The 567,247-nt window shown below is 33.6% G+C and overlaps 5 protein-coding genes and 2 long non-coding RNA genes across 28 annotated transcripts; 5 read left to right on the plus strand and 2 right to left on the minus strand.

Annotated features, from left to right (window-relative positions):
* The first annotated feature begins 43,641 nt into the window (after nucleotides 1-43,641).
* LOC143252097 (uncharacterized) lies at nucleotides 43,642-54,534 on the plus strand. Its single transcript, XR_013028827.1, has 3 exons — nucleotides 43,642-44,491; nucleotides 47,919-48,003; nucleotides 50,942-54,534. It is a non-coding gene; the product is annotated as an uncharacterized LOC143252097 (long non-coding RNA).
* An 11,236-nt stretch (nucleotides 54,535-65,770) lies between these two features.
* On the plus strand, nucleotides 65,771-85,887 carry LOC143252098 (XK-related protein 4-like). 14 transcript variants are annotated; one of them, XM_076503721.1, is made up of 9 exons: nucleotides 65,771-65,930; nucleotides 69,787-70,409; nucleotides 74,880-75,091; nucleotides 76,355-76,649; nucleotides 77,929-78,163; nucleotides 82,991-84,636; nucleotides 84,696-85,036; nucleotides 85,130-85,160; nucleotides 85,285-85,887. In XM_076503721.1, exons 2-6 carry the CDS (start codon nucleotides 70,030-70,032, stop codon nucleotides 83,072-83,074), a joined length of 1,206 nt encoding a protein of 401 aa, XP_076359836.1. In that variant the 5' UTR covers nucleotides 65,771-65,930; nucleotides 69,787-70,029; the 3' UTR covers nucleotides 83,075-84,636; nucleotides 84,696-85,036; nucleotides 85,130-85,160; nucleotides 85,285-85,887. The 14 variants fall into 14 exon arrangements, with proteins under 14 accessions (XP_076359836.1, XP_076359834.1, XP_076359833.1 ...); XM_076503719.1 differs by having other exon boundaries at nucleotides 84,696-85,160; XM_076503718.1 differs by having other exon boundaries at nucleotides 84,696-84,974; nucleotides 85,068-85,887.
* A 44,904-nt stretch (nucleotides 85,888-130,791) lies between these two features.
* Nucleotides 130,792-409,095, plus strand: LOC143252102 (choline O-acetyltransferase-like). Its single transcript, XM_076503733.1, is given in 16 exon segments — nucleotides 130,792-130,884; nucleotides 221,355-221,426; nucleotides 278,912-279,103; nucleotides 332,599-332,717; nucleotides 337,046-337,099; nucleotides 350,172-350,328; nucleotides 350,886-351,054; nucleotides 355,985-356,136; nucleotides 356,138-356,191; nucleotides 362,482-362,582; nucleotides 365,375-365,500; nucleotides 368,757-368,879; nucleotides 374,368-374,500; nucleotides 382,344-382,406; nucleotides 397,663-397,800; nucleotides 408,723-409,095. Coding segments are annotated over 15 exon segments (1,863 nt in total). The 5' UTR covers nucleotides 130,792-130,884; nucleotides 221,355-221,393; the 3' UTR covers nucleotides 408,972-409,095.
* On the plus strand, nucleotides 140,139-141,851 carry LOC143251560 (vesicular acetylcholine transporter-like). The gene has a single exon (XM_076502832.1). It carries the CDS (start codon nucleotides 140,139-140,141, stop codon nucleotides 141,849-141,851), a length of 1,713 nt encoding a protein of 570 aa, XP_076358947.1.
* LOC143252103 (protein enabled homolog) lies at nucleotides 408,874-432,260 on the minus strand. Of its 5 annotated transcripts, none has more exons than XM_076503735.1 (6): nucleotides 432,169-432,260; nucleotides 431,982-432,078; nucleotides 431,730-431,824; nucleotides 429,879-430,053; nucleotides 428,087-428,217; nucleotides 408,874-409,004 (listed from the first exon to the last, which is right to left on the minus strand). In XM_076503735.1, exons 2-5 carry the CDS (start codon nucleotides 432,001-432,003, stop codon nucleotides 428,108-428,110), a joined length of 402 nt encoding a protein of 133 aa, XP_076359850.1. In that variant the 5' UTR covers nucleotides 432,004-432,078; nucleotides 432,169-432,260; the 3' UTR covers nucleotides 408,874-409,004; nucleotides 428,087-428,107. The 5 variants fall into 5 exon arrangements, with proteins under 5 accessions (XP_076359850.1, XP_076359849.1, XP_076359851.1 ...); XM_076503734.1 differs by lacking the exon at nucleotides 408,874-409,004 and adding an exon at nucleotides 417,618-423,181; XM_076503736.1 differs by lacking the exon at nucleotides 408,874-409,004 and adding an exon at nucleotides 417,618-423,230.
* Nucleotides 432,261-446,197: 13,937 nt separating this feature from the next.
* LOC143252100 (uncharacterized) lies at nucleotides 446,198-451,673 on the plus strand. Of its 2 annotated transcripts, none has more exons than XR_013028829.1 (3): nucleotides 446,198-446,340; nucleotides 448,505-448,638; nucleotides 450,921-451,673. It is a non-coding gene; the product is annotated as an uncharacterized LOC143252100 (long non-coding RNA). The 2 variants fall into 2 exon arrangements; XR_013028828.1 differs by having other exon boundaries at nucleotides 446,204-446,344.
* A 27,856-nt stretch (nucleotides 451,674-479,529) lies between these two features.
* ko (Stork-head domain-containing protein knockout) lies at nucleotides 479,530-554,683 on the minus strand. Of its 4 annotated transcripts, XR_013028831.1 has the most exons (6): nucleotides 554,009-554,311; nucleotides 546,930-547,565; nucleotides 533,041-533,221; nucleotides 496,968-501,608; nucleotides 480,895-481,057; nucleotides 479,530-480,603 (listed from the first exon to the last, which is right to left on the minus strand). XR_013028831.1 is itself a non-coding variant. In XM_076503731.1 (3 exons), exons 1-3 carry the CDS (start codon nucleotides 554,391-554,393, stop codon nucleotides 533,178-533,180), a joined length of 1,065 nt encoding a protein of 354 aa, XP_076359846.1. In that variant the 5' UTR covers nucleotides 554,394-554,682; the 3' UTR covers nucleotides 533,041-533,177. The 4 variants fall into 4 exon arrangements, 2 of the variants coding, with proteins under 2 accessions (XP_076359846.1, XP_076359847.1); XR_013028830.1 differs by having other exon boundaries at nucleotides 479,530-481,057; XM_076503731.1 differs by lacking the exons at nucleotides 479,530-480,603; nucleotides 480,895-481,057; nucleotides 496,968-501,608 and having other exon boundaries at nucleotides 554,009-554,682.
* Nucleotides 554,684-567,247: the final 12,564 nt, after the last annotated feature.

Genomic DNA, 567,247 nt, shown 5'->3' on the forward strand with positions numbered 1-567,247 from the left:
ACTGTTGTGTTCTCTATTGAAGGTTCTATTGATATATTTCACTATAGCTGACCATGTTTGTTTGTTTTTTGACAAACCTGTGTTAATATGTACAGTACTGTGCAAAAGTGTTAGGATAAAGTCAAAATTAGATTTCAGGCCACTTTCAAAGAACAATGGAGAGTAAATCACAGCTTAAACACGAACATTTTATTAATAATTATATTTATTACCACAGAAACTCAGTGGAAGCGCTTAAGTTCAAGAAACAGTTAATATTTTGTGTTTCCTCCTTTTGCTTTAATAATTAAAGACAGTCTCTCAGGCATTGTCGCAACATACTTAATTAAAGTTTTATTTGAGATTTTGCTCCAAATGTCTCTAATACACTCCCATAAATTTTTTTTGGAAGTAACTTTGATTTTTGAAGTTTTAAATGTGCAAAGCTACTCAAGTACTATCTGCGCTAGCCGTCCCTAATTTAGCAGTGTAAAACTAGCGGGAAGGCAGCTAGTCATCACCGCCAACTCTTGGACTACACTTTTACCAACGAATAGCGGAATTGACCGTCACATTATAATACCCCCACAGCTGAAAGAGCGAGCATGTTTGGTGTGATGGAGATTCCAATTCGCGACCCTCGGATTAGAGTCCAGTGCCTTAATCCACCTGGCCATGCCGGGCCCAGGAATAATCATATGAGATAATTTATTTAAATGGTTCAAGACCGGCTGTCCGAATGAAAAATATATCATCTGTGCAACATTTCCACGTGTGAGGTTTTAAAGGGCTTAGTTATAAAAGCTGGCTTTCAATATGACTCATAGAAAAATGTTGGCATAATTGGAAAGTATTTTGGTACTCATTGCAGTACCATTAGCCAGAAGATAATGTTCGTTCTTGAACTGTTCTGAGTTAAGACCAGGTTAGCAAGATCAGTTACTGTTTGATATTCTGATGGGTTAGAAAGATTTAATGAGGACGTTAAGAGTTTCTACTTCTTCAGCAAACAAAATAAACAAAAAATTGAGAATTTAAAAACCTGCAAGTAAAGATCGTAAAAAAAAGTACGGAAACAAGACTGGTTGTATTATGGACATTGTGTACTTATCCTATTTCGGATCTATGCTGTTACCTACAATAACATTTCGTGGAGTTAAAACACGTATTTGTAGTTTAAATAAATAATATCTACAGTATTTCCAACTTTGTTTGCTATTTCTGTTTACGATTTGTATTTTCAAGATTTTAAATTCCCAATTTTTTATCTTGTGTGTGTGTGTATATATATATATATATATATATTTCGTGCAAATGCAGTAATAAACATTCAAGAAAACGTTCTAGCTAGCTATTTAATCATTTCTTATATTACTATTACTAACAATTATTTTATTTGTTGTTTTTAAATTCTGAATGGCAAACTCTTCATGACCCGGGTTGCTAGTGGAGTCACACATTACAAATTATTTAAAAATCAAAGTGTTTCTAACGTTTCATTTCCAAACAACTTTTTGAAATAGAAGCAATGCTCATGTTAATTATTTATATTAAATCAAATATCCAAAGCAAATAAGCAACCGTGCAATATAATAAGAAAATAAAATCACACAGCATTTACCTGAAAACATTAAGAAATATTATTCAACTTCTCAAAATTGAATTTTTCTTAAAAATGATATAAATCATTGGTTTGTTTGTTCTTTGAATTTTCTGCAAAGCTACACGGGGGCTATCTGCGCTAGCTGTCCCTAATTTAGCAGTGTAAGAGTAGGGGAAGGCAGCTAGTCATCACCACCCATCGCCAACTCTTGGCCTACTCTTTTACCAATGAACAATTGGATTGACAGTCACTTTATAACGCCCCCACGGCTGAAAGAACGAGCATGTTTGGTGTGACTGGGATTCGATCACGCGACTCTCGAATTACGAGTCGTGTGCTTTGACCACATGGCCATACCAGGCCTAAGTCATTGGCACAAACACACTTATCACTCACCTTGACCCTAAATGTCCTAGTCCAGTTGCAGGGTTTGGGTGAGATATTTTGGCTGTTGGACCTTTAACACATAATTTGAATATGGAAAATCACCAATAGTAAGTAAATACATAATTGTGTATGTGACATCAAAACTAAATTTTGTTTGAAAGAGTTAAGTTAAACATACTGAAGAGTTGAATTAGGTCTGATATGATTAAAAAGATGTTTAGTGAAAACGTATATCTGTAACGCTGTTCCTTACAGTCGTATGTACAATTTTATATTTGAAGTATTTTATTTAACACAGAGCTCCTTTCTAGAAAATTTATTAACATTAAATAACTGTCAATACAGTGCAGAATAACAATGCTTAAAAGATTGGACCTTAAACATTATCAGAGGAAATTCAAAATCCAATATTCATTACGATAACGAGATACTTTGTTTCATCTTTAAGCTTTTACATATTAACTTGGGTAGGTTAGGCCTAATTAACTTTCAAATCAGCTCGAACGAAAACACAACTGAAAAAGTAATTGTTTTTACAACCAAACGGCTGATCAGTCAAGTAACTGAAAGCAAAACACTGTGACTGATTAATCTATACATGCTTCACTGATTTACAAACTTACGTAAAACATTCACTGGCTTATCCATATTTATAATGCAACCCTTCTTGATACTTTCCAGACTTTCCTTCGTACTTATATATTACCGAATATTCTGTGACTGGTTGATGTTTGATATTAACGTGATACGCTTTCTACGTAACGTCTAAATTACGATATTATTAAAAAATACTTATAACGACATCATACTCTGTATTTATATTTTTAAAACAACTGGAAAAGTGCGATATATAAAAACTAACACAAATGCTTGCAATGAAGTTCAGCTGATTGCTTCAAATAGGCCATATTCGACTGATAACTTGTAAAAATGTTTAATGTATTTTAATTTAAACACCTTTTCGCATTGGTAAATAACCTTATTCCCTCTTAAAATCAAGCGCGTAAGGCGTGCGACTCGTAATCCGAGGGTCGCGGGTTCGCGCGTGTCATAAACATGCTGCCCTTCAGCCGTGGGGCGTATAATGTGTCGGTCAATCCACTATTCGTTGGTAAAAAGTGCCCAAGAGTTGGCGGTGGGTGGTGATGACTAGCTGCCTTCCCTCTAGTCTTACACTGCTAAATTAGGGACGGCTAGCAGAGATAGCCCTCGAGTAGCTTTGTGCGAAATTCCAAAACAAACAAACCCTCTTAAAATTTCGCAACTGAAAGGAAAAATACTCCCAGTTTGCAAGAACATGTGATTAAAAAAAGTGTAAGTTATGTATTATAACCAATAGAATATGAATCAAATCATCACTTGTCTTTTGTTACCCTCTATCATGAAATGTTGTATAAATATATGGTTTTGTTTGTTTTTTTGAATTTCGCACAAAGCTACTCGAGGGCTATCTGTGCTAGTCGTCCCTAATTTAGCAGTGTAAGACTAGAGGGAAGGCAGCTAGTCATCACTACCCACCCCCAACTCTTGGGCTACTTTTTACCAACGAATAGTGGGATTGACCATCACATTATAACGCCCCCACGGCTGAAAGGGCGAGCATATTTGACGCGATGGGGAGGCGAACCCGCGACCCTCAGATTATGAGTCGCACGCCTTAACACGCTTGGCCATGCCGGGCCAATATAAATATATGGAGAAAAATTGAGATAATGCTAATTAATCTTAAAGCATGTTTGTTTCACTTAAAATGATACTAAACTTCCGTTTACTGATCGTTGTTTACACAAACAGTAGTAGACATTAAAAACGAAATCTTCGTTAATTAGCGTATTCAAAATCTTGAGTCATAAGAATAGCTTCAACCTATAAAGTATCCTCAAAACGGAATTTGTTGGACTGAATTTTAGTCTGCCAGATAAAGGGATGAAAACACGAGAAACGTTAACCCTTTTATAAACAAGGTCAGCAACTTTCTCTAAGTCCTGTGTTAAACATTATTAGTATTGGTTAAATTTAGTGACAAAAGAACGGGAATAGTGTTTGTTCTAGAAACTCAAGAGAAGAGCAAGAAATTTGGCAAGAATCCACGCCTCATACCGCTTTTAGACCAGTGACTGAAAGAAGGCTAAAAAAAGTAGAACGGTGTTGGCTGTTGGGTTACACAGAGACAAAATATTCCAGTGAAAAATAGTTATCAGTTTATATTTGATATTTACAAATTATGATGTAATATTTTGGGGTTACAATACTAACTAAAGAAGAACAATATTTATCTTTCTCTTAGGATGAAGAATCTTATTACCATAATTTGATCGGTTGTAATTTAAAGGAAATTTGAGCATTTAAAAAGTCGATTCATTAGGTGGAAATCTTAGTTTCATGATAAGCCGTAGGATAATAAAAACGACGGAAAATGCAGGGCATGTAATTGTTCTCTTTTATTCATTTAATTTTATAGTAATAAGAAGAAATGTAGATGTATTTCTATAAAGGTTTTTGAATTTGCTTTTTATATTATATTTATATAGAAATTTACTGAAAATAGAGTGCAGCTAATCGTTTGATAAGTAGATTTGTTATAATCTTATGACGTTTGTGGTTCTATATTAATAAGCAATATTGTGGTTCAAAAGCTCTCCAGTGGTATGTCTGCAAGAAACCTAGTTTCGATACCTGTGGTGGGCAGTACACATATAGCCCTTTGTGTAACTTTATGTATTATTACAAGTAAACAACAAACAAACATAGTTTAAAGATATATTTAATATACAAAAAATACTTCTTTCAAAATACATACGATAAAAAATTCTGAAAAGAAATCGAGCATTACCTTAAGGAGAAAAACGTTGAAAAACAAAATATATGTTTTCATCAGCTTGTGAATGTTTCATGAATGTTTATATTTAACAGTCGTTCTACAAAATTTATATATGAAATTTTGCTGTCTAAGAAGTACATGAGATTCTGTAATAAAATTCAAAATTGACTGTTGTCATGTGTTTTGTTTTTACAATATTTTGAACAAGTCTTAAGAAAAAAAAGCTGTTGATTCTTTATATTGAGTTTACAATGCCTCGCATCACAGCACTAAATAACATTTAATCAAATAGTGATAAAACTTGTGTTGATTTTAATGGTGAGGTCTTGGCAACCGTAAAGCTATCGTTACCAGGGTGAGTATCTTATATGATCACATTTTTCTAATTAGTTATTGATTTACCAAATTCCCATATTTCAACTGTTAATCTTCTGTTGTCTTCAGAGGTCTTCCAGAAAGAACTATATTTTTATTATTTCTAGACTTAGGCCTAGCTGTTGATAAGAACTTCCACATGAAAGTAAGAATACAGTATATTAGTATGTCACCTACACTATAACTTCTATATCAACTATCGACGGTATTTTTCGTTCAATAGTAGGACTGAACAAATAAAGTAATGCTCGATAACATTTGTTATTGTATAAAGTGATTAAGTTGATGAAATGCAGTTTTTCATAAATCCTACATATATATCACAACACGTCATTATTACGGTAAGGATTATTTAACACTGTAATATTTATTTATTTAAATTCCACATATTATTCTAAACGTTATTTTATCGAACTAATCTATCTATTATTGAAAAAAATGGTTAACAAGTAGGTTAGTACTTTTGTTAGACAAAGATCTACACTGACCTAGACTGAATAGAATAATACAATAATGGATAAATAAATTTTGCTTATTTCTGTGCCTAGACGAGTACGGATGTTTTAATATAAATGGAAAACGTCTTGTTTCTGTAGTGAATTTTGTCACATTATATGTTTTTATTTTTATTTTATCATGTTATCATTTACCACAATATGAAGAATTATTGTAAATATGGCTGTACTATACAATTTAGTACATCCATCATGTTCTTGAGTCGGGAGAGTTTATTGGTGGTTTCTTTCTTCTCTATTGTAATTTTTGTTTCCTTGTTTTTAACGCAAACTGTAACACCTAACACCCTGTGCAACTTCAGGCTTCGGGCAAGACAATGTTTTATTAACCGATATTTCGAAAAATCGGGTAATAAACTCTTGTCTCTATTCAAGGTCTAAGGCTTTAAATGTATATAAATACCCCCTATTCGCTGTTGCGCTAACCTCAACAATATGTTGCAGATTCGAACTCCCGTCATACCAAACATGCTCGTTCTTTCAGCCGTGGGGGCGTTATAATGTGACGGTCAATCCCACTATTCGTTGGTAAAAGAATAGCCCAAGAGTTGGCGGTGGGTGGTGATGACTAGCTGCCTTCCCTCTAGTCTTATACTGGTATATTAGAGACGGCTAGCTCAGAGCCCTTGTTTAGCTTTGCACGAAATTCATAACAAACCAAAGCAACTCCATTTAGTATTTAGTATAACCCAAAAGTAATTTGTCTCGCTACATCATTGTTTGCAATGTATCTTATTTCTTTTATATTTATTTTTTTTCCTGGCATTAGCTGTAACGTTACACGTCACAAGTATATGATTGTAGTTCAAAGGCATGTGAAACGTATACTCGTATATTGATTTCTCGTTTGGCCGATATTCTAGAAAAGGTGAACTTACAAAATATTGGTCATTTAATCATTGCAATTATTACCAAATTATGATTACAGAGATGATAATTACTATTAAAGTGTTTAATCTATTTCCCGCCATAATAGTTTTTATCTCTGAAAATTGGTTATATTTATATATAGCATCTTGACCACTGTTATATCTGTCATATTTTATCTCAGCCGGTCTGACGAGCCCTCGTATCGGGCAAAAGGTATAATCGACACTGTATAATGGATTTCAAGAATTAAACGTATTTTGTGAAACATATTAGTATATTAAAAACAATAACCACACATAATTTAAAAACATTCATTTTTTCTTTCCATTTTCACTATTTATATTTACTTATATATAAGCCCATATTGTTGATAATATAATTTTTCAGTCTTAAAAACCTTTAATAAACAATCGCTCAATTACACCATTCAAAAATATCTTTTATAACTCTTCACATCTCTCTATCTTTTGTAGAACTGCTTTCTTTGTTTTATTAACAAATGAAACTTTTTAAGACATTTAAAAGACATTAGATTAAACATTTATTTGTGTATTTTCAAAGGTCTAATAATACGAAACATCAAAAACAGACATAACACAAAGAGCCAATAAAACTTATCAAAAACTGACGTCAAATAATGACCAAACAATTTCGAAACATATAAATGCATTACTAAATAAAGTGCCAATAAAATTTATCAAACGGTGACATTACATGACGGCCAAATTTGGAACTTACAAATGCATTACTAATCAGCGGGTATTCATATAATAATCATATGACATACTACTGCAAGGTAACACAATAGACGATGATATATTCTTGATATCTTTTGAACTCTAATCAGAGTTCTAGATGATACAATATTTACAAGTACCTAGATATACGGAGTCTCTCCCTGGATTAAAAATTCATAAGTTGGAATATTATATAAACTTAATGAAGTACGTTTTATACGCTAGTCATATAACTGGACTGTTCTTGGATTAACATGTAACATTGAAGCTTAAAAAAAGAAACTTCATGAGTTATATCTACATATTCTGGAGATTGAGGCTGTTTAAACAATAACTGTGGGAAACGTGTTATGATACACGTTCTTGGAATAACATAGTCTACCAGATAATTAAACCATACACCAGTAGTAATCTTTATGAAGAACAATCAGTTGGTGTATTTTAACTCATTTTCATTCGGTAGTTAAATTATTTTGCTATTTTATCAGTAGAATTTTCCTTTTACATATGTATTTGTTGATAGTATAACATTTCGTATATTTTTAATCATTTATATTTGAACTGAAAACATTATTTCACCTTTACATGCCTTTTTGTTAAATTTTAATGTGCACTTGTCTTAGAAAATGGAATTCGTCATGTCGATAAAAACTTAAGCAGGACCAAATTAAGGTACAGTGTCGCCCTGGACAAAAAACAATTTTGCCGCCCTACCTTCAATTTACTATGCTTTTATAAATAGAATAGGGACATATATATTTTTGACGAAAAAGAAAAATTATTCAATGTTAACAAAGCTTTTTGGGGGGATAAGAGGCAATTTCCTATTCTAGATAAATAATTATCAAAATATAATATTGCATCGTTTTTGTTATTGTTCGTATTTCAACTTCAAAGTTTTCCGAAGTCAAGATGGAGGAAAATATTCGAAAACTTTCCAGTTTGTTATTGTTCGACATTTTCTGTGTTCGATCGTTCGTCCTAAAACCGTAGAGATGGCATATGGGCTGTTAAATACATACTTCAGAAACTTAGTAGAATTTTATTCTTTTATAAAGTTGTATGACAGTATGAATCTTAACAAAACAATGTACCGTGAAAATTAAACAAAACCTTAACAAACAAACAAAAAATATATATTTGAAATAAAAATTTAAACTTAAAATCAATTTGCCCCAGAGGTCGCTTTCTTCATTGTTTTGGCAAATCCATTTATAACATCATCATAATTTTGTTTTTTCGTTATCTTCACTCTCGATTGATAATATTGATAAAGAATTTTGTATTTTTTGTGACACAGTCGACCTAAAGTTATTTCTAGCTTTAGAAAGCTTTGAAAACGATCTTTCTGAAAACTTACTTGCCACAGGTGCAGACAAGTATATTCTTAGGGCTACGTTGAAGTTGGGAAATGTCCAATCGATTTTCACAAAATATTTTGTTATGTCTACGTGATTTTTAATTTTGTTGCTCAGGTGCACTTTCAAATGGGTACATTTCATTGGCAAAATGTACACTTCAATCTCCTTTGTACATTTCAATTAAGTTTTCAGATTTTTGAATTTTTTTCACTTTTGATAAGCTTTTCAAAAAGTCAAATCTGTCTTCTATAAAAATATATTTCCATGTTTCTTAATCATTTTTAGTATACTCTTCGCATTGTACATGAATTGTATCATTTCCATAAAAGCCGATGCATGCAGGGTCACAGTAAAGTATAATGCCGTCCTACGCAAATGTTGTTTTACCGCCCCACCTCCAATTAGCTGTACTACAAGAGGAGTGTAGATAATAGCACAAAAAAGTTATATTTTCATTTCATCATGCTCGAAAGTTGTCCTTCTACTCAAACGCTATCGTTGAATTAGACAATTATTTGCTTGTTCCCAATACATTTCTCTTTTACACAATTGTTTGGCTTCTTCTTCGTAGTTCTGCGATAAGAAATTAATAAATCTATGAATTTACAAAGCTAACATCCGAGGCTTGAATCTCCACGTGGACACAGCAGATAGCCCAATGTGGGTTTGCTGTAAAATAAACCTTATTCATAAATACCAAAGTATTTCTAATTAAGTTGAGATATTCAGTCAGTGCTTTGTATTCTTTAACTAAAGAACCCCCAGTGGTACAGCGGTGTATCTGCGAAATTTCAACACTAGAAACCAGGTTTTGATAGCCACGGAGGACAGAGCACAGATAGCCCATTGTGTAACTTTGTGGTTAACTTCAAAGAAATAAACTGAAGAAGATAAATCTTACTTTGTATTTTGTACTTGTTTATCTGTAGCATTAAAGCATTTTTTAGAATACAATACCAAGTTATATTCATTAAAATAATTTCCAAGTTATTAGTTTTTAATTGCCTTAGTTAGCATCGTGGTGTCTGATTACCATAGGTTGACTGTTGTCCTCCCGTAAGTTCAGATAATGCTTCTTGAATTTTAGTACTACCAAAATATAAAGCATTTGTCGTATCAGCTCTTGTTTACCAAAATGTTTCACAAAGAGTAAATAACAAGTGAATCCAAATAGTATTGTTCAATGATACGTTGGCGTAGAAACAAAATTACATATATTATTTATATTCTTCCCAAACAGAAAAAATGCTGCAACAAGAACAGCAACCAAATTCAGTGAGAGTCCTGAACATGAAATATATGAAGCAAACTCGTTATGCCTCCTTATTTGTTTGTAGGTCCCTATATTTTTCAGACATATTAGAGGCATTGTAGTATGCTTGACAACGGCAATCTTCTAAAACTATATTATATTCATGTAACGGATTTACCATTGTATATTTATTTTAGTGCCTACGCTTGTTCCTGTACAGTTTTCTTTTTTTTTTGTATGTGGGTTATAATCTTGGCTGTGTGTTGCGCAAGTCCTTTCTATTCTCAAAACTGGTAGAAGATTCTTGAAAATAACAATCAACAACATTCGTTTTAGAAAAAATGTGCTAATCCATTACTGAAATTTCTACAGACTTGAGTGGTTCCTATAAAAAAGGGCTAGCCAAGAGACAGATTACTATTAACAATACGGAAGCTATAATTTTGATTAACGCCTATTAATCGGAACATTAACAGAATATGGCCAGGAACGTTATTACATTTCCAATATTAGAAACCGTTTGATTTCATTGAATTATATCGGACTTTTTTTATGTATGAAGACATTAAATATCTTTTTCGGTAAGAAGTGAACTTAAAACCGGTGTGAGGCCAATCAAGAAAAAGTATGGTTAGCTAACGCGAGGTGTGTAACAGTATCAACTTAGAATCAAGTGGACTTGGATCGTTGATATAACATTCAGTTCTAGACTGGATATAAGACTCAGTATTGCCTGAAGTTTGTAAAACTCATATATAAACCATCATTTGCAATAACTCTTACTAATATCCGTTATAATAAATTGTAATGTTTTTTATTTGTGTATTAAAATATATTTGTGTTAAAAAGTAAAGTTGTATATATCAATCTTGTTGGCAAATACCATAAATTTAATACATATTAACATTTAAAATTCCTTCTAAATTAAAATTAAAATTTGAAATTGTAATAAATTAACATATCCAACATAATAAATCGGAGACTTATGCGCAATAAAATTATAATATGTAACATTCATTAAGTCGATATCGGTGCAGATTCTAAATTTGCTGCTCTTTACCCCATTAAAGAAATGTATTTCGCAAATCTTTCGACAGGATCGTCCTCAGATTGACGTAACCAATGAGAAATACAAGTTAATCAACATGTGACACAAATTCGCTTTCATCCATCCATCCTACATAGAATACAGCTATAACTGAGCTTATTTATGTAAAAATGTAAGCTATTATCTTACTATGACTTGGAATAGATTTATTTGATAAATTATATAGTCATTAAAAATGATATTTTAATAAACAAGCTAAAATAATAAAATTATATAATATGTAAATACATTTTCACGATCTTCAAAATGAATTATTTCAACTCTAAGTGCAATAATTCAACATTAACCATTAAAAGACTTCAATAACAATTCAGCTTAAAGCAAACGAATGAATAACTAAGAAGAAGCATGAATATATTTTGTCAAACTCAACAGAAATCACCAGATGGCAGCTCTATACTTTTGATTCGATTTGTTTCTTTTTGAATTTCGCACCAAGTTACCTGAGAGCTATCTGCGCTAGGCGTCCCTATTTAGGAGTGGAAGAGTAGAGGGTAGGCACCTAGGCATCACCACTCTCCGCTAATGCTTGGGCTACTTTTATCCAACGAATAGTGGGATTGACCGTCACATAATAACGTCCCCACGACTGAAAGGGCAAACATGTTTGGTGCAACGGGGATTCGATTGCTTCTTATCAATTTTTTATCCTAACTTTCCATTTCCCTCCTCAATGAACCCCTTTCCTTTTAATATTCTATGTACCTTACTCACAAGAATTAAAAACAAACAAACACATAACATGTCAAACGATCTCATATTATCATTAGTTAATTTGAGCTTTCGCGTTAGGATTAATAATTTATCATTTTGTTTTGATATATTCTGTAAGAGATTACTAGTCGAGTGCCCTAACCACCTGGCAATACTGGGCTTCACGTGTAAAAAAGCAATTCATTGTACAGTATAAATAAAAATATAATTGTTGTTATACAGTAAAAAAAATTGTACTTTCTATTGTATGGACGTAAATTAAATTTAATAATAATTCAAAATTAACTTGTGATTCTACCAATTACGTGCATGTGCAATGAGGTAATTTTTCGAGAGGTAAATTGTATACACAGCTCTAACCTTGATGAAATACACTTTAAGTCTTTCCTTAAAAGTTATTAGGGATGTTTTTTTAGACTGCAATCCTCCATTCTATATATCTCTTGCAAATGCAGAAAACACACACACACAATTTTGCGTAAAATGAGCAAAATACCTGTAAAGATTTTCAGTAGAATTCATTTTTCAAGTGAATTGTTGTACGAGGGGGGAAGTGAGGAAGAGTAGAAGTCGAGTCGAGAAACTTGGCAGAAAGGGAAGAGCAGTTACGTCACTTTTTATTCAAAGCAGAAAGGTGGTCAAAATTTTTATTGTATGAATTTGGTACATTTAATGCATTAAATTTAATAATAATCTTCAATTTTGTTTCTACGGTAACGAATATTCTACATTAAGAAGTAAGAAATATCCTAAATAAATATTTTTATTATAAACTCTTCTCTAATTCAGGCTTATTCTAACCCTAGTACAAACCAGAGATTAAGTGGAGTGAATCAAAAAAGAGCGAGAAATTGAAATAGTAACAATTCTTTATTCTCTGCATTGTAGTTGAATATATTATTATAGTATTTGGTTATTATGGGAAACAAGCCAAAATTAAAAAAAAAATTTAAATCCTCGACTCTTAGAATATTGTTCTTGTATGAGACCTGTTAAAACTCAACTATTTACAATAGCTACTACAGTAAAGATATACGGGTTATTTTATAAAATATTTTTTAATTTTAAATATATATAAAAGGTTAATACAAATTTGGTGGTGCTTTCGAGGTACTAAGTTAGCATGCCAAGATTGGTCTGTATCAATTAACTCGTTTAGGAGGCGATAGCTTCACAAATAAACACAAAGTTTCCTTGATAATGGACACTTACCACACCACTAAGGCTAAGTATGTAAAAAACTCTTCAAGCAAACCAAAGCAGAGCTTGATCAAATTAACAAAGTTACTACAATTTTTTTTTTTTTGTCTTTTAGATGAAGAGGTGAAGTCCTCAATAATTTCTGAATATTTAGAATATTTGATACTTATTTTTATTTTATATAGAAATAATTGAAATTCCGACAAAATTCTCTTGGCCTATAATGAATCTTAAATAATGTTTGACTGATGTAAATTACGAAAACCTTTTTCCTGTAGACCTTACAGTCGTGAGAGTGATTAAAAGTATTTTCAAAGACGTGTGAGTTTGGATAAAAATCTTGAATTTTAGCATTTATTCTACACATATTTAACAACTTTAAGAACAATTATTTTTTGGGACAATAAGAAAAACTGAAAATTTTCTCATAATTGTACATCAGTTGTATCACAAGAGCCTCTGTATTGAAGTACAATTTGTAAATCTTGACAGCATTTATACAGATAATTATTTTCATATATCCTTCAAATGTTTGATATTATGAAGAAACCATGTGTGTTTCTTTATGATATTGGTAAGGTTCAACTAGTTTTTCACTTGATGATATGGCTTATCAATCATAAGTAAGAAATATTCAATTCCAAAAACAATCATGTGGAAGTACACTGGACCTTCAAATAAAAACATAGGGTCTTTCTTTGCAGACGGTTTTTAAACAGTTTCTAGCGTCATAAAGGCCAATGTAAATCTATCTTCATTACGTTCTTTTAGGTATCAGACTATTTTTCACATATTTTGTAGCGATATCTATTTGCACTTTACAATGCTATTAATTTATCATTTTATTTTTTTTACTAATATGATCCAAATAGCAAAACTGGGCAAAAGTTCCAAAGCATTCGGCTTACTACTTACCATTTAAGTTACCTCGTTCTTATCTTGTAATCATTAGTTCATTCAGATAAGTATTATGAGTTCATTCAGATAAGTATTATGAGTTCATTTAGATGAGTATTATGAGTTCATTTAGATTAGTATTATGAGTTCATTTAGATAAGTATTATGAGTTCATTTAGATAAGTATTATGAGTTCATTTAGATAAGTATTATGAGTTCATTTAGATAAGTATTATGAGTTAATTCAGATTAGTATTATGAGTTCATTTAGATAAGTATTATGCGTTCATTCAGATAAGTATTATGAGTTCATTTAGATAAGTATTATGAGTTCATTCAGATGAGTATTATGAGTTCATTTAGATTAGTATTATGAGTTAATTCAGATTAGTATTATGAGTTCATTCAGATTAGTATTATGAGTTCATTTAGATTAGTATTATGAGTTAATTCAGATTAGTATTATGAGTTCATTCAGATGAGTATTATGAGTTCATTCAGATTAGTATTATGAGTTCATTCATATAAGTATTATGAGTTCATTCAGATTAGTATTACGCCTGGATACAATAAACTTGATACGGAACATTTTTCGCAGTTTGATATTCTCATATTTTATATGATAGAAGTTTGGCTGACAAATGAGACAAATTTTCTTTGAAAACTTCCTGCTGGGCTAAAAATAATGTGTATATTACTTTTGAAATTCGAAAAAAAAAGCAAACGTAATTACTCTTATCAAAGAGTTAACAGTGTCCATCAAAGACTAAACTTAAGTTATGACAGTTACATTGGATGCAAAATACAGAATTTTACTCTTCATTGGATGCAAAATATTCTGAGGTTTAATCCTAGAATTCAGTTTAGAGTTCTTGCTAGTAGTCCTTGAGGTTTAATTAGAAAATCCAATTCAGTTGTAGAGTTCTTGCTAGTAGTCTTGAGGTTTAATCCTAGAAAATCCAATTCAGGTGTAGACTAGTAGTCCTTGAGGAGAAAATCCAATTCAGGTGTAGAGTTCTTGCTAGTAGTCCTTGAGGTTTAATCCTAGAAAATCCAATTCAGGTGTAGAGTTCTTGCTAGTAGTCCTTGAGGTTTAATCCTAGAAAATCCAATTCAGGTGTAGAGTTCTTGCTAGTAGTCCTTGAGGTTTAATCCTAGAAAATCCAATTCAGGTGTAGAGTTCTTGCTAATTCTTCGTCAGTTCTACAGTTTCCTGCCATTTTCTATACATTGCACTACTTTATCACACTTGTAAAGAATTTTTTTTTCTACATCTACTCAAATTTCGACGTTGAAACTCCTAAAATATGAGTCACGAACTACTATTCAATTAATTCAATTAATGGTGTACAAATAATTACAAAACGTAATTAATAGCAACTTTACATAGCACTAATTATTCGCTAATATTTATCAAACGGAGTTACTTTAGCTGTCTGCATTTCTCTTATGTAGCCCTCGAAATGTCTAGACTTTTAAAACTTGCAACATTTAACTCTATTTACGTAACAGTCGTAAAATTCTGGAAATATGATGTTATCTATCGAATGGTTAAACAATCAGTTTTGTTTGTTTCTCTCTAAAGCTAGTAGAATTAAAATGTATCTATTATTTATCAACTACTGAAGATTATTGATAGATGTGTACATTAGACTATAATTTTTAAAGCTTTATATAATAAATACATTATTACAGTATTATCCCATGTTTTTACTTCTACAATGAACAATATTTGGTAATTTATTATACCAAGTGCCATTTTTTACAAATAATTTTGTAAATACATCGTAATAACGTGATCCACTTTTTCCAGGTATTTAAAGCAAATGTTACATCTCTAGTTTAAATTAAACTTTTTTGTGTCACGTAGTGTAAAGGAAAAGAGCTAACTCAAGGATGTCATTAGGGAGGAGGAACAATGATTGAAACAGTCATATTCTCCCACTTTACAGACCTGAGAAGGAGATTAGAATGGCAATTTCTGTAAAATGTTTCTAGCAAGGTTGAATTAACACATATGTGTGAATTACAGATCTCATGCTGTTTTGTAAATAAAGTGTTCAATTCAAACTTGTTTATCTCCAAATACAGTCTTGTTTGTTTTGTTCAATTTTCTAATAAATCTAATAGCCCTATTGATGGGTTGGTCGGGTGATTGTGTGGTTTTATCCAACTTGAACTTTGGGTGAAATGCTAAAATAAATACAAAAGTATATTCTTGACTAAATAGACTGTTGTAATGAGGTGAAATTTTATTTCTTAACAAATTTGAGGAATAGAAACAAATTTGCGCGCGTTGTTTTAAATAGTAACATTTTCGATAGTTTGAATTATTCGCGCAAAGATACACGAGGGCTATCTGCACTAGCCGTCTTTAATTTAACAGTGTAAGGCTAGAGGAAAGGCAGCTAGTAACAACCACCACCAACTCTTAGGCTATTATTTTACCCACGAATAGTGGGAATGACTTGACTTTATGACGCCCTTACGGTGAGCATGTTTGGTGTGATGGGGATTCGAACCCGCGACCTTCAGATTACGAGTCAAACACCCTAACCACCTGGCCATGCCAGCTATAAGTTTCAGTTAATTTAATGCAAATTTATTTAATATAAATGGAGAAATAACATCGCTTTTGCTGACAAGTAACTCACAAAAATATCTCTGCCCCCAAAAAAACCAACAAAAATCAAATTTTGTCAATTTGAAAGTTTACGAATTCCTGAACATATCACATAACACATTACATTTTGAAATATTTTTTCGCACATTTAAGAGAGAGACGAAGTCCAGAATGCTTGCCAAGGTAGAAGGTTAATGACATTATCTAGACGATGAGTGATCAAGCTAAAAAAAAATCTCGAAAAAACTTGCGTCAGTGCAGCGACATAGACAAACAACACACACTTAAAAACCAGCAAGAAAACAGTTATTCCACTTGTGCCTATAAAACTTCAAAAACGTCTACAGATAAGTTTGTAGCTTTTGGTTATAGTATTATTACGTCTTTCAGAAAACATAAAATTTCGGATTCATTAACATAAAAATAACAAAATCTATATCATAAGTATTATAAAATAACAGTGATTTTAACCTAAACTTTGACTTCGTCGGTAAGTCTGAAGACTTATAATGCTGGCCCAGCATGGCCAGGTGGTTAAAGCACTCGATTCGTAATCCGAGGGTCGCGGGTTTAAATCCCCGTCACACCAAACATGCTCGCTCTTTTAGCCGTGGGGACGTTATTATATGTGACGGTGAATCCTGCTATTTCTTAGTAAAAGAATAGTCAAAGAATTGGCGGTGGGTGGTGATGACTAGCTGCTTTCCCTCTAGTTTTACACTGCTAAATTAGGGACGGCTAACGTAGATAGCCCTCGTGTAGCTTTGCGCGAAATTCAAAACAACCCAAACTTATACTGTTAGAAATCGAGTTGGAGGAAGAGGTCAAATGTACCTGACCCTCCTGGGTATTTAACATCAATACTCAAATACCGACACAGTGAAACTTGGAACTAGAAATCGAGTTTTGATTCGATACCTTTGATAGGCACAGCACAGACAGTTTTGTGCTAAACTACAAAACCAAACCTAAAATACACTGTGAATATGCTCTCACACACCCAAACAAAAAGAAAGCATGGTCTTTTATTACCAACTTGCGACTCCTGAGCATTACCGTCAATTGATCAATAGTAAGAGATTTTAAGGCTAAAATCGGTTTCGATACCCATGGAGGTAGAGCAGAGATATTCCTATGTGTAGCTTCGTGGTTAATAGCAAACTTTCTGCACAATTACTTTTTTAATTACTCGTATATGATTCACGCTTACGTTCCATAAAATAACATGTTTTCTTTATTATCAGTAGACATCTCCTTCTTACGTTCCATAAAATAACATGTTTTCTTTATTATCAGTAGACATCTTCTTCTTACGTTCCATAAAATAACATGTTTTCTTTATTATCAGTAGACATCTTCCTCTTACGTTCCATAAAATAACATGTTTTCTTTATTATCAGTAGACATCTTCTTCTTACGTTCCATAAAATAACATGTTTTAATTATTATCAGTAGACATCTTCTTCTTACGTTCCATAAAATAACATGTTTTCTTTATTATCAGCAGACATCTCCTTCTTACGTTCCATAAAATAACATGTTTTCTTTATTATCAGCAGACATCTTCTTCTTACGTTCCATAAAATAACATGTTTTCTTTATTATCAGTAGACATCTCCTTCTTACGTTCCATAAAATAACATGTTTTCTTTATTATCAGTAGACATCTTCTTCTTACGTTCCATAAAATAACATGTTTTCTTTATTATCAGTAGACATCTTCCTCTTACGTTCCATAAAATAACATGTTTTCTTTATTATCAGTAGACATCTTCTTCTTACGTTCCATAAAATAACATGTTTTAATTATTATCAGTAGACATCTTCTTCTTACGTTCCATAAAATAACATGTTTTATTTATTATCAGTAGACATCTCCTTCTTACGTTCCATAAAATAACATGTTTTCTTTATTATCAGCAGACATCTTCTTTTTACGTTCCATAAAATAACGTGTTTTCTTTATTATCAGTAGACATCTTCTTCTTACGTTCCATAAAATAACATGTTTTCTTTATTATCAGCAGACATCTCCTTCTTACGTTCCATAAAATAACATGTTTTCTTTATTATCAGCAGACATCTTCTTCTTACGTTCCATAAAATAACATGTTTTCTTTATTATCAGTAGACATCTCCTTCTTACGTTCCGAATGATCACATGTTGTTTTTTTATTATTGATATCTGAACACTGCTTATGTTCTATGTGAAGACATATTTATGTATTATAAGCACTCGACTTTTGTTTACGTTATGTAAGATGACACACTTCCTTATTTATAGCACTACTAAATTATACCTATGTTCCCAATCATAACACTTTTTTATTACCAAAGTTTGACTTTTACTTATGCAAATTTTTAGAACTTGTAGCTTCCGTCATCAGTTAGTAACATTTTTTATTGTTGACATTAAGTAAGTAGTCCTTGTGTTTATTTATCAGTTAGTTGTTTCCAAACCAAAAGAAAACTGAGTCTGTTTTCCGCTATATCCAAAAATAAAAATGTATAAGTCCTCATACCGCAGAAAGTGCAAAGCACAAACATCTTGACTTGGTTTGCCGTTATAAAGTTTACCATTAATGACTTGCAATCAAACCAGCTATATAGGTTAGAACTAAAAAGTAACTTATTAGATGGTTAACCAGTTCTATTAAACAAGCTGAGAAAAAGTACGTAATGTCGTAAACCAAGTACAATAACATTAAAGTCTTATAACAATTAGAACGTATTAGATCAGTTGAGGTCCCTCATTCTTAGTTTTATTTTCGGCCTTTAATATTAATTGGTGAAACATACTTAATCGCAGGTGTCTGTATTGACTGGTTTATTTCTTTGCACCGTGAGTGGTCAACTATTTAACAATTGATGGAAAGCTAGATAAAAACTGTTATTAATGGTGTATATATATATATATATATATATAAATTGTATCGCATTTTATAGGCTATTCTGTTAATAGATAAAAAAAAAACAAATTTAGTCCTAGTGCCTTACTCTCCTATTTTGAGATTGGTTGGGCTTACTTACATTATTTTTAACACATATATACAGGGTGAACCAAAATATAATGATTAACCAACTAAGAAAATACAACCATACAGTTTTGTGCATATTATAGTCCAACTCAAACAGGAGTTATTGACATGCCAGTTGACTTCTATGTGTGCACCATGTTTTACCCAATATTCTATTTCAGTCCACTGCAACTTGTTCACAGTCGCAGTAGAAATTGTGTACGTTATCCTGGTCTTTACGTTCCGTAATGTTTGTTATAAGTATGCGATATACGATACCTTTAACATACTCCCACAAACATTTCCTGTAAAATCGTCTACAGTTACGTTTTACTACAGTCATTGAGGTTGTCTCTGCAGGTCAACGAACGTATTAAGCCTTTTCTTTCACGTTTGTTGTTTCACGATACAATACTACTCATTGGAGTAAATAAATAAATTATTGGAGTTTGGCTAAAAGATATTGAAAACTGGATTGTTGTATTTCCTTAGTTGTTCAATAGGAAATATAACTTTGGGCCACTTCGTATAACGAAAAAAAAAACTCCAAAAAGTGTGTTGTAAAAACTTGAATAATTCAACTCTAGTTTCATAAATTAAACATAAATCTCAATACACCAGTTTGTCACCCTTGAATATTGTTTGGATTTGTATGGAAAGCACGAAGAAGGTAAATAAAACTTTGAAATTCAAAAAGGAAACAGGATTTGTTAGAAAGTTTCAAAAAACATAACTAATCGAAAATGAATAAAGTATATACTGTATTTATTGCCTTAAACTTGAAATTTCATAGTAGACCCCCAAAAAATCAAGCGTAGATATATCCACGTGAATAAAATTTCATAAGGCCCTGCATGTCGAAGCGTGCTGAGGCGTACGACTCGTAATTTGAAAGTCGCGTGTTCGAATCCCCGTCGCACCAAACATGCCCGTCCTTTCAGCCGTGGGGGCTTTATAAATTGACTGTCAATCCCACTATTCGTTGGTAAAAGAGTAGCCCAAGAGTTGGCGGTGGATGGTGATGACTAGCTGCCTTCCGTCTAGTCTTACACTGCTAAATTAGGGACGGCTAGCAGAGATAGCCTTAAGTAGCTTTACGCGAAATTCAAAACAGACAGTCATTATTGTTAACCCTTGTTTATATTTAGCAGTGGAAGACTAGAGGGAAGGCAGCTGGTCATCGCTAACCGCGCCATCTTTTGGGCTAATCATTTACCAACAAATACTGAGATTGGCATAACATTATAACACACTCAAGGTTGAAAAGACGAGTTTGCTTGGTGGGATGGGGGAATTGAACCCTCGACCCTCAGACAGTGAGTCAAGCGCCATTAACCACTTGACCTTGCCGGGGCCCCCATGCTTGCATCCAGAAAAAAAAAGATAACATACTAATGATGACAAAACATTGCAGTAAAAAGAGTAATTTTTAAAGGTAAGTAAAAGTGCATGAGTAAGAAGGCTGGTTGGTATCAGCTTGATAGTCAAAACAAGAAATCAAAATGTCGTTCCATGACAACATTTCAAAATTAGCAGAAATGTTATAAAAAACAAAGTTTCAATATTGAACGTTTCTCTTTCGTAGCACGTAGCTAAATTGATAGGTACATTTGCTGTTCCTTTTGCACAATCTATAATAATTTACTTTTACAAGTATAAACAACACTTAAGTTTTACCTACTGCATTCTAGACCATTTTGCACAGTAATTTTACAAATTACTGTATTTCTGTTGACAATGACTGTTTCAAAGGATCTTTTATATAATATTGACATGGAAGATTATATAAGCTAGTAATAAATAAACATACTGATAGCCTTTAATGAAACAATTATCTAAAATCAATAATGTACGTAACAAATAATGTTCGTTCATAAAAGAAACTGTATGTATATAATTACTGCGATTGTTTCGAAGTTAACCATGATTATGCATAGTTTTTACCGAAGTTTGATATTATTTTTAAAAAAATTAGAAGTTAGTCGTTAAACCAGAAGAATATCTTAAATGTAATGATCCATTAGTTAGTAATACTGCACTAAGAGAAAGAGAACGGTGATAGGTGTGACAGTTTATTCATTTTAACCAAATGATAAAGTTAAAAGAGAGGTGAAGAGTTTCAAAACTAGATTATGTATTTCCTGTTGCAACTGAATAAATCACAAGATTAACAGGATATAAAATACTAAGATGCAATTATGTTTAATACATTAATTACTTCTTATTTTGCATGTAAAAAAGGTATCTAGTCACTTTATTATTTCATTATGGAGGTCTTTTAGTCAAAAGATATGGATTTTTTCAAACTATTTTTTAATTCGAATTCTACAGACGATGGTAGTTAATTTACATGAGTTAAGTTATAACATAATATCGTTTGCAAAATGTTATTGTCTTAAAATAAAATGGAAACTCTGGCTGGTCATTTCACTCTCTTTAATATAGGAAGCACATGTGGCTATTATGATAAGCGAATGTATATCTTGGTCTTTAAACATGTGTTAACAGATTGTTTTGTGTTTTGTGCTTTACTTCCTGCATGGTCTACACATTTTATGCACAGGATGATGTGTCCAAATTAGAGTGACACAAGTTGTTTATTCCATAAAGGGATATCTAAGATAGGTGGTTATGCACCTCTGTAGTAGTGTATAGCGCCTGTTCACCTGTGACTGTCTCATATAACGGATTTACCGTAATACATTTGCTTTAATACATACGTTTGTTTCACGATAGATTTCTTTTTTTTGCGTGTGATGTATATTGTTGACTGTGTATTGGGAAAGTACTGTCTGTTCTCCAAATTTGTAGAAGGTTCTTGAAACTAAGAATCAACAATTTTTGTTTTACGAAAACACTCTAGAACATTGTTGAAACTTTGAGAAATTTGCGTGAATGCTATATAAAACGGATGCGTCAGGAGGAGATTATTATTGGACAGCTAGAATTAGCGTGCTATATGCCTCAAGAACTATAACGGTGATTAACGTTTATTAACAATAAAATTACAAAATTAGGCTAGGAACGTTTATAAATTTCAAACTTTACAATCCGTTCAACTTCAGCGAATTAACTTCGGAAATTCGTATTTCTACGAGGACATTAAACGTTATGCTAACTGAATCAGCTACCTTAAGCGAGGTGTGACAATATCAACTCGGAATTAATTTGCTTGCTATGGACCTCGATCGTATATAAAATATTCATTTTTAGAATGGGTATAAGACTCAGTATTGCTTGTAAGTTTGTAAAATTGTTGTAGAAAACCATCATTTGTAAAAACTATTAGTAATAACAGTTGTTATAAGTTGTTATATTAAAATATATTTATGTTAAAAAAGAATATGTGATACATATTAACATTTGATTAACTTCTAAGTTCAAATTTCATGTTATTTGAAATGGTAACAATAAATCGGAGACTCGTCCGAAATAAATTATAATACGTAACACTCATAAATTGCCTTTAAGAAAATATCGTGCTTGATTGGTGTCTGCAGGATTATTGTGGAGTTGGAATGTTCTTCTTGAAGAAGGATCATTGTGGAGTTGGAATGTTCCTCTTGAAGAAGGATCATTGTGGAGTTGGAATGTTCCTATTGAAGATGGATCATTGTGGAGTTGGAATGTTCCTCTTGAAGAAGGATCATTGTGGAGTTGGAATGTTCCTCTTGAAGAAGGATCATTGTGGAGTAGGAATGTTCCTATTGAAGATGGATCATTGTGGAGTAGGAATGTTCCTATTGAAGATGGATCATTGTGGAGTTGGAATGCTCCTCTTTAAGGGGAAAGTGGCTCGATGATGAAACTATTAATCTTTACACTACATGAACCAAGTGAATGTTTGTTTGTTTTTGAATTTTGCGCAAAGCTACTCGAGGGCTATCTGCGCTAGCCGTCCCTAATTTAGCAGTGTAAGACTAGAGGGGAGGCAGCTAGTCAACACCACCTACCGCCAATTCTTGGGCTACTCTTTTACCAACGAATAGTGGGATTGACCGTCACATTATAACGCCCTCACGGCTGAAAAGGCGAGCATGTTTGGTGCGAAGGGGATGCGAACCCGCGACCCTCAGATTACGAGTCACACGCCTTAGCCCACCTGGCCATGCCAGGCCCTTAGTGAATGATTTGGATTCTAAACAGTACTGGACCCCAGCTTGGGAAATATAATGAAGCTTTGATATAGGCAGCTGAAGTATATGGCGTGAAAACTAGAAACACGTATTTCGTATCTCCTCAGTTTTATATAGCGGTGCACCATTAGTACTGGTAATCAATAGTGAATAATTTAGGATGGGATGGATACGATGCTGATGGAGCAAGAGCAGGCGATGTTTTTCAGGTCTCTTTCTTTCTAAACTATCAATGTATGCCTTTAGTACTTGTAGTTATCGTGGTGTTAGTGTGTCTTGTAAAGTTGAGTTGTTCTTGAAAGGTTGAAACTAGGTATAATATGGCCTATTTAATGAAACAGCTCTCGCGGATTAATAATATAGTAATATGTTTACAAAAGAAATTTTATCATATATAACTTCTACAATTGTTGTGAGGTTACACGAGGCTATGCATAGTTTAATACCAAATGATAATGTTACTTATTTCACCAGTATGCTACAAATTACTTTTGTATCTTTCTATTGATGTTTTGCAGGAGGATTATTCATTGGTTTTTAAGACAACTGTGATTTTTCATAAATTTAAATAGACATCTGAAAAGGCATCAGTTCATACTAACTGTTGCTAACTGTTACTCAATAATGTTCAAATTATGACAATAATTATAACAGATTGGTTTCTGTAATTTCTTAAAAACTGAGATTTTTCTAAAGCATTCGTACATTGCTTAGATGACCTTATAACAATGTGTACCTCATTCAATTTCAATTACAATTTCATAGTTACGCATAATTTACTTCAGATAGGGATTGCTGTAGCTTCAACATCCTCTGAATGTAGCCATGCTCACATTAGTTAACTTAACTATGCAAGAAGACTTTGTACTTGCATTCATCTTCATAGAGTGGGTACCACCATCATATCAAACATGACTAACAGCACCATGTTTATACATTTTTCACCAGCCATAAGTCAGTAGAAGCTACAAAATGAAGTACTTTTGAAAGAGACCTTGCTACTAAGCTCATTCTATATCAGGTATAGCACTTTGAAATCTGAACACCTGTAGAAAGACAGATAGGCACATTCATTTCTTGCCTCCTCTGCTTGGTGTGGTTCATGCCTTAATCTCACGAACTCAGCCTGGATTTCACTGCATGGTTCCAAAGCTTTATCAGTGTCACTTTTCAACCATTATAGGGTGTTGTCTTTGCAGACACTGTTGCTTTAACTTCACTCGACGTCACACTAAACATATTCGTCCTTTTAGCCGTGAGAGCATTATAATGTGACGGTCAATCCCACTATTTGTTGGTAAAAGAGTAGCCCAATAATTGGCGGTGGGTGGTGATGCCTTCCCTCTAGTCTTACACTGTTAAATTAAGGACGGCTAGCATAGATAGCCCTCGTGTAGCTTTGGCGAAATTCTAAAACAAAACAAACAAACAAGAGATGTATCTATCTTAGAAGTTTTAAATCTCCCACCTGAACATATCTTTATAATCCAAACGTAAAAATATTTTATGTCGGAAATATCTGTTAAGTACTCTTTTCAAACCTAATCAGTTTTCGGCATCGTTACACTGCCTACAATAAATCAGACAGTTTCAAAATATAATGGTTATAAATTCCTTTCAACTGCATCTTTATATTGGCTGTATTTATCATGTGACTTACAAATTGGCGTAGTGAAATCTGTTTTCATATAATGTACTTAAATTTCTGTAGAAAGGTCAACATTTACAAACAAATATAATATGTCCTCCCCTATTCTTCTTAATGAGTCATTAAGGTACACAGAATGGAGTAGATTTTAAGAGAGAACGTTATTTAGGGCAGGTTATCAATCACAACATATGTACTTCAGAGGGATAAACCATTTATCACAGTGCTGATCATAAACTTCTCTTTCAGAAGGTTTTATTGGAATATACTATTTTGTGACTTTATAATACAGTTACTTTATGCATAAATATATTTGTGCACAAAGAAAAACGCCCCCCAGTGGCTCAGCGGTATGTCTGTGGACTTACAACGCTAAAAACCGGGTTTTGTGGGCAGAGCACAGATACCCAATTGTGTAGCTTTGTGCGTAATTCAAAACAATAACAACAAAGAAAAACGTTTTGGGCATATTATATGAAATTTCATGCATTGTATAACTCGAAAAACTTAATAACATTTCCTTGTAACACCTATATAAACAAACAAGATATTTAGGTTCAGAAATCCCTATTACATAGACTGGTAGGCCAGATATCTAACTCTATGAAATACTTTTATATTTAACCTGTAAAATGACAAGAATCCCGAATCTGTCTGTATCAGTCTGTGTGGACTGTCGCAAGGTATCTTTATGGTAAGACTTATCTATATTGGTCAAAGTATAAACGAATGGGAGATCAAAACCCTAAGTTTGTGAAATGTTTTATCTCTGTCATCTGTAAAATCACGCAAGAAGGTATAAATTGCATAACCTTTGGTTTAACTCTGTGGGACTGTCGTAAGGTACCTTTGTGCAAAATTTAATTTAGACTGATCAAAGTATAAAGAAACAGCATTACAAAAACCATAATTTTACGGGTTTCTTTTTTACCTTTGATTTATGCAAGATGGAAAAAGGTACAAATCATAAATACCTCTGTTTCATCTGAGGGCGTTATGTCAAAATTTTTTATGAGACGTTTCATTAGAATCGACGGAAATATGAGACAAATGCAGAACAAAATATTTTGGTTGTATTAGTTGTTCTTCACCCCATAAAAACGGAACACGTTTCAAGGTAACTGGTTCAAAATTAAAGAAGTAGTGCACAACTGTAGTTGCTAAAATGAAGAAAGAATCACAGATAATGTCTCCATCCGTACTGTGAGGTAATATAAAGTAAATAAAAAAATTGCAAAAACAAATTAATTTTTAATGAGATTTTGAAACTAAAATCTTTTATGTATAGTTAATACCACAAACAGATTTTGTTGATTATTAAACATTGCTTTATTCGACATATAAAGTTAACGAAAACAGAAGATTTACGGATAGGATTGTCATGAGAGGTCAGATTCAAGGATTTATCTTTTCTGTACATACTCTGTATGTGAGGATATATACTACGTTTGTTGAAGACCAGGTACATGCCAGGTGTGAGGTCTGGTGAACATGGAGTAAATCTTGTTTGGAAACTGTGCATCCTCTGCAGATTTTGTCAGGTACCACTCACAAAATTCAACTCTCCAGTCAGGATCATCTTCACTGATAGTGTGGACTAATGTTGGAATAAAACTTTTCCAATGAACGCACTTCAACATGTGATGGACGCTCAATTTTGGGACTCCTGTCTCACGGGCTGTTTGGCGAATAGATTTTCTTGGAGATCGCTGCTTCTCGTGTGTGACTGGTAGACAAACGCGGTCTTTCAGAATGCCCTTTATGGACGTTTTGAACAGTTCCATTTATTTCAAACTAATCTCTGATGCGAGTAATGGTGAGTCACGCTGGTGGATCTGTTTTGAACTACCTTCTAAACCGTCTTTACACTTGAGCTACGTTCTCACACTTCTAGTAACACTTTAAGATAAATTTCTTTTTCGAAACTAAGTTTTGCTTCTACCATTACTTCATATCAGTTACACCTGTAAAAAAAACAAAGTTTGAGTGAGTTATAATAATTCAAAGTGTGTATACATTTTTTGGGGACACCCTGTATCATGGAATTGAACTTCTATTAATGCACGTTTATAATGTCACATTCGGGGCTCGAATCCTCTAATTAGACACAGCAGACAGCCCAATGCAGATAAAGCAAGCGATGAAACTATCAGTTCAGCATTTCATTTAGGTTTTGAAGATTGAAAATATGATGAAATCTTTCGTAGTTTTGTCTTTTTTCTGTTTCAAAATTTAAAAAAATACACACTGGTTAAAATTTACTGAAGACACCATTTTTAAATTTTGTATTCTCTTTTTGCACCGAAATATCAAACCAACATTTTTTGGCATCGTTCACAACAGCGCATGTTTATTTGAAATTATATAATGCATCAGAGAAGTTGGGTTCGTTTACTTTGTATCATGAAACAGAAAGTACTCTTTACATTTCAGATTGATCTAATGGTCCACCGCTAGGAGATTATCTTGAAGAATTTACAGACGAGCTGGAGGGATAACATCATAGACCAGTAGTGATCCAAAACACTATGGCTATTTATGCAACAACTAATAGTCATGCTGTAAGATCAGAGGATTTGCCTTTAAGTTTATCAACAATGAAAAATCAAAGTGCGGTACTTTTCAGCCACGAATAACAGTGATCAATCATAAGAAAATTTGCAGAAATTTAAAGACGCAGATCATTTACAATAAAGAAAAGAAAAGAATTAGTTTATAATAAAACGACACATTCTTCTAGGGCTTAACATCCTTCTGAGTGGATACTGGCTTCTTTGTTATCTTGTGGAACCAACTCCATTCCATGGTCTATGGACGAAAGAAAAAGGCATGTGCAGGACTTGATCTATATATGATGAATGACATTACATTTTTTTCTCATTGGAACTTAAAATGGATAACCGTCTACTACACCCTTTTACGTGTTTAGTGTCAACTTTGACAGGAAGTAATAAATAATAGTTTGTAAGTTAAGTTTGAACTTATCATTGTGAAGTAATCTATTCTATTCCTGAGAAAATCGTATGGTTTTATGGTGAATTTAAATCGTTTTACACAAAAATAATCCAAATCATTCCCAGAATTTAATTTGTCGAAGGCTCACCTGAAATATTTCATGATTATGTACAGGTCGCCCGGCATGGCCAAGCGCGTTAAGGCGTGCGACTCGTAATCTGAGGGTCGTGGGTTCGCATGCGCGTCGCGCCAAACATGCTCGCACTCCCAGCCGTGGGGACGTTATAATGTGACAGTCAATCCCACTATTCGTTGGTAAAAGAGTAGCCCAAGAGTTGGCGGTGGGTGGTGATGACTAGCTGCCTTCCCTCTAGTCTTACACTGCTAAATTAGGAACGGCTAGCACAGATAGCCCTCGAGTAACTTTGTGCGAAATTCCAAAACAAACAAACAAACAAATGATTGTGTACAGTCTGATAAACCAAATTTGTTTTATCATTGACAATCGCGTGAGTGAAAATAGAGAAAATAAATAAGTGTTTGAACTTTTTATATGTGTAAGTCAGTATTTTAAATTATCTGTATTTAATGTTATATATTCATGTATTTAATCAAGATAGAGAAATGCGTAATATTAGTTTAAATTCTCAATATATTATTTTGTTTTAAAATGCCAGAAAACAAATCTTAGTTGAATGTTTCAACAAGACACATGCTTCTGTTACGTATCAGATATTTAGAAGCTTACCAGGATGAAATGAGATAACCAGGTGGTTACTTATTCACTGAGGACCAGACCTTTTGACGAAGATAAAACTATAGTGTATGTACCAAACATAATCTAATGAGACTATTTAATTGAATATATACTTATTTAGTAACATAACAGAAACTGTACTAGAAGGGTTTTATTTGAAGAATAAACCATATGTAATTAAAGAACTCGCATTCAAATATTTAGTCACTGGATGTATGAACATGGGTTTGTTTAAACAACCGTTTTCAAATAAATATCTTTAAGATAGGCGATCAAGTATGTAATAGTAAAGTGAATCATCAGTTTAAGAAAGGTTATATGACTGGATGGACAAACGAAATATTTACGATTTACCAAAGAACATAGATAAATCCACCAGTGTATGAACTGTAAGTCTATCTAGGAGAAAAATGAAATAGAACATTTTATGAATCTGAACTATGTAACATTATAATGTCTCCCGATAATGTCTATGCTGTTGAAGATATATTACGTGAACTATGAAAGGACAAAACAAAACAATATTTTACACAATGGAAGGGATATCCTGATAAGTGTAATTGCTGGATTTCTCAAACATATCCGGATCGCCTGCCGTCATAAAATGTTATGTATAACTCTATTTCTCATTATTCAACATGGTTCAGTTGTTTGTGGCGTTACTTAGTAACAATTCTCAGTTGTTTGTGGCGTTACTTAGTAACAATTCTATGAATTATTTTGCTAATAATACTCTGACAAATTATTCCACTCATCTTGAAGATTCGTGTGCAGTGCCCTTGATCGAATTACAGTATCCACATAGCTGGTGTAACGTGCCTAATGGTACAGAATGGATGTCACACTTTACAGGCTTTCACTTTGTTACCATAATAAATTATATTAGACCAGGTCATTAAAAAAACCTGAAAATTTAATTAGAATCATAAATCTATTATAAGATTCACTTCCTAAACCCGACAATGAAAGTATATTTAGTTATGATTCATTCACCAGAAAATATAAGTGTGATGGTCCTACACTGTCATTTTTAATTTGATTTAATAATAATCATGCGACAATTGAGCTTACTACAAACGTATCTTAAGGCGGCTGGTATGGGTATTAAAACTTTTATTAAAATAAACCAGAGAACAACGTTTCGACCTTCTTAGGTCATTTTCAGGTTAACAAAGGATGTCGTACTATAGCACCATATGCTGTTAATATGCATGGTGGATTTTATTCTCTCTGTGTTTACTCAGATATTGTAGAGTCTAGTATTGTTAGTGATGTATATGCACCACTGATACAAATTGTTCAAGTTAAAGGTAAGAGTGGAGACATGTTCACTGAAACATGCACAAATCCTAAATACAGACACGTGTCTAAAGGAAATATTGAGACTATAGAGATCTATACAAAGGATGACATTGGTCGACCTATCTCATTTGAACAAGGAAGAGTGATTATAATGCTCCATCTTCACAATAATAAGAGTTCTTTGCTATCAAGAACCAGTTATTTATTACGCCTATTACGATAACCAAGTTGAAAACGTTTTATCTTATTATAATGATCGTCAATGACAACAAGGACATGAATCGAGAGGTGTTTTAAGCAATGTGTTTCGTTCTGCTGTACCATTTCTGAAAAATAGGAGCATTAGCCTTAGGAAAACAGTCGTCAATTTTGGAAAACGACAAGCGATACAAGGAGCCCAGAATCTGGCTAAATAACTTCTACTTAATAAAGAGAAGAAACGTATCTGTCTGGTGTTCAGAATATTTAAAGCTAAGAGACCACGAACACTGACTCCAGACATTTTTGACAAGTAATAATGACTCTTCTACCACATGAAAAGTCCTTTCATTGTACAAAATCTGAATTAAACGTATTTTCTTTCTCTCGCACACAAATAGTGATTGAAGAAAGTCAGGATACTGAATATTATCCACTGTCTTCAGTGACAAGAAGAATGAAGTAACAAGTTTACAGCTGCAGATATATCTTCATCCTTTTTTATATTACTGTTGACAATATTTGTCTTCATATGAAGATATATCTACAGCTGTAAACTTGTTACTTCATTTTCTATTATCTTAAGTAGGTGTACACCTGAATGATAAACTCATTTCTCCAACTCACAGTCTTTATGCGTATAGGGCCTACATAGGAACTTCACTAAGTTATAATGGTGATGCTATCAGAAGTCTTTTTACATTGTTCATGTGGATGAAAATGCAGTCGGTAAGTTTAACGATCTCGATTTTAATTATGGTGAGAGAACAATGGAATCAAAGACCAACATGTGCTTACACGTGGCAGTTAAACAGTTGACCGGCTCCCATTAACGGAATAATATTTCTCCTGAAGTAATGTAACACAGATTAATAAAGTATAAACAGACATAGTGACATGCTTATCTTATTAGTCCTAACTTACACATGTATATGTACTTCAACAGCTTGATGTGTACAACTGTTTGATGAACAACAACTACATATATGATATAGTACTATATGTAGTGGTAATAAATACTGAATATGCACTCACGATTTCAGCTAGGTATAAGAAACTGCAGAAAGATTACCATTATTGTCTGAATATGGAAATGTACCATGGTAATTGTCCACTGTTAAAAACTTGAAATACTATCCACGTAGATATCGAAATAATAAGAGCAAAAAGTGCATTTATCAAATATTTTCCCCGTCATTTTGACTGGGTATTTGTTGTTGTTTTTTATTTCACCCAAAACTGTACGAGGGCGATTTGCGGTAACCATATATAGTTTAGCAGTATAAGACTAGAGGGAAAGCAGCTAGTCATTACCACTCACAGTCAATTCAAGCTACTGTTTTACCAACGAATAGTGAAATTGACCGTATATTATAAAATCGTTCACGGATGAAAGAGCGAGCATATATGTTGTGACTAAGATTCAAACCTGTGACCATCAGATTACGAGTTGAGCTCCCTAACCACCTGGCCATTAACTGGCTATAACGCTGGTACTACGTAAAATGCTGTGAATGTCATTGACCTACTTAAAAATTGAGTATCTCTCATTGAAAGTTAATTTACATGGTTATAAATACATCATAACTGAGATGTTGTCATGAGCCGTTGTCTTTTTTTTTTTTCAGCACGCGTTAAATACGTGTTTACAGGAAACCAAAGTCATAAAGCCACCTGTCTTAGCAAATAATTGCGTTAAAAGACCGAAGCTTTATTTAAAGTTATGTTTTAAACATATTTGTTTTATTTGAAAAGACTATTTTTATATTAATAAAATGTTATAAGCGCTTAGTTGACATCTATTTGATAATTAATGTGCTTTAACAAAGTCAACATATAAGATTAAGAATTGAAAATCAAACTCTGCCACCAGGAATCACAAGGAAGTAAAGTGAACAGATCTGGAGTTTTACTGCTAACAGTTTGCTCGAGCTGCAAATCATTGGTATGACTCCAGCATAACATTATTGCAAATGATATCATCTCTAACGGCCCCTCGCTAGTACAGCGGTATGTCTCCGGATTTACAACACTAAAATCATAGGTTCGATTCCCCTTGGTGGGCTGAGCAGATAACCCTTTGTGGCTTTGTTATACGAAAAACACCAACACTCATCTCTAATGTCATGTTACACACATATTTTGCTAAAACTGAGAGAGTATTTTCAAAGCTCATTTTGTTGTTCTGTGAAATCTTCTAAGTCCTTCACTTTTATCTTAAAAACTTCCAGTGTTTTCCCAGAATGCACTTTAGTTGGAAACTATAACACTTGGATTTTCTGGCACATTAGCTGGAAAGTAGCACGTGAAGTGTTTCCAATCTCACTGTTGCATTTCGTTAATCGAGTCGCTGTTATTCATCGTTACTCGAGTTTGCTGACACTATGCAAATGTTTACGACTATATTTCAGCAAATTTTTGACAATGGACGATTGTAATAGTAGGTTTTCTTACTCAGATAACAATGGTAATATTTCTACTGTTTCTCATACACAGCTGAAATCACGAGAGCATATTCAGTAATTATTACCACTGCATATAATACTATTTTTAAATATTTGAGGTAAAGGTAGAGGTTATAAATATTGTTGATAAATGACGAATTATGATAAACGTGTTGCAGTTGCATATCTTGCATACGTACGTTACTTGTTTTGCTTCATTCAAGTAAAAGCTTGTGCACAGCAGAGTGTTTTATAACATACATATGTATTATGTAGATAGACATACTACGCTGTCTCTTTACTTTGTATTAATCTGTATTGTATTGCCTTAAAAGAAACTTTATTATATTCCAGTGATATTGCTTTGTTGCTCTTTGTGTTTTATTTCCTTACAGTGTGACACTGATGGAAGTTGGTCAGTAAATCTGTGATGATATAATCCTTGTTTTCAGAAGGTTGATTTGGTTTTTGAATTTCGTGCAAAGCTACACGAGGGTTATCTGCGCTAGCAGTCCCTGATTTAGCAATGTAAGGCTGGAGGAAAGGCAACTAGTCATCACCACCCACTGCCAACTCTTGGGCTAATCTTTTACCAATGAATAATGGGATTGACCGTACCATTATAACGCCCCCACATCTGGAAGGGCGAGCATGCTTAATGTGACCGGGGTACGAACCATATACAGGTCTACCCATGAAAGTTGTACCATCACAGTGTGGGAATCCAACTGTTTTCCACGTGTGTAAGGAGCACATCTGTGCAACAAACCCACATCTTGCCTATTACAGAAATAGATACCTTCATCAGGACTTTGTGGACAGTAAATTTGAAGACAGCAACAAGCTGTCATCATCATGAGTGAAACTCCAGGAAACTAATGGAGTCTGAATCAGGTTTTGTATGTATCTAGCAAAGGGAACTATAGGACCTTTAAAATGAAAATAAACCATGAAAATAGTTTGTCATGATTTACTGTGGACAAATACATTCACACATGAATGTGTGAAACTGTAGTCCAGTTTGTAATGCCATCATCAAAGGTGTTATGTGTCAATGTAGCTTTGCAAGGATAATTGATTATTAGTCCAATCTTCTGCTTAAATGACCATCAAAACTGCAACTAAAGTGAAAGTAGACAACAACAGTTATAATGTTAGAGTCACTTCTGTTGCATCATATCTGAAACCCACCTGAGATTCTTGGTTTAATGTTGTGCAACAATCTGGACGTAGCTCAGTGTCAGAGTCTTGGTAACCTGCTGGCTAAGAACACTGATGTGTTTCTTCAATCTAACTGCAAAATTAGGTAGAACAATCATTACTTTCCATCCTAAGACACAGACCTAGCAAATCATATTAAACAAGTACCTTATCAACTTCTCTAGAGCACTATTTAAGTAGCCAATGATATGGTTACTTGGATTTTAAAGGACTGAGGTGCTTTCGTCTGCAGTAGTGATTATTAGAACGAAGGTTGGTAATCACAGATCCTGGGTTGATTCATACTTGATGAACTCTATAATGCACGTTGATGCAGTTGTGTTGTAATTAGCACATGAATGTCTGGATTTGTTCTTAGATGTGCAATATTTCAACTTTTTAGACTTACTCTCTGGAAAGTCAATCAGAATGATGAGAGCAGAATTTTCAGCATTCGAGATGAGTTATTTGAATTCTGAGTCGTACACTTTATGTTGTGTTGTACTCTGACTAATATTTAAGTAGATTCGAAAAGATACCTAGTGCAAGTAGACAATATCTTGGTGTTTGGCCACACATTATAATGTGTTGTTAAACACTTGTCCATGGTTTTACAGCGGATACGAATGAGAGGATCAAAGGTAAATCCCGGGAAGTGTGCACTTAAGTATACACCAGTAGAGGTTTTTTAGTCATATAAGTTGTGAATCCATCTATTGGAACCTGTCAAGACGAGATATTTGAAGTTTCTTGAGTTTGCATTGCACTATTAAAATTTCATGACTAATTTATTCTCAAAATAACATCACCTGTGTCTTATCTAAATGAAGCCGAAGTTCAAGGTGGTTCAATGAGTGTGAGCATACATCTCTCACCCTAAAACGTCATTTGGTAAAACTGCCTATTCTGGCAAATCCTAGGCAGGATTGTGAGGTGCTATTAAATAAGGATAATAGTGATACTAGAGCCAAAGTAGTGCTGTCACACGTTTAAGATAAGGGGGAAGGCAACTGATAATATGAACTGTATGGTTTGCCCTCGAATGCAGATACAACATCACAAAGAAATAAGTGCTTTTAGTTATAATATTTGTGAATTCTTCTGTTAATACAGCAGAAAGATGACACGTGGATTAAATAATGCATCTGGAAAAGATGATTGCTTATTGGATGACAACATTAGAAGAGTGTTATATGATCATGCATAATCACTTGGAAGTTCAATACAAGAATGTTGATAGAAAATGTCACCACATGGTGAAACCATGTTCTTTTGTTGACTGTTCTGATCTGATACACTGAGTTGTGTCAGTGAGATTTTATGGCATATTGATATAAAGTCGCTCATTCAGTAATGTAATGGGCGACTGGATGCCAAAATTTACTCGTCAAGAACTCAAGAAAATGAAATTGAGAGATCTCAAGCAAACATTGGCAGTCCTTGTCAAGTAGCAAGGGAAAACATGCCCAGCAGAAGTAGAGGACTTCATTGCATATATATGGAGTTTGTAAATGAACTGTTACAGGTTCACTAGTACATTATACAACATTAATATCACTCAACACGACGTGGAACAACCGTCAATCAAGATAGCCAGGGAGTCGACCTTCCACCCTGGAGACTGAGTGTGACAGTGGCTCAAACCTGTAACTTGTAAATCGCTCAATTCTGGTTAGACTCGTTTCTACCTAGTATATAAACAAGTTTGTTCTCTGACGTATAAACTACAGCATTCCAAGAGTGCATGGCATACATCATGCAAGTAAGCTGAAATATGATATTATGAAAAAGCATCTAGTATTCTGATCAGTCTAACAATCAGAGGTTGGAGCCAACAAGTCTGAAAGAAAGGGGCTGTCAGTGAGCATAATCTGATGATGAAGAGAAAATGCACTACTTTCCTGGCTACCTTTGATAAGTCAGTTGAAGAAAACCTGAAGATATTGAAGATATTCATTAGATGGCTGGCTCACTGGTAATGATCTCCTCATTGGTATGGCTGAAACTAAAACCACGTGCAAAAATAGCTAAAATACTCTTTATTACAGTGCCCAGTGAATGAAGAGAAATTCTGTTTCTTACATTTTGAGCCATTAGACAGTGATATACAGCAGAATGCTTAAGTTACATTTTATAACTACTACTCGGTCATAACAGTGGAGACACTTGTTTCACAAGCAAAGAAATATACCAGTGATTGTCTGAGCAAACATCGTCACCTTTATTGGAGTAGCAACATTTTGTTTAAGCCTGCCTGCTGTGGGGTTCTCCTCTATTCCTTTATTGAAGTAGTGGTAAGTTTTCTGAGCCTGCTGTGGGGTTCTTCTCTATTCCTTTATTGAAGTAGTGGTAAGTATTCTGAGCCTGCTGTGGGGTTCTCCTCTATTCCTTTATTGAAGTAGTGGTAAGTCTTCTGAGCCTGCTGTGGGATTCTCCTCTATTCCTTTATTGAAGTAGTGGTAAGTCTTCTGAGCCTGCTGTGGGGTTCTCCTCTATTCCTTTATTGAAGTAGTGGTAAGTCTTCTGAGCCTGCTGTGGGGTTCTCCTCTATTCCTTTATTGAAGTAGTGGTAAGTCTTCTGAGCCTGCTGTGGGATTCTTCTCTATTCCTTTATTGAAGTAGTGGTAAGTCTTCTGAGCCTGCTGTGGGATTCTCCTCTATTCCTTTATTGAAGTAGTGGTAAGACTTCTGAGCCTGCTGTGGGGTTCTCCTCTATTCCTTTATTGAAGTAGTGGTAAGTCTTCTGAGCCTGCTGTGGGATTCTCCTCTATTCCTTTATTGAAGTAGTGGTAAGTCTTCTGAGCCTGCTGTGGGGTTCTCCTCTATTCCTTTATTGAAGTAGTGGTAAGTCTTCTGAGCCTGCTGTGGGGTTCTCCTCTATTCCTTTATTGAAGTAGTGGTAAGTCTTCTGAGCCTGCTGTGGGATTCTCCTCTATTCCTTTATTGAAGTAGTGGTAAGTCTTCTGAGCCTGCTGTGGGGTTCTCCTCTATTCCTTTATTGAAGTAGTGGTAAGTCTTCTGAGCCTGCTGTGGGGTTCTCCTCTATTCCTTTATTGAAGTAGTGGTAAGTCTTCTGAGCCTGCTGTGGGGTTCTCCTCTATTCCTTTATTGAAGTAGTGGTAAGTCTTCTGAGCCTGCTGTGGGGTTCTCCTCTATTCCTTTATTGAAGTAGTGGTAAGTCTTCTGAGCCTGCTGTGGGGTTCTCTATTCCTTTATTGAAGTAGTGGTAACTCTTCTGAGCCTGCTGTGGGGTTCTTCTCTATTCCTTTATTGAAGTAGTGGTAAGTCTTCTGAGCCTGCTGTGGGGTTCTCCTCTATTCCTTTATTGAAGTAGTGGTAAGTCTTCTGAGCCTGCTGTGGGGTTCTCCTCTATTCCTTTATTGAAGTAGTGGTAAGTCTTCTGAGCCTGCTGTGGGGTTCTCCTCTATTCCTTTATTGAAGTAGTGGTAAGTTTTCTGAGCCTGCTGTGGGGTTCTTCTCTATTCCTTTATTGAAGTAGTGGTAAGTCTTCTGAGCCTGCTGTGGGGTTCTCCTCTATTCCTTTATTGAAGTAGTGGTAAGTCTTCTGAGCCTGCTGTGGGGTTCTCCTCTATTCCTTTATTGAAGTAGTGGTAAGTCTTCTGAGCCTGCTGTGGGGTTCTCCTCTATTCCTTTATTGAAGTAGTGGTAAGTCTTCTGAGCCTGCTGTGGGGTTCTCCTCTATTCCTTTATTGAAGTAGTGGTAAGTCTTCTGAGCCTGCTGTGGGGTTCTCCTCTATTCCTTTATTGAAGTAGTGGTAAGTCTTCTGAGCCTGCTGTGGGGTTCTCCTCTATTCCTTTATTGAAGTAGTGGTAAGTCTTCTGAGCCTGCTGTGGGGTTCTCCTCTATTCCTTTATTGAAGTAGTGGTAAGTCTTCTGAGCCTGCTGTGGGATTCTCCTCTATTCCTTTATTGAAGTAGTGGTAAGTCTTCTGAGCCTGCTGTGGGGTTCTCCTCTATTCCTTTATTGAAGTAGTGGTAAGTCTTCTGAGCCTGCTGTGGGTTCTCCTCTATTCCTTTATTGAAGTAGTGGTAAGTCTTCTGAGCCTGCTGTGGGGTTCTCCTCTATTCCTTTATTGAAGTAGTGGTAAGTCTTCTGAGCCTGCTGTGGGGTTCTCCTCTATTCCTTTATTGAAGTAGTGGTAAGACTTCTGAGCCTGCTGCGAGTTGTTTTTTTCTGAATACCAACCTTTACGAAAGAGTGGTGATTCTCGTAAATCTGCTTCAGGATCCCTCCTGTGTATAACAGCAAGGATCATCATTAGTGACTATTGTTTTTTAAGCCTCAGAGTGTTTATGTAAGATACCGTGTATTGCATCATATTGTATGCAATAATTAGAACTGCTCTTTGGAAAAGATACCAAAAACTGAAAGTGTATTATATGCCTCTTTTTTCTTTCCAATGCTTGAGTGATTTTTACAGAAACGATTAATATACTTATTGGAGTAATGACAATTTATATGAACAAATCATGGAGTTCTCCAGGTATGAAATGCCATATTATGGGTGCAACTCTGCCACGTTAAGCAGGGCAGTTGTGTTTCCAGCATGTATATTAATAAGCAAACTAACAACGGGACGAAAAAATTAGTTTTCACAGGAGACATCTTCGATAAAAGATAGTTCGAATGAATTACACTGCAAAATGTTTTCGCAAGGTGGATAAATATGTCAAGTATTGTGCTCACCGATGGTAGCACATTACTTAACCGTAACTACCATAAAGACGATTTATAGTAGACCTCATTGGTTACTGTGATAATGACACACATCTGAAGCAATCTGGCAAAAGCTGTTAGTACATATGGCGATCTAATTTGGAGCATTGCGCATGAAAATGTGCAACTGTGATTATGAGTCTGAGTTTCCCACAAGCACATCCAGCGAAGCTAGGCAACCACCATTGCGTCAACATTAGCAATGGAACGAATAGTTTTGTTAGAATTTCCCATAATTAGAATCAGTGCATCTGCTTCTACCATTCCATTGGCTGTGTTCTCTGTCATGGTTTCTGAGCCAGTGTTGTAAAGGATAGTACTTCCCATAAAGCCACTGAAAAGTATAAAACAGTGACTGATGATGAATAAACAGTAGTGTTTAAAGTGCTACTGCTTAGACCAAACAACCAATTGGAAAGAAATATGGGCACTTTACAACTGAATGAAGGGCAATCTTCTAAAGCAATGAGGGCTTATAATGCAGTTGAAGGATGAGTTTCACCAACTCCAAGAAGATCTGTTGCAAACTAGAAAATACTCTTTCAAGAACCAAAAAACACCTCCACAACATACCAGAACTTCACAGCTGCATTTAGGGCTACTTTAGGTGAGTTACTCTGTCCTTTCCACCTGAATTGTACATTTTGTAAAAATATTGAATGTGTATTTAAATGGAGAGAACTAGAATGATACATAGTAAATATTCACATTTTAAATTACTTTGTCCATTATATTACATTATATGTTTTTCGCCTTGTTTAAGTTAAGCAATTTATTTAATTGTATAGTGTGTGTACGTAGGTTTTATTAAACCGTGTTTACAGGCAATCTGTTATTAAGATTTCTATTGGTGTTTTAACTAGTTAAATAATTATTTTCATATATTATGAAGTGCTTCTGTCTAAGAGTATCACATATGATTTTCCTTGTTTAATAGTGTGGTTGAAGTGTTTTCATTCATAAAGGAGGTGAATGATTTATAAACTGTTTTTAATATACTGTATGAATATTAAAAGATCATTTTCCAATGTTTTTAATTGGTAACATTTTCACTGTTAAAAGTTTAATTTTAATAATTCATTGTTAATAAGTTTTAATGTTGTTGTTTTGAATTAAGCGCAAAGCTACGTAAGGGGCTACCTCTACTCTGCCCACCACGGGTATCGAAACCCGATTTTTAGCGTTGTAAGTTCGCAGACATATCGCTGAGCCACTGGGGGAAAAAAGAAGTGTGATTTAATATGTGAATTTGTGTTAGGGTTTTCAATTTAACTTATTTCACTCTGTTTAAGGGTGTTCTTAGCGCTTTTAGGTTTTCTCTGCAAATATAGTTTCTCAGATCTCCACGTAACTAAAGGAATGGCTGGGTAGAAGTTGTGATGTGTTTTGATATATTTTCATAGTTGTTATTGCCTCATGCGTATTTTAAATATTAATCGATTTCTTGAACGTTAAACAAGTTAAGTTTGATTTGGCTTTTTCGTTATATTTTCTGGTTTTAGCATTAAGGATGGCCGAACTGACGTGGAATAAAAAATAAGGAGGGGCGGACACGTCAGTAAGAAAGTGTACTACATCTTTATTTTAACCTGTTCAGTGCTGTAGACGAGATAACTCGTCCAAGCCGATCGGTGACACAGTGCCATGGACGAGTTAATTCGTTCTCAATAATACCTAACTTCAACGCTAGATGTCAGCACCATACATGCATTTGATCTACTTCCAAATTGTTTCACTTTAGATCTAAAATGGCGTTACGAAAAAAGTTACAAAATGAAAAAGCATTAGAGTTGTATTGTAACAGCTGAAATACTTGGCAGTCAACTGGTTAATCTCTTAGTTAGGAAGTTAAAAAATTAAATTATTTGTTTTTTATCGTTCGAATTCTTTGCAGAGTAAAGCTATTGAGTCAGTTACTAATTTTAATTTTTTCTAAAGGCAAGTGGAAATTTTATTGGTAAATTGCAGCTTTTCTGATACCTATACACTAATGGTAACATTCACTTAACCAGCTAAGCATTTATTTTCAGTGAATCAGACAATAGATGTAGGTTGACACGCCCTCACTCTGCACTGCTCGCTAGCTAGATGTGAAAGCAGGAATCATTTATGGTCTTTTGTACTCTAATGTTTATCATGATATCTGATGCTGTTCTTGGAGCTTTAGTGATTAAATGAGATAGTTTTCGGAAGATATTTATGTACTCTCAGATCTTAGTGGGTATTCATTAGAAATATTTTGATTTCTGCCACATTTCTTTGTATAACCTACTTTTAGAAAAAGAGATTATGTTAATATTCTCAAGTATACATCACCTTTGTTTGTATTCCTCTTTTAATGGTAGCAAAGGCTCTGATAGTAACACTTCGCTCTTAATGTCAAGGAAACTCGCTTAAGTGAAGTTATTTAGATGAAATTCAAGTTAAGACTTGAATTTTACACAGTCATTTAAACTTTGTCATTTTGTCACTGTATTGAACTTAAATCGGGGTTATTTTCCTGTAGCGTTTAGAGCGGGAAGTACACGCTCTAATAATAGCAGTCCCCGTGTGGCATAGCGGTACATTAGTAGACTTATAATGCTAGCACCTGAGTTTGAATACCAGTGGTGTGCAAACCACAGACTGCCTATTGTACTGCTTTATACTTAACTACAAACAAAATAAGTAATAGCAGTTAAAGTCATTGTAGCTCTTGCTATTTCCACAATGTTTACTCTAAAGTACACACAATCGCATTTCTCATTTGTATTTTTATTGTATTGTTTTGTTCATGGTGTATTGTTTTATTGTATAAATAATGACTTTGCTATTAGATATCGTTAGTTGTGTGCCTTGTCTCTGACATTGCAACTTAACTGTTCCAACTTAAAGAGAAATGCGTCTTAAACCACAAGATTCAAGAGCCGCCATTTGTTAGCGGGCCTAACTAGTCTGCTTTGCAAAAAATGTGCAAGAGACAACATACACTGAGTGGTCACTTTATTAGGTTCACCTGCTCTTTAACGCAAATAGCCAAACAGCGAATCATGAAGCCACAACTCAATAAAAAAAGCATTAAGTCATGGTCAAGAGTTTCAATTGTTGTCCGATCAAATATTAGAATGGGGAAGATGCGCAACCTAAGTGACTTTGATCATGGAATGATTGTTGGTGCCAGATGTGGTATTCCCAGCATCTCAGAATCTACTGGGAAGTTCACGCACTACAGTCTCTTAGAGTTTACAGAGAATGGTGTATAAGCTTAAAAGAAAAAAACATTCACTGAGTGGCAGTTCTTTGGGCGAAAACATCTTGTTAATGAGAGAGGTCAGAGAAGAACAGTCAGAATCGTTAAAGCTGACAGGAAGGTCACAACTTCTCAAATAACCACTCTTTATAATAGTTGTGTGCAGAAGGACATCACTGAAAGCATGGTGCATCGAATCTTGAAGTGGATGGGCTACAGCAGCAGAAGACAGCGTTGGGTTCCACTCCTCTCAGCTAAAAAAAAAAAGAAGATATGAGGCTATATTGAGCACAGGATCACCAAAACTGGATGATTGAAGATTGGAGAAACCTCGCCTGGTCTGACGAATCTCATTTTCTGTTACATAAGATGGTAGGGTCAGAATTTGGCGTAAATAGCATGGCTCCATCCTGCCTTATGTCAACGGTACAGGCTGGTAGAGGTAGTGTAATGGTGTGGGGAATGTTTCCTTGCCACATATTAGGCTTATGATAGCAGTTAAGTATCATTTGAATGCCACTGTATACCTGAGTATTGTTGCTGACCATGTGCATCCATTTATGGCCACAGTCTAACCGTTTTCCAATGGTTGCTTCCAACAGGATAATGCGCCTTGTAATAAAGCACCCATCATCTAAAGTTGGCTCCACGAACATGAGAGTGACTTTAGTGTACTCTGATGGCCTGCGCAGTCCCCATATGTCAATCCAATAGATTACCTTTGGGATGAGGTGGGACGGGAGGTTCATAGCATGAATATGTGACCAATAAATATGCAGGAGGCCTAGCATGGCCTAGCGCATAAGGGTGCGACTCGTAATCTGAGGGTCGCGGGTTCGCGCCCGCGTCGCGCCAAACATGATCGTCATCCCAGTCGTGGGGGCGTTATAATGTTACGTCAATCCCACTATTCGTTGGTACAAGAGTAGCCCAAGAGTTGGCGGTAGGTGGTGATGACTAGCTGCCTTTCCTCTAGTCTTACACTGCTAAATTAGGGACGGCTCGGTGCAGTGGGCTAACAACCTACTCACTTAAATACTTGTTGAAGAATCCGCAAGCGATTGCGGCCCTATGTTCCTAGATGGAATCTAATAGTGATAATAACTAACTAACTAACTAAATATTCAGGAACTGCATTATTCTATCGAGTCATCATGGACCAAAATCCCTAAGGATCATTTCCATCGCTTTATCGAATCTACACCATGAATAATTCAGGCTGTTCTAGAGGCAAAAAAGATTCCTACCCGATACTAGATAGGTGTACCTAATAAAGCGCCCATTGAATGTAGCGATGTTCGTTACTATGTTATTCAATTTTATTTTTGCTCTAAGTAAATAACCTGTTGTTATTTAGGCAATAACAACTTTTAAAACTGAAATACGATATAAGAAGACATGCTTGGAAAGTTAATCATCGACTTTAAAATAATAAATTAATTTGTTTTTAAAGAAACGGTATTTATTCATGATAACGTTTTATGCAAACAAGTGATTTTAAATAATATTTAAAATAACAAATATGTATCTCAATACCATTATTGCTCTTTCTTGATGATCGAATTTAGGCTGTTAAATATACTTTTGATTTTGTGAGCTGGTGTCTGTGGTGGGTTTCACCTTCATGTGGGGAGTCTATTGTGAAATATCCACGTTTCTATTATGATGATAACAAAATAATTTTTGTTAAAACCTCATCACCACTATTGTGTGAAAAGTAGGATTTGTCATGTGAACTTAATTCTGAACAATCTTCTGTTGGTCTGATTTTTTATCGGGCATCGTCAATTTTAAATCTTGACCTAATTTAATTTTTTTTTTTTTTTATGTATGCAAGTACTAATACCTTGTTGAACGATTCAGCCTTTCAAATAAATCATTAGGTTAACAACTAATTTATTGATAAATTACAAAATTGAATCATTTTTCAGAGTGCCATACTGCTAACTGTATTGCAAGTCATTCAGTCTTATAGTAGATACTCTTTGCATTACTAGTAACTTGCTGACAGTTCAGGACAATGGTAATGGGAGCTTGATGAGGTAGCTGGCTGAAAGAATTCCATATCACATTTAGTTGTGCTGGTCATACTTGGCAGTTATACTTTCGTGAAGTACACTTATTACTTAAACTTGGTCATTGACTGTTGCATATGAAGCATTTCTTAGAGGACAAATATGTTTGTTATGAAAACTATTTGATACAGGTTTTAGCTCCTCGTGGAACTCCAAATAGGAAGTGATTGAAAGTCTGCATAATAACCAGCAGGCAGTTCTTTGTAATAGGAATTTTATGAAAATAGCCAACAGGAAGAGATGGATACTGCATGATAGTGATTGAGATTTGATAAATCCTTTACATGTGGTAATGGATTTCAACACACCACACTCGGATGGAACAACAATCTGGCTATGCAGAGTTAAATGTGAGTGCATCTGTACTTCACTCAGCTATTGCACAGCTTGTGGATAGACATTTGAAGATAACTGATATTTAAATACCAACCACTTGTAACCTTAAAACAAAAGTAGCAGTATTACTGCATCAGAGATGTAATGTTAGAGAGTGAATTCATTGACATGCCTCTAAATGATTGTAATGTGCTTTGACCTCTGTTTCAAATAGCTTTCAATTATAAGAGTTTGCCATTCTGAACTTCAGCACTTGATAAGTACTTCAGACATTAACAGTTTTTACTATTCTTTTAAAATAGAATATCTTAAACTTAACTCATTTTATTTGGCTTTCTAAGTGAGGTAAAAGTTGGTAAATAATTTACATTTCTGATCAAATAACTGTAATCTGACAAACAAAGATAATGGTGTCAAAATGTTCAAAACAGTTTATACCAATGCTTCAGGCCCTAATGCATTCTGCAAATTGAAATCTTATTTCTGTTGGATGCAGATAATTTAACAATAAATGTTGGAGAGAATGATTAATGTTTCTTAAATAGGATGGACTTGGTATACATCCTTCTGTTTGTTGCTTTTATCTCCATACAGTAAATAACTTTTTCACTAAAATTTGATAGCTTAGCTCAAGGATATTTATAGTCTAAAATTGAACTTTGTTTCATAAACAAAGAAGCCATCCAGCCATACAACTAAGCCAACATGCTGTTTTCTCTGTAAAGTGCAAGATAAATGGGTGGTTTTGCTATACCACTCCTAGTATTTTCTCAAGAGATTCTGCATGTTTTGTTTTCCCAAGTGGGCCTTTTGAGTTGTTTTTCACAGTTGGCATCTGGAAAACTTCTAAAGAGGTGACAAAAGTAAATTTGATGAATTGTGTAGAAAGCTACTGCAGTGGAAATTGCACTTAGACTAGTAATCCAAAATCAGGATCGTCACATAAGATACCGTTATTGATGGAAGAATGTGTTGTGTAAAGCTCTCTACAAACTCATTATTGTACTGTCACCATCGCAGGTTCTGAACACCCCTTTATACTGTTCAATACTTCTTGAATTTTCTTTTTGTCGCTTAAAATATTTTTCTGCCATTTGTTAAAGCATCCAGGAATTCAAAATTTCAAATTTTAATTGTTATGTGCACAGGAGAGAGGTCATAGTGTGGCTTCCACAACGTTCTACATAGTGCCATTGAATATGGTATTCTGCATTTGATATTGGTTATTGCTATTTTATGAAAACTTACATCACTGATTCCATGACATTTCACATCACAGTAAAGAACATATCAAATAAAATATACAGGGATATTTAAAAAAACAACTGTTTAGATATGCATTTAGGAGGTTCTAGAAGTTATGCAATTTACAAACTCTACAATAGGAAAAACTATTTTTATTCTTCACATAAACACCATTGAAGTCTGACTTTTTGAACTCGGAATAACTTTTGCATTTTGAAGGCATATCTTTAATACAAAAACTTTACCGCATACATTTTATTCCCCAAAAGAAGTATTGTCGACTAAAAGCTTGCAACATTTTAAGTTATGAGTTCTAAATTTGAAAATATATAGTGTTACTTCTATTTAATATGGGGATCATTCCAATGAAACACATTAATTTAAAAACAATTCGTATTTTGCAAAGAATGGTGCTTCTGTTGAAAACTATAAACTCTTCCTCTTACTTTGTCATGAAGAGGAACTACTTTATTCCAAAATTATAAGAGGAATGTTAGTATGAGGGTTAAAATTTTCTCATGTAAATATATTCTTTGTTGATTCAGTTTAATTACTTCTTGAACAGAAGATCATTTTCAAGCACTGTAGATTACTATTTATTTTAAAACATTCATATTTGATCTATTCTCTCTAAAACATAATAAATATATTCTTGTTTATTACTATAAACTGTTAAACTAAAATAATATTTAGGGACAACAAGTGATCTATTTTTACCATTTAGGCTGTACCATCCACTAGACTAAACTAAAATTATTTAAACAAAAGCAATGCAGAGCCATCATTTATATTTATCAAGCTTCTCCTTAAATTCAAATCTGCTGCTTCTACCACTTCCAAAAGCAGTGGCTCAACATGGCCAGGGTGATCTAATAGCAGTCTGTGAGTTGCGTGTCTGAATCCCCACCACACTACACAATCTCACTCTTTCAGCCACGGGGGCATTATAATGTGATGGTCAATCCCACTGTTCATTGGTAAAATAGTCCAAGAGTTGGCAGCGAGTGTTGATGACTAGCTGCCTTCTCTCTAGTCTTATGCTGCTCAGTTAGGGATGGCTAGCACAGATAACCCTCATGTAGCTTTGCACAAAATTCACAAACAAACAAACAAATCCAAAGGCAGTACATTCCAAAGGCCAACTATTCTGTTTAGAAAAATGTCCTGCCAAAATTTATATTTTATGTCTTTTAATCGTACAATTACCCCATTAAGAATGGAAAAAGATGATTCATCAATCAACACTATTAAGTCCTTTAATATTAAACACCTCAATCAGGTTCCTCTATTTCCTTTTCCAAAAGAATTTTGGAGATCTTTACCTTTTTTCATATGACAACCTTTCCACCTCAGATATCATCATTGTAGCCCTCTTCTGAACCCTATTCAACATTTCAGTGTACTTCTTGAGATAATTAGCTTATGACTCTAAATGTAGCTTAACCAGTGACCTACTCAATGAAATTATAACCTCTTGAGACTTGTCAGTACTGCTCCAAATACAATCTAAAATCCTATTTGCCCTACCAACAACAACAACGTACTGATTGTATAAAACTGATCAACTGCCATGTCAAGGTCCTTTTCTTCCATAACACAAAGTGTAGTACAAATCTCTTTAGTTTGTTTTGCAAACATTATTTACAAGATAATTAGATGGATTAAAACCTGAGTATATCTGAGGGAAGCTTGATTAAATAAGTAAGTTTTGTCACATGTTATGAAGAGTTTGGATGTTTTCAAATTTAAGTAAGATGCATATGAAAACAAATGCATTTTTTCTGCAATTTATATAGACACTGGTTTGTGAAGTGTAAAGAAGGTGATTTTAAAATCAAAATGCAAAGAAATGGGTTTTTGATGTCTTAACTATAAATCTTAATTTATATCTGTAGAATTCTGTACATGACCTATCTGAGAAATTTTATGTGTAACAAGTAATGGATTGACGATTGTAGATGGTGAAACTAAGGTTTGTTTTTTAGTGTATACTTTATAGAATTTTGTAGCAACTTTTTATCTAACAGGGTAACTAATCAGTTTTTAACTTTTTGTAAGCAATATTAATTATATTTAGGTCATGATTTGCAATTCATAAAAGTTCAAAATAAAGGAAATGCAAAGTAATTTTAGTTTTGTAATTCCTTGTTTTTATTGTCTAGTATGTATTAAAAAAACAAACTCTATTCACACTAGGTATCCCCCCAGTGGCACAGAGGTATGTGTACAGATTTATAATGCTAGAAACCAGAAGTCAATACTCATGGTAGGCAGGACAAAGGTAGCCCATTGTGTGTAGCTTTGTGCTTAATTACAAACATACAAACTTTTTTTTTTATTATTTGAAAACCTTCACAAGCCTTATCAATATAACCAGAAATGATAGTTATCTGTAATCAGTGATTTATAAGGTATAAAACATACTCATAAAATGGGTGAATGGTTTTCTGGTGGACAGTGGTGTTTGAATTTTTTTAACTTTCTTTTAACAAAAATAATGGAGTTAGTAAATAAAGTGAAAATATTTCAAGAATGTGATATTAATGTTTTTATGCTGACAGTTTTATCATAGTTCAATTTTTATCAGTAAAAACAAAGATATTTACATTACTCTTACCTATTGGGTTTCCAAGGTGTACCTACATTTAATTTAAAATGAAAATTTTATTTCTAATGTTAAAAAAGAATTTTACTATAAATTTGATAATATTAAACATATTGTATTTGTTTTATGGATTTATTGTTAACCAAACAATAGAATAAGTATCATTTTGTGCACCTGATAGGAACCATGAAAGAGGATTTTCATTCATCTGTAGAGATGGAACTACACTTTGCTGGATGTGTCATGGATTCCTGACTTTGAAATATATCGTAAATTGTTCATAAATTTGGAGTGTTTTCTGTTATTTTTATAATAGTAACAGTATGAATGCTAGTTATGTTGTAATTCATCTGATATGCACAATTTTGTCTTTTGGTCTTCTTTAAGATTCTTGAAACGATAACATAACGTAAGTTAAAAAATCTTGGAACAGATTCACAGTGCTGAATTGTAAAAACTTTCCTAGAAATCATCTTTTTAACTCTTTGGCATCTGGAAAGATTATACCCCTTGCCCAAAGGCAAAACTGCATCATGCAACTACCTCTCAGTGGTGCAGCAGTGTGTTTGCAGAGTTGCAATACTAACAATTGGGGTTTAATACCTGTTGGCAGAGCACAAATAACTTACTATGTAGCTCTGTGCTTAACTTCAAAAAACAAGCACCATATAGCTAAAAGAACTATAGAAATTATACTTGTAGTCATTATTCCACTTGTTTAAAAAAATTATTGCAGATTTCCAATTAATTCAGTTAATGAATTAATTTTATACAAATTTTATTTGGGGTTGATTTCAGCATTTTCCATGCATAATATTAAGCAATGCAGCATTAATAAATAAAGTTTAAGAGGAAAATAAAGAAAAAATTGATTAAAATATTCCATTTTTAACTTGTAACATTAATATAGTGTAGACTTGTCAGTTCTAGTCAACTACTGATTCTAAACTTTACAGTTGTGGTGTAACATAATTGTTTATCTCAGTTTTGAGAAGCCATAGGCCAGTGAGATATGCATATGCATGAATGAACACATATGCATGCATGTGGTATGGTTGGGGAAATAAAGGTTATTTGTGGAACAAGATGAAAGGCTTAGCAAAATCCTTTTACATTCCTCCAAGTAGTTTCATTTACAAGGCCACTGTTTGTTAGGCTATGTTTACATTAGGCTTTGTCTCCTGGTGGTTTAGTAGTATGTTTTAAGGGCTTATAAAACTAAAATTGCAGTCTTTAATATCATCATTGAACAGAGAACCCATTGTATATCGTTCTGCTTAACTACAAACATAAGACTTTGTCTTCTAATTAACTGCTTAAATATGCACAGAAAAGCATTCAAAAGAAATGTAAAAAGAAATATGTTCAGTTGGGTTCTTTAGCACTACAATAAAAGAAAACGTAATAAATGTATTAAATCGGGATATTTTGTATTAAAGAGATAAAATATTTTTTTAAAATGTTGCTTATCAACCTTTTAACACAGAAAAATTTAATGATAAATTATGTAGTATCATATATATTTCATTAAGTGTGTCCATAAACGTGCATATACACCACATGTATGTGTGATATAAGGCATTTAAAAATGCATGATTGAAGAAAATAATTACTCGGCAACTGTGAAGTATTATACACTTTGGCAAATAGTATATAAATAGTTTTGTTTCACTAATGTTTAGGTGAAGTATACAAAGTTAAAATAGGAATGTCTACTTTGAAAATAGCTGGATACCTTGTATAAAATGTAATGAATATGGAACGAAATGCATGTTTTATTTGTTGTTTTTATCAATTGTTTATAATATTTGTCAAGTTTTATGTGAAAAAGCTTTTTAATGGTGTCAATATCAGCCTGAAGTTGGCTTTGCTTAGATTGGTGTGTGATAAGAGAAGTTTGAATTGTCTTTGAAATGTTAGAAAGATAGGTCCTTCATGGGTGTTAGCTTTTGATTCATTTCTTATTGGAATAAGGAGTTGATAATTAGTCAAATAATTTTCTTACATCTTTAGCAATTTTTTTAACTTTCATTTTCTTGTTTGTTTGTTTTGAATTTCGTGCAAAGCTACACGAGGGCTATCTGCTCTAGCCGTCCCTAATTTAACAGTGTAAGACTAGAGGAAAGGCAGCTAGTCATCATCCCTTACTACCAACACTTGGACTACTCTTTTACCAAAGAATAGTACTTATTTTTAAGCCTACCATGGCCAGTTGGTCAAGGCACTCGACTCCTAATCTGAGGGTCAGGGGCTTGAATCCCTATCACACCAAACATGCTAGCTCTTTAAGCTGTGGAGGCATTATAATGTGACAGTCAATCCCACTACAAGAGTAGCCCAAGAGTTGGCAGTGGGTGGTGATGACTAGCTGCCTTCCCTCTAGTCTTACATTGCTGAATTAGAGATGGCTAGTGCAGATAACCCTCAAGTAGCTTTGTGTGAAGTTCAAAACAAACCAAACCAATACTTATTTTCAACATGTATTTATTTATTGTGAGAAGAAATTTGAGCAGTAAGTTTTGTTCTTTTTAAACCAGGCATCATAATTCAGAAAAAAAACTACAAAATTCTTTCTATAACTTGCACAATTCTTGTATTTGTTTTACTTTTTTAGTTGATGCAATACCAGAATCATCTCCATGTGCAGAAATGAATGAGACAGCTAGCTACATTTGAGTGTCAGCAGGTTTCCAAGAGACTGTCTTTATTTGCAGAAGAAGATTAACTTTACCAATCCACAGTCCATGCCCAACATATACCAATTGACAACTCCAACAGGTGTCATGTCTTGAGCATTTTACTTCCATTTGGCCCATTTTTAACAATGTAGAGCTAATATTTTGCAAGAACTGTTCTTTTCCTTCATTTGGTTTTAAAAACAAATCTTTTCATCTGTATAGTTGATTCCTCTATATCAAAAACATAAATTTATAGCTGTGAAAATTTTAAATGCAAAAAATCATTTATAATCAACAAGAAAAACATGATAAGCATCATAATGCACACTTGTAGTCATAATGAAAGTGAAACTCGTGCTTGTTTATTCACAATAGATAGGCCAAATAACCTTGTGTAGTATTTCAGGCTAGGCTGTAAGTAAATGAATGTATGTTATTGACAATTGACTGCTTGATGAAGGTGTCAGTTAAAATATGGAGTAAAGATTGGCCTGAAGTAGAACATTAGTAACGTTAATAAAAAGACAAGAACAAAAAAAATATATATCAGGTATATAATAGTATGAATTAGTCAAGATTAACTTGTATTTATTGAGATGTCTAGCTTGTTTTATTTAAATTACAACTTGTTTAATTTTTATTGTGCCAGAGTCATTTTGGTAACTTCAGTAGCATTGGTTTCTGAGGTGTTTAAATTTGCTTGTGTAACTTTATTCACTATGTAGCTGCAGGTATGATATGGTCTGGTTTGGTTTGTTTTGAATTTTGCTCAAAGCTACACAGGGGCTATCTGCACCAGCTGTCCCTTAAGACTAGAGGGAAGGCAGCTAGTCATCACTACTGATCACCAACACTTGATAGACCATCACTTTTTAATGCCCCCACAGCTGAAAAGGCAAGCACGTTTGATGTGACAGAGATTCAAACCCATGACCCTCGGATTACAAGTGGAGTTCCTTAACCACCTGGCCATGCTGGGCCAGGTACGATATGTACAGAATGATATCTGGCCAGTTTTAGTAGTAAGAAAAAGCGTGGATACAAAATTTAACTTATGTTTTTGGAATTCTTTGAAATATAATTATGTTGAGAAGTCCATTCAAAGTGGTATTCTATGTGGTTGACTGTCTGGTTTAAATAACTAAACTGAAATTGGTAAACAAAAAATATGTTAAGTTTGTCATTTAATAACAAATTTATTTTTTGTATACAGAGACTAAAACTGTTGCTACATGCATCAGTGATTTGAAAGGGCAGACTCACTGATTATTAAGTCATCTAATTTGTAAAATAATGTTTCTGAAAATATTTTTAATTTCCTTAGCATTGAAACAAATAATTTATTTCTATATTAAGACGTCAGGTAAGCCTAGTTAAATTTAGGGAGTGTGGTAAATAGCAGCAAAATAGTCCAATAACATTTATTTTGTTTAAAAATTTTTTCAAGTAGTGGTTCTACAAGTTTTAAGACTGAGAACTCCAAACTAGTATTTTGATACAATTAATTGTTAAATACCATGGAGGAAGGACATAATAGAATATAAAGCTATTTGGTTTGGCAGAGAATGAAAACCCAGGATAACATAACTAATAACATTAAGATATACTTGATCTGTACATTTGAAAAATACTATAGACACCACATTATGGCCCAGCATGGCCAGGTGGGTTAAGACATTCGACTCGTAATCTGTTGGTTGTGGGTTCGAATCCCCATCACACCAAACATGCTTGCTCTTTCAGCCATGGGAGTGTTATAAAGTGACAGTCAATCCCACTATTCATTGGTGAAAGAGTAGCGTAAGAGTTCACAGTGGGTGATGATGACTAGTTGTCTTCCCTCGAGTCTTACACTGCTAAATTAGAGACAACTAGTGCAGATAACCCTCGTGTAGCTTTTCACAAAATTGAAAAAAAAGACACCAAATTACAGCCATTCATAAAAAAAACTTTTATGCTTAGCACTCTGTATACTAAATTTTTCCTTTGATTTACATAGTTATAGTTGTAGAATAAAAGCTCAATGGACAAATATAATTATTATTATTTGTATATGTGTGTGTTTCTCAAACACTGGTAATTACTTTTTGAAATTTGTCTTGAAATATAGATATGAATTATTCATAATTATATAAAATCATTAAACAAAACATTTCAGACCATAGGCAAGTAATTTCTCAGGTATTACAAATAGTTCTTCAAATATATTTTTGATGCTTTTGATCAGCATGCTTCTTTTAGGATTCTGCACATATATCGGAACTGTCTGTTTTATTGTAGATTACAAATATAGTATAATATACAATGTAATAAACAAAAAGACATATTTTGGTATTTCATTTATCAAGGTATAAAAACATTAATGGAAAGAATATGTAACTATCAAAAGCAAACTTTGAGTAAGATATTAAATGAAACAGTAAATAAAACGTAAAAGGTTGAGATAATCATAGGTATATGAAAAAAAGATCTCGTAAACAGTAATGAAGTAAAAGAAAAATGGAGCAAAAACAAATTTAAATCCTTTATGAGGAAGACCATCAGGAAGAAATGTTGAAAAATCATTGAATCTGACACTAATTGTTTGAATTTGATCGATAGATCCAACAATGTTTTTATTTATCCTTAATGCAGCTTAGTTCATGCTTTAATAACATAGAATTTAGCATTTTATTAGAATTGACAATAACCATTCTTTACTTTGATGAATATATAATGATAATAATAAAATGTATTTAGCTTGATTTTTATTATAACCTACCTGTAATTATAGGATGAATTTACAGTAATGGATCTAAGTTCAAATGAGCAAGTTAGTTTTTAAAATGTGAGATAGTAAAGTTGTCTTTAGATTTAATTTACTCAAACCTTTCAGTATAGTATACACCAGTTCCTCTATACATTTGCACAGATTAAATATTTGCACTATAAGTTTTGACACATCATGTGTATCTTCTCAAACTTTTGTTAGACTTTAATAAAATTTACAAGTTTTATGTACATAAAAAAATCAGATTTTTTAAATGAAATATTTTTACTAAAAATTTCTTTTTGAAAATCGCCAGTTTTGTTACTAGTTTGAGTGCAAAGTGATTTCATGTTATAATTAAAAAAATTATTCTTCATCCCAAAAAATCTCAAATATTATTTGTGTAATTTCTAAAACCTCCCAATTACATTTAAAATGTTTGTTTTCGGTAAGATATTTTATGTTATTTTCTATATTCTAGCTATATGAGATCTGTTACTTGATCAACCTCATAATCATCATAAAAAAATTAGAAAATAAATATAAACTATGTTTTTTTTTTGTGCTAGAATGATTACATATTATAACATGAAAATACAAGTGACAAGTGTTTAGTCTGAGTAGCTTAACTCTCATAATGCTATATATTTATATATATGTTTATTATTTTTCATTATATTGATCTTAGATGCTTGGCTAACATTACATGATGTACACTGATGAGGTGCATGTGCACTTGTATTACCATATCCAATAATATAAAACTGACCTTTAATCTTCTCTGTGTTGACTGTGTTTTAATGAACTAGTATTTTGTAATATACAGTCACATTTCAATTATTATACATTATGCATATATTATTACTATAAAAACATAAATTACTAAACTTATTTTTCTTAAAATATAGAACAATAAATCAAGAAATAAAGCAAAGAATTAACTCTTCTTGCTACAAACTTTGTACTTCATTATCAATCATGATAATAGGTTGCTAAGCCTTTTGAAAATTTTGCTCATGGAGGATATCAATGAAAATTTTTTTAAGGTTTTATACATAAAAATTGTAAGTAGCTATATAGATGACATAGAATTCCACTATAATTTATTAAGCTTAGTAACTAGTAATTTGAGATCTTTATTTGTATAAAACTATAGACTTGGTATTTTGACATTGCAAACATTTAAATTTAAACAGTGCTGCATTTGACATACCACATGACTCACTAATGTCTATATTAGGTGTGTTCTTTTAATATTTAGTCTTAAAGGAAGAAACTAACTCATGTATGATATTAAAGTTTGAATTAAAATCTGCAATTTGATTCTAAAGGTACAGAAATAAATTCATAAAATGGTAGTTCAATAAAATTGTTAATATGAGTCAACAAATGGAATGAAATGGTCTTTGACCTGTGATCCACTACTAAAGGGTTAACAAAACGATGTAGTAACTGGTTTTTACAACTTACCAGTAAGTTGAATTATAACTAATCTTAAGGCACTGTACTAAACAGCAGTTAATATTAATGAACAACAAGAATTAAACATTGTCCAGCATCACATAAACTTTTCAAAGAAATTAACTTTGGTACAGTCATCACATCAATTAAGTTAACAAAAATTGTATGAAAATATCAAGTTTTCAGCATTGGTTAGTCCTAATTTAATTTTTAGTAAGTACAATCCAACTTACAATATTTATAAGCTATTAGCACCAGAAGAGTTTCAGTTTTGTTTAGCACTTAAATCTTTTCTAGTTACTGGATTAACAGTTATTTTAATTATGCATTATTGTTAATTTGTTAAATTGTTTTGATTTTAACAGAAGTATGAAACACTAATTTTCTAAAATTATTGTCATATTGAAAAGAAGGATAATTAGGAATAATAAAAAAAATAAAGGTTTGTTTTTTGAATTTTTGTGCAAAGTTAGGGCTCTATGCACTTGCTATCCCTAATTTAGCAGTGTAAGACTAGAGGGAAGGCAGCTAGTCATCACCACCCGCTGCCAAGTCTTGGGCTACTCTTTTACCAACGAATAGTGGGATTGACTGTCACATTATAATGCCCCCATAGCTGAAAGGGCGAGCATGTTTGGTGCGACAGGGATGGGAACCCGCGACTCTCAGATTACGAGTCGCATGCCTTAACATGCTTGGACATGCTGGGCCAAAAATAAAGGAAACAAATGTCTGTGTTTGTTCATTGCTCGACTTTTATGAGCATGTACAGTATATTTTACATCGGGGGAAAATATTCTTCTTTAGAAATGCATTTACAGATATTTGTGTTTTTTATTGTTTACTTTGTTAATTTAGATGAAGCTTTCAGTTTAAAATATAATAGTTCTGAGATCTTACTTTTCACTTAATTAGTTGTCAACATTATAAATTTGGGTTTTTGATTAATAACAACTACAAAAGAACTTATTAGTAGAGATGTTATTTTTTCATGATTATTTACACTTATGTTGGCAATTTTTATATATGTGTATTTTAGTCTGGTTCACATGCTACATTTGTTTGAGAAACCATCCATGAAACTGCTTTGAAAATAACCTATAAGTAACATTTAAATATTATGGATAGAGAAAATTTTAAGATACAAGTAATGCTAAAATGTTATTGAGAAATGACTGAATTCAAACTGCTCTTAGTTTTAATGTGCAGGATTTTCCTGATTAAAAGGAAAAGGTAGATGACATCAGCTATGCAAATTTGATTTAAGTTATCATTTAGATTTTTTTAAAATGAAATAATGTTGGAGTGAAATTTATTTATAATGTTATATCAGTCTTGATTAAAAGAATCTGAACACACAGACAAAATAATTAAACACAATATGAAGTGGATCTTGTATATCGATGAAAGAGAAATTAAAGTAATTAAACCAAATAACTCTTCCATGTTAAAAGTTACCAAAACCAAGTCATTTGCAAGATGCTTTACAGTATGTAAAATACATTTCTTTTAAAAATATACAAGAAAAAACAAGGTGCAAGAAATGGTACATAAACAGCACCTGAAGATTGCCTAAGCCTTCTGGAATTGTATATTGGTAAACATTTGACTTTGACTGGAAAAAGACAACCTTTTTCTGAAGGTTTCTCCTATAAGATGAAATTAGAGTTTTTTTTTATGTTGAAGCTCATTTGATAAAAACTGGTACAATGCAGACATAGTTACAAGAAAAACACATTAAAATCTGAATTATAAATTTCATAAAATTAAATGGACAAAACAGAGCTTATTAACCTATCAATAATGTCCTTTCTAGTTCCAAACTATAGCCACCTCTTACTACTATTATATTTATTCAACTTTTTCTTGATTTAGTTTGAATTTTCTATCTCCACATCCTTGAAAGCAGCTCATTTCAAAAACCACCTACCCTCTTCAAAAAGTAAAACTGTTTAAACTGTAGACAACTCCTATGCTGTCAAAAGTTGAATTTATGACCCCTTGTCCTATTGTTTTCACTGTAAACACAAAGTTTGATAGTTCTGTATTATCAGTGCCCTTAATATTCTTAAATACTTCAACCAAATCCACTCTTACTCTTTTCCTTTCCAGAAAAAACGAGTTTAGAGTTTTTAGTTTCTCCTCATAGCACAATCGTATCATCCTAGTGGCTCATCTCTGAGTCTCCTTCAACAATTCAATGTCCTTTTTGAGGAAGGCATCCAAAAACTGGACATAGTACTCTACATTAGACCTTACAAGTGATCTGTACAGTGAAACAATGTTTCATGTCTTGTATTTAATATTTCTATAGATGCTGTCCAAAATCCTGTTAGCCGTATTGCTAGCTACAATACACTGTTTAAATACCCAAAGTGATTTTATCTTTTTCTTCAACCACAGTAATTAATGTATTCTCATCTAAATTGTAACAATAATTTGAATTGTGAAAACCTACATACATCAGCTTACAGTTTGGAAAGTTAAACATTATCTGCAAGGTATTGGCCCAGTTACATAAAATGATTTAATTTTCCTTGTAAGTCAACAGCATCTTTGATACAGTTAGCCACCCCAAAAAGTTAATATCACATGAAAACTTAATTTTTTTTTGTCATTACAGAATCAATATCATTAATACAAGTTACAAACAATAGAGGACTTGGCACAGAGTCCTGAGGCTCACCGATTGTAACTATGATTCAGTCAGATCTAACTGATTTTATTTATGCTGTCTAACCAGTTTTCTATCCAAATTAATAACATTTATCCCCACACCCACAAATTTAATTTTTGTGACAAGTCTATTGTGAAGCACCAAATATCAAATGCTTTCAGAGAACCAAAGTAAACCAATTCCACCATATTTCCTTCATCGACTCTTATATTAACATCCTTAAAGAATGTCAAAAGATTCGTTAAACAAGGCTTTCCCTTAGTGAAACCATGATGACTCTTTGATGCTATATCAAACTGCTTTAGGTGATTATACAATGTATCTTTAATCACTCTCTCTAAAACATTTCCAACTACTGATTTAAAACTAACCTATAACTACCTGGACAATGTTTATCACTTCTTGTAAATACTGGACTGACATTAGCCAACTTCCAGTCATCTAATACTCTTCCACCACTCACTGACCTATAAAAAATATTAGATTGAGGCTAACAAATAAAATATTTCAGTTTCTTTAAAACTCTAGGATAAAAGTTGTCTTGTCTTGGAGATTTATCAGTTTTGAGTTTTCCCAATTTTTATCATAATTTTAGAACTTAAATTATATCTTTCACATCAGTATTTTTTTATATATTGGGTGCTCTGTTTGAGGCATAAATTCTTGTATCTTCCTCCATAAAAACGAAAGAAAACATATAATTTAATAAATTTATCATCTTGTAATATTCTGAGATCAGCTCTCCACTATCGTTTTTAAGAAACCCAATACTCATTCTAACATTTCTATCTATATATGTAAAGAATTTCTTCTTGTTTCTTTAACTCAATCAGCCAACTGTCTTTCATAAACTGTTTTTGCCCTTTTAACATTTTAAGCAGCTCTCTTAATTTCCTATAGATCCCCAAGTTATTATTTCCAGTAAGTTTAAATTTCTTGAAGTTATGTTTGTTTCTAATAATAGTCTCTAAAACATTTACTAAACCATATTGACTTATTCCACTCAGTTACCCTTTTTACATAAGAAATTTGTTCTGTATATATATCACTTTTCCTTAAATGCTTCCTCCACCTGTTCAGGATTCCCTCCCAACTCTTTAGTCCAATTTACAGATCATGTCTTATTCCATCAAAGTTAGCTTTTGTGAAATTTAGAATCGGGGTACTATTCTTCAGTTCTATATGTAGTGAAATCCTACACCTAATAGTGTAATGGTGGCTTGTATTTAAATGCTCACCAACCACAACTCTGTTTATGATATTCACACCAAATACTAATATTAAATCTCATATAACTTTCTCTCTTGCAAGTTCCATTACCAGTTCGTGTATAAAAGTACCCTGAACAATTTCCCCCAAAAAAACAAACAACTATCCCCATTCCAATCAGACTGAAAAATTTCCCAATCGATATCATGGAAATCAAAATCTCCCATAATGACAACATTCCCTCCAGCTAACATTCTGATTCATTATACATTAACATTCCCTCCAGCTAACATTCTGATCTCATTACACATTAACATCTTATGTTCTGACCTGGTGGTCTATAATTAATTCCAATTGGAAGACTACACTCCCAGTGGCACAGCAATATGTCTGTGGGCTTGCAGTGTTAGAAAATAGGTTTTGATACCCCTGGTGGGAAGAGCTTCACAGATAGTCCATTGTGTACCATTATGCTAATCTTTGAACAAACAATTATATCCTCTACACTGACCCAAATGGACACAACCTCATAGCTGTTTCATTTAATATGTTTTAACTCAACAAAATGCAACTCACTCCTCACATATAAAGCTACTCCCACTTTTTCAGTACTCTCTATATAGTAAGTAATCTGTAGCCTAGTATTTCAAAAACAATTCTCTCATCAAAATTGTTTAAATCCAGTCAAGTCTCAGTGATACCCATAATATTAATATCTTCAGTTTCCACAACTGTTTTGAATTCAATTTTATTTCTAATACTCCTAACATTACAAAAGTTACATTCTGTCATAGATTTTATAAAAAAAACAACTTATGTTTTAATACGTGTTTCAAACATGTTTTTCCTGTCATTTACATTTCCTAGTTTACTAATACCATAGCCATCACTTCTGTTTAGCCCTAGTTTAAGTGTGTCACTACATCTCAGTTAAGTGTGAACCATTCATTCCTAAAAGTTTAACTTCCTTATTAAATTATCCCACAAAAGGCAACCAGTCTACTTGCTTTTTCCAACATATTGATCTAAGCCTGGCATTCAATCCTAGTGACATGCTTAGTATCTCATTCTTACAATTTATTCTTGGCAATGTCCCTGACAAATCAGGCTATGACCCCTACCCTTAAATGCCCTTCTAAACGTTTTATGCTTAACAACAATTCCTTACATCATTACTTCAACATGTACCACAAAAACTGCATTGCTTCTCGCACTCTTAACTATCATGTCATTATATACATTACTTTTGTGTCATATAGTATAACTATGCAAAAAACAAGCTAAGATAACTTATGTAGGCTCGGTATGGCCAGTTGGGTTAAGACGTTTGACTCGTAATCTGAGGGTCGTGTAGCTTTGCGCGAAATTCAAATCAAACTAAACCAAAACTTGTTTTTGGTTTTGAATTTCGCACAAAGCTCTCGAGGGCTGTCTGTGCTAGTCGTCCCTAATTTAGCAGTGTAAGACTAGACGGAAGGCAGCTAGTCATCACCAGCCACCGCCAACTCTTGGGCTACTCTTTTACCAACGAATAGTGGGATTGACCGTAACATTATAACGCCCACACGGCTGAAAGGGCGAGCATATTTGGCGCGACGGGGAAAACCAAAACTACACAATTTTCTATGTATTCATATTTGAATCGGAATTTTTAACACAAGCAGTACAAGTGGAATAAATAAGTTGATCGAAGAGCCCTAGGATCCAAGTAGAGCCGTTCTAAACTTTGAAACGTAGGTAAGTGAGAGACGGTGTTAATTGTTAAAACAGCTTCCACGGTGTATCATCGGTTATGATGTACCACAATCAGAGAGAATTACGAGTAACTATTGTCTACGTAACCCCGTGCATAAATACACTAACAGAGAAGCAAAGACGTGAATCATCAAAGCCCAAGTTAATTGAAGAATAAAAAGCCTGACTTTCTTTTTTTTTTATGGCAAGAAAATAGATTTCAAATAATGAAGAATCATTGAAGGCTGAATACTCTGTGGTTTAAATGCAGACTTATAAGTATTTGTTGTTGTTGTTTTCTTTTTATTGTAATAAACATATGTTTACGATCTCTTTTAATTCGAAATTTGGCACCCTACTACTGTACAGGTGAACATGTGACTGTTTTTGTTTTGTTTCATCTTAAAATGGTTTGGTACTGTGCGCCAAACAGGACTGAGTGACTGAAACAAGAAACAGAACAGAAAGGTCTAAGGATTTGATCATAGAGTGAAATTCCGGCTGTGAGCATTCGAGGGAAATTTTCAATGATTCCTAAGGTGGGACAGATATTAAATGCAGCTGCTAAGATCAGCATTTACTTTTATAGTTGTTATGAGGTAGATAGAAATCATTTTATGCCATCTTGGTAGTCTGTTCTATCCAACCTTATAGGTAAAATCGTCCCCAGCCATAAGGAGTGAATTTGTCCGTATCCAAAAACGTTTTATTGTAACTAAAAGTAACAATTAGAATAAAAGAAGGCTCATTTTAAAACATGTTAACTTTTTATAACATGTTTTAAATGACTGAAAATCATATTCAACATTATAAAGTTACTATCTTATCCGACCTTTCCCAAATGACAGAAGATGTCAGCCAGGTAATATTATTCTCTCTTACAATGACTGTCCAACTCCTTGAAACAGTGAATCATATTTATCTTCACGTTCAACATACACCCACAGCTGACAATGTTGAACGTTTTCATTGGTGTTACACTTCGAACTCCAGACGTTATGATACACAGCTCAAAGCAATTACCACGTCATATCCGGACCGTGTCATATTGGATAAAAGCTTCCTTATATTATCAAGTGAATAATACTTTGCTTTGATAAATGTTGCCTGGAAGTAAATTAAACGTGGATACTAAAAACTAAGACAGCCTCAAGCACTCTTTTGTTAGGAAAGATTCAAACGGTGTGCACATAAACAAAGAAGTTAAGTGGTTAACTAACACGTTATCTAGCTTGATGATATTGTTTTAAGTCGCTCATGGTCTTAGAATTAAAATTTAGAAATAAAATATTTCATTATTAATGTTGATACAATAAGCAGTATTTAATAGTTCTAATAAAATAATATTAAAGATGTCTATTAAATATCATTATTTAATTTTAAATTCCTACATCGGTATATTTACATAATACATATAATGATGTAAAAATTAAAATTTGTACTTGAAATTTCTAATAAATGTTTTTAGGTTTCAATAAAATCGTTTAATCACTTTGACACTACTTTTATACGCATGAATACTGTTATCACATATTACTTTAAATTTACTCATGAAAGGTAAATAAAGTCTCAATATTAGTAATTACAGTAGACTCTATGAATGAACTTAATGTGTAGAGGTTGAACGTTACACTAGTTCAGATAAATCTGTTTGGTTTTGATGCTAGTATCATTTGGTTACTGTACAACTAATTATATTATCTATGTCGTCCTTTATTACTTCAACCGGAGCTGGAGTGCCAACGTCAGGAAATAAGGTTCCATTTACTTACACCCAATGGTAGTAATTTTATTTTCGTTTTTCTTTCAGTTTGCATTTCTTTGGAGAACAGTGATCTTTCCACAAGTCTTTGCAGACAGAGAAGGGTTGCCCCCCGCTAGTACAGCGGTTTGTCTCCGGATTTACAACGCTAAAATCAGGGGTTCGATTCCCCTCGGTGGGCTGAGCAGATAGCCCTATGTGGCTTTGCTATAAGCAAAACACACAAACACACAGAGAAGGGTTATACAGATATGGATGTTGTATGCTCGAGCATCAGAACATTTGAAAGTCAAGAGAGTAGTTTCGATGCAATCACGTATTTTTCACGTTCTCGTGAGACATTAAAATGGAGCTTTAGATTCCAACAAAAACACGGGTAGTCAAAAAGTTGATACCATAAAATAACCTTGGGAAGCGCTGAAATTATGAGGCCTGTCTCAGCAACAATCGACCATTGTTATTTTTTATGTAATTATCTATTTTGTATAAGATTATTCTAGATGGATTTGATGGACAGAAGTAACCGTATAATTATCGTTGGTTGATCCATTGTTTCGAATCTAAATTATCTTATTTCAAGTATTCTGATAGTTTATTCCGTTTTAATATTTTTTTAATTTATCATCGATTTTTTGGTAGTTGAGAGCTGTTAATTTTTACGTATTTTTTGTTTCAATACGGACATATTTAAACTCACATCAGATAAAATCTACGGCAAGCTGAACAACGCATTTCTAAGTAAATTCGGGTGTACGGTTGAAGTTGTTAAACCAGTTTTTTTAGAATTATTCACGGTTTAACAAGAGACGGGTAGAGGGCCTTTCACGATTAACGTGATATCTTAACAGTATCTTCAGGGTGTAAAAAGATACTTCAGATGCTCAATTTCGTGAACATATAAGAGGGGATAACGATCTAATTTCATCCAATCTTTTTTAAAACACCCTAAATAATATCTTTCAGATTTTGACTTTACTAAACCCAACACATGGCTGGTGTGTATGTGATAATGTTAAATTAATAAGACTGTGATCAATAAGGTAAAACTAGAAGGTAAATGAATCCCACATATTTGTAGGATTATAAACTAGTAAGTGACCTCTTGAGGATTGAGCTGAAACATGGTTAAAAATGACATTGTTTTATGTATGGGCCCGGCATGACCAGGTGGTTAAGGCACTCGACTCGTAATTAATCCCCGTCACACCAAACATGCTCGCCCTTTCAGCCGTGGGGGCGTTACAAAATCCCGGCCAGTCAATCCTACTATTCGTTGGTAAAAGAGTAGCCCAAGAGTTGGCGGTGGGTGGTGATGACTAGCTGCCTTCCCCGTAGTCTTAATACTGCTAAATTAGGGACGACTAGCGCAGATAACTCTTGTGTAGCTTTGGGCGAAATTCAAAAACAAACAAAAACATATCCTATGTCTCGTCTCAAGTTCTCGGTTGTGCATTTTAAGGTTATTTATACGCTCGATATTTAATAAATAAATTTGAGGAACTGGTTTTTCTTTTACGGTTTTGTAATAGCTAAAATAAGGAAATATTTGCTGGTGTTAGTTTTCAGAGCAAACGAATCATCTGATTTAGAATCCTATCTTATCATAGTTCAAGCTCCTTAGCTTCTTTATTTCGAGTATGTTTGTTTGTTTCCGAATTTCGACCAAAGCAGCACGAGAGCTATCTGCGCTAGCCGCCCCTAATTTAGCAGTGTAAGACTAGAAAGAAGGCAGCTACACATCATCACCCACCGCCAACTCTTAGGCTACTCTTTTACCAACGAATAGTGGGATTGACTGTCACATTACAAGGACCCTACGGATGAAAGGGGAAGTATGTTTGTTGCGTCGGGATTTGGAAGCCGCGACCTTCGGATTACGAGTGGAGTGCCTTAACCACCTCGCCACACCGAGCTTCACTTCGTATATGTGCTGTACTTGGTATATAGTTGTTTTAATGTAAGTAAAATTTGTTGTGTTTTTGTTCTTAGATTCTGAAATATGGGACATATTTGAAAGTTTTTGACCATTGTACAATATACTTATTCTAAGAAGTCACAAGCGTTTCTAGGAGGTAAGGTGTGTTCTTGGTTAATACATATTTTAGAGCAAACAGGCATCTTCAGATGTTTGTAGAAGCGCCATTTGACTTTTTGTGCCACTTTTTGATTTCTGTTGTTGGAAATCACTGTGTGCATCTGATAATACCACAATAATACACAGTAATAAATAAATGTTTAAGTCATTATTCTTAAACAGGTTGGAGAAGAAAAACAAGAGCGCTTTATCTGAGAAAATATAAAAGTGAACTTTTGAGCTACAGCTCAAGGCGTTCGATAAAAAATAACAATTTTGAATTAAGCACAAAACTACACAATGGGCTATCTGTGCTCTCCCCACCACGGGTATCGAAACTCGGATTTTAGTGTGTAAGTCCGCAGACATACCGCTGAGCCACTGGGGGTGGAGCTAACAATTTTGTTATAAATCAAAAATAATTATGGAATAATGTACAAAACATGACTTTTAATGAGGTTCCTACGTCAATATTATGGAATAACGTACAAAACATGACTTTTAATGAGGTTCCTACGTCAATATTATGGAATAACGTACAAAACATGACTTTTAATGAGGTTCCTACGTCAATATTATGGAATAATGTACAAAACAAGACTTTCAATGAGGTGCCTACGTCAATATTCCTTTTAAGATATACGTGATGAGCTTTCACTGACTGATTCTCAGGCTGCCACATTTGTAACGAATGAGAATAAAAGTAAACATTGAGAAATGTTCAAAACATTTTTAATAGACAAAATCTTAAACGTAAATGAATTGGATCACATTTCTTGTCTCTGAATTGTAGCAGGACTTAAGAGAGCTGTTACAAGTTCAAACTACATATATATGTATATATATATATAGCTAATTTTGATTTAAAACCTTTCAGGCCTCAGCGATAAACATAAATGGTCAGTAACTTGTTGTTTATCTTTGCTCTGCTGGCAGAATTAAAGATTACTCATCAATAAAATTGGAAAGTTTCTTTGCTAGAGCTAACTTTATGAAATGTAACTAAGTTAACTGACGGAGTGTTACCGTTAGTAGTACAAGGTAAAAGGAAGGCATGACTAAGTACAAGTGTCAGGACATCCGGGAAGACCGTGAGTAACGCAAGCTGAAGGCAGGAGGAAACACAGCCGGAAAAATATTGTATAAAACGGTCGTACAGGCTGGATGACCTTGAATGTGGAAAACGACCAAGACTGCGACACATGTATCGAGATCCTGGAAAATAGTTGAGAAGATACAGGGATTATATAGTTCAACTGGTAAGTTTAAAATTTACTTAAAAAGAGAATGAATGTCCAGGATATTGTTTAAATTTAACAATGTTTACTACTGCGCAGAACGACTCCTTTTCAGAGTAGATATAGGATACTACAATACAGGCCAATTTTGCGTGAAGTGAAACAGGAATATCCCGAGAAAAGTCACTTTTACGAACGGGACGCCGAAAAGAATGGCCGGAGCATGCCCGGTGGAAACTGGAAGAAAAGAAAACACCTTAATTTTATTAAAGCATCTTGAAACAGGCTTGGCTGAGGGGAAGGCGATGGTGAGGTTGGATAAATCTGGTGTTACACTTTTTTGAGATCTGGTTCTTCTACGTCGTAGAGAAAATATTAAGAACAGAGTAATGGTAACTAGATATTCTCGTAGCACTCTGTATTGATAGTGTGGATGAAACTTGGAATCTACAGAAGAAGTCGGCAGGCTGTTCTTCAACCTGGAATCTCCAAGTATAGATTCTTTTATAATGTGGTAGATACAAACATTTATTGTCGAATATGTACAAAACTAGTACTTGAAATGTAGCTGAGAAGTTAGTTCTGAAAATTCGAATCAGAAATAAAAAGTGTATATATATATATATAGATATGGATAAAGTAGTCGTAAAGGAAAGAGAATTACATGGTTCAATCGGCTAAACGATGTTTCTTTTATGGCGGAGGGAGACCAAGTAAAAGTAACATGATGCGGTTACATAGCTAGAAGTAGAACTCTTCTTTGTTAACTAAGAGCGAATAAGAAAGAAGAACGGAAGAGTATAGAACTGTAAGGGTCAAAATAACTGGAGAAATTTCCTGGTTAACAGGACCTAAAAGGAAGTGGGAGGTGAAAATGTGTTATATAATGAAAGTAGCAGAAAATAATATGTTTTAATTTGAAAATAAAATAAAGTAAAAATGATGAATAACAAGCAAACAATGTAATTTACAAAGAAAAGAAAAAACTGAATATTTATATAAGAAATATTAATAAAGTGTAGTAGAAATAAATTATCAGTTAAAGCTGTTTAGAGGAGAGCTATATGGCGTCTGTAAACCTACATAATGTGACATTTCACACAGTCACAACACTTTACTTTCATTGACTGTTCACAGAACTACAATATTGATATTGTTTGTTTTTGAATTTCACTTAAAGTTACACAAGGGCTATCTGCGCTAGCCGTCCCTAAGTTAACAGTATAAACTAGATGGAAGTCAGCTCGTCATCACCACATACCGCCAACTCTTGAGCTACACTTTTACCAACGAATAGTGGAATGGATCGAACCATTATAACACTCCCACGACTGAAAGGACGAGCATATTTGGTGTGAAGGGGAGAATATTTATATTGTGACTATAATACCCATCAAACGGAATATGACAGTATATAAGTTTCTTGTGACTATAATACCCATCAAACGGAATATGACAGTATATAAGTTTCTTGTGACTATAATACCCATCAAACGGAATATGACAGTATATAAGTTTCTTGTGACTATAATACCCATCAAACGGAATATGACAGTATATAAGTTTCTTGTGACTATAATACCCATCAAACGGAATATGACAGTATATAAGTTTCTTGTGACTATAATACCCATCAAACGGAAAATGACAGTATATAAGTTTCTTGTGACTATAATACCCATCAAACGGAATATGACAGTATATAAGTTTCTTGTGACTATAATACCCATCAAACGGAATATGACAGTATATAAGTTTCTTGTGACTATAATACCCATCAAACGGAATATGACAGTATATAAGTTTCTTGTGACTATAATACCCATCAAACGGAATATGACAGTATATAAGTTTCTTGTGACTATAATACCCATCAAACGGAATATGACAGTATATAAGTTTCTTGTGACTATAATACCCATCAAACGGAATATGACAGTATATAAGTTTCTTGTGACTATAATACCCATCAAACGGAATATGACAGTATATAAGTTTCTTGTGACTATAATACCCATCAAACGGAATATGACAGTATATAAGTTTCTTGTGACTATAATACCCATCAAACGGAATATGACAGTATATAAGTTTCTTGTGACTATAATACCCATCAAACGGAATATGACAGTATATAAGTTTCTTCAGCTTGTGGGTTTCAGTATGCTATACAAATATTAATTGAACTAGTTTTCTATTCGTCAGTCAGTTTTATCTTTTAATAATTCTGTTACTTAATAATTCCTGATAACAGAAATATTCCCACTGCTTTCTTACGAACATTTTCTCTTCTCTGTGTATCACAGGCACCATTAAGTATAATAATATGGAGCTTATAGCTATGTATGGCTGGGTATCGGTACGTGGTTCAGTGTGTTTTGACTGTGAATTCTAGGATTTATGATACGTGTACCACTCCTGAGAAAACTCACTCTGCACTTTGTGTTCTGGGGACGCTATAAAAGCGAATGTTGGATTCAACTACTCGATCGAAGAGAGTAACCTAAAGCTTTAATTCACTCTGAAGTCGTTGACTATATAATGTAATATTACTTGTTTGGCTTACAGTTACCTACAGCATGATGCGTTGATTCTTGACTACTTATTAATATATGTGAGTAAAATAGATAATTATAGAAGAAACATTTATATATAATTTGAATATTACTGCCGGACCTACATAATAATGCTCCTCAAAAGCTATGGGAGTCACGCCATAGACTCTACTGCCTATAGGGATATTGTAGTTTCAAAGATGAGTCTCTGTTTGTATTTGAGTTTCTCGATTGCTCTCTGTGAAAAGTGCGTTAAGCAATTTGCAATTTCCACAAAATAAGAAAATATTTCTATTCTGGAATGGAATACCATATTTACATTTATACCATTAAAACAGGTGGCATCACCTCTGTTCATTAGGTCACAGAGGGGCCATCTACATTTTTATGCCAATGAATGTTTTACAAAAAAAAAAAAAAAGCTCGTAGAATCCGGATACTAAATCAATGGTCTATACATCAGGGCTTTACCACTCTCTCGTGTCCAAGGTAATTGCCAGATATGAGTGTTACTGAGCATGTGCAACAACTTTGACCTTCCTCTACGAAAGCATCCGAAAAAACAGTTACTAGAAACACCCTCATTCAAGTTTTTGTAGGAGTGAGATACAGTCCTACAGATGAAGATTTAAAATATTGTAAATACTATGTTTAACCGTCTTTCTGCGAAAGGCAAATACCCTAAATACCAATGATTTACCATTTGCACTTTGTTTCATGTTTAGTTATTTACTAAAGCAGTGTTGCTTCGGGGTGAGTGTCAATTTCATTTGTGGTAGACTACGTAATGTATTTTATACATATAGTATGACTAGTAACATTTATTTTATGAATAAAACATCAAGCATAAGTATGACAAACACTGTTTCATTCAATACTTGAAAGAGTAAAATTATAATTATAAAACTAAATATTATTTGTTTGTTTTGAATTTCGCGCAAAGCTACACGAGGACTATCTGCGCTATTCGTTTCTAATTTACTATTGATAAACTAGAAGGATGGCAGATAGTCAATACCGTCTATCCTCATCGATTGAGTTTCTCTTTTATTAAAGAATAGTGGAATATATTATTACTATATAACGCTCCCATGACGGAGATTCAAACTCGCGATCGCGACTTGCGAATCGAAGAACCTGAGCACCATGCATAAACAACAAAAACAGGCTTAAGTGATTTTCTTATGGATATGAATCATATGACAGTGAGTTTCAACATTTCATTACTTGCTTTTGTTTTTTTTTGTTTACTAAATTACATTTGTTTTAATATCACGTATTTAACCTGTTATTAATAATTTTATATTTTATTTATTTTGCAGACATATCCTCTTTGGTTTCCATGAATCACGACAAGCTTCCTAAACTACTGAAATATTCAAGACAGAACCGAAATACTTTCATTTTATCTTTTAGGAAAAAAACTATTGGTGTCAATGTTCCTAATAATTCTAACAAATGTAATAACGGAGGACTAATGCAAAAACGTTAACCCTAAGTGTCCATTCTGCTTCTAAAGAAGAAACAAAATAAATCAATGATAAATAAAACGAAAGAGAACTGTTATGAATAAGGATAAAGAAGCTATACAAGTGAAACTGTTAAATACAGACAAAACATTTTTATCTGACTCACTGGATTCGAAAGTTTGTTTGAATTGCAGTTCGTGGCCTCCTGATTCGGAATTTGAGTTTACACTGTTTAGCATTATCTCACTTATCTTTGGAATTTTTATGTTTATTGCCGACATTGGTTCAGACTTGTGGGTTTCCATATCTCATTATCATGACGGTAACGTATGGTACTCTAGTCTCTCGTTTTCCTTTGTCATCCTTCCTTCCCTCATGATGTGCGCATGTGCTGCCAAGTTTTACACACTTGACGTCCAGGAGGGTCGGTGGAAAAATCTCATAGTGACGATTTTCCAACTGGGACCCTTAATTGGGTAACTTAAATGATTTTACTTTCACTACGTGTAAGTTTTGTGTCAATACTCAGAATATGTTTCAGCTTTTTTATTAATTTTTAACGAAAAAATGTTCTAAATGTATTACAACACTGTGGAACACTCATTTTGTTGCATTTAAAAAAAGACCTTTCTGTAGTCAAATTGAGTGTGTTGATTTCAAATCTGAAGTCGGTTTTTGTCTGCAAGCTACAGATTTTATGCAATTTGACATTTTTATTTATTTTTTAATTTTTCGTTATTATAGGAATAGCTTATCAATTTGTTTGTGTATTTTATTCAGGTAGGAATTTGCGTTTGTAACTTTTGCGTTTGTACACTTCATCTGGACAATCTCGTTTAATGCTCCAGCAGTAGTCAGCCATCATACTTTTGTCCCAGCGCCCTTGGTAGCGTTCTTCCATGACCTTTAGGTCTTGGTGGAATCGTTCTCCTTGTTCGTCACTCACAGCCCCCAGGTTGTCAGGGAACTTATCAAGGTGGTTGTTCAAAAAATGAAGCTTGATGCTCATGTTGCACCCGAGATCACGAAAAGCGAGGAGCATTCTGTTCACAAGTTCACTGTAGTTCTCCGCCTTATTGTTTCCAAGGAAGTTCTGAACGACTGCCACAAAGGATAACCATGCTGCCTTTTCTAAAGCGGTCATCTTAGCAACAAACTGATCATCACGAATTAGGGTTCGAATCTGTGGGCCATCAAACACGCCTGCTTTGATCTTCTCAAATGATAACCCTGGTAAAGCTGTGATGATGTGTTGGAAACATTCACCTTCGGTTTCCAGTGCCTTGATAAATTGCTTCATCAAACCTAATTTGATGTGAAGAGGAGGAAAGATGATCTTATGTCTGCTTACAATTGGGTCTTGTATGATATTTGGCATGCCTGCTTCAAGGGTGTCACGAATAGGCCAGTCCTTCTGGACCCAATGTCTGTCTCGTGCTCGGCTGTCCCACATACAAAGGAAACATGGAAACTTGGTGAAACCTTTCTGTTGTCCAAGAAGAAAGTTGACCATCTTTAAGTCTACACAAATGATCCAATTGTGCTCATGATATTTTAATAAGTCCATGACCATTCTCATATCATCATAGTCTTCCCGCAAATGCACTGAGTGACCGACAGGTACTGCTCATAAACATTCCCATTATGTAAAAGAACACACTTTAGACTGTGTTTTGAACTGTCTAAAAAGAGTCTCCATTCAGCAGGACTATAGTAAGGTACACCCAGTTCTTTGAGAAGCCCTTGGATGTCATGGCAGTAAACAAACTGTGTGTCTTCTGAAAAGAAGGTCACTAAAAGCTGGTCACGCTTTCTGAAATATGATACTTTAACAGAGTGATCAACAAGATTTCTGCCTTGTAATCTTGATGCCAAAAGCTCTGCTGCTTTCTTTGAAAGACCTAAATCTCCCACTAAATCATTCAGTTCAGCCTGGGGAAGAGGCTTGGGGACGGGGAAAGGTTCAGTGTCTGAAGAACAGTTCTCCGATTGTGTACACTTTTCTGACAATTCACTGTCACAACTGACTTGTTCGCTTGTATCATGTCCAATGTCTTTATCGTCCAATGAAGGCAAGCCTTTGAAAACTGGAACAGGAACTTCTTCAGAGTGCGGAGCAGGCCGAATAGCTGAGGAAATGTTCGGATACGTAATCTTATGTCGGTTTTTCTTCCCAACACCCGTAGTGTTTACCATGCAGAAATAACAGTCAGTTACATGGTTGGTTTTGTTTGTTTGTTTGTTTTGGAATTTCGCACAAAGCTACTCGAGGGCTATCTGTGCTAGCCATCCCTAATTTAGCAGTGTAAGACTAGAGGGAAGGCAGCTAGTCAACACCACCCACCGCCAACTCTTGGGCTACTCTTTTACCAACGAATAGTGGGATTGACCGTCACATTATAACGCCCCACGGCTGGGAGGGCGAGCATGTTTGGCGCGATGCGGGCGCGAACCCGCGACCCTCGGATTACGAGTCGCACGCCTTACGCGCTAGGCCATGCCAGGCCCTACATGGTTGGTGGGTTCGCGCCAAATCATTGGAACACCAAAAGACAGACCATTGCGTTTTCCTTTGGTCCAGTCTCGAAGCATTTCCTCACAATTGTGGCACACAACATGAGGAGCCCATTGCTTGTCTTGATCACCAAGATGAACTTCAAAATATGCCTTGTAGGCACGCTTGACGAACGAGGATATGTTACGTCTCTGAAGATTGAGTGTGTAGCATCCACATATGTAGCAGAAGGCATCAGGCTTGTTTCTGCAATGATATCTATTTTTGGAAGCCATGTTTGATCTGAAACAAAAGAAGAATGATCAAAATATTAGAAGCTATCTATATATATGGACGTGAAAATGCTTATACATGGTTTACGCAAGTTCACATTTGTACAATTTCATTAACCTCAAATTGCATACAAACTAGAGCTTGTAGAGAAAAACTAATTTCAGATTTGAAATCAGCGCCTAAAACTCCTTCAGAATCAGTTAAAATATCCAATGCAACTCAAAGTTACTGAAAAATGTTCCCCAGTGTAATTAGTATATAAATTAATATCATACAGACATTTTTATTTGTTGTTAATATTATTGCCAAGTAATATTTATTCTCAACAGAAATAATATAAGAAACTATAAAAAAAATTAATATGTCATGTAAAGTTTATACATATGATATTCTCAAGTGAAACGGATCATGAGGAAAGTTAAAAATTTGTTTGTTTTTTCGAATTTCTCGCAAAGCTAGGCGAGGGCTATCTGTGCTAGCCTTCCCTAATTTAACAATGTAAGACAAGAGGGAAGGCAACTGTCATCACTATTCTTAGACTACTCATTCACCAACAAACGGTGGGATTGACCGTAACATAACAAGTGATCGTCCTAAAATGTTTTGAATACTAAATTGGAAAGTATATTTTTGTTGGGAGCCTGTTTTTGTTTAATGACATCAAATTTTACTTGATGAATAAACGTTGATATAATCAACATCAATGCTATATACACAAACAATAACATTTAGGGTAAGTCACTTAAGTCACCTAAATACGTCACTGGGTAAAAAAATAAACTAAATTTCTCTCGACCTATAAATAATTTTGGTGACGTATTTGAGTTAGCTACTGTGGATTGTCGCGGAAGTATAGATGTGTCAGGTGACGAGATTTCTAGTGTTTCTTCTTGGTAAAGTTGCATAATAATCTTGAAGAACACTCGACAGATACATTATAAATTACATCTTGGAAATATTGGCAAGTCTTAATTACTGCCGGATCTGAGGACTGGGATCTGATTTGGAATTTATCGGTTAATCAAAAGACAGAAATATTAACATGTTACATCTGTTCCGGTTGCATTTGGGATTGATGTTTGACTGACACAGTGAAAAATATTGAAATCCATTCCACTGAAAACGCATACCAACCATCAATAGGGATTACAGTTCATTTATTTTTATTCTAGAAATGAAGTACTTAACAGATGAGGCTGTTCTAAACAAGCAATTGAAGGAAATAATAAACAAGTGATTTTAATTTCGAAGAAGACAAGTACATCTGTGAAGAGCGTTAGGGATTTATTATATTTTATGTGTGTGATTTACGAACAGAAATTACATAGATAGATTGATAGTTGTAATATAATTATATATTAATATTACTTTGTATTGAAGATATGTTTGAATTTGAAATTCACTTGTTTCGTTTAAGACGGAAATTGTGTTTTTATTAAATTTCATGCAAAGCCACACGAATGCTACCTGCGCTATCCGTCCCTAATTTAGCAGTGTAAGACAATAAGGAAGGCAGCTAGTCATTACTACTCACCACTAACTCTTGGGCTACTCTTTTAGTTGGAGCCCAAACAATAACATTTGGGGCTTGTAACACCCCCACGAATCAAAGGGCAAGCATGTTTGGTGAGACGGAAATTTTAACCCGCGACCCTCAGATTACCAGACAGAAATAATCCATTACTCGAAATTTACATCTCTAAAGGAAAATCACAGCATGTAATTAATAAAATATACTTATTTTAGTACAAAAGGTTGTTGTTTCAACTGCATATATTTAAGGTAAGAAAGCTATTTAATGTTCTAAAAGTAAGCTAAATTTTCAAACTCTTAAGATAATTATTATTTTGTGCTCTTTAAACTATGAAGAAGAATGAATCCCTTAGTTGTTATTTATCATTGGTACACATGGCTTAAGTTTTAGTAAGTTATTTTATATTTATTTAAGTGTGTGTTTTCTTATAGCAAAGCCACATTGGGGTATCTGCTGATTCCCCCGAGGGTAATCGAACCCCTGATTTTAGCCTTGTAAGTCCGATTTATCTCTGTATCAGCATGGGGAATTTATTTAAGGAAAAAAATGTATCAAAGTAAATTTAAAATAAAAGTTGTCAGAGCAGGACGAGCTTATATAGTTTTTACTGATATTTACAAACAGGTTTTATAGTGTTCTGAAGGCTGGACTGAGTATGAGAAAAGCTAAGAATCGTGAAGAAAAGCTTGAATTTTACAACGCTTATGCAACAGCCGAATTGAGTACTTCCAGATCAAGAGTGATTGAAGGGTTTATAGAGTCCTGCCCACAGTTAGTTTTCCAGCTTTATATTGTTGCTACAGACTACCAGCGACATACTAGAAGCTACTATACAGGTAGGAGAACACATTATACTCAATTAATATGAAAGAATAAAAAATATTCATTCGCTATCGAAGATCGCTATTCAGTCACCTTCCTATCTTCAATATATTCTTTTCAGCTCAGGGAAAATTCTGCAGGCTTATTATGCTAAAAAATCTGGTTTCTGAACAGCATATAGTTCATTGCCTAAATACCGACAAGGTGAAGGTTCTAGAGTCTCGCGTGATTTGTATCAAAAGCAACTAGCCTAGAGCCGGAAGTTATATTATTGGACAGCGACAGCCGATGTGCTATAGGCCTAGGAAGCTATAATTGTAGTTAACATCTATTTATTCGACAAATATATAATTGGACCAGAAAAGGATAAAGATTTCGATCATTACAAACTGTTCAACTTCAGTGAATTACATCGGATTAAATATCTTTATCCGTACCCGATGTGAGACTAATCACGAAATGACAGTTAGCGAGTTTAAGCGTGGGGTGACCTGGATTGTCAATAGAATATTTAGTTCTGGATCGGTTATAAGAGTCAGTGTTGCCTGTAAGTTAGCGAAACTCTTGTATATAAACTAATTTGTAATAACTTCAAGTAATAAGTTATTTTAAATTATATTGTAATTTTAAGCTTGTATATTAAAATGTATTTGTGTTAAAAAATGAAACGTGTGTGTACCGTTCTTGTTGGAAAATAACATAAATTTAAAACATATTAACTCTTAATTAACTACTAAGCTCAGATACCAAACTGGTTATTTGAGGTAGTAACACGTTAACAGATATAAAATAATAAATTGGAGATTCGTCCAAAATAAATTATAGCACGTAACAAATTTTTGAAATGAAATTTGAACGTTTAATAACTAAGCAAAAATTATATCTTTAGGGCAAAAGTTTACGACTTGAATGATTTTCTTTACATGTGTTTTATTATTCCTTCTATGTTTCTCAATTGGTAATGAGTTAAATTTGCCTTCGTGCTTTTTTTGGTTTTTTATGGGTTAAATTCAATAGTAATGATTACGTTCAGAAGATATAATACTACGATTATAAAGACAGATCATAAAGCTTTGGAGTGAAAATTTGTAACTCCTGATAAATAACAAAAATAACGAAGCTCATATTGAGCTTGGTTTGTCTTCAGTATTTACAATTAACATGCTATATGTTGTAGGTGATTAGATTTAATATTACACAATTATGTGGCTGTTTTACTACTTAATTATCATAGGGCTGTTATTAGATTAATCTTAAGGTTGTTTCTGTTTCTTTAGTCGTGGCTCAAGGCATCTCAATACCTCTGTCCTTGTTGTCTCTATCCTTGACACTGATGACAAGAGAGAAAGTTCACCAGCGAGGAGAAAAGAATGTTTTTACTATTGGAGCTCGTTGTCTCTTTATAACTCAGTATTTTTTCATGATATCAGCGAGAGTTATATCAGTGGCGCTGCTTGCTTCTTTCTCAACTATCGTAGTAGGATTGATATGTACTATTCACGGATTAGTGTCTGCATTGTACATGTACTGGTTAATAGGAAGGAGTCCAATGAGAGATGCACCAGAAAGTAGGTAGGTGTAAACAACTTTTAGTTAACAATATTACAAGTTCGAGGATTATTAATATTAAAATATGGGTAATAAATGGATAAATAAAATAAATGATTGCATAAATAATTAATAATTAAACATCTAACTAAACGTACATGACACTGAAAAGTAGAAGCAAGCATTTTACACGTTTATGATACAGTCAACAATAAACGTTTTAATAAATTTTTGATGGCACGGTGCAATTGGACTTTGTCTTAGCGTATAATGTTTTCTAGAGTCATACTATTTGAATTGTAATGCACTGTCGTGAAAAAGAAACCATAGGAGTCATAGAGTGATTAACACAATGGTTTTATCTAATCTCGCAAATAACACTTTTAATTTATTTTATGGGACACTAAGTCAACGCTATAATCAATCAGAAAATGTCTGTTAGGCTTGGGGGTAATTGGACATATTCCTTCGTGACGTCTTCTGTTATAAACAACTTGTATCAAATGTGACTTGTTGATTTAATTAAAACCTAACACAAAATACACTCAGTTTAAAGACACTCATGTTCTATGAATTGTAATTAGCGCTATATTGTCAATGGAAATTAGATCATTAAATGATGCTGCAGGTAATGTAGTAATATTAATATTTTAATGGTACGAAATTTACTGGAGTTAAAGTAACTTGTACATCGTTCATTAGTTTATGTAGATGGTAAAATGTCTAACAACTTTGTTTATTCACCTATCACAGTAATATGGACGTGTAGTAATAAGTTGAAACTAAAAAACAATATGGTGGTCTCATTTACACCACTCAAATTAGTATATTTTAGAACGAGTATGTTGTTTTCAGTTAATAATTAGAGATTCGTTAATTTACAATTCTTATGGCCATGTGGTTAAGATACACGAATTGTAATCCGAGGGGAGCGGGTTCGAATCTCAATCACATCAAACATGCTCGTTCTTTCAGCCGTGTGAGCATTATAATATAACGGTCGATCCCACTATTCGTTCATAAAAGAGTAGCTCAAGAGTTGGCGGTGGATGAACATGACTAGCTGAAATCACTCTAGTCTTACACTGCTAAATTAAGGTCTGCTAGCGCAGGTAGCCCTCGTATAGCTTTGTGCGAAAGTCCAAGCAAACCAAATAGTTCCTTTCCTTTATTTCAGTGAATATTATATAATACCGAAATATTTTAGCCATAATTCCCAGTGTGTGGATTTCGCACAAACATCTGAAAAAAGAAATATATCGTGTGGAATAAAATTTTCACTTTTGGTCATATCTTTTTACAGATACAGAAAAACAATCGCTGTGTATATTGGTTTAATTTACATTTTCACTTACTTTCGAACGTACGCACGGACACCGCCTTCTGCGACGGAAGTTTGTGTGTATTATGTGGTAACAGCGATAGAAAGCACTTTCATGATCGCCCTCTGGTATGCTCTTGGGGAAAGAGATGGTTGGTTCAGAATTCCTGCTCTCATTAACCATTTCGTCTCGTATCTGCTGGGTTTCATCTTGATGGTAAGTTGTTTATTTATTGTCAAACTACATAAATCTGTACATTAATTTAGGTTTAAGTAATAATGTTACATCATTTAAAAATGGTTAAAGCTTCTGTTATTATCTAGAATAGAATTATGATTTTTACAAACGTGTAATTGCAAGGAAACAGAGTATTTAGAATAGTGAATGGGGCAAGCCAGGGATGGTCAGATGGTTAAGACACTCGACTCGTAATCCGAGAGCCGCGGGTTCGAATCTCCTTCACACCAAAGATGCTCGTCCTTTCAGCCGTTATGACGTTATAATGAGTCCGTCAATCACACTATTCGTTAGCAAAATAGTAGCCTAAGAGTTGGCGGTGGGTTGTGATTACTAGCTGCCTTCCCTCTAGTCCTACACTGCTAAATTATGGACGGCTAGGGTAGATAGCCCTCGTGTAGCTTTGGGCATAATTCAAAACAAATCGTATTATAATATTTCAAATCTTGATGTTCTATGACAAGTTAAGTGTTTCATACGGTAATGTACTAGTCGGTTGGAACAGCTACGGCGTAATTAGTTAAATGTCTCGAGTCTCTCTTTTCATAAGCAGCTCCCTTCCTTTTCGAAATATATTTCAGACTGTCTTCTTTTATAAAATGCCAGTCTTTAGATACGAGTTTTAAACATTCCTAATATTAGATCTTTTAAGTTTCTTTACGTGGTTTAAACTTTCTTATTGTGACCTACCCCCAGTAGTTATTCCAGATATTCCTGTTGTAAAGTGTTACTAGCCTATTGTAAAATGCTTTAAGTCGTCATTTGTAAGACAACAAGTCTTTGACGTGGTATTTTAATTCCTAATCTTGTATGATAATTTTACAAATTGTGGAGCTTATACGAGTGATTTTCGTATGTGAGAACTCATATAATGATTCACATATATGGGCAGAAAGAGAGAAGATATCTTATAGTTTACCTAACCTCAATAAAGTGAACATTCTTAAGCGAAGAATCGTAAAGTAGAGTAAGTTAATTACATTTTCGTTACGTTTCAAGAAATTACTTTTATATTGTATTGAAATTAAAATATATCAAGTTAAAATTCCATGAAAGTAAAAATAAAGAAACTCGGTTTGATGTCATTTTAACGTGATATGTTGTTCAACTGAATGTCTTGAAATGTCTTGACTTTTGAATGTCTTGTGAGTCTGCTTCACTTGAATGTAACGAAACAATTTTTCCACTATCGTGTTTTGTTGTTGTTTTTTTTATTTGTTAAATTCACGCATAAGCCTACCTTCGTGAGCAATATTTTAACAGAAACTCCGAAACTAATTTATATTTGAGTATAAATTTACATGCAGAATTTTCTTGTTAAGAGATCCCAAAAACCACGTCTAATGACTAAATGATTACCTGGATAACTGAAAAACAGACGTATTAACTTTCACTGTCTAACATTCTCTGATCTCATTAACTAACATAACTTATTTATCTGGCATTTTCATGTTGTACTTGTTATATACTTTTTACAACAATCAAGAAGTTTCAGATTTCATAGAGACCTGAACTATCAAGAAACCATCAATCACTACTCATGTAAAAACGATAATATCCCTTCAATGAAGAGAACAAAATTAGAATAATAAAAATATAGCTCACAGCATAAAATTCCATAGTTAGAATTAGTTATCATTTACAAGTAACTAAGCAACGCTTCCGAATCAAGTTTTATAGCCACTATATTATTTATTACACGTGTTTAGCAAAGTATAACGAAAATTATTATAATAAAACAAAATCTCTGATGTCTTTTTCATTGTATTTAGTTTATCCAGTAACTAATTGTTTGGTGGTTTTCGTTTCTGAGGCTCACGGTATGAGTATCACGTGATCTCTTGTCGTCACATGCTTTTCTGTCATGGAGGAAGTTCTCCCTAGTCATATGATCAATCACCTGGTAGTGGTTTCGACTAAAAAAAATTGCACTACATATACAGTCCTACTAATCCACTATAAATATTATATAAGCAAGTCAAATAATTTTTAGTATTCATCAGCTGTAAGAATTTTTTATTAGCAAACTTTTTATAAGATTAAAAGTAGCTTACCAGTTGATCGCAATTGATTTCTTTCCAGTTTCAGTCAATGAATGGGTAAGCTCTCTCTATTACGAAGGGTATGCTCATTGTTCACTCTTTCTTAGACCTTAAATTTATTGGAATGAATAATTTCGCCACATAGCTCTGGTTACACTGGTTGAAAAAAACTGTTATCCTTTCATATTTGAAATGAGTTTCGAAACTTACTTTTGCTTGTGGCAAGACCTCCTACCTTGCAAAATTTTTACGTTGACACTAACAATCGTTATCATAATTTTAGTACCTTTAGCAACTTAAACAAATAATACGAATTTTTTCCATGCTGAATAATGGGACGATGGAAAAATAATAGCTCTTGCCTTAATACAAGCAGAATACAAACAGAGGACCAGTTTAGATTCATGCAGCCAGATTTAAACAACTTTAGTGCTTTCATTCTTAGCAGTTCAGACAAATTCTGGCTGTTTACACATCTACATTTATATTTGTTTGTTAAAGAGAATAACGCCCAATAGCCGAGTACCCACGACAATGACACGAAGGCATCTGCTCCAACTGCAGAGGATAGTGTATCACCTCTTATAAAAGTTTCCCGAAATACCAGCAGGTATTTGAGATAGCCCAAACTCTCAGACCGTCAGATCAGGAAGTCTCAACTCTAAAAATCCACGAATCATTTGCTTAGTATCCATGAATGTATCAGGAGTAACGAGCTACCAGCTAAAGTCCAGAGCGTACCAACAACAGGATATATCAGACCCTCCAATACTGACGCTAACATTGCCAGACTGGAATCAAGTTTCTCTGCACTCCAAAATGCATCATCAGCTTACACAACGAATCTACACTTGTGCAAGCAAGAAATAATAACGTCGGATTACATCATTGGTAATGTTAGAAATTTATAAGTTTCCTGGTCAAAATTTAAAGCTTTCCGATTAATAGACGTTAATGACAATTATAGATCCCTATGCCTATAGCATTCTGACTGTAGCTCTTATCTTGTCTTGGCGCGATACACTTATAAAAATCACACGAGTTTGTAGAACTTTCGACAATATTCTCACGCGCTTTCGTCAAACAAATATTATTGATTCCTAGAAGTTTCAAGAATTCTCTAAAAGTTTCGAGAATAAGTGCGACTTGCGCATTACACAGTCAAGAATATACATCACAAGCAAAATAGAAAACTATACAGAAACAAGTTTAGGTACTACAACATAAGTATAACAGTAAATCTGTTTCACACAAAAACTTCTCGCTACTAGAATGCCTCGGGAGTGATTACAACCTAATCTCCTTCGATCTGAACATTAACCCAATTATATAAACTTTGCTACTACTCTGAAGTTAGCCACATACACGGTATTGCCTAACATTAAAAACTCAATGACAAAGATATATACGCTACAGAATGCTCGTGCTCAGTATCTCCAGGTTTCGAAAGTACAGTCCTGACGCGATAGAAAAATCAAAATATTAACAACTTGAAGCTAACCTCAGAAGGTTTTAACTTATTATAAGACCAAAGGACGTGCAGATAGTTCATGCAAACAAAAAATATGAACCCTTAATCAAAAGTAAAAATATTGGCATTAAAAACAAATTATAGCTCAATGAGAAAATAACTGGCTTTGTTTTTTGGCAAACAATACACAACAACAGGTACAATCTACCAATTTTTGGTGGGACTTCAAATAGGTTGCTAAAACACATGAACTTCAAATCTAAAGTAAGTGTGTTTCTCATAGCAAAGCCACATTCGGTTTTCTGTTAACCCCTGATTTTAGCGTTCGTATGTCCGTAGACTAACCACTGTTCCAAGGGGGGGGCACTTAAAACTACATCAATAACGCTGTAGTAACATAGAAAGATAAAGACAAATCATTTAGTCAAGGGCTAAACACACATGTACAAAAACAGCAGCATAAAGTCTGACACGTAATCAGTTACATTAAGTATAACTAAACAAGTAACGAAAGCTGACATGAACGTTAATATCAGAAACCGAAACAAACTTTGAAAACTTACATCATATGTCTTCACCACACAGCGCTGTTTTAAAACTTATTAATAGAGTAGCGATATCTTCTATCAACGTGGAATTCTGCACTAATAAACATTATCCCAAAGGATGATAATAACACCAGCGACATAAAAGTTAATAAAAGGTAAACTGTTGGAAAAATGCTACAAGATTTTTTATCATCTCGAATCTGACAATCTGTTAAAAAACTACGTCAAACATCAGACTGAGACAATCAGTTCACAAGGGCTTCAACCTCAGTAACAAACAGTATACGTGTTTCTGGATGTTAAGAAAGCATTTGATGTACTTTGGCACAATGGCCTTCGCTACAAGTTATCTAATTATAACATACCAGCTTCAGTAACTTGACGGATTTCAAACTTTTTAAATAATAGGATCTATTGTATATACACTCGCTTCCAACGACTTTACAGATAAAGGTTCTTTTTCCTCTACTCAAAACATTTCCAAAGTTAGTAGTGCTGGTTAATGGATACTTGTTAGTTTTGACACTGAATCTTTATTCACAAAATATCCAATTGAAGGAAGAATATACATAATTTTGTAGAAAACTAAATTTCAATGAAGCTGACTGACTTGAGAAATTAAAAAGAAATAAATATATTAAATATGTTTTTCTTATATTAAGCATAGAAAATTAGAACATTTTTTTACTGGTTTGTAATTATATTATACTGTACTAATGGGATTATATGTTATGTTATTTTTCAGAGTTTGTACTTCACCTGTTTCGAGAAAGGTTCCAATAGATTTTTCTTTCAAAGACTAAAAACAGTAAATGAAAATCTCTGCTGATGAGAGCCAGAATTTCAAATTATTTATCTGAAAAATATCATATGTAGAACTGCGACTCGTTATAACAATAATTATTTACTATTTCAATGACTAACTGATTATAAATGCTCACTACAGAATGGAGTGGAACACAAACCCAACCTCAAGGTGTTTCTTAAATATTTTATTCTCTTTTAATAGATCAAATAAAAACAATGGTCAATCCTTCCCTGGTTTTGTGCATTAAATAGATCAAATAAAAACAATGGTCAATTCTTCCCTGGTTTTGTGCATTAAATAGATCAAATAGAAACAATGGTCAATTCTTCCCTGGTTTTGTGCATTAAATAGATCAAATAAAAACAATGGTCAATTTTTCCCTGGTTTTGTGCAGGAAAGAAGTTATTCGATATTTTAGTAGCTGTGTTACGTTGAACACTAAGTAAATTTCATTTCAAGAGTATTCTTATAGAAACGTTATATGTTTGCCTATTAACGCCTATATTGTACTTAGAATTTTGTGTGTGTGTATTTTCAAAAATCACCTCTTATAACACACCTTATGTTAAAATTTTTTTGATACCACGTTTAAACATTTCTGGTATCCACGATAAACAAATGAATCTAGGTCTTCATGTGTAACGTTTTTTATCTTTAAAATGGAAGTCAAGGATCGGTAAACCATTTTCTTTTCTTTATTCTTGTGAAAGGGATTTGTTAAAAGGTGATCCAAAAGATTTACTCTCAGAAAGCAATAAAAATGTAAGATTAAATATTTTTAAAATGTTCTCTGAGTAATTTTTATTTCAATGTTTTTAGTACCCACAAACAGACAGGCTGTAATTCCTGTTCGTTCGTAATTACAATTAACATTTTATTTATAAACATTTATGTTGGATGTGACAGAAGTTTTTTATTCCAAATCCAGTTATAATTGAAGCACAGAAGTTACTTTAATGACTGCTTGCGCAAATTAAAAGTATTTATTAAAATGCATGATTTTCATACACAATAAATATTACAATCTACCTTCGAAAGAAATATATCAAATGATATCTGTTGCATATAGTCAATATATACTTGGAAAGTTTCTGGGTGAGAAAATTATTTTGTTTCCTTACAAGTTACTTGATCGTTTACTTGAAACAAGTAATTTGAAATGGTCAAGGGTATGATTGTGTCAGGCCACTGGTTTATCTGTGTTACAATTTATTATATCTCTAGGAAGTTCTTTCGTATTTTCAACAACAACTACGTGTTATTTTCTACCCAGGTTCTACCACTACGTGTTATTTTCTCCCCAGTTTCTACCACTACGTGTTATTTTCTCCCCAGGTTCTATCACCACGCGTTATTTTCTCCCCAGTTTCTACCACTACGCGTTGTTTTTTCCCCAGGTTCTACCACTACGTGTTATTTTCTCCCCAGGTTATACCACTACGTGTTATTTTCTCCCCAGGTTATACCACTACGCGTTATTTTCTCCCCAGGTTCTACCACTACGTGTTATTTTCTACCCAGGTTCTACCACTACGTGTTATTTTCTCCCCAGGTTATACCACTACGTGTTATTTTCTCCCCAGGTTATACCACTACGCGTTATTTTCTCCCCAGGTTCTACCACTACGTTATTTCTCCCCAGGTTCTACCACTACGCGTTATTTTCTCCCCAGGTTCTACCACTACGTGTTATTTTCTCCCCAGGTTCTACCACTACGCGTTATTTTCTCCCCAGGTTCTACCACTACGTGTTATTTTCTCCCCAGGTTCTACCACTACGCGTTATTTTCTCCCCAGGTTCTACCACTACGTGTTATTTTCTCCCCAGGTTCTACCACTACGTGCTAGTTTCTCCCCAGGTTCTATCACCACGCGTTATTTTCTCCCCAGTTTCTACCACTACGCGTTGTTTTTTCCCCAGGTTCTACCACTACGTGTTATTTTCTCCCCAGGTTATACCACTACGTGTTATTTTCTCCCCAGGTTATACCACTACGTGCTAGTTTCTCCCCAGGTTCTACCACTACGTGTTATTTTCTCCCCAGGTTCTACCACTACGTGTTAGTTTCTCCCCAGGTTATACCACTACGCGTTATTTTCTCCCCAGGTTCTACCACTACGCGTTAGTTTCTCTCCAGGTTCTACCACTACGTGTTATTTTCTCCCCAGGTTCTACCACTACGTGTTAGTTTATCTCCAGGTTCTACCACTACGTGTTATTTTCTCCCCAGGTTCTACCACTACGCGTTATTTTCTCCCCAGTTTCTACCACTACGTGTTGTTTTCTCCCCAGGTTATACCACTACGTGTTATTTTCTCCCCAGGTTCTACCACTACGTGTTATTTTCTCCCCAGTTTCTACCACTACGTGTTGTTTTCTCCCCAGGTTATACCACTACGTGTTATTTTCTCCCCAGGTTCTACCACTACGCGTTATTTTCTCCCCAGGTTCTACCACTACGTGTTATTTTCTCCCCAGGTTCTACCACTACGTGTTATTTTCTCCCCAGGTTCTACTTGCTTATTAACTCCAGAGATATCACGGCATAGTCACTAGAATAAGATGGTTGTTCTCACATTATTGGAGAAATTTATCTGTATGGTAACCTTTGTGATGAAGGGCGTGTGGTTAAATAAGATATAACAGCGAATTTGACCTTTTTTAAAAAGGTTTCGTTACCCAATATATTTATTTTCCGTTAACATCAAAGTGTAGTTAGCAATACACCAATTCTAATGGCCGAAACCTGTAGGTTGTTATATTTTACCCGTATATTATGCTTTTTACTGTAGCTATTTGAATTATACTGTAATAAATATGTTTTATAATAAAACATTAAGCCTCCAGGTTATTACTTGTACCTTGTACATAATTTTACTAGAAGTGAATAGATAGTGGATGTTGGTTATTCATACTGTTGGGCAGTAAAGCTGTTATCAGTAGAGACGTTATTAACGGCCTTATTTTTTTAGTAACGTCCAAGGTGAAGACGCCACCTATCAAATTTGTTAACGCTTTAGATGACGTCAGTAAACGTTTTAGTTAAAACAACACGTTATTCATTACTTGTCCATTTTTAAATTCAGTAATATTATAGTCGTGTAACATACATAAAAAATAACTAAAAACAAATAAAAGTTAAAATTATCTGATTAAAACCATAACAGTAATTAATAAACTAAAAACATACTAAATATAATATACCTTTTATATAGAAGTAATATTAAAACAACAGCAGAGGACTGAAGAATTGCACATGTATTCCTGTTGAAACATGATTTATCCTGTTGAAACATGTTTTAGTTCAGTTATGAATTCATAAACTTGGATTGAGGGTCGTCACGGTAATCGTTGTGTATTTTCTGTCAGTTGTGTGTTTGCCATCAGAGTGGAAGGTTACACGTAGCTCACGAAAATGGCAGCATGTCCAGCGAAACATCTCGTAATATGTGGCCATATTTCAAGGAACACTTTAAGTAGCGAAACATCTCGTAATATGTGGCCATATCTCAAGGAACACTTTAAGTAGCGAAACATCTCGTAATATGTGGCCATATCTCAAGGAACACTTTAAGTAGCGAAACATCTCGTAATATGTGGCCATATCTCAAGGAACACTTTAAGTAGCGAAACATCTCGTAATATGTGGCCATATCTCAAGGAACACTTTAAGTAACGAAACATCTCGTAATATGTGGCCATATCTCAAGGAACACTTTAAGTAACGAAACATCTCGTAATATGTGGCCATATCTCAAGGAACACTTTAAGTAGCGAAACATCTCGTAATATGTGGCCATATCTCAAGGAACACTTTAAGTAGCGAAACATCTCGTAATATGTGGCCATATCTCAAGGAACACTTTAAGTAGCGAAACATCTCGTAATATGTGGCCATATCTCAAGGAACACTTTAAGTAGCGAAACATCTCGTAATATGTGGCCATATCTCAAGGAACACTTTAAGTAACGAAACATCTCGTAATATGTGGCCATATCTCAAGGAACACTTTAAGTAGCGAAACATCTCGTAATATGTGGCCATATCTCAAGGAACACTTTAAGTAGCGAAACATCTCGTAATATGTGGCCATATCTCAAGGAACACTTTAAGTAGCGAAACATCTCGTAATATGTGGCCATATCTCAAGGAACACTTTAAGTAGCGAAACATCTCGTAATATGTGGCCATATCTCAAGGAACACTTTAAGTAGCGAAACATCTCGTAATATGTGGCCATATCTCAAGGAACACTTTAAGTAGCAGAAACATCTCGTAATATGTGGCCATATCTCAAGGAACACTTTAAGTAGCGAAACATCTCGTAATATGTGGCCATATCTCAAGGAACACTTTAAGTAGCGAAACATCTCGTAATATGTGGCCATATCTCAAGGAACACTTTAAGTAACGAAACATCTCGTAATATGTGGCCATATCTCAAGGAACACTTTAAGTAGCGAAACATCTCGTAATATGTGGCCATATCTCAAGGAACACTTTAAGTAGCGAAACATCTCGTAATATGTGGCCATATCTCAAGGAACACTTTAAGTAGCAGAAACATCTCGTAATATGTGGCCATATCTCAAGGAACACTTTAAGTAGCGAAACATCTCGTAATATGTGGCCATATCTCAAGGAACACTTTAAGTAACGAAACATCTCGTAATATTTGGCCATATCTCAAGGAACACTTTAAGTAACGAAACATCTCGTAATATGTGGCCATATCTCAAGGAACACTTTAAGTAGCGAAACATCTCGTAATATGTGGCCATATCTCAAGGAACACTTTAAGTAGCGAAACATCTCGTAATATGTGGCCATATCTCAAGGAACACTTCAAGTTTACTGGATGTAGTGTTGACTGCTTATCGTACGAATGTTTGATTGAAGTGCCTTTAAAGAAAAGTTTAACTGGAAGCAACTTGAGAGAACAATGGGCTAAACTTTGTGTTTCGTGTTATATTCATTGTTTTCCTGTTTTTTCCACACTTAAGTGGAATTACACAGTGAATTATGTATCTATGTATTTTTAAAAAACAAACTATAGAACGTATATAATTAAATATGTGGGTGTACGTGTGCGCTCACACAGGCGTGTATATATATGGATGTATTTTTGTATATTTATGTGTATATATATATATATATACATACATACATACATACAACTTCCTGTTGTTTCAAGTGCTTTTAAGCCTTGTAATACACTTTTTGTTACATTGTCACTCGACCTTTCATTTAGAATGTTTTTATTTACAAATTTACTGTACATTTAGTGATACCTGAATAGAAGCTTTGTCTGGAATATTGTATGAACAACAGTACATTAATATTAAAAATATATACACATTTCTGAAGTTAACTTCTTGATGGTTTTACCTTAAACATTTTTCTTTTATCTCTGTCTTTTAAAAAACAAGTGGACAGGTCCACTCATATTGACAGGAGGTTCTCGGATCTCGAGTTTTCAGATGTACAGAGGGTGGACAAAAAAGTGCCCCCTAGAGATGTTGTTATTATTACGTAACAGAAAAATATGAAGAACTCCATGTTTTTTAACGTACTCAATGAGATTTGTTCAAATATAATCTCAATTTATGATTTTAAGGACGGTCTTCGTAAATATCTGAACTATTCTATCATCAGTAAATGGGAAACTCAATCGAGATTTACAAGTTTTCATGCTAAAGCTAATTTGTATTAACATTTAGCTAATATTGTAGTAATAAATACAATTGCCAACAGTTGATGTTCGGTTGCTCTTGCACCGGCTTTTAACGTTGGACCAATGGAACAATTTATCCAAGTTGATCCACTCATGCTGTTTGGCATCATGGTAAATCAAACAAAGACTACCTTCACAATATGCGTCCTATTCCACTGTAATTATCACCCAGCCAGGCTATTACTTGTGCTTGTGGAAGACACAAACTCTTTACATGAAACAAGCCAACACAGTAGGACCTGTGCTCTTTATGAAGAAACCCCACGGTTTGTTCAGACGAATTGTCACTATTCCAATAAAGATCTTAACTGGAAAAATCACTGAGGAATCAGAAAGAAATGAGATGTTAGATATACAAGATTGTTTATTACAAGAGTTGTTATTTAATGGTCACCAGCGAGAAGAGATACAAGTTTACGGATTTACAACGCTAAAAGCAGGGAAGTCGATTCCCCTCTGTGGGCACAGCAGATAGCCCGATGTGACTTTGCTTTAAGAGAAAAACACAAACACACTTTTTAACGTGTTCCAAAAATTATTATTATTATTTCTTTAAAATTCTTCTTGTTTTGTTTTTTAATTTCAGTGACTTGTTTTCATGTTATTCTACTGAATATTTAAGATATGGAAGCAATGCAACACTTCTTTTCAAAGTCCTTATGCTTCAGTCTCCTAAGTTTTTATAATTTCAAATAGCCGGAATTTTTAATTTTAGCTTAGAAGTGAATTAAATGTTAATCTGCATCAAATTTACGATATTTGCTAAAAAGATTGATACACATAATTGTCTTTTTAACACAAATATTTTGAATGTGCAGAAAAACCAATACAACTTTTAATAACAGTTATTACATACAAGAGTTTCGCAAACTATACTCAGTCGTCTATCTGGCCCAGAACTGAATCTTTTATCGACGTCACAAACAGCAACTTATTTCTTTGTTGATACACCTGTACCCTTCTTTTGACGGCTAGCTAGCTTAGAGAATCCGTAAGCTTTCGCCTACGACAATATCTAATGTTCTCGCAGAAATACTAACGTCTGAAGTTGATTCACTGAAGTTAATCTCTTCGTAATATATAATAACTACAAACTTTCCTAGTTGAATTCTGTAGTTTTCTGATTAACAAGAGTTAATTCCAATTATAATTTCCTAGGGCTATAGCATACAGAATGTAATTGACTACTAATATTCTTTTGTCTCATGGTGTGTCGATTTATAACCGATTTTAGGATACTTTCTTTAAAGTTCACTTTGCAACAATACTGTCAGTCACTAGTATTACAAAGTACACTTGATTCTTACGTTCGAGAATCTTCTACAAATTTAGAGGACATGTGGAGAATGTCATATGCGAAAAAGAAAACTCTATTGAAACAACAGCAGGTATTAATATAAATGTATCACGGTAAATCCATGTCACCTTTCTCTTTAGAGAATTAAAAGTTCGCGAAAGGAATTTTTAACGAAGATATGACATACACACATTATTGTATTATGTATTATGTGTATACATTGAAAACAGTTATTAAATACAATTCAAATAATTTTACAGTTAAAATAACGTTGTATTATATATAACACAACACAAAGAATTTTGTGATAAAAAATTAAATAGCACGCGAAAGTGCTCAAACACAAATGTTATCTTTTTGGCTTAACACAATCAAGAATAACACAACTGATGATGTGTTTTTGAAAGCTGGCATTGGTTTTACAAGAGTAACATGAATTTTCATGTGAGGTGTTTCCAGCCAATTGACATATATAACAAGTTTTACAGAACTGGAAACATCTTTCTTAATTTTGGGCCCCAATAAATATTTCATAATTTTGTCACACGTGTTGTTGACACTTAAGTGACTTCCCACAGAAAGTTTATGAGCAACGTTCAATATTCCGAATGATATGTTTCTGGAACAACAATTTGATAAATTAAAGCCCAATAATCTAAAACTGGTACATTTAGTCGTATCTCATGATCACACCAGTTAAAAGAAAGTAGCCATTTAGAACTTTATTTTTGGAGTGCATATTTAAACATTGAAGAGATCTGCAGATTCTTTTCTTCCTTGTCGATCAGTTTGATTCCAGTAAATGTAACTTCTCCAGGTCAATCAGATCTCTCAAGAATCTTCCCAGTTTTACAATTTATTGTATTGTATCTATTTTGTGTATGTGTGTGTGACTGTTCCATACATTTGATTTTGTTGTTATAAGTTGAGTAACAAATATTTTAATGAATTCTTTCAAAATTTACCTGTTATAATAAATGAACCTTTTGATAAAGTGAAATAATTTGATAATATAACCATTAATACCAAACTATGCTTTTCCCTCGTTGGGAAGGAATTCACGTCTCTTGTGCCTATTGGTTCTATTTCTTTAACAAGTGACACTGCTAATTCCATATCTATACGTATTTTACATAAAACTGGGGTTGCTCAGTCATTGTTGTTAGAATGTATACTGTCTTTAAGTTCGAGTTCTGCCACTAGTGAGTTTGTTATTTCTCATGGTATTGAGAGTAGTTTTGCTATTATTATTCTTCATTAAATTTATTTAAAATCAGATCCAGTTTCAGAACCAGTTTTGGTTGGAGTAGGACCTACTCTGCCAATTAAGGGGTATCATTATTGTTGGAAAACGAACTGGCTGAAGGAAAGGTAGCTGCCAAACAGAAACTGAGCAGTAAGCTAATCGATGTTTCATCTGAAGATGATATTGTTGAGAAAAATTCAAAAGTATTTCCGTCGTGTGCTGTGACTCGAACTCAGGCAAAGAAATTAAGCCAGAAATAAATGATAGACAGGTGTTCAGAGAATGGCATCAGAGAGTTGTCACAGAAATTTTTTTTGGGTCCGACATATGTCTTATGAATCATTGTCCCACCGACAAAGATTTGATGAGTGACAATGATGGATGTGAGGAATCTGTTTCTCTTGGGAAGTTTCGCTTACTGCAAATAAATTGACTGCTTACCAGGAAGAGGATCTACATATCTCATCGCTATTTGATTATGTTCTCCCAAAATATGAACTGGAGATGGTCCCAATGGATACTTTTCAATAATCCTGTGCCCGTGAAAAAACTGGAGACCATCAAATGTGTTAGCTTCAGAAAACTGGGTTGTAGTTTATCAAATTGTTGTATATTTAATACCCACGAATTTCCCATTAAAAGTCACCTAGGTGTCAACAGTACCTGTAAATAAATTATGAAACATTTCTTTTGGCAAAAAAATTAGGCAAAATGTTTCGCACTTTTGTAAAAGTTGTTTGATATGTCAGCTGGTCGGAAAACCTAAACAGAAAATTCCAGTTGCACCTTGATAACTTATCCCAGCTTTTGAAGAATACTTCAGTCGTGTAATTATTGATTGTGTTAACCAAAAAAGATAACATTAGTGCTCAAGCACTTACACGTGCTGTGTAGCTTTATCACCGTAAGGTTATTTGTATTAATTGTGTTAGAAATTATCATAATTTTTGAAGTTGGATAATGATTTGACAATGTAGTTAATGTACTGATCACAATGTGTGTGTGTATATATATATATACACAACATCTTAGTTAAAAATTGCCTGATCCCAGTTTTTGATACTCTAAGCAAGGATGTGTAACACATTTACTGTTGTACTTTTATTTCAGTTCCTATACTTGTTTTTGCATACTTTTCTTCAACACATTTACTGTTGTACTTTTATTTCAGTTCCTATACTTGTTTTTTTTTTTTCTTCAACACTGTTGTACTTTTATTTCAGTTCCTATACTTGTTTTTGCATACTTTTCTTCTTTAGGTGATGTATATTATTAACTCTGTATTGTGGAAGTTCTGGCTATTCATGAAATTTGTGGAAAGTTTTTTTACTGTGAGAATCAGCAATTCTTGTTTTAGGAAAACGCTGGTGTGCTCGATCATTGTTGAATATTCTAGTCTTATGTGATTGGCATATAAAAACCGACGTGCCGGAAGACAAATACTATCGTTATTATTATTAGACATCTATAATCAGTGTGTTAGAGGCATCGATGCTGTAATTGTGATTAACGCCTATTAGTCGGTAAACTATAGAACTGTAACAGAAACATTGAAAGATTTCGTACATTTCAAATTGTTCAACTTCAATGATTTGCTTCGGTCGTTATTGTTCCTATAAAAGCATTAAATATCTTTCTCGGTAAAAAGTGAGCTTGTGACCGATGTAAGACTGGCGAAGAAATACATAGTTTAGACGAGGTGTAACAAATTCACCTAAAATTAACTTTCTCATGATGGATCTGATTCGTCGAGAAAATATTCGTTTCTAAACTGGATACAAGACTCAATATCGTCTGTAAGTGTGTCAACTCTTGTATATAAATCATCATTTGTTATAACAACTTGTATAAATTGTGTATTTTGTTATAATATGTTTGTGCTAAAAAAGAAACTCGTATGTATCAATCTTGCTGGCAAATACCATAAATTTGATAAATATTAGCATTTAATAATTTTTAAATTCAAATTTTCTGTCATTATAAATAGCATTACATAACGTACGTGGCATATTTAATCGGATATTCGTCCCAAACAAATTTCAGTAAGTAACAATATTCACTTCATGGATTTTGTTATCTAGTAATTTCGTTTCATTGTGATAAACATATTGAAACCATGGTCTCTCCAATAAAGAATAAATAGAACGTTTTTTCACCTGACTAATGTGATTTAACTTTGCTGCTAAACATGAATATACACGTTTATCACATTAACAGACAGTCTTAAAGAAATTGTTGAGGGTTCACATTTCACACGTTTAAACTATAATTACAACAGATGGTTTTGAAGTTTATAGTTGAAACTAGAATTTCAGTTTGATTTCATATTTTGTAAATAAAGGACGTTAGATGCTTCTTCAAGATACTTCGTATATTTTTTCGTGAAGGACAAATAAGTTTGATGCTAAACGACATTCAAAAATTCGAATGAGTTGAGTCCAAAATATATGGAATACTTTTTCACCATGTTAAAAAATTTAAACAAAACAGTGTGGCTTAAATCGCATAGGTTCACAAAAGTCCTTAGAGGGAGCACCAATAAAAATCAAATATTTTTTTAAACCTATGAAGAAAGAGATTGGACAAAATATTCAGCTTCAAAAATACTACGTCAAGCAAAATGTATTGGTTAAAATAAGAATAAACTTAAAATGTGAATACTGAACACACAACGACAGGCATTCTCGTAAGCTGAACCCACATTTAATAAGATTAATGATATACAGTGTCTTGATAAAGTAAATGTTAAAGAAGAACAGAGGGCCTTCTGGGTGTTGTTGTATACTGCGTTCATAGATGAAATTAGAAACTTTTTTATTTGCAGTAACCTTGCTCGAATTTTAATAAACAACAAATAAACTTCATCTAACTGACACCGAAAGAATGTTCACAACCATAATTATCAAGTTGACGAGTAAGATAGTCGAATGTTTGGAATTAAACAATTTTCTCTAATGTAAAACTACTTACAATCATCTAGTAGGGAAAACCACAAAGTGCGTGATGAGACACATTTTTAAAAACATAAAATTAAAACAATTTACAGAGTTTGTAAATATATTTAAGCCTTACGCTTGTACAGTAGTAAGTCTGTGGACTCACAACGCTAAAACTAGGGATTCGATTTCTCTCCGTGGACTCAGAAAATATCCTGATGTGGCTTTGCTCTAAGAAATACACAAATATATTTAATAGGAACAATTAAGTTTCTGGTTATTTTTATATTACCGTTAGCCCCAGTTCATGCATGTAAAATGTGATATTAATATTATACTAGATAATATTTATATAAAATTGTCAAAACCAGGTTTAATAATAACAAAAAAGACTATATCCTTAATAACATGTCTTACACATTTAAGGTTAAGTAAGGTAAAAGAGATTCCTTTTTATCAATGGTGTAAGTCTATGCATACAGGCAACAGAGTCAACACATTCAGACAACTACGTCTAATTAAAGAATTTAAACAATGTATAAGTGAAGGTCTCAAAACATATTGGGATGAAAACTTTGTTTCTTTCTGAAGCTCACGCAAAGCTACACGAGGGCTATCTGCGCTAGCCGTCCCTAATTTAGCAGTGTAAGAATAGAGGGAAGGCAGCTAGTCATTACCACCCACCGCAAACTCTTGGACTACTCTTTTATCAACGTAATAGTGGGATTGACCGGCACATTATAACGCTCCCACGGCTGAAAGGGCGAGCATGTTTGGTGCGACCGAAATTCGAACCCGCGACCCTCGGATTACGAGTCGAACGCCTTAACACACTTGGCCATTGCATATGGTCAGAACCATATATGTGATAATCATTTTTGCGTACAAATTCTATGACATTATTAAATCATTATTCAAAACTTGAATTAATAATTTGTATGCGTCAAAAGTTATTTAAAGCATTTTTGTCCGCATGGTTATAATGGGTCAGGTAAAAGCAAACTCTCAATTCGTGTAAAAGAGCAACCAAATTCAAGAACTGTGACTGGATCAGGTACTAACATGATGTAAAGTGGTCTAGTGAAATTATTTTAAGATCTTATCAAGAGCCAATGATGAACAGAGGCTAAATTTCTTGTTCTGTTGTTTTAAATTTCGCGCAAAGCTACTCGAGGGCTATCTGCGCTAGCCGTCCCTAATTTAGCAGTGTAAGACTAGAGGGAAGGCAGCTAGTCATTACCACCCACCGCAAACTCTTGGACTACTCTTTTATCAACGTAATAGTGGGATTGACCGGCACATTATAACGCTCACACGGCGAAAATAACAAGCATCTTTGTTTCGACGGGGATTCGAACCTATGCCTCTCTGATTGCGAGTCGAACGCCTAAACCCACTTGGCCATGCCGGGCCTAGGAGAGAAAGAGAGTTGAAACACTCCAGTAAGTAACAGCTGTTTCTTATGATTACAGTACAACACTTAATTATAGGATGTTCTTGAATGCGCGAGACTGAATCTACTAGAAATGAACAAAAACTGTTTGTACATAATTTTGATTGTTACAGATGACCATAAGAATGTGAAAACGTTGTTCTGAACTTTAGTTAATTAAAGTTTTAATACCCATATCAGCCGTCTTGAAAATACATTTTTACTTCATGTGTGTTTAATGAATACACTGAGATAACGAAGACAAGTATGAATACTCGTGTGACCGACATTCATGACAGAAGTAGCGAGATTGTTCCTTTCATTAGAATTAAGAATGAATAATTGATTTTTTAAATTGTAAAGACCTCCAGTACTGAGTTTTTCCAGAAGAAATTAAAGTAATTTAGTTTATTATTAAGTTTACACGTGCAAGTAATCACGGTTTGAACCGAGTTGTGAATGTGTTGATCTTTCGTTTTAATTTCAAGGTACTGAAACACAAATGACAAATAAACTGTCTGTGTTGTTCTTCTAATAATCAACTACGATAGTTAGCATCTAATTATTCGATTACTTTTTCTTCCAGAATAATTATAAATTTTACGTTGTGTGAATTATCTTCTATTTAGTTTACAAATTTACTTGAACTATATTTGTGGCTATGTAATATTAAATAAATAATTTATAATGTTATTAGTTATTAGTAACTGTTTGGTTAATTACTGTAATAATTTGTGAAGTCGATAAAACAAATGTGGTTAATTTGATCTATACAAGAGGGCGCTTTGATCTTATTAAGGGAAAAATTAGTTTTAGGGCAATGGTTTTAAGTTTTCTCAGACCAGAGGAGTTTTAGAGTTTCACTCGAAATGGATAGAAACTAAGCGGTCAGGTTTCTAGCACGTGATTTGCCCGAAAGTTTCGGTTTCGAGAAAAAATCAGTTATTCAAATTATTCTCTCGACATACGTCAAAAATAAAAAAAATATATATAGGAAGTATTTTGAACTTAAGGAAGATAGCCTCATGCGGTAGTAATAAATTTAGATTGAAAAAGTTTGTTTCCTTTTTTATATTTTTAATAATTTATTCATCACTTACAATTTATATTTTTTCTTATATCGTCATTATTCTTAACAATGAGATGATGTTCAATAATTTACCTGGTGATCAAACTTCATTATTTAAGATTAAAAAAAAATTGTTTTTAACCATTAACAAAGAGGTACAGTCAGGTGGTTAACACACTGACTCGTAATCTAAGAGTACCGGTTTCGAATATCCCTCACACCAAAATGCTCGCTCTTTCAGTCGTGACGTCGCTAGAATGTTATGGTCAATCCCACTATTTGTTGCTAAAAGAGTAACAAAAGCGTGAGTGTTAATGACTAGCTGCCTTCTCTCTTGTATTACGTTACTAAATTAGGGACGGCTAACGCAGATAGCCTTCCTTTAGTTTTACGCGAAATTCAAGATAAACCAAACTAATCTAACAGAGAAGTTGAAAGCAAATTTTAAATTTAAAGAAAGACTAATTTTTCCTTCCAAACAGATCTAGAGAAGTATGTTTATTGGTTGTTTTTTTAGTATTTAGGCGGAGCCACAAATTTATAACGAAGCTTATTGTTCTGCTTGAATTGATAGCCACTTCGTTTATCATTCAAATTTATGAAAAGTTTGGTGTTTCTGTTTTGGATGGTAGTTTTACTTTCAGTTCATTCATAAGAACTATTGATGTTTCGAACAACATACACTGAGTGACCTCACTGACTTGTTTGCTTTAAAAATTTCGTCCAAAGCTATATAAAGGGTTAACTGTGTACTGCCATCCTTAACTTTTTAATACTAGACCAGAAGAAAGAAGTCAGAAAATATCAGCCATTTTTGTCTCCAGAGTTTTTCTTGTCTCACCAGATAGTAAGATTTTACTGTCACTTTTACATTGCACGTAAGGGTGTGTAGGAATTATTTTGTAAGTTTGTATTCATTAATTACTTTTCGACACAGGTAGAGTTTTTACTTAGAGAAATCTCTATTATAGTAGAGACCATTTATTTCTGTTGGTTTTATTCTACTGTTTGTGTTATCAGTGATAAATAAAAGAACAACTAATTACTCCTCTTTATTACTGTATTTTAATTTATTTATTTTCGTGTATATTTGTCGTTATTATTCAGGTTTTTCTGCACATAGTTAATTATAACACATAAAATGAAGATAGACAAGCCATAAACCTTCTACACGTCTCTTGTTTCGGAGAAGGTTCCGAACAAAAATTACTTAATAGAACTTGTTTGGTCTAATTTCTGTGTCATTCCCTCTAGACTCTAGACTGATACCATATCTATAGAAAGTTGCAAACGTTAATATGAGTTGTTGGTTTGTATCTTTTCAATATGTATAATGGAAATTATTATTAAAGTAACCAATGTAAGAAGTGTCGTATTCCACATTACACTGTCGTGTGTGACTCGAAACTAGGATATCATTGTTATATGAATCCTATATTTTACTACTGGTAAGGCTTTACTCTCCCGCTGTACCAACCCGGTTCGACTATGTAATGAGCAATACGATTTCCAGAAATGTTAAAAATCCCAGCATTTTTTACCTTTGAATAAATATTCTGTGTTTGTGTTCACGTATTTGTGTATGTTTTTCAGATTAGGAATCAAGAGCTTTAATCACCTGACCTACTATAAAAGGATAACAAAACTCTTCTATTAATGAATTCATAACAAAATTAAAACTTTTAATGGAATTGTGATGTAGTAAATTCAAATGTTTGAAGATTGAACAATCTTTATTTGTTCACAGTTTCTTAGAAATTCTAAACTGGGTTGATTATTTTTTAATTATCCAAAATGGGTATTTCTTGTTATTGACATTTATATATTTTTACTTTAGCAAACAAAATATTAATTCGTTTATTTAATGTTCTTACTAAACTAGAAATGAACCTAAATTTAATCGGAGATTGAAGTAGTTTATGAATAACGTATAGATAAATCTACAAAATAATTTGATTTAGGATAAAATTTTATAAGACTTGATGAAATTACTTATTACTGTTTGTTTAGATCAGTTAATACGTTTAAATGCTTGTGTATCAGTGTATCATTGATTTCTGTTATCTTAATTAATGCATAACACTTTTACAAATAAAAAGAAAATTACAACTAGTTTTATCAATGGGAAATAAAACATAATTTTCTTGTAATTTGTTGAATATTAATTTTTGTCTTATGAAAAGATAAATCTATATAATATTTCTTTAATTTTATAAGGGATAATTTAATAACTTTTTAAGTACATAAAGCTTCCATTCTAAAACCATCTAGGTGGATAAGATGTACCATAGTTAAAGTACTGTTTTCAATATATTTTAAAATATTTTGTTAATTCATTTTGTTCCAATTCCGTATTCAAATTAAATTCTTTTTTTAAGTATTTCACATAATAGTTTATCTTCTATAATTTCAAGTTACCAGTAATAATATGCTTATGAAATGTATCAATAAACTATTTTTATACTTTCAAAACAAGTTATTAACGCCATCTACATTTATATCTGTTATTTTTTTATAATTGCATAATAATTCACCGATTAGAACTTTGTATTCATAACTAAATTTCGAAAAGAAAAGTATCATATTTTAGAACACCGCAAGTAATTGAATACTTTAGATTTAAAATTAATCATCAAACATAAAGTTTTAATTTGCTGTTTCTCTTTTTCAAAACTTGATAAATCATTCAATTTTAGTCGATATTTTGTAACGTTTAAAAATGAGTGCTTCCCATGATCGTTTTGAAACTCAAAATTTTTATCACGTTAATTAAAGGTTTTACTTTTGGAAGACTAAGTTGATGAATCTTTTAGAAAAATAATTCACGTACACGAATACTAGAATGATAACAAATATTATATAATTACTGACAAATTTTGAAAAATCAAACCATATCAATTATTTTTTTATTTTACCCCTTTTTTTGTTACTTTTATCAATAAAGAAAAAATTAGCATACAGTGGTTGGTCAAATTCAGAGCAGTAGAGTTATCGAACTCTTGGTATAATTCGTGAAGATATATTGCTATTAATTTCATAATATAAAATACTTCTCCTTGAAGTATATTAGTGTATTTAATAATAATTTCTTGGTACCTTAATTAGTTTATTTATTAATAATTTCTTGGTACCTTAATTAGTGTATTTATTAATAATTTCTTAGTACCTTAATAGCGATAAAAGGGTGAATTTTAAAATGCTTTGCTTTTATGGAATTCATTAAACGTTTTTGAACTTGAGACCCATGCATGTTTACACATGTAATGGATTTCAATTTTGACCCACATATTCAGTATTCCATTCAGTACAAGGTATTAAATAAACTTTATTATTTACTTCAATAAACGAATCCGTAAAAGTAATAGGATAAAAAGTGCTCAGAGAAAGACATATGAGACAACTTTTACTATTTTGTTTTATAATTTTAGCAGCAACGTAATTATTATAATCAACTCGCCAGGCTCAATTATAGTTCACACAATTTGTCTATTAGTTAAGGCAATTACACGTAACTGCAAAAGGTTGGTTTTTGGTTTGTTTTTTAATTTCGCGCAAAGCTACACGAGAGCTATCTGCGCTAGCCGTTCCTAATTTTAAATATAACCCAAAGAAAGGACTGCGTTAAAACAAAAATCCCTAAACATCTGATTAATGATAACTCCTAATAAACAAGAACAAGCATAAACAAAAATTTAAAAACTGCTGCATAAATCAAAATGGTTACCAGGATATAGACTATAATGTGGGGTATAAAATGTACCCTTAGTTTTGGAGGTGACTGCGGAAGTAATACCTACATTTGCTGTTTTTAACTTAGTCCTTCCTTTTGATAAGCTGTTCAAAACTATAATCATTTTATTCAGTAACATAAATATTATGTTATTTTATTACTAATCGTAATGTTATTTAAAAATGCATGAATTGAAAGAGAGACTCTCCACATTCTTAATTTAAAATATCCTATTTGGCCTTTACTGCCATCTAGTAACAAGAAAATACAATCTTATAATATCTCAAACTGTGAAATGCTTGAACGCAAGTAAAAATAAAATAAATAAAATCCACCAGAATCCAACTACTGAAAGATGACTATATCCTAGCTTTGAGGTTATCATAAAAAATAACCTGACAGTAAAGATTTTCTCAACTCTGAATTATGAGTGAATATATTCTCACATCCTGGACGTATTCGACGTCACTCGAACTCGCTGGCATTAATAATAAAATATTGTAACTTATAAACTTTACAAAATCTGTATAATTATGAAGTTATAACGCTTATAACAAAATAAGTATAATACATTACTGTTAGAAGAGGGTAAACCATACATTGGAAAAGAAAAATATTTTATTTCATGAAAAACATTTAGACTGTATCATTACAATTATTTAAGTTTCTAAATCTAAATGCCCTCCATTGACACAGTGGAGGCCCGGCATGGCCAAGCGTGTTAAGGCGTGCGACTCGTAATCTGAGGGTCACGGGTTCGCGTCCCCGTCGCGCTAAACATGCTCGCCCTTTCAGCCGTGGGGGCGTTATAATGTGACAGTCACTCCCACTATTCGTTGGTAAAAGAGTAGCCCAGGAGTTGGCGGTGGTTGGTGATGACTAACTGCCTTCCCTCTAGTCTTACACTACTAAATTAGGGACGGCTAGCACAGATAGCCCTCGAGTAGCTTTGTGCGAAATTCAAACACAAACACAGTGGCATGTCTGCAAACTTACAACGCTAAAAACCGGGTATCGTATATATGGTGGGCAGAGTATAGATAGCCCATTGTATTGTTTTCAGAACTACAACAATTTAACCTAAATAAATTGGAAATTGGAGTTTTTCGGTTTATAATTCTACCAGATAAATAGTGTTAACAACATCATTTATCTTACAATTATTTATACTAATTAAATCATCTATATATCTGTAAGCTTAGCAAAAATATCAGGATGTATGTAATTTTCAATAAACCTTTACTCAGTAATATTGACTTTATGTTCCTTTATTATTAATTGTAATGTTATTTGAGAATGCAGGAGTTAAAACGAACCTCTCCATTCTTAATTTAAAATTTCCTATTTGGCTTTTGCTGCCACCTAGTAACAAGGAAATACAATCTCATAATGTTCCAAAATAAGAATAAAATAAATAAAATCTACTGAAAAAAATCAACCAGTGAGAGATGATTATAGCCTAGTTTTGAGGTTATCATAAAAAATAACCTGACAGTGAAAATGTTCTCAACTCGGAATTATGAGTGAATTTATTCTTAAATCCTGGACGTATTCGAGCTCGCTGGCAATAACGAATGGAATATATTAAAGTTACAACTCGAGTCCTGACAGTTTTGTAATGAGTAAACAATTAAAGTCGGATTCCGAAAACATGCGTCATATCCCGAAACATCACCATGTAGTGAAAGTGTCGCTTGGGATAGTTTGTGAAACTAATAAACATTGTTAAGAGATAGATTATTTAAAATCAATAAATTTCAAGAGATGATTAATAGGTGTTCTTAGTAGCGTAGAAACTTTACTGGGAAACAAACAGAAACAACAATATCAGCCAATGAATTTAGTTAAGACTATGAAAGTTTATAAATATCAGGTATAGTGCACTGCAATGAATAGTTTAATTTTGTAAAAACTCAAACTGTAAACAATACGTAACCAGTCTTTGACTCAAGCTGATGGATTTGTGACGATCAAAGGTGTAAGGTTATAGAATAAAACTCACTTTTCCTTATCATAGTTTGTAGTCTATACGATTACATAACTCTAGTTATTTTTTAACAGAAACCGATCACAAACCAGTTTATACCTTACATTATAACGACTAGTCTGCTTCCTACTTCAGGGAAATACTGAGAAGGATATAATGATTTGTCTGCTTCCTACTTCAGGGAAATACTGAGAAGGATATAATGACTAGTCTGATTCCTGCTTCAGGGAAATACTGAGAAGGATATAATGACTAGTCTGCTTCCTACTTCAGGGAAATACTGAGAAGGATATAATGACTAGTCTGCTTCCTGCTTCAGGGAAATACTGAGAAGGATATAACGACTAGTCTGCTTCCTACTTCAGGGAAATACTGAGAAGAATATAACGGCTAGTTTGCTTCCTACTTCAGGGAAATACTGAGAAGGATATAATGACTAGTCTGCTTCCTACTTCAGGGAAATACTGAGAAGAATATAACGACTAGTTTGCTTCCTACTTCAGGGAAATACTGAGAAGGATATAATGACTAGTCTGCTTCCTACTTCAGGGAAATACTGAGAAGGATATAACGACTAGTCTGCTTCCTACTTCAGGGAAATACTGAGAAGGATATAATGACTAGTCTGCTTCCTGCTTCAGGGAAATACTGAGAAGGATATAACGACTAGTCTGCTTCCTACTTCAGGGAAATACTGAGAAGAATATAACGACTAGTTTGCTTCCTACTTCAGGGAAATACTGAGAAGGATATAATGACTAGTCTGCTTCCTACTTCAGGGAAATACTGAGAAGGATATAACGACTAGTTTGCTTCCTACTTCAGGGAAATACTGAGAAGGATAAAATGACTAGTCTGCTTCCTGCTTCAGGAAATACTGAGAAGGATATAATGACTAGTCTGCTTCCTACTCAGGGAAATACTGAGAAGAATATAACGACTAGTTTGCTTCCTACTTCAGGGAAATACTGAGAAGGATATAATGACTAGTCTGCTTCCTGCTTCAGGGAAATACTGAGAAGGATATAATGACTAGTCTGCTTCCTGCTTCAGGGAAATACTGAGAAGGATATAACGACTAGTCTGCTTCCTACTTCAGGGAAATACTGAGAAGAATATAACGACTAGTTTGCTTCCTACTTCAGGGAAATACTGAGAAGGATATAATGACTAGTCTGCTTCCTACTTCAGGGAAATACTGAGAAGAATATAACGACTAGTTTGCTTCCTACTTCAGGGAAATACTGAGAAGGATATAATGACTAGTCTGCTTCCTGCTTCAGGGAAATACTGAGAAGGATATAATGACTAGTCTGCTTCCTACATCAGGGAAATACTGAGAAGGATTGTATCTCTTGGTCTCCGGTTTTCTTTGTTTGTCATTCAGCACAAAGCTACAAATTGAGCAATCTGTGCGTTGTACACTACAGGTATAGAAACCCGGATTTTAGCGTTATTAGCCAAAACACTGACCGCTGTGCAACTAAGGGTGGGCAGTTTTCTTGGTAAAAAGAATGAGTTGCTATACATTCATTTGTACAGTATTTTTCTCATTAAGACTCTAATCAACTAATTATTTGAATGTAATTAACAGGGGTAACCAAGGTTTGTTGACAAATTTTCCAAGTTGAATGAGAGTAAAACTGGTTAATTTGATGTAAAAAAACTTATTTATCGTATGCAATCCATATTCCATTCTTTTCATATTATTATATAGTATCACTTGGTGGATTATTACAGACAGGCCAGTATTACAGTATTAATAGTAAACTGACAATTCGTGTGTTCCCCAAAATAAAACCACTTCATTATGGTTACAAACCGTTTGACCTGCCTCTGGTGTACTATAAGGAAAAATTGTTTGTTTAGAATTTCTCACAAAGCTACTCAATGGCTATCGGTGCTAGCTGTCCCTAATTTAGCAGTGTAAGACTAGAGGGAAAGCAGATAGTTATCACCACCCACCGCCAACTCTTGGGCTACTCTTTTACAAACGAATAGTGGGAGTGACTGTCACATTATAACGCCCCCACGCCTGAAAGGGTGACCATGTTTGGCGCGACCCTCAGATTACGAGTCGCACGCCTTAACACGTTTGGCCATGCCGGACCTTAATGAAAAAAATATATTTTAATGTGTAATCATTTTAACTCAATTAATAATTAATAATGTTTCTCTAACTGCAAAGGTTTGCTTCACCTTAAAAAAATGTAGCGATAAGTCAGCAAAGTTGAATAAAAACTAGTTTTGTGTAAATTATATTACTTTAAAGTTTATGATGATAGTGTTAGCAGGAAGTTGTTTCTATTGGAGAATGAAATATCAAAATAAGTAACTGGAGTTTATTGAATAATATATTTGAGATGATTCTTATAATGGAACTTTTCAATAATAGGGAATTAGACCAGGTGATAGTAAGTAAGAATGTCTATACGTCAAGCACGTTGTTTCACTTGTTTCCCGCTAAGCTCAAAGCGACACAATAGACTATATGTGTTGCGACTACAGCTGGTATCAAAACTCAGTTTTTAGCGTCATACGTTGTGTGTGTTTGAGTGTTTTTCTAATGGTAAAGCCACATCTGGCTACCTTCTGAGCCCACCGAGAGGAATCGAACCCCTGATTTTAGTGTTGTAAATTCGTAGACATACCGCTGTACTAGTTGGGGGGGGGAGCATCATACGTTGTCAGACTTATTGATGATCCACTAGGAGGCGCATAATAAGTTAGAGTTCTTTGATTTCTTTTTGATGCCTAATAACGCTGTTTGGTGCTTAGCAAGTGCATTGAGTTAAAGCTTGTAGTAATTATTATTGAATATCTATATTCAATTAGCAACGACCCCTCAATCTATGACGAGCAAAATAATGCAAAATATTTTATCATTAAAATGTAAAATAGTTTGGAGATTTTGTTTGTTTCGGATATTCGTGCAAAGTTATCCCTAATTATGAACTTATAAACTAGGAGGAAAGCGACTCTGAAACAGCACCTATTGCCAACTCTTCTAGTCATGTCTGATATTATAGTGATTTGACTATCGGCCTTATAACGTATTTAATGCCCGAAAGAGTTTACGGAAACGGGACGTGAACATGGGACCATACTCTACCCATATGGCGATGAACAAGTGATTTCAGGTGTTAAGAGCGCTTGACTAAACATCTGAGGGTTGAAGGCTTGCCCTTTTAGATGTGGGGGTGTTATGATGTTACGGTCAGTCTCACTATTCGTTATTAAAAGAGTAACCCTAGACTTGGCGGTGGATCATGATGAGTAGGGTTAGCACAGCTTTGTACCAAATCAAAACAACAACAATGAACAAACCATTAAACTCAAAAGTGGTTGTGAAATAATGAATAATAAGTATTTTTTCTTTTTGTTTAAAAGCCCAGCTCAACATATGGAAGCAAACAATACTAAGAATCATTTACATAGAACTGTTATTTTAAAAATATTTTTGGTAAAATTAATTCAACCATCAATAATGTAGTCCTGGTTTTTATACATGTTATTTGAAAGGTAAACCACTCACACTGGAGTTATTTAAACTATTTAAAAGTTAACACTAATTAACATTTCTTTCCTTACTTGTTCGAAAACGTTCGTTCATTAAGGTCGTTTTAACTACATAAAGGAAACTTGGCACACCGTCGTATCGGAAAAGTTTCAATCATCGGAAGTTGAGACTAAATCAGATTTTTCAATCAGAAAATTTAATGAGATTTTCCGACTGCAAAACTTGTTTCTCCACCTTAGTAATTCTATCAGTGGTAATTGTAGGATTATTTGGTCTTTAAAAAACGGAGTTGACATGAAATTATTTGATTAAGCGACATCTATAGAAACTATCGTTCTAGACCTTACAGCCAATTTGCTTGAAACACTAGATTGTTAATAGGGCCTTGGTTCGAATTCTTTTGAACTCACATTCAATTTATTTGAACACATTAAATCAACATAAGTTGCTGAACTACTATAACTAATGTTACTTTAACATTGATGTATTCTGTCAAGTGACAACTTATCAAAAAATGGAAAAACTTGATATTAATGGATTTATTTTGTCTATTCCAACATTAAAGTGTGGATTTCTTTACGTTTTAATTTCCAGTTGTGTGAATAAATAAAAAGCTGATATTTCGCTGTAAATTATCCCCGTAAAAAAAAAATCATTTCTAGTCGTTGCTAGGAAACATTTACAACATTTACACGTGTAGATATATATTGATGATGTTAACAAACACGTAGTTTCAAAACGTTTTGATAAAAATGTATAAAATCCCTATAACACAAACACTTTCGAAAGGTGGATCTTTCTTCTTCAGTCTTAACTCGTAATTAAGATAATTCAGTAGCTTCTGCTTTAAGATTGTCATCTTAACTTTCTGGTAAAGACAGTCACTTTACAACAAAATAGAGATTACCAATGAAAAGTTAAAGTAAGATCCTCTACAATGTAAAATATAAATCAGAAACAAGTATTATTATACTAAGAATAATAATAAGCTAAATAAATACTCTTCTGTCTGTCAGTACAAAACGTTTTTTTGTTTGAAAGAAAGATATAAAATAAAATAGCATAACATTAGAAAGTTAAACAATGCCATACTGAATCACAACAGAAATAAATACGTAACATAATACAAAATATCAAAATATTAATATACACGTGTAGGCAGATAATTATAATAAGAAAGGAAAGAAAAGGGAAGTAACAGGTAGGAAGACATAAAATACAGTACGGACCTCAAACCAAATAAAACAATACAGAACCAACAAAAGCATTTATAAGAAAATTTACTGAAATACACAACGTGCAAAAGGTGGAAAGAAGACGCAACTCTATAAAAACAAAATTGACTTCCGTTCAAATCTAATTGGTTATAATAGCACGAGATTAAGTGATATAACTGGACATGTACACACACATGCTAATAATAATCACTTAACATGTTGACATCCTTAAAAAACAATAAACTTTTCAATCATGTATCCTATCGTATTAAGTGAGTTTAGACACAAAATATCATAGAAACATCAAAGTAGTCTCGGGTGCTCAAGACCTAATAAACACTGATTTGAAGAAAGCTAGAACAGTTGTGTTAGGTTGTCTCTGGTGTTCATGTGATATGAACATGAAATGTAAAAATGTAAAATGAACTCTACCATTTCGTTTTTTAATGAACAGAGACTGAATGATCAACTATTTATTTTTCTGATCATATTATAGACTACCAGATGCTTGATTTTGAAATATACTACTAAAACTAGCTGCTCTCCAGGTTTCAATTTCAAATTCTGCTAACAACCTTCTCTAGCTTGGTATTATAAAACAGCCGAAATCAGATCACAAACACTGTTCATTGTGACCTTAATATTGAATAACATTACTGTAACTGCTATTTATGTATGTTATTCCATGCAGAAACCACACATATTTTGATAATTATGTTCTTATTTCTCTGATTCTGAGTGTGTTGATATTAACAAATATCTTGGAACATCGTGTAATTACAATAAATGTTACATGTAAGACCATGTCCTATGTTACAACTGTGTATCTTGAAAGTAACCTTTCTGTATAGAATCAATTACAAAAGACTCAGGTAAAAGTGTCATGTTCCAATTACACCACTGTTCACTGAAAGCTTTCCATAATCCACCTAGTTTTCAATGATGATGGTTCCCATAATTCGTTTAAGAAGCTCATTCACACAAAACACATAGATGCTGTATTCATAGGTCATAGTATTAATACTCATTTCATTCTGTGACTGCTATGACTTAATGGATATGTCATGAAAAACTTGTGTCACTTTTCTAGATGAAGCTCTTTCTTGATTATATCGTTTATTGTTGTGTGAAACAGGTGAACAGTTTTGTTACTGACATTTGTATTTTTAGACTTTTAACTGTTATAATATATTACATATTTTTCACAACATAGTCTTGTTCTCCACACGTTGAACCACATTGCTTTGTCTTTCAGTGTCATTACAAACAATAAATATTCCCATCTTGGACAGTATAAATCCCCAATATTAACAAATTTTTATGACTTCAGTGTATGAATATTTTACGCTGAATGTGACCATTACTTATCCTTCACAAACGCCAAAATGTTTTTGGTATCGCACTATCTACAAAATACAGCCAAACAATGTCACAGTGTCGTTTCGACCCATGCCGGTCCACTGCGACTTTATATTGGTTGTAGTTGTTAACAACTTACAGATGTGCATATATGAAACATTTAAATAAAACATACTGTAACCTATCTATACTTTATTGAAACATATTCACTCACAGTTTGTGTTTCTATGTAATAGTATGTATTTAAACACTTATCAATGCTTTTAGTCATTTATTGATAAATGAAGTAAGTCTTGTGACAAAAACTTTCATCTGAATGACATATAATCTTTCGGTGTGACAATCTTTATTCTTCAAAGCAATCTGTTGTTCCAATATATTTGAAACTTTTATATGAGGCAGCTAGTTGCTGAGTAATGCCCTTTAATAAGTTTCAAAAATTCACTTTTGCCAGTTGGTTTTATTCTGAGAAAGCTCCTGGTGACCTTCAATTCTTACATTATGTTTTTCAAGCTTGTAGTTACAAATCTTATCAGTGTTGCACTTCATCCACAGGACTGTGGTGTTGAATAACAAGTGTTATAAGTAACACTTTCAGACATTTCTCCTGAGGCTGCTGAGCCGTCAATTTTAGTGTCTCTTTGTGACTGACATTGTACCATATACACAGTTTGATGTCACTGTTCCAACAATGGCAATAAGCCCTAAATCTGATAATTCTACAAATTGATAAAGTTCACTATTTAACAATATAACCAAGCTGCACTGCCATCCTGTAGTTCTGAAAAAAGATATACGTAAAGTTCTGTTATCTAACAGTGATACGTTTTGGGTACATTACCTACTTCAGTGATCCATGGTTCATTCTGGTAGTAAACCTTTATGATACAGGTAGAAACAGTAGCATTTCAAAAACAGCATAAATGCAAAAGAGATCTTTGTTGCACAATAGTAAAATTCCGCATATTCAGTGCATGATTAACGTATGATTAACATATTACACACCATCTCGAAGTGTATGTGTGGCACTATCACTGACCCAGACATCGAGTATGTATGTAAAATATTGTCTTTGATAAGCTGACACCAAAATATTCAGTTATAATTGTAATAATTGAAACACGAGTTTTCAATCTTCAAACTATTTAAAATGTGATCCAGTTTTATTTAAAGTTTAAAGTGGTGCAGGTATCGTATAAAAGTTTACTATGAAGTTTTAATAGCATAGAGCAAAGTTAAGTATACTTCGGACTTTGTTATTAATTGTAGATTAAAGCCAGGTTTCACTACTTAATTGTTGAAAAGATCAGGCTACCTTTAACATTCCAGACAGGTTGCACGAGCTTTACAACATGCCACGTGCCAAGTACTTTGAAAAACAGATACCTTGACACTGCATGATCTGATTTTGGACAAATGTTAAGACAGAACCTTGGTATTCTATGTTTCGTCTTCATAATAGATACTACTGATGACAAACCACTTACTGCACCCCTCATGTTCTAATTAAACATATTTTATTACATGCACACTACGTACATTTTTTGTGATGTGAGATTCTTTTTTTCGCCCACGTTAACCATCTTATATCACTAACATATCTGCAAGCTTTGGTATTAGTTTTTTCGTATGATCTGTATCATGGTTATATGTACAATTTTTGACCAGTGTTTCTGGATGTTAGGACAGTTATTTATGGATGTGCTATACACTTATATCAATGTTAGTTACATCACTAGTTCCAGCTGCTCCTACACTGGACAACACTCTAAGTAACACTTTACAGTTCAGCTTCACAGCTACATATTCACAGTTATACACGCGCATCTCAATATATATCTTGTATTCATCTTTAATACACTAGTAGTTTGATTTTTAGACTGAAAATGATTTCTTCTTGATGACAAATGGTATGAAGTGAGACAGCATTCAGAGATTTAGAAAGGATTGTAAGGTCTTCATCTAAATACATTCGATCAGCCACTCTCACTGGGTTTAACTTGGTTCGTATTTATACTTTCTTACAGAGCTACAATTAGACTGTTACACAAGCCACTATAACAGATAACTCATGCATCATACGATAAATAAGATGCTACTGATTAATTAATAATGGTAACAACCATTAGTATTTACCAGAAAAAACACTTATGGTAAATACAGACTAATCAACACAAGGTCTTTGCTTACTGCTCGGAATAATGGCTTAGACGGTAATGTGTGATACAACATAAAGTATGTCAAATACGTGGTTGTCCCAATGTAAATCAGACACTTAACCTCATATTAATGTATTTGCAGAAACGTTTAGATATTGGTTCTGCTTGTGAAAAAATGCTTCCTTCGAAGTTGGGTACAGACTGACTCTCATGCCCTACCATATTGGTAGTTAATTTTCCTTGGATTTCTCATGTTAAACTTGCCAAGGGTTTTCTACAAGATAGTATCAGTAACGATCATCTATTTACCAACATGAATCTGTATTTATCGACCAGAGTATTGGTCTAACTGATGACACACTATAAAGTATACCAAAGTTCTGGTCGCAGCAGAATCTAACAGTTTACTAAACACTATAAGGTGTCTCTGTCACACATTGATATTAATAAATAAATAGAACAAATATCCTTCTTACATTTTATTTTACTCACAATTTTCTTATTTTATTTACTTATCTTTTATGTGATTGATCTTTCGTTTTTCTTTACTGAAGCATCATAAACACATTCATCTAGTCTGTGTAAAATAAAACTTATTAAATAATGGGTTCAATCTTTTGATTTATTAGAGAAAACCAATATTATTAAATATATTTTGGAAGAACCGACGATTATGGTTATAGGTTGTTTGTTTGTTTTGGAATTTTGCGCAAAGCTACATGAGGACTATCTGCGCTAGCCGTCCCTAATTTAGCAGTGTAAGACTAGAGGGAAGGCAGCTAGTAATCACCACCCACCGCCAATTCTTGGGCTACCCTTTTACCAACGAATAGTGGGATTGTCCGTAACATTATAACACACCTACTGCTGAAAAGGCGAGCATGTTTAGTACGACGGTGACGCGAACCCGTGACCTTCAGATTACGAGTCGCACGCCTTAACCCACCTGGCCATGCCGGGCCATTTGTGCTGTCCCGAACATAGCTATTTAAACGCAGTTTCTAGCGTTAGAAGTCCATAAATTTATCGCTGTGCCAGTAGGAGTGAGGGCAAAATTTCTATTTTAGTTTTTCAACTTTCGAAAGACAACGTATGTCTTTTTAACTAGAAGAAAACTGGAGTAGAATGCGTAAGTATGACATTTTATTTTAGGAGAAAACTAAGATAATTTTTGTGACCAAAAAGAGACGTTTGTCTTTCCTTTCTTATTATTTACATTCGTCACGTTTTGTTACATCTACAGATTAATATGTCATAAGATACTGCACGAATTTTGATACGATAATGGTGCAACGTCTTTCCAAAGACGCCGAGAAATAGAATATAGTACAAATGAATATCCAAAACAGTTATGTTAAATAAATACAAATATGAAGCAATTTACGTCACTGATACAATAAAACGATTCCTTTCAATATGACAGAAACAGCTGGCATTTGTAAGTTTTTCATTTTCATATACGTACCTTCTGCACATGATGGCACTATGGTTCAAACAGCGTAGAAATGTATGACATCATTTGGACAATAAACGACCTCAGACAACAGACTATTCTAAATTTCTTTAGTCAGATCAAGACAAAGAGACTTTGGCATCAGCTATCACAGTACTGATCATTCCGAAACAATCGAGAAGAAAAGAATTTTATAATTTAATACAGTTGATGATACGCAGTTAGTTTGTGCTGTTTATGACAAGGCCTCCAAATTAAGTCCTTCATATTATTGTAAACGTTTTTGAAAACTATCTTTATGATAAATACAGATAAAAAAATGATTCAAAGTTCATTAAAACACTATGTTGAAATAGAAAACTACCTAGGAGGATTATTTACTGGTTTAGATTTATTTACTGGGACCCTGCATGGCCAGGCGGTTAGGGCGCTTGACTCGTAACCTGAGGGTTGCGAGTTCGAATCCCCGTCACACCAAACATGCTCACCCTTTCAGCCATGACGTCGTTATAACGTTACAGTCAATCCCATTATTCGTTGGTAAAAGAGTAGCCCGAGAGTTGGCGGCGGGTGGCAATGACCAACTGCCTTCTCTCTAGTCTTACACTGCTAAATTAGGGACGACTAGCGCAGATAACTCTCTTGTAGCTTTGCGTGAGCTTCAAAAAGAAACAAACAAACAACAAACCTTACTGGGTTGGTTGGTTATTTGACGTTTTATGGCAGAAAGCAACTAGGCTATCTGCGCCAAACAACTGGTCAAAATTAAAAATAAAGTAAAATTATTAAAATTCACAAAATGAATCATGTTAAAGCAAAAACAAAGTCCATTTTGTATTAAAACTTAAATAGCGTTAAAAAGGCCAATAACCATTATAAAATTAAAATATTTTTAAGGTCGATAGTGTCACCATCACTAATGACACTGTCCAGCATTAGAGATAAACCTGTGGACAAAACATGTCTAAAATAGTGCAGTTGTTCAGAGCCATAACGACGACAGGACAGTAAAATGTGGACTATTGTGACTTGAGTGTCACAGAGACCACATATTAGTGTACCAGTCCCACATAAAAGAAAACGATAAGTTATAAAACTGTCACCATTGCGTAGTCTAGTTGGGACAGTTCTACTGTATTAATGTGGCCATCTTTAGTTATGTGGAAGAAACATGGACAGAGATGCGTGTTGACACTGACTCATCAACTTTCTTAACTGTGAAGGGCAAAAGACTTTTCACGTGGTTTGAAAACGATTCTTTTGGAGGCACATAGAGGTGTTTGCACTTCCATTGCAGCAGAGGAATGGAATACAGCAGCATGCGTCAGAGATGGAGTGATGAACAGTAACTTTCTAGCCTCCGAGTAACAAATGTTGTGAACTGTTTTAAAATACTGTACCTGTTTTTCTTCCACCCACCTAGAGCATGAACGAAAGTAAGACGGTTGAAAGCCATTACAATTAACACACTTAGGCATCATTGTCCTTGCCACCACACATCAAGAAACCAAGACATGATATCTTTGAGTGACCAAACCACTGACGGAAACATTTGAGAGACTTAAGAATACATTGCTGTACTTTGCAATTTAGATAACCTGCTGTGATGGTGGTATGTGGACGTGATGAGGTAAATGTCAAAATTAGAAGATTGGTCGGCATCATAATGCCATCTTTGAGAGTGAACACACACATCACTGCAGAAACTCCTTGGGTGGATCTCAACAATAACTCCTCCACGAATTCAAAGTAGCGTGGGGAACAGCCACGTGGGTATATAATACTTACAGTACAAGAGGACTTACAGTACAAGAGGAGTTCACTGTGCTTAGGAGTGGATGTTTCCACCAAGATGTCTCCAGAATGTAGCTTTTTGACTGACTCAGGAGAGCCAGCAAGCCACTCTAGTCCCTTCTGAATAAAAACGGGGAGACATCTGACCTGACGATTTGTCTGATGAAGAATGTAATATGAGAAAATGAGGCAGAAGGTATTGAAGAAGTTGAATATTGATGTTCAGAATCTTCAAGATGAGGTCATTTACCAATGTTTTTTTTTATTATTTTAGTTAGATTTTGATCAGGAAGAACTATAATAAAAAAGATGTTTTGGTGCCCACTGACTTCACCATCATGGAGCCCGACTAGGGAACGCTCTACAATGTTTGTTTGTTTTTGAATTTCGCGCAAAGCTACTCGAGGGCTATCTGCGCTAGCAGTCCCTAATTTAGCAGTGTAAAACTAGAGGCAAGACAGCTAGCCATCACCACCCACCGCCAACTCTTGTGTTACTCTTTTACCAACGAATAGTGGAATTGATCGTCATATTATAACGCCCCCACGGCTGGGAGGGCGAGCATGTTTGGTGCGACCGGGATTCAAACCCGCGACCCTCGGATTACGAGTCCAACGCCTTAACACGCCTGGCCATACCGAGCCGCTCTACAATGTCAAAAAAAGATATTGCAGCAATGCCAGGGTTTTTGAGCACTATATCAGAACACCAGCATCAGGCACAATGCCCACAACATCTGTTGAGAACATTCAACACTGGTACTTGGTTGACCCTAGCCCAAGTGGATCAGCTGATTGAACCTGAGAGCCACCCCAGAACCGCCCGTCTAAAGGAATGCAAGGCCAAAATGGTGTGTTAGGGTTGGACCCCTCAACCACCAGGATCCTCGTCTTTGTGGGTCGCCACGCATAGGAGACACGTGGGTGGATGTTTAGATCCCAGAGAAGGGGACCTTTACTGGGGAAAATTAAAATGCTATTTATAATACTGTAATTTAAATGCATTAGCGCAATTTGTTCATCAACCTGTGTATTTGTTTGTCTTACATATGTGTTAATATTTAAAATATAAGCAGAATAAATATTTGAACTTAACAGGTATTGTTCTGCTAATTCAATAATTATATTTTAGTAAAAAAAAATCCTATTTAGAATTATTCACTTCATTGAGAAATTGACTTATCTTGGCATATCTGTTAGGATATGGGACTGTGGGGCTGAAAGCTGTCGCTGAACATATTCATCATTTCAGAAGTAGGAGCGACATATGTGACTGTCAATCCTACTGCTTGTTGGCGAAAGAGTAGCTCAAAAGTTTGCAATGGGTGCTATTGACCAGCTGCGTTCACTCTAATTTATCGCTTCAAAATTAAAGATAGTTACGCTTGCTTGCTCTCGCTTAGCTTTGCGCGAAAATTCTCCACAGAAAATAAATTCATGAATATCTCAGTTTACTACCTGGTTATCATATGTTCACCATAGTTTTTGGTCTTTTAATATACAAATGATAATTCAATTGATAATAACGGTTATTACACACCATTATTACAACTAATAGTTTATGCACAAGAGTTTTACAAACATACAGACAATACTCGGTCTTCTATCAGGTCTGGAACTGAATATTGTATTCGAAGTAAACAAATTAATTCTGAGTTGATATTGTTGCACTTCGCTTAAGCTAGTTAGCTTGGCTGGTCTCACGCCGCTTATAATCTGACTTTTAACCGACGAAGATAGCTAATGTCCCTATAGTCTTCCGATTAATAAAAGTTAATCACAATTATAGCTTCCGAGGCTTGTAGTACACTGACTGTAGTTGACAAAAAATATTCTCTCTCTTGGCGTATCAACATATATTCTTTATCCAAAGTTCTAGAAAGCTCGGTTGGCTTAATAATATTCTAAGATATGCTAGGTTTTAAAGGAGCAACTGGAATTTTCTGGTTTGGTTTTTGGATCAATTGACATGTATGACAAGTTTCACAAAATTCAGAAACATACGAGGGCTGTTCAAAAAATACGCGGACTGTTTGAATTGCGCGGCTCCAGTTGGTTCCAGGGGAATCCGCTTGGTGTCGCTAGGTTTGCACAGATCAGCTGATTACGACGCCATTTCTTGATTGCAGATATCTTTATTTGTGTATTAGCTACGCGGTATTAAGTGAAGTGCGATTTTTTCGATTGGCGGATTTCAGAATGAATGACTTGAAGGAGCAACGACTTGCTGTGAACTTTTGTGTTAAACTTGGAAAATCTGCGACTGAAACTTTTGCTATACTTAACACGGCTTACGGTGATGTTGCTATGAAGCGTACGGCATGTTTCAAGTGGCATTAACGTTTTAAGGATGGTCGACAGTCCATTGAAGATGATGAGCGTCCTGGACGTCCTTCCACGTCAACTGACGACCCACACGTCGACAAAATCAACACTCTGGTGCGAGCAAATCAACGTCTGACTGTCAGGGAGCTTGCTGAAGAGTGTGGGATATCAGTTGGATCTTGTTACGAGATTTTGACCGATAAATTAAAGATGCACCGCGTTGCTGCGAAATTTGTGCCTCAGAACTCGTGTGTTTTTGGCCAAACACTCGATCACTGTTCTTCCCCACCCCCCTACTCACCTGACCTTGCTCCTTGCGATTTTTTCTTGTTCCCCAAACTCAAAAGACTCTTGAAAGGAAGAAGATTTGAGACGATTCCCGAGATTAAGGCAAATGCGACGAAGGAGCTGGAGGACATTACAAAAGAAGCGTACCAGGACTGTTTCAACAAGTGGAAACACCGTTGGGATAAGTGTGTGCGTTGGGGAGGAGAGTACTTTGAAGAGGTTCCAGACCTGTAACTTCTAAATAAAGTACATTTTGTTTTATGACGTCAGTCCGCGTATTTTTTTGAACAGACCTCGTATTGCCTTATTTTTGACCAAAAAATGTTTCATAATTTTATCACGTCTTGTTGACACCAAAATGGTTTCCCATGGGGAATTCGTGGGAAAATTTCAATATTTCAGAATGATATGCTTTGGGAACAATGAACTGATAAGCTACAGCCCAATCCTCTGAAGCTGGTACATTTGGTGGACTCCATTTTTCATAAGCACACCGTTTTTGAAAAACTTTGTCTAGTTTAACTTTTGTGAGTGCATAAATGTAAAAGTGCATACATCAGTGGATCCTTTTCTCGCTTGGTGATCAGTTTACTTTTTGCAAACAAAGCTTTACTGGCTGAACCAGATCTCTCATGTTCATCATTGTACTTTTATTTTAGTATGTATGCTTGTTTCTGTATAGGTTCGTTTTTGCTTGTGTCGTATATTCTCAACTGAGTATTACACAAGTCCCGCCTGTTCTCAAAACATGTAGATAATTATTGAAAGTGAGAAGCAAAAACACTTGTCTGACAAAAGTGCTCGAGAATTTTGTCGAAATTTCTACAAATTTGCGTGATTCTTATAAAAAGTGGCTAACAAAGAGATGGAGGAGATTTTTTTTTGGGGGGGCAGCTACACTCAGTATGTTATAGGTCTAGGTAGCTATAATTATGATTAACGTCTTTAATCGAAAATCTACAGAATTTACCAAGAACGTTATAGATTTCGAATATTATAAACCGTTAAACTTCAGTAATTACTTCGGACATTATTATTCCTACGAGTACATCAAGTATCTTCGCCGGAAGAAGTGAGCTTGTAAGGGTGTGAGGCAAGCCAAGAAAGACGTCGTTAGGTTAAACGAGGTGCAACAACGCCGATTCAGAAGTAACTTGCCCATGGTGGAACTGGATCGTCAGTTAAATATTCAGTTCTAGACCAGATATAAGACTCTTTATAGTCTTGTAAGTTTGCAGAACTGGTCCATATAAACCATCATTTATAATAAGTATTAGTAATAACCGTTATTATAAATTCTATTGTTTTTATCTTTCTATATTAAAATATATTTGTGCTAAAAATAAAATTATGTGTATCAATCTTATTGGCAAATGCCCTAAATTTAATACATATTAACATTTAATTAAGTACTAAGCTCAAGTTTACATTTCCAGTTATTAGATAGTGATACGTAATGTGCATAATTAGTTAAGAAATCGAAAACTTATTCGAAGTAAAATAATTATACGTAATAAGTATTACGAACCATTGGCCTTTTTAATTCTATTTACGTTGTTTAACAAGCAAAACACACAATTAGATATTTTTGCCTTATATTTACCTATTCTTGACATATTTGTAAAACGCTTTCTTCAAAATTGTCTTTTTTAAATTAATTAATTGTTAAAATGTTTGTCACTTTATTCGGCTGGAAATATGCTTTTGATGTTTGTTTGTATTAAATTTCACATGAAGTTACACAAGGGCTATCTGCGCTAGCCGTCCCTAATTTTGCACTGTAAGACTAGAAGGAATGCAGCTAGTCATCACCATCCACCGCCTATTGTTGCTAATGAAGAAGTTCCCTTGCTGTTCAACTCCGTTTGGATATGATGTAGATGTTCTTCATCGACGGTTAGTAGCAAACTTGGATTCCTTTTTACGTTTTCTCGGTTCAAGTGCTCACAATAATAGTAAAAAAAGGGTCATGATTTAAGATTGATTCTGTAGATGCACTGAAATCCACATCCATGTAATAAAAAGAGGTAATCTCCGATCCACAAACAAAATTTCTCATTTTGTCAGAAGCTTACGTCTATACCTGGTTATCAAATGCAAAAATGGGTAAAATGTTAAACACCTTTGCTATAATTGACTTATTTCTGTTGCTAAGAGCTTGACTGAATTTGAAAAGGTTGGCAGTCATCAGCATCAAAGTTTGCATCGACATTATATTTTTCACAGGAATGGTTGGTCAATATGCTTCCTGCACTTTCTGACTGAGAAAAAAGGCTGAAGATGACATGATTAGGTTTACCATCATCAGTATATAGAGATTTGGTGTATTTATTGTTGTTTTCATTGTCTTAGCTGGCGAAAATTTTGGTATTACAGAATGAAAACCATAAATTATTTTGTTTATTAGTTATTTACTATTTAACTTTAGCTTTTTTTCCACACTGCTCTTGTTTGTAAATCTGTATAACACTGTGTAACACAGATTTTGTTCCTGTATAGTGTGGGTTATCTCTTAATTGCTTATGTTGTAAAAGTACAGAATATGGTCATTATTCCCTTAAAATGTTGCTTTTGTGACCTGGATAATGAAATTTAGAAATTAACCTATTTTCTATGTAAACACAGGCAAATTTGCACATTTTCATTTAGTAAGGTCTGAACAAAACAACATATGAATCAAGATTTACGTGTATTTATACTAAAGTTAAACAAAATGAACAAAAATGTTTAGAAGTGAGTAGTTTTTTGAGATTTGTGACTGTAATGTAAATCACTTTCACGTATCAACCCCCAAATATTGTCTCCCATCATGTTTTCGTTATATGCTCCCAAGTCACAAAAGCAAAGTTTGAAGAGAAAAAAAGTCTTTTTCCTTTACTTTAGACATAAGCAATTGGGAAATAACACTTTCTGTCCAGGAACAAGATAAAGTAAAAATTTTGTTACATAGTGTTATAGATAAGATGAACATTTAACCTTATACCAGCTAATGTTCATTATATGAAACACTATTTAAACAGCCAATGTTCATTATATGGAACACTATTTAAACAGCCAATGTTCATTATATGAAACACTATTTAAACAGCCTATAAAATTATCTGCAAATTTAATTCCAGTACTACTTGTACTTTCTAAGACGGTCCTCATTACACTGAGAGAAACGATCAAATATGATCAAGTATTGAAAGCTTGATGAATAAACAAAATTTATTAAAAACTGTTTTCACCCATATTGAATAACATGTATTATGCAGAAATAATCAGAACTCAAAACTGATTTTGCTCAATACTGCAACTTAGCTGACATATTCTGCTATATTTATGGAATATCTACGGTTTTCTTTTAGTGGTTGAAAATTTGAGGAATATTTTAATGTTTTATTTATGGAACATTGGAAGGGTGGCGCCACCGGTACAATGAAAAGTATAAAAATTGCGCTCGCCCAACAGCTGATTATTTGACCATTCGCTAAACAAATGTACGTGTCTTAACACGTACACTTTACTGTGAAGTGCTTATGTTCATAAATAAAGGTTTGTTCGTTTTTGAATTTCGCACAAAGCTACTCGAGGGCTATCTGCGCTAGCCGTCCCTAATTTAGCAGTGTAAGACTAGATTGAAGGCAGCTAGTCATCACCACCCACCGCCAACTCTTGGGTTACTCTTTTACCAACGAATAGTGGGATTGAACGTCACATTATAACGTCCCCACGGCTGAAAGGATGAGTATGTTTATCGCGACGGGAATGCGAACCCGCGACCCTCAGATTACGAGTCGCACGCCTCAACACGCTTGGCCATGCCCGGTCCATAAATAAAGGATAAAACAATTTTTAAAATATCATTTTTAGGCCGTAGTTGCGAGATCCTTTTATGGAATCGGAAGAACTTCGAAAGTAAGTACAATCCAAGAAGCACTTAACACTGCAGGAAGCTCCACACGCACACTCTGAACACTGTGGTATTGCCGCCAACTGCTGGGATTCAGACAACCAAGTAAGTGACACCAAGGATGTTCCTGATGACTCAGAAGAAGAATATGAAATGGTTGGAGAGCTTAAAGTGGAGGAAGAAATTGAAATCGATGAAGAATTGGATGCACAACAGTTTCCAAAGAAACAACAGAGAGAATTGACAAAGTGGAAAAATGAATGTTATGTTGGTAAACCTCTTCCAACAACCATTGTTGAAACTGAACGATACTTCACTACATGAGATTTGGAACCAAATGAGTAAAAACACATGTATTGAACTCAAGAAGTACATGCACTTCACTGATAACCAAAATCTTGCTCGAGAAGACAAGTAGAGCAAGCTTTCTCCATTGCACCAAATATTAAACAACACTTGTATAATTTGATGTTTCATAAGTTGTTCAGTATGATATCATACTTTGGCCACCATAGTGCCAAAATGTTCATTCGAGGAAACACTCTTCAGTTTGTATGTAAAATTTGGAGCCTTTGATGGTTATCCCTATCACATGATTATGTGGAGAGAAGTAAAAGACTCCAAAGCAACCACTCGGCACGTGTGTCATTATCACATTGGTTAATGTTATTGCTGCTAATTCAGATCTAGAGAGACAGCGACTTTTTCTGATGTTTTCTTACCACTTACAATGTACTGGCCAAATTGACTAATTGTAACATATGACTGATTGAGACGATCAGAGAGAATTGTACTGCAGAGTCAGCAACATTAATAACCTTCACAAACGATCTAACAAAGAATAACAATGGATATTTTGACTATCATAGTAACGGAAAGGTTTATATAACAAAGTGGCACTACAGTTTTATCATTGCAATTGCCAGTAACTGGGAAACTCACTTCAATCCATATTGTGAAACGACGAAAAAACAAAATTAGGACCACATCTAATCAGTTCCTACAACAAAGGAAAAGTTGATGTTGACTTCGCGGATCGGCTTTCAGTGTGGCACTACCCAATGAATCGTAGTAAAAAGTGGTACTGGCCACTTCTTCTGAATGACCTGAATGTAGCCAGGATTACAGCTGCAGCGTGGCGAGTTCACTGCATATTTAACCAAAAAAACTGTCTCATATGAAATTATGGCATCAGATGGCACTGTGTTTGCTTCAAGCTGACATAAGGGGTGATCAAGTATTATATCAAAGGGCATCTGTCGGCACTGCTACATTTCGAAATGATGTCCGTGTAACAGCCTAAACCATGTTTTTAGATCTGCAAGGGCACTGTAAAGTGTGCAAAAAGAACACAACAAGTGGTAAAATGTTTGGCTTTATGCTGGAAAGGAAAAACAACGTTTTGTGGTATACTACTGTCCCTCAGTTCGGTTCCTGTACAATACACAAGGTTTAAATAGTTTTTTTTTTATATATTGTAAACCTTGGTAGAATACTTTAAGGAGAAACATAAATTGAACATATGTATCAGTCAATAAATTTTGATTTAGGAAGTTGTGAGATCGTAGTTTCCTTAAATGGAACATGCTGTAACTCTGAAATCGAAAGTGTTACAGGCCTGAGATTAAAGTTGTGTTATAGTTAATATAATAGTACACTTATATGTAAAATAATAAAATTTGACAACATAGTGAATAGCCAGTAGAATAAGAGTTAATAAGTACCAATAGGGAGAATGTATAACATACTTGTATGTGTACTCTGTACATGTATTCTGTATGTGTAGTCTGTATATGTATTCTGTATGTGTAGTCAGTATGTGTATTCTGTATATGTATTCTGTTTGTGTATTCTGTATGTGTATTCCGTATATGCATGTGACACAGTAATAGTGGGGAAAAATGTCTCAGAAGGAACGAACTAATAATATTTATAATAAATAATAAATAAATAATAACACATAATTTTCTTTATTTAACTCAAACACTTCATTGTTTTTCTTCTTGGGTGAATTGTATTATATATCCATGAACTAATAAAGCTTCTCAAGTTGTCAATGAATTATCTACAGCTGATAACTGGAACATTGTTGATCCAAATGTAATTATGGATTTTTTTACGGAATTATAGTATGCTTAGTTCAAAAAAACACAAACAGTTGATACAGTATATCCCAAGATCTTGAAATACCGTTATTTGACTTGTTAGCGATGACTTAACTCCTTATCTGGAACAAACCTGAAATCTTTCAAAGTGAAAAATGGAAAGATGTTATTAAGTATTGTACTCTATCCTGAACAAGTCTCAGATTTATTATGTTACGCTGATTAGGTATTAAGATTTCAAATAGCCAAAAATTTTAATTTGAATTAAGAAATTAATTGAATCTTAATATATGTCAAACTTGTGACATTTTCCAACAAGATTGATACACAGAATTTTCTTTCTCAACAAAAATATATTTTAATATAAAGAAACAAAAAATACAATTTATAATAACGCTTATCACAAATTGTTAATACAAATAATTATTTATATACAAGAATTTTACAAACTTACAAACAATTTTCAGTCTTCTATCTGGAACTGAATTGTTTACAAACAGCCCAGGTTTACAAGGCATAAATTACTTTTATGTTGATACACAGATACTCTTCACTTAATTAATGGGATTGTTAGCTAGCTCTATTCTTGTTTAACTTAACGCAGTTGAAAAGCCCGATTTTTACTGAGGAACATACACTTTTGACCAAAATCTTAAGGTCAATGAACATAAAGAAAAAATATGCATTTTGCGTTGTTAGACTCAACCACTTATTTGAGTAGAGCTTCGAAAGATGACAATGAGAAAAGGTAAAATAAAAAAAACTTTTTAGCATTTAATACGGAAAATGTGAACACTATGAAATTAGCCTAAATACTAGATTGTCACAAGTTTAATACCATACTGAAATGAAGCGTTAATCGGTAAATACGTAACGAAATTTAGTCATCTGTGTTCAAGCATTAGCGTTGTCAACATCTCCTACTGACATCTCCTGTGTTACATTGTGTAAAAACATGGCAAAGGCTAAAAAGTTGACAGAGTTTGAACGTGGCAGAATTGTCGAGCTACAAAAGCAAGATCTCTCTCAACGTGTCATCGCTGGTGAAATTGGACGTAGTAAAACTGCTGTTGCAAATATCTTAATAGACCCTGAGGGACACGGAACGAGAATTTCAAATCATCGGCTCAAGAAAATTTCGCCGGCATTGAGCAGGAGGATTCGACGGGTTGTCTGGCAAGACACCAGCCGATCATCGACCAGATTAAGGCTCTTACGGACGCAGAATGCAGCTCAAGAACAATAAAACGGCATCTACGAGAGAAATGCTTTAAAAACTGTAAACGTCTTCAAAGGCCACACCTCCTTCCACACCACGAAACAGCTCGGTTAAACTTTGCTGAGAAGCACCAAACATAGGACGTAGAAAAGTGGAAGAAAGTTTTGTTCTCTGATGAGAAAAAAATTAACCTGGATGGTCCAGATGGCTTCCAACGTTACTGGCACGATAAGGATATCCTACCGGAGACATTTTCCACACGACATAGTGGAGGAGGTTCCATCATGATCTGGGGTGCTTTCTCCTTCCATGGAACAATGGAGCTTCAGGTTATACAGGGGGTCAAACAGCAGCTGGTTACATTGGCATGTTGGAGAGAGCATCCTTATTGACTGAAGGTCATCGCTTGTGTGGAAATGACTGGATCTTTCAGCAGGACAACGTTGGAATCCACAATGCTCGCAGAATAAAGAACTTTTTCATGGTGAATAACTTGATTCTTTTAGACGATCCAGCGTGTTCGCCCGAACTGAACCCCATTGAAAATGTTTGGGGGTGGATGGCAAGAGAAGTCTATAGAAATGGACGTTAATTCCAAACAATGCATGATCTTCATGAAGCCATCTTCACCATTGAAATAACATTCCAGCCTTCTGCAAACGCATATATCGACCACGTCAAAGCGAATGTTTGCAGTTATTTGCAATGACGGTGCAACTCACTACTGAGACCTCTTGTTGGGCATTTTCTACCCTGTTTAGAACTTCTTTTTTGATATGGTCTTAAACATTTGACCAGCTAGTATTTAGGCTAATTTCATAGTGTTCACATTTTCCCTGTTAAATGCTAAAAAAGTTTTTTTATTTTTATTTTTATTTTCCCTTTTCTTATTTTCATCTTTCGAAGCTCTACTCAAATAAGTGGCTGAGTCTATCAACGCAAAATGCATATTTTTTCTTTTATGTTCATTGACCTTAAGATTTTGGCCAGCAGTGTATCTAATTTCTTCGTAGAAATAGTAATGTGCGAAGTTAAGCCTTTAATTGGTTTGTTTTGAATTTCGCGCAAAGCTACTCGAGGGCTTTCTGCGCGAGGCGTCCCTGATTTAGCAGTGTAAGATTAGAGGGAAGGCAACTAGTCATCACCACCCACCACTAACCCTTGGACTACTATTTTAACAACGAATAGTAGAACTGATCGTAACATTATAACGCTCCACGGCTGAAAGGGCGAGCATCTTTGGTGTGACGGGGAATCGAACCTGCGACCCTCAGATTACGAGTCGAGTGCCTTAACCACCTGGTGATGTCGAGACACTTTATCATCTAAATATTTGTTTATAGTTTCTCATCAATCTGACTTTAACGTGTTATTTTTTTATCATTCCCGTATCAATATTTGTTTGTCTTTTCAGTGTCTAACTTACACATTTGTTTTCTTTCAGATCTTTCGTCTTCACATTCGTTTCGTGTTTTTAATTAACAAGTTTATAAATTTATTTTCTTTTTAATTTCATATAATTAACTGCTCTCTTTTCAACTATTTCATATTATTATTAAATGCTTTTTCTAAGCTGTCTCGTTATTTTCTGTTTTTTCAACAGTGTCATCCAAAGGTATTTATTTATTTTTTTATCACCAATATTGTTGTTTTCCAACAATATCCCCTATACATTTGTTGTTTTTCATCTACCGATCTTAGCATTTGTTAGCATAGGTTATGATTGTTATATTTGAGATATTTCATATAAAAATTTGTGATTGTTTACTTAGATATTTGATCAAAGCATTTGTTCCGTTGTTTCAGCCGTCTTATTTTAATAAATTTTTACCTGACAAAATTAAACATTTACTTTATTTTTAACAGTTATTTCATCTAATTATTAATTTTTGATTTTTTAATTATTTCATATAAAGGTTTTTGGCATCTTAAAATTTTTGTTTTTGTCAGCTGTTTTTTCTCAACACTTCCTATACTTTGTTCAGTTATCTTATCTGAACATTTGTTTATTATTTATAAACTATTTCATTCAAACATTTATTGTTATATTTCTTAGTTACCTCATATAATAATTTTTACATTTTTCAGCTATCTCAATAAACCTTTATTTTGTTTGCCTGTTTTAGCTATCTTATTAAAATTTGTACTCATTTTTTCTTCGTGTATCTTATCGATTCATTTGCAAGTCTTGTGTTCAGCTACCTCATGTAATCATGTTAATGTTTACAGCTATCTCATCTGAGACCCGTGATCGCCAGATGGCTAAGGTTATGCTTCCTCAATTCTTATATGACTATAATACAACAGTTGTAACATAACAGAATTTATCATCGAATTCTCGTTAATGTAGCCCAACATAGCTAGGTGGTTGAGGCCCTCGACTCCTAATCTGAGAGCGCGGCTTCGAATCTCCGTAGCACCAAACATTTTCGCTCTTTCAGCCGTGGGGGCGTTATATTGTGACGGTCAATCCCACTATTCGTTGGTAAAAGAGTAGCCCAAGAGTTGGCGGTGGGTAGTGATGACTAGCTGCCTTCCCTCTGGTCTTACACTGTTAAACTAGGAACAGCTAGCGCAGATAGCCCTCGAGTAGCTTTGCGCGAAATTCACAAAATAAACAAACTTTCAGCGGTAGAGGCGTTATAATGTTACGATCACTCTCACTATTCGCTGGTAAAAGAGTAGCCCAAGAGTCTGTTTCTAGTATTGTTATGATCTTCCAAGTAATATACACAACTACCCGTATGTAGTTCTGACACTTAATTGGTTATTTTTCCTCAATCGCTTTGCAATAATCAACAACAAAAATAAAACTGTTTATTCACTGGTTGCAGATAGAGTCGGTAAATGGCAGGCCTCTTCTTTGTACGTCTAAACATACGTTCTTTCTTGTCACAGATATTTTTTAAACCTCCAACTAATTTCCTTTTTTGGCAGTTTTGTACATAATTATCATAAGTATAATGATAAATCATAAACATTCTCAATTCTGTCTTTTGAATGAGACTTTCGTTGATTATTCGATGGCCTTAATAGCGCGTGATTGTAGTTAATATATGCATACAAGCAATTTTCTCTTATTAGGCAATCGTCGTATAGAATAATAATAATTTTTATACTTGTTTGAATATGCATCTCCTTACTATATATAATTGTTCAATATTTGAAGCATTTGAGACGCCCGAAAATTCTCAAAATGCTTCAGTAAGTTGATAAGTTATGGAGGTTCAAGAAGGCATTCTGGATAACTATGTAATTCTTATGGAGGTTCAAGAAGGCATTCTGGATAACTATGTAATTCTTATGGAGGTTCAAGAAGACATTCTGGATAACTATGTAATTCTTATGGAGGTTCAAGAAGGCATTCTGGATAACTATGTAATTCTTATGGAGGTCCAAGAAGGCATTCTGGATAACTATGTAATTCTTATGGAGGTTCAAGAAGGCATTCTGGATAACTATGTAATTCTTCCTTTAAAATTTATTCTTGTACATTGAAACAACTTTGTTTTCTTAGACAGTTTTATACGATCATTTAGAAATTGTAGGTAATGAACTTATTATATTGAAATTCCAAATTAAAAACAAGTCTAACCTAATTAAGTATGTTGACTCGAGTAAGAATTTATTGTTTTATAAAAATAGTTTTATAATTAATGAAATAAATACAGTTTAATAGCACGACATACGGAAGTGCTAACATCCGTCTACGAATTTTAGCAGAAAGGATCGCATTGAGATTTACATGACTGATACATCTTGAACTTACACTTTTTTATAGTTGTTTCAAATTGAGCACATTCTATGTATCTTTTTAACTTCGCATAATCTGGTTTGTAACATAAAAACCGAATATTTCTATATTAACTGCAAGTTAGAATAATAAGCGAAAACGACTATTTTTACAATAACGAATTATCAAGTTATCGTAATGAAAAAGTTGCTATAGTTTGTAGTTTTGTTTTTAACTAGCGGTAAAAACACCGTGTGTAACTACCATCGAATTTTAAAATAATAAAAGTGGTCGGTGAACGTAACCGAAAAAAAAACAACCAATAATAAGATAAAAAGTTAATTTTCACAGTCTGTATTTCATTTGTAGCATAAAATCATGTAATTTATTCTATACGTACAATAAATATTCCAAAATAAGTCACATACTGAGCACATAGTAACCAAAATAAGACACATACTGAGCACATAATAACCTGGTAAACACTTTGGTTTGTGTGATACAAATATTAACCACTGTCATAGCATTTCGTCCAAACTTTTATAAATAATGTACAGAGTTACAACTCAGGGTTAAGAGTTATAACTCAGGGTTAAATGAAAGTTACTTTACAAAACTGTTTTCTTGATACTGACCTTATAATCATAAAACTGGGGAAGGTTTTGTGCCGTATCTTTGAAGTAATAACTACAAGTTATAGACATAAGTAAGATATTAATTAATTAGGGAACATCAACCTTAAGTTTTACATTCTATACACATTTATATGAAGCGTATTTTGTATGATGATTTATATAGGTTTTATTTTGAAGTGATAGTTCCTTAAGATTGATTTGAATGATAGAAGTTCCTCACCTATTTGAATGTATGTGGTTCAGATGATAGAAGTTCCTCACGTATTTGAATGTATGTGGTTCTGATGATAGAAGTTTCCTCCCATATTTAAATGTATGTGGCTCAGATGATAGAAGTTCCTCACGTATTTGAATGTATGTGGTTCAGATGATAGAAGTTTTCTCACCTATTTGAACGTATGTGGCTCAGATGATAGAAGCTTTCTCACCTATTTGAACGTATGTGGTTCAAAGTTTCCTCCCATATTTAAATGTGTGTGGTTCTGATGATAGAAGTTCCTCACGTATTTAAATGTGTGTGGCTCAGATGATAGAAGTTTTCTCACCTATTTGAACGTATGTGGTTCAGATGATAGAAGTTTCCTCCTATATTTAAATGTGTGTGGTTCTGATGATAGAAGTTCCTCACGTATTTAAATGTGTGTGGCTCAGATGATAGAAGTTTTCTCACCTATTTGAACGTATGTGGTTCAGATGATAGAAGTTTCCTCCCATATTTAAATGTGTGTGGTTCTGATGATAGAAGTTCCTCACGTATTTAAATGTGTGTGGCTCAGATGATAGAAGTTCCTCACGTATTTGAATGTATGTGGTTCAGATGATAGAAGTTTTCTCACCTATTTGAACGTATGTGGTTCAGATGATAGAAGTTTCCTCCCATATTTAAATGTGTGTGGTTCTGATGATAGAAGTTCCTCACGTATTTGAATGTATGTGGTTCAGATGATAGAAGTTTTCTCACCTATTTGAACGTATGTGATTCAGATGATAGAAGTTTCCTCCCATATTTAAATGTATGTGGTTCTGATGATAGAAGTTTTCTCACCTATTTGAATGTATTTGGTTCAGATGATAGAAGTTTCCTCCCATACTTAAATGTGTGTGGTTCTGATGATAGAAGTTTCCTCCCATATTTAAATGTGTGTGGTTCAGATGATAGAAGTTTCCTCCCATATTTAAATGTGTGTGGTTCAGATGATAGAAGTTTCCTCACCTATTTGAATGTATGTTGTTTAGATGAATAAGTTGATTTTGGAAGATGACTGTTTAAAATAGTTGACTGGAAGTTATAGGAAGAGTTTTCCACATTACGCATGTGAAACCAAAAATAACACGTTTTGAAATGTGCTACCAGAAACCAAGAAGCGCCAGTAGCGCTCGTTACACTGTTAGTGCCGACATGGACAGATGGTTAAGGCACTCGACTCATAATCCGAGGGTTGCGGGTTCGAATCCTCGTTACATCAAATACGCTCGCCCTTTCAGCCGTGGGGGCGTTATAATTTCTGGTCAATCCCACTATTCGTTGGTAAAAGAGTACTCCAAGAGTTGGTGGTGGGTGGCGATGACTACCTGCCTTCCCTCTAGTCTTATACTGCTAAATTAGGAACGGCTATCGCAATTAGCCCTCGTGTAGCTTTGCGCGAAATTCAAAAACAAATAAGCAATTTCTCACTGTAGAAACAAGTAGAATGCAGAACACGTGAGGAGCTTTTAAGCACTGTCGGCAGAACTCGCACAGTGAACTTTTAAACATTAAGCACACTGAAGCACGTGAAGAACGAAAACATAAGAAACTGTCAAACACGTAAGTGTGAAATGTCAGATAAACTGGAGTACACGGTGAGTGTGAAATACAAGAACAATTGGATGACACAGTAAATTTGAAGCACAGGAAACATCCGTTATAAACAGACGGCGTACAGAGTTTTTAGTAAAAAGGAACTCCTAGTATGTACCAGCTTTAAGAAAAACGGACATCAAACACAATGGGACATTTTGTAATCTCAGAACGTTAAGCGTGTGAATAATCACAAAACACGATATTACGCGCATGAAAATATTTGTAAATGCGAAACATGAGAAAAACATTTCCACCTTTGAGAATGTGTGGGTCTGAGATATATCCGCTCTTTTCTTCTCGATGTGAGTCTGTGTTTAGCATTTTAGTAGATCGGAACAGTGAAAATATTTTTAATCCGTTAAAGAATGGGAGAAAAAAAATTACTGAAACTTTAGACTAGTTTTGGAAAGTTTTGCAGCTGTGAAGGTTTCTGACCGAATTACAAGTGAACGATTTCTTACCAGGTTCGCCATTGTTGTTTCTTTATACCTGAAGGAAGTTGCCATTCCTAAGGAAATTTTAAATAATTATCCCCGCCTTCTATGACGCAAATAGCGCTATGTAGCTTTCAAACATTCCAAAGGGAGGACCATAACTAAGACCTGTTATTGGTTCTTAAAAATAGAAGGCAACAAGAGTTTCATAATATTCAGCACAAAGAAATGACGAGAATAGCTGCTCCCGATGTCCCGCCTTTTAGGCGTGGCTCAAACACGTACAACAGAGGTGTGTTCTACTGCGCATGTCGCGGCGTGCTTGTACTATCAGTAATACCCATTCCTGGCACTTTCTCCAAGTTGACCGAATCTCCACATCCACGAGCTCTGGCGACGCTGCTGTATCGTTCTGTAAAGGTAATACAACTGCCTGTCTTTAGTGTCGTCATCTGTTTTAAAAAAAACAAACAGTAAAGGCATGGGATTTCTACTTAATATATCTGATACTTAAACTTCCAGATACCAAACGTTATTTACTAGTAACTTTGTTTTGATATAACACTACTACCTAAACTGTCATAAAGACCTGTATTTCTATATAGCCAGATATAATACTTCAGTAGAGGAAAGTAATTTATATTTTAAATAATATACTGGTCGAAGACAATTTGTACTGTTTTAAAATGTACGAATTTCAAGAACAAATAACAACAGTATAATAAATCTAAATTTGAAAACATTTCATAAATGTTGAAGTTTAGGTATATAGTATTCTAGGATACGATTATAGAATTATATTAAAAGTATCATATTGTGAAACTATATAATAGTTTTAGGCTCTTTCTCACGCTTGTTGCATTATTTTAATAATCAGTTTTAAAACTATACTGATATAAAACTAACAGTCAATAATAATAATAAAAGTTATTGTTACCTCATGGTACGTATCCTGCGCTTTGAAATAAATAAATTATTGAAAATATTATGAAACTTTGGTTTTCTTTTTGTCAGCAGTTCATTATTTAGCTAAAATTACGAAATGTTAACCAGTATATATAGATATTGTTCAAACTACAAAATTCAAATATTATATCGAAATAAAACAACTAAATATTATTATTTACTTATAAAAAAGATCTCTAAAATTTTTTTTAAACGTGACTTGTTCTAAACGACAGTAAGAAAACGTCATGTTAGAAACAGTTTTCAGCATTTTAAGCCAGTCTTAGCATAACTGTATTACTTTAAAACTGACAGAAACCAAGTGCGTAAGAGAAAACAAAGTCTATTTCTGCGAGATCACCATTGTTCAGGAAAACATAAGGTTTCATATCTTTCACATACGCATTACTTCATATTAGGCCTACCCTATGAACATAACATCAGACTTTATTCATAACTATACAAAGGATAATTATATTTGCCTTGTTTGTAGTTTAATAACCAGTAACCTGGGCAAATTTTATGTGTTTTTACTCACTGTTGATCTAATTATGAAGACTGCACTATGTTATGGTTCTATCTTGCACGAGAAATTCATCTTCTGTATATCAGGGCAGAGGAACGTTTTGACTATCTGAGGTGTTTCTGTCGTATAGTTAGTTATACCTAAGATTAGGAATTTTCTGGAGTAACTGTTATTTCGGTGAAAAGCGTGCGACATGTAGGAACATCGAAACAACCTCATGTGATTTAGAATAAGTGTTATTTATTGTAAGCTTTTAAAATGTTCGAAATGGTAAGCTGCACTTAAAATGCGTTGTTTTTCTTTCCGATGAGTTAAGCATTACGGCATGAATAACAGGACACTTAAGGCTCCGTTTCTGACAATTCTAATTCTATACGTGATAAACTAGTCTTCATATCAGTGTTAATAATCCTGTTATTTGATACGTTATTTCATGTATTACTGTTGATCAATACATTTCTAATTCATGATACACTATTCCATAACAAATTATTGAATGAATGATATTCCATAAAACGTAAGAAGAAAAACTTGGATAAAATGTAAGATAAATTTTCACATCAAATAAAATGTTTTTTTTTATATAATTGTTAGAGTAAAGTTCGCGTTACAATGATTATATTTTATATTTTACCGATACATTACTTCTTGCATTACTGTTTATCATTCTAACTGTATGTTCTATGCTGTTCTATGCGTTACTGTTTTACAGATATTTGGTATCAATATTTATTACCGTAATTGTTACACTACCTTACATATATACTTCACTTTCCTTGTTCTTTTTCTGATAATTATAACCATAACAGTATCAGTTATACAACATGACGAACAGGGCCAACCTCTGTCTACAAAATACGAACATAACTGAGTCATCCCTTTGTGTTTCCTCTGGTTAGCCGGTTTTAGTGTTCGTAATACCTGCAGCACTCGAATCGGTGGAGTACTGGAGTTCTAGTTGAATGTCACGTGCATACTGTTTTGTTTGAACTGTCCTATCCTGTGTGAGATAAAACAATATGTTTGAGATTACCATTGTTGCATGTACGTTTCATAAATCTATTAAAATTGTTTCTTTTTAGAATTTTGTTTCCGAAAAGCAAACACCTTCTAAGGTATTTCGGGGAAACAAAAAATGACCCATACGGAAGTTTAGCGGAAATATCATCCGGAATGTTCAGAAAAACCCTGCTCTTCGCCCAACTCATGATTTGAATTTTAAAAGCTGAGTTTCGTAAGAAAAAAATAAAGGGAGGTATTATATATAAATGCATACACACATACATATGTATACATACATATATATATATATACACATACATACACACATACATATATATATACGTACATATATACATACACATACATATGTATACATACATATATATGTATTATACACATTCACAACTATATGTACAGATAACAGAGGAGAAATGTTGAAATGAAATGAGAGGTTTATTAGATACAATGGGGAATTTGTTTAAGTCAAGATTTATTTCAAATAACAAGCAAAATGCGGTGGAAAACTGAATACAGGTACTGGTGACTGTCACAAAAAGAACGGCTGATGAGGAACGTAGAGTCAGTCAGGGCCAACAGGGGATCTATGGATCCTAAAACAAGAATTTGATGTGGGAGAAACAGAACCCCGAGAAAACCAATTTTCACTCCCCGGACGCCGGATTACCTATCCGGGAAGTGCCTGAGCTATGTACTTGAAACGAAAGTTGAAAATCTTGATGGTTAATATACTATTTATGAGAGAGAAAATAATTAGACTTGTAGGTACACCATGTGTCGGGTGTTACAGCTAAAGTTGTTCTGTTAACTAGCTGTAAATAAGCCAGAGGCAAAATACGTTTATTTCAATTTCGAGGAAAGTTTTTATACAAGTTTTATTATTTTTATTTTTTTACAATTAGCGCACTTTTGTATTTTTCCATCTGAAACGACCTGTCTTGTGACAAGTGTTTCGTAATTGTACTCAGGTGGTGCATCATGACTTAAATTTCAGTGACTTAACCTTACAAGTAGAGTTTATACGACACTATAAAGTTCATTTAAACGAGTCTTATCATAAAATGTGATAAATATAGATGTCACATGCAGTGTGTCAGAATTATAAATAGATAACCAGTAAACTTATAAATATTATTATATTATCGTTGCAGATAATTACATTATAGAGCATCGTTTTCCTAAAGTATAAGACAAAAAACAGATAGCGAATTCGAATTATAAGTCACTCAACGTAGAAGTCCGTCATCTATATTAAATAAAAACAAAATTATTCAGCTTATAAGACTATCAGCTGTGTAAGAAACAAATGGTAGTTTATTCCTGAAAATGCATTAACTGAGCTGACAGGAAAACAATAACGGGTTAAGAAACGAAACAAGAAAAATTAAAATATTGAAGTTGAAGTAAACGGAATCGTAAGTTTCTTTATTTGTGCTGCAAACTCTCTGACAAGTTACCAAATATAATATATTTATACAGCACAGCACTAAAACAGCTGAATGTCTGCGGACTCACACCGCTAAAAACCTGGTTTCGATACCCGTGGTGGGCAGAACACAGATAGCTCATTGTGCAGCTTTGTGCTTTATTTTAAAACAAACAAACATTTACAACCATTTTTGCGAAATAGGAAAACACTCGATCATTTGCTTAAAAAGTGTTGTTAAAGGAAAGACATAGGGTTAAACTATCTGGAAAAATGTTTTTTTACGTATGACAATTTATGTGATGTTTCAATTAAAATGGAAGCGAATTATAATAGATTTTGAATAAGGGTAGTGTATGTGACGTTTAAAGAAGAGACAGTTAGTAACAGAATTTTTATAAATAATATTTTCAGTAATTAATATAAGTTATTTTTCTCACACATAAGGAGAAGACTAAAAGTTAACTTTCTAGCAGCGAATTAATTGCTAAACCAGTTGTGGTTACTTGAGAGTAATCTGTCATTTCGTAGACCATGAACTCAACCGAATGTAACTAGTTCTGTAACTCATTTGCTTTTGGAAATTATGTCTAAGACTTTAGATTCTCAAGCAGTTCAAATCATGGAGATTCAACTTAAAAGTTGTGTTTTTCCTTTTTACTTGTATTTTACGAACTATATTAATCGTGAATTAACATTGTGCAAAACATTACTCATTACAAGGTAACGATAACTGAATATTAAAACTAATATTACAATTAGGTAATTAAACTAAGCCAAGTAAGTTATCCGAACATATTTCCGAGAAATAAATATTCATAAATTCCTTAGTATTCGATAGATATGCTAATTTCACACATGTTAAATGTGGGCGTTATTCTATAAAAAGTAAGAAGAACAGATGTGTTAGCATGAAGTATAATTTCACACACGTTATCCTCTTATTAGGTGAAATTGTTTAAGATGTTTCACTTATTTGTATTGTATGTATTGAATACAGAGAACGGACTCTTTCTGACTTCACGGGACGAAAACTGCTCGTGACACGTGAGAGACAGAAATATTATGGCTGTTCCATATTACAATCCAAGGGTCGTGGGTTCGAATCCCGGACGCACCAAACATGTTCGCCCTTTCAGCCGTGAGGGCGTTATAATATTTCGATCAATCCCATTATTAGTTGGTAAAAAAGTAGCCCAAGAGTTGGCGGTGGGTGGTGATGACTAGCTGCCTTCCCCCTAGTCTTATACTGCTAAATTAGGGATGGCTAGCGCAGATATCCCTTGAGTAAATTTGCGCGAAATTCCAAAAATAAAACATGTTCCATATTAACGTTTATCAAGTTATTTGTAATATCTATATAAAATTACTTTTCAATATCATAAACCAAGTCCACACTTTCTCGTTACAAATAAGTATTATAATCTGTACACTGAATTAATGTTATCTTTTGAAGTAAAAAGATACTAGGGCTAAAGAAGTGTTTTGTAACCTGGGAAAAATGCAATATTTTTGGCATATTTGTATGCACGTTCTACGTTAAAAACAGACTTCAATAAAGGTACCTTAATTTATAACAGTAATACTCAAAATTATATTAATTAAACTCTAGTCTCAACGTAATTTAACTCAAGTTTGAACCTGAATTCAAATATTATTAGTTTTTGGTATTTTTCTTGTTATGATAAGAATTATGTAATATCTCTGAGAACATTAATTGTTTGTTTGAGGGCTATCTGCGCTAGCCATCCCTAATTGAAAAGTGTAGGTAAGACTAGAGGAAATGCAGCTATTCACCACCACCAACTCTTGGTCTACTTTTTTACCAACGAAGAGTGGGGTTGGTCATCACCTTACAATTAATGAAACAAATCATTGTCGGTATATTTGAGGATGAAATTCTTTTAGATCTTTGGAACTTAAGCCTTACACGATAATACGGATGATCGTCCTTCAATAATTGTCATACTGATCCTTATTGTGGAAATGTAAAGATATAAAGATTCATGTTGTAAGTAAGTAACGGCCAAAAGTCTTTCATATAAAGAGACACATATGTTTATCACATCTCTTTTTAAGTTGGGTTGCTATATTTTCTATTTTGACCCATGACAGAGTATTATAGACTTCTGAGACCATGCGAGTGCACAAATCTGTTTCAATCACCATTCTCTGCTAATTCTCTAGTTTTCTGCTCATTGGACTATTATGCATTCTGGAAATTGCTCCTTGAAATCACTGCAGAAGAGATGTGAATATCTAGTCTTGAGTTTTTATGAGAAATCACATGGAAGTTAATAAACCTATAAGGCTAAAAAGACTCCTCCATAATTTACTGCAGAAAGATAAAATTTGAAAAGCTCCCAATCTACATCCATGTCTCTGTATAGTTGATTATGACTGTTTTTGTTCAATGGATAACATTAAGACTGATTATTCTAAATCAATCCGTTTTTGTGTCCATATAGGAAACATTTTTATAAACTGCTCAGACTTTATCTGTATTTCTGTTAGTGCAAAAAACAGAATTTTTGTGAGGTATATCTTCATAGACCCATTCTACTCCTTATATCAAAACCCATTAGAACCATTGGTATTTTAACCTCTTTAGAGAGCTTGAACATCTTTTCTGCTCTGTAATTTATATTAAATATATTCATAATGCAAACTTTGATTATCTCACTCTATGGTTTTGCTGAAGCAAAATTAGGGGCAGATATGTTAAGTATTTCCCACTTATCATCTTAAATATTATCACTGATTTGTTTTTGTTCCTAAAACACACATTTACTGTGATCAAGTTATAAATTTCCCGTGATTCTTTCTGTTCTCTTTGTTATAATTAGGAAAACAGACACAAGTTAGGGATGATTTATTTTTATTTTCAATAAGAATGGCGGGAATGAACGCCGTCAACCTTCGTGATACCTCGGCGGATGGAGAAAGTTTAATGGTCAGCCTTAACTTCTTTGTAACCAAACTTAAGCCGTATACTTTACAATGACATTCTATTAGCGACTTATCAATCACATGCAACACTTTAGGTAAAACTTTGAGATACATTTTTTAAAAATTCCCAAACATGGTGAACCTTTTATTCCAGAACTCGTTTTCGGTTTGAAATAAGTCCTCAATAGATATCCCATTTTGCTGCTCTTCAATGACTTTTAAAGGATGAAGCTCAGCTTCGATGAAGCAGAGGGTAGAGACAAAATTAACTGTGGTTTATTTTCACTCCCAGCATTTCTTTTCTGATCAGTTCTAAGTCTTGTGGAGCAAAACATGAAAGACTGAAATGGTCATGTGTACACCATTGTTTTTGATGTATTTATAAACTGATACAAATCATCACCAGCATTACTCATGAAAAGTGAACGGTCACTTGCAAGAGATGTTATTTATTTATTAATGGTCCAGAAAAGATTTATAAAAAATATACGCATTTCAGTTTTAAGAATAATGACTTGGTTATTTTCTGTGGTTAGCATTTACAATATCATATACTAGCATAATGAGGCATTTAGAGCACAGTCATAATAATAATGGGAGTTGATAGTATTTGACGTACAGTTACCGAGGTTTTGTTAAGCCTACTGATTGACATTCGAATAAGTTTTTTTAATCTTTTCCCGCTGGTACAGCAGTAAGTCTTCAGATTTACAACGCTAAAATCAGGAGTTCGATTCCTCTCGATGGACTCAGCAGATAGCCCAATGTGGCTTTGCTATAATAAAACACACACTTAAATTAATGACGGAAGTTCTATTATCATGAATAAAGTTTGTTGGAAATAGTTTAGTGTGTTAATTTTTTGTATGTCATTATTGCTACCAACACATCAATGTTTCAGTGGTCAGAAAGTTATTCGTAAGGTTAATCTCTAAAATTAGCCATTCAGTAAGACTTACATTGGTTCTTATGTTGAATATTCTTATCTAACATTGATAGTGCAAATGCGACCTGCAAACACTTTGTAAAATTTAGCACTGCATTCTGGTATACATCCAAGTCTTATCCTTCGACAATCTGACCGAAAAAAACATTCCGTTTCAAAGATACTTATTTGAAGACACTACATTATAATAACAAATTAAAAAAAACCACTAATAATGAATAAATCACTGAGACATTTATAAAATGATGCAAGGGAAGTTTGAAATCTGAACCAATATATTATCTTCCTTTCTCAGATACAAATCCTGATTCGTGTTTGTTAAGAAAGACAGTTGCAAAAAATATACTTCGTGAGGTATTATACAAGGCACACTACCAGAAGATTGTATACAGTTAGTACATGGCCTTTTTTGTTATAACAATTGCTTGTTTAATATAAATACGTTCAACGAATTACCGTTAGGTGAACATAAAATGTTAAAAAATATATTAATTCTGGAGTACAGCATGTTAATAAATACACTGAAATAATACTTGCTTTGATTTAGTTAACTGTTTTTGTGACTAAATATGGGCTTAGTTTCTTGTATGTATGTATATATAAGTTTTTTACACACAGATTTTTATTCTGCTCAATGATGTTGGGCCATTTAGAAGTCACGTGTGCTTTAAATTATGACATAAAAGACGCCAATCTGTAAATGACTCATGTTATTGAGTTTATTTCCATCACATTAGGATCCTTCTAAAATACACCAGAAAGAGTTGCAGACATGTTCAACGAATGTGTCCAACACATTTTCTTTTATTTGTTCCCGAGATATTTTAAGAAAGTGTTGAAACATATTTATAAATTTATACTTTATATGAAGCGTTGTTGAAACTGGACAGTACTAAAAAAATTGCTATTATAGATATAGTGGTATTTTAGTGTTAATGTTTCAAATTTTGTTTGTTGAACCACTAAAAAACAACAAACGAAATATAAATTTTCTTCTAAGAACTTCAAAATTGTATGTTATTATTATAACGAGATTTATGTATATGTATATATATTATACATAAGGAAATGATAAGATCTCTAGAGATGGACTGTTTGTTATTTTAACACATTGTGTTTTTCTCATATCATAATTCATAAGGGTAAGTAAGTTTCTGGCTTTTCAAAATTTTTATAGTGTACGTAATACTTACCAGACTATACGTGTATCCCCTATTTTTAACCTAATACCTATATTTAATTTTATCCGTTATATTTTTGAATTCGTGGTGACTGCATGAATTTCACGTGGTTCCTTTTATCAATTGGATATTAAAATACATCGATAAAACTCTTAAGTAAGGAAAGGTATATGAGAGTTAAACGTTTAGGAAAATAGAGTTATTTGAAATATATTAGTTTACTCTCTAATATGTTTAATTTCGATGTATATATTTGTATGTCATGTACATTAACTTACTGCAGATCGGAATATTTTCACTTCTTGTCATCTTAAATTCCTGTTTTTCTCTTCTGTAGTTTCTGCCGCTTCTTTTATAACTTTCTTTTTTGTTATACTTTTAGAGATTGTAACCTAACGGGCAGTATAAAATATCTTTCTTTTTTTTTTCTGTCTGAAGGGCTATACCTCTGAGGCGGCAGATTACAGACGAGAAGGAGGGGAGGAAGGTGCAGAAGAACAGCCTGTCTAGCCAATAATATCAAATAATTACGAAATCCAGAGGACAGGGCGTTGCACATATTAGTGTACGATTAATCTCTGCATCTTATATTTATTTAAAACAGCGTTATGTTATCGTAGAGTGATATAATGAGAAAATATGATCAGCAACTGAATTTCAACTACTAAGACAGGTGGCAAAATGACAGTGATTCCAATTATAAACCAGGACACTTCCCAGATATGGAAGAAACTCAACGACAAACTAGATGAGCCCAAAAGTCAACGAAGATTAATTCTGGTTATTGTTTGTGTGGCTCTCCTGTTGGATAACATGTTATACATGGTTATAGTTCCCATCATTCCTGACTATTTACGACAAATCGGAGCTTGGGATACTCACCGAGAAGGTGGTACGTACAGCACCGAATACAGGAATGTTACAACTAACGGCACCCTAACTAATGTTACAATTCGGCACTTTAGTGGGTGGAAGACTGTATACGAGGGTGAAGACTCCGCTGTTGGCATCCTCTTTGCATCTAAAGCAATAATACAATTATTCATTAATCCTTTCTCTGGAGCTCTGATAGATCGGATTGGCTATGACATTCCTATGATGATAGGTTTGACAATAATGTTTTTTTCTACTGCAGTTTTTGCCTGTGGTCAGAACTATGGCATACTTTTCTTCGCTCGGAGTTTACAGGGAGTAGGATCCGCATTTGCAGATACTGGTGGTCTGGCCATGATTGCTGACCGCTTTACTGAAGAAGCAGAACGTAGCAAGGCTCTAGGAATCGCTTTGGCTTTCATTTCCTTTGGTTGTTTAGTGGCCCCTCCGTTTGGTGGGTTACTTTATGAATTTGCTGGGAAAAAAGTACCTTTCATTGTCTTGTCACTTGTCTGTCTTGTGGATGGGATACTTCTACTCTTTGTAATGAGACCTGTTAAACAAGCAATGAAAAGCGATGGTACCGAACGACCTAAAGGTACTCCAATCTGGAGACTTTTCATTGATCCTTACATAGCAATAGCAGCAGGAGCGCTCATGATGTCTAACGTATCATTAGCTTTTCTGGAACCGACTATATCCATATGGATGGAAGACAACATGAATGTAGAGGAGTGGCAGATGGGATTGATTTGGCTTCCCGCTTTCTTTCCGCATGTAATAGGTGTGTACTTGACAGTACGGTTGGCCAAATCTTATCTTCGTTACCAATGGTTATTGGCAGCAGTCGGACTTGCTCTTGAAGGACTTTGTAGTCTCATGGTTCCATTTGCTTCGTCATTTTGGATTTTAATAATTCCAATATCGGGAATTTGCTTTGGCATAGCTATGGTAGACACTTCTCTTCTTCCTACGTTAGGTTACTTGGTTGACGTACGATACGTTTCTGTGTATGGATCAATTTATGCTATTGCAGACATATCGTATTCTTTAGCCTATGCTATTGGTCCTATAATTGCAGGTGGTATTGTGCAGACCATTGGTTTTCTTGCACTGAATATCTTTATTGCTCTTTCGAATTTGTTATACGCTCCATTACTGGCTGCTCTTCGTTATATTTACGATTATAAACCATTCGAGAATGAGGCGAACATTTTGATGTCAGACCCACCACCAAAGCAGTATCAGATGTACATGCTACAAGATGGAGTAAATAGCTCAAAGCCTACCGATTTAGGAATCAATAACACAAATCATGTTTCTCATGATCAAGCTCAGCAGCAGACAGAATTCATGGAGACCTCAGGCCTTTCCAGTACTAACCCCTTTCGCCAAACTAGCTTTACACAATCAGGAGAAAGTGGCCAGAGGACGGTGACCAAGAAACACGTCCGTAGTCGAGGTTATCGATCGGTAGATATGGAGAGAATTATTACCAGTTCGGAAGATGAAATAGAGTGAAGCCATATTGCAAAACAGGATTCACTTCAAATGCAATAATATTATTAGGCTAAGAGTATGTTATTATCCATGTACAAAATATGTGTACAAAACACCTGTAAAACATTCTTAGGTATAAATGTAATTTTCTAGCTTTTAAAGTATAAAATAAAAGCAAGAAACAAACATTAATTTATTGTAGGTTAATTCTTGAATACTTTTTCAGTGCTGTTGCGAAATATAGCTTCCTGTTTTTGTACTGTTGATTAGACATATTCGTTAAAATACTCCTTCTCACTGAAAAACTGAACTGTTTTGAAAAAAAAAAGTTTTATTCCAAATTTGTTGTGCGTTTTTATTTATCTTCAGTTTGTATCTATATGTAAATTTGAACAGCAGCTAAGTCGATGGTATTATAATAAACAATATAGAAACGTATCTGAAAGAAGTTTATTGGAAATTTACAACCATTGTCATTATTGGAACACAATACAGTAGATACAAGTCACCGATACAAACGTTCTCATTTCGAATCATTCTTCAGATAGTGATAGCTATGGATATTGTATGTAAATGCTGCTAAAATTCTATTATGTTAACTATATATGTAAAGCAACTTGATGTTATACAGCTAAAGATGTTAACTTTAGGATTCATTTAGTAAGCACGCTGATATTTGTTAAAACTCAATGTTCCACATTCACAGTTGCTTTTCCAGACATAAACTGTTGTACATATATAGGTGCATGGCCACTGTTATGGCTCCCATGCACATCGCTTGATGTGTGGAATACCTGTTCCTTCTAACAGTGCTGAATATAAAAGATGTGTCTGTTGAAGAACAGGTTTCTAGATATGTATTCCTATGTTTTAGGAAAATGCGTCAAATACTCATAGTTAATAAAATATATTAACATTAAAACTTCTAGAGTGATAATTTAGGCATGGGTTTCAGTACAAAAACGGTGATTTCGTTTTATGTTATCACTTTGAAATTTCTTACATGCTTTATGCCCGTGTAATGGATCTATCCATCATTCATGTGATTGTTTATAATTTTAATCTGTTCGTACTTTAGTCGCCTGTTCTTTGTTCTTATTCCAATACAAATATTTATTTAACCCTAATTATAAAAGAAAGTAAGGAAAGCTACAATTGAGGAGAACTGTAATATCACATTTGTATATTTCTCAAGGTGCTGATATGTTGTTAATAATTTTAAGGATGTTAAACGTCTTTGGAGTTATAATTTAGTATAGGTAGGATGCGAATAATACATAGTTATATAAAACTTGTTTTACGTTTTATGGACGTAGAAAATTGATGTAGTAAAATATGTGTAGTTGCACAGAAATTGTTTTTGTGTCTTTTTATCACAATTTATAAATTGACTCTTGTGAACAAGTTATATATGGAACTCTGTGTAAAAACCTGAGAACCTAGGTGGTCATAGAATGAAACATGAAAGTAGTAAATAGCAAAACCTTCCTTAAATGCTTTACATCACATTATGAAAACATACAACTTATGAGTTGATGTTTGTTAACATCTACAACTTAGAACTAAATAATTTAGTTAATTTACGGTTCAAGCCACTGTCGTATGGCAAACAACGTTTCAATACATATAATGGTTAAAAAAAACGGTTTAGAGAATGTTACAGTGAGTAATAAGTTACAAAACCACAGTCTACGACTACACAATTTATTGTATTAGCGTAGCGATATCGTGTTATATGTATGTTACAACAGTACCATTACAAATGTATTTTATCATATTATGTAACATCATTTACCGTTTAAAGTCAATTAAGTGCCTATTTTAACAAGACAATTAAGTGCTTATTTTAACAAGGTTTCCTTCTTAGTACTAGAAGTAAGAAGCTTCACCTTTAAACACAGAATCTTTACATAAATATTTTAAAATATGACATCGGTAATAACACGGTTGGCTTACAGAATAGAAACAAACTGGAATTAAACTTAAAACTGGGGATTCACTAAGTTGAAATTCTTACTCTGAATGACATTTTCACGCACGATACAAATCAAGTATATCTTCATACTTGTCAGGTTCTAGGTTAAAAATAGCCTAGATATAAGTATGCACTTTTCTTGTATGGTGGTTTAATATGAACTCGACCGAATTCTTAAATATCGTAGTAATAATACTATCAGATAACTTTAAGAAATGTTGGAGTGGCTAATTATGAACTATCATACTTTAAAAAATATATATTAAATACCATTGTCTATGTAGAATGTTGAAACTCTTTACGCTAAACTGTTTGTTTAAGGTAGGTGTGGAGACCATATTTAAATTTCTGTACCACACATGAACTTCAAATAAATCGGTCGTTAACGTTTCTCACTCGATTGGATATATCTTAAATATTATATACTTATTTGCAAAAATGTGGATATTAGCCATTCGTCTTATACGCTATCAAACTGATATACAATAGGAAATTATGCTTACACTACTTAACCAAAAATAACAATGTATTACGTATATTTTGTCTTATGTACGAGGCTTAAGTGGTCTAGTATTAGACACTGATATTATATCGACCATATCTGCGTTAATTCTATATAACAACGTGAACTGATCTGAGATGTCTGGCTGAAATTATTTTGTGTATTACGAAACTGGCATTGTACCAATTATCTATAAGTTGATTGAATATAACTACCTAAATTAAGTTTAGTATAAGGCTTAAGTTATTTTGTCCTCAAGACATTGACCTTAAACTGTTTATATCGATGTTGATTCAATAGCACTACCTGATTTGTTTTAGCACCAGACTGAAATGGTCATATGTACTGGATACCGATGCTATACCAACTGTATCATTGTTTATTCTATATAGCTACTTGAATTGGTTTAACTAGCAGTCTTGCGTAGCCTTATTTACTAGTACTGTAAGTGCCGTTGTACCACCTATATGTATATTTATTCTATATAATTAACTGATTATTAGTACCACACATTGACATTCTACCGATTGTATCTATATTGGTTCTTGAAAACAATTTAAGATTATCTTATGTGCCAATTGGTTCTATATAAGCACCTAAAATTGATCTTAGTACCACACTTAAGTGGCCTTATGTAGTAGACATCGAAGTCATACAAACAAAATCTAAATTCATTCTGTATAACTATTGAAATGATTTTTATATCAGCTTTACGTGGGCACTAGAAACTAACTTTATAACAACTATATCTATCCTGATACTGTAGAGACATCTGAACATATGTTGTTATCGGTCTTAAGCGGTCTTATGTATTAGATATTGATATTATAGTGTATGCATCAGTACTGAATTTTTATGAGTACTTGTATCGTTCTGACTACCAGACTTAAGTTACGTTATGTATTATACACTAACATTGTAGTGAATGTATCACTGTTGAATTCATAAAAGTACTTGTATCGTTCTGACTACCAGACTTAAGTTACGTTATGTATTATACACTAACATTATAGTGAATGTATCACTGTTGAATTTATAAAAGTACTTGAATCTTTCTAACTACCAGACTTAAGTTACGTTATGTATTATACACTAACATTGTAGTGAATGTATCACTGTTGAATTTATAAAAGTACTTGTATCGTTCTGACTACCAGACTTAAGTTACGTTATGTATTATACACTAACATTATAGTGAATGTATCACTGTTGAATTTATAAAAGTACTTGTATCGTTCTGACTACCAGACTTAAGTTACGTTATGTATTATACACTAACATTATGGTGAATGTATCACTGTTGAATTTATAAAAGTACTTGAATCTTTCTAACTACCAGACTTAAGTTACGTTATGTATTATACACTAACATTATAGTGAATGTATCACTGTTGAATTTATAAAAGTACTTGAATCGTTCTAACTACCGGACTTATGTGTTAGGCATTGGCGTTTTACCAGTTATATCTATGATGACTCTGTATAACTAACTCAAATGATATTAGGTGCCTAATTTAGACTTTTTTGTGTACTAGGAATTGACATTATTCGAACTATAACTATTTTGAGTCGATATAATTGATCGAATTAATATTAAGTATTTGATTTATGTGTTTTATGTACGGTATTCCAAACATATACTTTAATATTATCAAGTGTGAAATACACAAAACACTGATGTTAGTCCGACTATATCCATATTTATTACATATCTAACTACCGGAATTGATATTAATATGAAATTTAAGTGGTTTTATTTACTATACACTAAAGTTATATCAACTATATGTGTTGACTTTATAACCAACTGAATTCATCTTAGGAGCCCGATTTAAATGAATTTATGTCGAGGAACGGACGTCAGAACAACTATATAACTAATTCAATATAACCATATCAGTTGATCTTAAGTAGCAAGCTTAAGTGGTTTTATGTATTATCCACTTACGTTATTCCGACTATATTTATGTTCATTCTGTATAACGAACTGGTGTTAGTGACACGTTTTATAGACTTTATCCATGTTGATTCTATATAACGAACTGGTGTTAGTGATACCTTTTATAGACTTTATCCATGTTGATTCTATATAACGAACTGGTGTTAGTGATACCTTTTATAGACTTTATCCATGTTGATTCTATATAACGAACTGTTGTTAGTGACACGTTTTATAGACTTTATCCATGTTGATTCTATATAACGAACTGGTGTTAGTGATACCTTTTATAGACTTTATCCGTGTTGATTCTATACAACGAACTGTTGTTAGTGACACGTTTTATAGACTTTATCCGTGTTGATTCTATATAACGAACTGGTGTTAGTGACCCGTTTTATAGACTTTATCCGTGTTGATTCTATATAACGAACTGGTGTTAGTGACCCGTTTTATAGACTTTATCCGTGTTGATTCTATATAACTACCTAAACTGTTCTTAGTGTCAAGCTTAAGTGATATTATATGCTAAATATTAACGTTATTTTAGCCCTATATATATATATATATGTGTGTGTTGCTTCTATATAGCTACATGAACTCATCTAAGTACTCAGTTTGAACGGTCTTAATCACAATACATATTGACATCACTCCAATCACAATACATATTGACATCACTCCAATCACAATACATATTGACATCACTCCAATCACTATACATATTGACATCACTCCAATCACAATACATATTGACATCACTCCAATCACAATACATATTGACATCACTCCAATCACAATACATATTGACATCACTCCAATCACTATACATATTGACATCACTCCAATCACATATTGACATCACTCCAATACATATTGACATCACTCCAATCACTATACATATTGACATCACTCCAATCACAATACATATTGACATCACTCCAATCACAATACATATTGACATCACTCTAATCACATATATGTTGATTCTGTAGAAGATCCTATTTTGATCGTATTACTAGATTTAAATGTATCTGTTTTGAGATAAATACATTTTCGTCTACATACAATTTATATACGTGTATAAATTATAACTATATCACCCAGTAATGTTTATACTGCTAATTATTCCACAGCGAGTGTTCATACGGGAAATATTTTTGAAATGTTACAGTTCAGTAAAAATATTTTGTACTATATACCATTATTGTCCAAATGATTGCATTAGATTTAACCTCTGAGATAAAAGATCTAGCATGACCAGTGGTTAGTGACCCGGACTATAAATCAGTTGTTAGTGACCCGAACTATAAATCAGTGGTTAGTGACTCGGACTATAAACCAATGGTTAGTGAATCGGACTATAAATCAGTGGTTAGTGACTCGGACTATAAATCAGTGGTTAGTGACTCGGACTATAAACCAATGCTAAGTGAATCGGACTATAAATCAGTGGTTAGTTACACGGACTATAAACAATTGGTTAGTGACCCGGACTGAAAACCAACGGTTCGTGTGCTCGCTGCCCGTCATCACAAGAACTCGACGTCCAATAAGATTGACGTTCAAATTCAACTAGTTGTTCAAACAAAAACAACCAAAAATTTAATGCTGTGTGTGTTTGTCTAGCTGTCTTTTTTCTAAACTATGAGTTCAAAAGTGCATACGGCTGTTTGTGTATTTTTGCGGGAAAATGCTGAAATAAATAGAATTGTGAAAAGGCGTTAGAAAGAAAACACATATGATGGGGCACCTACTAAATACTGATGTACAAAATACTACCGCTATAGAACTAAATTATTATCTACTATATTACATAAATTGAGCTGATATAGCAGTCAGTAATATTTAACTTTACATAAACGGGTCTAGTGCGTCAAAATCTAGCGAGAAAATATAACAGATAGAGATATTCAGATGCACGAGATGAACTGTTGTATTCAAAATATTTTTACATCTGGATCTGGTTATTATAAAACATATCCTGAGTTTACTTACTAGATTTTTGTTTCAAAATATTTTTACACCTGGACCTGGTTATTATAAAAGATATACTGTGTTCACTTATTATATTTTTGTACCAAAATATTTTTACATCTTGATCTGGTTGTAATAAAACATATACTGAATTTACTTACTAGATTTTTGTATCAAAATATTTTTACATCTGGATCTCGTTATTATAAAACATATACTAAGTTTATTATACTTAGGTCATTTTCAGGTTAACAAAGACCGGCAACAGTCAGTTACAACATCTCTCTTCGTTACCCTGAAGATGACCTAAGAAGGTCGAAATGATGTTCTCTGCTTTATTTTGGTAAAAGTGTTAATACCCATATCAGCCGTCCTGATATCCATCATTAGATTTTTTTAACCTTATGCACTGAAATGATTCACATATACTAATTCATAGGGAATATGAATCCGGTCGCATCCCGGTCGCGCCAAACATGCACGCCCTTTCAGCCGTGGAGGCGTTATAATGTGACGGTCAATCCCACTATTCGTTGGTAAAAGAGTCGCCCAAGAGTTGGCGGTGAGAGGTGATGACTAGCTGCCTTCCCTCTAGTCTTACACTGCTATATTATGGACGGCTAGCACAGATAGCCCTCGAGTAGCTTTGTGTGAAAGTCAAAAACAAACAATCCCCACATTTTAGCTTTGCAAATTCTCAAAGTGAGCGCCCTAAAACCACTCCAATTCACATCTAAGACAAGGTACTAAAATATCTCGTTCGTTTCTCACTCCTGTCATATGAACAGTACGTGTTTCGCTCCTATGATATTTATTGACTAATTAATAAGTAGGTGAGAAAAATGAAGCAAGTAGTTTTTCAATGATATAAAGAGCAGGGTTAATAAACATAGAAACTGAATTAAACTACTTATATTTTGTACTATTCATATGATCTGAATAATAGGTTTCAAGTTTAAGTTTGAATGTATATGGTGACAAAATTTTCTATGTAGCTCCAATATTATATATATATTTTTAACTTCTATATTTTGAAAACAAAAACTATTCAGTTATAGTTTATACATTTGATTTTACACAAGTACTGATATATTAACACAAAACAGTGTTGGTATTGTGTCAATGTTGCTTTTAACAGCTTGAAAAAAAAAAGTTCTCGTACATGCCAATAAAAGATTCCTTTGGAAACTTATTTATCTAATTCGTGATAGCAAACAATAAACATGTCATAATCCTACAATTTTCGTAATGAGAGTCACGGTTACATCTGTCTATCTAATCACAGTGTGTCGAGTCATTGGTATCAACTGGTGCATAGCGACCTTCGAGGTCTAATCGCTACTTTTAACACGGTGTTAAGACAGCCATCAAATGTTCTTATGTGGTTATTGCTCGAGATATCATCCAATGTATCATAATGTGTTCCTGATCTCAACACTGTTAGTTAATATATCATTTGATATTCCTTCAATTACGTTGTCGTCCACTTCGGTGCATGTATGTGAGATGAACTAAGAGAGATTTGCCAAACGATATATGTTCGTGATATTCTGCGGACAACTCATAGACCTACGGTAAGCTATGTACTTCGGTATCTATAGTTCTTATCAACAACAGGTACCTATACTCGTATAACAATACGAAACCTTCAACTCACCATTAAAAACTTAACCCGTGCGGTTTACAATAACAAGACAGTATTAAGTTTGTTGAGACATAACATTAGATCAATCAAACATTCTATCAACACTGGTGAACATTAACTTTTTTGAAAATTTAAGATTAATTTTATTATATTATTAGAATATTATTTATGACTGGTACATAAAATATTTATCTTGTCCCACTTACGAATCGTCAATATAAGAAAAACGAATATGTCATCGACCCGTTCAGTGTTACTAGAAATGAAAACAGGTAAGACATAAGGACTTTAGTTTTAAAATGAAATATCTAAGAATAATTGGACATTAATACTATATTGATTTATTAGTTTCCATAGAAGTGTACATATAAAATATTAAAATCAATTAGATAATGTGAGTTGTATTTTGCACATTTTCTTAACAAGAATATTATTGTACCAATTTTTAAAATACGTAATAAAGGTTGACAAGTATTACGTAGCTAGGTTTGATTAAGTCTGAGGTTTATTGCAAAGCTGCAGAAAAGACTTTCTGACGTAGCCATCCTTATTTTTGAACTGATAGACTAAGGAAAAAGTAGCTAGTTAACAGCACCCACGACCATGTCAAAGGCTATTACTATGTGACCAAATAATGAGATTTGCTGTCACTCTTATAACGCACCTATAATCCGAAAGTGTATTTTTCCGGTAACGGGCTGCAGACTTAACACCCTCAGGCATGAAAAACTAATCCGAAAGTGTATTTTTCCGGTAATGGGCTGCAGACTTAACACCCTCAGGCATGAAAAACTAATCTTCACACCACATTCTTCATATACTTATAACACCACCGCACCATTCTCACTACGTATACTTCACTAGTAATGATGCTGCTTATAAAACTTTGGAACATCATTTTCTCAACAAAGAAACTAATTAACTGAACGTATTGTTTTTAAGATCTACGTAGTATTGATTTGTTATTGAAGCAAAATATTCACGAATCGTGAATTGCGGAAATATAATAGAAAGCCACACAAAGCTACTCGAGGGCTATCTGCGCCAGCCGTCCCTAATTTAGCAGTGTAAGACTAGAGGGAAGGCAGCTAGTCATCACCACCCACCGCCATCTCTTGGGCTGCTCTTTTACCAACGAATAGTGGGATTGACCGTAACATTATAACGCCCTCACGGCTGAAAGGGCGAACATGTTTGGTGTGACGGAGATTCGAACCCGCGACCCTCAGATTACGAGTCGCACGCCTTAACACGCTTGGCCATGCCGGGCCCCACAGCAAGACAAAGTATATCAATTAAAATAATTACCACAAAATGTATATTTATTTGCATACTAGTGGGTGTAAGTTAATAATCATGTTATTTTCATATTCAGATTGATTAATAAGGGACAGTTTGATCTTCGATTATGCATTCCAAATTGGAAAGAATGACCATTTGACGTCAAACGAAAAAATACATTTATTGTTTTAAATATTGTTTTTTCCAATACTCCATCTAACAGCTTTCTCAGCCACCTACTGGCCCGTAAGACAATTAAAAATGATAAGTTCATTGTATTAAACACGTGTAACAGTGTTCTTTCAGGTTTGTATTAAAACAAATAAATCCATTTGATTGTCCACTCTTTGGAGTATAAGATGAAACAGTGTTTCTGTTATGGTATAAAATGTATTATAAGACATTTTTTAGATAAAATGTTCGACAATAGGAACTTAACATTTGTATAAAGTATGACTTAGGTTGAATTTCGCGCAAAGCTACACGAGACCTACCAGCGCTAACCGTCCCTAATTTACCAGTGTAAGACTAGAGGGAAGGCAGCTAGTGATCACCACCCACCGCCAACTCTTGAGTTACTCTTTTACCAACGAATAGTGGGATTGACCGTCAAATTATAAAACCCTCACGGCTGAAAGGATGAGCATGCTTGGTGTGACGGGGATTCGAACCAACGACCATGCTGGGCCTTTTCTGAACGTTTCCTTTGACATTCAAGATTTACTATATTTATGTTAACATAACATCTAACGAACAGTTTTCTCTAATAGTGTTATTCTACTAACTTTCTTGATCTCATAAGTTCATGCTGATATAACAAAATCTTAGGAACATATTTCGCTACTAGAGACATTCTGATGATATCCATTAACAACCAAGACCTACTAGATTTATGTCGATATGATAGTATCTAACGAAGTTGTTCTTTATCCGAAACTTTCTGTAATGTCGGTTAAACCAGTAAACCAGGAGTGATAATGTTTGAATAACAATATGTAGAGAATAATTATTTCTTGTTCGAGTCATTCTGGTCATTTTTATTAACACTTCAAGGCAGATTAATGCTGGTGTAATAACATCTAAGAAGCAGTTATTTCTTACCTGAGTCATTTTGTCAATCTACTTTAATACACATTACAAGCATAACTCTTGTAGGAAAAAATATTTTATGTATATATTGTTATACTGACATGAACCTCGTAAACTTAGAGCTTTAATGAAAATTACCTAAATAACTCTAGAGGAGAAGGACTTTATTGTCCCTTAGATGTTAAAACGACGTAAATCTAATAAACCCAGAACATTTTTATTAACTACAGTAATAAATAAGTTTTAGATTCACTTCAAAATACTTCTTTGCTAAGGAAAAAATGAATTTTGTTAGGTATGAAAGCTTGAGATGCGCACGTTGTTAATTTTGGACATTTTTAACTTTAATTATGTTACTTTAATATAAAACATAATTATATGGTTCGAACTGTGTATCCTTCCCAGGTGCAGAAACATTATTCATCATTTTAACATTACATGAACATTTTAAAATCAGACTGAAATAAGAATATCTGTAAAGTTGTTGTATTGTAAAAATAAAGAACATTCACGTTGCATATCGCATGGTCTTCTACAACCGTCCAGACAAGGCAGGAGATAAACAGCACCTGCGAATTTCTCACCAATAGACGCCAACTCTGACGTCAGCCTTCAGATCAATGGTTTTCGATCAATGATTCCTGGCAGTTTCAGTTTTTGCTAAAAGGAAGGTTATGGAAGGAACAAACAAATTATTTGTACTTTGGAATTTAAAAATAAAAAATATCCAACAGAACGTGTATGATATAATTTTATATATTATGCATATGAAAAATTAGCCACATAAAACAATGTACATTGTAATTTCCAGACTAAAGCATAGTTAATTAGATTCCTGCTTAGTATGCTATATATGTATTTTGTCTTTTCACCAATAGAAAATACGAGCTTTCTTTCATAAAATGTTGCAATAGTAAGAATGATATATTTTTTACATGTTTTCATTTCCTGTTAAAACTGTTTTAAAATATGAAACAGAAAATAACGACACATTCACAAAATAGACTATTATGCGTTAAAAATCAATAGGAAAATAATGTACTATTAATGAATATGGATAATAATAATTTGTAGACAAAGATCTGTCATTGGAAATATCCCTATAATTTAGAACTTTATATAAATGAACATTTTACAAAGATGAAGTGTCATGAACCAGTGTAATAGTGTGTTATTGCTTGAGGTAAATTAGGAAAGACAGACGGTGGAAACTGTGATTCATATTACATCATTGTAGAAATAGTCCAAACATAAAGTATATGGTATGCATTAGTAATGTATTCATTTCATTGTTCGGTTATCGTAGAATTTTCACGAAGAGCTACAACAAAGAACTGTCTGCGTTAGTTGTCTTTAATTTTGATCTGATTGATTATAAAAAATACAACTTAGTCGACAGTACTTGTCGTTCCTTGGGCTTCTGTAATTCAACAGTGAGATTTAACTAAGACACTCAAATTAGAGTTCATTAATAACTTACACATTATATGCAAATTTATGTGTAGATAAAATGTTGAATTATCGACACATGTGGTCAGATGAGAACAGCCATGATAACAAATTATTAGAGGTTATAACTTGAGTTATTCTGGAAGTTCTCTTAAATACATTGTTTGAGTGAGTTATTGTTAGCTTGATTGAAAACGTTTCGAACAATTATTAAATATTAGATTAATTAATTACGTCTATCTACGTGAGACTTAAATATTTTGAGTGCTTACTGTCACATGAAAATGATTTTTGTCTTGAATTCTCATCAGAATGTGTGATAAGAGTATTATTTTGCAAATAAGCTGAAAATTGTTTGTTATAGATAGAATTAGTTTAGTGTACGGTATCAGATCTATCACATCCCTTCCAGTCATCCTACTATAATTAGTAATAGAATAGTTGCAGCTTAGAACGTCCGCTCAGACCGCCTCTTTATCAAGTGGATAAGGTAGTAAACAAGCTTGTTCCCAGCCTTCTCGAAGATGAACCTATTTAGAGCTACACAAGAGAGTGGTTGGAGCATTAGTAGGAATAAGAGATGTAACAACATCAAACATAACGAGAAGACATGATAGTGTGAAGGGTAAACATTAGACCAGGAAATTCAGGGAAACCGAAACTTCCGCATTTACGTCTTGTTAACACGCTAATGAAAACATTCGCACACGTTGTATCAACATTTATGTTGAGTGCTACGTTACTGAGAACAATAGATTGTAGGAGAAAAGTTAAAAATAAGTTTTATAGACAAAATATTTACAAGAGAAATTTAAATATTGTACATTAGGATAACCGTCTACAGTTTGCTATATTATAAACGCATTATCTAGGTTCATATGTGTAAAGTCATAAACAAATTATATAGGTTCATGTGTGTAAATTCAAACAAATTATATAGGTTCATGTGTGTAAAGTCAAACAAATTATATAGGTTCATATGTGTAAATTCAAACAAATTATATAGGTTCATATGTGTAAAGTCAAACAAATTATATAGGTTCATGTGTGTAAATTCAAACAAATTATATAGGTTCATGTGTGTAAAGTCAAACAAATTATATAGGTTCATATGTGTAAATTCAAACAAATTATATAGGTTCATATGTGTAAAGTCAAACAAATTATATAGGTTCATGTGTGTAAAGTCAAACAAATTATATAGGTTCATGTGTGTAAAGTCAAACAAATTATATAGGTTCATATGTGTAAATTCAAACAAATTATATAGGTTCATATGTGTAAATTCAAACAAATTATATAGGTTCATATGTGTAAAGTCAAACAAATTATATAGGTTCATATGTGTAAATTCAAACAAATTATATAGGTTCATATGTGTAAAGTCAAACAAATTATATAGGTTCATATGTGTAAAGTCAAACAAATTATATAGGTTCATGTGTGTAAAGTCAAACAAATTATATAGGTTCATATGTGTAAAGTCAAACAAATTATATAGGTTCATGTGTGTAAATTCAAAGAAATTATATAGGTTCATGTGTAAATTCAAACAAATTATATAGGTTCATGTGTGTAAAGTCAAACAAATTTTGTTCAGCTGAAATTTGAAAGTAAAAATTTTGTCACATTCTTTTGTTATTCATTTTTATGTTTAGTTTTTTACATCGTAAGTCGGATATTAGACGAGAACCAACATAAATAATTGCAATGGCTTAACTAAATTTTCCTAGACAAATTGAGAACGATATACAAAATATTCGTGATGACAAAAAACCCACTTGAAGTAAAAATGTATCTCAACACGGCTGGTAAGGGCATTAACACTTTTACCCGAAGAAAAGCAGAGAACAACGTTTCGATCTTTATAGGCAATCTTCAAATTAACGAAGAGAAAGTTTGCAACTGACCGTTGCTGGGCAGATGTCTTAAGGAGGAGACTGTAAACGGGTATGGAATTATAGGGGGCGTTGCAGTATATGTTAAGTTATTAATTAAAGAAGTATAAATGTGTTCCTTTATATTGGTTTAATTTTGGTTTAAGTTGTTGTATAAGTAGGACTTCTTTGATTTTTCGTTTGTTTATATTTGTTTCTCTACTTATTATGTAGGTGTTTTCTATGGTTATGTTGTGTTTATTTGATTTGAAGTGTTCAAACATGTGTGGCGTTTTTGGAATTTCACTTACATTTTCTCTGCTTGTTTCTCCAATATATAAATCGTAGCAGTTGTTGCATTGTATTTTATAAATAATGTTGGTGTTGTGTTTGCAGTGTAGTTTTTTACGTGGCACGGACTTAAGTTTTGTATTTGGTTTTTGATTAAATTTGGTTTTTACTGCAATTTTGTTTTTTTTTTTTGTTATAAGTTTTTTTTTTCCAAATGTTGGTTATTCTCTGGCTGATGTTTAAACACAGCCACAAAACTTTATTCACCTGATAAAATTAATGATTAACTCAACAAAATAAACCAGCACTTCATCAACATCAAAAACCATCGAAAACATTATACCTACACACCTAGATCAACACCACAACAAACAATAACAAATCCCAAGATACAACAAACTACAAAACCTTGCACTGTTGCATACCATATATTTTCGACACCAGCTGAATCGGATCCTTCATGTTCATCATTATCATTCACCAATGAACTGTCATTAAGATAGTCATTCACAAAATTCCAGTCGGGTCCAAAAAATGTCTGAGACAAATATATAATGTCATCCTCTGGACAAATGCCTATCATTAGCTTTTGGTTTAATTTCTTAGCCTGAACTCGAGTTAGAGCACACGAGGGAAACAAATCTGGATTCTCTTCAAAAACAACGTCATCCATAGATGAAACTGTGATTGGCTCGTTGACCATCTTGAGTTCGGGAACAAATTTTCCACTAGCCAAATCGTTTCCCAACAATAATGTTACAACCTTAATTGGTAGAATATATTTCACTCTAGCCACAACTAATCCCGAAACTAGGCGTGATGTTAAATAACATTTATGAAGAGGAACATTAACAAAACCACTCTCAATATCCTGAACAATAACAGACTCACTGGTAGCAGACCTGGAGTCTAATGGCAGTATATCTTCTAACAACAATGACTGAGTCGCCCCAGTATCACGTAAAATACGTATAGCTATAGGATTAACAGTGTTGTTTGTCAAAGACACAGAACAAACAGACACAAAAGGTATAAATTCTTCCCTAACTACAACAGTTTTTTATCAGTGGCCAAGTCAACAACATCGGATGATCGGGTGAAACAACGTCCACGAAAGTATTGGATGTTCACTGCTTTCCTTTTTCTGTTTTTCAAATTCTAAAAATAGGACATAACATTAATAGGTTTTTTTTTTCACATAAATAGCAGACAGGCTTTGTCGGTTTTGATAAAGTTTATCCTGACTGTTTGAAGATTTCGGTCTAGAGAAGCTGGAATTTTCAGAACAATTCTTAACTTTAGTGGACAGAACATATGCAGGTTTTTGCTGAGATGTTAGGAATTTCTATTGATGAAAAGTGGTTTTTATATATTAAAGTGTTATCACCAGAAACAACAGCTGCTTCCAATAAGTGTTTCAAAGTTCTTTTCATCCAAATAAGTTTTAAGGTCGCCACTTGTACAAAGTTAAAATTCCTCAGTTAAGCATAATTGTCTTAATTTGTCGAAACTGTTACCAATTTCCATAGAATTACACAATCGATCAAAATAAATCTCATTCTCGTAGACGAATGTCATATAAGTTTGGTTGTCTTGCTTGTGGTAACCTCGAAACTTCTGGCGATAAGCTTCTGGTATGCTTTGAAAATAACCAGTTCATCCTTATCATAATCTATAGAACCTTCCAGAAGCAAAACGACACAAGTTCTTGCGCTTTGCTACTTAAAACACTGTAATAATAATAATGACCATTTTTCGGTGGGCCATTCCATGGTTTGAGCGACCTTCTCAAAATGTTGTAAATATTTATCAGTTTCGTCTTTATAAACTGGTGATACCTTAATTAATTGACTGAGTTAAAGGTTGTCATGTTGCCTTGGTCGTTAAGTCTAATTTATATTTATTTCAGCCTAATTTGTTTCTCGGGTTCGAGACTTGTCTATCGTCGAAACATTTACTTTTTTCTTCCCACTTTGATACGGGCTTCCTGTTTGTCAGCTTCGATGTGGTTTTGTTCAAGCTCTATATGTTTGAGTTTTAACTGGATTTCTAACTTATCTTCATCACTTAACTGTGATTGGCTACTGGAGACACTAGTGTATTACCCTAATGCTTCCTCAGACAATAAACCATCATCGACTAATATTTCAATAATACACTTTTTAGTTGTTTTTTTCTCATTGAGTTTCTAGCTTTTATTATAAGGTTTTGGAAATTTCGAGTTACTCATTTTTGTTACAACTGCCCAGCATGGCCAGGTGGATAAGGCACTCGACTCGTAATCCGAGGGTCGCGGGTTCGAATCTCCTTCACACCAAACATGCTCGCCCTTTCATCCGTAAGGGCGTTATAATGTGACTGTTAATCCTACTATTCGTTGGTAAAAGAGTAGCTCAAGAGTTGGCGGTGGATGGTGTAGGGTAGCTTCCTTCCTTCTAGTCTTACACTGCTAAATTAGGGACGGCTAGAACAGATAGCCATTGTGTAGCTTTGCGCGAAATTCAAAACAAACCAAACCAAACTGTTATAACTTTCTATTTTGTTTGAACGAGGGTGATTTAAGATAACCTTAATAATCAGACATGATCAAATCTTGTTGGCACTGATAAATATAAATTAAATTAAGATTTGACTTTTAATTTAGAACGAAATTTGTCTCTGATTCGGATATCGGACACGAGCTCCAATTTATTATGTTACTTATTACAATTTATCCAGGACGAATCTCCGATTTATAATGTTACGTATTACGATTTCAAGTAACCGGAGTTTTTAATTTGAACTTAGAAGTTAATTGAATATAAGTATGTATCAAATATTTATCAACACGATTGATACACAGTTTCCTTTCTTAGCACAAATACATTTTAATATACAAACAACAATATAATTTATAATAACGGTTATTACAGGTAATGGTTTATGTACTAGAGTTTTATAAACATCCCAACAATACCGAGTCTTCTATCTGGTTTGGAACTGAATATTTTATCGCCGGTTCATGACAAACGAATAAATCAATGTTGATATCGGTACAGTTCACTTAATGAGAGAGGTATCTCTCGCTGGTCACACGTGCGTTTGTCCGCTGAAGTTAACACGATATCTTGGTAGAAATGCTAACGTTTGAAGTTAATTCTCTGAAGCTGAGCGCTTTGTAATATTCGAAATCTAAAAACGTTCCTGGTTAAAAATCTTAAGTTTTCCTATTGTTTATTACAATTATAGATTCCGTAGTTTATACTATACTAATTGTAGCAGACTAACAACAATATTAAACTGTATCTTGGCACGTCAATTTTTAAACTTTTAGGGTGAGGTTTTCGAAAGTTCGGTTGAAAACAATATTCAGATATACGCTAGAACGTACGTGAAACATATTGTTGATCCTAACTTTCGAGAATCTTCCATAAATTTAGAGAACAGGCGAGACTTGCGCAATACACATTTAACAATATAAGTTACATACGTTTTTAGATATATATTTAACTAAAACAAACTTATGTAGTAAAATAAATACATATTAAATTCCTTACAATTGTTAACTGTTAGACTGATTTTCAACAAAGATAAAATAATCATATAAGGTGTAATTATATATAGCCTCGTTTAAACTTTGAAACATTTGCTGAACTACAGAATTATCAGTTCGCTTGTAGTGAACAAGTGGCCGTTAGGTGTGTGTTCTTATAGTAAAGCTACCTCGGGCTGTCTGACATGTTCACTGAAAGGATTGTTTGTTTGTTTTGAATTTCGCGCAAAGCTACTCGAGGGCTATCTGTGCTAGCCGTCCCTAATTTAGTAGTGTAAGACTAGATGGAAGGCAGCTAGTCATCACCACCCACCGCCAACTCTTGGGCTACTCTTTTACCAACGAATAGTTGGATTGACCGTCACATTATAACACCCCCACGGCTGAAATGGCATGCATATTTGGTGCGACGGGGATGCGACCCCCACGAGTCGCACGCCTTAACCCACCTGGCCTGGCCGGGCACACTGAGAGAAATCGAACCGCCCTGATTTTAAGAGTCGTAAATCCGTAGACTTGCCGATGTCTTAGCGGGATAAGTGGCTGTTGGGGTAGATGAAACGCAGAACAGTTATGTCATTAATAAACACTTGACTTGTTTACGGAAATGATAAATAATTATCGGTATATTTCTCAAAGATTATTGATAGACAAAATGTGTGTCATAACTAAAATATTTTCTTAACTACTACAGTTCTCTTCTTCTTTTGAATGGAAATATTTATTTATGTTATACAAAAATGTGGAACTTCACGATTATTGTCAATGTAAATGACCGCAAAGAAAAGCATGCAGTTGGTAAGAGTTGTTCGAATTTCTTAAATTAACCGTCTATGAACATATCTGAAAATATCTGAAACATTAACTCTCATGATACTCAATAACAATATTTTGTTTCACAGTCACCAAAAAAAAACTACATTGCAGAAACGAGGAAACCCTTATATCTAGAAACTAGTCCAGCTAGTGGACCACTCAGTAGAACTCATGCCTCTGCAGGACATATATTCGGCTCTCAGAAAACACTAACGTTTATCCGTATGTTCGTCGTTATCAACGGGTGCAAACCATTTCTGGCAGGACAGTGAGAAACAATATTCTACACATGACCACCAATGTTCATCAAATTCCGATCATTTTAAACTGATTTATAGTGCAAAAATATCATGACAAATCGCCTCCCCCACGTCAATAGATAAGGATTTTTTGAATGTGTGTGACTTTGTTGTGACCTTGAAATTCTCAAACCAAATCACTGCTAAGTTGGATCATAAAACAAAATTACACTAGCTTTCGTCCAAATGAATCTAGTCACTTCTCAGAAATCCTGCTGACAATCGCTTAAACCAACACATACACAGAAGTGAAACTTATTTTTTGGTGGCGGAGGTTACAACATCTCTTGAACACTTTTGAAGCGAAACGTCGATGGATTCATTACGTTGCGAAAGGAAACAACATGGTTCGTTCCTTCCCGATTTCAAAATTTTTTGTTTTTGTTAATGTTTATGTTAATAATAAACATATTTTTTATACCCGTTATAAATTTAAGCCACAACCTACTACATATATACAAAAACATATACTATGACCATCAGAACTGTGCCTCAAAAGGTACAAGACACGTCACTGTGGTTGGATTAAAGTTATAATCAGTTTTTGGTTTTTTTACAATAAGCTACTGATCGTATACAATATGCCACGAAATAACTAAAACATATTTAGATATAGGAAGCGACCTACTAGTCTTTATGTATTACAGCAAAACAAAAGTCACCTGAAGTTTATTTTCTATAGATCATAAAAAGCAAAAAGCCATCTGACATAGTTGCTCTAACTCTGACGTATGTGCCACTTTCCATCTATCGAAAGTGTTCCAAAGTTGAAAACCGGCGAATGATTAAAAATCATGATTTCTAATTTTTGTTCATCATCTTCCATCAACAGGCCTGATGCCATAATTTTATCATCATTTTATAGAACAAAACGTCTTCACGATCTTTGATTACCTATTTTATTATTATTCTATACAATACTTATAAAGCTTTAGAATACAATTTCTATATAATCTAGTAACCCATATACGCTTCATTGGCAAAACAAATTAAAACAGAATTTCCAAGCGCAGATAGCCCTTGAGTCGCTTTGCGCGAAATTAAAAAACAAAAACAAACAAACAAATAGAATTTCCAATCGTAAAGAAATGTTATTTTATTGTAACATAGTGATAAAAGTGAAAATCTCAAGGTAATCAAAGGAAAGTTATAATGATGGAAGATGAGATTCTATTCAAACACCGGCTTTATCCACAAATTAGAGAATCCAGTAGTGATATGTCCACGTTTGTTCTTCTCTTGTTTGGTTCCTTCTTACAAGCTCGGTATCCAGCTCCACATAGCATTTATATTTAGTGATAATATATATTTTTAATATTTCTATCACATAATTCTAACTGTGAGTCTGGATAAACCAAGAGGTTGGTTCGTATAAGATATTTAGAAGAGCAATTCTTATAAATAATTTGAAATATATATATATATATATTACCTAGTTTCTATATATCTATAAGTCAATTCTGTTACGTGTGGATGCTACTGTCGTATTATATCGGGATCTGTGGTGGCTTTTCTCAAGACTAAAGGTTTTTGTGAGACTGAGTCTGCAAATCCAAAGATCCAAGTTCGAGTGTCGATATACCTCTTAGTACACTTCATTTAAAAGTAACCTGTTTGCGGAGGGTCTGCTAACAATTTGTCCTTTTTTTTCGGTTTGCAGCTTAAAACCAAGTGTATCTGTGTTTACCGACTTATTCTCTTTTTTTCATATTTCACATAAACTGTGTTACGTGTTATGATTTATCTCGGAAGAGTCTCCGATTTATTATGTTATGTATATTAGTTTGTTTTCATTGGTTTGGTTTGTTTTGAATTTCAAGCAAAGCTACATGAGGGCTATCGGCGCTAACCATCCCTAATTTAACAGTGTAAGACTAAAAGGAAGGCAGCTAGTCATCGCCACCTAATGTCAAATCTTGGGCTACTTCTTTACCAATGAATAGTGGGATTGACCGTAACTTTATAACGCCCTCAAGGCTGAAAACGCAAGCATGTGTGACGGGGATTCGAACTAGCAACCCTCATGTTACGAGATGAGTACCCTAAACATCTGGCCGTGCCGAGTCTTGACGAAAGTATCTAATGTCATCGTAGAAATACTAACGTCCTAAATCTATAGATGTTTCTGGTCAAATATCTGTAGCTTTCCTATTAGTAAGCGTTTATCCCAATTACAGCTTTTGAGATTTATAATATACTGACTGTAGCAACCCAACAATGTATCAAATTGTCTCTTCGCATGTTGCGATGACTACCTTATATACTCATTAGGAGAGATTCTCGAAAGTTCAGTTGGTAATAATACTGGCAATCACTCGTATTGTAAATATATACATCGTACAATGCTGATTCTTACACTCAAGAATTTTCTACAAATTTAGAGAACAGGTAGGATTTTTGCAATACACATTTAACAATATTCATTACATGCATTTCTAAATATATATTAAACTGAATGAAACATAGATATTAAAATAAACGTATAACAGTAAATCTGTTAAAGGTGTTGTTCTAGTTGAAAATATCAGTACCAGTACCCATACTCAGGGCTCAGCATGGGCAGGTGCTTAAAGCACTCGACTTGTAATCCGAGGGTCGCGGGTTCGAATCCCCATCACACCAAATATGCTCGCCCTTTCAGCTGTGCGGGCGTTATAATGTGACAGTCAATCCTACTATTCGTTGGTGAAAGAGTAACCCAAGAGTTGGCGGTGGGTGATGATAACTAGTTGCCTTCCCTCTAGTCTTACACTGCTAAATTAGGGGCGGCTAGCAAGATGGCTCTCCTGTAGCTTTGCGCGAAATTCCAAACAAACTAAACCAAAAAGTGCTGAAAGGTTGTAAGCGACAAGAAGCTAAACTTATTTATTATAAACTTTATGATCTGAATCTTATCTTATCTTATCTTGCTAAATTCAAGCGATTTTTATTAACTCTTTCTAACCATTTATAAAATGTCATTACTTTGTTAATATTTTGCTACATTTAAGTTTAAGAGAACTATCAACCTATTGTTTCTCAAATAGTTGTATCGACTTTTGACATTATTTTCCTGTTCCTGAAGAGACACTGCGTTACTAATTGGGAATGAAATCTAACACAATCGAACAATGATATTAGATTTAGAACCTTTTCTCTTACCACAAGTTTGTTTGTGATACAAATTATTTTTTGCTAACGTTAATCTCAGTGAAAGCCAATTCGGAACAACAGCAATGTTTTGATGTCACTTTATTTTATTAAAAATTGTTTTTCAGTACAAATTAAAACCATTATTTTAGAGTTTAATTAATTAAAAGTAATATTAATGTTTTCACTTTTCAAAAATAATAAACATTTTCTCACCAAGTGTTAGTAGAGGAAGTATCAGCAGATATTACAAACTGTGGAATTCTAGTGATCAAATTTAGAAATTAATTCGTAACGTTATTTTACGTTGCAACGTATATAATAATAAAGAAATATGCCATGTATCAAATTCACAATTTAACGTCACCACAACTTTACATTTCTAACCCGATTTGTTACACTTCAGTGCATTCATGTATAAGAGTCCCCCCAAGTGACTCAGCGATATGTCTGCGGATTTACAACGCTAAAATCCGGGTTTCGATACCCGTGGTGGGCAGAGCACGGATAACCCATTGTATAGCTTTGTGCTTAATTCAAAACAACAACAACATGTGTAAGAAATTGATTCGAAAAGCGTGGCAGTGACTTCAGTGATATTCACTGCTCAGTTCAATCACCAAATTTCAATCCGTTTGAGAATTCCTGAATTGAAGTCCAACACTGGATTCATTGTAGTAATTCTAAATCAATATTTGTCAACAAGCAGCAGGCAAAAATAGAACAGGACATCTTGTATTTTCTGGAGTCTATACCATGTTTAATTTAGCTTAATGATGTATCAAAATGTATTGGCTGTAATAAGTGCTTGGTATTATAAAGTTACTGTTACATAGAACTAAATTTAATGACGGTTAAAGTTTTCGTGTAAAGTCAAATATTTAAAAAACCAGCACAGTGATAGAATAATTAAAACAAAGTGTAAACACCGTGATTCACTTGAGAAAGTAGCTTCAGCTATTGATGCGATAATAAAAGAGAGAATTGTTCTGTCATGTATTCAAAGTCTGATCGACTCAGACTGAATAAATGAACTATACCTAGATACGGTTTGATAGAGTAGTTAGGAAGGAATAAATAAGTCTTTCAAAATATCTTATAAACCTCACTAAGTAACAATAATATAGACTGTAACTGAAAACATAAATCATCCGCACGTGAAAACCAGTATGTGTAATTTATTTAACCAATACTTACGAAATTAATATATATATATTAATTAATATTATATTAATATATTACAGGACTTATCGAGAAAACTTACAAAAAGTATGTGGTACAAATTATAAAGATGGAACAAATGTTATTTTTAGTTCGGTATTTCTAACCTGAATGATACTTAGGTGGCGCATGGACTAAACGGTGAGATCAGAAACCCGCCTAATTTATGATAGTTAACAAGGAAGAGAGAGTAGCCAATCAGCAGGCTTTATATGTGCACAATTAACTGAATAGTTGGAGTTTCTCTGATATGTATAGCTAAAAGTGCGAAACGTGTTCAACGATATATTGTGGACTCAAATCTTGGACAATCAGACCTCCAACTAAGAAGACTGGTCACTGACCCAAGTCTAGCCCTCTTTCTAGCTTAAAGATATAGGAATGTGATACTTTATAGATGTTGAATATCTCACGTTTATACACGGTCTGCAAAATTTATATACTTAGAAATCCTTATAAAGTTCATACAGTGCACCATAAGATAAATTCTATAAAAGTAGACAAAATTGATATATCTGTTATGAATAGGATATGCCTATTATTAACGTATTAAAAGAAAGCTTAATATAATAGTGCAGTACGTTTGTTTGTTTGTTTTTTAGATTTCGTGCAAAGCTACTCGAGGGCTATCTGCACTAGCCGTCCCTAATTTAGTAGCGTAAGACTAGAAGTAAGGCAGCTAGTCATTACCACCCACCGCCAACTCTTGGACTACTTTTTACCAACGAATAGTTGGATTGACCGTTGAATTATAACGTCCCCACGGCTGAAAGGGCGAACATGTTTGTTGCGACGGGGATTCAAACCCACGACCCTCGGATTATGAGTCAAACGCCTTAACCCACCTGGCCATGCCGGGCCTGTGCGGTACGAATTTCTAATGTCTCAATGGAAAGGTTTTCAACTAATCAAGGCGGATATAATACAATTTAGTGTTTGCCTCTAGAATAAACTACATGTAATTTATGTAGTTTCACTTTCGCAAGTGAACGATAAAAAACATTAATTTGGTAAACTTTCAGTTGTTTGATATTTGTAACCAGGAAATAACCGTTTGTTTTTTGTGTTAAAAACAAGTTTCTAGTTGCATTACCTTCCTTACACTGTTAAAATATCCGTTTATGAGAAACATTAACAAGCTATATTGTAAAAAATAGAGCAACTAAAGAAATGATGTATCGTGTGGTAGTGTTAGAGTTTTTGAGTCTTCCACACTCAAATAATGAACTTGGAAAGATTCCAGCTGATTCAGATCAACTTGAGGATGAAAGGCCTAACACGTTTAATAAAGACATGCAATACAAACCCTTTTGCCATTAATTAGACTAACCCTTTGTGTTCACTCAGTTATTAGGTTTTATGATTAGTTGATGTTTCTATGTTTGTATCTCTTAAGTCTTCCTTTCATCTAAGATTATACATGTTTTATTATTCTAGCAACGGTTTTATGCATTAAATAGCAACTGTTTCCTTATACAATAATCGCAGCACACATTGAACCCATCGCTAATGCCACTGAAAAAAATATGACATTAAAAGGTAAAAACCTACGTAATATGAATGTTTCTTTTTGAATTTCGCGCGAAGCTACACGAGGGATATCTGCCCCTAGCCGTCCCTAATTTTGCAGTGTAATACTAGAGTGATGGCAGCTAGTCATCACCGCCAACTCTTGGACTACTTTTTTACCAAGGAATAGTGATATTTACTGTCACTTTATAACACCCTCACGACTGAAAGGGCAAGCATGTTTGGGTGCGACGGGGATTCGAACCCTCGATCCTCTGATTATAAGGTGAGTGCCTTAACCACCTGTCCATCCCTGAATGGACATGTATTTTATTTCTAACAGTTTCTTGTGTAATTTACTTAGTATCTGGCTATTGATATTCTGATGAAAAGATATTTTTCCTAAAGTAATATGATACAATAAACGTAAATAGACTAGAAATAGTGAGTACTGAACGTCATCCTTTGAAATATCAGTTTAAATAGCTGATTAGATATATTGTATTATATCAGTTTTAAATAACTTTCCAAAAAGTAGGCATATCAACTTGTGCCTTAAAAATTATAAACAAACGTTTTTAATGTTATACTATCATGAACATGAGTAAGGCTGAGCAATTTGAAGTTCAAAGTTAAGACAATAAATATTAAATGCATTTATTCAATCTTGGTTGAGTTACTAACAGCAACAGAAAAACAAACAAACTTAGAAGACGAAAGCTTGTATGTTCGTTACTAAGAACAAAGTTACAATATAGATTACCAGTGCCTACCACTGGTATGGAAACCAGGTTTTTAGTGTTCTAAGATCGTAGGTTTGCAGTTGAGCCATTGAGGAACAGCGAGAGTTGTCTTTATTAGTATATTATTTAACAATTTCCTAACATTAGCACGTAATTCAGACTGTCTTTTACCAACTATTATATTTTTAAAATATAATATTATGTGCAATCTTACAAACTTCAGAACACCCAAAGGTCAAATAAAAAAACAAAAGCTTGCATATACAAGGTTGTTTACACTTCAGAAGAACTGCACACGAGTGAATCAGAAATATATATATATATACATACAGTGGAAATAACAAAACCAGACTAAAGCGACGAAAATTAATTTCTGTCATAATTGAATATGCAAACAACCACCACTGGTCATAAGGTGGAGTTTAAAATTCTATTAACTTATAAAAATACCTTTTCCAACAAAATTGCACAAAGATCTTTTTTTATTTTTAAAATTTGGACGATATCTGTGACAGCCATCTGTAATTCAAAAATTATAGGGAAAGCAGTTAACTAGTGCATGCCAGCCATCACTAGATTTTGGGTAACTTTGAACATATGTAGTGTAGAGATTCGAAATTGTGACCCTTAGGTTACGAATCGAGCATCTTAACCACCAGGTCATTCTAGAATTCACATAATCCAACGAACTAATTAAACTCTGAACATCTAACTGTCGCCTCACAGCTGACAGTCACACATTTCAACATATTATTCTATCAGTTACACATTTCAACATATTATTCTATCAGTTACACATTTCAACATAGTATTCTATCAGTTACACATTTCAACATATTATTCTATCAGTTACACATTTCAACAGTATTCAATTCCATCCCATTTTTCACATAAGGTTATACTAATTAGTATCAATCGTCTCTATTCAACTGGATTGTCTGCGAATTGAAAGATAGAGTTAATTGTAATTTCCACCTAATTATAAATGTTATCAGTCTAGAAATGTTAAACCATAATTTAGACTTCTAAATAGATTCATAAAACGCTCGTCAGGACGTCAGAATGTTTTTCTAATAGCAACGTAACCTAACGTATTTCGAGCATTATTATGTAATTTCCGGTTTATAATAATATTTCTTTAATGCGTTGAGACGAGTACGATGAATTATTATATTAAAGCTATTTTGAAAAAAAAAACAGTTTTAAATTGTTAGATGTACTTCCGCAGGATTTCCGAAAGTGTTCTGCTTAAAGCGTATATAAAAATTAATATTGTGACAAATACGTTTATTTCTTGCTTTTGATTCCTATATGTCATAATTCTTGTTGTTGATTTGTGGTATTGGCAAGTTTTACTGACATTAAGCGTCCCTTAAGAGATGTCATGTTAGTGCCTCCGACGGACTGACAGACAACATACTCTTAATACACGTGAGAGTGGTTAAAACGGGTGACCCGTGATGACGAGAAACCCACTTGAAGTGAGCATGTACCTCAAGAAGGTTGGTACGGGTATTAACACTTTCACTACTAAAGCAAAGAACAACCTTTCGACCTTCTAAGGTCATCTTCAGGTTAACAAAGATTCAGGTTAACTTGAAGATGACCTAAAAATGTCGAAACGTTGTTCTCTGCTTTAATGGTAAGTGTTAATACCCATATCAGCCGTCTTGAGATACAAAACTGATGACCTTTCCAGGCGACACGTGATCCCCTTTCGAGGAAATAATGTATATATTGTCCTGAAAGGTTTAAAATGTTTAATTATATTTATAATAATTTTGACCTATGATTTTGAATTAGTGAAAGTTACTTTACTTTGCTGATCCAATTTTAATTATTTTTGGTTTGTTACATAATAAAATTTAAATTCTTTTCTCCCAACAATGCCCGAAATGAGGCCTGAAAGATAATCATTCTGTTGAGAGGAATAGATGACCCAGAAAATAGTCGAATACAATAAATCGTTACCAAAAGTCTCATAAAGTTTCTATGGGTTTTGAATCCGTTTTACTACGTCATATAGCAACCTATTTGATTTAGGTGCGTGAATAGTGTTCTGACATTTCTTTGAATTCGTTATTCAATACTGTATAGAGGGCCAGCTGTTTAATTATGTATATACATATATATATTTTCAATTTTTTTCTCTTTGAGCAGAGGTGAAATTGGAAAGAAAGATTGTGACGTAGAGGTTTGATAAATTATTTAATTGGCTATAACCTTTGCTGTGAATTGTAGTTTCGCCTGTTCATTGTTCATCAGCAGATCTTGTGTCAGCTAACCAAAAAAATGACATTAGGCCTCTTATAATGGTGAAGTGTAAATAATATATATGAGCGTTTTGTGTCTGTTTTACTTCACCATATAGTGACTTAGATTAGTTTAACATGTGAAGACATTTTGTCTAATTTATTATTCGATACTATAAAGAGAATCAACCGTTAAATGACTGATGTTTATGTCAAATATGTTTCTTTTTTTCACCAGAGGAGAAGTTGAAAATAAGATATGATGTAGAGGTCTTGAATAAGCGAAACTGAACAATGAACAATCAAACAATATCATTCTGTTTCTTTATCACGATGTTAATTTTATAAGTGTTATTGTTGTACATTTAACTAATACATCACAGATAATCGCACTGTTTTCAGAGGACATCAAAATTTAAAATACTATATTATTTGATGTAATTTGAAGCAAGTTTCAAAGTAGAACACTGTTGTAAACCGTGTACATTACTGGGAAGATGAAAGCTGATTTTGTGAGACATAAGAAGTGGAAGTTTTATGTTATATATTTTTTTCTGAGGCATCAAATCATGTTTTTTTCTTCTGACTACTAGACATTGGGAAGAACATGTTCATTTTGTAAAAAAATAATTTTGGCGGTTGTTCCATAGTGGTATATCTTGTGCTATAACACCTGGTATATCTTGTGCTATAACACCTGGTGAGAACATTGATCTGTGTGTTGGTTGTTTCTCTAAATTATAAATGAAGCAATGTACTAGGAGAATCGGAAATGCAATCAATACTGTTTTCAATGGGAAACAGGTAAAACCAAATTGCCAATACATGTACAGTTGCCAGTCAAATACAAAGGCACCAGATAAAATACTATATGCAGTCTTCTAACTTTCCAGGTTCTCGTTTTTAATGTGCTCGTTCTAATTGATGTATGGACAGCAGGAAGGCATCCTTAATATTTTCTAAAGAATTTGTAATGCAAGTAGACGACCATTACGACTAGATATACGAAACTTAATTAGTTATAATTTAGTGGGTAGAGAAATATCATAGGTAAAAAAAAATACATGAATTACACAACAGTGCAACACGACCAGCATCTTGGAATACATTAAGTTTCGTGCAGTAAGGGGTTATCTAACGTGTTCGTGACAAGAGATCAACATGAAAACGATATATGAACAGTGAATATTTGACATACAAGTTATGTTAGTAGATTACAGAGCTTTTCGATCTAAATTAATTAAGTATATTTCATCACTCGGAGAATCAAATTATTTTACATACGTAAATCTAATAACGTAAATAACCTCATTACATTACTTCATGACCAGAAGTGTGGAGGGTATACACTAGGTGGACGGCAAACAAATATAGATTTGAAATATTAATGAGAATGTTTTCTCTTTATAGCTACGTCACTTTAAATGTCGCAATACCTTTGGAACGAAACAGAGTGAGAAGGACATTAAGGTTATCTCATTAAAAATGTAGGAGTTGATATAAAGTGAAACAGAGTTTAGGATTTGCAAATAACGTAGCAGACGATAAAAATCAGTTATGATACAATACTAGGATTTGGTTTGTTTTGTATTTCGCGCAAAGCTACAAGAGAGCTACCTGCGCTATCCGTCCCTAATTTAGCACTGTGAGACTAGAGATAAGGCAACTAGTCATCACTACCCACCGCCAACTCTTGGGCTTATCTTTTACCAAGGAATAGTGGGATTGACTATAACATTATAACTCTCCCATGGTTGAAAGGGCTAATATGATTGGTGTGACGTGGATTCGAACCCTCTGATAACAGGTCGAGTGCCTTAACCACCTGGTCATGCCGGGTTACAATACTGTGAAACGAATATAATACATACAGGAGATATAACAATAAAAACACGGAATTCTAAGAAGGACACTTCAAAAGTTAAAAAAAAAGGTTTTAACCAATAACACTTGCTTTCAGAAAATTTCTGATTAATAACGAATATAAATTTTCCTCATAAGTATAGACATTACAGAAATATAATTTAATGTATATATCTTAAGTGTATGGACTTACGATAATAAAATATCACAAGGTCATTAATTATTTCTGATAGTCATTCTCACGACTTACGAAAGTTTAAGACTGACATTCATATGAAACTTTGAAACGTCGCTTTGTTTCTACCGCGTGGATTGCTCATCCTTGATTGGAGGTACGGAAACACGTGACTAACTAATCTACCGCGTGGATTGCTCATCCTAGATTGGAGGTACGGAAACACGTGACTAACTAATCTACCGCGTGGATTGCTCATCCTAGATTGGAGGTACAAAAACACGTGACTAACTAATCTACCGCGTGGATTGCTCATCCTAGATTGGAGGTACAAAAACACGTGACTAACTAATGTACCGCGTGGATTGCTCATCCTAGATTGGAGGTACGGAAACACGTGACTAACTAATCTACCGCGTGGATTGCTCATCCTAGATTGGAGGTACAAAACACGTGACTAATTAATCTACCGCGTGGATTGCTCATCCTAGATTGGAGGTACAAAAACACGTGACTAACTAATCTACCGCGTGGATTGCTCATCCTAGATTGGAGGTACAAAAACACGTGACTAACTAATCTACCGCGTGGATTGCTCATCCTAGATTGGAGGTACAAAAACACGTGACTAACTAATCTACCGCGTGGATTGCTCATCCTAGATTGGAGGTACAAAACACGTGACTAACTAATCTACCGCGTGGATTGCTCATCCTAGATTGGAGGTACAAAAACACGTGATTAACTAATCTACCGCGTGGATTGCTCATCCTAGATTGGAGGTACAAAAACACGTGACTAACTAATCTACCGCGTGGATTGCTCATCCTAGATTGGAGGTACAAAACACGTGATTAACTAATCTACCGCGTGGATTGCTCATCCTAGATTGGAGGTACAAAAACACGTGACTAACTAATCTACCGCGTGGATTGCTCATCCTAGATTGGAGGTACGGAAACACGTGACTAACTAATCACTTCTAGCACGTCATAACATAGCTTCAAAAAGCCGAAAACATTCCACAGGGTATAAAACATACAACACTTACTCGGAACCAATAGCAAAAAGAAAACACAAATATGCAAAAACCGAAGAAACAAATTAAAAAAATAACAAGAACTCTATTTCACTGCAGTACACTGTTCCATGCTGGGAAGTACAACAACTGAGTTGAAATTTTCAAAGTTGAGTACACTGAACCATGGGATTGAAAGTCATATTATTACTTTACAAAGTAAAATGCTTCGTTATATAAGATCGGTAACTTATGTTTCCAGTTTACAGTCTATTAGAGCACGTGACTGAAAAACTACAAGGTTGTTAGAGGTAGCTGAGTTATGTTTGTTTGTTTTTTGAATTTCGCACAAAGCTACTCGAGGGCTATCTGTGCTCGCCGTTCCTAATTTAGCAGTGTGAGACTAGAAGGGAAGGCAGCTAGTCATCACCACCCACCGCCAACTCTTGGGCTACTATTTTACCAACGAATAGTGGAATTGACCGTCACATTATAACGCCCCCACGGCTGGGAGGGCGAGCATGTTTGGCGCGACATGGATGCGAACCCGCGACCCTCAGATTACGAGTCGCACGCCTTAACGCGCTTGGCCATGCCGGGCCCCAACTGAGTTATGTGTAGATCTACAACATAAATATAACACAATAATGTCGAACAAACTAAACATAGTAAAAATATTTTCATGTTAAAATAAGAACCCATACCAAACACAACTCATAGTAAAACAAATCTACACGTACATTCGTTAAGGTTACCATACCAAACACAACTCATAGTAAAACAAATCTACACGTACATTCGTTAAGGTTACCATACCAAACACAACTCATAGTAAAACAAGTCTACACGTACATTCGTTAAGGTTACCATACCAAACACAACTCATAGTAAAACAAATCTACACGTACATTCGTTAAGGTTACCATACCAAACACAACTCATAGTAAAACAAGTCTACACGTACATTCGTTAAGGTTACCATACCAAACACAACTCATAGTAAGACAAATCTACTCGTACATTCGTTAAGGTTACCATACCAAACATAACTAATAGTAAAACAAATCTACACGTACATTCGTTAAGGTTACCATACCAAACATAACTAATAGTAAAACAAATCTACACGTACATTCGTTAAGGTTACCATACCAAACACAACTCATAGTAAAACAAATCTACTCGTACATTCGTTAAGGTTACCATACCAAACACAACTCATAGTAAAACAAATCTACACGTACATTCGTTAAGGTTACCATACCAAACACAACTCATAGTAAAACAAATCTACACGTACATTCGTTAAGGTTACCATACCAAACACAACTCATAGTAAAACAAATCTACACGTACATTCGTTAAGGTTACCATACCAAACACAACTCATAGTAAAACAAATCTACACGTACATTCGTTAAGGTTACTCGTTTTATTTCGTTATTCTCTGATTGTATCCAATACGCTCTAGGAACTTCTCTTTATTGGTGAAACTCATCCGGACTGTGGCTTAAACACTGAGTGGTGGAGGCTTTGACAAACTGTGTAAATGTTGGATACCGTGTGACGATTTCTTCTCTCCTATAACTCACATGAAGTTACAGTAAATGACATTTTCGAGTAATGTACTCCACCAGATAAGCCCCCCGCTAGTACAGTGGTATGTCTCCGGATTTACAACGCTACAATCAGGGGTTCGATTCCCCTTGGTGGACTCAGCAGACAGCCTAATGTGGCTTTGCTATAAGAAGAACACACACACACATAGTAAATAAAGACAACTTATATAATATGTACGCATAAATTATAAGACAGCTGTGGAAGGTAAACTGGTATATAATATATAATAATAATAGATGGAGTACAAAGGTAACTGAATATTTTAATATTTACTGAACAGGTGTTTAAGTAATAATTGAATTTCAAATTATACTTCCCTAGCTCAGTGAATGTAGTGAACTATAAACATGCATAATAATTTCATGACAAGTGTGGTTAAGATGTATCATTTAATGTATGAACTGAATGACTGGTGTAGCTTAATTATATATAATTATATATAATTATAATGTAGCCTGGTTTAGTTAGTTTTAATATAGAAAACGGATGAGCGGTATAGTTTAGTTTTAAAATGTTAATGAAATAAATACATAACTGGTAGAGCTTGGTTGTAGAAATATAATTACTGGAGCAGTTTTGTTATAACATTTGTTATTACGTGACTACAGGTATAGGTTATGTAGAAAATTACTGTAGTAACTCGTAAACAGGTTTAGTTAAGCTGTAGAATTTTACTGTAGTATCTAGATGACTGGTGTAATTTATTTTCAGAATTTTAGTTACATAACTCGACTCGAATCTCATGCGACTTAGAGTGCTGCAAGTTCTGTTTATTTGATGCCTAGCACAAGGTTACACTATGGCCCATCTGTACAGATCACGACTATCAAACTTGACTTTTAGCACTGAAAGTCCAAAGAGTTGGAGTAATGCTCTGCGTAAATGGCCATTTTAATATATGTTAAATATGATGTAGTAATGAGATGTTAATATATGTTAAATATGATGTAGTAATGAGATGTTAATATATGTTAAATATGATGTAGTAATGAGATGAATAATTTAAAGTGAAATTATTGATAATTCTTTATTATCTGCTATGAAGAAATGTAACTCAGTACGAGGACTGACAAGATAACCAAATACATAAATTATAATCTGACCTTATGAAATCTAATTACGTGTTAGTAAACTAATGTAGGATTAACATTTTGAGTATTGTAACATTATGCTTATTTCTAATATAGTCTATACATGTGATATAATTTATAGTAGGTAAACAATTTGTATAATTTGATTGTTAATCATTTAATGGTGTGTGTGTTTTCTTATAGCAAAGCCACATGGGGTTATCTGCTGAGCCCACCGAGGGGAATTGATCCCCTGATTTTGCGTTGTAAATCTGTAGACATACCGCTGTACTAGCGGAGGACATGTTTACTAGAATTATACCCTAACTTTAATTGTACAACATTGTTTTTGTTTGGACACGTGGAATATAAAGCATTTAGTAATACCTCTTTGAAACTTGTATTTACAAAAAAACATTTCATTCATTGAAAGACTAATGCAATGAATAAAACATCGTTGTAGTCCAGATAAGTGAAGATAACACAGTAGGCACGTGATTAATGTAATATTGATATACTATATGCAGTTACGACAGAAAGTGTTCGTACCCCTGCGTCCCGAGTGGTTATTTGCTCATAACTTAAAAAAGTATCACGAATAGGCTAATAGAAGTATAACTTATTATAAATAATATACTAACACACATCTAAATAATTTTTTATGTAAATTAAACGACAAATAAACTGTTTATAAACAAATAATCATAAATAGGAGGAACAGAAAGTGTTCGTACAGTTTAGAACGTGTAAAAAAACGGATATTCCCATAAAATTTAGCCAGCAAAAAATTTACTTCCGGCAATTTAGCGCCGTCACCGTTATTATCTGCTTGGTCATCATGGTGAACAGGAAACAACTGTCCAGTGCTTTAAAAACCGAATTATTTTAAAATACAAGTCTCGTGTGTCTCTTTCCTGTATTGCTACACAACTTAATGGGCCGAAATATACTGTTCAAAGCAGTATTGCCAAGTTTAAGCTTACAGGATCGACTTCTTCCTCCATCGTTCCGGACGCCCCACAAAAATTCCAGAGAAATCCAAGATGAAGGTTCTCAGAGAAGTTAGTAGGAACACTCGTGTGACACGTAATGACATACAGAAACTGGTAAGGGAAACTGGGGTTGAAGTAAGCACCTCTACAGTTACGAACATGTTACGCTCTTCTGGGTTCAAAGCATGCCGTCCTCGTGGAACTCCATATTTAAAGCTTGTTCATTTAGAAGCACGACTGAGGTATGCAAGAAAGCATGTAAATAAACCCTTTACCTACTGGAAGAGTATTCTTTAATCAGACGAGACTGAAATAGAGCTTTTCGGCCACAATAATGTTCGCAATATTTTCCGTGAGAAGGGGGAACGAAATCTTCCAAAGAACACTGTCCCTTCAGTTAAATACGGAGGTGGCTCGATCATGCTATGGGGTTTCTTCAGCTCTTCTGGTGTAGGCACCCTTCACCGCGTAAACAGAATCATGAAAAAAGAAGAGTACGTTGATATATTAGACTCTTATATCAAGAATGATGCTCGGAACTTGCAGTTTGAGTGTCGTTAGATCTTCCAGCACGAAATATGTGCAATTCTAGTTGCAGATAAACCATATAAACGTTCTGGAGTGGCCATCGCAGTCACCCGATCTTAACCCAATTGAAAACGTTTGGCATGAGTTGAAGACCAGGGTTCATCAGCGTCATCCGGAGAAACTTGCAAGAGTTGGAGGCTTTCTGTAAAGGAGAATGGAAGAAAATACCAGTTAAGTACTGTCAAACGATCATGGAGGGCTATGAGAAGAGATTGTGCCAAGTAATTCACCTGAAAGGCTACACAACTGACCATTAAATTAGACGCACGAACACTTTCTGCCCCTCCTATGTTTGGTTATTTGTTTATAAATGGTTTATTTGTCGTTTAATTTACATAAAAAATTATGTAGATGTGTGTTAATATAATATTTATAATACACTATACTTTCATTATCCTAATTATGATACTTTTTAAGTTATAAGGAAAAATCTATTCACGACGCAGGGGTACGAACACTTTCTGTCGTAACTGTACATCACAGAGCAACTACTGGGTGGCTTGCTGCTTGTATGCCATCACATCACAGTAAGACTGATAATAACCTTATGAAGATCTTACTTTATCAATTTTGTAAAATGATTTTTTAGTAAGAACATAATATTAATACGACCACACACCGCGTGCGCCACATGCAACTGAAGACGAAGCATTTTGCCTTATACCAGTGCTCATCAGATCGGAAGAAAGCATGACACACAATCTCGGTCGAAATGTTTTTTTATTGTGATTCAAACTACCAAATAATAGACAACATTTCGCCAGTATGGTGTATATGCGATAATAATTAATATAATGTATTATATAGCCCATTAAAGAAACTTAAAAAGACTAAATTATGCCTAAAATATTATTCTACTTGTCATCTATTGGTCTCTACAATTATTATATACACAACATAACCTGTCCAAATATATATATTTAAGCATTACCCACATTGAGCTTACTTACCACTGTTATTCAGTGAATATAAACCATTTGTTTCAAATATTCTGACATAGTATTACATTCTAAAGAACACGATAAAAACAACTGTCAACAGCTTTCGTTTGTTTATGAACTTCGCACTAAGCTCCTCGAAGACAAGTTTTGCTAAACCTTCCTAATTTAAAAGTAACAATAGAGGGAAAGCAGATAGTTGGCATCAACCCTTAGGCTAGTCTTTTACTAACGAAGTGTGGGATTGACAGTTCCATTATAAAGGTCTCTCAACTCAATAGGCAAAAATGTTCAGCACCTGGTTTTAAATCAGCAGCTAAAACAATATGACGAAATAATATAAAATAATCTTTAGCATTATATTTTAAAATGTAATGATTTGCATTTCGGAAGTCGATATAAGTCACGTGTTCTAGTAACTTTGCTTACGAAAAATTAGTAATTTTGAGGTGTAAATGTAATAAAGTCTGAAAATCGAATTGCAGTGGTGTAGGTTCTCCACCAATGTAAATTGTAACGGAATAAGTTGTTGAGTAATGCAAGTTGTAACTGAGTAGATTCTTTAGTGACGTAGATTGTAATAGAGTAGGTAATCCAATAATACAAAATGTAATGGAGAGATCTGCTTTAATATGAAGTCTGCTTTAACATGACGTCTATTTTAATATAAAGTCTACGTTAATATTCATTCTACTTTAACATGACGTCTATTTTAATAAGACTTCTACTTTAATTTGAAGTCTATTTTAATATGAAGACTACTTTAACATGACGTCTATTTTAATAAGAATTCTACGCTAATTTGAAGTCTATTTTAATATGAATTCTACGTTAATATGAAGTCTACTTTAATATGAAGTCTACTTTAACATGACGTCTATTTTAATAAGAATTCTACGTTAATTTGAAGTCTACTTCAAGCTCAAATCGCTGCACTCTTTATTGTCGGAAACGAAATAGCTAACTCTAATTACTTTAGAGTTACAAATTTTATGTTGTAGATTTTATATACAGAAAATATATCTCGGTTTAAGAACTCTTTTACCTAAGTAACTTATTATTTGTATGCACTTGAAACAAGGGTAATGTATTTTGGTGAGAAGAAATACTTAGTATGGTTCTACGATTGGTTTATTTCACTAAACTAAATTACTCTTTCGGGCGAAAAGTGAACTAGTATTCTAGAATAATAACTGTATTTGTAAATAGTTTGGTTAGTTGCACTTTATAAAAAGATGTTATATGTAGATGCTGCCCTTGCGAATGTTTTTGTTAATTGTAATTAATCTTTAGTCATTATCATTTGTGTGACAGCAAGGAAGTCAGGACAATGACGAGTTCACACTTAGATGAAAGTAAGGACAATGACGAGTTCACACTTAGATGAAAGTAAGGACAATGACGAGTTCACACTTAGATGAAAGTAAGGACAATGACGAGTTCACACTTAGATGAAAGTAAGGACAATGACGAGTTCACACTTAGATGAAAGTGAGGACAATGACGAGTTCACACTTAGATTTCACATCTTAAAATACTTTTTACAGATTCTCTTCTGTAAATAGATTAACTTTCAGTTGACCAAAACCCATTGGAGTTGCATTGCGTTGAATAGTTGCGAATTCACCGTTAACCGATTATGTTAAACTTGTTTCTCGTTGCACGACGACATGAATTTGTGGCGATTGTCTATTGTATTAGAATATGCATATTGTTTGTTTAAAGTACAATCACCCAGTGAAAAAATATTTTCAAAATAAGTCTACTTTAAGAAATTATCAAATAAGGATTATATAGTCTATAAAATTCAAATTTCATGTTTGATTAATAGACATATAATTGGTGAATTATGTGAAGAAATGGTACCTCACATACAGAAGTAAGTACCTAACATACTTTCCTGTTGAGTAGTACTTTGGCCAGGTGGTTAAGGTATTCGACGAGTAATCTGAGGGTCACGGGTTCGAATCCCGATCGCACTAAATATTTTCTCCATTTTAATCATGGGGGCTTTATAATGTGACGGTCAATCCCACTAATCATTGGTAAAAGAGCAGTCCAAGAGTTGGCAGTGACTAGTGATGACTAGCTGCCTTTCCTCTATTTTCACATTGCTAAATTAGGGACGGCTTACGGAAGTTACTCTCGTGTAGCATTGCGCGCAATTCAAAATAAACCAAAGCAGTAGTACTTTCATAACCTTGTTTTAACTAACATTCAATAAAACCATATGCAATGAGTTTTGCTTATAAATACACGTAGATTAAGTAAATATCTTCCGCCACAGATAAACTCTACTTATTTGTTATCACTGAATGTCAGTACACCCTGATCATTCAAACTACATGGACACGAATAAATTTTATAATTTACTTTTATAAATTATAAAAATTCCTACCAAAGGATAAACAGAAAACAGCATGTTATAAGATGAGACATTCATCGTCTTTAATATGATATACGCACTCTGGAAAATTAGGGTATAATTCTATTAAACAGGTCCCCCACTAGTACAGCTGTAAGTCTACGGATTTACAACACTAAGATCAGGGGTTCGATTCCCCTAAGTGGGCTCAGCAAATATCCCGATGTGGCTTTGCTATAAGAAAACACACACTATTAAACAATGTTATTGTTTCTTACGAAAATAATAGTCTGGAAGTTCCAGTAGTCACTTGAAAGTGTTTTGTCCAGTAATTATTTCGTGGATCTAAACTCCATCTCTGGTAGTCTCATAAGGTTGAATTTGAGTAAAAAAGTACCTTTCAATACCTGCGTATTGAAAGATACAAACAGATGAGTTTCGAGCGGTAATTTCATGCACTTACAATCCCTTGTCCGATATTACTTAATACTGCAGACTTTTAACCAGTTTGATTTGGTTTGTTTTGAATATCGAGCAAAGCTACTTCAGAGTTATCTGCGCCAGCCGTCCCTAATTTAGCAGTGTGGGACTAGAGGGAAGGCAGCTAGTCATCACCACCAACCGCAAACTCTTGGGCTACTCTTTTACTAATGAATAGCGGGATTAACCGTCACTTTTTAACGCCCCCACGGCTGAAAGGGCGAGCATTTTGGTGCGACAGGGATTCGAACTCGCGACCCTCAGATTACGAGTCGAGTGCCTTAACCATCTGTCATGCTGAGCTCCACTAACCAGAAGTCGATGGTAAATTCTGATATGTTACAACTATTGTACTACAGTCATATTAGAATGAAAGAATATTTATTTGTCTATTGAAAGTTCCAGTTACCCAGTATTTGGTATTCAATATGTTTTATAGTTTTACACGTGTTATTGCTTTTTTCCAATTGCTTTATATCAATTGACATCTACTATTAAATACATAAACGAAGAAAGACTAATTTGTTTGTTTATATTTGTTTAAGAACGAAGTAACGTTTCGTCCATTTTTAAGAACAAAGTTACACATTGAGCTATTTTTGTCCAGTTTACCACAAGGATCGAACCACTAATTTTATCGTTATTAGCTATGAGTTGATTTAATAGGGGCCAGAATAATGTATTTAATGAAAACTGCTTTCATTTTTAAGAACAAAGTTTGTAACACTTGAGTTTTTGTATTTTAAACTCCATTGTATACTGATCTTTCTAATTATCTAATTTCGAAACGTTATTCACTTATTTGAGAAGGATTTTTTGTAAAACTCCTTTCATCCGTATTTTACAAATGCTTGTCGAATTTTAACACCATACTTTGTTTGATTGTTATGCATAAAGCTTTACAATATGGACTATGCTCATCACGGGTGTTACAGCCCCTTTGTTACCGTTATAATCTTTCACATTTATCACTGAACCACTGCAGGACTTTAAGAAACCCAAAACATACTCCGAAAATTTATTTCCAACTCTTGGAGAGGGCGTTATTGTTTGTCTGTACATAAAATTATTATTTACAAATCATCATTAGCTGCGATACTTTATTTTTAACTCTTGCAGAGGGCGCTGCTGTTTTTCTCTTTTCAAAGGTATTATTTACAAATTTTCATTAGCTGCGAAACTTTATTTTCAACTCAGGCTGTAGACATCAATTTTGCCAACACCGTGTCAAACATTTCTGGTTGTCCCTACTTTACGCATTACATTCCAGAGAGAACAACAAATTTCTGTTATTTAAAATACGATGATAAATTTTATAAAGACGTTTATGGAGTTGAGATCAAAAATCGTCCTAGAAGGTTTCCTTGTTAAGATGTCTATTCTTTTGACATAAGAAAACATACTGAAACATATCTTTTATGATACCAAGTGTTTAGTCGCCCACTAGAATGGTACCTTCCTCATGGATCAATAACACTGACAATTTAACTATTCTTTATGAAGCAGGCCTGACTTGGCCAGGTGTTTAAGGCGCTCGACTCGTACTATGAGAGTCGTCGTTTTAATCCCAGTCACACCAAACATGCTCGTCCTTTTGATCGTAGGGACGTTATAAATTGATGGTCAATCCCACTATTCGTTTGTAAAAGAGTAGCCCAAGAGTTGGCGATGGGTGGTGATGACTAGCTGCCTTCCCTCTAGTCTTACACTGCTAAATTAGGGACGGCTAGCACAGATAGCCCTCGAGTAGCTTTGTGCGAAATTCAAAAACAAAAAACAAACAAGCAACCGTAAAATAGAACAAATAATCGGGGTACAGCATTCAACTCACCAAACACCTGTTTGTGTGTGACTGGACTGTTGAAAAATATAAACAAAACAAACAACAGTCATCCTTGCAAACTAGGTGTTTTATACGAAATTACAGGGAGACTCCACCTCCAGTTTGCGACCTTACAAAGCTGAAACACGGGTTTCAATACCCTTGGTTGGCAAAGCATAAATAGCCCATTGTGTAACTTTGTGCTTACTTACAAACAAACAAGGTACAGGGAGAAGTGGTGTGCATGGGACATGTCAGCTTTACGACGGGACCTATTACAATGGAAAGTGATCTTCAGATACATTGTGACGAAATAAACTGTCGTCAGATGGAACATGACAGGGTAGGGCGAAACTGTCTGTATTGAAGTGGAGAGGTTCCAAAATTATCATAATATACTATTCTCAAACTCCATAACCCCTTCATAGGCGGTTCAGTGGTAACCTTGAGAGCTTATAATGGTAAAAGTCAGGTTTAGATATCGGAAGTGGAAATAGTAAAAATAGCCTATTGTGTATGTTTTTGTTTATTAACAAATAAAATAACATACTTTATCTATATAGTACATTTGTGAAAATTAAAAATTTACCGAGTTAATTGAAGTCTAATATTACTGTGGTGTGAAATCTCAATTTAGGAAGTAATTTTGCAGTTGTAAATGCGTAGTCTTACCGCTGTACCAGTGAGAGACTCCAAGTGAAGGCACCATATTCATGATATATATATATATATATGTGTGTATTACCAAGAAGTATGACCACTTACAATAAAATAACAGAAAACGTTTCATTGCACAAAACTACTGTTTTGTGAGACACAATACCTATCATAATGAAGTAATTAAAAAATACATGAAAACATGCGATAAAATACTTTCTACAATTGTTTCTTCTTTACTAACTTTATAAATAGAAAATGTATTACGTTTTAGTAATACGGATATATGTGATGAACAATTACAAGGTTTTGATTGGACTGTAACATTTGGTTTCTTGATTGGATGTGCAAAATTTCCAGTACTGTTTATTCGTCATTAGTCTACATTTTTCATTCTAGTATGACATAATTTAATGTGTTTTTTTTAGTTATTACACAGTCTCGTGGGACTTTAGATAATGCTGTAATGTTTTGGTGTTAAGTACTTTTATTGGTTGTTAATTGGCATCATATATTTTGAGACAGTATTTAGCTGCAAGAGACTTAATACGGCATGACTGCTCTTTTCCGTGCCTTAAAGGACTGTGACTACAGCATAATATAACCCCTGCTTATCGCTTCTAGATACAAACTGGTAGAATGATGATTTCTAACGACTTTATCAGCCTTACTAGATGCCTACCGATATCTATGTTAGATCACTATTCCAGCGTTCACAGTGGCACGGCGGTAAGTCTGCGGACCTACAACGCTAAAACCCAGGTATCGATATTCATGGTGAGAAGACCACGGATAGCTCACTGTCTAGCTTTGTGCAGACAAACTGCACTTGTGTAATTATGCGACATTAATGTTTATAAATCTATATTCTTATGTCGTATGGCCGTTTTACTGTCATATCATGGAACATGCAAGTTAATGTAGTAACCAGTAATATAATCCATTACAAAACAATATGGATGTATTTTCTCAGTTGAGTTAGTCTGGGTTGGATTCTGGTCATTCTCCAAAGGTATTCACAACTCGTATTTAATTGCAATATGAAGTGACACATATAAGTCCTGCTGTTTAGACTGCTGAAGATTGGTTGTTTTCTGCTAATGAGGCAGAGAAACCATGTATAAAAGCCGATCATTATGAAATTCATTTTTTACAAACAAGGTGATGATTCGTCGTCTACTTAATGCTCTGAAAATGTTATTAAGCTGTGGCTAGCCGCTTGTTTTGAGCCCATTTTATCAAATAGTGATCAACTGCAAATTGCTGGACAGCGGTTTACCATGTCCAGTTCTCTGATTGACAGGACTATTGGTCTGAAAACGAGGCCACTTCTTTCTTAAAGTGTGTAATAATTTTGAAATTACTTTGCTTGATCATCTCTTATTATCCTGGAAATCAGTGAATCATTCAAATGTTCTCTGGTGTATGTCACTATAAATTTTAATTCATTTACACTATCTGCTGGCCCCCTTTCTCAGTGGCACAGCAGAATCGTAACCCAGTGGCACAGCGGTATTCTAATCTAGTGGCTCAGCGGTATCGTAATCCAGTTTCTAACGGTGGGAGTCTGCGGACTTCCACCGCTATAAACTGGGTTACGATACCCGTTGTGGTCAGAGAACAGATAGCACATTGTGTAGCTTTGTGTTTAATTACAAATAAATAAACAAACACACCCTGCTCTACAAACTGCTAAGTGAGCACTGTGGGCATCTGCAGGACCAGATAGTGAGGGCGCTTGACTCGTAACCTGAGGGTCGAATTTCTGTCCCACCAAATACACTCGCCCTTTCAGCCGTGGGGGCATTATATCGTTATGATCAATCTCACTATTCATTGGCAAAAGAACAATCCAAGAGTCTGATCTTCACTGCTTATTACTAACGACTAGCGAAGATAGCGCTCGTGTAGCTTTGCGCAAAATTCTGAACCAATGAAATCAAACTGAGCATTGTGTTTTCTTGTCTGTTCTACAGATCTGAAGTTTAGGTGTCAAATCATACCAAAAATTTACCAACAAATAAACTTAATAACACTACTGACATTATTTAATACAGTACCTGTATCCTTTGTGTTATTATTTTGCTGTTGAGTTTGTTTTGTGTGTGGGTGTATGAAGGTCTTAATATATTCTTTCTCTACAGAGAATTACCTTTTCCACACGGTCGGGGAAAATCTTATAGGGAACAGCACGTACATTTCATAAAAGTTTCAAATAGTTTGATTAGGGCTATATCACTTTCACTAATGTCATATATATTTGGGGAAAAATATATATATATATATATTATTTGAGCGGGAAGATAATTTGGTGAAACTCGAACATATCATTTTTTATTAACGATATCACCAGTAAAACCTCATATTTATTTTAATTTCTTAAAAAGTACTATCAGGAAGTGCTGGTTATTGTTTAATTATAACATTTAAATATTTTCTACATTTTGATAATACGCTACCTCTCTCTGAAACTGCCATTAGAGCGTGGACATTAATATTTTGTATAAATTACTTTATCTTCATGATATATTTTAAGACATAGCATTGATTTATTAGTTTTATTTTTTGTTTTGTGGATAACATAAGGTTGGTCCGGCATGATAATCCGAAGGTCGCGGGTTTGAGTCCCCGTCGCACCAAACATGCTCGCCCTTTCAGCCGTGGGGGCGTTATAATGTGACGGTGAATCCCACTATTTATTGGTAAAAGAGTAGTCTAAGAGTTGGCGGTGGGTGGTAATAACTAGCTGCCTTCCCTCTAGTCTTACACTGCTAAATTAGGGACGGCTAGCGCAGATAGTCCTCGTGAAGCTTTGTGTGTAATATAAAAACAAACAAACATAAGGTTTCGTTTTTGTTTTGTTGATTTTTTAAATTGCAGTATTTGTGTTCATTATAAACATTCATTGTCAATGTAAAGGAAAGTCGAGTATGTGCCTCATGCATAAATAACATTGGATTACAGAGGTTAATCATCAGCTTGTATTATTTTATATGTAATTCAGAGTAAATTTCTTGATTATTTAACGGTATTTCTCGCTGGTACAGCGGCAAGTCTACGGATTTACAACGTTAAAATCCCCTCAGCGGACTCAACAGATAGCTCGATGTGATTTTGCTATAAGAAAACACACACGCATTTGAAAATTACATTTTTAAGGAGAGGTCAGTATTGGTCTTGAAAACACAGTAACCCATTGGATTATAAATTATCTGAGCTGATCCGGGTATTTATTTATTTCCCAAGTATCAGTTATATATTTGATAATTTAAACAAAATTTATTAAATATGAAATCAATACAGTTTTAAACGTGGGCTTCTGGCCAGTATAATATAGGTAACTTGGAACAATCTGCATTAATACGGAAGTTTCATGATTGACAGGATATAGCTTTGCAAAACGCAATAACACACACAATACCGAGTATTCGACAATATTAATTTTATACATTTAAAATACTAATATGCATGATAATTTTAATTCAGTACTTTTATTGTTGTTTTACTAACAGAACTCAAGTTACCCGATATTTTTCACAAAAGTTCCCAGTTCCAGATTTTGAATTCTTACTGTTGTCTATTTTAAAGTTGTTCTAGTAAATTCTTTAGCGAACCAGGTTGTAATTTCAATCAGTGATGACGAGAAACCCACTTGTTGAGAAAATTTATATGCAAAAACGGCTCGTTTGGGCTGAGAAAACACTTTTACATAGAAGAGCGAACAACGTTTCGACCTTCTTCGGTCATCGTCAGGTTCACAAAGAAAGAGGTAATTGACCGGAAGCTGACCACATGTTTGAAAGGGGTTGTGTAACTGTGTGTCGAAATTTGTAATTTGTTTTCTGTCCTAATATACTTCTTTTGTTAGTTTTTCTGCTGCCATATGGATCATTGACGTTTATCCTTCTTAAAATATTTTGCCCTTCTGTTCTACGTCACTTTACGGACAGCTATCTAACGGCATTACAAATAGCAGAAAGTTCACTGTTAACATATTATTATTTCAAATAACCGTAAATTTGAATATGAGTTTAGTAGTTTATCAAATGTTAATAGATATTAAATTTTTTGTTATTTGCCAACAATATTGTGTAAAGGATTTTCTGCAGTACATTTATTGTAATACCCACGCCTGTTTCTGTGTAGTTTTCTTTTTCGTGTGTGACGAATACTCTTCACTGCGTATTGCGCAAGTCCCGTTTGTTCTCGAAACTTGGAGCGAATTCTTGAAAGTGAGAAGCGACAATGTATTTCAGAACGGCTGGTATGGGTATTAACACTTATTAATAAGGAGAGAACAATGTTTATTTCAAGTGGGTTTCTCGTCATCAAGGAGAAGCAACAATATTTGTTTACGAAAACGCGTTAGATCATTGTTGCTAAGTGAACTTTGGTGAAGGTTCTAGAGACTCATGTAATTTGTATAATAGCAACGCACCAGGAAGATAATATTATTGGACGGCTACAATCAGTGTGCTACAGGCCCAGGAAGCTATAATTGTGATTATCGTCTATTAATTGGAAAACCACAGAATTTCACCAGGAAAGTTGATTGATTTTGAGCATTACAAACTGTTCAACTTCAGTTAAATACTTCAGTTGTTATTATTTCTACGAGGATATTAACTATCTTCACTGGTAAAAATCAGCAGTATGAGGCTAGCCAATAAAAGACGTTGTTTGCTTAATCAAGGCACTACAATCATTTGTAATAATTATTAGTTATAACTGTTATTATAAACGTACTAAATCGGAGACGCCATCCGAAAGAAATTACAATACGTAACAATTGATACACAAAATTTCTTTTTTTTAAACAAATATATTTTAATTTAAAAACATAAAAACAATGCAACTTATAAAAAAATGTTTATTATCAATAGTTATTACAAATGATGGTTTTTATATAGAAGTTTTACAATCTATAGTGAGTCTTATATCCGGTCTAGAACTGAATATTTTATCGACGATCCAGGTCCACGATGAGAAAATTTATTTTTGAGTTGATATTGTCGCACCTTGCTTAAACCAATAACACCTTTCGTATCTCGTGATTTGTGATGACGAGAAATCCACTTGAAGTTCAAATGTATTTCAAGGCGGGGGCCCGACATGGCCAGGTGGGTTAAGGCGTTCGACTCGTAATCTGAGAGTCGTGAGTTCAAATCCCGATCGCACCAAACATGCTTGCCTTTTCAGCCGTGGGGGCGTTATAACGTGACAGTCAATCCCGCTATTCGTTGGTAAAAGAGTAGTCCAAGAGTTGGCGGTGGGTGATGATGACTAGCTGCCTTCCCTCTAGTCTTACAATACTAAATTAGGGACGGCTAGCACAGATAGCCCTCGAGTAGCTTTGTACGAAATTCAAAAAACAAACAAACAAACAATACTTTCATTAACATAAAAAGCTTTTATGTTAATGAAAGTAATAATGTAAAATTATTAAGTAATAAAATTACAGATGGTATGTAATCTTCATTATTATAATTGGAAAACGTTTTACAAATAAATTAATATCAAATACTTTTGTAAATAGACGAATTGCAATTCCTTGAATTAAATTAAAGTGTTTCGAATATAGAGAAAAAAAATATATACTACCTTCCAAAGTAACATATTAAACAGTAACGTAACATTCTCTGCAATGATTTCAACAAATATGAGTTAGAAGGTACGCTACATAGAGTATGTGTGTGTATTCTTATAGCAAAGCCACATCGGGCTACCTGCACTTAGTTTCATCTAAAATGATATTAGAATGACACAAATAACTACTAGTTACAAAGTGATAAGAAGGTATGGATTTGGAGATAGGTAAAAAATCATAGTTAGTGGGATAGTTTGACGCAGACTTTAAAGGGTTGTGTACGAGTGTGCGTTTTGTTATAGCACATCGAGCTATCTGCTGAGTCCACCGAGGGAAAGTGCTGAGTTCACCGAGGGGAAGCAAGTCCCTGATTTTAATGTTGTAAATCTGTGGACTTAACGCTATACCAGCGTGGATCTAATGGGCTGTCATATGAGTTGTATTGTTCTATTAGCAATAATACCTGTCTATGAGTATTTTTATAAAAAATGATAACTTATATCTCCAATAAATATGTTTTAAAAGCAGGTGTATTAGTCAACAGACAAATGCCTGGTTACAAAAGGATAATTTTCCCTGTTATAAAGCACGTGGGGCCCAAATTTAGTTTCAAAGCAGAAGTATCAACATTCCAACAAATTACGAAAAACATGCACAAAAGACCTGACAGAAAGTATTTGAGAGTATGGCTTACTTGATAGAAGCATTTATTTTTAAAACCCAAAACAGTTGTACTATAATTCTGTCTTTTATAACCAGTTGATGGTGACACTTTTACATAGGATTAAGGCATGCTCTTGTTCAACTGTTAATATACATAGTTGATAGAGGGCTCTGAAAGTTGATCAAAGAAATGAAGTTGGATAATGTGATGTTGAACGAGGACGATATTAAGAATTATTAACCGTAATGTGGTTATATCTCTTGTTTATAGGCCGTAGCAATTACTTGGAACACATATGACTAGCTGTTATAACTTGTATGTGTATAGAGACAGAAAAATGAAATGGCTTAGCAGTAAAAACTATAAGGTGGAAATCATTGAGTACAGTCTGGAAAATATCTTGTGGATACGTTTCACAAATTAAAACGTTTTATTGGCCATTTACACGTTTTACGTGTTCTACAGAAAGGAACATTAATGTTTAGACGCAATGCGCAAGTGCTGCTACGTCACATGAAGAGATAACTTCCCTATATTGTATTTAGGATTGAAGAAGACAAACTGTGCTATCTCAACAAAATAAAAATTAAGAATCTTAATCCAATTATCCAGTCGGCTTGTTTGTTTTTGGTATATAATCTGTTGTTAGAGACGACAGCCTTGTGTTTATAAGTGACTGGTATATAATGTGTTGTTACAGACGACAGTCTTGTGTTTATAAGTGACTGGTATATAATGTGTTGTTACAGACGACAGCCTTGTATTTATAAGTGACTGGTATATAATGTGTTGTTACAGACGACAGCCTTGTATTTATAAGTGACTGGTATATGATGTGTTGTTACAGAAGACAGCATTGTGTTTATAAGTGACTGGTATATAATGTGTTGTTACAGACGACAGCCTTGTGTTTATAAGTGACTGGTATATAATGTGTTGTTACAGACGACAGCCTTGTGTTTATAAGTGACTGGTATATAATGTATTGTTACAGACGACAGCCTTGTGTTTATAAGTGACTGGTATATAATGTGTTGTTACAGACGACAGCCTTGTGTTTATAAGTGACTGGTATATAATGTGTTGTTACAGACGACAGCCCTTGTGATGTGTTAGACAGCATTGTGTTTATAAGTGACTGGTATATAATGTGTTGTTACAGACGACAGCCTTGTGTTTATAAGTGACTGGTATATAATGTGTTGTTACAGACGACAGCCTTGTGTTTATAAGTGACTGGTATATAATGTGTTACAGACGACAGCCTTGTGTTTATAAGTGACTGGTATATAATGTATTGTTACAGACGACAGCCTTGTGTTTATAAGTGACTGGTATATAATGTGTTGTTACAGACGACAGCCTTGTGTTTATAAGTGACTGGTATATATGTGTTGTTACAGACGACAGCCTTGTGTTTATAAGTGACTGGTATATAATGTATTGTTACAGACGACAGCCTTGTGTTTATAAGTGACTGGTATATAATGTGTTACAGACGACAGCCTTGTGTTTATAAGTGACTGGTATATAATGTGTTGTTACAGACGACAGCCTTGTGTTTATAAGTGACTGGTATATAATGTGTTACAGACGACAGCCTTGTGTTTATAAGTGACCAAACGACTTCAACACCACACCATTTATTTGGATTTTAGGCAAACTTACTAAAATTGAAAACAACCTCAAAGGGAAACTTTGTTATTTATATTTATACCAATAACTGACGAGACCATTGAAGAACCACATGTGAACTATATGTTCAGTGAAACATTTTTGAAAATGACTGGTTCTGTGACGATTCACTTATGATTTAGAAATACTCAAATATTATTATGTTTTCTAAGAACCATTTTACTATTTAACAATATTTTGACAGGCTGTTGAATCCAGTATGAACTTTAGTGAATCATGTTTTGTCCTGATGCAAGATAATGCCCAAAGTCATACTGCAAAAGTTTTAATGAACTGATTTGAATAAGAAAATATAGAGCTTGTTAACAGACCAGTCAAAGCAGTGATCAGTCTGACATATAGTACAGCTGGAACCTTTTAATATGTATTAATACTTTAATCCACCTCAAGAAAAATGATGCTACACTGAATGTGGAATTGATCCAAAGTCCCTAAAGGCCAATTAGCGTCTGCTCAGCAATGTATTCCACAGATAAAGAGAATATAATAACAAATAAAAAATATGTTAAGAACTTTGTGTACCTTTAATTTAATACGATGAGAGTTATACTTGTCTGTAGAGTTCAATACTTTTTTAAATAATTGATATATATATATATATTACCGATGAAACACATTCAATAATTCTATTCGTTAAATAAATTTCACTCTTGGAACTGAGTAATTTTAACTGTGCTCCTCATTCAATTATAAAATAATAAACTATAAAATCCTGCCTGTGTTATTTTAGCTAGAGAGTATGATGAATTTTAGTGTTAACCTGTCAATAGCAGACTTCGTCTCATATAGAGATTGATTTTTTCTTTTTTTTAATTTCGCGCAAAGCTACACGAGGGCTATCTGCGCTAGCCGTCCCTAATTTAGCAATGTAAGACTAAAGGGAAAGCAGCTAGGCATCACCACCCACCGCCAACTCTTGGACTACTCTTTTAGCAACGAATAGTGGGATTGATCGTTAAATTATAACGCCCACACGAATGAAATGGCGAGCATGTTTGGTGGGACGGGAATTAGAACCCGCGACCATCAGATTGCGAGTCGCACGCCTTAACCCACCTGGCCATGCCGGGCCCTACTTTTATTACTGCTTTTTGTTTATATTTTACTTCACATTCATTAAAGGCCTACTCTAACGCTATGTAGTCTTTTTGTTTATATTTTACTTCACATTCATTAAAGGCCTACTCTAACGCTATGTAGTCTTTTTGATACTTGTCTTTTAGTGTCTATCTTATGATAGAACTAATATAACCGTCTGTTTAACAAGAACATCTAAATTAATATATTGCATTGGTTGTTTTCAACGGCGTGCATGTGTACAAGTAAAATCTACAAACATCCTTGTGTGTTTTGTATCATTCAATATGTTTGCCAATATAAAACAATAGGCATATTTCGAGATATTTGGGGGTTCCAGTGCAAATCGAAACCGTATAGCTTATTACAAGAACTGTCTAATTACAGTAATTTTAACATTATTTTAGTATGCATTAGTGAAACAAACGTATGAAAGAACAAAATTAATTGTGACTTACAAACAATAAGTAATGGTAACTAAAAGGTTAATTTATTAATGTTACGAAACATTATCATAGGAAATTCAAAAATCAAATAAATTGTACGATGCCTTAATATATTCGTTTCTAGGAATGAAGCAAAACCTAAAATGTAAACAATGGTGTAAAGTCTTTATTAATAAATTTGACTTCATGTTCTCGCTTCCATGATGCAACTTTTAACAAAATAATTATAGGTCAAATGTTCACTGAGTGTACAGACAGAAAATTAAGATTTTCCCAAAAAATGAGTGAATAATATTACATAATGTGTGTTTGGTTTTTCAAACAGCTATGCACGACTCTCAGCATCTTTGTTTATAAAGTGATATATGCCAGAAGAAGGCAAAGAAGTCCATTGATATATTATATCAGTTTTATATCTTGTAATGTTCTTTGAAAGAGTTGCAGGAAAGAAACACACATTTCTAGAGCGTCTTAAACATGCTTTATGAGAAAATGTTCGGGAGATTTTACTGGCTAATTCATAGGAATGTTGGTGTCGACTTGCGGATACTGGCTGATAACATGTATCCCATGTAGATGAATGTTATCGTTGAAAAAAAGGAAGTTATCTTTTATTACACTTGTCTGATTTAACGTGAGGATTTAGGAACGCATCGCTATATCTCCGCCAGTCACACTACCATCGTAAAACATCTGGAGATTTGTACATGCACCCACTGCAGTTTCTGCCCGGACCATTAAATCTCCATCACCATAAGAATTTCTTAACATGATGTACAAGCGTTACTTGCATGTTCTATATTTATTCCAGATAAGAGAACGCTGTGAGCCACACTGGAGAATGGATCTTGACTCAGCTTTTAAAACAAAACTTAATGAAACTAATATGAAGTTGATGAAACGTGTTCATGACACCACTTCAAATGGACTTATTTGTTTCACATATACATCACTGGACCTTTCTGGCCATACAAATATTCAAAGATACTTGGATTAAAGCATAGGATTTCTTTCGTTGGGCTAAGGTGACACATAATGGTCACCTTCTGGGGCTTTAGCCTATGGTTTACTTTGTACTGGTCTTCTAGTAATATTTCTATGCAGTTGAAAAGGTGTTTATAGAGAGGAAACAATACTATTTGAATTGGACCATTCAGCCATTTGGGTCGGTAACTGTCTAGCTTTAAGTCTGCGAATAGTTCGCCATCTTAGGAAATTTTCATACATTGTCGGCTAATATTTTGTGCAAAATACCTTTATAAGGTTTTCCAACAGAGTCAAAATTAAATGAATGGGAGTCAGTATCCATGCGTTTTTGTACAGATGCTAATTTACATACTATGACGTCATCATTCACCTCTCAGCCATTGAAATAAACTGTCATCGTTTGTTGCCCACAATTCGAACTTAGAATTATCTGTAATATTTGTTTGTTTGTTTTGAATTTCGCAGTCGAACGCCTTAGCACGCTTGGCCATGCCGGACCCAATATCTGTAATGAGTACACGTCTTCAACGTTGCCCATCTCACTGTTCGTGATCCAACACTCTTTTACACTCTTTGGTTTGGTTATCCCTACTCAGTAACGATTTTCAAGAAGTTACATGTGTACTGATATCAGTTCATACTAATGTGTATTTCACTATTATAGAGGTAATATTCATATCTATCCACATACAAGAAGGTTGGCACGATCTGTATTCGATCATAGAGAAAATACCTTGAGAGGTTTATTATAATTATTATAAAGTTTCACTCCTTACTGGACCACAGTATAAATTTTCATGTGTTCTTTTCATCGCCCCAAATATAGCTTTCTTTGAAACACGGAGCAAGAGAGAGCTATCAAAAAATTATTGGACATGAAATTTGTGGCAGCAAAGTTTGAGAGTTTCAAAAACAAATTTACAAGGCACATATTTCATTGTCATTGAAAACAAAACCAGTACTTAGTTATATGACGTATTATAAATGGATACCGATGTTACAGAGTTTCCTCGTCGAAACTAGCATGGTAAATTTACTATCACAGTTTTAAGTCTTATATTTCGTTTCTACATTCAAATTTGTTTGCAACTATATTCGTAAGTATTAACATTCCAAAATTTGAGTAGAAATCCTACTGAGAGTAGCTATTATTTAGAGTTATTTTCTTCACCCTGAAAAATATTTTCTGTCTGTGTAGAGCGATGCGTTGTACGTAGAGAGCTGTGTAGTGCAAACTATATATCATAAGTATACAGTAATGTATTGTACGTAGAGAGCTGTGTAGTGCAAACTATATATCATAAGTATACAGTAATGTATTGTACGTACGGTGTTGTGTATTGTAAGTAAAGAGCTAGTTCTGTATACAGAGACATGCATATTCCAGATAGGGAGTTGTACACGGCTGATAGAATACTAGTACTGTAAGTAGAGAGCTGCATGTCTCATTGGTCATTACATAGCATTCTCTATATATGAACTCCCGTATTAAAGCAACACAAAAGTAACCTTTTTTCGTATCTATACAGTCCATCAGAAGTTAAATATTTTAAAAACTGCCTAGTACAGTCGCTCTAACTCTAGTGTTTACGCCGATTTTTATCCAGAGTGTTCCCAAAATCGAGAACCGACAAATAACCAAAATTTCTTGTTTTCTTCCACCATTATCTTTCTTCAACTAGCTGAGCGCTTATCTAATTCAAGCAGTAACTGTAACTTTATTATCATTTAATAGAGTAAAACAGTCTTTAAGAATTTATACCATCTAATTATTGTGCTATGCAAAAATTGAAAATCTTCAGAAAACATTCTATAACCTGGTAACCCCCGTTCGCAATCTTATAAAAATAGTGAACTAGCTAGAACCAAGAAAAAATTATCGCTAAATAGAAAAAAACTAAGTAGGGCTGGCTGCTAAAGTTATGAAAAAGGAAGTAAACAGGACTAATGGAAGCGGATATATCACTTGATCCGGTTCATGATCACATGTTACACTAATCCGTTTCGACTTTACATGAAGAATAAAATCTCTACATTACTGGCTTCCTCATTGACGAAATAAATAGAACCATAATTTGCAGTCGCAAATTGTTACTATATTGTGAGATAGTCTTAAAATTGGTATTCTGAAGTCAACTAAAGTAAAGGCCTAATGACGAACGGTGAAATTCTTTTCAAACACCAAGCTTCATACGTCCATTTTCATCTCTAACTGGTTTTGTTCCTTTTTTCTAATTCGATAGTCAGCACTACATAATTTAGTTAGTGATATTTTTGTAACATTGAATTGTAGGATTGTGTATTGAGATATAAAACCGTGTTCTTTGTGAAAAGAGCTACGCATTATAGGCAGTCAACTAAATACTGAAGGAAAATTTAAAATTTTATAAGCTTTGTCTTGATGAGAGATGGCCTGGCATGGCCAGGTAGGTTAAGACGTTCGACTCGTAATCTGAGGGTCGCGGGTACGAATCCCGATCGCACCACACATGCTCGCCCTTTCAGCCGTAGGGCCGTTATAATGTGACGGTCAATTCCACTATTCGTTGGTAAAAGAGTAGCCAAAGAGTTAGCGATGGCTGGTGATGACTAGCTGCCTTCCCTCTAGTCTTACACTGCTAAATTATGGACGGCTAGCACAGATAGCCCTCGGGTAGCTTTGTGTGAAATTCAAAAACAAACAAACAAACTTGATGAGAGAAACCCATCTGAAATAAAAATGTATCTCAGAACGGTTGGTATGGGTATTAATACTTTTATTGATAAGCAGAGAACAACGTTACGACCTTCTTAGGTCATCTTCAGGTTAACAAAGAGAGAGTTTGCAACTAAAAGATTTCTGGGCACATGTCTCAGGAATGAGAATATAAATGGGTGCTGGATTATAGAGAGCGTTACAGTTGGATGTCAGGTTATTAATTAATATAAGTATAAAAGTGTTCCTTTATATTGATTTAATTTTGGTTTGAGTTGTTGTATAAGTAGGGCTTCTTTGATTTTGCGCTTGCTTATATTTGTTTCTCTGCTTAGTATCTGTCAGTTTTCTGTGGTTATGTCGTGTTTATTTCATTTGACGTGTAATATAACATTTATCTCGTATACAAAGCAATTATTTGTGGATACAGAGGCATGGGTTACGTACACAGATTTCTATAAGTTAAAAATTGAGAACGTATTCTAAGTAGAAAGTTATGCACAATAGGAAGACAGTTGGCATAAAAAGTTATTTACTCTTTAGCTATGCGTTTCGTAAAACATTTATGCTTGAATTACAGTTTGATGTAACATTGTTTGAAGTTAAGCACAAAGCTGAAAAATGTGTTCTCTGTGCTCTGCTCACCACGAGTATCGAAACCAAATTTCTAGGGTTTTAAGACCTCAAACATACCTCTGTGCTACTGGGATGCTATAGAGCAGTGTGATGAAAGAAAAACCTTGTTAAAATGCTGTTTACTATAGGTAGAAATATGTTAATCGTTAATTAAGTAGAGACTAAGTGTGCTTAAATAAATCTAGATGAATTTCAGATAAAGAAACAAAGAATGTACATAGATCTGTGTGTTGTAGATAGAAAAGATACTGCTTGTAGATAGATAACTATAGAACAAAACGTAATCTGTTATGCATAGAAAAGTATGGAATGTGTACAACGTAATCATGGTAAACCAACAGATAAGAGTCCTTTTTGTTATAAGATTAGAGCTGTAAATTCTGTATATACAAAATTAAGGAAATATTTATTCAGGTTATGAGCTATAAGCTGTTAACACAGATCTGTGGACTACAGATAGAGATATCTGTACTTTATGTGAGGTGTTATATCTTGTGGGTAGAATGCTATAAACTGTACTACGTAATGAACCTGAAGAGAAATGTATCGTTGATAGGGTGATATGTAATATCTGTTGTTTTTTTAATTTCGCGCAAAGCTACTCGAGGGCTATCTGCGCTAGCCGTCCCTAATTTAGCAGTGTAAGACTAGAGGGAAGGCAGCTAGTCATCACCACCCACCGCCATAAACACCTGGTCATGCCGGGCCCACACATGTGCTTTGCCTACCACCGGTATCGAAACCCAGTTTCTAGCGTTGAAAATCCGCAGACATAGCTCTGTGCCGCTAGGGGCTCTTCGAAAATGAGCTATACAAGTTTCTCTTTTGTATCGTTCCATAAAGTCTTAGGTTTACATCTTCCAAGCGTACAGGTAAACCGTACAAAACCGTAAAGGTTTTTGGAGTTGAACTGGGGAACTTCACAGGTAGATGGGCAAACATGATCGCAGTGATTCTGGCTTTTTCTGAGCTATTGTTAAATCAGTTGTTTATTTCACTTGTAAGCTCGTGGATAGTGACATATGGCTTTTGGTATGTCAGTCTTGAACATTCTCAAAACATTAATTATGATATTGTTAAAAGCACTAGAAGATATATACAGGTTCTTCACAATGGCTATTGATGTCAAATTATTTGCTTACATTAAAGTACTTCGTAAAACCACTTTACTGTGCTTATAAATCGTTGTTTATCAGTTTATTACTATTTCATACGCACAGCCTTCACTTTTCTAAATACAACATTGGCTCTGTACTGTTTAACAATATAGCTCCATGAATATCTCTTTTACAAAATGAAAAAACATTTTTTGGAGCCACTGTTCAAATTTTAAACTTATGTCATCTTTCCTATCAGTGCGGTTTATTTTTTTGTTCGGAATAGATTCTTGACTATCACGTAGTAGCGTAATTTTACGATATCCTGACACTCAGTAGGAAACTGTATTTAATTTTTACAGATTTCTAAATTATAAAAATGATTCTCTGTATGAAGAGAAAAGGAATATATCACTATATGAAGAGAGATATGCGTTGATGAGAAACACTATTGCACTGTACGTATATGTCTTGTAAGATATTTAACAAACGTTGCGCTTTAGAAAAGTAGTAACGTAATATGATTGAAGAAGTAGGTACTGAAGATAAGAGATTATCAATGGCTTATATAGTTTATCGAGATAGGTACCTTAATTATAGATATATTAATACAGTTATAGAGCTGTGTACCCTGAGGTGGAAAGTGATCAAAATAGTTCGTACTCGTGAACTCTTGGGCAGAAAAAAAATATTATTGTAAGATTGTTTGTGTTTGAATTTCGCGCATAACTACATGAGAGCTATCTGCGCTAGCCGTCCCTAATTTAGCAGTGTAAGACTAGAGGGACGGCAGCTAGTCATCACCACCCACCGTCAACTCTTGGGTTACTCTTTTACCAATGAATAGCGGGATTAACCGTCACGTTATAACGCCCCCCTAGCTGAAAGGGCGAGCATGTTGGGTAGGACGGAGATTCGAACCCACGACCCTCTGATTACAAGCCGAGTTCCTTTAACCACTTGGCCATGCCGGGTCTTTGTGCTTGAGTACCAACAAATAAATGTTGCGAGAACCGTGCTGAGTACAGCAGGGATAGCTCGTGCTGTAGCCTTGTGCTTAACTGCAAGAAAAAACGTTATACAGAAATGATTAAACCCAGAGAATTAAGCTTACTAAATAAGAAAACACAACAAGTAAAATAATTTATTTTATATGAACAAAATGCAAAAAAACGTATGTGCTGCACACTTAAAGCTTTTGTAGAACGTGGTACTTAACTCTGGGCTTAACGTGGTACTTAACTCTGGGCTGAACTGTTCGTCAAGAAGTAATGAATATCATAGTCGTATTTTCGTCAATTTGGAAATAAGATTCAAGATAAAAGTTATATACACATAGCTAATATCTATAACAGAGCTATGTATACTGTGGGTAAGTTATTACACCATATCAACTAAACAATACGCCTTATTTATTTAGGATTAAAGGCTTCACTCTGTAGACAAAACTGTACATGTCTGTACAAAGGTGTGCTTTCCATATAATGTTATACTATAAACAAATACATCTCTTCTGTAGACAAAACGTATGGTCTTTGGTAGCAAATACATACACATACTCACAGTTGATACGAGAGAGCTCTATTGTAAGTAATTTTAGTAGATATGTGGGTGTTGAAGCTGCACCCAAGTGTAAGCAGGCTCTGTAGTGCACGAATCAATCATTATTCCTTAAGACCTAATATTGTATACAGAACTCTATGAGTGGTGGATAATAAATCACATATTGCTGGAAAATAGTTAGCACTGTAATAGAGGTTTATCATTTAAAAAAGACAACACTTATTAGAGACAGGAAACTAGCTATGCATCGTAGGTAATGAGTCATTGGTTCAGGAAACTAACTATGCATCGTAGATAATGAGTCATTGATTGTTGGTACGGAGTTAACATTATAATAAAGAGACATTTATTATTTCAAGAGAACCACGTATTGAAGACTAAAAATTGTGTAGGTTAGATAATGATTTGTGGATTGTTCACATAAAGTTATCTAAAGAAATATTCATTATATTGTAGATAGAAATAAAATGTGTGTAATAGTGAGTCATGTAGAGAGACTCACACATTGTGAACAGAAAACTTTTGGTTGTGCATAATTAGTCATGCATTTTTACTGAAGTGTTTGTACCGCAAGTTAAACAACTTTTTTATTGGTAGAAACGTACGTGCTGTAAACAAAATTATTCATTTATTGGATGAAGAAATATGAATTGTAAGGAGATACAGTTGTGTGTGCTGTAATTAGAAACCAGCAGCTATGAATAAATAAAGTTATAACGTATCCAGTGTAGTGTATGTGCAGTATGTAGTAATGGTGAAAGTGAAAGTGTAGTGCTATGTACGTTATTACAAGCTAAAAAAGGTAGTGGCACACTGTAAGTATGGGCAGTGAAATTTAACTGAAACTATGTACAATCATTAAACAAATTTCCACAGTTGAATAGTTAAAGATGTGGTCTATGCATGCGCGGCCTGGCATGGCCAGGTGGGTTAAGGCGTTCGACTCGTAATCTGAGAGTCGCGGATTCGAATCTCGGTCGCACCAAACATGCTCGCCCTTTCAGCCGTGGGGGCGTTATGATGTGACGATCAATCCCAATATTTGTTGGTAAAAGAGTAGCCCAAGAGTTGGCGGTGGGTGGTGATGACTAGCTACCTTCCCTCTAGTCTTACACTGCTGAATTAGGAACGGCTAGCGCAGATAGCCCTCGAGTAGCTATGCGCGAAATTCAAAAACAAAACTATGCATGCACATTGTAGGGTGTTTGAAGACTTGCTGAAAACTGTGAGATTTGTACAGACAAAAATACAATGCGGAATTAATTATTGAGACGTAACTAAGAGCTGTATTATGTATGTGTTTTCTTCTTCTGCTATTTGAAAGCAAGGTACTCATTTTAAAAAACTATGTGTCATGTGTTTATATTATAAATGCACTTGTTTACTTCTATTCAAAACTAAATAACTAAGACCCTCAATCTTGCGTCCTGAAATAATTAGCGCAGAATAAAACAATTTTCTTCAAGTAGACACGTGCATTCTGTTAGAAGAGAACTACCTACCTTTGGAAGAGATGTGTAGTCTATATATAAAAACAGTAGCAGCGTGTAACACAGAGCAGTGGACTTAGATCGATTGAAAGTAATTCTTGGGTTCTACTGCAAGCGCAAAACTACATATCATGTAGAAATATCTGTGTGTGAAACACAAATGTTAATGATCATAGTAAAAATCGTATTGTTGTCCCATGAGGTGTATTGGAGAATTAGTATTTTTTGTCATATTTTCCAAGTAATACACCCTAACCATTCAAACAGTACAGTAGTACAAGATAATACGAGTGGCAATACTTCAAAAGAGTTTGTCAACTCTAACATTCATCAGAACAGAGATCATTATCACAAGAATAGACGCCTAAGATAGCCATGTAGAAAACTGTAAGGTTCAGGCAAAGAGTTATGATCTGATGACATACAACAGGGAGAAAGTTATGTAGAGTAGATAGAACAGTGCGTCGAACGTTATTATTTGTTTGTTTGTTTTTGAATTTCTCGCAAAGCCACACGATGATTATCTGCGCTAGCCGTCCCTAATTTAGCAATGTCATCACCACCCACCGCCAACTCTTGGGCTACTCTTTTACCAACTAATCCTGGGATTGACCGTCACATTATAACGTCCCCACGGCTGAAAGGACAAGCATGTTTGTTGCGACGGGGATTGGAACCCGCCACCCTCAGATTACGAGTCGAACGCCTTAAGTCACCTGGCCATGCCGGACCTGAACGTTATGAATCATACCTCAGGTCTTACCGACTCCAGATTGAAAAAAGTATACAGAACATTAACTTTCACATACAGCAAAGTTAATAAGTTGATGAGGGAGGCATATGTAATGCATACAGGTAGTAAACTATATAATATGTATGTGTTATGGGTAAGATTTTTATGGTTAAAACACCAGGCATCGCATACAGAAAAAAATTATTGAAAAATCCAAACATGTACATTTTAACTGCAATAATAATGAAACTGCTAGATTTTCTTTGTTAAAACTAAGCTTTAAGTAAGCTAACAACAGACTTCATGTATTCCTGTTTTTCAACGGTAGAAATAATCCTAAAATCATTAAAGTTAAAACTATTGTATTTGGAATGGAATGTTGGTTAAGTAAATATTCCATTATGTGTGGAAGACACAGAAAAAGATAGATGCCTCATAATAGTCCATGTTTAATCCTGTAAAAGTAGATTTATGATGAACTCATAAGTGGTTAGGGCCTCACTCTGGACGTGCGCGGTGTTTAACTGCTTCAGGTTAAGGGGAAGTGTGAGAGATGTTATCACAAATGACAAGGTCATTTCCAAATTTTGTCGCCAAGTGGCACCACATGTGTTTGTCTTTGAATATTACGACAGTATAGTACCGTGTTTTGCCCCAGGTGATGCATCATTAGGGAGAAGTTGCTAGGCGGCCATGATATCAGAGTGTGGAAATTATAGATCGATATCAGACAGGGAATTTGATGCCACAGTGTTGAATACATAGTGCAATACCAGAAACCATAATAGATGATTACATAACTGTAACACGAAGTAAAGGATAACTCACACATGCCATGTATGGAAGCAAGTTAATGTCATTCATATTTTTCTAGAGAGGTAATAAAAATTGTCCCAGTAATTGTAGACTCCTTAGTGATACATCAGTGGTGGAAAGGTTTTGAGATATCTGATAATAGATGCTTTGCAAAATAATTTAACAGAGCTTAGAATTTTATTGGATAGTTAACATGATTTTTCTAAAGGATAGGCTTGCCTTGCAAATATTTTGACTTTGTAGGTAAGAGTGTAGATTTGTTGTATCTGGAATTTCATAAAGCATTTGACAAGGTGCCATATAGAAGGCTTTTAAAATATTATATATAGGAGTGGAGGAAAATTCAGCAAATAAGATAGAAGAGTGACTGGAAGGAAGTGGGTTGTTACCAATGGGGTTCATTCAAACGGATTAATGTCACAAGCAGGGTATCTCAGAGCTCAATCTTAAGACCTTTCTTATTTTTTATTTACATCAATGATATAAATGAAGGAATGATCAATAAATTACTTAAATTAGCAGATGATGTTAAAGCCTTGAGTGATGTTTACTGTGGAGAGGATGCTGCAAACTTACAAAAGGATTGACATCATTTAGTGAGTTCGGGCAAAAAGATGGCAAATAGGTTTTAACTATAATAAATGCAAAATAATGGAAGTGGGTTATCATTATTTGAATTATGAGTATAATTTGGATGGGAATAACAATAATAATGTCATGAAAGAAACTGATCTCTAAAGCCATCGAAACAGTATGTTGTTGATAGTGTTGGGACCAAAAGAATTTCAGGCGATATCCACAGAAATATTAAAGACAAGTCTAAAAAATAGTTATAATTTTACTGAAGAGGCAATTGGTTAAGCCACATGTGAATTATTGTATTCAGTGTTGGGCCTTACTTTAGGAAATACATTAGATTGTCGGAAAATGTTCACAAAAGGGTTACTAGAATAGTGCCTGAGATGGAGACGATACGAGAACAGATTGAACTTTCTCAAATTGTTTTGTCTTGAAGAAAGAAGAGTCAGAGGATTTCACTTTAAGTTCTTTAAGATTGTAAAGAGAATTGATAATATTAGGCCTTCTTTTGTTTTCATATTTAACAGTGAGAACAGTGGGGATAGGGAACACAAACACCGGTTTTGGCAGGAACAGGAGTCATCTGCAGCGAAAATAATTTAATTTTTCTAACAGAGTGTTTGGCTTTTGGAACGTGTTGTAACAGAATTAAATTTAAGTCAGATTAAGAGAAACTTTGATAAGTATATGAACGATGGAAACTGGTTGTAATGTTTTTAAAATTTTATTTATTAATGGTCAAGTTTAGTTCAGAAAACTTAACAACTGAGATGACCAATACGCCCATTTGTTTCTTAAACATCACGTTATGTAGGACTAAATACTATATAGATACAGAATGAGTCATGTGATAGAGAATCATACATGTTTACGTAAAAAAACTGTTTATCAGACAATAAAAAAGTTATTCGTTATATTACCGTGTAACTCAGATAAGACACAGTTAAACAAATATGTAGCTATAATTATTATTGTTATATAAAATGGAAGGTCAGGTTTGAAAGTAATGGTTTTACTGGTCAGTCTAAAAATTAAAATAATCTATAAAATCAAGGAAACACGTGGAATAAAATAATACTTCTCTGTTAGTCGTTGAGTTATAATTGAAAAGTGCAAAATTGTGTAACGTATTCATAGGAGTAAAAAGAAATTAAGATAAAACCCTTAAACTTAGATGTTAATACGTTTTTTAAATGAAGAAAAGTTACTTCAAGTCTCTTATGTAAATTATGATTTAAATGGTATGAAAATCAAATGACAAACAATCTAAACAAATATAACAAATCCAGAAAAGCACCGTATGCACCTACGTACACAGTATATAAACTACTTGTGTACTGATGTATTTAAATTTATATGTAATATAGTTTCAGATCAGATTAGAATATTAGTACTGTGTTCTTTTGTTTAATATAAAATATATTTAATACAACAATGAAAATATTTCATGCTGAATACATCAACATCCTCAAATTAGAAGGAACTATTAAGAATTGAAACACAGCAAAGAAAGAAAAAAAGAGTATATTAAATCGAAAACTTATATGTATCTGATGAGAACTGAACAGTCAGATTAACACAAATTAGATTAATATTGCACATATGTAACATGCGGATTAGCTCAATATCCTTAAAATTATTAAGGTGAGAGATTAATAAGCAATGAGTTATGTTTTTATTAAATGAATGATAGTGATATCTACTTTGAAAATATCTTACTTAACTTTCTTTTAATATGCAAACTGAACATATTAATAATACCATTAAAAAGCAGTTACAGAGGAAAAAAATTAAAATAAATGTCATTTCTTTGGGGTAAGTAATACACTAGAAAATAATTATAATTCCACAGTGTTTTGTAAAAGACTATTTGACCCAAAAATCTGGAGTCGATCGTACAGACATTTGCGGCTGTTTTTTGTTTTTTTCATTACGGTTTTAGAGAAACGATAAAAAGTGTTAAACTTCTCTTTTAACGACAAATTACTATTAGTGCATTCGAACAATACAACCTTTAGGCTCCATATTGTTCCTATTGAAGTTAAAAGTAATCAGAAAGAGAGATCTCCTATTCTAAACAGGACAAGGAAACTGCCAAGCAGGAAGACTAGGAAAAATGAGATACTTTTTATTCTCATTGTAACCACTCTACTTGTCTTGGACCGTTCATTGATTGACAAACTTAGATGTCATTCATCAAACCTGAACAAACGGAAGTCGTAAGAAATAAGAATAGCTACCGTTGTTTCTACTAAGTTCACAGTGTCTTAAATACCACGAACATGTTGAAACCATTCTTACAATGTAAATCGAGGTCAAAGTAGAATGGTCATGAGCAAATGTAACCTTGCTTTGAGCAGACTTTCCAACAACAGTAAAACAGCATTTTAGAAGCTACACTGTGTTTTACAAAGCTAGAAATCAAGCACGGAACTCATTTTTAATGACAAACTGACCTGACAGATTTTTCTCTTGTTCAACACATGCCCCAAAATATGTTGATTTCTGTTCAACGGAATTACGATTTTAGGACTAAAAACATAAGAATCCCCAAACCTTTCCTTAACTAACCCTATAATTAGCAAGACATTAATGGTAAAAGGAAAAATGAATATTGAAAACAGTTTCAAACATTGATGTTAAATTTGTATCGAAATACATAATCAGTTGATTCTCTGAAAGGTTTTGTTTCTTTGTTGTTAAGTACAAACCACACAATGTGCTATCTGTTTAGTGCCCACCACTGACATTCAGACAAGAGTTTGTTTCTCTCTTTGGTTGTTTGATAAAGAGACCTATGAGAGTTAGGTACACACTGGACCTCTACCGTCCTCCTGGACTATTTTTTATTGCTTGATTCTATTCAATAAAACCTGTCCACTACGTCCCATAACTAAGAAAAATATATTTTTACAACATGTAACCACTACATGAGCACTCAGATTGTCCTGTTTCACAAGCGAATAGCACTTTACAGATCATGTACATGAGTGTCAAACACTGATCTGTTTTTTCCTATTTTAACTAACAAATGTTTCGCTTTATCGTTCGTTATGAGCATACAGATTTGTTCTCAAAACCAGTTCGATAGTTTCCGATAAAATATCCAGTGCTAAATTTGTTTTTACACAAACACATTGTTAAAATAGTATTGACACTACACGTAGTTACCTATTTGCCCAGCAGTAGGTGGCCGTACGTTTCATAACGAATATACTAAATTTAGTGGAGAGAAGTGCATTGGTATATGTTCATAAAATATCATAAAATATGGTATTCTTGTTCAGATTTTTTTATCCATCTATTAACAATTCTGTCTGAGAACAAATGGATGTTTGAGCAGTTATATTTGTAGTTCTGGGAATTAGCATGATTTTTTTGGCGATTATTGGTTTTATTTATTTTTGTACAGTTTATTTACTTGTGTTTTAGCTACATTTAAACATGTAGGTTTGGCTTGTTTGTTTTGAAATTCGCGCAAAGCTACACGAGGGCTATCTGCGCTAGCCGTCCCTAATTTACCAGTGTAAGACTAGAGGGAAGGATCAAAGTCATCACCACCAACCGCCAACTCTTGGGCTACTCTTTTACCAACGAATAGTGGGATTGACTGTGACATTATAATGCCCCCACAGCTGAAAGGGAGAACATTTTTGGTGTGACGCGTATTCGAACCCGCGACCCTCAGATTACGAGTCGAGTGCCTTAACCATCTGGTCATGCTGGACCTAAACATACAGGACAGTCATACTTTATCACTGGACGATACATATTCTATATGTTTTCAGTTGTTGTGTCCCCGCTATTGTCAATAAAACGCTTCAAATAATTAGCATTTCGTGCATGTTATTTGTGATTCCACTTACGTGTTCCGTTCAATTTAGTTTTGAATCATATATTTCATTTAATAACTTGGCTGATGTGGATACACGCAGAAGATTTCCGTTGAAGTATAATTTTGAGAACTGTCTATTATTTTTAGTTATTTTTTTAATAATATAACTTTCGTCTTCGAGGCATTTATTTTGATTATCCAAGTATTACAGTAGTTTTCTATTTATTTCAGTTACGATTGTAGATTTGTTGTAGCAATGTTTGTAGTGTAGAGGCTCTTCAATATAGCTGCATCATCTTTCAACTGGGAGTAGCGTAGGAATATGGAAGTAACAGTGGTATTTCACTCACGTACGTAATGAACAGTATGAGGCTAACTACCTTTCCTTACAGGACACCTGCATCTTGAGTAAAGTAATCAAAAAACGTGCCCAATACATTTATCTTAGCGTTTTGGGCTATCTACAAAGTGTGGAAAGCCGTTGAATGTTGTAGTAACGGATACGATAAGGATCAGGACTTCTTGAAGGAAGTTTGGAAATACTTTCTTGAGTAATGAAGATATGGACACAAAAAATAAATATGAAAAAGCTTCAGAGACGTTTACCTTATTACCTAAGAAGATAACATCTTTTGAAAGTAGAATATTTGACTAAGATAAAAGTACAAAACCTGATAATCATTGGGTTTGTTATTTAAAGGACTCAAAGTATAATTTTTTGTGTATTTTAATCCTTGTGGATAGCATAAAATACATGGTGTATTTTTTAAAATATATAGTACCAAAAGAGACTGAACATTTATTAAGATCAAAATAAAAGAAATTGGATACAATTCGAGATTTATACAAACAACTGTATCTGTAAAATACAGATATTATTATACAAAATATAGAGAAGAAAGAAAGAAAGGTCCTAATTCTCATGGATTATCTGTTTGTTTTTTCGCACAAAGCCACAAGAGGGCTATCCCTAATTTAGCAGTGTAAAACTAGAGGCAGCTAGTCATCACCACCCACCACCAACTCTTGGACTACTCTTTTACCAACGAATAGTGGGATTGACCGTCACATGATAACGCCCCATCGGCTGAAAGGGCGAGTATGTTTGGTGTGACGGGGATGTGAACCCGCGACCCTCAGATTACGAGTCGAACGCCTTAGCCCACTTGGCCATGCCGGGCCCATATATATTTAGCATCTCTAGAGTTGTAAAGGACATTCATTATAATCTTATTATCAATGCAATTATGGGTTTAGCAACAGTTGAGATTTCTTTATCTGACGTACCAGAAAGTTTAATTAGAATTAAAAAAAAATAAATATCATATATGTACAGATGTTAATATATGAGATTTCACCTTGAGAATAATAATGAAGATAACAGAAAAAAACACACAATCGAATTGACTTGAATTAACGACGAATAGTAGATAAACTAATCTTACGTAGTACTGAATAAATTATAACAAGCATTGCTTGTTTGTGAAAAAGATGAAATTGTTGATGTTCTACAGAAAAAAAAGCAGATTATATTATTGCAGTAAAGCTCATAGAAAGTAAATTAAGTCATGCAATTATATACAGGAAACTTCAGGTGCAATATGGAACTACATTATATACAGGAAACTTCAGGTGCAATATGGAACTACATTATATACAGGAAACCTCAGGTGCAATATGGAACTACATTATATACAGGAAACCTCAGGTGCAATATGGAACTACATTATATACAGGAAACTTCAGGTCCAATATGGAACTACATTATATACAGGAAACCTCAGGTGCAATATGGAACTACAATTCAAATATTTTAATTTTAAATAAGTGGAAAGAATTTAAGATCTGAGATATAAACAATACAAAATACAAAGACTTCAACGATAAAATACATATTATGTTCTGATGGTTATGTCTACCCAGAATTAAAATTAACGATGAATTAGACAAAATAAAACAATACTTCATCAACATCAATAAGTTTCCTCCACAAACCGTAGAAAACATTATGCGCACACACCTAGACAGAAAGCAAAATCAACCAACTAAAGTAAATATATCTCACGAAACCATATACTGCTGTATACCATATATTCCTGACATCAGCAGAAAAATAACCAACATTTGGCAAAAACTAGTAACAAAATATGACATTCCAGTTAATACCAAATTTATTCAAAAACCAGGCGCAAAACTGAGGTCTATACTATGTAAAAACTACACTGACAAACACCACACCAACATTATTTATAAAATACAATGTGATAACTGCCACGACTTCTATATTGGAGAAACAAGTAGAAAAATGGAAACCAGATTCAAAGAACATAAAAAGTCACCTTCACACGTTTTCGAACACTGCAAGTCAAATAAACACAACATAACCATAGAAAACACTCAAATACTAAATAAAGAAACAAACATAAACAAACGCAAAATTAAAGAAGCCTTACTTATACAACAACGTAAACCCAAAATAAACCAATATAAAGGAACGCCTTTATACCTATATTAAATATAATAAAATAAATAATATAAAATTATGTATTCAAACATCTAACACCGCCCTCTACATTCCGATACTCAGTTACACAACCCCTTCCAAACATGTGGTCAGCTTCCGGTCAGTTACCTCTCTCTTTCTTTGTGAACCTGACGATGACCGAAGAAGATCGAAACGTTGTTCACTCCTCTACGTAAAAATATTTTCTCAACCCAAACGAGCCGTTTTTACATAAATATTTCTCTACAAGTGGGTTTTCTCGACATCACTGAATTACATATTGGTAAATCGTTGGTTGAAGAAATTAAACTGGACTTTTACTTACAGCATTACAAGGATAAGTAAAATTTTCCAACGCCTACAGCACGAGCGAACCATCTAGTAGGTTCATCCACATGGATACTTCAGAAACTCAAAATGAACAAATTTTAATTTATAGCGATGATGAATGCAACAACATTGGCTGATGGAGATTGGAAAAATAAAACTTATAAGTTGGTATCAGTTGTTGATTATAATGCTTCATTGAAGGAAGGTTTTATAAAAAGATGGATTTCTAACCAAAAAACGGTAACATGAAATTATAGATACCAATTAAACAATAACTCGGTTTATTTAATTATTTCATAAAAATTCGGTGTGTGATTTGTTTTCTGGAGAAATGGAAGTAATGGCACGATTTATGCTAAGGAAAATTATAAAGTTATTATAAGTGACATACGTTACGGTTAACTTTATATTAAGCTTTACCTCGAACGACAAGATTAATATAAATATTTTACTTTCGGTAATTAAGCAAATGTTGAAATCATTTGGTGTGGTCTACTAGTTATTAAACGTAATATTCAAAATAGTTAAAGCAGTGCTTATATCACAAATACTAGAAAAGATAAAATTAGATATATTTATATTGTTTCCCAGTTGTAAGATAAAAATAGCCTAAACAAAAGCAACGTGATTTTTAATAATTTTGATGTAGTAATATATAAGGTTAGAATTAATAATAAGTTTGCAATACTTTATTCGAAGATGGAGATTTAGATTATTCCATATATTACAGCCGGGTTAAATAATTTCAATACGAATTATGAAATATTGTATAAAATAGCTTGTTGCAACGTTTCGAATCACGTTTCCTTTAGTTAGATTGTTTGTTTGTTTAGAATTAAACGAAAAACTACACAATGAGCTATCTATGCTCTGTCCACCGCTGGTGTAGAAACTCAGATTTTAGCGGTGTGAGTCCGCAGAAATATCGCTGTGTCACTGGAGAGCCCGCTGTGCCACTGGAGATCTTCCTTTGGTAATGTAACGAATTTGACAAGTGAGTTCTTCTGGTAATTCAGACAATCTTCAGCAAAATATATTGATTTTATTTATTATTAATAGTTTTGCTTTTAAGTTATTTATTACTGTATTATTTCATAACAAGTTGTAGTTTTCACAGTAAGGAAGGATTTTAAAAACAGATGCAATGTCTCTAACACAAAAAACTATAAGAAATACAAATGAAGAGATAGAAAAAAAAACGTATGCAGTGAAGAAAATGAATAAAAACTAAAAATTTTCCAGTTAGGAGGTTTTGATGAAACATAGCAAACTAATTTAAGTAGGCCTAACATGATCAGCTTGTTAGGAATCCTGGTTTTAATATCCGTTCCACCAATCATACTCGCCCTTTCAATCACAGGGGGCGATCAATCACGTACGATCAATCCCACTATTCGCTGGTTAAAGAGTATCCACGAGATAGCGATGAGAGGTGATGACTTTAGTCTTACACTGCTAAATTAGGAACGGATATCGTAGATAGCCCTAGTGTAGCTTGGCACGAAATTAATATAATTGTACTAGAAAACAGTAAAAGATTGAATTCATTACATTAATGACTTTAATGTTAAAACTGCGAGAAACTTACAATATTTGAATTGCTTGTTTCGTTTGAAGTTAACCACATAATAAGCTGTTTGTGTTCTATCCATTATTGATATCGAAGCCCGTTTTTGAGCGATGTAAGTCCTGGAATATAATTCATTAAAGCTGAGTAAACAAAATAGTATAAGCCTTATGGAACCGAATAGAGACGACGATGCAGTTAATATAACAATATGTAGATGTTTGAAATCAATTAACCAAACGTTTTACGGATTCAGAAATTAACAAAAGCACAATATAGTTGAAACCTTACGTGGATTTAAAAATATATTATTAAGACTAGAAAGTTTATTCTATGCTATTAGACTTTAGTGAATGATAAATGTTCTCTTTGTGAATCAAGTAATAATTATTTCCTAGCTATGAATGTGATGCTCAAATAAGCGTGTATGTGAAGATTGTTATAGGATTTGGAACGCAAATGTTCAGTTGTTGTTTTCTTTATTAAGTATTTGAGAAACCTATTACGTCCCCTTCAAATAAGTTAATATACTTATTCATAAAAAATACTTTTGTCAAAGCTTATAAACTTAATTAATAAATTACCACTACTATTAGCCTAAATATAATGAAGGATTGCCAGATAGTTTCACTTTATCCATGAGCATTTCGTAATAAGTTTCGAAATGTTACACTCAAAATGGAGGAATGTTTGATGATTCTAGCATACATACATATATATGTTTTTTTATTTTTTTTATTCGTATAAAGAACAACACTGAAAGCTCTAATGCTATCGGATAACTTAAAGGTACTGGTATTCTTAAAGTGAGTAAAGTAACGCCAGTAAATCGTTTTTTATGAATTTCGTGCAAAGTTACACGAGGGCTACCTGGGCTAGCCGTTTCAAATTTAGGTGCTTAAGACTAGAGGGAAGGCAGCTAGTCATCACCAACCACCGCTAACTCTTAATCTACTTTTTTACCAAATAATTGTGGGATTGATTGTAATATTATAACGCCCCCACGATTGGAAGAGCGAACATGTTTGGTGTGACGGAGATTCAAACCCTCACCTCTCAGATTACGAGTCGAGTGCCTTAACAACCTGGCCATTGTTTAATAAAATGAACTAGAAATAAAAAGAATAACAAAACCATACAAAAACTGTATTATACAATCTAAAAATTTAAACAAATTATTAAAAAACTGTAAAATAAGAGAAATGTAAGGCTATTGTTTTAACCAATCTGCTTTTAGATCCCAATAAAGTTTTCTTGTCACAAAAATAGGTTCAAGTTACAATAATAAAATGTAAAAAATATTCCGATTGGTCTTAACACCTAGGCCCTCCAGTGGCATAACAATATAATTACGAAAATATAATATTAAAAGAGGGGTTTCAGTACCCCCCAATGGTTCAGCAAAATAGCTTAAAGCCTTTCTCATTGAAAGATTTAGAAATATGAAAATTATTGGAAGTCTCAAAAGGAAGGAAATACAAGAACCCTGGATAAATATATATGCATATATGTGTTTTATATTAATGGATATTTAATGATACATTTGTGTATACTCTCCATTTTTGAACAATATATCAATAAATAATCATACAAATAAAACAAGATACGTAATTTATCTTAAATATTAAATTAAAAACACGTAAATATTTGAATTTATAAGTCTGTATTATTGGATTACCGTCTTTGTCTCGTTTTGGATGGTTTCGTTGATGGGTTTATGACACATTCTCTGTCACATGGGACACTAACATTTCGGTCATATTCGCTTTCGTCAATAGGAATAAACAAGTGTTTTTTCTTCCTTTCCCTATCAAACATTGATGCATCCATTTTCTGAACATAAAAAATTATATATGATAATGTAATAATTGTACATTGCATGGTAATATTACAATATTAACTAAACTATTGTCATATGATAACTCTAAGTCTAACAGCTTCCTCTATCCAGATTCAACAGTGTTACGTTTTGAATGAATAATAATTTTCATTCAATTTTCCTAAGAAAACTAATGTAATACATTCTAGTGATTACAATAATTTCTGACTTACATATACGTATAAATAGGATTTTATCTTTTGTCAAAGAAAGTCTCCAGATTCACAACTGTAAGTTTACGGACTTAAAGCTTTAAACTCCGGGGCTCGATTTCCTGCGACAGTCACAGCAAATAGTCAAATTTAGTTTTGCTGTGACTCACAAATTGGGTTTTCGAACTTAGAAATTGGCTTACTTGTGGTAGCAGAAGTTAAAAAACATTCATTTGATCAAATGGGTTTATCCAGACCACACAACTACGTAACTAAAGTAGATGTTAGCTTATTTTCTGTTTGAAATGTAAAATCGTATAACAATTTTTTTATATTGAATATATTTTGAAAAGAAAAATATATTTTTATTATCCCATAACTTATTCAAAATTATTACACCATTGGCTCTGGTAAGATTGGAAAATAATTGATAAGGTTAGCTTGAAAATGTTTTAAAGCAAAAGACTCTTAGAAACAGCTATACGTAAAACAACTTCAAAAATAACACTACTAAAAACCTGTCAAAGTAACCTATCTAAAAATTGTTAAAATAATTAATTTACTAAAAAGAGCATAATTTATAACTACAAAGAAAAGAGAAATAAAACATGTAATGATTTAAGTTCTCTCATACCTTAGGATAAGCGACACAAAATAAATAAGAAAGATTGCTTAAAGTGCATGCATAACATGTTAGGTTTTATAAACAGCTGTTTACTACAAACAATAAACATGTCACAATCACAGGCTACACTGTGAAATGGAGTGAAATATATCATTGTTTAAAATTACTACTACTTAGCACGATAAGACATAAAATACAAAAGTCAAATTGAGTGTAAACTCGGAAATAAGATTTGATATGATTATCTTCTGCAAACTAAGCGATCATAGCTTCACATCCTATGTGTGTTAAGTTCCTTGTCGTCTCACATTTTACATAATGTAAAAATCTCTTTTTAAAGATTCTCGCTTGAACATAATAAAGACAAGCACAAACGGCCAAACCGTAAGCTGCTGTACATTATCTTTTCACGCATGTAAATTTGACTAAAAACAATACTTTCTTCTTTTTACAATAAGCTATGTCTATAATTCGATGGTAATTGTACTAAACTAAACAGTCCGGCAGAGTCAAGTGGATTAAGGCGTTCGATTCATAGTCTAAGGATTGAAGGTTCGAGTCACCGTCGCGCCAAACATGCTCGCCCTTTAAGAAGTGGGGGCGTTATAATGTACGGTCAATCCCGCTATTCGTTGGTAAAAGAGTAGCCCAAGAGTTGGTGGTGGGTAGTGATGACTAGCTGCCTTCCCTCTAGTCTTACACTGCTAAATTAGAGACGGCTAACGCAGGTAACCCTCGTGTAGCTTTGCGCGAAATTCAAAAACAAAGAAACTAAACTAATCCGTGCTGCTTCTTAAATGAGAGATGGAGATGCAGCTCTCATTGCTTTGTGTTTGGAATTAAACACAAAGCTACACAATGGGTTATCTGTGCTCTGCCCACTACGAGTATCGAAACCCAGTTTCTAAAATTGTGAGTCTGCAGACATACCGCTGTGCTAATAGGGGGCGGCTCTTATCCAGAAAGTATAGATTTCTGTGAAATAACTATCTTTATATTTAACTTCAAAGGGTAATTCAAATATTATGACGCACTATTATCGAAAACTATCAAACGTATTCACTTGGGAAATTCAATAGAACTTGCTTGTTCCTGCTGTTCTTATTTGTAAGCCAACTATATCAAGAGGAGTTTTCACAATTACATTACAATTATTTTTCATCATACGTGTTTACTTTGAGTTTTGACAACACGTGTTAGTTAACTGAAAATCCTGTGAAATGGAGTTTTATGTAAAGCGAATATTAGAATCCCTCCTTGGCCAAGTGTAGAATGTTGATTATTATGCTCAGACTAGGAATCTGAAGGATTTAGGTTCACGTTCTTCTTAATTTAGTAAAGAAACCTGTACACTGAGGCCTAATGCGATACAAAAGTGACAGTCACTTCCCCCTTATCGATCAGATGAGCGTATCCTAAGAATTGTCTTTTACCTTTGCTCTAATCTATCAGTTTAACATCAGGAATCGTTACACTGTTATTTCTTTGTTTGTTTTGGAATTTCGCACAAAGCTACTCGAGGGCTATCTGCGTTAGCCGTCTCTAATTTAGCAGTGTGAGACTAGAGGGAAGGCAGGTAGTCATCACCGCCCACCGCCAACTCTTGGGATACTCTTTTACCAATGAATAGTGGGATTGACCGTCACATTATAACGCCCCCACGGCTAAAAGGGCTTGCATGTTTGGCGCGACCGGGATGCGAACCCGCGACCCTCAGATTACGAGTCGCACGCCTTAACACGCTTGGCAATGCCGGGCCAACTGTTATTTCAAAAACAAAACAAAAGACATGAGTATTGATTATGCTAACATCAGTGTTTAAACAATATATCTTGGCTCAATAAATAACGCATTAGTGTGTTAATATTGTGGTATAGTATTAAACGTTATTTGTTTAAATAATTTTTTTTTAAATTTACAAATTAATTTTATTCTTTTTCTTCTGTTAAATCATCTTGTTTTCTCTCTCTATCTCTTTGATTAAATTTTCTAATTGCATGGAAAAATATTATTAATTGTATACAATGAATAACATATAAACAGAATAATAAATAAATAACATCTCATAACTTTGTTCACTTCTGTTTAATTTTCTGTGATCTGATGCGACACAAATTGATATTTCTTTAGTTAGAAAATTTACATTTTCGATTCGTAGCTTTGGAAATTTTAAATTGTTTGTGTTGTACCTGTAACGGATCTAATTAACACCAGCGTTTATCTCTTAATGGAAATTCGATACCGATGTTTTACAAGAGACTCTACAGCAAGTACTTATAAAGATCCACTTACAGCTTTCTTAGCTTCAGTTATTCTCACTGTAATTAACAAAGAAAGTTAGCATGTCTCTTGAACGACAAGTTTCAACTTATTTCTTTGACGACAGATCATTTTGCAAGTTTGGTTGGTAAACTATGTCCACTTACAGCCTTCTTAGCATCAGTTATTCTGATAGTAATTAACAAAGAAAGTTAGCATGTCTCTTGAACGACAAGTTTCAACTTATTTCTTTGACAACAGATCATTTTGCAAGTTTGGTTGGTAAACTATGTCCACTTACAGCCTTCTTAGCATCAGTTATTCTGATAGTAATTAACAAAGAAAGTTAACATATCGCCTGAACGACAAGTTTCAACTTATTTCTTTGACAACAGATCATTTTGAAAGTTGGGTAGGTTAACTATTTATTACAGATTGCTTCTTTTTAAATCCATGGGTAGTTTATCCATCATTGTTAATTGTATTAGAATTAAAATATGTGTTAATTTACGATTGTTCTACGAATTTCTTATACATTGCATGTATTTGTATTCACACAAAGAAATACAGAGATGAAAGACATTTTTGAACAAAAACAACTTAAATTAACGAAACTTACTGAACACTGGTTATTATTATGTGATAAAGGTTCACATTTGGTCTCCCTAATGTACTCGTTTTCGTGTTCTGTAAAACTGCATGTTTGAGCCACACTTGTGTTTCTTGTTACCATTGTTTTTAACCTTCCGTTACATGTTCTGTCATGGTTTATGATGATAGACACGGTAATAACATGCAAGACTGTGCTGCCGAAATTTCTACCTGGTGAGAGAAGTTTTAAACTAATTAACGGTGAATTATAGATTAGCAAAATTTAGTTGTAATTACTACCACTAATGTCTCGAGCGTTTGAGAAAAAAAAAGGAAAGCTGGGATTGAATCCCGTACTTGAACGTCTGAATAACTTTTTACACAAAATTAGTATCTAGAAGACTGAAGAAGGAAAATCGGAAGTTACCATACTACCCTTTTTTAATATTACATACGACGTTCAATCAAAAGAAATATTTGAGTAGGAAAGCATATTATGCTAAGATCACTGTTTATATAAGGCAAAGTGATTTGTCAGCATAATAAAGACAGGCAAATATCCTGTCGAAACATGTATTAAGATGTTTCATTATGCTCACAAACCGTTGTAAAATGTATTTCGAAAGTTATTAGATATATCCGATTAAAATAGTCACACACAACGGCGCCCGACATGGTCAGGTGGGTTAAGCGTTCGTTTTATTATCTTAAGGCCGCGGGTTCGAATCCCCGTCACACCAAAAAATGCTCACCCTTTCAGCCGAGGGGTCGTTACCATGTTACGGTCGATCCAATTATTCATGGCTAAAAGAGTAACCCAAGAGTTGGCGGTGGGTGACGATGAATAGCCGCCTTTTCTCTAGTCTTACACTGCTAAATTAGAGACGGCTAGCGCAGATAGCCCTCGCGTAGCTTTGCGAGAAATTCCAAAAAACATACACAACGGAGGCCACTTGTTTATTAATATTTTGTCTTCAAACAAAATGGATCCGATTTTCCATACGTTATTTTTACCTAAATTCCATGAGTAACAACGAAACGTTTAATTGTGTTATCTTTTTTAAGTAATTCATATTAAAATTATAATTTATAGGCATGCGCGAAATGTTCCACAAATAAAATATATTTGGGTTCAAGACATATTTCTTGATTACGTTCAGTTATTTATACTTTATGCGATACAATTTATACAATTATGCGATAAGTGCATTGAAAGTCCTTATTCTCAGGACACATTATGGGAAGAACGTGGAAGAAACTTCTTTCTCTTCATTTTTTACGTTTTTTTGGGACTTTCAAAATGTTACCTTCTATGATAAATGGATTCCTTCAGAATGCCTTTCGTATTCTAGAAAGTGATAGCAGACAGTAATGGAGCGAAGCAATAAGCATCTCTTTGTTGAAGTATCAAATGTGGGTGACTGGTGGTCATTTTGCCATATTTCTTGTAATTTAGCAACATTTTCTCATGCTATCAATGGATTACAGCCTCTCAATCACGATACAGCTAAAATTATGAGTAATTTGCGTACAGTATAAATTAATTGATTCATGTTTTCATAGATGTTTTTTTTAAGTATGCAATTCATGTTTAGCACATTAAAAGGCGCCAAAAGAATAATGCAAAACAGTTTTTTGCTTTTGAAAAGGAAATCCAAGATGGCTGAATTGATACCGACAGTTTATGTTGAAAGTACATAAAGAAAATAACATCAGCTAGGTTTTACAATATTCATTGTTACATTATACGTTCTTGTCGTTATTCATTGTTACATTATACGTTCTTGTCGTTTCTTCGTGGCCCGGCACAGACAAGCGTGTTAAGGCGTGCGACTCCTACTCTGAGGGTCGCGGGTTCGCAACCCGGTCGCGTACAACATGCTCGCCCTTTCAGCCGTGGGGGCTTTATAATGTGACGGTCAATCCCACTATTCGTCGGTAAAAGAGTAGCCCAAGAGCTGGCGGTGGGTGATGATGACTAGCTGTCTTCCCTCTATTTTCACACTGCTAAATTAGGGACGGCTACCGGAGATAACTCTCGTGTAGCTTTCTTCGAAATTCAAAAACAAACCAAACAAACGTTTCTTTGTTTTTTAGAGCACTTACCATATTGATACAATCTCACAAAAAAATTTAGAATTCAGCAGATGAGGATGCACGCCATCTGGTAGTATTTACAAACAGTTTAGAAAAAGTTTTAACAGCATATGTTGTTGTTTTAAAGTAAGCACAAAGCTACACAAGGGGCTATCTGTACTCTGCGCATCACAGGTATTGAAACCTGGTTTTTAGCGTTGTAAGTCCGCAAACACTGGGGGCAACATAAAGATTGTTTGGACTAATAAGCAATGTTTTGTTATTAATTGCAACATACTATGTGTTTGATTTACAATATCCAACCATTTATTCACAAGTGTTTGGAATATACAACACTGAGTGGTTGTAGATTTGTACATTAAATTACAATTATAAAAAATTTTCAGATTTTATGAAGTTAGTAATTTATATGATTATTTAATGAGTATTAATATTTGTACTTTTCACAAATAAAGTTTCATATCTACAAAATATTTTATATTTATTATGCACATTTGTCATCCCAAAATTAAATTCTATCTATTCACTTTTTTATCAAGGATTTATGAATGTGACTCCACGTGTACATAAAATTTAAATAAATAAACTCATAATATGAAATTTACGTCTCTCTTTTTCTTGCAGTAACATCATGCGCAAATCAGTATACCTACGAAAAGTTTAATCACCCAACAATATTACTGACATCTACAGTGTTAATTTAATAACAACTTTGTGCAATGAGCATGTAAATGTTTGAATTATCTGATGAACAATTTTTAGCATGTTACGTGTTTTAAAATTAACACGTTAATATATTATTGAAACAACACTTGTTAATCAGTATTAATAGTAATAGTAATAACGTCTTCCATACTCGTTGATGGTACAGCACAAATTTGAATGACTTAAGCGTTTTAAAATTAACACTTTATGTTGTATATTAAGTGGTGAAAATAAACATGTTGATAATTGACGCTTGTTTATACAATATTTGTGCAGAGAATCTGGTGTAGCTTTTGTTCTATGAAACCTTTAAAACAAATAAGTACAGAACTTAAACTATGAATATTTTATATATATCACAAGCCATTAGTAGTTTACGTGTTTCATGTGCCAAAAGCAGGTACATATATGTTTGGTGCACTCTCGTAATAAAATCAATACTCTTGTCATTTTACGTTAGTGTAGTACAATATTTAAAGCCTATGTTAAAAATGCGTAGAATACTTATCTATAGAGTTATGTTTACAAATATATATACTAGAAGGTACAGTAAACTATCACTTCACTGATGTCGTGTTAATTAGCGCTATATTGGGAGTAGGAATGTTAACTTCAAAATGTAAGTTTTATCTTACTTACCCCTTAATGATAGTACCTTATTTTTCTTATTTTTTATTCTTTTTTTTCATCTTTTTATGTTTATCTTATTCTTATTTTAACTTGGGAGAGCAGTCACCTTCCCACAACTATCTGCAGGCAGTAGAGGGTGATATAGATGTGGGACATTGTGGGCTTGAGCACCCACATCTCGCTCTCCTAATTTATAAATTTCTAATATTCTTATGCGAGACTAGCTAATTGGAGATTACGACTGATAGACGGTGTATTCCCAACGCAGTGTGGGTCCTACTTCTTCAGTCACCTCCAAAATTTGGGATACATTTTGTAATTTTAAGTTGTAGCTTGTACCTTAGGATCGTTTCTTGAAATATGCAGCGCATTTTGTTTAATTTTAACGTGTTTTGTTTATGTCTTAAAACATTTGTATTTTCTATGATTAAACTAAAGTTTTTGTCACTAAAATGTGTGGACGTTTCATTTTCGATTTTTATTACCTTTAACGTCGCTTATATCACATGTATCGATCTCAGCTATTATTTACCGTAAATATAAAAGACCAGGTAATTTACTATGGTGCATTTACAGTCTCTACGAAAACTGTGTCTTCTTTGTAGAAATTGACAGCTTTTGAGACGCATGTAATGATGAACAGCATCGTTTTTGAATAATTTCCATATTTTTGTCTCGCATTTATCTTTATTTATAGAATTGGTAAAGTCTAACATTTTAAATTATATGTTCATTTACTCCAGCTTTTATAGGATATTGTTCGAGCAACTGATTAGGTCTAAGGCTCGTGCTGCAATTCCGTTTAACTGTGGTGTGTTTTAAAATAAACAGCCAGGCCCTTATTCGTATCAAAGCATGTTTGACTATCTTTTTTCTCAGTAGTTTAATGTTAGGGATGTCTACATTTGAGTCTAAAGGACACTGAGTCGTTCATATTGAAAATATCAATCTGAATAATACTTTACAGTCACCTTAGTTGTACTGGCTTTAAAATGGATGTTTCTTTTTCTTTAAAAATAGTTTTTATGGAATGAAGTTAATTAGATGATCTACGAATTTATTATTCTTAACAGGATATCACAATAAAAACTTACAGAGACAATAAACAACAACAATTTGTATGTTATTTGAACCAATCTTCAATTTCATAATCATTTACTTTGGTATTTCAGAAAGAAATCTGGCAGATACCAAAGATTGAAAGATTCATAATGGCAAATGTTGAGCAAGAGTCAATAAAACAGGTAAGTTAATATCGAGTTACTTGCTGTTTGCTTACATGAAAGAAAAAAACTTACTGTTCCATCAGCAAGAATGCAAAGAAGAAAAATTTTATTTTCTACTCTGACGCTGTCGCATTATTAAGTTTTCACGTATTATTGAAAGAAATACTAAGATAAAGTCTGTAACGAAATAAAAGTTGCTTAATATTAACTGTACAGAATGGTCTCTTCAATCTAAGTTAACAACTTAAAAATATCGGTTCGGTAGTGTTTTTATAACTCTCTTAATATATAAATACATATATTTCTTAATCAATTTGATTGTATTCAGAAATACAGCAAATGTTTCTTCAACCACTGTTTATTCTTTTTATTTAAATGTGTCATAACACATCTCGTTTTTTCTCGTGCAAGATAAATGCAAGCAAACATAAACATGATTCCGAAACTTATAAAGCTTTCAGGTGTTTTCTGACAGTGCCATTTTAATGTGAAATGTCCAATAACTGCTACATTAGGGTTCTAATTTATATATTTTTTTAACTTATAATTTATTTTGTGAATAAAATTCATTGCAGGCCAGAATGTATAGGAATCTCTAAAGTCACTGCTGAAGATGTGAGGGATTTTTACAACATTAAACTGCAGTATAAAGTTAAATTTTAGTGTTAATTAAATGTTTAATTCCCTAGAACACTGAGTTAAGATTGAAGCTCAGTGGGTTAGTCAACTATTATTGATAAATGTCAACGTGAAGTTAATAAAGTAGAAATTTATTTTCGTAACAAGATCAACACCAGTTTCCTGTCAAAAGCGCTTTGCGTATGTGTTGTTTCCCGTTCGCTACTGCCAGTAATACCGCTTGACACGTATGAGTATCACAATGACAACAGAACTGCGAAGAGAATGCATTTAGGTGCTTAACACAAAGATATGTTAACGACGTGTATTTCTTATATTCGGAACATCAACTTGTGTCCTTCAAAATAGTATCTTTTACACGTAAATTATCTTCATTGGTAAGCGTTGTAAATACACTGTGGTGAAGTATTTCGTCTAAAAGAAAAATTAATCATTTAGACTGTTAGCACATATGATAAGTTCCTAAAGAAAGAAAGAAAAAATATTAAAAGCAAAAAAAACATGTGGATAAACTTAATCGAGTGAGAAGACACGAGGTAAATATAATTGAATATTATATAATATATAAATATTGTTTGTTTTGAATTTCGCGCAAACCTGCTCGAGGGTTTGAAAACAATAAAATACAGTCCCTTAGTTGTGTGTTTTTCTTATAGCAAAGCCACATCGGACTATCTGCTCAGCCCACCGAGGAGAATCGAACCCCTGATTTTAGCGTTGTAAATCCAAAGATATACCGCTGTATTAACGGGGGGCTGTTAGTTGTAAATCACTTGATAGTATTAGAATACAGCAATAGGTATAGCTTTATCTTCTTTCAAACAACAATAATTTTGAAAATAAAGCTGCTAACTGTTATAAAGTTAACTGCAGAAAACATCATATGGGATTGAAATAAAAAAATAGTAAGAAAGCTGACGGCTCAGTTTCTATTGAGCTATGGGATTACAGAGTTAACAAGATGGTTGAAATCAGAGGCTGCCTTATTTGTTCAGTCAGTGTTTAGATTTTAGCTGCTGACATCTCTTTCTTTTGTAAATACGTTTGTCACCATTTATTAATGGTGATGATTAGCTGCTTCCCTTTTAATCTTACACTGCTAAATTAGAGACGGCTAGTGCTCTCTTGTAGCTTTGCGCGAAATTCCAAAAGAAATCTCTACCGTATAGTAGCTCAAAGGGAGAAAATTCTGTCCAAGCTTGGAGGTCTTTGAACATCCAAGCAATACAAAAAGTCGTTCCTGCGTCATTACTCTTGCGTAGTCTTAGCTGTTCCATTTGTTCTGTCACACATTCTAATTGTTTGAGATTTATAAGGACTAGTGTATTTCATTTCTACTCCTGTCATTTTCTGCAGTTTTTAATTATGTTTGATTCAAAATTGTTGTTTAAATCTGCTAAGAAGTCAGTAATAGTTTTAACTTATTCTATCTTTGGTTTTCGATATGCCAACATTTCCAGTCAACATGTCCTAGCTCTAATTTCTCTACATTCATTTAGGAGTGTTATTTGATTCCTTCCGCCTATTACCATTACTATCTCACCTCAACACTCCTTCACTCCAATGAAAACAATTTTGCCCGATTGTATTCATTTTCTGTATCTCAAGACGGCTGGTAGAGGCATTAAAGCTTTTATTAAGATAAAGTAGATAACAACGTTTAAATTAACTCTTTGGTTTTGGTTTTATTTTTGAATTTCGCGCAAAGCTACTCGAGGGTTGTCTGCGCTAGCCGTCCCTAATTTTGCAGTGTAAGGCTAGAGAGAAGGCAGTTAGTCATCACCACCCATCGCCAACTCTTGGGCTACTCTTTTACCAACTAATAGTGGGATTGACCGTCACATTATAGCGCCCCCACGGCTAAAAGGGCAAGCATGTATGGTGTGACGGGGATTCGAACCCACGACCCCCGGATTAATACTCGAGTGCCTTAACCACCTGGCCATGCCGGGCCTTAACTCTTTATTAACCTGAAGATGACCTAAGAAGGTCGAAATGTTGTTCTCTACTTTATTTTAATTGGTGTTTATACCCATACCATGCATCCTGAGATACATTTTTACTTCAAGTGGATTTCTCGTCATCACGAATTTATTTACTTTATGTTCCTCTACTACGGCTCCATTACAGCATTTATCAAAAATCGAATCTTCTAATTGCTATTTTATTATTGGTTCTCGAGTCAAGTTCCTTTCGTCAACGTCGGTTAAAATGTTGTTGTTATTTAAATTATTTATATATAATTCTTTTTTCCTTCACTAACTCCTACCAGTATTTCATAATTATTTCTAATCTTATTTGTTACCTATATATTTTCGCTATGTATTACTACTGCTACTAATGTATTTTACAACTCAAGAAATACCACTTCATCACCAAGCAAAACCGGATGTATGATATCGTGTATTACATACGAGTATTTGATCTTGTAAAACTTGTCATTGTAACTTTAGCATACTTAATATAGTATACTTAATATCTTCTGCTGTGGTGCTAAACTATCAGGTCATCCCATAAGTAATGTCAGAAAATTTAATACGAAAAGTTCATCATCATTTTTGTCTTTGTAGAAGGATTTAGTGACTAAAATATGTAGTAGGACGTGTATAAAAATGTTCAGACAAATAAAAGAAACTAACCCAACTCCACTTTTTCAGATCATTAATCAAATAAACCCTTATGAAGATGGATGTGTCTGAGGAGCACATTAGGCATATAATGTTTTATGAGTTTAAGAAAGGCAATAGTGCAGCAGAAACTACACGAAACATTCAAGGTGTTTATGGTGCGAAGTCTCTCAATGAAAGAAAATGTCAAAGGTGTTTCAGAAGTTCAGATCAGGTGACTACAGCTTAAGTGATGCGCCACATTCAGGTCATCTTGTTGAGTTTAATAATGACTTGGTGCTGGCTGCACTTGATGAAGATTGTGTTGTAACAGTTGAAAAAACAGCACAGAAGCTTAATTCAACCCATTCAACAGTTCATCGTCATTTTTAGCAGGTTCGAAAAGTGTAAAAACTTGGAAAATTGGTCCCCCCATGATTTGATAGAAGCCAATCTCAGGACAAGAGTGGACATTTGTATTTCTCTACACTCTCGTGACGTAACTCACCTTTTTTGGACAGGTTAGTGACTGGAGATGAAAAATGTGTATGTTATAAAAATGTTAAGCGCAGCAGACAATGGCTCAGTGCAGGTAAACTTGCTAAAGCACAGCCCAAAATGGACCTCCACCCTAGGAAAGTCTTGTTAAGCGTTTGGTGGGATATTGTTGGTGTGATCCACTTTGAGTTGCTATCATTCAATGTAATGATTACATCAGACTTCTATTGTCAACAGTTCGATCGCTTGAATGTTGCACTAAAAGAAAAGAGGCCTGCTTTGATCAGTCGTAAAGGTGTTGTGTTACACCAGGATAATGCACGGCCCCACACAGCAAGGATCACATCTGCAAAGACTGGGGAAAACTTCCACATCCTCCTTATTCTCCAGACCTTGTCCCATCTGATTATCATCTATTCCGAAGCTTGCAGAACTATCTTGATGGAAAAGAGCTTGGAACACATGAAGATGTCAAAACTACCCTCTCTGCATTCTTTTCCTCCAAACTTCAATAATTTTATAGAAGTGGCATTCAGAAGCTTGTGAATCATTGGCAGGAAGTAATTAATAATAATGGGACATACATTATTGATTAAATAACGTTAAAAGAGTTTGAATTCATTTCTCTTTTCCTAAACCTAAAATCGGACATTACTTAAGGGATGACCTGATAGGTTAAATATAAGGGATCACTTGTGAGTTAATTATCTTTTCTCTCACTAGAGTTTTCCAACTACCAGTAGCTCTTGCAACTATGTCATGTTCGTTTATCATCACTCCTACACGTTTATTTTAAAAGTTCTTACTGTTTCAGTACAACAAATTATATTCTCGTTTATTTTTTACTGTTTTCTTATTCAGCCTACATTGTTCAGCTATATGCCCAACTTAGCTACATATGAAACATTTGTAAATTCTTTTCTTATTTACAAAATCACTTTGTCTAAAAGTTCCCCTTTGAGTTCTCAAGGAATGTTCATCCAATTGTATTTGTATTTGATACGTAATTTTGCTTGCTTTAAATCTATTTTTAACCTAGTATGTTTCTTAGTCACTACATATTAAACCGCTAATATCAGTGTCTGACATGTATTTTGTGGCATACTAACCGGTAATCACATTACTAACTGTGTAGTTTTTGTTTTTAAAATTTGTTCTTCTGATTTCCAAGCTACAATCTTGTCAATGTCTCCAATGCAGTTTAAACCTCCAATACATTTAATTTGAAGCCTTCTTCCATTCTTTTTAACATTTGCCATTTTTTTCTAACTCCCTGAACTTCTTGTGATAAGTCTCTGATCTCAACCCACATATTTCAAAAGTAGCTGATTTTATTACACTATACTTTAACAAGTCTCTGCTCCCAGTCTTGTTGTATGTTGATTATGTCTTTCAAAATAACACAGGAAGTAATTTCCTCATCATATCCTGTGGCTGTTATTCATTTACTCTCGCTATTTTTCATAAGTACAAAAACTACATCTGCATCACTTTCGAAAAAGTCAAGCTTGCACATAATGGTTCTTATATATTTACCAGCCCTGTCTTACATTGATCATCAATTTGAATTCTATTTACTTATATCTGCTTTCTAACCCTAACTCTGGATGTCTTTGCTTGGCTTCTTTCCCAATGTTTTGTTGTAATCATCTTTTTCCAAGCGTTTATCTCGGCTTCTAAATGTCTCATTTTAAAAATCAACTAGCAATTTCTGAATAATTACCGTGAGAAGGCTTACCAACACCATTCCCACTTCCCATGTTTTCGCTAAGCTCACAGTTAGTTAAACCATCTATTGTGTTTCCCGTCCCAACTAAAACTTCACACATATGTTTCCCCAATTGCTAATACATGTTCCAATTCTCTACATTTATTTGCCTGTTGACATTTCGTCAGTAATTTCAACTTCTTATCCATGTTAGTGTAGTTTATCTTAAACAATAAATCACACAATTTCACCAAGTAATAATTAACTGAATCACCGTCAAAAGTAAAACATACAAGATGAGAACAACAAGAAAATTTACTCTCTTCTCCTAATTGACTGTTCGTACAGTTTACTTCCCTTCTTGGCTTCTAATAATGTGATTCCATATCACAATTTTCTATAGTTATTCGATTTCTATTCCTAACCAATTGATGAGTTCTATTTGTGACACCACTTCGATATGATCACTTTTTATCCCTTATCTCGTCTACCTTGTTTAGGATGTACTTATTTCTAAAAGGATTCTATTCATACAAATGTGAATATAACTGTTATTATAATGAATAACACAGATTGAGAACAAGGTTTTGTTTCCTATTGACAGTATATTACTTTCTTCCATTACCTCTCTCGATTTATTCATTCTCTCTCGCATCTCTCAGTCTTTCTCCTTCACTTTGTCGAGTCCTCTCTTTTATACTCCTCTCTCAAATCCACACAGAACAGGTTCTTTACTCTCTTCCTTACCTTGCATCCCTGTTTCTCTTGATTAGGTTATAATGTTTCATAATCATAGTGGATCTTGTATCTTATACACTGGCTGAACAAGATAGGCGACCAGTCCCTCCGATAAATTTTTAATGTCTTAGAGCGCTGTAATCCCTTAATCACTTTAAGTTTGACCAAAAGCCGGCCGTTTTCTCACCTTTCGCCACTGCAACCGACGTTCCTTACATAACACTGACCTTAGTAATGGAAAAAAAGGAGTTAATAGCCAAAAAAGTCATAATACAAACAACAAAATAATTATAATAAAACCTGACAAATCATATAATGCAGTGAAAGTTTAAACGCCGAATATTTTTTTACGTTTCTATATTTTCTCCATTTCGAATTCCACATCGTAGGCGTGTAACAATGACATTCCAGATCGAAGGCGTGTAACAATAGCATTCCAGATCGTGTAACAATGACATTCCAGATCGTGTAACAATAGCATTCTAGATCGTGTAACAATGACATTCCAGATCGTGTAACAATAGCATTCTAGATCGTGTAACAATGACATTCCAGATCGTGTAACAATAGCATTCCAGATCGTGTAACAATAGCATTCTAGATCGTGTAACAATGACATTCCAGATCGTGTAACAATAGCATTCTAGATCGTGTAACAATGACATTCCAGATCGTGTAACAATAGCATTCCAGATCGTGTAACAATGACATTCCAGATCGTGTAACAATAGCATTCCAGATCGTGTAACAATGACATTCCAGATCGTATAACAATAGCATTTCAGGTCTATACCTTATCTCCCCCATTTCGCTGCCAGAAAAAGTTTTCCTTCAGTACCAAAACACATTAGTTGGGATGGATGTTGAGATATAAAAGTTTCTTTGAAATGCTAATTATGTATACATTATAATGATTTAAAAGTTGTGATTTAAACGCATAAGACAAGCCAAGAGTCAGAAATCAATAGCTTAATATTTGTGCTCAAAATCACGTAAACAAACGATAGATCTGAAATGTTATTTTCACACGTCTGTGTTTTAAAATAGAAAACGGACAAATTAAGAGGAATGAGCAACACATATAAAAATATAAAATATATAAAAATATAAAAATAAATGAATATAAAATATATAAAAATATAAAAATAAATGAATATAAAATATATAAAAATATAAAAATAAATGAATATAAAATATATAAAAATATAAAAATAAATGAATATAAAATATATAAAAATAAATAAATATAAAATATATGAAAATATCTATGCAGTGTTCTGTGATTTTTGTCAAAAGTTTTGGATTATGCGTCATACTTATAAGGAATAAAGTAAATTATAACACTTCGAGATAACGAGAAACCCCTTGAAGTAAAAGTGTATTCTAAAGATAGCTAGCTGGTATGGGTATTAGAACTTTAATAAAATAAAAAACAGAACAACGTTTCAACCTTCTTAGGTTATATTCAGGTTAACAAAAAGAACCTGTTAACCTGAAGATAACCTAGGAAGGTCGAAACTTTATCCTGTAGTTTATTTTAGTTAAAGTTTTAATACCAATACCAGCTGTCTTGTTAATACAAATTATAACTTTAAAACAGAGAATATTTTAAAAGGCATAAGAAAGCTCTTAAACTCAAAAAAATATCCTAAGCGTAAGATATTGAGGCATAAGAAAGCTGTTAAACTGAGAAAAATATCCTAAACGTAAGATATCGAGGCATAAGAAAGCTGTTAAACTGAGAAAAATACTCTAAACGTAAGATATTGTTGTCGAAAGCATGTAATTTAGTGTAGCAACTCAAACGTAATGCACTTAAATATAATTTTAGATATATTAAATCAACCACTAAATATCTACAAATAACTATAAAAGTAACGGGGATTCGAACTCGCGACCTTTAGATTACGCATCGAATGCCTTAACACACCTGGCTATCCGGGTCTGTTTCGCATTTACACGTATAGTATTATTAATTTTTTCACTGTTTGCCATATCTTCCTGTATTAAAACTTTTTACTGCAGCTTGCCTCTACTATGATTGATCTGTTCGCTCATATCTTTTCATATCTTAACTGGTTTCATCAGCATTTACAACTTGCACTTATACTGGACTAATCTCCCTCTTATTGTCACCAGCAATGTCGCTCCTGAGAAAACAAACAAGTTTTGTTTCTCAGGCAGAACTGGCTTCAGATCTATGTTTCAGCAAAGTGTCCCTCTTCTGTCTTTATCTTAAACACATTGAGCATCCAACTCTTTAAGATCAGTGTACATATTTCGTCTACGGAAATTAATTTTAATAAACTTTGAAAAACTCAGACTTTTGAAAGAGAAAGCTATGACGAATTACACTCACTGAAATAATAATACAAATGGCTTACAGAAATTTTTTCCCCAAATACGTGTTCTATCACAATGCAGTTTCAGGTAAAAATGTTTTAGTTGTCTAAAACTAATAACAAATTACGTAATATCCTGTCAGACGATTTTTAGTGATAAATTATTTTAATTATTTAATTAACTTCTTGTAGCATTCATTCAATATTATTTCTATGAATTATTGTTTGACACTGACAATTCATAGAAATAATATTGAATGAATACTACAAAAAGCTAATTAAATAACCTAAGAAATATTTTAGACCTGATACAAACGTGTTTTTTGCTTCGTAACTCAGTTTATCTTATATGATTTTCAATTTTATTTATTTCACTGCGAAAAAAGTTTTGATCACAATAAATTATATAATAGTTAACCCTAAATCATGATGTTTAAATTATATAATAGTTAATCCTAAATTATGATGTTTAAATTATATAATAGTTAATCCTAAGTTATGATGTTTAAATTATATAATAGTTAACCCTAAATCATGATGTTTAAATTATATAATAGTTAACCCTAAATTATAATGTTTAAATTATATAATAGTTAACCCTAAATCATGATTATTATCATTTAATTTTATTTATACTACTCGAAGTTAATATTTAATTATTTGTCTTAATTTCATAGCGGAAAGATATACTTTATTTATGATGCGGTTCAGTGATTAATATTTAAAACTATAGATTTGATATTCTTATTTTCGCGCCTCGTCATCTTCAAAAGAAATAAATTCATTCTCTGCACTTTGAAGCTGGTCCGGCATGGCCAAGCGTGTTAAGGCGTTCGACTCGTAATCCGACGGTCGCGGATTCGAATCCTCGTCGCATCAAACATGCTCGCCCTCCCAGTCGTGGGTGTGTTATAATGTTACAGTCAATCCCACTATTTGTTGGTAAAAGAGTAGCCCAAGAGTTGGCGGTGGGTGGTGATGACTAGCTGCCTTCCCTCTAGTCTTGCACTGCTAAATTAGGGACGACTCGAGTAGCTTTACGCGAAATTCAAAACAAACAAACACTTTGGAGTTGCGGGTGGGTTATACGAGTTGTTAATTAATTTCCTTCGTGCTTGTATATCGCTTGAAAATTAGGAATGACTGGCATAAATAACCTTCGAGTAGTTATGCGTGAAATTCAAGAAATAACACGAACAGTCACTTGCCAATACGCAGTACCTTAGAATTTGTAACGCTAGCCTCTTCATTACGGTAACATATTTGTCATATGACATTTCAATAGGATTTTGAAACTTACTAAAACACGTCCAAGAGAGTAATGTTACCCAAAAATAGACATAATGTATTCATGATGCTCTACTTGTGGTATTTGATTTTAAGCATGTTTTCAAGATTTCAATATAGCTACACATAATTTATAACTGATGGGCAGTGAGAAGGCAACCAGCCTTCTATCATAGCTATCAACTATGCAAACAGGGGTACGTCGGTGCTTGAATCTTGAACCTTAAGATCTGCAGCTTTGCGCGCTATCCTCTAGATCACATCTGTTCCTAAATATTTTTTAAGTAAAATGTCGTAATACGAAATAGTATGTACGAAGATATGTCTTTTCGAAGTTTTAAAGGGTTAAAGAATCTCTGTTTATTTTCTAACTCTAACATATATATATATAAACTTGGGACAGTATGCTTTGGTATAAACTTGGGACAGTATGCTTTGGTATTGAAAAAGGTGCCCGCATGGCCAGGTGGGTTGAGGCGTTCGACTCGTAATTTGAGGGTCTCGGGTTCGAATCCCCGTTGTACCAAATATGCCCACCCTTTCAGCCGTGGGAGCGTTATAATATGCGGTCAATCCCACTATTCGTTGGTAAAAGAGTAGCCCAAGAGTTGACGGTGGGTGGTGATGACGAGCTGCCTTCCCTCTAGTCTTACACTGCTAAATTAGGGACAGCTAGCGCAGATAGCCCTTGAGTAGCTTTGCGCGAAATAAAAAAAAACACAAACAAACAAACAATTGGAAAAGGTTATAGGTACACGTAAATCTGCGCAGTGATAAAACATTTACTAATTACGAAAACGTTTTATTGTATTCCTCAAAGCTGTAAACAATTTTTTCAATACATTTAAATTTTAGAGTGACTTCGATCATAGATTATTTCGATCACAAATTAATAATTAAAATTATATTTTCTATTCTTTATTTTCTCTCACAAAAATTGGATTACCTTTAGATTATGTAATAATGTTTCTATCAAAAGAAAAGATGCCTTCAAATTAGTTGTCTCTTGTTTCGTTTCAGTTTTTCTACCAATTACTTATACAAAGCTATTTATTATGCATGGTGTTTTATTCCTGTTTGTATTTGGTAACCTGGGAACTCGAAATGTTAAACGAAGTTCAAATGTAAAAATTCGCACCATCTTCCACTCCAGTTATATTTGTTAAATTGCCCTCTACCGGGCTGTTAGTTTAATTTCTATATATTTTAAATTTTATTTCTCACACCTTTTCATGCATTTCTCATTACGTAAGGCCATTCCTTATTTTCCCTTTTTCTGTGTTACATATAATCGACGTATTTTCTTTAAACAGGCATTTTTTTCTCGTGTTCAACACAATTTTTTCTCTTTTTCTTATCCGAGATTTATAGAAATTATGACCATTTAGAGAATTGAAGTGATTATAGTTTGAAATGTTAATCGTGTCTTTTTTTATATAATATTAATATTTCATTTTTCGGACTTCGTTGGTTAAAAGAAATGTTTAACATACAACGTGTGATACAATATTCAATAATTCTTGACGAAACCGTTGTGTGATAATAATCAGCTAGCAGTTTCAATCATTCATCAGCCATATTGAACACTGGCTACTGAACGTGGAGATTAGCTCGGCCTATTCCTAATTCAGTACGCAGTTTTGTAGTAGAGGCTCCACCTCCTTTTGAGTCGAATGGAAGGAAAAGGAAAGGATAATTAACTCAAAATCAATCCCTAGAAGCAGGAAAGCCGTTTCCATGGCAACGGAAAATTACTTCTGGGAGCACCTCGGGTTAGCCACGAGTTTAGAGGAGGCTAGTGAGGCAATTTTGTTCTGACCTAAAATCTTTACCGCACTGAAGAGCCCTTTTTACCTTCGTGTTCTTCCCATGTAGCGAGAGATTTACTGAGCAATAGATAGGGGAGGAATCTTTGACAGCGTTGCAATAGGTTTAATTAACGAGATCGGGCAGATGTGTCCTTCGGGGGCCATCACAAGCCAAAAGAGAGACAGTCCAGCAGCAAATCCCTGCAGCCAACTATAAACATGACGAGAACAGCCACTGTCGCTAACGGTACTGGTCCAGGCCCTCATCCTTGTAAGCGGATCACGTCCTTGTCCAGATAATCGCGCTCTTGTCTAGTAGTAATATAATCATTCTTTTTGCTTGTTTCCTTTTCAACACTACGGATGCCAAAAGTCGACTCCGAGGCTTCATGTATCGACCAGTGTAAAAAAACACGAACATGTTGGGATCAAATGTGACTCAACCTATCAAGCTAGTGTTTAAAGCAAAGGCTTAAAAATTTGATATACCAATCTTGTTCAGATGTTTCTAGAGATTAAACGCACTTTGGGAGAACTGTAATTATCGTAAATAAAATGTAATCACATATTTCTTCCGTGTACTTCACATGCGCTTCTAAGACATAAAGTTAAAGTGCACTAAAGTGCTATATAATGTAAAATCACTGAAACATAACACGTGTGAAAATCGATAAAATGTCACTTTCTAATTCAAATTATCAGTTGACGATAAGAACCTATCATGAATTTCTACTAAGTTTCTTTCTAACTGTTATCTACTGATAACATGATCTGACGCCGTTCGTATTTTAAGCACGATATTGAACAGGGTTGTATTGAACACTGAACACTCTTACTTACAACAACATATAAAAACGTAGAACGAGATAATTTTTAACAGTTTTTCTTCATAGGCAACCTTGAAGAAAACATGTTGAATAAATTGAAGCAAGAACGTTAACAATGCCTACCTTAAGCACATCTTCAACAACAATCCTCTAATTTATTATAAAGAATTTATTGTATATAACGTACTCCATAAAGATTGCTCTGTGATTATTTTATCTTTTCCATCTTTATCGTTAAGGCTCATTTAACGAACCAATTAATGAAGAATGAACATCTTTATTCATTTTTCTTTATTCACTGTCTCTGCTCAACGAACTGCTCTTCATTTTAAAGTGCATTTGTTTCATGCAAACTCTACATTGGTTGATATTCAACAAAACTATCATATAAATGAAAGATGAATATATGAGGTGCATGATAATAATAGGCTGTCTTTGACAGCGTCTAGTTATAAAAATATTAGTAAAATTGGCGTCAGTAACAATGCAAAGAGATCAAAATGGTATTATCAAATGTGGTAAATAGTAATGTAATATATAGATATTAAAGTTGTAATCCTGTCATAATGTATAAAACGAAGATATCTTTGTTCCAATAAATTTTCAAAATTGTGAGAAAATATTCTGAACTTTTTTACAAGTTTATGTTGAAACCATACACTAATCTATATACTATTATCGACAAGTTTTGATCAAAGTAATATATACAGACCAAGACTTAAACCTCATCAAGTCAGTAACATAGAAAGTGTAATAAGCCAGTCTAACGTGAGGTATGCAATATCATAATACATTCTATTCTTAAATTGATTTATTAGCTGCGTGTCCTCATTATTATCAATATTTTCAAACCTACTCCCAATAATACAACACAAGTTTCGGACAGCTTAGGAACTCTCTGTTAGTTCTAAAATCTATATATTAAGGTAAAATGCAAATTGGTTCCTATGATTATATATATATATATATATTGAACATTTTAAACAATACTGTCAATGACCCTAATATTTAAAGTACAATTAAATCTAGTTTTGTTTTCAAGTTACAAAAATAAGTTCTTTGTTCCATGCACTTACATTGACTTCCTTTACCTAGAGTAAAAAACATTATTCAGGTAGTTTCTTAAACCTGGTCCCTAGTAGTTTCTTAAACCTGGTTGAAGATTGATATTGAAGTATTATTCTTTATGCTGGTTTTTTTATTTTTTTGGTGGTCACTCCCTGGAATCAGTCTTGAAAGTAGGTGGCCACTAGACAGTTGTTAATGCTCATTGGTCACTGCAGGTAATAGTAAGAATTTCTGAAAAACTTGTCAGCCTTATAATCTAGCTAAATTCTATATACGAAAACGGTTGTGCTCTCTCTTCTTCCACGATGCAGAAAAATTAGGACAACCATAAAACAAATAAAAGTTTTCAGAAACCGAAGTCGGTTATGATACTTAACTTTGTAATACTTTTCCTTGATTTTTAATACATGACGTGTTAGTTTTATTATTTGCAGTTAAGCTGTTTCTTTTTAAGGTTTCTTTAGATTATCCATATTATCCAGTTTTTTCTTGTACTTAGTATTTTGCCATTGGACAACAGTGAACCTAAATACCTCACATTAAGATACTAAATCATATTCAAGCTGTTAAACTACGTATTTATGCTCTGATGTAGGACATGCAGTTGAGGATCCTTAAGAACAAAGTGATTTCCTTTTTATTCTGTGCAAAATTTAAAGTGCACTATCCGGCAAATAAAGCTTACATTCAAAATAACCTAGAGATATCTTCCAAGCGTAGTGTAAGTCTGTTTAGCCTAGTGAGATAGGAGGAATTCTTTTTTGGATACAAGTAGTAGTTCATAATCCCTCGTGATCTTTCTTAGATTTAAGTCAAGTGACTTACTTTTACCATATAACTTTCCTAGATGCGCCAGTAAACTCCTTTGATGTTTTAAGACAGCAGTAGAGGCGAGATAACATTAAACTTAAGTAATGTGAGGTTGAAACAGTTGTTATACAGCGCTGAGTCATTCACGATTAATGCTTTCAAGCTTCCACTGAAGTCGGAACCATCTCTTCAGGCTGTTATTGAAGGTTTCATCAGTCTAAGTTACTTCACGTCAAGGTGTAGCTAAACGCAAGGTAAAGGTTACTGGTACAGCAGGAAATGTTTCCATGACAATAGATGAGTTAAGTAAATAAATTAAGGGACATCTACAAACGTAAGCTTCTAAACATCTGTATGATGTATTTCTTTCACAAACAGTTCTGTATAAGCCTGCAAGGTATTATTTTGCATTCCAATAATATCAGGTCAAGGAGGATCGCTTGAACATGTGATTCAGCTTGTTTATCTGCAAAGGTACCAATGATATGCCTCTGTTCTCACTTCTTGTTAATTTGCTTCCGTTTAATAAGAACTGCACAAGAATATCTAGATTGAATAAAAAAAAGTAATTTGACCAAGTTGTTACCTGACAGACATGGACTGGAGGATGACCAGTTGTTACCTGGCAGACATGGTCTGGAGGATGACGAGTTTTAACCTGACAGACATGGACTGGAGGATGACCAGTTGTTACCTGACAGACATGGTCTGGAGGATGACGAGTTGTAACCTAATAGACATGGACTGGAGGATTACCAGTTGTTACCTGACAGACATGGTCTGGAGGATGACCAAGTTGTTACCTGACAGACATGGACTGGAGGATGACCAGTTGTTACCTGACAGACATGGACCGGAGGATGACGAGTTGTAACCTGACAGACATGGACTGGAGGATGACCAGTTGTTACCTGACAGACATGGTCTGGAGGATGACGAAGTTGTTACCTGATAGACATGGACTGGAGGATGACCAAGTTGTTACCTGACAGACATGGACTGGAGGATGACCAATGCATTTCGTCTGATGTTCAGTAGGTAATGCAGTTACGATAGTTTGTTGACTAATTCTGGTATGTTGACCAACGATTTCCGAACTATGAAGTAATGTCAGTGTGAGATTTTGACCTATCCAGTCACTTTTATGGTATCTTGTGATACTTTTTAGAGTCGTAAATACAAGATCCCAAAACTTAGCTTTGGGTTTCCGACTATAAATAATTACAGGAAATTTACGCAAACTAATACGACAAAATGAATATACAAACCTTGTTTACTTAATGGCGAATATTAGCAGAATTTTAGCTGTAGGAACTTTGATCAATCTTGTACATTAGCTAACATAACCTTGTGTTGCGTTATGGTTTAATGTGGCATCTGTGAGACTGGCAAGTTTGTATCGCATTGTAGTTCCATGACTACATAATTTGTTTTATTTTTATGTATAGTTTTGGTTAATTTTTTAATTAAATACTGGCAGGTTTGTTTTTTTACTTACTGAATTTTATGTTTTTACTGTATTTAGGATTGGACTACGATCTGTCTATATAATTATTAACGCTTAAATTACTTCAAGTTTATTACTGTTTTTTCATATTTTACTTAAGATTTGTGTTTTGTTCTTGTACCATTATATGATCATAATGTTGTGTAGTGTCTTACATTTTGTCTTCAAGTCGAATTTGCTTTTACAAATTCTTTACGATCATCTTTGTATCAATATATTTTTTCTAAGAATATATAACATACAATTCGATTTTTCTAAGATTATATTCCATACAATGATTGGTTTGTGGCTTTCTATGATTTATATCCTTCTCGAGTTTCACTGTTTGTATTTATTTCCTGAATTTTATAATTCATTTAGATTGAAATATATTCTAAGTTACCCTCACCTGGTGGCTCAGTAATAAACTAAAATTCGGGCTAAATATAAGAAGTGGGCTTGTTTTAATTTCGCGCAAAGTTACACGAGGGCTATCTGCGCTAGCCGTCCCTAATTTAGCAGTGTAAGACTAGAGGGAAGGCAGCTAGTCATCAGCACCCACCGCCAACTCTTGGGCTACTCTTTTACGAACGAATAGTGGGATTCACCGTCACATTACAACGATCCCACGGCTGAAAGAGCAAGCATGTTTGGTGCCACGGGGTTTCACAACCGAGACCCTCAGATTACCAGTCAAGCGCCCTAACCACTGTGGGCACAGTGTATGCTTCAGTAGGGCATGGTATAGCTTAATCCGTGATGACGAGAAAACCCACTTGTAGAGAAAATTATACATTTAAAAACGGCTGGTATGAGTAGAGAAAGCACTAATAGAGGAGCGAACAACGTTTCGTCCTTCTTTAGTCATCGTCAGGTTCACGATAACGATAACCGAAGAAGGTCGAAACGTTATTCGCTCTTCTATTAGTGCTTTCTTTACCAATACCAGTCGTTTTTAAATATATAGTAGTATAGTTTAGCGTTAAATTACATACAAACAAATTATTATGATGATTAATTTATTGTTTGTTTGTTTTTTCCTTTTGAAATTTCGCGCAAAGCTACTCGAGGGCTATCTGCGCTAGCCGTCACTAATTTAGCAGTGTAAGACTAGAGGGAAGACAGCTAGTCATCCCCACCCTCCGCCAACTCTTGGGCTACTCTTTTACCAACGAATAGTGGGATTGACCGTCACGTTATAACTCCCCCACGGCTGAAAAGGCGAGCATGTTTGGTGCGACGGGTTTCGAACCCGCGACCCTCAAATTACGAGTCGAACCTTTCAACTCACCTGGGCATGCCGGTGCCTAATTAATTTATAATGATTATTTTTGTTTAATATTCTGAATATGTGATTATTTTCTTTTGAAGCTACGTTCAAGTTTAGGTTTTCTAATTTACGTTCAAGTTTTATATTTGCTTTACTCGATTATAATAATATTAATTGTGTGTGTTTATAGATATATCGTGGTCCAGTGTTGTTGGATTGTGTGTGTTTATAGATATATCGTGGTCCAGTGTTGTTGGATTGTGTGTGTTTATAGATATATCGTGGTCCAGTGTTGTCGGGACCGAGATACAGGCCGAAGCACACTATGTGTTAATATTTATCCTCCTAATCAAACCCAGGGCTGCTCTTTTTGAACAGGAATGGTGGGGCTGTAATGTTGGCATTATGGCTGTATTCATTTCATAGCTTAGAAAACGAGTATTCCTCTATTGTAACATATTTTAACAAATTATAAACAAAAACTGTGTAAATATTGATAACTTAGTTACGAGTGAGCGTTCAATAAATTCATCTTTATAGTTTTTATTAAACATGACAAAAGGTTTTCTTCAGTATAGTGAAGGTCAGAGTTAAAATATTCATGTCTTCGCACGTGGCAAGCTGTTGGAAGTGGATCTCACTGGACAGTTCACGTGGGTAGACATCAATGTTATTAACGCCATTTAACGTAAGATCCATTGATAAGATTAGGTTTAGGGTAAAGAGTTCTTGAAATTTGTGGAACGTTTGTTTGTTTTGAATTTCGCACAAAGCTACTCGAGTGCCATCTGTGCTAGCCATCCCTAATTTAGCAGTGTAAGACTAGAGGGAAGGCAGCTAGTCATCACCACCCACCGCCAACTCTTGGGCTACTCTTTTACCAACGAACAGTGGGATTGACCGTCACATTATACACCCCCACGGCTGGGAGGGCGAGCATGTTTAGCGCGACACGGGCGCGAACCCGCGACCCTCGGATTACGAGTCGCACGCCTTACGCGCTAGGCCATGCCAGGCCTTGTGGAACGTGCAATGGGACAACACTCTAGATGAAACAAAATCCTGAGCTCTTGTTCTGGACTTCAGATAAACAAGTGCAACCAGAGCTTCTTGTGGAAGTAATCAAAAGCCAGGGAGTAACCACTTCAAGGGCAGTAAGAATTTTTATAACACCACAGTAAAACAATAACTGTTATTTAAGTTAGTTTCGCATGGCTTTGCTAACTTCTATCTCCGAAGACGATCTCTTTGCCATTTAACTTTAGTTAAAAGATCTAAAACTGTCAGTTGTTGCGATACGTTTTTCCGTTTGGCTGTATTTTCACCTTTGGAAAAGGAACAATATTGTTTGAGTCTGCTAACTAGCCCTAAATTGTTCATTATTACTATTCCTGTTATCCCAGAAAGTTATTATCACTTGTATCATTTTAACCTTGCTAACAGCCTTTCTAAAGTGTGTATAGATATAATCTTTTGAATTTAACTGTATTTTGTATGGAAATAACCCTTATGTGGTAGTAAATTCATGTCAACAATACTATAAAATGTCCAAAAGCATTTGTCTGTGTTCTTAGTGGTGTTGCGCCTCATTTTAACTTAGTTCAATGCTGCTCTGGCAGTTCTTAAGTTTCTCCATACCTAGTAAAGAAGAAACATCACGATTGCAGTGTGAACTGATAGAACAGAGTTCGTTTCTGAGTTGTTAGGAAAATCGATGTGGCAAACTGGTAAATGTGATTAGTGTGCCTAATTGAACGAGCAAACGTTCTTCCCCAGTGACATCATGCTTCACGCCTTTATTTTACCCTAGGCTACCTACTTAACCCTATACACATGTGTGCAGAGCAAAGCTCATCTCAACTCCTTCAGAAATAAGGACTTTTTGCTTCTTCACGTGGTTGGTGATACTTTTATGCTTTGAACGAAAATGTTTAAAAGCGTTATGGTTTTTTTTGGGGGGGAGAAATATATAACTATGACTATTCGAAATAAGCTTTAAGAAAATATAACATATTATATTTACTTTAATTAACACTTCCTAATGTTTATTAACGTCGTCACTGCTTCCGCATTGAACACATTACTGGTGTAAGAGCACGTTCGCTTCCTTAGCTGTAACATGATATGAGTTATTATAAAGTAATAGCAGGAAACAAACATAAAAAAGGAGAAATAAGATTAAACTCGGAGTGCATGAGATGTTCTGCACTTCTTTGAGAGCAGTAGCTGCTGGCATCATCAGAGCCAACGGTACCACCGAAATAATACGTGACGAACATAACCACCAACATGATCAATATAAGTTACGTTCTCTCGATCGATGGGGACAACCACAGGGGGAGCAGGTGCAGGTGACGAGCTTGCAGGTTCTGGACTATACTTCGGTCTGGCTTGATTGAGTGAAAGAAACAGTACATAAAAGAAATCGCTTTGTACCGTGGGGTAACCGTACATGCTGAACAAATTGAAGTACTAATTTTATACTTACAGCGGTAACAAGCAGCCTGGACTAATTCTGTGTCAACTTATGTAATGAACCACGACTACGTTACTACAGAGTTTTAGTCCTCACCTTTCATTCTGTCTGTTCGTGACAGAAGAAATGTTTGTTTGTTTTGAATTTCGCGCAAAGCTACACGAGGGCTATCTGCGCTATCCGTCCCTAATTTAGCAGTGTAAAAACTGGAGGGAAGGCAGCTAGTGATTACCACCCACTGCCAACTCTTGGGCTACTCTTTTACCAACGAATGGTGGGATTGACCTTAACATTATATCGCCCTCACGGCTGAAAGGGCGAGCATGTTTGGTGCGACGGGGAGTCGAACCCGCGACCCTCGGATTACGACTCGAGTGTCTTAACCACCTGGCCAGGGCGGGCCTAATGTTTCTTTATCCCTGTGCATAAAAATAATTGGCTTGTTATAAAATACGATAGATAAACCACCAGTTTTCGACAAATTAGAAAATTGTTCTGTGATCACCCTCACCATTTGTGTGTTACCGCGGCTGGTAAAATTTCAACAGTAATTTATAATCTATCATAGCTGATAACCATTAAGGTTTAATGTACTCTGCCATTTTGGGTGATGTTAATTAAAAGAGGAATTATGCGAAAATTAAAAAGTAAGAACAATATTTTTTTTAAAACAAATTTGCTACAAATCTGTTTACTACTAATATACATAATAAAAACCAGAATATAATAAATAGGAAACGAAGAAATAATAAGCGTTAAACAGAATGTTTAACATTATAATTCATGTTTTAACATCTCGTTAACTTCTACATATAAAATAAACATAACATAAAATCACAAGTATTTCAGTTTGTTGAGCTCTAAAACAAAAGTTGTATCGCATCAATACACGATTTCGTCTTCGCTTGTTTGTTGTTATGCCCCACGAGTACAGAAACCATATTTTAAACTTCAAAAGTCCAAAGTGTTATCGGTGAACCAATGCAGCACTACGTTCTAGGTATTATGTAACACGATAACAATATAGAAACTTTAACATTTTTTGTGAGTGTTAATATTATAAACATATTAAACCATGACTTTCAAAACGCTAGAATTGTCTATAACATTCAAACTAGTTTCATTATATCTTGATTAAACTATCAGTAAGTAATCAAAGACATTTAAATATAGAATTTATATTCATAAAATGACGTTCATTTTACAGAACAAAAACGCAAAGTGTACGGTTTTCTTCAAGACTCGAACACAGATATTAGTAAAATTTTCTTTCAGACTGATTCTCAAATTTAACCAAGAGGACACCACTTCCTTTTAAAAACGAAATTAAGAAAAAAATGAAACTAACAACAACTACATGTTATATCTCACCATCCAAACAACGGTTGGCAAAAACTGGCAATTAAGAGCAAATCAATTAAGTTTGCATGTTTAAAAGTACGTGAAGGAAATTGCAGTTATTTGTAATGCGGTACAGTATGTCTTCTACTTGGTAGATTATAAGCTGTGACACTGCCTTCATAACGTTAGAGAAACAAAGTTAAATTGCTTTTCTACCAAACAAACAAAGGAACGGAAACCACAGTTTAAATGTGTATCTAAGAGAAGCACATTTAATCACTGCATACGTTTAATGAATCAGTTCCATTGACTGTATTACATTGGTTACGACCAGGGAAAAGCAAGTGCTCAAAGCAGTCATGGTTAAGGACTGACTGAATCAACTCGTATCAATAAAACGAGTTTGAAAAAAAGTAGATTGATACAGTCATTCTGTTTAAAAGACACATCCCTAAACAATATTCTTAAGTGCGCGAATCCTGGTTCTGGGTTTAACTATTTTAACACTATATAGTAAGTTGAAACGTTGGCGTTCATGAAGATTTCTTACGTGTCTTATGAGATTTTGACCAAAACTTTCAAATCTATTGATGTTTTGTTATTGTTTCCCTAGGTCACAATTTGCCATTATGTTTTGTTGTAGTTGCCCTAGGCCACAATATGCCATTATGTTTAGTTATTGTTTCCCTAGGCCACAATATGCTATTATGTTTAGTTATTGTTTCCCCAGGCCACAATATGCCATTATGTTTAGTTATTGTTTCTCTAGGTCACAATTTGCCATTATGTTTTGTTGTAGTTGCATTAGGTTACACTATGCTATTATGTTTTGTTGTTTTTTCCCTAGGTCATAATATGCCATTATGTTTTGTTGTAGTTGCACTAGGTTACAATCTGCCATTATGTTTGTTGTTGTTGCTCTAGGTCACACTATGTAATTATGTGTTATTGTTTTTGCCCTAGGTCACAATCTCCCATTATGTTTTGTTGTTGCTGCTCTAGGTCACACTATGCTATTATGTTTTGTTGTTGTTGCTCTAGGTCACACTATGCTATTATGTTTTGTTGTTTTTGCCCTAGGTCACAATATGCTATTATGTTTAGTTGTTGTTGCCCTAGGTCACAATCTGCCATTATGGTTTATTATTGTTGCCCTAGGTCACAATCTGCCATTATGGTTTGTTATTGTTTTTCTAGGTCACAGTCTACCATTATACAGTAGTAAAAGCCATTGTCTTATATCAGATAATATTTGATCCAGTTGTACCCGCAGAAGCACAATACATTTTGTGCATTTATTAACTGAAATGCCATAAACATGGATATATTCAAAGTTAAACAATCTAGAAGAGACACGAAACCTTACGTTATCCTAGAAGATTATAAGAGTCATTCAACATTGCAATCACTTCTGATGTTAACTGTGCGAAGTTGCCCAATCTTCTCTACTCACAAAGTCAATATTTTTTATTTTGGTCACTGGTCATTAGTCAAGTTACTTTACTTGGTCACAACATCTGGTATTTGTTCTTTTGTTATCTTTCCTAGGAGTCTAGGGTTAAGAACAACAGTTTTGCAGGATGCACTTAACACTCTTACTGTGGACTTGTTGTCATTTCTCTTTGTGTCTGTCCTGCTCCCATGATTTCAACATGACTCTAGTTTATAATTAACTCAAGAACTTTCATCTACTACCAGTAGGTAACACTGTCACATACATAAAAAATGACAACAATGAAGACAATACTGGGAACGTTGTAATTGAAGATTGCGTGTCACATAATAACAACCAGGATGGGCAGTTGTCTGCTCAAGACTTTTTCAGACTGATGACGTGAACCAAGGATCCTGGGTTCAAGTCTTATTTTAGTTCTTAATTTATCTGAACTTAATAAATAGTAAATGTGTGTGTGAAATCATGTGCACAGCTTGAAATGTCAAGATATGTTGTATTTTGGTGCCTTGGGATGCCTGGCTGTGTTTTATAATGGTGACTTGAGAGGTCGATCTGTGTTGGTGTTAATAATTCGAAATGTCGGGTTATATTGTACGTCGGTGATTTGAAATGTTAGACTGTTTAGTGACAATGTCTTGAGATGTTAGGTTATGTTGTATTTAGTGGTGTATTGTATTTAATTAATTAAATAAACACTCAACGTTTCACTTTACAGCTTCTTCAGGAGAGTTCATTAACACAAACGGAAACTTAGTGTACAAACCACCAAGTACAATGACTGAAGACTCAGAGAAGCTCTTCTCATCAAACAGCCTATGTCTGCAGACCCACACTGCCAGAACTCGGATTTCGATACCCTTGGTAGGCACAGCACAGATAGCCCATTATGTAGCCTTGTGCTTAATTACAAATAATCAGTCAATCAATCTCATCAAACAAATACGACCACAGATGAATTGAAACAATAGATGACGCCTATAATTTGCTTATTTTATTTTATAACCTATTTCCGTTATTTTAATTTGTAACGTTGGTTTGTTTCGAATTTCGCGCAAAGCTACACGAAAACTATTCTGCGCTAGCCGTTCCTAATTTTGCAGTGTGAAACTAGAGGAAAGGCAGCTCGTCATCACCACCCACCGCCAACTCTTGGACTACTCTTTACCAACGAATAGTGAAATTGACCGTCACATTATAACGCCCCCACGGCTGAAAGTGCGAGCATGTTTTGAGTGACGGGGATTCGAACCCGCGACACTCGGAATGGGAGTCGAGTGCCTTAACCACCTGATCATATCGGACCAGTCTGTAACCTTGATAGAACTTTGTTTATTATAGGCAGCAGACAATTATTTCAATAATACTTTTCTTTCAACAATGATGTTTACTATTGAATATTTTAAAAGCACGTCATAAATTTGAATAGAATTTATTATTTAAGCCATTGGCAACTTTGTATTCTCAATTTCGGTTTGCGTTTTAGTGATTATTTGTGAAGAAGATTAGAACCGTGACTTTGAACGTCTAATTAAATAAATACTTTTTTGTGTTATAAGGTCTTTTATTTCTACTATTAAAACAGTGAATGGTACAAGTATGGAAAAAATGAAATTTTGATTTATGTGATATTAAAGGAAAGAAATGATGAAATAAAAACATTAAAAAACATGATGAAATGTTTAAAATTTAATCTGTAGATATTCTAAAATAGCAAATGTGGCTTTGTTTTAATATAATGTTTTTAAATATAATTTACGATTATTATTAACATTTAGGAATAATGAAAACCTTCGCCCTTGTTTTACGTGTAGAGATATATAGTTGCTCATATTCACCCATTATTGAGTTCTGATAATTTTAAACGTGTTTTTATTGTTATTTTTCCAGTCCCATACTAAATGGCTAACTGACTAAGATAATGTGTTTATCCCACTTTCCCATGTTTCGCTCTTGTTGTTTTCTATGTTAGAACGCTCGTCTCTCATTTGTGGTTTTCGTGGTGTTTTTTTATTGATCATTTTTACTTCGATCCTGAAATATTATTAGTTGTGATAGATCCTCAATATAATCGGGGATCAGTGTTAAGATAGGTTGTAAATCTGTTTGTGAGCCGCTGGATTAATAAATTATACTTGAAAACACGTAAAACGACGTACAACACATAAGATCTCGAATAGTAAATTATTTTCTTTTATGTTGTTCATTACTGATTGAAGTGGTCCGGCATGGCCAGATGGTTAAAATGCTCGACTCATAATCAGAGGATCACGGGTTCGAATCCCCGTCACACCAAACATGCTCGCCCTTTCAGCCGTGGGGGCGTTATAATGTAACGGTCAGTTCTACTATTCGTTGATGAAAGAGTAGCCCAAGAGTCGGCGGTGGGAGGTAATGACAGATAGCTCTCGTGTAGCTTTGCTAAATAAACAAAAATAAACAAAGCAATGATTGAAGATCCACATATTGCATCATATTTAGTAATTTTGTGTTTCAGTCTTTCATAGAACACACTAAGGAACTAACAAAAATAAAATTACGATGAAATTACTCGTTGTTTTAGGTAAAATACACAAGGAACACAAGAGTAATTAATTACAATACTGACAGTAATTTTCTTTAAATCTTTTGTACGATTCATGCATGACTCACGAGTTATTAGAAACTCTATAATCAACAAAGTCATGGACCCTCCAGCAATTCGGTCCTTAAATAAATTAGAAAAGTGTGCTTGAATAGCTGACGAGGTCAGGACCGCATCGATACTTCTAGTTTGAAAACGCATCTCCTCTAACGTATTACACTCAACACGCTTTAAGGATAACAGTCAATAAACAGTTAATTGGTTGTAAAAAAATGTGATAGAGTTTATCATAATGAAAGTAAGTGTAGAGATCGTAGTAAGGTAACACTGATAATCCTGATTCTATAACACAACTAGGTCAAACACAGATTTCGTTAATTTTGAGAAATTCCACTAATAGATACAGATACTAAATGTCAGGATGTAGTGATATTACATACAATTTAAGAAAAATGTACATCACAAACATTTTGTTATTATTACCTAATAATAATGGCTAATAAAAGCCTCGGGGTAGAATTCTCAGTAATATACACAAAAACGTTTTGAAACTGCACCATAACTCTTGTTATGAAGCATCGAATCACTAGTTTTGCTTGAGTAATTTCATTTTACCTTTCTTTCGCTCGTATAAGCCCGACATGGCCAGGTGATTGAAACACTCCACTCGTTATCCGACGGTCATGAGTTCGAGCCCCGGCACACCAAACATACTCGCCCTTTCAGCAGTGGGATCGTTATATGTGATGGTCAATCCCACTATTCGTTAGTAAAAGAGTAACCCAAGAGGTGGCGGTGGGTAGTGATGACTAGTTGTCTTCCTTCTAGTCTTACACTGCTAAATTAAGGAAGGCCAGCGCAGATAGACCTCGTGTAGCTTTGCGCCAAATTCAAAACAAACCAAACCAAATTCACTCGTAAAGACCATTAAATATCCGTTTTTCTGAAACATATATAATGAGTTATGCATTAATAATCGTTTAGTTAAAACTTATTCTAAAGATTCAAATACTTCAAACAAATATTTAACGTTCACTATTATCTGGCTTAAAACGTTACCATTCTTGACTTATTATATATCTTGTCTGTTACAAATGTTGGCGATTATGGTCCTTACTCGCTTCTGCCTCTGGTTGCCTGTGGAAAATATGTTGTAATTGAATTTCCTTCCAGTTACTAATTTTATTTATATATCTGAGAATTTCGACTGCTTTTCTTCTCTCTTCACAGCAAGATTTTATTTGTCCTCTCTTATCGTCGTCCTCAAATTGATGTTGCTTATTATTTATTAGTGTCACGAAATACCTTTGTATCCATTCTCTTTCTAACACTTTCCAGTTTATCATTCTTTTGTGTCCAAGGTACTCTCAGGACCTCCTAATACCTAATATCCACTGACACTAATTTGCTTTGCATACCTTTGCTAATTGTCCAACTTTCGGGTTCATAACAAAAAACGAAACAAATCTGACATTTCAGCAAGTGTATTTTAATGGCCATTGTAAGATTTCTGTTTGTCAATGCAACTCCAATTTTTTGAAATGCTTCCTTGGATAATGCTATTTCCATTTAATATCTTATTCGCTTCATCCATCTAGTGTATCATTACTAAATTTCTCTAATTTTTTTTTTCATGTGTTGCTGCTACACATTATGATACGATTCATGTTTGGTTATCACAGTCTGTTTGTGTGTTTGAATTTCGTTACATTACAACTATTTAGATACACTTTGTTCACCATAACCATTTGTTTTTTCTGGTCTCACTTTGGTGTGGTCAGTAATGCAGAGGTATTGGTCTTTGTCCGCTTTCATTGCATACCTACTAATACCTTCACTTCTTTATATTCCATGAAACCATATTCATTTTATGCTTTTATTTTACAACGAATTGTTGTCATAGGAACTTTCGTAAGGACGTATCGCTCTGTAGCGCCCATATTCTGTCGCATCACGATTTATTGGAAGGGTAAAGTACTTTAATTCACTATCTTTTGTTGCACGTTTCGTTCGTGAGGACAGTGAGTTTTCTATGGCTCAATCTTGTAATGCTTGAAGCATTTCATCTGCTGTATTATCTGAATCTACTAATTTTATTATCTGAATCTACTCATTTTCCCTTCTTCATTTGGTTGAGATCATTTATAAATTCAAATTCGTTATTTCTGGACCATTCATATTCTTTTCTGTAACAGGTTTTGCATCTCCGTTGTCATCACGTAGTTCACATTACGACTGGATAGAAAAATTAGGTATCAATGCTTACCGCGCGTAATTGATATACAGAAAGTACAACTAATTATGGTTAACAAAGAAAATTCTAAAACAAACTGTGTTTGTGTGTAGCAAAGCCACATCGAGCTAACTTCTGAGTCCACCGAGGGGAATTGAACCCCTAATCCACTCCATTTTTTACTGTTAATGTTACAATTCCTCCTGTTTAACCTCCTTAACTCGTCTCTCTGTCTACTAATTTCGTTAGCCGTCCCTAATTTAGCAGTGTAAGACTAGAGGGAAGGCAGCTAGTCATCACCACCCGCCGCCACCTCTTGGGTTACTCTTTTACTAACGAATAGTGGGATTGACCGTCACATTATAACGCCCCCACGACTGGGAGAGCGAACATGTTTAGTGCGACCGGAATTCGAACCCACGACCCTTGGATTATGAGTCGAACGCCTTAACTCACTTGGCCATGCTGGGCCAAGGTATTTAATCTTCTAAATTTTCTCTAATGTCGCTTATATCTTAAGTTTCATTCCCTCACTCATTTCTGTTCTGTTAATCTTCTTCATCAATTGTTCTTTTCTTGCTATTATTTCCTCTGTTGGTTTTAAGATGCTTGGAATGAGCGTTGGAGTTTATGGTGAAATGTAGGTCATTTTGGAGTAATATGATTTAGCTAACGAAGTTCGTATGTGCAGTTATTTTGTCTCCTTTCAAATGCATTCTGTCTGAGCTTTCTATATTAGCATATACATGTGACTTTGTACTTAAAACCTTAAATATTTTTGTCATTAATTTCAAAGTATTGTCGATATCCAGGTCTTTATGAGTTTGCTTAAGTCCTATATTTTTAATTAACAATAATACGTTACCACAATTATTAACAAATGCATCGAAAGGGCTTTATATTCTTAATTTAATTAGCGAATCAGGTGATTTTCATGAGCTCGAAATTCCAGTTGCTGATAAACGAAATTGACAATAACTACCAAACAATGAACAAAATATGTTTGTTTTTGAATTTCGCGCAAAGTGACACGAGAACTATCTGCGCTAGCCGTCCCTAATTTAGCAGTGTAGGACTAGAGGGAAGGCAGCTAGTCATCACCACCCGCCGCCAACTCTTGGACTACTCTTTTACCAACGAATAGTGGGATTGACCTAACATTATAACGCCCCGACGGCTGAAAGGGTGAGCATGTTTGGTGCAACCGGGATTAGAACCCGTAATCCTCAAATTACGAGTCAAACGCCTTAACCCATCTGGCTATGCCGGGCCGAACAAAATATGATCTTCAAAACGTTGTAATGTATATTCTCAATGTGCGAAATATAATTTCGTCGGTCCTTTCACTGTTATTTATGCAAGCTTAATTGTTAATTATGCGTTGTTAAAGTACAGTAACGACCACGTGATAGTCACTGTTAATGAATTTTTGTGTTTAAAAAGTTGATTTGGAAGGTAAACTGGTTATATGATTGTTAAAAGAATGTAAAAGCTTTAGAGACTCAATATTTTTAATTAATCAATTAATTACCCACGTTGATTGTTAATTTTGACCGTATATAAATAACACTTGAATTAGATGCCCTCACGTGTGTGTTTTTCTTATAGAAAAGCCACATCGGGTTATCTGCTGAGCCCACCGAGGGGAATCGAACCCCCCTCATTTTAGCGTTGTAAATCTGTAGACCTACTTCTGTACTAGCAGATGCCCTCGTATATATTACTATAAATTTGAGTTTATAACCTTTAACGTTCTAAATAACGTGTCTAGTTCTTGTGATATATGTTCTTATTTCAGAAGCAAAGAGTATTTGAAACTTAATATGTTCTCACTAAACTTGTGATGATAAATTGTGTGAATGTATCGTATAAAACAAATATAGTCAAGCGTGATTTGTTGTCTTATGTTGAGATCAGGAACAAGCGTATTGTGTTTTACTTCAAACAAAATCTCTAACGCCCAACTTGAACCAGTAGTAAAAAGATTGTAAATCTTACAATAATGTTGTTTATTTAAACAACTGATAAAAATAAGAAATATAGTTTATTATGTATAACTCTAAGTTTGATTAGTACAGTTTTTATTATTTCTTAATTTCACTGTCATTTTAACGCGTTTGTCTCACACAAACAATATTTTTTCATTAAATGATTAGACGTTCAATCGTGAATTCTCACTTGCCACTTTGTATAACAAACCTTTTATTCATTGCACTTGTAAATTACCCGTAGACAGCTCTCTTATTCAGAATATTTCAATTCGAGCCCAGTGACATACTTTATAGATCCCAGTGTCTTGGTACAAAGGTGAGAAAAATTACGTCTTAGGATACTTTCAAAAAAAGGTAAAAAATTATCTCTACACTCTTATTTTGAAATTCTAACGGATACACAAGTCCGTTTATGCTCGTGAGACACTGCTGTATCCTCCCTAACCTAATTAAGGGCAAAATCAAGCTGGTTCTAGGATTACCAACTTCCCCTCCGTTTCATGTTGTTAGTGGAAAACAGAGTTGTTTTAACAACAAGCAAGGACAGGATTTTGTCAGACAAATATACAACATTAACAGGAGAGCGAATAAAAAGTAATTTTTTACTAGTTGTTTATTAATAAAAATAAAACAGGCTTATCTATGTATGTATGTATTACCCTGTTAATTTTTAATGACATAGAACTGAGAATAAACCAATCAAATGATATAAAAAAAAAAGATCAAAAACATAAGAACGGTAATATATTGGTTACAATATTAAATGTTGTTCATGTTAAAGTCTTGTCATACCAGATAATATTGATAGTCATTGACATTGTGATAGACATTTTATTGATACGTTAATGATATGAAAGACATATAGTTAACGTTCTTTTCTATGGCTGTTAAGACTTGTATAGTTAACTTGGTACAGTTGCAGAGCCAGTGTTTATTAATTAAAAAGAAGAGTTTTGTGTGATTACTGCGATATACGTACAGATTGCATAATATCGATACTGAATAATATATGATTAAAAGTGAAGCTTATATTTCCCTTACAGTTTTTTAACAGTTGTTCCAAGCTTATTATTTGGATATGAAAACACCGCAAACTCTGATTCATTATAAAAAACTACAACAAAAATGTTCACAATGCGCAATATTTGTTTGTTTGTTTTGGAATTTCGCACAAAGCTACACGAGGGCTATTTGCGCTAGCCGTCCATAATTTAGCAGTGTAAGACTAGAGCGAAGGCAGCTAGTCATCACCACCCACCGCCAACTCTTGGGCTACTCTTTTACCAACGAATAGTGGGATTGACCGTCACGTTATAACGCCCCCACGGCTAGGAAGGGGGCGAGCATGTTTGGCGCAATGGGGATGCGAACCCGCGACCCTCAGATTACGAGTCGCACGCCTTAACACGCTTGGCCATGCAATGCGCAATGAAAGATCGGAGTAATCGTATTGTGAAACGTTCTGCCAAGTAATGTCTAGCCTGATTTGTAACCATACATATATTGACTAACTTATTTCATAATGTGGTTGTTTTCTTATAGCAAACCCACACCGGGCTATCTACTGAGAGGAATTGAACCCCTGATTTTAGCGTTGAAAATTGGTAGACCTACCGCAGAACTAACGGGGCTTATTTCATAATCTTTGCAATTAAATCTTTTAAAGTATTATAAAAACCTGGTGGCAAAAACCAGTATTAAAATTCATAACTGTTTTTAAATTATTTTCTATTAAATTTAAAATTATTAATATTATTTATTTTCTCTCTTACACTTTACCACGATTTTGTCGTTTGTTGATTTTAATTTCAGTTCATCGTTTTTGATTTAGTTTTTATGTTCCATACATGCTTCTCTAGAGAGATTTTCTTTGAATGAAGTATCACCATAAAATTATTAAAAAGAAACATTTCTATCCTGGTGGCCCGGAATGGTCAAGCGTGTTGAGGCGCGCGATTCGTAATCTGAAGGTCACGGGTTCGCATCCCCCTCGCGCCAAACGTGCTCGCCCCCTTCCTAGCCTTGGTGACGTTATAATGTAACGGTCAATCCCACTATTCGTTGGTAAAAGAGTAGCCCAAGAGTTGGCGGTGGGTGGTGATGACTAGCTGCCTTCCCGTTAGCCTAACACTGCTAAATTAGGGACAGATAGCCCTCGACTAGCTTTGTGCGAAATTCAAAAACAAACAAAAAACAAACCTATTCTGGTGAATGTATTATATTTCGCATAAAGGTAATGGTAACAAAATACCAAATAATATTCCAGATTTAAAAGCATAAATACTCTTTAGTCTGAATATTTAAAAATCTTAATAAAGATTAATTTACACGTTTCAAGAAAAACCTTTATATCTATTTGCTTTCTTATTTTAACTATGAAAGTAAGTTAGATAAGATACTTACGACTGATATGAGTTAGAAGCAAATGATGTGTTATAGATAGGTTCCGCCATGTCATCAGTTGTTCAGAGATGCTCTGTTTTACGTATATTTTCTTTTTGATGATTTATGTTCAGGTAAGCCGTTTAAATGATTGAGGCTTTAAGTTTCATTATGCCTATTTTGTATAAGTGTACACGGACCATAATATAACAACCTGTCTCTAACTGGATAAACATCAAATGTATTACTGCGTTAATGTTGTCGAAATAACTTTTACTAGTTAGTGCTGCTAAAGTCTGATAAATCACAGCAACTGTTCAAACTGTATTCTTCCAGCGTTCAGAATGCATTACATCATTATGACAACAGACATGACATCAACACCTTACATACCATGTTGTTCCATTCCTAATGTTTATATTCTTCGGGTTCAGAATGGTACAAAGCTTCTGGCGGTACAAGAGTAAACGTTACGTTCCTCCACAACCAGAAATTGGCAGATGCTTTATCTATTCACAAGGAAAGTGACGAGAAACGGTTCTGTCTGTAAATGTTCCTCCAATATGTGTTTTATTTCATCTGACTATTAAAATGCAGACGGGTACCAGCTGTTCTGTCTATTATATTTCGCTGCTATAGTGTAAGTTGCGAAAATTACACAGTGTCATGCAGTATCGCCTAATGTTTGCAGTTCACGTGCTAATGGTTCTTAAACAACATATGTTTCAATAACAAGAACAACTTAAAACCACACCGCACTCACTTTAGTATCATAGAGATGTTATAGTAAATGATACGCGTGAATTGGTTTATAACCATATAATGCAGTTGCACATGCTGACACTTCCAGAAAGGGTGAAGCGTGCTACATTAATATATTATCCACTGCGTAAGCAATTGGTCATCAACTTCCAGTCTTTCTAAGACCAATAACAAACGATAGACACATCGAGTTAAAACCGTTTCTTGTAAAGGAACATCCGCAAAGTATACAGACCTAAAGCTGGTACATCCTACCATGGGTTGCATAATATGTACTCTTACACAATGTGTACATGGATGACTCAAGGAACAGTTACAGTAGGTTTGGTGATGATCTGCTTGTACGTGGCTTAACACAATACAACCCGCCTCAGTTTCATGTTTGGTGGTGATATGCTTGTTTGGTGATGATTTGCTTCTACGTCGCTTATCACAATACAACCTGCCTCAGTTCCAGTATGTTTGGTTATGATCTGTTTGTACGTGGCTTATCACAATACAACCCGCCTCAGTTCCAGTAGGTTTGGTGGTGATATGCTTGTACGTGGCTTATCAATATACAACCTGCTTCAGTTCCAGTATGTTTGGTGATGATCTGCTTGTACGTGGCTTATCAATACAACCCGCCTCAGTTCCATACATGATCTGTTTGTACGTGGCACAATACAACCCGCCTCAGTTCCAGTATGTTTGGTGATGATCTGTTTGTACGTGGCTTATCACAATACAACCCGCCTCAGTTCCAGTATGTTTGGTGATGATCTGCTTGTACATGGCTTATCACAATACAACCCGCCTCAGTTCCAGTATGTTTGGTGATGATCTGTTTGTACGTGGCTTATCACAATACAACCCGCCTCAGTTCCAGTAGGTTTGGTGGTGATTTGCTTCTACGTGGCTTATCACAATACAACCTGCCTCAGTTCCAGTATGTTTGGTGATGATCTGCTTCTACGTGGCTTATCACAATGCAGTCTTCCTCCTCAGATGTACAAATATATATTTGTGCACAATACCACTGAAACTAGGCCCTCTGAAAATATTAGTGTTAAGCACTGTACAGTATTTCTTGAAGCCCCCTGCCATTGCATCCTTTGGTGCAACAAGAATTTATTAATTCACTTCTCTTCACATTTTTCAGATTCATGTTGGTTAAATGAGCAGCACTGCGATCAACAAACTAATTTACACCCATGGAATATATTGGAACGAAACCATGGTGGTGTTCCTGGTGACAACATGTGACATCTGTGGCATGGTTTCCTGTGAAATCTCATATTCTTATGCAATACTGAACCATAAAACTGTCTCTACAACTACCCTGTATCTTGCGTTCATATCAAGTTAAGATCTTCACCATTAACTACTAAGTAATAAATTCGTGTGGTGTGGGAGTATTGTGGACATAATTTATTGTAAGATGATTCAGTTCATGTTATAAACTATGAAATTTTTTATGCTCAAATTTTTGTTAATTTCGTTTGTCTGTTTGTTTTTGAATTTCGTGCAAAGCTACACGAGGGCTATCTGCGCTAGCCGTCTCTAATGAAGCAGTGTAAGACAAGAAGGAAAGCAGCTAGTCATCACGACCCACCGCCAATTCTTGGGCTACTCTTTTACCCCAACGGATTTACCGTTACATTATAACGCCTCCACGGCTGAAAGAGCGAGCATGTTTGGTGCGACGAGGAATCGAACCTGCGACCCTTGTATTACGAGTCAAGTGTCTTATCCACGTGGTCACCCAGGGCTAGTACAGCGGTATGTCTCCGGATTTACAACGCTAAGATCAGGGGTTCGATTCCCCTCGATGGGCTCAGCAGATAGCCCGATGTGGCTTTGCTATAAGAAAACACACACAATTTCGTACGCTGCAAACACGCACAGCTCTTATCAGTCCACCTAGTTATTGTTTGTGTATTTGATCCAACGTAGTAGTTATACTCAATAATTTTTTTTTTTTTTACGGTATGCTGTTTGAACCACATATTGTTGGTTTCGTATTATAAAGTGTGTTACCAGAAGGTTAAAACAGCATTACCAAACACTGATATGTTTCTTCCATTAAGTTTACTCTGTTAACTGGAAATATGAATGGGATCTTCTTAACCTTCAAAAAGGAATGATTAAAGGTGATTTTATGAATGGGATCTTCTTAACCTTCAAAAAGGAATGATTAAAGGTGATTTTATGAATGGGATCTTCTTAACCTTCAACAAAAAATGATTAAAGGTGATTTTATGAATGGGATCTTCTTAACCTTCAAAAAGGAATGATTAAAGGTGATTTTATGAATGGGATCTTCTTAACCTTCAACAAAAATGATTAAAGGTGATTTTATGAATGGGATCTTTTAACCTTCAAAAAGGAATGATTAAAGGTGATTTTATGAATGGGATCTTTTTAACCTTCAAAACAGAATGATTAAATGTGATTTTGAGGGATTTTATTTCCAGTTTCACGGTTATCATTCTCCTGAAAAAATAAAAGATCACAGGATTTGCTCCTGTGGTATATCGATTTACACACTTAAAATTAAACACTAATCAGTCTGAGCAAATTTTTAAAAGTGTTTTAAATAAAAACCGCACAACTAGGCTTATGTCTTTATCACCCAGTAGTTTTTAGTTAACTCAGTGCTGTAACCGCCACTGTGTGAGGAGTGTTTCATGTTCTTGGATTTCACGAATTGGCTGCAGCTCTGTGAAACCGAGATAATATTGAACATTGATAATGGAGTGAGGAATAATGAATGTCACCATGCAGAACAATAAATCCTGAGGAATAATGAATCTCACCATGCAGAAAAATAAATCCTGAGGAATAATTAATGTCACCATGCAGAACAATAAATCCTGAGGAATAATGAATGTCACCATGCAGAACAAAAAATTCTGATGAATAATGATTGTCACCATGCAGAACAACAAATTCTGAGGAATAATGAATCTCACCATGCAGAAAAATAAATCCTGAGGAATAATTAATGTCACCATGCAGAACAATAAATCCTGAGGAATAATGATTGTCACCATGCAGAACAATAAATTCTGAGGAATAATGAATGTCACCATGCAGAACAATAAATCCTGAGGAATAATGATTGTCACCATGCAGAACAATAAATCCTGAGGAATAATGAATGTCACCATGCAGAACAATAAATCCTGAGGAATAATGATTGTCACCATGCAGAACAATAAATCCTGAGGAATAATGAATGCCACCATGCAGAACAATAAATCCTGAGGAATAATGAATGTCACCATGCAGAACAATAAATTCTGAGGAATAAATAATGTCACCATGCAGAACAATAAATCCTGAGGAATAATGATTGTCACCATGCAGAACAATAAATCCTGAGGAATAATGAATGCCACCATGCAGAACAATAAATTCTGAGGAATAAATAATGTCACCATGCAGAACAATAAATCCTGAGGAATAATGATTGTCACCATGCAGAACAATAAATCCTGAGGAATAATGAATGCCACCATGCAGAACAATAAATCCTGAGGAATAATGAATGTCACCATGCAGAACAATAAATTCTGAGGAATAAATAATGTCACCATGCAGAACAATAAATCCTGAGGAATAATGATTGTCACCATGCAAAACAATAAATCCTGAGGAATAATGAATGCCACCATGCAGAACAATAAATCCTGAGGAATAATGAATGTCACCATGCAGAACAATAAATTCTGAGGAATAATGAATGCCACCATGCAGAACAATAAATCCTGAGGAATAATGAATGTCACCATGCAGAACAATAAATTCTGAGGAATAAATAATGTCACCATGCAGAACAATAAATCCTGAGGAATAATGATTGTCACCATGCAGAACAATAAATCCTGAGGAATAATGAATGCCACCATGCAGAACAATAAATCCTGAGGAATAATGAATGCCACCATGCAGAACAATAAATCCTGAGGAATAATGAATGTCACCATGCAGAACAATAAATTCTGAAGAATAATGAATACCACCATGCAGAACAATAAATCCTGAGGAATAATGAATGTCACCATGCAGAACAATAAATTCTGAGGAATAATGAATGCCACCATGCAGAACAATAAATCCTGAGGAATAATGAATGTCACCATGCAGAACAATAAATTCTGAGGAATAATGAATGTCACCATGCAGAACAATAAATCCTTTTTTTATTATTTGTTTTAGATGAAAAGTTCTGTTCTGATGACAAACTGGATAATGTTTTAGATATGACAATGGAAGTAATTATCGTTGTAGGAAGCTATATTGGGCCTGGTTCATCGATTATTATTTCCGAGGAAGCCATGAACGCTTTCTTATACTTTGATGTTTTTGATGCATAAGTGATGCATTAGCAGATTTTTTTGAATAAGGAGAATATATCTTTCAAAGTTGTAAAGCACAATTTCATGCCCAACAGTACACAAAAGATGTCTATCTTTTGCATCCTTTAATTTTCCTTATAATCGTAGCGGTTTTGCATTAGGAATGGTTGTCTGCTCTGTCGAATGCATAGCGAATGACGACAACATCACTGAAGTTGTTGTTAATGCTCAACATGGACTCATTCTCTGCTAAAACAAGTATCCACTAATGAATTTCGATACTTGAATAATCTTTATAGAATAAATTGAGAAATTAAACATTACCTTTGCTAAAATAATACACAAACGTATTGAGCTATAACTAACATTGCTGAAGAGATCAAATATTATAAAAACAACCTCGTGCTGTTTACAAAATTTTGTCTTTTGGTAGTGTGTAACCGTGAGAAAGCAGAGTACACTATTCAATACCATGTAGTTAATATATATATACACCTCTCTTCCCATGTATAATATAGGCCAAGCCTAATCCATTGGTTAGCGTGGATCCAAACTTTAGTACTTGCGTCTGGTGGCAGGAAAAAAAACTTCCTGATAAGTTGTCGAAAAGTTGATTGCTAAGCGTGAACATATAATTTGTCTGATGGTCTCTAGTACTTGTGGATAACCCTGAATTAGTACTGCGATATGTCTGCGGACTCACATCGCTAAAAACCGGGTTTCGATTGTGCTTAATTCTAAACAAACAAACACTTGTGTATATAATTACAAATGTCCTAATTTTAACTATATTCTTAAGTCCTTACGGGCCGGCATGCCCAGGTGGATAAGGCACTCGACTCGTATTTCGAGGGTCGCGGGTTCGACTCCCAGTCACAATAAACATGCTCTCTCAATCCCACTATTGATAGGTAAAATGAAAACCCAAGAGCTTGCGGTGGGTGGTAGTGACTAGCTGCCTTCCCTCTAGTCTTACACTGCTAAATTAGGGACGGCTAGTGCGGATAGCCCTCGTGTAGCTTTGAGCGAAATTCCAAAACCAAACCTATTATGCTATCAATAGAGAGTTCCTAAGATTATATAAACAGAGTCGTTAATTTTATTAATAAATGTCACATGACCATTAGTTTCTATATTTAAAACGTATTCACGAAAATATATTAATATTGGTAATTTAAACAACGATTTCTTTAAATACCAGAACGATTCGAAACAATGGTATAAGTGTTAAAAACCTTCAAACAAAGTAACATTATTGGTCCGTGATTTAATATTATAAAAAATATAAATTAATTCTATGCTATAGAAAATAAGTCACAAAATGAGAATAAGAGAAAAAAAACACAAAAGAAACGAAAATGTTTTTATAATTTCAAACCATCATTGAGAGGAGGATGACCCTTTGTCTTATAAATTGATTAGCAAATCCGTGCGCTGGGCCTATGTCCAACATTTGTAGGGCCCCTGTAATGCATATTTAATGCTTGAACTACTTACTATTTTGCACTTTTCCCTTTAATGATCATTACCGCGTTAATGCAAATTTAATTTGTTTAACAGAGTTACGAAAGGTAATTAGTAAGCCTACTTATTCACGTATTCTAACGTAAATCACTGCTAAATGTTGGGTCTTCTTTTCATGAATGCCTATAAGAGTGTTTTCACGAAACGCACGGGTTCTTTGAAGGGTTTGAGACTATTTAGATGTTGCTAAGTCCGGCCATTTATGAGAAGAGGTTTTTCGAGAAATACCGCGTTTTGCAAAGAATTGGTGGAAAATTTTACTTTTGTGCAAACCGCGGGGTCCAGACAATTAGTTTGTTATCACAGTTTTGACTAACTTGTTAGAAAAAAAACATTACACATTATTGCATTTTGACAATTACGAACAGCATACATGCTTTCTACAAAATATCACACAGTAACTGTTTTAGTTGTTATTTAGTTGTTGTTGTTTAAACACCAAGGAATTAAGAAGTTTCTACTGGTGGTAAACTGGTATAAAACTGGTATTAAATCTGTAGTTAAGTGTTAAAATTTACTTTCAACAGTTTACTTATTCAAGAGAAGTTGGTTAGCGTAAATCGTTAGCTGGGCGATGGTTTAATATATTTTTGATAACACCATGTAACAAAATTTTTACTTTTTCTTGTTCATGGACAGAAAGTGTTATTTCTCAATTGTTTATGCTTGAAGGAAGAGGAAAAGACCTCATGCGACCTGGGAAATGAAATTTTGAAATTTATCCATTTTCCAGAACATTCCAGATAGATTCAGTGCTGAGTAGTTGATAGAGAATTTTCAAGAACTTTCTAGAATGTTGTACAACTTACGAGAATTTTCTAGAACTTTCCATAGTAATATATATATATATATATAGGAGCTCACCACTCACCACCTCAGTTTAGTTTTAGCGGCCTAAGTGAACACATAGACACGATGGCATCAAGAAGCTGCAAGCATTCTCCATACGCATCCAGTGGCCTCAAAGTTGTGCTGCTCCATAACGGGAGTAAGTATACTTCTCTTTCTCTGACTCATTCGGTGCATCACAAAGAGGAATACAACAATGTCAAGACCTTGCTAGAAGCCTTGAAGTATGATGAGTATCGCTGGGAGGTTATGGGAGATTTCAAAATGGTGGTATTCGTGATGGGTCTCCAAGAAGGCTTTGCCAAATTTTCCTGTTACCTTTGCCTTTTGAGCAACAGGGACACCGCAGCGCACTACAACAGAAAGCACTGGCCACAACGGACCGAGTTCTCTGTGGGTTTTATGAAACAGCTTGTCACAGCTCTTGATCTGGAGTCTGCAGCCTTCAAGTACCTTCGAGACATCTTTCCTAAGCTGTCTGAAGCAAGGGTCAAAGCTGGTGTCTTCGTTGGACCACAAATAAAGAAAATCCTAGAGTGCACAAAATTCTCCAAGAAGCTCAGTGGGAAGAAAAAAAAGCTTAGGGCACCTTTGTTGCAGTGATTCGGGGCTTCTTGGGCAATCACAAGGCCAAAAATTATGTGGAACTGGTTGAGGCTCTGGTGAAGAACAACAACAAAGTGGGCTGCAGGATGTCCCTCAAAGTCCATATCCTTGACGCTCATCTTGATAAATTCAAGGAGAACATGGGTGCATACTCAGAGGAGCAAGGCGAGCGCTTCCACCAAGATATACTGGACTTTGAACGCCGCTACCAAGGAGCGTTTTACAAAAACATAATGGGAGACTTTATTTGGGGGCTGATACGTGAAAATTATTTACATTACAGTCGCAAATCTCGAAGAACTACTCACTTCTAAACATTTTTGTTCATTTTTGTATAACTCTAGTATAAATACATGTAAATCTTGATTCATATGTTGTTTTATGTGAATGAAAATGTGCAAATTTGCCCACTTTTACATAGAAAATAGGTTAATTTCTAAATTTCATTATCCAGGTCACAAAAGCAAAGTTTGAAAGGAATAATGGCCATTTTCTGTACTTCTACAACATAAGCAATTAAGAAATAACACACACTATCCAGGAACAAAGTTTGTGTTACATAATGTAATACAAATCTGTAAATACATCGGAACCAATATAAAGACATACATGGAACTGTGTAGAATTTTAAAGTCCACTAATCAACTTATTACTTTGTTGGATGATAGTAAAGAATCATGTTTTAAGTTTTTATAATGTGGTTATCTGGGGACCACGTGGCCTCTCTTCACTCGTATTCTACTTAACTTAATAATTCGTATTAGGTAAACATGGGCCTAATAAAACTCTATATCACATTTGAGGAAGATCCATGTATAAGAGATGAATTAGTGGTAAAAAATGCCCCAAAAAACAGAAAATGTAAAACCGAAAATTTTAATGTACCCCTGCATGAATCTAATGTAAATTCGTACCAATTTTGATGAAGATTCATTAACATGACGCAAAGAAATGGTAAAAACCGTAAAACGTACAATTGAAAATGTGTACGTATATCCCTATAGACCCAACACGTTTTCATGCTAACTTTCGAGAACACCCATCAAAAAAGTGTGAAGCAGTAGTAAAAATGCCTATAAAAACCGCAAAATTGAGAAAAAAAACAACTGCATGTTAACAATTATGTTAAGATTCATCCACACCCTGCGAAACTAGACAGACAAAACACAGTACTGTCATATTTATATAGATTTATGTTAAGATTCATCCACACCCTGCGAAACTAGACAGACAAAACACAGTACTGTCATATTTATATAGATTTATGTTAAGATTCATCCACACCCTGCGAAACTAAACAGACAAAACACAGTACTGTCATATTTATATAGATTTATGTTAAGATTCATCCACACCCTGCGAAACTAGACAGACAAAACACAGTACTGTCATATTTATATAGATTTATGTTAAGATTCATCCACACCCTGTGAAACTAGACATAAAAAACACAGTACTGTCATATTTATATAAATTTATGTTAAGATTCATCCACACCCTGCGAAACTAGACAGACAAAACACAGTACTGTCATATTTATATAGATTTATGTTAAGATTCATCCACACCCTGTGAAACTAGACAGACAAAACACAGTACTGTCATATTTATATAGATTTATGTTAAGATTCATCCACACCCTGCGAAACTAGACAGACAAAACACAGTACTGTCATATTTATATAGATTTATGTTAAGATTCATCCACACCCTGCGAAACTAGACAGACAAAACACAGTACTGTCATATTTATATAGATTTATGTTAAGATTCATCCACACCCTGCGAAACTAGACAGACAAAACACAGTACTGTCATATTTATATAGATTCCTGAAACTTCTCATGTTTATTTTTTACATACTGATACCCATTGAATGGTTATATAAAATCATTTTATAACCTTAACAATACCACAGTTTAGAGTGTCACCTGAATATAGGATAAAACGGGAACTATATTTTAAAGGCACCACAACTGAGAGTACCATTTTATTTCATGATATAGTGGAAACTAAAGTTAATCAGTACCACTGGTGCAAACCATAAAAGGGAAATAGGCTTGTCTTATATTTCGAATTTATTCTGCAATGATTACTAAATTTCAAATTGTATGGTTTTTCTTCCTCACATAACATTTTCGCTGAGCCAAATAAGCCAAAATGTATTTTATATAAACACTGTATGAATACCACAATCCATGGGACTTAAGCCAACAAAAATATAATATTGTTTTGAAGACAATACCTCTTACTACTTGTGTATAGGCGACGTGTAGATAATAAGGTTCACCACTAGGATTACTCACCACTACGTGAAAGGCATGATAACATGACAACTAGAGAAAGTAGTCGTAAGTAACACGTGTTAGTTCGTCTATGTACGTTTTTATTTATTCGAAAGTAATAAATAACGTGTGCTCGTATTTATTCAAATATCTTGTTTACGATTATTTTTCTTAATTAACAGATTTATTGGTAAAATTTCTCGAAATAATAATAATATTTGCACCCCAGTGACACAGTTTTAATATCTGCGGAATCACACCGCTGAAAACCGTGTTTCGATACCCGTGATGAGCGGAGCACAGATAACCCATTGCGTAGCTTTGTGCTCAATTCTAAACAAACAAAATTCAAAAACCAAACCTTCGGTACAACAAAAGCTAGATCTGGTTAATTTAAGGAAGTGAAATGTCGTGTTTCAGACATCTAAATGATGACAAGTGAGATATGTACATGTTCCATTCTGATCCAGCACGAAATGACCAGATCCTAGGATCAACTCTCCGCGAACGCCATCAGGGATTGCGTCATCTCACTGATCCACGTACTTTGCAGGCCGCTGAGATCATAGTCTCTAATCTCGTCCCCATGAAACGGAACGCAGGTGGCAGGATCTCACAACGTTCTTTCCTTGTGCTCATAATCAAATTACGACGGCTGACTCGCTATTCTTTTCTGTGGGCTGCAAAGCCGATGTTTGCTTGACAAGTTAAGCCTTAATAAATTGGTAGAGGCCAGAATGAGAACAAAGACACAGCTATCGAGCACCAATTGAGAAATTCACAACTTCTGATATAAAGTAGCAGATAGTAAATGACAGCATAAACACTTGGAAAGACAACTGGGAAATAAAAGAGCGATATAATAAATATGCCAGTTGTTTCGACATATTGAGACGTTGATAACAAAGGCAACACAAAAACCAGTGTTTTTCAAACTTTAATTATGAGCACCTTAATTTTTAGAATAAGTTCCAAATTTAAATCGTGTTACTCTAACGATGAAAATTATAAAATAATTACTGTTATAATTGTCTTACTAGTTTCTCATCAGATACTCGAATTTAACTCGCACTGTCATGAAAATTACATTTGTGTTCGTAGAATAAATAACAAAATTAGAAATATAAAGTTTCTATTGTGCGAGAAGATTCTATATAAATATTTTGAACATGAAATGTGATTTCAAAAAGTATTAACTCGTTTGTTTGTGTTGAATTTTGCGCAAAGCTAGCCGTCGCTAATTTAGCAGTGTAAGAATAGAGGGAAGGCAACTAGTCATCACCACCTACCGCCAACTCTTGGGCTACTCTTTTACAAACGAATAGTGGAATTGACTGTCACATTATAACGCCCCCACGGCTGAAAAGGCGAGCATGTTTGGTGCGACATATTTAAATTAGTGATAAACGTTGCAATAGCATAACTTACAGTTGTTACTTCTTTATATATATAAATAATAAAGGGATAAATTGTATTACAACTTAATGACATTCATACGTATTTTCCCATTAATATGTTTTACCAATGTAGTAACAAAGGTAATCAAACCGGGAATATCGCTAATATTATAAATATTTGTTTTTGGTAAAACTACACAAGGGACCATCTGTGTATTGTCTACCGCCGTAAAATGAGCGTCAGATCTCAGCTTTGTATGTCCATAAACTTAGCAGTTGCCCAAATTATAGAAGGAAGAACATAAAAGAAAATAAAGTTATATACGGATGATAACTTTTCATGTGATTTAAATTACAATAAATAACAATTTATTTGATTATGAGGCAGAGAAGTATACGCCTAAAAATATACTTGAGATATTGTTATCCGACTCGTAATCTGAGGGTAGCGGGTTCGAATCCCTGTCACACCAACCATGCTCGCCTTTTCAGCCGTGGGAGCGTTATAAAGTAAAGATAAATCCCACTATTCGTTGGTAAAAGAGTGGCCCAAGAGTTGGCGGTGGGTGGTTGATGAATGTCTTCCGTCTAGTCTTACACTGCTAAATTAGGGACGGCTAGCGCAGATAGCCCTAGAGTAGTTTTGCACGAAATTCAAAACAAACATATTGTTATATAATTTTTTCTTCATATTACTATAAGTGTATCACAAGTTTGGACACATGGCTCATAGATCTAAGATAAAGGTCAAATACATGAAACCTTCAAATAATCGGATATATTGTTTCAGACAATCGTCTCATAAAACATGAAAAGTTTTGAAAATTGCAGAGAATAATGCAATTAGGTTTCAAGTTTAGATTTCCCTGTAGAGCTCAATCTCCGATTATATGCTTTTTTTAGTAAACCGGCATTATTAGTCTGAATACCTACCTTAAAAATCGGATTATATTTTGTGTTCAATAAAAACTATTAAGTTTTAAAATTATTGACATTACAATTTAATTTATTCGACTTTACTTAAATACGATAATGAATATAACAAACCAACTCAGTTACAACAAGGTAAAATGTAAAAGCTTCGAAATAATTAAAAAAAACTGTGCAGGTTTGTTTGTTTTTGAATTTTGCACAAAGCTACTCAAGGGCTATCTGTGTTAGCCGTCCCTAATTTAGCAGTGTTAGGCTAACGGGAAGGCAGCTAGTCATCACCACCCACCGCCAACTCTTGGGCTACTATTTTATCAACGAATAGTGGGACTGACCGTCACATTATAACGCCCCCACGGCTGGGAGGGCAAGCATGTTTGGTGCGACCGGGATTCGAACCCGCGACCCTCTGATTACGAGTCGAACGCCTTAGCACGCTTGGCCATGCCGGGCCGACAGTGAAGGAAAAAAGAAAGCTTATCGTTTCATATAAACGATCTACATCCTGATTAAGAAACAAATCAGATTCATTTTAATTTTAGGATATGCTGTCTCTAGGGATAACTACAAGTAAAAAACTAAATAACAAATACAGGGTACATATGATAGTAAAGGAGTTTTATTACGAAACATATTCAATTCTAACTCTTAAATTATCCAACTACAGTTGTTGTATTTTGTTTAATAGTTTATTCATCGAGGTATTTATACATAAATTAAATGACCCGGCATGACCAGGGTGTTAAGGTACTCGAATCGTAATCCGATGGTCGCGGTTTCTTATCTTCGTCACACCAAACATGCTCGCCATTTCAGCGGTGGGAGAGTTATGATGTGATGGTGAATCCCACTATTCGTTAGTTAAAAAGTGGCCCAAGAGTTGGCGGTGGGTGGTGATGACTAGCTGCCTTCCCGTTAGCCTAACACGGCTAAATTAGGGACGGCTAGCACAGATAGCCCTTGAGTAGCTCTGTGCAAAATTCAAAGCTCGTGTAGCTTTGCGCGAAACTGTAAACAAGCCACACCCTATTGATTTATGTATGATTATTAGTTTGGAAAGTATATTTGAAGTTGAAAATCTATAGATATAGTGAAACACCAAAGTAAAAAATTATACATTATGGTGTTGAAAACGTAGGAACAGAAAGAGGGATAAAATTACACTAAAATTTGTGTAAAATTACACTGGAGTTCAGGCACAGCTAACCGTCCATAATTTGAACTACTGACCAGATAAAAGGTAGCCAATCAGCATTCCTCCAACGCTATAATGGCTTTAAAAGTACTTTGATCTAATAAAGAAATTTAATATTATATTTAAAAACACCCACTGTTCACAGTTGAAACTATGACATCTCGAACCCTACACCCTTTTATTCACAGTCCGATTTTCTAATCATTAAACTACGCCTGAATATAGCATGATTTAAAGAAATATAAAAATGAACCAAAGTCAAATTCTCAAGAATTAACAAATTTGAACGTAACTAAAAAATGGATCAGACTTTAAAAAATATTAAATCATAAAACAGAAATTTAAACAGAAAGTCGAAAATTGCTAGAGAAGTGATTATGTTGCCCTAATTCAATAATTATGTACCAGAAAACAACAACAAGAATGGGGCCAGAAACAAAATAAAATTATGGAAAATGAAAATCGAAAATCAAATGTTTATAACCTGTTGTAGACACTCTGAATTCTGAAAATACAATCATTTATGTTTGTGTAGTAGGCGTGTTGGTAGAAATACACAGTGGATATGGAACAAACTTGGTAGTGATCTGCTCTCTTACCACAAACTAAGTCTACCAGAAGTACCTAAGGGATGGGGAACAAACGTAGTAATGATCTACTTTCTGACCACAAACTAAGTCTACCAGAAGTACCTAAGGGATGGGGCACAAACTTAGTAATGATCTACTTTCTGACCACAAACTAAGTCTACCAGAAGTACCTAAGGGATGGGGCACAAACTCAGTAATGATCTACTTTCTAACCACAAATAAGTCTACCAGAAGTACCTAAGGGATGGGGCACAAACTTAGTAATGATCTACTTTCTGACCACAAACTAAGTCTACCAGAAGTACCTAAGGGATGGGGCACAAACTCAGTAATGATCTACTTTCTAACCACAAATAAGTCTACCAGAAGTACCTAAGGGATGGGGCACAAACTTAGTAATGATCTACTTTCTGACCACAAACTAAGTCTACCAGAAGAACCTAAGGGATGGGGCACAAACTTAGTAATGATCTACTTTCTAACCACAAATAAGTCTACCAGAAGTACCTAAGGGATGGGGCACAAACTTAGTAATGATCTACTTTCTAACCACAAATAAGTCTACCAGAAGTACCTAAGGGATGGGGCACAAACTCAGTAATGATCTACTTTCTGACCACAAACTAAGTCTACCAGAAGAACCTAAGGGATGGGGCACAAACTTAGTAATGATCTACTTTCTAACCACAAATAAGTCTACCAGAAGTACCTAAGGGATGGGGCACAAACTTAGTAATGTCTAACCACAAATAAGTCTACCAGAAGTACCTAAGGGATGGGGCACAAACTCAGTAATGATCTACTTTCTAACCACAAATAAGTCTACCAGAAGTACCTAAGGGATGGGGCACAAACTTAGTAATGATCTACTTTCTGACCACAAACTAATACTACCAGAAGTACCTAAGGGATGGGGCACAAACTTAGTAATGATCTACTTTCTGACCACAAACTAATACTACCAGAAGTACCTAAGGGATGGGGCACAAACTTAGTAATGATCTACTTTGTGACCACAAACTAATACTACCAGAAGTACCTAAGGGATGGGGCACAAACTTAGTAATGATCTACTTTCTGACCACAAACTAATACTACATAAACCAAATAAGGGAAGATGATTTTTGTTGTACTAGATGTACTACTCGCTGATGGAAAGCTGAGATTTGCTACAAGCACATACGGGATACAAGACAAATATGCTGATAAACCATTCATTGGTCATAAGGTTAAGCTACTGTACAAAGAAAAACGAACACAGAGTTCACCACAGGGTCATAAACTAACATACATAATCTTCTAGGATGACTAAATATGTTTCTGTTAGAATTATTGAATTTCTACCAACACAAACAGCAAGACCACATCAGGTTTTACATCAGTAAGTCTCAAGTCTGTTTATCAAGTATCCAACATCATTCTTGTCTTTCCGGCAACAAAATCAAACAAATTATATGTTCAGAAATTACCACATGTATCACACCAAGCCCAGTTCAAGGTCACTCTAGTATACTGATAAACCTACCACATGTAAGTAAGAGATATTTTAGTCTGTGGGAAATAACACTTTCTGTCTAGGAACAAAGAAAAATTAAAAATATTGTTATATAGCGTTATAGAAAATGTTCAAAGTACAATGGGACTTTTAGATATCAAGGTCGCTAAACATCTCAGAAAACCAACCCGAAAAGGAAGTTTGTTTGTTTGTTTTTGAATTTCGCACAAAGCTACTTAAGGGCTATCTGTGGTAGCCGTCCCTAATTTAGCAGTGTAAGACTTGAGGGAAGGCAGCTAGTCATCACCACCCACCACCAACTCTTGGGCTACTCTTTTACCAACGAATAGTGGGATTGACCGTAACATTATAACGCCCCCACGGCTGAGAGGGCAAGCATGTTTGGCGCGACAGGGATGCGAACCCGCGACCCTCAGATTATGAGTCGCACCCCTTAACACGCTTGGCCATGCCGGGTCCCGAAAAGGAAGAAGCCAGAATATAAAATGATATTATCCTTCATTTTTACTTAGTAAAGTACAAGCCTTGTATCGAAAGGTGAAACTTGTATTGATTATGGAAACAAAGGCAACACACTAACCATTTTAAGCAGTATGCTTCTGTACAATTCAAATAGAGTTATTATATTCGTAAATAGAAGTAATTAAATTATGAACGAAGGGCATAAAACATAAATATACAATGATGGTTAATAAAACACTCAGATTTCTAACATAGTAATGTACATATATAATTGTCGCATCTTAAAACTACTTCTGTTCAAGAAAAGTATCCTATTGTTCTTCACAGAATGAATCTTAGTACATTCTGATTAAGTTAGGACTTAAATTAACAAAGAGATAGTGAAACTGAGACTGGCACACTACATATAAACGTATATAGGTTTGTATGGTTTGTTTCAATTTTGCGCGAAACCACTCGTGAGCTATCTGCGCTAACCGTCCCTAATTTAGGGAAGGCAACTAGTCATCATCACCCACCGCCAACTCTTGGGCTACTCTTTTACCAACGACTAGTGGGATTGACTGTATTATTATAATGCTCCCACGGCTGAAAGGGCGGGCATGTTTGGTGTGACGGGGATTCGAACCTGTGACCTTTGGATTACGAGTCGAGTGCTTCAACCACCTGGCCATGCAGGCCCAGGCTTATATGTAGAAAGTGTCTATATTTGCTTGCTTTGGAAACTCGCGTTACGGTCCAGAAGTGTTATTGGTCCCTAGCCGTTCCTAACTTTGAACTATATTTAGACTTCAGTAAAGGCAGCTAGTTAATAGCACCCTGCGACAACTCTTTGGCCATACTAATCAATTAATAAGAATCAAATATCTCACTTGTAATGCGCCCAAGACTCCAAACTGTGAAGCTGATTTTCTGGCAACGGAACACAAATCCTCATATTCACCATGTGGTTGGTTACCTGGGTTTTATTCTGAGAGACAGTATTTATAATGTGTTCTTTTATCGCGTAATGAATGGGGAGAAGGAGCTGATAAGCATCCTTCAGTCAACTCCAAAATTTGGAAACACGTTATGGGGAGAGAATTTTAAAAAAGGAAGAGCCGGAACACTGGTTAAAACTGTTGTTAGTTGTAGACACGTAAAGTAAAGTTTAAGTTTTTGGAAAACATGCTTGTAATTCTGAAAAGCTATATACAATTCAAACAAAATTTGTAATTATAAAAACTGACTGTTTAATACAATAGAATAATGAACTATTTTTGTAAATTGGCGAGGCATGATTCTAATCAACAACTGTTAGTGTAACGAATGGTTCACATAAATGGTTTCCAGAATGCTACTGTGTGTTTTTGTATCCTACTCGGTGTGATAAGCGATTATTGAGCGAAACGCCCCATTGGCAATGGATGCGGTTGGCATAATGTGGTCAGGGTTAGCGCTACTTGAGGTGCAACGCTGTGCAAATGTGGTCAGGGTTAGCGCTACTTGCGGTGCAACGCTGTGCAAATGTGGTCAGGGTTAGCGCTACTTGAGGTGCAACGCTGTGCAAATGCATATCGCGCCGGCCCTGAATGTTGTTGAAATACTATTATATAAGTTTTCAGCATTAAAAATACTAACAGAGTGATTAAAAAAATATAAGGTGTTAAAGTATGATATTTCTAATATTAATGTCTTATGAGAAGTATTTTTTAATGACAATAGATGTAAATCATTGAGCTAGTAATGAAAAACAAGGATTGTCGTGTCTCTATTCAGACTACTTAACAAATGGGTGTTCTCCTTCAATAGTAATATGTAAATTAAGCAGTTTTTGTTTGTTTATTTTGAGTTTCGCGCAAAGCTACTCGAGGGCTATCTGCGCTAGCCGTCCCTGATTCAGCAGTGTAAGACTTGAGGGAAGGCGACTAGTCATCACCACCCACCACCAACTCTTTAGCTACTCTTTTACCAACGAATAGTGGGATTGACCGTCACATTGTAACACCCTCACGACTGAAAGGGCGAGCATGTTTGCCGCGACGGGATTACGAGTCGCACGCCTTAACACGCTTGGCCATGCCGGGCCAAGTATGAAAACAACAGATAGTAAAATAATAATCTTATCATATTGTGATTAATGGTATAATGTAAGTCCAGTTGTACCTGTAGTAGAACAAGGGTCCAAATATTTGGTATTAAAACAAAATATATTGTTTAACTATCACATTACATCGCCCACACAGCTGAAAGGGCAAGCATATTTGGTGCTACGGGGAGTTGAATCCGCGCCCCTCAGATTAGGAGTTGAGTGCTTTAACCACCTGGCCATGCCAGACCAATCAATAGGGTCAATATCACTTATTAGAGTGAAAGTTATGTTAAGCCTAATTATACACTGACAAGCAAAAGTACCCGTCCACAACAACGAGAAAAGATTGTGTTAATCTACCAAGTCGAATTATTATTTCACGTATTTAAAAAGGTTAGTTGTGATTCACTCTTGGTTTCACTCAGAGCCAAAGCTCCGAGGTACTTATAACTCTATCGCGAAAAGTAATTTTTGAGCGTTACAGTCATGCTTAAAGCTGCTCAACAAATACATTAATTATTTAAATTACATCACATCTTGAAGTGTGAGTGATAGCGTGATTAAGTTCTAACAACTTAGTGTAGAACATCCTATTCGTCGAGTACAATATTACGTCAACATTATTCATACCTGTTCTTTCGTTTTACAAGTGAATGTTGAGCTTTGTCTGCGTGCACAGCTTTTCAAACAGGAGAAAGAGAACGCTCGGACAGACACTACAGTACTAAATATATATATTTACATAAGACTTCCATTCTTGAAAACTTATTACTTAGAACTTACAATCATGTAGGGTCACTCCAACTCATGACAACACATTGTTATCAACCAGTAAACATACAGTCAGTAACACTTTTGTAAAAAAAATGTATCATAATTCTTTAACTCCATATAACCAACCCCATTATTAACAAAGCATGCTAAACCTATAACAATGCGCTGTCAATTTCGTTCAATAATTATGTTATGTTAAACATGTAACTATGGCCAGATATTCTTATGTTAGTTAAGCCTATGATTGTGTACAGTCACTGTCGTTCTTCACTTATAAATATGTAGTCAGTTTGGTTGATTGATTGATTGATTGATTTAGTGTTTTATGGCACAAAGCAGCGAGGCTATCTGCGCCAGACATTCGGTAAAAATGTAAAAAAAAAATAAATAAATAAATAAATGTAGTAATAGACATAAATGGAACTGAAGGTAAAACAAAAAAGTATAAAACCAATGTTGACACCTAGTCTACAATGTTAAGATAAAAGGTAGAGTATAAGAAGTTGTAAGGTATTTACTCTAGCAAAAAGGTAATGATCATAACCCGCCAGGAAGATTAACAGGTAAGTTCAAGAACCACCGTCAATCACCTGAAGTTGGCCTTTCCAGTCCTGGTTCTGGGTTATGTGTCATAGCAGCTATTATCAAAATGTAAAAGAAAGTAAAGTTTTAAAAGACACCCGCAAAATCGTAATAATGAGTAGCCAAATGTCCAGTAAAGGATAAAGTCAAGTAAATGGAGTAAAATTTGTAGAAGTAATTGAAGATAGAAGCAAAACGGCAATTAAGACAGAAAATGGCGTAAAAACCAATGTTGACATCCAGTCAACAAGGTTGTAAAGAACTACCTGTAGCAGAATGGTAATGATCGTAACCCGCCAGGAAGACTAACAGGTAAGTATAAAACCACCGTCAGTCACCTGAAGTTGGTCTTTCCAGTCCTGGTTCCGGGTTATGAGTCAATATGGCCAGTACTTAAAAAGTTAATTAGTAAAAGTGTGAAATGATATGCAGTAAAAGTATAATAACAACTCGCCAGGATGACTAACGAGTAGTTCAAACGGATAGTTCAAACAGGAGCGTTAGTCACCTGAAGTTGGCCTTTCCAGTCCTGGTGTCGAGTTATTTAATGTTCTGGCCATTGTCCAATGTCAAATTGAAGGAGAAAGATTAAAACTGTAAAAAAGGAACCACAATTAAAAAGGTGTAATGAATAAACATGCAACACTTAAATGAGATTAAAAAGGTTAATGGCCATTAAAAAATTAAAAACATTATCAAGGTGGACAGAGTCACCATCACCAATAACTCTGTCCAATGTTACAGATTGACCCTGGGAAAAAATATGTTTAAAATATTGCCGTCGTTGAGAATTGTAACGATGGCAAGAAAGTAAAATGTGGCTGATAGTGATTAGAGTGTTACACAAATTACACATTGGTGCATCAGTTCCAGATAAAAGAAAATGATGAGTTAAAAAACTGTGACCAATGCGTAGCCTAGTGAGAACAACTTCCTCCTTCCGAACTTTACGGAAGCTAGATGGCCAAAGTCCAATTTTGGGTTTGATTTGAAAAAGTTTGTTGTCACGTTGCTCACTCCAAGTGGACTGCCAGCTGGCACGGAGCCGACCCTTGAAGATAACACCATAGTCCATGTACGGAATAGGCATAGGAGTGATGGTGCTGAAGCAGACATATTTAGCTGCCATGTCTGCAAGCTCGTTCCGCGAATACCAACATGGCCTGGTATCCAGAAAAACTGGATTGAAGTAGCTGCAATGAGAAACGGGCCAGTCGGTTACGAATATCAGCGAGAATAGGATGTGAGCCAACGTGTAGCGATTCCAAGGCAAGTATAGAACTAAGCGAATCAGTATAAATAGTGCAGTTGGAGTACTGCTCAGCTGCAATATGATCCAGGGCAAGAGATATGGCATACAGTTCAGCAGTGAACACAGAAGCTGTAGAAGGGATTCTGCGTGCAACTACTGATCCATAGCAAACCATAGCAGAGCCCACTGAATTACCTGATTTGGAACCATCTGTATAAATAGGAACTGAATGATTGTTTGAAAGATATTCATTGAATAAAAGACGGTACTTCCAATCTGGAGTATCTGCCTTTTTAGGTGACTGAAAGAAAGGTCACATTTGGGGCTGTAATAAGCCATGGTGGGATGGGCCGACCTGTGGAACATGCAATGTTATCCAAGGACAGACCCAATTCATCCAATTGCGTCCGGATGCGAAGGCCAAACGGAGCAATGACAGATCGTCTGTTCTGAAAAAGTACTGCCCACCGAGGAAGGAAAACACATTTCCAGGTGGGATGCTTTGGTAAGGAAATGAAGTTTCGTAGTATATTGTAAAGATAGTTGCAAACGGCGAAGGTGTGAGAAGGTTCATGAGATTCAATGTATATACTTTGAACTGGAGAGGTACGGAAAGCCCCAGTGCAGAGTCGAAGTCCTTGGTGATGAACGGGGTCCAGCATCTTTAAGGCTGAGGAATCTGGCAGAGCCATAGACCATTGATCCATAATCGAGTTTCGATCTAATAAGAGCACGATATACCTTTAACATTGAACAGCGATCTGCCCCCAACTGGTAGAAGAGAGAACACGGAGGATGTTCAGTGCTCTTGTGCATTTGACCCGAAGCTGCTTTAAGTGTGGTATAAAGGTCAGTTTACGATCAAAGATAAGCCCCAAGAACTTGGTCTCCGGACAACTGGCAGCAAAACTCCACCGATATGAAGTTCAGGATCAGGGTGAATACCCCGTCGACGGCAAAAGTGCATGCACACAGTTTTGGAGAGAGAGAAATTAAAGCCGTTCGCCATAGTCCACTTCCGTACACAATTGAGGGCGGTTTGTAGTTGCCGCTCAATATATCTCATGTTTGACGACTGACATGAGATGTGAAAGTCATCGACATACAGCCCATTCGCAACAGTGAGAGGGAGTTGTTCAGTAATGGCATTTATCTTTATACTGAAGAGTGTAACACTCAATACACATCCTTGAGGGACTCCAAGTTCCTGTACAAAAGAACGGGAAAGTGTCGAACCCACACGAACCTGGAATCTCCTGTCCATTAAAAAATTTTTAATAAACATGGGTAGATGGCCACGTAACCCATATGTATGGAGGTCTCGCAAAACGCCATACCTCCATGTTGTGTCGTAAGCCTTCTCTATGTCAAAGAATATTGATACAAGATGTTGGCGGTTGAGAAAGGCTTCTCTGATAGATGTTTCAAGACGAATTAGGTGGTCTGTGGTGGAGTGCTGTCGACGGAACCCACACTGGGTGGGCGAGAGGAGGTTGTTTGATTCAAGGAACCAAACAAGACGAGCATTAAAGTCAGTTTGGTTAACCTCATTATTGAAAAATATGTATACTGTGACGGGTAACTATGCACAGTTAGTTTCACTCTCAACAAAGTTCATATTTCAAACTTACAACCATGTCCAGACATTTCCATTATTGATAAAGTATGATAAACATACACAAAGTATGATAATCATACACATTCGATCTTACTATTCGAACATTTGTTAAACATATAACTAAATACAGTGATCCACATTCTTGACAAAATGTAATATTTTAAACCCATAATTATGTGCAGTTAGTAAGCCTAACAAGTGAGATAAAAATTACTTATACGGCAAGTGTTTGTTTTTGTTTGTTTTTTATATTTTGTTAATTTGCTCATTTCATTAGAGGTGTTTATGAATAGTATCAATGGCTGATTTTCAGGACTTTCACTCAGAGAGATTTTGAAATAAGTTGCTCGCCTCAGACACAACTTTATCTCAAACATTTCACATACGAAATTACCAATTTACGAACTCTTCTGATATGTTTTGTACTCGTAAAAATTGATAGCTATCTACCAACTAAAATACACCACAGAATCCTCTTTTTTACTTATTAATATTTATTAAAACATTAGTACCATAACATAGAAAACCTTACTTAGTAAGGTCAGTTAAAGTGACAAAAGACTTGCAACGAGTGTTACGTGACACATTATTACTATAACTAGAATAGCTTGTAATTAATTAGAGGGAAACATAGTGACAGGTAAGTGAGGGTGGAGGCTAAGCTGCGTGGACCCATTTTTGAATCCATGCCTGATAACATACTTGACAAACAATCTTATGTTAAACCACCAACCCTGTGCAGTGAACCCATTCTTAAGAAAGTGCATTCTGCCAAACCTGAAAGCATGTAATTACTGTCATGTAGCAGAATTTTTAGAAAAGCTTTTTTTATAAATAAAATAAGTTGTTTGTAGATCTTTTGATGTATACAATATCATGACACAGTTTATTCTTTTGTTCTTAAGCACAAAACTACACAATGCGCTGTCAACGATGTGTCTACCACGTGTATAGATAGAATCCTGTATTGTATTTAACCTTATGAGCCTCCAGACTTAACTTACGTTGTGTCACTGGAAGGAGAGACGTAACTCATTGAACAATATATCACGTGATTAATACCATCTTGTTTATTACACAAAGAAAAAAAAACAAGTATTAATTACATTATAACTTTCAAAATTATTGCGATTGCAACAATGCCTAAAGAATAAGCAGTTTACTAAATATTACGAGGACAAGTTAGCCGCTAAACTTCAACTGTGCACTCAGTGGTATGTCTGCGGACTTATACTACTAGAAACAGAGTTTCGATATATGTGGTGGGACCAAAAGAATAGATAACCGTTTGCGTATCCATGCGCTTAACACCAACAAAAATTTTACCTCACGTGGTCTAATGCTATAATATATACTTATCTATTTTACAAAACAACGGTATATTTAAAAATTATATACGATAAACTCTATTTAAATAAACAAAAATACATGATACATGAATTACGCGAAGTAAAACAAAGAAGGCACAAAATGCTGTTGGTTTTAATTAACTCACTGTAATATTTTCGCAGATTTCTTAAACATTTTAAGGTTTGATTAACTGTTCTTCAATTAGATTCTCTGAAAAGAAACATATGTAGGGTGACAGATTTGCCCCCCGCTAGTACAGCGGTATGTCTCCGGATTTACAACGCTACAATAAGGGATTCAATTCCCCTCGGTGGGCTGAGCAGATAGCCCGATGTGGCTTTGCCATAAGAAAAACACAAAAAAAAAACACAGTGACAGATTTATCTAGTATCAAGTCAAACCAGAATGATTCCAGCACTCTATTATCTCACGTATGTAATTCTCTGATGTTGAATTACTCTACTCTAGAATGTTATATAAAGGATAGTTTATACGCATTATTAGACAGTGTTGGTAAACCTGACATGTTTGTACACAGTTCCAGCGTATGCGTACATAGTTATTTTCTGTTACTGTTACATAGTTACTGTTTTTAAACTATCCATAATATTACATTACACAACCACTGTAAGCTGAACATGCGTCATAAGAACCACAGAAATATACTTTAGTGTGGTTGGCGGTGGGTGGTGATGGCTAACTGCCTTCCCTCTAAACTTACACTGCTAAATTAGGAACGGGTAGCGCAGATAGTCCTCAAGTAGCTCTGCGTGAAATTCTAAACAAGCCAAACCTTTAATGTGTATGTTGGATGGTAAGTTGTTGACGTTCCAACACGTCACTAGTTAGAGTTATGGACGATAGCCTAAAAAGTTTTGCTAAAAATACAGAATACAGATTTTAATACACTTTGAAGAAGTATCCATCAATAGATGTTGCTTGTTACCTGAATATATAGAGTTGATACATATAAAATATACGTACTTGATACAATTCCATTGTTTTTATTTGCTTTATGCTAAACTATTAAATGTAATTCATATTGTTTAGCATTATTATTCCCCGTGCACGCAAAAAGTAGCCATTAATTTGTGTTGTTTGGTGATCAAGCAACAAAATGTGATTTAGAGAAATGTTTTTAAAATAAATGTTATAAAAATTGTTTTCCGGTATTTGAGGCCAATAATTACTTCTCTATATATTCTCTGTAAGGGTAAGGCAGACTGCTGATCTATATATTCTCTGTAAGGGTAAGGCAGACTGCTGATTTTAAACCTTTACTGGTTTAGTAACTCGATTTGTACATGTAGTTGTTTAGAAGTGTTGCTAAGCTACGTAAAACAGAAAGTTTCTAAACTTGGTTCCTAACTGAATCAGTCCTGTTTGCTAATTCTAAGAAGATGAAACACGTATACAGAGAGAGCAAGCTAAGTAACAACGCATTGAGGTTATATCATACTTTACATAACAACAACGCTGTTTTACAGTAAGCAAATTGCTAAGCAAAATGAATAAAACAAAATAACATTGCACTGAATAGTATCACACTTTACAAATAAGAAATAACGCACCGACGTTCTGCTAGACTACACGTATTAACAGCGCTGTATTAGAGCAAATAGCACTGTAATGAATTATCACACCCTTTTAGATAGCTATCGGACAGATGCAAGTTATGAGCATCACAGAATATCACCGGATTAAATAATACAACGAAACTCTTAGCAGTTTAATTAATTTGGTATAGCCAATAACACCAAGAACAGGAATAATTACTTTTTTTTTTGAAATGATTTTATGATTTCAGCACTAACATTTTTTTACAATCATTATATTGTTAAACTTATTAGGTATTACCAAGAATGCCCGTTCCGGAGCTATCCGTAACTCTCACTCGGTATCTCGCCGGCTGTAAGCCCGTTGTTCCCAGCCAACAGTACGACTACACCTGTCGCTTAGTAGAAGACTTTCTTCGGCCCGGTGGTGAAGGAGAACGCCTCCAACAAGAACTCCTACAGCATGCTGAATCTCAGGAGAACTGGGTAAGGAGAGTTGTTATTAACATTTGAGATGCAATACGAAGCTAACAATATATTATATTTGCTGATCTATTTCCTGTTAATGTGGAAGTATATGAACAAAATGTAGTTTTAAACAGAAAGGTCAACAGTTTTTTATAAACTGCTCTTACAATGTTAAAGTTCATCAAAAACGTTAAAAATGATTCAAATAAACATTTTCGAAGATGCTTATACCTTAATAATGATACGACTATAAGCAGTTTCACCTGCTAGGGTTATTAACTTAAACGTTTACATCACTTGCTCAGAATCTTAAAATCCGGTGCTCGATACCCTTCAGTGACATAACGTGGGTAATCTGTAAACATAAGCCAAACAAGCAAAGTATAATAGTAACTCACACAAATGTAAATAAAACTGTGTTTAACTGAATAGATTGCTCTATAATCTAACATTTATATGTTAATTTAGGGTTAGGTTCTTGATGTAAGGAGTATCACGTATATTTATGTTTTCTTTAGATTGGAAAGTTTATTCTCCCGATGAAACATGTTGGGAGTTCACAAAAAGCATGTCTTATGTTTCTGTCGAAGCGTATAGTAAATAAGACAGTTCTGTCACTTAGAATATTTAATGGATCAACATGAATGAATTAACGAGAATAAAACCTGAATAAAAAGATAAATGTTATCATGTGTGTCTATTTAACAACTTTCCATACAATGCATTGAAAGTTAACTTTATGTGTTGTATGAACAGTAACTGTCAATATTGAACATGTGCCCTTTATATATTAGTACAAAAAAGAACAACAAAAACATGCTATATCTTAAAAACATTTTCAATTATGCGCATGTGCTTTACCTAATGTTCAGGATAGCTTATCACCTATTTCATGCCTATCTAAGTAAATACGTCCATTCTTGTAATAAACTACGCTTTCCAAGCGTCTGTAATACATACTATAAAGCGTTCTGTAATACATCACTATAAAGCGTTCCGTAATACATCACTATAAAGCGTTCCGTAAAACATCACTATAAAGCGTTCCGTAAAACATCACTATAAAGCGTTCCGTAATACATCGCTATAAAGCGTTCCGTAATACATCACTATAAAGCGTTCCGTAATACATCACTATAAAGCGTTCCGTAATACATCTCTATAAAGCGTTCTCCAATACATCACTATAAAGCGTTCCGTAATACATCACTATAAAGCGTTCCGTCATACATCACTATAAAGCGTTCCGTCATACATCACTATAAAGCGTTCCGTAATACATCTCTATAAAGCGTTCCGTAATACATCTCTATAAAGCGTTCCGTAATACCTCACTATAAAGCGTTCTGTAATACATCACTATAAAGCATTCCGTAATACATCACTATAAAGCGTTCTGCAATACATCACTATAAAGCGTTCCGTAATACATCACTATAAAGCATTCCGTAATACATCACTATAAAGTGTTCCGTCATACATCACTATAAAGCGTTCCGTAATACATCTCTATAAAGCGTTCTGCAATACATCACTATAAAGCGTTCCGTAATACATCACTATAAAGCGTTCCGTAATACATCACTATAAAGCGTTCCGTAATACATCACTATAAAGCGTTCTGTAATACATCACTATAAAGCGTTCCGTAATACATCACTATAAAGCGTTCCGTAATACATCACTATAAAGCGTTCCGTAATACATCACTATAAAGCGTTCTGTAATACATCACTATAAAGCGTTCCGTAATACATCACTATAAAGCATTCCGTAATACATCACTATAAAGCGTTCCGTAATACATCACTATAAAGCTTCCGTAATACATCACTATAAAGCGTTTTGTAATACATCTCTATAAAGCGTTCCGTAATACATCACTATAAAGCGTTCCTTAATACATCACTATAAAGCGTTCCGTAATACATCACTATAAAGCGTTCTGTAATACATCACTATAAAGCATTCCGTAATACATCTCTATAAAGCGTTCTGCAATACATCACTATAAAGCGTTCCGTAATACATCACTATAAAGCATTCCGTAATACATCACTATAAAGCGTTCTGTAATACATCACTATAAAGCGTTCCGTAATACATCACTATAAAGCGTTCCGTAATACATCACTATAAAATTCCGCAATACATCACTATAAATTCCGTAATACATCACTATAAAGCGTTCCGTAATACATCACTATAAAGCGTTCTGTAATACATCACTATAAAGCGTTCCGTAATACATCACTATAAAGCATTCCGTAATACATCACTATAAAGCGTTCCGTAATACATCACTATAAAGCATTCCGTAATACATCACTATAAAGCGTTCCGTCATACATCACTATAAAGCGTTCCGTAATACATCTCTATAAAGCGTTCCGTAATACATCACTATAAAGCGTTCCGTAATACATCACTATAAAGCGTTCCGCAATACATCACTATAAAGCGTTCCGTAATACATCACTATAAAGCGTTCTGCAATACATCACTATAAAGCGTTCCGTAATACATCACTATAAAGCGTTCCGTAATACATCACTATAAAGCGTTCCGTAATACATCACTATAAAGCGTTCCGTAATACATCACTATAAAGCGTTCCGTAATACATCACTATAAAGCGTTCCGTAATACATCTCTATAAAGCGTTCCGTAATACATCACTATAAAGCGTTCTGTAATACATCACTATAAAGCATTCCGTAATACATCACTATAAAGCGTTCTGTAATACATCACTATAAAGCATTCCGTAATACATCACTATAAAGCGTTCCGTAATACATATGTATAAATCGTTCCGTAATACATCACTATAAAGCGTTCTGTAATACATCACTATAAAGCGTTCCGTAATACATATCTATAAAGCGTTCCGTAATACATATCTATAAAGCGTTCCGTAATACATCACTATAAAGCGTTCTGTAATACATCACTATAAAGCGTTCTGTAATACATCACTATAAAGCATTCCGTAATACATCACTATAAAGCGTTCCGTAATACATCTCTATAAAGCGTTCCGTAATACATCTCTATAAAGCGTTCTGCAATAAATCACTATAAAGCGTTCCGTAATACATCACTATAAAGCGTTCCGTAATACATCACTATAAAGCGTTCTGCAATACATCACTATAAAGCGTTCCGTAATACATCACTATAAAGCATTCCGTCATACATCACTATAAAGCATTCCGTAATACATCACTATAAAGCGTTCCGTAATACATCACTATAAAGCGTTCTGTAATACATCACTATAAAGCATTCCGTAATACATCACTATAAAGCGTTCCGTAATACATCTCTATAAAGCGTTACGTAATGCATCACTATAAAGCATTCCGTAATACATCACTATAAAGCGTTCCGTAATACATCTCTATAAAGCGTTCCGTAATACATCACTATAAAGCGTTCCGTAATACATCACTATAAAGCGTTCCGTAATACATCTCTATAAAGCGTTCCGTAATACATCACTATAAAGTGTTCCGTCATACATCACTATAAAGCGTTCCGTAATACATCACTATAAAGCATTCCGTAATACATCACTATAAATCGTTCTGTAATACATCACTATAAGACATTACCATCTAATTCCTTATCTTAATTGAAACAAGGGAATATATCAATTACACGCTCTTTGCGGAAGCTTAATAAGAAACTATTGTACAAGTTCTAATACACAAATTAATGTAATTGACTTGAAATCTTCATAGGGTTTACACTACAGCTACTTTTCTATCGTAATACTGTAGTCCAATCCAAAATAAATAGTTTTATAACCTCCACTATTCACTATAACTGCCCCTACCAATTGCACAGCGGCACGTCATACACCTAGAAACTGGGTTTCGATACCCGTGGTGGGCAGAGCACAGATAGTTCATATAAAATAACCATTAAGATATATCATAGGCATACTACATGAAACGGTACTTAATATGAACATGCATAAATGATATGACAAAAAATATACTTATTTGTAATTAAAATAAGGTCTTGGCATATGATAGATTTCGGCTTATAATACTAAATAAGAAGATTCGATACCAGAGGGGGTGAGCATAGCACAGATAGCCCTCAAGTAGCTTTGTGTTTAACAGCAAACAAAAATGGCGTATAATAAAGAAACATGCATACATAATTAGCTTATTTTGTTTCTAAAATATGTACCTCTAATAATACAAAACCCTTTATTAAATCTATTGAGTCTAGAGTTCATCTGTATATAGCAGCACTGAAGTAAGCTATGATAAATAAATTTTAATATGTAATCGCAGTGAAACAGAATGTATTAGAGCTACATTTTAACATTGTTGACATTATGAATGTGGCCCGGCATGGAGTTCGACTCCTAATCTGAGGGTCGAGAGTTCGAATCCCGGTCGCTCCAAACATGTTCGCCCTTTCAGCCCTAGGGGCGTTATAATGTGACAGTCAATCGCTTTTGGGAAGACGTATTCAATGACGTCATGAAACTAAGGAATATTGATCAAGATGGTAAACCATAACTGTCTTTACAAAACCTACAACAAGTCATACCTTAACCGTGGTAAATAAAATCCTGCTTCTTGTAAAAGATGGTAATTCATGTACATCAAAGTGCTACAATCAAGATGTATCTCCGCATGGAAAAGCAACAGAAGTTACATACACACAAAAAGTGCTCAACTGTCATAAATCTTAAGCAGCTTTTAAAATGGAACAGGTATTCATACAGTTTCATACCAAGACGTATCAAGCCGCCTGTCTGTACTATTGGATACTGAGAAAACCAACATCCTCGTACACTAGATGGATTATGGAGAGCAAAGAGGGAGTTGTAATTAGCTTTGCACATGACAGCCTGACGGTGGAGTCTTTTGAAATGAAACTGTACTGAAGCGCTATTTTCGTGATGTGTCAGCTAAAACATGACCGTCTCTAGATGACTCATCAGTAAGTATAAGGGCATAAAACGCAAAATATCAAGTTTTCTATGCAGTGGACACAACACAGATAGCCCATCTCGTACTTTCCTTGATAAAAATGTAAACGTGACCAGAAGTGGCGACTTCTATTAGAATCGTTTTATTATAAAAAACCCAAATTCTTTAGTTTTTCTTGGAAATTATCATCCAAATAACAGTTAACTTTGAAAACTGTGAAAATAACGAAAATTATAAAATGATCTACACCATCAAAATAGTTTCCTTACAAAATAGGTCGTAACATGAGACGACAACATTCATTAAAGAATAAAACACCATCTCATGACAATATATTCACTACGGAAAGTGTGTTGGGGTGTTTTTCTTATAGCAAATCCATATCAGGCTATCTGCTGTGTCCACCGAGGAGAATCAAACCCCTAATTTTAGCATTGTAGATCCGAAGACTTACCGCTCTCCCAGCGAGGGACCACCACTAAGTACATTACAACAAAAGATAATAACATCATTTAAATAATAAGATACAGAATAGGATGACAAAGACTGACATAAAGTGTGATGTACTATTAGATGACAACATTCATTACAAAATTTACATTATCAAACAGAACGTTTAGTATATCATCAGATGATATTTATTACGACACTAATAAAACACAATGTTTTATGGTTTGTTTGTTTTTGCAAACATGTGAAAAGCCCATTACAACTCCCTCTTTGCTCTCCATAATCCATCTGGTGTAGGAAGATGTTCATTACAGATTTGGATATGTGTTCAATCAGATTACTACGTTTAACTTAAATAATGTAAAGCGTCATTTTTGTTACAGAACAGGATAAAACATCACTTTCCAATACCTGATACATGGTATTAGACACAATCAAATTAAAATGTTCGTTACAGAAAAAGACAAAGCAGTAAATATAAGTTTTTTCAGTGCACATTATGAGACGCAATTAGATTACATGGTTTATTTTCTTATAAAAATGTGATGTTATTTCAGTTGTCCATTTCCTCCATTTCTGGACATCCAACATGTTAAATTTTCGAACGTATCAGCTATCCTATCATTCTACAAGTTATTTTATTCATGTTTTATAGAATTCAATGTAGCAAATCTACCATTCATTAACACAGTTGATATTCAATAATTAAATTATGTATGAGGTTTCAAACAAAATTATGTATCCAATAGTTACAAATTAACGTACATAGAAAATACGAATTATATGTAGTTGTGAGCGTAAGAAAAGTCTGAATTTGAAAATTCATGATAAAATTAATTAAATTAAATTAATTAAAAGTTAGATTATTAGAATAGTCCTCTCATCCATGTGACTACTGACATCATATAAGACTTTTTTTTTTTCAAGTAATGTTACGTATCATGTATCATGCTATTATTTCAATAAGCATCTTAAAATATTTTTTGTTGTATTGCTTTATACAAGGTGTTTGGGAAGTCACTGTGCAGTTTTGTAATCATATTTTATTCAGTATATTTCAAGCCAGCAACTGATAGCGGTGTTTAGAAACAAAATAAGAAGGATCCAGGCCTGTATTGATACCAACGGGGGTCACTTTCAACATTGTTTATAATTGTCATTCATATTTACCTCCTGTATTCTATATTGAAACATGTCTGTTAATAAATATATAAGTGCACAGTGACTTTCCGAACACCCTGTATTATGTTTGGGAATTGAAAATTTGCGACTTTTCTCCTGTGACTTTACTTTCGTTGTTGGTGTTATTTGATATATAACTAACTGTTCCATTCTTAAAAAAAAAAACAATTTAAACATCGTATAGAATCCAGTTCACGACTACAAACAAACCTGCTTTGTTTTCTGATTGCCAGTTATCTAGATCCCCGTAGTTTAGCAGCATGTCGTGGGGCTTATATCGCTATAAATCGGGTTTTGTGACTCAGAGTCGCCACACCACTGATCATGCATTTTGCTTAATATCATATAAACAAAAAGACATTTATCTAAAGTTAATGTCAAGACTGAAGAGGGATATATACAACCAGTCTAACGTAATAGCCAAAAATGAACCCAAAAATATACTTTATATTCAATAAATTGCATAATGTTGGTGACGGGGGAAAAAGAAAATTACAGATTACAGAGTACCAACAGTTTTTGAAAACTGCCAGAACTCGACAAAGAACAACTTTAAACACTTATGAAAGATTTTCTAGGACTACGGTTTTACCAATATATAAACGAAAGTGTTCTATCCGCAATGTCTGTTGTGTTTGTATACGCTCAATTTGTGGCAGCTAGTAATATTTGTTGGTTCATTGTGATAATGGCAAAGCTATTGCGGCTACCTGCCGCTGTTCCTACTTTGGAATTGCCGAAGAGAGGAAGATTCCTGGCTGGTAATATTGTCACACACTTTTGAGCTAATTGTTAACAATGAATATCGGAGATGATTATTATATCATAGCAACTCTGTGAATGAAAGGGAAAGCAGATTTCATACCGGGGTTCGATACCTATACCCGTCAAGCGTTCTAACACCAGTCCATGTGAGGTCATCAGTAATAGAACGCCAAACGTGAACTAACCAAAACACAACGTACATTTACTATCTATAACAAGACAAAATCTTAAATTTAACATGGTACCGACTACACTTTGTCATGCTAAATGTGGAACAATAATATGGTATTTCCTTCTGTAGCGGCCTGGCATGGCAAAGTGATTAAAGCACTTGAATAGTAATCCGTGGGTCGCGGGTTTGAATCCCCGTAACACCAAACATGCTCGCCCTTTCAACTGTGGGAGCGCTATAATGTTTCGGTCAATCCCACTATTCGCTGGTAAAAGAGTAGTTCAAGTGTTAGCGGTGGGTGGTGATGACTAGCTGTCTTCCTCTAGTCTTACACTGCTAAAGTAGGGACGGCTAGCGCAGGTAGCCCTTGTGTAGTTTTGCACGAAATTCAAACAAATAATCCTTCTGTGGGTGGCGTTTCTGTATTACAGTATTGCGCCGCGTGTAACTCTAATTGAAATATAGTCGATTTAGAAACGAAGAGATACAGTCTTTAGTCAATGCACATTAGTATGTCGCATTTGCGAAAAAAAAATCTCTAAGAGTCCAGTGTGAGAGCTTGAAAGGTGACCGTCCTATAACACGAGTGAATCTTCGTTACGAACCTGATATATAGATTAATTTCAACAACGATTTCGATCTATTTATTGAAACTGTTGGTACATACATTTTAATAAATAAAACATTTGTTGTACAATAATAGAAAGATCTGTTTGTTCTTGAATTTCGCGTAAAGAAACTCGAGGGCTATCTGCGCTAGTCGTCCCTAATTTAGCAGTGTAAGACTAGAGGGAAGACAGTTAGTCATCACCACCCATCACCAACGAATAGTGGGATTGATAGTCACATTATAACGCCCCCACGGCTCAAAGGGTGAGCATGTTTGGTGTGATAGTGATTCGAACCCGCGACACTCAAATTACGAGTCATGTTCCTTAACCACCATGCCATGCCCGGCCTGAGAAGACTGAATCATTAATTTATATATATATGAAACATTCATTACTCTGTGAATTATTTTCTGTCTCTTAATGCAAAAATAATACAGTTTCGCCTCTTTATTCTAGTTCGAATGTGAAGGACCATTACGTTGCATTCGGGAGTTTGTTTAATTCAGGCCTAGCGTTATTAGCATTCTTTTTTGGCAGAAGGTACAGCGGTACGTGCCAAACAACCAGTTTACGTGTTCATCTAGTTTATCTTGAGCACCTAATCAAGCTGTTGTGCACGCGCAGGCAGCCCTTATCTGCATAAACTTAAACGAGAATGGCTGGAGTACGCCCACCCAGGAAAACTGAAGTTCTTTACCGTATCACGTAGCTTCATTATACATCAGCTACCCCTGACCACTCTGGCATATTTATCGATAGGAATTTGTGTTTTCGTTCAAAGTATTAAATCCACTGACAAGTCCATTGTTAAGTTAGCTACGTTCAGGGAATTTACATTTTTAAGTTGTTGTTCATCCTAAGTTATCGCAGACTACGGTCGTGTAATTAGTCCACATGATTATTAGGATGTTGGTCTTTGAAACTATTGAATCGTCTTATACGTTAGCCTTATGAGATTTATGAAATATTTCCGTAACCCTAGAAATAAAAACAACAACAAATAATCACGCTTTTTTCCTTGAACCTAATAACAAAAAGCTATATTACAATAAAATATTTCGCTAAGCACATTGTGTCAAGAAAATGTAAATATATAATGTTTGTTTGTTTGTTCTGAATTTCGCGCAAAACTACACGAGGGCTATCTGCACTAGCTGTCCTTAATTTAGCAGTGTAAAATAGAGGGAAGGCAGCTGGTCATCACCACCCACCGCCAACTCTTGGGCTACTCTTTTACGAACAAATAGTGGGATTGACTGTCACACTATAACACCCCCACGGCTGAAAGAGCGAGCATGTTTTGTGCGACGGAGATTCGAACCCGCGACCCTCATATTAGGAGTCGAACGCCTTAACCTACCTGGCCATGCCGAGCCAATATCTAATCTACCTATGAGAGTGTAGAATTTAACTATATTTCTCTTCTCATGGTATTGTTCTGTTATATATAAATTTCAGTTTGTTTATAACGAAAGTCAACCCCTTCTATTAGCAAAATACATATCTAAAATGATGTCAACATTAATATAATATTAAAATTACACAGCGATAAAGGTTCATGGATGATACCCGCAAAGAAAGAAGGAACTATTTGTTTTAGAGGAAGGCCACATTGGACTTTTTGATAAGTTCACTGCGGGGGGAAGGACTCAGGATTTGAACGTTGTAAGTCCGGAAAGAAAGGAGAAAAAAACAGTTACTTATTTTACAAAGATTTAAGCTATATGAAAAAACATTTAAACAAGCATTTCCAAAGCATTAGGAAATAGTTTGTACCGAAATACGAAGCATTTGAGACTCGCTATTAAATAACCTACTTTTAATCGTTTATTAAACTGATTTTCTTCAAGTAAACAAACAAAGAAACTCTTATTGGTGCCGTGGTTTGTCTGCGGACGTACACTGCTAGACATCGGGTTTCGATACCCGTAGTTGACTTTACATCACTATAGGAGAACTGGTTTTATGTATTCAACTTTTAATATAATATTATTGTAAGCGCTCTTTCCACGTGTTACTGTAAATTACTTTATCATCAACATAAATTCCAACATCTGACAGATTGATCAGACATTGTTTATCATTTGTTTAAAATTTGCCTGATAATTTTTCATCTGAAATGATATTAAATTGCACTGATATAATCCATCAGGGGAACAAAAGCTGAGATTTTTTTGATAGATGGTTCGGCGGAATATTCATGATGAAACTTTGTGGAATGGACGGCAACTGCCTGTTGTGGAGACACAAATGTAGAAGACGACGTTTCGAAAATCTTCCGCCTTTCGTCTTGAAGACTTTCGCAATGTCATCCTCTATACTTGTGTCTCCACAACAGGCAGTTGCCGTCCATTCTACAAAGTTCAATGAGATTTATTTCGCTCTGTCAGTTAGAGGAACAAGACGGTATCTCTTCAGCAGGTCACATTTTGTGATATATATGACTTTTCCAATTTTGCCAATATAATCCTCCATTCTCATAGGGACCATGGTACTTACAAATATCACGCCACCAGGATGGAACTTACGCTCTTCAGCCTTGTGGTGATAAATGTTTCTCATTCTAGCCTGGGATTACTTCGAGTTTTCTCAAGTCATTTCACAAGCACGTAACAATCTGGACCAAAACTTGGAAACATAATATAGTAAGTGCATTTTATTCGGGTAATCTTGCAACCAATTGACAGGTACGGCAAGTTTTACACAACCAGAAAACACCTTGCCTAACTTTTAGCCAATAGAAATGTTTCATAATTTTCTTACTAGTCTTGGTGATTCCTACATGACCTTCTATAAATAGTTTATGTATCACTTTCAATTCATCAAAATTATTTGCTTTTGAAAAAAAAAAAATTGACAAACTACAGCCCAATCCTCTGAAGCTGATACATTTGGTGGTCTCCATTTTCTCATGACCACACCATTTTAGAAGAAGTAATCATTTGTAACTTTCTTATGTTATTCTTTTGGGAGTGCATATTTAAGTAGTGATAAGATCTGCGATCCGTTTCGTTATCACTTTACTCCTTAACAAATTCACCCTACGAGCATGCATCGTTATCACTTCACTCCTTAACAAATTCACCCTACGAGCATGCATCGTTATCACTTTACTCCTTAACAAATTCACCCTACGAGCATGCATCGTTATCACTTTACTCCTTAACAAATTCATCCTACGAGCATGCATCGTTATCACTTCACTCCTTAACAAATTCACCCTACGAGCATGCATCGTTATCACTTTACTCCTTAACAAATTCATCCTACGAGAGCATGTATCGTTATCACTTTACTCCTTAACAAATTCACCCTACGAGCATGCATCGTTATCACTTTACTCCTTAACAAATTCACCCTACGAGCATGCATGTTATCATTACTCCTAACAAATTCATCCTACGAGCATGCATCGTTATCACTTTAACTCCTTAACAAATTCACCCTACGAGCATGCATCGTTATCACTTTCGTTATCAGCATGCATCGTTATCACTTTACTCCTTAACAAATTCACCCTACGAGCATGCATCGTTATCACTTTACTCCTTAACAAATTCACCCTACGAGCATGCATCGTTAACAAATTCACCCTACGAGCATGCATCGTTATCACTTTACTCCTTAACAAATTCACCCTACGAGCATGCATCGTTATCACTTTACTCATGCATTAACAAATTCACCCTACGAGCATGCATCGTTATCACTTTACTCCTTAACAAATTCATCCTTAACATCACTTTATTCAAATTCACCCTACGAGCATGCATCGTTATTATCACTTTAACAAATTCACCCTACGAGCATGCATCGTTATCACTTAACTCTTAACAAATTCACCCTACGAGCATGCATGCATCGTTATCAAATTCACCCTACGAGCATGCATCGTTATCACTTTACTCCTTAACAAATTCACCCTACAAGCATGCATCGTTATCACTTTACTCCTTAACAAATTCACCCTACGAGCATGCATCGTTATCACTTTACTCCTTAACAAATTCACCCTACGAGCATGCATCTGTCATTTCTTTTTGGGTTAATTTTTAACCTGAGCTCGAGTCACAACACACGAGGGAAACTCGCTTGGATTCTCTTCAACACCACCACCCATAGATGAAACAGTAATCGGCACGCTAACCAACTTGGATTTGGTAACAACTTTTTACCCATTCAAATCGTTTCCCGACAACAACGATACGCCTTTAATTCGTAGAGTAGGTCTTACTCTAACCACATCTGGTCCTGAAACTAGGTCTGATGTTAAATAAATGTTATGAAAAGAGATATTAACAAAGCCACCCTCAATACCCTGAGCAATAACAGAATTACCAGTGGCAAAACTCGAATATAAAAGCAATACACCTTCTAACAACAATGATTGAGTCAGCCCAGTATCACGTAAAATACGTATAGCTATAGGATTAGCAGTGTTGTTTGTCAACGACACAGAACAAACAGACACAAAAGGTATAAATTCTTCCCTAACTACAACAGTTATTTTATCAGTGGCCAAATCAACAACATCGGATGATCTGGTGAAACTACGTCCATGTGTGGACACGAATGCTTTCTGTGTTGCCAGTCTCTACCAAACGGATATAACATGACCAGGCTTTTTACAAAAGTAACAGACAGGCTTTGGTAGTTTTGATAAAGTTTTATCATGACTCGAACCAGATTTCGAACCATAAGAGATGGAATTTTTAGCAGAATCCTCAAATTTAGTGAAATGGACAGGAAATGTTTTCACATAGTAGGAATGTGTTGTTTTTTTATGAAAAGTGGTTTAATGTGTTGAAGTTGTAATCATAACAAAGAGAAGCCTGATTCTGGTTTCTGTAGTGTTTCAACTGTCTCTTCATGCAAATAAGTTTTAAGGGCATCTCTTGTACAGCATTTTAATTCCACGATTAAACATAATTGTTTTAGTTTGTCAAAACTGTTGCCAATTTGCATAGAATTACATAATTAATCAAATAAACCTCTTTTTTCGTAGGCGAATTCAATATAAGTTTGGCTATTTTGCTTGCAATAACCTCCGAACTTTTGTCAATAAGCCTCCAGTAGTAACTTGTATGCTTTGAAGATAACTGCTTTAATCTTATAATAATTGGTAGAAAGAGAGCAGCACGAGCTTTTTGAGCTTTATCAGTCAAAACACACAATAATAATAATAGTCATTTTACGGTGAGTTATTCCATGGTTTGGGTAACTTTCTCAAAATGTTGAAAATATTTGTCACCTTCATTTTCATTAAATTGTGACACCTTAATACATCGATTGAGTGCAAAGTTGTTATTTTTCCTTGGTAGATTAGAGTTCAATCAAATTTCCATTTCTTTCAGCCTAATTTCCTTTTTTGGCGCTAAAATGGGCTTGCTCTTTTTCGGATTTAATATGTTCTTGTTCGGCCTCGAGACGTTTACTTTATTTTTCTGCTTTGATACGGGCTTGCTCTTTGTGGGCTTCGATGTAGGCTTATTCAATCTTGATTTCTTTGAGTTTTAACTGGATTTCCAAGTTATCTTTCTCACTTAACGCTGGTCTGCTAGTGGAGACACAAGCGTATTCCACTAATGCTTCCTCAGACAATAAACCATCATCTACTAATATTTCCACAAGACATTTTTTATTTTATTTTTATCATTAATTTCTTTTAACTTCTAGTTCTAAAATTTTTGGTAATTTCAAGCAATTAACTTTTATTATACTTTCTACTTATAAAAGGGAGGGTGATTCAAGAAAACTTTAATAATCAGACATGATCAAATCTTATTGGCACTGATAAATATAAATCGTATTATGATTATAATTTTAATTTATTTCAAATTTTGTCTCTGATTCAGATCCTAGACGAGCCCCCAAATTATTACGCTATGTATTATAATATAATTCGGACGAGTCTCCGATTTATTATTTTACTTATCTTAACGTGTTATTATTTCAAATAACAGGATATTTGAATATGAATTTTAGAAGTTAATTAAATGTTAATATGTGTTACATTTATGATATTTATTAACAAGATTGATAAAGACAATATTGTTTCTTAACAGAAATATATTCTAATACACAAACAAAAATACAATTTATAATAACGGTTATTCCTAATAGTTATTACAAATAACGGTTTTTATACAAGAGGTTTTACAAACCTACAAGCAATACTGACTCTTATATCCGGTCTAGAACTGAATATTTTATTGACGATAAAGGCCCACAATGGGTAAATTAGCTCTAAGTTGGTATTGTAACATCTTGTTTGTACTAACCAGTTTCATCGGTCTCACACCGCTGACTTTTCCTGGCGATGGTATTTAACGTCCTTGTAGAAATAATGACGTCCAAAGTAATTCACTGAAGTTGAACGGTTTGTAATATTTTAAATATATAAACGTTCTTGGTCAACTTCTGTAGTTTTTCGGTTAGTAGGCGTTAATCACAACTATAGCTTCCTAGGCCTAGAGCTGACCAACAAAAATAATAAGCTTTTATATAAAGCACGCGAGTTTCTCGAAAATTCACATGGCAACAATACTGTCAGTCATTAGTATTACACACACACACCTAATACATTGTTGATTCTTTACTTTCAAGAACCTTCTACAAATTCTGATAACAGGTGGAACTTGTGCAATACACAGCCAACAGAATACATCACAGGCAAAAAAACTGTACAGAAGCAGATTTAGATATTACAGTAAAGGTAAAACGGTAAATCTGTTACAATATACATTAAATTGAAACAAATCTAGATATCAACATAATATTCAATCCGTTACACTTGATACAAATAATATTGTGTTTCATACCTGTGACTATTCTTTTTTGAGTTACATTCCTGATGTATGAATAAGTTCTACATTTAAATAAATATGAAAGTTTCAACTAATGAAAACTGTTATAAAACGTTTTGTCTCATAGCCCAATAGTAATGTGAGTTTGGCTCAACCGATCTGATAAAGTCTAGCACATTACAAACAGTGTAGATTAGTTGTGATCCAGGAGACACTACTTATGACAATGGCTGTATGTACATTACGGTTTACAGATATGTAGAATGACAATAGTATTAGCTGTAATTTATTTTCACTTATAATTCTCTATGTATTCTAAAGACACCTGGTATGGGTATTGAAACTTTAGTTAAGATACAAGTTTTAATACACATACCAGCCAACTTTAGAATACATTTTTACTTCAGGTGGGTTTCTCGTCATCGTGTATTCTCTATGATTGCATGAACTGTTTCATACAATGATGTCATGGATGTATATACATTAATCCTATATGTATGTATTTTATGAGTCATTAAATATTTTATGAATTTTTAAAATACCTTATTTATGTCTGCAGATTACAACGCGAAAACAAATCTGCTAAAGACTTTCGGTAAACCGTGATAGTATCTGTGGGATATATGCACACATAAGCAATGTTTCAGACAGGAACCCGCTGTGGAGAAACAACTAAAGTAACATTACAATGATCTCTGACAAGTTGCTAGATCTTTAATTCATTTTCAGTTTCTAATATCACAAATATTGAGTGTACTTATCTCTATTCCAAGTTTAGTACATTTCACTCGCTGTTTGTTTCACAAGAATGTTGCATGAATACATAATGAAAAATTAGCTGGAGTTTTAAAGAACATAATTATCAATTCTTCATTAATTACACTATTCTTAGTTAAATAGTGTTATTTTTACAAATGTATAACAAAGGCTCAAGTAGGAACTCCTAATCGTCTTTGCAGTTTCTCAAAATATAATAAAGTGTTGATTATCCAAATGTTATTTTGCTCTTTTGTAAAAAATAATTATTCAGGAAGCAATTTTTATTTCGTCCTAGACTTTTATACAGATATGGTAACATGTTAAGTAGGCAACCTTAACCGCCTTGCTCTTGTCTTCCTCAGCTATCCGACGAGGTACTTTTTATTTTAACAATAAATCAATTCCACCGTTAACATTCACACAATAGGGTTTCTCCTTCAGCGGATTGTTCTTGAATGCTGATAGAGGAACTGAATGAGTGATGGAAGTTTCAAGTGGTAAAAATTGTATTCTGTTCAAAGTCGTTAGTCATAGAACGTAAATAATTACAAGAGGTGCTTGGGTCAGTTGATGTTACTGTTTTTCACTGGTTAGAAACTACACAAGTAAAATGAATCAAACAAAATATTAGTTTAGGAGATTAAAACTCTCAAATTTCTAAACAACTTCGAAATTAATTAATACAACTTTAAGAAACGTTTGTAATATTTTACTTTTTCTCACTTGACTGAACTTTTGTCTGGGTGTTTCAATATTTGTATCTAATGGTTCACAACGAAAGCACCTCTCTTCACAAATGTATTTCGTAACAAGTCTAGTAATTTTATTCTTCCTTTCCTCGAGAAGTATATTAAAATCTTTACTTTTTCCACCATATAAAATTTAATAATTTTTTATTATCAGGTTCAGAAAATAATTATTCAGCGCACGCTTTTGTTAACATTTCCGTGAATATGTTTAATTATAAAGTTTGGTAATAAAATGTTTATTTCTTCTTCTCAAGTCTGATGATGAAACCTTTGGTCGTTGAGCTGTCCTTATACATGAATGGTTGAATAGTTTTTAATATTTATTAATTCATTACACTAGACAATTCAATTTACTAATTAGAATAAGAAAAGGAGAAAATATTATATTTACTATTATTGTTAAGAATGCTTTCAAAACGAAAGTTTAAAAAAAATCGTATTTCTTTAAAACAGGACTGTGACTCGTTATAGGTCCGGCATGGCCAGGTGGGTTAAGGCGCTCGACTCGTAATGTGAGGGTCACGGGTTCGAATCCCCGTCGCACCAAACATGCTCTCCCTTTCAGCCGTGGGGGCGTTGTAATGCGACGGTCAATCCCACTATTCGTTGGTAAAAGAGTAGCCCTAGAGTTAGCGGTGGATGGTGATGACTATCTGCCTTCCCTCTAAACTTACACTGCTAAATTAGAGACAGCTAGCGCAAATAGCCCTCAAGTAGCTTTGCGCGAAATTAAAAAAACAACACCAAAACTATGACTAGTTATAAATATAAAAAATATAAGTTATAAAAAGTTTATCAGCCACAGCTAACGTTATTTGTGATTTTAAAGAAGGGGGTGATTATATAAGGAAATTAGAATATTTGGAAAGCCCTTTGGTGAACGATTTTCTTATTACTGCAATTAACAAATGCTCAGTTGATGAAAAGGTTTCTGAAAAAAATATTCAGAGAAACTGGTTTACTTTGTTATATTATGTGTACCTGCTTTATCAGTTACGATAAAAAGAATATGGAAGATAAAAACATGTGCATAAAGTTTCTATCACAGGCAAGTATGTTATGTTATCAGAAGAACATAGTTCTCTATTCTAACTGTATTTTAATTTAAGTTTTAATATCAATATTAGTTGACTTTAGAGCAATTATTAATTCAAATGAGTTTCATGAAAGTAAATTTTGTTTTTTGAAAAGAATTAAACTTTCTGTAACCAAGAAAAATATTGATTATACCATATACTATATGGATAGGCCCGACATGGCCAGGTGGGTTAAGGCGTTCGACTCGTAATGTGAGGGTCGCGGATTCGAATCCCTGTCGCACCAAACATGCTCGCCCTTTAAGCTGTGGAGGCGTTATAATGTGACGGTCAATCGCACTATTCGTTGGTAAAAGAGAAGCCCAAGAATTAGCTAAATTAGGGACAGCTAGCGCAGATAGCCCTCGTGTAACTTTACGCGAAATTGAAAAACAAACAAATTATATGGATCTAATAGTTTATTTTTTAACAGGGAAGAGTGGTCTGAATTTAGCTTATTAATAAAATAATATGGAGGTGTCCTTCACGCGTCTATCAACATTTCAAATATATACCACATGACAGTGGAAATCATTGTATAAAAATAGGCTGTTGTGAAGATGCTATCGTAACAAAACTAAACAAAGTTCTCAAAAAAACAAGAAAAATCTTATGTCTCCGCCAAGTGCAAGTAATAGTCTTGTACTCTTCATTAGTTTACCAAACTTTAATAAAAGATTCTAGTGGAGGCTAGGTAACAACGCCTTTATCCTCATAAATGTTACTAATTGGATTATTTGGTTTCTTTAGTTACCCTGTTATTCAAACATTTTTCTACAACTCCACCTAGTGACCCAGGGCAATCTTAACGTCTTTGGTATGTAATACGTAATTTTTCTTTGTGGTTAGCAATTCTTATTATAACTTTCTTAGCTGAAGTGTCATATGTCTTCTGCTTCACTTTTTCACTTATTCCAAAGTATTCCTTACGTGGAGAGTCCTGATTTAATGACAACTGAAGTAATTTCTATTCACAGATATTTAGTATTTAATGTTTTTCATCTCTTCTGGGTTTCCTGGACATTATATCTTTCGTTGTTTTTCTATTATTATAATTTTACTTACTTCATTTTTTGACCCTTTAACCTTCTACTTTTATAGTTCCCTGATGCGAATGGGCCTAACAAAGACCAACTTCACCGACAAAAAACCAAAAATGATTTAGCTAGAAATTAATGTAATATTGCAATTCGATAACAATTATGAAAGTTATAAAGACAAAACGTAATAGAATAATAGAATGTTTATTGAAGGCTGAGCTTCAATATGTAACTTTTATCAGAAACTTCACTATACAGAAATATTCTGTTGAAAACATTGTCGTCTGGAAAAAAAATATATATATATATACACTGCTGGCCAAAATCGTAAGGCCAATGAACACAAAGAAAAATATGCATTTTGCGTTGTTAGACTCAACCACTTATTTGAGTTGTGCTTCAAAAGATGAAAATAAGAAAAGGGGAAAAAAAAAAAAAAAAACTTTTTAGCATTTAATAGGAAAATGTGAACATTATGAAATTAGCCTAAACACTAGCTGGTCAAAAGTTTAAGGCCATACTGAAATGAAGCGTTAATCAGTAAACACGTAACGAAATTTAATCATTTGTGTTCAAGCCTCAGTGTTGTCAACATCTCCCACTGACATCTCCTGTGTTACATTGGGGGGCCTGGCATTGCCTAGCGCGTTAAAGCGCGCGCTTCGTAATCTGAGGGTCGCGGGTTCGCGCCCGAGTCGCGCCAAACGTGCTCACCCTCCCAGCCGTGGGGGCGTTATAATGTGACGGTCAATCCCACTTTTCGTTGGTAAAAGAGTAGCCCAAGAGTTGGCGGTGGGCGGTGATGACTAGCTGCCTTCCCTCTTACACTGCTACATTAGGGACAGCTAGCACAGATAGCCCTCGAGTAGCTTTGTGCGAAATTCCAAAGAAAAACAAAAAAAAAGTGTTACATTGGGTAAAAACATGGCAAAGGCTAAAAAGCTGACAGAGTTTGAACGCGGCAGAATTGTCGAGCTACAAAAGCAAGATCTCTCTCAACGTGCCATCGCTGGTGAGATTGAGCGTAGTAAAACTGCTTTTGCAAATTTCTTAATTAAAAGACCCTGAGAGATACGGAACAAGAATTTCAAATGATCGGCCAAAGAAAATTTCGCCGGCATTGAGCAGGAGGATTCGACGGGTTGTCCGGCAAGACACCAGCCAATCGTCGAACCAGATTAAGGCCCTTACGAACGCAGAATGCAGCTCAAGAACAATGAGACGGCATCTACGAAAGAAAGGCTTTAAAAATCGTAAACGTCTTCAAAGGTTACGCCTTCTTCCACACCACGAAACAGCTCGGTTAAACTTTGCTGAGAAGCATCAAACATGAGACGTAGAAAAGTTGACGAAGGTTTTGTGCTCTGATGAAAAAATATTAACTTGGATGGTCCAGATGGCTTTCCAACGTTACTGGCACGATAAGGATATCCCACCGGAGATATTTTCTACACGACACAGTGGAGGAGGTTCCATCATGATCTGGGGTGCTTTCTCCTTCCATGGAACAATGGAGCTTCAGGTTATACAGGGGGTAAAACAGCAGCTGGTTACATTGGCATGTTGAAGAGAGCATCCTTATTGACTGAAGGTCATCGCTTGTGTGGAAATGACTGGATCTTTCAGCAGGATAACGCTGCAATCAACAATGCCCGCAGGACAAAGGACTTTTTCATGGCGAATAACGTGATTCTTTTGGACCATCCAGCGTGTTCGTCCGAACTGAACCCCACTGAAAATGTTTGGGGGTGGATGGCAAGGAAAGTCTATAGAAATGGACGTCAATTCCAAACAGTGCATGATCTTCGCGAAGCCATCTTCACCACTTGGAATAACATTCCAACCAGCCTTCTGCAAATGCTTATATCTACCATGCCAAAACGAATGTTTGAAGCTATTCGCAATGACAGCCGTGCAACACAGTACTGAGCCCTCTTGTTGGGCATTTCTTACCTTGTTTAGGATTTCTTTTTGGTATGGTCTTAAACTTTTGAGCAGCTTGTATTTAGGCTAATTTCATAGTGTTCACATTTTTCCTATTAAATGCCTAAAAAGTTTTTTTTTATTTTCCCTTTTCTTATTTTCATCTTTCGAAGCTCTACTCAAATAGGTGGTTGAGTCTAACAACACAAAATGCATATTTCTTCTTTATGTTCATTGGCCTTAAGATTTTGGCCAGCAGTGTATAAATCATCAAGTTTCATCTTCAGTGTTAAAACTTACCCTTCATCCTGTAAGTAATTAAACATGGTTTTATTATAAATATCTTGAGAATTTTAAGAAATTGTCTTTTTTTGTAATTTTTTTTATTTATGAAAAGTATAATTGATTAAAGTAAAATGTCTTTACATGTAATGCAATATATGAAAAGCTTGGTCCAAAACTGGTCTTCCCTTTAGTTTTAGTTTTATTTAAAAATATATTTTTCCACATTTTATATTTTAATTACATATTTATTTCTAATATTAATTGTTGTTAAAATTATACGTTAGATTATGAGTCGTACATCTGTTGTAAAAATATTAAAATCAAATTCTTACTTTTTATTTGTATTGGCAATCAAATTTAACAAGGAACCTCCGAATTAAATAAACCTGTTATGGTATTCCACCACCAGATTGCACATATCTGTTAGTTGTTTAACCATTTTAAAACTTTTGCGGAATATATATACTGTCGTATGAGGAATATAACGGAATATAATTGCTCTTGTATTGGTTCGTAACTAGAATTTGCAATGTTTTTATTTGAGTATTGTAATATGCTTGCTGGTACTAGATAAATGAATTATATAGATATTTTATTAAAATGAAAAGTGAAAGACTTCTTTATTTAATGATCGTACACTGTTTTAAAATATATAATAATCTAATTGTCTTTATACCTGGTACGTTTTAGTGGTACCACAATGATGTACATTCACGTGAAATAGAAAAGTGGTCCACTTGTTTTTTGCCCCCCTGTGGCATCTCTGCTAACTCACATCGCTGGAAACCTGGTGTCGATACCTGTGGTACACAAAGCACAGAAAACCCACTGTGTAGCTTTGTGCTTAATTCCAAACAAACAAGCATGTTAAACCCTTGTTTAAAATTAAGCTCAAAGCTACCCAATGAGCTATATGTGCTCTGTCCACCACGGGAATTGAAACCCGGTCAATAGTGTTATAAGTCCGATGTACTACGGAGGATGGGGTGGAGCATTTGGTTTTACTCATTTGTTGTACTTCCAGTGGCGGCGCCAGGATATTTTCGTTGGGGGGAGGGGCTGAGGTAAACTGTGGAGGGCTTCCCAAAATGCCATCAATATGAAGTACAGATGGTAAATTATAATAATGTAAATACCAAGGTACATTTCAGAAAGGTGTGCTATTTTGAACTGCATTTTCAGTTCATTTTCATTGGAAACTCATACTATGATTAATAATTCATTATTACAAATTAGAAATAATCTGTTTATGAAAATATGCGTATATGTAAAAGAGGAAATGTTTTCCATATTTTATGAATGTATGTAGGTAACAATATTGTGGGTCTGAGGGGGCTTCGCTCATTTGGGGGGGCTCAAGGCCCCCTTGGCCCGCCAATGTGTACTTGTATTAGTCGGAGAAATAAAAAATAAGTTTTGTTTGCATTTGAGCATTTTTGGAACACCCATAAAAAAAGTTAGACCCTCAAAGACCACCTCGATCCTACATTAATCACTGAATTAAGTAACTAACTAGTTGTTATCACAACTGTGACATATTACAACCAAAATATCTTGCTACAATAATCAACTGACACATTAGTAACTGAGTAGTTAGAAATATTTTTTTTACTATCAGAACTCCGCGAAAGCTTTTGACTTTTGACACAAAATAAATATATTTCTGGTTGAAAGACATACAGAAATCTTTAATATGACCTTTGGTTGTTCGATCCAATAGGAAATAATTTTAATGAATGTATGTGCAGAAAATATAGATTCTTGCACAAGAACCATTTCAAAACAATCGAAAGACTGTTATAATTTATTCATAATCAATCACAATTTTCTTAAGTACTTACGTCTTAGTAAACAATATAAAAATCTTACTTACATTATGGAAAAGCACTTTAAGTATTCACCATTGACTGATATTACTGGGTTTCTCTTTGTTTAAGGCAAACGAAAGTTCCTCGTGGCGATTGGTTTTTAATAAATTAGCGTTTGTTTGTTTTTGAATTTCGCGCAAAACTGCTCGAGGGCTATCTGCGTTAGCTTGTTTTGTTTGTTTGTTTTTTGGAATTTCGCACAAAGCTACTCGAGGGCTATCTGTGCTAGCCGTCCCTAATTTAGCAGTGTAAGACTAGAGGGAAGGCAGCTAGTTATCACCACCCACCGCCAACTCTTGGGCTACTCTTTTACCAACGAATAGTAGGATTGAACGTAACATTATAACGCCACCACGGCTGGGAGGGCGAGCATGTTTGGCGCGACTCGGGCGCGAACCCGCAACCCTCAGATTCCGAAGCGCACGCCTTAACGCGCTAGGCCATGCCGGGCCCACTCTGAGTTAGCCGTCCCTAATTTAGCAGTGTAAGACTAGAGAGAAGGCAGCTAGTCATCACAATCCACCGCCAACTCTTGGACTACTCTTTTATCAACGAATAGTGGAAATAACCGTCACATTATAACGCCCCACGGCTGAAAGGGAGAATATGTTTGGTGCGACGGGGATTCGAACCCGTGACTCTCAGATTACGAGTCGAACGCCTTAAACCACCTGGCAGAGGCGGACAAATAAAATACAGTAGGAAGGATGACATTTTATATACCTATTACACTGTTACTGTTTAGCAATTAATTGTATTTGAAAGTAACATGTATAATATTTATCTACTAGTAAAATCATATGTCCTAAAATAGCAAGTACAGTTTCCCATGTTTTTTTAAACCCACTTTAAAATTACCTAATATATAAAATATATTTATATTTTTAACTACTGCTAAAACCAGGTTTAGGTACTCTTGTTCAAAATCAAGCTGGAAAATTTGTTGCCATTATATATATTTTATTATAAACAGAATCCACTATTAACCCCGAATCCCCCGCAGAGGTTCAGTGGTAAACTGTAATATTTATAAAAAATATGAATCTTATCCACGCAGTAAGCAAAATCCAAATATTTCTTTGTGCAATGGAATTGTTATTGTAGTATATAATAAGAATATTCGTTAATTGTTATTGTAGTATACAGTAAGAATATTCGTTAATTGTTATTGTAGTATATAGTAAGAATATTCGTTAATTGTTATTGTAGTATACAGTAAGAATATTCGTTAATTGTTATTGTAGTATACAGTAAGAATATTGTTAATTGTTAAGAATATTCGTTAATTGTTATTGTATTGTAAGAATATTCGTCAATTGTTATTGTAGTATGTAGTAAGAATATTCGTTAATTGTTATTGTAGTATATAATAATAATATTCGTTAATTGTTATTGTAGTATATAGTAAGAATATTCGTTAATTGTTATATTGAATATTCGTTAATTGTTATTGTAGTATATAATAAGAATATTCGTTAATTGTTATTGTAGTATATAGTAAGAATATTCGTTAATTGTTATTGTAGTATATAATAATAATATTCGTTAATTGTTATTGTAGTATATAATAAGAATATTCGTTAATTGTTATTGTAGTATACAGTAAGAATATTCGTCAATTGTTATTGTAGTATATAGTAAGAATATTCGTTAATTGTTATTGTAGTATATAATAAGAATATTCGTTAATTGTTATTGTAGTATACAGTAAGAATATTCGTTAATTGTTATTGTAGTATATAGTAAGAATATTCGTTAATTGTTATTGTAGTATATAGTAAGAATATTCGTTAATTGTTATTGTAGTATATAGTAAGAATATTCGTTAATTGTTATTGTAGTATACAGTAAGAATATTCGTTAATTGTTATTGTAGTATATAGTAAGAATATTCGTTAATTGTTATTATAGTATATAATAAGAATATTCGTTAATTGTTATTTAGTATATAGTAAGAATATTCGTTAATTGTTATTGTAGTATATAGTAAGAATATTCGTTAATTGTTATTGTAGTATATAATAAGAATATTCGTTAATTGTTATTGTAGTATATAATAAGAATATTCGTTATTGTTATTGTGTAGTATATAGTAAGAATATTCGTTAATTGTTATTATAGTATATAAGTAAGAAATATTGTTCGTTAATTGTTATTGTAGTATATAGTAAGAATATTCGTTAATTGTTATTGTAGTATATAGTAAGAATGTTCGTTAATTGTTATTGTAGTATATAGTAAGAATATTTGTTAATTGTTATTGTAGTATATAGTTAGAATATTCGTTAATTGTTATTGTAGTATATAGTTAGAATATTCGTTAATTGTTATTGTAGTATATAGTTAGAATATTCGTTAATTGTTATTGTAGTATATAGTTAGAATATTCGTTAATTGTTATTGTAGTTATTTGGTAATTGTTATTGTAGTATATAATAAGAATATTCGTAAATTGTTACTAAAAACAGGAAAATGTGACAAAATATGATTCTTGCAACATGAGCTTTAAATATTTAAAAACGAGAACTTGTTCTCTTTGTCTGCAACTATGAGTCATGTTTTTTTTTATTGTGTTATGTGTTTAGTTCTTCTATTAGTGCAACATCAAATTCTCTGATTGTTGTTGGCAGGCGCGAAGTTTTGGACATACAAGACAGGTGCTTACGACGCCAAATACTGGGGGGGGGGGGTGATTGGCATGACACGGTGGATTAAGACACTCGACTAGTAATCTGAGGGTCGCAGGTTCGAGCCATCATCACACCAAACATGATCGCCCTTTCAGCCTTGTAATGTTACATTCAATCCCATTATTCGTTAGTAAAAGAATAGCTCAAGAGTTGGCGTTGGGTGGTGATGACTAGCTGCCTTCCCTCTAGTCTTATACTGCTAAATTAGGTACGGTTAGCGCAGATAGTCCTCGCGTACCTTTGCGCGAAATTAAAACAAACCAAACCATATTCAAGTAATGGTCAGAGACTTTGAATATTATTATTTCCTAATTCGATGATAAAAAAGGCTTTTAGACTGTTACATCAGGTGAAGTTTGACTGATGTTAATGATTCTGTTCGAACTAATCAAATCTTAACGTTATCTGTGTGATCCATTGTGACCGCGGTTTACATCGTGCAAACTGTCACTACTTTGTAGTTCCAACTATATGAGAGAACCCAGAAGTGCGTTTACGTTGCATCCCACTGAAGCTGCTTGAAACTAAACATGACGTTGATGGTACCCAGAACGAACGCCCAGTAAACCTCCAAGGTGAAACTAATGAGCGTATATACACGGTTTTTTTTATTAACGTACTTAACAAACAAATGAATAACGACTACTTAATCCGCTGGATAATTGTTCCAAAGACGTTCATTTGAACAACGTTATTGTTTAGTTTATCAGTTTGGATAGGCACGAGTCCCTTGTTAGAAACCCTAATGACTATTACGAAAATAAACGTTGCACTGAGTCACTTATATTACTTTGTAGGATATCCAAACTCATCCGAATCACGAATCTTATGCTGCCTATACCAAAATCTTACTATTTTTAGTATACTTGAAACGTCTTTTTAGTTTGAACAGAATAAAAAGTGTTATCTTTTGAGGTATCTTTGTTTCAGCTCTTTAGAAAATAATGAGTGTGTGTGTTATAGTCCACCGAGGGAAATCGAACTCCTAATTTTGGCATTGTAAATCCGTAGTCTTACCGCTGTACAAGAGGGTGGGGAGACAGAAAATAATGAAAATTATTTGTTTCTTATTTAATGGTCCGTTATAACGAACGTTGGTATTTCTCACATGAAATGATCCTGATTCCTAGATACATTTCTATATTTTTCAGTCACTACTGGCTGGATTAACGCTTTTGTTGTTCTATTAGGTGCATAAAACAAATCGATTATTTTGCATTATGTTTATTTTAAACCGTTATAGCAGCTTAACGTGAGGTGAAAAATTTCGTATCACTGAATTAATTAACAGAATCTTGCATCTGGAAATATAAAATAATACTGTTTAAACTTATCACAAAAATATGTTAAACTATCAAAATCCGTAAAACTGCTCTCTTGCGATAGTTTACTCAAAATAGAGTAAAAAATAAAGTGTGATTTATGAAAAATAACACTATGTAACACAAATTTTGTTCCTGGATAGTATGTGTTATTTTTTAATTGTTTATGTTGTAAAAATACAGAAAATGGCCATTATTGTCTTCAAACTTTGCTTTTGTGACCTGGAATACGTTCTGATTATAGTGAAGATTTTTTGTGACGTATGTTTTAAAAATTTAGCTTTGTTATCAAAATCATTCTCCTCTATATAAAGTATAATTTTAATGTTTCAATTTTTTTTCCAAAACGTACAGATTGGATTTTCTGTTTCAGATTATGTTCAACTGTGAAACAATAAGAATATATCTGATTTTGATATACAGTCAACCAATCGAAGCTTTATTTTCTTCATAATGGCTTTGTTCATTTATCGAATCCCCGTCACACCAAACATGCTCGCCCTCCTAGCCGTGGGGGTGTTATAATGTGACGGTCAATCCCACTATTCGTTGGTAAAAGAGTAGCCCAAGAGTTAGCGGTGGGTAATGATGACTGTCTGCCTTCCCTCTAGTCTTACACTGCTAAATTAGGGACGGTTAACGCAGATAGCCCTCGAGTAGCTTTTCGCGAAATTCTAAACAAACCAAACTATCTTGTACTAACATGTGTAAAGTTACAAAATGTTTCGTTCCAAATCTTTTTTGTTAAGTTGACCGTCGTTAAATTAGTCTCTTTTGGTTTAGAATTTTTATATTCGATGTGTTGAAAAGCTGATATTTACATATAAGTATTTTATAAGTAGTATATATATATATGTATTAGTAAACAAACCAAGTCCAAACAAAGATTTTAAAAAATGTATTTGTGTACAGCGTTTTTTATTAGGCTAGTTTTTGTTTACTAGAAATGATCATTAGTCACAAGTTTGGATTTGCTATTTTTAATTAGTCCTTACTTTTGAGTTTACTTGACTGTTGAGTATTAATATCATATATCTGTATATATTTGTTTACGTATTAGATTTTCTCGATAAGAAGAGACTGTTATTAATTATTTTGACGCCATCTGGTAGAATGTTTCAAAATGTTATTGTCTTTATACTACTGTATTAAAGTGACCCAAATATAAGTTATGCTTACATTTACCTATTGTGCAAGTATTCTGTGGTGTGTATTTGTATTATAAAGTCCAAACTAGATATGAATTTGAAAATAATTAGATACATATCTTTAGTACACGTTGATCAAAAATGAGTAACAATGAATAATGTACAAGAACCCGCTGATAACAATGGTTAAATGTATTAGGATTTATCATATATAGCAAAGAACAATGATTTATTAGTCTAACAGTATGTGAGTTCTGTGTGAATTATAGAACCGATGCATAATAAATAGAGCCTGGCATGGCCTAGCGCGTTAAGGCGTGCGCTTCGTAATCTGAGGGTCACGGGTTCGCGCCCGAGTCGCGCCAAACATGCTCGCCCTCCCAGCCGTGGGGGCGTTATTATATGACGGTCAATCCCACTATTCGTTGGTAAAAGAGTAGCCCAAGAGTTGGCGGTGGGTGGTGATGACTAGCTGCCTTCCCTCTAGTCTTACACTGCTAAATTAGGGACGGCTAGCACAGATAGCCCTCGAGTAGCTTTGTGCGAAATTCCAAAACAAACAAACAAACAAGCATAATAAATAAAAATATGAAATACATTACCTTAAACTCAAACCAATAGATGGCAGCAGTATATATTTGAATGATCGATCTCCTTGTGAAAGTTACGAAACAAATAACGTTACTGGCGAATTACCTTTTTTGAAACGTCTGCTAGTTCTCTACGGAATTTAAGTGTTTTGAGTATTTCTCAGTGGAGTTAGTGCTGTGTATGCACATGGCTGAAACACTATCCACATGAGCATAAGGGAGATTTTTCAGAGAATGGACTGAATAATATTTTCCCGAATGAGGTTATGAGTAAGAAAATTCTGCTACTAATTTTTCCCAGAACAAAGGTAAAACAAGTTCCCGAATCACCATATTTTCTTTTTCCAATTTTGTCCGAATAGCTGTATGTATTGCAAACTAGGTGGCTCCCTCTTCCTGTCTCCTACGCCTATAACTGCCCGTTTTATATATGTTGCACTTCATACCAACGATGACCCTTGGATTCTCAGTGAGATCAAAGCCACATTCGCTTTTATTACCCTTCCTTATTAGCTCCATTACCATTAAGTTATTCTTCCTCAATTATGTATAAACATTGACTTCTAAAGCCACTTTGTCTATTTAAGTTTCAACAAGAAATTTGATATGCAAGTGATTGAATGGGATTGCTGTGTTTTCAATTTATACATTTTTTTAACGAAGGGCTGTTGACTTTAAAAAGTGGCTGCAAGGCTGTAAGCCTTTGTCACTATCAACTATTTATTTATTATCTTACAAATGGCACCAATAGGTATTTATTTTTGGCCTCACATGGTCAGGTTATTAAGGCGTTCGACTAATAATATGAGGGTCGCAGTTTCGAATCCCGGTCATACCAAGCCTTGGGGGTGTTATAATGTTACGATCAATCTTCCTATTCATTGGTAAAAAAGTAACTTAAGAGTTGGCGGTGGGTGGTGATGACTAGCTGCCTTTCCTCTAGTCTTACACTTCTAAATTAGGAACGGCTAGAGCATGTAGCCCTCCTAAAGCTTTGCGTAAAATTAAAAAAAATAGACAAAGAAACATATATTTATTTAAGTTTAGTTAGAATTGCAAACAGCTGATTTGTTCAAGGCTCTTAGAGCCTATGAATGTAAAATTTGACGAGTTAGGTATAGAAAGAAGCTTTGGAGAATGTTTTGCTATTTCGTAATCTTCTTATTTGAAAGATACGTTTGCTGTCGTCTTGTAATTGTAACAATAAGTTTAGAATAAACGTTGTTATGGCCAGGTGCTTAGGGCGCATGACTCGTAATCCGAGGGTCGCAGTTTCGAATCCCCGTCACACCAAATTGGCTCGTTTTTTCAGCCGGGGGATATTATATTGAGACAGTCAATATTACCATTCGTTGGTAAAAGAGTAGCCCAAGAGCTGGCGGTGGGTAGTGATGATTAGCTGCCTTCCCTCTAGTCTTACACTGCTAAATTAGGGACGGCTGGCGCAAATAGTCCTTGTGTAGCTTTGCACGAAATTCAAAAACAAACAAGCAAAGAACGTTGTTTTAGCACTGAACTTAAAAAAAATACAAATTAAGAAAGAAGTGTGATTGAAGGAAAGTGTTTTAATAAAAAGTAAACAGTTCGTAGATGATGTGAGGAGTTTAATGCAGTTAGATATTGATTTTACACTAACGTTTCATTATTCTCTTGAATAAAGTCTAAAATTGAAATTCTGAAGAACCCTTGTAATTTGTAGCATGTAGTATAAAATAATCGTTGCGTTAATGAAACTTTACTTTACTGTATGCTGAGTAAAAATCAAACCGTTGCAGATTTTTAAAAAAATATTTAAAATACAAAAAATACTATCCAGCTATAAACGTCCTCCTCGAATATTAATATTAAAGTGATCTGCCTTTCAGAAATAAAAAAAAAAAATATTAGTTGAGAAAAACCAAAACAACGTAATTACAGAGTTTTCTTTCAAATGTTGGGATAATGTAATAAAAGCAAGAGAGTTTTGTAACAAGTACAACAAATCACGATAATGCACTTATATGTTTGTTAGTTTGTTTGTTTTTTTTATTTTAGCATAAACGGCTCAGCATAGCCAGTTCGTTAAGGCGATTCGTATTCCGAGGGTCTCAGGTTCAAATCTTCGTCACATCAATCATGCTTGCCTTTTCAGTGGTGGGGACGTTATAATGTGCAGTTAATCCCATTATTTGTTGGTAAAAAAAGTATCCCAACAGTTGGTGATGACTAGTTGCCTTTTCTCTCGTCTTACACTACAAAATTAGAGACGGCTAGCGCAGACAGTCCTCGTGTAGCTTTGGGCAAAATTCAGAAACAAACACACAAACTGAAACATTTCTTCTCTATGCATCAAATGTGTAGGAGAGCTTGTTTATGTTATTTAAACAAAGAGGGAAACTTACACTTAAAATAAGCAGGTTTTCCTAAATTATAGTTATTCTCGTTTGTTTTTTTTAAATGTTACACTAGTTTTCGTGTAGACAATGTGTGAACATATAACGATATAATGAAACTGTTTTTTTTCAGTAAGATGTGATTGAAAATCTCTAAAGTATTACATAATTGTTCGAGCAAGTGTCATCGAAGCCTAACGTAGTTAATTTCTTTTTTATTAATATGGGTACTTTGATGAGACAGCAGGAAGTTGTTGGATTTAGGGTTAGATTTCCCGGGATGAATACTCCAATTTGTATATGCCCTAAAAAACAAACATTAACATGACGAAGATTTTCACCATTAAACTTGTTTGAGATATCTTTCGTGTCCAACCTTACAAGCCTATATTTAAAAGTTGCTTACATTTTGTTAAAAAAATTAATTATACAAAATTGGATTATATGAAAGTAAAACAAGTTTACTCTGTGAGATGGTTTGGTTTGTGGAATTTCGCACAAAGCTACTCGAGGGCTATCTGTGCTAGCCGTCCCTAATTTATCAGTGTAAGACTAGAGGGAAGGCAGCTAGTCATCACCACCCACCGCCAACTCTTGGGCTACTCTTTTACCAACGAATAGTGGGATTGACCGTCACATTAGAACGCCCCCACGGCTGGGAGGAAGAGCATGTTTGGCGCGACTCGGGCGGGAACTCGCGACCCTCAGATTGCGAAGCGCACGCCTTAACGCGCTAGGCCATGCCAGGCCCACTATGTGAGATAAACCAGAATTTGTTTGAAAGTAATTTTCTAAGGTTTTAATATTTTCCGTATGAGGGCTGTAATTTTAAACCGTCAAGTTATTTGCGTCTTTATGTTTGAAAGTGAGAACGTGATTGTAACAGTATAATTTTGTAAGTGATAAAGGAAGTTTGAGAGAAACGATACATATAAAACTAGTAGGTAAATACAGACAGATGTGGTCATGAGACTTTCTGGTAAGAGAATAACGCGCAGTAGGATATATTACAGTTTTCTTAGGTCTTAGGAAGTACTAAAGAAAGTTAGAGAAAACAAGTTTTAACATGATAGTTTAGAAAGAGGAATCTTGACTGCTTGTTAAAGAAAACTGTGGAACGAGGCCTAGTATGTCAACGAATTATGCATATTTTCTGAGACATGGCTTTTAATGAATGGTAACAATAACTGGTGAGTTCTGTAGACAAAACAATTTTATTTTTGAGCAAAGGAGCAGGTTTAAAAGTCTTTACTAGTTTTAAATTGTTGTTCTACTTATCATACATAGCTAAAATTCAGATTAAGGAAATATTAAATTATTATAAACCTGGTGATGACTTCAATTGCATTTATCTATCAGTTACTGTTGTTGTTTTTGAATTTCGCGCAAAGCTACTCGAGGGCTATCTGCGCTAGCCGTCCCTAATTTCGCAGTGTGAGACTAGAGTAGCTAGTCATCACCACCCACCGCCAACTCTTGGGCTACTCTTTTATCAACGAATAGTGGGATTGACCATAACATTATAACGCCCCCACGGCTGAAAGGGCGAGCATGTTTGTCGCGACCGGGATGCGAACCCGCGACCCTCAGATTACGAGTCGCACGCCTTAACATGCTTGGCCATGCCGGGCCAAAACATAACCTCGCCTCAACAGGGACTCGAACACTGGACCGTTAAGTTAAAAGCCTTACGCTCTACCGTCTGAGCTATTCGGGCCTATGTGTAAAAAAAGAAATATATATTTATAAGTACACTGTGTCGGCCAGTACTATATTTTGCAGTAGAAAGACGATGGATGACTAAAAGTACAGAGTGAAACTAGAGTGATTACATTTTACATCTCGTAATATAAGCTTTAGTGTAAAAAATTTTTATCAGTCTTTTTTTTTTTTAAATGTAAAGAAAAGTAACATACGAATTACTGTCGAATTAACTGAATGATGAATAAGTTTCATTTTATCTGGCAAGGTCTTTCCTTGCCATAATAGTTCGCCCCCTAGTGGCTCAGCGGTATGTCTGCGGACTTGCAACGCTGAAATCCGGGTTTCGATACCCGTGGTGGGTAGAGTACAGGTAGCCCATTGTGTAGCTTTGTGCTTAATTCGAAAACAAAAACATAATAGTTCATTATAGTTACATTGTTCCAGATTACAATGTTTCTAAATGTATATACATATATCTTTTAATCAAAGGAAATAACAAATGAAGAATTCATTACCCTTCCATAAGTTCATTTTTAAATATCCTTGGAAAATAATTTTCTATTTCGCGGAGACGGATCGATTACTTGATTCGTTCAACAAAAACTGTGATAGGTCTACAGCAGTTAACAAGACTGCCTGCAGCATGCATGTTAAAAAAACCAGTTCTACGGATAAAGACAAACTTCACTACGCAGTTGAATTTATTGATTACAGAATAATCCATTCTCTACAACTCTGTACTTTTGCGAAATATTCTCAAGCGCTTGAAGCTAAAATAGGCACCATTATTTTCAAGTGCCCGACAATTTGCTATACAATTATTGTAACCCCGCAATGCACCTGCGCCTGGTGGCAGGTGCATACTTCCTAGATCCATCGATTTGTAAATCCAAACAGTGTTTCCATGGAGACAAGTTAGCCCAGAATTCGTGTAGCTGAGACTCACTCCCATTGCCCATTGCTAGTAAGCTTACAAGATTTAGATCATTTGCTATGAAAATTGAAATCCTAATGTTATCGATTCCTACAACTAACTGCACTGCACACAATAAACTAATTACAAGAATAATTTTAAATCTTTAATTTCAAAGCAGGGACCAGTATTTCTGCTTGTATAAAATATTTAAGAGTAGAGGCTGTAATGTTAGCAACTTCTAATAGCGTCAAGAATAAAACATTAGTAAACATTATTTCTTCTTACAGAGATGATGGACTATGCTTGAAATTGCTCACTGTATTTTAAATGAAAGTGAAAGACTCCACTTTTACGAAAATACATGTATTAATCAAATAACTAATAAAAATCAAGTTACTTTTTGATGCACTGTTTATACCCCAGTAACATTTAGTGGACAAAACTACACATACAATTCTTCATTTTCATGCTCTTTATCAATGTTTTGTACAACAGTCAGGATAAATAATTATAATTTTGATAAATAGAACTTTATTTACACTGCATAAGTTTGAGTTATGGGATTGCTAAGACTAAGGTACGGTGATGTTAATATTTGTAATAAAATGATGTTTTCAATTTTAGAGAGTTCTATTTAAGTGCGCTCTAGTCATGAGTGGTCTGTGTTATTCTCTATAGCAAGAGTTGTTCATGTTAATATTTATGACATGCATTTTTGGTATTATTCTAAACGTCACGAGTCGTTGGTGTAATCTTTAAGACATGAGTGTTTGGTGTTATTCTCTATAGCATGAATCATCGGTGTTACTCTTTAAGGTGCAATTTTTTTCGGCTGTGCTGTTTATTGGATGATTGGTTTCTAACTAAAGCTATGCTGAGTGTGAGGTTATTTTTTTAAAAAATTCACATCAAAAATAAATTATTCCGTATTTTCGTGATTTGGTTTTGTGTTTAAGTAGTTTGGAGATTTGTTTTAGAAATGTGTTTAAAACTCTAAATGAATCGAGATATATTGTGATATTATTCTGTGTTCGCATTATTGATTCTTACGTCAACCGCATGTTTGTTGCTTTTCGATTGTGATGTAACAACCGATCAGTTTAAAATACTGCTTTGTTTTTTATAATTTTATTACAGTGTTTATTTTCATTAAAATACGTTTTTTCATTAATTTCCACTAACCCTAATTTGGTTGACCTTGAGTATAGCAGTTCATAATTCTTTTGTAGTTAACCCTTTTTCCTAATATTGTTTATTTTATTTATTGCGCTGTTGTTTGATTTTGTTTGTTTTATAAAGTATCCTATTTATTTTGTTCATCCAGCGACAAAAACTCTAGTTGTCGTTCCATATATTTGGTCCTCAAATCTCATATTGCTGTTATGAATGTACTTCATTAGCTCCAAACTTTGGAATACCAAAGCGTCGCATATATCTTGGTGTGTTTTTGTCCATTCAGATCTTCTAGTCTTTTTGATATTTTTATACATTTAATGTGATTGTTGTAGAAAATACAATAATTTGTAAATTTATTGTCGTGATCATTATTGTTCGAGCAAAAATACCATGCAATTACAAATTTGCCTCCCAGTGGTTCAACATTAAGTCTGCAGGCTGAGGACTTTAAACCTCATCAGGTCACGACATCCGAAGTGGACATAGTATATTTAGTTCACTATTAAACTGTGAACAACTAATTAACTTTAAGATTTATGAAACAAAACAATAAATAATTGAGTATAATCACAATTATAAACAATAAAAGTTGCACTTTAAAAGATTCGTTTAATCATAAAATCAAAATATGAAGAATAAATAACAGAAAACATTGTTGATTACTCAAAGTGAAAAATAAAGTCACAAACCTGATGTACTTTAAGCGAATTCTGATCCAGGTTGTAAAGGAATTGTAAGTATGTAATCACTGTTTACAATGATGTTAACTATTTCTCTATACTTTTAGATTTTCTCAAGCTGTAGCTATATTGTTTGTTATTCGTCTATTTCGAGTTCTTTATTTATCAACGTAAGGGTGACAATTGTCTACACATTTGTGAGTGAAAGTGTTAAAAACAAACGAATATATCACTATGATAATTCTCGGAAAGTAAAGGATAATGAATCTAGTTCCGTTAACTGTAAGAAAATAACTGCTTCTTGGTAACTCCAGGAGGTTAAAATTGTCATCAGGTGAAATTATGACAGTCATTATTACTTACATCTAAAGAAAGTGATGACTTACACTCAGAAATAACTGGACACAATATGATGTATTATATTACATTGAATTTGATGTGAAAGTGAACTTGTGCTGATGCTATGCCTTTTACAATATTTAATACCAGGTGTGTGTGTTTGTGTTCTTATAGCAAACCCACATTGGGCTATCTGCCGAGTTCATCGACGGGAATCAAACCCCTAATTTTAGCGTTGTAACTCCATACACTTACCGCTGTACCATTTTTCACATATCAAATAATATCATTTTACCTGAAATGACTTTATTAAAGCACGTTTTTGAGTCATATTATCGTAAAAATGGAGTATACTATGTTAGTTTTGTTTGTTTTTCAGAATAAGTAGCAAGTTAAAGAATAAGGTAGCCATTACAAACCTGCTATATTGTTTTGTGGTACAGTGGGTCGTTTTAGGCCCTAACGATACTCGTCATATCCAATAATAACATTACTGTGCCAATATTGTTACTTATTTTAATATTCAACTTTACTTATGACAATTTGAAATTAAGCCTAACAAATGAAACTAACATTATCGTCTCACAAGGGTGTGTATTCTTATAACGAAGCAACATCGGGCTATCTCCTGAGCCCTCCGAGGGGAACCGAACCCCTGATTGTAGCGTTGTAAATCCGTAGCCTTATCGCTGTACTAGCGGAGGGGGGCGTCTCACTAGTTAATACTGTATCTTAAGTACATTAAAAAAGTTGAATTCCACCATGTAGTTTTATCGGGAATATTTACAAGGATCGTTATTTCCACTGAGTCTATAATGTTAAATTACATTGTTGTTGTTGTTGTTTTGAATTAAGCAGAAAGCTACACAATAGACTATCTGTGCTCTTCCCACCACGGGTATCGGAACTTGGAGTTTAGCGTTTTAAGTCCGCAGACGTACCGCTGAGCCACTGGGGGGCAAAATTACATTGACCCAATGCTGAGTTCCAAATATGTACTTTGTACTGAGTTTTGAAACGTCTAGAGTAGAAAAAAAAGAAAACATCGGGTAAATCTGTAGTGGACCCGGCATGACCAGGTCATTAAGGCACTCGACTCGTAATCTGAAGGTCGCGAGTTCGAATCCCCATCACACCAAAGATGCTCGCCTTTACAGCCGTGGTGGCGTTATAATGTGACGCTCATTCCTCCTATTCGTTGGTAGAATAATAGCCCAGGAACACGTGTTCGAACGCGCACAACAGTTTTTGTTTTGTTTGTTTTGAATTTCGCACAAAGCTGCACGAGGGCTGTCTGAACTAGCCGTCCCTGATTTAGTAGTGTAAGACAAGAGGAAAGGCAGCTAGTCATCACCACCAACTCTTGGACTACTATTTTACCAACGAATAGTGGGATTGACGTAAATTTATAACGGCTGAAAGGACTAAAATGTTTGGTGCGACGGGGATCCAAACCCGCGACCCTATGATTACGAGTCGAATGGCTTAACCCACCTGACCATGTCAGGCCTATACCTATATATGTGCTATATTTGTGTAGGATTAAACTTTTGAGGATAGGGGATAAACTGGGGGAAAAGTAAATGTAGGTTGACAAATGCTCTCCTTGCCTCTGTAGCGCCGCCACTGTTTCAAATAAATATTTTACATTCGACATTTATAATTTAGATTTGTATTTAAATCGACTGTTTTAGATATATCTTTAATTTCAACTGTTTAAATTCAGGTATTGTATACAGTTGAAAGTCTACAGTAGCAGCAGGTTGCTGTGGAGAACAGAAAACTATAAACTACATTCTTCTCCGAGTCTGAAACAGTCCGATTATTTTCTCAGTTTTCTACTGTTATTTTTCTGGATGTCGCTATTCATTGATTGTGCTTACGTTGCAACAGATCCCAAACTTATAACCTGAGGCATACAGTTGCTGTTAATTTTGGTATCTCCTGAAACAGTTGTCATGGACAGTTTATGGAGGAAGATAATGAACGTTAGTAGACTTGAGAGGGGGGCTATCAGAATTTCACTTCCTGTCAGTTCCTTCAAGTTTTTCATATCATTACTTAATACAAAAAATATTCTAATATCTTTGAATGTTTCTGATAAATGGAAGTTTCAAAACAAGCTTCCTCTTTGTCCTTTTTAAACACCAGGTGGAGTGCATTTGTCATTTTATACTAGGATAATTGTTGTGTTCAAATATCAACACAGAAGAAACTAATGTTAGTATTTAATGAATATTTGGAGCTTCGAACAACCATTGAAATGAATCGAATCTGGTGAATACTCCATTACTGTAAAACAAGAAAGTAAAGCACGACCATTTCTCTCCAAGTGTAGTTTCACACTCCCATACCACAGCTCTTACTTGTTTCCTGAACGAAGTGAATTTATCTCAAAATTCTGGTTATCATTAATTTCTCCTGTTCTGTTTTTTGGGATGTTACAAGATAATGTATCATGAACAACTCTTAATGAGTCTTAACAAACATTAGTTGTGCTTGCACTATCACTAGCCCCAGTTAGACCATTTAATGTCGGTTTGTGATTGGAATCAGTTGGAGAACAAGTGTGATATGAGGGAAAGCAACGTGTAACGTCGTTATTCTAATGTTCTGTCTTAGTATAGGGTGAAAAGTAAAATCACATCTGAAACTAATACAGAAATCCTTCACATGGTTTCTGAAATAAAACGCAAAATTAATGCACAGACATTTGAGATTAACAAAACTAGCATGACTTATTGTCTATGATTAATCTTGTGTTTATCTTATCACATGACATTAGAATAAACCTCCAATTAAAAATAACAAATCAAGGTAAGCAACCAATGGTGATATGCAGAAATATCACTATCATACTATTGGTACGAAATACACTATGCCTTATTCTTTCTATTTCTCCCAACACCTTTCTCATCCTGATAAATAGCTTATGTTAGTATACATAATAGATATATGTTATTGCATATCTAGTAATGCATACGTATTACGACCTAGTGATTAATAGTGAGGAAAAAAATTATATATGTACCCCGCATATACATACAGCAATTTAGCTCACTTTGCCTCGTAACTACGATATGTGTGTACCGCCCGCCATCTATGATTCGCAAATCATAACATTATTAATTTTATTTGAAAAATCCTCTTATCCTGTTACCAGTGTTCACGACTTCTTTTTTCTATCTGTTATATAATATTTCCATCATATTGAAAACAGTTTTCTCATGTATTTACGGCTATGTCTTCTTCACATAAGTTTTCTGGCATATTAACTACCAATAAGATTTCAGCCTTTTTTCCTGTTTTTGCTAAACGACATCTTACTTTCACAATGGAATTACACTTGTGTTATTAATCAAGTATATTTATAAATATAAATAAATTATGTACGTTGTAGATTTTAACATGATAGCGTAGAGAGTAACCAGTGGAACTCTGTTTTTATAATTTCGTCATTACTGCTGAAAATTTCTGAAAAATCATTTTAATAGTGTTGGTTCCAAATATTAGGTTGTTTAGAAACAAATGTCGTTTTTGAACTGCGTAGTTTGGAAAAGTATAAACCAGTCCTGTAAAACATGTTTTAATCAAAGTAAGCACCATTTGCTTCAACACACTTTTGCCCTTGCTGTAGAATCAGATTTTCTGTGGTCAGTGAACTCCCTGAAAGCAACTGTCTGGTTTTGAAAGTGTTTATTGTTCAAAAAGTCGTCAAAGTGCTTGAAAAAATGAAAATCTGTTGGGGAATGGTCTGGGGAATAAAGTGGATGAGGCAGAACTTCGATTCCCAATTTGTTCAATTTTTGGAGCGTCATCCTTGACGGGTCTCATAACGCCGATTTTGTTGATCTTCAGTCAACTCATGCGGAACCCACTTATCCAACTTTTTCTTCTTTCCAATTGGACTCAGGTGGTCGACAATGCTTGATTTGCTTGTGCCTAGCTTTTCTGCAAGCTTATGTACTGTTGTGCGAGGGTTTGTCTCAACTGCTTCCCTTAATGTGTTTTCATCTAAGGATGGCTTCCTTCCACGACCTTCGTGATCTTCAAGACTTTCATCTCCATGTCGAAACCTTTGGAATAAACGCTGAACTATACGTTCAGTAACAGATCCATGATCGAATGCCTGGCTGATGTTCCCTGTAGTTTCGGTAGCTTTTTGTCCAAGTTTGAAGTCGCAGAGGAAATTCAGATGAAAGTACTTCTTGTCCATGCTGCCATGGGGGTTGGAAAACTTACTCTGAGTAAAGTTGAAACAGCAGACAATTAAGACACCTCGTAAGCGACAAATGTTGGATTAAAACCAACCAACCAAAGAGAAGTTATTCGGTATTCAGCTTATAAATGTCATTGTGAGAATTCCGACACTTATGTCTCAAAAGTAGCTAGCATATTACAACGTTTAAACATCAACTTACAGAACTAACCGAATCTTTACTGTGTACTGAAAATAGATTTAATTTAATTTTAAATTCAAAATCGACTAAACATTACCTCTAGTATACTGAATCAGTAAGAAGGGTATCCAAACGTACTTCTGTATGGTCAGTTCGTCAGTAATCAGATATGAAAAGTATCATTTTGAATCAGTAAGAACTCCTATATTATTCACATAGAGTTCTGTGCAAGGAGTTAGAAATTCATTGATACACTTTATTGTGATTAAATATTTGAAGTCCACACAGATTCAAATCATTATAAAAAAATGAAACAAGTTACACAGGAAATGGTATATACACGAAAGAAGTTACACAGGAAATGGTATACACACGAAACAAGTTACACAGGAAATGGTATATACACTATTTTCTCAAGCTACAAATCGACTCAACTAAAATTGATAAGTACTGCAGGCATTGAGTCACTATAGGGATTTGTAACTTGAATTAATCTAGGCGCTAATTTCACCCTAGTTTTTTAAATTGTTCCTAGTTGCATGGTTGAAAATGTAATCTTTGCATTTTTATTCAACTTGTTTCTATACTTTTTGGAACCCGGCATGGCCAGGGGAGTTAAAGCGTGCGACTCATAATCCCCGTCACACCAAACATGCTCGTCTTTTCAGTCGTGGGGGCGTTATAATGTTACGATCAATCCCACTATTCGTTGGTAAAAGAGTAGTCCAAGAGTTGACGGTTGGTGGTGATGACTAGCTGCCTTCTTTCTAGTCTTACATTGCTAAATTAGGGATGGCTGGCGCAGATACTCCTAGTGTAGCTTTGAGCGAAATTCAAAACAAACTATACTTTTTGGATAATCCCTATTCACCTTTTTAAATTAATTTTTCAGTTGTCTCGTTTCATTTATGGAGAATGCATTTTAAGATACATACGTGCTTATGTTTCTATTAAATACAACATGTTTGTCAACAGTTTACTACTGCATTGCCTTTTAACACCAAATCATTTTTTATTGAGTAAGGTTGTTTTGTTCCTGAGGTTTCATGTAAACATGCGTTTAACAAGAGTCGAATACGAAAGAAGCTACTCACAACAAGATTGCATGTATTATGTATTTATTGGCACATAAATCAACTTTCATGACAAATAATAAACTTTATAAATAAGTCATAGGCATTCATAGCGTTTCATGTTGTATGTCTATCCAGATTTTGGTATAAAATACCAAACCGATTTTGCTCTAGGCTTGTGAAACAAAAATATGAATAATAATAACATAACAATAAAATATGCATCACAAATTCAGCGAAGTATGCAAATTAGTAGAAAAACTGGCCAATCACAATAATAAAGAAATATATTGTAGTAATCGTCTACAGTTAGAAAACTTACTGTAATAGTCTTAAACAATAACTTTAAGATAAAAGTGCAACAAAATTCAAGAAACGGTGAAGAACAGTGAACTCGATCTAAAATTGAATCCTCAACGTAGATGTTTGTAATTAATATGCTCTAAGTTGCAAAAATTAGTTTTCAATGAGTACGCGTTAGTAAAAACACACGGATTTTTTCAATGGTAGAAAGTGAAGGACCCAGAGAAATTCTTCAGTGCCAAAAAAGAAGATGCTTGGAAGAATTTAAATTTACCCTATGACTTACTCAATACTGGTTTCATTACTATTTGTAGCCGTTTTATTACTGTAGCGTATTGTAAAACTACAATCAATAATAATGAGTGTGTAGACACTGCCATAAACATACACATTGTTTAATAAAACAAAGCACATCCAATAGGTGTAAGTGTACTTAAATGGCTTCTGCATGTCTACAATGCTTGAATGACTTGAAGAGCCTATGTTAGTGGCGAAGCAAAACTTTTAAAGGTGGAAATCTTGACTTTCAAGAATCAACTTAAAAATAGCCCTACAACCTTCGCAGGTGTTTGTTTAGTAGCTGTCCATATATTTTGTTGCAGTATACTTAGCTGTTTTTTACGTAGACTTTGTTATTTGAATGGCTGTGAAGAGAAACTTGGCCAGTAACAATGAGAAAAACTTAAAATCTCTCCTCCTTTTTCAGTAACCAACATAAAATAATCCTATTACCTGTGTAAGGTTTTGTTTAGTAGGATTGGGTAAGATATTCATAACATTTTTCTTCGTAGGCTTGTGAAACAAACAAATAATATGAATAATAATGATAACATGATGACCACATAGATGAATTTTGTCTAACAATCAGAAAAATCAGTTTTTTGTATTATCAATATTTTAGTAGCTTTAGCTGTTGGGATAGAAGGTTTTGAGTGATTCTTAAGATGGCTTTTGCGCATATGTTCTATTATCATTTTTATGAAATTCCCAGACAAACCCTACTGTGAACCATCACTGTGGTTCATAATAATGATAATATAAGTTAGCTGTAACGACTATAGTGAATCAATGACTTCTAAACATTATAAATGACAAATGGATACTAACTGATTATATTCACTGTGACGAATCAGTGCCTTTTAATTATTTTTATTATGAATAAATACTAAATGAGGAGTAAAAATTAAACATTATAAACAAAAAAGGACCAAACAGTTAATATTAAATAGTGGATTATTTTAAACTCTTATCTGTGTAGTTTCCTTTGAGTTTAATCTAACGATAACTTCTGGTAGTAAAATAATACTAGTTTTCAACATCTGCTTGGCTGCAGTATTGATTACATCTCTAGCAATGCAGAGAAAACTCTGTGGCAATAATTTGATTTCGCATACAAGTGTTTACGTGATATCTGGTAAATATGCTTTTCCCTAGTTGCCATCTGATGCTACACAAACATCAGTGTACTTTGCCACAAGTTCGCTAAGATTTGGCCTGGCATGGCCAAGCGCGTAAGGCGTGCGACTCGTAATCTGAGGGTCGCGGGTTCGCATCCTGGTCGCGCTAAACATGCTCGCCCTCCCAGCCGTGGGGGCGTTTAATGTGACGGTCAATCCCACTATTCGTTGGTAAAAGAGTAGCCCAAGAGTCGGAGGTGGGTGGTGATGACTAGCTGCCTTCCCTCTAGTCTTACACTGCTAAATTAGGGACGGTTAGCACAGATAGCCCTCGAGTAGCTTTGTGCGAAATTCCAAAAACAAACAAACGCTAAGATTTGCCCTCCCCCTGTGGCATAGTCTGCGGACTCGCACTGTTAGAAACCGGGTTTCGATACCCGTGGTTAGCAGAGCACGGATCGCCCTCGTGTAGCTTTGTGCTTAATTCCAAATAAATTCTAAGATTTTTATCGTGTTTATCACTGAAGTTTTTAGCACAATGTTCTAACAACACAGTTGATGTTCACTTTCAGATATATTGTGAACATATATATGTAATATATATAATATTACAAAAATTTGCAGTGTAATTATAATACGTAACAAACGGGAAGACTATTAATTTGTTTCTGTCTTTTCTGCAAAAATAACAACTTTTGTATATTCTTTCTTTACACGCCGTGTATTCAACTTAACTTGGCAGACGTTTATAATTATTTATTCATAAATGCACACCACAGTTTATGTATGGCATACTATAAGAGAGTTACAGTCTGGAGAAATTTGACTCCATTATTCAATTATTATAAGTAATATGTACTTCACTTGTAACTTCTGTTACTTCGCTGACTTGAGAGACTGCATACACACGAAACATTCTTTGTATAGTATGTAACGGATTTAGTAATGTATATTTATCAATGTTTGTTTTAGTGAAATTATATATTTATAAACGTGTGTTAAATGTGTATTCCGAAAGTCCCACCTATTGTCTATAGTTATAGAAGATTCTCGAGCGTAAGAATCAACAATGTACGATGTGTATATATAAAATGCTGCTGATTGTCAGTGTAATAGCTAACTGAACTTTTGAGAACCTGGCCTTAAAGTTTATCAGTTGCAACACGCTGGGAGACAGTGTTGTATTGTTGGTGAGCTGCGGTCAGTAAACCATAAACCTCGGAAGATATAATTGTGATAAACGCTTATTCATCGGAAAACTACAGATGTTTGACTAGAAACGTTTATAAATTTCGAATATTACAAACCGTTTAACTTCAGTGAATTAATGTCGATCGTTAGTATTATTTCTACAATGATATTAGATAGTTTCGTTGGGAGAAATTCGTGTGTGAGAAGCCTGCTTTTTTCCCGTCAAGAAAGAGGTGTACCTATGTATCTATATAGAATTAATTTGCTCCTCTTGAACCGTCGATAAATATTCAGTTCCAGACCCCATAGAGGATTGAAAATTGTTTGTAAGTTGGTAAAACGTTTATATGTAAATGATTATTTGTAATAACTAGTTGTAGTAAGTGTTATTACATATTGTATTAGCGTGTTTATATTAAAAATATTTGTGTAATGAATGAAAATTGTGTGTATCAGTCTGTTTTGGTAAATATCATAGATTTAATACATGTCAACATTTAATTGACTTCTAAATTAAAATTACAATTTCGAGCTATTTGAAATCGTAATACATTGACAACGTAACATAATAAATCGGAGACTCGTTCGAGGTAGACTATAATACGTAACAAACGGGAAGACTATTAATTTGTTTCTGTCTGAAAGTTGTTAAGCAGTCCACTGTCCTTGGTCTTACTTGGTGAAGACCGTCCCACAGAGCCGTAATACAACATAAATACAAACATCTTATAAGACAATAATGTTTGAGTTAAGTTCAACCGTTATTGTTTCTCTGTTGTTAAACATCTCACCAGTGGTAAGATAAAACTGGAACTCTTTGTCTAATCCCATACTAGTTAGTTTATATTAGCTGGACTGGCGGATACTAGTTAGTTTATATCAGCTGGACTGGCGGATACTAGTTAGTTTATATCAGCTGGACTGGCGGATACTAGTTAGTTTATATCAGCTGGACTGGCGGATACTAGTTAGTTTATATCAGCTGGACTGGCGGATACTAGTTAGTTTATATCAGCTGGACTGGCGGATACTAGTTAGTTTATATCAGCTGGACTGGCGGATACTAGTTAGTTTATATCAGCTGGACTGGCGGATACTAGTTAGTTTATATTAGCTGGACTGGCGGATACTAGTTAGTTTATATCAGCTGGACTGGCGGATACTAGTTAGTTTATATCAGCTGGACTGGCGGATACTAGTTAGTTTATATCAGCCGATATCCACTCTTCATGTTGTTGCTTTCTGAGGTTAACAATGTAGACCAGTTTGTTACGTTTTCAATGCTCGTCTTTTCTGCAAAATGACGGATGCCTCAAGACATGAAGACTTATCCTTAAATGACGCTTAGAACAGAATGTCCTGCTACCCGAAAAAAAAAAAACAACATCCTTTACCCACATAAGGAAAACGTTCAAAGAATAAGAAATCATTAAGAAAATAATCGATTTTGATCACTCGAAGGTGATAACTTTGAATAAATTATTTATATTTCAGATTAAATCGTGCAGAAGTTGTTAGTATTTTGTAGATGTACGTGTGTTATTGTTGAATTTGAGAAATTGTGAGTCAAAACCTCCTTTGTTACAACTAATAGTTTAGTAAACTTATTTTGTCAAATAATATTACTCGTGGAAGTGAGAAGCTCTTAATTAATGGCTACGTTAGTAAGTTAACTTACAGCTTACTCAGTACACTTCAAAGATAATAGTATTATTTGTTTAGAGCATACTTGTTAGTATTCAAATACTTCGACGAATATTGTAAATTTAACCTTCAATTAATATAATTACATAAACAAAGCAACTGTGACTCTATATGTAAGAATTTTTTATTTATTTGTACGTTTCACGAAAATAGAATTTACCACCACCAGAGAACTTCCTCACTCAACGGCCACACGCGCATGCACACTTAGGTTTATAGTCCTAATATTTTATTACTTCCTACGTCAGTGATTTATTATCACTTCAACTAAATAAAAATCTGCAGTTGTTTTGATACTTTTGTTTTCCTCAAGTCTTTAAAAAACAATTTTTCTTTTCTTAATCAGTAATATTAATTAAATACGTGTATAACTAAATATAATTCTCGAAATTATTTGTACTTTAGTAACATATGTATGTTGTACGTACATATTTGAATGGACGTCTACTCTTCCTGAATCTTTGCACTTTGCTCCATTTGTATTTAAAATAGTAAGAAATAGCGTTTAGGGTTAATAAGTTTTGAAGCACAAAGAATCTAAAGGGTAGATAATTTTCTATTAGTAAATTAGATACACATATTTGTGGTTATGTGTTGGTTTTACATCACCTTATTAAATAATATCAGTATTAACATGAAGTGTTACACAGAAAAACCAGTTTCTGCGAAAATGGATTTAATTACAATTCACAGGTAATGTTTCGATATGTAACACCTATTCTACACTTTCTAAGAAATTTCATGTACCGTGTGAAAGGAAATTAATAATAACATTCACCTGAAATGCTTACGTATCAGTGGAAAATCTATAGGTCCAATGCTGCATTTTCTTTAACTTCGATTCTTGTAATGTCGCAAGATAGACACGAATTCCAAATCTATCTGTTTCAGTCTGTGGAAGTTGTCGTATGATATCGACATGCAAAGTCTAAGCTAGTCTGATCGAAATATCAAATCTCTTTTAGTTTTGGCCATTGTAAAACTGCAAGAAATTCTTAAGTCTAATTTGTCTACTTTAGTCTGGGAGAGTCTGTTTAAAAAATGTTTTCTTGAAAAGTCTTATTCAAGTTGATTGAAGTATTAAAAAATTCCAGGTCAAAATCCCTAACTTTGCAAGGTTATGGCATTTAACGTTTATAAATTCAAAATAAAGGCACAAGTAATAAATGTTTGCTTTATCTTTTGAGGGGCCTCTCTCTTGTACAGCGGTATGTCTTCGGATTTACAACGCTAAAATCAGGGGTTCGATTCCCTTCGGTGGGCTGAGCAGATAACCCTTTGTGGCTTTGTTATAAGAAAAAACACACACACACATTTTTGAGGGTTCTCACAAGGTGTCTTTGTGACATCTCATTGAGATTGAAGGAAATATAAGATAACATAGAATTTAATGTGTATTTTTGTAACATATTACCTTCCACCCCAAAAGTCAAAATTGAGGCTTAAATTATAAAGTAGAAGTATCTGGTTGTATAAGCCCTCCGAGTTGCAAGGCGGTTGACCCAGAAATAAAGGAGTAGCAACCAACTGTAGTTTTTGGAAAGAAAAAGAAAGAAACGTAAGAAAAACAACTGAAATCTAGTGCGCTTCACTAGACGATAAATATACGTACAAGGACATTATTTAACATATATAAAGTATATATATTTATACATATATATACCTGTATTAGTTCCATTTTAACATCTCAATTTTTTGTTTTAAGAATTAGTTCCAAATGATAATCACTGTTGTATTCTGCACATATTTAACTTTTCTTTCTTCTGAGATCCAAAATAAAGGTAAGAACATACCTCGCAATCCCAGTATATTATCTATTATGATTGCACTGTAAGATAAAGGCTGCCATCTTGCGGACAGAATTAAGGATATATATGAGCCAAAAAGTAAAAGATTTAATTAAATATCTATAGACAATATTTTTACTGGAATGTCAGGACATTTTAATAATTATTTATGGTGCATAATACATCAATACTGTGTCTCTAAAGTATTTTTTTTAAACTAGCCATCACATTATGATAAAGAACGTTTAATAATTCTACTCTTTTCAATTTTATGTCAGGATTAAATCCAATTTTATCATACATTGTCACCTACTGTAACTTACATTTAGTGTAATGTATTCTTATAAATTACTTTAAAAAGACATAATTAATTATTTCTAGTCAGTGCAAAATTTGGAGTCCACTAACGATATATATACATTGATCGTTGGGACACAGTCAACCTTATTCATTCTCTCATGATATGAGATTATGTGTTTAGGTGCTAAATGTTCTGGGTTTTTTTTTCAAAAGTTTGAGTTTTTAAAGTGGCTTACCTGATCATATCTTTTGTAAGTAAATACTTTTGATAGTAAACCATTGGCATTTTATAACGGAAGTATTTATAACCAAGTTTCCAATATATGTTGTGTAAATAATATGTTTGTGAGTCAACAGCTGAGGAAAGGTTATATTTAAGTCTATTTACTGTAATATGTTAATAAAGTAGCCGTTTTTGTTTCAATTAGGCAAATGTCAGTGAGTTTACATATTAAATTAACCGGTAGTAAATTTACACTAGGTTATTAACATGCTTCAGCATTGTCTTTTTGGTACTTTCAAAATAACTTATCAGTGCCTTTCTTTTAGCACATGACATGTGTACACCCCTTAGCCTCTTAAAATCTGTCTGGTTAATATTTTTGTTTATCCATGTTTCGAATAGTTAACTGGCGAAATAGTTAAATTCCGTATTATACGAAAACAAGTAAACGTACCCATCCCTAGTGATGGAAAAGTTGAGGTTAATGTATCAAAAGTACCCGTCCTCAGTGATGGGAAAGTTGAGGTTAATGTATCAAAAGTACCCGTCCCCAGTCATGGGAAGTTGAGGTTAATGTATCAAAAGTACCCGTCCTCAGTGATGGGAAAGTTGAGGTTAATGTATCAAAAGTACCCGTCCCCAGTCATGGGAAAGTTGAGGTTAATGTATCAAAAGTACCCGGCCACAGTGATGGGAAATTTGAGTTTAATGTATCAAAAGTACCCGTCCCCAGGGATGGGAGAAATTTTAGGTAATCTATGAATTTAAATCATTTACACGAACTTTAAAAAGGCTAATTGTGTTACACTCTTGGTTTCACTCAGAACAAAGCTTTGAGCTACTTATATCGTCCTCTATCAGCGAAAAGTAATTATTGAGTGTTTAAGTCATACTAAGAGCCACTCAACAATAACATATCAACATTATTTAAGTTTCGTCACGTTTTTGAAATGTGAATGATAATGTAATTAATCCTTCAAAACTTAGTGTAGAATATCCTGCTTGTGGAATAAAATTTGCCATCGATATATCCGTATTTTTTCTCCCGTCATTTCAAAAGTGAATGCTGAGTTTGCTTACGGGCACAGCTTTACAAACGAGATACAGACGAATGCTAGGACAAATATCACGGTTCGTAATATATATATATATATGTAAGAAGGAGCTCAGAACTGATTTTATTGACAGCATTGTTCATTCAAATATTATAGTTTATACTTTTAAGCCTTATTATACAACCGATATCATTCCACATATTCTACAAATATTAATTGTACTTTCAAGTAGTGCGAACTCAGAGATACAAGTTAAATATCATAGAATATGTTAATTTCTATTTTGCGTTTCAAGAATATAATTCTAAAGAACGGGCGTTGATTTGTCGTGCAGGTATTTAACTCCTTTTGCTCCTGAGATCCAAAATTAGGGTATCTACTAAATTAAAAATAACATTCATCACAATATTCGGTTCATATATCGACTTAGCAACCACAATTTCCCAGTAAGGTAAAGACTGCCATCTCGTGGACAGAATTGAGAATGTCGTACGTTGAAGGTTACGAAATGATCTTGTAATTTGTTTTAAGTTCAACTTAACATTGTCCGCTATATCCTTTATTTAAATTCAAAACTAATGGAAGTTGTTACATTTCTTTTCAAAACAAAAAATAACATGATAATTATGACATGAATAAACTAAGAAAAACTAAACGTTTTTGATGTATAGAAAATATAGTTTTCCTGTTCTGCGGTTATACCACACAATAATGTTATAGTAATTGCAAAATAGTATCGGTAAATATTGCGGCATTTCATTATTCCCGCTTAATATCAGTTGCGTGGTGATTCACAGCGAGAAGAGAAATATGAATTGTAACGTGAATTAATTACATAATACAAATAGTTTCCATACACGAAGAGGCGAATTCAGTCATTCTGTTTTTAACGTTTTCTAAAGACTTGTGTATTGATATCATAATTTAAATCGCACTTTATAACATTATGTGATTGTTCTATTTGAAAACTTTACTAACAGCCATCTTGTGGTTTATTTATTTTTAATGTTTCTCGATCAATTATTAACTTATAATTATAAATATTTATTTATTCATATAATTAGAATACAAATATTTATTTAAATATACATTTAAATATTACTTTACAACTATATTATTGTCATTTTATTTTACGAAAAAAATCCTATGATTAAGTTATAATAATTATTAAATTACTTATTGTATTTACAATCCACAAAGACGTTATTGTTTATCTTCATGATCAGATTATAAAATGTTCTGAAGTTTTCTTTATATAAACACAAATAACAAAAACATCTCAACTTACAGAAGCACACTTTGAATGTTGATATTCTGTTAAATCTTTTCCACCTATTTGTCAGTTCAGTTATACTGAATTTCACTGACTCTTCAGAAGAAAATACTGTCAAAACAAAATTAGCTGTTTCTTTACGTTCTTTATCCCAACAAGCTAAGCTATCTGTTTAGTTTCTTTGTTCAAACAAAATTAGCTGTTTCTTTACGTTCTTTATCCCAACAAGCTAAGCTGTCTGTTTACTTTCTTTGTTCAAACAAAATTAGCTATATGTTTACTTTCTTTGTTCAAACAAAATTAGCTATCTGTTTATTTTCTTTGTTTAAGCAAGGTTAACTACCTGTTATCATTTGTTCTATTCAATTTGTTTGTTTTAAAATTTACCCAAAGCCACAAGAGGCCTGTCTGCGCTAGCAGTGTAAGACTAGAGGGAAGGCAGCTAGTCATCACCTCCAACTATCAACTCTTAGGCTACTCTTTTACCAACGAAGAGTGGGATTGATCGTAACATTATAACGCCCCCATGGCTGAAAGGGCGAGCATGTTTGGTGTGATAGGGATTAGAACCCGCGACCCTCAGATTACGAGTGCCTTAACCACGTGGTCATGTCAGGCCGTTCTTTTCTGTTGCAACGATTGCGAAAATTACTTCCTATCATTTCATGTTTCGAAAGTTTGTGTCTATTTCATTAACTGCTGTTTGAGTTTATTTAATATCTACAGTATACCAGCGTTTCCCAAAATTTATGTTGCGCTGCCTATGAGGGCGCAAAATGTCTCTTGGGACGGTGACGTGAGTGATTATGTTGGAATCAGTAGTACAATAATATTGTTTGTTTGTTTTTTGGAATTTCGCACAAAGCTACTCGAGGGCTATCTGTGCTAGCCGTCCCTAATTTAGCAGTATAAGACTAGAGGGAAGGCAACTAGTCATCACCACCCACCGCCAACTCTTGGGCTACTCTTTTACCAACAAATAGTGGGATTGACCGTCACATTTTAACGCCCCCACGGCTGGGAGGGCGAGCATGTTTAGCGCGACTCGGGCGCGAACCCGCGATCCTCGGATTAGGAGTCGCACGCCTTACGCGCTTGGCCATGCCGGGCCAGTACAATAATACAAAACTAAGCGTTAATACATTTTCATAAATGAAAGTCATAATTAATTACAATAAATCATTTATATACCATACTCACCAATTAACTCACAATTTCAGTCATTACAAAAAAAAAAAGAGAAGGCGTGTGCAAAAGAATATATTTATAAAGGGGTGAGGGACTGTTTGTTTTGAATTAAGCACAAAGCTAACCAATGGGCTATCTGTGCTGTGCTCACCATGGATACTGATACTCAGTTTATAGCGGTGTGAGTGCGTTGATATACCGTTGTGCCACTGGGGAGCAACTAGTTATGACCCAGCAATTATAAAGAAATTTTGAAAATAAAGTAAACAAAAGAGGTTAGAAAATAGAAAATTGTCTTGTAAATAAGTCTGAGCCCCCCAGTGGCTCAGCGGTATGTCTGCGGACATACAACGCTAAAAACCGGGTTTCGATACCGGTGGTGGGCAGAGCACAGATAGCCCATTGAGTAGCTTTGTGCTTAATTCAAAACAAAACAAACAATAAGTCTGATAATATCGAAATGCACATAAAAAAACAAATAAATGACGTAGACATAGGAAAACTAAACAATAATACAAGTACTCTTTTTTTGGACGTAAATTTAAATATTTTGACAAAGTATCAATTAATAATTTAGGGCTAACATGAGATTATAAAAAGTATTTAAAGAAATGCAAGAACTTTAGACATGCGCATGAAGGGCTCAGCATGGCCAGGTGCTTAAGGCACTCGACTCGTAATGTGAGGGTCGCAGGTTCGAATCCCCGTCACACCAAATATGATCGCCCTTTCAGTCGTGGGGGCGTTATAACGTGACGGTCGATCCAACCATTTGTTGGTAAAAAGAGTAGCTCAAGACTTGGTGATGACTAGCTGCCTTCCCTCTTGTTTTACACTGCTAAATTAGGGACGGTTAATGCAGATGGCCCTCGTGTAGCTTTACGCGAAATTCAAAACAAACCAAACCATGCGCATGAAGATAAATGATGACAGAAAATTTAGAATTTGAGTTTTGCAGGAGCAAAGGACAAAGTTTAAGGTGACAAAAGTTGCTTACAGACGGTTATACGTTGCCAAAATACTAATTGTGTAACGGATTTACTGTTGTTATACATTTATGTTAATAACTATGTGTAAGTTTAACGCATGTAACGTATATTGTTCAATTTGTATTGCGCAAGTTCCGCCTATTATCTAAATGTGTAGAAGATGCTCGAGTGTAAGAACCAACAATATATAAATTTTAAAGTACTAGCATAAATTCGAATATTGTTGGGGCAACTGAACTTTCTAGAACTTCGTTTAACGATTATAAATCGACACGCCAAAAAATAGAATAATGCTGGTCAGCTGCAATTAGTATACTACGATCATCGGAAACTGTAATTCTAATTAACGCTTATTCATAGAAAAATTACAGAATTTGTCCAGGAGCATTTATAGCTTTAGAACATTATAAATTGTTTAATTTCAGTAAATTAACTTTAGAAGTTGGTATTTCTATGAAGATATTAAATATCTTTGTCAATATAAAGTCAGTTTATAAGTGACGTGGAGCCAGACGAGGTAGCTAGCTTAAGCGAAATGTTACAATGTCATCTCAGAATTAATTCGCTCATAGTGGACCTGAAACATTCACACAATATTCATTTCTAGACCAGACAGAAAATTGAGTATTGTTTGAGTTTGTAAAACACTTGTTTATAAAACGTTATTTGTAATAACCGTTATTATCAATTGTATTATTATTTATATATTAACATTAAACTTGTGTCAAGAAAGAAAACTGTGTATATTGTTGGTAGACACACTAAATTTAATACGTATTAACATTTAATTAACTTTTAAATTAAGATGAAAATTTCTGGCTGTTTGAAATCGTAATACGTAACGTACGTAGCACAATAAATTGGAGACTCATCCAAGATAAATTATAATACGTATCGATTTTCACTAATTAAAAGTTCAATTTTTAAAATCCAATTATATTTTCGTTAGGTCTCAGCTAATATAATTTGTACTAGTTACTACATAATTGTTCATAAGTCAAAACATGAACAGTTGTTAATTGTTAAGGTTGATTCTGTTTTTGCTTCAGGCAACACCTTTATGGCTGGACGACATGTATCTACGCAATCAGGTCCCACTTCAAATCAACTCTAACCCTTTCTTTTTGTTTCCCAAGCAACAATTCAAATGTGGTACTGATTATCTGAGGTACGAAATTTATTGCTTAAGTTATTTAATAAAATATCAAATGCAAAATAAGTACATTCAAATACTTCTTTACTCGAATATTATCGGCTTAAAGTGTAATGATGTGATATTAATATAAGATATAACTAACTGTCCCACCATAGCTTAGCTGTAAATATGAGAGCTTATAACACTAAAATCGGTTTTGATACCTGTAGTAAGCACAGTAATAATACCACATTATTTAACTGCATGCTTATAAGACTGACGAGCAGGTATTAAACGTGTACACCAAGAAGTCACATGCTAACATTGTATTGAATTTGTTCATAATTATCTCTGGTTTTTAAGGGTTTGCGTATTGTCAATAATTACTGTGAGTTATTACTTGGTAAGACATTCTATGTATTTTGAGTTTCGTTATCCAGTTTATCTTCGTTCTACAAAAAACAAACATCTTTAAGTTATAACATTTACCTGGCGCTCGTTATTTTATTTTAATCAAACTTGACACAAATTATAAAGAATATTTAATACATTAATCCTTTCATTGTCCACTATGTGCCGTGTAGCCCTGATTTTAGACCTGTTCAAACTAAAGGTCACAAAAAGGTAATGTTCGTTAATAAATGTGTCAGATATTGGTTCTACCTCATGTAGCACATTGCTGCACATGTTAAATACTGTATTGTAAAGGATGATGACGTGCCAATGTATTGTAGAGTTGAGTGGTTCGAGTACCACTTTATACACTTGTATCAGTAGGAAATTTGTGGAAGATTTTCGTGTTAAAACTGTTGGAGTTTCTTTCTGTTGTTTTGTTCACGTAATTTAAATCATGATCTTCATTAGTGATGTTATAGTGAACGTTGTTTACATGTTGTAGAAGTTACTATTTATAATTGTGTTTTCACAACCACATAATACATCCATGACGTATCTAAATCAGTGTATAAGAGGATGTGGAGCCGTATTAATGGCTTCAGTTTCTATCTTCTTGAAAACAAAGCAAATAATTTTGGTGAAAGAGGGCTGCTTGTACTTAGGCAATCTGTTTGTTCATAAGTTTTATCATGAGAAACACATTTTTTGTGCAAGGTGGAATAAGTCTCAAATTTTCCAAGGTCAGGTTATAATTAAATTTGTGGGAATTGTTTGATACAAATTTAGGGTTAGTTTGGATATCCTCTCATCACAACAAGTAGAACCATTTGTGTTTCCTGAATCTTGGTCTTAGAATCTGGCGTCCAAGTTGAGATACTATGGAAAATTTTAAGATCTTATTTCATGAGACCAAGCAAGATCGAAAGTGTATACATCGTTCTAGTAATGTCTGGTGAACATATGATAACCAGGGAAGTAAACTGATCGGAGACATCATTCTTGTAATGTCTGGTGAACATATGATAACCAACGAAGTAAACTGATCGGAGACATCATTCTTGTAATGTCTGGTGAATATATGATAACCAGGGAAGTAAACTGATCGGAGACATCATTCTTGTAATGTCTGGTGAACATATGATAACCAGGGTAGTAAACTGATCGGAGACATCATTCTTGTAATGTCTGGTGAACATATGATAACCAGGGAAGAAAACTGATCGGAGACATCATTCTTGTAATGTCTGGTGAACATATGATAACCAGGGAAGTAAACTGATCGGAGACATCGTTCTTGTAATGTCTGGTGAACATATGATAACCAGGGAAGTAAACTGATCGTGGAGACATCGTTCTAGTAATGTCTGGTGAACATATGATAACCAGGGAAGTAAACTGATCGGAGACATCATTCTTGTAATGTCTGGTGAACATATGATAACCAACGAAGTAAACTGATCGGAGACATCATTCTTGTAATGTCTGGTGAATATATGATAACCAGGGAAGTAAACTGATCGGAGACATCATTCTTGTAATGTCTGGTGAACATATGATAACCAGGGTAGTAAACTGATCGGAGACATCATTCTTGTAATGTCTGGTGAACATATGATAACCAGGGAAGTAAACTGATCGGAGACATCGTTCTTGTAATGTCTGGTGAACATATGATAACCAGGGAAGAAAACTGATCGGAGACATCATTCTTGTAATGTCTGGTGAACATATGATAACCAGGGAAGTAAACTGATCGGAGACATCGTTCTTGTAATGTCTGGTGAACATATGATAACCAGGGAAGTAAACTGATCGGAGACATCGTTCTTGTAATGTCTGGTGAACATATGATAACCAGGGAAGAAAACTGATCGGAGACATCGTTCTTGTAATGTCTGGTGAACATATGATAACCAGGGAAGAAAACTGATCGGAGACATCGTTCTTGTAATGTCTGGTGAATATATGATAACCAGGGTAGTAAACTGATCGGAGACATCGTTCTTGTAATGTCTGGTGAACATATGATAACCAGGGTAGTAAACTGAGATATTCATGAATTTATTTTCTGTGGAGAATTTTCGCGCAAAGCTAAGCGAGAGCAAGCAAGCGTAACTATTTTTAATTTTGATGTGATACATTAGAGTGAAACGCAGCTGGTCAATATCACCCATTGCCAATTTTTGAGCTACTCTTTCGCTAACGAATAGTAAGACTGACAGTCACATATATCGCCCCTACACCTGAAATGGTGAATATGTTTGGCGACAGCTTTCAGTCCCACAACCCTCAGATTGCGAGTCCAATACCCTAACAGATATTCCACCTCTTGACGATGGGAATAAGTTAATTACTGTTGTTATATTTAACGGCGTTGAAATTGTTAATAGCCTAAAGAAGCGCCTATAAGTTTAAACATTAATAACTTATCATTTTTGATTAACGATAAACTTATGATAAAATGTATAGAATAGCCATAGGTTTAAAATTAGCACCTTGTGTAGCAAATTGATTTGTTGTTTCCGAAAATAAATTATGTTTATAATAAGGTTCTAACAACCTTAAGCCTTTATTTACTCTTGAAATGTCATTCCTTGATTTAAAACGTTTTAACGTGACTAAATCACTTAGAGCATTCAGACTGATTTATGAATGGTTATTTTATCTCAGTGACCAGTCTATACTATAGTATGAAAGTAAATCATCAGGTAAAGTGTTTTTAATAATAATTATATAAATTACTTTGAATACCCAATATATCCTCATTTTAATTACGTAATTTGTTTAAGGGTTGAATAATTTAATATTTGGTATCTTTGAAAATTACTGTTACATATGATTTGTGATAATTTAAAATATAATTAATCCATTAAATGTGGCGTAATCTAGAGATAAAGGCTCTGTTTTCTATGTTGCATTGTAAAGACGTGAATCAATAATTACTTGACTGTCTCTTTATTTTATAACACAGCCATGTTGTGTCGTTTGCCGTGTCCACAGTAGAGAATCAAACCGCGAATTTTAGCGTTGTAAGTCCGTAAACTTACCGATATCCCACTGGACGGCAGTAGTAGTAAAACATATTTTTGTAAGTTCAGCAAGACCAGTTAAGTTACATGGAAAGTTGTTCAAAGTGAACTGTAACTTCTTTATTAGTTCATATTTTGATGGTCGGCAGTTCACTCGTAATTCTGGTTCGATTCCCCGTCACACCAAACATGTTCGCCCTTTCAGCCGTGGGAGTGTTATGTGACGGTCAATCCCACTATTCGTTTGTAAAAGAATAGCTCAAGAGTTGGTGGTGGCTGGTGAGGACTAGCTGCCTTCCCTCTAGTCCTGCTAAATTAGGGACGGCTAGCGCAGATAGCCTTCATGTAGCTTTGCGCAAAATCCAAAAGAAACAAACACTCGTGATTTTTATTATCGATGTGAGATGAGTGGAAGTTGGACCAGAAAAGATCACCTCAGTATCCCTAACATACCCTCATAATCGGCTTATAACGTTTTTGCATAATGAATATGTTTATTCAGCATTTTCTCTTTCATAGAATCTTGACGTGGATGTGTGCAATTATATCATTTATAATTTATAACGTATAATAATAATATAATGAAGCCAGATTACTTTAATTCAACGTGGTATGCTATCATAGTGTTATCTAGTAGCAATATTCATCTGTAACAGAATGCCCACAGTCTATGAAATATCCTATCGGATCTGAGGTGAAATCCCACTATTCGATGACGTAATAAAAGCCTACAAGTCGACAGAGGGTGCTGTTAACCATCTGTTTGTCATACAGCCCAAATAACCCTGAAGTACGTTTATGAGAAATTCCTAAATATAAAAAAATAATACCATATCTTATCACACAGAAATGTTATACAAATTTCATACTAGTCATGAAACAGTCTGATAAGTACAGTTTAATCTTATCCATTCTTTCATTTCTCCATTATTACAGGTTTGCTGCCAAATTAATACGTTTTTCGCTGATATTCAAGGACAAACTTGAAAGGTAAGTCCGTTTTCTCTTTTATCCACATAGTCTAAGTTGCATGTGGCAAAGGCATTGTTTTGTTTCTAAAGGTATAGTGAGCGAAATATTCTTGTAATACGTCAAATGCACTCCAAAGTGAAGGGTCCTATGCACCAAGTATTTCCATTTCTCAGATAAACTTCTCAGGTATAATTATCTAAATGAGATGATCAGACCTTGGTCTATTGGTTACTGTATGCGTACTTCAAAATCTATGATTCACAACCTGCTATTTCAAAATCGCTACAAAGTACAGAGCGATTTTGCGTATTATGCGTGTGTTATAATAACTTTAAGAGTAATCCATTACTGTCATTTCATATGTAATGTTTAAATATTTCAATAAAGCTGTTTTCGCAGTTACACTTCGAAATCGAAATATTGGAGAGAAATAAACTGAGATGACCGGAGTTCATATTTTATTATATTCATTATAAATATGTTTCACGTAGGCATTGAATGCTATCTTACTGATGCTGGTTTTTCACGTTAAGAAGAGTGAAGTTCATGTTTTTTTAAACCAAGGTAAAGTAATAGAGGCCAGCCAAGTTAACATAAAAAGATACAATGTTTTATGGGATACGTGTCGGTTCAGCAGACTCAACCTCTGTTCAATAACATTTTATACAAGTTAAAATAAGCTTTATCTTTAAAGCCATTAAACGTCAAGGACACATATCTATATTTATGTCCTTTTATCACAAACACACATGAATTCTAAAATCATTTATTACAACATGTAGTCACGGCAGACTTAAGTGATACCTTGACGGTTCTGTAAAACTAAAGCTTTATTTGGTACGTCTCAATGCTAAAACAAGTTCAATCATGTGATATTTACGCTCGTGTCTTTCTGAGTGGGGCCTGGCATGGCCAAGCGCGTAAGGCGTGCGACTCGTAATCCGAGGGTCGCGGGTTCGCGCCCGCGTCGCGCTAAACATTCTCGCCCTCCCAGCCGTGGGGGCGTATAATGTGATGGTAAATCCCACTATTTGTTGGTAAAAAGAGTAGCCCAAGAGTTGGCGGTGGGTGGTGATGACTTGCTACCTTCCCTCTAGTCTTACACTGCAAAATTAGCTTTGTGCGAAATTCCAAAAACAAACAAACTTTCTGAGTGCCTGTTGTTTCCCTATTGGTTGATATAGCTGTCAAACATTAGGATACATAGATGTGGACTAACTCTGCTGCAGATTGAACTCTGTATAGAACCGAGTGTTAAGTGAGACCACTTGGTCTTGCTCACATAAGAAACATTCTGATTCTTATAATGGTGATATATGTAGAAATGAGGCTTGTTTGTTTGTTTTTGAATTTCGCGCTAGCCGTCCCTAATTTAGGAGTGTAAGGCTAGAGGGAAGGCAGCTAGACATCCGCCAACTCTTGGGCTACTCTTTCACCAACGAGTAGTGGCATTGACCGTCACGTTATAACGCCCCCATGGCTGAAAAGGCGAGCATGTTTGGTGCGACGGGGTTGCGAACACGCGACCCTCAGATTACTCGTCGCACGCCTTAACCACCTGTCCATGTCGAGCCTCTGTATAGATTTATATAGTAAATATACATGTACATTATCTCACCTTTCAAGAAAACATTTTCAGTAAGATCTGTTTCCGCCAAGATACAGACCAGTCAGAAGCATTAGAAGGTTATTACAAGATACAGACCAGTCAGAAGCATTAGAAGGTTATTACAAGATACAGACCAGTGAGAAGTATTAGAAGGTTATTACAAGATACAGACCAGTGAGAAGTATTAGAAGGTTATTACAAGATACAGACCAGTCAGAAGTATTAGAAGGTTATTACAAGATACAGACCAGTCAGAAGTATTAGAAGGTTATTACAAGATACAGACCAGTCAGAAGTATTAGAAGGTTATTACAAGATACAGACCAGTCAGAAGTATTAGAAGGTTATTACAAGATACAGACCAGTCAGAAGTATTAGAAGGTTATTACAAGGTACAGACCAGTGAGAAGTATTAGAAGGTTATTACAAGATACAGACCAGTCAGAAACATTAGAAGGTTATTACAAGATACAGACCAGTCAGAAGTATTAGAAGGTTATTACAAGATACAGACCAGTCAGAAGTATTAGAAGGTTATTACAAGATACAGACCAGTCAGAAGCATTAGAAGGTTATTACAAGATACAGACCAGTCAGAAGTATTAGAAGGTTATTACACTTACTACTTCATATGTAACGTGACCAGTACGTTATCTGATTTCATGGAATGTGAAATTGCCACGAATCTCCTGATATTTGAAACAACGCTACTCCTGTTCTCATACTTTAAATACAATAAGGTCATGGCAGTTCTGGTACCTGCAAACACTATGACCTGCCAGATGAGGTAATGTAAACTAGCTGGCCCCAGGTCACGTAAGGGGTCAATCTAGGGAACAGTAGCAAAGATTATACGTAGATATTAATTAACATAGCCCTAACGCTAGTAAGTGCTGTATGGTAGGTACGATTAAAGTTAGATAATAGTGATGTAAACTTCTGGGTATATACAATACCTGCCATGATCCACCACATCAGTTGCTACTCCGACCAATGAACATTGACATTCTGCTGGTGAATAAAAACCAATTAGAGCTGAATGGGGCAACTTAGTTTTGTGTCACTTTCAGTATCATCTTTCAGAGAACAGAAACAGTCACAGCTGATATTTATATCTTAGGGAAGAAGTTGCTACATGAGCAGTCTGTTATCGTGGATTGTAATATCATATAAAATATGAAACAACAGAGTGGTATAGTACAGTTAGAGAGGGAAAGACTAAGTTACTGAACTGTACATATATTATAAAACTGTCTGTTCTACGACCATGTAATTACTTCGCAGGGCGTGGATGAATATTCATCAAAATTGGTAAAGAAGTTAATTAGGTCCATGCGATGGATGCATAGATACAAATTTTCAGTTTAACATTTTACGTTTTTATGTATGTTTTTTCGTTTTCACCACTTCTTCTCTTCATGTGAGCTTCACCAAATTTAGCGTATCGGTTGTTTGGAGTCATACAATGGTACATGCAAATTTGCGGTTTCACCTCTTCTGGTTTGCTCTTCTATTGCTCTTTTTTGTATTGTTTACAATTACATGTAAAGGGACCAACTTTTCATGTCCTAAGATAATCTTTCATTAATCATGAATTTATACAACTTCCGGCCATAGGTCGGATACTCCAGCTATTAATGCATAAGGAAAACTGACCAGATCAGTGACCGAAATAAATATAGGAAATATGAAATCTTTAACATAATTTTCAGGTCAAAAGGGTAAATAGAAACACATTACGAGTCGAGTGCCTTAACCTCCTGACCATGTCGGGCCCGTAACTCCATTATTTGTAAGACATGTATCGCCAAATTTAGCATAGTCGGGACAGACATTATAATTACTGGCCTTAAGTAAGGGCTAACTGCACAGTCATATGTCTTCATAACGTATCTTAGGATATGATTTGCATAATACATGGTATATAATAGCACCATTTTGCAAGATATAGAAGTCGGAGTTGTTATATTTTACCTGTCCTTCTCGAAATCACACTGAAATTGTTTCTAGATTCTCTACAAACGTGTATTTGCTATTATTATTAAACACGGAATATTTTACAAAGAACATTGCTTTACCTGCCGTTCTATTCTGGACACCATTGTAAATCAACTGACTTGGTCAACTTTATAGTTAAGTGGAAGAATGGACAGAAATCCTGTTTTATCCCTAAGTTAATGAATCCCAAATGAACAACTCGAAACTTTTTGGTCAGTATCTTTGCTATCATTCTGTTTTGGTTATACAGGAAAGTCACTGTGCACTTATATATGTATATAATTACAAAGACTTTCCGAACATCCTGTACTGGAATTACAATTAAAGTATTTTGCTTAAATACATTTACTGAATCAACAATCTCTGTTTTCATAGAATATTTATTCTACTTATAGTTAAAATATACGCCTCTGTATGTAAGACAAACAGATACACAGGTTGATGAAAAATGACACTAATACGTTTTAATTACAATATTATAAATATAATTCTAATTTTACCCAGTAAAGAAATCTAAACCAGTAAATAATCCTCCTAGGTAGCTTTCTATTTCAACATAGTGTTTTAATGTACTTTGAATCGTTTTTTTTATCTGTATTTATCATAAAAATAGTTTCCAAAAACGTTTACAATAATATGAAGAACTTAATTTGGAGGCCTTGTCATAAACAGCACAAACTAACTGCGTATCATCAACTGTATTAAATTATAAAATTCTTTTATTCTTGATTGTTTCGGAATGATCAGTACTGTGATAGCTGATGCCAAAGTCTCTTTGTCTTGATCTGACTAAAGAAATTTAGAATAGTCTGTTGTCTGAGGTCGTTTATTGTCCAAATGATGTCATACATTTCTACGCTGTTTGAACCATAGTGCCATCATGTGCAGAAGGTACGTATATGAAAATGAAAAACTTACAAATGCCAGCTGTTTCTGTCATATTGAAAGGAATCGTTTTATTGTATCAGTGACGTAAATTGCTTCATATTTGTATTTATTTAACATAACTGTTTTGGATATTCATTTGTACTATATTCTATTTCTCGGCGTCTTTGGAAAGACGTTGCACCATTATCGTACCAAAATTCGTGCAGTATCTTATGACATATTAATCTGTAGATGTAACACAACATGACGAATGTAAATAATAAGAAAGGAAAGACAAACGTTGCTTTTTGGTCACAATACATCTGCGGACTTACAACACTAAAGACCGGGCTTAGATACCCGTGATGGACAGAGCACAATGTCTAGCTTTGTTCTTAACAGCAAACAAATAAAACACAATATTTACTCTTTGTCTTCAAATGACCAGAACTATCAAAAGGACGCTTGAAGTGTTTATGTGCCATGAAGTCTGTTTAGTAGCCATCTGAATGTCTCTCAAGTGACTTCACTCTATTAATAATAATGTAATACAATAACTTTTAAGGTGCTTGAAAAGTACTGACTTGTTTTAAGTGCTACGATGACCGTCTAGAAATTGAATAGGTACAAAACTTTATATTTTCTTTCACAATATTATCGTATTTTCCGCCTTGTAAGACGCACTTTTTACTTTAAAAAATCCCCATGCGTCTTCCATGGCAAAAGTGATTGGCTATGGTAAGAGGTTAGTTTATGGTCTACTCAAAACGGCCTCTCATGGAGATCGTAATCTCATTACTTACTAAATACAAGTGTTTACAATAGCAGAAAACGTTCAATTTAACTAATATTGTCGATATACTGTGAATAATATAATGCCTACTCAGTAGGCTAAAGAAAGTTAAGGCTGCATTAAGGAGTTGGTTGCCGAGTCATTTTAGAATTGTCTTTCCAACATTAGGGTGCGTCTTCCACGATGTAGAGTCTTACAAGGCGTAAAATACGGTAAGTATTCACCAAATCATTCAGAGAATATGGGTATTATTTCATTGAAATGGAATGCGTTTACCTACCAAAGTATTCGAATATTCCAAAGCTTTCGAATGCACTCAAATACGGATATCTAATGGCTGCAGGTAAATATATTTTTCTTCACTAAACTGACATATTTTATCTTGGTTCATTTAACATTCATTATTAGTCTATAATCTATAAGAATTGAAATAAAGACTTAGTTGAGAAACTAGCAGCCATTATAACATAGTCTATTACTTGTGAAGGTAACACAAAACAAAATTCAAAACATAAGGTTCTAGAGCAACACAGTACTGTTTGCAATTGAACACGGGCGCGTGAAGATTTGCCTGTTATAGTCTTGGCAGAAAATTTTTATCATAAAATTTTCTATAAAAATGAAACTGTTTTAGACGTTAAAATGTGTTCACATTTTATTCCAATGGACTATAAAATAAATAATTATATTACCATAAAGTATTGAAAGGTGTAATATACCTTAATGAGTAACAGGTAAAATATTATATCACAGTTTGTTTTTTGAATTTCGCGCAAAGCTACACGAGGGCTATCTGCGCTAGCCGTCCATTATTTTGCAGTGTAAGACTAGAGGGAAGGAAGATAGTCATCACCACCCACCGCTACTCTTTTGCCAACGAATAGGGGGATTGACCATCACAGAATAATGCCCCCACGGCAGAAAGTGCGATCATGTTTGGTGTGATGGGGATTCGAACCCGCGATCCTCGAATGCCAAGTCGATCATTCTAAGCACCTGGCCGTGCTGGGTTGTTATATCACACTAAAGATAATTTTAATTGCGTTCATTTTTTTGTCACTTAAGAATGATGAGTTAAAATACTTTATCAGTCATACTATGACTTTCTATCGCACATGGTTATCATTAATCATCAACGTGTAGAGACTATATACTGGCCCAGCATGGCCAAGCGTGTTAAGGCGTGCGACTCGTAATTTGAGGGTCGCGGATTCGCATCCCGGTCGCGCCAAACATGCTCGCCCTTTCAGCCGTGGGGGCTTTATAATGTGACGGTCAATCCCACTATTCGTTTGTAAAAGAGTAGCCCAAGAGTTGGCGGTGGGTGGTGATGACTAGCTGCCTTCCCTCTAGTCTTACACTGCTAAATTAGGGACGGCTAGCACAGATAGCCCTCGAGTAGCTTTGTGCGAAATTTAAAAAACAAACAAACAGACTATATACTTTAGAACTTGAAGAGATATTTGATATTATACGTATAGATATACATTATGTAGTGAAAGTACAATTAATATTTGTAGCACATTTACAGAACTTCCAGACATTATTAAGGTTATTTTATTAGAGCACATTTACAGAACTTCCAGACATTATTATAAGGTTATTTTATTAGAGCACATTTACAGAACTTCCAGACATTATTAAGGTTATTTTATTAGAGCACATTTACAGAACTTCCAGAAATTGGAATGATATCGGTTGTTAATTTATTATTTAATAATATTGGTTTCCTCTAATAAATATCATTATTTAATAAGTTTTATTTTACACAGACTAGATGAATGTGTGACAGAGACACCTTATAGTGTTTAGTAAACTGTTAGATTCTGCTGCGACCAGAACTTTGGTATACTTTATAGTGTGTGTCATCAGTTAGATCAATACTCTGGTCGATAAATACAGATCCATGTTGGTAAATAGATGATCGTTACTGATACTATCTTGTAGAAAACCCTTGGCAAGTTTAACATGAGAAATCCAAGGAAAATTGACTACCAATATGGTAGGGCATGAGAGTCAGTCTGTACCCAACTTCGAAGGAAGCATTTTTTCACAAGCAGAACCAATATCTAAACGCTTCTGCAAATACATTGATATGAGGTTACGTGTCTGATTTACATTGGAACAACCACGTATTTGACATACTTTATGTTGTATCACACATTACCGTCTAAGCCATTATTCCGAGCAGTAAGAAAAGACCTTGTGCTGATTAGTCTGTATTTACCATAAGTGTGTTTTTTCTGGTAAATACTAATGGTTGTTACCATTATTAATTAATCAGTAGCATCTTATTTATCGTATGAGTTATCTGTTATAGTGGCTTGTGTAACAGTCTAATTGTAGCTCTGTAAGAAAGTATAAATACGAACCAAGTTAAACCCAGTGAGAGTGGCTGATCGAATGTATTTAGATGAAGACCTTACAATCCTTTCTAAATCTCTGAATGCTGTCTCACTTCATACCATTTGTCATCAAGAAGAAATCATTTTCAGTCTAAAAATCAAACTACTAGTGTATTAAAGATGAATACAAGATATATATTGAGATGCGCGTGTATAACTGTGAATATGTAGCTGTGAAGCTGAACTGTAAAGTGTTACTTAGAGTGTTGTCCAGTGTAGGAGCAGCTGGAACTAGTGATGTAACTAACATTGATATAAGTGTATAGCACATCCATAAATAACTTTCCTAACATCCAGAAACACTGGTCAAAAATTGTACATATAACCACGATACAGATCATACGAAAAAACTAATACCAAAGCTTGCAGATATGTTAGTGATATAAGATGGTTAACGTGGGCGAAAAAAAGAATCTCACATCACAAAAAATGTACGTAGTGTGCATGTAATAAAATATATTTAATTAGAACATGAGGGGTGCAGTAAGTGGTTTGTCATCAGTAGTATCTATTATGAAGACGAAACATAGAATACCAAGGTTCTGTCTTAACATTTGTCCAAAATCAGATCATGCAGTGTCAAGGTACCTGTTTTTCAAAGTACTTGGCACGTGGCATGTTGTAAAGCTCGTGCAACCTGTCTGAAATGTTAAAGGTAGCCTGATCTTTTCAACAATTAAGTAGTGAAACCTGGCTTTAATATACAATTAATAACAAAGTCCGAAGTATACTTAACTTTGCTCTATGCTATTAAAACTTCATAGTAAACTTTTATACCTGCACCACTTTAAACTTTAAATAAAACTGGATCACATTTTAAATAGTTTGAAGATTGAAAACCCGTGTTTCAATTATTACAATTATAACTGAATATTTTGGTGTCAGCTTATCAAAGACAATATTTTACATCCATACTCGATGTCTGGGTCAGTGATAGTGCCACACATACACTTCGAGATGGTGTGTAATATGTTAAGCATACGTTAATCATGCACTCAATATGCGGAATTTTACTATTGTGCAACAAAGATCTCTTTTGCATTTATGCTGTTTTTGAAATGCTCCTGTTTCTACTTGTATCATAAAGGTTTACTACCAGAATGAACCATGGATCACTGAAGTAGGTAATGTACCCAAAACGTATCACTGTTAGATAACAGTACTTTACGTATATCTTTTTTCAGAACTACAGGATGGCAGTGCAGCTTGGTTATATTGTTAAATAGTGAACTTTATCAATTTGTAGAATTATCAGATTTAGGGCTTATTGCCATTGTTGGAACAGTGACATCAAACTGTGTATATGGTACAATGTCAGTCACAAAGAGACACTAAAATTGACGGCTCAGCAGCCTCAGGAGAAATGTCTGAAAGTGTTAGTTATAACACTTGTTATTCAACACCACAGTCCTGTGGATGAAGTGCAACACACGTAATTTATCACACTGATAAGATTTGTAATTACAAGCTTGAAAAACATAATGTAAGAATTGAAGGTCACCAGGAGCTTTCTCAGAATAAAACCAACTGGCAAAAGTAAATTTTTGAAACTTATTAAAGGGCATTACTCAGCAACTAGCTGCCTCATATAAAAGTTTCAAATATATTGGAACAACAGATTGCTTTGAAGAATAAAGATTGTCACACCGAAAGATTATATGTCATTCAGATGAAAGGTTTTGTCACAAGACTTACTTCATTTATCAATAAATGACTAAAAGCATTGATAAGTGTTTAAATACATACTATTACATAGAAACACAAACTGTGAGTGAATGTTTTTGAATGAAGTATAGATAGGTTACAGTATGTTTTATTTAAATGTTTCATATATGCACATCTGTAAGTTGTTAACAACTACAACCAATATAAAGTCGCAGTGGACCGGCATGGGTCGAAACGACACTGTGACATTGTTTGGCTGTATTTTGTAGATAGTGCGATGCCAAAAACATTTTGGCGTTTGTGAAGGATAAGTAATGGTCACTTTCAGCGTAAAATATTCATACACTGAAGTCATAAAAATTTGTTAATATTGGGGATTTATACTGTCCAAGATGGGAATATTTATTGTCTATAATGACACTGAAAGACAAAGCAATGTGGTTCAACGTGTGGAGAACAAGACTATGTGGTGAAAAATATGTAATATATTATAACAGTTAAAAGTCTAAAAATACAAATGTCAGTAGCAAAACTGTTCACCTGTTTCACACAACAATAGACGATATAATCAAGAAAGAGCTTCATCAAGAAAAGTGGCACAAGTTTTTCATGACATATCCATTAAGCCATAGCAATCAAAGAATGAAATGGGTATTAATACTATTACCTATGAATACATACATATCAAGTAACTGGATACAGCATCTATGTGTTTTTGTGTGATTGAGCTTTTGAAGCGAATGCTGGGAACCATTATCATTGAAATCTAGATGGATTATGGAAAGCTTTCAGTGAACAGTGGTGTAATGGGAACATGACACTCTTACCTGAGTCTTTTGTAATTGATTCTATACAGAAAGGTTACTTTCAAGATACACAGTTGTAACATAGGACATGGTCTTACATGTAACATTTATTGTTATAACACGATGTTCCAAGATTTTTGTTAATATCAACACACTCAGAATCAGAGAAATAAGAACATAATTATCAAAATATGTGTGGTTTCTGCATGGAATAACATACATAAATAGCAGTTACACTAATGTTATTCAATATTAAGGTCACAATGAACAGTGTTTGTGATCTGATTTCGGCTGTTTTATAATACCAAGCTAGAGAAGGTTGTTAGCAGAATTTGAAATTGAAACCTGGAGAGCAGCTAGTTGTAGTAGTATATTTCAAAATCAAGCATCTAGTAGTCTATAATATGATCAGAAAAATAAATGGTTGATCATTCAGTCTCTGTTCATTGAAAACGAAATGGTAGAGTTCATTTTACATTTTTACATTTCATGTTCATATCACATGAACACCAGAGACAACCTAACACAACTGTTTTAGCTTTCTTCAAATCAGTGTTTATTAGGTCTTGAGCACCCGAGACTACTTTGATGTTTCTATGATATTTTGTGTCTAAACTCACTTAATACGATAGGATACATGATTGAAAAGTTTATTGTTTTTTAAGGATGTCAACATGTTAAGTGATTATTATTAGCATGTGTGTGTACATGTACAGTTATATCACTTAATCTCGTGCTATTATAACCAATTGGATTTGAACGGAAGTCAATTTTGTTTTTATAGATTTGCGTCTTCTTTCCAGCTTTTGCACGTTGTGTATTTCAGTAAATTTTCTTATAACTGCTTTTGTTGGTTCTGTATTGTTTTATTTGGTTTGAGGTCCGTACTGTATTTTATGTCTTCCTACCTGTTACTTCCCTTTTCTTTCCTTTCTTATTGTAATTATCTGCATACACGTGTATATTAATATTTTGATATTGTGTATTATGTTATGTATTTATTTCTATTGTGATTCAGTATGGCATTGTTTAACTTCCTAATATTATGCTATTTTATTTTATATCTTTCTTTCAAACAAAAGACGTTTTGTACTGACAGACAGAAGATTATTTATTTAGCTTATTATTATTCTTAGTATAATAATACTTGTTTCTGATTTATATTTTACATTGTAGAGGATCTTATTTTAACTTTTCATTTGTAATCTCTATTCTGTTGTAAAGTGACTGTCTTAAGAAAATAATTATTTTCGCAGCCATTGTTCTCTTGAGAGTTATGTGACTATGTGCATTGTTGTAAGCTCAGTTTTGTTATTGCTTGGCTGTATGTTGACATCTAGTTTAGTCACACACGTGTTCTATATAAGACATCAGATAGGTGTAACGTGTAACAATTTTTGATACACTGTGGTCATACATGTTGTACAGTTCGTGTTCTGTTCATGTACGTAACTTTGAGGTATTCAAGTTAATAAGTCTTAACGTTGAAGTTTTATTGGAGTTAAAGATTATGATATTTTTGTTTGGGGTGATTTTTCTGTCTGTACTTCTGGGACTTTCAAAACATGGATTCAGTTTATTTTATCTCTGTATTTACAATGGAATATGTTACCAGAAAGTTAAGATGACAATCTTAAAGCAGAAGCTACTGGATTATGTTAATTACGAGTTAAGACTGAAGAAGAAAGGTCCACCTTTCGAAAGTGTTTGTGTTATAGGGATTTTATACATTTTTTATCAAAACGTTTTGAAACTACGTGTTTTTTAACATCATCAATATATATCTACACGTGTATATGTTGTAAATGTTTCCTAGCAACGACTAGAAATGATTTATATTTTTTACGGGGATAATTTACAGCGAAATATCAGCTTTTTATTTATTCACACAACTGGAAATTAAAACGTAAAGAAATCCACACTTTAATGTTGGAATAGACAAAATAAATCCATTTATATCAAGTTTTTCTATTTTTTGATAAGTTGTCACTTGACAGAATACATCAATGTTAAAGTAACATTAGTTATGGTAGTTCAGCAACTTATGTTGATTTAATGTGTTCAAATAAATTGAATGTGAGTTCAAAAGAATTTGAACCAAGAAGACCCTATCAACAATCTAGTGTTTCAAGCAAATTGGCTGTAAGGTCTAGAACGATAGTTTCTATAGATGTCGCTTAATCAAATAATATATTGTCAACTCCGTTTTTTTAAAGACCAAATAATCCTACAATTACCACTGATATAATTACTAAGGTGGAGGAACAAGTTTTGTAGTGGGTAAAACTCATTAAATTTTCTGATTGGATAATCTGATTTAGTCTCAACTTTCGATGATTGAAACTTTTCCGATACGACGGTGTGCCAAGTTTCCTTTATGTAGTTAAAACGATCTTAATGAACGAACGTTTTCGAACAAGTAAGGAAAGAAATATTAATTAGTGTTAACTTCTAAATAGTTTAAATAACTCCAGTGTGCGTGGTTTACCTTTCAAATAACGTATAAAAACCAGGACTACATTATTAATAGTTGAATTACTTTACCAAAAATATTTTTAAAATAACAATTATACGTAAATGATTCTAAATATTGTTTGCTTCCATATGTTGAGCTGGGCTTTTAAACTAGGAAACAATTTCAGTTCTACAAATATTTGCGTTTTCAAAATCATATAAAATAAGTGGGTTAAACGTAACTTGCCAAAAATATATTCACCACTATATTAATCTGAGTTTTGTGCATTGTAGCTAATGAACAAACTACAATATTATATTCCAAAGTACGCAATTTAAAGTATTGAGGGTTAAAAAAGTACTTGAATAAGATACGGGAAAAGTTTTTTATCGAAGATAAAATAAAAAAAAACATTATCCATGACTTTGACGTTTTCGTATATTAACCTTATACTGTTCTTTGTACATTGCATAATCTCATTTTTTATTTCAGTAACTCACTTCCACAAGACTATTCCGCTGGACGTCCGTTATGTATGAACACTTATTACCAATTCTTCCGAGCGATTCGCCGGCCAGGTTCAGAGAAGGATATTATACACATCTATGATGAAACTGCTAAACACATTACAGTGGCCTGTAAGAATCAGGTACGTTAGAGGTTAATATTACTTTGCTATTTATTTTATAATCTGTAACATACAATTATTTTGCAGGTATCATAAATCTATGTACATAATTTTATTATATAGAAAGTGATTAAAAATAAGGTCTCATCTACTACAGTTAAGTTGATGGGGTGGAAGTAACGATAAACTGTAGCTGAATGTTTTAACTAAAACTTATTCAGTTGTTTTCCTATACGAGATAATCAACTAAAAGTTATTCAGTTGTTTTCCTATACGAGATAATCAACTAAAAGTTATTCAGTTGTTTTCCTATACGAGATACTCAAATAAACGTTATTCAGTTATTTTCCTACACCAGATACTCAAATAAAAGTTATTCAGTTGTTTTCCTATACGAGATACTCAAATAAAAGTTATTCAATTGTTTTCCTACACGAGATACTCAAATTAAATATAATAACTAAAATGTATCACAGTTTAATTTATCTATGTTACGAATAATATATTAATAAAAAACAGTAATGGTCATTTAAATGTTCTATTGTAGGTAGTTATAAATATATCGTATTTTCTTTCAGTTCTATATCCTACATCTAGGTGACACAATAAACGACATAAAAGAAGATATTCTGGTGGAAAAATTAGGTGAAATTGTTCAAATGTTCGATCAAGGAGAACCCCCAGTAGGTCTACTGACAACACAGAACAGGAGATGTTGGGCCGCTACATACCAGAAACTTCAAAAAAGTAAATAATGGCAGATTTCTGTTTGGTTTGAATGGAACTGGAATATAAATGTATTATTTTTGAACCAGGATGTTTATTAAATTACGAAGTACCTACTGAGGTACTATCACAATAAACCATTTTATTCACTACTGTTCTCACTGAATAGATGTCTCAGTTTAGAATCTGGTTATCAAATATAAGAACATTCTTGAATGTGAAAGACGCTGAAGAAGGTTATTTGTTTCCAGTATTTTTCATCCATCTTGAGAATTAACCAACAATATAGAACGAATTCACTAAAGTGAATGAAACGTTTTCACAAAAGACTAAATTTAATTTTAACTTGTATCAACTGATTTAGCCTCATGCTAGTGTTTTTTTATGGGATGGTTCTATTCGTTACTGGAAATTCGAGGTTATTTATGATGACCAGTGATCTTTATGAACTTAATAGAATTTGTTTACATATTAACCTACTAGAATAAACAAATATTTTATACTTGACTATGTTCAGGGTCAATAACCTTTATGTTACAGGGTTGCTTGTCACTAAATGATCTGATGTATAACAATAACAATATTTGCACAATAACAATTTCATTACATTTTTCGGTTTTTGAGGAATATAGTTCTTCTAACAAACATATTTATGCCCAAATGTGAGATAGCTTTCAACAAAAATGGTTTCACGCACATAGGGTATTTTGGGGTATCAAGTTCTAAGTATTCTGTTTGTTTATAAGCTTCAGAGTAAATTTAGTACCATGCATTTTGTAACATATTAAAGTATTTGAGGATTCTATCTGGCGATCTCGAAAGGTTTACTTGCAATGATAGAAATCTTTCTATAACCACTACGTCATAAGGTCAGACTTTCGTCTTCTTGATTCCGTTAACTCTTGGCATATTTGTCATATGTTGTAGCTCTAATGGTCTCAGTCTGAGTTTCAACAAACGTTTTTAAATAAATTGAAAAAAATGCTTCCTATTCGTTATTTCACCACCACTTTGGGGTTTAGCTGTTTGTTTGTTGTTTTTTAAATTTCGCACAAAGCTACAAGAAGGCTATCTGTGCTAGTCGTCCCTAATTTAGTAGAGTAAGACAAGAGGGAAAGCAGCTAGTCATCACCATCCACTTCCAACTTTTCGGCTACTCTTTTATCAATGAATAGTGAGATTGACCGTCACATAATATCACTCACATGGCTGAAAGGGCGAGCATATTTGGTGTGACGGGGATTCGTACCCGCGACCCTCAGATTACGAGTCGGACATCCTAACCACCTGATTATGCCGTACTGGGATTTAGTGAAATCATTTTTTCATTGCCAGATGGATCAAGCATGGTCCCATGTTCACGTCCCGTTACCATAAAACTTTCGGGCGTTATGTGTGTTATAGTAGCAGTAGTCAAATCACTATAAGGTCGGACATGATTGACGTAAGAGTTAGCAATAGATGCTATTGAATAGCCGCTTTCCCCCTGATCTGTAAGTTCATAATTAAGGATGACTAGTGCAAACAGTCTTTGAGAATATTTGTACTCGTATCAGAAACAAACAAAATCCCCAAACTATTTGACATTTTAATGATAAAATAGTTTGCACTGTCTTGTTCGTCATAAATTGAGGGGTCGTTGCTAACTGAATATGGGTATTAAATAGTAATTACTAGAAACTCTAACTCATTGCACCTGCTCAACACCAAGGAGCTTTGGTTCGTTTGTTTTTGAATTTCGCGCATAGCTACACGAGGACTATCTGCGCTAGCCGTCCCTAATTTAGCAGTTTAAGACTAGAAGAAGGCAACTAATCATAACAGTCCAACGCCACCTCTTGGGCTACTCTTTAACAACGAATAATTGGATTGACCTCACATTATAATGTCCCTATGGCTGAAAGGGCGAGCATGTTTGGTGTGACAGGGATCGAACTCGCAACCCTCGGATTACGAGTCGAGTGCCTTAACCACCTGGCCATGCTGGGTCCCAAGCAGGTGTATTGGATATCATGAAGAAACCAAAGAACTCTAACTTAATACACGCCTCATCAATAAATCTGACGACTTATGATGCTAAAAACCGAGTTTTGATATTGGCTGTTATCATAACAGAGATAGTCTATTGTGCCGGTTTCTTTACGCTTAACAAGAAACAAATGAAACAAAATGCTTGATATATATAAATATTCTCTTGTATCCTCAAGACGACTGGTATTGGTGTTAGCACTTTCATTAAAATAAGGTACAGAATAACATTTCGACCTTAGGTCATCTTCATATAGCCCTCATGTAATTTTTCGCGAAATTCAAAAACAAACAAAGAAAGAAGATTCTTACATCTACGTTACCAATTTTACACTCATTCAATTCGGAAAATTTGTAAACAAACCTTGGTTACCCCTGTTAATTACATTCAAATAGTTAGTTGATTAAAGTCTTAATGAGAAAAATACTGTACAAATGAATGTATAGCAACTTATTCTTTTTACCAAGAAAACTGCCCACCCACAGCGGTCAGTGTTTTTGGCTAATAACGCTAAAAACCGGGTTTCTATACCTGTAGTGGACAACGCACAGATGGCTCAATTTGTAGCTTTGTGCTGAATGACAAACAAAGAAAACCGGAGATCAACAGATACAATCCTTCTCAGTATTTCCCTGAAGCAGAAAGCATACTAGTCATTATATCCTTCTCAGTATTTCCCTGAAGCAGGAAGCAGACTAGTCATTATATCCTTCTCAGTATTTCCCTGAAGTAGGAAGCAGACTAGTCGTTATAATGTAAGGTATAAACTGGTTTGTGATCGGTTTCTGTTAAAAAATGACTAGAGTTATGTAATCGTATAGACTACAAACTATGATAAGGAAAAGTGAGTTTTATTTTATAACCTTACACCTTTGATCGTCACAAATCCATCAGCTTGAGTCAAAGACTGGTTACGTATTGTTTACAGTTTGAGTTTTTACAAAATTAAACTATTCATTGCAGTGCACTATACCTGATATTTATAAACTTTCATAGTCTTAACTAAACTCATTGGCTGATATTGTTGTTTCTGTTTGTTTCCCAGTAAAGGTTCTACGCTACTAAGAACACCTATTAATCATCTCTTGAAATTTATTGATTTTAAATAATCTATCTCTTAACAATGTTTACTAGTTTCACAAACTATCCCAAGCGACACTTTCACTACATGGTGATGTTTCGGGATATGACGCATGTTTTTGGAATCCGACTTTAATTGTTTACTCATTACAAAACTGTCAGGACTCGAATTGTAACTTTAATATATTCCATTCGTTATTGCCAGCGAGTTCGAATACGTCCAGGATGTAAGAATAAATTCACTCGTAATTCCGAGTTGAGAAAATTTTCACTGTCAGGTTATTTTTTATGATAACCTCAGAACTAGGCTATAATTATCTTTCATTAGTTGATTTTTTTTTCAGTAGATTTTATTTATTTTATTCTTATTTTGGAACATTATTAAATTGTATTTCCTTGTTACTAGATGGCAGCAAAAGCCAAATAGGACATTTTAAATTAAGAATGGAGAGGTTCGTTTTCAACTCCTGCATTCTCAAATAACATTACAATTAATAATAAAGGAACAAAAAGTCAATATTACTGAGTAAAGGTTTATTGAAAATTACATACATCCTGATATTTTTGCTAAGCTTACAGATATATAGATGATTTAATTAGTATATATAATTGTAAGATAAATGATGTTGTTAACACTATTTATATGGTAGAATTATAAACCGAAAAACTCCAATTTATAATTTATTTAGGTTAAATTGTTGTAGTTCTGAAAGCAATACAATGGGCTATCTATACTCTGCCCACCATATATACGATACCCGGTTTTTAGCGTTGTAAGTCCGCAGACATGCCACTGTGTTTGTTTTTGAATTTCGCACAAAGCTACTCGAGGGCTATCTGTGCTAGCCGTCCCTAATTTAGCAGTGTAAGGCTAGAGGGAAGGCAGCTAGTCATCACCACCCACCGCCAACTCTTGGACTACTCTTTTACCAACGAATAGTGGGATTGACCGTCACATTATAACGCCTCCACGACTGAAAAGGCGAGCATGTTTAGCGCGACGGGGACGCGAACCCGTTACCCTCAGATTACGAGTCGCACGCTTTAACACGCTTGGCCATGCCGGGCCTCCACTGTGTCAATGGAGAGCATTTAGATTTAGAAACTTAAATAATTGTAATGATACAGTCTAAATATTTTTTTCATGAACTAAAATATATTTCTTTTCCTATGTATGGTTTACCCTCTTCTAACAGTAATGTATTATACTTTTTTGTTATAAGCGTTATAACTTCATAATTATACATATTTTGTAAAGTTTATAAGTTACAATATTTTATTATTAATGTCGAAATGTTGATGGAAAATTAATATTTAACGAATTTAATAAAGAAACTTCAAATAAAATTATTGAACTATTCCATGATAAATATAAGAATGTGTTACTTAAATATGAAAAGTAAAAAATAAGTAACTTATTTTGTTTGTTTGTTTTTGAATTTCGCACAAAGCTACTCGAGGGCTATCTTTGCTAGCCGTCCCTAATTTAGCAGTGTAAGACTAGAGGGAAGGCAGCTAGTCATCACCACCCACCGCCAACTCTTGGGCTACTCTTTTACCATCACATTTTAATGCTGAAAGAGCGAGCATGTTTGATGTGATCGGACTTCGAACTCGCGACCCTCAGATTACGAGTCGAGTGCCATATACACCTGACCATATCGGGCCAATAACATGTAGGGAAATCTAAACACATATACAAACAATTTACTCGTCGGTGTATTCAATACAAAAACACATCACGTTGTAATATCACATATAACATGCTTCATAATACTCCTGTTTCCATGAATATATACTAAACTTTCTTCATCTTTCTGATGATTTAATTTGAAATTACAGGTGGAGTCAACAAACACTCTTTGAACATGATGGAAAGAAGTTTGTTTTTACTGTGTCTAGATGAGCCACTGACTTCTAGGCCAAACTACTGCAGCATCCGCAGGGAGTCAATTAACCTTGAGGTGGAAACAATGGCAAGTCACATTCTTCATGGGGGGTGGTACTGATTTCAATAGTGGTAACCGCTGGTTTGACAAGTTTCTGCAGGTTAGTTATCTAGATTTTGTATAATCAAAATGTTATTGAAAGATTTGAAGGATGGCCTGTTTGCTTGTTGTTGTTGTTTTAAATTCACGCAAAGCTGGACGAGAACTATCTGCGCTACCCGTCCCTAATTTAGCAATGTAAGACTAGAGGGAAGGCAGCTAGTCATCACCACCCATCTCCAACTCTTGGGCTGCTCGTTTACCAATGAATAGTGGGATTGATCGTCACATTATAACGTCCTCACGGCTAAAACGGGCGAGCATGTTTGGAGCGATGGGGATTGGAACTCAAGATCCTCAGATTACAAGTCGAGTGCCTTAACCACCTGGCCTGTTTACATCCATATCAACCATTATTTTACACTATAAAGGTTGATTTATGGGTAAGCTAGTTAACTTTATCTTACTATACAAACCTGACATTTATATAGATCAAATTTTACGAAAACGCACAGGTTGAATTTTTCCGTAATAATGTGGAATATAGGTAAGCTGAACTAACTTCAGAACTTCATCAGTTACGTCCACAAAACAGGAGATTTATTAAGGATATGGAACTATGAAGTACGTTTAAACCCTTATTGATTGGGTTACTGATAGACAGAATAACGAAATTTAAGAAAGAGTATTACACAAAATACAATATTTGTTATTTGTAAAACACAAATACAGCGTATGTGCCTGCAGTTTCTCATTATTGAGACTCACTTCTTTTAGATGTTTTCATGTTTAGGTCTCCCAGTAGACTGGGTAATTCAAGGTTACTTAGGTTCAAAAAAACCTGGCATTTACCGAGCATTTTGGTTCGATTTGAATTTCGCGCAAAGCTACAAGAAGGCTATCTGCGCTAGCAGTACTTAATTTAGCATTGCAAAACTAGAGGGAAGGCTGCTAGACTCATCACCTGTCGCCACCTCTTGGGCTGTTCTTTTACAAACGGATACTGGGATTAATTGTCTCATACAAACGCCCACACAGCTGAAAGGGCGAGCATGTTTGGTGGGACGAGGATTCACACTCACAACTTGCAGATTACGAGTCGAGGGTCATAACTTATGCGTTACCTGTTCTGTCATGGAAGGACATTGCTGTGAACACCTTTATACAAGTTATGATAACCACAGGATATAACAGGTATTATCAAATTTGAAAATAACAAAGAAACAAAAGTAGGTTAGAACAATATCAGTTTAACGGATATCTTGATCAAGTGTTATGTGAAACCCACACACTCTTAAAATATCTTACCTCAGGGTTATCCGAAAGCTTTAATTTTACAACCAGCAGACTTTAAAATTGAGCTGGTTAAGAATTCCATCTTTCTGTTTTCCAACATTTGTACATCTCACAGAAATCATAACCTTGGACGTTGAATTATAACTTAATACAGAAATATCCTTTAACAACGAATCCGTACACGAATATAAACTCCTCAGACAAAGAATAATGCATTACACAATCAACCCTTTGTCTCGTCTTTATAATGATCTTTAATATATCACAAAACAGCACAGAAAATTTTAAGAAACTACGTATAATATGTAAATATGCTTTTTTTTTCCCTCGGATTTCACACAATTCTACTAATTTAGAAACGATAGACCAGAGGGCAGATGGCTAGACAACAGCACCAACTGTCAGTGTGATTGTGAGTACAAGCACGTTCACTGAAGTGGTTCAACCTCGTGAACCACAAGAATCTTAACAACCAGTCCTTGACAGATTATAAAATATGGTAATAGACACAGAGTAATAATAAACCTTTATAAGGTTCTAACAGAATACCTTGATAGTCACTACAAGAAAAATTCCCTTTAATAGTGACTTAAACCATCACAATAACAAATTTTATCATTTTACCTTTTCCGTCGGAAAACATAAACTAACTGAAAATTACCTTAACCTAAACAATTATATTTCTTTTTATAAACGCTTTAAATTCACTGAGTTTAGATACATTAGTATAAAAAAGAACAAAATACAAAAAAAAATTTACAAAATGTAAATTAATGAAGCAATATGTAGATCTTGTTGCAGGTGGTCTTTTGACTCGAATCCTAATAAAGGAAATAAATTCATCAACAAGATAAATGAACCAGTCCCTCAATAATGTTTTCAAATTTCTACATATGTGTATTAAAACTATTAGAGTAATAAAAAATACAACAGAATAGCAAATAAAAACATTTCAGTGCAGTGTACAAGAGACATAATAAAACTCTATAGACCATATTTTTAACGAAATGTTTTACTTAAATAGGTGTAGGATTCAAGATATAGAAAATAAAGCAAAAGTTGAACTTGTGCACTTACCTTGGCGTCAAACGCGACTTTCAATTACCCATTACCTTTATTTTAATCTTCCTATGAAGTTCTCAAAGGATGCCATTGGCTTGTTGTTAGCTATGGTAATGTCTTGTATGGCTTCCTTGGCCCGAGCCAAAGCCTGACTGAAGGACTTCTTCATCTAACCATCTGGCATGGAGTAACATTTCATAGCTCTCTCTTGGTGATATTAGTCTAGAATTTGTATTTGCAAGATCAGCAGAACCATAGTGAGGATGATGGGTGAAACTTTTGGCATGTTAAACTTTGGCTTTGTCCACCTCGCCAAAGGTTAGTGCAAATTTTGTCTACAGCGTGCACTCAAAAAGGCATACCCTGACAGAACATCAAAAGAGGTGTTTCTAGTGCCTAGATATCTGCATCCTCCATCTTGATTATTTGAGTGGCTGGTGGCAGTAGTATTTGTTTTCAATGATGGTTCTTCAATGCCAAGAGTGAAGATTGGAGTCAGTTTATTCAGTACTGGCTCCACTATGATGTCCAGCAAAGTCTTAGGTATAGAAATATTTTGCTGTTTCAACTGAAATGGTCCAGTCATTGGAGATTTGAATACCGAACTGACGATCGACTCGGTATGGGTCTAAACATCCATTGCTTTAGATGGAAAGTAACACTAGTTCTAGGCCTTCTTGGTTTGTTAAAAAGTCCAGATTCTTGCCAAACAAAAATACTACTGTAGAATTGATTTTTCATTGGAAGATAAAATGAAGTTTAGGAAACACAGAGAATGGAAATAAGTACTAACTAGTTGAAACCAAAGTAGTCAAATAGTCCAGAAATTGACTGTCAATACAAAAGTTCCAAATTTAAAGTGTTATGTTAGTCACATTTAGTTTGTTTAATGGTCGGTCAAGTGTGGAAATTGAAGTGAGGTCAAACATTCGTGGTTATGACCATTATCCTCCCATACAAACTACCATTACAGGCTGAAGAATACTTGAGATAAAGTGGTCACGTAACACTTCTATGGAGACCCCATGCACTCCTGCAGATCTTGCTCATAAAATGTGTATCTCTGATGCTCATAAATATTGTAACACACAGCACTATTCAGTTTCTTCTTCACTAATACCTATATACACATATAAGTATTGGTAGCTGTGCTACCACCTTTTGTTTTACCGTGGTAATGAATGTCGCACTCACTGTTAACTAGATCTCACATTTGCTGACTCATATTAGGTAAGGTAACCTTCAGTTTCGACTGGTAGCATTCAACAACATTCCCTTTGTCTTTCCTTGTAGACTTTACTTCAGTTTCTAGTTTAATACTATAAATGATATGTATTTCAAAGTTTCACCACCTTCCATATCCATATAGTGCACTTAGAGCTTGCAATTCATACATCTTAAGCTGTTCCTTGTGCTAAAACAAGGTTAAAAAGATATTCGAGACATTGTGCGCTTTTCTAGTTAATTTAACCTGCGTAACCGAAAATATTCTATTACAACCAAACAAAATACTGAGTACATCAAATTGATATTTATTATGAAGTTAATAATACTGTATGTGAATTGTATACACTACTGGTAATTTCAGCTACTGAAAAATTTCAATTATAAAATCAACGAATCCCCCGTCACACCAAACACGCTCGCCCTTTCAGTCGTAGGCGCGTCATATTGAACGATCAATCCCACCATTCGTTGGTAAAAGAGTTGCCCAAGAGTTGGCGGTGGGTGGTGATAACTAGCTGCCTTCCCTCTAGTCTTACACTGCTAAATTAGGGACGGCGAGTTCTGATAGCCGTTGTCTATTTTTTATCGATATTCAAACACAAACAAAAAATTAAAATATTTTGTCCAAACAAGTTTTGTGTGATTAATCCTTTACTTTTATTTTTTATTATTTTTTTGTTTATGTGACACAACATCAGCTGACAAACAAACTTAGAAGAACACGCTTGTGTCACCTACCCTCTTCAACCATCATGCCACTGCTTTATTCAATGTTGAAAACGTTGCTTTTAGTGCCTCTGAAAGACTAGATAATTCTAGATTTCTCTATTTGTTCAAGAAATGTTTCCTGTTCTTATAGGTAGTATTACGTCACCAAACAGATTAATTGATTTTGAGATGGGTGTGCATCAGCTCTTTCTGATACAAATTACCCATATAGTCAAATTATAAAGATGTGTTCATATCGGGAATTTAAAAATTTTGAAATGGGAAACATCCCTTACACTTAACGAGTTGAGAAAACCAATGAATGTGGATTAACTTGAAGCATCAGGAAATCAAGAAAAACAACCTATCACAAGTCCTACTGCAGCACAAGAGCACAAGTCATACCCCAACACAAATCATACCGCAGCACAAGTCATACCGCAACACAAATCATACCGCAGCACAAGTTATGCTGCAGCGCAAGTCATACCCCAGCACAAGTTATGCTGCAGCGCAAGTCATACCGCAGCACAAGTCATACCGCAGCACAAGTTATGCTGCAGCGCAAGTCATACCGCAACACAAGTCATACCGCAGCACAAGTCATACCGCAGCGCAAGTCATACCGCAGCACAAGTCATACCGCAGCACAAGTCATACCGCAACACAATCATACCGCAGCAAGTTATGCTGCAGCGCAAGTCATACCGCAACACAAGTCATACCGCAGCACAAGTCATACCGCAGCGCAAGTCATACCGCAGCACAAGTCATACCGCAGCACAAGTCATACCGCAACACAAATCATACCGCAGCACAAGTTATGCTGCAGCGCAAGTCATACCGCAACACAAGTCATACCCCAGCACAAGTTATGCTGCAGCGCAAGTCATACCGCAACACAAATCATACCGCAGCACAAGTTATGCTGCAGCGCAAGTCATACCGCAACACAAGTCATACCGCAGCACAAGTCATACCGCAGCGCAAGTCATACCGCAACACAAGTCATACCGCAGCACAAGTCATACCGCAGCGCAAGTCATACCGCAGCACAAGTCATACCCCAACACAAGTCATACCCCAGCACAAATCATACCCCAGCCATGATAAGTAAAGAGCAACATCTTGTAACAGGTAAAAATATACAAACAAAAACTTCGTGGCAAAGTTTTTTATGTGTCACAAGCAACAGTATACAGCATAACCAGGAAAGCATGATCTTCATCTGAGAAAATAGAAGGGCACAAGTTGCTTCAATGACGTGTCCATTCAAATATCACATACGTCTGGAGAATGAGATAGGTGTTTATACTATTCGATATGAAGATCCGATGATTAAGTTACCAGATGTAACACCAGTGGGTTTATGTGCAATCAATCTAATGAATTAGCTGCTTGGAAACTCCTTTTCGTACACTAGTTGTATTATAAAAACTATACATATTTTAGTCATATAAGTCTTACCAGAAGCTTTTTGTAATAGAAACTGTGCTGCTAGGTTATTTTCAAAATGCATGGCCATCAGGTAGAGCACGATCGAACATGGCGGCCAAGACTGTAATGCGATGGTAAGGTTCCAAAATCGTTTTACTATATTTCACTTAATTAAGTGTACGCCAGATAAAAAATAGAATTTGACAAGGAACAGTGAAACAATGTGCACATTTCGTAATTTTAAGTAATAATATGACTATATATATTTAAACATATCAATAATTAAAGTTCCCTCTTCCAAGTTTTAAAATAGAAAACCTCCTTCTGGAAGAGAATTTGGCTGAAATGCTGTTACTTGAATATTACTGTGTGATATCACATTAGTATACTTAATATAACAGTTTACTCGGTATTTTCTTGATATAATCTTATATTTGATCAGTTTTGTAAATGTGCTACCATTCAGGCATCGACATAGAATAATATGCAATAATTTATTATATTTTCGGTGTATCTATCGCCTTTAGTTTACGTTCATAACGGTTATGACAATATTAATACTACTGTGTATTGTAAGTTTTACGTCTTTGAAGTATATTTTTAATTTCTGACATATTGCAGTTTGTAGTGAGTCGTGATGGAGTGTGCGGTCTGGTTATTGAGCATTCCGTGTCAGAAGGAATCACTGTTGTCAAATTCATGCAGGATTTTCTAACTTATATGTAAGTATATATATATATATATATATATATAGAATATTAATACTGATAGAGTTAAGTATTAAAACAATGTTTGTGAACTTCATATATTATCGATATTTCACCTACATTCCAGTTAAAAACAATCAAAATATTCTGTTTAAACAACTTGTCTGATCTGCCCCTCACTATTCACCAATTATGTCACTACTTTAATTCAATGTTGAAAACGTGGTTTTCAGAGTCTCTGAAATACAACATAATTTTAGATATATCCATCCATTCAAAAAATACTTCCTTATACAGATGGCTAAGTAAGTTATATTGAAACGATTTTAAATATGTAAAGCAGCAAATCGCGTAAAACATAGTGAATATTCACGTATGAGAACCACATGTTCAGATTATTTGGGGTTTTGTAAGTAGAATGGCGTCACCAAAATTATCATATATATATATCTTATGAACCAGTGCTCAGTTTTATCCTTTCGTAAGCTTTTCTTAACATTTCATCTAGATGTGTTGTGTCACCTGATTTTTCATATAACAACCTCCATCTGTTCAACATTATCATTAAATTATGATAAATACGGTCGTGTGCTTTTGTGTATATTTCAAATAAACTGAGAAATTATCTTGTTAGAACAAAATACTAAAATATTTAAACTGGATAATATTTTGTAAAGCTACGTTCTACACAACTCATAAGTCTTTGTAACAACGTATTCATTAAATTTCACGTTCGTTAGTAAACACTGATTTAAATTTTCTACCATACGTTTTGAATGGTTACATTTTATGTAGGATAATCGTTCACCTTGGACAGATGTATGCATAACTGTGAAAAGTAGTGTATTATAGGTTTACAACATGTGAAAAATTAATTAATTTTTAAATTTTCATTAACATATTTCTATTTTAATTAATGTGAAGTGTGTAATTCATCCATGTGATTTTTTTCGTTGTCTTTTTTTTAGTTTTATGTTTCCATTTGGTCCTTTTAAAATTACTAAGTTGTTTATGGTTTGTCAATATGGCATGCTTGTTTATGGTTTGTCATTATGACATGCTTGTTTATGGTTTGTCATTATGGCATACCAATAACCATATCACATATTTATTTTATTCTGGTTAACAACTTTATCGAGTTAGTTCTCTTGAAATAATGAAGTCATTTCGTTAAAAATGGAAAAATGTTTTATAAGATACAGGTTCGAGTTGAACATTGCCTACACCTGTTATTTTTAACGAAATGAGATGGTACCAACATTCATAAAGTGAATTGTAACATCAAAAATATAAACGTGGAATATCAACATAAAAAGGTAAATAGAAGCTATTAAATATTACTATGAAACAGAAAAATAGCTTCATAACCAAGAAATGAAAAATAAAACTATTTATTGCACCTAACTTGATCAAAAAATAAAAGAAGTTTTGGAATAATGGGAAAGAAATTTGTTGATAAGAACACAGAAAAACACTGATTCAAGATATGAGTGTTGTATATTGATTGTCATAAAATTTGTAATATTTGGTTGTTGATCAGAAGAGGCCCAGTAGCTCTGTTTGTTTTACTGTTTTAAGGATCCAGAAACGGTCGGTATACGAGTTGCCTGAACTTCTGTACAAACCAAATGAAAATTAATGAGAATAAATATTACATCATGATGTAGATTTCAGACATCTTAAGAAGATGGTAAATTTTGTGTAAATGATTCTGTGAGTGTCTTTTAAACTACAAAACATTCCAAATTAGCAGGTTTTATTCCATGAAATATACTATTTTTAAAACCTGTGTGCGTTATCTGTGTAACTGTATCACATGTAATCCTACTTGCATGTTAAAGGTACTTTTTTATATTTTATTGGAACAGTAGTTACAGTTCCTGGATAAATAGAAAATAATCAGTGATTTAATCATAGCTGACCTCAAATGTTATTCTATATTATTCTTCGTAATTAGCTTATTAAGGGTTATTAATCAGGAATCAGAATCATCCACTTCAAAGTTCACGAGCAAACTTTTATACATATGACAATAGCAAGATCATAGAATATGCTTTTTATAAAATACTGCATTATTTTTACTACCTGCAGAATGTAGAAGTCAGTGTTTCTGTCACCATACCTTCACTCATGCCATGTGCTCACGTTAATAGATGAAAATGGTGTTAGTTCTGTATTTTCGTTCTCTCATCATTGAATAAATGCCTGTCATCTGGTTTCAGAATGACCCGTCCAAAAGGAAGAAACAAAAGATAATTCTCCACATTCCGTAGGCTCATTAGACTTATTGTGTCACTAGGCTAATAAATATTAAGAAAGTATATATATGTTTTTAATGTATAAAACAGTGTTCCAAGCGTGGTTTTAATATCTTTCTCTAGGGCAAAAAATAAATAAATAATATAAATAACTTATTCTTCTAAAGCAGAAATGTTTTACATTCAGTGCAAAAAATCATTATTCGGTTTCGCACACATCATGTCCAAAGGCAGACTGGTTGGAACTTTTGTGACGACAGATCTGTTTTGGTAATAAAAGGTAGGTGTTCATGGCAAGTTTATGATGACAACTATGATGAAGACAATAATGGATTCGATTTTTATTAACATGTTCATCGTTTGAAGACATGCCTATGTTAAAAAAAATATTTTTGGATATGAGTAAAAATATAGTAACCAACGATTTAGCTTTTAATTCCAAGTAGAAGAGGTTAAGGTCATTGTTCACTTCCAATCTATTTGTTTTATTCATTTAACGCATGATACTGTAGTATTCATTTAACGCATGATACTGTGGTACTATTTCAGAGAGTCTTGTCCACCTGAAGAAACTTATAAGTCAACAGTATTTATTCAGTCCCCAGCTAAAATGAATTGGGAACTTTCTGATAGCATTTTAAGCACAATAAACGACGCTGAAAAGAAGATGAACAAGTGAGTATTTCACGTCATGACAAAATGTAGAGATGTGGAATTATAGTTTTAAAGATTGTATTAATTTAAGAAATTTATATTTTCACTGCTTTTATGATGTCCAGCTGATGTCTCCAAATTGTATTTTAATTTGATAATTAACATCTTTTTTTCACTTGCAAGGTTTTAATCCAGCATATTACATACCGTTATGAGACATAGAATAGGCCAAGTTTATCGTACTTGCTAACCCTAACCAATTGCCCTTCAAAGAAAATAATAAAACATAGATAAAACAAAATTAATACTTGAGAAAGTCCAAAACATAAACACACCAAAATCGAACGAACCTAATTACAAACATTTATTTTCTTTTTTAAAAATTATTCCTTAAAGAGACCTCGAAAGCATTCTGTTGACAAAACTATATTTCATACGAAAAAAAAAACCTACAACAAACCTTATCCTCCAAGAAACGCAGAATACAATACAACTGTTCCTATCGAAACAAACCACGAAATAAACATACGAATAAAATAACCCAAAAATGAGAAATTAATGTTTCAATCCAAAACGTTACTTTACTAAAACATACGCCAGATATTAGTGAAATAATAGAAAGATTAGATTTTCTAATTGCATAACGAATCTACGACTAACAAACACTTAAACACCCATCTGTGTATTTATAATTACCGATTCTTCAGACACCTTTCAATCTTTTCAAACTACTGACACATAAACCATAACATTGTATGTACACGTGATTAAAAATTCTATAGAACTAACACTAATTTAATAATATACTAAAACAGGTCACTTTATGTTACATTTTAGCGAAAGCCTTATAATAATTGCACTCGCAACCGAAACGCTTTACAAAAGTTTAGAAGAAATTACTGACAAATTTGCAATTTCTTCAAATTTTTGTAAACAGTAGAAGACAAAAAAATGTGTGCCACTAGTATTGTTTTCACTACGTCACGTATGCACTTCAGTATTCGAAGTGTCAAGTAATGGAGTTTATTAATGACTAAGTGACCGTACAGTAAGAACTATGAAAGTAAATGGGGGCGTACCGATGTTCACAAACATTTCGACAAGAATGTGCGATGTTCCACGAAACTTAGTTTTATTGAGAAATCTTCAGTTACAGGTAGTAATAATGTAGGTTTCTAGAATTATTACAGTTGCACATGGAAATTTTATCGGCTTATGTAACATTCTATACATAATATTATTTATGTATTGTTTGTGTGTTGTGTTTTTTTTTTAATTTAGCGCAAAGCTACACGAGGACTAGAGACAAGACAGTTAGTCGTCACCATCCACCGCCAACTCTTGGCCTATTCTTTTATCAATGAAAAGAGGGATTGACTGTCACATGTAATGCCCCCAAGATTGAAAAGGCAAACATGATTGGTTTGACGGAGATTAGGATTCGAACTCCCTAACTATGACCCTCTAGAATATCGAAATGTAACCAATTAAATTTGTTTAAATGTTTGTTAAAATTTTTATTGTTATTAATTGTAATATATAAAAACTTTATATTTTATTATCTAGCGATTATAATCGACTAGCATATACTCAAAATATTTCTACCAGAAATCGAATCCCGTATTTCAATATTGTTTGTAAATTTATCACTGATCCAATGGGTAACAACTGCAGTGTGCTTTTAAACTTACGTTTCTATGTATCGAAACGGTACTTTTGTGTTTTGAAACAGCTATTTCTAATTTTCTACTGATAGATTATAGAACAGACAGTAGTTAACTGTACTGACCGCTCGCGCTTTGACTACTATTGCCCAACCGAATAGTGGGATATCCCCTTTATCTCACAGTCCGCAAACTTGCAGCGCCTAATCACAGAAACAGGATGAAAATCATAAACCTCAGGATTTATATTCCGATCAGCCATTTCCATGGTTACGTACAGCCAAAACTGTTGACCCAACATGCTCTTAAAAAGAAATACTATTTCCCACTGTGTGTCGCAGCGCCATCTATATGCATATCTTACTCTCGTAATTACGGTTTATTTAAAAATTAACAATTTTCTAATTTATCGGAACATATCAAAGTAACTGAGGCTTTATTTTTTTTAAATATTTTGTTTGGACTCTTAAAATCATTTTTTTTTCAGTCCGATGGACTCATTTCATGTCACTCCTGCAGTATACAAAATATTTTTGAGATACATAATTACTTTATAGTTTATACTGTTTTGTTTACGATAAGTGTATTCATACGTTTCATTTGTTGAAGAGTTTATCATGAGTATTATTTGGTTTAAATGTTGAGTTTGCGGAATGCATGTATCTAAAGTTATCTTCCTAACATAGGCTTGCGTTTTATAGTTTAACTTAGCATTCCTATAATGTAAAAATGGTATTTTCAAACATACGAACAGAGATTAGTATCTTTTCATTTTTATTACAAATTTCATTTAATTATAATACGCGTATATAATACCTTAAATTAGACTACAAGCCTCCCCCAGCGGCATATCTGGAGACTTACAATGCTAGAAATCTGGTTTAGATACCGTGGTAGGCAGCGCATAAATAGCCCATTGTTTGGCTTTGTGCTTAACTTCAGTCAAATAGATTATAAGAAATTTGTTTTCATTAGGGCTCTGCTCTCCGCTAGTACAGCGGTAAGTCTACGTATTTACAACGCTAAAATCAGGGGTTCAATTCCCCTCGATGGGCTCAGCAGATAGCCCGATGTGGCTTTGCTATAAGAAAACACACACACTCATTAGGGCCCCAATTAACTCGTTCATACCCCTTTATACTTGGGCCCAGCATGGTCAGGTGGGTTAAGGTGTTCGACTCGTAATCTGAGGGTCGCGGGTTCAAATTCCGGTCGCACCAAACATGCTCGCCCTTTCAGCCGTGGGGGCGTTATAACGTTACGATCAATCCCACCATTCGTTAGTAAAAGAGTAGACCAAGTGTTGGCGGTGGGTGGTGATAACTAGCTGCCTTCCCTCTAGTCTTACTTACACTGCTAAATTAGGGACGGCTAGCGCAGATAGCCCTCGAGTAGCTTTGCGCAAAATTCAAAACAGACTAAACCCATGACTTCCGTGAATTATGAACTTGTTTGTTTTAACCATGTATTTAGCAACATTCTAATATATGTGGTGAGTAATATTGTAATGAATTCTAAATGCATACAAACAACTTGTTACTAATGATATAATATTGTAATGATTTCTATATGCATACAAACAACTTGTTACTAATGATATATTCATATTTTAGACTTGTTAGTGACCTGGATCTGTATATCCTACGATTCAGCGACTACGGTAAAGAGTTTATAAAAAGTAACAAGATCAGTCCTGATGTTTACATTCAGTTGGCACTTCAACTTACTTACTACAAGTAAGTATGAACAAATTTCTCTGTTGTCTGTGTTAATGTAAGAAGTAAACTTCATTTGTTATTTATCAAAGCGAGCTGTGAAAATCGAAATTCAAATGAAATCTCGGTATTAGGATAGTAATGATATAAATATCATACATTACTGTCTGTCTCAGACAGTTGTATCCCTTACATTTTATGTTTCGTGCTGTTTCCCAAGAAACAATATAAAATATATTATATACAATATACAATATATGTAACTTTAATTTTAATTATAAATAAAATAAACCTTAAAAACACAATTGCAACTTCATAAATCACAAATCAGGCTCGGCATGACCAGGTGGTTAAGGCACTCGACTCCTAATCCGAGAGTCGCGGATTCGAATCCCGGTCGTAACAAACATGCTCGCCCTTGCAACCGTGGGGGCGTTAGAATGTGGCGGTCAATCCCACTATTCGTTGGTAAAAGAATAGCCCAAGAGTTAGCGGTGGGTGGTGATGACTAGCTGCCTTCCCTGTAGTCTTATACTGCTAAATTAGGGACGGCTAGCGCAGATAGCCCTAGTGTAGCTTTGCGCGAAATTCAAAAACAAACAAACACACACACCATTACTCATTAAATAATGAACGACTAAATGTGCTCACTGGTTTTGTTATATTTCACCGATGAATGTTTTTATACAGGTACGTATCTAATTGGTAATGTAGAAACTCTCAACGTACACATTAAATATTAAACACTATGTGTATACTCGTATGAAAAGATATAAAAGTCCCAGACAGTTTGCAGAGTTTGGGCAGTGAAGGGTCTGTAACAGTAAAACTTGGAGCTTAATGTACGTTTATGTCCATAGCCTTTGTTTCAAGTTTAATCTGATCCAGGTTTTAATCTCTGGCTGTCCCAACAAAGCCCACAAGAGTGCCTTGTTTTACTTTAAGGAACAAGATTATATTTACTGTATCTGCTTCCAATGGTGCTCCATCCTTTTCAATAGTGTAGCCCGCAGCTGGAAAAAAGTCTCTCAAATGGTACAGAGATTGATTGGTCCACATAGCATCTTCCTTCCTTGGAGAGTAATCTTTGCAAACTTGTAATGGTTGCGTTTCCACTAGGCCAAAACATTGTCTTTGGACCGCTGTTCTGCTACGTAGCAGAATACTTTCGACGTTCCCATAGTAAGTTGCCTTCCCAGATAAGCTGTAGAAATTTCCTTGAAGTTGCCAGTGGTTCTTAATCTTAAGCCAGCAGTTGAAGACTCTTGCAGATAACACCACTGATCATTAGATAGAAACTACCAAGAGTACAGTTAGGTCACATTCATCTTTACTGTAGCAACATCACGTGCAGAGATATCCAGCAGTTAGCCACAATTATTCTGGAACTTCCAGTTAGTTTGCAATGTCTCGCTTTGTAATAATGTTTGTCAAGAATATATAAGACTAGCTTTTGGGAAACAGTCTTTTTATCACGAAGTAAGTGTTATCCCAGTGAGTATTATACATTCAGTCTCTTCTTTCCATGTCGTTGCTGCTTATCATTTCTATGGCCTTAACGTGGCCAAAGACAAGTTATGAAGGTTTGTAAGAAAGTTTCTACACGCACGTAAAAATTCCTTGATGCTGTCACGAGTCATTTCTTTTTAGATGGCGAGTTATGATGTATGCCCGAAACATCTACGTCTCCAAGCACTCGTACAGTTACTTTTATATTTGAAGCATTATTTATGTGATCCAACACTATCTCTCTCATTTGAGATTATTTTGTTATTGACTGTATTATGTTTGCTGTTTTATTTTCTGTGTGACATTCTAGCATATGTCTGGTAACCAAAACTACCCTTCTCATACTTCAGTTTTCATCAATAAAATGGTAGGTGACCGTAATGTATCCCTGGTTGGTGCAAAAGTTTTGTCTTTAAGTATGGACTTCACTTCTTTATTCTTCTGTTGATACTCAAGGCTGATGGACTTCTTCACTGTCTATGGGATAACGGGTCGTATCTTTTGTCCAAAGCTTTACCCTTCAACATTAAACAAATGTCACGTGTCTACCACACGCATTTGTACCAGCTTCTTGTAACGATATCTGAACTCTAGCAATTTTGATGTAGCCTATACTGCCAGGGATGTTTGCAGCAGATGTTTTGAGGCTCCAAGAAGGCCTTTTTCAGATTAATACTGTTGCTCCAGGCACTTTGTAAGCAAGAAAGAAAATTAAATATTCATTGAGTATCCATATGCCAAATGAATTAGGCTACAGTAACAACCGATTTAGGTTCGTGAGTTTGTTTTATGGCAAAGCCACGTTGAAATATCTGTTGTATTTACCACACGGAATCAAACCTCGGATTTTAGTGTTGTAAGTCCATAAACACTGTCCCACGATGGGACACAGGTGTAAGATACAAAACGCAAACGGACTTGTCAGGGGTTTAGTTTATGGAGAGAGAAGTTTCAACAATTCCCCTACTGGGGTGATCAGGAACGTTGTGGTTCCTCTCACGTGAGATGTTATTTAACTGTACTTGAAACTTTGTATGTATTTAATTTTTACTTGTTTGAGGTATGAAGTGCGATGGGACATTATAAAATTGTCGGGTCAGGAAGAGCTAAACAAAGGCGACACTGAAGAAGTGAGCCAGACCAGAGCCAGACAAGCAGATGTCAAAGTAAATATCAACACAAAACGACCCGATTCAGGGCTGGACGATAGTCTTGTCTGGGATCTAAAGATCCAATGTCTGATATTTGGATGTGGGGGGAAACAGGAGTGCCCCGAGAAAACCCACTTTCACAGGACAGGCGTAAGATAATATTTGTTTTCACTTTTAATAACTTGCTGCCTATCCTATATCATTAGTACATATTCATTAAACAAATCTATTTCAAGGAACAGGCATAATTACGTACAAATATTTTCGTTCATTTCTGGTAGATTCAGTCTCACTACATTCAACAGCATCCTATGACTAAATATGTTTATTTATGGTTGATGTATTGTCATGATAAACCATGTAAACCTATCCAGACAAAAATGGACTTTCTTCTTCTTTGTAAGTATACCTTCCTTAAGTTTAAGATACTTCCTGTATTATTTTTATTTTCGAGGTATGTCGAGAGAATAGTTTAAGTAACTTAAACTCAAGTTAACAATCACAGTTCTTTTTCCTGAAACCAAAACTTCTGGAAAATCACTTGCTAGAAATACTGGCTATTTATCCCCTATTCATTTCAAGTGAAACCCTAAAACTCCTCTGTTCTGAAAAAGCTCAAAACCATTGCCCTAAAAATAATTTTTCCCTTAATAAGATCAAAGCGCCCTCTCGTATAGATCAAATTAACCACATTTGTTTTATCGACTTCACAAATTATTACAGTAATTAACCAAACAGTTACTAATAACTAATAACATTATAAATTATTTATTTAATATTACATAGCCACAAATATAGTTCAAGTAAATTTGTAAACTAAATAGAAGATAATTCACACAACGTAAAATTTATAATTATTCTGGAAGAAAAAGTAGTCGAATAATCAGGTGCTAACTATGGTAGTTGATTATTAGAACAATAACACAGACAGTTTATTCGTCATTTGTGTTTCAGTACCTTGAAATTAAAACGAAAGATCAACACATTCACAACTCGGTTCAAACCGTGATTACTTGCACGTGTAAACTTAATAATAAACTAAATTACTTTAATTTCTTCTGGAAAAACTCAGTACTGGAGGTCTTTACAATTTAAAAATTCAATTATTCATTCTTAATACTAATGAAAGGAACAATCTCGCTACTTCTGTCATGAGTATAGGTCACACGAGTATTCATACTTGTCTTCATTATCTCAGTGTATTCATCAAATAGGTTGCTTTCGATCTATTTCGTGATGACGAGACACACACTTGAAGTAAAAATGTATTTTCAAGTGTTTCTCGTCATCACGAAATAGATAGAAAACAACCTTTGTATTTTCAAGACGGCTGGTATAGGTATGTAAACTTTAATTAAATAAAATACAGAACAACGTTTCGACCTGAATATGATCTATTAAAGTTGAAACGTTGTTCTGTATTTTATTTTAATTAAAGTTTTAATACCCATACCAGTCGTCTTGAGAATATATTTCGATCTGTTTCCTCTATGGTTGATTTACCGTGTGTTGGATAAAACATGAATTATTTGGTCTAAGGTTTCATACATGTGTGCCACACTTCACCCGCACATGAACACAAATATATTTTGGTATACGTAAGCATCTAACTTGATCACATGACCACGTGTACCAATTATCTTTAACAGGTTGGCTAAGGTACGTTCGCTTTCGTTGTTTTCTGATAGCTATGGTCTGGTAGTGTCCTGCCATCCAACAAGTCCAACAACTAGTTTGTCTTGTCTAGAATAACAACTTGGGACCTACAAACAAAACTAAAAATGTAATAATCTTATGGCTTGTCAATGACTTCCTCTCAATATACATCAATATCTTAGATTACAAATCTTTTTGGTATCCCTTAGATGAAATATGTATAATCTAGGAAAATGTATGAGAAATACTTAGTTAATTTGTGTCGCGAAAACTACAGATTATCATATTGGACAAAAATAATTCATACAAACTTGATACCAGTGTTTAATTGTAGAAAGTTTATTGACTGCTTTCGAGTAATTTTGCTGGAAGAGATAATAGATGAAAGTGTATGGACTGGTTCCATGTATCGTAAAACATTATAAAGATAGTTTAATGACGGCTTCTGAGGATTCCCCCCGCTGGTACAGCGGTAAATCTACGGATTTACAACGCTAAAATCAATTATTCGATTCCTCTCTGTGGAATCAGCAAATAGCCCGATGTGACTTTGCTGTAACGAAAACACCCTAACACACACGCTTCCGGGTAACTTTAATCGAAGGCATTGTATAAATAGTTCATCAAATGTGTCCGGGTACTCGAATATGTATTGACCGGTTTTAGTTCATTTTACTAGAATAAATTATACAGAAAGATTAGTGACTTTTTTACAGTCGGAGAAATTTTAAAACGAGTTCATTAATTTTTTGCAAATAATTGTACTTGTAGAAACTGTGAACTTTACGGACATTCCAGCTCCTCAAGTCTTGTTTAGAAAGTAAAGACTAAATTGCTCGATCATTATACAAGTTGGTGGCCTAGCATGGCCGGGTGGTTAAAGCACTCGACTCGTAATCTGAGGGTCGCAGGTTCATATCCCCATCACACCAAACATGCTTGCCCTATCAGCCGTGAAGGTGTTATAATGCGACGGTCAGTCCCAGTTTTTTGTTGGTAAAAGAGTAGCACGAGAGTTGGCGGTGGGTGGTAATGGCTAGCTGTCTTCCCTCTAGTCGTACACTGGAAAATTAGGGACGGCTAGCGCAGATAGCCCTCGTGTAACTTTGCGCGAAATTCAAAACAAAACAAACCACAAGTTGATAGCGAATATTTGACATGTTAATGTTGATTATGATTGTTCCTTATTACAGAGTACACCGAAAACTTGTGTCCACTTACGAAAGTGCTAGTCTTCGTGCATTTCATCTTGGTCGTGTTGACAATATTAGAGCAGCAACAATAGAAGCTTTGAAGTGGTCACAAGCAATGTGCGATGAAAATCAGGTGAGTATCCTAACAGTTGGAACAATTATATGCGTAGTTTGGTCTTACAAACATAATATAAGAGTCTGTACATTAGCATTCTGGTAGCTTTCATTTGTTCATACTTGTTATAAGTAAAATAGCGATATTTTTTGTGTACAATACACTCACTGCTTGTTCATTTATTAGCTCAAAGCTTCATAAACTGTGCGAGTTTTGACCATCGCCTAGAATGGAACCCGGGATTCTAGTTTAGTTAGTTCAGAAACTTACAACTAACCCACTACAAGGACAATGCAATTGGGAATCGAGAAATTTATTTGTATTTCGGTGGGTCAGCAGTATATTTACGGACTTACAACGCTAGAATCCGAGGTTCGACTCCCTGCAGTGAACAGAGCACAAATGACACATTATGGAAGTCCTCGGTAAAACAAACAAATAGAAATATTCTCGTTATTTTACAAGACGTAATCAATAGCGACATTGTGTTTGTGTGTTTTTATTACAATGAATATTGTTTCAGTCGGTATTTTTATTATAACGTTTGTACAAATCGTTTCACGAGAAAAGTTGCTAATAACGTTTGAAACTGAACTAATATGTGAAGGATATTGCTTTGTAATATGCAGATGTTTCTTCATGTCAGTGTTGTCTATAAAGCATTTGAAATCTTACCACGGATTGTTCTAAAGCTGAAGTTCACTTGTGATATGTATTGTTGTAGCTTCGTTAAACGTTCCTTTTATTACAGGCCTGGCATGGCCTAGCGCGTTAAGGCGTGCACTTCGTAATCTGAGGGTCGCGGGTTCGCGCCCGAGTCGCGCCAAACATGCTCGCCCTCCCAGCCGTGGAGGCGTTATAATTTGACGGTCAATCCCACTATTCGTTGGTAAAAGAGTAGCCCAAGAGTTGGCGGTGGGTGGTGATGACTAGCTGCCTTCCCTCTGGTCTTACACTGCTAAATTAGGGACGGCTAGCACAGATAGCCCTTGAGTAGCTTTGTGCGAAATTCCAAAACAAACAAACAATCCTTCTATTAGAGAAATTTTAATAGTTTGTAAATACGAGGATAACGTGAAAGTTACTGCAGGTAAAACAAAACTTGTAATGTTTCATTTGGAAATAAACAAAATAGATACTCAAAACACCTATTGCATAGAATCAAATCTGATAATAGTGTCAAAATAGAATGTTTTATTAAATGCAAGTACTTTAAGAACTAAGTATTTATTTAGTATTTGAAAAGTTTGAATCTGTGTATATTAATTAATGTACATAATTATGTCTAATTATTAGAATATAATGCTTATGTTACGGAAGAGTTCGTTAAAATAATTATTTGGAACAAAATATGTACATTATTTTTATTACGTGTATAATCTATTTTGTATAACTAACAGCAACACCTCTCTAAGAAGTGAATACGTAAATTTATTAGTAAAGTTTGTTTTTTGAATTTCTTGCAAAGCTACACGAGGGCTATCTGCGCTAGCCGTTCCTAATTTAGCAGTATAAGACAAGAGGGAAGGCAGCTAGTCATCACCACCCATCGCCAACTCTTGGGCTAGTTTTTTACCAATGAATAGTGGGATTGGCCATCACATTATAACGCTCCCATGGCTGAAAGGGCTATGAGTGAAGTAGATCGCAATCCTGGCTCACTTATTTTTTAAGGTTTCTTGAATATATTTTTCTGAGGTTACCACCCATTAAATGTATAACCAATAAATAACTTAAAAGTCCAACAGATTGACTGGTATATGTTTTATAGCACGTGATGTTACAGATAACTGACAATTCTGCTAAAGGGAATTCACCTCCCACGAGAACATAATGGGAGTTAAAGTCGAATTTGTAAGTGCTCATGTCACGTGATTAGAGAGCCAGAACATTTCTCACAGAAAGACAAGTTTCTCAGCTGTTTAAATGAAATGATTCCCTCTATTATTTACTTCAAAAAAATATTTTCTGGACTAGTAGCGTTGATGTAAAGATAGTAGGGTTAAGATAGAAGGACAATCGACAGCAAAAAACAATAAAAACTACACAGGTGAGCGACACATTTCTTGTTTTACTTATCTTCCCTTTATTTATTATTATAAAAGTAACTAGAATGTGACACTTGGAAACTTTCAGGCTAAGGAAGGTGAAATAAGTAACAAATAAATATAATAATAATTTTTACGAGGTTTTCTCGCTACGGCTAACAGCTCACGAGTACAACGAGCTATATGTAACTTGGTTAGTGTAATACTTGATTTATTTTCACGTACATTTTAGTATTAATAAACAGCTGTACAGGGTTAAGAAATGTTTCCTGCTACAGTTTGAAATAATTGTAGAAAGGAGAAAAATTGTAATTTTGATTTATTTTATATTTATTATGTTAATTACGAGGCAGGTGAAATTTATTTAGTCTATACTGAGTAAGAAAAGAAGAAATAACAGGCGAACTACGAGTATTTATTGAAAAATGTTCAACTGACGGTCCTGATTATTAAGAGAGGCTAGACCCGTAATATGAGGGTCACTGGTTCGAATCCCCGTCGCACCAAACATGCTCGCCCTTTCAGCTGTGGGGGCGTTATAATGATACAATCAATCCCACTATTCGTTGGTTAAAGAGTAACCCAAGAGTTGGCGGTGGGCGGTGCAGACTAGCTGCCTATCCTCTAGTCTTACACTGCTAAATTAGGAACGGCTAGCGCAGATAGCCTTCGAGTAGCTCTGCGCGAAATTCAAAATAAAACAAAAACAAAACCCATAAACACGAACAAGATCTGCTCCAGTAAGAGAATGATCATTGTGGAAACCATAATCAGGCAAAATCAAACATAATGTTAAAAGAATGGAGAAAATAAGAACATTCTTAACACCAGACTGCTTTAGTTCATCAACAACGTGCTAGGAAGTGACGTGACAACAGGAATCAAATAAAGGGCAAAAAACCTTCCATTAGTGTTGCATTTGTGTTCAGTGAAAACAAAACAATTTTAACGACTGAAATCTCTATTAAAAACGAACAAGAAATGTGCCAATATATGTATATGTTGGGTAATTAAAGTTGCTGACGAAACTAGTATCAAAATGAACGAGTTGGTACGGTTTGTAAACATAACAAAATTGCTGGTTGTCAGAGATAACGCGAGGCACAGAGACATTAACCACAATAAACTATAATCAATAAAACTACCTTTGACAACTGTAATACAGCTACTGCAAACAGAAACATGAAGTGAAGAAAGACAAAGAGTGATCAACAAACACAGTGACCCCTGTTTTCCTGTTGTATGTTTGTTGTTTCTTTAATATTTAGTTCAAATTTCAACTTACCTTGGTTTATCAGTTTGATGTTACTACTGTCTATACAGTGATATGTGCAAACCAGTATTCTGCTAAATAATTTATGTTTAGCTACTGAATTTTTTTTTATTCCGTGATTACAAATTTCATATTTCTACACGTTTTTTCCGATTTAAATTTGACCATAAACAAAATTAATTGTATAAGTCCCACATATATCAACTACTTGTTTTCTCTCTTATTCCCGTGAGAAAATTATTTAGTTTACAGCACAGAGTAAATGTTACAATACACTCGATGTATTTTTTTTAATATGTTGCCAATTTAGGTTGACAAATCTTGAACATGTGACAAAGAAACTCAGTGTTATCAACATGATCCTTGCTCTTTAACTTTGTACATGATGGCATTTTAAATGTCTTGTTATGTTTCATGTTTACAGCATGTCAAAATTATAAGGACTATATCCTTTATCTCTAGCTATATATGTTTCAAATAAATTAACTTTGGCCTTTTTTAAATTTCGCGCAAAACTACACGAGGGCTATCAGCGCTAGCCGTCCCTAATTTAGCAGTGTAATACTAGAGGGAAGGCATCTAGTCATCACCATCCACCGCCAACTCTTGGGTTACTCTTTTACCAACGAATAATGGGATTGGTCGTAACATTATAACGTTCAATCCTACTATTCGTTGGTAAAAAAGTAGCCCAGGAGTTAGCAGTGGATGGTGGTGACTGCCTGCCATCCCTCTAGTCTTACACTGCAAAATTTAAGATGGCTTGCGCAGATAGCCCTCGTGTAGTTTTGCGCGAAATTCAAAACAGACACAGAAAACGGTTTTCTCTAAGCAAACATCGAGACTTCCTTTACCCTGCTTAACGAGCATGTCTAAAGACTTCAATTGATTCTCTGTTCCCCATCTATAGTGTAAATTCAATAATAGGACCAATCCAACTGAGGTGTTTTTATATTTATTAATGTTTCAACGACACTCCGTCACATCGAAAACGTGACATCTACATACCTTAACTTAACCAAAGGTTTTACTTCAGAAGTATTAATCGTATTAACTTTGAATACGAAAATAAATAACTCGTGTAAAAGGGATAAGTAAACTACTATAGCTAAACTTTAATCTGTTAAAACTTATTGCCTAGTTTAAAATATGAGTTACACACACACACACTCGATGGTTAGCTTAATAATTTCACTAATCTCTAACTAAGAAAATTTCTTACTCTCTAATAAACTGTTTTCAAAACAACCCATTTCATCTTCAACTGGAACATTTGTGAATAGCGAAGCAATATCAAAGAGGTTAGTTAATCCATTGATTCCAAGTTTGTCTCAGTGAACTTGGAAATCAGAAGTTTGTTTAGCAGGGACGAGGTGTGTACACAGTCATTATGAAACAGACCAAGTTTTGTATGAGTTTTATTTTGAGTTTAGTTTAGCAGGGACGAGGTGTGTACACAGTCATGATGAAACAGACCAAGTTTTGTATGAGTTTTATTTTGAGTTTAGTTTAGCAGGGACGAGGTGTGTACACAGTCATGATGAAACAGACCAAGTTTTGTATGAGTTTTATTTTGAGTTTAGTTTAGCAGGGACGAGGTGTGTACACAGTCATTATGAAACAGACCAAGTTTTGTATGAGTTTTATTTTCAGTTTAGTTTAGCAGGGACGAGGTGTGTACACAGTCATTATGAAACAGACCAAGTTTTGTATGAGTTTTATTTTGAGTTTAGTTTAGCAGGGACGAGGTGTGTACACAGTCATTATGAAACAGACCAAGTTTTGTATGAGTTTTATTTTGAGTTTAGTTTAGCAGGGACGAGGTGTGTACACAGTCATGATGAAACAGACCAAGTTTTGTATGAGTTTTATTTTGAGTTTAGTTTAGCAGGGACGAGGTGTGTACACAGTCATGATGAAACAGACCAAGTTTTGTATGAGTTTTATTTTGAGTTTAGTTTAGCAGGGACGAGGTGTGTACACAGTCATGATGAAACAGACCAAGTTTTGTATGAGTTTTATTTTGAGTTTAGTTTAGCAGGGACGAGGTGTGTACACAGTCATTATGGAACAGACCAAGTTTTGTATGAGTTTTATTTTGAGTTTAGTTTAGCAGGGACGAGGTGTGTACACAGTCATGATGAAACAGACCAAGTTTTGTATGAGTTTTATTTTGAGTTCCATCGAGACGTAAGGACTGAATTTCGTTTTTACAACAAGTTCTTTCGCATGTCAGTAAGTTTATCATTGATCGTGGTGGTAAACTGATGTTTAATGCTGATATTATTGCTTGTATGATTTATAAAATACAGACCTAAAACCCAATGTAATAGTACCTGAGGAATATATTTATGCCACCATGTTATTAGTTAAATAAATTAAATCACCATCAATGCAACATAAGAGACATTTTCCAAAATGATAAGTGTTAATATGGCCATACAAAGTATCTTTATTTAGAAAGTCTATACCTGTCATGCTGGGCTCCAGACCTTTTGTTCCTCATATTACCCTTGTCCAACCACTTAAAACTCACCTGTTTCACCATAGCTAAATGTACTATCATTACTGTATGTAAGAAAAATGACAGACTTGTCAAATATCACAAACTGTCCATCCAGTTATTAAGCACAAGGCTACATAAAGGGCTATTTGTGCTCTGCCCACAGACATACTGTATTTGAAACTCAAACTTTGTTTTATAAGTTATCTAAGGTGTTAGATTACTATTACTTAATAAATTTCTTCCTGTAATCAATAGTATCAGGTGATCTGGTGAAACTAGGTCCATAAATGGACAAAAACTCACTGGGTGTTGCTTTCCTTTCTTCTTTTTCCTTTATATACACCAACAATCGGACAAAACATGACAAAAAATGGCAGACAGTCAAATATCACAAACTGTCCATCCAGTTATTAACCACAAGGCTACACAAAGGGCTAATTCCGTGATTACAAATTTCATATTTCTACACGATTTTTCCGATTTAAATTTGACCATAAACAAAATTAATTGTATAAGTCCCACATATATCATGGCTGTTTTCAAAACAACCCATTTCATCTTCAACTGGAACATTTGTGGATAGCGAAGCAATATCTGTTTATTACACTGCAAAATAAATATATAATATTTATAGATTCTAGAAAAACTTGGTATGAATAATAAATACCACATTTTGTGACGGTTTTGTTTTTTTTAACCTGTTCACGTTCAAGCTGTGAGGCGAAACTTATGATTCTCGAGGTGCGTCTCGTGAAGCAAGTTCTTTCAAGAAAAGTATTTTGACAGGATATAAACATTTTAACTGTGGAATTTTCTTTACAGTTGCAGTTGTATAATGTTACTGTATCTTACCAATCCGTTCAGAAAAATAATTCCTGTCATACCAAAAATGCTCGCCCTTTCAGCTGTGGGGGCGTTATAATATAACGATCAATCCCCCTATTCGTTGTAAAAGAGTAGCCCAAGAGTTGGTGGTGGGTGGTGATGACTAGCTGTCTTCCCTCTGGTCTTACACTGCTAAATTAGGGATGGCTAGCACAGATAGCCCTCCAGTAGCTTTGCGCGAAATTCAAAAATAAACAAACAAACGGAAGAATAATAAGTGGCGTTACTGAATAGGAAAATCAGAATTGTATAGACATTTCATGCGAACACGGTATGGTAGTAATTTGTGTGCATATGTATAGAGGTTATTGTTGGAATAAAACAGACTTATGTTGATAATATGCACTGAAATTTATTCCACATATACTGATTGTGACATCACACTTTATAAAACATTGAATGAACAATAGATAACATTAGATAATTTATTAATAACACATTATAAGAAATTAAGATGGTAAATTTAGCTATTGATGTTCGAATGTGATCGAAAGCGCCCCCAGTGGCACAGCGGCATATCTGCAAACTTACAGCGCCAGAAACAAGGTTTAGATACCTATTGAGATCAGAGCACTGATAAACCATTGTATAATTTTGTGCTTAACTACAAACACTTCAAACTGAAGTAATATAAAAACATATATTACATTTCATATTTGTCTTAGTTTTTATTATTTCATTTTACTAAACAAATCGAAACAAGTGTTTAGTATGTTAATTTCAATACTTGTAAAAATGCGTCAGATAGAAAGAGGAATTATTTAGTTCTTAATGACGAGAAACCCACTTGAAATAAAAATGAATATCAGAACGGCTGGTATGGGTATTAACGCTTTTATTGATAAGCAGAGAACAACGTTTCGACCTTCCTGGGTCATCTTTGTTAACCTGAAAATGACCTGGGAAGGTCGAAACGTTGTTCTCTGTTTATCAATAAAAGCGTTAATACCCATACCAGCCGTTGTGAGATACATAATTTGTTTAGGTTTTCTTGGAACAATACTGTAACCTCAGTTCAAGCATGCGCAGAAGACTATTGAAGTTAATATAAAAAAAAAAAAAAAATGTGTTTAATCTAGTACTTTCCAAATTATAATTGTTTTTCTTATGTATTGAAAGCTACAACTTAAAATGGTTACATATTTGCAGGATGTTAGTAAAATCCAGTTGTTTCAAGATGCTATTAAGAAACAGACGGAAATTCTTCGTTACGTGAGTATATTTATAACTTTTCACGAGCTGTACTAATCTTCCACTGTTATTTACATATGTAACTAAAATTAGAAGTGTTTACAAAGACTGAGATTATGGAAAGTCAATTACTGATGTCAGTTTTATCAAATAAGACACAAATATGTTATTAAACTTAACTCGGCAGTAGGGTAACTGTAAGATTTACCCAATGCCTATAACGTTTTTATTAAATAAGATAACAAATCTATTAAAAATGTCAACTTTAAATAGGATAGGTAACCATGAAACTTACCCAGTGTATTTTTAAAGATTTCTTAAAATGCTAACTGTTTTGTCCACAAGTGTTTTGATACTGTATAGAATTAGAGAAAAAAAGTTTCTAGTATTTTCTTAAGCGGTTGGTTATATTATAATTAATGAGACACATATAATCCATGACACAACCATAGAACTAAGCAAATACTTACCAGATTAGTTTAAATTATGCAAAAATATCCTGAGTTTTACGCTCTTTTTTCATAACAAAGTGATATTTAAACTGCATCAAAGAACAAAACTATGATGTAACAAAAATACACGAATATGGCTCTAATAAACAAAATGTATTTGTAATAAGACTTTTTACACTAATTTTGGAATATAAATATTATTGCTTTGGTTAAAATATGAGTTACTGGATGTAAATATCCTACATACATTTCACCGAAAACCTTTCTACTCGATAAAGTTAATAATTATCAAAATCTGATGTGTGTGCCATCACTATTGTCCCCCGCTGGTACAGCGGTAAGTCTATGGATTTATAACTCCAAAATTAGGTGCTCGATTCCTCTCTCTGTGGATTCAGCAGATAGCTCGATGTAGCTTTGCTATAAGAAAACACACACAAACACATACTCATCACTGTTTTCCTTACTCTAGAATAGGGTTAACATCAATAACTCAGATTAATTTAGCAATAGTTCATTTTATTGTCACCCAGTGACACAGCGCTGTATCTACGGGCTTAAAACGCTAGAAACCGGGTTTTGATACTTTTGACGGACAGAGCACAGATAACCCGTTGCGTAGCTTTGTGCTTACCTGCAAACGAACAAATTATCCGTTTTCTTAATTTTTAATTAAAAAATAGATTTAGCCTTGTTAATCAGTATCAAGCTATGTATTTAAGACTTTTTATTACTCTATACTGTTAACAGCTAAAAGTCCTTTATACACAAATGCTGTTTTTAAATCCTGTTGCTTTTGCATCATAAACCTTTTAAACAAATAAATAACTTCAAATTATTAATCATTCTCTAATCCATTAAACCACAAAAGCTTATACTGACTAAATCCAGCTTGAGCCTAAGTCTAAGTCTGAACATCGTGACAACGAGACCAAAGCGTAGTCTCATAATAATAATTAAATTATCGAATTATTTCACTATCTCAAGGTTCATTTATTAATCCAGGTGAAATTTGAAATAATTGGACGTAAATATGTAATACTTAACTGGTACAAACAAAATCAGACTTACTGGACAAATACTCACACAAAATAATAAAAAGACATAGCGCTGTGCCACTGGGAGGATATTTTATGTGTGCTAAATTAAACTTAGCAGTCACCAACTTTAGGCTTAAAGCAACATAATCAGAGCCCCAGTTTTCGCTTTTAATCGTTCTATTTCCGTCATCGACAATCATATTTGTACCTCGTATAACGATTTTCCCTTCGTTTTTGCATACTTTAATTATAAAAACTTAATAACTACATACACATCGGTAGAATTATTCCTCTTGGGTGATACTAGTGGAGGTATCAAACTTTGGACTGAGATGTTTTTAAATAGTAGAGGCTCGTTTTCATAATTTTCCATCCAGACAATAAGTTGATCCAGCTAGGAATGCGAAAATGAACTTTTTGTAGATCCCCTAAAAAATATAGGTTTGTTAAGCTAAAAATATAAAAAGGTGTTTACTCTCTTTTAACTTCGAAACAATATCGTGTTTACAAAATAAAGATTACAATTCTCCAAGATGTCTTTCTGTTTCAATGATGAACGAGGACAGTAGCATCAAATAAACGTTTTGAATGTTGTAAATGTTGGATGAGCTTACGAGAATAATTATCTATGGTAGGGTATCAATAACACATTATATTACGAGTGTATGTTTGATCTAGCTTACAGCCACTGACTTCAAGTTTATTTTGATAAAACCAATATTGTACTTTCTTACATAAAAATGTATTATAGCTAAATATTACCTACTACAGACATATTGCTAGGTGGCGCTTGATTCACAATGTGAGGGTCGAGGGCTCGAATCCACGTCCCACCAAACGTGCTTGCCCTTTCAGCCGTGGAGGCGTTATAATGCGACGGTCAATCCCACTATTCGTTGGTAAAAGAGTAGCCCAAGAGTTGGCGGTGGGTGGTGATGACTAGCTGCCTTCCCTCTAGTCTTACACTGCTAAATTAGGGACGGTTAGCGCAGATAGCCCTCGTGTAGCTTTGTGTGAAATTCAAAACAAACAAACAACATCGATCTTAAGAAAAAAAATATTTTATATATATGTAACTGAGTTATATTTTAAAGTAACAATATACTTCTTATATCGTGTAGAGTTGGTTGTTACTTTAATTTTTATTTATTATTGTTTCATCTACAAAACTTATTTTTTCTGGACTGTCTCTACTGGTCTGCTACCCAACTCTATTATTATACAGTCGCATGGGTTGCAACAATCTATCTTAGACGTCAAGCAGTTCTAAAGTTACATTGTCGGAGCCGTTTAATATATTGTCACTTATTATTCTTTGACGTCACTTTTATTAAAAAGTAACTGTTACTGTACATCGTAGGTATTATTGGGTTTGTAGCCAAACCTTACACTATTAGTGGAGATAGCCAAATGATAAAACAACGTTCGCTTATCATTATAACATCATAATAATACAAATATTATATTCAATTAGCCAAGTTTGATTGCTAGTTCTAATCTGTGTAGACAACTTGCTCTGATAGAAAGTTTCTGTCAGTTAGCACTTGTACATAGATACAAGTGAATCATGAAAGTTGAGAAGTCAAAGTTGAAATAGTTTATAGCCTTCTTAGTGTAGTTTCAGTTACTAAAATTTCTAGTAGTGCATGATATAATTATTACTAAATGGAATAACAGCTTTCTTATTAAATATCGGTAATTACGTTTAGAAATGTATTTTTCTTCAGCATGAAAAGCACACAGTTGGTATTGTACATAATAATCGTTTAGTTTGTTTTGAATTTCGTACCAAGCTACTCGAGTATTGTCTGCGCTAGCCGTTCCCAATTTAGCAGCGTAAGACTAGAGGGAAGGCAGCTAGTCATCACTGTCCACTGCCAACTCTTGGGCTACTCTTTTACCAACGAATAGTGGGGTTGACTGTCACATTATAACGCCCCACGACGGAAAGGTCAAGCATGTTTGGTGTGATTGAGATTCGAACCTCAGATTACGAGTAGAGTACCTTAACCATCTGGCCATGCCGGGCCACATAATAATGAACTGAAAATATTTTTATTTTTTAAGGAACATCGATACAGAATGTTTGAATAAGTTGTTTAACAAATATATTTACTTTTATTTGGAATATTGCATATAAGCTTTGTGGTATTGCAGAAGTGTATTTTTATACAATATTGTATGATTTACATATAAGCTTTGTGGTATTGCAGAAGTGTATTTTTATACAATATTGTATGATGTATTTTCATTCTTTGTTTCCAGTTATTATTCACACAAAGCCAATAAAAGCTCACTTACGGTAGCCGTCACTAATCTTCAACTTACAAACTAAATTGAAGGCACTTAATGAGCTATTAATCTTTAGGCTACACTTGTGTGACCGAATAGTGAGATTTGACCGCTACCTTTATAGTATCCATGAGAAATGTAGTACAGTTGACCCATAAATACATAATCTGACACGCTAATTACTTGGCCACACTAAGACAAATTTCTTTTGAGTTTTGAAATTAATAAGAACAAAAAATATATAAACTTGTTAAGAAGTAAACATTTGATTATTTTCTTCCAGTTTTGTTGTCTATACATTTCATTTTATAATTTCAGTGCGTAGAATAACAAAAATATTAGGTTAATTTTTTTTTACTGGGAACCATAAAATCCCTTGTTAGTGATGTCGATATGCACTGGCTTTCCCATGTATTAGAAGCTGTTAATCTGATTTTTACCAATAATTATTGTATGAATATGCCATAAATTTATCTCATCAGTGATCTTAATTGTGTTTGGCTCTCAAAGGAATTTACCAACGTTTCACTGCCTCTTTGTTGTTCCAGTTTTATTTCGCAAAATGCATCGTTTTCAGTTAATTATAAAAGTTGTGGTTAGGGTATACAGTGAAGTGGAGGTAGTAGTAGTATACTAGTAGTATAATACATAAAGACGAAAAGCTGTCCGTCTGTCACGTCGATATTTCAACTGTTGCTGTACCGACCGATAAGCAAGATGATCTTTTCAAAGTCTTCCAGCCATATATAGACATGAAATGGACGATGCGCTGCCTTGAGCACATTATTAGATTTGGTAGAGATCCTAATGTGTAATAAAATCGATTCGGGCAGACGCGAGCCCCATGTTGGCGCATAAAAAATCATAATCATTAGTTGTAGTTGGTGGTTCTGATTCACCATTATGTTTGCTTGATGATCAAAGAGACGCACTGAGACAACATCATCATGTCTTGTCCAATCAGAACCACCAACTACAACTCTCTATATAATAACCAACATGTTTTACCCGCAGCATATATCAGTTTTGAAAATGCCGAATTTAAAGAGCACTTCTTCGACTCACTAAGTTAACAAGGCTACAACCAGGACTTTCCAAAAAGAATGCTCCACAGAGACGTCAAAACTGGAGGTATTAGGGGTGTTTTAGCACCCTCACTTTTTCATACTTACTTATATAGCAACTGTAACTTATTATATTAATTTTCTGGAGAGCATGCCTCAGGCTCTCCTTTGATAATACAGGAGTTGTTTTTAGCAGCACTTTATACTTTCAGGCTATAATTGTAAAATATCTATGTCTAGTCAAGCTCGCCTAGTTTGCAACTCCTTTCTTCACCCCTGCCCTAGCATTTATTGAATTTACCATCACACAGTTAACCAATTAGGAATATGTTTTTTACAATCAATTCTTTGCGTGTCTCAATGTATAAGGATGTATCAAGAAGAAAATTTGAACATACCTTAAAAATATTCAGAAGTTAAAATTTTAAGTAAGCAATGCTGATAAAAGACGACCAAATCATCATACTATATTGGAACTCTTGCTTATATGATACTGGAAAAAACTTATTTATTTCACGATGTGCAATCCCCAACTTCACGAAATAATTATCCTGAGTTCATGTAGACTTGCAATAGGGGTCACGAATTTTCCGTTTCCCGTAACGAACTTTATCCATTCTCAAGATGCAGATTTAATGTCGTGAATACATCACACGCAGATCTAATGCACTGGCGCCACGGGGAATCGGCTAGTATACATAAATTTGTTGTTTTCCTTAAATGCTAGAACTGGTGTACTTGGTCCCTTCGGAGACGGCGTGTTTGGCCAATTCTCCAGGTAAAAGCAGACGCACTGCAGTTTGGATCTCCCGGCTCGTGATAGTTGATCATACTTTTAGTTAGAGTGGGACAGAGTCCAGAGCTAGTCACCGAGCAAGTCAGACGTGCCAATATCTCTGCCAACATGCTATTTAGAACGAAACGGTCATCCTCGCCAGTCAGGCCGTTAGTGCCGCCGGTAATCGTCGACGGCCTACCGCTGAACCTCACGCCGTTTCAAGTCGCCATGTTGATCGCCCGAGCCAAGCCAGGGGCAACAATCGAACCATCCAGGACCCGAATTTTACGCCGGGGTGGAATCCTCATCCATTCAGCCACTACTGCAGACCAAATTTACCTCTGCCAACCATGGAACACCGAATTTAAAGTAAAGTGTTCCCCTACCAAAAGTCCAGTCAGTCTCTACTCAATATTCCTCAGGGGCGTCGACCCATCAATAGAACCAGAAGAAATCAAACGAGCCATTGAACCTCAAATCCAAGCCAATGTGTATGCTGTCCACCGAATTTTCTCAAAAAAGACTAACCTGCCGACGTACTTTATGAAGATAGTAACAACGTCGAAGTACAGTGCTGACTGTATTTTACGTGACGGCTGTTATTATCACATATTCCACTTCAGAGCCGAACGCCCACATCGACGACATTTCAAAAATTGGTCAAAGAAAGCATCCAGACATCAGAAACAACCAACGAACAACTACCAACAAGAAACTACAAAAATACCGCCGAGTCCAGATCTAACCAGAAAAAACACGAACACAGATACAGACAACTCGACCCAGGAGACATCAAATCCCTCTGCCAGCAACACGCCAAGTGCCAGCAAACTAAGAAAGAAAGAAGACAGATCATGCCAAACTGCAATCCAAGTTCCACAGAATTTAGCAACCAGCCAGACTCAGACAACTACCAAGACATCCATCGACGCAATAGTTCAAACTGAAAAACAAACTACCTCCACGCAGAAAACTCAAACTAAAATCTCAAGAAGAAACAAAGCATCACAGACCAGCGAAGAACAACTCACCGAAGAACAGCCAGTTGTTCCACCACCTAGACCACGTTTTTCACTTGCACCAATGGGCTTCAAGTGTGAAAACAAGTTCATGACGAAGATACCACCCGATCTACAAGACCGCAGCTAACAGTTCCCGTGTATACCACCGTCATAGTTCATCAGATTTTTTGTTGTTTTTTTTCTCTTTCTTCCCAGCTACTTCAGGGCACGGTCTGGGTAGATTATTCGGCGCCCAGGCCGTGAAAGTGGGTTTTCTCGGGGTACTCCCGTTTCCCCCCAAAGCAAAATCTCTGGCATCGGACCTGTAGGTCCCAGTCTCATTCTGAAAAGGGCCGTTTACCCAGTCATAGGGTATCTAATCATAGTAAATTTTAAAAATCAATTCGCCAGCCGCCAGTGTACTCCGTCCTCGAGCCAAGGTCTGGCTCACTTCACTTTCGCTGCTCTCGTACAGTTCTCCCGTTCTTCCTCTCACTCACAAATACCCCACTCCATTTTTGAAATATTATAAAGAAATAAATAAAAATTCCACGGATATTTTAAAAATTTCTCATGTAAGGGGACGAAGAGGAACCACAACGTTCCTGAACACCCCAGTTGGAGAGAGAACTCTTCTGATTTCTCTCTCTCTAAACTAAACCCCTGCCACGTTAGTTTGCGTTTGCGTAAATGCTAGAAATGGGATAATTGTTTTCTTAATATGTTGTTACAATATTATAATTACCTTTTGGAAATCAGATTCATAAAATATTTATTTATATATCATTTCAAAAGGAAAAATTAATCATTTCTCTTCATATAACAGGCATTCAGCTTGTCTTTAATAAATTCGTAAAATTTAGGTCCTTGGTTCATTCTTTTTTGTGTGTGTTGCATTAATGAAATTCCTGGTAAAGGAATAAACTAGGAGCTCTAAACAATGTTCGTCTTAGAGTAGCTCACCCTTATTTAATAACACATGTAGTGAAATGACCAGACAGTGTTTGTAATAATTTGTTTTATGGGGTAACATTTCACTTAAATATGATGATAGCTCATGGAAAAGGACTTAAGTTTTAAGAAATGTTTGCTTTAAAATGTAACATTTTAATATTTGTTGTAATTAAAACGATGTTAGGTATTCGATTGTATACTCTATAACACGCTGTAACGCAAAATAGTTTGAATGTTACTTTTAATAAAATATGAAAAGTCTCTCTGTGGTCTGTTTCATGATATAATACTGCACATTATTCTTACGTGAGTTGTGATTGCATGACCCGAGATTATATTTTGTGTTTGTTTTATATAGCAACATTTAACATTACTCTGGTGAGACATCTAAGAAATTTTAAAATTATATTTGATATAGCAACGGTTTCTTTAGTAACAGTAATTCGTGTAAGTTGGCCATTTAGTTAAAATCGGTATTCATATATAACATTCGATAACGTTTTAATGAAAGCTGTGATACAAGTATTGGAGTTTTGTGTAGATAATTTTTAAGTGAAGTAAAATTTCAGATTGTTCTTCCAATGGTTGTTGTAATATTCTCGGGAAATGATGTCTGTTTATTGTGTTGAAAGAGTAGTTCTGGTTACATAGTTTATTATTTCATTATGTTGTAAATGTTTCTGTCTGTTTATTGTGTTGAAAGAGTAGTTCTGGTTACATTATTAGATAGTTTATTATTTCATTATGTTGTAAATGTTTCTGTCTGTTTATTGTGTTGAAAGAGTAGTTCTAGTTACATTATTAGATAGTTTATTATTTCATTATGTTGTAAATGTTTCTGTCTGTTTATTGTGTTGAAAGAGTAGTTCTGGTTACATTATTAGATAGTTTATTATTTCATTATGTTGTAAGTGTTTCTGTCTGTTTATTGTGTTGAAAGAGTAGTTCTGGTTACATTATTAGATAGTTTATTATTTCATTATGTTGTAAATGTTTCTGTCTGTTTATTGTGTTGAAAGAGTAGTTCTAGTTACATTATTAGATAGTTTATTATTTCATTATGTTGTAAATGTTTCTGTCTGTTTATTGTGTTGAAAGAGTAGTTCTGGTTACATTATTAGATAGTTTATTATTTCATTATGTTGTAAATGTTTCTGTCTGTTTATTGTGTTGAAAGAGTAGTTCTGGTTACATTATTAGATAGTTTATTAGTTCATTATGTTGTAAATGTTTCTGTCTGTTTATTGTGTTGAAAGAGTAGTTCTGGTTACATTATTATATAGTTTATTATTTCATTATGTTGTAAATGTTTCTGTCTGTTTATTGTGTTGAAAGAGTAGTTCTGGTTACATTATTAGATAGTTTATTATTTCATTATGTTGTAAATGTTTCTGTCTGTTTATTGTGTTGAAAGAGTAGTTCTGGTTACATTATTAGATAGTTTATTATTTCATTATGTTGTAAATGTTTCTGTCTGTTTATTGTGTTGAAAGAGTAGTTCTGGTTACATTATTAGATAGTTTATTATTTCATTATGTTGTAAATGTTTCTGTCTGTTTATTGTGTTGAAAGAGTAGTTCTGGTTACATTATTAGATAGTTTATTATTTCATTATGTTGTAAATGTTTCTGTCTGTTTATTGTGTTGAAAGAGTAGTTCTGGTTACATTATTAGATAGTTTATTATTTCATTATGTTGTAAATGTTTCTGTCTGTTTATTGTGTTGAAAGAGTAGTTCTGGTTACATTATTAGATAGTTTATTATTTCATTATGTTGTAAATGTTTCTGTCTGTTTATTGTGTTGAAAGAGTAGTTCTGGTTACATTATTAGATAGTTTATTATTTCATTATGTTGTAAATGTTTCTGTCTGTTTATTGTGTTGAAAGAGTAGTTCTGGTTACATTATTAGATAGTTTATTATTTCATTATGTTGTAAATGTTTCTGTCTGTTTATTGTGTTGAAAGAGTAGTTCTGGTTACATTATTAGATAGTTTATTATTTCATTATGTTGTAAATGTTTCTGTCTGTTTATTGTGTTGAAAGAGTAGTTCTGGTTACATTATTAGATAGTTTATTATTTCATTATGTTGTAAATGTTTCTGTCTGTTTATTGTGTTGAAAGAGTAGTTCTGGTTACATTATTAGATAGTTTATTATTTCATTATGTTGTAAATGTTTCTGTCTGTTTATTGTGTTGAAAGAGTAGTTCTGGTTACATTATTAGATAGTTTATTATTTCATTATGTTGTAAATGTTTCTGTCTGTTTATTGTGTTGAAAGAGTAGTTCTGGTTACATTATTAGATAGTTTATTATTTCATTATGTTGTAAATGTTTCTGTCTGTTTATTGTGTTGAAAGAGTAGTTCTGGTTACATTATTAGATAGTTTATTATTTCATTATGTTGTAAATGTTTCTGTCTGTTTATTGTGTTGAAAGAGTAGTTCTGGTTACATTATTAGATAGTTTATTATTTCATTATGTTGTAAATGTTTCTGTCTGTTTATTGTGTTGAAAGAGTAGTTCTGGTTACATTATTAGATAGTTTATTATTTCATTATGTTGTAAATGTTTCTGTCTGTTTATTGTGTTGAAAGAGTAGTTCTGGTTACATTATTAGATAGTTTATTATTTCATTATGTTGTAAATGTTTCTGTCTGTTTATTGTGTTGAAAGAGTAGTTCTGGTTACATTATTAGATAGTTTATTATTTCATTATGTTGTAAATGTTTCTGTCTGTTTATTGTGTTGAAAGAGTAGTTCTGGTTACATTATTAGATAGTTTATTATTTCATTATGTTGTAAATGTTTCTGTCTGTTTATTGTGTTGAAAGAGTAGTTCTGGTTACATTATTAGATAGTTTATTATTTCATTATGTTGTAAATGTTTCTGTCTGTTTATTGTGTTGAAAGAGTAGTTCTGGTTACATTATTAGATAGTTTATTATTTCATTATGTTGTAAATGTTTCTGTCTGTTTATTGTGTTGAAAGAGTAGTTCTGGTTACATTATTAGATAGTTTATTATTTCATTATGTTGTAAATGTTTCTGTCTGTTTATTGTGTTGAAAGAGTAGTTCTGGTTACATTATTAGATAGTTTATTATTTCATTATGTTGTAAATGTTTCTGTCTGTTTATTGTGTTGAAAGAGTAGTTCTGGTTACATTATTAGATAGTTTATTATTTCATTATGTTGTAAATGTTTCTGTCTGTTTATTGTGTTGAAAGAGTAGTTCTGGTTACATTATTAGATAGTTTATTATTTCATTATGTTGTAAATGTTTCTGTCTGTTTATTGTGTTGAAAGAGTAGTTCTGGTTACATTATTAGATAGTTTATTATTTCATTATGTTGTAAATGTTTCTGTCTGTTTATTGTGTTGAAAGAGTAGTTCTGGTTACATTATTAGATAGTTTATTATTTCATTATGTTGTAAATGTTTCTGTCTGTTTATTGTGTTGAAAGAGTAGTTCTGGTTACATTATTAGATAGTTTATTATTTCATTATGTTGTAAATGTTTCTGTCTGTTTATTGTGTTGAAAGAGTAGTTCTGGTTACATTATTAGATAGTTTATTATTTCATTATGTTGTAAATGTTTCTGTCTGTTTATTGTGTTGAAAGAGTAGTTCTGGTTACATTATTAGATAGTTTATTATTTCATTATGTTGTAAATGTTTCTGTCTGTTTATTGTGTTGAAAGAGTAGTTCTGGTTACATTATTAGATAGTTTATTATTTCATTATGTTGTAAATGTTTCTGTCTGTTTATTGTGTTGAAAGAGTAGTTCTGGTTACATTATTAGATAGTTTATTATTTCATTATGTTGTAAATGTTTCTGTCTGTTTATTGTGTTGAAAGAGTAGTTCTGGTTACATTATTAGATAGTTTATTATTTCATTATGTTGTAAATGTTTCTGTCTGTTTATTGTGTTGAAAGAGTAGTTCTGGTTACATTATTAGATAGTTTATTATTTCATTTTATGTTGTAAATGTTTCTGTCTGTTTATTGTGTTGAAAGAGTAGTTCTGGTTACATTATTAGATAGTTTATTATTTCATTATGTTGTAAATGTTTCTGTCTGTTTATTGTGTTGAAAGAGTAGTTCTGGTTACATTATTAGATAGTTTATTATTTCATTATGTTGTAAATGTTTCTGTCTGTTTATTGTGTTGAAAGAGTAGTTCTGGTTACATTATTAGATAGTTTATTATTTCATTATGTTGTAAATGTTTCTGTCTGTTTATTGTGTTGAAAGAGTAGTTCTGGTTACATTATTAGATAGTTTATTATTTCATTATGTTGTAAATGTTTCTGTCTGTTTATTGTGTTGAAAGAGTAGTTCTGGTTACATTATTAGATAGTTTATTATTTCATTATGTTGTAAATGTTTCTGTCTGTTTATTGTGTTGAAAGAGTAGTTCTGGTTACATTATTAGATAGTTTATTATTTCATTATGTTGTAAATGTTTCTGTCTGTTTATTGAAAGAGTAGTCTGGTTACATTATTAGATAGTTTATTATTTCATTATGTTGTAAATGTTTCTGTCTGTGTTGAAAGAGTAGTTCTGGTTACATTATTAGATAGTTTATTATTTCATTATGTTGTAAATGTTTCTGTCTGTTTATTGTGTTGAAAGAGTAGTTCTGGTTACATTATTAGATAGTTTATTATTTCATTATGTTGTAAATGTTTCTGTCTGTTTATTGTGTTGAAAGAGTAGTTCTGGTTACATTATTAGATAGTTTATTATTTCATTATGTTGTAAATGTTTCTGTCTGTTTATTGTGTTGAAAGAGTAGTTCTGGTTACATTATTAGATAGTTTATTATTTCATTATGTTGTAAATGTTTCTGTCTGTTTATTGTGTTGAAAGAGTAGTTCTGGTTACATTATTAGATAGTTTATTATTTCATTATGTTGTAAATGTTTCTGTCTGTTTATTGTGTTGAAAGAGTAGTTCTGGTTACATTATTAGATAGTTTATTATTTCATTATGTTGTAAATGTTTCTGTCTGTTTATTGTGTTGAAAGAGTAGTTCTGGTTACATTATTAGATAGTTTATTATTTCATTATGTTGTAAATGTTTCTGTCTGTTTATTGTGTTGAAAGAGTAGTTCTGGTTACATTATTAGATAGTTTATTATTTCATTATGTTGTAAATGTTTCTGTCTGTTTATTGTGTTGAAAGAGTAGTTCTGGTTACATTATTAGATAGTTTATTATTTCATTATGTTGTAAATGTTTCTGTCTGTTTATTGTGTTGAAAGAGTAGTTCTGGTTACATTATTAGATAGTTTATTATTTCATTATGTTGTAAATGTTTCTGTCTGTTTATTGTGTTGAAAGAGTAGTTCTGGTTACATTATTAGTATAGTTTATTATTTCATTATGTTGTAAATGTTTCTGTCTGTTTATTGTGTTGAAAGAGTAGTTCTGGTTACATTATTAGATAGTTTATTATTTCATTATGTTGTAAATGTTTCTGTCTGTTTATTGTGTTGAAAGAGTAGTTCTGGTTACATTATTAGATAGTTTATTATTTCATTATGTTGTAAATGTTTCTGTCTGTTTATTGTGTTGAAAGAGTAGTTCTGGTTACATTATTAGATAGTTTATTATTTCATTATGTTGTAAATGTTTCTGTCTGTTTATTGTGTTGAAAGAGTAGTTCTGGTTACATTATTAGATAGTTTATTATTTCATTATGTTGTAAATGTTTCTGTCTGTTTATTGTGTTGAAAGAGTAGTTCTGGTTACATTATTAGATAGTTTATTATTTCATTATGTTGTAAATGTTTCTGTCTGTTTATTGTGTTGAAAGAGTAGTTCTGGTTACATTATTAGATAGTTTATTATTTCATTATGTTGTAAATGTTTCTGTCTGTTTATTGTGTTGAAAGAGTAGTTCTGGTTACATTATTAGATAGTTTATTATTTCATTATGTTGTAAATGTTTCTGTCTGTTTATTGTGTTGAAAGAGTAGTTCTGGTTACATTATTAGATAGTTTATTATTTCATTATGTTGTAAATGTTTCTGTCTGTTTATTGTGTTGAAAGAGTAGTTCTGGTTACATTATTAGATAGTTTATTATTTCATTATGTTGTAAATGTTTCTGTCTGTTTATTGTGTTGAAAGAGTAGTTCTGGTTACATTATTAGATAGTTTATTATTTCATTATGTTGTAAATGTTTCTGTCTGTTTATTGTGTTGAAAGAGTAGTTCTGGTTACATTATTAGATAGTTTATTATTTCATTATGTTGTAAATGTTTCTGTCTGTTTATTGTGTTGAAAGAGTAGTTCTGGTTACATTATTAGATAGTTTATTATTTCATTATGTTGTAAATGTTTCTGTCTGTTTATTGTGTTGAAAGAGTAGTTCTGGTTACATTATTAGATAGTTTATTATTTCATTATGTTGTAAATGTTTCTGTCTGTTTATTGTGTTGAAAGAGTAGTTCTGGTTACATTATTAGATAGTTTATTATTTCATTATGTTGTAAATGTTTCTGTCTGTTTATTGTGTTGAAAGAGTAGTTCTGGTTACATTATTAGATAGTTTATTATTTCATTATGTTGTAAATGTTTCTGTCTGTTTATTGTGTTGAAAGAGTAGTTCTGGTTACATTATTAGATAGTTTATTATTTCATTATGTTGTAAATGTTTCTGTCTGTTTATTGTGTTGAAAGAGTAGTTCTGGTTACATTATTAGATAGTTTATTATTTCATTATGTTGTAAATGTTTCTGTCTGTTTATTGTGTTGAAAGAGTAGTTCTGGTTACATTATTAGATAGTTTATTATTTCATTATGTTGTAAATGTTTCTGTCTGTTTATTGTGTTGAAAGAGTAGTTCTGGTTACATTATTAGATAGTTTATTATTTCATTATGTTGTAAATGTTTCTGTCTGTTTATTGTGTTGAAAGAGTAGTTCTGGTTACATTATTAGATAGTTTATTATTTCATTATGTTGTAAATGTTTCTGTCTGCTTATTGTGTTGAAAGAGTAGTTCTGGTTACATTATTAGATAGTTTATTATTTCATTATGTTGTAAATGTTTCTGTCTGTTTATAGTGTTGAAAGAGTAGTTCTGGTTACATTATTAGATAGTTTATTATTTCATTATGTTGTAAATGTTTCTGTCTGTTTATTGTGTTGAAAGAGTAGTTCTGGTTACATTATTAGATAGTTTATTATTTCATTATGTTGTAAATGTTTCTGTCTGTTTATTGTGTTGAAAGAGTAGTTCTGGTTACATTATTAGATAGTTTATTATTTCATTATGTTGTAAATGTTTCTGTCTGCTTATTGTGTTGAAATAGTAGTTCTGGTTATATTATTAGATAGTTTATTATTTCATTATGTTGTAAGTGTTTCTGTCTGCTTATTGTGTCGAAATAGTAGTTCTGGTTACATTATTAGATAGTTTATTATTTCATTATGTTGTAAATGTTTCTCTGGTTACATGACGCTAAGTTTCCAGTGTTCGATTTATAGTTTAATTCTGTTGTAATAATAGATTTGGTTATATGATTGACGAGGTTTATTGCGTTTGTTTTGTATTATTACAGAACGCGTTCTTGTTTTGTTGTTGAATAATGTATAGGTACGGCTTTTGGTTTAAAATAACAAACAACAATTTAAATTGCTTGAAAAAAAAAAATTCAAAGTGAACTTTTCATCTCAGACCGTTAAAGGCGAAGGACCAGACATTCACCTAGTAGGGCTAAGAGAGATGTCAACATCAGGTGGACACAGCATGCATGCCTTATTCCTAGATAGATCTTATCAAGAATTTATGAATTTCAGGCTATCAACAAGTCAGGTAAGTGCCTTGTTATTATATCCAAAGCATGTCATTCAGTGTTATTAAAATTATATTATATTGAAGAACAATTATTAAAATCGTCAAAATCAAGTAATTATTCCAGATTTCACACAAAAAATGCAATTTTCCTAAACAGTGCCGTAAAAAGCCGCTATATTGGAATCTGATGACGATATGGCATCAACTAGTAAGTTAGTGTAGCAAAATTTATTCACATTATCAGAAAACAAATGTATTTCTAACGAATTTATCTATTTATTTCATTGTTTGTTGTTAACTGCAAAGCTACACTGCACAATGGACTACCTGTGTTATTTGCATTACGAGTATGAAAAACCGGTTTTTAGCATTATAAGCCCTCAGACTTAAAATTGAGTCACTGATAAAAGTGTTTATATTTTGTTATCTGTCGAGTAGGAAATGCTTTAATTCATATCATAAATCTTTCCTGAAAAACAGTGAAGTACTCCACATCATAGGAGGACTTCCCATCAAAGGAGGACCTCCCATCATAGGATGCCTTCCCATCAAAGGAGGACCTCCCATCATAGGAGGACTTCCCATCATAGGAGGACCTCCCATCATAGGAGGACTTCCCATCATAGGAAGACTTCCCATCATAGGAGGACTTCCCATCTTTTGATCGGCGTGATTCCTCCCTCACTTATCAAAATTATTTGTATAATCTCATATACTAAAGTATTAAACAAGTTTTAAAAATTAAAAGGTAATATAATTCTTCATTAAACTTTTGTTTATCGTAAAAATAAACAGATAAAAATATTTTGTTTTATTCCGAATCGCGACCGACTGTTTGGGCAAAACTGGTTAAACATCCGTCATCTTAACTTCTGTATGTATTTTGAAGTCATTCTCAGATTCCCGTTTTGATAACATTTATATATTAAAACATACAAAATATATATATATATATATTCTTAAAGATATTTTCCTACTTACTCAACTGAGGCTACAAGTGATTAACTGTGACAGTAAAGGCACTGAATTTTATCATAAATTTTCAAATAGTCGTGTAGGAAGAACCTACAAACTGTGTGTGATTGGCTGTACATACAGATTTTACAAAGAGAGACTAAAAGTATAAGATGCTGCTACAAGCAACTCTGGTGCTGCCAGAGGGAGCTCAATCTAGATAGGTACTGGACATGCCCCCTAGCAAAGTAATATAACAGTATAGTTACAGTTAATATATAAGTAAAATATGGAAAAGTGGGAATGCTAAAGCACCCCATCACCCTGCTTCTGACGCCCATACGGAGTTTTCTCTTTTGACTGTTTGTCTGATTGTGGCTTTGTTAGCCTATGATCTAGAGAAGTGAACTTTAATTTGGCATTTCCAAACTTGAAATGTGCTGCGTGTAAATCATAGCGACTATTATAGAGCTGTAGGCTATTGGGCAAAATTTGGTGATGCGTCAATTTTCCTTCTAGACGACCAAGGAAATATAATAGGGCCAATGGTTATGAGTGTTATGGTCCCGCAATACAAAGTATGGAATGAGCGTATACCCGATTTTATTTTGTAATTTGTCCCGAGTTCTGTCAAACTACACTAAAGCCTAATTTGGGCACATAATTAGGCTTTAGTGACACATAAGTATGTCTTTTCAAAAGTTTCCAGCAAGTAACGTGTCGATCGACAGCGTTATTGAGATACGAGCGAGACAGATGGATGGCGTTTCGTCTTTATATAGTAGACTCGGAACGTATTAAGCTGCACCACAGCTCAAACTTTAGGCCCATTTGTCTGTAATTCAACATAGGAACACTTAGGACACTACTAGCCAGAAATAAATGTGAATAAATGACAGAGAATAACCCCCTTTAGTAGCTCAGAGGTAAGCTTGAAGTCTTATATGTTAAATTAGAGTTTGATACCCGTAGTAAACACAGTACAGATACGGCATTTTTTTATACCAATTGAATATTTTGTGGTAGAAACTTACCGTTTGGCTTAGTTTTAATGTATTACAAGTGATACGTTTGTGATATAGTACCAAGCTAGATCTTTCTTAGAGTCTCTCAGTGGGTCAGCGGTAAGTCTGTGGATTTACAACGTTAAAATCGGGGATTAGACTCCTCGATGTACACAGCAGATAGCCCGATGTGGCTTTGCTACAACAAAACACACTCACTGTCTTAGAAAGTTGGTTATAAGCCTTCAATTTATATTCTGTTTTACAGCATTGCAGTTTATATCGCAGCTTCAGGAATGAGCAAAACGTCATCAACAGAAGTTACAACCACAATATACATAACAATTATATTTATAAATTCCAGGTCTGTCCGTGTGAAACGCATCTTAAATATCATTACCGAATATCATTACAGGTGGCGTTATCTTTCTCCTCTGTTTTTAAATCTAATTTTTATGACATTTTACATTTTATGGGCACTACCTTTGACCCTTAAATTCTTTGCCTCCACAATCACAATTAATAACTTACAGAAACATACATTTTACCATTTAAAAATAATTGGTTTCTAGAACCAATTTTTTTCACGTGGTCAAAACTATACGGTTTTGTTTAGAAGAAGATTTGAAGGTAAAATCAAAGGATACATAAGGCCAAGTTTTAAACAAGGACAAGGGAAATATGTTAATAAAATGATTATTTAGAATAAATTTTCCTAAGCAAAATAAACATTTACCGTCATATGTTAAGCAGTCAGCGAGTTTACTAATATTTTTTACCTGGCAGAACAACAATAAAAAACATGTAATTAGAGTAGGTTTAATACGGTTCTGCACTTTTTAGTAACATTTAGTTTGACCAAAGTCCCTAATAAAAACTATATTTTGACATAAATATATATATTATATTAGAAAGATAAAAGAATATTTTTAAACAGTATCTTGACTAATGTTTAACTTATCTCTTAAAATTAACTTACATTACCATACCAGTGATATGCTTTCAATTTTCCTGAGCATTCGCTATCGCATCTATAAAGAGTGATGTACCTAAGTGTTGATTTATCATATTTGGATGATGTGTGTTTTTCTTTTAGCAAAGCCACAAAGGCTATCTGCTCAGCCCACCGAGGGGAATCGAACCCCTGATTTTAGCGTTGTAAATCCGGAGACATACAGCTGTACTAGCGGGGGGCATTTGGATGATACTAATCACGATGTTTTAGAGGTACTGAATAAACTCGTAGTATAATTCAAAAGCTTCGGATAGTGTGGTCCACAGCGGCAGACGAACTCCTATTTTTTTCCATCTCCAGTTAGTTGGGGTCGTCAGTACGAGCTTGGCCACTCTGATCTTCCTCCAGATATGGCCAGTCTATAAGATACGTTTAGTGTGTGTGTTGCTTCTGGGAGCTGCTTGAAAAGAAGGGAAAGAACAGCCTTTGGCATTAAATAAGTACTTCTTTTACCCACCTTATCAAAGGTACTTGTGCAGTCATAAAGAAATTTATAAATCACTCCAGATTGACCATGTTTTCACACTTCATTTGGCATGTGGCCAGTTTCTTAATAGCTTCAATAGCACCAAGAAATGTTATACAAACATCTTCGGCCATTCTTTCTACATCCTAGAATTGCTGACACTGCATCATATTCCTTCAAGGCAGTAGAGAGGAAATGGATCAGATTTATAATGATCTAGGTGTTATTATAAACTCAGGAGAATCAATATAAAGGAAATTACTTCCAGTGTCAAAAGCAATCAATACTCATTTACGGTTACCTCTTTTGCATAAAGTGTCGCTAGTACAACAAAATTTATATCTATTATATGGTTTATCATTTTGCTGTGACTTTTGCTACCTGCATCTACAACATGCACAAAAGCTCTGTTATTTGTCTCTTCATGAGAACAGTTGAAGATGAAGTTCTCTGGCAATAATCGTCCTTGCCAGTGGTTTGAATTTCAGTTGTTTGTTGGAAGAAAAACCTGAACCTTATTGTTCTCATCGTGAAGGGAACCTATTCAGTTACAAGGGCAGCAACCCTGAACTGGACACGCCACCTATTTACCTGATACTATTAGACTTCCTGTTGAACTTTCATCAAATGTCAAGCCAACTCTATGAAATTTGACTAACTGTGGTTCCAAATAATTATCAAAAACCTGCTTACTATACCTGAGTGATCTTTGATGTTTGCGCTTCTCATATGCGCTAGTGCCGACACTGGAGAGCACTGTCTTATGAATTAATGGAGTTTTCCAAGACGTTAAGTAATTGAGTCTTTAATACCAAACTTAGTCCTTCCAGAAGTTGACACCAAGGTTAGATAATTCTGGTTCCTATGAAGAAAAACAAAACCCATCATTGTAGTTTGGGCATCTCGTATGCAATTTAACAAAAAGTTTCTTATCATTGTTTGCGGCTGTGAGGTTCACCTTATAATTGGATTTTACTTATGTGGATGTTCCTTTAAATATGGTAACGTTTTACAAGAGATGATGTCCTGAGCAGTTAATCTCTTTTATACAAATTCTTATTCTGCTCTTTGTTTAGTATTTTGTGGTGTTGAAAGTTTTATATCTCATTTGTTGTGAATGTTAAGAGATCCTGCTTGTTACGTAAACCAAGTGGTATTACATAAAATTAATATAATCCATTATAAGTACCAAAAGCAATTTTAGTTCTTGTTACATTGTCCTGTTGAAATTACCAGTATGTGTAAAGCGGGTCGATTGTGCTGACCACATATTCGTCAGTCTATAAGAGAAATACATTAGTGTGTATTTAATATTTATTTACCTGAAATAAACACAGGATACTGATGTATCTTATAACACAGTGGCGGTCAGAAACTTCTGTTTTTCTTTACCCCACTTCGTGGCCAATTCGTAGGGATTTTCAGAAACATACTTATTTTAACTTAATTTTCCGAAGATTTAAACTTGTCACGTAAAAGTATGCCTCAAGCCTTCCCGAAAATACGCGAACTGAATGTCCAATCTCTGGTTGCAAACAAAACTCAATATGAGAGAAGATAAGAAAATATTAGAACAAGAAATGAAACCCAAGAATTTCTGTGACACTGGAAGTCGGTTGTGTGTGTTTTTTTTTATATAGCAAAGCCACGAAGGGCTATCTGCTCAGCCCACCGAGGGGAATCGAACTCCTGATTTTAGCGTTGTAAATCCGGAGACATACCGCTGTACTAGCGGGGGGCGGAAGTCGGTTGATTATCTTGTGGTTGCCAAAGATAGCAACCGATGAAATTAAGAGGTTGAATCAAGCAAACCAGTTCAAATAAACAATAAATATATACGTTTCTAGCTTAAAGAAAAATATTTTTGTAGGGTAATTCAGTTTAAGTTTTTATATCTTAAATTTATTCTTATAGTTATTTTATCTTTTAATTTCGTTACTTTTGGCCCGGCATGGCCAAGCGTGTTAAGGCGTGCGACTTGTAATCTGAGGGTCGCAGGTTCGTATCCCCGTCGCGCTAAACATGCTCGCCCATTCAGCCGTGGGGGCGTTATATTGTGACAGTCAATCCCACTATTCGTTGGTAAAAGAGTAGCCCAAGAGTTGGCGGTGGGTGGTGATGACTAGCTGCCTTCCCTCTAGTCTTACACTGCTAAATTAGGGACGGCTAGCACAGATAGCCCTCGAGTAGCTTTGTGCGAAATTAAAAAAACAAACAAAATCGTTACTTTTAGGTTTGTTGACGTTCAAAAATTTTCACAGAGAGAGCAGCAATCTATACCTTCGATTCCCTGTTTGATTTTGTTGCAGTGGAAGTGGGAATACTCCAAAAAATTCACTTTTATTGGTAGACCCCAAATATTCTACCCCACCAATGTCCTATGTTGTAAAAGAGATCATGACGTATAACGTTAACGATTTTTATTCAGGTGCGTAAATCATGTTGAGATATGAGACGCACAGTTGCCAAGATTCGAGGCGTGACGACTAGTCATGGAAATTACCCAGTTGATTCGTAAGACAGACTGATTTTTTGAAAATATTTTCTCACAAGTGTTTTATGACCTTCCTGATGTTCGGTATTTTGCGTACTTTTCTAGATATACGGGAGAAGTATATTAAGGAAGTCACAATACTATCCTAAAATCATGATGTGTGCTGTAGATTTGACATGTTAGCTATAACCGTATTCCATCATTAGGTTAATATGTGCTTTGTATTTTGACATGACTGTGCTAGCTCCGCAGCCTTCGACTATTTCTTCTATCTTTCTCATACAGTGAGTTATTCTGTAAACTTTTGTTACTATTATTCTAAATTAGTCTTATTAAATTAGCATATTGTTGTGATGTCTCAGAATCCAGTTGCTCTTGAACATTTTGGATGGGTACATTAAGTTTTAGTGTGACTTTTGGATGGGTACATTAAGTTTTAGTGTGACTTTCGTAAGTGATTTTCTTTTCAAAATTATTTTTATGTTAAAAATGGTGGCTTGGGTTTTGATCGCTTTAAGCGCGACCCGCTGCATTAACTTATTATACTACTGCTGTTATATCATTGATAGTTATTTCGATACTGAATTTTTTGTGGCCAGCTGTCGGCAGATTATTGGGGTGTCCAGAAGCTTTGGGCTCCTCTTTATCCTGCTCTTTGTGAGACTGAAGATTGTCATACATGAGGTGACTTTCTTTTTTTTTTAACAAAATGGCAGTTGTAAGACTTATTATCCTTCAGGGCAGTGGAAGATGTAAAAATCTAATGTCAAAGTTAGATGTGTATGTGTGTGGGAAGTGGTGGTGAACAGAAGTGCTTTATAGTTGATGATTCTCTTTGTATACATGGTGGGAATTGAGATTAATGTACATTTTCTTTCCCGAAAAGGACTGAAATATAACAAGGGGTGGTTAGAAACTTGTTTCTTTTCACCCCCACTACTGTATTGAATTAAGATTAAGTGGCGCCTAACCTTAGAGAATTTTGCATTATCGTTGGGAAGTTAAAAAAATAATATTGAGCTGACTAGTTGTATTGCCTCAAGATATTAGGAGAATCTTTGAGAAGATCCGGAAATAAGACGAAGGAAGTAGAGTTTCTTGCTACTGTTTCACGAGATGTTAACTTCCGGAACATGGAGAGGTTGCCATGGTGATTTTTTTCTTTTCATTTAATATTTGGCATAAATTTTGATTATGAATATTTTGGACATCAAAGAGGTATATAATACAATCAGGGGCGTTCAGAAACTGGTGCTTCTGTTCGCCTTAAGGTGATGATTAAACAACAATTTATGGTTGGAATGGAATTTAGGGTAATATATATTTCATACCCCGAGAAGATTCGGAAGCAAGGAAATAAGTGAATCTACTATTGTTTTATATGACCTGTCCGCTAAAGTGACGATTAGCGAGTGCTGTGTAATATACAAGTACAGATGATGACGTCACTTAAGCTGAGTTGACATTAGAGACTAGCCAATCATAACTGGAAATGGTGGTGCCAGATTCACTGTGTACAATAGATATGTGTATATATAAGAGATGGTTGGTTTGAGTTTCGCACAAAGCTACACGAGGGCTATTTGCGCTAGCAATTCCTAATTTAGCAGTCTAAGACTAGAGGGAAGGCAGCTAGTCATCACCACCCACTGCCAACTCTTGGACTACTCTTTTACACAACGAATGGTGGGATTGACCGTAACATTATAATGCTCCCTCGGCTGAAAGGGTGAGCATGTTTCGTGTGACAGGGATTCGAACCCGCGACCCTCAGATTACGAATCGAGTGCATTAACCACCTGGCCATTCTGGGTCTATAAAAGATGCAAAAGTAGTAATAGTTTTATAATATTAGAACAGTTTTTTATAGGATAGAAAAATAAGATAAAAATGGAGATGGGCATTAGAGAAAATAACAATGTAAAGCAGTATATAGGAAATGATGTCAACAAAAATAACAATGTAAAGCAGTATATAGGAAATGATGTCAACAAAAATAACAATGTAAAGCAGTATATAGGAAATGATGTCAACAAAAATAACAATGTAAAGCAGTATATAGGAAATGATGTCAACAAACATAACAATGTAAAGCAGTATATAGGAAATGATGTCAACAAAAATAACAATGTAAAGCAGTATATAGGAAATGATGCCAATAAAATAACAAAGTAACGCAGTATATAGGGAATGATGTCAATAAAATAACAATGTAAAGCAGCATATAGGGAATGATGGCAATAAAATAACAATGTAAAGCGGTATATAGGAAATGATGCCAATAAAATAACAATGTAAAGCGATATATAGGGAATGATGTCAATAAAATAACAATGTAAAGCAGTATATAGGAAATGATGCCAATAAAATAATAATGTAAAGCAGTATATAGGAAATGATGCCAATAAAATAACAATGTAAAGCGGTATATAGGAAATGATGCCAATAAAATAACAATGTAAAGCAGTGTGTAGGAAATGATGCCAATAAAATAACAATGTAAAGCGGTATATAGGAAATGGTGCCAATAAAATAACAATGTAAAGCGATATATAGGGAATGATGCCAATAAAATAACAATGTAAAGCAGTATATAGGAAATGATGCCAATAAAATAACAATGTAAAGCAGTATATAGGAAATGATGTCAACAAAAATAACAATGTAAAGCAGTATATAGGAAATGATGTCAACAAAAACAACAATGTAAAGCAGTATATAGGAAATGATGTCAACAAAAATAAAATGTAAAGCAGTATATAGGAAATGATGCCAATAAAATAACAAAGTAACGCAGTATATAGGGAATGATGTCAATAAAATAACAATGTAAAGCAGCATATAGGGAATGATGGCAATAAAATAACAATGTAAAGCGGTATATAGGAAATGATGCCAATAAAATAACAATGTAAAGCGATATATAGGAAATGATGCCAATAAAATAACAATGTAAAGCGATATATAGGGAATGATGTCAATAAAATAACAATGTAAAGCAGTATATAGGAAATGATGCCAATAAAATAACAATGTAAAAAGCAGTATATAGGAAATGATGCCAATAAAATAACAATGTAAAGCAGTATATAGGAAATGATGCCAATAAAATAACAATGTAAAGCGGTATATAGGAAATGATGCCAATAAAATAACAATGTAAAGCAGTATGTAGGAAATGATGCCAATAAAATAACAATGTAAAGCAGCATATAGGGAATGATGGCAATAAAATAACAATGTAAAGCGGTATATAGGAAATGATGCCAATAAAATAACAATGTAAAGCGATATATAGGGAATGATGTCAATAAAATAACAATGTAAAGCAGTATATAGGAAATGATGCCAATAAAATAACAATGTAAAGCAGTATATAGGAAATGATGCCAATAAAATAACAATGTAAAGCAGTATATAGGAAATGATGCCAATAAAATAACAATGTAAAGCGGTATATAGGAAATGATGCCAATAAAATAACAATGTAAAGCAGTATGTAGGAAATGATGCCAATAAAATAACAATATAAAGCGGTATATAGGAAATGATGCCAATAAAATAACAATGTAAAGCAGTATATAGGGAATGATGTCAGTAAAATAACAATGTAAAGCAGCATATAGGGAATGATGGCAATAAAATAACAATGTAAAGCGGTATATAGGAAATGATGCCAATAAAATAACAATGTAGAGCGATATATAGGAAATGATGCCAATAAAATAACAATGTAAAGCGATATATAGGGAATGATGTCAATAAAATAACAATGTAAAGCAGTATATAGGAAATGATGCCAATAAAATAACAATGTAAAGCAGTATATAGGAAATGATGCCAATAAAATAACAATGTAAAGCAGTATATAGGAAATGATGCCAATAAAATAACAATGTAAAGCAGTGTGTAGGAAATGATGCCAATGCATATAAATAGAAACATAAGACACTATGGATGGTACTAATAATATTACAAAAATAAATTAATAAATTGATCCATAAAGTTGTTTTGAAATTGTTTAAGAAACGTACAAAGATCAACAATTGCAGAATCGAGACTGGTGTTTTTCGGCGTTACGGTATTTACTGGTGCTGTGCAGTGGTTTTTGACATATCATTTGTCTCCATACCACTAATGTGTCAAGAGTGATGGAGTGTGTTACGGTGTTTTGTGACTGTAATATTTTTTTACTTCATTTTGATTGAAGATTCATGCTTATTAAACAGTTCTTGTATAGTTAATTCTGGTTTGATCTTCATCCTGAAAGTTGCATAATTTCAGATCGGATTATGTTTAAGTAACCTTTGATGTAGATCAGATTATGGGTTTCTATATTTGGTTGTCTTTATCAGAAAACGTTAGTTTTCTGTATGAACTTACACGTTTGATAACGTTGCTGTTGCAGGAATGGTTTCTTGAAGAACTAAACTAATCAACTGTTTAATTATTTTATATATAGATTATATATGCAGATTTATTTTATTTTACCCACTAGAGGTCCGAAAAATAATATGAAATAATAATTTAGGCACAAATCGTAATATTATGCACACACATAACTTATGTTAGGTTACTTGATGATTCAGAAGGACTTAATACCCTGTAAATGTTATATACAAATCACTTTTAGAAGAGGTTTAACTACATTTCTAGTGAGCTTTGAATAGGTGCATCTGGAGTTCACAGCAAAGGGTACGACCAGTTATAGAAAACATTAAGTCTCTACATCACGGATTCTCGTTGAAATTTGCCTTACCACCCAAAGGCACAGTGGTATGTCTGCTTTACACCCAGAGGCACAGTGGTATGTCTGCTTTACACCTAGAAGCACAGTGGTATGTCTGGGTACTTGCACCCTAGAAACCGGGATTCGATACCCGTGGTAAACAGAATGCAGACAGCTCATTGTGTAGTTTTTGCTTGATTACAAACTGAACGTTCTTGATCTCACTGTTATTTCTAGAATTAAAGATTGTTTTCTAACCTTTTTTTCTTCTTCTCAAGGTTCCTTCAGATAAAGGAATATTAGTGGGTTATGGTCCAGTCGTCTCTGACGGCTACGGTTGCTGCTACAATCCTCAAAATTATTACATCGACTTCTGCGTTTCATCCTTCTTCAGCGCGCAGGAGACGAGTTCAGACTTCTTCGCTTTAAGCCTCGAAGGTAGCTTGCTGCAAATGCGAGAATTGTGCTTGAAGGCTGCCGAGCAACAAGCCAGGAAAACGGAAGTGTTAATTTCGGCGTCTGTGTAAACAACCACGTTTGAAAATCTATGAAAGCCTCATCTGCAATACAGAAAATGTTCTAGTGCAATATATGAGCAGAGGAGTAGATATGTATTCCTCACAAAGTAGTATTTTGTTATTGTGTGGTGTAACGCGCATTTTGGTTTTGTTGGATCTAAATATTTAATGTTATTTGTTATGTGAAATGAATAATCTAACCTCATGAAATACGATTGTTGATGGTAAATTGAAACTGTTATCAACATGTTTGCAACTTAAACACTTATTAAATGTGTCACCTGTTAACTTGACTTCAAACTAGTTACGTGTATATTGAGTAGGATCAACAGCTTTGAAGTTGATAGTTATTGTTAGTAGTTGCGAATGTATTGGCTATTATTACTGGCTACATGCTTATTAGAAACGTATTCGTTGTGTATTTCTAAACAGTTACTGGTATTTGTGGACTTGTTCGGTACTAGTATCAAACACTTATTCTTTGGGTATTACTAATAGACATGCATACTTGGACTAATAATAACTGTTCCATAATAATATTTATAGTGATTTGTTAAAAAGCTCATTGCTTATTATTTTATTCTGCGTTGTTTATTAAACTTGTTACGAATAGTTGAAGTTATATATATAGAACTTGTTTATAAAAATAAAGAGTTTCAGAATGTCGTCTCTTTGTTTTAACATTTTCCCATCTATGTTGTGGTTTTATTTTAAAAATAAAGTAAGTTAAGTTAAAGTTTGCAATGAACAAAAGTATTCTTAATTTGATAACTTATATACTTATGTTTTCCTTTTTATAATTTATTTGGTACATTATTGAGGGTATTTCAAAGTCTTAACAATAAAACGTTTTGAGTCGCCGTCAGAGTTTTTATAGCCTTCCCATCTTACATTACGAGAAATCAGGTAATTTCTGTTATGATTGTCAATCTGCGAAAATTGTGATGTAATAAGAAAGTATACGACAACTATATTTATGTAAAGAAAATGGAATATATACAACCTTATTAACTCTAGTCATAATGACTATTTAAATTTTTTAATGTTAAGTTTTTAAACACATATACGGTAACTTAGTAGTAAGACGAATCGAATCTTAGAATTGTTTCTTATTCCTGGAGCTATGTTTATAAAATGTTCAGTACACTTCACCTAAATATTTAATCTTACCCATTATGTGAAGGAAATACACTAACCTTATCGAATACAAGTAGTCGTGATAGCTTCAAACAAAAACAATTATGATAAAAATTGTGATTGTATCACACATTTTAGGCCTATTATTTTCTAGTGCTTTGAAATTTGATAACTTTCGACGTTAAAACCATAACGATTTCTGATATCATACAAAAGGTCTTTTGGACAGTGATTTATTTGAGACATAGATCTGAAAAACTCTTTGTATAACACGCGCCTTTGGTTTTGAATCTGCAGTGAACAAGTTAAGAAAAATGTGAGTAAAAACATTTGCAGTTTTTGTTATTTTTTTACCACAAATGTTGGTTTTGTACACGTCATTATATTTGGGCGTTTAAGCCACAACCTTTATGCTATGAGCATGTTCACAACTGTAATCACAAGTTTTTGGTTTTCGTTTTTGCTTTATTAGGTATATCACCTATTTACTTTACTTTAAAATAGCTACTGCATATATATTGGTAAGATCAACCGTTTTGAACTTGCAAGACACTGTTAGTTATTACAAATCTAACGGATACTACCTACATGCTTACTAAATACGTGGTATCTGCGTATTCCTAAACATTTACTAGTTTTGTTGACTTGTTTAGTATTAGTGTTAAGTACGTATTCCTTGTGTATTTACTAATAGGTATGTATGCTTGAATTTATAATAACTGATTTCCTTCAATAAGTAACCCATATAATCCGTATTGTAATTTGTGAAAACTTATATAGTGTTCACATTTTTTACGCTTCAATACTATTGCAGTATTAGTTTCAAAGCTCCATCATCATGTTCGTAATGGTTTGTTTGAAAATTGTCTGAAACAAATCAGGCAAATTTAACTGTGAACTAGATGTAAATTTCTCTTCTGAATTATGTCATCAAAAAGCAGACGACATATACTTTATTAATTAATTCATTCTGTGAAATTAAAGTGACTGAAGTTTATTTGCACGTTTGTGTGATAACTGGACTCTAGGTATCGGTTTTAGTTCGTTAGTAGTTTTAATCTGACTTGCAACGTGTACGTAGGTATCTGAGTGAACATGGAAGTCAAAGTTTGAATTTTCATTTTTGATTAGACCACAGGGAGTGATTTATCTCTAACACCTTTTGCATATGAATAGGCGAATTGCTTAATCATGTTACCATCCCCCAGTGGGATGGGTAGCCCTTTGTGTAGCTTTGTACGTAATAATAAGGACATAATCACTTTACCCTAAAATATTTACTCTAAAATATTATATTTGTAATGTTCCAAAGTTACGACAATGTATTTCGAAAACTGTTGATGACTACTCGTGTGTAATATTATAGCCCTTGATTATTACTGTAGTGGTTAAAACAATATTAAGATATTACCGTTTAGGGAGTTTAGGCTTCAAATATATTTAGTGTAATTAGACGTAGACGGTCTTGTAGTTAAAGTGATTCAGTTTAACTCTCGCTCGAATTGTATATCATTTATACACTTATTTATTTATAAACAAACTGTTAAGCATATTCCTAAAGTTATATGTGGTTTGTAAATTTCATATCTATGGTTTAACTGGGGTAATATTTGAAACATAGTAAAGAAGAAATATTTAATAATGTTTTTAAAAGTAAGGTGTCATTCAAGTCAAGATGAAAGAATTTTATGAACCTTCATAAACGAATACTTGTGGTAAAATTGCTTTACTCAACGCATTTTATATAAAACAGCAACTGAAAACGAAACAAAAATGTATTGATTCTGAAACCTAAAATGAAATTTCTAGTCTCAAGTGAAACCATTTGTTAGTTCAATTTTGACAGTGTCTCTTATTTATTGAAAAATTGTATCTCACAAACTATTTATAGAAACAACATAAATGTTATTTTAGTAATTTTTTTTTACTTTTAAAATAAATTTGGCATTTTTGTCGAGGTTACTATTGCATGAGTAAGCAAGAGGGGGTTTGTCTTTTGCGCGCAAAAAGCCACGAATTTTTGGTTGCGTAATATATTTAGATTGCCAAAGTTACAATAATTTCTAAATATTTCTTTTGGGTAGATTATACAACTATCTAGTTTTTATTTCACAGAAATATTTGTAATTTTTATATGCAAAGTTGTGTTTTGAAGTTTCTGATATTTTACCAAACACAAATAGTCAGTTACTTTCCGGTCTAACAAATATGGAGAGTATATAAACACTAGTCAGTTTTATTAAAACAAATTGTTTACTGGTAAAATTATACAATCGAAGAACAGAAGTCAGCTGCTATCTCTGACCCATTTCACTCTTTTGTTGTTCTTGGTTATGGAAATGAATTTGAGTTAGCTTAACAACAGTAAAAATAAAATTTAAAAAATCACATTTTCAAATAATTCTTATGGTTTTTGTAATCCAGAAAATGAGCAAGGTATTAAACTACACTGTTGTAAGATTACTTTTTATTTATTCGATATATTTATTTCTTTAAAAATAATCTGTATAGTATATGGAAGTGTAAGAAAGAAGATATAAAACTAGATATTTACCGACAGTATTAATAAATACACAATATGAAGAAACTGTGTTCCAGTTGTTTTTCTTTTAAATAAAACACAACGAGTTTTTTTTTCAATCGCTTTTGTTTTAATTAGTTGGCAAATCAGTATATAAATATTGTGACTAAGAAAACCAGGCCCGGCATGGCCAAGCGCGTTAAGGCGTGCGACTCGTAATCTGAGGGTCGCGGGTTCGCATCCCCGCCGCGCTAAACATGCTCGCCCTTTCAGCCGTGGGGGCGTTATAATGTGACAGTCAATCCCCCTATTCGTTGGTAAAATAGTAGCCCAAGAGTTGGTGGTGGGTGGTGATGACTAGCTGCCTTCCCTCTTGTCTTACACTGCTAAATTAGGGACGGTTAGCACAGATAGCCCTCGAGTAGCTTTGTGCGAAATTCAAAAACAAAACATATTAAGAAAACCCAGTTTTTTACCAAGTGATTATTACAAAGTAAAAGCTATTGGAGCTATCTTTCCGGTCCGGCATGGCCAGGTGGGTTAAGGCGTTCGACTCGTCATCTGAGGGCTGCGGGTTCGAATCCTCATCACACCAAACATGCTCGCCCTTTCAGCCGTGGGAGCGTTATAATAATACGGTCAATCCCACTATTCGTTAGTAAAGGAGTAGCCCAAGAATTAGCGGTGGGTGTTGTTGTTTTGAATTAAGCACAAAGTTACACAATGGGTTATCTGTGCTCTGCCCACCACGTGTATCGAAACCCGGTTTTTAGCGTTGTAAGTCCACAGACATATCGCTGAGCCACTGGGGGGCGCGGTGGGTGGTGATGACTAGCTGTCTTCCCTCTAGTCTTAGACCCCTAAATTAGCGCAGATAATTTAGTAGCTTGAACAGCTTTGCTCCAAATTCAAAAACGAAAACAAGCTATCTTCACTACATTTACAAAATGTCGCATTTTCAAATATTTTGAATTTTTTTATCGTACAAACTACTAAAATTAGATACAACAGAATTGTGATTAACACAAGTATGACGACCAGTGATGCATTATAAGTAAAACATCTTTAAAAAAAAAAAACGGTTTCTTACTGAAAAGTATGTTAGACATGGGAAAAATAACGGAAATTTAGATCAATCTGATAATAAAAAATAAAAATTATTAAATTACGTAGCATTTCTGGTTTGGTTTGGTTTGGTTTGGATTTCTCGCAAAGCTACACGAGGGCTATCTATGATAGCCATCCTTAATTTATCAGCGTAAGACTAGAAGGAAGACAGTCATCACTGCCCACCGCCAACTCTTTTACCAACAAGTAGTAGGATTGACCGTCACTTTATCACTCCTGAAAGAGCGAGCATGTTTGGTGTGACGGGGATTTAAACCCTCGAATTACGAGTCGAGTGGCTTAATCACCGGGCCAGCATTTCCGGAATATATCTTTGGTAAGTATCTTCTAAGTTACATTCCTATCATTTTTATGCACACAAAGGTAAATTTACTTGTATTTTTATTCGCATGTAGACATTTACTGTGTCACTGAGAGGGCTCTCAGATACAACATGACTGATTGTAGTGACATAGACTGTAACGACATAGTGAGGCTCCAAAATCGTTTTTCTACCATTGACGTTAACTTTCTCAAGCTTTATACGACTAAATGTACGAAGAATTGAGTTCGTTACATTAAAATAATATTATCCTCATTATGTCGTTATAGTTCATATTGTTACGCCCAGTCATGCTCTGTTCAATGCCCGTGCATCTTGACAAGAACCTTTCAGTGTAGTTCAAATTGCAAATGGTTCCATTGAAACACTGTTAGACCATTTCTTATTGCATGATTTTTGGTGGGTTAGTCAGGTTTTTCATATGGAATAATAATAACACCCTTTTCATTGTCTAGAAGTTTTAAGTATGTGACAATTAAATGAACAGCACGACTGAAGGCCTTTAGCAAACACGTACTCCGTTGGTTTCTTTGTCACAGCTGTAATTCCTATTTGGTATAAAATGAGTATTACAAAAATGTTACGAGACTCGTTACGAGTATCAAGGAACACCTATGTTTTGTTGAATGTCACCATTTATCATTTATTTATATTTTCAATCTGTGTGCATACCGCTGTCCCACTGGTATGTGGGGGAGGCGTGGATACTGTTTGTTTGTTTGTTTGCTCTCAGTTTCGCGCAACGCTACTCGAGGGCCATCTGCGCTAGCCGTCCCTAATTTAGCAGTGTAAGACTAGAGGGAAGGCAGCTAGTCATCACCACTCACCGCCAATTCTTGGGCTACTCTTTTACCAACGAATGGTGGGGTTGACCGTGACATTATAAAGCCTCATAGGCTGAAAGGGCGAGCATGTTTGGTATGACAGGGATTAGAACCAGCGACCTTCAGATTACGAGATGATTGCCTTTTCTACCTGGACATGCCGGACCAAGCGTGGATACTGAACATGGAAATATTCCATGTACTTACTAACACTTTAAAACAAGGGAATAACGATTATGTTGGTTAGCGGGAACTACAGAGAGAAAAACCCTCAATAAGTTATGCCTTGGCAATGTGTATCATCTTTTAAAAATTGAGTCTTTTAAGAAAGGCCAGTAGCAAAAATCGTTCTCGTATTTTGGACAGCGGTACGAAAAATTAACAAAACAAATCTAAAAATGAAGCTGTGATACGCTAATCACTGAGCTATATTCATCGAATGAAATGATGCAAGTTTAAGACGAGTTTTACTTTGTAATATATAAATATTACCACTCATTCACTGACACGTGCGGCAATGTCTAAGTTTAAAAACCTCTCGAGATGTAATATTTGTTTTTGTTTATTATACTTGAAGTTAAATGGCACATTTAAAATTCAGTGTATTACCTCAAACTGATGATTTCAATACTGGTACTAATATCTGTTGGGGCCAGAAACGTTACGAAATAATTTAAGAAAGAATTTTATTATACACAACAGTATAGTTTGCAACAGAAATAGGTTCATTAATGATGAAACACGCACTTAAAAAAATAATTGTTTATCACATAAATTAACTAAACCACGTGAAGCCCCCCGCTAGTACAGTGATAAGTTCACGGATTTACAACGCTAAAAATCAGGGGTTCGATTCCCCTTGGTGGGCTCAGCAGATAGCCTGATGTGGCTTTGCTATACAAAGACACATACAAACTTATAAACAATACTGATGCTTCTACTTAATTTGGAACTGAATCTTTTACCGTTCTTCGTCAAACATCTGTAGTTTACTGATTAATAAGTGTTTATCACAACTGGAGCTTCCGAAGTTTATATTATACCAACTGTAACAAATCAAAAACAATAATAAACTGTCTTTTCGTGTGTTGAGATTTATAAACTTTAAGGCGAGGTTCTTGAAACTTTAACTGGCAACAATACTGGCAATCACTAGTATTTTACAATTACACCTTGATTCTTACGCTCAAGAATCTTCTACAAATTTAGAGAACAGGTGGGATTTTCGCAATACACATATAGAAATATAAGTTACATTGACTTCTAAATACATATTCAAGTAAAGCAAACATCGACATTAAAATAAACATTATTAAATCCCTTACAATTAATTAATAATTTCTCTAAAAACTCTCTTGATGTTCTACCTACCTTTTTAATTAACTCAAGTAATTCGTCTGTGGTTCTAAAAAGAAATTTCAAAATGCTTTCACCTACATTTACTAAATTACGTTTTTGTCAAATCTATTCCGAAAACGAGACACTGTATTCAGTACATTTCAGTTCTAGTTAGAGATCTCGTATATCATCATATCATCTAACTAATGTCTTATAATTCTTGATTAGTCCCGACTGTAAAATTCTCACTGATCGTCAGATAGTTTTCCTAAAGTGTCATGTGATATGATGTCATATTTTCTGAACCTCTGACACGAAAACTAATGCGAGTATTCATGTCGCACGAATTATTGAACACAAGTAAGTCTTCTAATAACCGGTGTTTCCATATATCTCTCGAGTCTCAAAATTAACTGGACTTTTTCGTTTAAAAACACTTAAAGGACCTTTCCATAATTTTGCCAGCTTTTTAGTGCTTCCTTTCTTAACTATAGTGATGTAAAACAATTCCTTATACCCTAGTTTTATCACATTAGCCTGAATTCTCTTATATGCTTGTTTCTTTCTGCATTCTGCAGCTTTTGTTAAATGTTAACCGCATTCATTGTAATAATTCTGCTTGTTATCATAATTTATTGCATAATTTATTTTTTTTATGGACTAGTATCTCCTGCATAGGTAGCATTACATCTCTATCATGTAATAAGAAGAATGTGCTTTCCTGAGTGGACTCACCTTCACCCAAAATATTGAACTTTAAAAAAGTTTATCTATTATGAATGAACTCGCAGTTTTAAAGAATAACACAGCTTCACTTCAATTAAGTCTGTTCTGAATAACTTGTATGATACCGTTACATTATCTTATTCTTTCTCACTCATTTAACTTTTAATTTACTTTATCCTTTTATTCTGTATTTGGATTACTCTTCATATACAAGATGCACAAAAAACTTTTGTAAATAATCTATTTGTTACAAAATGAGTTCAAAATTATTAGTAGCATTTATCTTCATACATAAGTACATAAATGATCTGTAAGGCAAATGGTACTAAATACAAAGATAAATGTTATAAATATTAAGAACAAAGAAGTAATGCAGTAGTAACTGCAGCTCTGCACAGGGATAATGACTCCAATTGTCCCCTTGAGAAGTGAAGATTAAAAAATGGAGCTAACCTCTATAAAAGTAACCAAAAAACAAGTTTGCCAATTGGAGATTTTACTAACTAGTAAAAATATTCAACTTTGAAATTTAAAAAAGAAATTAATTTTTTACTATTTTGGGGTTTAACTTTTATATATGATTTGTAACTGATTTCATTTCTTATCAATCTGGAATCTCAAAGTGGGTGGACACTGGATTTACAACAAGGCTTCAGGAGTTAAGAGTATATACGCACAACACAACTTTATCATTGTTTTATAGTTTTAAGGAAGTAATACAAGTACTACAACAATTTTATTTTTATGGTAATAATAGTTCATACTATAAAGTAACCTCTACCAAACATTTATATATTCAATAACCAATATTTGTATGTGAAACATGACACATTATTAGATGCCCATTTACCAAGAATTATATAATAGGGGATTGCATTATTGTATAAGTGGTTTTGTCTTTCAATATATAAAATATTATAAATTGCATTTAATGTTTAACTGTTTTCCACAGTGCATTACAAATCTCAAACATTACTGTCTTGATACTGATTTATCTATTTCATTTATCATTACACTACCCAACTGTCTGTCATATGACAGTAAACATTTATAAAATTTCTCTTCTGAAAATTAAAAATGTTATAGACATTTTCTACAAATTATATTGTAGTAACAATATATCTATGGACAATGTTTTTTTCCAGTATTTCACAATAACATTTATGTATATCTGGTCATCTTTGGCAAGTTTTCTATGATTATAATTTTCACTTGCATATATACAAGGTGTTCGGAAAGTCACTGTGCAGTTTGAAAACAGCGATAACAGCATTCATTCAGTTTATTTCAAGCCAACAACTGATAGCGGTGTTTAGAAACAAAATAAGAAGGATCCAAGCCTGCATTGATGCCAACGGGGGTCACTTTCAACATTGTTTATAATTGTCATTCATATTTACCTCCTGTATTCTATATTGAAATATGTCTGTTAATAAATATACAAGTGCACAGTGAGTTTCTGAACACCCTGTAATTATGCTACGTTCAAGTCCTCTTGTTGATACAGCCAAAGAGACAGAACTATACAAAAAAAATGGCTTCTTAAAATGCCTCATCCATGCTATTTATTAACTGTAATAGCAAAGAACAAATGCACAAAAGTATGATTTCTTGCAAAAAATACTTGTTACTTTTTTGATTAAATTTCTAACAGTATTACCCAAAGTACAAAGCATCAATAATAATGTATACAGCACCATGTACTGTGTGAAAGACATTTCAGTTGTTTTTCGCATACAGTCACATGTTTATTATGCAATACATTATCTATTATTTAATCTACAATTATATTCATATTTTTCTGAGTAGTCTGAGAGCTTCTTGTAAATATGATAACAAATATGAACAATAAATATAAGAGTGATAAAATTGATTGATTTAGTGTTTTATGGCACAAAGCAGCTAGGCTATCTGCACCAAACGTCCGGTAAAAATAAAGTAAATGTAGTAAAATACATAAAAGGAAATGAAGGTAAAACAAAATATCATTGAAAAACAGAAAAAGCATAAAACCAATGTTGATACCTAGTTTACAATGTTAGAGAAAGCAGAGTAAGAGAAGTTGTAAAGGACTTTCTCTAGCATAAAGGTAATGATCATAACCTGCCAGGAAGACTAACAGGTAAGTTCAAGAACCACCGTCAGTCACCTGACGTTGGCCTTTCCAGTCCTGGTTCTGGATTATGTGTCATAGCAGCCATTATTAAAATGTAAAATAATAGAAGTTTTAAATGACATATAGCAAAATTGTAATAATGAGTAGTTAAATGTCCAGTAAAAAGGTAAAAGTAAAGTAAATGGAGTAGAATTTGTAAAAGTAAATGAAGGTAAAAATAAAACAGCAATTAAAACATAAAATGGCAAAAAAAACAATTTTGACATCCAGTCTACAAAGTTGTAAAGGACTTCCTGTAGCAGAATGGTAATGATCATAACCCGCCAGGAAGGCTAACAGGTAAGTACAAGAACCACCGTCAGTCACCTGAAGTTGGTCTTTCAGTCCTGGTTCCGAGTTATGTGTCATTATGGTCAATATCAAAAAGTAAAGTAAGAAAAGTGTTAAAAGACATGCCGCAAAATTGTAATAACAACTCGTCAGGACGATTAATGGGTAGTTCAAACAGCAGCGTTAGTCACCTGAAGTTGGCCTTTAGTGTAAAATAACCACCATCTGATGAGTCAAATCCAGATGCAATATATTAATTTAAAACCACAAGTGTTAAACACTGCATATACAAATACGTGTTGCTTCTGCATAGGTTCATAGGTAAATTAGTGGAATTTTAATCATGCCTTTAATATAGAACATTTTATATAAAACAAAGTTTTTATCATTGGCTGAAAGCTGTCTAACATTTAATATACTGCTGCTTTACAATAATACACCTCAATAAATAATTTCCCAATTTTCTAATTAATTAGTAAACAAGGTAGCCATACAAGATAACCACTTTTATGGCTCATTGGTGAAAGGGTTAGGTAAGAAGAGGTAATATCAAGACACACGGTGTATCATGTGACTGAAAAAACCTGCAGGACACGCTGTGTTATTAATGAGTGATACAAACACTTTCTGTAGCTTGGACTGTGGTAACCTAAACTATCAAACATTAAATTTCAAAGCAATCCATTAACAAAAGACACAAGATATAAAATGTCCAATTTTAATCAAATTTATTCATACCTTTCTTCTTCACACTAAAACATACACAAGTTTTATTTAATTTTAAAAACAGAACTTTTATGGATTGTTTTCAAATCTGGTTCACTGATTGATCTTTATATCCTAAAATTCAGTATCAAAGTTGTGTTAGATACAAGTCACATGTGCAAATTTACCAAACAAAACTGCTTAAATTGACAAACTTTTGCACACACGTAAGCAGAAACTTGCCCAACCTATTGGTTTAAACTTTTTACTACAGCTTCATCTTATAGTAAAAGTGGGTAATTTTGTTATCTTTGCCACAATACAACTGATTTACAGCAACAAAATGATACAGTGAAAGTATGTGCAGATATACGAGTTAGGCAAGGCAAACTAGACTACCAGTTTCTAATTCAAGTTTTCAAAAGAATCATAGAGGTGGATGGTTAATATTTTCCAACTACTAAATACAAATTTGCTAAATGTTATGAAGTTCTTTTCATTAAAGAACATGTAGTATTGTATATTAGCTTGGACAACTGGTGTAAATAATAATGTTTGGTATGGTTGTTCCAAGTGCATGATGACAAACTGTTAACCTACTTTTATAGTAACACCATGGAATGAAGTTATTGAGTCAATTTTCTTTATAAAACAACCCTAATATTTTAAACAGATCTGGTTAGTTCTATAAAGTATAGGTCTGTTATGAATAATAAGGTTGCAATCTTACAGGTAATAATGTAGGTTACTATCAAGTATCACTTTCTTGCTTGCTGTGGTTTCTTGATATGTACTGGCAAAAGTCATGATTTCAATAAGAAATGTTACACATTTTATTTCACCCATCATTAATGCCCCAAATTGAACACAAACCAGAACCTGGATAACTGAATGAACATTTGCTTCAAGATTCTTATCAGTACTATAAGTGTAGCTATCAATTTGGTCAGCAATTTTGAGTTCATTTCTTTAAGTGGTCAGCTCAATCCTCTTTTAACTGCACTTTTTTTTTCACACCAAAGATGTTTTAGATTAGATGCATACAATGAAAGTCGTAGTACATAACAAAGCAAGCTTAGACAAAGTGTAACAGGTGGGTTAGTAGGTGTAATTGTTAGTTTCAACTTATAAGTTACATGTTAATTTATTTCAAGTCCAGGTTATGCAGTTGTGGGTTAAGCATACAAGTCACAAAATCAAAAAAATTTGTGTGCAGAGTAAAGAACCTTATTAAAAGGTAGTCGTAATACAACAAAACATATTTTAAATTATTGAACAATTCGTCTAAAAAGATTCCAAATCTTGAAATAATCAAAATTGAAAACTATTAAAACTTTGTTCTGCATACTAATATTTTCATTAATAAGACATTGTATTTACTATACTGAACAGGTTATCTGTTGAAGTAATATGAAAAATTCCTTCAGGCATAGTTTCTCTTATACTAGTGGTTCACAAACTTTAATATCTTGAGAACGCCTTACATTAAAATGCCAAATCTTTCACCTTCCCTCCTAAAAATTAATGTTTTCCAGTGATTTTCTATCTTACTTGAGTACAAGTTATAAAAACAGTAATCTTGGACACATGAAATTAGTTTTTTCTAATAGACTAGCAAACTATTTAATTTTAAAAACAAAAATATATTCCCCATCACCTTTCCATTTCTCATGACGAGTCGTGAAGTTATAATTTACACTATGATGGATGAAGTTGCATTGATCATTACATCTCTTGGAAGTCCAAAACTAATGAAGGCAGAGAGAGAGTCTCAGGTTTGGTTTGGCATTCAGTCTACTTCTAATTTTGGTTTTCAGATGTACACATGAGGAAAATGCTATCATACACAAGTATGTTGTGGAAAATAGTAATGAAACTGCATTAGCTTTTCCTGCCAGCAGAAGGTACTTATTTTCTTAAACTGAGCCAAATGTTGATCAGTGACATTTCTCAAACTTTTTTTCAGTTCATAATCACAAGAGACTCCAGTTAGTATCTCATTGTATACTTAATATTTGCAATGACAAATTGGTACTATGAAAGAGGTTGTGTATCCAGTCATTATCATGTCATAATTGGAAATTATTTCCTAAATGTTGTGCAATGTCCTTTTAGATGTGCAGTTATGTTGGTTTTAGTGCACTGATCCACTCAAAATTAATTTTCTGCCAGGAAATCATGGAGTACTGAAAGATTCAGTTTGGTTGTTTTTCAAAGACTTATCCCAGAACTGCAACTTCTTATACTAGATCCAACTAAATCTTGCTGGTTGAAAATTGTTATACTGAGCTTTTAGAGACATAAATTAGGTTACTGATATTTGAGAACAATGTCTGCTACATAAGCTAGATTATAAATCCATACATCTAATGAGGTGGAAAGAGACTGTTGAAGTAACTAGGATTTCCACTCTTGGCTGACAAATACACAAGGATTTTGCCCTGTGAAAGCTATCTAATTTCAGTAAGGATCAATAGACAATTGTGTGCACTGATCATTCTTCAAAAAAGGCTTGAAATAAACTGGAATTTGTTGGTTGTGATTTTATGAAATTTGCCATTTCCACTGTATTGTCCAGCACTCCTTTAGGCATGAATTATGCCTCAAAAGCATGTTTATATATACTGCAAAGAATTTATACTTTATACAGAATTTATACAGTAAATCTGATACACTTCCCTGTTATTAATGTGGCTCCATCAGTACAGATGTTTAAGTAACCAAGTCTTAGTTCTTGGCACTTATGTATAATGTAAAAATAATACATAATGTTAACATACGTACACTATTTTTTTTGTTTTTAATTGTTTTTAGATTTATTTTAAATATATTATTTTAAAACAAGTGGATTGCGTGCTGTTCATTTACGAGGTCTGTTCAAAAAATACGCGGACTCTTTGAATTGCGAGGCTTCAGTTGGTTCCAGGGGAATCCGCTTGGTGTCGCTAGGTTCGCACAGATCAGCTGATTACGATGCCATTTCCTGATTGCAGATATCTTCATTTGTGTATTAGCTACGCGGTTTTAAGTGAAGTGCGATTTTTTCGTTTGGCGGATTTCAGAATGAATGACCTGAAGGAGCAACAACTTGCTGTGAAATTTTGTGTTAAACTTGGAAAATCTGCAAAAATTTTTTTACAATGATCGTAACAACACAACAACTGAGTAAAAAAGATAACAGACTTTTGAATTATCTTAAAATAATTTTACAGGACATATAAAACATACCTCTCTTGCTGTCTCAATACATCATTTAATATTAAAACCACTTAAAGTATTTATTTAAATAAGACTGCTATTATAAAGTGTTTGTTTGTTTTTGAATTTTGGCACAAGAGCTATCTGAATTTTCCCTAATTTAATAGTGTAAGACTAGAGAGAAGGCAGCTAGTCATCACTACCCACTGCCAATTCTTGGGCTACTCTTTTACCAATGAATAGTAGGATCAACTGTTACTGTATAATGCCCTCACAGCTGAAAGGGCGAGAGTGTTTGGTAGGAGGGGAATTCCAAGCAGCGACCCTCCGACTACAAAGTGCCTTAACCATGCTAAGCCTAATCTAAACTGCAATATTTATTTTACATTTCATAGTAAATGAATGCAATTAGGGCAATTCATAAGTTCATGGAATTCTTCTGCAACAATTATAGTTTTGCCAAAACAAATCCCAGGACAACATGTGGTAAAAAATTACAAAACTTTGAACCATATTCAAATCTGATTTTATACTCTGAATTATCAAATACTTTTAAGTTCACAAAAAATACTTTGTTCATAACAGAAATATTATTATACATAATCTGTGAACAAGTTGAGAGAAATATACGTCACTTCTAGAGGTAGCATGTCTCACCTTCTAGCAAGCGTTTAAGTTGAGAGAAATATATACCCCCACTTTCTGAACTTGGTACTGTGCGTGGCAAAGTATGTGCCCCACTCATGGGTGGAGGTGGTGGGGCAGGTGAAGCTTTTGCATTAAGAGGAGGTGGCAGAGGGACAGCTGACATTACTGGCATGGGGGGAGGATGTGGGGCTGGAGGAGCAGCAGGCCCCGAAGAAGTACGTTGATGACCATTCTGTTGGGGTGGGGTAGGTGGATGACTGTTCCCCACTTTAGTAGAAAAGAGAAAGACAAATTTAATGAATACTCACTAAATCCATGAAGTATAATAGTGGGTGTAAGGCTGAACTGATTGCTTGAGATATAATCTGTGTCATAAAAATGTTGGCTGAAACTGGTAACACAGGATTCTCCATACTTAGGCCATTTATTTATAGGTAGTTTTGGTTATTAAACGTAAAGTTAGTTTTGGTGGTAGTGAATTCTATAAAGGTTGCTACTTGGTTGCTGGGGATGTGTATCAATGGGTTGGTGTCTTGGATATAAAGTTCTAAAGCAATCTTGCAGACTTCAGTTGCTGGGACTTCTGTGAAGAAGGAGATTACATCACAACTGACCATTAAGGCTTTATGATTTGGTTGATTAAGAATATATTTAAAGTAAAAAGAGTCTTTGTAAAAGGAGCCGACAGATGTTACATATTTAGAAAATGCTCACGATATGTATTTAACATAGTTAAATGATTCATAGATCAACATCATTGGTCACAGTGGACAGTTGAGTTTATGAGGTTTGGGGGTGCCACATGTTTGTGATGTGCACGAGTTGGTCCTGTGTAGATAAGAATAAATGTTGGGTTGGTTTTTTGTAGTAGCATTTTGTTTAATTGGTTTTCATGTGTTTTTGTTGGATTTGTGTTTATTAGTTTAAATTTGTTTGTATCTGATTAGATGTTCATTTTGTTAATGTATTCATTTGTGTTCATTACAACTATAGCATTGCCTTTATCTGCTTTTAGAAGTTTGATGTTGTTGTCTTGTTTTGGGTTGTTTGTAGAATTAATATCTTTTCATGTGAAGTTGATTTATAGTTTTCTTTTCTATGAAATTATACTGATGGTTTTCATGGGTTTGAATGAGCCATCCTGACAGCAAGAAATGAAAAGATTGAAGGAGAGAGTTGAGAGAAATTAGTGGATCTCTGGACATAGTCCAATGATTTGCAAGAGTCTACTGAAAAGGACAAATGAGTGCATCGCCTAGGAAGAAACAAATCTAGTGAGGCTAAACTCCACAAAAGACAATGGAACTCCTCATGAAGGAAGAGAACTTTAGAAACCAGAAGCTTGATGTGTTAGAAATATGAAGAAGGCTAAGCTCACTCAAGAAATGATGGAACCAGATAGTGAGTACCGAGAAATAATGACATCAAAAGTTGACCAGCTAATACAACAAATGAAGGAATCAGATAGTGAGTATGGATAAATAACAACATTGAAAGTTGACCAGCTAATACAAATAGGTAAACCCCCAAAGCAGAAGTAACGATGAGGCAGAAGATACCTCCCAAAATAAGATTAGAAGAGATAACTGTTGATACAGAAGTTGAAATGCTAATCATACAAGTAGATTTTCAGTACAATGTCCACTTAACCCACAGTGAAAAACCATACAGAGATGTAGCTATCTTGATAGGAAACTTGACTACTGTAGAAGAAAAGGAGAAATAAAGGAACTGAAATATGAAAAACAACATCTACAATGGTTATCCACAACCTTCCTTGGATTGAAGAAATCTTACATCCTGAACCAAAGAATGACAAGGAATTGATTCACATGCAACAGATATAGAATTGACAACTATTCCTGTATCTTTTTAGGAACTACAAAATGATAGGAGTAAAACCTCAGATAAGGTTATGTATTTCATCCACTGCTACCATTGCCAAGAAAGAGAACACAACCTCTTCCAGGCATTAAAGGGTCAAAAGAGGAGAGTAAAAAACTAGAATACAATAAAAAGGAGGTTGACAGTTGAATGATAGAGAAAGCCCCTCAAGGGGAGCATTAACAAGCTTTTTACAAAAAACATCCTCAGATGTGCAAAGATGAAGAACTCCCACAAAACCAGAGATAAGAGTGGTTCCAGAAACAATTCATCTCCAATCCTCTTCAAAAGGATGTCAAGAAAAGACCACCAGATGAGTAAAATTCTGTATCAGGATAACCATTGAGAATGAGAGGAGAATGAGAAAAAATGATTTCTGACGAGATGTCTCAACTATATTTGTTGTTGTTTTTTTAAAAAAAACTAAAACGTTTCCTGAGATAAGACTGATAGAGTATAACTCCAGTGAGTAAGGAATTTGAACTAACCAAGTACCAGAAACAACATTAACCAAACAGCTACTGAGAAAGGAATTGAAGTCAATGTGGATAACAGGTAGATTTGACCTTCTGCAGTAAAGCTTTCAGGGTCACTGTAGAGAGCCTTAGAAAGATAGTGTAAGGAGGGCAGCGAGCAAAAAGTTAAAAAATCAAAATATAACACAATCAGACTAATGGCATGAGAGAGAATCAAAGTAGAAAAAGATATCTAAACTAAAATAAGAGATTCAAGAGACTGAAGGTCTAAGAAAAAAGAATCCCAAACATAAGACATAAAGTAGGAGCCTTGATTGATTGATTGATTTAGTGTTTTATGGCACAAAGCTGCGAGGCTATCTGCACCAGAGATTCGGTAAAAATATAAAAAAAATAAATAAATAAATAAATGTAGTAATAGACATAAATGGAAATGAAGGTAAAACAAAAAAGTATAAAACCAATGTTGACACCTAGTCTACAATGTTAAGATAGAAGGTAGAGTATAAGAAGTTGTAAGGTATTTACTCTAGCTAAAAGGTAATGATCATAACCTGCCAGGAAGACTAACAGGTAAGTTCAAGAATCACCGTCAGTCACCTGAAGTTGGTCTTTCCAGTCCTGGTTATGTTTCACAGCAACCAGTATCAAAATGTAAAAGAATAGAAGTTTTAAAAGATACATAGCAAAATTGTAACAATGAGTAGCCAAATGTCCAGTAAAAAGATAAAGTCAAGTAAATGGAGTAATATTTGTAAAAGTAAATGAAGGTAAAAACAAAACAGCAATTAAAACAGAAAATGGTGTAAAAACCAATGGTGACATCCAGTCTTCAAAGTTGTAAAATATTTACTCTAGCAAAATGGTAATGATCATAACCTGCCAGGAAGACTAACAGGTAAGTTCAAGAACCACCGTCAATCACCTGAAGTTGGCCTTTCCAGTCCTGGTTCCGGGTTATGTGTCATAGCAGCTATTATCAAAATGTAAAAGAAGGTCAGGTTCAAACCTGACGATGACCGAAGAAGGTCGAAACGTTGTTCGCTCTTCTATGTAAAATATTTTCTCAACCCAAACGAGCCGTTTTTGCATATAAAGATCTAAAGTGTTAACTGAATCAGTCTGATAATCCAAAGTGTTAACTAAATCAGTCTGATAAAACTGATATTTATACTAAGAATGAACACCTTACAGTTTGTATAATATTGTATAATATTTAAAATAAATACAAAAAATTATTTAAATGTTCTAGTAAAACTTTATAAATTTATTTTTTGTACCATAATTGTAGCAGAACCATCAATATATAAAATAAAATAAAAAAAATTAATACAAAGCTAAATTAATAATACCATTTTCCCTCTGCACTGACTGCAACACTCACTAGAATATTCCAAAGTACTTGTATTTGTTCTGAACACTCAAAACACTCTAATCAATATATGAATCAGATAACACTTCTGTCAGAAACATAACTAAACACACACCACTGAATGGCTTCACCACACCAACTTGTGCTCCCAATTTTAAAAGTGAACTCTACACTGTGTCACTCAACTGATTAAAATAATAATATATCCTCTATAAAATTTACTTTTGTTTTCAAAGTAGCCACTTAGTAGCCAGAGGAATTCTAACGGAAACAAATCCCACAAATCGGAGTGTGTTAGTGATGTTAATGTATACTTGAACGTCATTCTTAATCAAAAACTTGTTTAAATTATCATGAAATGTAAGTTTAACATTTCTTTCAATGTAATGCTTTACTTACAATGAATGAAGATGACTTAATTCACCCAAACTTATGGTCATCAGGAATGGAGTCCCCCATCTGTTGATAACCAGACTGTTGTTGCTGGAACTGATGATTTGGTACAGGGGATGGTGGAAGAGGTTTTGTCACTGAAATACAGAATATTACCTTTAATGTCATGACAACCATTATATTATCTAAGAGACACATCAGTGGTTTCTGAAGACTTATGTGAACACCTTGCTGAGGTTCAGTTGAGCGCTCCACAACCACAGTCGACTTGAAGCCTCAGAGTGGCAGGCGACCTTCATTTATTCTCGTTATTCTTATGTATTGAATTTAACATATTTAGTATTGGGTACAATCACTGAACATTTCAGGGGCTTTTGTTGAGTTATTGCCGAGATATCATGCTTTTAGTACTGATACCGTAATTTGTTGAAGTATCAAACATGCATATTCAGCGCCGTGCTAAACATTAAAAGTTATTATTCAGTACCAAAAGGGTTAAGCACTGTACTAAACTTTGGCCGAGTTTCCATCATCACATTATTCCACCAATAATTTCACGTTATTATTTCAATTATGGTGTCTTTGAATGAATCTAAATCTTTACTTAATTATTTCGAAGTGCCGTGCTTATGAAAACTTAAGTTTCAAATTTTTTGGTTGTAAATTATTTCAGACCGGTTGAATGGTTATTAGAATTGGTATGAAAGAGTTTTTTTATTGCATTATTTCTGACGAGAGACAAAGATTTCACCATAAGTTTAAGATGCTCAGTACAGAACTTGTGATTATTTTGTGTGATCTGAGAATGGTTTATACTGAGGTATATATTGGTTTGAGTCGGTCTCTTTGAATCTTGGTGAATCAGTACATCTAAAGAAAGGGTTTTTTTTTGTTGTGCTCGTGCTGTTAAGCGAATTTTACGTTGAGACGCGAGGTTCAAACCCTGTAAAGAAACATCATACATTTGACAGCTGTAAGGCTACCTTACCAAGTTAAAAAGAACTTTCAGTTTTATCTGTAGAAGGAGTCCAGTATGCACGGTTTCTACAGTGGTTTACTAGCCCCCTAGAAAGTGAAGAAAAACATTATGTTGCCTTCTCTGAAGCTCCAACAGACTGTAGGAGTGATTTCTTCACCTAGCAAGTTGGAAAACAACACAGATGTTGGTATAGACTGAAAGTGACAAGCATATATCAGTACATTACTTACTTTAGCTTTTTGCATGTTACTGCTCATGAGAAACGGTCAAGATAATCTGGCATTACTATAGTAGAATAACTGTACAGAATTCAATATTAGTGGTAAAGATAACATCACCTTATTCACACAATCAGTGGTAAAGATAAAACACGTTGTTCACACAATCAGTGGTAAAGATAAAACACGTTATTCACAAAACCAGTGGTAAAGATAACACGTTATTCACACAAGCATGAATTTTTACATTAGTAGGAAATGTGAATTATTTGTTGTTCATGGTGCTTCAAATATTAAATGATAAAGAAAGTTTATGATTAAGTCTTTATTATGATTCTTAGTAGATACTGAGGTAATATGTATACAGTTATGACACTCTAATACACACGTATAATAATTAAAACTAACAGTGCTCTTTAATTAGTAGTGACAATCATAACAAAAAAATTAAAAAGTATTAAGATCTGTTAATGTGACAAATTACCTTAATGATATGATAGTAAATATTTTTTATACATGATTTTCTCAAAACCCGACACTCAAATAATTTTAAATGCATTGCATCTACACATTGTAGATGGAGTTTATAAGACAAAAATACCATTATTTTGGTTTAGTTTTTCCAGTGCTCTCTGCATTGTCAGAGAGAAATTGTCTGCTTCCTCTTTACTACTGAAGTTCAAACCATAAATTTGTCGGTTGTCTCGCCACTGATGGAAAGTTGCTGTAGCCTTGTTGTACTTCAACCCTTTTGGAATTGCACAGTTGATAACAACCTAACAGATATATACATACATATACATATATATATATATATATATATATTTATACCTGCATATTTTCAATATTGTAGAGTTGATAACCTGACATATATATATTTATATCTGCATCTTTTCCATACTGCACCAATGATAACATTTTAAGTGCCACCAGAAGTCATTCTCTAGGATCTGATAAAGTATGGCAGTCACTCCAATACTTAAAATTTAAATATTGTCACGTACAAACTTTTCTATTAACGTCAATGACGGTTTATACACTTGAGCAATGGAGTGAATATTCATTTGTAGTTAAGCACAAAGTCAACTACAAATATCAAAACCCAGTTTTTAGTGTTATAAGCTCTCAGACTTATCACCTAGAGTCCAAGGAAGTGTAACTGGTACCTCCATTGACAAAAGTTGGACCTGCAATTGTTATACCTCATCCTTCTAACAATAACCTGCTGATACAATTCTGTCTTGTACCTGTATCTACAATTCACTTATTCTAACAGTCACAGATATGGCCTGTTACAGAAACATGTTCAGCTGCAATGTTTATAATACTTTGTGTTTCCCTATTCTGACCTTTAATATAATTTAAACTAGAACTGTATTCTCTGTGTGGCTTTAGCAAGACAGTTTTTATAACAAATTTGATAAAAAGCACCTAATATTCAGAGTGCACCAAAACACCTATATGTGAAGAACAAGGGTTAAAAGAAATGTAAATATTTACAGAAGAAAAACAAAGATAACTTTTAATTATATGGTAAAAATAATTCCATTCCCAGTCTATGTAACAACAACAAATCAGTTTTATTTCTTCTTTAAAATTTCTTTATAGGTTTTTACACTTTATAAGTTGTTGTAGGCCTTCATGTTATCTACACCATCCCAATGTAAAAATCAACTCAATATGTAACACAGATCCAAAAATGTTAACATGCAGAATGATTCATTCTATTGGTTAAAAAAATAAACATTCCATCTCATTGTTGTTTCATTGTCCACTTGTATTTGTAATCTCATCTTTGTGTTCGTTATTTCTCAAAGTCCCTTATTCTAAACTTAGAGCTTTAAAAAATATATCTTGTAACAATACATACATACTTATATTTGCAATCCACACACACATATACAGGAGAGATAGAGACACAATATGTACATAACACAATAATAACTATCACTGAAATCTATTGTATTTTTAAAATGTTGTCAATACCATGGGTTATATACCATACCTAACATAATTAGTACCACAGAACTTATGTCCAGTTTATTACCATTTCAAATAAGCATGATAAAATACACTCATTTTACATTGAATAAATTAGCAGCAGTCTAGCACATTGAAACAAAAACTGAAAATATACGTTTTCAAAACAGCAAATTTAATTAGTTTAAACTGTACTGAAATAGTTATCAACATTTGTTTAATACAATAATAGTACTAATCATAGGTTAATTTAAATTCTATCAGGACATTTTAATAAAGAAATGTTTCACATCTATGCAATTTTCTAAATAACACAACTTGGTTTTCCGACTCGTGTTCTGCCATCCACATCACCAAATACTCTCGGTGGAGATTTTAATAAATAATCTATTCAGATAATATTATTAATTACTTAGAAAAATGCTCAAAAACAAACTTCAGTGGAATACGTAAATGTCCAAAACTTATTTACACCATTTGCAACAAAATGCAGAACCTCGAAAAATGTTTTGTGATCCAGTTTTAAAATAGTTTCAAAATCTGGCAAGCCATCAGAAACCAATGAACCTAAATGTTTGATAAAAAATCAAATTGACTGTAGATACGTCTTTTCTACATTCAAAATATCAAATTTAATCTTTTGAAGTAAGTACTATGACATATGTTATGTTGGATATATCAGTAATGCGCACGAGATTATATAAAAGGACAAGGTCCAACGTACATTCTACATTTAGAGCTACCATACACGGCTCAGGTCGAGGGTCTTCCAAAGATTAGAATAACGTCCTCACACATATGCTCAATAAGCCTGTTTTCTCCTGGGTCAGAAATGAGATCAAACATTAAGAAACATAAAAGAAAACTAAAAATTATTTTGAAAATATCAACTCGTATAAATGTATACATACTTTATGTTCTTGTAGTTTTCTACAAACCATAAACATGTCCGTATGACAACCTGGACCGGTAACTATAATGAAACATACATATAAAGTGGTTGTTATTTTGGATTTTTGCATAAAAATTATGGATACAAATTTTACTTAATGAAATTATTACTACAGTTCATTGTTTATTTTATATATATATTTATTACCAGACCGCTATAACTTAATATTGTTTTTCATCTATTATGACAACATTAAAAGCGTGTATATACATGTAAATGATTTGATTTTAAATTAGAATATATGTGAAATGGCGAAATAGACCTTGAACTGTGTGAGAAGTTCAGAAAATCAGATCGAACGATAGGATATTTTTGCATTAACGGTACCATAATAACCAACATGAATATGGCCTTAAAAAGGAGCAGAACCAATACGCGAAATTAGCTCTGATTTCTTGATAGTGTTCATTGCTTGCATGTATTTTTAAAAAAATAAATAATTACACTAAACAAAGTGAAACTAATTGCTGACCTGTTTTATTCACTTTCATGTTACGATGTATGCTAACATGTTTTTGCAGGTAAATATATACCATAACAGATTATAAAAGAAACAAAACATGGCTGCCATGCGTTTTAACATTTTTATTAATAAAGCATAGAACAACGTTTCAATCTTTTAAGGACATTTTCAAGTTAACCATTCCGAGATACATTTTTGTTTCAAGTGGGTTTTCTGTCATCAAGAAGAACAATACGTGGTTTAATATGTAAAACAAAATGTACGAAGGGAAAGAAATACTAAATGTACTTGTCATAATGAGCTATATTTCCGAAATAAACACATAAGTAATATTGCTTTTTTTCCGATTTTATCGAGTAAACTTAAATTTAAAAAATATGTTTATTTTCTCGTTGATTGAGTTTTGGTTATAATTTTTAAATTCATCAAATATTTGAAATAGCTTTGTCCGTAATTTTGAACACGTAGGGCAAGGTCTAAACAAGTTTACAATCAACTAGATTTTAATATATTTGATTATAACTTTAAATTGTTTAAAATACAACTTTTAAATAGTTTGGACTTGTATATCGGGAAAACTTAAACTTTGTTAATACTTCAGGATCTTCCTTTTTATATTTTTATAAATAATATTCTTTCTGATAGATGGGGCTGTAATGCATAAGGATATTTCTTTTTGTTATTGAAAACAATATTCGAGATACTAGATGGCGCTACGGGATATTATATCGCAATATAAAGGTTACATAATAGGTGTTATATGGTTGTGCACTTCCGCAAAATTTCTAGAATGCTCTTTTTACTTTTCGTTAAGCATGTTACACAATTTTCCTTTAACCTTTTATAAAAACAAATGTTTATTACTCTTAAATACGTTTGGTGCTTAATAAAGATCTGAAAGTTAAAACTTTGCGTCAGAATATGAGAGCTATATTCTCTATTTGTTGCACTAGAATACAGTGAAAAGGCCCACGAGTGCTATTTAAGGCGTTTTTTGTGTCTCGTGACGTAGTTGACAACTTGAGAGAGTTCCAAATAGTACGTCAGAAGGGCACGAAAGCGGATTTTGAACGGAAGGTAGAGGAGAACTACGGAGACTAGAAGAACAACAAGAGGCGTCGTAACGGCAACGATGAATGGGAAATTTTAAGATAACACTGGTGAAATATCAGTTTGATATACAATATTCCCGCGAATATTGGATGCAGTTTTAAACTTCTATGTATGAGATTATATACGTTACTGAATGCTTCCCAGTCACTTTCTAAAGACACTCTTACTCATTAATACAGTAATAATGTAGTAATATTGCATGCAGTCATGTATTTCCCTAATGTAGTAATGATAATGTAAACACATTTTAATTTTGTACTGCAACAATATTTTAATCAAAAAGAAACGTAAGTACAGGAGGACAGTAACACCGCATAGTATAGTTACACATACTGTATCGTAAAGCCATTTTCTATGCGGACAACACATGAATAACAATTGACAGAAAGGGGAACAAATTTAAAGACAAACTTAGACAGATAAATACAGTACGCACAGTTAGGTAATAATAATACAGTACAGTACAATTCGGTAATAATTGTTCGATAAAGACTGCTTGAGAGAGTAAATACAGACATACCCTCGAAAAGCGCTTTTAGCCTCTATGACCTACAAAAACCCGGTTTACCGAGCATTCGTTGTTATGACGCTAGCCCGGTATACCGGTATAAGATGCGATAGGGTTAAGAGCCTAACCCGCGAACAGGTGAGGGTATACTGTAGTAATTTCATATTCTTATTTAAAAAAAAAATTAGCGCTGAAGAATTATCGTGTAGATGCAAATAGGATAACTCTAAATTTATTGTTATGATAAACGTAAATTTTTGAGTAAACATCCGGATAGTAATATGTGATGTTAGTTTAATCATCTGTTGCTGTTTTTCTTTCAAAAAGTTTAGTATGGGGAAGATTTAAGACAAACACTCGTGCTAATTATGTATTTGTTGCAGTAGTTGTAATGAGCTTCCCTTTCATGATGTAGTAATTTCTGGAAGAGGAGTAAATGTTAATCACTTTTTCTCTTTGGCGAAATCACTGCGAAAAAACGAAACTACTGTGAAGATCGGGTTTTAAATTGGAATTCTTAGAATAAAATCCTTTTAATATGGTCTTTTCAAAGACTTCATATGTTCGTCATAAGTATTCTTCCAATTGTAAAAAGGTGGCTGGTTAAATGTCTACTCTGCTGTTGGTCTAACATTAACTTTATAGATATTGATGAAAATCCATGGTACTTGTATGATAATAGGTGAATAACGTAAAATCTTTTTATTTAGAAGTTTATTTTTATTAAGAAAAGAGACATGGAAACATTGACGCTAAACACATTACAACGATTCGTAACAAATAATAATCAAAACAGTATTTTAATGCTGGATCATTTGATTAAATTTAATCACAATTACATTAAGAAGGAAAATTGGCTTACTATATATGCTATAAGTATCCTTGAATGATAAGAATAAAAGAACATGGCAGTGGAATGTACTTGTAAATAATGTAATAGTGACGTTAAACATAATAGCGAGTTTAAAGATAATTGTTTACTAAGTATTTCAATCTAAGTTAAAATTGTAATAGTAGTCATGTTAAACATTTGGTGCGAAAAGATTTCTCGAAGTAATTTCAAAATGGTCAGAATAATGAAAAGCATTTAAGAGTATTTTATAATTAAATGTATCTAGGTTTGCGATTTTGTCATTAGAACTGAATATTAGATAATGACAATGAGATGAAACACTTTTTGCCCGATATTTTAACTACGAGCTAATTAAAGATTATGAAATCCATTAATTAAGTAATGATAACGAGAAAGCAAGTTTAAACATTTACTGTGTGACGAACTTGTGATATATAAATTATACGAATAACGTTGAGGTAAAGAATTAGCAATATGTTAAGTATTATAATTAAGTGGATAACAGTAACCATGAGGCTCACTTTCAAATGAAGAGACATTTTCGGTGTTGCGAATAGAAGTAATTATAATATAAGGTGGAATATTTGTTGGATTATTCGGTTTCACGAAATTGTATATTGACAACAACGAGATAAATATTTTGAAATAAGTTGGCAACAACTAAACATACCGAGATACCAATGAATTGAATCAGTTTAATAATTTCATTATAAATAGCTTTTTATAACTGTAGAGTAATGCTTACTATATGATGGAAAGAGAAATTGGGAAAAAATAACATATTGGAACATTTAATTGGTAAAATATTTACTGTGAGATAATCTCGCTGAAAGGAAAATTATAATGATAACATTTTGAAAAGGTTTACTGCAGTGTCTCATGAGTTTATTATAATTAAATGTTTAAGGATAAAAAGGAAACATTTGTTGTGCAGTGAGTTAATTAGATATAATTTTAAAATAAACTATTAAGGTAAACATTTACTTTGAAACGATTTCAGTATTGGTAAATATATAATGAAAACATCACGTGAAACATCTTCTATGCTGTCAATAGTATCAGTTATGGTGGAAATCGGTATTATATTAATACCGTGTTTCTCCGATAATAAGACCTACCCATAAAATAAGACCTAGTGTGATTTTTGGGGATAGTTTTAATATAAGCCCTACCCTTAAAATAAGCCCTAGTTAAGAATGGCAGGAAGAGGAAAGAAATAAAAAATAATAATTTATTAATTAGTTTAATAGTTAGTTAATTAGTTTAAGTATTAATCAGTTAGTTTAATAATAGTTTATTATTAAATAAAATTCTACAAGAAATTGAGTTAAGTGAAAACTCAACAGGAATTTTAAAAACAGATGATTTGCAAGACATTCCAGAGGATGACGATATGATTGTTTTTGAATAAATTCCTGTTAATGAGTTTCTGGATGTTTTTCGTAATTTCTATTTATTTAAAGGTCTTATAATTTTTACTTTGTAACTTCATTTTTTTAATATATCAAAATAAGACAAGACACCCCCCGAAAATAAGCCCTAGTGTCATATTTTGGAGTGAAAATTAATATAAGCCCTGTCTTATTTTCGGAGAAACACGGTATATTGCCACCAATTCACTGGACGCAGAGTGAGCAAGTAAGGTGAAATATTTACTATACGATAAATTTAATATAGGTAGCTATGACAAGAAAGAAAACTAAAATATTGACTTAGGAAAGGGTTTGTTATAATTGGTTGTAAAATATTCTATTTTCGCACTGAAAATAATTCTCTTCAATGTTTTCAAAAAGCAAATGCTTCACTTCAAATTAACATTGTATTGTATGTGTATAATGATAACAATGAATAACATTTACTGTAATAAGAGATTATCAGTGATCTTGTAATGATACACGTAGAATCAATTACTTTTTCGTAAGTTCGCTAAAAGTGGTGTTATAATTGTATCAGTGAGAGAAAACGTTTACCATACGATGTGTTCACGAGTTAAAATCCGGAAATAATAACAAGTTATGAATTTACTGTAGGTGAAAGCTGTAATTTATAAGAATAGGATAAAATATTTCGTGTGTGAACAATTCACAATATTGAATCATGACGATAATAGTGATTACTGTGCAATGACTTAATTATAAACGAACTTTTAATGATGAATTTAGAGTGAAATGTCAAGTGCGCTATAATTTACGATAAATAGCCATGGGGTAAAAAGCTGAATTATTTTCCGTACAATAACAATATTTTAAGTGTATTACTATATAAATAAGATCCACTTTTCGACCACTTACCTTAAAGGAAGATTGTGGTAGTAATGATATAAAACATTTACAATTGAATAAATAATTTAAGATATATGCGGTGATCTTGATAAGTATAGCCAACAACGTGTCCCAAAGTGAAGTATAGTTTCTCCAGTGTTTAGATTGAATTTCTTGTGAGTTCCTTCGTCGGTGAGTTCATTGTGTTTTATTAACATCACATGTAACTTCTCATAGTCCATGTTATTTTCTGACGTCATACCTAGATATATTTAAAGGCCTTTTTACGTGAGAAATGGGCTGAGACAGATTGTACAGCCACCTTTATCCCAGTTTCTAATTTGGACGAATATTTCGTGTCCTTCCAGGAAAGCATCCATGTTATCATTCTTCATAAAATTTGGGCAGGTTGGATTGGTTGGTCCTGTATCCATTTTCATTCGTTGTTCCACCTTTGTTGTGATATGTAGGTGATTTCACGTTGTGTTCCATTCTTTCCATACTCTTATTTTCTCTCTTTCTTTTCCTACTACTACTTGTTATTTAACAAATCTTCGTAGTTCACCATCTTTAAGTAAAGATGAAGTTGCTAATCCTTCTCCATCCATTTATCAAAATAAATATGTCATTATGGTAATCTCTACACACTATCTGCCACAACAACAGTTATGCATGTATAGGCCCACTTCTGCTGTTTGTCTTTCACGATCATATACAACTGTGTAATCTCAGCTGGCTAACGATGGTCACGTTTTACATCGGTCGCGATTTTTCACAATAGGTGTATATGAACTGTTGGCTACAAATTTCAACAATAAACTGACAATACAATCCACTTGTTTAAAATAAAGTGTTCAAAACAATTAAAATGTCTATACAATTGTTTTTACATTTTTCGATCTCGGTTGTATTGCAGGCTTTAAATATTTGTTTTTCGTTAAATTCCACACAGGCTAGTCAATTTAGTTTAGAACACCATTTGACTAAAAATAAAATTGATCTCTGTCATTATAATAGTCAGTGATAACTTCACCTACACTACCATATGGGCAACTACAGATATATTCAAAGATTCAAATAATTATATTTTGTGAAACATTTCCCACAGGCGAGTTTGATTACTGTAGAACTCCATTTGAAGAAATTATTTTTCTCTTTTCTATTAATACAATATTTATTTTCTTTCATTATAACAATTGAATAATCTTCACTACATATTAGTTATGGTTAAAGTTAGAAGCACACTAAATATATATTTCGCTAACTTTGTTTTATTTTCATTTTCAGTGATTTTCTTCATACAGTAACCAGTTGTTCATATGTCCGTGTATAAATTTCTTAGCTGAGCACCTATATTTTATTTTTCTACAAACTATTAGGTAATCTTTAACAATACTCAGTTGGAGCTTCGAAAAACACTCTGAATATTAGAATAAGGTCAATGCATCACAATTGAACTACACCTCAGATGATTCTCAAGCAGTTACATAAGTAAACCTGCTATTACTGTCTCTCTGCTTGCACAGTATAAAACAAGCCAGTTCTTCATTTACGTTTGATTCCTTTTCTCATTTCTTTCCAGTAGTCTTAGGTCTAATATTTCTTCATCGTCATTAAAGTTATCGTTCTTGTGATTTTTTATTTTAAAAAATACACGAGACATATCCAACAGTGCCTCGATAGCTACACCCGCCATGTTTTCTTTCCTCTTGAAGTACCTTTTCAAGAGATTGGCATGTTATATCTGGGTTTTCCCATACACTTTCACCTCATAATCCATTCTGTTGGCTACTTTCTGCACATGAAAAAGTCCTTTCCACAGCAGGAATAGTTTATAGTTGTCTGTTGGAATGAGAACCAAGGTCTTCTTTCCAGTTTTGAAACATTGATTTTTGGCTTTTTTTCATTGAAGTGGTTTTGAGTGTCTTGAGCTTTATACAAACGTGATCAAGGTGGTTCTAAAGTATCATTGCATATGACTTTTGTGTTAAATATATAATTTGCTTATGAAAAATAAAGACCGTTTTGCCTTTGTGTCAGTTGTCAAATTTTTTACGCACGTAAAAAAAAACTTATTTTTAATAAAACCGTAAAATATAGATAATTGTGGTAAGACAAATGAAAACATAAAAAATCAAATTTCGTCAACATATTCACTTCAAATGTAGGAGAGGAAAGGATCAGCTATGAAGGGAGGAGGCTGATAAACCTAAAGTATGTTTATAGATTAAATAGTTATTTAAATTAGTATGACTTTTCTCGATCATGTAGAAAACGTATTTTTAAAAAACCCGTAAATATAGATAATTGTGGTAAGACAAATGAAAACATAAAAAATCAAATTTCGTAAACATATTCAGTTCAAAAGTAGGAGAGGAAAGGATCAGCTATGAGGGGAGGAGGAGGCTGATAAACCTAAAGTATGTTTATAGATTAAATAGTTATTTAAATTAGTATGACTTTTCTCGATCATGTAGAAAACTTATTTTTAAAAAACCTGTAAATATAGATAATTGTGGTAAGATAAATGAAAACATAAAAAATCAAATTTCGTAAACATATTCAGTTCAAAAGTAGGAGAGGAAAGGATCAGCTATGAGGGGAGGAGGAGGCTGATAAACCTAAAGTATGTTTATAGATTAAATAGTTATTTAAATTAGTATGACTTTTCTCGATCACGTAGTTGTGTAATTATAAAGTGTGTAACAAAATGTTTAATAAAGAATGATTTTGTTTTCTATTTATTCTTTTGTGTGTGTATGGAATTTATTTTAATCTGTTAATCTTCAAAAGGTAATTATTACTTGGAAAAGAAGTTCACACATTGTGATATTTAATTTAACCTCAAAACAATGTTCAATCAATAAATCAGCTGTTCTAAACGTTTTTGTTATTTTTTTATCCACAGAATATTCAAAGTCCATTAAGTTGAGTGATTTGTAATAACCGATGGTTGCTTTTACTTTTATAATTTTTGTCATTATTTTATTCAACTATGCACAATAGAAATGTTCTCTTGCGGGATAGTGATAAGTCTATGGTCTTACAACAACAAAATCCGGAGTTCGATTCTCTGCGGTTGACACAACAGATAAGCCCACTCTAGTTTTTCCCTCACACAAACACGTAACACATAAATAACTTTTGAAATTCGATTTTAAACCATCATTTGTACAAGTTTAATACTTGATTAGCATTTCTCCTAGAGAACATCATAACATTGCGTTTGGATGTTGAGAAATGGTATAATTAAAATCAAACACGGCTCAAAAATTTCTTCAATGATAATAAAACTGGGTACTAAAAACATAAAGTTAATGAAACGGAAATAGTTATTTATGGAATAAGACAATTAAGGGCAATAATTTGCGTTTAGAAAATATTCATTTGAAATATCCCGATTTATTGTAAATAAGGCGCAATGAACTTACTTGTACGGTTTGAACACAGAATTTAACCAAATGTTCTTTAAATGGAGGTCTTTTATTTGTTATATTTTTTTGGGAAGCAATCGTTTTACGCAACAGCCAAGACGTTGTTGTCAATAACTGAAAGGGTAGGGGTAAATTGCATTTGTCAATGAAAATAACTGCATATGAAATTGTGTGAACATCTTCATGTGTTCCCCTTTACTTCCGTTTTGCGGAATATATAGAGTGATACTGCTTTCCCGTCACGTTTAGTTTGCACCACGTGCAGATGATTACGGTAGGATGTGTGAAATGTATTAGTCACAAATCAACTCATATTTCTGCAAGAAAAGTCCTTGAAAGTTTCATCACACAACAGGTGTGCATCTTTGACTGTTTTATAACATTCAAATGGTGTGAGTGGTGGTAGTGTTAAGTTTTAAATGAGTGATAAATTACAAAGTTAAATCTGTGCGCGATTATTTGAGGTACATTTATAAAAACAGATAATTGTGGACATGGTGAGATCCATGTAAAGGAGTTCACACAATGGTTAAAGATCACCATTTTAATCAAGCTCCCTATATTTGCTTTGCACTTCTTTCTATAATGTCATATTATAATAAAAGTTTACATTCATATAAAGATGTTTCGTTGATTGGTTTCATATTTGTATTTTTAGAATGGATGGTAAATAGTTAGCAACTAAAATATTACTACAGAAAAAAGTCAACGGAAGGAAAACCCTACAGTTTGTTTGACTGCTAGACGTTTGTCATAAGTTTTCAGTAGATATATTTTAGGAACAAAAATCAAACTTAGGGGAGAAAGTTTTTTAACGTTTTTCAGTTAAAAAATGGACACTTAAAAATACATTTAACTTTGAATAACTTATCAAAGGAAAAACCAATAAGCAGAACACTATTATTAAAATACCTATAATTAGCGGTTAATTATCACTCTTATAATACAAACACATCTTCCGCTGTAGGAGAAATTCTGTTGTATTGTGTGTACCAAGTTAATCTGTTTTCCAGGTACAAAATCCAAAGCTTTATCGCGAGACTAACCCACGCTCGTTTTTGAATAAATAACATAGAAAAATGAGGTTCATTAAACTGGATATAACCTCCACATAAAATACGTCAAAATCTACCTATAAAATGTTAGTTACCAAAGAAAACTAAATAATTAAATACAACCAGAATTTATACAATAACACTGCAATTTCGTTTTTTGTTTTACAGTCTTTTTGGATTGAATATATTTAATTTAGGTGTGTGAGCAATATTGCACCTAATTTATTATTCAATATTATACAGCAGAATAACTGATTAGTTATTGTACACGCACATTGAAGATTTCCATCTCTTTTTCACTGATGGTAAAATCGAAAATATCATTTGTAACACAGAGAACTAATGCATTCATCGACTGCCCGCACCCTTTGGTGGAAACTACATTTTTTCCCGTTTAGGGCACATCAGCACAACTTGGGTCAGGCGAACCACAGATGAGTAGTTAGACCTCCTATAATAGTGATGTGTATATAAGAATTATAGGGTTTTTCAGTAATCTAAGTCGTTATATAGTGGCTTAAATTAATTTAGGTATGTGAATAATATTATGACATTGTGCCTAATTTATTATTCGATATTACAAAGTGGACCAACAGTCTAATGATTACACATATATAACAGATTTATTTTCTTTCGCACGTTACAATAACAATCTCGTACATAATTTAATTATCATAAAAAGTTAAACAATTCACTGCATACATTGCAATAAAAACTTTCTATAAGATGTTAAGCATTGTAACAAGTTAAAAGGTTATAACCTACTGTACAACCAAAATCTTTATAATGTTAGATATTATAGTAAGCCAGACAAATCATCATATGCATTACAGTCATTATCAATGTGTGCCATGTTAGTCATTGTGACAAGTTAAACAACTTATCACATACATTACAGTCAGTATCAATGTGTGCCATGTTAGTCACTGTGACAAGTTAAACAACCTATCACATACATTACAGTCAGTATCAATGTGTGCCATGTTAGTCACTGTAACAAGTTAAACAACTTATCACATACATTACAGTCAGTATCAATGTGTGCCATGTTAGTCACTGTAACAAGTTAAACAACTTATCACATACATTACAGTCAGTATCAATGTGTGCCATGTTAGTCACCGTGACAAGTTAAACAACTTATCACATACATTACAGTCAGTATCAATGTGTGCCATGTTAGTCACTGTAACAAGTTAAACAACTTATCACATACATTACAGTCAGTATCAATGTGTGCCATGTTAGTCACTGTAACAAGTTAAACAACTTATCACATACATTACAGTCAGTATCAATGTGTGCCATGTTAGTCACCGTGACAAGTTAAACAACTTATCACATACATTACAGTCAGTATCAATGTGTGCCATGTTAGTCACTGTAACAAGTTAAACAACTTATCACATACATTACAGTCAGTATCAATGTGTGTCATGTTAGTCACTCTGACAAGTTAAACAACCTATCACATACATTACAATCAGTATTAATGTGTGCCATGTTAGTCACTGTGACAAGTTAAATAAGTTATCACATACATTACAATAAGTATTATTGTGTGCCATGTTAGTCACTGTGACAAGTTAAATAACTTATCACATACATTACAGTCGGTATCAATGTGTGCCATGTTAGTCACTGTGACAAGTTAAATAACTTATCACATACATTACAGTCAGTATCAATGTGTGCCATGTTAGTCACTGTGACAAGTTAAACAACTTATCACATACATTACAGTCAGTATCAACGTGGACCATGTTAGTCACTGTGACAAGTTAAACAACTTATCACATACATTACAATCAGTATCAATGTGTACCATGTTAGTCACTGTGACAAGTTAAACAACTTATCACATACATTACAGTCAGTATCAACGTGGACCATGTTAGTCACTGTGACAAGTTAAACAACTTATCACACATATTATAGTCAGTATCAATGTGTGTTATGTTAGTCACTGTGACAAGTTAAACAACTTATCACACACATTACAGTCAGTATCAATGTGTGCCATGTTAGTCACTGTGACAAGTTAAACAACTTATCACACACATTATAGTCAGTATCAATATGTGTCATGTTAGTCACTGTGACAAGTTAAACAACTTATCACATACATTACAGTCATTATCAATGTGTGCCATTGTTAGTCACTGTGACAAGTTAAACAACTTATCACACACGTTACAGCTTAGTATTTTCACGATGTACTAGTAGCCTTTTGTAGCTTCAGTATCTTTTGAAATCGTCTTAAAACTGTTCTGGTGATTCTTTATGCTAACTATTAAATTAATATCTCTTTTATTTAATTATTTTATAATTATCTAACAAGTTCAGAATGACACTAAGTGATTGTTTGAAGAAAATGAAGTCCTTCAGTGAGTCGTTACTACGTATTTTCGCTCACTCACATGTATAAGATTTACAGTTATCTTGATGTAGTCTGATGCCTTTATCCTTGAACCTTTTACTCAATCACGATGCAGTCAAACCGGTTTCTTACAATGTGGAAACCTAACAGTTGTTTGGCAGCGTTGTCTTTACCTATGTTCTTTACATTTCTATAAATAATATTTTACTAGACAACTCCACTTTGAAATAAAATATTATTTTGTTTTTGATAAGTATCTGACAAGCCCAGGCGACCACGAACAACGTTACTTTTCAAAATCATCTTTACTTTGAATAACTTGCAACATAAATTCATTGTCATACCAAAAATCAACAACTAACCCCAGTCGTGTGTGCAGTATCATTTCTTATCAAAGCCAAATCAGTTACAATCCTGCTTTTAACCATTCAGTACCTGTATGCGGAGCTTTAATTCTTTCCGCGATTTGATTTTTGTATAACGATTTTTTTTCTATTGTACTACAGTTTGATAATTATTATTAATTTTAGTTTTTCTCAATGTTTTCGAAATCTCAAGCTTAAGTTGTTTTAAAATTAGCACCAAGAAAAATTAATCGACCAAAAAAATCATGTCTGGAATCTAAACCACAAGGAAAACAAGAACAGAAAAAAATGAGATAACTTAAAGCTATTGACGACAGGAAGTTCAATACAAGAAAACCACGAAGGACCAAGAAAGTGAATACTTTTTAAAAGTTATTAAGTTTAAATAATCAAAAAGTACTAATTCTTGTAAATTACTTGATAATAAACAATAAAAACGGAAAAAATTAAAACTTATAAATGTGTATAACGAACTGAAGGATTCTAAAGAAATAACAATTGTTCTTACAAATTGTTAGTTTGATATCAATGAAATATTGTAATCTGAACTCAAGCCCAAGATAACCCAATACAAAGGAATACCTTTATACCAATATTAATAAATACAATCCAACACTTAAACACGCCCTCTACAATCTTATACTCAATTACATGGCATGACCAGGTGGATAAGGCACTCGACTCGTAATCTGAGGGTCGCGGGTTTGAATCCCCGTCGCACCAAACATGCTCGCCCTTTCAGCCGTGGGAGCGTTATAATGTAACGGCCAATCCCACCATTCGTTGGTAAAAGAGTAGCCCAAGAGTTCACGGTGGGTGATGATGACTAGCTGCCTTCCCTCTAGCCGTATCTAGACTATAATCTTTTAGTTAGCATATGTTGCAGGCGAAAATATTGATACATTCAGATCACAAAGATGTGTTCAGGTCTGGTATTTACAACTTCCATGACAAGAACATGCACTCGGCGCCTTTCGAAAACAAAGGAATATTTATGAACTTGGAGCACCAGGACCATTCAGAAAGAAACATGGAACAAATATTAACCATCCATGGAAAGCAAAGTCTTATAACAAATGTCAAAAATAACAGTACACACCATATTCAAGAATGATCTCCATTTAGAAAAGTGACAGAAATTGCATATGCAGAAGTTAATTCTACGACTTACTCCTTAAACTGTATCATACCTTAAAGCAGCTGGGATGGGTGTTCACACTGTCCCATACAAAGACATGTTGGTAAAGTCAACACACAAGGGGTTTTGTATAATCACACTGCTGAAGCAGGTGCTGGAAAACCATAATCTACATTCACTGTATAACTTATGGAAAACCTGGAAGTGGGACCCGTGAACTTTGGAAATGATTGCCGTATGATTGAGTATTTTGCAATGTATACCACATCAGAAGGCTATTATCAATATGCACAGTCGTCAGACAGAGCATGACCAGACGTTGTGACGCTAATTATTTTAAAATAGCCTCCGTATTATAGTACAAATTATAATCCTTATATTCCTGAAAGGCACAAAATGGCGTTACATAAGGAACATTTAATGTTGAAACTTAAACTGTTGTGATGTCAGTAAAACGTGCACATGCTGAGAGGGCGAGCATGTTTGGTGTGACAGGGATTCGAACTTAGATTACTTCCCAACTTCTCTATCATCTGAGGCTGGCAATTAGTAACTTACCTTGCAAGTATTGTGCTTACTGTTTTCATTATGTTGTTTCTTGTTATAAATAACAATTTTCCATCTTTTCTTGACTTTTGCCATAATAATATTTCATGTTTTAATTGATTCACAATGTAGTGCTCCATATTCTTACTTGTTTATAATATCATAACTTTCTAATCTGATCTTGGATGAATAACCATCGAATTCCTCTACTTATAAAAAATAGGAAAAGTGACAATTACACATTTACATCTAAATTTGATATCTCGTACATTTTGTATAAAGGTTGGTAGAATAAATGATTTAAGTGATTCATCACTTACTATATATTTTCTTGTATTAATAAGAAGGGCAAATTACATTTTTTGTATCATTTTATTTGCAACTTAAGAATAAACTGCCATTTTTTATATTAAAATCATGGACCATACTGATGAAACTGTGACAGACCAATATCTTTGTATCTAACAGCCAAGTATGTGTTTATATATCTGTCTATCATATTCTGTATCTCCTGAACTGTTACATGTAGAAATAAAAAGTGTATCCAATTGTTTATTTTCAAAGGTACATTACAAGAAAATTATTAATTTTTTTTGCAATTCCTTAATATTTCATATCAATATTAACATTAATCCGTTAACCTGTACTGAATGGGCAGTGAAAAACACCAATAAGAATAAAAGTATTTATTTTTGGAAGAGAATTTCACAGCTTGTACACCATCACAGCTTGTACACTATTCCAAAGGATTAGCTTAAATGCCCATTTTATATTAATTCCTCACTAATTTTAGGGAAATTACCACGGAATTGTTTCAATAGCATCTATTAGTATGATAATCAACCCATGAGATGATACCCTAAGAATGAACCACAGAAACTCTCCACACCAAAGGAAAAGGAGAGCTAATCAGACCTTTGGCAACAGAAATTAGCTGAACTCAAAAAGTGAAAGTCAGTCAAGAAAATTCCATTTGTTGTAATTAAATTAAGAAATTTGTTATCTAAAGAAACCAGTTCCCAAATTAATGGATTAATTTATGGAAATTTTCAAAATATCTTGATTAATACTGGTTCAACAGTTGCCATTATTTGATCTTCTCTGATAATGAAGGTTGGGAAACTGCTTGTATCGGTTCTGACATGCATGAGGTTCCAACAAGAGGAAAGTGGGAGTTATTCTCACTGTGGGAAACCTCTCCACACAAATTGATGTAATGATGATTGACATTGAGGAAGGATACATATTAGGAATAGACTTCATTCAGAAACACATGTAATGTTAGACTATCTTTAGATTTGAACAGTTTTTTTATTTTTATTATTATTATACGAGATCAAGAAATCCTTGTGCAATACATGACATACCACTAGATGTTAAACTTCCAATGTTAAAAAGAATGGAAGTGCAAGATAATTAAAACATCCAACCCAACGTAGAACAAAGCATAAAGTTGATCCAGACCTAAGGTAAACTATTGTGATCATGAGAGATATAGTCAACAGGGAAGTGTAAAGTTTCAGTTTGTTTTTAGTGAACTAACAGAGATATGAAAAGTATTGTAGATGCATTAGATATTAGCAAGTAATGACTTTTTAGCATTATTTGTGAAGTTAGTCTGTGATGTATAACACTGTTGTAGAAATTTAAAACTTACAGTTGGAAATATAAAGTGCCTTTCTTATCATTAAGTGGAATGAACATTGCATTCTTCTATTATGTAAACACTCAGAAAGTACCCACTCAATAAGAGTAATCGTTACAATAATTCAAGTTTATTTGTAGCAGGTAAAATGAATGAACCTCCCAGATTAAATGATACACATTTGTCATTGTGTTGCCAAAGATAATATTCTTATGAAAACTTTTACACTTTAAATGATTAGATCCTTGTGGGAATGTTTATGTCATTTGTTGGTGTATTTACATTACACAAGGAAATATTTTAATGGAATTGTTCATGATTTATAAAATAAGATTATTTTACATATGAGTTTTCATGTTTCAATATGTATATTTTGATCATATATGATAATGAGAATCAAAGAAATATGTAAGGTTAGAATGGTTGGTGTCTCTCTTACAAATCTTAGAGCTTTTGGGATAGTGAAGGCTTGTGTTTCTTTGTTTATGTGAATCAATAAGATACGTTATAATTTTCCTATGTTTAATCTTTTAGACTGATGTGTAATAACTGCACTTGGTTCTTCAAAAATACACTTTGTTATGGTGTTGGAGGAATTACTGTTTTCAGTGCTATAGTGCTATTAACGATGATTCCAGTGCAGTTGAAAACAAAGGCAAAAAAAGAGGGTAAGTCGGGAATAATTGAGTTTCAACACAACAGAGTTGATAAAATTGAAGAATTGATAGTTAAACCAAATACATCATGACATTATAAGTATCAAAATATAAAAATTCATCATACCATTTCCAATATAACTTACACGTACAACTCATGATATGGTGTCTGTTCTTAGTGTTGCAACATAAAATATTTCTTGATAGCAGCACAGAATTTAACAAAAATGTCTTAGTAGTAATGATAAAACACATAAAAACTCCATGCTGCTAGCATTGAAATATAAAATGCACTTCGAATTTGGGTAAATTTGTGATGATGAGAAACCCACTTGAAGTAAACATGTGTTATCCAGACAGCTGGTATGGGTATTAAAACTTTGATTAAAATAAACTACAAAACAATGTTTTGACCTTCTAAGGTCATCTTTAGGCATAAAAACATGCAGTTTTCACATGACATGTGGACAAGAAGAACATTAAGTTGTTTTAATCCTGCCTACTTTTCTTCTTATGCATCCTTCAAAATATATGGATGGTATGGCTGTTGAGTATTCAGCTAAGATCAGGATGTCTCAAGATTACAACCTTTACTTTTTAATGGGAATAACCAATCAAATGGGTAACACTGGGTAATTATATGTTACATATTCAGCTAAGATCAGGATGTCTCAAGATTACAACCTTTACTTTTTAATGGGAATAACCAATCAAATGGGTAACACTGGGAACTGTGGGTAATTTATGTTACATATTCAGCTAAGATTAGGATGTCTCAAAATTACAACCTTTACTATTTAATGGGAATAACCAATCAAATGGGTAACACTGGGAACTCTGGGTAATTATATGTTACATATTCATCTAAGATCAGGATGTCTCAAGATTGCAGCCTTCTTTACTTTTAAATAGGAATAATTAATCAAATGGGTAACACTAGGAACTCTGGGTAATTTTATGTTAATATTCAGCTAAGATCAAGATGTCTAAAAATTACAACCTTTACTTTTTAATGGGAATAACCAATCAAATGGGTAATACTGGGAACTGTGGGTAATTTATGTTACATATTCAGCTAAGATCAGGATGTCTCAAGATTACAACCTCCTTTACTTTTAAGTAGGAATAACCAATCAAATGGGTAACACTGGGAACTCTGGGTAATTTTATGTTACATATTCAGCTCAGTCATTCTGGAATATTATATTTAGTCATATGGTGAACCTGGAACTAATTCTTGAGAGAATGTAACCAGCCTCATCTATCCACCTCTTCAATAAAAGCAACTATCCATCATTCCAAAAACAGAACTTCACACACGCACACAGTTATTTTGTATTGTACGAATAAAAGTTATTTCAGTGTATATTAAATATTGTGTTTAGTCTATTTTGTAGCACAAACTCAGTTTTCTGTAAAGGCACTCAGTATTACTTTGCAATATATCTTGCCAAACTTCGTGTTATATAGAAGGCCTATCTGATTTACTTTTTTGGAGAAATGGTTTTAGCTGAAAATACCACAATATCAGATCAAAAATATAACAACACTGGCATTGAAACAACACAAGAGACTGTCCATCGTTTTATTGTAATAGCATTGTAGTATACATCGATACACTTTGCTTAGCATTACATCTTACAGAGTTATATTTCAAATATTCTATATTTTATATTTCATAATAATTCTGTGGTTGAAAATGAAGACAGTAGAAAATTTATTAATGAAATGGATACCAAATGCCCTACTGTTACTTTCATTACAGTATGGTATGCATTTTTATTTCACATAAATATGAAACAAACTTACTTTTTCGGGAATTACAGTGATGTGTACATTAATATTTCGGGTAGCAAAAAAAGATTGTTTTATGATGTTTTGAGTGGTTTTCAAACTTTCAAGTATATTCTTTATTTTTATTTCCAGTCTAAAAGTAGCTCTTATTAGTACTGTGTATTCGTGACATTTATTACGCGTGCTATAAAGATTTTTCTCTTAGCTCACACAGAAATTCAGTGAAATATAGTTGAGTGTGGTATTAGAGTTTAATGGAGGTAAATTTGTGTATAACCTGACCACATTTTTCAAACATAAAAGTTAGGTAATAAATATGTACAAGTAATTGTTTGTTCGTTTTAAACCAATCAGTCTTAGAGAAGAAATTATAGTTGTTTTATTGGTTTTAATTTATTGACCTTTATTCATCACTAATATCCTAAATTAATAGATAACAAAAAAACATTGTAACAGATCTGTCTTTTTTTTTCTTTTTCTTTTTCTTTTTTTTTTTACAGCCTTTCAGGTAGTCTACGGTGACAACCCTGACAAACCCTATGGATATGAGAACCAAAGTGAAAAAGATCCACTACTTCGAACTTGTGAAGAACGTAAAGTTTAAGTTTCAACTTCAGTGGACTTGAAAAACTTGGTTGTGTAGCTTGTTATTTAAAAGTTTGTTTTCATAAACAAATTACAGTTGTCACTTGTTGTTCAAATGGTGACTGGTTTTTAACCTGATCATGTTTCTACAACAACTTTCATAACAATAAAATGGCAGAAAAGAAATCAGAGGTAAGAGGCTTTGTATATATGTTAACTATTAACACAGAATCAAATGATATATTGAAATGATTAATCAAGTAAATTTCATGAGCATCAGAATGACCAACATACTCGATGTTCTATGTATATCACAGCCTCTTAATTTTTGTTAGTTAAAATTGTAAGAAATGACAAAAAATAAATATAACAATTGAATTGTTCTAGGTCTAAGTTAAAAAGGGCAAACTCATTGATTTATTTCTCAGTAAAGAATAGTGCTTCTGCCTGCAAAATTACTCTCTCCATTGGAACAACAACACATTATTTGACCACTGATTGATTCTACAATCTGTTGATATATTATAAATGCAATAAACTGGTTATGACAATTAACCATCCAGTAAATATGAAACTGTACAGTAACACTGTCAGGTTTTATGCATGTGTGAGCTGGATTCTGTATTTTAAATGTATGTGACTTGTTGGCAATAAATTTCAGTAAAAACAAACAGCACACTGTCTACTGTTCTACAATAATATATTTGAAACAAATCAAACATGTATACAAATCTTTATTACATTGTTGGTTATCATAGTTGTATCCAGAGCTTTAGATAACTGTCTTTTTTGTTGTTGTTAAAATCCACACAGTCTGGTTCATTTACATTTAGAACACAATATGACATCACAAATTATTTCTCCTACTCTGTTATCACAATACAGTTTGATTAGTCACCACACTTGTATCCAGATCTTTAAACTGTTGGATATTTTTGTCAAAGTCTACACAGTGTAGTTAAATAGGTTTAGAACACAGTGGGCAAAACAAATTAATTTTTTATATTCTATTATCACTGTGATACATTTTGCTTTAAAAATCACCTCTATATATTCTTTATATATTCTTCACCATCACACAGTCCAGAACTAACTAATTTTTTAACTCCTAGTTTACCCCACAGATGTCTAGAATATTCCACACATAACTAGATATTATAATGCAATAATACTCAATTAAAACAATGAGAAAAACTTGGAAGGTTCTAGTAATATAACAATCACTGTTTAATAACTGTTGAACTACACAACTTATGATTTGTAAACAGTTCAGTTATGCAAACAAACTTAAGATAAAGTGTTGCTTCTAAAAATAAGTAAATGTAACACTTGTGTTACACAAGCTATCTAAAGCATAACACTCACATTGAACTTAAAGGGAAAGAGTTTTGTACATCTAATGTGCAGTTCATAAACCTTAAAATTCCCAAAGATGTTAGTTTTCAAAATACGCTTTTCTAAAATTTTTATGCTTGTGTTTAACAACCTCAGAAACACAAGTCACACATACTAAATATTGAACATAAATGATGCCAGTATTGATTTCAGTCTCATATGTTGTACGTAGAAAATTTGTAATTTTTACCTTATTTTTGTCATTTAACTACAATAATTGTTGTAACATGCAAAGATAAAATCATTGTATAAGATTAACAGTAACATTTTGAATATTCAAGTCACAGTACAATTGTTTAAAATCAACAATGCTGTTTTGAATTTTTAATTAAAGTTACTCATGCTTAATATGAATAGTGTTATTTTCAGTTGTCAAGTAACAGCATACTTACTTAAGGTCAATAGGGCTGTTTTGAATAATAAAACATATTACACTTTCTTGACATCAGCAGTACTCTTTTTAATAAGCAAGAGATGTGATACTCATTAAAGATCAACTGCATTAGTAATTAGGAGAGTATTTGACCACTCAAAGAATGATGCCTCAGTGGGAGATTGCTGAGTGAGAGGAGGTCAAAAGATACTGTCTAAGGGTACATAACTATGATTTCATATTCCATCACCTGGGGTTATGCAACTCTGACTTAGTATGCTAACACCTGAGGGTTACATAACTTACACAATATCCTGACAGCTGAGGGTTTCAAAAGTGTTCTGTAACAGGCACCAAATGACAATGACATCCAAGCAGTGGAAGCAGAGGATGTGGCCATCTGCAGGAGGGGATAACTCTTCAATACCAGAGGGATTGTTAACATAGGTAAATTATGTTACTAAGGTTTATAGGCAGATAGTGTTACTACTTTTTTTATAGTTAGATGTTGTAACTATAAGAGGATGGTGTTATTAAGGTTTACAGGGGAATGGCATGACCATAGTTTTGTAGACAGATGGTGTTACTAAATATTCATGTGGCTGTTACAATACCACAGAGAGGGTTGCTGAGGTTTAATAAATGGATAGTGTTAATAGGCATATGGAATTACATTTTAACTTTGCATTGCTAGGCTGCCATGGTAATCACATCACACCATGTTCCAACATGTCTTCAATGTCTAGAAGTAAAACTTAATTTAAATTAATGAAAGAAATATTATAACACTGTTACGTGTGTCAGTTTTTACAACACATACTGTCAATCATTTGAACAAGATAGATGTTGTAGCCAATAATTTACTGTGTATATTTTTACAATTATCTATTACTTTATGTATAAAACACTTTACCAACTCATTAGTTTCAAAGTTTTGCTTCCATATTTAACATACATTTGTGCAGTTTCTAGAGCTGAATAGTGTTACTAGCACATTTAATGTCGTGCTTACTGTTTTCACTTCTATATTTAGCATACATTTGTGCTGTTTCTAGACCTGAATAGTGTTACTAGCACATTTAATGTAGTGCTTACTGTTCTCACTTCTATATTTAACATAATTTGTGCTGTTTCTAGACCTGAATAGTGTTACTAGCACATTTAATGTAGTGCTTACTGTTCTCACTTCTATAGTTAACATACATTTGTGCTGTTTCTAGAGCTGAATAGTGTTACTAGCACATTAAATGTAGTGCTTACTGTTCTCACTTCTATATTTAACATACATTTGTGCTGTTTCTGGAGCTGAATAGTGTTACTAGCACATTAAATGTAGTGCTTACTCTTCTCACGTCTATATTTAACATACATTTGTGCTGTTTCTAGAGCTGAATAGTGTTACTAGCACATTAAATATAGTGCTTACTGTTCTCATTTCTGTATTTAACATACATTTGTGCTGTTTCTGGAGCTGAATAGTGTTACTAGCACATTAAATGTAGTGCTTACTGTTCTCACTTCTGTATTTAACATACATTTGTGCTGTTTCTGGAGCTGAATAGTGTTACTAGCACATTAAATGTAGTGCTTACTGTTCTCACTTTTATATTTAACATACATTTGTGCTGTTTCTAGACCTGAGTAGTTTAATAGCACATTTAATGTTGTCCTTACTGTTCTCACTTCCATATTTAACATACACTTGTGCTGTTTCTAGACCTGAATAGTGTTACTAACACATTTAATGTAGTGCTTACTGTTCTCACTTCTATATCTAACAAATATTTGTGCTGTTTCTAGAGCCGAATAGTGTTACTAGCACATTAAATGTAGTGCTTACTGTTCTCACTTCTATATTTAACATACATTTGTGCTGTTTCTAGAGCTGAATAGTGTTACTAGCACATTAAATGTAGTGCTTACTGTTCTCACTTCTGTATTTAACATACATTTGTGCTGTTTCTGGAGCTAAATAGTGTTACTAGCACATTTAATCGGGTGGTTAGTGTTCTCACTTCTATATTTAACATACATTTGTGCTGTTTCTATACCTGAATTTTGTTACTAGCACATTTAATGTAGTGCTTACTGTTCTCACTTCTATATTTAGCACACATTTGTGCTGTCTCTAGAACTGAATAGTGTTACTAGCACATTTAATGTCGTGCTTACTGTTCTCACTTCTATATTTAGCATACATTTGTGCTGTCTCTAGAACTGAATAGTGTTACTAGCACATTTAATGTAGTGCTTACTGTTCTCACTTCTATATTTAGCACACATTTGTGCTGTCTCTAGAACTGAATAGTGTTACTAGCACATTTAATTAGTGGTTACTGTTCTCACTTCTATATTTAGCATACATTTGTGCTGTCTCTAGAACTGAATAGTGTTACTAGCACATTTAATGTAGTGCTTACTGTTCTCACTTCTATATTTAGCATACATTTGTGCTGTTTCTAGAACTGAATGGTGTTACTAGCACATTTAATGTAGTGGTTACTGTTCTCACTTCTATATTTAGCATACATTTGTGCTGTTTCTAGAACTGTATAGTGTTACTAGCACATTTAATGTAGTGGTTACTGTTCTCACTTCTATATTTAACACACATTTGTGCTGTCTCTAGAATTGTATAGTGTTACTAGAACATTTAATGTAGTGGTTACTGTTCTCACTTCTATATTTAACATACATTTCTGCTGTTTCTAGAGCTGAATAGTGTTACTAGCACATTTAATGTGGTGGTTACTGTTTTCTCACTTCTATATTTAACATACATTTGTGCTGTTTCTAGAGCTGAGTAGTGTTACTAGCACATTTAATGTGGTGGTTACTGTTCTCACTTCTATATTTAACATACATTTGTGCTGTTTCTAGAGCTGAATAGTGTTACTAGCACATTTAATGTAGGGGTTACTGTTCTCACTTCTATATTTAACATACATTTGTGCTGTTTCTAGACCTGAATAGTGTTACTAGCACATTTAATGTGGTTGTTACTGTTCTCACTTCTATATTTAACATACATTTGTGCTGTTTCTAGAGCTGAATAGTGTCACTAGCACATTTAATGTAGTGTTCACTGTTCTCACTTCTATATTTAACATACATTTTGTATTTCCTGACTTTAAATTTTTATAAGAACCATTTATTCATTCTTAAAAAGAAATTTATTTCCGTATTTAACTTCATAAGTCATTATAGTTTAAATGGTCATAGAAAATCTTACCTACTGTTAGTATTAAGTGAATGATAACATATAACAGTTCTTTCTATTTCTAGCAAAAGTTCTTTAACATAACCATTTAGATATAACTGAATACGTCCCCGAGTGGCACAACGGCATGTCTGCGGACTCCCACTGCTAGGAAACGTGTTTCGATACTCGTGGTCGGCAGAGCACATGATAGCCTATTGTGTAGCATAGTGCTTAATTTCGAGCAAACAAGTGAACATAAGAAATTAATAGCTTACTCTTTAACCAATCATTATAAAAACTATTTAAAACACCAACATTTACCACATACTTGAAGTACTATACAATTAAAATTCACAAAGCTTTACAGTTTTAATGTTCAGATATAACTCAACCTTTCTCCCTATTATAATCAAAACGTCTGTAACCATTCATACATATATTATTTTAGTTTCTATCTATAAGTCACTAACATCATGGAGATCATTCTGACTCATTATGACGCGTTCAGCCCAATACCAATAAGTAACTTTAAAACAGCTCAGCTGGCATTTGAAATAAAAGACATCGAGATGTGTTTACATTATTCTGAAAGAGTTTTAACTCAAATTATTCGTACTTAGAATAATAGAAGTTTTTCAGATCTATTTTTTCCTGTGTATAACACATTTACTATTTATCTTTATAAAATAATACTTTGAAATAAAAACGAAACGTTGCAACAAACATTTATTATATTGTCCAATGAAGTATGTATTTGTTAACAAATCAGAAATTCTCTTACACTATAACAAACTTATTGAATGGCATGGGTATACTTAGTTTTATATAAACGACAATGTACAATCAATGTACTTTACAACACTCGGTAAAAAGGTGGGACTGTGTCACTTGGCTTAGAGTAATTTTTTTCACAATGAGAGATCGATTCAATTTTACTTTAATGTTTAATTAGACTTGTAATATATATTATACATGAGATTTCATTATGCACTCGAAGGGTAACATCTCAGATAGTTCAGTCTAGATTATAATTATTATTCCAAATACCTATGTTATAATGTTTCAAAACTTGCACATTTTGAGAAACCTCATTTTAAGTGTCATTATACGGGGTGTCCATACATGATTTACCCCATTATAAGTCTTCATAAATTCTCTATTATATAAGCTATCTTAAAACGGTTTAAGGCAATTTATAACATAACACAATAAATTGTTGTTTTTATTTAGCAAACTACCACAGTTCAATCAATAATTCAGTAATATCCGCACGAGCCCCATTGGTAACACGCATAACATCAAAGTAGATTATTTCTTTCCAAATATTAAGAAGCATGTTCTGCGAAATAAAGGGAAAACATTATTGAGTTGTGTTATTAATTACTACAAACTGTTCTGAGATAGCTCCTGTAATAAAGAATTTATGAAGGCCTATAATGGAGTGAATAGTTTATGGACATCCTGTATAACCAAACGACATTTTTAAATACTGTATGTTGTGATCATTGATACCCGCATAACAAAGCCAGTTTTGGGTTTACCAAGTCTATTTAACAGTATATACTGAATTTTTCTTTCAGTGAACAAAGTCATACAAACACTGAAGTACATTCAATATTTGATGAACATTTCAGTTGTATACATTTTTATTCAATTAGATTCCATAAACTGGTCATTAATGTTTTAAACATAGGCATGTAAGTAAAATCACAAATTCTAAATAAGATTGATGACATACGAAAACATTTATTTAAAAATTTCAACACGAACATTTATGATTAAGCAAAGATTAACACAATTAAGTTTATCAAGTCTTATCAATGAAACTTTGTGAGATACAGTAGAGAAAGATGAACTTCATCCAAGATTTATCAAAAATATTTGAAAGATTTCCGGAACAAGCAAAAGATGTGAAAGTTCTTGACAAAATGCCCCCCGCTAGTGCAGCGGTAAATCTACGGATTTGCAACGCTAAAATCAGCGGTTCGATTCCCCTCTGTGAGCTCAGCAGATAGCCCCATGTGGCTTTGTTATAAGAAAACATACACGCACACTCTTGACAAAAAAATTCATTATATTGCTTCTTATGATATAATTCCATAAAAGACATCTGAAAGAAAGAGTGATATGAAAGAAACTTATTGGTTAGCACTATCAAATACTATAAAGTCAAATGACAGCAATTTCTAGAAACTTATTGGTTAGCACTACCAAATACTATAACGCCAAATGACAGCAATCTCTAGAAACTTAGTGGTTAGCACTATCAAATACTATAACGCCAAATGACAGCAATCTCTAGAAACTTAGTGGTTAGCACTATCAAATACTATAACGCCAAATGACAGCAATCTCTAGAAACTTATTGGTTAGCACTATCAAATATTCTATTCTATTCTGGGATTGTTGATCTCTGTATGTCTCTAGAACGATTTTTCAAACATAAATTCATTGTTAAAGTTACTTTATATTAATAACATCACTCATGTTTTAATTTCTCTATATTTCCTGTATATTACGTCACATTTTCCCACCACCTTTGGCAATATTTTTATTTTAATCTTATTTGTTATTCATAATTTTATCTTTATAAAGACTGGCTAACATTGTTATAAATATTATCACATTTTAAGTCTTTTACATACTGTACACTCATCTTTAGAACAAACTAAACTTGATACCTTAGATTATGATTGGTTAGTTCTCCAAGACAATTCAGCTTAAACACGTGGTTTACATGACGTCGACATCCTTGACTATATATTTCACCACACTCGTTACCCACACACCTTATTACGAACCTTCATAGTCCGACATGGCGAGGTGGTTAAGGCACTCGACTCATAATCCGAGGGTCGCAGGTTCGAATCTCCGTCACACCAAACATGCTCGCCCTTTCAGCCGTGGGGGCGTTATAATATAACGATCAATCCCACTATTCGTTGATAAAAAAAGTAGACCAAGAGTTGGCGGTGGGTGGAGATGACTAGCTGCCTTCCCTCTAGTCTTAAACTACTTTCAAAAGAAACCAAACAAAAAACACGTTAACAAAACAAGCCCACATCACATCTTAACCACTAGCGGGACGAAGAAGAATTGCTTAACATTCAAACGCTTTTGATTATTAATTATTTCTACTGAATGTTTCTAATGTTTTCAGTTACAGTTGTTATTTCAGAATCTGAATCATTATCACAACAAACTGTATTACACAATGTTTTCAGTTACAGAATCTATATCATTATCATAATAAACTGTATTACACAATGTTTTCAGTTAGAGAATCTATATCATCATCATAATAAACTGTATTACACAATGTTTTCAGTTACAGAATCTGTATCATCATCATAGTAAACTGTATACACAATGTTTTCAATTACAGAATCTGTATCATAATAATAATAAACTGTATTACACAATGTTTTCAGTTACAGAATCTGTATCATCATAATAATAAACTGTATTACACAATGTTTTCAGTTACAGAATCTGTATCATCATTATAATAAACTGTATTACACAATGTTTTCAGTTACAGAATCTGTATCATCATTATAATAAACTGTATTACAGAATGTTTTCAGTTACAGAATCTATAGCATTATCATAATAAACTGTATTACACAATGTTTTCAGTTACAGAATCTGTATCATCATAATAATAAACTGTATTACACAATGTTTTCAGTTACAGAATCTATATCATTATCATAATAAACTGTATTACACAATGTTTTCAGTTACAGAATCTGTATCATCATAATAATAAACTGTATTACACAATATTTTCAGTTACAGAATCTGTATCATCATCACAACAAACTGTATTACACAATGTTTTCAGTTACAGAATCTGTATCATCATCATAACAAACTGTATTACACAATGTTTTCAGTTACAGAATCTGTATCATCATCATAATAAACTGTATTACACAATGTTTTCAGTTACAGAATCTGTATCATGATCATAACAAACTTTTGTTTATCGTAAAAATAAACAGATAAAAATATTTTGTTTTATTCCGAATCGCGACCGACTGTTTGGTCAAAACTGGTTAAACATCCGTCATCTTAACTTCTGGTTGGAATGGAATTTAGGGTAAAATATATTTCATACCCCGAGAAGATTCGGAAGCAAGGAAATAAGTGAATCTACTATTGTTTTATATGAACTGTCCACTAAAGTGACGATTAGCGAGTGCTATGTAATATACAAGTACAGATGATGACGTCACTTAAGCTGAGTTGACATTAGAGACTAGCCAATCATAACTGGAAATGGTGGTGCCAGATTCACTGTGTACAATAGATATGTGTATATATAAGAGATGGTTGGTTTGAGTTTCGCACAAAGCTACACGAGGGCTATTTGCGCTAGCAATCCCTAAATTAGCAGTCTAAGACTAGAGGGAAGGCAGCTAATCATTATCACCTACTGCCAACTCTTGGACTACTCTTTTACCAACGAATAGTGAGATTGACCGTGACTTATAACGCTCCCCCGACTGAAAGGTTGAGCATATTTCGTGTGACGGGGATTCGAACCCGCGACCCTCAGATTACGAATCGAGTGCCTTAACCACCTGGCCATTCTGGGTCTATAAAAGATGCAAAAGTAGTAATAGTTTTAAAATATTAGAACAGTTTTTTATGGGATAGAAAAATAAGATAAAAATGGAGATGGGCATTAGAGAAAATAACAATGTAAAGCAGTATATAGGAAATGATGTCAACAAAAATAACAATGTAAAGCAGTATATAGGAAATGATGCCAATAAAATAACAATGTAAAGCAGTATATAGGAAATGATGTCAACAAAAATAACAATGTAAAGCAGTATATAGGAAATGATGTCAATAAAATAACAAAGTAAAGCAGTATATAGGGAATGATGTCAATAAAATAACAATGTAAAGCAGTATATAGGAAATGATGCCAACAAAAATAACAATGTAAAGCAGTATATAGGAAATGATGCCAATAAAATAACAATGTAAAAGCAGTATATAGGAAATGATGTCAATAAAATAACAATGTAAAAGCAGTATATAGGAAATGATGTCAATAAAATAACAATGTAACGCAGTATATAGGGAATGATGTCAATAAAATAACAATGTAAAAAAGCAGTATATAGGAAATGATGTCAACAAAATAACAATGTAAAGCAGTATATAGGAAATGATGCCAATAAAATAACAATGTAAAGCAGTATATAGGAAATGATGCCAATAAAATAACAATGTAAAGCAGTATATAGGAAATGATGTCAATAAAATAACAATGTAAAGCAGTATATAGGAAATGATGTCAATAAAATAACAATGTAACGCAGTATATAGGGAATGATGTCAATAAAATAACAATGTAAAGCAGTATATAGGAAATGATGTCAACAAAAATAACAATGTAAAGCAGTATATAGGAAATGATGCCAATAAAATAACAATGTAAAGCAGTATATAGGAAATGATGCCAATAAAATAACAATGTAAAGCAGTATATAGGAAATTATGCCAATAAAATAACAATGTAAAGCAGTGTGTAGGAAATGATGCCAATGCAGATAAATAGAAACATAAGACACTATAGATGGTACCAATAATATTACAAAAATAAATAAATAAATTGAACTATAAAGTTGTTTTGAAATTGTTTAAGAAACGTACAAAGATCAACAATTGCAGAATCGAGACTGGTGTTTTTCGGCGTTACGGTATTTACTGGTGCTGTGCAGTGGTTTTTGACGTATCATTTGTCTCCATACCACTAATGTGTCAAGAGTGATCGCGTGTGTTTAGGTGTTTTGTGACTGTAATATTTTTTACTTCATTTTGATTGAAGATTCATGCTTATTAAACAGTTCGTGTATAGTTAATTCTGGTTTGATCTTCATCCTGAAAGTTGCATAATTTCAGATCGGATTACGTTTAAGTAACCTTTGATGTAGATCAGATAATGGGTTTCTATATTTGGTTGTCATTATCAGAAAACTTTAGTTTTCTGTATGAACTTACACGTTTGAGAACGTTGCTGTTGCAGGAATGGTTTCTTGAAGAACTAAACTAATCAACTGTTTAATGATTTTATATATAGATTATATATGCAGATTTATTTTATTTTACTCACTAGAGGCCCGATATATAATATGAAATAATAATTTAGGCACAAATCGTAATATTATGCACACACATAACTTATGTTAAGTTACTTGATGATTCAGAAGGACTTAATACCCTGTAAATGTTATATACAAATCACTTTTAGAAGAGGTTTAACTACATTTCTAGTGAGCTTTGAATAGGCGCATCTGGAGTTCACAGCAAAGGGTACGACCAGTTATAGAAAACATTAAGTCTCTACATCACGGATTCTCGTTGAAATTTGCCTTACCACCCAAAGGCACAGTGGTATGTCTGCTTTACACCCAGGGCCACAGTGGTATGTCTGCTTTACACCCAGAGGCACAGTGGTATGTCTGCGGACTTGCACCCTAGAAACCGGGATTCGATACCCGTGGTGAACAGAATGCAGACAGTTCATTGTGTAGTTTTTGCTTGATTACAAACTGAACGTTATTCATCTCACTGTTATTTCTAGAACTAAAGATTGTTTTCTAACCTTTTTTTCTTCTTCTCAAGGTTCCTTCAGATAAAGGAATATTAGTGGGTTATGGTCCAGTCGTCTCTGACGGCTACGGTTGCTGCTACAATCCTCAAAATTATTACATCGACTTCTGCGTTTCATCCTTCTTCAGCGCGCAGGAGACGAGTTCAGACTTCTTCGCTTTAAGCCTCGAAGGTAGCTTGCTGCAAATGCGAGAATTGTGCTTGAAGGCTGCCGAGCAACAAGCCAGGAAAACGGAAGTGTTAATTTCGGCGTCTGTGTAAACAACCACGGTTGAAAATCTATGAAAGCCTCATCTGCAATACAGAAAATGTTCTAGTGCAATTTATGAGCAGAGGAGTAGATATGTATTCCTCACAAAGTAGTATTTTGTTATTATGTGGTGTAACGCGCATTTTTGGTTTTGTTGGATCTAAATATTTAATGTTATTTGTTATGTGAAATGAATAATCTAAACTCATGAAATACGATTGTTGATGGTAAATTGAAACTGTTATCAACATGTTTGCAACTTAAACACTTATTAAATGTGTCATCTGCTAACTTGACTTCAAACTAGTTACGTGTATATTGAGTAGGATCAACAGCTTTGAAGTTGATAGTTATTGTTAGTAGTTGCGAATGTATTGGCTATTATTACTGGCTACATGCTTATTAGAAACGTATTCGTTGTGTATTTTTAAACAGTTACTGGTATTTGTGGACTTGTTCGGTACTAGTATCAAACACTTATTCTTTGGGTATTACTAATAGACATGCATACTTGGACTAATAATAACTGTTCCTAATAATATTTATAGTGATTTGTTAAAAAGCTCATTGCTTATTATTTTATTCTGCGTTGTTTATTAAACTTGTTACGAATAGTTGAAATTATATATATAGAACTTGTTTATAAAAATAAAGAGTTTCAGAATGTTGTCTCTTTGTTTTAACATTTTCCCATCTATGTTGTGGTTTATTTTAAAAATAAAGTAAGTTAAGTTAAAGTTTGCAATGAACAAAACTATTCTTAATTTGATAACTTATATACTTATGTTTTCCTTTTTATAATTTATTTGGTACATTATTGAGGGTATTTCAAAGTCTTAACAATAAAACGTTTTGAGTCGCCGTCAGAGTTTTTACAGCCTTCCCATCTTACATTATGAGAAATCAGGTAATTTCTGTTATGATTGTCAATCTGCGAAAATTGTGATGTAATAAGAAAGTATACGACAACTATATTTATGTAAAGAAAATGGAATATATACAACCTTATTAACTCTAGTCATAATGACTATTTAAATTTTTAATGTTAAGTTTTTAAACACATATACGGTAACTTAGTAGTAAGACGAATCGAATCTTAGAATTGTTTCTTATTCCTCCAGCTATGTTTATAAAATGTTCAGTACAAACGTGTGAACACTTCACCTACATATTTAATCTTTCCCATTATGTGAAGGAAATACACTAAGCTTATCGAATACAAGTAGTCGTGATAGCTTCAAACAAAAACAATTATGATAAACATTGTGATTGTATCACACATTTTAGGCCTATTATTTTCTAATGCTTTGAAATTTGATAACTTTCGACGTTAAAACCATAACGATTTCTGATATACGAAAGGTCTTTTGGACAGTGATTTATTTGAGACATAGATCTGAAAAGCTGTTTGTATAACACGCGCCTTTGGTTTTGAATCTGCAGTGAACAAGTTAAGAAAAATGTGAGTGAAAACATTCGCAGATTTTGTGATTTTTTTATCACAAATGTTGGTTTTGTACGCGTCATTATATTTGGGCGTTTAAGCCACAACCTTTATGCTATGAGCATGTTCACAACTGTAATCACAAGTTTTTGGTTTTCGTTTTTGCTTTATTAGGTATATCACCTATTTACGTTACTTTAAAATAGCTACTGCATATATATTGGTAAGATCAACCGTTTTTAACTTGCAAGACACTGTTAGTTATTACAAATCTAACGGATACTACCTACATGCTTACTAAATACGTGGTATCTGCATATTTCTAAACATTTACTAGTTTTGTTGACTTGTTTAGTATGTGTTAAGTACGTATTCCTTGTGTATTTACTAATAGGTATGTATGCTTGGATTTATAATAACTGATTTCCTTCAATAAGTAACCCATATAATCCGTATTGTAATTTGTGAAAACTTATATAGTGTTCACATTTTTTTACGCTTCAATACTATTGCAGTATTAGTTTCAAAGCTCCATCATCATGTTCGTAATGGTTTGTTTGAAAATTGTCTGAAACAAATTAGGCAAATTTAACTGTGAACTAGATGTAAATATCTCTTCTGAATTAGGTCATCAAAAAGCAGACGACTTATACTTTATTAATTAATTCATTCTGTGAAATTAAAGTGACTGAAGTTTATTTGCACGTTTGTGTGATAACTGGACTCTAGGTATCGGTTTTAGTTCGTTAGTAGTTTTAATCTGACTTGCAACGTGTACGTAGGTATCTGAGTGAACATGGAAGTCAAAGTTTGAATTTTCATTTTTGATTAGACCACAGGGAGTGATTTATCTCTAACACCTTTTGCATATGAATAGGCGAATTGCTTAATCATGTTACCATCCCCCATGTGGGATGGGTAGCCCTTTGTGTAGCTTTGTACGTAATAACAAGCACATAATCACTTTACCCTTCATATTTACTCTAAAATATTAAATTTGTAATGTTCCAAAGTTACGACAATGTATTTCGAAAACTGTTGATGACTACTCGTGTGTAATATGATAGCCCTGGATTATTACTGTAGTGGTTAAAACAATATTAAGATATTACCGTTTAGGGAGTTTAGGCTTCAAATATATTTAGTGTAATTAGACGTAGACGGTCTTGTAGTTAAAGTGATTCAGTTTAACTCTCGCTCGAATTGTATATCATTTATACACTTATTTATTTATAAACAAACTGTTAAGCATATTCCTAAAGTTATATGTGGTTTGTAAATTTCATATCTATGGTTTAATTGGGGTAATATTTGAAACATAGTAAAGAAGAAATATTTAATAATGTTTTTAAAAGTAAGGTGTCATTCAAGTCAAGATGAAAGAATTTTATGAACCTTCACAAACGAATACTTGTGGTAAAATTGCTTTACTAAACGCATTTTATATAAAACAGCAGCTGAAAACGAAACAAAAATGTATTGATTCTGAAACCTAAAATGAAATTTCAAGTCTCAAGTGAAATCATTTGTCAGTTCAATTTTGACAGTGTCTCTTATTTATTGAAAAATTGTATCTCACAAACTATTTATAGAAAAAACATAAATGTTATTTTAGTAATTTTTTTTTACTTTTAAAATAAATTTGGCATTTTTGTCGAGGTTACTATTGCATGAGTAAGCAAGAGGGGGTTTGTCTTTTGCGCGCAAAAAGCCACGAATTTTTGGTTGCGTAATATATTTAGATTGCCAAAGTTACAATAATTTCTAAATATTTCTTTTGGGTAGATTATACAACTATCTAGTTTTTATTTCACAGAAATATTTGTAATTTTTATATGCAAAGTTGTGTTTTGAAGTTTCTGATATTTTACTAAACACAAACAGTCAGTTACTTTCCGGTCTAACAATTATGGAGAGTATATAAACACTGTATTCAGTTTTATTAAAACAAATTGTTTACTAGTAAAATTATACAATCCAAGAACAGAAGTCAGCTGCTATCTCTGACCCATTTCACTCTTTTGTTGTTCTTGGTTATGGAAATGAATTTGAGTTAGCTTAACAATAGTAAAAATAAAATTTAAAAAATCACATTTTCAAATAATTCTTATGGTTTTTGTAATCCAGAAAATGAGCAAGGTATTAAACTACACTGTTGTAAGATTACTTTTTATTTATTCGATAGATTTATTTATTTAAAAATAATCTGTATAGTATATGGAAGTGTAAGAAACAAGATATAAAACTAGATATTTACCGACAGTATTAATAAATACACTATATGAAGAAACTATGTTCCAGTTGTTTTTCTTTTATTTATTTGATAAAACACAACGAGTTTTTTTTTTCAATCGCTTTTGTTTTAATTAGTTGGAAATCAGTATATAAATATTGTGACTAAGAAAACCAGGCCCGGCATGGCCAAGCGCGTTAAGGCGTGCGACTCGTAATCTGAGGGCTGCGGGTTCGAATCCTTATCACACCAAACATGCTCGCCCTTTCAGCCGTGGGAGCGTTATAATAATACGGTCAATCCCACTATTCGTTAGTAAAAGAGTAGCCCAAGAATTAGCGGTGGGTGTTGTTGTTTTGAAATAAGCACAACGCTACACAATGGGTTATCTGTGCTCTGCCCACCACGGGTATCGAAACCCGGTTTTAAGCGTTGTAAGTCCACAGACATACCGCTGAGCCACTGGGGGGCGCGGTGGGTGGTGATGACTAGCTGTTTTCCCTCTTGTCTTAGACCCCTAAATTAGCGCAGATAATTTAGTAGCTTGAACAGCTTTGCTCGAAATTCAAAAACGAAAACAAGCTATCTTCACTACATTTACAAAATGTCGCATTTTCAAGTATTTTGATTTTTTTTTTATCGTACAAACTACTAAAATTAGGTATAACAGAATTGTGATTAACACAAGTATGACAACCAGTGAAGCATTATAAGTAAAACATCTTTAAAAAACAAACGGTTTCTTACTGAAAAGTATGTTAGACATGGGAAAAATAACGGAAATTTAGATCAATCTGATAAGAAAAAATAAAAATTATTAAATTACGTAGCATTTCTGGTTTGGTTTGGATTTCTCGCAAAGCTACACGAGGGCTATCTATGATAGCCATCCTTAATTTATCAGCGTAAGACTAGAAGGAAGACAGTCATCACTGCCCACCGCCAACTCTTTTACCAACAAGTAGTAGGATTGACCGTCACTTTATCACTCCTGAAAGAGCGAGCATGTTTGGTGTGACGGGGATTTAAACCCTCAACCCTCGAATTACGAGTCAAGTGGCTTAATCACCGGGCCAGCATTTCCGGAATATATCTTTGGTAAGTATCTTCTAAGTTACATTCCTATCATATTTATGCACACAAAGGTAAATTTACTTGTATTTTTATTCGCATGTAGACATTTACTGTGTCACTGAGGGGGCTCTCAGATACAACATGACTGATTGTAGTGACATAGACTGTAACGACATAGTGAGGCTCCAAAATCGTTTTTCTACCATTGACGTTAACTTTCTCAAGCTTTATACGACTAAATGTACGAAGGATTGAGTTCGTTACGTTAAAATAATATTATCCTCATTATGTCGTTATAGTTCATATTGTTACGCCCAGTCATGTTCTGTTCAATGCCCGTGCATCTTGACAAGAACCTTTCAGTGTAGTTCAAATTGCAAATGGTTCCATTGAAACACTGTTAGACCATTTGTTATTGCAAGATTTTGGTGGGTTAGTCAGGTTTTTCATATGGAATAATAATAACACCCTTTTCATTGTCTAGAAGTTGTAGGTATGTGACAATTAAATGAACAGCACGACTGAAGGCCTTTAGCAAACACGTACTCCGTTGGTTTCTTTGTCACAGATAGAGCTGATATTCCTATTTGGTATAAAATGAGTATTACAAAAATGTTACGAGACTCGTTACGGGTATCAAGGAACACCTATGTTTTGTTGAATATCACCATTTATCATTTATTTATATTTTCAATCTGTGTGCATACCGCTGTCCCACTGGTATGTGGGGGAGGCTTGGATACTGTTTGTTTGCTCTCAGTTTCGCGCAAAGCTACTCGAGGGCTATCTGTGCTAGCCGTCCCTAATTTAGCAGTGTAAGACTAGAGGGAAGGCAGCTAGTCATCACCACCCACCGCCAATTCTTGGGCTACTCTTTTACCAACGAATGGTGGGGTTGACCGTAACATTATAAAGCCTCATAGGCTGGAAGGGCGAGCATGTTTGGTGTGACAGGGATTAGAACCCGCGACCTTCAGATTACGAGATGATTGCCTTTTCTACCTGGACATGCCGGACCAAGCGTGGATACTGAACATGGAAATATTCCATGTACTTACTAACACTTTAAAACAAGGGAATAAAGATCATGTTGGTTAGCGGGAACTACAGAGAGAAAAACCCTCAATAAGTTATGCCTTGGCAATGTGTATCATCTTTTAAAAATTGAGTCTTTTAAGAAAGGCCAGTAGCAAAAATCGTTCTCGTATTTTGGACAGCGGTACGAAAAATTAACAAAACAAATCTAAAAATGAAGCTGTGATACGCTAATCACTGAGCTATATTCATCGAATGAAATGATGCAAGTTTAAGACGAGTTTTACTTTGTAATATATAAATATTACCACTCATTCACTGACACGTGCGGCAATGTCTAAGTTTAAAAACCTCTCGAGATGTAATATTTGTTTTTGTTTATTATACTTGAAGTTAAATGGCACATTTAAAATTCAGTGTATTACCTCAAACTGATGATTTCAATACTGGTACTAATATCTGTTGGGGCCAGAAACGTTACGAAATAATTTAAGAAAGAATTTTATTATACACAACAGTATAGTTTGCAACAGAAATAGGTTCATTAATGATGAAATACGCACTTAAAAAAATAATTGTTTATCACATAAACTAACTAAACCACATGAAGCCCCCCGCTAGTACAGTGATAAGTTCACGGATTTACAACGCTAAAAATCAGGGGTTCGATTCCCCTTGGTGGGCTCAGCAGATAGCCTGATGTGGCTTTGCTATACAAAAATACAAACTTATAAACAATACCGAGTCTTCTACTTAATTTGGAACTGAATCTTTTACCGTTCTTCGTCAAACATCTGTAGTTTACTGATTACTAAGTGTTTATCACAACTGGAGCTTCCGAAGTTTATATTATACCAACTGTAACAAATCAAAAACAATAATAAACTGTCTTTTTTTGTGTTGAGATTTATAAACTTTATGGCGAGATTCTAGAAAATTTAACTGGCAGTCACTAGTATTTTATAATCGTACCTTGTCGATTCTTACGCTCGAGAATCTACAAATTTAGAGAACAGGTGGGACTTTTGCAATACACATATAGCAATATAAGTTACATAGACTTCTAAATGTGTATTTAAGTAAAACAAACATCGACATTTAAACAAACATTATTAAATCACGTTAGGTCACGAGAGTACAGCCTCATGTCACCATGTATTTACATAATCCTCTGCTACATTATTAGTATCTGTGCGTCACCTCTGGTGTCAGTTTCATCGCTAGTAGGCGAGTAAGCGCTTTAATGCAACTAAAAGTTCAATGAGAAATTAAACGGCAGACAAAAATAAGTGAGCGATAGATATAATATTATTCTTAAAAAAATGAATTTGCTCTTTCATAAACACGTGAAATAAATAACTACCACGACTTTGTTCGTTTCATGTAACTTGTTTCACGAGAAAAATCAAACAGATGCTTTGTTGGTTAAGATCATTAACAGCTTGTTGAGAACAACTGTTATTAAAGAGATGTTGGCAATCAATGTAGGAAAGGTTTGGCGTTGAAGACAAATATGACTGGAAGTGATTTATCATTAAGAAACCTTTCAGTAAAATTATCGAAACACAGAGAATGAAAGTTAATGAAACTGACGGTGGTTACGAAAGATTTAAAAGTTGTTATGGGAATTAAAATTGCTGTTTAAATCGTGTGTGCAACTTGAATTCGTTTAACTACATGCTTTGTACACGATTGGTTGAAAATACAGTTTCTGTCGTATAACCCTAACCTTGGAAGCGGGAAGCCAAGAGTTGTTTCTTGCACAAAAGAGAAAAGTGCATTACATTTAAAGACGTTGTCTTCCATCACAGTTTAATATCAAAACATTGAAATAAAGACATTTTCTATAACTTTTAACTTTTGCATGTTAAAAACCACATTCAAAATACAAAAAAGAAAAAATTGTTATAAAGTCTAAACGAAACAATGACTAGATTCCGATAGTTCATAAAAATAGTCATTAATTGGTAGAGTGTGATTATACAGTGATCGATTTTATCATCGATGTTTTTAAAAATGCTTTTGTAATCCTTGGTTCTTATCTCGTAGTTAAAAATAATAAATAAGTAAAATTAAAAACATTATTTATTACAATATTTGATTTTGCATGTTCATAATTTTTGTAAAAAGGTTTAAAATTTTTTAACCCTTAAGATACCAAGAATTATCTTTGAAGTTATAAGAACTGTATTGAAAAGAGATGCTGTGTAGCCATGTAATTTGTTAACCCTTGTTTGGCAGTTCAACTTTATCGTTCTTATTAAAATCCTTAAAGTATAAATGCATGAGCAAAATCGTTGTTCATTTACCAGTTACGTCAGAATAGAGTATCAGTTTAGAAATAGGTTAGAGTATTTCAGATACATAAAAATAAGACGTCAACTTTTCAATTAACCAGAGGTTTTGTTAACTGCAAACACCTGTACGTTTCTTTGGAAGCTCATATTCTCTATCATTTTTAAAGAATTGTTTGCTGGTGTTCAGCGGTATATTTGATATAAAACAACGCTAATAGCTGGGGTTTTATCCCCAGTGGTGGACAGAGCGCAGATAGTCACGTTGTGTTGCTTTTGGTGTATTTTTGTCCTTCAAAGTACCCGAAACGGTTTAGTTGGATTCAAAGTGGGTTGTGGTGTTATCACGTAAAATTTTGTACCTTATTTTTATTACATTGTATGCAGTAAAGAAATGTACATTACTATAATGTAAAGACTATGGACTTTTTTACCATAAAAGCGTTACCCATGGAGACAAGATCGAATTTTAAAGTATGATGAGAACTGATACTTTACATTTATCGTGATAAGTGACTTCTGGCTGCAGTTCATCCATAAAATCGTGTTACATAGAGCTTCTTACTCATTGAATTCACTGACCTGTTGTGATTTCATTCCAAATGTGCTATATTGTTTAATACAAACATTTGTTAAATATTTCATGTATCATGAAGTAATTAATTTTGGGTGAGCAGTCTAATATATCAGATTTGCATTGTTTTTTTTTTAGCAAAATTACCGATAATACATACATGTAGCCGAAATGTTTCAACCATTAAGTTCACCAACGTTTTAGTGATTTCATATAATACGTTCATCCTATATATATAACGTTAACATCCGTTACATCTTTAATAACAGGACAATTATTACCATAAAATTCACGTTTTTAAATAATTAAAAAGTGTCCTTTCAGATAAACCTTATTGTCAGATACTAAACTATAACACTAATGTTACAATGTTTAACCAGTCGGACATAGTATCTCCACAGTTGTTGTTTGCTGCCACTCTTCTAAGCCTGTTGGTTAACAATGATTCAGCCTGTTGGCTAACAATGATCCATGTCTGGATTCACTAGAACTCGCATGAAATGAAACATTTTTCCCTCATAGGATTTATTTATCACTGAAACAATCATGTTGAGTGTGTGATCATACAAGCTTAAAGAAGAGACTAGCGCAAACACATTGAAATCTCCAATGAACTGTTTTCTCTACTGGGATTTCAGATGAAGCAACATCCTACATTTAGAGCCACGTAAGTTCATATAACTGTGCACCTTGGAGACCACGGGACCACGTATTTGAGTACATGTGCATTTTTGATTCAACCAGAGTGTCAATATATGCTGTGCAATTTAAGGTGACACTCCAAATTACACTACATTAAAGAAGAGTGCACTTTTGTGCAGTTCTTTATCCAAAATCTTGTCACCTTGCAATACCTGCACAGTTAATTTTCAAAATAACAAAGCATTGACACAGGGGTCTGTAGTAGTATGCAACTGTTAAAAGTCATTTGTAAGTTAGACTGGTCAAGCTGGAACAATCTTGTGGTTTTCACATTCGCCCAATTTAAACCCAGTGAACTTTTCTTTGCAGTGTTATATTAAAGCTCACATGTAAGTGAAAGAAACAACACAAGATATCAGTAACTTAGGACTTTGCATCATTGAATATTGTAAACACATCACACTGGTTATGTTGCAAAAATTATACCAGAAAAGTGTTAAAATATATAACAAGTTTATTGAGATTTGTGGTAAACATGCAAAGGTTTAAATTTAAATGTTGACTGAACTCTTAAGATGGACTTAATATTATTAGGATACAAGATGCACAAATGCCAATTCCAGTTTTAAATGAAAAATGGAATTCAAAAGACTTAATGCCTTCAGACTTAACCTCGTTGATGTGGATTTCTGTACATAAGGAGGAGACCCCCAGGGGAAGTTCTGTATGTACAGATTATCTCTTCCAGGATCCTTTTGTTTGTTTTTTGGAATTTCGCACAAAGCTACTCGAGGGCTATCTGTGCTAGCCATCCCTATCTTAGCAGTGTAAGACTAGAGGGAAGGCAGCTAGTCATCACCACCCACCGCCAACTCTTGGGCTACTCTTTTACCAACGAATAGTGGGATTGACCGTCACATTATACGCCCCCACGGCTGGGAGGGCGAACATCTACTCATAATTCATATAATAATTATATTACTTTATATGGTCACATTTCAACTATAATTAACTGGTATTGGAAAGAGGTACATACACTCTCGTATTTGAAACAGCTTTATCATTTATGTGTTTTAATTTCAACTATGAATTCCTTACCTCAACTATAGTATTTAGCTAGAATTGTACACCATGGTAGAGAAGAACCAGAAGAAACAAACGTGTGGAAAAATACTTCATAAGAATATGAAGATAATGGCATCTTTTTATCACCTGGTCTCAAATAAGGGTTAATTAAGAAATTAACTATAGCTTTGGACAGTACTATCAATTACTAAGCCAACAGCATGGCCAGATTACTGATGGTGAGGATTAGTTAGAGCAGTCAGAAAACAACATCAAGACATAACAATATTCCAGTGTAAACAATCAAGAACTACTCTCACAAGCATTTCAATATTTAAACCAGATAATTACAGCTGTAAAACAATCTCAGTCCATCGTAAAAGATGCTCAAAGGACACGCAAGGTTCAGATTTATGGAATGATACAAGAACAGAACGACTCCTGAGAATTAGTGTAAGGGTTCACAAAGTAACAATCATATGCTCTACCCACCATGCCTAACAACCCAAACTTTGAGGACACTGGGTGAATTATACCAGGTATAATGCTGAAAAGGAGATAGTCAAATAAGACTTATTTATTCCATCTTTCATGAATGGCTTGGTTCCAAAAGAGGGGACATCTTATCACTATGTTAATGATATCTTTCCAATGCACATCCATGTGTGTAAAAAAAATATTTTGAAAGGGGAATCACAGTACCTGTTAAAAGTCTATATTGTTTTAATTACAAAACAAACCTTACATAACTTTCTGATCTACCATAACTCTGGTTAAAAACAACAGGAAGTAAATAATTTCACTTGCAAAATAATTCTGGAGTTGAAATATAGTGCGAGATGTTTATCATGTACCATTTGATAAACTTCTCCAAAATAAACAAATATGAAAACAGATATCATAAACCATCCAGTAAGAAAAACAGCATACAACTCAATGTTGTGGGAAAAAGAAATTGAAAAATGTACAAGTTGAGCCTCTTTGTGGTGACATAAAACTACATTTTATCCTTTCACAACTAGCAAAGAATACAACTTTAATCAGGCAAACTCAGGTCACTGGTTACAATATACATATTGTATATGTAGTTACTGTTCTGGTGAACAGGATGTAGTAGGTTGTAAAATTTGTGCTAGTTTTCTATCTAAGGTTTCATGCCACAAAAACTGATTAATTAGGTTTATGCTATTAGTTATATGATCAGTGTCCCTCTGGAGTATGGTCATATTCTACTTTAAGGATGTACACACTTGTACAAGTTAAGATTTATCTCCCTCCCTTGAATTTATATTGAAAATAGGTATTGATGCAAATAATCTAAAAATGAAAGATATCACATTATGAACTTGAATTTGTTCTGACTTAACAGTTCAATATTGTTCTTGTTTATACATATTATGGCTGCTTCAGTAGCTGCAAATCTGAAGATATGTAATATGGGGACCAGCTACTTTAAATGAATCTCCCAGCAATCAGATGTTTCTTGATACATAACTGTTGGATATCAGTGTACCTAAATATCACATATGAGAGAAAAAAAACTATCATAGGTGTCACAATGGGCAAACATACAATTAAGTATGATACGTAATATGGACACCAGCCACTTTCATGTCCCAGCAATCAGATGTTTCTTGATACATAACTGTTGGATATCAGTGTACCTAAATATCACACATGAGAGAAAAAAAACTATCATAGTTTTACAAATGGCTGACTAGCATGCCACGTAGATTATGTGCTCAATGTAAAGTTTATATTAAAGTTGGTGATAAAGCCCTTCATTGCTCTGGTGAGTGTCAAAAATGGTATCATTTAAGATGTAAGAACTTAACTGAACAGGATTTGGAATATTTTAATGAAATTGGGAAAAGTTATGAATGTGATTTTTGTATGAGAAAAAGAAAGTTAAGCCTAAATAGTGAATCTCCATTAAGAAGGACTGTGTCCATTTCGTTAGAGGGGGAGACAGTGAATCTTGTTGAGAATAGTGAGCTTGATTTAAATATGGGGGAGGCAGATATGAAGTGGCTTAAGACAAAAGTTACTGAAATTTTGTCAAGACTTGATGACTTTCACTTAATTAAAGTAAAGGTCTAAGAATTAGTGACTTCCTTTCAATTTTATTCAGAGAAGGTAGAAACTATGTGTGAGGATATCACAACTTTGAGAGCTGAAGTTAAGGAGTGTAAACAGGAAAATAAAACATTAAAGCATGAAAATGAAGAATTGTGGAAGGAGATGGCAAGTTTTCGGAGGAAGATGTGTGACGGAACAATATTCTTATAACTATAATGTTTTGATTGGAGGTATTCCAGAGAAGCCTAATGAGAATTTGCAAGAAGTTGTTGAGAAGATTACAACTACTTTTGGGGTTGACTGTGCTCCTACAGATATTGACACTGTTCATCATTATAGGAAAGAAAACAACTGAAAATAAGAGTCCGAGACAGATTGTTGTTAAGTTTTGTCGTAAGCAAATTAAATTTGATCTGCTTAAACTTAAGAAAACTAAATTTCGCTCTCTTAATATTAATGATATTAAGGTCTGTAATGAATCTTATCCAGTTTATGTTAACGAACATCTCTCCCATATTATCGTGATATTTTCATGCAAGCAAAACGAAAACAGAAAGATCTTGGCTATAAATTTCTTTGGGTATCGAATGGTAATATTCTTATTAGGAAATCAGAAACTACTCAGCCCATTGTTTTACGTTGCTTGATTGATCTTAATAATTTATAAATACTGCAATGGCTGATGATTTTGATGATATTGTTGGTGTTACACCAACTTTGTCTTCTCTTTCTGAATTACCAAATGTTTTTTCTGTTGGTCATTTAAATTTAATACATGTTAACATTCGAAGTCTTACTCAAAATTTTGACCAATTTCTTGTTTTTTACAATCAAGCGTTGTTAAATTTCATATAATAGCTTTTCTGAAACTTGGTTTGTTGAGGATGGATTTGTTTCCTTTTTGATTCCAGGTTACTCCTTTTATTCTTCATCTTCTGGTCTAAATAAGGCTAGTGGAGTGGCAGTTTTGTTAAATTTGAGATACTGACTATGATAAAAGAAGTACAGTACATTAAGTCTGATGCTTTAATTTTATTTTGTATGATTCAAAATAAGAAATTTAATCTCTTTGTTGTTTATCGATCTCCTAGATTGCCTGTATTGAAATTTATTGATGAGCTTTCATTAGAATTGAATTTATACAAATATGATATTAATATACTTGGTGATTTTAATATAGATATTTTGGCATTTGATGTTGTTTGTTATAAGAATGCATATTTTAAGTTTTTGTCTGAGAACAATCTTCGTATTATTATTTCTTCTCCTACACGGATAACCAATGTTACTAATTCTTTTATTGATCATTTTTTAATTAGTGGAAATACTGTTAAAAATTGTTATTCTTATATTGTTGAGAGTTTTTTGACCGATCATTTTCCAATTGTTTTATGTATAGACATTTTATCGGATCTAGAACATGTCTCAAATGTTCAAAAGATTAAGTTTAATGATTTGAGTTCTTGTTTGAATTTTTCAGATTGGTCCTGTATTATGAATTGTTCTGATGTTAATGTTGCTTATGATAATTTTGCTGAAGTGTTAACTGATTGTATTCAAAGTTGTACTACTACTGTTTCTGTGTCACGAAAGTTTAGAAAAATTAAGCCATGGATTACCAATGAATTGGTTTTGTTAATGATTAAAGAGATAAGTTAAAAAGAAAGTACATCAATTTCCTGATGATATTTATCTAAAGATTAGATTTAAGTGTTTAAGGAATTATGTTGTTAGCTTGACCCGTAAGACTAAATGGACTTATTATCATAACCTGTTTAAGAATGCTAAAACTATTAAACAGAATTGGAATATTGTTAACTCTATTATTGATGTTAAAAAAAAAAATAAGAAATTTTGTAATTTTGGTACTACTGATTTATCTGATTTGAATTATTTTTTTGTTAATGTTGCTAAATCTACTTGCTCCAATCCTAAATTTTGTTCTCAGGGCATGCCTCCTGCTCCTTCTTCTTCTTGTTACCTATATCCTGTTACTGTATCTGAAACTATGAATAATATTTTCTCCTTATCAAATTCAGCTTCTAATGGTGTAGATGGTGTTTGGTTAAGATTTTGAAAGCTAATGCTAATCTTTTTGCACCAATTTTGACTTTTTTAATTAATTTATCTTTTACTCAAGGAAGTTTCCTAATGCTTTAAAGTTATCATTGGTCATTCCTATTTATAAATCTGGTAATAATTTTGATTTTACGAATTATAGACCTATTTCCTTATTAATACATTTCTCTAAACTATTTGAAAAATCCATGAAGATTAGAATTTTATCATTTCTTGATAGACATTCAGTTTTGTCTCCTTCTCAATTTGGCTTTCGGCCTGGGCTTCGAACGGAGGTTGCTGTTGCTAAACTTGTGGGAAGTATTACAGAAGCTTTGGATTCTGATCTTCATCCAATTGCTGTTTTTCTTGACTTAGCCAAAGCTTTTGATTCTGTTAATCATAAAATTTTGTTAAATAAATTATCTTATTATGGTTTTAGAGGCATTGTTTTAGATTGGTTTTTTTTTCTTACTTTCACAATAGAAAGCAATCGGTTTGTATCCATAATAATTATAGTGATTGGCTTACCACAAGGTTCTGTTCTGGGCCCTTTATTATTTCTCATTTATATAAATGATATTCTTTACCAACAGTTTTCTGGAGATATTCAAGCCTATGTCGATGATATTGCTGTTGTTTATAGTAAGCCAAATCTAATTAATGAAGCCATTATTTCTAGTGATCTTAATAAAATTTAAAATTGGCTTTTCTGTAATGGCTTATCCTTAAATATATCTAAATTTTTTCTTCTTCAGTTTAACCTTTATGGTGTCATTCCAGCTTTTCCTTCTATTTTTTATCATTCCAGTGATTGTTATACTTACCCTAATTGTAAGTGTCCCAAATTGACTCAAGTTTCCTCTGTTAAATATTTAGGAATTATTTTAGATCGAAAATTAAATTGGCAATTTCATATTAATTCTTTAGTTAATAAATTAAAATATAGTTCTATGCTAATTTTTGAACTTAGTCATTGTGCTCCTTATCATATTTTGTTAAGTGTATATTATGCTCTCTTTCAATCTTTCTTACAATATTGTATTTCAATTTGGGGTGGCACATATAAGACTTTTTTAATTCCTATTCACAAGTTGCAAAAAAGTGTTTTCTCTCTTATTTTTACCCATAGGCTTGATACCGATTTCAGTAAATTTAACTCCCCTCTTTCATATGATAAACTTTATTTATATTTTTTAGCTTTATCTACAATGCATGTTTCTTTTAATAGGCCTTTTAAAGTCACTTCATATTTTACACGACTTCAATCTTTTTTTCCAATTAATGTACCCACACCACGTAAAACAGTTACACTTCATCAATATTTTTATTTGGTACCTCGTATTCATAATTTTATTCCTTATAGTATAAGATCTTCTATTAATCGTGTTAATCAAAAAGAAATACTTAAAACAATGGATCTTAAATACTGATGATAATATTCTGGGAACTTTATTTTGATTTTGTAAGTTTTGATTTTACTTTATTATGTGTTTAACCATCACAGGACGAGTTAACTCTTTGTTGAAGGTTTTATATTGTTATTTGATTTTTTGTGTCTAATTTATTGCTTAATAAATTTATTATTATTATTATTATATTATAGGTGTCACAATGGGCAAACATACAATTAAGTATGATACGCAATATGGACACCAGCCACTTTCATGTTCCAGCAATCAGATGTTTCTTGATACATAACTGTTGGATATCAGTGTACCTAAATATCGTATATGAGAGAAAAAAAAACATCATAGGTGTCACAATGGGCAAATATAAAATTAAATATAAAACTCCAAAGAATAATAGAGGGTGGAGCAAAATATTAACTAAATGCTGAGACTGCCTAAATGAGAAGTAGTCAAAACCACAGCTTAATACTGATCAAGAGTACGTGTATCTACTCAAAAGGATTCTACTTATTATGATGAAACAAGTTTTTAACTCTAATATGCTGTTTCAATACACCATCACTATAATTAAAAAAGGCAAAGTAATATTTCTTATTTCAGAATATTAATGTTAGAGTAGTAGAACCTATGTTATGTTTCTGGAATAAAACTACTTTGTTTGTAAAAGATACTATTATTGTGCTTTACAAACCTACCAGCGATGTTTCATAGATTTGAACAATAAATGTAATATTTGCATAAACTATTACACAAAAATATTTTTCACATTTAATGTTTATTAGCTATAAATGAAATACATTATACAAATGACCCATAGGTATCTATCTATACATATATATGCATTTTTATTAGTAGTTCGATACACATACAATGCTAATAATATCAATTGATTTCAATTACTACACACTTAAGTTTACCAAAGTTAAAAACAGGACAAATTAACTTTCCATTCAAATGATGTACAAGGTAACATAGAGTAATATAATATTACGCTCTTTTTACATGCACCAATTAACTATTAAGAAAAGCATATATCTTGATCTCTTAGCTACGGTAGCATTATTTAAGCTGCTGTAGCAACACACTTAATATGCTATAGTTTCCAAAATTGCATTTAAAACTTTATAAATAAATAATATTATCATCAGAGTTGTTAAAAAACACTGGGTTTCACAGCTTTTCTAGAAAAGTCTGAATAAAATAAGGTAAAACTTCATGGAAATATAACACTTTGGGAACTGTTAAACTACAGTAACTATGTGTTATCATAAACATACCACTTCAACAAACAGAAAACTGTTCAACCACTTTTAACACAAGTAAATATTTTAGCTGCAAGTGGTTATAATAAAGTTGCAAACATTCAATGAGAGCCCTTGAAAATACAATATCCGTCTTTGTTCAGCTTAGTATAATGAACAATGTTACCTCTTCCAACAATCAGTAAAACTTAATTTTACATTCAGAGACAGAATCTTTATTAATAGTGATAGCAAAACAAAATTGTTTAACCTACATCACAACTATAGGTTCGATACTCATAAACTACACTATCGTAGTTTTTTCTTTACTCTAAACTATACAAGTTGTTACAACTCTTTGCATAAAACCACACAAATTAGTTCAAAATGCTGTGGTTATATATAAAATAAAAACAAAACAACATTAACAATATACAGAAGCTCTTTAGGAAAATCCTCTGTCAACTAATCAAAACTCCATCATCTTATATTCATTGTATGTTGCCAATTAGCTTATCACATTTTCTAACATTAAAAACTACTGTTACAATACCATATTGTGTTGAGAAAATGTGCATTTCTTCTTTAAACCTATAACAAAAACTTGAAATCAATATATAGCTTATAATGTTAAAAAATTGTTTTACAATACTACTCAAAAGAAAAATGTTTTCTACAAATACCTATCAAGAGAAAATTGTAATTCTAATGTAATACTAGTCCCTGATAAATGCATACAAACATTTGCACTAATATTTCTAGTATTTGTTAAGCACATTCAATATTAACTGATTTGTAGTACAGAACTCAGGGCTTGAAATTAATAGTCACCAGAGATTTAAAAATTGGAATGGGCGACTTAGAACTTGCTAATAAACTCACCTGGTGAGTGAGTTGATTTGAAGTGTCCAAAATTTCTACATGCTGGCAACAACACGTGATGACATTTAAGTGGCAATCATTATTTGTCTGCCATTTGATAGGTTCACTTTGTAGACCCAATATGCAGCTGTCTTCTGTCACTCATGGGTTGCACCTCCAAGAACTGGAACAATAACAAGATGCAACACTTTTGCTCACATGTAAGTGTCAAGATTATGCATTCTGAATTTTTTTTTTTCCTTTTACATAGCTAATTGTTATACCTGAACCACAAAACCCCTATGTGGAATTATTTCTAGTCTGTTTTTTCCTTATTTTTTATAAAAAGATATGTAACAGTGCATAATCTAGTTGGGCTGGTAAGCTATGAAGTTAGCTTCAAACCCTAAGAGTCCTGTTGATAATAAAAAAAATTGTGTAACCTCAGTAATACCTCACTCTTTTTAACTTACTATTTACATACTTAACTTATACTTGTATGATACTAATTTTATCAGTTTTAGATTTAATTTGTTTAATGGTAAGTGAAAATTAATCTACACAAGAAAGTGTTATTAAAACACCGTAACTTTAAGTTTTTATATCCTTGTAATACACAGCCACAAAAAAAGATGTCACAGTTATTTCATATGAATAAAAATATATTTGTGATAAAATTGTATAATATAAATATAATACTTTAATAAAATGAAGGCTATCAAAAAGACACTTGTAGAGTACTCAGGAGGTTATCTATATAAACTTACATCTCAAATACAAAACAACTGTATCTCTAACTATTACACTACCTTTAGATTACCAGTAGTCAACTTCTCATTGTTGGAAAGTAAAAATATAACCTTTAAAAATTACTAACATTAGCTATAATTTCTGTTTTTGAATATAAAAAAGTATTTTTCCTAATAAAATGTGACTCTTAATAGGTCTGACAAAAATGGTATCAGCATATATATCTTATCCAAACATTAAGTACTAGCTACAGAAACAATGTTCGTACAAAATAGATAATCCATTTTTTATTAAAACTCAAGTAACAATAAAAAACCATCACTTATGTTTCAAAAGCAAAGCAGCCAGTATTTACTATCAACTAGTTACTAGGAAAATAATATTGATGAGAAAATAGTTATAGGAAAAATAACTAACAATTTGATATACATAAAATTTATGTCAGGATACAAAAATAATCAAACAAAATTCCATATTAATGACAATACTGAAAACTTTTAATCTTTTAAACTAAGGTATGAACAGTTTCATACTTCCATGCATTTTTTAATATTACCACTTTAAACAACTGTAGTGATATAATTCATATTGATCAACTACTGACATCTCTGTTGATGTGAATAAGTAAGGCGAAGAAAAAAGTGCAGAATATCTTTTTTGGAAAAAAATATCAACATAAACAGCATTAAGAAAAGGAAGATAATAATGACATAACCTTTTTAAACAGGACTTCACGAAAAGGAAGACAATAATGGCATAACCTTTTTAAACAGGACTTCAAGAAAAGGAAGGTAATAATGACATACCCTTTTTAAACAGGACTTCACGAAAAGGAAGACAATAATGGCATAACCTTTTTAAACAGAACTTCAAGAAAAGGAAGGTAATAATGACATAACCTTTTTAAACAGGACTTCAAGAAAAGGAAGGTAATAATGACATAACCTTTTTAAACAGGACTTCAAGAAAAGGAAGGTAATAATGACATACCCTTTTTAAACAGGACTACACGAAAAGGAAGACAATAATGGCATAACCTTTTTAAACAGAACTTCAAGAAAAGGAAGGTAATAATGACATAACCTTTTTAAACAGGACTTCAAGAAAAGGAAGATAATAATGACATAACCTTTTTAAACAGGACTTCAAGAAAAGGAAGGTAATAATGACATAACCTTTTTAAACAGGACTTCAAGAAAAGGAAGGTAATAATGACATACCCTTTTTAAACAGGACTTCACGAAAAGGAAGACAATAATGGCATAACCTTTTTAAACAGAACTTCAAGAAAAGGAAGGTAATAATGACATAACCTTTTTAAACATGACTTCAAGAGAAGGAAGGTAATAATGACACAACCTTTTTAAACAGGACTTCAAGAAAAGGAAGGTAATAATGACATAACCTTTTTAAACAGGACTTCAAGAAAAGGAAGGTAATAATGACATACCCTTTTTAAACAGGACTACACGAAAAGGAAGATAATAATGACATAACCTTTTTAAACAGAACTTCAAGAAAAGGAAGGTAATAATGACATAATCTTTTTAAACATGACTTCAAGAGAAGGAAGGTAATAATGACACAACCTTTTTAAACAGGACTTCAAGAAAAGGAAGGTAATAATTACATAACCTTTTTAAACAGGACTTCAGAATAAACACAATAAATACATTGATTTTTGCTTTTCATATATTTATACAAAAACCTTTAAACAATTGTTTATGTATAAAAATTAAATTGAACCTTAATATAAAAAATGTAAAATTGATACAGAATGTTTTACAGTTTTCAAAACCAAATACTGTAAACACTTTTCACACTTGAAATGATGGTAAACACCTTAGTTCACCATGGGCTTCTATTCCATGTAGCAAGTTCACTGTTCTAAAGCAGTATTATAATAATGCACTAAAACTTAAAGACAAAACATTTATATTGAATATTAACAGTTGCAGACATCACAAAAAAATTCCTGTTATTAGTTTAAGAACAATTTTGATAACCATATGAATGATAACGTCTTTATATTTGTTCATTTTATATTTAAACCACTGAATGCTGACTCCCTTATAGGTTACAGTCTGCCTCTGACAGTCGGATGTGAGTATGTCATACATGGTTTGCTAACCTTCTGCAGTCATAGTCAGTGGGTTAATAGTTTTAGTTTGGTTGAGAGGATAGGAGAGCCTGGTGGACCAAAAGACCACTTGTTGTCCCTAAACATTGTTTTGTTATAAAACCTTGATACCAACACATAATATATAACTTGAACAAATAAACTACCTTAAAAAATGAAATGGGAACATTGGATGCCTTAAAATAAACTGCTCAAATCATGATATTGATACAAATAATTCTTGCTAGAGAAATTGTATCGGTTAATCTCATGAAATAAGACTGATTTGAAGAAAACTGAATAGGTGAGTGAACTGGTATTTTACTACAAGTTTAAATGTTATGAATTCCATACAAATAATGATATATATATATAAATGTTTAGGATGCATATAGCAAAGAATGTGAATGAAGAGAGAGAACAAGGTTGTCCACTATTACTTAACAAAGGTTGTCCACTATTACTTAACATTTTTATGTAGCTTATTAATTCATGCATTTTCAAAGAAATTTTCTAATCATTTAAATAAAGCTAACAAATTTCATCTTATAGTAGAAATGAAACATAGAAATATTTCAATTCACATTGTACTTGCTGCTAGTTTGGTTCTGTTAATCAGCAAATATGTTGGTTTTTTTAAACATTCTTCTGTTTTGACCAGTAATATCTGTCTTTCTTTTCAGTATTACCTACATGGCATATGCAAGGGCTTCATCAACTAGTGTTATGTTTTAAAATTCTGTTAGAAGTGGATATTTACATCATCTGTACTGTGCATGAAACACACAGCACCGATAATGTGTTTTACAGACACTGTTTGTTTAGCTACTGAAAATATACAATAACAGTTATTATTTCAAGTAACTCTGCAAGAGTGGGAAAAAAAAATGTAAAAGTAGACATGGTATCAGTAGAGTTAATGAGGTATCTATGTTTGTGGTATAGATGCAGAAGATGCTAGAGACATTAATTAATCCAGCAGTAGAATGCCTGATTAATACAAATGAACTAGGAACAAGTGTAATACAAATGGAAATATTTCCTCATCCATGTTCCATTTTCTTTTTAATATGATCATTTTTCAACTGTATTATAGTACTTACAGGATTTAACAACTTTGAAACATACATGGACATGTTACATAAGAACATTAAAGTTCTGTGGTTAAGTATAATGTGTTCTAGTGAACAACCAGAAAAACAATCCATGTAATTAAACTCACTATTTACCACCCACACAGACAATCTAAACATTTTACAACTTAATGTAACATTTTCCTAAGATAATTTAACTTCCAACTTAAGTGATCAGGTATTATCCCATATATTGATGTGTTTTATTTAGGTTTGTTTTGTTTTTGAATTTTGTGCAAAGCTGCTTGAGGGCTATCTGCACTAGCCATCCCTAAATTAGCAGTGTAACACAAGAGAGAAGTTAGCTAGTCATCACCACCCACTGCCAACTCTTGGGCTACTCTTTTACCTACAAATAGTGGGTAACACCAAACATACTTGCCCTATCAGTTGTGACAGGGACTCGAACCTGCAACCCTCAGATTAAGAGTCTAGTGCTTTAACCTTCTGGCCATGTTTTATTTAGGAGACTGATTATTGTGGAATAACAGGAATGATCCCCACCCTCAGTTTACTTCAAATTAGTTTTATTTCATTAAGTAATACCCTACAACTGTTTTCAGAAGGACTTTTTTGTTAGTATCATGATTTAAGTAGTTTATTGAAATGTATACTAGGTATTTTTAACTTACATACATAAACTAAATATTTGTAAGTGACAAAAAGAAAAGTTCTGTACTAAAGAAATGTAATGTTTTGCACATTTTGATTCAACATTTTCATGGTATAAATTAAATAACAAATTAAGTATTACCAATGATGATGATGGATCTTCTGACAGACATAAATATTTATTGATGTGAATTATTGGTGTATGTAATAAATATGTTTGTAATAATAAAGAAACATGATTAGTATATTCAGGAGGTTCTGATATCATATGCTACATATTTTAAAAATTTCATTAGTATTGAATTCAAATTGCATGAAAGTAAATCAGATATTAATAAAACACATAATACATTTTTTGATACACTAACAAGTTCAATATCCAATGTTTAGATTAATTATAATATTATAATGAAATTCTGTTGTAACAAATGGGTTCTGTACATCTCAAATTATAACTATCTCCAAGATCCAAATTATTAAAAAATATTAATTTAATTATTTGAACTATCTATCTTGGTTATGCAGTGATATAATTCATAGCTGTTGACATAAATATAAGATTCTTTATGTTAGACAAGTGCTACTCCTGAGAATTTTTATATTAATAAGACAATATCAGTAGAATGTGTGAAACTGTATTAGTACAATTCTAATGTTATACAGTTGTGATGTTATCCTTCAATTAAGTACATACAGCTTATACCAAAGGAAGTTTGATTTTGAAGAACCTAAAATTTAGTGTCCTATCTGATACTTAATAAATATTGAAATGAAGGACAACAAATTATCAGTTTCATATAATATAAATCTCAGTTCAATAAAACAATCAACATGGACTTATTATTTAAGACTCATGACTTAAAAGCTTTTATACTTGAATAAACTGTGCATCAGGATTTGTGACATATTTAATTTTACTGCTAGTTGCAATTATTTTATCAAAGCTTTAACCAAAAAATTAAAGTGTATAAGACTCCAGTAGGAAAACAAAGTGTCCACATGCAAGAATAAAATTTGGTATAATGAAAGTTTATGTCCAATTTCTTAAGACCTCTAATAAAACAACTAAAATTCACAAAAACAATAAAGTTTACAGTCATGAATATTGATGTAATTTATTTAATCCAAACTTGGAGCAATGTATTTCATGCGATTGAAAATCAAATAATACACTTTAATTACGTAATTAAATTATGTAATTTTCATGGAGAGGAGACTGTTTATAAACATAATGAAGCAACTGAAGAAACATTATAACAACAAAGTGGAGCGTACATTTGAAAGGGAAGGTAAAATAATAAAAAGAAAATTAGAAAGCAATATTAGTAAGATAGATAAGAAAAATATGTGACAGTAAAATAAATACAATAATAAAATCCCATCTCTTCTTGATTATGGAAAGACAAACATTTCTTACAAGAACCTACTGAAATAACAGTATCTCAAAATACAACTACAAGACTTATGCCATCCATTTTGGATGTAAGTATAGCTAGTGAGAAAGTTGTGGTCAGAAAAACATAATAAGAACATCATTGTTCAAGATGTAATTACTTATAAAAGAAATTAGAACACAACTTCCAGTTACAGCCTTCACATCTTCAATATCTGAATGCCATACTTCTGAAAAAGTGTTCTGTCAGGGACATTTTGATACAATCAAGATGGCCTCTTTGATGCAGTGGAAATCTCAGACCCTGGCTAAGTTATCAGAATAGAAGGGTGTATTTTTCTGCTTGGTTCCAAGTCAAATGTCTGGAAATTTTTGCTTTTATAGATAGAACAACCATTATGACACAATGGAAGGCACTAAAAAGATGGATAAGCGAGGTAATGCTTCATGGTCAAATAAAGTATGAGTGCAAATAATTTTGCAATGGGAAAAAAATTTTCTATATCTTGAATTTAATGGTGTAAACAGGGCTACACTTCTTGCATCATGTGAAAAAAGTTTGCAATATATAAGTCAGGAAACAACAAAATAACTTGTAAGTTACATTTATCAAAGTGTGTAAAATCATCACTTATAGTACATATCAGAATTCCAGTTGAAAATATACGAAATTTCTTTTGTAATCTCATTTCACTGAATGGAAAAATATATTGCCAACTGTATATTAAAATAAGTTGACAATGGTATAAACATTTTTAATCTAAACAAAAGAGTGATTGGATTTTATATTGATTTTGAGAGTTCCAATAATTTACAAAAGTAGTTTTTGCAAGCACTTAGTAGTAATGTTGAATGGAATTTCTTAAAGAGCTCCTGGACAACCATAAGGGTTGCACCAAGCACAGTGGCCACAAGAGTAAAATATGGTGATGCGGAAGTTTGAGAGCTGTCAACAACTATGGGATTAACCAGATGGAAAAACTATTTCTACTATCAGAGAGCTGAAGATATTACCATGCAAGTAGAGATTTAGTACAACAAATGTACAGATAGTTACAGATTACAACTTACTCTGAAAGCCATGCAAGATCTAGTGTTTGTGTCAGTGAATGTAGATCCACTAGATGTACCAAATCTACAAATGTATGCAATTCTGATTAAGACAAGGACACCATGTAGCAACTGGTAACTTCAGAGTATGGAGATCACTCCTCAGAGAATCTCCATTACACATGAAGTTTTCATTTAAAGGTAAGATTTTTCCTTGTTAAATTTTAAAAATATAGTTTCTTAAGAGTCATAAAAAAACATGCATTTCTACATCTCCAATGTCACATGGAAGTGTTGATGATCATTATCATCCATTCTTCTCTATTGCTGATATTCTTCAAGAATTCTATGTTATTATTCACTATTCCTAATCATTATGAATGCATCAAATGTTTCTTTCCTTATCACATGACTTATGAACTCATCTTGTCTTATATTTTTATAATGCTGTACATGATGTTCTCTTGTTCTAATACTTGTTCACTGCCTTTCTTCTCAGTCCATACTATTTCCAACATTCCCTTTATGAACCAAGTTTCGGCTGGTTTGAGTTTTCTTTCAACTTTCATTGTTATTCTTATAGTTATTGTAGATATTAACTTTTGTAGCTGTGCTGATTATCAGCAAATCTAGGTTGAAGAAATATCAAAAACACACATGTGGAAGTGTATACAGGTTATACCCACAAAGATGATAATTCAGTAATCACAAGTCAAACATTCAGGTATACTAAACGAAACATGCAAAGGAAAGTCTTTCAGAAAAATTACTAAACATATAAATTTTTAAGCTCTTTATCTGTTATACAGAGAATTTTTTTAATTGTCTTTGTATAACAAGAAGTTAATCATTCTCTGGAGAATTCTTATTGTAAACACTGCAGAATACATGAGTTGATATATTTCATATGTTTTTACAGCAAAGTCAAGTCAGCTTACTTCTGTGCATCTGCTTTGTTGCTCTTTAGAGTAACATTTCAGTGTCATGTAAACAGTCTAATGATACAAGCAGTGATTTGCTGTTTTATTTTTAGTTAATTTCAACTTCAGTCATTGACAGTAAAATAAAAACAAAGCAAATGTGAAATGTTTAACAGTTTAAACTCTGAAGAGAAAGAATTTGAAACTTCATGATCAGTAATTTAAAAAAAAGGCAACTCACAAACACACATCCTGCACACATTAAACAAAACTGAGGGCAGAGGCATAAGATTTGAAAACTGAGTACTGCAATATTGTCAATACAAAATCCAACTTTCTATGTCTCACTGCCATAGAGAACATTTGGAAGCAGTCAGAAGGGTGAACTTAATGTTAAGGATTTACTTTTATCATATTCAAAACAAAACCTGATTTTCTTAACAATTACCTGTCTTTTTATTTTGTTCATTATATTTATGTGTTAAGCATTTACATAGAAGAAAAAAAAACAACTGGTGAAACACTGTCTCCTTTCCTTTTCTGGAATATTAACAACCAAAGATAGCATAAATGTTAAATTAAAACACTCCTGGCACATATACTATCATATAAACTATATTTTGGTATGATTGTATAAACATATAATCTTATACCTAGTGCAACATCAATACATCAGGTTTTATTAGCCATACTACACATTAGTACAAACTCCAATGCCAATTGCATAAAAATCTGTGATGATGAGAAAATCCACCTGTAGAGAAAATTATACATGTAAAAACAGCTGGTATGGGTAGAGAAAGCACTATGTAGAGGAGCGAACAATGTTTCGACCTTCTTTCACCATCAAAGGTTGAAACATTGTTCGCTCCTCTACTAGTGCTTTCTCTACTCATACCAGCTGTTTTTACATATAAATTGCACAAAAGTTAGAGCTGAAACACCTATTTCCATTCACGATATTATATTAATTTGGTTTAATCTGCATTATTGTATTTCAGATTATTATAAATACATACTTAGCCATGCATCTCTCTCAACATATTTGTATGGGCATATACACACACACACACACACACATAAATATACTTATATCTTTATTTACTGTTAAGAAAACATAAATACTTTCAAATCATTATTTGTTTTATAATAATTTGTTTCTTTACAAATTTATCTTCATTCTTAAGTATTTAAGAACAAATTATATATATATTTTTTAAAATACAAGTAGAGTTAAACAAGAGAATGACAGTTATTGTCACTAATAACCCTATGATATAAAGAGAGACCCTGCAGCTTTTGAAGATTCTGCTGTGTTCTGATATAAAGTTTAACGTTATTCTCTCGAGAGTTAGCTGAGTAAACAATTCATGATTATAACATGCTCAATCTTTACTGAAGGTTGCTTTTAACACTGATAGTTGTTTTGTTAACCTTTTAATTATCTGTGTTATGCATGTTCAAAGCTGTTTTAATGTGAGGTCCTATACTGATAGCTATAGTTTTGATGACTACCTGCAGTGACCCTGGTTTCAACATAGAGAGATTGTGTCCACAACTAATAAAATTTATGCAGTCAAAGTGTTCAAGTACAAAACTACTTAGAAATATTGTCAGGTATGGGTTCTGACAAAATAATGTGATGATGTAAAGTGAACTATTGTTTTTTGCTTGTGCTATATCTCTTGAAGGCCTTATAGGAATTTGTTAACAATAACTTGATGGTATCTGTTTAAAGATTAGGAAACTAACATAGATCAAGAAAATAACACACCAAGCATAACATGAGAAGCACTTAAGTTGAAAAAATTAATCCACAAACTGGCAGTATATACTCATAATAGAGGGTGACCCAAAATTATCTACCTTACTTCATACTTTAACAATTAAAGAACTAGAGAAATACAACCATACAGTTTTCAACATTTCATAGCCCAACTATTCAAATTTTATTGATATGTCAGTACCATTCTACACAAACACTACCAGAGGCTCTTAGCACATCCAACCAATATATAATTTCAACTTACAGTTACAGTGACATCTGTTAACCTGGTCTTTAACTCCAGTGTGTTTTATATAGGTGTTTGTGATACAAAATATCCTTAACATACCCTGAAAGAAAGAAGTATACTGAAGTGATGTCTGACAAGTGTGGAGGCCTGGGAACTGACCCACCCTCATCAGTACATTGCAATGAGCCTTTTCCTGCATGGCTCCCATTTTATGGGGTAATACTACTTGTTGGAGTGAAAAACATGACATTAAAAAACTGTTTGAGATGGGCTACAAAATGTTGAAAACTGCATGGTTATATTTCTTTAGGATTTAATTATTAATTTTCAAATAGGAAAGATAATTTTGGACCACCCTCTCTTGTATAAACCCTGAAGTTTAAAGAACTAGGGACCTCTAACATATTTTATGTATAAAAAGTAATATCAAAAAAAATATAATAGGATTGACATCTTAATATAGTCAAAACCAGACCTATGAGTAACAACACAAAACATATGGGATCCATCACTCGAAACCAAAAATATATGAGTAATGAAAGTTATAGTTACTGTACACATTTAAAATACTTTTAACTCAAAATACAAGTATTGTAAATTATCAGGATTTTTCCACAGCTGAAAGGAGGCATTACAATGTGATGATCAATCCCACTATTTATTGGTAAAAGAGTTGCCCAAGGGTTGGCAGTGGGTGGTGATGGCTAGCTGCATTCCCTCTTGTCTTGCACTGCTAAATTAGGGACAGCTAGCACAGCCCTCAAGTAGCTTTGTGCAAAATTCAAAACAAACCAAACCACTAAAAGTTTCATTTTTAAATGTCAAATAATCAAGATATTTGACCTTCAGAGGAATGTTGCCAAGCTGGTGTTTCTTTGACCCCAGAGTTGTAAAAAATATAAAGTCACCCAGAACATCTACAGAATGTTAAACAAATCTCCAATAACACCAACTGCAATAATGATATATCACAATCAACTGAGTTAAAATTTCAGCAAGTGCTAAAAATGAAAAAGTTTTTTAACCCCACTAAAACATAATTATTCAAATTTCTTTATCTATTCACATACAAGTCCATATATTTTTATTACAGTTATCCCAATACAAATTCTAAATTATTTTATAATTAAAGTAGAAAATTTAATCCCTTTCTATAACTAGAAAATACGTAAAACACCGAAATAATAAAACTTCATAAATTATCAACATGTAAGTAATATTATCACAACATTAAGCACTGCTGTCAACCATCCTAATAATTGAAATGTTATAAAAATCTTCAAGAAATGTGACTACATATAAGTTGGAAAGATGGTGTTTCGGAAAGTCACTCAAACCTGAAGCCATTCACTAACAACTCCTCACTAATCAGAACAAATAGAAAAATACAGTATTACCTGAGAAATGTGGGTTTGGTCCATCTATGCAAGTGGTTCCTTGGCTTGATTTTTAAATCCTCAGATCTGCTAATTCCCTTTACAAATAAACATCTCATGACCAATGATTGAACTCTCTTCAATACTTACATTCTACAATTTACTGATATTTATCTCTATCAGAACATATATCCTTCTTTATGGTTTACCAACTGCATCTTAAATTCTCACCTGATCTTTGAACTCAAATGCTTTTGGTTTTCTATATAAAAAAGAGGCAAAAACACTAAGATAAGGATGAAAGTATGGCTTACATAAGAAATGCATTTCTCTGTCATTACAAACACACACAGCATGTTCATATTGATATGTGAAGTTTCAGTCACTTTGCTACAAAAGATAAGTAGATGAAATTTAGTTTCCTTTTAGTTCAAAAAAGATGTACATTCCTTATGTTTTGCTTTCACTTTATTTGTGAACTTTAAATCAATCCTCACAATTGTAAATGTTACAATTTCTACTGCTCCTTTACTTACATTTACCAAAAGTCATTTGCTGTCTTTGATACATGCATATGTTCCCTAAAATCCTATGGGAGATTCCTATAAAATATCTTTTAAAATTTACAGATAATCAAAACCAAGGAATAAATAACAGTTATGATAACAGGTGTTAACAAAATGCTTGTTTTAATTACTCTGGAGTGATGTTTCATCAATATCTATACAACTTTATATTATTTTCATCAGGTAAACCTGTGTTTAAAATAACATATCCATGTTTAAATATCCTCAAACCACAAAATCTTTATCACTGATTTTGTTGGTTGTGATTGATATGACAAAAATATAGTAAATACTACAAACCAGTGTAAACCAGCTGTATTAAATATAAATACTACAAACCAGTGTAAACCAGCTGTATTAAATATAAATACTACAAACCAGTGTAAACCAGCTGTATTAAATATAAATACTACAAACCAGTGTAAACCAGCTGTATTAAATATAAATACTACAAACCAGTGTAAACCAGCTGTATTAAATATAAATACTACAAACCAGTGTAAACCAGCTGTATTAAATACATAAGTTTTAAACACAAATAACGTGCAGGGTTTTACACTGTTCATTTGTGGATGTTAATATTTTAACATGCAAGTTTCAACCAACTTGGACAACCAAGTTTTGTTTTATTCTGAAAAATAACTGGGAGCATGCATGTGCAAAGTGTTTTTGCAGGAATACAAAATGATGCAACTATTACATATCTACAGTTTCTTTGTTTTTGGAATTTCGCAGAAAGCTACACGAAGGCCATCTGCACTAGCCGTTCCCTAATTTAGCAGCGTAAGACTAGAGGGAAAGCAGCTAATCATCACCACCCACTGCCAACTCTTAGGCTACTCTTTTACCAACGAACAGTTGGATTGACCGACACATAATAACGTCCCCATGGTTGAAAGGACGAGCACGTTTGGTGCCACCCTCAGATTACGAGTTGAACGCCTCAACCCACCTGGCCATAATGAGCCGACATATGTACAGACTATCAATGTCAATCAAAGAAGTTAATAGTAAATTAGTTATGTACCATACACCCAAACGAGATGGCTTTTCATCAACTTACTGCAAAACAATAAACACCTACTACTGTTTATGTCTCAGAAAGAAAGCAGTGTGTTAACAGCATTATTGTAACTACGTTAAACAACCATGGCGACTTGTAAAAACCTGACAAAATCCAAAGATATACAAATAATTGATCTGTTTTATGATTAAGGTTCATAAATGTAGATAAATTAACATGGACTTTTCTCTGTGTTAAAATATTTGAGACCTTTTGGTCTTCTTATTTGAGCCTAAATCAAGCAACAATGTACAGAACAATAAAAGTGATTATATATGTTTAATAACTCTAATATCAGATGTCATTTATTGTTATGTCCATTGCCTTGACACTCATTTTAATGCAGTGTTCCACAGGAAGAAAGAATTGTCATTCTTGGTGCATTGTTGCCAATGGAGGCTTTGGTAAGAGGGATGAAAGCTTAAAATAAGATATTTTATGTGAAGAAACGTGTGTATAATTCTTCAAACACATACATACATCTAATAAAATGTACATGAAGTTTTACTTCGTGTAACTGGAATTAATTTTTTTATCTCCTTGAAGTATTAATTGCTTTAATATTTGGTATCATCTGTAGCAGGTGTTAATAGAGAGTTTTAGTGTAATACCATTGTTTTCCCTATAAACAATAGCAATAATAACAATAAATGAACAATGTAATTATATGTATTTATTTTTCTTAAGTTGTATATATGTATCCTCAGGAGTACACAAAAATTATGGAAGTCAGATACTGTAGACACACATGTGCATCTAGAAATCTACTAAGGGAAACATTTTGAAAATTAACTTTATTCAATGAAAAGTGGAAAAGTCAAATTAAAATATGGATTTATCAACAATATGCATATCACACGATGAATACATATTTTTTTTTGTCCCAGTTATAAATTAAAACTCATGTTTCTTCTGCTTGTATTGTAAAATCTGCTCTTTTTCTTGTCACTGCTTTAATGCTTGAGCCAATTTTGCTTTCTAATAGCAAACATTTAACATCTTCAGCTGTTGATGATTACTTGTAACCAGAGATGGCAGAAGCTCCATTATTACAGCCAGATGAAAACCATACAGTGTCATATTATTCCTAGACTATTGAGTATACAATTAAAGGGCATTTTGCAGTCATTTGTAATATATAAATACAAATTATTTTACAAGTTGGGTTTTTCTTAAGCAAGGATAATATGATAACATCTGATCATGCCTCTCAATTCAAGGAAATGTAAAGTATGACACCAATACCAAAATCTCACATTTACAGTGTACTGCTGTTAATATGCATTTTAAAACAGTACTCACCAATAGTGCACACGTGCATCTTCAGTAGTGAATACGTCAATAAATTCAAAGCAATCACATGTATGTTTACAGTTATATTAATTTTGGTTAAAAACAATCTCACTCATTGCTCAAACTTTTGTTGTTTGCACTCTTACCATGAGATTTATTAAAACATGGCATTTATTCCAAATGCTTATCAGAAAAAAATGTTCCAAGTGTAAGCACCCACAATCATTTAGCAAGACTTCTGACCCAGTTTAAAAATAACTTTAAAAAAATGAATATTCTGTGAAAGATACTTCTGAATTTGCTAATGACCTAAAACAGACACAGTTTAAAGATAATAATCAATGTGCTAGTCATGATAGAAAGTTACTGTTTATGTCAGAACAATATTAATTATCTTTGTTCTAGCCTTGTGTTCACTGAAAATCAAGTTTTACAGGATATAACTAAAGATATTTTTAAAACAACTTTATATTTTGTGGTGAAACAATCTCACTTCATATTTAAAAGTAAAATATTTGAACTGACTGACAAAATGGCTACCATTATCAAATGACATTAAGTTCTTAACAAAATATATTAAACTTAAACTTGACTAGCTGTCTTCTATAAATGGTCTATAGATTTAAAAAATGGGAATTTCTTAATTACACTAATTTAAAAAACACACATATTGGATCCAAATGAGTCTCATGAAAATACATGGGCCTAATAACAAACTGCAATGTAAGCATCCCAGGACAGGTCACACCTCCCACTGTATAAAAAATGTGTGCACCATAAAGCATGTTCTCAACAAGTATACTATAAATTATGACATTGTCAAAGATGTGAAAGCAAAGAATGTCAGAGAAAACACATATGATGATCAGCATTTACAAAAACCTTATTTAAATTCAAAAATATTTTGTGGCAATTCTGACAGATAGCAAAGGAACAAGATAAACTACATGTATATCTGAAATCAGTTATATTTCAGCGATTTCAGTAGATTACATCAAAAATTTACAAAGTAAATAATGACTAATTGTAAGTCAGTGAAAAAAAGATATTCCATGTGTTCAAAACACATTTACTGCAGATAAAGTGTACAATTGGTCAGGTAATGTTAATTTCAGAACTCACAAGGGCATATATGTACCTGAGAAAATCAGAAAAGCATTTCCATCAGAAATAAACTATAAAGAAAAGACAGATATTATCAATAAATTAATATAATAATAGTTAAACCAAAAAGTTGCAGAGTACTTAAAGGCAAATGATAACAGGTGAGCTTTGATTGCTGATATGTTAACCTGCTGACTAACAAGAAGTATGAAATTGACAGTAACACCTACATTGTTACATATATAAGTGTTAAAAAAACAAGGAAGGTTCAAAGACATAACTGTGATAATTGAAATCATGAGTAAGTAAATATTACAACATTTAATATACAAAAAAAAGTGATCAAAATTCTCCATGACTTCTGTGAGCAATCAAAGAAAGATAACTAATATTTAAAAAAAACTGTAGTTGATAACTGTCATTTCTTTATCTGTTAAGACACATGGTAAATTCATACAAATTAATAAATATTCATATCCATTAATTAAGAATATGTTTAACTATAAGAACAAAGCCTTTCTTGAAATTTGAAAATTCCTTCGTAAAACCTCATAGTTGAAAATGATGCGAGATAATATCTTTAGGTCAGATAAGACAATCAACAAGGCCTAAACCACTTGCAGCATCACTTTAAGTCACCTATACATGCAAACATAGCAGTGATGAAACTCAAAATTCTTAATGCCAATATCTTCCTTACCTGAAAAAAATATTTCCAATAGATACCTCTGGATATAGTTAAACATTCTTCCTTATGTGTTCACAAATATTGCCAAACAGATTTATAAGCCACCAACAAGCCTTGTGACAACTTCCACCTAATTTCACATCAAAACATGACATACAGCAGAGCCCTCTACCAACAGGAGTACAATACATCTCCATGCACAACACCTCATGCACTTCACACTTGTGAACTTTCATTCTTTGACAAGGCAGTGAAACAATGTGCACTGGAAGTGGAGTGGATTGTTGGGAATGTATGAAGAGATGAGTACCTATTGGAAATACATTTTTAAGTAAGGAAAATGTTAACATGTGAAACAAATATTAACATAATATTTAACTAGAATCCTGTGCTGAGAAGGTGGAGATGCCAGTGTAAAGATTACCTAGACAAGCCCTTTCAGAAGAGATGTGAAGGAAACCTATAGGCTGTAACAGAGGTGCAAATTGGTGCACACCTATGGAGGACTGTACCTTGTTTAATTCAGGGTACATTCTTCATCTGCAGAGAAGAATTGAAAAAGCAAAAAGACCATAATTATGTTGCAAGAAGGGACAGAATAAATACATGGCCATCTGATTATTTACATACAAGATATCAGATGGTCAATATGTGTAGAAAGGATGGAACTCATTCAGACCATACCCTGTGTGCTTACCTCCGCTACTATCAGACTTAATGGATCAAAACCAGCCACAAGAGAAAGGCATTTTGATGAATATTTGTGCTCACCACTTTAACTGAGTCTCTACAGGCCCTTACCAGCTGCAAGAATAGGGTAAATGATAGATACATTACTGTATACACAGTGTGGTCACCTTAACTCTACAATCAGTCTCTGTAAGTCTCATACCAGAGGCAAAAAGAAAGCACCACAGTATTTGTAGCTATATTTCTTGCTATGAGGTTAAAAAAAAACTAACTTTAACCAGTAAATGAGCACACTGTCACTACACTTTTAATCATGAAATTGTAAAAACAGAACATGAACTTTGATCATAAGAATAAAACTATGAACAACTGTCAGCTAATCTATTGTAATATACAAACCTACACCATACATGAATGTGCAATACTCTTAAGCATACCATATTCCCACAACATTTAGCTATCCAAAACCAATTTAGGAGACACTTTTGTCAATGCAAAAATTATACATAAAACTCTACATATTACACTTGAAAAACTTTATTTTCAAACTAAGACCACATTTAAAAATTTACAGAGCAGAAAAATGCAGGTGAGTATATGTGAGGCATCCTATATCAGTAAAAGTAAAAACCACTTACAAATTTGTGATTTAAATCACACAAGACAATCAAGAGAGCCAAACTAAATGCTTGACAATCCCAGTCCTTCCTCCTACCACTAAAGTAATAATTAAAACATATCCATATTGTTCTTTTTTTTTAAATTTTATTATGTTAACTTCTGGTTATACTATGTAACACAAATTTTGTTCCTGGATAATATGCATTATTTCTTAATTGCTTATGTTGTAAAAGTACAGAAAATGGCCCTTATTCCCTTCAAACTTTTCTTTTGTGACCTGGATTATGAAATTTAGAAATTAACCTATTTTCTGTGTAAAAATGGGCAAATTTGCACATTTTCATTTACATAAGGTCTAAATAAAACATATGAATCCAGATTTACTTTTTTTTATACTTAAGTTATACAAAAATGTTTAGAAGTGAATAGTCTTTAGAGATTTGCAACTGTTATGTTTCACACTTTCAACGTATCAGCCCCCAATATAGTCTCCCATCATGTTTTCATTATACACTCCCAGGTCACAAAAGCAAAGTTTGAAGAGAAACATGTCTTTTCCATTTACTTCAGGCATGAGCAATTGGGAAATAACACTTTCTGCCCAGGAACAAGAAAAAATAAAAATTTTGTTACATAGTGTTATTCAATACTGTGCATTAACTTATAGAAGTTGTGTAGTTTAAATACAGAAACAAATACTTCTAACAATAATTCTTCTTTCCAAGTAAATTCATAACTGACTTTCACTTGTACAGTTGCAAGATTTTGTGGCTTGTTATACATTTTTTTTTTGGAATCTATGTAATCTGGAAATTATTAATAAATATGCTTTAAGCTGTCTCCATCATAATCTTACATATGAGTTGTCAACTAATTATCTTCACCTTCTTATTAAAGGAAACCATCTGTGTAGATTAGAACTAAAAATTGATTATAGATACTTTAATATACCATTCTAACACTATTTGAGTAGTACATTTTGGCCACCACGACTGTTTCTTATTAGTTTAGAAAGCATACAGCTGTATTACTGTTTAATTGGGAATCAATGTCATGCCCGAGTTGCTTTTTGTGAAATAAAAGTATCATAATCATCATAAGTTTTGGTTATTTTCAGTCATACCAGTGATATATTACTGTATCATAAGGAGTGGTTATATTCACACAACAATTTGTTATACTGGAAAAGTACAAACTTTTGTGAAAAATCGAGTTATGTACAATGACTGCCAAGTCCAGTATGTAATTGTGACAACTATATATGTTAGCAATTATAGATCATAAAGTTGGCACAAAATTCTATAGGCACATTAATCAAAATTATGGGGTTTTTTGTAGCAGTAATTACAGGTAGACACCTATACAAGTTGACAGTTGTGCATTATTACTTGTAATGAATAGAATTCATTGACTCACCAGTCGTGCATCCACACTGTTCTCAATATTTTTGGAAATAATGCAAAAACTACAAACATACCAATTATGAAAATTTAAAAGATAGAAGTAGCAAGGTCCAGAGCAAGGAAACAGTTCTGGAAACAAATATTACAAAGAAAAGAAAAATGTTTCTAAGAAAGAAAAAAATTAGCTTGATGTTACATAAAACTCTAATATAGTTTATCAAATGGCAAAAATAAGTTTTTCAAGCACTATCAGAGAAAATAATAATAACAACAATAATAATGTACATTCAGTTACCATAATTGATAACCAGATATAATTATAACAATCTGAAAAAAATATTTAACCAGATAATTGTACAAAAAAACATATCCTGAGTAAACACATAAACAATTCAGTCATATAATTGGTTAGTCTAACATATTAAATACAAGGTAACAGTTGTATTAACTGTCTAATTAAACCTAGTGGAAGACTTTACTAAAGGAGCTTCTTGATTTTGACTACATCAACCGTACTAAAAAAAACTTGAGCAACTTTAATACATAACTTTGTAAACAGGGAATTTTCCGTATTTAATACCTCCTCAAAAGTTCATATTAACAAATTGATCTTTCAAAGTTACATTATTTTTAAATTAATTTATGAATTACATTTACATAAAAACAGTTAAATACTTAAAAACATGGCTTACAATAATCCTATAAAGTCTAATTAGTCTTAAGTAAAAAACCTACTATACCCATATAATTATGCATTTCTAAGTTACAGTAAATATACAACATGGTTCTCTCCTATAAGAAAACTTCCTTTTAAACACACATTAATGTACATAAAAGACTAAGGGACATCAGCATGTTGCAAACAGAGTTCAAGTTAACGAGGACTTCCTGAAAAAAACGAAGCTTTAGCTTCAGCTAATTTTAATTTCACAGGCAAAGACATGTGACTTGATTCACTCAGAGTTCTGTTCAAACTTTCTGTTATTCTAGAATCTTTGTTCGGACAACTTGATGACATCGATAAAGCACCTGGTTTCATCAACTTCTCAAGGGCACCACTGGACAAACTGGTGGAAATATTAGTAGTTGTCTTAATAAAAGATGGTTTGTGTGTATTCAAGTTGTCACTACCTTCTGTGTTTAATGGTATTCTGTGGTTCCATGATGTACACACATTTGTTTTGATAATTTCGTTCGGAGAAGATGTTTCTTTGGTCCATATCTTTTTGTCATTAACATGCTTTTTATTTGTATTAAAACTTATTTCTAACTCCACTGCAGTTTTTTGTTGAGAGCTACATCTACTCAATTCAGTTTCAACATCCACACCACTTTTCCTACTGATGGATGAAAAAGGTACAGACTTTCTGGCTGGTATTTCTGAAGATGTTTGATTTTCAGTACATGAAACATTACTGTGGTTTGCTTTCTTAGTCGTTTGAGGAACTGTGAATCTGGTAGGCATGTCAGATTTCTTGGGTCCTGATGAACTATATAGATCGCTTACTTTGTCAACTGGCTTATTGAAGGAAGTGTTTTGTTGAAGATTATTTGCTCCAATAATTGGGTATTTAACTTTTTCTTTCCTCAGAATGTCAGTGTTATTAAATTTAGCACTTGTTTGTGTATCTAAACCACCTGCTGAAACTGAATCACCAGGTGAGCTGGGTGCACCAGAAGACTCCAGATAAGGATTGTTATGGTAAATATTTCTCTTGTGTGTAGCTTTATTATTTGAATATGGTACATACTTAGTTTCACAGATCTTATTAGTCATGTGATAACTTTTTCGAGGAAGACTAGCTGACTTAGAAATCAAGTAATGATGGTCTGTTTGACTTCGCTGTTCTCTTGGAGATAATACTCCAGTTGTAGACTGTAGTAGTAATGAATGTCTTCCATAGTGAGAACTACGGCTTAAACTACTTGTCCTGTTAACCTAAGATAAAAAAATAAACTTTATATTAAATAATACTGGACTTAAATAAAAAAAATAACAAATCCTTCAAGCACTTATAAAAGTCTAAACTCACAAACTATACTATAGTCTTCCAATCCAAAATAGTAGATACTTTTATATTAATAATAATGGCTAAACATTCTCATGTGTTCAATCTTTTAACAGCAAATAACTAGTAATAATAATTATCTGATTTTTCATTATAATAAATAAATAATTAATTTAGTCTTACATGGACTTGAATACATAAAAGGGGGAACTTCAATAAAATATTTAAATTTATACAATTTTGTAAACTTAAGTTACAGTTTCTACAGTAAGGATTAGTTTTAGTTTTTGAATTTCATGCAAAGCTACATTAGGGCTATCTACGCTAGCCATCCCTAATTTAGCAGTGTAAGACTAGAGAAAAGGCAGCTAGTCTGCACAACCTGCCACCAACTCTTGGGCTACTCTTTTACCAACAAATAGTGGGAATGACCATCACATCATAATGCCCCCACATCTGAAAGTATGAGCATGTTTGGTGTAACAGGTATTCAAACCTGCAACCCTTGAATTATGAGTCAAGTGCCTTAACCACCTGGTCATGCCAAGCCTCTACAATTAGGAAAAATATTTTTAAAATAGTAGGTATGACATTCAGCTTATTGGTGTGATAATTTTCATGTACATTTTACATCCAGTTCTTTCTTCTCACAACAGTTTAAACTACAACCTTGGTTCATATTTGTATTGGATTTCCAATAATAAAAAACAATTCCCACTTCCTATAACACTTATGTAGTTTAAACATTAACATCAGTATGTTTAATTTAGATGTTGTAAGTCTACTGAGATAATACATCTCACGGCAGAAATTAATTTACAAGACCCCAAAAGAGAATTAAGATAAAATAGGAACATTTACTTGTTTTCAATAAAGAGATTAATACTTCCTTGAGTTACACAGACTTGCCATAGAAATTTATTATCAGGTACTCTGACTACTCTTTACTTGATTGGATTGGACATGTCAGAGTCATTTTCTTATATAAACCTGCATTTTGGCTTAGATACAAAGATAACATTTTTACAGCTTTATTTGTCAAGATAAACAAATGTACTTCCTTTAACACATAAGCAACCTACAGAAAGACATACAATTCACAGTCAAAAACAACTACATAATATACATCGTAAGTGTTAACATCACACAAAACCCCTCAACCTTCTATCACTAGACTTCAAAGAAACCCAAACAGTAGAAATTACATAAACTGCTTTTCTAATCATTTAAACCACCAGTGCTAAGGTAATATAAAACCACTTTCTAAATTTAGCACATATTATATGCACCACAGAAAACATACATGTAGAAGCTGTACATTTAAACCTGCTAAATTAGTTACATAAACAATTAACTAATTTATAAAACATACACAGGACACATTTAATAAAGAAACTAAAAAACTCTTGCAAAACAAAAGATATCTATTCTTTTGCACTGTTTCATATGTGGAAAATACTAGCATACCTCTATTAGAAAAAGAGGAAAATTATAGAACATAAATATAAACATAAACTTAACACAACAATTACATTTGTTTTCACAAAAGGAATAAAATTCAGTAATGCTAAGAAAATTACACAAGAACCCACCCTTGAAGTATCATATACAAAACAAAGTGTAACAACTGCCTAGCTTTTTACACAAGTGAAGCAGGATATAACTTGAATGTCAGGTTACACACACACACAACAAAAACTGCCTTCCTGCATCCACAAACATATGAATAAAAAAGAACAGTTTTTCTGGGCAGGATAACACCATACTAAAACATAAACCTGACACTAACATAAGAAATATAAGAGAAGCTTTATTAATAAAATCAAACAATACCACATTAAGAAATACCCAGGCACATAACTTTATGCTCTTAATTGTTACTTACCCAGATATTCCTAATTATATATGCAACTATTTTGCATAGCATTTCTACATATTCACCTTTTGTTTGTATTTTCTATTCAGCCATAAACTAATCTGTTAATTCACAAGAACTGATAAGCATATGCAGAAGTAACCACTATCAATTCTGAAATGTAAATACACTTTTAGATTGTTGAATATCAATTTAAATAATAAAACCTTTACTATTAAAACTTTTATATTTGAAAATTACCATATCAATGATATCACTGTATCTGTTTTAAGAATATTCTCCTTGCTGTAAAATCTGTATTTTGTAATAAATTAATACTTATAATCAGTACTTAAGCTCAAAATGAAACTAATTCTGTAGTTTAATTACACAATGCATGTATTTTATAAATTCCCTTAACCACACAATTTTTTAGCACAATCTGCACTTTTCTGTTCCTTTCAATATGTACATGTAAAGGATTTAAGTACTAAAGAAAGCTGTATTATTTTGAATATGCAGGTATAATTATGTGTATTTTATCTTTTTAATTATGTGTATTTATACACACTTACATGTAAATGTTATGAAATCTGGTCCATGACCATCAGGTTAAATGAGAGGAATTGATATGTAAATCTATACAACCTTTACAAGACTTTCCATAACCCAAGCTAAAATCTGAAGGACTCTTCCATGACATCAAAAACTTTGTGAACCATATAAATATAAACTAAACCATCTTATGACCAAGTATATGGAACTTACCTTTATTCATCCAATTTTTTTCAAATGTTAATATAAGTGTCTGTATCTAATTACAATAGTTTGATGAACAGACCATATATAATCTTGACTTACAGTAATACCTTCCTTAAAGATTATTGTACATTGTCAGAGGCTTGGTTAACTTTGCTATATTTAACAACAGACCAAGTTGCAGGATAATTCATTAAACTTGTCTTAGTGTATTTCTTGCAAGTTGGTTATATATAGAGATAAAGAATGCATAGCTTTAGTTCCTCCTTTTTTGTTAATAGACTTTCCTGATAATGTGAAAAACACAAAGGTTACAGTATACTTCTAAATAAAACTGTACCTAGGTCTGATTTGTGTTTGATACCACCTGGTGAAGAATTCTCTCATCATCTTATACATATATAAACACACAGAATATTTTTGTAATTCAAATATTTTGTTTGCCACTAACTTCAGATTCTGGTTAAAGTGTTAGTAGTGTCTTTCTTCATCAAATATTTTGTTTGCCACTAATTTCAGATTCTGGTTAAAGTGTTAGCAGTGTCTTTCTTCATCAAATATTTTGTTTGCCACTAACTTCAGATTCTGGTTAAAGTGTTAGCAGTGTCTTTCTTCATCAAATATTTTGTTTGCCACTAACTTCAGATTCTGGTTAAAGTGTTAGCAGTGTCTTTCTTCATCAAATATTTTGTTTGCCACTAACTTCAGATTCTGGTTAAAGTTTTAGCAGTGTCTTTCTTCATTTTTAGTATTTGGTCTTTTTCTATTGCAGTCAACATAAACTTGTTTTACACTTGTGTACTGGAACAAGGCCAAAACCTCAAGGCTTGAAAACTGGTAAGAACCAGGAAAGTCTGTCTTAGCCTGGACTGTTTTGTCTATTGCTCAGACACACACACACATGTAGTATTCACAATGTTTTTACCATTTAAAGAATGTGGTGACCAGATGCACTTCACTACCAAATGTTGCTTTGTTGATTATAAGGAACAAAAAGCACTTGCTTGTGCATCATGCTTATGTTTTCAGACACTGGTAAGAATGAGAAACTGTGATGATAATGTTTCAGTCACTTGCTGGCTAACAAACCAACTACCTATTCTTGATGACGAGAAATCCATTTGAAATAAAAATGTATCTTAAAATGACTGGTATGGCTATTAACATTTTTATTGATAAGCAGAGAACAAAATTTTAGCCTTCCAAGGTCATCTTCAGGTTAAGAAAAAGAGTTTACAACTGACCATTGCCAACTACCTGTATTTTAATTTACTGATGCATTTTGTACCCAGAATTATGGTAATTAATTCAGGTTTATGCTGAATTGGTTGTTACATAGCAGATATCTATAAAAAATACATGAACATCAGGTAAGGTTTTTGATAATTACTGTAAGAACTCTGATTGATTTCTTGGTATATTATAGATATTCTATGTAAAGCATCACTTCTGCTAAGTTTCTTACTTTGTTCTGATTAATTTAACAAAACCAGGTTTAGGGTAAGTGGAAAAATATGACTTAATCTTTGTATGAATGCTGTCTCTCACACTTAGAACTTTGGTGTAAGTATGCTGTCAAAGATATCAACAAATATGGCCTGTATTATTAGAGAACAACAGCTATGCAGACAAACTATCCATGTTGGTTAAGACATTACACCATTACTTTCACGTGGTTGATGCAGTTCACATTATGTTGTCTGCAACAGGAAGTGTCTAAGCTATGTAGATACAACACTTATTTTTGTTCCTATATTTACTACATTTTTTATTTTCAGGTTTACCTTGTTAGTGAATTACATAAATTAGTTGAATTAAAACAATCAATAAAAGCACATATTTACATGTACAGGGTTGATTATAAGTGAAACACCATATAGAAAATTATTATATCAAATGTTTATTAAACTATTAAGAGTGATATATAATTTAACAAAACCAGGTTTAGGGTAAGTGGAAAAATATGACTTAATCTTTTTTCCAAGTTTGTGTCCATAAATTGAAAAATATGTTTATTTAGGAGAATAAGACCTTTCTGTATGAAACTTGAAAGTCCTTCTTGAAACCTTCATCTTAGGAAATGATACAACTCTAGAACAGACAACACAATTAGCACGACATTATAATAGCTTAGAGGGGCGAACACAGCATTGCTTTAGTTGACAGACAACACAATTAGCACGTCATTATAATAGCTTAGAGGGGCGAACACAGCATTGCTTTAGTTGACAATTTGTAACAAACTTTCTCTCACACTTGGAGTTCAAAAATTTGAATCTAGTTCTGCAACAGCATAAGAAACTGATATAATTAGTTTCATACCCTAGTACGTATATACAGTACAATGGTGAGAATGTAGATTACAAAGTAAGTATTCTAGATTAATTTATCACACCTCCTGTAGTATATAGATAATAGCATCAATTCCTCAAGGAACTAAAAATCACAGAATACTCTTCAGTCCACTTAACATCAAAAGATGGTAGAATCCTCAATGAGCTTTCAAGTGAACAAGATTTGCTTGTTAACAAGCTCAACAATATGGGGCGACACCAGTTCTGACCTTTGATTATCCATTATTTGGAAAGACGATGATGAACATACCATAATAATAATGCAAAAATAGTGAAATCAAGGAACATTGAAACTTGTATGAATTTCATAATAAACACTAGGCATTTGATTCTAGAATTAAATGTGAAATATGTAGGTGAGCTACCTGCATTCATCATTAGACTACTCGTAACATGCTAATCCTACTAAATTTTTTTTTTCCTCATTTAGTTACTATAAACAATGTTGAAACTAAAATCCAAACCTTTGTCTTAGAAGTGATACAATAATCAGAATCATACTGCTCTATTCCTCAATATTTATCAACCATGTAAAAGATACACAGACACTATATCAGTGAATCAGAAACAGCCACAAAATACACTAAATTCACAATTGAATAAGAAAACAATGGAGAACTACCATTATTAGTTGTTTTGACATTCCAAACACAACAATAATATAAAGACTAACACTTGCTTTATGACCCTACTGTCATGGCTACAATTATCAATTGCCTTTGTAAATAGGGTAACATAATTATTCAAGTGGCCCTTGTTTCTAAAGCTCTGATTTAGAACACTCTCATCCCCTCATTTTGTTCCAATGTACAAAATAAAATACACATTATATTTTATCTTTATTGAATAACATTTAAGGGTTGCTCAAGGTTGTTAAAATTTTACCTTGTAGCTCACATTAAATCTGCACAATCTGATTATTTTAGCACATCTTCGAACATTTTCAGAGTATTCTACATTGGTTAAAATGTTTAAGAATATTAATACCTAAATAATCTGTGAGGATAGGTATATAAGCATTTGAACATGGTTTTCTGTATCAAAATATCATTGCAAATGGATACTGCAGCAAGAAGTAAGACCACACTTTGGCTGCCTAGTTCAGAAGAGACTCAACTAACAAAAGCAAATTACTTTAAAACAGATAAAATCTGTGATTTCTTCTACCACCACAAAACATCAAAAACATTTCTTGCAAGTTCAGAATTGTGATCAAAGAGACTGCTGTTTTGTGGAAGACTAAAATTTTAATTTGTCTGAAATACCAGCCATCATGAAACTTGAAAAGCTTGTGGAAAATGGACAAATCTAAAAGAAAATTTAAAAATGAAAACTGAAACACAACAAGTTGAATGACCTTTCGACATCACTCACAGCTGTGCCTTGACCCTGATCAAGATCCCAGAAGGAAAGGACTTTTTTCTTGCTCAGAAGGAAAGAGAGCAATGAGAGTGCATAAGCCAGGTAGATAATTTTCTTTCTTTAAATAAATCCACAGTTGAGATAGGAAGTTAGGCAAGTATGGGAAGGAAACAACATGTAGGTTCACCATTCCCATGGCTTGGAATTAGGATGTAGTAAGTCTCTTTAAACTCCACTATAAGAAAAGGGAGAAATGAGGTGAAGAATCCAGAGAAACAACAACACCCAAAACAGTGCAATGGGTGACCACAAAACCCTAATTTTATAAGCACACTATAGCAATTTATTGAATATAAGGAATGGTAAGGACAAGCAGCTATCCTCTTTTGTTTTACATATATAGTCCATGGGTGAGTACGGTTCAGGATGGGCAAATTTTTTGTTAAAAGTACCACCATGAGGGCAAACCAACAAGGGCAAACGTGTTATCTTGTAAAATTTCCCATCTCTGCACTGTGCATTGCACGGCCATGGAAATATAAGTCATCGTGACCATACAGTGTGGATCTGATGTGTTACACAATACCTGGTCAGGTACCACTTGCCACAGAGCCAGATCCAAACATTGAGGATTAATTAAAGGGAAAAAGAGCCCCTGAGAAGGAAAGAATAAGTAAGAAAAGCATACCCAATCAAAGTCGTACTGAATTTTGAAGAATGGATACAGGCAGAAGATGACAGTCTTAAAAAGATAGAAATGGCAATCCAATACAAATATTAAGGAGTGTGAAATATTATGGGTAATCCACATGCCCAATTGAAAAAGTACCTCCAAGGAACAAAAAAGGATGAAATGCCAATGAAAAGATAGGGTGTCAAATTGGATGAGAAGACACTTGAAACAAAGTATGGGAGAAAAATGCTAAAGAGGAATACGCCAATCAAACACTTCCTGCCTCTAACAAAGAGTATCATTTTTTACTGAGAACCAATCTTTCACTTAAAATATATTATCCATTTCTTAATATTTCAGTATTTCTGTTAGCTTTTGTTCAGACCTTGGATGAAACCTTTTTACAATGCCAGATCAAGTGATTTAATTATGCACTAAACAACACAGAAGTTTGAAACCAGCTACAAAGGAAATTTAATTATGATTGGATAAAATAAAAATTAAGTGTTTCTGCATATTAACAGAGTAAGTACAGATGTTTAAGGTTTGTGATGACAAGAAACTCAATTGAAGTAAAAATATATTTTCAAGACAGCTGGTATGGATATTAACACGTTAATTAAAATAGAGTACATAACAACATTTCGGCCTTCTTACCTGGAGATGATCTAAGAAGGTTGCAAATACCTATGAGAGTCGTCTTAAGAATACATGTTGAAGGTTGTTTTTTGTATAGTTTCTATACTTGTTAAATTACATCTATCTGAAAGCTGAAAAGGATGTCTTCAATAAGAACATAATAACATAAGATTAAGCACTTAAGCTTATACAGTATAGAAATGGATTGAATGTTTTACTAAGTTGCAATGTTTGTAAACATGTTTATTTTTTGTTGTTGTTCAACAAAAAAAAGTGAAGGTTAAATCAGATAAGTTTACTGTTTGGTAAGTATGGTAAACAATTGTAGTATAACATGAAGACTATTCCAACAACATTTATAAAAAATTACTCTCTCTAATTGGTTATGTAATTATAATCATGACATTTTAAATAAAAACAATATCCTTAAAGTGAAAATAAAACATTTTTATTAATTAATTATCAACTATATCCAAAAATATAAAAGTAACCTTTATAAAGTAGCCTATGTTTATTGTACTTTAGTGGATGAGTAATAGTATTTGGTAATATACAGTAACATTTCAATTATTATACATTATATATGTACATACATTGTTACTATTTACAAACAAGCTCTTAAATTTATTTTTCTTAGAAGGTGGAAGATGTGAAACAAAATCTTGTTTTTTGGCTTCTATACATCCCTTAGAAATAACCAAAAAATCATAAATAACTATATTGATACCATAGAATTCCATTATAATTTATGAAGATTAGTAACTAAGTTGTATTTGACTCTATAAAAAATATTAAATTTCAAACAGACTTTAGACTAAATCTACCTTCTTGAATTCTTGTTTCAAAAGGAAGTGACAACATCACACTTGAAAATGACTGAGTGAACCAACTTTGTGGACATTCTGAACATTTCAGTTATTCATGTCATAGACAGAAGTGTATATAATGGAGCATTTCCAAAAAATGGAACGAGATATGTGAGAATCTACTGTGTTTGATTCAGTACGAGTGATATCTCAACAAATAGAAAATATAGATTATTATTTTATATTTTAGCATGTCAACACAGGCAATTTGAGTTGTAATTTGTACAAAACTATAAACTTTATATTTTAACAACATAAACATTTAAATTGAAATAGTGCTGCATTCAACATATGATGTAACACACACAAATCAATGTTTAGATGTGTTTCGTTAATATTTGCTTTCAAATTAAAATTTTACTATTTGTATAATATTAAAATTGGAATCATAAACTACAATTTGATAACAAATTTACAAACATATATTCTTCAGTCATTCTATTAAATTTTGATTACAATTTAACAAGTGTGATGACATGGCCTTTGACCCATGACCATAGCAAGACAACAGGGTTAAGTGAATTAACAGTAAATTTACAAAACAATTATTTTCAAGCACAATAAAGTGGTTTTATTTCAGAGAATATACTGCTTACTTTCATAGTGCTCAACTGTCTTGTTCAGATGGTATGTTTTTCACAATATCAATTCACTATGAAAATAAATTGTTGTTTGTCAATGTTTTATTATAACAGCATAATGTGTTTCCACATTGTTCAGATGGTGTGTTCTTCACAATATCAATTCACTATGATAATAAATTGTTGTTTGTCAATGTTTTATTATAATAGCATAATGTGTTTCCACATTGTTCAGATGGTATGTTCTTCACAATATCAATTCACTATGATAATAAATTGTTGTTTGTCAATGTTTTATTATAATAGCATAATGTGTTTCCACATTGTTCAGATGGTATGTTCTTCACAATATCAATTCACTATGATAATAAATTGTTGTTTGTCAATGTTTTATTATAATAGCATAATGTGTTTCCACATTGTTCAGATGGTGTGTTCTTCACAATATCAATTCACTATGATAATAAATTGTTGTTTGTCAATGTTTTATTATAATAGCATAGCATAATGGTGTGTTTCAATTCACATTGTTCAGATGGTGTGTTTTTCACAATATCAATTCACTATGATAATAAATTGTTTGTCAATGTTTTATTATAACAGCATAATGTGTTTCCACATTGTTCAGATGGTGTGTTCTTTACAATATCAATTCACTATGATAATAAATTGTTGTTTGTCAATGTTTTATTATAATAGCATAATGTGTTTCCACATTGTTCAGATGGTATGTTCTTCACAATATCAATTCACTATGATAATAAATTGTTGTTTGTCAATGTTTTATTATAATAGCATAATGTGTTTCCACATTGTTCAGATGGTGTGTTCTTCACAATATCAATTCACTATGATAATAAATTGTTGTTTGTCAATGTTTTATTATAATAGCATAATGTGTTTCCACATTGTTCAGATGGTGTGTTCTTCACAATATCAATTCACTATGATAATAAATTGTTGTTTGTCAATGTTTTATTATAATAGCATGTGTTTCCACATTGTTCAGATGGTGTGTTCTTCACAATATCAATTCACTATTATAATAAATTGTTTGTCAATGTTTTATTATAACAGCATAATGTGTTTCCATACACAAAGTAAAGGTACCTGCAGCTTTTGATGTTATACTCAAACTACAACATGAATAGTTCACACAAGTGAAGTAAATGTCACCCACACTTTAGTTTACCTCAAAAACATATAGACGAAAAAGAATGACCACAAACAATGCTTCAAAGTATACAAAAGTCAAAGAATTTGCCAGAAAGCAAGAATTACACAGTTGAACAAACTAATGGATCTCTTTATGATATCTTATCATCCTGCTTGTTCAACGTAATGTCCCAGTTTCTACAGAGTTAAACGAAAACAACAATATTAAGTTAAGAAAGTCATCAACAGAGGTCCTCCAACTGTGCAATACCAGTGAGGTACTTCAGTATTTCTTCATCTGTAATGCACTTAAGTTCATTAGTATTTTGAGGAATATATATATTCCATAAAGATTATAATCTTTATTCCAAATAATATATCAATTCTAACACTAATTGACTGAAACAAGTTAGAAAAAATATTCAAAAAGTGCACATAAAAGAGCAATATAGAAATTTCTACTGCAACCACTCATAATACCAGATAAGCACAATTATTTCCAAAGAACAAACACTAACATCTAAACAAATGGCAACTCAAAGATGACATTATCTGATAAGCTATTTTCTTTTTGCTGATAAAAAAAGCATTACCAATGACTAATCAGTAACAAAAGTTGATTTAGCCTACTAAAATACATGATAATGTGACTAATACCTCTATGCACCTGAAATCATCCTCTGAAATGTCAGGAAAGAACAGAGGCAGTGAGAAATTGTGCTTTAATATCAGGAAAATACACTTGAAGTTCACCAAACACAGATAGACAGATGAAGTTTAAGTAATTTAGAACATGTTGCATAAAGACAGAGTTCACAACACTTCAAGAATGAACAAAACAAAATGCAAAAAAAAAGTACTGATTTAACATCGAAACATTTTGAGCATGAGATAATTCCTAGTTTCACAGTATTTTATTTTTATACGATAATAGTATTAAGTAATTTTTTTACTGATTTTGATACTAGAAACAGTATCATTTTTAATTTCTTGTGACTATTTCTTTAATACATCTGTGTAACAACTTACACAAGTGTCAACCTAATTTCAATAAATTCAATTACTTCTAACAGAGTAAGATTTGAAGCTAATACATTTAATGCAAAACAATAAACACACACATAACAACATACCTGTGACAGCATAAGCTTTTCATTGTTATCTCACTTGCAAGTTGGTTTGCTGGAGTACATTGATGTGAAATGGTGATAACAAAAATGTTTTTATAAAATAACTACTCAACAGGAAAATGAACAAATACATTTCAAAACAAGTCAGAAGTAAGACTGAGATTCTTTCAATTTAATAAATACTGTATATAGGAAATATGCTTTAGACTTCCACCTTACAGTAACAAAGTTGTTGTGAGTTGGCTATAGAACAAACGATAATCCACATTACAATGGACATTACATTATCATGCTGAAGACAAACATATAGCAGTCATAGTCCTCTGCAGCATAAAGACATAAGAATAAGAGCAATATAACTGTTGTTTAAAACATTGTACTTACTTTAATATAACTCTCACAAGGTATCTATAGCTAACATCACAATCAAGTTATTTAAAGCATCAAAAATCTTAAAATTAACAGATGTATTTGTCCATGTTGATGGGAAATGTATTTGTTCATTTTTCCTGTTGATTAGTTATTTCATAAAAACATTTTTGTTATCATCATTTTACATCAATGTATTCTAACAAACCAACTTGTAAGTGAGATAACAATGAAAAGCTTATACAGGTCAAAGGAGACAAATAGGTTAGAATGATTACAGAAGGAAAGAAAGAGAAGGTGTACCAATTAGAAAAGCAGTATTTATCAATCCTCCCAAGTTCCCCAAGTTATGGGGGGAAGACAAGAATCAAGGAATAATATTAAAGGTGATAGAGTGAGGTGGCCAAAACAAGGAATAATATTAAAGGTGATAGAGTGAGGTGGCCAAAACAAGGAATAATATTAAAGGTGATAGAGTGAGGTGGCCAAAACAAGGAATAATATTAAAGGTGATAGAGTAAGGTGGCCAAAACAAGGAATAATATTAAAGGTGATAGAGTGAGGTGGCCAAAACAAGGAATAATATTAAAGGTGAAAGTGATGGCCAAGAACAAGAATGGCAAAACAAGGAATAATATTAAAGGTGATAGAGTGAGAGTGAGGCCAAAACAAGGAATAATATTAAAGGTGATAGAGTGAGGTGGCAAAACAAGGAATAATATTAAAGGTGATAGAGTGAGGTGGCCAAAACAAGGAATAATATTAAAGGTGATAGAGTGAGGTGGCCAAAACAAGGAATAATATTAAAGGTGATAGAGTGAGGTGGTCAAAACAAGGAATAATATTAAAGGTGATAGAGTGAGGTGGCCAAAACAAGGAATAATATTAAAGGTGACAGAGTGAGGTGGCCAAAACAAGGAATAATATTAAAGATGACAGAGTGAGGTGGCCAAAACAAGGAATAATATTAAAGGTGATAGAGTGAGGTGGCCAAAACAAGGAATAATATTAAAGGTGACAGAGTGAGGTGGCCAAAACAAAGAATAATATTAAAGGTGATAGAGTGAGGTGGCCAAAACAAAGAAATTATAGCAATAGCTCCTGGGCTAAAAAAAATAAAAATAAAATAAAATATCAGAAAAGAAAGATGTCCAACAGTTTGGACCAGGGAAGCATGCGAGTCCTGAGAACTAAACAGAGGTTCCAGTAGAGAAGGCGAGCAATAAAAATGTTTAAAAGGGATCTATAATAACCAAAAGAGTATTGCTAGGAAAGAGGTGCAAAGCGGTATACAAAATTGTCCTAACATGCAAGAGAATAAATGAAAAGAAGTCAGAGAGATGAATAGGCAGAATTAAGAGACTGAGCCAATCCTGACTTGCTGCATCCATTGCTAAAACTGTAAAGTCTAGGGCTGAAGACCAAGAGTGAAAGTTAGATGTTGTTATAAGTCAGAAAGGCAATGACAACAGGCCTCTTAAAGTGAAAGAAAATCCATTAAAAACACTGGAGGAAGGCTCTAGAAATGGAAAAGATTTGAAGTAGGTGAAATAGTAGATCTACCATCAAGCTTAACTTCCTAATACATGAGAGACCACAAATAAATATAATGATTATAGAACCAAGAGGGAAAGTCTAGAACAAAAAAGAGTGAGTACACTCCCTGTAAATGGATTAAAGTGACTGAGGTGTCTGAATGAAACATTGATATGAAGGCCAGACAGAAAAGGTCAAAAGATTATGACCAGCTCACACCTTTAAGATATCGATGTAGAGAGAACAATCCTTTGAAATTCAGACTCCAGAAAGAAGTCAAGTATCTAGAACACCCTACTTGAACACAGAGGCACTGACTGAATGGTTTAAGTTGCAGGTTTTATTATTGTCAAGAGCAAAGCTACACAATGTGTAATCTGTGCTGAGCCCAACACATGTATTGAAACTAAAATATTTGAGTGTTAAAAGTCCTCAGACTTAACTACTGACCCATTTCATGGTTCTAAATAGATGTAATTCTGGATCAAATGGAGGAAGAGAAATGCCCAGGGTTGTGCAGAATTGAGTAATCCACCATCGTAATGAAAGCTAAAATGAGGGAATGAGTGACACCAAAAAAGACAGTGAGTTTATGGTAGATCTGAAGTAAATGACCAGAGTATCCTGAAGCAAACACGTACTGTTAGATCCAAGAGAAAGAAGGTACTCAAGTATTTCTAAATTTTATTAGACAGTTTCGTTTTTTTATAAAAATTTGTAAATTTTTCAAATCTAAGTTAATGGATGTTTTCCCCACTTTACTAAAAAAAATATATATATACTTAGACCTGTATATAAAAAAGGCCAAATGAGATATAGTGCTCTTAACACGTTATTTCCATTAACCTCACATATATGGGTTTCATTATTTTGTAACCACCACACAACCATAAAACTTTATATACAGGGCATCCCAAAAATGTGTACACACTTTGAATGATTGTAACTCACTCAAACTTTCTTTTTTTTACAGGGGCAACTGATTTGAAGTAATAGCAGAAGCTAGAATAAGCTTTGAGAAAAGGAAATTTATCTTAAAATGCTACTGGAAGTGCAAGAACATAGCTGAAGTGTAAAGATGGTTTAGATGGGAGTTTCATACAGATCCACCAATGTGACTCACCATTACTCTCATCAGAGATAAGTTTTAAACAAACGAAACTGTTCAAGACATCCATAAAGGGCATTTTGAAAGACTTTGTTGTCCACCAGTCCCACATGAGAAACAGAGATATTGGAAAGTTTCCACCGATTTCCAAGAAAATCTGTTTGACAAACAGCCCACAAGACAGGAATCCCAAAATCAAGCATCCATCACATGTTGAAGTACATTCATTGGAAAAGTTTCCTTCCTGCATTAGTCCATAAAACAATGAAGATGATCCTGACTGGAAAGTTGAATTTTGTAAGTAGTAGTTGGCAAAATCTACAGAGGATGCATAGTTTCTAAACAAGATTGTCTGTAGTGATGAGACCACATTTAAGTTAACTGGCTCAGTTAATCACCACAATTGCACCTATTGGCCACCTCAGAAACCACATGTAATAATTGAGCATCACGTAAATTTACCAGGGGTTACAGTGTGGTGTGGATTATCAGTGTTCGACATAACTGAACCATTCTTTTTCAAACACACAGTCACTGGTCTCGTTTATCTGAACTTGCTACAAGAATCTGTTGTGCCCTGCATTCAATAGCAATTTGGAGATGAGGAGTTTTATTTCCAGCAAAATGGAGCACCTTCCCACTACCACTGTAATATGAGGGCCTTTCTTGACCAAAATTTGCTGAACAGATGGATTGGGTAAAGAGATAGCACTGAATTTCTCTCACATTCACCAGACCTCACACCTCTGGACTTTCTTCTATGGGGTTACATCAGTTTTACTGCTTTACAGTATACTAATAGACCATTTTCCAGTACATTAAACCCCATATATTACAGCAAAACAACTTTGTATAAACAATACATTTCAATCATGTCATGCTGTGTGTGGTTGTCTTAAGATACAAATTATCAAGATAAACTTAAGTTTTTAAATTTAAATCTTATCTAACCTAAGAAGTTTCTAAAGTTTATATTTTAATTACTTTTGTTAAAAACAACTAAAAATATGCATGAAAAAAAGAAATGTTGTAATGACCTTAGCTTATAGACCTATTTGTACTCCAGAAGATAATTTTCAAGGCTTTTGTCATGCTGTCTTTGTTATTGACAGATTAATTCATGTTGCTTTCAAATAAGCAACTTAGGTCACAAGCATTTATCAGTTACTAAACTAGAATGTCCCAAACCTACCATAACATAACCGTCATTCTAACTAAATTATACTCACTGCTTGAACCTGAACATAACAATGACACAAAATGAGTCTCAAGGAAACTAATTACCTGACTGCATAAAAAAGGAAGTAACCAATAAAGGAATAATGAAAAAATATGTTTTATTCATTATAAACATTTCTAACAGTTGTGTTTTAAAACTAGACATATTTTGGAAAACAGAGATATAGCCTAATTTATAAATCAATCCTCTCACTATGGGCATGATGTATTTGACCAAATCATTAATCCAAAAATGACCAGAGTTTCCATACTATACCATTTAATATATTTTTTTACATCTTACTAATGACAGTCCACAAGAAGCTGCTGTCTGAATTGGACCTTCTTTAGAAAATTGAGCACCACGAGGATATCTGGTTTTCAGTGTGGTTAAGAGAAATATTTTTAATCCTTAGAAAGGAGTCAGGCTTTTTTAACATTGAAAACACAGGAAAAAAATGTGCTAGGTAGTACAGCATAAAAATAAATTACCCGTGATTTTTTGTGAAGTGTACACTTATAAATATAATTGCTATGAATAATATTAATAACAATAGACCAAATAAAACACATTTTAAAGAAGCTCCAAACCAATATTTATTTCAAACAGACCTTTGGTTTTATTCTCAGTGAACAGATAATGCATAATGTTTATTCTCAGTGAACAGATAATGCATAATGTACATTATCGAAAGCTACCAAGACAACAGATGAAATTTTCTCTTAACATAAAAGTACACAAAAACTTAACAGATAAAGTACTGTACACATACAAATATTGTAAAAATAAGGCTTACTTGGTATAAAATCACTTCAATGCTTAAAACACAGAGAGAGAAGTAAACAGCATTTAGTATTTGCTTTTTACTATACTTGTATTCACCCCAAATTTAAAGTATTAACCACTTTATTTATCACTATGCCTCAGGCCTACACACATCATTTCTCAATAAAACTATAGTTCAACTTACCTTCCACTCCAGTGTGAAGACTGATTGCAATGACAAATCATTATATGAACACTGTTTCTGTAATGCCCACTATATTGTACCTTCCTCATAACAACTCCCATTCTAACAAGAAAGTCCTCATGCAAACATTTGTATATGAAATGTTTTTCCTTTATCTAATTACTCTTAGATTCAACTATTAAAATAAGAAAAATAAAAACTTACCAGTTCAGTCTCCATGCCATGTGTGTTGATGTAAGTTTTTTGTACTGTGTTGGAAAGTCTTTGGAAAGAGATCTTATACAGAACTTATTGCACTGTCCATTAGAACTTTGTGTTTTTCAACCTTTATGCATTTCTCAAGTACAGACCCTCTCACATTCCCAATGTTAAAGTTTTTTTGTATGTATTCTGCAGTTTGCACAGTTAATATTATAACAGTTTAACAGCAAACCAACATACAAATCCATCTCCTGCAATGCAGAATTGACTTTACATTTTCCCTGTATCTATTTTTTACATAGGTCTATTCCCTTCTTTTTTTTAGTAAACAAAAATGTAGGGAGAGTGACAAAAGAATCTTACTCCAATAACCAAGTCTGTGCTCGATTAAATAAACCTTTAGCAGTCTATCACAGACACATCATCACACTGATCATTTTCTCACTCAGCTGTTGTATTTTATTTTGCACAAATATATTTGGTGTAGATTACTTGGTAAATATGTGATTTTATACTACATGCTTCTGGAACAGAAAGCAGTTCTTTCTGGAGAATAACCCCACTGAAGAAAATGCAATAACATATATCCTGCAGTGTCCAAAGCTACATCACTGATACAGACTAAATATGAGGTATTAATGTACAATACTGTACAGAAGTGTTAAGATAAAGTCAAAAATTAGACTTCAAGCTACTTTCTAAGAACAATGGAAAGTAAATCACAGATGAAACATTAACATTTTATTAATCTGCATATTTAGTACAATGGAAACTCAGTGGAAGTGCTTCGGTTTAGCAAACAGTTAATATATTATTTGTCCCACTTTTGCTTTAATAACTGCAGACAGTCTTTCAGGCTCTGTTGCAACATATTTAATCAAAGTGTCCTTTGAGATTTTACTCCAAATGTCTCTAATACATAGTTTTTTTTTTATTTGAAATTAGGGATCTATGGAGGCCACAGTTTTGTTAAGTAATTCATGCATAGGTTGGATGAGTGTTTGGGGTCATCACCTTCTTGGTAGTTGAATTATTTACAAATACTACACAAACCATTGAGTATACCATGATAGACAAATATCTGATGGTACTTGTACTGGTCCATTATTTCATCTATTTTGCAAATATCTCAAAATTTGCTTAATCAGAGAAACACCCCCAAACTGTCACACTTATTCCCCCCATGTTAAATGGTAGGTGCTACATGTTAAGTATCTTTCACCTTTCTTTCTCAATACATGTAACATATGTTTTTTGAACCAAGCATTTCAAATTTGGAATCATCTGTCCATAACATCCTTTCCCAATTATCAACAGCCCAATTTTGTTTTTACTTTTTATCTCTTGCAAATATTCAGAGATCAAAGTAAAGGTTTTTTTAACTGCTACACAACAAAATTCTCTTTGAGTTTCCTTAATACTGTAGATCTGAAAACTCATCTGACATTTGGTACATGGTCGTTAACCTCATGCTTAAGATTAGTAGAAGTCTTATTTATATCCCAATGGCTGCATGAACAAAGATACTTAACACCCAGAAGATTGAGTTCAGGTGTTTTGCCTCTTACTTTCCTATTTTTCATATTTACCCTTGTGATCTCAATCATAATTGTTAAGAGAGCATTTCAAGTCTGCAGTAATCATGTCTGAAAGTCCAACCAGCATTAAGTAAAACACTTATGCAAACTCTCTGCTCTAGAAACAATTCTCTAAGATTTCAAGGCTGTGGTATGACAACAGAACTTAATAGATAGTGCTAAACACTGTTTTATTAAGATTTATTTGTGGAGTGCTACTGATTTCTTCTAGCATATACCTGTACCATATATTAGCTCCTTATTAGCTTCTTTCAACATAATTAAAATACTGCATGGGATACCATAACAGTTATTTCACACCATAAATTAGATCATGTTCATTCAAATATCAGGGATATGAGTATAGGGGATTCTAAAGAATTACAAGTATTCTCACCCTGGCTCATTTAGTTGTCAAAAAGAATCAGTGAAGCATTACCATAGTATCAAAATTTACATTCTGTAATGGCATGGAAGAATTAGCCCCATGAAGGAGAAGTAAAACAATTACCAAGTTCATTTCAGCTTATAAATTGCTGCTTTATATACAAAGTACATAGTATTCTCTATGTAAGAGAATTATTATAAGTGTACAACCTTGTGATATCCAACCCACATGAAAGTAATTAACAACATCCAGGTGCAATAACCACAAGGAAGTTTACATAAAATAACATATATCAATAAATAATACAAACTTACCTATGTATATAATTCTATAGTAGTAATAATTAGGCTCTTTCAAAGTCGAACTTTAGAATTAAATAATGCTAGTCAAATTAACCCTTTTAATATGATAAAAGACACGTGGAGAATCATATAAGCTTAACAGTGCATGTAACTCTTAGATTTCTTAACATATAATCTATAAGAAAATTTTCTTAAAGGATGAGATTATTTGAATTGAGTATTTATACTTAAAATTCATTATTTATTTGTTGAACTTATTTGTACTCACAATAAATTTTTTATTTCATTTTACTATCTTAAATTGAATATGTAGGAACTCTAGAATCTCCTAAATAAAACATTTTATTTTGTTAAGGAAATGCTATTATTTTATTTCTAATTTTCTGTACCACATAACTAATTGTAGTAATTATAAACACAATGCAATAAATATTTAAAATTAAGGAAAAAAATATTTGATTGAATAATCTCTAAATATCTTCTCTTGGCTGTATTTGTAATTTCACATATTTTACCTTTTAACATGTAATTTATTTTGAAAGTTTTGATTTCCTTTTCTATCTTTTTAACATTTCTGAGACATCTTGAGAAGATCCAAGCATATTATGGTATAATCAAGAAAGATATTCAAGCCTCAGGCAAAATATTCTTGCATTCAAGTACAAAGCTAGCCCTTGTGGACCAAAGAGAAGTTTGAGTTGTATTAAAAATTTAAAAAAATAATAAAACCTTTGGAATATGTAACTAATATCTGACTAGATAAAAAAAACAACACTAAATGCAAGAACAAAGTAGCAATGACACTACTGGAAGTTATAATTTTCTTAAATAAGAATGTATTTCTAATAGATACTTCTCTAATCTCACAACCTTTTCATTTTTTTATGCTACTTTACATTTGTGAACTATTTATTGAATCCATGCCATAAGCCTTCATTATCCCTTCACTGAAATCTATAGTTCCAACATATAAATCATCATGTGTCACTCTTCCCCCACAGGATAAAATTCTATCACATGGCTCCCTGTTGAACTATCACTTTGAAGATTAGCAGAAGATATGAACACTGTAAATGTGTGGAGAGGAAGGGTGGGAAGTGTGAGAAAAGAGAAAATTGTAATTTTCAAAATGATACCTCCATTCACTCACAAGATTAGCTTGAATCTCACACAGAAATGAAGGACAGACTGGTGCAAGGGAATCATAAGCATATTCCAGGGAACCATTCCAAGAACATCCCCTAAAAAAGAGAAACAGATCAGATGAACTGAGTAGGGGAAATGCACCACATCTGAGCCAGGGATCTCTTCGCCATGAGTGCACCATGGTATAGTGACTAGGAGATTAAATACTGCACTTGGTAAGTCAACTACATCCAAAACCTCACCAGTTGAACACCAATATATTTGTTAGGCTAGGATTAGGACCATACTGTCTTCACCTTATATCCCAGAATCCAGCAGCAACCTGTCAAAAGACTCCAGGAAATAAAGGGTGGCTTTATGTCAAGGATCTGGAAACACGACATTCACAATCCAAGGGAAGTCTATCGTATGCACTCAACCCCCACTACCATGAAACAAGCCCAAAGTGACTCAGGTTACCAACAATGTAATAACAATTATGGAAAACCCAGGACAGAAATGGAAACATGCCAAGAAGATCTTTTGTGACCCACAACACAGAAGACACATCAATAGGGGATAAAAGACAACTGGTTCACTCAGTCACCAAAACCCCACTCACTGGATACTAATAGCAATGCAAGGAAGGGAGAAGAGCACCCAATCAGAAAATAGAACTGCATTTGGGTATCTCAACTACAGATAAAATCAATCATCCATTTGGATGATCTTCTAACTCCTTCTAGATAGAAAAACATCACCATCCTACTCTGAGCTGAATGGTTATAACCATTATGTGGAACCCATCCATCAGGCTTCATCCATCATCAACCACATATCTCTCATGCAATTAAGGTACACTAAAGTGTTCTTTTCCTTAGTTTAATTAAAGTGTTTAACACCCATACCAGCCATCTCTGCAATACATTTGTTCTAGTCCAAAAAAGCATGAATCTTTACAATTATGTTATTTACTTAAGTCTACAATAGAATGATTCAGCATGTGGTAATATACAACCCATAAGAATCATAATGATACAAGATGTAAACATTTCCTTATTAGATTATATGTTCAGTCCACTGCCAGAAGTAGTTTCTCAGTTTTGTAAGTACACCTGTAAAGCTATGAAATTAATTATTTCAAGAATCCATAAGATCACACCAACACTTCCTTAAAATGAACTTCATCACATTTCATCCAACATGCATATCTTATCACTTTCTTCAAGTGGTGATGGTTTCATCCAGACTCTTTCAACACCAGAGATCACCAATAACCACCTTTAAATCCCCACCACAGGTATAAAAACATGGTTTCTAGCATTGTAAGTTGGCAGACATAATGTTGTGGGCAAGTTCTTCTGTGGTGTATCACAATCCTAAGATTACAAGATATCTTAACCATTGTTCTACATCAACACCAAACCAGCCCAAGCCAGCTTGGACAGATATCTCTATTATCTACTTGCTTATCAGGCAAAATTCTCAGATATTACATTCAGAAATGCATACATTCTAGCTCAAGACTCAAGAATAAGTTGCAGTATTTAACCTTTCCTTTGTTAACGGATCAGTGCATATATTTAAGAAACTGTGACATCTGGCCAACACATTTGTAATGCACGACATGCAAATACCACATGAAAGTTGACATTTCCTTACTCAAAAACATGTTTCCAATAGATATTTACCTCCTTACACATAACAGCTTGATCCTTCATGCATTGGGCTACAAGACTACATGCCCATAGCAGCCTTCAACTATCACCCATCTAAAAACTAGTTCATTATGCTATGATAACCCTTTATCAACAGGACAGTGGTATGGCATCTTGAATTAGCTTCATTTTCTTATATAGGACAAGAAGAAAGGGTATGTGAAGTGGGAAAGTGAGGTGGTAATGTGAGAAAACTATCTGTCAGAAGTACATTTCAGTGTAAAGAAAACTAACTTCTGAAATGACACATCAACACGGAATATCTAACACCCCATAATGAAATAGTGGAGGGACCATAAATATACTGAAACTAAATGAGCTCCTTTCACAAAGGATGCATGGAAGAAAGCATATGGTTTCAACCAAAGTATACACTTCAACCAAAAGAAAGGGCAAAAGATCCCCAAGTGTTGCAAGGTTTAGTGGAATTTTAACATGATCAGTTGAGAACAAGCACATAAAAGTCAGTGAGCTAAAATGTGTTGTGTGGATAGAGAACAATCAGACTGTACAGCATGCATCTGACCTCATCTGGACAGATAGATATGGGATGATGACCCCATCTTACTGCAGGAGGAAGGCACTATCACACTGCCTTACTTTTCACTGTATTATACTGTACATAATAAGTGAGAAATTTTCCAAAGTTCACCAATTCAGCAGTTAGGAGCTGATAAGTGGCAAGAGTTTCTATGCTTCACTTATAAAAGGAGGGACATTTCCATTAGAGATATCCAAAGAAGTGTTCAGATCCTCTTCAGATGTGGGAAAATGTAATCCAATAAAGTGGGCAGTCACCTCTCTTATGCCAGCTCTTTCTATAATAATCCATGGAAAGTACAGTTTGGATCAGACAACTGAGTAATTTTAATACCATGAGGATATTTCTAAAGGTCTTACCCAACCCATCCAGATGGCAGGACCCTATAAAAGAGAAAAAAAAACACAACATAGTTAGTATGTAGTCTCCTTTCTTGGGTTCTCTCCTTTTTTTTTCTTCCTAAATTATGACCCCATTTGTTCAGGGACATCTTTCTTTCTACCTTTACAAGACAAATCCATCAACTCCTCCAGCTGTTGTATTTTTCTGTCAATACTGATGTTGTGCCACATGAGCTTTGTTAGGTGTCTCACTCTCTTGCATCTCATTTTTGCCAACCATTGGATGTGATAATTCAGAAAGGCATGTGGATGACACTGCACAGATTTGTCTCGTGAGACTTTGTTTCCCTCTGGTCACTGCTCTTCAGTCTTCACACCATCCTTAAAAAGGTTAAATACATTTTCTTCTCATTTATAGGGTCCTGCCAGCTGAATAATATTGCTATTGTGTCTCTAGTGATTTTACAAAACACTCTATCATAACAATGGACTCAGACAGAGCCAAGCCAGAGTAGTTAAGCATTTTCCTTTACCTGTGACTCAATGCAGATTTTGAGAGAAAGGCATAGCAAAACAATCCAGCAGGCAAAAGAATGGCCTGAAAGGAACCAGCATCAAACAACTTACCAGTTCTGTTAACAGATGGACAGCTGAAAAACAACAGGATTTGCATACGAATAAAGGCTACACTGTCAATGAGACCAGCGCTGCAGGAATGGACAAGGCACTTCCAGCACATTAAGATGAAGAGATGTCACTCCTAGGTAGAAGAAATACATGTATCATTGGAACAATAGAGAGAGGGAATGAAGAAGAGGAAGAAGGACCATGAATATCAAATGATGAAACAGAGAAAACCAGGATCATGCAGGCCAGGATATGCCACAAACAAACCTAACAACAAGTGTGGAACATCAAAGTAAGGACACAAGGGAGATGTCGAAAGAGGAAGGCAGGCATAAAAAAATCAGCCAAGACTGAAAGCACTGACCACCAGGGCCAAAGAACGAGGAATTGGAGACCGAAAGAAAAGAAATTTGGTGTTGAATGGAGTGGTGTAAAAAATAATTAGAGGCATACCCAACTGAGAGAAACTCTGACAAAACACCTGATGGTAGAGAGATCACTCTGTGAGTAGAATCTTGCCTGACCAAGAAAGAGGCATTCCACCACCAATTTCAGAGCTCCTGGCAAATGACCAGCCATGAGAAGCCCAGAGGGAATGAATCCAAAAGAGCATGTCCATGAAAACAGAGTTCTTGGAAGAGTACGTCATGCCACTTGATACAAAAAACAAATGTGGAAATGTTAAAGTGAATCATAATGAACTGATCCATATGAATAGAGAGAAAAGGGCAATCCAGACAAAAAAGAAGAAATGTGGGCATACAAGTAAGAGGTGTAAAACATTAAAATAATTGTGCAATAAATAATCTATTAGTCTTACAGCTACAGATATTGTAAGGGCAGAAGTCAAAGGGCATGTCAACACATTTGTAGACTTACATTCAAAATTTTACTCAACTATTTTATGAAAGTATGGCAATATTTTTGGAATCAAGTTGTAGATCCTAAATAAAATTTTTGGTTTATACATTACTTAATTTTGTAAGATTAAAGCATATCTTAAAACAAAATTCTTAAATGTCAATATCTGTGTGTTATCTGGTATGCTGAATACAGCTTTGGTTCAAATTAGATGTACTGAAGTCACAGTTCCAAAGTCTATACTTTCTTATGACAAGAAACCCAAATTACCAAGAGCAAAAACCTATAAATAAAATAAAAACCTTTATTTTCTATTAACAGACAGATCACTATATTTAGCAAATAAGAGTGACCCACCCACCCCCTCTTCCATTTTTAGAAGTACCTGTTTATGTACATCTATACGTACTTACTACCATTCGAAAGCTCTGAATTCACTCCACATGGTTTCTTCTACTTTTGCAAGGTGTCTGTTTGCCAGAAATAGTCTTTCTGTCTTGAAGCTCAAATACAAACTTTGGAACTTTGTGATATTGGTATAGTAAAGTAAGAATTGTTTTTAAATTTCAAAATGTTTAAATAAAAACACAAAAAATATTTTTTCTTACACCCTCCACATTTATTTCAATACTGATGTTTATTTCAGTTAAATAGATATTTAGAAAAGCACATAACTTATACTGTTAAATGTCACATAACTTATACTGTTAAATGTGTATTGCAAAATTTAGCCCGTTCACAAAATTTGTAAATAATTTTCAAGCATGAGTATCAAAAATGTAAACAAGTACCAATATTGTTGCCTCAGCTGAAATTTCTAGAAAATCTCTTCTCAAGCTTATAAAAGATAACCAATGCAATACAGAGAGACAGTATATATTGTTGGTTTACTACAGTCAGTATACTATAAACCTCAGAAGCTATGACTGTGACATATGCTTATCATACAGGAGTTCACAGATATTTAACCAGAAATGTTTATAGATTTTGAACATTATTAGCTGTTTTACTTCAGAGAATTGACTTCAGATGTTAGTATTTCTATGAGGACATTAGATACCTTCATCAGTGAAAAGTCATGAAGAAAACAGCTAAAAATAGAAAGCTACCTAGCTATACATTCTGTGAACTGTACTGATGTAAAAAAAACAACTAATTCACTTATCATGAATGGTCAATAATATATTCAGTTCCAGACCAGATAGAAAAACTCAATATTGTTTGTAAGACTTTTGCCCATAAATCATTATTTGTAATAACAATCTGTAATGACCACCATTATAAACTGTGTTATTGTTTATGTATTAAAATATATTTGTGTTCAGGAAAATGATTGTGTTTATTTATCTTGTTGGCAAACATTATAAATTTGTTACATCTCTACATTTATGTCCAAGATAAATTATGACATATAACATATGTAACAACATGCAAACTTTTACAAGAGTCAGTTTGCAAGTTATGGCAAGTACAAACTTCATAACAATCATAAACAGTAAAGGTCATTGTTTTCTTTGTTTCTTTACTTACTATTCTATGTTTTAAGGAAAATAAGTAATATTTAAAAATTCATTTGTAAATAGCAATAATAATATCAATAATAAAATGTGTGTGTGTGTGTGTACATACACAAGTAATGTTTTATAGCCAAAATATAATTATTTTACCAAATACTTTTATATGTAGAGAGAAAATAAGATATAAAGTTTAACAAAAACCAAAAACATTTGATAATTATCTAATGGTTATTAGGTTATAGAGATTTTACAAATGAAAGTGGACAAGTTCCTGGTGCATAAAAGTATTTTTAATATTAAAATTACTTTGCTTGTTGAACTGTCAACATTGAAAAACTGAAAGAGCATATCTTTAATTTTAAAATCTGAATTAAAAGTTTTCTAATGTTTACTTCTAATCTTCAAAATTTCATGAAGATACACAAATTATAAAAATGTATAGTCTGACTGCTCTCACAGTCCCTTTGGTGGTTTCAAGCTGGATGCATTCCATCCAGCCTGAAGACAAAGTTAAGAACAGATTGTGGTGTAAAAGCACAGAAATGTAGTTTAAGGGCTGGATACTGTCCTTAATAAGTTATATATTATGCAGTTATTTTAACTGTATATTTGTATAAGGAACCATTTTATTACTTTAAGTTTGGGTATGCTACGTGAAATGAATGTTCCTCTGGAGACCACCTTCCCTGAGTGGGGTCATCATTCATCTGACAGAAAATCATCTGTGAAAAGAAGAGAAATCAAATCCTGTAAGGGTATATATAGCAAAGGGATGCCCAATGTGGTATTAACACAATCAGATGTACCAAATATTGAGCAGGTATCTGAAAAATCTAGCAGCCTTTCACACACACAAACAACCAAGTTCATGAGAAAGGTAAGGAGAAACCACTAATATATGTGGTAACTCTCTCAACATAGGATCAATTTGCTCAACCACACGACCTCTTTATATTTGTTAAAATCCCTATAGATTTAATACTTCTAACTTTAATACAGTATGTTTATCTTTACAAACTTTGGCAATCTTTCATTTAATATTATAAATCTTTCACATACATAAAATCATATTTTTAATGAAGTATTTTTTAATAAAAATTTTTAATAAACTAAAATAAAATAATATGTCCATGAATACATTAAGTATCCATTTTGAATAGTCCATGTGCTGCAAAGTAATTTTTTCATTTTAAGATTAAAATTATTTTTCCTCATCTCAAATTTTCTGGGTGTAATAACTGAAACCTGAATACATTTTACACATTTCTTTCCAGTGAAACTTTACATTTCAACAATTATTTTCTCTACTCTAGCTCAAAACAGAAGATTCCTAAAGAAAATGTGTTACTATGTAACAGTAGAAGTTATGGACTTTCAAAAGTATTTCTTTATAGAATTAAGAACTTAAAGCTTACATATTATTAAGATATGGATTATTAGCTAAGTGTTTATTTCATATTAATTGGTATAACATATACAAAATGTACTTTAATAAAATTTTGAATACAAGACACTAAAACTTTGTCATGCATAGTAAAGGATACTCTGAGTGAAAAGATTAATGAATCTCATCCCCAACTTATGAATATGGCAGCCAAATGCTCCCATGGCTTAACCGAGGATATAAGAAGTGGATAATTCCCAAAAGAAGAGCATGAAACTGAAAGATTTAATTTTACTGAGAAAAATGAAGAAAATGTCTGGAGGACAAGGTGATTAGAATGTGTAAAAAATATGTCCAAAATACCAACCCTGGTCATCCACAGACCTGATAAAAAGAACCACTGAAGAGAAAAGAAACCCTCAATACAAAATTGGTGGATGGCAAACCAAATGGAAGATACGTTAATAACTAGACAACAGTCCCTAGTCTACTTTGGGTCCACAAAGAGACAAGAGTAATAACCCAGAGGATGTATCTCAACATATCTTCACAATAGTTGGCAATATTTCTTTAAGGATTACAAGTACTTTATATACAAAGAATGAAAATATTTTAACTGATAATTAGTTACTTTTATATTGTGTTTGTTTTACACTCAGACTGAGTATTTCAAGTATTATTGTTAGATATACACAAATGTTCCATTTTAATTTAATACGAGAGTTTTGATTCAGATAGTTATAAAACCCAAGTGTTAAATTCAATATTTTTAGAAGTGATATTTCTTGTAGGTAAATGTCTAAAAATCATACATTGTATAGTTCACTAGTTGGTGATTCCTATATTTTGTCATGTTACTAAAATCTACATTTTGTACACTGTTTCATTGATTATTGTTGTATCATAAAACCTCATTTTTGTAGATAGTTTTAGACCTGACTTCGGCAATGTGTATGTGTGTGTGTGGGTGTGTATACAGACAGCCAAGTTAGATAAAATAAAATATAGTAAGATAAATGTAATTACTTAAATACACACAGAGTGCATGTTTGTGAGATAAGCCATAAGAAGCATATAGTTTTTTCTTTCTTTTTTTCTAAAATATTTCTAGATTGTATTGCAACAATAAAGTACAGAAGAATAATTTGTCTTGTTATTTGTGTTTAAAAGTAATTAAACAAACTTGTGTGGACTTTTGATGATCATAAACATCTAAAACTATATATATACCTGTAGTAATAACCAATGTAATGTAAGTGAAATTATAATGAATTATATTGTAACAACAGATCAGAGAAGAATAATTCATTTTGTCTACTGTGTTCTAAAGTTACTGAACCAGCTCACATAGCCTTTGACAAAAAGAGACAATTAATTAAAGTTCTGGATACAACTGTAGTGATTAACTGTTTAACGATCTATCTTGTAAATACATCTATCTTGTTTTAATACATTATTTTAAAACAAGTGGATTCTGTACCATACTGTTAAAATTTGTCACCAAAAAGTTACAAACCCTTACTGTAAAGAATTAAATCAATACATACACATTAAGAACTTGACAATTATCAATGTACACGCAAGGAAATACGTAAAATTAAGAAACAGAAAAAGTCTGCATGTCTTTTAATATTTTATCAAGTAGTTTTAAAAGATCTTCTTTTGGTTATATTTGTAATTAAAAGTCTTTTACACTTTCACATATAAGTTTATTTTTAATGTTTTATGTTCTTTTTGTCTGTAGCATTATTATTTACCATGGCACATGTCAAAGGGCATCCTTGAGCAACATTATGACATCACCTGCAGAGACACTTTACCTCGACAACATCTCGTTAGAATTTCATATTACATTAAGCCTCATGAGCCAAGGCAAAGTCGTATTATATTTTTTTAAATTATGAAACTGTTCAAATATGCTTTGTAAAACATAAATAACACATAACTTACTAAAGTATAAGACTAAGACCTAAATACAATTTAATCACCCATCTAACTAAAATATTTTTAGGTGAGAAAAAATACTACGTCCTAAGAACGTAAGTGGCAACAATATTCAAGAACTTATATGAAATTCTGCACCCCAAGTTGAAAATAACCAGTGTAATATATAGACTAGAATTGCACATTTTTATTTGTTATAAAGACCCACAGAAATAAACGGCTCTGAGTGGGAACTCATACAAACATGTGTAAAAAGTGGGTGAGGCCTCTGTTAAGAGTTCAAGAGATTTAATTTTTCTTTCTCAGAACTTGTCCCAAGAAATTTGAAAGAATGTATGTGTAAACAGAAAACTAACCTAGTTTCTGCCTACACATTATAGTCCAGTGTACCAAAAGATGTGTAAACAGAGCAACTAACCTAGTTTCTGCCTACACATCACAGTCCAGTGTACCAAAAGAATTACTCAAGTTACAGAAACCAAAATCTGAGACATGTAAATGCTTGTGCTTCTTGAGATAACAAATCTGAAGATTAAGAATTTTTTACAGTTTCTTTTGAAATAAAGGAATTAAAATATAAAATATTATAAAACACTGGATTACAAAGTACATTATAATGCTAATTTCATGACATACAGCTTAACAAATTCAATTAAATTTGGATGTAAGTATTTCCTCATGACATGCACAAAACAAAGACCCATAAATATGAGGGTCAATGTTTTGATAAACTCTCTGTAGAGAAGGAATTAAATCAAACTATTGCACTATGATAAGTAAACAAACAGAACTTTTATATGTTTTTAAAGCAATAAAAAATGGGTAAGTAAAATTCAAATCAGTTTAAATACTTAATTCAAGCACTAAAAACTAATAAATTAGTCAACATAGGATCTAAAAGCTGCAAAAGTTCAGAAAATGACTGAAGTAGTTCATAATAACACATTCTCTACGCACACTGAAATACCTGAAACTTTCATAATTACATGAATCTATACAAAATGATTTCATAGTAACAAGAGGTAGACAAATTCTGTTACTTTGAGAACCTGTTCAGTATATTTTATATACACATATTTATACATATGTAACAAGAGGTAGACAAATTCTGTTACTTTGAGAACCTGTTCAGTATATGTTATATACACATATTTATACATATGTAACAAGAGGTAGACAAATTCTGTTACTTTGAGAACCTGTTCAGTATATTTTATATACACATATTTATACATATGTAACAAGAGGTAGACAAATTCTGTTACTTTGAGAACCTGTTCAGTATATTTTATATACACATATTTATACATATGTAACAAGAGGTAGACAAATTCTGTTACTTTGAGAACCTGTTCAGTATATTTTATATACACATATTTATACATATGCAAACAATGACTGATTATTATTATATTATTATCTCCATACTGATGAAGTAGGCTTATTTTTAACATCATCTCACTTAACATTTGCTTTTGAATTTCAAAGACTATGTCCCTGTATAGTATAAACTTTAGAGATGGGGATTAGTGTACTTTCCTAGTCAATTAATTGTCAGACTAATTAATCAACAACATTTAACAAATTAATTATTCTCCCCCTGATACTTATACAGTTGGAATAAACAAAAACAGTTAAAAAAGTGGGAAAGAAAACTACAATTAGTTGATAATTTTCATAGCATTAAGAGACTATCATAATTTTGATTATTCCATTATTTTATTAACACTAATCAAGTTTTCAACAGTTATAGGTAATTTATTATAATAATTAAACAATCTAATTATCCATCTTCTCTAATAAACTTCAAGTGATGATCCTCAGATGAGTTAACAGCAGCATAATGAAATTATTAAACCACCATACATAAATTTTAATCTTTTATTTCGTCAATTATAAATAAATAAACTTTTTGTCATTTTGCATTAGCTTTCTGTACTCTTGGAAAGAAATTATAATCAAAAATAAGATCATTCCTCACCCAAAAGTCCTCACCTTAGATTAACATTGATTTCAAAAATGATTCTGAAAATGAAAAGTGAGAAACTTAAGATTAATGGAATCTTCTAATTACTAGGATAGTAATCAGTGATAGGTTTTCATATTATAACAGCCCGAACAGCTGTTTTTAGGTAAATATGTACAAGATTATTCTTACAAGTATGAAAGAAACACAAACTGGGTTTAGTATAGACTTCATAATATTAGCTCTCCTCATATTTTACAGTTTCATATGCAAATGAGTACATAAAAAACGCACCTTAGAAGCGACGAACATATCTTCATTCAATGTTTGAGTCCCACGAGAATGAAGATGCACAGACTCAACATCTTGTCCACTAACTGGTGGAAACTGTGCTGAAAATGTCAGTTTTGAAGTCCTTTTATCAGCTCGCATCACTCCTTTCGAAACAACCAGTTCAGTACAGATGATTTTTCTTCTACAGAATAAATGTATTGATCAACTTTACCTTCCGTATAACACAAACATGTTTATACACACGCATTACTACGCATTTTTACTTTTTCTTTTACCATTGATTTTTTTAATTTTCAATGGTTATTCAAAACATGAGCATACGAGGTCTGTTCAAAAATACGTGGACTGTTTGAATTGCGTGGCTCCAGTTGGTTCCAGAGGAATCCGCTTGGTGTCGCTAGGTTTGCACAGATCAGCTGATTACAACGCCATTTCCGATTGCAGATATCTTCATTTGTGTATTAGCTACGCGGTTTTAAGTGAAGTGCGATGTTTTTCGTTTGACGGATTTCAGAATGAATGACCTGAAGGAGCAACAACTTGCTGTGAAATTTTGTGTTAAACTTGGAAAATCTGCAACTGAAACTTTTGCTATGCTTAACACGGCTTATGGTGATGTTGCTATGAAGCGTACGGCATGTTTCAAGTGGCATGAACGTTTTAGGGATGGTCGACAGTCCATTTAAGATGATGAGCATCCTGGACGTCCTTGCACGTCAACTGACGACCCCCATGTCGACAAAATCAACACCCTGGTGCAGGCAAATCGACGTCTGACTGTCAGGGAGCTTGCTGAAGAGTGTGGGATATCAGTTGGATCTTGTTACGAGATTTTGACCGAAAAATTAAAGATGCACACCGTTGCTGCAAAATTCAGCCCTCAGAACTCGCGAGTTTTTGGCCAAACACTCGATCACTGTTCTTCCCCACCCCCCCTACTCACCTGACCTTGCTCCTTGCAATTTTTTCTTGTTCCCCAAACTCAAAAGACCCTTGAAAGGAAGAAGATTTGAGACGATTCCCAAGATTAAGGCAAATGCGACGAAGGAGCTGGAGGACATTACAAAAGAAGCATACCAGGACTGTTTCAACAAGTGGAAACACCGTTGGGATAAGTGTGTGTGTTGGGGAGGAGAGTACTTTGAAGGGGTCCAAGACCTGTAACTTCTAAATAAAGTACATTTTGTTTTATGGTGTCAGTCCGCATATTTTTTGAACAGCCCTCGTAGATATTGTTATAATACCAATAAACCTATGGAAGAAAAGCAACAGAACAAACATAATTAGCTAAAAAATCTAATTCATAGATTCAAAAACTTGGTAAACTCAATAATATCACAGTTAGTTATTCACAAGGACTAATTAAAATTACAAGTAAAATAGTGACGCTTACGTAAAGATGTTGCAATGAACCAGTGAAAAGAAAGTAAGGAAAATTTATGTTTTTTGTCCAAATATCATCTATGCAGAGATTTTATCACATTAAATTTAACATTTGTTTCAAGAATAGTAGTGAACAGCATATATATAAAATTACAGTCAAACCACCAATTTCTTGAAATGAAAGACAAAAAAAATTAATAAAAGAAAGAGAAAAGTACAATGTCCAATACATAGGTATCAAAATCAGAGAAATGGGATTCCTACAGATTTACAAGAATAAAATTCCATATTATACTAAAAGAAACTGATATTGCTAGATACACAATTATCCCCGACAAGTTGTTTTTTTTTAAACTTAAATGGTACTACAAAGATTTTAATAGGAATGGTAATATTCAAAAGATTTCAGTCATCATCATATTATATTAAAGCCAGAAATAAATATACAACATTCCATAGTGCAATGTATCTTGCGTAAAATAATAATCAACATCTGACTGATTTTTGATACTTAGAAATTTTGCTTGTTTTAGAAAAATGCCACATTGGGCTATCTGCTGTGTTTAACATGAGAAATCAAATCCCAAATTTTATTACTGTAAGCCTATAAATGTATAACTGTCCTATCAGGAGAGACTTTAGAAGAAAAGACTATCAATATATTAATTGTTTATAATACTAATTTATCATGTGGAAAATATTAACTGATATTATATAAACACAAACAGGTATTAAGTTGTATGATTTCAAACAGCTTTTCCTTATGTTGTAATGTACATGTAATTTTAATTCCTTCTTGGTTTTCAAAAGTAGAATTTTGACACTGAATATCAAGTATACCAAATTAAGTTTTTTCCATTTTCATATCTGCCCACAATCTGGTTTGATTAATTGGCATTTAATAAAATTTTCTTGCAGGAAAGGTAGCTCAATATTTCCCTCAATATAAGTCACTCTTTACTACTGGTGAATCCTGTAATGTCAAGAGGTTCCTCTACCAATGTACTTAATTCAAAGTGGATGAGAGTCACATTAAGAAGTGGTGAGTGTAAGCTGATTTTGTTTAATGTAACATAAAGCTAGTTGTTTTGTGTCAAAAGCCATGTTCTACTTTGTGTAACCAATTTTTCTTCTTTTAACTTTTAGTAGATTTTGTCAGATTTTAACTTCTTAGTTTACAACATTAAATATGAATTAACTAACTGACTACTTTGTGGAATATCTGTATACTAGAAAACACTACAGAGAAGACTTTCTTCCCCCTACAAAATATTTATGAAAATATTTTCAAAATATACAAATTATTTCAGTGAAGCAAAACCCAAAAAGGACATTTTTAAACATTGGAGAGAAGTGGAATTCATGAATTATATTGAATTAGTCTCACCTTCAGGTTTCCAACTACAAGACTTTAATGAATCTTGAAGCATTAGTGACAGTATTAGTTACTATTAGTGACAATTATTATTTATAGCTGAAAAACATAGATGAATTCTCAAATTTCTTATAAATGCTTTATACCAATGAGCAGCCACCTAGTAGTTATGTATGTGCATTTATTTACATAACACAGATTTTAAGCTGATCAGCTATCTTTTGGTCATAATGAAATTCCCGATATAAAGTTTGTTTATTTCTCATTATATATCTCAACATAAATCATATTTCTGTCCAAGGACAAATTTTATCCAAGACTAAAACACAATTATTTTATTTTATTCTGACTAGTAACACTACTAACAGTAGTTTCTTAGCCAAATAAACTTTTAAACTGTAGTAATTGTATTTAACATTAACTAGCATTACATATGAAGTATTTCAAAATACTTCTTATATCAAGTTTTCATTTTATAATAAATAATCTCCACTTGAAATCCTGAAGGTATAAGGCTGGGTTATTAATAGCTAATTAATCTATTATATTTAATTAACACATGTTCCCTCCAACCCCCACCACCATAAAATGAAATAAAAGGAACTGGTAGTGCTGGGTTTACAAATTTTCAAAGTATATTATTCTAAACTGGTATTAAACTTCCTAATTTCATAATCTTATTTGTGTTTTGTTCACTCTCTCACAAAGGGGAAGTCAAAGTGCATGTTGCAACCTTTTAGTTATGTTCAAAATTTAAACTATTTTATTACCATAGTATATGAATAAACATGTCATCACAGTGATATTAATGATAACTGTGATAGTTTCTTTTAGAAGTATTTCCTCTGCTCACCCCTCCAAGAGGTATACAGTTTATGTAAATATGCTTATTATAATATAAGTATTACTTAGGCTGAACATAAATTTTAGAGCCTTCAAACTTATTTCTCTGTGGAGATAAATTCAAAAACTCACTTGTCATACACACCTATCACATATTCTCTTTTACAAATTCCAAACATTTCTTTCTGACATGTAATACTATATTATTAATAACCATTAGAAAGCCAAAGGTTTAATCTACCAAATGATGTCATGTTGTTTCCTGTATAGAGAACTGTCTATTTTATTTACACTTCAAATTTTATTCCCATGGGAAACACATGGATGTAAGTGGTATGGGTATTAAAAACTTTATTTTAATTAAAGAATGTTTGAACCTTCTTAAGTTATTTTCAAGTTACAAAGACAGTTTGAAACTGTTACTAGGCATGTCTTAGAAATTACAGTGTGAAAGGGTATATGGCTGTAGAAGGCATAGCAGTTAGTTGATTAATTCATATAGGTATAAAGGAGGCTTATGTTGGTTCAATTTTGGTTTGAGCTTTTAAGTCAGGCTTCTTTGATTTTTAATTTGTTTGTCTTTGTTTCTCTACTTAATTTTTGGTTTTTCTATGGTTATGTTGTGTTTATTTGATTCACAGAGTTCAAAACTGCAGGAAACTATTTATTGCATTCCTTGAATCTAGTTTCTATTTCTACTTGTTTCTCCAATATAGAAATCATGGCAGTTGTTTCATTGTATTTTATAGATAATGTTAGTGTTGGGTTTGTCAGTCTAGTTTTTACATAGTAAGGATTTTAGTTTTGTCTTGGTTTTGAATGAATTTAAAGTTTACTGGAATGTTAAGTTTTGTTGCAAGTTTTTCCAAATGATGGTTATTTTGTCACTAATATCAGGAATATATAATATGTAGCAGTGCAGGATTTTACAATTATTTTTTTTTAATTTATTATTGCATATTTTCTGTTGGTTGTGTGTATTTTTTTTATGGTTTTTCAATTTTGAACAGCTTTTATCTCGATCAGAAAACCAGAAAAATTATGACAGTTGTAAGACTATTTTTATGTGTTATTATTCTGTGTTACCAGGTATGTTTTTAACTAAATAAATTTGGTGTATTAGTACCATAAATATAAAAAAGTAGAGCTGAGTTTCACTGAAAGCAAAAAACCAACAACCCAATAGGTACTACATTGTTTATTAATTGTATTTTTTATCACATTAAATTTACTGGAAATATAGAAATTATAAACATACTGGATGAGATAATATAATGAAAAAATAAAACTGTTTGTGAGCTATGCTTGTGTGCAGCTCAGGAGTTCCAAAATTAGATAAAATAATGTAACACACAGTTTCCAAAGTGATTTACAACTTGTATGGTATGATTATTTAAACAGTTCAATGTATAATAAAACAATAAAATACAGATGTATGCTGTAACAAGCATTAAACTATTTAGGATAAATAATTTAAGTTTCCTTTCACAATTTAGTCACTCTAGAGAGTAAAAAAACAGGGTAATTTTTTTTCATATAGAGAGGTAAGATAAATAATATAAACTTCTATTGAGAAAAACATTTGAAATTTATTTAAAAGATTTTAAAAATGATAAACAAAACATGACAATTTAGAGGCATGTCAGTTGGGAATATGTGCAGAGGTATCTGTTAGAAATACATTTTTTCACAGAGGACTATTTTAACTTCCAGGAAAATAATTCACTTCATCACACACCACCGCTAGAATTTCACAAAGAAACAGTAGAAGAGCCAGTCCAAAAGCACATCTATAGGATTTTCCTTCCAGGAGTGGCAAAAAAGCAGCCTATGACACCCAATGGTAGGGCACCAGTGGGAGATAATGTCTTGTCTCAACATTACAAAAGGAAGTGAAAGGGCAATAGAACCCCAAGTGCAAAAGGATAGTGAAATGTGATCACGACCAACCAAGCACTCACACAAATGCAGCTAGTGAGCCAGTATTGTAGTAGAGTTAAGGTGCAATCAGACCATTCAATATTTGCTCACACTAATTCTACTGAACAGAATTTAGTTATAGGAGAACAACACAGTAGATATGTGTAGGGTAACTCATACTACATTAAACTGTCACCATCACCCTAATTTTTTTTTCCCTCTGATTGTACTAAAACCAACTAGTGAGGATCCTTTATGGTTCCCATATCAGTTGTAATGCCCTTCCATGCTTCAACTGAAGAAGATGAGAACATTTCTGTTAGAGTGACTAGAAAAAGTGCTTAAGACTCCCCATCAGGCCACCAAGTGGAGACATATTTTCCTTAAGGCAGTACAAACAAAAAGCCACAAAACCTAATACCACAGATATTTAATGATAGTGATAGCATGCATGAAAGGAGAAAAGTTGTAAGAGAAAGGAGACAACATTTTGAACAAAACATAAGTGAAAACAAGCCAAACCACATTATGGTTCCAGTCATGCAGAAGTGTTTGGTTGAGGAAGTCAGTGAAGTGTAAAGATGACGATAATGGAAGAAAACCCCTGTGATATTGGGTAAAGTGAAATATAGTGTATCAACAATGATTAAGTGTGACAAAGTATGGTCAAAAAGCCAGGTGAAAATGGCAGAAAAGCAATTCACAGGAGGACAGCCAATAAGAAGGGAGTGAGGTGAATGTATCAAAGACAAAATATACACCACTTCCATTGACACAGTGGAACAATGACATGAATGCAACAAGAAGAATGCTACATACTCAGCTCACAGCTCAATGGGCAACTAACAGGACAAATCTCACAACTGCATGAAGATGGAAGAATGATATCCACTGATGAAAAAGTTCCGTATGAGACTGAAGCAAGAGAGTAAATAAAGGAAGGGAGATCTGGACACTAAGGAAAAAAAAATAGTGAAAGCAAAAGCTATGCTGGTCATGTAAGTGCCACTACAGTATTGTGTATAAAGATGAAAATAAAGACTGGAAGGAAAAGGTAAATAAGTGGATACACAAACAGAAAAGGTAAAACCAGTCTTGGCTGAAAGCATCAAGAGCTAGAGTTAAAGAATGATGAAAGAGAACAAGATAAGAGGAAGTTTAAGAGTACAAGAGTTGTGGCAAAGACATATCTAATAGCAACATTCATCTAATTGCAAACCCAACAAGAGACCACTCTAATGGTCAAATGCAGTCCAGCTGAAACAGGCTGTTTGTCACTAGATTCATAACTCCTGGCACATAAAAGCCAAAAAACATCAACCTGAGGTAAATAAACCAGATTAGCAGGTCCAATATCAATAGTGAAACACTGTGGAATTGGTGCCCACTTGGTGACTGATGTAAAAAATTACCATACATTTTCACACTGACTAACAACCAAATAATTCACCAGCATTATAAATTAATGAGGACATGCCCATTAAACATCAAAAAGTTGAAACATTGAGATACAATAAATGCTCTTCCTGCATGTAAATTCCACAAGTTGTCATCATTCAAAGAAGTATCAAAACCCAAGAAGGAAGCTTCATTCTGAGAAATGGTAAGGGAATGATAGAGGAATTACTGATGTGGTTTAACCATCATAACAACTGCTCAAGTACATTTCACAACTGACAACAATGAATACTGAGATTCATTGGGCAAATGAAGTAGAGAATAATGTGGTTTGGCTGAGATAAGAGTTGAAGAAGACACCCAGATATACCAAATATTAAGTGGCATGAGAAAGACTTGGATATCTTGAGAAGCCACCCCAACCAAGCAATCTTCTTTAGAAGAAGAGGTGTGGTGTGATAAAAGGATACTTCCTGGAAAGGAGCTGACAGGAACCAATCATTGATACAAAAGTCGAATCTAAGTTCAAGGCTATGAAGCGAGAGAGAAAAAGGTCCTCATGACTATATATAATACACAAGGAACTGACACTATGCCATAAAAATACAGAACAGTAGCACCTGAGATTCCAGCAAATTATGAACATTACTACAAATGTCAGGCTGACGAAATGAGGCATGACAGAGGTCACACAGATAAGAAGTAGGTAGTCTTTTGTTGGTACGAAGTGTATCTAAACCTAACAATCCCAACAACAAAGCAACCAAGTGAGCATGAAGAGTAGAAGAAGTGATATGGGCCATCATGGCAAAAAAGGGAACAAACCTCCCCTGAAAACCCCTACAGATCACAATGAAGCATCTCAAATATGAGGTGTAGAGGGGATAGACAGCATAGGTGGGTGGCAAGTTGCAAAATTTGGGCACTTGAGAGCAAAACAGGAGACAAGGGGTCTACCCTCTAAGATAATAGAGGTTTCAAAGACTAAAAATATAGAAAGTAAAGGAATAATGGCTGTAAATTAGGAGATGGGAATCAATAAGGAAGATAAAGCATGTGAGTGTGGATTCAAAGCTATTTGACGGAGTCAGAATGAACCTGAGTGTTGGGCAAAGGGTAAAGTTTTAAATAATCATGAGGATTAAGACTATGGGAAAAAGAAAAAGAAGAGTCATAACACACAAGTGAAAGAGAAAGAGGGAAACATATGGAAGGTTTAGGATTTTCTTTGACCATTAGGGAGGTATCCAAATCAAAAATCAGATGGAGAGAACAGACACTCAGATTCATCTTCCTCTTGCACAACCTCAAACTGAAAGAAAGATATATGAACCAAGTGGAAGGGAATAGAAGGCTTAATATCTATGATGTGTCTCGCATGTTGTACAATGGCAGTAATGTCCTCCACAGTCAACGAGCTTCCTAAAGCCAGGGTAGCGTTTTACATAGCATTGTCATGCACACAGGATAAAGTCATCCTTAACTGAGAATTCACAATAAAATGATTGCTTTTGAAACAAAAACTAAATAAAATGAATACCAAAATTGTGTTAATTAGTTTAAAATGTTCTTCTGATAAAATACCTCTTTGTGCATTCCCTTTGTTTTTGGTATTACATATAACCAAGAATCAAAACCCTCAAGAGAGAAAGTGATGTACTCTGTGGCATATTTGGTTAGAAGATCCTGAATAGCTTGTACTCAATGGTTAGAAGAGAGTCCTTGGGAAGCATAAACCCAGCTGGTATAAGAAATAAAGGATGAGGAAACATGAAATGAATTACCAAACTGTTCCCTAGAACTTGAATGATCTATTGATCTGTGGTGATTATCTCTCATACTAACATGAGCCCTCTGAGATAAAATCCCAGTAAACTTTACCTCACCAGGTGGTCACCAACACCAAATGTTGCACTCTGCCCTGGAGAAACGGTTGAACTCAGCCTTGTGTTCCAATGGATTGCAACAATAAAGCAGGAGATCTGGAAACTCAAAACTGGAGATGTAGTAAATCATCCCATAGAAGAACTTTGGGACAGTTGAAAAGCCAGCATAGAAAGTGAAAAATGTAGGTGGGTGGCACATAATAACATTCCATGAAGTCTAGAATCCACATAAACACAGACTGTCTGAAAAAAGAGCTTCTCTGAGAACTCTGAGGATCAGCATAGGATGGTAAACATCCTCCATTAAGTCATCTTTCTTCCAAAAGATCCCAGCAAAAAATCAACCAAAATACAAAGGGCAGAGCAGAAGCCAATAACCTGACCAAAATGGAATAATGACTTAAGATTGAAATTTGAGCAGAAGATTATCTTAAATAACAGACAACAGCTGCATGAATCATAAAAATGCAAAACTGTTGCAAGTGACAAATCAATTCTGGAAAACTGAGAACAGTTAAAATGAACAGTGGAATCTTCTCAAGAGTCCCAAACAGAAAGTAGTCAGTCTAACCTTTGAGTTCAAACAGGGATACTCAAAGAGATGGAAAGCCAAAGCATGTTGATCCAATAAATGAAGAGGACAAGGCATAGCAGCACCCTTCTGCAACTGATCAGCAAATATCCTTGCATAAACAGCAACATCTGGCTAAGGTGGAAGTACCAGGCACCAAGTAATCATACAAACCAATGTCTCTTTAAAAAAAAAAAAGTAAAGATTCATAAGCTACAGAAGAAATACTCAAAATGTTACAAACATGGCATATTAGTTATAAAAAGGGTACACAAAGCAAAATGTCCATTCAAATTTCATAAGTTTGTTGTATGAACAAAGGAAAGTGCTAGAGAATAGTCTAAATTCTCATTTGTTCACCTTCGATCTTTCACAAACTCAGCCCCAGAGCCAAAAGGAGAAAAGTCATCAGACCACATGCAAAAAAATCTCTCTGCATATAAAGTACACACTGATGCATGCATGCAGGCATATCTTTTTAATATGGCAAGATAGTGAAGTGGTTCCTTACATTACAAACAGCCATCACAGACAGACACAAGTGTATGTGCATATCTGCATGACTGTCACATTTCCAAGATACAGGAACCTTTATAAAATCCTGAAATTTTGCACCCATACTAAATGGACTCTGAAGGTTTGCACATGGATATTATTAATGTGTGTGTGTGTGTGTGTATGCACAAGTGCACATCTTTTTATACAAAAAAAAACAGAAATATGCACATGCATGCATCCACATCTTTTTTAAGCCAAGCTAACAAAAAACAACACAGAAGTGATTATTTATATTAGAAATACAAATCACAAAAAAGCACACACATGAGCATCTTTTTATCCAAAGACAGCCATATAGAAATATGACTGCCATAGTTCCAAGAGGAAAGGACCTATAGACTGTAAATTTTGCACCTATATTATGTGGATCCTGAAGATGTGCATCTTCATATTATTACTTATCCATGTGCATCTTTCTGATGAGGCAAGCTGGCAAAACACCACACAGAAAATAAGTTATTCCTTACATTATAAATTATAGATATAAATCATAAACAGAAAAACACACACAAGTGTGTGCATATGTGTGACTACCATAGCTTTAAAAGGAAAGAACCAGAAATTTGAAATTTTACACTCGCACCAAGTAGACCCTGAGGGTGTGCATTTGGGATTTATTCCTTACGTTATCTAAATGTGTGCTCTCATGTCGTTGCTCATCTTTGCAAAGATGCAAGCTAGCAAAAGAACTAAACTCAAGAAAAAGGGTTATTTATATTGAAAACACAAATCAGAAGCACAGACATGTTTGTGTGTGCACCCACCATTGATCCAAGAGAAAATATCCTAAAAACCTAAAATTTTGTGCACATACATGTTACTTACACATGCTCATGCAGATCTCTTCATTAGACAAGTTAGAAAATAACAAAAAAAGACATATTACTGTGACTGTCATAGCTCAAAAATAAAAAAACAACAACACAGAAACCAGAAATTTTGCACCCATGCTTAGTGAACCCTGAGGGTGTGCACCTGGGTATTACTTATCCACATCATTTCAGTGAGGCAAGCTAGCAAAACAAAACAGCAACTAAGTGGTTCCTCATATAACAATTAATATAATGAAAAGCCAATGCATTTTGATAACAATGTTTTCTCCAATGTATTTTATTTCACACTGCTTAGCAAGAAAAGTATCTAGGTTATAATTTTGTATTAAAATGGGTTCATAATACACACACTACAAAGCTAATAACCTGAGAATAGCTGGGTATATTTGCTAGCATGATAGAAAATAACTAAAAAGATAAATTTGGAAAAGTATTAATATCACTGTAATTAAACCTGTAATAAACATACAAGACCATCTTCATAATTTCTGCCATGAAGACAAAAGTGAATAAGAAAGAATAACGAACGTGCTTATATAAGAATTGGGTATAAAAGGTTGCACAGATGTAGGTGGGGGAAGAGTCACAAGATTAAAATAACTAGGGGTATAAAGACTGGAGCAAGCAGAGTTCACAAGATTAAAATAACTAGGGGTATAAAGACTAAAGCAAGCAAGGTAGAATTCATACCAATGCTCAGATGGACAAAGAAAACCTTTCATCTGTATAAATCAAACATCAGAAGAGGTGAGTTCAGAATTAACAGCACCATAAAATTTGCATGACAAATTAATTTCTGTGTATGTTGTCTTACAATAACTAAGTTCTTGAAAAATGCATCCATCAACAATATTCAAAGTTGTTCAAAAGACGTGGTGTTCTTACATCATACTTTAAAATAGGGTAAATGTAATCACCACGAAAATTCCAGAGTTTAAAATTGAACATTAGCTGCACGATGGCTTGACCACTGGCTGATGTAAACAACTTTCACTCTGTACAGTAGGAACTCCAATAGTTAGAAACAGTTAAACAAAAGAGTTGGTTGGAATATGACTAATCCTTTCACAACAGGCTCAGTATAATGCACACAAGTTCATCTACACACTTGCACACAAGTATTGACACTAACTTTTGATATATCCTGTGCATCTCCACAAAATTTGGTAGACTTTTAGTAAAGATTACACATATTTTGTATACAAAAAATCACATTTTTTAATGAATAAAGTATTTTGCCTAAAGATTTGTTTGTGAAATCAGTTTCTTTCATTACCAGTTTGAGTGAGAAGCAATTTCATGTTATGATTAACAATAACTCTTCTTCACCCCAAAATTTTCAAATACTATTTGTGTAATTTCCAAAACTTCCTAAACACATTTCAAATGCTTGCTTTCAGTAAGACAATGTATCTTATTTTATTTTCTGCACCCAACTATGTGGGGTCTGTCACTTAACCAACTTCATAACCATCATAAAAAGTTAGAAAATATAAATTATTATTTTTCATGCTAAAATGATTACATGTTATAACATGAAAATACACGAGTTCAGACTAAGTAGCTTTGATCTCATAACACTATATATATGAACATATATTTATTATTTTTTATTATATTGACCCTTCCAGTCATACCTAGCTAACATTTCATAGTTTGTATTGATGTAGTGCATGTGCACTCAGGTCATGTATCCAGTAACACAAAACTATTCTTTAGTCTCTCCTGTGTTGGCTGTGTTTTAGTGGACTAGTATTTTGTAATAGTCACATTTCGATTATTATACACACATACATACATATATACACAACACAGTTGTTTTTTTATATGCAGCATATTTTGTTTCATGTTAATGTGTTCTGTTTATGACTTTAAAATTTATGGTTATATTATACATATATGTAGATTATTACTAAATAGAAATAAATTATTAAACTTATTTTTCTTAAAATATACAATATTAAATCAAGAAGTAAAGCAAACAATTTCCTCCTCTCGCTACAACATTTGTACTTGGTTGTTGCTTGACAAAGGTTGCTAAGCCTTTTAAAATTTCACATGTGAAGGGCATCAATTTTTTTTAGATTATATATATATATATATATAAACACACACAGTTGAATAACCAAACAATCCTAAATAACTACACTGATACCATAGAATTCCACTATTATTCATTATGCTTAGTAACTAAGATTTATTTAGATTTTAATTAATATGAAATTTTAGCAGACTAAAGACACAACCTACCTCCTTGAAAGCTTGGATCAAAAGAAGAAGGTAGCCATTTCACAGATTAAAATGGCTGAGATAAACCACTCTGGAAACACTCTAAACTGTTGACTGGTTACTCACGTCATATACTGTAGTAAGAGTATATAAGGGACCATTTAAAAAAAATTGAAAGATGGGAATGGTCCCACTGTGTCTGATTCAGTCAATAAGCCATGTCTCAGCAAAATAAAAAGATAGGAGGTTTTATATTGCATTCTAACTTGTCAAAATTAGTAATTTTACTTCCTAACTTGTACAAAATTATAGACTTAGTATTTTGACATCACAAACATCTAATTTTAAACAGTGCTGCATTGAACATATCATGTGACTCATTGAAATAAGTATTTAGATGTGTTTTTAATATTTACTTTTAAATTAAGAAATAAACTCATATATAATAATAAATTTGAATTAAAAATCTACAATTTGATTCCAAATTTGACACAAATTCATAAAACAGTGGTTCAATAAAATTTTGAATGCAAGTCAACAAATGCAACAAAATGGCCTTTGAACCCCAACCCATTGTAAAAGATTCAACATGGTGATACAAAGTGCACCACAATCTTGCAAGTGCTTATTGTGTAAATACCATAACATCAATTATGGTGTGGTACAGTGCTGTAATATTTTACAGTTCTAATTATATCTAGTAATTTGACTAAAAAATAAAATTTTAAATTACAAATGTAGCTACATATACTAACCAAATGCAATTTGTAAAAATATAAAAATATTAACGAACAGCAGAATTTCTCAATCTACAACAAAAACTGTAAAATTCATTACTGTTATTTTAATAAACTAACATTTAAATAGAAAAAAACCAAATATTTTAAACTTACTTTTATCATTATCAAGATTTTCCAAATCACTTTTTGAATCATTCATTTCTTGTGCTATACGCTTGTTACTCTTTAATTTGAAAGAACCACTTCGACTAATCTTTGTATGTTCCTCCGATTTGCTCCTTCTCCTAACTCTTAGCAATCGTACTGACTGACTGCGCTCCAAATTACCAGAAGATTTTGATGGTTCTAACACTTGACCTTCAGAGCCATAACAATTTGTATTTCCATCTACCTGAACACAACACGTGCGAGTATGTTTATGTTCTTCACAACTAAAAGAATCGTAACCATGTAGTTTAATTATGGCCTCTTCGTTTGTCATCAGAATTGGTCGTTCATTAACAGTGGTTTGTGAAGTCAAAATATAAGTGTGTGGTGTAACGACACAATAGCCTTGGCCACTGTGATACAGTTTTCGATCACGTATCAGACTCCCAAGTGTTTTATACAGCACCTCATCTTGAGGTATAACCATTTCAGGAAAGTTAATTTGGAGTCTTTCTGATATTACTTCAAGAGTTGCACTAATTTGTTTTGCATTCAGTTCAAAGATAACATTACACAGGGCTTCACCTAATGGTGCAAACTGGACTTGAGATACCGCATCCATTTCCACACAAGGAACATCACCTGTAAAAGAAAACATTTACAAATCAAAAATTATTCACATTAAAGTATATACAGTTAACCCTTTAAATACAGATATATCTTTAAATCCCTTTCTGTATTACTCAGTAACATTCAAAGTTAACCAGCTTTACTATCTATGTATATCAAGGAAATTAACATTATAATGTATAAATTGAAGTTTATCCAAGTTTTAGTCCTTTATTCCAAAAGAAACTTTAAGAAAAAAAACCTTAATCTTCAAGTTTCTTGTCACATGATCCCTTAAGTAATGAAAAATTTCATCTTTAACACCCTCTGTATTGAATGGAATACAGCCTGTGCATTTATGACTAGTCAATAAGGATGTTAATATGACCTAGTGATACTAATTTAAAAGTCTCTTTAATGAATCCAGTAGAAAGAGTAATAAATTTTGCTGTAAAGATACTGAAATATGCTCTGATGACGATGTTGACTTGGGTCAAGATAAATAATACTGTGAGAGAAATGTAAAATAAAACATTAAAAATAAGCTATAAATTAAAAGGTTAAAGGTGAAATTATGCATGTGATTCAAAGAAGATAATTTTAGATTATTTACTTAAGGGTTAACAAGTATATACATATTTCATAGTACTGTACATTGATGGTACAAACAAATAATTATTTTTAAAAAATCTTAAAACTTTATTTAAAAAAAATTATGTGCAGAAGCCTTGAATGTTTACTAATAATTTGCAAAAGTTTGTGAAGGTACACATACTGTATTAAAAATTATTGTATGAAAACCAAAACAGAACGAAATGGTTATGAGGTTAGTCCACTGGAAGGAGCCCGTGGTGAGAGAGTTAACCTATTCAGGATGAGGAAAATAAAACAAAAAGTTTCCTTTCAAAATATGGAGTAATTCTAGAAAGAATAAACAAGTAAAATTTCATTTCATACTTTTTTACATGTTTACAAATTCAGTCAAATTAACCAACTACACAGAGAGTTAGGGAAGACAAAATAACAGATAAAATTTAAATTTTTCAGAAAAAAAGTATCCAAAATATATTTAGGAGACTTCAGAGATTACATAAATAAAGTATTACAATTTTCAGATGAATACAAGTATTTATAATCTTAATAATAAAATCACTTTGCACTAGAAACAGTCAACACCATATATTCACATGGAAATTTCTAGTAAAAATGCTTCATTAAAAATTTGATTTCTGTCTACAAAGAACTTGTAAAGTTCAATGAATGTTTGCAAAATTTCATAAAGATACACAAAACATGTTAGAAGTTACAAAATGAAAGATTTTAAGATCAAGATGTGGTCACAATCTCAGCTGAAATGACTGAGCCCATACCAAGATATTTCATGTAGTGGAGCCTCTCTATAACATTGTCTATTATGGAATGAACTCAGTATCACACAGGTCTATCTTGGATTCCAAAATGTTCATTTAAATTTACTCTTTCAGAACATATTTCAAGTCATTTCCACATTGTTGGAGCATAAGTCCTACAAAAATGACAAACTTCTACCATTTAATACTCATTGCTGGCCAACAAGTAATTCAATAAAATGAAACTATTGTCATACTTTATTACAGGTCACGCTTCATATATATATATGAATTTAAGTAAATTTGATACTTAATATTTACAAAGCTGTGCTCTATTAACTACTGTTACTGGTTTTCCTTCATTACTATTTTAATAGTAAATTTTTCTTAATAAAACACATTAGTAAATTCAGTATCAGCTAATGAGATAGAAGCCTCGTAAGTAAACAATAAAATTTATCCATCCTGATTAAATAATATTTGTCTTTGTACAAATACAGGTCAAATTTAAGAAACCTATATAACATTAATGCAAAATCATGCCTACTCAATCACAAAATTTTATTTGTATGTCAAGAAAATGAACATCATTGACTATATCAAAAAAAAAAAAGGACACTGCTGAACCAGCATTTCATGGATGGCTTAAAGCTGTTGACTGCCAAGTATTTCACGAATTAGCTCATCCGTGGCACTGTGTTACAGATCGGTCTGGTTGGACGAGCTATCTCATCTACGGCACTGAACAGGTTAAAGATGAAAAGAAATTAAAAAGGGTGTTGATCAAAATAGATGAATGAGGCCAAGCAAGAAAACAACCAATATCCCAACAACATATCTATTGACAAAACACACACACACACACACACTGTTCACCCAACTGAAAGCCAAAGGCATATACAAGGTGGCTCGTAAGTCCCTACCCATCCATATATCTTATGTATCCAGTGTATGTGTGTGCTGTCCCTCATTCTCGCTGCATAATATTATGCAACGCCATGTTCTGCGAGACATTTTCAAGTGTAAATGGGCTTAAATCGGCCATATTTCTCTGACAAAAAAGAAAAAATTTATAATACATGCGTAATTGAAAATAACATGATAACATGGATGGGTAGGGACTTACGGGCCACCCTGTACATAGCAGGTCCCATTATTCAAGCCCAGGCTACGTTTTGCCAGAAGATAAAAGAAAATACTAGCATCCCAATACAATAACATGAAAACACTGGTTCATAGACAATCTAGTTGCAACATCATTTCCCACTAAATTATAGATGATAAACAAAGAATACACTATAGACTGAACTTAAACTGTAACAAAATAGCCATGTATTATGAGATGTTACAACAGAAGACAATAGTAATGTGAAACAACACAAAAATATATCCAGATTTTAATAGATAAAGACTACGTTGACAGCCCAGTTCACACAAGTGGAGCCAACTTTTCATTAAAACATTTTCCAAACCATGTTGATTTCCTTATCTGAACCTGGTATACAAGGCCCAGGAGAGAAAGGAGGAAGACTTTTCAGTATCATAGGTGTTTAAAATATTTGCTTGATCCTAGACCCCAGTGATTTGCACTAAGTTCACCCTTCTCTTCCAGACCCTGCTTATATCACTATAGTGCCAATACTTGACTATCACCAAAGTCTAGGTGAATTCATCAATTTTTGAAGACTGGTTTCATAATGAACTTGTTCCAAATGTCAGAAAAAACCTTAAAAAATATGAAAGACCATTGTACCACTTGACAACCACCTTGCATGCCTATCTACCCCCCTCAACAAAGGAATATCAAAATATCTATCTGCTTAAAAACCAGACATCAAAACGTCTACCTCTTAACCAAGGCAGTGATCTTCAAATGTAATTACAGAAGAGAAATTATCAAAAGATTGGTACACAGTAAGGATGGTGTGACAACGTGCTTGAATAAACTTAAGAGGAAATCCACATATGCATCCATGCCTAGCAAAAAGTGATGGTCAATTCTATCAAGAAATGCTGGAAACACCCTGGATGCTGCATTCAATGCAAAATTTGATGGTGACAAAGCAGAAGATTTTACATTTTAATGAAGAAGAAGTAGGTGAAAGCAAAATCTGATTTGTGGGCTATGATGGATTCGTGCCCACAACCTAAATGACACCTGGTCCATACTGGAAGTTAAATAAAATAATAAGAACCTCAAAGCATGGTTGAATATTGATGAATAAAATGCTACTTATAAAACCATGACAGGTAATAAAATATTGGACAATGTAACATATCCAAATATCCAAAATGTCCAGCAAGTTGAAAAATAAACTATGACAATGATGCCAAAACTGAGCCACTGCTACCATTCTGTACAGCCATCCACTGCCGAGTAAAATCACCAAGATCGGTGGAAGTTTACATTGTATCAAATAAGAACCTCAAAGCCTACTCCTCCTGCTACCATTCTGTACAGCCATCCACTGCCGAGTAAAATCACCAAGATCGGTGGAAAAAATTAACAGCTGCAAGTGTGACATGACATTCTACATTTAGCAAAGATAAGGAATACATAAACAGTTATAAATTACTGACTGCTTCAACACATGTCCATTTACTAAATGATCTGACTTTGTCAACTGTACAATTTCAAAAATTTTTTTTTCTGTAAATTACCTAAGCAAGAGTTGACCATCAGTAGAATTAATTAGTCTGATCTATAGATGTATTTTTTTCTTACCACAAAAAAACATAAATTATCTGAACTGATTTGTCTTCATTTTGTTACCAGAAGTCTGTTTACATTGTATCAAATGGTTTACCTGTTTTGTTTATGAGTCTGTTTTAATCAGTTTATTTGTAGTTTTATATTATTTGGGCTATTAACTTGTTACTTTTGAAAGAGCATAATTATAACAGTCTCGTGATATAAACCTTGTGCATTTTATTAGAGTCACCAGTGTATTAAATTTATACCTATCTATCACATTTCCCATTAGTAATAACTCGGTATATAGAGTACTGTTTGCAACAACCATTCCTTCTGTAATAACTATCCTTTTGCATTTCTCAAAGGTCCAATTCAGTAGTCCATTTTAATATTTTAAAAAAACACATACTGTCTTATTATTTTCTGATAATCTTTTTTAGAAACTTTATTTTCATTTTCTAATATCTTGTTTATCAAATCACTTGAATTTCTAAACTACTTCCAATCTCAATAGTTAACTTAAACTGTTTAAATTGGGTAAAACCAATCTTTAAGTTTCTTTCTAATTCTTTTAGTTACCTATCCTGGTCTGTCATTTTGCAGCTACCCATTCTTTTCCCTTCATGGAATATCTTAATCTTGCATACCTAAAACATCTCAGAAGTACCTTCATTTAAAATAGTATCCCAATTAATCAGAAACTATTCAGTACATCCCCTTTAAAATACACCTTAATAAGATTTTGACCAAAATATTATTACTTTTAACCACAACATGTAACACCCAACTTAAACCTAATTGTATAATAACCCTATGAACACAGTTTTTCCACCACTGCTATCTTCTCAATCATATATATATTGGAAGTTATTAACAAGTCTAAAAACGCATCTTTCCTCATAGGTTCTCCAACCATTTACAAAAAATAAACCACCTTCAAAATGTTTCCATGATCACATCACCCTTACCATTTCGCATTAAAATCTCCCAACCAATAAACCTAAAATCAAACCACTCATTACAAAGTATGTAGGTGATACTTTTTGAAAGGACACAAACCAGGATTCAGTTTCTGGAATATTTACATAGCAAGCATAAATTACTAAAATTTCTGTTTAATGCATTAATAGATGCCCCCCATCATAAACTTAACTGAACTGACTTAGTCCAACAAATGTAACAACATGTAGCTTTATGCTTAATAAGAAAACAACAATAAAAAAACATTAACACATTGGCTCCCATATGATCCACCAGTGGGTCATGACTGTCTTCCAGTAAGACCCACATGACCCACCAGTGAGTTGGGCTCTATTTATTTTTTAAAAAGGCCACTTATTGGCTGGTACACAATAGCTACATATACACTCTTCCTGACAAAGGTAACTGTAAAATGACTTGTGAGAACCTGGAAAGTATGCTTGTGAGTCAATGTGTTAACTCATTATTTTGATGATAACTGAATTTAAAGTGTACCATAAAATAAGTTTACTCTCAGGTGTATTTTAACTTTACAAATTATATATTGACTTTGTTTAGGAACAATATGGTATAAGTATTATTCTTACATCACTGCATATACAAAATTTCAAATAACAAAACATTTCTGCATGAAATGTTTGACAGCATCAAGAGATTCCTACACAAATATTATTTTCCTATCTATTTTATTAACACAATAATTTGTGACTATTTCACAAAGAGCTGAGTCAAGTCCTAAAATATACCTTAATTATACCATATAATGGCAAATATTGTTTGTAAAAAAAAACTTATACACCCTACTTTGTAGTGTGCCCACAATTTATTAGAAATGCAACTGAAATAAATTTTTAAGCCAGCAATAGCATTTGCAATATTTCTTCACATATATATATATATATATATATTTCAACACTGAAAACCTCAAATGAACTTCATGAATTCACCTGTCCTACATCTGTTTTGCTATAAGAAAGCTACTAACAATGACACAAGTGATAGAACAAACAAATTTAAGAACCCCAAATAACCACATGTATAGCCTAATTGAATGTGGCATAACAATATATTCAAACGATATTAATAGCTAAGGCCATTGACGAACAAAGTTTTTGTAGAGACCTTGCTCATTCATCAGCTATAACTGCACAGTAACGCTTTAGTTAAACAAAAAAATATTCAAACTAATAATAATAGTGGACTATGTGATGGTTTTATACGTTCAACTATGAATACGTTATGGGTTATACACCAAAAGCCGGTAAAATATTATACTACCAATAGGCCTAAAATTAAAAACAAGTTAACTTCAAAATTTGTAGTTAACTTGATTTTGGACAAATTTAGTTATATGCGTTGGTTAACTCCTTGTGTTCACAGATATGCACAATGTTGAGTTACTTTTTTTAATTTCAGTAACTTATAATAAAAATGTTTATACAAATACACACCTAATTTAACGATGTTGTAATTTGTTGGAGAATGCAACAATCTTCTTGCCCAGGCAGAGCGTATAACCTCTAAAGAGTACATTGAACTTGCCACCAATATCGTACAGGGAGTTAAAAATCCCTTATACTGCAAATTTTCGACACTCTGTGACAAACTTGCATTCCAGAAACAACATCTATTCTCTCTCAAAAATTCCTGGAATAAAAAATACCCATCTTCAGCAAGTAAACGCTCTTCATCAGTATGGTTTCGCCCACGAGAAATTGTAACGTTATGTTCACCATTATCATTCTCACTGTTACGCTGAAAAATAATCGCTAAGCATCCTTGAGCTAACACCACTTTATTGGCACACCTATCTTCCTGGTTAGGTTTCGGAGACATCACTATAACAAATACTTTAAATTCAGTTTATCATATACCTTCACATATACTTTTTATGTAAGCCTAAAAATATCACAACTGTATACACACTAATCAACCTAATTCGGAAATTGGCATTTATAATCAGGTTACTTCACCATTGGTTCCTTACGCAGTAAAACATATGAATATCATACTATTGATTGTACCACAATATTAAAATTTAGTACAAAACGAGATTACGTGAGGGAGAGCAAATTTAACATTCATATGACGTTTGCAGTAATCGACCACTCTTCCCTTTGGTAAAAAGAAAATGGGGCATCACTACCGTATACTTAAACGAAACAAAACAACCAAAATGATAATAAGAAAAAAAAAGACTAATCCTACTCCAGAAGCAAAAAGACAATTTTATTCAAACCAAATGTTTCGGTTTATGTCTTTCAACAACTGCCAGCTTTCCACACTGTCAATGGTGAAACTTTAAAGTTATCAGTATCTTCAGCTTTCTTTATTTCCGTCGATGCATTAATTTAATATTAAATTTAGACTTTTGTAAGTATAAGGGAAGAAAGAATCATATAAATTAACTAGTTTGCTTCCATAAGTTCAGTGGCTTGTTACTTTTCTTGCTCTTAAAATTGTTTTTCTATAGGTTGAGCTACAAATGATATTTTTAATCTTCATAGGTGATCTGGTACCTCCACATGTTCGCAGGATCTCAAAGTAAGTGACATTAAAACCACCATCATGTGTAAATTAAGCAATATAGTTAAACAAATTGGAGTACGCGGTATAACTAGAAAACAACTCTCAAATTCTTCACATTCTGCAATTCGCATATACAGTGAAAACAGCAAATACTCCAATTTTATTAAAAATTTCAAAGTCATCTCATATGGATTTTAAAAAGTCTATCTACTATAAATTTACTCTCAACTTTAAATAATAACACAATTCCGCTACAATTTACTTTGTTTTGAACAACCTGAACAATCCTACAAAAAGGAGAGGAAAACATAATATTTTTTATACTTTTTGCATTTTATACCCATCCAATTCCTTTTAAAAGTAATTTTATCCTTTTAATCAATAATTTAGTTATTCTTTATAAAATATTGAAACTTTAGAAATTTACAAATTTTGTATTAAATATCTTATCTTGTTTAACATAGCTTGCTGAAAATGGAATGCTTATATTCCGAAAAGTTCAATAATTATATGTTTGTTACTGTCCCACATGTGTTAAATGTTTGTTTTTGTTGTTGTTTTTGTTGTCGCTGTACTGTTATTATATTTCCGCCTGGAGACTCTCTGTATTTCTAATACTTTTCAATCGACCACGTTCTTTTATTTCTTGACTTATTAACTTGAAATTTGATAAGATTATACTTTGGTATAAACTCCTTGTTACTATTTTTTTATTAGCTCTGCCTTTTTTAAGGATTTTATGGTGTCAAAAGTCAAACAACCTAAAAGTATATAACTAAGGTTCCTGTGAAGTCATATTTGTCAAAGTAAAAATTGACATAAATATAAATTTTCATGTGCCGAACACACTAACGTACAGCGCTCACAAAGAAAAACATAATTTGAGATTTGTAGTCAATCTAGTGACCAATTTTTACTGAATGTAATGCAAGTATGCTTTTCTACAAGTCCTACATGTTGAAAAATACAAATGATGGGCTTCCCATTTTTAGTATTTATAGGGGGTCAAGACGGCATAATATGTATAATTTTAGAATTTTGTGGCAATTAATCCACCGAGTTTCGACCAATTTACATGAAATTTGATACAAAGATATTTTTGTTGAGGTTTCATACACATACATGCAAAAACATGGGATATTCCATTTTTTAAGGAATCACAAGATTATATAAAACCCAGAGTTTTAAGGATATGCAATATTAATGAACTATTTGACCATATTTCGACAAATTCATATGAAATTTAGGCCCTTTGCAGATCACAAACAAACATATAGACGATTTTGGAAGTTTTATCTTTTTCTCAATTTTGTCAGCGAGGAAAGCACAATTTAGGGTTTTAGTGAACTATTATTGCCTTGTTTGGCTAAGTTGTCTTACATTGACAAATTAAGAGCGGCTAGAGCAGATAACCCTGGGGTAGCTTTGCGCGAAAATTCAAAACAAACAAACTAGCTGGATCAATTCCTTAAAACCAGTTTCGATTCCCTCAAATATATAGAAAAGTTATTTATTTTTAGTAAATTATAGTTTAAACGCTACTAGAACTCGATGGGTATAAATATTGTGATAAAAGTCATATAAACTGCAGTATTTGTATTTCCACATTCCTCTTAGTTTTAAAGAGCAAATGATATACAAAAACCTGCAGTTTTCGAGATTTTAAGAACATGTTCTATTAAATTACCATTGTGGTGTGTAATACTGGATTTAGGTAATTTGGTAAATGTAGGTTCGTAACATCCTACTTACATCTTTGTTCACAAGGATTGTAACTAAGATCATATGACCTACACAAGATTTAAAGAAAATTACCTAAATATATTTGATTCAATATATATTAAAATTTGATTTTAGAAGAATAAAATATGGCACATCTGACTTGCCACACTCTTTCTTCCTTTAATTCATGTCTTTCCTGTTCAAAACATTAAATCACACTATTAAAGATTAAATGTAACAACGTTGAGAAAATCATTGTTTATTTGAGTCGTTATGTGATGTGTTTTTTTTTTATGTTTTAAGCGCTTTGAAAGCGTTAAAGTAAATCCAAACGAACGAATAAAATACAAATAGAATTACAAAAGTTTGATGAGAATTAGCACAATATAAAATCCATGAGCAAATTGAGTTTTAAAATGCTCATAATTAGTGAAATAAACCGTATTATAAAAAGACTAAATCAAAGTACAAATCAGAACAAAACGTAAATTAAATTAAATATAGGATAAACTGAAAATAATACAACGTAAAGTTACGGGTCTAAGGAACTAAGATAAATTGATTTCTATTCAAGTTTCAAATAAGTCCGCTTTGTAACGAAAGGATCGAACATGAATTTTGTAAATTAGTCTATAAACGACTAAACAAACGAATTTTAAGCTCTGAAGTAACTAAAATGAATATGTGTTGGGATTATTAAATAATGCTTATTAATAAATCATGCTAATTAAATTGTGTGCATACTTACATAGACAAGACATAATCGCCTTACTACTGAACCGACGAATAAATTAACATCTTTCTTCTGTGTTTAGAACCAGTCATTTCACGAAACCATATAGTACTTACTGGAATTAACACTACTTTCAGAAACAGGTAATTTTAGTTTTACCCAAGCCATACGTATTAATACGTTAGTGGTCGTTCTTGTACAAGAAACAAATATTGTAACCTATATATATGATTCACTGGGACAATAAAGGAGAATGCAATCAATAACGTTTTTTGGCACAAAAGGTGAAATTCCAGTAATGTCTCTGTAAGCAAATTGAATACTATTGTAATGTGTTCTGTTGTAGGAATGGTTCTTTTGAATTACTTGGTAAGCATATATAATGTCCACTTCAAATAGTAATAATCCAATAATTTATTTTTCTAATACGCAAATAATGCCAATTTTAAATACCGTAGATTAAATAACTTTCAACATAGCTTCCAAAAAATATCATATTTCTAGCTCACTTGCAGAATTTTCGTTATAGATGCACTAATACTCACTGTCATACTGGCACTGGGCTAATCCACCTATTTGATCGCTAATTCACTTTAGTAACTAACAAACTTATTAAGGGGTATTCATTTAATTACCCATTTTCTACTTAGTACACGAACTTTCCAGGCCATATATATATCATCATCATCAATATGTGATGATAAACTTCTTTCAAAAACAAAGGTATAAATAAAAACATATACTAGGTTGTCCAAAAATAAATATCGGAATTTTCACGATGACATTTAGAAGCTGAATATTGAGTAATTTATCGTTGATTGGCTTATTTCAACATTTGTCGCTTACAAGCTCCCTTAATTGTCTGCTGTTTCAACTCTACTGAGAGTAAGTTTCGCAATTTCCAAGTGAGCAAAAGCGAGAAGTACTTTCATCTGATTTTCCTCTACACTTTCAAACTTGGTCAAAAAAAGCTACTGAAACTACACGGAACATCAATCAGGCATTCGGTATTCTGACCGTATATTTCAGCATTGGTTCCAAAGGTTTTGACATGGAGATAAAAGTCTTGAAATCCATAAAGGTCGTAGAAGGTAGCCATCCATAGATGAAAACACATTAAGGGAAGCAGTTGAGACAAACCCTCACACAACAGTACGTGAACTCGCAGAAAAGTTAGGCACAAGCAAATACAGGCATTGCCAACAACCTGAATGTGATTGGAAAGACGAAAAAGTTGAATAATTGTGTTCCGCATGAACTGACTGAAGGTTAACAAAATCAGCGTCATGAAACATGTCAAGGATGACGCTCCAAAAATTGAACGAATTGGAAATCGAGGTTCTGTCTCATCCACCTTATCCTCTAGGTCTTTCCCCTAGAGATTTTCATTTTTTTCAAGCACTTTGACAAATTTTTGAATAATAAACGCTTTCAAAACCAGACAGCTGCAGAATAAACTTTCAGGAAGTTCATTTACCATAGAAACTCTGATTTCTAAAGTAGATGCACAAACAGCTTCGTTACACGTTGGCAAAAGTTGAAGCGAATGGTGTTTACTTTGATTGTTTCACAACACTGGTTTATACTTTTCCAAACTTCGCAGTTCAAAAACGACATTTATTTCTGTATTTCCTGATATATAGCTTGCAATACTTCCCCCTTCTTGGATGGTGAATTATCTTGAAAAATTCTGATACATAAATAAAACAGCACACCATACTGTCAATTAACAAAGTCATTTTGATGTATTGTTTTCAAACAATTATGGTATAGAGATGAAATATCCTCCTGCTCTTATCATCACTTGATGTTCTTTCAGTTGTGAAAGTTCTCTCTCTTAACATTACTTGTTGTCCTTTCACATTGAAAATTTTCCCTGGATAAGGAGTTAAATGAATCTGCTGAAGTCTCTGACCTTGATGATCCTATAAAAGGTTAACTTTCTGCTTGCATTTCTTTTCTAAAGCTACCCAGTTGGTTATCTTGTAACTGAAATACTTCCAAAGACAATAACATTGGACAATCTTTATATTTTACCACTTGTCTTTCTGTAATCCTGCAAACTACGCTACTGATTCTTTTCAATATAACATATGAGTCTTCCAAACACATGCTTAACTTTTGAGTTCCTTTTTTATTGTAAATGGAACTGTACAACAATCATAAATTTGCTACCTTGATAGAGGTAAGTTTCATGAATCTTTCACCATTATGACTTTTTATTTTATTACTATCTAATTTAAGCCTTCCCCAGGTCATTTCATGTATAGCATCAATTGTGTTTCTTAGTCTCTCTGAACATTCTGTGTAAGTCTTTGCTGAATTACTATCCTCTGAATGAAAGTTCAAAGATCTAATGGCATTTTAAGTTTTCTCTTACACATCAGCAATGAAGTTATGTTGCCAATGTATTTCAATTTACAACTCATAAGTAACAGTGAAATATACTTATCCTACAGGGTGTTCGGAAAGTCACTGTGCACTGATATATTTATTAACAGACATGTTTCAATATAGAATACAGGAGGTAAATATGAATGACAATTATAGACAATGTTGAAAGTGACCCCCGTTGGCATCAATACAGGCTTGGATCCTTCTTAATTTGTTTCTAAACACAGCTATCAGTTGCTGGCTTGAAATAGACTGAATGAAATATAATAACATATGATTACAAAACTGCACAGTGATTTCCGAACATCCTGTATATTTTCTGTTCGTCCACACAAATTGTTAATTGATTTAAAAGTGTTCATTTGTGTCTGTCTATCACGTTTCTTTCTTGGAGGACATTTTCATTCAAAACATAGTTCACATGATTTATACCAAACCGCTACAAACCCTCGACTCCATTCTAACAGAATCGTTCTTTTCACTTGCTCTCTCCACTGATATTCAGCTTTTGGTAGATTGTGAAGACGACAGAGTGTTGAGGTATTTAGGTACTGTGGAAGTACCAATTGCAGTGATTGTTTTTGTCCATCATAATCTTCCCATTTGCAACTTAAGAAGGCTTCTTAGAGACATAATGAACTACGCTGTGTCCACTACATCTTCGTCTCAGGCTGTAAAGACCTGCTTGCCATCAGGGTTTCTTGCACAATTTTTGACCCATTGAATTACTGTCTCAAACTCATGTTTTTTCCTCAAATATCTTTCAGTTAAGTTTTGGAACACATTGATTATTAAATATAATTTGTTGATGTCCCATCTTGAATTATATTCTGTTATACTTTAGGTCGGTTTTCTTCACTTTCTTACATTTCCCTTTCTTCACAGTGATTACATTCTGATTTAAAAATTATCTTTGGAATAATGCATCAGAACTTCCATGGTTCTATTCATGGTGATACATCATGTTAAAATTTATAAAGCCATCAATCAACTGAAATACTACAAGATATGCGTGGCGTGTACATTTTTGTTCATATAGCAAACAATTTAAATGGCTTAAGACTTGAACAACACTTAGCAACACTTTCCTCGCTGTGTTGTATCCCCTTTAAATTATAAAGGACCGACACTTCCTTCTGGTTGGATGGAAATTAAATGGTAGTTTCACTCTCTTCCTCCAGCTAGCCTGTTTTCGGACTAACTTGGTCCGTGAGGTTCTTTTGCTGAGACATAAGTCATTCTCCACATTCAGATTGTGGTTTGTTCCGGCATTAAGTTGCAAATTTGTTCATTAATTTTAAACTCCTAGTATGGTAGTTGTGGGACAGAAAATTAATTATCTATAAGCCAGATAGTTCATCTACAATGCAGCTGATGTCATGATGGCCACAGTAGAAACCCCAACCTGAGTGGTGATATGGTAAGTCTGATTTATTGTCAGCTTCAAGAGAAGCAAAGTTAGGGAGAGATTTCATTCTACTCAGAAATACAGTGTTCTATCTGACGTGAAAGAATATTTGGAATAATCAATAAATAGTAAATAATAGACATCTACCTCAAGAAACCTGATTCTTCTTGTCTGTCCCAATTTAATTTTTAACAAAACAGCAGCATAACGAGAAACTGTTGAGCTGCTTATAGTCTAGATTCCTTTAGTAAGGTCACTGATGTAATAGTCACTGGTAACCAGGAAAGTCTTAGGTTTAGCATCACCTGAGTATTGCATTGTCAGTAAATTCTGTCTGATATCTGGTGAATGTAGGGGTATTCTAGCAACTGGAATGTCAAACTGTTGTTTTCTCTCTGTAACTCACTTGCAAAAGTCAGGTAGATATTTAATAAATGGAAAATAGCAACCAATGCTAAGTAGCAGGAGCAAACATTAATAATTTAAGTTACGATCTGCTGAGCTTATCCTTCCTGTAGTTGGCTTGACACATTAAAGTTTTTACATGATTATTTCGATTTAAATGTACTGAAAATAATTTTACGCCTATTTGTTTTTAGTGTGACTATTACAAAATGCCTTTTGGAATTACTTTCACAGCTCAAGTTGTGGCTTCATACAAAGCATAAAAGATGTTTAGAAACATATGTTTTTAGTAACATTGTCCGTATGACTTATTTATAATATATCTTTCTTCCCATCACTCTTGGCCCGGCATGGCCGAGCGCATAAAGGCATGCGCTCGTAATCTGAGGGTCGCGGGTTCGAACCTCAGTCACACCAAACATGCTCGCCCTCCCAGCCGTGGGGCGTTATAATGTGACGGTCAATCCCACTATTCGTTGGTAGAAGAGTAGCCCAAGAGTTGGCGGTGGGTGGTGATGACTAGCTGCCTTCCTTCTAGTCTTACACTGCTAAATTAGGGACGGCTAGCACAGATAGCCCTCGTGTAGCTTTGTGCGAAATTCCAAAACAAACAAACAAAACCATCACTCTTAATGCTGTCCGTTTTTCATATGTGTGTGAGTGTGTGTTAGAGAAAATTAATACTGATATGGTTAAGTAAAGTTAAATAAGTTTTAGCTCATGTATCCCCAAATAACAGTACCTAATTTTTATTTTTTCTTATTCTTATTTTTAATTTTCAAGTATTTTTTCTTCTCTACTTTGGAAAGCAGTCACCTTCCCACAACTGTCTCCAGACAGTGACGGGTGATACAGATGTGGGACGTTTTGGCTTGAGCATCCACATCTCGCTCTCCTAATTACTATTTCTATAGCTATTGCTACTCCTCTACTTAATTTCTTTATGTGAAACTGGCGAATGGAGGTTAAGACCGATAGATGATGTATTCCCATCGCGATGTAGGATCCGCAATCACCTCCAAAACCTAGGGTACAGTTTATATCTTACGTTATAGCTTGTATCTTGGGACCTTTTTAATTAGTGCAGTGTTTTTTTTAGTTTATTATTTTTAATTTATTTTTATTTTAGTCTGTTTTTAGGTTACAGTAAACTAATATATGTATATAATACACATACACATCATTTAGGTGCGTATTGTCTCCGTAATTCCAGATTAATAACACATCCGGGCTTCATAACTTCAGTGAAAGAAAAGAGAGAGGCGCCTGGACTTATCATATATTGTTGACACAATCAACAAAATTTTATTGAAGGTCAGCAGATCTTTATCTTGTTTGTGATTCAAACACTATTGATATGGTAATGCAAGAAAAATGTACGTAAAAGCTTGCTTGAAATAACACATAGCAATGCAATTAACGAAAATGTGGATGTGGAATATAATAAAAGCGGAAATAGACCTAATTTCGCGCAAATCTACACGAGGGCTATCTGCGCTAATTTTGCAGTGTAAGACTAGAGGAAAGGCAGCTAGTCATCACCACCCACCGCCAACTCTTGGGATACTCTTTTACCAACGAATAGTGGGATTGACCATCACACTACAACGCACTCACGGTTGAAAAGGCGAGTATGTTTGATGTGACGGGGATTCGAGCCCTGTGATCCTCGGATTACGAGTCGAGTGCTACCAAATCTAATGAACTATTTTTCAAGCTTAAGTTTACCGACTCATTTGTATTGCAAAGGATACAACAATATGTAAACCTGATATGAACTTGTAAACTCTCTTCAGAGAAAGTGTATATTCCTTTGGACAAAAAAAATTAAAACAAAAACTCTACACATGTCCACAAAGTAATTCCGCTTTGGGGTGCGAATATTTTCATTATTTCGCTTCTATGTGGATTTTCATCAGATGATTGGTTTACTTCCAGTACAAAGTTATTAATGTCCAGTTATTCTATTTTAATTATTCTGTTTTTGGTTTAACACATAGATAATCATTGTGTTTTGCTGTTATTGTTTTTTCTATAGTTACTTATCTATTATGACGTCAACTTTATGAATTAATAAGCAAAAATAATCAAAATGCAGAACTCAAACACCTCTGTCCTTGTTACATATTTACTTCTTATCGTTGTTTTTAAAAATTAAAGTTCAGGTTAATACAACTTTACTCTTATTACACCTTTATTTATTTTTATTTTAAATTGATAATATGCATACTCCACAATAATCAACCCTAGTTACAAACTTATTTGTTACTATTTTGAAAAAGAAGTATGCAAATTTAGCATATTTATAGCCTATTTCTACCTTTATTTGTCATTATTATTTTGATTTGATAAAATTCAGTTTCTACACACCTCTGTCATTATTATATTGAATAAGCATATTTTATACATAACTCTGTATTTATTATACGTCCCGGCATGGTCAGGTGGTTAAGACACTTGAGTCGTAAACTGAGAGTCACGGGTTCGAATCTCAGTCACACCAAACATGCTCGCGCTTTCAGCCGTGGGAACATTAAAATGTTACGGTCCATCCCTCTATTCGTTGGTAAAAGAATAGTCCAAGATTTGGCGGTGAGTAGTGATGACTAGCTGCCTTCCCGCTAGTCTTACACTGCTAAATTATGGACGGCTATAGCAGATATCCCTCGAGTAGCTTTGCGTAAAATTAAAAAAATAACAACAAATAAACATCTTTGTGATTCTCGGGCAGATTTATTTTGTTGCGTTTTATCTATTCTTACAGGTTGCCATCCGTATTAAAGCACTGAAAGTCTGGAAGGAAGACAGCTTCTCAGCATCACCCATTGTCCATTCTTGGACTAGTAAAAATCCGAACTTGGCCTCCCGACGATGGGAGGATTTGAACTCATTACTCCTAGATTGCGAATGGAGCACCCTTCGCATCAGGTTATGCCAGACTCGCGATACACTATTGCAGTTCGTTTATTTTCAACACTGAGGCTAATTTTATTACAATTACTCTATAATGTAACCTGAATAATTAATGTTATTGTCTGTAAGTAATTATCGCTCTTCTAGTAATCCTGAAACATTGAAAATATTTTCATGAGTGTAAAAAATGGATTTGTTCCATGTTGAGTGAGTGAACGTTTTCTTATAGCAAAAATACATTGGGCTATTTGCTGTGTCCACCAAAGGGAATCTAACCAATGATTTTAACGTTGTAAATCCGAAGACTTACCGTTTCCAAGCGGAGAGCTTATTTGATCCAAGTCCACGGTATGGCTGTACTATTGTACTGCTTCATAGATTACTAAAACACAGAATAATCTTGTTAGAACAATCCAATTATTGGCAGAAACCTAATAAGTGACCATGTGAAAGTGTACTGTTTATTATCACTTGTAAATACGCAAGGGAAACGAACAATAAGGATCACAGGATGAAACAACTAACAGTTTTGGATCATTTTACGATCGTTACCAGTTTTTACAAAATATTTGCCATCAACAGTGAGTTGAAAAATAATAGATGTGTTTGTTTGAGTTTACACTAGCAATGTGTGATTGAATGATGTAAGAGCTTCGATTGATGAGAAAGAAAAAACACTGTGCATAATTTGTAAGTGAAATGTTGAAAAACTGTCCTCCTGTGTTAACAAAATCACTATAATTACTCAGTGTCTAAAACTTTTGAAATCAAACCCAACTGTCCCAATTCTGTGGAAACTAAATAAGAAAAACAAACAAACGACAGCAGGAGAGAAGCTGATATTGTCAAGAATGAATTGTGTGGAAGTAATGAAATGGTTCATGGTAATAGTTATGGGAACTTTGTATGCAATATGGGCTCTACAATTCATCAGTAAAGACTTTTATGAAAGATACAAACATTTTTTTTAATTATTTTAACCATTAATTTTAAAATATGGATCGATTAGAATTTCTTCGTTGGCTTGCCATTACCATCTTCATTATCCTGTATGTTATTTTATTTATAGAAGTTGTCATGCGTTTCTCCCTTTAATAAATATATTATGTATTGAATGTACCTTGTACTTTCATGCGACTATTGCCTAACAATTTCAAATTTAATTCTTTATATTTAACAATGTTATTTTTCAATATCAAGAGAGGATAAAAATAAAATAATGACAAAAACTTATTCTGAATAGCAATCTTTTATTTTTTTAAATAATTTAGCGAAAAAACAAGCGTGTTAAGGCGTTCGAATCGTAATCTGAGGATCGTCGGTTCGAATCCCGGTCGCACCAAACATGCTCGCTCTTTCAGCCGTAGGGGCATTATAATGTGACGGTCACTCCCATTATTCGTTGTTAAAGGGTAGCCCAAGAGTTAGCGTTGGGTGGTGATGACTAGCTGCCTTTCCTCTAGTTTTATACTGCTAAATTAGGGACGGCTAGCGCAGATAGCCCTCGAGTAGCTTTGCGCGAAATTCAAACAAACAACTGAAAAAACAGTTGTGTCTTCACATTATTCACCTTTTATCAAGTAAGTTTCCAATTAATACTGAATGATTACATACGTAAATATAAGTTTTATTGGAAAGACATAGTCAGAAAAAATCATTAATAATCTGATAAGTAATAAAAACCAAACATGTAAGTTTTACTCACAAATAGAGAAAATTCGATGTTAAATCAGAGCTCATTTCATATTATATACATCGAAAGTTACCACGTAAAGTCCACACTCATTAATTAATAGCTTAATTAAATATCTTTTTCAAATGAACAGCTTATTGAAAATTAATTTTTTTTACAGTGAGCAAAATAACAAAAAACGAAAACAACAATAGGTATAGTTTTAATGTTAGCAATAGTTTTACTGGCGAAAAAATGTTCTAGTTACTTTTCCTATTATTTTAAGAGAAAAATATAAGTTATAATCTGAAAGTTCCATAAATTAAAAGCTGGTTATTCTGTTTTTGTTAATCGAATGTAAATTAGCATTGTTATTTCACTTGTTAAAATAGTCCTAGTGCTTTAATTTTTTTTAGAAAATCACATTCATATTCTTTATTAGATACACAAATGTGTGTTTTTTTTTAGCAAAGCCACAAAGGCTATCTGCTCAGCCCACCGAGGGGAATCGAACCCCTGATTTTAGCGTTGTAAATTCGGAGACATACCGCTGTACTAGCGGGGGTCATTAGATACACAAAATGGGTTGTAGTGAGATTGAGAAGTGTCAGAAAATAAACAACTGAAACCTTTAAAAAACGTTTTATTTTATACCCAAAAAGGTTACAATTTCTACATAACAAAACTCGAATTCAGCTAATTGCCAAGTGATATGTCAAACTGAATAATTATGTCTTGAAGGATGCTTCTATTTTAATTAATTTTACACACATAAGAAATCACCAGAATTCTTAAGTTATGGATAAAATAGACCATATATGAACACGAAATCAGAATTTTTCTATTAAACTGCACAATATTTAGTTCATATTTCCTTCTTCTGGTATATACGAATAATACAGATTTATTTGAAT

This window comes from Tachypleus tridentatus, chromosome 6 (assembly GCF_004210375.1).
Source record: "Tachypleus tridentatus isolate NWPU-2018 chromosome 6, ASM421037v1, whole genome shotgun sequence".
Taxonomy (NCBI): domain Eukaryota; kingdom Metazoa; phylum Arthropoda; class Merostomata; order Xiphosura; family Limulidae; genus Tachypleus; species Tachypleus tridentatus.

Coding starts and splice junctions, on each gene's coding strand:
- LOC143251560 (XM_076502832.1), top strand. CDS start 140,139: ATGACAGTGATTCCAATTATAAACCAGGACACTTCCCAGATATGGAAG.
- LOC143252098 (XM_076503715.1), top strand. CDS start 84,213: ATGGTCAAGGGTATGATTGTGTCAGGCCACTGGTTTATCTGTGTTACA. Junction 84,637..84,726: donor ACGTGTTATTTTCTCCCCAG/GTTATACCACTA, acceptor TTTTCTCCCCAG/GTTCTACCACTACGTGTTAT. Junction 85,037..85,129: donor ACGTGTTATTTTCTCCCCAG/GTTATACCACTA, acceptor GTTTCTCCCCAG/GTTATACCACTACGCGTTAT.
- LOC143252103 (XM_076503735.1), bottom strand. CDS start 432,003: ATGGTAGCTCTAAATGTAGAAT. Junction 431,825..431,981: donor GGTAGCTCTAAATGTAGAAT/GTACGTTGGACC, acceptor TCAAACATTTAG/GTTCATTGGTTTCTGATGGC. Junction 430,054..431,729: donor TGCATTTTGTTGCAAATGGT/GTAAATAAGTTT, acceptor TATATCTGTTAG/GTTGTTATCAACTGTGCAAT.
- ko (XM_076503731.1), bottom strand. CDS start 554,393: ATGTCTCCGAAACCTAACCAGGAAGATAGGTGTGCCAATAAAGTGGTG. Junction 547,566..554,008: donor TTACAACATCGTTAAATTAG/GTGTGTATTTGT, acceptor TTTCTTTTACAG/GTGATGTTCCTTGTGTGGAA. Junction 533,222..546,929: donor AAATCTTGATAATGATAAAA/GTAAGTTTAAAA, acceptor TTTATTCTGTAG/AAGAAAAATCATCTGTACTG.